Below are 571,442 nucleotides of genomic sequence, written 5' to 3'. Positions count from 1 at the left end.
AGTCTAGGTCACCAGCCAGGAGCCGGGAAGGAACCAGGCGATGTCGTGAAGATGCAGGTGAAGAGGTGAAGCTTGTCGCAGCAGCCACGGGTACCAGGAGACGTCGAGGACGACCAGGACCAGGAGGTGTGCTGTCCCACGAAGGCTCTTGCGGTCGGCGGCGTCGAAGTCGAATCAGGACCCAACAAGCCTTGGCAAGCGGAACCCACGCAGGATGGAGGACTTGCTGCTGGTGCAGACCAGGAAGGTCTGGGGTGCTTCTCTTTCACAGAGGAGCGGGTGCCAGTCTGGAGGAGCCGGACCAGCAAGGTAAATCAAAGGTTCGTCGTCGCAGAGGTCACTAGCCAACGGGCCAGCAACCGGATAACACGTCGAGCAACTCAGGTGCAGAAGGGCCCCCATGCAGAACACGTTTAGTGTGGGGAGCTGATCTTCGTTGCAGATGGTGCTCGGAATTGGGGCTTCTCAATTCCCCAAGCACAGCCTCGAGGGAGCCTCGGAAGTCGCGCTAGTCAGTTACTAGCCACTTTTCCCAAGTCGCCGGTCCCGCGTCGCCTCCACGGGTCTCAGCTTCGCTGGAGATGTGGATCTGGTTCAGAGGTGTCTGGAAGTCTCGGCGCTGGTCAGTCCCTGCAGTCGTCCCTCGTAGGATCAGTCGCAAAGCAAGCAGCGGTCGCTGGATGGTGCCTGGTTGCCCAGGGTGGTCACTCCTTGGCCACAAGGGAGATTTCTTCAGTCTTCTTCCTGAGGTCGAATGTCGAAGGTCCAGAGTTTCTGTTCAAGTTGCAGATTCAGGTTAATCTAATTTAGCAGGGCTCAGCTAGCTACTAATATACTGGGCTAGTGGGCTGGGCTACCTGCAAGGTCCCTCCTATGGGTGGGGACCAGGAAGGGGAGTGGCTACACCCCCTTTCCTTTGTCCAGTTTCGTGCCAGAGCTGGGGCTGGAGTGCCCCAGCGCCGGTTTGAACTGGACTATGCATGGGACACCTCGTGTGCCCCAGGCAGTGTCTAGTTTCTTTCATCCCTCCCTGCCCCAATACACTAAGGCCCGTCTGGGGTGGTGCTAGCACCTCCCAAGGCAGGAAACCTATTGTCCAAGCCTCCCTTGCTGGAAGGTCTCCCAGCAGCAGGAGGTCAGACTTGTGTCTGTGGCAGCAGCATCCATTTTGTGATGCTGGGGCTCTGGTTAACTTTAACCGGGTAAGTAGGTTTCAACATGTCTTCTCCCTTTAGAAGGGAGGAATAATATCCTCATTGCCAGAAATGGTATGGGGGTATTATTCCAAAGTGTTAGACACCTTACACGATATGTTTCGATAAAGCCAAACCATAGTTACCATAACCGTTTAAGATTATAAGGTACTTTAAGAGTATATGGTAGGCTATATCATAGAACAGCCATAAGGACATGGTTCCGAAAGCTGCAGACAGGTTCAGCTCATGCTAGAGCACCATCTCACATGTTACCAAGCACTCTGCCTCCAGGATTGTTAAGGCCTGCCATAGGAGTGGCTGATAGGTACACGTGTGTCTATATATAAGGTAGGTATAGGAATACTACACCTAAGCAAGGGGTGATTACACGACCTTGCCCCAGCTGAGTGATTAGCCAGTTGTGTCATAATGGAAGGCCAGGCCAAGGGTGGCATAATACATGCTGCAGCCCCTGGTAGGCCTAGGGTACACCTATGCCCTGGGTACCTAAGGTACACTGTACAGGGGCCAATAAGGTGATCCTATCCAATTGGGTTATGCACCTAAAGTACATAGTATCAATTTAGAGAGAGAACAGCTGGGCTGTGGGTCTGATTAGCAGGCCCACAGCCACATCTAAGTCGAAAACCAGTGAAGCAAAAGCAAAAAGTGGGGGTGAACATAGAAAGCAGACCCTACTCTCCTACAGTTGGGTCAAGGAAAAGTGTGAGAAACTGACCCTGGCATGTACCTTACTTGCGATAGGGATCATTGCAAGATTGAGAACCCTTCCATTTCTTGTATAAGAGCGAGGAATGTTCATGAGTGGCATTATGTGTGGTCATCACTAGGTTTTTTCTAGTTATTTTGTTTTTGTCCTTTGATCGTTACATGTACATCTTTATATTCTGTTAAGATATAAGTGAAAGGAATATATTGTATAATGCATAGATGGTCATGCTGACTCAGCAGTGCTTCAAAATGTGATATCTGATCTTGCCTCCCCCCCGAAATGTCTTACGAGTGGTGTTGGACATCTTCACTAGTTTCGGGAGGAACTCCGGGTACAAAATCAACTGGAGTAAATCAGTAATCTATGTCATACACGGGGACCCCCCTAACCTGCCAGCCGACTACCCTATCCAAGTGGCCAAGGAAGGGTTCAAGTACTTGGGGGTATTTATCACCACCGACACTAAGGCCCGCTATGAGCGGAACCTAATTCCACCCTTGCAGAGACTCCGGCGCGATGCTGACACATGGAAGACACTTCCTATGTCCCTACTGGGAAGAGCCGCGCTCTTTAACATGATGGCGTTGCCCAGGTTTCTATATGCCCTACAGAATTATCCTGACCCAGTTCCAGACACGTACTTTGCGGCCATCGAAACCGCACAACGGGACTTACTGTGGGATGGGAAACCCCGAATAGCCCTTCAAAAACTGACCCTGGGATGGTACGATGGAGGTATTTCCCTCCCGGACATCAGAAAGTACTACTGGGCAGCGCACCTCTCAGCCATAAACCAATGTAGCTATAGCGACGGGGGCGACCCAGCATACAGTATGGATAGGTGGCTTCTCCCGGGGAGAGATTTTGCCGGGGCACTGTACTCAAAACAGAAGAGATACCCCCTTACAGGGCCAACAAGGCACAAAGTGCATCTCTGGCACGCGGTCAACCGCAACCTGGGGTGGGCGAACAGGCTTACACTGGCAACACCACTCTGGGACTCAGAGAAACTGGGCACGCTGGGGAGGACAAAAGGGTTCGATAAATGGGATCTCATTGGGATCTCCTGTATAGGGGATCTCTGGGGGGAAAATGGAATGGTGTCATTTGCGCCGCTACAGCAGACATACGACATGGCAGATTCGGAACACTTTAGGTACGCACAAGTCAGACACTCCCTGCAGGCCAACATTCCACAGGGATCAACATTGCCAGAGTCCTCCCTACTCGAGGACAGACTATATCCCTCACATACAAAAAGTTAATACACCATGCCCCGGACCCCTTGTTGGCACAGAGGGAGAAATGGGGTAGAGACGGACTTGAAATAGATGACGAGGAATGGCAGGAGGCCTTGTCCTCCCCTAAGGAAGTGGCCATCTCGGCACGATTACGGCTGGTGCAATTGAAAATTCTCCACCGAGTTTATTTTTCTGAACGCCAATTAGCACATATGGGTAGGAGCGCGGACGGTAGGTGCAGGAGAACATGTGGCCAAGAGGGGACCTTCCTGCACACGCTTTGGGAGTGTCCACTAATCCAAACTTATTGGAAAAAAGTGCATGAGTGGGATCTGGGGGGTACAGCTGCGGCCTGAGGTTAAAAGTTGTGTTCTAAATATATGGGAGCCCACGGACCTAAACACTAAAGGTAGGATCTGGTTGACGCTGGGGCAGATGGTCGCGAAAAGGAACATAGCCAGGCACTGGGGAGCGACAACGCCACCAAAGATCAGTGCCTGGAAACAGGACATGGACTGGTGTATGGCAAGGGAGAAAACGGTGTATGTGGCCCGTGGATGTCCTCGAAAATGGATACAGCTATGGACTAAATGGAATGTATACCGGGGGAACATATGTGACCCCCACTGGCACCCTCCCTAGATGAGCAAGTAATGCTTTGCAATCCCAGAAACGAGACAGCACAATAGTGAGATTACACTGTTAAATAACTGCTATAACCTGTGACAATGTACCTTGCGGGAAGAGAATGTACGCTTGTATGCCACTGCCGTTTGTTACTTGTTCAATAAAAAGAGTTAAAAAAATTTAAAAAAGTGATATCTGCGAATGCTAAGAAAGTCAGTTGCAGGTTGATCCTCTTGGGTGTTGGTCTCACTTTCCTGTGTGCAAAAAATTTATATTAACTTCAATTTATTTGTAGTTTGTAACTTCTCAGTAGGAAACCAGGCCCCCCTCAAACACCACTCCCGCTGGATATTGCATGACTGGCAGCACCCACTGGGCATAAGGCCCAAGACCAAAGGAGCTGGTCACCATCGATTGCACTGCACCAAGGATTAGCAGGGCCCATCCGGGAGCCATAGTACACCAACCATTAACCAAAATGATGAAGTGGGATCGCAAGGAAGTAGGGAAGCCAACGTGACCCTGCTGGGTAGTGGAACATCATTGGAGGCCCACACAGAACGGATTCTGGAGGCATCTGGGCCACCAGAACAACTTTAGAGCGCAAAATTGAGGCTGTGGCTTTAGACATGGGCCTGCTATGAGTGGATCATAAGAAGCAGGTGGCCAAAGTGGTGGACAATGAAAAGACTTTAAATGAGGTTGAGCCAACAGTCACCGACCATACCACCCAACTGCGACATCTTCAGTCGGGAATCAAATAGCTGACAACCCGTCTGGATGATGTGGAAGTCTGATCCAGGTGCAATAATGTGCGTCTGGAATTCCCAAAAACATGGAGGGTCACAGCACCGAAATATACATTGAAAAATGGCTGCTAGAGACAGTGCTTGAGGGCCCGGGCTTCCACTATGTATACGGTTGAGCACGCACACAGGGTCCCTGGACAACCACCACCTCTCAACAACTGATTATTGCCAGACTGCTGAACTTTAGGGACCGGGATCACATTCTACACAGGACCGAGCACGGTCCCCGTGGACAATCTAGCAGCCAAGTTACTATTTACTATAGAACAATATACTTACTTGGCTATGTGGTGCTCTAAAAAATGATATATCCGACCTAAATTCCATATGCCTTGCAGAACTTCCTTTTCGAGATTCCAGATAGTTTTTTGTAGGCAGGTTGGGGCCACGACCTGGTTACTTGATTGGAACGATGGGGCCACATGGATAACATTATCAATTCTGACCAAGAAAACATGTGACGGGGGCATTGCACTGCCAAACCTTCAACTATATTTCTGGGGGCCAGAGGTGGTAGTCCTCAATGATTTGTTATTCACAGACCAAAGGGAGCCCTCGATGGTGATGGACGGGAGGGCGATGGACATGGGGTATATAATGGGTGGATCTACGTCAAAGGGAAACTAACGAAGCCATCAACCTCCACTGCAAAGGTGATCAAGGCCTGGCAGTAAGCCACAAAGTATAGTGGATGGCTCCAATGGCATTTACTCGAGGCACAGACAAAGTTGGCCACTGTTTTTTACTCTTGTTCGCCATTGCTAAGGTGCCGTTGGTGTGCAAGCTACGCACACAGGTGTTTAGCATTTAATATTAATCCATTTATGAACTATTTCATGCTTTTTATAAAAAACACTGAAGAAAACCTGTCACCTACACTCAGTGAGACACTCATTTTGGTGATTCTCTGGTATTGTGATTAACTGGAGCCAATCAGTGATATGCCCATTAAACCCCTCAGCTCATGCTTTATACATCAGAATACCTTGTGATATGGAGAGACAAATCTATCCGATAGTTGGGCAATAAAATACATAGTGATAGAGAGATTGTTATACTTAACAATGGCCCAGTATTTGATAAATTACATATACAGGTGAATACATAGATAACACTCCCCCCTCCCCATGGCTGGCATATTGGCAATTATAAAAATGGTGGTTATACCTTGTTTTTTTAAATCATTCTTTAAAAATATACTTCTTGAAAACTCTGAAGTCTGGGCTTATTCGTTAATATTGGCTGGTGGGCAGACTAGATTGAGATAGGAAATTATGACACTTCCGCTGGCTGAAGGGGGACTGGTGGTCCCTGGTCCTGAATTGTATTATTTGTCTGCTCAAGCCTTCTTCGCACTCTGTTGGTACCACTCTCAACCATGTTGCCACATATGGTCATAGAAACGTAGTTTGTAGCCCCAGATGTGCTTTGCACCTCTCTCTCTTAGAAATTGCATTATTTTAAAGCTACCATAGATACGGTGGCAGCTACCTATGATCATTGGCACAGATTGTGAACAGACCCTTTATTCACCAAGGTTTTCCATGCTCAGTAACCCAGCACTGCCTCCCGCATCTGAAAAAGATTGTAAAAGTCTTGCTTATTGAAGAGGATATGACTGAGTTGGGGTATATGTACAAGAGCATACTCCAGAGGGTGGATCTCGTAAACATATAAATTGAGGATCACATATCAACTAATAGGATGCATTCCTGTGATGATTCTTTTAGAACAAGATTTGGGAGATTTATGGGATGTATGAAAGTGGTCTTATTGGTGCACCCCATTAGAAACAAATTCCAGTAATTACAAATAGAAGCCAATCCACTTAGAGTTCTTACACAGAGTGTACTATACAACTGCCAGGCTATATAGCATAGATAACACTAGATCTCATGAATGCCCCCAATGTCGTCAGTCTTAGGCAGACCTCTTACATCTAGTGTGGAACTGCCAGTTTCTTGTTGACTACTGTGGCGTAATATTGAATGAGATATCCTTTGTTGTCCATTGGGAGATACCAAATGCACTGGCTTTTGTAGTTTTGGGATATGTTGTTCAAATTCCTAAATCTGCACGTCAGTTGGTGGTGCTACTTCTGTCACTGGCCAAAAAGCGAATAGCCCTCTACTGGATGAAGAACACATGGGTGCTGAAGTCTTTGCAAATAGGCAGCCTGTAGAACTCTTAACGAATATGCAGCCTGTCACGTCCAGGCCCAAGGACATATGGGTGTCACTGACAATATATCTGGCACAACTGCGAAACAATGTATCTGATCATCTCTCTATGTCTACTACAGTTCTTACCCATTAGATTAGTATGCTTTATTCATGTTGTCATGTGTTATGTTAATATGTATAGCCTATGAGAGTCTCATTAATTATGGCTATGGCTGGTCTTCTCTCTGTTTTGGGTCAACCTGAATTCCTGAAACACACTATATTGATATAATTGACGCAAGGTGGTACTGTCCATTACTGTAAATCTGATTTGTGTCTGAGTATATGATGTTAATTTTAGGCTACTAAAGAAAAAACATTGCCAATGGAAGATACAGCCTGTATTAGCTACTTTAACATCCCTCCCAGATATGGGTTGTCAATCCATAGGTCAGACTATGGAATATTGATGGTGGTAATAACAATGTATAGTCAGTTTCAGAACTTTGTACTACTGCAGCATGTCACTGACGTCAAAGGCACTAACCAAACACCAACACTTGCACAAACCACCGCCATTAATCCATAGGCTACAAAATGCAATTATGGGGCGTTGCACAGTAAACAGAAATAAAATCCTGTTCTGGTTAGTTAAAAAGACCTATCAGTGAGAAATGGTTTATCCTCACTCAACTCCACAACATAATCATAGGATAATGAATATGTGAATCCAATGTAGGATGGTGCCAAATCTGCAGCTTGGCCAGTTATGGGGAAGCAAATTACAATCCTATACACAGCTACACAGGCATTCCCTCAATAATGGTGTTTCATGGGGTTTTAAAACAAATACTAAAGGAGCACGGTGATTCTTGCTGAGGAGCTAGGTATGAAACTGATAGGCAATATTGATTACCTAGCTGAAATAGTTCTCTGTAATATTAAAATGTATGCAGCTCTTTTGGCCATCTCCAATGGCATGCGTCGACTTCACAAGATCAGAAAGAAGTGGAGATGCCAAATAACATATCTCAAGTTTGTGTCTCCAAGAGGAGGAGACAGTGTGGTTGCAAAACCACAAAAACCTCTATCAAAATCCAAATCTGAGAATGAGACATGTCCAAAAGAAAAGAAACCAGATACTTAATGATACCAATGGAAGGGTGATAAAACCCTGGGAAAGATTCAGAGGTTAAAAAAATAATACATGTAAAAAGAGGAATGGGGAGGTGGGGGGGGGGGCAGGGGACCATTTGAGAAATAGGAAGGAAGTCTGGGATCCAGCCTAAGATTAATCCTCAGGTGAGATATATTCTCATTTTTCACAGGATTGTGAAAATAAGAGAGCAGGTTTGAATAGGGTGTTCATTTTTCCCAACGACATAAGAAGTGATAGACTTGTTTGTATGGCAGTGGGGATGGAAGGGGAATCAGGACTGAAGCAGCACTTTCAGGAGGAAGTAACTGCAACAAGAAGGCAAAATGCCTCACAACAAGAGGGCTCGTTTAAAAGCCGAGAGTGGGAATCGGCCGTTCTAGACAGTGCAACGGACATCTCACTAGCCCACCTGAAGACTAAAACTACTCATAAACAAAAAGATTAATGACTATGCTCAGGTGGAAATACAAGATGGGCATTGAAATGAGCTGGATTCAGCTTACAGAACCCAGATCTAAATTGAATGGTCAATGAACAATCACTATGATTTTCTGGAATCACTTGATTTCTATGATATAATACTTGATGAGGAAGTCTGGCCTCTCAGAAGTTATAATAGACACACCAGTCGGAGAGATAGATATCATGGGAACCTTCTCTTTGCTAGTGCCCAGTCGCATAAGGACTGGTATGCCACAAAATGGGCATCACAGATTTAACCAGCACTATACGAACTTCAAGGCGGTTGGAACAAAGAAAAAGCAGTTTCACGTTATCCCCTATAGAAATTAACTGAAGGGTTGTAAACAATATCCAATGAAGCACAAGGAAATCGGGATTTAAATCCATTCTTGATGACTTATAATTTAAGAAAATAATCACATCATGCCTATATCACATAAACACTCCCATTTTCGAAACAAAATAAGCCCTGGAGATTGTCACTAGACTATCTATATTTGAAGCAGCATTGTAAAACGTATGTCGTTCAGAATGCCCATGGTACTGATTTAATGATGCAATTCACACACAACATATTGCAAAACCACAATTCACACAGCAACTGGGTTTGTAACTCAAAATATAGCCCCTGAATCATATTATTTTTCCAACATTCATATTCAGTGGGACGTAATATAATTCACCAGGTTACAACATGGGTATAAAACAGCCCACGGGTCTTTTCAGCCCCAACAAACTGATGCAAGAAGATTTGATGATGGTTTCTTAAGTAGATGGCATAGATCAGAAATGATGAATTAAATTAGCATCTTCAACACAAAGACAGAATAATCAAAATACTATAAAAGCAGATTATAAATTGAATTGCAGTTAATCCAAAATATGCTTTTTAAATGTGGGGCACTCAAACATGCTAAAAATGACAAGCATTAGTAGGATTCCTGAATTTCAGCCAGCCGTATCTCCCACATTAAGGGGAGAGAGTAAAACTATGGTACTGGGTAATCACTCCTACATTCACGGCAAAAGACTTGAAGTTCAAAGACACTTAAATCCTCACAGATTTACAGAAACTACACATTTACAAACACAGGACAACAAATACAATTTAGTGATAACAGCTCTTCCTCGTCAAGCTGGCTTCACATTTTTAATATACAGTGAAGGCCACACTAATCAGATTACATACAAATTAAATTTACAATCTACAGCAGGAGATACTTTGACCCAATAATGACTATCATACTGTCTTGTATACAAATGGATAAGCACAGTCTGCTGAACGCACAAAACAACAATATTCTGCTGTCCGTGCAGCAGTAGAAGTATTTGAGGATTCTGAATTTAAAATCAAGCATATACATGGTAAGCCCTTTGGTGATTTAACAAGAAGCATTCCAAGTAGCATAATTAAATGCGTTCCTCCTAGCAGCAAATGCTAGGAGGAAATCAACCATTTCTGATTCCTTGCCCTGTGTACAGGGATACAATGGAAATTTAAAACATTGAGAATCCATTAATTACTGATACTCACAAAGCAAGATAATATGCGCAAAGGGGCTCTGGGCACAAGTTGACTTTAAAAGACAGCTTCCGTAGGTGGATCTACAGCACACACTGGCACACCAGTGAAGGAATCCACACAAAAAGCAATTCTGCAGCAGATCAAGCTGTGAAATCTTCAAAAGAGGTGCAAACAAATAGCTGCAATAACCGAGTCTCAAACGAAAATGAACACGGAAATACACTTACTAATACAATCATCCCAAGAAAAGATATCCCTGCCTCCCGCCTTTCTGGTAAAGTAAAACTAATTCCTGAGACGAGACAGGTTCTCTAAAGTCACAGTACCAGAAGTAGGTGATAGAGGTATACAAAATGAATCAGTGGGCTTGAATTACTTAAAAATAGAACATGAAAAGGGTGATTCAGTACACAGGGATCTCCCCTACTCTGCATACAGTGAAAGAATGCAACTGGTACCCTTAATGTCCAAATTTACTCTGCAGTATGTACTATAAATGAAATCTGCCTATGGATAAGACTTTCTACAATAGTTGAGCCGCCACAAAGCTCGCCCACGAAGGCAGCACAACTGTTCCAAATAATTGACCTTGATCACATAAGTCCACTTAAACTAATAAATAAATATACATGTTGATAGCTGTAGAAACGTATAGTCACTCTAGGTGGGCGTGGCTGCAGCACCAGTTCACAGATCGAACAGTTGCAAAAGATTTGTTGCGCTTAGTAGTGATGCTTGGGGGGCATACAATTTTCACTCAGGTCAGGGACTGTCTTTTACTTAGAGTACTTGCTGAAGACAGAAATACTCGTGCAATTCTCACATTCATTTAGCCTAGTTCAAACAGGATGGTGCAGAGAGTCAATAGTATGCTTAAATGCCCATTCCTGGCTATTTAGTCTATAAAGTGCAGAGAAAGCTTTGAATAATATGCAACGGAATGTATTGTTGAACCATATACTTTATCAAATATGTATGTGCTGGAACTTCCGGCAGGGGAGAATCCTGATGATCAGTCATACCTTGATTTGTTTTATGATTTGTTGCTTATCTGGTAGAGTTTGAGTAAATTTCAAGCAGCTGCAGTTTCGCCAGTGTCTGCAGCAATTGGCTGGTTATCCAAGGTTGGCGAACTTGCGGCTAGAAAATAGAGAAAGACAAAAGAATTTGGTCCAGCGTACAAAGAACCTGTGCCTGTCATAGCAATGGAAGGAACAAGAACGGTGAGCTTACTACCAGTTGTAGTGTCCTTGTAGGAATAAATGAGTAGTAGCCAGGCCGAAAGAGTAGACAAGTGGATTTATTGACACCTCATCCACCAACAGCTCTCTATCAACTCCCACTTACAGAACCCCACGATGGCCCTTCTGATTCCGCATTGGAACCCATGACGCATTCTAACCTTCTTAGAACACTGGGCAAATAGCTCCACTGTACATTGCCACACATCTTCCCCCTCAACAACAAAAATAACAGAATTGCAAAAATAATCATACATAATAAAATTATCATACCGAATATGGACAGAGAAACATAAGCTGCCCAGCAACATATTACTAAAATGAACAGTAAAGCATCACAGAAGAAATAAACATGTGACATACACTATGACCTAACATAGTCCTTCATGTAAACAGGAAGTCTGCGCACTCTTTGACTTCTTTCCCGGATGCCCCTCGGGACCCCATGCAGATTAGGAGTAGAGGACAAGAGATCAGAGGACCCAGAACCAGAGATTAACCTGTTGCTATCTGCTTGACCAACTGAAGCAGCAGGATTCACCACTACAACGCGACTCTTGTTCCAAATCCTCCCATCACTTGTTTTTACAGCATTGTTGAAAACCTTAATCACAGGTCTTACATTGGTATACTTTGACCACATTTGACACCCCACAGGAGCTCTTATCTTGACCATATCCCCAACCTTCACCACCTGAAATTGGGCACCTTTCTTACCATCAACATAAAATTTCCTCAAAGACTGCTTCTCTATCTCTCTATCCCTCCACCTCCCTACCTGATTATCAACAAAACCCTTGTTCAACTTCATCCATCCAGGACACAACAAAGTATTAGGTATCCTCCCTTTAAATAGTTCAAAAGGAGATCTCCCAGTAGTAGAATGGGGAGACACTCGGTAAGCCAAAATTCTGTCTTGAAGTGATTCCTTCCAATTCAACCCACTAGCCCTTGCCAGCTGAATGCTCTCCTTAAGAGTCTTGTTGACCCTTTCAATCGCACCATTAGCTTCAGGATGATATATGGCACACCTTTTATGCTGAATACCACACCTCACCACAAAATCCTTAAATTCACTAGAGGTAAATTGTGGTCCGTTGTCTGAAAGAATACTGTTAGGAAAACTCTCTCTCTTGAAAATGTCTTGCAAGAATCTAATGACACACACTGTAGACACATCCCTAACAGCACCTACTTCTATCCACCTGGAGTATAAGTCCAGAAGCACAATCAAATATGGAGTATCACATACCCCATGCAAAGGACCAACAATATCAATCGAAACTTCATCCCAAGGATGATCAGGTAACCTCCTGCACACCATTGGGGTTTGTTTAGTCTTCAATATCTTGTCACTAGCACAGCATTCAGGACACTCTCGAACCAACCTCTCTATCTCCATATCCATGCCAGGCCACCAAAACTGCAACCTCAACAGTTCCTTGGTCTTAACAATCCCCAGATGACCAATATGGGCAAAATTGAGCAACTTACCCCTAATGCCCACCGGCGGAACCAACCTCGTGCCCCTCGAAAGCATGCCGTTCACCACAGAAAGCTCATCGGAAACCAAACTCCACGGTTTCTCCAACCGTTTACCTTTCCCCAACATCACCATAACACTTGTAATTTCATCATCTTTATTAATCTCTGCATTCCAATCATCCTGGGTAACTGTTCCCTCCGTGATTTCACACACATTGACTACCTCATTATAATCCTCACCATCCTCCTCATTGCTCCCTTTGAGATCAACCAACCTAGAAAGACAGTCCGCAGATCTATTGACCACACCTGGAATGTAGTCAACCTCGAAATTAAATTCTTGTAAAGAAATGATCCATTTCCTTATCCTAGAAGAAATGGAGTCAAGACCTTTCTTAGAAAACACCTCCTTCAAGGGCTTATGGTCCGACAAAACACTGACCTTCACTCCCCACACTAGATTCTTAAACTTTCTTAAGGCCCAAAATATGGCTAGAGACTCCTTCTCTATAACTGAATAACCCCTTTCGGACCCTCTTAGGCACCTCGAAGCACAGGCAATCAAACAATCCACACCATTTTTCTTCTGAAGCAGCACCGCCCCCAACCCTTTTTCACTAGCATCCGTCATGATAACCGTCGGATCACTAGGCACAAACGCATGAAGGGCTGGCGCTTTACTCAACTCCTTCTTGATCAAGGTGAACTCCTCCTCACACTCACTTGACCACAAAAATACCGCATTTTTTACAGTCAATTTCCTCAAACTATGAGTTTTGCTTGCATAGTCTGGGATAAATTTACTGTAAAATTCTACCATACCAAGAAAAGAAAGCAATTCTTCCTTGTTGACCGGTACAGAAACCTTCATGATGGATTCCACCAATTCCTTCTTGGGAAAAACCCCATGTCCAGTTATACAATGTCCAAGATAATTTACCTCCTGCAACCCAAATTTACACTTATCTTTCCTAAGAGTAAGCCCCGCTTCTCTTAACCGTTGCAGGACACCAAAAACCCGACTATCATGCTCTTGTAAAGTGTTTCCAAAAATCAAAAGGTCATCCTGATAACATTTAACCCCAACTAGACCCCTGAGAATATGCGACATTATTCGTTGAAACACTGAAGCCGCCGACACCAGCCCGAACGGCATCCTACAAAATTTAAAAGTACCCATGGGGGTAACAAAAGCAGTCAGATCCTGAGAGGGGTCATCTAACACAACCTGATGGTACGCTGAGGCCAAATCAAGAGTGGAAAAGTACTTCGCACCAGCCAACGTACCAACCATCTCATCGATGTTCGGTAAGGGAAACTTATCTACTATGACCTCTTTGTTCAATGCCCTCAAGTCAATGCAAAGACGAATTTCGCCAGTGGCCTTCTTGGCCACAACTATCGGAGCCAACCATTCTGTGGCTTCAACTGGTACAATTATGCCTGCTTTCACCAATTTATCTATCTCTTTCTGAACGCTAGCTTGTTCATTCAACGGAATTCTCCTTACTTTAGCCACAACAGGTACTGCCCCTACTCTTACTTTAATGTGATGTTTATATCCCTTAAGACACCCCAAGGTATCCTTAAATATGTCAGCAAACTGTTCTATAAACCTGAGAGACGTGTCCCCAACTGCTTGTACTTGAACCTGAGGAGAGGCATTGGGGTTTAACCACACCCCCAATAATCGTTGATGAGGCCACCCCATAAGGGAATCACCCTGCTTTGCAACATATATCTTCCCCGCAATCATTTTCCCACAGAGTTCAATGGTGGCGACAAAATATCCAGACATTTTTATAGGTAAGCCACCATAGCCCATGGGAGAAAGATCACTCTTAAAATATTTCACCTTGTTGACAAAATGTTGCATAAACACATCCTCTCCAATTATTGTCAGGTGAGAACAGGAATCAAACTTAAAAATAAGAGGTCCCCCTCTATATCCACCACATGAGATGGATGATCACTTTTGCTTGCATCAACCTGGAACGTGACCACTTTTACCTCAGGATGGAGCTTGGCAGACATACTGTTATCTTTGTTACCTTTACCCTTGCAACATTTAGCGAAATGTCCTTTTCGACCACACATGTTGCAAATGGCTCTCAGTCCAGGACAATAAGGTGAATTAGCAAAATGCCCAAAACGTCCACATCTAAAACATACCGGTTTTCCCCCAACAGGAGAACTGGTTACATTACTAGGCATAAATATATTAGACTCTTTTCCTTTAACCTCCCTCTTTTGTACCTGGCATACCACCTCTTCTACTTTATTTTCAACGACAGCACTTTTGTTCTTTTCTTCACTTTTACTCTTCTCATCATTCAACTCATCAACACACTTCCTCATATGCTCAACTTGCTTGGCAATAGTAATCACTTCTTCGAGCGGAGGCTCATCCTTCAACCAGAGTTCTTTCCTGATATCATCATGCGCACATCTCAACACAAACTGGTCCCTAATCCTCTCCTCCACAGCAGGACCAAATTTGCATGAAGATGCAAGCTTCCTCAGAGCCGAAACATACTCTTCCACCGACTCCTCTTTTTTCTGTCCCCTCAGACCAAAATGATACCTTTCCATTATCGTACTCAGCCTTGGTAGATAATGACGATCTAATTGTTCAATACATACTTCATATTCATTAAGGTTCCTTTGTTCAGAAGCACTTAAATCAGGTAAATGTTCTAACACGTCTTGACCTTCACCCCCAAGGCAATGCAGCAATAACGAATGTTTGCGTTCAGCACTGAGATTCGTGCCACAAACCCTCGCATAATTCGTAAAAATCTTCTTCCATTTTTGCCATTTAACATTCGGCTCACCTGGACTAGTTAGAAAAAACGGAGGTTGCGTTACATTCTGCATGACGATATACCCTTTTTTTTTTAAGTGCTAAACCTTACCAAGCTATCAATAATAATCCTAAAATCACAAAAATAAAAAAAAATAACCAGTTCCACTCTTGGTAGTACTAACACATCCCAAAAAAACTGTTTAAGTACTTTTTACCAGCTGGCACACATGTAAAAACGAATAGTTGTTAATATTCTTCCCTTATGGAGTATGATCACTGTGCACGTTCCCTCAGATACTTAGAAGAATAGCCATAAAGTTCAGGCCTTTTCCGAACACCGTATTTCCTTCAAAGTGAATGGGAATCTCCCCAACCACTCAAAATGGCCCCCAACGAGGTTCTCATTGGCTGTCTCCAAGCCTCCGTTTGGTGATTCAAGCCTCCATCTGGGAATCACTGTCACTCGCTTCTCATTGGCTGTCTCCAAGCCTCCATTTGATGATTCAAGCCTCCAATTACAGGTACACGCGCCGAAGCCTCGCACTTTCCTTTATGGCTTCGCGCTCAGAAGTCACACGCTCACGTCCACGCGCAGCAATCCGTTCCACGGAGCCGTCTTGCGCTCCCGATGCTACAGACGTCACGCGCTCACAGCCTGCGCTCAGAAGTCACGCGCTCATGGCCTCGCGCAGCAATCCGTTTCACGGAGCCGTCTCGCGCTCCCGATGCCACCAGCTGTTTTCTTCAAAAAGAAACCTTCCACCACTTGGAAATCTGCAGCGCCTCACTCGGAGCAGTCCAACTCACGAAAGCCTCAAGCACCGCCTCCTCGATACCACAGGGCATGAACATCTGCTCCAAGATCCACGCAGAAACCCTCCAAAGGTTAGTGCCAGGTCGATGTTGAGGTGCCTTTACTCCCGATCGTCGCCAAATAAATGTAGTGTCCTTGTAGGAATAAATGAGTAGTAGCCAGGCCGAAAGAGTAGACAAGTGGATTTATTGACACCTCATCCACCAACAGCTCTCTATCAACTCCCACTTACAGAACCCCACGATGGCCCTTCTGATTCCGCATTGGAACCCATGACGCATTCTAACCTTCTTAGAACACTGGGCAAATAGCTCCACTGTACATTGCCACACCAGTACCCTGAAAGAACACGAGACAAGTGTCCCTAAACTGGGTAAAGCCATACCATGTAACTGATCCGCTACATTTGTTGTGCAAAGGTGTCATAGCAGTAACAATGAGCACTCCAAATGAGACTGCAAACAGTGTCACAGTCAAAACATCCTCCAAATGAAGAGCAATCGGGCGAAGCACGGATTAACAAGTGGTAAGCACTGTGATGATTAATAAGCGAGATCCTGAGGAGGAAGCTGTTGTGACACCATATGCACCACCCTGGACACCTGTCTCAGAGTGTGCTAAAAATGTATTTGATTAAAGCACAAGAACCACACCTCAATCTGATTCAAAATTGTCAGTGTGTGTGAACTTAATCATAAGTCAATCAGCTACACATTAAACAAAAGTATAGGTTTTAAATGACTGTTATAGAGGGTGAACATTCAAATCATTGAAGCAGATAGACTGTGATTTGGCATGCCGTAGGGAGTTATACAAAGCCTCTCTGGACTTATGTTGGATATCACTGACACTGATCTACTTCTTAATTGGGCTGGCTCAGGTAGTATTTCTAATCCAAATGGTGCATGGTAAATACATAAAAAAAATTAAACAACCAGACTGAAAAGCAGTGAAACTATGTAAGCAATGAGAACTACGTAAAGACAAGTTAATAGCCACCCCACTGCAAGGTGGTGTCTACTGGTAGGAGCTGGGATAACAGGTCTGAGGACCAGCAGAGATGCAGAAATGCCACACTCCTTCATCTGAGACTAGTTCTCATCTTACTGCTAAAACCTTTTAAAACTAACTGGAATGAAAATACCATAAATCATTTGAATGCAGATCTACAATCCTATGCATCCTTGTATGTTTCCGATCCACAACTCAAGAAAAATAATTGCAGAGACTTGTACTGTAATAATTGATGAGCTGTTTGATTTTTACGTATGTCATTAGCACAAAGATGGTGTTTCAGCACTGTTCCTTTCTGATGTGGGAGATGGAACCTGAGTATGTCACAACATTCACCTATTTTACAGCCCAAGCAAAATCCCAGTTTGACTCTAACATTTCTTTCTATTACTAGAATTACACAAACCTGATTTCTGTATTTCCTTCTAGACACAAAATGATCTATTCACCTGAGTTTCTAAGTGAATATACTGAATAGTGTTTTATGATATGTAATAAACAGTTCCTTTACAAGGAAGCGTGTGGGGCTGAAGATTGGCAGATTGAAGAACTGACCAGACACACACTTTCAAGCATGTTTTGCTAGACAGAACTAATTTCACTTTTCAAATTGGAAGTGGAAAGTAGTAATAGATAGTTATGAAATGAATGCTCTAAATGTTAATAGTATTTTCATAAAAGTTGCAGATGAATCTAAAGGAATGTGCTTCGGAACTTGCATTAAAAAGATAGTCACAAAAGGTTTGTTAAGGAGCTTGCAGGACTTCCTAGGGGATAAAGTGGATCCTACATATGGTAAGTTGCATGCCAGCATATGTAACTTTGGGAAATTATGTAAAACGTTGACTAATGGGTATTCGGTGGCTGCAATAACATAAAATATGATTTATTTGATGAGCATCTAAATGCTAACGTTATCCTTCAGGGTAATCACTTAACAGTCCTGCCAGTATGGGTGATCGTAGAGTGCGCATTACAAAAGTACTCATATTTACACTTTTCTTTCAGAAAAGCCAATTTTCAGAAAGTAAAACAGAATGAAACATGTCCTAGCTAACGTAACAGAAAGTTTCAAATCTATTAAGGAGTCGGAAACGAGTATTATGCTTTACGCTTTCTTTACTTTATCACAGAAACCATATTCAAAGTACCAAACAAAATCACATTTACCTCAAATCAACTGGAAATTGGTGAAAACAAACAACAGACAACATAGTCCATCAGGTTCCATCATCCAATCAGGTGTCAGGTTCTCCATATAGACCCTGTCTCTATCCTTCCCATCCTCTTTCATCGCATGAGTCATGCCATTGACCTTGTTCTACGCATCTTCTTTTTCAGTATCCATGCCTGGACAAAGAGATTAAATTACCAACAGAATAGAGATTCAAGGGAGCCAACTTGCAGCCAAAATATGCACAAGAACATATCTACTAACGTCATAAACAGATACATTACTTACTCGTCACGGGGGATGTCTCCCGGATCAGGAATCCGCAGGTAGGATAATTCTCACCTCTGAGTCCTTAATAGAATTGAAACTTTCCTTACGTTAGCTAGGAAAGTTTTCATTTTATGTCAGGACCGGCGGCTTGGATTATGCTAGTTTGAAGCTTACTAACAACCAAATGAGTCATATCCAAAATAAGCTTAAAGTACAATCTTTTAAAGGTAGAGTCTCATGTGCAATCTGCCGCTTCCAAAATGTCCTTCAATTGGCTGCCTAGACTGAAAGCCTTAGAGGCATTGCCCCCTAGTAGAAGGGTGCCAAAAGTGGCGAGAGGTATACCAGCCTCCTGCATGACCCATCGCACACACCGTGCTATAGTGGGAGACCAAACCGCTTTGAGAGGTTTCCTGAGTGCACTCAGGAGCTGTCTCTCCCACCGAGGCCTGAAATCTGCTGACATCTCCTCATACGCTTTCAGGCATTGCACCACATAGAGCTTAGGAGAATCAGGGAATGCTGTGTACTCTATAACCCTGGCATTACATTTAGTGTGCCTACTAATCGTAAAAGAAACCCCTGTAGAAGAAAAAGTTATTTCCGTGTAATCTAGGGCTCTAACATCAGAAAGCCTTCTGCACGATATCAAACAAAGAAGCATTGCCAGTTTTGCCGAGTTCTCCTTACAGGAAAGAAACCTATTAGGTTGCCAGGATAAGAAGATGTTGAGCAGCTTATTAACATCCCACAGTGCGGAATACCTTTGGTTCCAGTGGGAGAGATGACCTAATACTCCAAAGTGATCGGCACACAAATGGGCGCTCCCCCACCAGGGAGCCTTCCACAGATACGTGCCCCGCCGATATTGAAGATTGGAAAGTATTGATAGTGTGATAGGCTAAGCCCTACTGAGCCATATTGGCCTAAAAAATCAGGAACTACCTCAGGGCCCATGGGATCACAACCCCGTTGCATACACCAACGACAACCTTGCTCCCAAGCCAACCAGTATCGCTTGACTGTGCTATCAGACCAGGCCTTGTACAAGAAGACTTGCGCGTGAGAGGAAAGGCCCGGGATTGACCATCTACTTATGTAATCCACCACGCCATCAGGCGGAGGCATCCTTCCAGCGTGAATCTGATGAGGGCTCCGATCTGGGTTGAAAAGAAGAGCAGGACACAGGGAGAGATGGATTGGAAAATCTCAAGAAACTTCCAGAAGAGCTGGAAACCATACTTTTAATTTCCAAATCGGAGTGATCAGAAACACCTCTGCTTGTGGCTGTGTGATCTGAGCTGAAGCTCTAAAGATGATCGCAAACAGGGGAAACGCATATGCTTGTTCTTTCCCCCAGTCCTGTAGTAACACGACCATGGCCTCCGCCAGAGGATCCGGTCACCAACTGATGAACCCGGCAAACTGATGGTCCCAACCGGAGGCAAAAAGATACACTGAAAACGGACCCCACCAGCCTGGAGCATGGCAAAACGTCCAGATGCAGTTTCGACTGGCTGGAATCCCAAAGGTAGCAAGACTGCCAGTCTGCCACTTGGTTCTCCCGACTGGGAAGGTACTCTGCCATCACCAAGATCTAATGATCGAGGCAGAACTGTCAAAAAATATTTGCCAATTCGGCAAGACCTTTGAATTAATGCCACCTGGATGACTGATGTACCAGACAGCCAAAATGTTGTTCATTTTAAGCAGGACACAGGACTATATCGTGTCCCTGGTCCAACATCAGACCTCAAAGGAGCCCACTAGCAGCTCCAAATAGTTGATGTTCAACGCTTTCTCTTGCGGAGACAACAATCCTCCTGTGGAAAAATCTTCACACCGAGTGCCCCAGCCAGGCCTGCTGATGTTGGATTCTAATATAAGGTCCGGGACTACCACCAGATTTCCTCCCGCACTTCGACGGACAGGACGACTGACTGAGAATAAGCGAGGCCTTTCTGCAGATGCACTGCTGCCTTCAATCTCAGCAGGGCCCGATAATGTAATGGGCCCGGAAAAATGGCCTGAAAGAAAGCCGACAAGAGCTGCACCAGGCAAGCAATCTGCCTTAAGGACACCCTCTGTCTGGCCAACCTTCTGCGGAACTCGTGGTGGGTCTTGGATCTTGGTTATTTTCTACAAAGGAAGGCTCAGGGTGACTTCAGTGGAGTCAATGACAAACCCCAGGAAGATCACTCTCTAAGAACATACCAGAAGGGATTTCTTCATGTTTATCACAAAGCCAAAACTTCCCAGTAGATCGACCACCAGTTGCAATTGTACTGACAACTGCTGGAGATCCAGCACCCAGAGGAGCTTATCATCAAGATACACAATAAGCCGAATCCCCAGAACTGGAAGATGCTCCTCGACGGGCTTGAGCACCTTCGTGACGTACCAAGGAGCAGAGAAGAGATTGAAAGGTAAAGTTGTGAACTGGAATGTTTGCTGGTGCCAAATTAAATGTAGGACCCTCATGTGAGGAGGAAAAATCGGAATGGCCAGATACGCATCCTTCAACTAGAATCGAATGTATGACGTTACCCCGCAGCCAAACACTCTGCATACCATTACAACGCAATTTTTTCTCCGCAAATGCCATGACTCCGCATGATTTTACAACAAAGCAAAGATAACGAAAAATGCATGTAAACATGTAAAAGTAAATTTTCAACACAGTTTATAACAATGTTTGCTATTGCCACGAAAATAAAAGGCTAATAAATGCATTTTTTTCAATTTAGTCACTTACCTACTGGCACGGTATCACGGAAAAAACAATATAAATTATTTACAACTCAAAAATGAAACTCTTTGTAAATAAATGTTACCAATAAAAAAAGAAATGTTTAAAATGTATTAACTTAAAAACGAATACAAGTATAATTAACTCTTGAATAAAATACTCAATAAAGTTATTTTTGATTAAAAAAAAGACATTATTTCCATTATTTCAAACCTTACTCTTTCACTCTCTATCTCTCTAAATCAATTATTCAAAAGAAAATCAAACTTACCTTCCCGCAGATCTCTCCTGCATCCGTTTCCGATTAACACGCTCTGTAAAGTAAAAGTATTAAAAAATGGATTACCTCTTTCGACAACTAGAACACTAAAGATAAAAAAGAGACTAATTTAAGCGTCAAAAGCCTACGCTTACCTTCTAAACCGGTTCATCATGGGTAATGTTCTTCAGCCACTCTACATCATTGGAGCATCGCGACATCCATTTTTTCAATAGAAGTACGTTTCTTCAATATAATTCCGCATGGAGAGGGACATCAACATTTTCTTGGACTCGTGTGCAACTTCTCCCTCGAGTGTCGAGTGTGGAGTGCAGGTCAGCAATTGTCAGTAAGTCTCCTTTTAAAATTTTCAATAGCTTTTATTTTCCGACTTTAATTTCTGCACCGTTTTCTTTTTTTAATATATCTCTCCTTAATATATCTTTTAATCTTTTAATATATCTTTTAAAAATGCAATCTTAAAATCAGTGTGCCTCTTTTTTTGTTGCTCTTTTCATCTCATTTTTGTTGTCATAGATTGCGGAGTGAAAGTATTTGCGGGGTGAAAGTATGCGGAGTGAAAGAATTTGCGGAGTGAAAGTATGTGGAGTAAAAGTATGCAGGTTAAAGTCTTTGTTATAACGAATTCGTTGTGAAGGGTGTTTACCACTAGAATCAGAGCATCCAGTTCACTGGGAGTAAGACATCCTAAATTAGATGAATCCCCTCCATTTTGTAATGGCGGTTAACCAGCCACTCATTTCACTCGTATTGATTCAGCACCGGCCTTTGACCCCCATCTGCCTTGTCAACCAAGAACATGTTGCTTTAAAAAGAGCTGCAGAGGAGTAGAAGTAGGACAAATAGCCCCTTTTTGCAGGAGCGAGGCAAACTCTGCATCCACTAGCTCAGCCTTGTGATGGGAAAATTAAATGGGCCTGGGCTGTGCCTTCTGACATGGGAACCCACAGAACTATGTGGAAGCCCTGTACCATCTGCAGGACCCATGCATCGCTCGTGAGCTTTCCCCAAACATGGAAAACATTTGCCAGCTGTTCCTCTGCTTTTACAAGGGAAGCAGTAGACACATACTGGCGTTAGAGGCAGCATAGGTCCCTATGAAACCTCGCCCTCTGGAGATCCTGGTACTGTCCGAGACTGGAGCCTTGCCCTCTGGAATATTGGAAGAAGGACTGGGCAGTCGAGTGGCCCCTACCTCGACCGACCCCTACCTCGACCAGCCCGTGTGAAACACGTGAGGAGAACACCCTTTTTATGGACGATTGTGCCTTGTCTAAGGACTTGAAGGTATTCACAAAATTCCTGAGCGTTTTAATAAAAGGCTCTTCAAGTAGCACCCCTTGGGCCTCTGTCCCTGCTTCAGAGTCTGCCAAGTCCCCTAGCTTAGGGTCCACTTTAATCAGAAAAGAGTGCCTCCATTCAGTGGACAGCCCGAAGTTGGGGCTGCCCAAGAATACGACTGCGTGCTGTGCCCAACCAGAGAGTGTCTCTAGGGAGATGAGTGAGCCTGATGTCTTGGCATCTTCGGCCATGTTGAGGATCATGGTCATGGGGCTAAGGGTATCCAGGAGCATTTTGTGGCATGCCCGCCAAAATCTGTCAATTTGATGAATTTCACAAGAAATATGGCCATCCTGGGATCCTGCTCTGGTGACAAAGCTACTTTGCCATCGAACGAGGTAGGCGAGCATTCTGCCTTGAGGTGACTAAGGGCTTCTTTCCCCAATGAGCTCTAATTCTACTCGCCACGCAGTTCACCACCTTAGTGGAAGGGGTCCATTTGGTTGATCTAGGTTGGAGGAGCTCCTCCGGATCAATCATGTCCGATCCATCATCCACACCCTGGGGTTCATTGGCTGGGGGAATAGGGTAAGGACGCCAAGGCCCGGATGGGCCCGGCTCCTCCTCTGTGTTGCCGTGGGCATCATCCCCAGGAGAGTCAGGCTGAAGCAGGCTTAGAGGAGCTTTTTACAGGGGAACTGCATCAGTGGGTGAAGTGAGAGACTGGTTATGTACCAGGAACGCCTCCTGCATACAGGTAAATGTATCATGATCCACCCGCTCCTCGTGGAGGCTCTTGGCCGGGATCAGTTGGGCAGCCTAGGGCTGGACCAGAGGTGGATATGGGAGGGTGCCAGTAAAATGGGAGGTGGTGCAGGAGAAATCACCTTCAATGTTGGGCAGCAAGGCACTGCAGCAGCACTGGGGATTCAGACCAGGGTTCAGGGCAGAGGGGTGCTGTGGAGTAGAGACAGGGAGGGAGGTGGGTGAGAAGAGAACCAGGGGTCCAGGAAAATAGCTACGTTTGGGTGCTGACTCGTGCAGACAGGTTTGCCTTTGGCATGCCAGCAGAGTGCCCACTGCACGCATCCGCTGCTGCAGCCTCCATTAAATGAAGGTAGTTTTGGCGCGGAACAAATAATATCACTTCCTGTGCAGATGAATGATGAGAAATCCAGTGATGGCACTTCATTTGTAGATGGATTATGGGAAATCCAGTGATGTCAATTCCTGTGCAGATAGATGATGGGGAATCCAGTGATGTCACTTCCTGTACAGATGGATCTCTTCACACCTGATTCCCTCCAGCCGTCAGGCGACCCACTGGAGCTGTGCTGCAAGATAATTGAGTTCAAAATTAGGTGTGCCTAGACCTCCATTGTGTGTCGGGCACTGTAATGAGTTCAACAAAGCTCTCTGCCATCCATTGTCCCAGATCTACGCTCTAAGGAGATAATTTATGGCTTTAAACCATGATAGTGGGACCTATGCTGAGAGGGTGACAAAAAAAATATAAAACCTTGGGCAACACTATCATCTTTGAGAGAACCACCGAGCCATTATGGGCAGTTTCAATGTGCACTAAATTGCTACAAAACCCTTCAAAGAGTGTAGCCCCGCACCCAGGTTGCCTCTCCATTTATCATCCTGATATATTTTCACACCCATTCGCAAATCCCATTTCTTATACCATTCCTCGACGGACCTTGGTACATTCTGAAAGTCCTTAGAAATAGGGAAGATACAGGATCTCTCCCAGTTAGTGCTGCAAAAGTCTGGGATAGCCCCCAGTAGCTCTAGAATTTTAACACTCCACGTAATGCCGGAACTCGCCTCATGGAGGAATAGACGCATGTCATCCACGTAAAGCGATACATAATGTTCACCATCTTATAGTGGGATGCTATTGTCATTCTCCTCCCTCCTAAATAGCATGGGGGAGAGCGGACATCCCTGTCTGGTGTCTGTCTGAATCTCAAATCCCTCAGAAATACTCTGATCCATTTTAACCCTTACCCGGGCACCAGCATATATTAGGCCAATCCTTTTATCCCATCCTTCGATCCTATTCATGTATTTCATCACTGCTCAAATGTATCCTCACCAGATCATATCAATCATTTCACTACAGTCATTGGTCATTGGAGAATATCACTGCTTTTGGATAATGCAACAACAGAATTCCTTCAAGAACCCTAAAATGTTGCTGAGTGTTTAGGGACGTGTATTGTTGGATATTAAAAACATTTTCATCTTCGTGAACTGATTCTTCTAGATGAAGATGGTGGCGAAGGAGCAGAACTTTGCTGAGTATCTTATAATCAAGATTTAACATAGAAAATGGTCTATATGAAGCTACATTTAACGGATCCCTATGGGCATTTGGGAGTGAAAGCAGTAACTCCTCTCTAGTGGAAGCCAGCAGGATTCCCTTTCCAGAGTTGCCGTCAATATCTCAGCAAGGTGTAGAGTAATCAGGGAGGAAAATGTTTGGTAAAACTCTGCTGGGAGTCCATCAGTCTCTGGTGTTTTACCGTTTGCCAGGTTTGTAAGGATACCTTTGACCTCTTGCTCAGTAATTGGTCCTCCCAGCATATTTCTACTCACACCTGTTTCTTGTGCGCTTTCTGGTGGGAGTTTTAAAATATGAATGACTATGATATTGCTATTCTATCTGTTGTTTTTAAATAAATGTTTTGTCTTTTGTGATTTTATATATAAAATTGAATAAAGATTATGATGATGATGATGGTGCACACCTGTCACTTATAGTATGGTTCTGTCTAGGAATGCCTCAAGTGAGGCATCCATCGTGCCTTCCAACTCACTATATTCCTCCCTATAATGCTTCGTGAATTTTCAGTTGTGTGCATATTAGCAGGGGCGTAGCTTGGCCCATAAAATTGTGTGTGGGGGGGTGAGGTTCACATTTTCCAACAATCAAAATGTTTGTAGGAAAGTAGGATCTACTTTCATGGTTACCCTCACTTTTTGCTGGTGCCAGTATACTTTTTTGACTGTCTGGCTCGGATCTTGCTCATCAGGACCACAGCCACTGTACTTCTTCCCTAAATTTGACCTGGTAAGTACTTTTGTGCCTCTACAGTTGGGTACTGGTTTACCCCTATAAGTCCCTAGTATATGGCACTAAGGTACCAAGGGCATAGGTACACCAGCGGTCTCCCATGGGCTGCAGCATGTATAATGCCGCCCATGAGAGACCACTCAAACTGTGACTACAGGCCTGCCACTGCAGCCTGTGTAAGCTGGTGCTAGCACCAATTATAACAGATATTAGTTTTCTTAAATCTGAGGTCACTACACTTAAAACATATAAGTCACTCCTAAGGCAGGCCTGTCAATCCTGAAGGCAGTGTGCTGGGTTACAAGTGTGAGGGTGCCCCTGCATGAGCAGGACACCACTACAAACCCCAGAGTTGATCCTCCAGGCTTTGTAAGTGCGGACAGCCATTTTCATACATATAGTGGCCATGCGTCATTATGTGATGGCTAGCTATATAGTAGCTGTGCCGAACCTGGTCATGTTTGGTATCAAACATGTTGGAATCATAACCCAACTTCGTTACCGGTGTTGGAGGTATGATTCAATGCACTGGGAGGCTCCTCAGGGACGCCTCCACTACTCCCTCTAACAGCCTTCCAGGGTCTGCCAGCAAGCTAGTGATGCTGTCGACCTCAGACAAGATTCTGTCCTCCTGCTGCTGAGCTGAGCTCAAGTTGAAGGTAGAAAAATAGGTTTCCTGTCACAGGAAGGTGTGACCACCTCCCAGACAGGACTTAGTGTATTGGGCTGGTGTAGGGGTGTTTGCCAGCGCCACCAGACTGCTTTGAAGGGCACATTTGGTGTCCTCCTTGCATACTCCAGTTATAACCAGTTCTGGGAGCCCTTAGCTCCTGCTCTGGTGCAAAACTGGACAAAGAACATGGGAGTATCCTCTCCTCTGTCCAGCCCCTCTTCTGGGAGGGACCCCTGAGTTGTCCTGACCCCTTTCTTAGGGTATAAAAGGGCTTACCTGTGGGTGGGTCCTCAGATTCATCAGGGGCGAGACTCAAGCCTGAAACCACGTCATTCTTTGACCATCTGGACACCTGGACTTCGCCTGGAACCAAGACAGTATCACAGAATACTCTTCCTGCTCCTATTTTCACTGTTCTGCAAGTCTTCCTCGTTGTCTGTGCTTCTTCCAGGATCTTCAACAGACCTGTGGGCATAAATATTCCCAAAGTAATCTCATTCAGCTGAGCAGACCAGATAGAACAACAGCTGCAACCACGGTGAAAGAACCAACAACATGACACTTAAAAGAAAACAAGTGTCCTACTTAACTCCTTCGCCGCGGCAGGAATTCCGCCGCGGCGCTGGGGGGGTTTGGGGGCAGTTGCGGTGCCGCTGTGCTCGTGACGGAACCACTCCGTCACGAGTCACGGGTGAGCTGTGCTCATGACGGAGTGGTTCCGTCACGACTCCGCCCACTGTGCTAATCGCCCGCACAGGCGGGGAATTAGCGCCGCGTGGGCGGAGCGACCGCCAACGGCCGCAGCATGACGGAACCACTCCGTCATGAGCACAGCGCACCCGTGGCTCATGACGGAGTGGTTCCGTCATGAGCACAGCGGCACCGCAACTGCCCCCAAACCCCCCCCAGCGCCGCGGCGGAATTCCTGCCGCGGCGAAGGAGTTAAGTAGGACACTTGGAAAGGGTTAAAGAAATAAACATGTGCACATGTAAATACATTATTCCTAAAATAAACTAAAACTCATAATACAACATCTCCCTTTATTAAAAACAAAAGACAAGAAATAATGCATTTAAACAATTAAAACAAATGATAATCCGTATACCTTGCAGGCAAGACAATTTTCCTCTTTACTCGGTTGACAATAGAACAAGAGCTGGGTAAATTAGACACATCAACGGATGTGCCTAAGTCATATGGGGACACAGCTTTCAGATGTAGTCTTCACACCACTGAGACTTATGCAAAAAGAGCAAGTTGTGGAATCCACAGGAACACCTTTTGGATTACATGCATTACAATGTTCTCCAAAATACCATGCAACACAACTATCTTCTGACTCCCCAATACCATACTTCTTCTTTACAATAATGTATTTTTAATCAAGTTTAATGCTCACATTAGCTCCCTTGTACCAACAACTTCAGTTCATGAGTAAAACTGCTGTGCGTATAAACCTAACAATTTGTGCAGGTTCCGAAAAATTAGATTCACCCTTAACAGCTTTCCTGGGTCTTTTAACCAACACCCATTCCCCAATTTAAATTTTGTTTGCCTATGAACCTGAGTCATGTCATATGCAGCGTCCACAGTTTTATACCTCTGTGCAAATTTATCTCTGAGACACTCATGAGCACTAGAATGTTCCTTTAAGGTTCCCTGGAAAGAAGACTGACCATTCCAACATGGTGTAAGGCTGCTTTTGGCATATCTTGCTTTTAGCAAAAAGAAAGGAGAGAGCCATGTGTTGGAATGTGGTGTGTTTAAATAGCTCCAATCGTTTTTCTACAAATATGAACATATGGCCAAGTTGGAGACTAATACCCTCCCTGGAACCTGAATTACACATTTCAACAAAACCATTGGCTGCTGGAAAATAAAGAGATGTTCGCTCATATATGATGCCATGTTTAACCAGACAACTGTCATTGTTTTAAACAAAATGAGTGTCTTTGTCAGAAACCAAAATCTTTGGACTTCCTTCAATGACAAACACCTTCTACAAAAAATCTATGACATCATCTGTAGTGGGACACTTCGCTAGGGAGTGTTCAGCAAAAAACACTACTCGTAATGCACTAGGTCTCACAGAAAGTCCACAATGTTCCCAAAACGATTCTCAGTCGGAAAACTTCTTGGCCCGATAAGGTCCGAGACCCCTTATCAACCACCTCGGGCAATACAGTCTCATATTTAGCAGATGTTATAACAGTCACTCCACGTCATATGACCCTGATTGTGACCTTGCTTTTTTCCAATCAAATTCGAAAGGTAATACCAATCCTATTAGATTCTGGGGCTACCGGAAATTTTTTAGATATCAGGTTGGCCAACACCTTAAATATTTCTACCGTTGAAAAAGATACCCCTGAACCAGTGAGAGCTGTCGATGGCTCTGAATTATCCTCTGGTTTAATCCTTCATCAGACTGCACCCCTGACCATGATCTGTGCTAATGGTCATTCGGAACAAATCCGGTTTGACTTGATTGATACTCCCGTGTTTGGGGCCATCCTAGGTATCCCTTGGCTACAAACACACAACCCAAAAATTAATTGAGTTAAGTGCACAATAACTTTAGATTCAACACATTGTTGGCACAATTGTTACAGCAACAGACTCCAACCAGTGATGCTGTTACATTGTGCTTCCACAATTGAGTCAACAGAACCTTTGGTCACTCAGCCTGTCAAGGTCTCTATACCTGTTCAGTACGACGATTTCCAGGATGTTTTTTCTGAATCACAGGCTACTCAATTGCCCCCCCACTGGTCTTATGACTGTCATATCTACTTGGTGCCAGGGGCCACCTTGCCTTGCAGTCCGTTTTTTTCTCTTTCAGAACCCGAAACCCTATATTTAAGAGAATATCTTGATGACTTATTGTTAAAGGGATTTATACGACATTCCACTTCTCCGGTTAGTTCTCCACTCTTCTTTGTCCCTAAAAAAAACAACGAATTGCGCGCTTGTACAGACTATCGCGCGATAAACAAAGTCACGGTAAAAAATAGGTACCCTCTCCCACTAATACCAGTCTTGCTAGATCAAGTACAAAAATCGGCCATATTTACCAAATTGGACTTAAGAGGTGCCTATCATCTGATAAGAGTCAAAGTGGATGAGTGGAAGACCGCCTTCCGGACTAAGTTTGGTCTATTCGAATACACTGTAATGCCCTTTGGCCTATGCAATGCTCCTACAGCATTTCAATTTTTTATTAATGAAGTGCTGCAAGACTTTTTGGATGTTTTTGTCATCTGTTACATCGATGACATCCTTATGTATTCTTCTTCTACATATTGAACATATTGGTCATGTTCGGGCTATCTTACAAAGAATGCGAGAACACCATTTATTCGCCAAACTTGAGAAATGTGTCTTCCATGCTACTAACATAGAGTTCTTGGGCTATGTAATTTCACCAGAAGGCATCGCTATGGACATTTCCAAAGTGCAAGCTATATTGTGCTGGAACGTCCCAAGTTCTGTGAAAAACGTCCAGAGATTCCTGGGGTTCGCTAATTTCTATCGACGCTTCATTCCTCAGTTCTCTTCCATAGTGTCTCCCATCACTCACCTACTGAAAAAAAGAGTGAAATTTCAATGGTCCCCAGATGCAGAGCAAGCATTTCAGGTATTAAAAAAAGCCTTTACTGAAGCACCAATTCTACGTCACCCAGATCCCTCTGAGCCCTTTTTTGTGGAAGCAGATGCTTCTCAGGTGGCCGTCGGGGGGGGTCCTCTCACAAATAGAGCCTGACTCTGGACATCTCCATCCAGTAGCCTTTACTCTAAAAATCTTTTGGCTGATGAACAGAACTATACAGTGGCCGAGCGAGAGCTGTTGGCCATAAAACTGGCTTTTCAGGAGTGGCAACACTATTTATTAGGGGCTCATCACACGATCACTATTTATTCTGATCACCGCAATCTCCAGTTTTATCAAAACGTAAAGGCATTAACACCACGGCAATTAAGATGGTTACTGTTCTTTAATGAATTTGACTTCATAATCACCTACAGACCTGGACAAGAGTAACAAAAAGCGGACACCCTGTCACGCTTAAATTACCCCAATGCAGATAAACAAACAGGCTCTGCTAATCCCATTATTCCAGAACACAAGATTGTTGCTTTGAGTGATTCCAAGGATTTCCTTGTCCACTTACAACAAGCACTACAAACTGCATCAATTCCTCCTAAGACCACTAAAAAGGGTGACTTGGTATACTTTAAAGACCAATTATTTATTCCTACTAAGTCCCTATGACAAACTGTGCTACACTAGAATCATGATTCGACTCTAGCTGGTCATCCTGGTTTCAAAAAGACCCTAGAATTATGCGAACAATCGTTTTGGTGGCCCACACTATCTAAAGATGTTGAAAGTTATGTTCAATCCTGTCCTACCTGCATTCAATCTAAATCATCACATGCTGCACCTGCTGTTTTATTACAACCTATGCCTATACCATCCATGCCTTGGCATACAATAAGAATGGATTTTTTCGCTGACTTACCAGCATCAAATGGCTATTCCATCATATGGGTAGTAGTGGATTATTTAACCAAAATGTCTCATTTCCATCCCTTAAATAAAAATGCCCTCAGCCAGTGAACTAACCACATTATTCATACAGCACATAGTTAGAGCACACGGCCTACCAACCATCATAGTTTCCGATCGGGCCCCCAATTTATTTCCAGGTTTTGGTGAACGTTTTGGTTCATCCCTAAACATTGATTGTCGTTTATCCTCTGCTTATCATTCTCAAACTGATGGGCAGACGGAACGACTAAACCAAATCATGGAACAAACCTTACGTTTTCTGATGTCTACCAAAGACACTCATTTTGTTTAAAACAATGACAGATGTCTGGTTAAACATGGCATCATTTCGAATGTGAAGAGCTGTCCCCTAAATGTTGCACGATGGTCCACGCCAGTTAACCCCACATTCAACACGTACAGAGGGAAACAATGCGGAAATCAAAATAAGAATACCTCTCTCGCTCAAGGGGGAGGTACCTAGAACAAGGTGCGAGTAACACTCAGGGAAAGTGAGGATATGAGTCGGTTACACCGGCATCGAAACGACTGCAGAGGCGCCTTAGCTTCAGGCACCACTTCTAGGAACAAAGGTATCAGCGCAGGTCTCAACGCAGGGGGAGTGCCCGCTACACGGGACTAAAAGAGACGTGACTGGACCCGGGAAGGAAAGCAGAGTCTTACTTGTTTGCAGGATCTCAACCGGGTAAACCAAAACAAACCAAACGGATCACAGCGTCCGCTGTCACCACTACTGCAAATGCGGCAACGCCGCGCCAGACAAGGAGCAACGATCCCGACAGCACTCGTCCACGACGATTCGAACTTCACTGGAAACAGGAAATAATGCGAAACGGAAGTCAGGCAAATTCTAATGGGACGGAAATGGGGCTAGGTGCAAGAACGCTAAGCGGCGTTTACGCGCGCCTACGCTCCTTAAATACTATACATGTCTCGGGGGCAGGACCGCGGGGCATGACAGTATGCTTCCATTAGACACGCCTGTCCTCTCTAAGGTCCCAGCATACAAGTACATCATGATAACCTACTACACATTCAAAACCAAGTAAAACAGCATCTACAGTCATATCAAAACCAGATGAAAACACAAGCAGATAGACATAGACGACCAGCTCCCTCTTATGTTGTAGGAGATAAGGTGCGGCTTTCTACAAAAAATCTGAGATTATGCGGTTCCAGAAAACTACATCCAAGATACCTGGGTCCATTAAACGACTAATCAATCCTGTTACTATTGAATTGGACCGTCCTGCAGACTTCCAAATTCATCCAGTGTTTCATGTATCCCTGATAAAACCATTCTCTGATGATATCCGAGTTGGTCCTCCACCCCCTCCTATTAAAATTCAAGGCAACTGGGAATTTGAAGTAGCTAAGGTTCTAGATTCCGCTCGAATTAGAGGAAAATTGTATTATCTCCTGGTTTGGAAAGGGTATGGACCAGAGGAGAATTCATGGGAACCAGCATCCTCAGTCCATGCTCTGCGATTGGTGAGAACATTTCATCAACAGAATCCCTCAAAACCACGCCCTGTGTCAGGATCTTTGAGGGGGAGGACTGTTAGGAACTGCCATCATGCTTGTATAATCTGTTAACATCCTTCTGGGCTTCTACTCAGTCATGTCTCTCTAATTGTATAGGTTCCTCTGTAACCTTGTGTATTGTTTTTAATTATGTCCTTAGTGGTTTCATTTGGTTATAGGTTATGATTGATGATTTGTTCCTATGCCAATGCTTGTTTGTTTCCTGACAACATACATAGGATTGTTTAACCGTTGTCAGGGAAACTGTTCCTTCATCACGTTTCAAACTAATATGTGAGGAACGTAGGACCACAACCTTGCTCCTTCTATAAATAGCCACACCCAACACGCAGCAGTGCTTGGCTTTTTGTTCGTTCGTTCGAGCATTGAGCCTGACGTCGCATCTGCAAGCACTCGCATTGGTGAAAACTTCCGATCTCAGCCTGCCGTTGCATCTGCAAACACTCGCGTTGGTGAAGACTTCCGATCCCAGTCTGAGAGTCCTGAATCTGCAATCCATCTGGAAGCAAGCACCCATGTTGTGGCAACAAGCTTAGTGACTCACGTTTTTGTACTTTGAACGCGCATACAAAGAAAGACAACAGTAAATTCTGCATGCGTGTAAGAATTACCGCGTTTCATTTTTAAAAAGGCAATTAGCATGCGCTCGCGTGTTTCTTGGAATTCCTGCTTTTAAGAACTTCAGAGAGGTTGATGCTCGATCCTGTGTGGCAACAACAAGAACTCCATTAGACTAAAAGACAATGTTAGTGTTGGACACTGTTTAATGTTCCTGATTAATCGTGTTTAGGCAAAGTTTGTGTGACAAGAGTAGGATTAGTGTTTTAGGTGAAAGTTCCTTGAACTCAGAATTCAACACGTTCCTTGGAGTCAAATTACGTCACCCTTGAGATATTAGAGACGCAGTGAAGTCCCTTGCTGGAATCTAGAGAAGTATCTTGCGGCAAGAGATATAATTATTTAGGTATGTTCTTTATTGTATCAGTGGGTCCAATTTTGGCACTATTTGGGAAATCATTGCAATTGTTCATTGTGTTCTTTTGTGTTTCCCTTCTGAATTCAGAATAGTTATTTAAAGGTTAAATAAAAGCATAGACCATCATCACAGCTAGCCCAAAGAACAGAGAGCAATCTGCGCATCAGCAGTTACAACAAAGGTACTTTTGGTTAGAGGTCAGTCTTAATTTGGGGGTATTCATGTGTTAATTTGGTTGTACTGAATTCTAACCATTTGTTTACAGACTGAAGATATAAGTACAACATCTGCTCATAAGAACGCAGATCCTGGCCTGTCCAGGTGGCAGTTGGTTGCTGTGTCTTCTCTCTCTTGTCGTCCCAATCCCCTTCCCTTTTGGAACAATTGCCAGGGCTTATGTTCATTCCAGAAGCACTGAGAGTTGTTCCAAGAGGACTGGGGATAAAACATCACCCCTGAAAATCTTCCTGGACATTCAGGTGAGTGGCTGGAGTCTCATCTGACAGCAAGTGCCTAGCTGTAGATTTTGAACCCTAGCTCTGCCGGCACCTAGGGGAACCTAGCAAACCTATACATTTTTGAAAACTAGACACCCTGGGAAATCCAGTATGGGGTGACTTGACTGCCTCTCACCAGGTACTGTTACCCAGAATCCCTTACAAACCTAAATATTTGTCCAAAAAAACTAATTTTCCTCACATTTCTGTGGTGGAAAGTTCTGGAATCTGCGTGGATCCACAAATTTCCACCCACCCCTTGTTCCCCTAAGTCTTCCGAGAAACATGGTACCTCACTTGTGTGGGTAGGGCTAGTGCCCGCGACAGGAAACGGCCCAAAACACAACGTGGACACACCACATTTTCAGAGTGAAAACTGACCCTTTTTTTGCAAAGTACCTAGCTGTAGCTTTTTAACCCTAGATCTGCCGGCACCTAGGGAAACCTAGCAAATCTATAATTTTTTTTAAACTAGACACCCAGGGGAATCCAGGATGGGGTGACTTGACTGGCTCTCACCAGGTTCTGTTACCGAAAATTGTGTCCAAAAAAGCACATTTTCTCACATTTCTGTGGTGGAAAGTTCTGGAATCTGCGTGGATCCACAAATTTCCACCCACCTCATGTTCCCCAATGTCTTCCGAGAAAAATGGTACCTCACTTGTGTGGGTAGGCCTAGTGCCCGTGACAGGAAACGGCCCAAAACGCAACGTGGACACACCACACTTTCAGAATAAAAACTGACCCTTTTTTTGCAAAGTATCTAGCTGTAGATTTTGAACCCTAGCTCTGCTGGCACCTAGGGAAACATAGCAAACCTATACATTTTTTAAACCTAGACACCCAGGGAAATCCAGTATGGGGTGACTTGATGGGCTATCACCAGGTTCTGTTGTTGGAGCGCAAAAACCTTGTTTCCTCTCTTCGTCACAGACCAGCTATCACACTAACACTTTCATACATGCAGTCATTGGTGGGTCCCATAACACCAACATTCATACGTCACCTTCACTGGTCTGCACTTACAGGGGAGATGAGCGGTTCAAGCGCTGACATGAAAGGAATACCTTATAACCTATAGAAGAAATATATTACATAGCTATACATTAATATCCTTACACCTACAGATCTTAATCCTAGACATTAGATACTCTTCCCATGTAATCAATGGATCATTTAGTTGGATCAGTTAAAATAATTATTGCCAGCTAAACCCACAGTTTACTAATTAGATCTTTCTTTTTCAATAAAAGACAGACGCATTTACTTGTTAATCAATATTTGTTTATCTAATTATCGCAAAAATTTAGTATGCATCTAATAAATCGCAGAACACCATATTTACCCAATCTGGCTATCGGTCGTCCTCTAAGTCAGCAAATTAGCTGTCAGTCAGTAAGAAATCAAAAGTTCTTCAGGCAGCACGCTACAGTCCCAAAGAATGGGGCAAGGACCAGAGACGTGCAAACATCTATCAGTGCCCATAAATCTTTAAAAGTTCGCAGTTCATGAAGAAATTGGGCATCATTCAGTCAGTCAAACATTCAGGAATACAGCAGTCGCGTCACCGTCGTCTCCGTCAGCATAAGGGAAGGAAATAGGAAAAGGTCTGCAAAACTATCTATTCTACCGTCATTTTATAATGTTTTGGGCGCTTGTGATTGGGTAATTGGGAACATCCGGTAAGGTTTCACATTGTTCAAGAGATTAGATCATCGTTCGTTCGTCCATTTTCTTGGCGGGGTTCCCACAGCGACCTTGCTTGGGTACAGTGCGTTTAAGTTCATGCAGAGGTTACAGGAACATGCAGTGGCGCAGGCGCAATTCACCCGAAACCTCGTGGAATGGTGGCCATCGCGTTGAGCCACATTGGCGACCATCTTTAATTTAGGCCCAAAGGACAACTTAAGCGAAACAAACACAAACGAGTAATAAATACACAGAAATAATGAATAAAATGTTAATCCCTCACTAATCCCTCTGTGTGCTTGTAATTATCTAGCGTATAGCGACATTTAAAGTGTTCATATTCACCCATTGATGTCATCTTGTGCAACATTACGAAAACATCACAAAAGCAACATATATCATGCAACTGTCTATTTAATACATATACTATGGTTAGTATGCGTACAGATTTTAATTATAAAGGTTATTTAGCCATGCAAAATGCAAATCCCACGTATATTTTGTATATTAATAATGTTGGTTAGAAAACACACACACACATTTAATAATATTATGATTAATAGATTATTCAGCTAGTATATTCATGCAAAATAGGGGGTATACAAAATGTTGTACTACCCACTCCATCAATACCCCCTTTGGTGATTTTATCACCACACCACTAAATTTTTTATATTAATTTTCATGGAGTAGAAATGAATTCTTGCTTTAATTTACAATTCTGTCTCCTCCCCAATTTCTTTTCTTCTGGCTGTTTTATACAGGTTCTCCTTAAGCTCTTCCAATTCTATTTCTTCAAACTCTCTTTCTTGTTTCTTATCTTGCCTTCTCAAATTTTCTCTTTTTAACTTTTTCTGGTTTTTCTTCTTTTTATGACAAAGGCTCCCTAATCTTAATATTAATACTAAGAAAATCACACAAGTTAATGGAAATAAGATTTTACCTAAAAAGGTACTACCAAGGTTTACTAAGAAGTTTTTAATAGAAGATATTTTCTTTCCAATCCTTTCCCAAACACTTTCAACCTCCAGTGGTGCAATTTCATCATGCAGATCAGTTATGTTTTTAATATAAATTTTAAAATCTTTACTTTCGACTGGAATGTAAGTACAACAGTGTTGAACTTTCAGCATTCCACAGACTCCACCCTCTTTTGCCAATAATATATCAAGGGCAAGTCGATTTTGCATTATCATGGCACACATGGCGCCCATTTCAGTATTTACCAATAAAAATCCTCCAGCGGTGCTTGTTAACAAGCGATCCACTACTGTTGATAATCTTCTAATTTTGTCTGAAAAATAATATTCTAACTTTCCTGTTTGATAAAATAAACTAGCTATTACACTACATGTTATTCCATATGTTACTGGAAGGTGGTGATAAGTCACTCCCTCCGATACAGATGCAGGTAACTGTATGCAAATGTAGCAGTCCCTTACGTGCATTGTCTTTACATATTTATACAGTAATTTTGAAAAAAACATTGTTAGAAAAATCAGTTATAGACCTATCCTTATGCAAATAATTTCTATCTATTTTGGTCGGAACTACCTTTGGAATCATTTCTATATTAGTTTTGTTCTCACTATGTCCTTCTATTGTATCTATGGTAATCTTAAATGAGATCATCAGAGCTAGTATACTCCACAGAAGCATTAGTAATCCTGTACAACAACAACACATTTTACACCATCACTTCAAAAATATACATCTACCTTTTCTACTATCTGTGTTTGCCATTTTTGTAAAAATGAACAGTGTCTTTTGACTTAGCCTCTTCTACTTCACAACTAGCTTGTCTAACCCAAGGTTCTAAGCACCTACTTGGTTCTACCAGTTTTGTCTTTTCTCGTTTTCTATTGTTTTTCCATTAGCAGCATTCTTGTCTTATTCAGTTTGGCATCTCATCGTTCTTCACTTTTCCTTTGTGATCTGAATACAGAATATCCTGAACATCCGTTTCTTCTCCAATGTTGGACAAGATAACTCTCAGGAGTTCCGATTCCTCGTCTTCCTCAACCACTTCGGGGAACAGTCACCTCTGGGTCTTCTTGGCTATCCGCCTCTTCTTTTATTTAAGGCATGGCGACATATACGTCCATTCTGGTGACTTATACTTCTGGTTAGGTTTCCATGTTCTTTTGCCTTCCTCTTTTACAATTATGTCTTCGTCTTTTGGTTTCTCTTGACTAGTTACTTCATTCACTTGTTCAGCTCTTGGTGAATTTACTTGTGTCAATCGATATCTTAGTCTTTTTATTTTGTTTGGCCAAATTTCATCTCTTTCAGATCTTTTCAGTTTACCTCCTTTATCATTCTTTTCAGTTCTCCATGCTCTCTTTCTTAAGACTCGACCTTCTGGTACTTCGTCTTCGCTTTCCTCTGACTCTGTTTCAACTTTCTTTTTACTTTCAACAGTTTTTCCTTCCACCACTTCTTTCATTTTCCCTACTTCTGTCCCTCCTCGGGTCTCCGGCACGCAATCTTCCTGCTGACTAACCGTCCCTTCCTCTAATTGGATGTCGGAGTTCCCTACACCTCCTCGGGGGTCTTCCGCAAGAATCTTTCCCTCTCTCCCTGTATCTGTCACCTGTTCATCTATTTTTGTTATTTCAGGTGGAATTTCTCTTAAGTTTTTATCTGAAACCTCTTTAGCAACAGTTTAATTAATTGTCTTTTCACTGTTTTTTCCTTTTCTCGCTCGTAGAGTTACTTGTTCAGTCTGAGCTGGTATCAGAAATCTGCAACTTCCTTCTCAAGGAAATACTTCTTGGGACAACGGTTAGATCTGACTCTGAATCCCCCCTTTCAGGGTTTTCTCTTGTGCTTGTCTCTTCATCTGATTCAGAACTCAATTCTGATTCATCAAAATATTCTCTTTCTGTGCTATCTACTGGATTTGGAATTCTCAATGTGTGACTTGCATGAATCCAGTTCTTGATTCCAGCACACTTCACAGCTGTTGTTGTAGTCAGAATCACTTGTCGTGGTTTTCCCCAACTTGGAACCAAGCAGTTCTTCCTTCTGTGTACTTTGATTCTTACCCAGTCCCCAGGGCTCAGATCATGAGCTTGCTTCCTTTCAAGGGTGGTGGCATCCGCTCCAACCTGATGAAACACAGAATGAACTGCGTCAGCCAGGCTTTTAGAGTAATCCAACACCATGTCATCAGTTATAGGCAACAGCTTGTTGACCGGTATGAACACATGACTCATGGCTCTACCCATGATAATTTCATGGGGGCTTAACCCTGTAGTTCTGTCTGGAATTGATCTTATAGTCATGAGTACTAGAGGCAAGACATCAGGCCACTTCATACCTGTGGCTAAACATATTTTCCCTATCCTGTTTTTGATTGTACCATTCATTTGTTCCACCACACCTGAAGCTTCTGGACGATAGGCACAATGCAGTTTTTGCCATACATTTAATGCTTCACAAATCAATTTTATGATCTCATTATGAAAATGTCCTCCTCGGTCTGACTTAATTGTAACTGGGAACCCGAATCGGGGAATAAATTCCCTCATAAGCAATTTTGCCACTGTGATTCCATCATTTCTTCTGGTTGGGTATGCTTCCACCCATCTAGAAAACAAACATACCATAACTAGAACACACCTCTGCCTGTTACAGGGAGGCATTTCAATAAAATCTACTTGCATTCTGGTAAATGGCTCTCCTTCTCGACCTATTGTTTCTAGACTCACCACTGTCTTTCTTCCAGGGTTGTATTGCTGACATATAAGGCATCTCTGACAAAGACTTTCTGCTACAAGTCTAAATTCTGCATTATACCAGGTCTGCTTGAAAGACCTTATCATCGCGTCTCTCCCTATGTGTCCCTGTCCATGATACATCCGTGCCATGGCAGACACCATGCTATCAGGCATAACTTGTCTTCTGTCCCGATAGACCCACACATGATCCTTTTCTCTTGGTGCATATCCTGCTTTTACCCACTGCCTCATTTCCTCATCTCCTGCTTCTTCCTGCAATTGTCTTACTTCCTCCCAGGTACCCACAATGTTAGTAAACATCAAATTGTAAGAACTCAGGTCTCTCTTCTTCGCCCGATTTATTGAATTCTGATTATGTGCACAGTATTGAGCCATATCATTGGCGTATTTGTTGTCTATGGCGATATAATCGCCAGACTGACTATGTGCAGCACACTTCACAGCAGCCAATTGCTTAGGCGGCTGTATCGCCTCAAGCAATTTCCTGACCACTTCAGCATTCTTGATAGGAGTGCCACTTGATGTCATAAATCCTCTCTGTAGCCATATTTGGCCAAAATCATGCACCACACCAAAACCATACTGACTATCAGTTATCACAGTCACTCTTACATTCTTTCCAATCTTGCATGCTCTAGTCAAAGCAACAAGCTCAGCTACTTGGGACGATTTTATGCCTTTCAGGTAGGATGCTTCCATTACTGCTGCAACCGTGCATACTGCATACTCTGCACTCAACACTCCATCTTCTGTTCTTAAGCAAGATCCATCTACAAACAACACAAAATCACTTTCTGGTAATGGTACATCTTTTATGTCAGGACGTGGTTTGGTACAGAAATCGAGTACATCCAGACAATTGTGATCTGCTTCATCTCTGACTTCCACATTCTCAGCATCAGGCAACAGCGTTGAAGGATTCACGTTCAAGCATCTCACAAGACTCACATTTGTTTCACCTAAAATGAATTTCTCATTTTTAGTCAGCCGACTATGTGTCATAAACTGAGTGCGACTCCTTGTTAAAAGGATTGCCACATCATGAGGTACAAACACTTTTACAGGATATCCCATCACAATTCCTACACTTTGTTCCAAACTCCTGTAAGTAGCAGTCACTACTTTCAAGCACCCAGGTAAGGCTACAGCTACTGGGTCTAGCATAGATGAAAAATATGCAATTGGTCTTCTCAGTTTTCCATGTTTCTGTATCAATACAGAAAGTGCACATCCATTCCTTTTTACTGCAATATAACTCAAACTCCTTCTCGTAATCAGGCATTCCTAACGCTGGCGCTTCACACAAACCATCTCTCAATCTTTTAAAAGCTGCCAATTCCTCTTTATTCAAATCAATGGGATCTCTCACATCACTTCTTGTCAAATGTACCAAAGGCTTTGCAATCAGGGAAAAGTTGCTTATCCACTGATGACAATATCCAACCATTCCCAGGAACATTCTCACATCTCTTTGCGTCATTGGGGCTCTCATTCCTTTTATGATCCTTATTCTGTCTAATGTTATTTTTCTCAGTCCCTTTTCAAATTTATGGCCTAAGTAATGTACTTCCTTTTGGCAAAATTGTAACTTTGATGGTGACACTTTAAGTCCTCCATCGTCCAAATGATTCAACAAAGCTATAGTGTCCATTTCACAAGCTTCACGAGTTTTCGACGCCACAAGAAGGTCGTCGATGTATTGCACTAACACTGAATTCTCTGGCATTTCTAGGCTTTCTAATGATTTCTTCAATATCTGATTGAATATTGAGGGGCTTTCTGTATACCCTTGTGGAATTCGGCACCAAGCCAAAATATGCTCGCCGAAACTAAACGCAAATATTTGCTGGCTGTCATGGTGCAATGGGATGGAAAAGAAAGCATGGCATAAGTCAATCACAGTATACCATTCTACATCATGGGGAATCTGATACAAAATCACAGATGGATTTGGTACAATGGGGCAACAGGGCACAACTATTTTGTTTATCTTTCTCAAATCTTGTACTATCCTGAACTGTCCATTAGGCTTTTTCAATCCCATGATTGGGGAATTATATGGACTACTCATTATTTCTCTCAAAATGCCTTGTTTTATCATTTTCTCAATTATAAGAGTAACTCCTTCAATTATCTCAGGTGTCAATTTATATTGAGAGACATTTGGATAACTTATTCCTTCCTTCACTGTTATTTTTATTGGGTCCACATTTCTCATTAGTCCCACATCTTCTCCCGTAAAATCCCAAACTTCTGCCCTTACAGTTTGTTCAATTCTTTTGCTAGTTCATCAGGGTTAAATACAGCATAGGCTTCAGTAACCTCAGTTTCCCTGTTTGCCAAAGTGATTTTATATAGCACATCTTCATCAGGGGTCTCAAATGCTATACCATCAGGGGTACAGAAACTGGTGCAGTTCATTTTGCACAGCAAATCCCTACCTAACAAGTTCACAGGACTTGTATTGCACACAACAAAGCGGTACATTTCAGAGAATTTCCCTATGCTAACTTTCACTGGTTCTGTAAGATAAGTTTTAATCTGTCTGTTGGATACACCAACTACTTGGATTGTTTCATCCGAGAAAGGAAGATTCTTAACATCAGCTGACCTAACAGTTGATCGAGTAGCATCAGTATCAACTAAGAAAGTAATATTTTCGTTGTTTATTTTTCCATCTACAAATGGACCTGTCTGGTCTACTTCTAGAGTTGCGCCAAGTACGCACTCTTCTTCCTCCCTTCGGCACCGTCAATAACCTTTGTCTGACTCGCTCCCATCGCGTTGTAGCCAATACTGCAAAACGGCGTTAGCGCGCGGCAGCTTAGTTACCTGTTCTTCGTTGTAGAATCCTGTCTCATAACTGTATTTCTGTGAAATTTTGCTTTGTGCAAAAGGCGGTTTTGGCACCTGATTCTGTTGGGTAACAACTTGCTGCTGTCGCTGCGGTTGACCACTCACCTCATTCTGCACCTGTGGATTCAATGAGGCATTTTCATTATTAGTACTTGGGGAAAATTTACACTCGGAATTCCAATGCCCTATCCTACCGCAATTTTGACATGGGAATTTCTTTTTAGCTTCTTCTATATTAAAATTTCCTTTACCTTTCCCAGGAGTGAATTTTGATCTGGGTCCTGTGTTACTTGCTTGTTCTGCTAACTGAGCTTCCTGTCTTTCTGCCACCTTTACTTGTTCCCACATAGCTTTTTCTTTTAACTTACGTTGCTTGGCTTCAATCTCGTCACTGAAATGTTTTGCATGTCTCAAAACTTCATCTATTTTCTTGTTTTGTCAATCTACAGTATGCTGTTTGATCATTTCACTAATTTCTGGACGTAGACCATATACAAATCTGTACACAAAATGGCTCAAATCTTTTTCACTTAAATTCTCATCACCACTAAACTGCTTAAAAGCCAAAATTTACCTCTTGTAATATACGTGTACTGACTCCTTACTTTCCTGATGAGTTCTGTCAATTTTCACCCAATCAGTCTCTTTGGGAGGTACTTTATTTTTCAGAAAGGCAATAAATAACCTGATCATATTTCTTCATTACCTCAGAATCAGGAGCCCCTGTCTTTGGATCTCTAGGGTATTCTTGTGTAGGCCAATTAATCATCAGTTTACACTCTTTCCATACATCTGCTGGTACTATTATGTCAAATAGACTATTTAGATCAATCCATAATACTTTAGATAATTTCACAAATCTGACCACTTGCCTATACCACTCGACGGGCTTTTCGCATAGTCGAGGGAAATCATTGGTAAATGACAAAATATCCTGTCGTGTCCATGAGACATGTACATATCCTCCTCCTGGAATTTCTCTCATGGGGCATTCTGTTACTACCTTTTCCTTGTCTCTTACAGGGAATGCTGTAAACGTTTTATCTGGGGCATCATATCGTTTTCAGTACCACCTGCTTCTCCATTTATCCACATCTCCCCATTTTCTCAACAAGATAATTATTTCCTTAATCTGACTTATCCGTCCTGTGGTATTTAAATTCTCAATATCTTTTTCAGTAAAATCTATTCAATATGGTTTTTGCAGAGCCTTCACCTTTTCAATATCTATACCCATTTCATTTGCTACTTCTTCTAATCTTTCATGTACATTTTTTGCTCTCCATGTTACACTTTTGCATAGAAACAGTAACTCCTCATCCTGATAAGTTTTTAATTTCTCTGTGGGGATAGTTCCTACTATCAACTCTTCTAATACCATTCGTAGTTTGGCCACATCTATCGATTGGGATTCTTTGTCTTTTCTCTGTAAGCTCCATAACCATTCACTCAATTCGTCAGAAGTAGGACCCACTGGTTTCTCTACAGTATTTTGTTCTAAATCTCTTTGAGTCCCTAGTACTGATTCCATTGTCATTTTTCCTGCTATATTTGGACTTAATAACAGATCCTTTGAAGCATTCTGTTCGATCGTACTCATTGTTTGTCTCCATGAATTTTCATTTACGCTTTTCTTTGGCCTCTCGTTCTGTTTATGGCTGTTATAAGGAACTGTTAGACAATTTTCACTATCTTTCTGTTTATCAAAAATAGGCATCACTGGGCCTATGGTCACGAGAACAGTTACAGCTTCTAGATTTTTAGTCAATTCTCTTATCTTTTCAGTTAATTCTAAAGTTGTTTTTGCTAATTCTGCTGAATTTTCACCACTCACTTTATCATCTGATTTCCTCTCTTTTTCTCTGACAGAATTACTTTTCCCTAATTCTTGGGGTACTGGTTCAGTCTTAATGATTCACAAAGTTTCTCTCATTGGGGCACTTGGTGTCAACATTTCAGATTCTGGTTGATACGGAGGTGGATTTTTGTAAAACCTGTCATCAAGAACATCATCCTCTAATTCATGCACTCCATACCCTCCTGATTCTACATTATATCTCTTTTCCGTACATTTTCTACCTCCAATTTCTTCATCATTTCTCACAGGAAATAAACCTTCAGTCATACTTGCATTCCGCCATCTTCTCATTCTGTCATCATGATTGTCATGCCCATATCTACCAAACATGTATCTATATCTTCCGCCACTCCTCTGTCTCTCTCTGTCATGCATCTCGTCTTCCCATTGCGCCAATGCTTCAAACTGTGTTGGTCTAGGTCTCGGTTCTAGATTCATAATTTTCTCTCCCAAATTTCTAAAAAACGCTAAATTAAATGAACCATGCTCTGGAAATGCCAAGACTCTGCCATTCTCTGTGTATTTCACCCAATTACCTAACCAAATACAAGTATGATATCCGTATTTCGCAACCATGAAGGATGCAGAAGTTTTCGGTGGGGGAAGTAACTGTCCTTCCCTAGTCACAATCGGTTTGTCTTTCTTAAACAATCTCTTTATTTTCCCAAACCAGGATTTTTTCTCCTTCTCTGGTGGATCGTGATACATCATTTTGTCTTCCGTGTATCGCTAGACTTCTCCTACAACTATTCTGTTGTTGTAACCAAACGTAGCGCGACTCACACTAACGCACCAATCTGGAGCGTTTATGTCACCCTGTAATTCTCCACTCCTAGCGCGGCGTACAGTAACGCACCAATCAGGAGCGTCTACGTCTCTAGCTGACTGGCCAATCCCAGCACGATCTTTCTGACGTCAGCAGCCGCTGCTCCTACTCCTGCTTCTACTGACCCCTCCTTTACAAAATTTTCTCAGTAAGCTCTTTACGCTTTTTCTAACTTACAAATCTGTTAGTAACAACATAAAAATACCACTATTGTCTGCTTCGTTAACCAAAGAATAGTTAATGACCTTTCTCACAAGAATTCTGTCTTTCCCGAGAGCAGCGCTTACCTCTGCCCTACTACGGAATTGTTACTTCCGTTGATAAAGTAGCACATCCCTCTACCTTACCCTTCTTACAAGCATTAGCTAACTGTTTCTCCATGATTAAGACACCTAGTTGGAGACCCAATGCTCCTGAGAAATAAACCTAGAGTTTCACAATTAACCCGAATGCCTTTTCATTCACGCACTTTCACACAGAATATGTAGTACATTCACACAGAATTTTGTCTTTCCCGAGAGCAGCGAACAGTCTGCCCTACTACAGAATTATGACACTCGTTAACAAAGTAGCACTTCCCTCTACTTTATCCTTCTAACAAGCTTAGAGAACACCTGCTACCTTTTCAGTGATAAGCGTTATCAGAGTACCTTCTGGCCTCCTGGTACCTAAGACCAAAATTTCACAGGTGACCTTCGCTACCATATACACACTTCTCTCATACAGAAAATGTCTCCAATGGCAACACACAACGGCGCTACCGAATCGAACCCAGACAATGCGTCGTGCAACTCCAATCGTTACACGTTTTCCCTGTGTACCTACGGGGCAACAACAATTCCATCTTTCCCGAGAGCAGCGCTTACCTCTGCTCTACTACGGAACCGTTACAAACTTCCGACTTCCTACATCCCAGAAGTCGTGCAAACAACATAGAACTTGACGCGAATCAACATAGAGTGTTAATACATAAACCAATACCAATCAATAATCAATAAGCAATGTACAAGCAATAATCACCAAACCAAAACAATAAAAACCATCATCCTGCTACCAGAAAAACTGTTGGAGTGCAAAAACCTTCGTCACAGACCAGCTATCACACTAACACTTTCATACATGTAGTCATTGGTGGGGCCCATAACACCAACATTCATACGTCACTTTCACTGGTCTGCACTTACAGGAGAGATGAGCGGTTCAAGCGCTGACATGAAAGGAATACCTTATAACCTATAGAAGAAATATATTACATAGGTATACATTAATATCCTTACACCTACAGATCTTAATCCTAGACATTAGATACTCTTCCCATGTAATCAATGGATCATTTAGTTGGATCAGTTAAAATAATTATTGCCAGCTAAAACCCACAGTTTACTAATTAGATCTTTCTTTTTCAATAAAAGACAGACGCATTTACTTGTTAATCAATATTTGTTTATCTAATTATCGCAAAGAATTTAGTATGCATCTAATAAATCGCAGAACACCATATTTACCCAATCTGGCTATCGGTCGTCCTCTAAGTCATCAAATTAGCTGTCAGTCAGTTGGAAATCAAAAGTTCTTCAGGCAGCACGCTACAGTCCCAAAGAATGGGGCAAGGACCAGAGACGTGCAATCATCTATCAGTGCCCATAAATCTTTAAAAGTTCGCAGTTCATCAAGAAATTGGGCATCATTCAGTCAGTCAAAGATTCAGGAATACAGCAGTCGCGTCACCGTCGTCTCCATCAGCATAAGGGAAGGAAGTAGGAAAAGGTCCGCAAAACTCTCTATTCTACCGTCATTTTATAATGAAAATAATGTCAAAAAGTAACGAATGTTAGTTTTGGGTGCTTGTGATTGGGTAATTGGGAACATCCGGTAAGGTTTCACATAGTTCAAGAGGTTAGATCATCGTTCGGCGAAAACCGAATTCTGTCAAGAGTTTATTGTCCATTTTCTTGGCGGGGTTCCCACAGCGACCTTGCTTGGGTACAGTGCATTTAAGTTCATGCGGAGGTTACAGGACCATGCAGTGGCGCAGGCGCAATTCACCCGAAACCTCGTGGAATGGTGGCCATCGCGTCGAGCCACATTAGCGGCCATCTTTTTTTTAGGCCCAAAGGACAACTTAAGCGAAACAAACACAAAAGAGTAATTAATACATAGAAATAATGAATAAAATGTTAATCCCTCACTAATCCCTCTATGTGCTTGTAATTATCTAGCGTATAGCGACTTTTAAAACGGTCATATTCACCCATTGATGTCATCTAGTGCAACATTACGAAAACATCACAAAAGCAACATATATCATGCAATTGTCTATTTAATACATATACTACGGTTAGCATGCGTACAGATTTTAATTTTAAAGGTAATTTAGCCATGCAAAATGCAAATCCCACGTATATTTCGTATATTAATAATGTTGGTTAGAAAACACACACACATGTTTAATAATATTATGATTAATAGATTATTTAGCTAGTATATTCATGCAAAATAGGGGGGGTATACAAAATTTTGTACTACCCGCTCCATCACTGTTACCCAGAATCTCTTGCAAACCTAAACATTTGTCCAAAAAAACACATTTTCCTCACATTTCTGTGGTGGAAACTTCTGGAATCTGCGTGGATCCACAGATTTCCACCCACCTCGCAATCCCCAAAGTCTTCTGAGAAAAATGGTACCTCACTTGTGTGGGTAGGCCTAGTGCCCGCGACAGTTAGTGGTCCTAAACCCAACGTGGACACACCACATTTTTAGAGTGAAAACTGACCCTTTTTTTCCAATGTGCCTAGCTGTAGATTTTGAACCCTAGCTCTGCCGGCACCTAGGGAAACCTGGCAAACCTATACATGTTTTTAAACTAAACACCCAGGGGAATCCAGGATGGGGTGACTTGACTGGCTGTCACCAGGTCCTGTTACTCGGAATGCCTTGCAAACCTAAAATTGTGTAAAAAACCCCACATTTTCCTCACATTATTGTGGTGGAAAGTTTTGGAATCTGCGTGGATCCACAAATTTCCACCCACCCCGCGTTCCGCAAAGTCTTCCGAGACAAATGGTACCTCACTTGTGTGGGAAGACCTAGTGCCCGTGACAGTAAACGGTCCAAAACACAACGTGGACACACCACATTTTCAGAGTGAAAACTGACCCTTTTTTTCCAAAGTGCCTAGTGTAGATTTTGAACCCTTGCTCTGCTGGCACCTAGGAAAACCTAGCAAACCTATACATTTTTGAAAACTATACACCCAGGGGAATCCAGGATGGGGTGACTTGACTGGCTCTCACCAGGTTCTGTTACCCAGAATCCCTTACAAACCTAAAAATCTGTCCAAAAAACAGATTTTCCTCACATTTCTGAGGTGGAAAGTTCTGGAATCTGCGTGGATCCACAAATTTCCACCCACCCCGCGTTTCCCAAAGCCTTCCGAGAAAAGTGGTACCTCACTTGTGTGGGTAGGCCTAGTGCCCACGACAGGAAACGGCCCAAAACCTATTGATGCGACATCAAAATTACCTATCACAAAACAACCTGGTTTTGCAAGGGGGGTCCCATGAGTGTTTGGTCCCGGGCTCGGCAGCCATCTAGGGAAACCTACCAAAGCCACACATTTCTGAAACCTAGACACCCCGGGGAGTTCAGCGAGGTATGGCTTGCATGGGTACCCCAATGTTTTCCTACCCAGAATCCCCTGCAAACGTCATATTTTGATGAAAAAATGAATTTCTTCTCAAATTTCTTTGTGGGAAAGTTCAGGAATCTGCGTGGGTCCACAAATTTCCTCCCACGCAGAGTTCCCCCAGGTCTCCCGATAACAATGATGCCTCACTCGCGTGGGTGGGTCAAGTACCAACGACAGGCAAGGGCCCAAAACCTATTGAGGCGACATCAAAATTACCTATCACAAAACAACCTGGTTTTGCAAGGGGGGTCCCATGAGTTTTTGGCCCCGGGCTTGGCGTCCATCAAGGGAAACCTACCAAACCTACACATTTTTCTAAACTAGCCACCTGGGGGAGTCCAGCAAGGTATGGCTTGCGTGGTCCCCTAACGTTTTCCTACCAAGAATCCCCTGCAAACCTCAAATTTAGCTGAAAAAAATCACTTTTTTCTCAAAGTTCTGTGTGGGAAAGTTCTGGTATCTACGTGGATCCACAAATTTCCTCCCACCCGGCACTCCCCCAGGTCTCCCGATAAAAACTATACCTCACTCGCATGGGTCGGTCAAGTACCCACGATGGGAAAGGGCCCAAAACCTATTGAGGCAACATCAAAATTACCTATCACAAAACAACCTGGTTTTGCAAAGTGGGTCACCTGGGTTTTTGTCCCTGGGCTCGGCGGCCATCTTGGGAAACTACCAAACCCAAACATTTCTGAAAACTAGACACCCAGGGGAGTCCAGCGAGGTATGGCTTGCGTGGGTCCCCCAGCGTTTTCCTACCCAGAATCCCCTGCAACCCTCAAATTTAGCTTAGAAAATCACTTTTCTCACACATTTTTGCGTGGGATCACCGTGCCTGCACAAATGTCCTACCGCCCAGCGTTCCCCTTGTTCTCCCGAGTAAAATGATACCTCACTTGTGTGGGTGGGCCAAAGGCCTGTGCTAGGAAGAGCCCATAACATAGGGATTTAGAGTATAGTACCGAGAATTCTAGGCGCTACATTTAAAAAAAAATACTTTTTTAGTCAATTCTGCTTTGGACACCCACACAAGTGAGGTATCATTTTACTCGGAAAAACTAGGGGAACGGTGGGTGGTAGGAAATTTGTGCCAGCGCGGTGGTTCCATGCAAAAATATGTGGAAATATGTTTTTATCAGCTACATTTGAGGTTTGCAGGGGATTCTCGTGCAACGAAAACTAAAAATAGGCCTGGGGTGGTTGGGGGAGGTCTTCCCCACCTCCCCAGGCAAAAAAAAAAGGGACGGAATGGTTCCGTCATGAGCACAGCAGCACTTATGCTCATGACGGAACCATTCCATCATGAGCACTGAAAGAGTTAATTTTAGTTCTACACATGCAAAGGTACACAGCACTCAATATGCAACAACACACTCCCCCTTGAGATAGGCACCCAAGAAGTTGTCAGGCTACTATGTTCCTGTGTAATTGCTGTTTTGTTATGTCCCACTCACATGCAGCAACATCCAGGGAATTTAAACTACTAGGCCCTGTTTATGGGGTTTCCCCCTCTTGGACTCAGCCAATAAGGTGCAGTCACTTAGAGTCCATTAGGGTCGCAAAAACCAAAGGCAGTATATCCTCCGGGGTCTGGTAGGCCCAGTTCTCAGCGTACCCGCTCCAGCGGTACAAACCCTGGCAGCAGTACTGTGCCGTCCTGGCCCGGATCAGGACTTTCAGGCTGCATGCATTCACATGTGCAGCTCCTGGCAGGTGCCAGATCTCTCTCCTGAGCCGCACAAACCAGCGTTCTGACGATCGGAGTTGCTCCAGCCACTTGTAGTAAGTCTTGTTCTTCCTTGCTCGGGATGGAGGGGGGGTCTCCTTGCTCCTGCAGGGTTACTATGGCTTCTCCCCTATCCTTCGGCCTCCGTGGACACGGAGCCTCACTCGTCTTGGTTGTAGCAGCAATTTTGTGTCATGGACAACTACCCAGAACCCCGGCCTCAAGCCCTCCAGTTGCCCCTCCTGACATGTGGATTCACTTCAATGAATCTCACTGTCCGGTTACGCTGGCTTCAGCTTACCTGTTCTATGGCCCCTCCTTGCATACAGGTTTGCAGCCACTTCTGTACCCGGGTGACGGCCCAATCGATGTGGCACTGTCCTTCGTGCATAGCAGCCCCTCTTGCCATATGGGATAGCCAAAGCTCACAACGCGGTACACTGGCAACAGTCCGATCGGTGTGGCACAGCTGCTCACATGTTGCTCAGGAGCCCCACATGTCTGCGCTCCTCTCCAGATCTCACTATCTCCTACGCCCTACTTTCCCTCATGGGCACACTGGTCTTGGCGAGCAGGCAGGTACTGGTGCTGCAGCCTCCAGGGCAGGTGATTTTGGTTTCCCTCACCCAGCAGAGAGACTAGCAGGCTAGGCCCCTATTCCTGGTCACAGGCAGACGTCTTGCAGAGCTTACCTACGTCATGCAGCCCGGCTAGTTGCTCAGCAGATGACAAAGTATGGGGTCTCCGACTCCCATACTTATAGTTCTTTTCCAGACACCAAATGTGATTTAGTGTCTGGAACTTTGACGTTTTATTTTTAGGTCCTGCTTCTTTGATATGGACATCTCTCCCATGTGTCCCTCCTTCTGGAAGATGTCTTTCACAGCAGGTAGGACTCAGAAGCTGATTGAACAGCTTGAAGGAAGCCGGAGTCATCCCCCTACTAAAAAGACCAGGGCAGATGTGGCTAATTTGAAGAACTACAGGCCCATCGCCCAGCTCCCTTTCCTGGCGAAAGTAGTGGAACAACATGTCTTCAAAACACTCTTTTTGTTTATTGAGGAACAACAGCTACTGCAGGTACGGCAGGCTGGCTTTAGGGCCCATCACAGCACAGAACTGGTGATGCTGTCAGTTCTAGACGAACTTAGGCTCATGGCTGATAATAGAAAGCCAGGCCCTGGTCCTATTGGATCTATCAGCGGCGTTCGACACGGTCAGTCACCCACAGATTCTGGCACGGCTCTCCAATTTGGGCATCCGAGGGCTGGCACACCAATGGCTCGAGTGTTTCCTATCAGGTCGCTCTCAAAGGGTTCAACTGGGTGAGCAGGTGTCGGACATTGGCGCACTCACCTGTGGTGTCCCTCATGGCTCAGCACTGTCACCTCCCATGTTCAACATTTACCTCCAGCCACTTGTGGCCGTACTGATGTGCATGGATTACCAAGTATTTAACTATGTGGACAACACACAATTGATTCTCATGATCGATAACTCCTTCAAGCCCACGCCCATGTGCAAAACACACTCAGACACATGGTCAATTGGATGACAGCCAACTCGCTAAAAATTAACCCTGATAAAACTGAGGTCCTCGTCATTACCTCTAACAACAAGAGCTGGGCACCACACCCACGCCAGTTCCGGTTGTAAAAAGCCTAGGCATCAAGATTGATTCCAACCTCTCTATGGCTAATCAAGTCTCTGCTGTGGTCGTAACATGTTTGGGCTTATTGAGACAGCTGCGGAGACTTGCCCCACTCCTTTCACCAGCCACACTACAGATGGTTGTGTCGGCTATGATCGTGTCCAGACTGGATTATGGCAATGCCGTATATATTGGTCTCACAGAGAAGCTTATCAAAAAGCTGCAGGTGACCATGAATGATGCAGCTAGGCTGATCTTCAGGCTTCCAAGACGAGCTCTTGCAACCCACCTGCTTCAACAGCTGCACTGGCTCCTCATTAAACAGAGAGCAAAGTTTAAAGGCCTCTGCATCGCCCACAAAGTTGTTCAGAGCCAGGCCCCAGCTTACATCAAGGAGCGCCTAGGGCACTATGTGCCAGGACATACACTTTGGACGTCCGAGGTAGGCCTACTGGTCCATCCCCGGTTCAAACCTGCATCTGAAGGCAGTAGAGCCTTTTCTGTTTTAATTCCCCAACTATCGAACCGTCTGCCTGAAAATCTCCTCAAGGAACCCACATTCCTTCCTTTCAGGAAACAACTCAAGACTATTCTGTTTAGGGAGGCTCTGGACACAGCATAAACCCCTCCAAGTGTTGTGTCTGTAACTGCAGGTGGGTTTGGCCACTTTCTCAAAGCGCTAAGAGACCTGCCAGTGATTATGCACTATACAAATCCAAGCTAACATAACATTAACCCGCAACACTATTCGAGGGAGCGATCAGAGTTCATATCTGGATATCAGCCTCGGTGATCTGTGTATCAAAGGTTAATCCTGGGCCCTCAACCCAACCCTTTATTATTTCCTTATCAGCCTCATTCCCCTCTTCCTTGTGATGTGTCACTAAATCAAAGAGCACTTTGAAATGTATAGGGAGAGCCTTGCTCCCCCTCACCCAGTGCTCATCCCATCCAGCTTATAGGAATATACAATTCTGTATGGGGAGATTCCTCTACTCCTCCTGTTTTCACCAGGCAGGCCTGGGCTTCCCAAAATGGAACCCAAGGTCCCCCTTGTAATGTGCCAGTGCAGGCATTTCTGCACTCAGCATATATTCACAGCACACTCCACTGTCTGGTATTGTTGTGCCCATCTATCATGCTACCACCTGCACCAAATCCATCAACAAGCACTGGAAAGTCCTACACACCGGCTCACTGAAATGGGAAAAACCTCTATTTTTGTGTAAGAGAGCTAGGAGCCTGAAAAATAGCCTAGTCTCCACCCGCCCGAAGCCTGTTGAGAAAGAGAGTACCTCCACTGTACTGAATGCCTGGGACCTTCCCAATGTCACTGGACATTTCCTCTGCGGTAATTACAGTGTATGCCACTTAACTACACCAGCTAAAAGCCTCGACCTTGAACCTAACAAAATCTGGACACTAAAAGCACACACAAATTGTTAGTCTATGAGTGTAGTAAATCTCATTACATGCCCTTGTGGATTAAGATATGTGGGGATGACGAGCAGGAAAGTTAAGCAACGCATTTGCGAGCATCGGAGTAATATTCGGTGCAAAAAAAGTACCACGAAAATGACAGAACACTTTCTACAGTCAAATCACACAACTTATGATTTAAGATGGATAATTATTGAACAGATTAGAAAATGCCACAATTGCTGTTAGAGAAAGAACTATGTTGGATATACAGGCTGTCCACACATAAACAAGGGTTAAATGACAAAATTCTGTGAAACTTGCTGAACCAAAAATAGGGCCACGTTCATGTCCCATTTTTGACAAATGAGCCTGCATATACCATTCAACTCTTGAGAAACACCTGGCTGATTGATCGGAGGTCTGCCCCTCCTATTTGGCCATAATGAGTCTTTCGACATAGGCAACACTGGAACCTCCTACCAACACTCTGGAGCTACATCAGATTTTCAGAGGGTACACGTTTACCAGCCTCCCCAACCCCTGCCCCAACCCCTGTGAGGTTAGTAGAGCTCATTCCACTTACAGTCCGCCAATAAACTTTGGAGCAAAGGGTACATTAGACACTATAGACTAGACAATGTCCGGGGTACTCTAAGTTGCTCACACTTTCCCCATGGTTATAGTTTGACAACCTTAGCAGTCGCTAAATTGGATATCCTCTTAATCACACTCGCCCCTGCATGTGACCAATATTGAGATCAAATGACTGTCCCTGACAACCTTAGCAACCGCTAATTTATTTGTTAGCTTAATCAAACTCGCCTATGCTTACGACAAGTACTGACATAAAATAATTATCCTTAACATGTTTTTTAAGTCATGGGTTGTTCGAGCACAGCAAGATTAAAGTTAGAGACATTTGAGACATACGAGACTTAGAGGGTTAACTTTTCTACAAAACCGGGGAAACCCAAATAATACATCATCAAGTGACGCGATGACGCAGAAGCGCCACCGCGCGCTTGTAAGTCAAAGTTCCTGCAGCCTTCAAAGACGCCCGGTTCCCGCACACAGGGATCATCAGGATCCTGGACAGGACACAGATTAGGTGAGTAAGGAGGGCGATTGAGCTTGACGAAGTAAGTAGAAACGCTGGCTTGGAGCAATGACTTGTTCTTTCTCTAAATCCACACGCCGGCCATTTCATTTGCTTCTTTGTCTCTCCCCTTTACCTACCTCCAGAGTTTTACAATCGCCAACGCCCCCGACAGGATCCATGGGGCAGGAGATACCTTTGTCCCATGTAAGCCGGGATCTTACAGTTCCTTCTCTCCTCTTTGTTTGTCCTCGTCGAAACACCACATTTTGTAGTGTTTCAATTACTATGCACAATTTCCAAAGATACTTCATTAGTCGCTATCCTTAAATAACGGATGTTACAGCACTCACTGGAACGCCCACACTACATTGATTATGTGTGGCGAATTAGTCATTTTTCCACGGTTTCATAGTTATACGCGTGGGTGCACAATATTTTGAATAATAGGCACCATAATCTGGAGAGCTTAGCGAACGGCACAGATGAATGCACGGATGTTCGCACCTGGTTGAAGAATGCCATTCAGAGTGTGAATTACTGTTTACTGTCATCTGTTCTTGTCTTTCACAGATAACAATTACTTTTCAGTGAATGCAGAGAAGGTACAACCGTAAGTTTGCTGTTTCATTGTGAAACAGGGATGGGTGCATCTTAGCGTGTCTCTCGTGTCATTGTTGGTCCTGAAGAAAGCCTCGCAAATATGCATACTGAGGCTGAAACATGTAGAACGTAATTTTGACACTTATTTCACCCATTGGATGTCACTGGCCAAATTATACATGACAGGACATCCTCCTTAGTTTTAAACTTGCCTTATTACTCCAATATACAAGTTTAGGGAATAATAAAGGCAATTTTAAGTTTTTTCACCACTATTCACGTTGCACTATCTAAAAACCAGCTCTGCTGTAATCAGGCGTTGTAGCACACCCGAGCAGCATTCGGCCACTTGGGTGGGGACCCTATGATGAAGCGTGTCACCAACTAGGTTGGTGAGTGAGGGTTCTTTTTAAAGAAATGTTTCATTTCTTTTTCTCCTTTCATCCAATGCACTACCTTTTGCATCAGGTGGAATAACTCCATCTATTGTTGATTATAAGTTTGGTATTGGTCAGAGTGAGGTTGCACCACTCCCAAAGCATATTTTGAAAATTTTGATTTAAAAAATCAATTTATGAAGTTAGTCGGAAAAGAGATATTGCACTGTGTACTCAGCACGCCAGGAATGGCATTGTAGTGGAGAGTATTATTTGTAAAAAAAATGCGACCATATGTTTTATGGAACCTTTCCCATGCCGTGCATAGAGCTTTTTGCTATTAAGGTTGAAATTGCTCCCGCTTCGAATTATTACTGGAGCATCGGAAGGACTACCTAGGGACGAGAGGCTTTGTGACCTTTGTGTGAATTATGTACAATACCTAAATAATGAGCTATTTGTTTGTCCTCTTCTACATTTGTTACAACGTCAATTGTGTTAAGACCATTGTTTTTAAAGTATAATATTACTTCGGCACCTGAGGCCTGGAAAACTTTTCTTACACCTCCTTCGGAAATAGTCTGATCTTAAAATTGTTATATTTGAAAACATTTCTAGATATGTCTGTGTGTTGCAGAGGCGCAACTAGAGCCAAATTCCGGGGGGGGGGCTAAGAAATTTTTTTTTTGGGGGGGGGGGGCTGAATCTTTAACCCCTTCGATGCTCATGACGGAGCGGTTCCGTCATGAGCATCGGTTGGGCTGTGCTTATGACGGAACCGCTCCGTCATGAGCACAGCCCCTGGGGGAAGCGCTGGCGCTCCCCCCCTAGGGCATCGATATTGCCCCCACAGAAGGGGATTGCAGCGGGAGAGTTTCCGCTGCCACCCTGAACCCCCCCACGCTTCCCCATGACGTCAGCGCGCACAGCGCACGCCAACGTCATCAGGAAGCGCTGGACGCGCTGGAATTAATTTCTTACCAGCGCGTCCAGCGAAGGAGGTACGTGTTTTGCCTCCGGTGGGGCGGGGGGGCCAATTTAGGATGCCTTGAGGCATCGGGGGAGAGGAAAGAGTATTTCCTCTCCCCTGATGTCTCAATGCTGGGCATTCCTGCTTCACGATCGCGCACAGCGTCGCGATCGTGGAGCAGGGATGCCCCACTAGACCCCAGGGATGGTTTTTTTGCATAAAGGAAGCGACCCCTTGGGCAAGGGTCACTTCCTGGGGGGCCAAATTTAAATGAAGACTTTTCTGCCCCCCATGGGGGCAGATCGGGCTTATGTTTAGCCGTTTCTGTTCCTGGGGGGGGGGGGGGGGCAGAAAAGCCCACTAGACCCAGGGATTTATTTGTGCTTCGAATGGGAAGCGACCCCTTGGGCAAGGGTCGCTTCCTGGGGGACAGTATTATTTTTCTGATACTCTGCCTTCCCTGGGGGAAGATCGCCTCATTTTTTGTGAGAAACCCCCACAAGACACCAGGGAAAATGTTAAAAATATGATGGAAGTGACCCCATGGGCAAGGGTCACTTCCGGGGGCCATTTTTTTTTAAATTGGGAATTCTGCCCTCCCCAGGGGGCAGATCGTCCCTTTTTTGCCCTTTCTGCCCCCAGGGGAGGCAGAAACCCCCACTAGACACCAGGGAACATTTAAAAAATATGATGGAAGTGACCCCTTGGGCAAGGCTCACTTCCGGGGGCCATTTTTTTTGTGTTGGGAATTCTGCCCCCCCCCGGGGGCAGATCGGACCCTTTTTTGCCCTTTCTGCCCCCAGGGGAGGCAGAAACCCCCACTAGACACCAGGGAATTTGTTTAAATAAAAATGGAAGTGACCCCTTGGGTAAGTGTCGCTTCCAGGGGGCAATTTTTTTAATAATATGTATTCGGCCCCCCCCCCCCCCCAACCCCCGGGACAGATTAGCCTGATTTGGGTAGTAACATAGCATGTTATAATGTTTATAGTTATATTTTTTGTGAATTGCAATTGTAATGCTTTTTTTTTGTTACTTCTTTGTTCTAGGTGAAGGCTTTTGCTCTTTCCAGTTTGCGGTTTCGTTACTGGTGGTTCTGCTGTTTGTGTAGTTTGGTAAGAGACTTTTTTTTGTACAATGTAAATGAGTTTGATTTCTCTGCATGATTTGTTTTTTGCAAATGGTGTAATAATAGCAGTATGTTTGGTTTTTGAGTGTCAAAAACTGTTTGCATTTGTGCTCGATGTGTATTTTGTTGTCTTGTGAGTAATTTTGTTTTTTTTCTTCTTTCTAGTGGGATATCGTTGGTTTTTGCTGTGTCACTGCAGAGTAGGTTCTGGTGAGTGTAGCTGTCTGTTGTAAGTTAATTCTATAGTTTTTGAGTATATAGATCTTTGTGATAAAGGTACACATGTCTTTACTTACTTGTTTTGCACATTGTTGGTTGTTGTTGACTTGTTTGTGCAGTCTTCTTTCTTAGTAAGTATAATGGCTAGCCGCAGGATTACTGCTCAGCAGGTTGTTGGTTTGCTTTTTGAGTCTTCCTCTGACCATGGTTCAGAGACTGACTCTGCATCTGAGGCAGAGGAGGCAGGGGACGATTCTGGCAGTTTTTCTCTCCATATGGAGTCATCGGATGATGAAGATACTCTTAGTGCGGATGAAGTGCCTGTGTTAGAGGAGGAGAATGATGTGCCGATAGTGCGGCAAGAGGCATCTGGGCTGCAGCCTGGGGCTGCAAGGCTTCCCGTTGGTGTAGTGCGGCAAGAGGCATCTGGGCTGCAGCCTGCGGCTGCAAGGCTTCCCTTTGAAAGTGATGACCTCTGGGTTGCCCCTGGCATGGTGCAGCCGGCATTGCCAGACTTTACTGGTGTTGCAGGGTGTAGAGTGAATACTGAAAACTTTTTGCCGATAAATGTTTTTCAGTTGTTTATGGACGATGTGTTTTTGGCAGAGATTGTTGAGCAGACTAATTTGTATGCCGAACAGTTTTAGAGGGACAACAGTGCCAGTCTTAAGCCACACTCTAGAGCTACCCGGCGGACTCCCACAAATCTTGAAGAGATGAAGAAGTTCTTGGGTTTAACTTTCTTGATGGGCTTGCTAAGGAAGCCATCAATGTCTTCATATTGGTCTACTAGTCCCTTGATGGCAACTGCTATTTTTCCGGCAGTCATGAGTCGTGACAGGTATTTGCTTCTGCTTCGGATGATGCATTTTGTTGATAATGGTTTAGCGTTGCCACGAGATCACCCTGAGTGTGACCGTCTTTTTAAGATTCGGCCTGTCCTTGATCACTTTGTTGATCGATTTTCTGAGATTTATGCTCCTGGGAAAGAAATTGCAGTGGACGAGTCTTTGGTGTTGTTCAAGGGCCGCTTGGTTTTTAGGCAATACATGCCTAGTAAGAGGGCACGCTATGGAATTAAGCTGTATATGCTGTGTGACAGTAGGACTGGATATGTCTCTAATTTCAGGGTGTACACAGGTAAGGAATCCAGGATTAACCCCCCTGGCTGTTCGTCCACTTTTGAAGTGACTGAGAAAATTTTTGGGGAACTTAGTAGAGGATAGATAACTTCTACACTGGTGTGCGGTTGTTGAGGGAATTGGCCAAAGTGGACACTGTTGCTTGTGGCACAATCCGCTCTAACCGTAAAGGTTTCCCAAAAGAACTTGTTTGTCAAAAGCTTGTGCGGGGACAGTGCAGTGTGTTGCGTTGCAAGGAGCTTCTTGCTGTGAAGTTTTCAGACAGGAGAGATGTCTACATGCTGACTACCATCCATGATAAAAGCACTGCACCTGTGACTGTTTGGGGTTAGGTCGCTGAAGCGCGCAAACCTGTGTGCATTTTAGACTATAATAGGCACATGGGTGGTATTGACAGAGTAGATCAGAGGTTGGAACCTTACGCTGCTCTTCGTAAGGCTTACATTTGGTACAAGAAGTTGGCTATCCATCTTTTCCACTTGGCAACCTTTAATGCTTTTGTTGTGTTCCAGGATTCTTGCCCTGAGTCAAAGATGACTTTTGCTAAGTTTCAGGAGTCTGTAATAGGCAGCCTTGTTGTAGAGGAACAGGCAAGTGTTCCTAGAGTTGGAGTGGTGGAGGATGTTGCTAGATTGAGAGAATGCCACTTTCCTGATCACATTCCTTCCACACCCTCAAAAGATTTTCCCAGTAGGAGATGTAGAGTCTGTTGGCGAAGAGTTACGCGGAAGGAGATTCGTATGTACTGCCCCGACTGTCCTTCTAAACCTGGGCTGTGTGTCCCTGCTTGTTTTAGAGCGTACCACAGCCAAAAGAATTTTTAGGAGCATTCATGAGTGGTAAAGTGAACTGCCTGGTCTGTATTCTTTGAAAAATTTGATTCTGTTTCAAGGTTGGCGTTAGTGCAATGTATTTAGTTTCTGATTTTGTGTTTGTAGATTTGTATCTATTTGCGATATGTTTGTGTTTTTGTTTTTGTCTAAAAAAATCCTAAATGTGATGGCGGTGTGTGTAGGCTGGCGCTTGGCTGTTGGTATGTGTGGACTGGCACTTGGTTGGCGGTGTGCGTGGAATGGTGCTTGGCTGGCGGTGTGCGTGGACTGGTACTTGGCTGGCGGTGTGCGTGGACTGGCGGTGTGCGTGGAGTGGTGCTTGGCTGGTGGTGTGCGTGGACTGGTGCTTGGCTGGCGGTGTGCGTGGATTGGCGATTGGCTGCCGGTGTGCCTGGACTGGCGATTGGCTGGCGGTGTGCCTGGACTGGCGCTTGGCTAGCGGTGTGCGTGGACTGGTGTTTGGCTAGCAGTGTGCGTGGACTGGCGCTTGGCTAGCGGTGTGCGTGGACTGGCGCTCGGCTGGCTGTGTGTGAGTAGTGACTTGCTGCTGGTCACTACACACACTGCTAGCTGAGTGCCACTCCACGCAATCCATCAGCTTGTGTAGTTGCTGTGTCAGGAATGTGGGCGTGTGAAAGTGATGGGCCCTTGAATGGCGCTGTGTGCTGATGTGAGTTTTGTTATGTGATGGGCCCGCGGCTGGCGGTGTGAATGGTTTTGTATGTCTCACACGTATGATGGGTGTATGAATGGCCTGTAAAGAGGTTGGTGCCTTGTCGTGGCTTTACAGCTCACGAGCTGTGAGTCAATGGTTCAGTTTCTCGCCCTTTCAATTATTAACAGTGCATTTCATTTTTGTGAAATCACTTGCTAATACAATTGTATATACTGAACCATCACTCACCCTCGTGCCAAATCCAACCAGTATGTGTGTGTGCTTGAGGATTAGATGGCTGTGCAGTAATATTTGCCTTTCTGAAGCAGGGTGTACCTTGTCCCTTTTTATGAATTTTGTAATGTGCTGTTTTTGTGCCTGGTGGTGCGAATGGTCTTGTGTGTATCACGTGTGAAAGGTGTGTGAATGGCCTGTAAAGTGGTTGGTGCCTTGACGTGGCTTTACAGCTCACGAGCTGCGAGTCATTGGTTTGGTTTTTTGTGCATTTAATTATTGACAGTGCATTTCATTTGTGTGAAATCTCTTGTTAATAAAATTTAATACACTGAACCATGACTCGCCCTCGTGCCAAATCCAACCAGTATGTGTGTGTGTTTGAGGAATAGATGGTTGTGCAGGAATCTTTGTCTTTAGTTTCTCTGCCAAGGTGTACTTTCCATGTAAGAATAACCCACCAACTGTAGATATTGTCGCCGGGTGTCTAGTTTTCAGAAATGTATGGGTTTGGTAGGTTTCCCTAGAAGGCTGCCGAGCACCGGGCCAAAAACCCAAGTGACCCCCCTTGCAAAACCATAGGCCATTTTGATGTCGCCTCACTACGTTTTGGGCCCTTGCCTGTCGCGGGTACTTGGGCCTCCCACACAAGTGAGGCACCATTTTTACCGGGAGACCTGGGGGAACGCTGGGTGGTGGTAAATTTGTGTGAGCCCGGTGATGCCACAACTTTCCCACACCAAAATGTGTGAAAAAAGTGATTTTTCAGCTAAAATTGAGGTTTGCAGGGGATTCTGGGTAAGGAAACGTTGGGGGATCCACGCAAGCCATACTTCCCTGGAAGCCCCCGGATGTCTAGTTTTCAGAAATGTATGGGTTTGATAGGTTTCCCTAGATGGCCGCCGAGCACCGGGCCAAAAACCCAAGTGAACCCCTTGCAAAACCAGGTGGTTTTGCGATAGGCCATTTTGATGTCGCCTCACTACGTTTTGGGCCCTTGCCTGTCGCAGGTACTTGGGCCTCCCACACAAGTGAGGCACCATTTTTACCGGGAGACCTGGGGGAACGCTGGGTGGTGGTAAATTTGTGTGAGCCCGGTGATGCCACTTTCCCACACCAAAATGTGTGAAAAAAGTGATATTTTCAGCTAAAATTGAGGTTTGCAGGGGATTCTGGGTAAGGAAACGTTGGGGGATCCACGCAAGCCATACCTCGCTGGAAGCCCCCGGATGTCTAGTTTTCAGAAATGTGTGGGTTTGGTAGGTTTCCCTATGTGCCGGCAGAACTAGGGTTCAACAACTACAGCAAGGCACTTTGCCAAAAAAAGGTCATTTTTCACTGCAAAATTGAGGTGTGACCACGTTGCGTTTTGCGCCGTTTCCTGTCGCGGGCACAAGGCCGACCTGCAAAAGTAAGGTACCATTTTTCTCGTAGGACTTTGGGGAATGCGGGGTGGGTGGAAATTTGTGGATTCACGCAGATTGCAGAACGTTCCATCACAGAAATGTGGGGAAAATGTGTTTTTTTGGTCAATTTTTTAGGTTTGCAAGGGATTCTGGGTAACAGACCCTGGTGGGAGGCACTCAAGTCACCCCATCCTGGATTCCCCTGGGTGTCTAGTTTTCAAAAATATATAGGTTTACTAGGTTTCCCTAGGTGCCGGCAGAGCTAGGGTTCAAAAACTACAGCTAGTCACTTTGCCAAAAAAGGGTCATTTTTCACTGCAAAATTGAAGTGTGACCACGTTGCGTTTTGCGCCGTTTCCTGTCGCGGGCACTAGGCCGACCCGCACAAGTGAGGTACCATTTTTCTCGTAGGACTTTGGGGAACGCAGGGTGGGTGGACATTTGTGGATCCACGCAGATTCCAGAACATTCCATCATAGAAATGTGGGGAAAATGTGTTTTTTTTGACAATTTTTTAGGTTTGCAAGGGATTCTGGGTAACAGACCCTGGTGGGAGGCACTCAAGTCACCCCATCCTGGATTCCCCTGGGTGTCTAGTTTTACAAAATATATAGGTTTGCTAGGTTTACCTATGTGCTGGCAGAGGTAAGGTTAACAAACTACAGCTAGTCACTTTGCCAAAACAGGGACATTTTTCACTGCAAAATTGAGGTGTGACCACGTTGCGTTTTGCGCCGTTTTCTTTCGCGGGCACTGGGCCGACCCGCACAAGTGAGGTACCATTTTTCTCATAGGACTTTGGGGAACGTGGGGTGGGTGGAAATTTATGGAGCCACGCAGATTCCAGAACTTTCCACCACAGAAATGTGGGGAAAATTTGTTTTTTTGGACAATGTTTTAGGTTTGCAAGGGATTATGGGTAACAGACCCTGGTGGGAGGCACTCAATTCACCCCATCCTGGATTCCCCTGGGTGTCTAGTTTTCAAAAATATATAGGTTTGCTAGGTTTCCCTAGGTGCCGGCAGAGCTAAGGTTAAAAAACTACAGCTAGTCACTTTGCCAAAAAAGGATCATTTTTCACTGCAAAATTGAGGTGTGACCACGTTGCGTTTTGCACCGTTTCCTTTCGCGGGCACTGGGCCGACCCGCACAAGTGAGGTACCATTTTTCTCGTAGGGGATTGGGGAACGCGGGGTGGGTGGAAATTTATGGATCCACGCAGATTCCAGAACTTTCCACCACAGAAATGTGGGGAAAATGTGTTTTTTTTGTCAATTATTTAGGTTTGCAAAGGATTCTGGGTAACAGACCCTGGTGGGAGGCACTCAAGTCACTCCATCCTGGATTCCCCTGGGTGTCTAGTTTTCAAAAATATGTAGGTGTGCTAGGTTTCCCTAGGTGCCATTGCTGGAGCAGAGTTTTCTATTGAAAATTTATTGAGATTTAAACTCCAGTTTATGTTTATATGTCAAAATTAAAATTACTGATAATTAATCATTAAAAATTAATCTTGTTGAAGTTTCTGACTAACCAACTTTACTAATGAAAGAGTTACACGCGGGAATGCATTTATGTTGCTTTATTAACACGTGAATTAAATTGGTGAGCGAATTAATTAAATATGTGTGGCTAAAGTGCTATTTGTAATGTGTTTGCGCTTTAAAATAACGTGCTTTTAATGCTTCTTTGTGTTGCAGATGGCTAGGTAATTACATACACATAAGGGTGTTAGTGGGAATTAACACTGTTTAATCATTATGATGTGGTAACGTTGTTTTGTGTTTCTTTTAATTAAGATGGTCCATTTTGGCCTAAACAAAGATGGCCGATATTTACAGCCTGCATTTGAGTGAATAGAATACGACGAGAGGCCTCGCTGAACATGGTTGGAAACCACCTGACCTCGGCCTCTGACTGTATTAAAAGTTTCCGTGAGGACAGCAGCTCCAGGCTTGCTGACAGCTGCCCTTGGAGAAGAATAAAAGCCACAATGAACTCTGATAAACTTGCGCTGGCTTCACTATGATTCCGAGGAAGAGCATTCATGGATGTAACTTTTTTAGTTTGAGCTTCCTTCTTCCGTGTTTTTATTTTTGAGATTTTCGAGAGCGGAGGTTTTCTAAATGTTGCGAGTCAACATCCTTTCCTGCTCGCTCTGCTCAATGGCTCAACGGACGTTTAGAGTTTGTTTGTTACTTTTAATTTGTTAGTTTTCCTATAAATATTGTTAGACTAGAGAGGGTCTGACGCCACTTCTTCCCGAACCTATGCTCGAGAGGATCGACGCTGATTGAGAGGACGGCGACTCGGGAGACTTTACTGAGAGACCTGTCCTGACCCATTTAGCTAGAATAGGTAACTATGACAATAATGATTTTGCTATTGTAGGAGAGTGGAATCTGACTAATGGTTGCCCCCAACTTTTTGCCTGGTATTTAAGTGGTTTTTGACTAGTCTGGCTGGGATCCTGCTATCCAGGACCCCAGCCTATCTGCTTTCTCCCTAAAACTGTTGTGAGTACTCTAGGTACAAACATAATTGGATGCTGGGCATGCCCTACCAGTCCCTTGTAGATGGTACCCTAGGTACCCAGGGCATGGGTCCCCCAGTAGGCCTACCAGGGCTGCAGCACTTATTGTGCCACCCTGGGACAGCCACCCAAACTGACACCACCAGGCCACTACTGTAGCCTGGGTAAGGTGGTGCTAGCACCCCTTACAGGGATGCAGGTACCCTATGTCCCATACCATACAACACATATACTCTCATAGGTCACCCCTATGGCAGGCCCTGGTAATCCTACAGGGCTGGGTGCTGAGGTATGTGTGAGGGGGGACCCCTACGTGAGTAGGACCTCTCTGCAACCTTCGTAAAATCGTTACTGGGTTGTTTGTAGTGTAGCCATACCATATACTCTTAACCGCATTATAAGTTATTGCGTCATCGCTGTAACTTAGGAATGGCTACACAGAACCATATCGTGTTTGGTGTCAAACATGAAGGAATCATACCCCCAGTCCAGCCATGGGCATGGGGGCACGATTCCCCCTTGCTAGGAGGGTGATATGGGAAAAGCGGTAGAATTTGGACACCAATTTAAAAGTGCACATGTACCACAAAATGGCTACTGTTCGCCACCTACACGACTCTGGCTGGCTGTTGCTGGGGAAAACCCCAGCCTCGCCAGCTGGACAATAGGGCTCCTGTGGCAGGGAGGTGCCAGCACCTCCCCAGACAGGATATGTGGATTGGAACAGGGTGGGTGCACCAAATGTCCTTTCAGAGTTGCACGTAGGCAGCTGCAGAGCCCCAATTCTGCATACACCGCCTGGAACCGGTTCAGGGGCATCCTGCCCCTCGCCCAGGCGGGAAACACACAAAGGGGAGTGGGTGTAGCCACCCTTTCCCGCCTCTACTCTGATTGGTAGGCTCTATTTTGGACCATCCCCTAATCTTGGGGATATATGGGAATAACTTTGCCCTAGAGCCTTAGATTCGTACAGGACTTCACAGAACTGACCTTCGACAAGCTGCTGCCCAGCTGACTGAAGAAATCTCCCTTGGGATAAAGGAGTTATCCCCCTGCTTGGCAGGCACCTAAAAGACTACAAGATACCCGGTTGGAACTTCGTTGCTCTCACGACCTTCGACGCCTTCCAGCAACCTCGAGGTGGGTCTCCAGTGCATCCCAGCGTCCTGTGAGTGTGCCCAGCAAGTCTGAGCACCCTGGACCACGTGGGTGTCGAGATCCCCGCATACCCCGAGACACCGGCCACCTCTTGTCCAGCACACGACCCCGACCAGTGGGGAAGTTGTGCTTTGGCCCATTCTTGAGCCAACCATCAAACAGCATTTGTGCCGACTCTCAGCTCCCTGGCCCGCTCCGGTGGCCCGTGGGAGCCCTTTTACGCACTCCATTTTGCTGCCTTCCGCGGTCCCTTGTCTCTCGACTTGTGGGCCCTGACGGAGGACAATCTTCTTTTCCAAGAGTTCCCCTGGTTGCTCCAGGCCTGCTCTACGCTCCCTGCAAAAGAGAGCACCCTCAGACCTCGTGGGTCTGCACCAGCAGCTGCTTTGTTTATCTTGCGTGGGTTGCGGTTGCCAATGCTTAGTGGATCCAATCGGGACACTAACACCGCAGCGACCCTCAGCCGACGTGGGACAGTCGCCCTCCAGAAGCTGGCCTTCCTTGAAGCCTCCCGGAGCCCGTGACTGCAGAGCCCAGCTGTACCTTCCACACCTGAAGCACCCGACATCCACGAGTTCCTTCCTGTGAGCTCCCTGGTCACTGTGCTGTGACCCAGACTCTGTCCCCTCTGCTTTCAGGTTCACCTTTGTCTTTTCTTCAACTTTAATCTTCACGACTTCAACAACACTTCCAGCTAGCAGCAGTTTGGACTCCATTTCCATAGAAAATCAGCCCGCGACCCGACACCAGAATCGACCTATGCACCCGGATTCCCTGGGGCAGGTAACAGTGGTACTTCGGTACTTCCGTGGTGGTGGGCTCTCCAAAGCCTTAAGTCTCAAGTCTTAACTTTGTACTGTTGTTAGAAGTGTCCTTAAACCTTAATTATTCAACCGCGACATTCTCCATAGGCTAACATTGCAATCCCGATAGCAACTTCTCGCACTGCACACGCCTCCCGTGGGTCCCCTTCCTCTTAACTGTGGGTGGATTCCGAAGGGGCCAGCGATCCTGAATGCCCTAGGCATTGCCTGTAGAATTGTCGTGGTTCTTATACCACTATTTTAGTATATGGTTTGGTCCCCCCCTGGGGCCCATTGATTTCTGTGCTATTTATTGTGTTTATAAATGCTTGTTTGAAGTGTAACTTTGCCACTAGCCACATAAAGTGACTGTGGTATTCTGTCTAGAATAAATACATATATTTTATATATATACCTGTGTGGGCTACTCTTTCATTTGGTTATTCAAGAGGTTATTATGGTAAAACAATAAGCTTAACACTCCTTCAAGACTTAGCCTGAAGGCTGCTCTCCACAGCTACCACTAGGATAGCTTTCTTTAAAGGTTGTCTTAAACCTATCATCAATAGGAGTCGAATTGGACTGGTGCAAGGTGTCCCTATAACTAGGAACAGCATATGCCAGGCCAACTTCTCACATTGGTGTGCAGCGGTGGGATTCAAGCTTGCCATTGTTTTACCAGATAACAAATTGAATTTCTAAAGTGAAAACCACAAGGTACCAAAGGTACATATAAATTCAAGCTAGAATACAATAAGTTCTACTGAACTTGGAGTTGTGTGTAGAGGGTTTAGCACACCTTGACTACAACTCAAGAGAGGGTTCAGTAGGCCACACTTAGTGTAGGTAGATACATCACTACACTAAACATGTCTTCAGGTGCAGGTGCCACTAAGGCTATGGAAGGACCCCAGAGGGTCCCAGTAGATAAGTATGATCATTTCTCCTTTGCAGAGCTCAGGGAAATGTGCACCCTTAGAAAACTGAAGACAAACAAAGGTGCCAACACACAACGTCGCAGGGAAATCCTGCTCATAGCAGACTTTATGGAATCCATAGGGTCCAGAGGGACAGACAGAGTGGGTGGGCATCCTTCAGAAGAGGACACTCCCAGAGTGGACTCTGATGAGGAACAGGAAGAGGATGAAAATCCTGACCTGGAAGAAACAAACCACTCACAGCATGGAGGTGATGGCTCAAGAGGCACTCCCTCCACCCTTAAAAGGAGAGTGGTGGATCCAAGAAGTAACAGATCCCCCTCAGTGGGATCCAACCATTCTAGGAGATCCAAAGGGTCCTCTGCCTCTTCTCAGAGAAGAGAATCCTCTCATGAGAGGAAATGCAGACTGATCAAATTTGAGCAGGCTAAGCTTGAGCTTAAAAGAGAACAGTAAGCATTGGACAGGGAAACCCTGGAGCTTCAGAAAGCTTCAAGAAAGTGGGGTCTAGAGATCCCTGGTGGCAGTGATGAAACCCCTAGAGTTAGAGAGAAAGTCCCTGACAATAGGAACCTCCACAAGATTGTGCCCCCCTATCAGAATGGGGATGATATCCACAAATGGATGTCTGCTCTTGAAAGGGCCTGTAGAGTACAGAGGGTCCCTGTAAAGCAGTGGGCAGCAATCCTGTGGCTCTCCTTTTCAGATAAAGGTAGAGACAAGCTCCTCTCTGTAAGAGAAGAGGATGCTGATGATTATTATATCTTGAAAGCTGCTTTAATAGATGGGTTTGGCTTAACCACTGATCAATACAGACTTAAGTTCAGAGACACCCAGAAAGCACAGAATCAAGATTGGGTAGACTTTGTGGCTTGTGCCACCAAGGCACTGGAAGGTTGGTTAAATGGCAGTAAAGTTAATGATTATCAAGGATTGTATAATCTCATTATGAGGGAGCAGATTCTTAATAATTGTCAAAATCAACTCTTACACCAGCACCTGGTGGACTCTGATCTGACCTCTCCCCAAGAATTGGGAAAGAAGGCAGACAAATGGGTCAGAACCAGGATTAGGCCTAAGAACCAAGTTGGTGACCAAAAGAAGGATTCCACTAAGCCCAAAGAGAAAGGTGGGGATGATAAACAAGAAAAGTCCTCTGAAGGGCCCCAAAAACCCAGTGCTGGGGGTGGGTCCCAAAATACTTCCTCTAATAACAAGAAACCATATTGCCATGTGTGTAAGGAACCTGGCCACTGGAAAACTGACTCCAGCTGTCCAAAGAATGGCAATAAAGAAAATGTTCCTCCAAAATCAGCTCCAACACCTCCTGTTACTACTAGTAGTAATCCCCCAGGTGGTGGGAGTGCACCCAAAAACTTAGTTGGGATTTCTTGGGGAACTCAGGGGGACTCTGGCCTATCCAGGTCCCCTACTCAAGCAACTATGGTCTGTGATGGTGGCATGGGGTTTGCCAACTTTACCATGAGCCCCAGTATTCTGGGCAGGTACAGACAAGAACCAATAATCAATGGTCAGAAGGCTGTGGCCTATAAGGACACAGGGGCCAGTGTCACCATGGTGACCAAGAGGCTAGTGCCCCTAGATCAGCTTTTACCTGGGTTTAGCTACCAGGTGACCAACATAGATGGAATCAGGACAGATCATCCCATGGCAGTGATAAATCTCAGCTGGGGAGGGGTCACTGGCCCCAAGAGAGTGGCAGTGTCCCCAAACTTGCCTGTAGATTGTCTACTGGGGAATGATCTAGAAATCTCAGCCTGGGCTGAGGTTGACCACAAGGCCCATTTGAAAATGGTAGGAATCCCTGAGAAAGTGGATGAGACCCTGAGGGCCTCACCTCCACCCCAGGAGAAAATAGAAAGAGTGAAGCCTGAAACTATGGATCACTCTACCCAAACAGAGAGCATAGGGGAAGAGGAACAGTCCTCCCCCTACCAGACTACAGGTAAGGGTCAAGTTTCTCAAGGAACTGATCCTGCCCCTTGTGAAGTAACTGCCCCAGAAGTGGACAGGCCTGACCTGCCCACCTCTCTGATGGCAGGGGATCCTTCCAAGGTGGCACCCAGTCTGGAGCAGGTATCCTGCCCCTCTCTACCCTGCCTCAGTCAGCCCAGGGCTGCAGAGGTCAGGGAGGTCAGTGGACCCTTATTGGGCCCCTGCCCAGAGGAACCCCCTCATCAACAGATTAGGGACACCCAGCAGAGTAGTTTCAGCCAGGTGAATATTCCTCTACAAACTGAGGGATCCCCCTTACCCCTAGGTATAGGCACCCCTCAAATGGATGTTGTTGAGCACAGGGAAACCTGGGGCCTAGCTGCCCCAAACCTTCCAGTGCCCTCCACTATTCCAGCAAAAGGGATCCAACCCCCAGCTGTAGGCAGCCAGAGGTTGACCCTTAGGGCCAGATATGACACAGTCATGGGCAGAAAGGCTTCCATAGTGGCCAGTGATCTGAGGAGGTTGAGACCAACCCAAGTAGGGTCTCACTTCCAGACTCAGACACCCCACCAGCCCACCTCTGACCCAAAAACCAATACAGGTAATTTTCCTAGACTTTGGAGAAACTCTAGAACCCCTTGGGGTAGGATTTCCCAAGTGGACCATGATACAGGGAGCAACCATGTTAGTACAGGTTCTTCCTTATATGGCCACTCAGGGAATAAAGGCTTATCTGGACAAGGTTTGCCTTATCTCCTTTCGTTTGGGGGGGGGGGGGTTATGTAGGAGAGTGGAATCTGACTAATGGTTGCCCCCAACTTTTTGCCTGGTATTTAAGTGGTTTTTGACTAGTCTGGCTGGGATCCTGCTATCCAGTACCCCAGCCTATCTGCTTTCTCCCTAAAACTGTTGTGAGTACTCTAGGTACAAACATAATTGGATGCTGGGCATGCCCTACCAGTCCCTTGTAGATGGTACCCTAGGTACCCAGGGCATGGGTCCCCCAGTAGGCCTACCAGGGCTGCAGCACTTATTGTGCCACCCTGGGACAGCCACCACAACTGACACCACCAGGCCACTACTGTAGCCTGGGTAAGGTGGTGCTAGCACCCCTTACGGGGATGTAGGTACCCTATGTCCCATACCATACAACACATATACTCTCATAGGTCACCCCTATGGCAGGCCCTGGTAATCCTACAGGGCTGGGTGCTGAGGTATGTGTGAGGGGGGACCCCTACGTGAGTAGGACCTCTCTGCAACCTTCGTAAAATCGTTACTGGGTTGTTTGTAGTGTAGCCATACCATATACTCTTAACCGCATTATAAGTTATTGCGTCATCGCTGTAACTTAGGAATGGCTACACAGAACCATATCGTGTTTGGTGTCAAACATGAAGGAATCATACCCCCAGTCCAGCCATGGGCATGGGGGCACGATTCCCCCTTGCTAGGAGGGTGATATGGGAAAAGCGGTAGAATTTGGACACCAATTTAAAAGTGCACATGTACCACAAAATGGCTACTGTTCGCCACCTACACGACTCTGGCTGGCTGTTGCTGGGGAAAACCCCAGCCTCGCCAGCTGGACAATAGGGCTCCTGTGGCAGGGAGGTGCCAGCACCTCCCCAGACAGGATATGTGGATTGGAACAGTGTGGGTGCACCAAATGTCCTTTCAGAGTTGCACGTAGGCAGCTGCAGAGCCCCAATTCTGCATACACCGCCTGGAACCGGTTCAGGGGCATCCTGCCCCTCGCCCAGGCGGGAAACACACAAAGGGGAGTGGGTGTAGCCACCCTTTCCCGCCTCTACTCTGATTGGTAGGCTCTATTTTGGACCATCCCCTAATCTTGGGGATATATGGGAATAACTTTGCCCTAGAGCCTTAGATTCGTACAGGACTTCACAGAACTGACCTTCGACGAGCTGCTGCCCAGCTGACTGAAGAAATCTCCCTTGGGATAAAGGAGTTATCCCCCTGCTTTGCAGGCACCTAAAAGACTACAAGATACCCGGTTGGAACTTCGTTGCTCTCACGACCTTCGACGCCTTCCAGCAACCTCGAGGTGGGTCTCCAGTGCATCCCAGCGTCCTGTGAGTGTGCCCAGCAAGTCTGAGCACCCTGGACCACGTGGGTGTCGAGATCCCCGCATACCCCGAGACACCGGCCACCTCTTGTCCAGCACACGACCCCGACCAGTGGGGAAGTTGTGCTTTGGCCCATTCTTGAGCCAACCATCAAGCAGCATTTGTGCCGACTCTCAGCTCCCTGGCCCGCTCCGGTGGTCCGTGGGAGCCCTTTTACGCACTCCATTTTGCTGCCTTCCGCGGTCCCTTGTCTCTCGACTTGTGGGCCCTGACGGAGGACAATCTTCTTTTCCAAGAGTTCCCCTGGTTGCTCCAGGCCTGCTCTACGCTCCCTGCAAAAGAGAGCACCCTCAGACCTCGTGGGTCTGCACCAGCAGCTGCTTTGTTCATCTTGCGTGGGTTGCGGTTGCCAATGCTTAGTGGATCCAATCGGGACACTAACACCGCAGCGACCCTCAGCCGACGTGGGACAGTCGCCCTCCAGAAGCTGGCCTTCCTTGAAGCCTCCCGGAGCCCGTGACTGCAGAGCCCAGCTGTACCTTCCACACCTGAAGCACCCGACATCCACGAGTTCCTTCCTGTGAGCTCCCTGGTCACTGTGCTGTGACCCAGACTCTGTCCCCTCTGCTTTCAGGTTCACCTTTGTCTTTTCTTCAACTTTAATCTTCACAACTTCAACGACACTTCCAGCTAGCAGCAGTTTGGACTCCATTTCCATAGAAAATCAGCCCGCGACCCAACACCAGAATCGACCTATGCACCCGGCTTCCCTGGGGCAGGTAACAGTGGTACTTCGGTACTTCCGTGGTGGTGGGCTCTCCAAAGCCTTAAGTCTCAAGTCTTAACTTTGTACTGTTGTTAGAAGTGTCCTTAAACCATAATTATTCAACCGCGACATTCTCCATAGGCTAACATTGCGATCCCGATAGCAACTTCTCGCACTGCACACGCCTCCCGTGGGTCCCCTTCCTCTTAACTGTGGGTGGATTCCGAAGGGGCCAGCGATCCTGAATGCCCTAGGCATTGCCTGTAGAATTGTCGTGGTTCTTATACCACTATTTTAGTATATGGTTTGGTCCCCCCCTGGGGCCCATTGATTTCTGTGCTATTTATTGTGTTTATAAATGCTTGTTTGAAGTGTAACTTTGCCACTAGCCACATAAAGTGACTGTGGGATTCTGTCTAGAATAAATACATATATTTTATATATATACCTGTGTGGGCTACTCAGGTTATTATGGTAAAACAATAAGCTTAACACTCCTTCAAGACTTAGCCTGAAGGCTGCTCTCCACAGCTACCACTAGGATAGCTTTCTTTAAAGGTTGTCTTAAACCTATCATCAATAGGAGTCGAATTGGACTGGTGCAAGGTGTCCCTATAACTAGGAACAGCATATGCCAGGCCAACTTCTCACAGCTATTGATTGACTTTCATTTGAACTAATTTAGATAAACAACCATTTTGTTTGAATCACAGTGTCGGGTGGTTATTTCTTTGTCATTTATTGAGTATTCAAATGTATTTCTAATGTTTAAAATCATGACTCAAGACAAGATCTTTAGGTCGCATTGACCTCGCTTTAGATGCTTATTGTTTAGGATTTCTCTTGTATATTCAGTGCGGATAGAGTAATAGAATGAATGTCAGTGTGTTGGGCCCTAGCGTATGATGAGCGTATCTGTGTGTGACTGTGGAATTACTCTGTCCGTGGAAGTAGGGAGAATTTATATGCTCCGATCTGCAGAAGTTTCCTGGTAGCAGTATGATGGTTAGATTATTGTCTTGATCTGATAGATTGCTTGTAAATAGGCTTTTGGATTCAATGGTTTATTGATTAATGTTGATATATGTACTAATACTATATGTTGAAGTTGTCGTATTGAGTTATATGTAGTGTGTACGGCTTCTGGAACGTGGGGAGCTGGTGACGGTTCCGTAGTAGGGCAGAAGTGGGTGCTGCTCTCGGGAAAGACGGGATTGTTGGAATTACCTGTACGTATGCAGGAAAAATGTGTGACAATTGAAGTTGCGCGTCGCATTGTCTGAGTTCAGAATCAGTGACATCGTCATGTGTTACTACTAGAGACATATTTTCAGTATAAAAGGAGTGCGTATGGTAGCGAAGGTTATCTGTGAAACTCTGGTCTTAAGTCCCAGGGATCCGTAAGGTTTGCCGTTAAAGCTTACTGCTGGAGAAGTAATAGGTATTCTCTGAGCTTGTTTGAAGGACTGGGCAGAGGTAAGCGCTGCTTGGTTAACATGTGTTATAATTCTGTAGTGGGACAGACTGTTCGCTGTTCTCGGGAAAGGCAGGATTCTGTGTGGATGTACTACATTTTCTGGTGTGAAAGTGCGTGAATGTATGAGCATTTAGTTGATTGTGATACTCTTTGGAGCATTCCTGGAGGAAACAGTTAATGGATGCATGATAGAAGGGCAGAGTAGAGGGATGTGCTACTGTGTCAACGAAAGTAATAATTCCGTAGTGGAGCAGAGGTAAGCGCTGTTCTAGAGAGAAGCGGGATTCTTGTGAGAAAGACTTTCTTTACTATTCTGTGGTTAGCGAAGCAGACAATGGAGATGTTTATATGTTGTAACTAATAGATTTTGTAGAATCTGAAACGAAGTCTACTGAGAAGACTTTGTAAAGGAGGGGTAGACGAGTGACAGGAGACAAGAGTAGAAGCGACTGCAGCGACTACTGACGTCAGAGAGTCAGAGACAGACCGCGCTGTGATTGGACAGTGGATTAGAACAGTGCTCGCGCTGGGATTGGTGCGTTGGTGTGAGCCGCGCAGGGATTGGAAGGAGTACAGGGTGACGTAGACGCTCCAGGATTGGTGCGTTGGTGTGAGTCACGCTGTTATTGGACAAAAGATCGTACAGTTGCGGAAGGGACTAGAGAATAGTGGTAAACGCTAAAATGTATTACCAAACGGAGGAAAAGAAAAAGAAATCCTTGTTCGGTAAAATTAAAAGATGGTTCGACAAGGATAAGAACATAATAACTAGAGAAGGTGAATTGCTACCTCCGACAAGAACTCCTGCATCCTTCATGGTTGCGAAATATGGGTATCATACCTGTGTATGGTTAGACAATTGGGCTAAGTACACTAAAGACGATGGTGTTTTAGCGTTCCCGGAACATGGTTCATTTAACTTGGCCGTGTTGAGAAATTTACGGGAAAAAATTATGTGTCTAGAGCCTAGACCAAGGCCGACACAGTTTGAGGCGTTGGTGGAATGGGAAGATGAGGTGCATGAGCGAGAAAAGCAGAGGAGTGGAGGCAATTATAGGTATATTTTTGGGAGGAAATATGATCGTGAGACTCATCATGATCGAATGAGGAGATGGCGAGATGCTAGTATGTCAGAGGGATTATATCCTATGAGAACTGTTGAAGAAACGGAAGGGAGGAAGGGTACGGAAAAGGTGCCTGATGCAGAAGTAAGAAGGTATGGGGCTAATGATTATGAGGATGAAGTCTTGGATGACATGATCTATAAGAGACCGCCACCATATAGACCAGAACCAGAAGAGAGAACGCCAGTTGCTTCTCCCATAAGAGATACTTTGCGAATTGTTAAAACTGAGATTGTGACACCTGATCTGAAAAGTGGTAGCTCTTTCACGGAAAGGGAGAGAGAGAGAGAGAGCGAGAGAGAGAGAATCAGATCGGTGATGAGAAAACAAGAGAATTAGCCAGAACCACATCTGAGCTGACTGAGAAAATCAGAGAGCTGACGAAAAATCTAGAAGCTGTTACAGTGCCTGTAACCATAGGTCCGGTTGTGCCTATTTTCGATAAACAAAGAATGGGTGAAAATGGTTTGACAGTTCCCTATGTAGGAAATGGTTTGATTGGTTCTTGTTCTTTGGAGGAATCAGGAATGAGGACGGGAGAAAATAATTTGAGACAGCTGAGATATGACACATGTAGTGGAGGATCAGATGTACAGCCTAATTCAGGATTGAATACTGGTTGTTTGGGAGGATCAATAATGGAACAACAGAGGATGGCAGAACAAGTGGGTGCAGTGAAAAGATCTACAGAAATAACAGCTGAGGATTTGAATGATTGGTTGAAAGTTCTTCAAAAGAAGGATAAAGATTCACAGGCAATTGATGTGGCCAGGTTGCGCATAGAATTGGAAGAGCTTATTGCAGGAACAATTCCCACAGAAATGTTGAAAAATCATCATGATGGAGAGTTGCTATACATGTGTAAGAGTATCACCTGGAGAGCTTAGAGTATACATGACAGATTAAAGAGTATAGCGAGTGAAATGGGGGTTGACATGGATAAGGTGAAAGCTTTGCAGAAGCCTTACAGGGTGGACTTCTCGGGTAAGGACATTGAAAATCTAAATGGTGTTGGCAGAACAGGGCAGATTAAGGAAATGATTACCTTATTGCGAAAATGGGGTGATGTGGAAAAATGGAAGGATAGGTGGTACAAGAAAAGGGAAGATTCAGTGGACAAGACTTATTCAGCTTTTCCTATGAGAGTATGGTATCATACTGCTACCAGGAAATTGCTTTTAATGCTTCTTTGTGTTGCAGATGGCTAGGTAATTACATACACATAAGGGTGTTAGTGGGAATTAACACTGTTTAATCATTATGATGTGGTAACGTTGTTTTGTGTTTCTTTTATTTAAGATGGTCCGTTTTGGCCTAAACAAAGATGGCCGATATTTACAGCCTGCATTTGAGTGAATAGAATACGACGAGAGGCCTCGCTGAACATGGTTGGAAACCACCTGACCTCGGCCTCTGACTGTATTAAAAGTTTGCGTGAGGACAGCAGCTCCAGGCTTGCTGCCAGCTGCCCTTGGAGAAGAATAAAAGCCACAATGAACTCTGATAAACTTGCGCTGGCTTCACTATGATTCCGAGGAAGAGCAGTCATGGATGTAACTTTTTTAGTTTTAGCTTCCTTCTTCCGTGTTTTTATTTTTGAGATTTTCGAGAGCGGAGGTTTTCTAAATGTTGCGAGTCAACATCCTTTCCTGCTCGCTCTGCTCAATGGCTCAACGGACGTTTAGAGTTTGTTTGTTACTTTTAATTTGTTAGTTTTCCTATAAATATTGTTAGACTAGAGAGGGTCTGAGGCCACTTCTTCCCGAACCTATGCTCGAGAGGATCGACGCTGATTGAGAGGACGGCGACTCGGGAGACTTTACTGAGAGACCTGTCCTGACCCATTTAGCTAGAGTAGGTAACTATGAGAATAATGATTTTGCTATTGATTGACTTTCATTTGAACTAATTTAGATAAACATTGCGTCCCTCCCCAGATGTCCCTGGCCATGATACATTCTTGCCATTGTTGATAGCATCGAGTTAGGCATGACTGGTCTTCCATCTCTATAGATCCAAACATGATCTGTCTCTCTTGGGGCACAACCTGCCTTGATCCAATCTCTCATTTCCTCATCTCCTGCTTCATCCTGCAACTGTTTCACTTCATCCCATGTTTCCAGGACATTAGTAAACATCACAGAACAAAAAGACATTTCCCTCTCTCGTCCCCTGTTAATCGAATGATTGTTCTTTGCACAATACTGTGCTATGTCATTAGCAAAACGATTACCAAGGGTTACAAAATCATCTCCTTGTCCATGAGCAGCACATTTTACAACCGCTAGTTCTGCTTCTTGTCAAAAGAATTGCCACATCATGAGGTACGAACACCCTTACAGGATATCCCCATTATTATACCCTTACTCTGTTCCAAGCTTCTGCATGTAGCAGCTACTGCTTTCAGGCAACCTGGCAAACCCACAGCTACGGGATCAAGTGTTGAGAAGTACGCAATTGGCCTTCTCAATCGTCCATGTTTCTTGATTAACACTGAAAGTGCACATCCATTTCTCTCACTGCAGTACAACTCAAACTCCTTCTCATAGTCTGGCATTCCCAAAGCAGGAGCTTCACACATTCTGCTCTTCAACTCTTCAAATGCTGCCATTTGTTCTGCATTCAGTTCCAATGGGTCTCTCACCTCACTTTTAGTCAATTTAATCAGTTGCTTTGCTATCAAGGAGAAATTACTTATCCACTGACGACAATAACCCACCATCCCCAGAAACATCCTCACTTCTCTCTGGGTCATTGGGGCTCTCATTCCTCTGATAATTTTGATTCTGTCATCAGTCACCTTTCTCAGACCCTTTTCAATATTGTGTCCAAGATAATGCACCTCTTTCTTGCAAAATTGCAATTTGGCTGGAGATACCTTTAACCCTCCATCTGCCAGATGATTCAATAAAGCTATGGTATCTACTTCACAAGCTTCACGTGTTTTCGATGCCACAAGTAGGTCATCGATGTACTGCACTAGTACTGAGCTTTCAGGCATGATCAAACTCTCCAAAGACTTTTTCAGTAACTGATTGAATATCGAAGGACTCTCTGTATACCCCTGTGGGATACGACACCATGCCAAAATACGCTGTCCAAACCGAAATGCAAAAATCGGCTGGCTGTCATGATGCAATGGAATTGAAAAGAAAGCATGACACAAATCAATTACCGTGTACCACTCAGCATCATGAGGAATCTGATACAAAATCACTGATGGATTTGGCACAATGGGACAACATGCCACCACAATTTTGTTAACTTTTCTCAAATCTTGTACAATCCTGAACTTCCCATTAGGTTTCTTTAGCCCCGTTATCGGTGAATTACACGGGCTACTCAGTAACTCTCTCAAAACACCCTGTTGAATCATCTTATCAATTATAGGGGTTATTCCCTCACTTATCTCTGGTGTCAATCTGTACTGTGGGATATTAGGATAAACGATTCCCTCTTTCACTGAAATTTTCACTGGATCTACATTATTCATCAATCCCACATCTTCTCCAGTAAAATCCCAAACCGCTGCTTTCACTGTGTGTCTCAATTCTTGAGGCAAATCATCTGGATTAAACACAGCATATGTTCCAACAATCTCACTCTCTCTATTATCTAGAGTCATCCTGTACAGAACATCCTCATCTGGTGTCTCAAAAGCTATTCCATCCGGAGTACAGAAAATTGTGCAATTCATCTTACACAATAAGTCCCTACCTAACAAGTTCACTGGACTGGTGTCACAGACTACAAATCTGTGCATGTCTGAAAATTTCCCTATTCTTACCCTTACTGGTTCAGTAAGACGAGTCTTAATCTGTGTATTAGCTACACCAACCACTTGGATTGCTTCGTCCGAAAGAGGAAGATTTCTTATATCTGCTGACCTGACAGTTGATCTCGTCGCTCCTGTGTCTACCAAAAAAGTAACACTTTCCCCATTTATTTTCCCATCTACAAATGGTCCTGCCTGGTCTATTTCTAGAGTTGCACCAAGTATGCACTCTTCCTCCTCTCTTCGGCACCGTCAATAGTCCCCTTCAGACTCACTCCCCTCATTTTTTAACCAGTAGTGCTGTACCGGGTTAGTACGTCTCGGTTTGTTTACCTGCTCATCATTGTAGAATCCCGAATCCTGGTTATACTTTTGGGACCCTCTATTCTGCGGCAAGGGCGGTTTTGGCTCTTGACTCTGCCGTCTGACAACCTTCTGCTGTTGTTGCTGATGATTACACCCCTCGTTCTGCACCTGTTGATTCAATGATTTACTCTCATTACTCACTAATGGTGGATTGGTACACTCGGATCTCCAATGCCCCAATTGTCCACAGTTGTGACATGGGAACTTCTTCTTTGCTTCTTCTAGATTTCCCTTTCCCTTTCCTGTGCTATATCTGGGCCTATTTCCTGGATTATTTGCTTGTTCCACCAGCTGTGCTTCTTGTCTTTCTGCAACTTTCACCTGTGCCCACATTGCTTTTTCTTTCAGCTTTCTCTGTTTTGCCTCAATCTCATCACTGAAGTATTTTGCATGTTTCAAGATTTCATCAATCTTTTTACTCTGCCAATCAACTGTGTGCTCACGTATCATTTCACTGATTTCGGGTCTCAAGCCATATACAAACCTGTATACAAAATGACTCAAATCCTTATCACCCAAGTGTTCAGCTCCACTGAACTGTTTAAAAGCCAGTATCAGCCTTTCATAAAAAGCATGAACTGATTCTTTTGCTTCCTGATGTGTTCGATCTATCTTAACCCAGTCTGTCTCTTTAGGGGGTACCTTATTTTTCAGGAACACAATAACCTGCTCATATTTCCTCATGACCTCCGGGTCTGGAGCTCCTGTTTTCGGGTCTCTTGGGTACTCCTTAGCAGGCCAATCTACAACTATTTTACACTCTGCCCACAAGTCTGCTGGAACAATTATATCAAACAGACTATTCAGATCAATCCACAGCACTTTTGACAATTTCACAAACCTGTCTACCTGCCTATACCACTCGACGGGCTTTTCTCTCAATCGAGGGAAATTATTCGTAAATGACAAAATATCCTGTCTAGTCCATGGGACATGTACATATCCTCCTCCAGGAATCTCTCTCATAGGATAAGCATCCATTGTTTTTTCTTTTTCTCTCATAGGAAAAGCTGAATAAGTCCTGTCCACTGAATCTTCCCTTTTCTTGTACCACCTATCCTTCCATTTTTCCACATCACCCCATTTTCGCAATAAGGCAATCATTTCCTTAATCTGCCCTGTTCTGCCAACACCATTTAGATTTTCAATGTCCTTATCCGAGAAGTCCACCCTGTAAGGCTTCTGCAAAGCTTTCACCTTATCCATGTCAACCCCCATTTCACTCGCTATACTCTTTAATCTGTCATGTATACTCTTAGCTCTCCAGGTGATACTCTTACACATGTATAACAGCTCTCCATCATGATGATTTTTCAACATTTCTGTAGGAATTGTTCCTGCAATAAGCTCTTCCAATTCTATGCGCAACCTGGCCACATCAATTGCCTGTGAATCTTTATCCTTCTTTTGAAGAACTTTCAACCAATCATTCAAATCCTCAGCTGTTATTTCTGTAGATCTTTTCACTGCACCCACTTGTTCTGCCATCCTCTGTGGTTCCAATATTGATCCTCCCAAACAACCAGTATTCAATCCTGAATTAGGCTGTACATCTGATCCTCCACTACATGTGTCATATCTCAGCTGTCTCAAATTATTTTCTCCCGTCCTCATTCCTGATTCCTCCAAAGAACAAGAACCAATCAAACCATTTCCTACATAGGGAACTGTCAAACCATTTTCACCCATTCTTTGTTTATCAAAAATAGGCACAACCGGACCTATGGTTACAGGCACTGTAAAAGCTTCTAGATTTTTCGTCAGCTCTCTGATTTTCTCAGTCAGCTCAGATGTGGTTCTGGCTAATTCTCTTGTTTTCTCATCACCGATCTGATTCTCTCTCTCTCGCTCTCTCTCTCTCTCCCTTTCCGTGAAAGAGCTACCACTTTTCAGATCAGGTGTCACAATCTCAGTTTTAACAATTTGCAAAGTATCTCTTATGGGAGTAGCAACTGGCGTTCTCTCTTCTGGTTCTGGTCTATATGGTGGCGGTCTCTTATAGATCATGTCATCCAAGACTTCATCCTCATAATCATTAGCCCCATACCTTCTTACTTCTGCATCAGGCACCTTTTCCGTACCCTTCCTCCCTTCTGTTTCTTCAACAGTTCTCATAGGATATAATCCCTCTGACATACTAGCATCTCGCCATCTCCTCATTCGATCATGATGAGTCTCACGATCATATTTCCTCCCAAAAATATACCTATAATTGCCTCCACTCCTCTGCTTTTCTCGCTCATGCACCTCATCTTCCCATTCCACCAACGCCTCAAACTGTGTTGGCCTTGGTCTAGGCTCTAGACACATCATTTTTTCCCGTAAATTTCTCAACACGGCCAAGTTAAATGAACCATGTTCCGGGAACGCTAAAACACCATCGTCTTTAGTGTACTTAGCCCAATTGTCTAACCATATACAGGTATGATACCCATATTTCGCAACCATGAAGGATGCAGGAGTTCTTGTCGGAGGTAGCAATTCACCTTCTCTAGTTATTATGTTCTTATCCTTGTCGAACCATCTTTTAATTTTACCGAACAAGGATTTCTTTTTCTTTTCCTCCGTTTGGTAATACATTTTAGCGTTTACCACTATTCTCTAGTCCCTTCCGCAACTGTACGATCTTTTGTCCAATAACAGCGTGACTCACACCAATGCACCAATCCTGGAGCGTCTACGTCACCCTGTACTCCTTCCAATCCCTGCGCGGCTCACACCAACGCACCAATCCCAGCGCGAGCACTGTTCTAATCCACTGTCCAATCACAGCGCGGTCTGTCTCTGACTCTCTGACGTCAGTAGTCGCTGCAGTCGCTTCTACTCTTGTCTCCTGTCACTCGTATACCCCTCCTTTACAAAGTCTTCTCAGTAGACTTCGTTTCAGATTCTACAAAATCTATTAGTTACAACATATAAACATCTCCATTGTCTGCTTCGCTAACCACAGAATAGTAAAGAAAGTCTTTCTCACAAGAATCCCGCTTCTCTCTAGAACAGTGCTTACCTCTGCTCCACTACGGAATTATTACTTTCGTTGACACAGTAGCACATCCCTCTACTCTGCCCTTCTATCATGCATCCATTAACTGTTTCCTCCAGGAATGCTCCAAAGAGTATCACAATCAACTAAATGCTCATACATTCACGCACTTTCACACCAGAAAATGTAGTACATCCACACAGAATCCTGCCTTTCCCGAGAACAGCGAACAGTCTGTCCCACTACAGAATTATAACACACGTTAACCAAGCAGCGCTTACCTCTGCCCAGTCCTTCAAACAAGCTCAGAGAATACCTATTACTTCTCCAGCAGTAAGCTTTAACGGCAAACCTTACGGATCCCTGGGACTTAAGACCAGAGTTTCACAGATAACCTTCGCTACCATACGCACTCCTTTTATACTGAAAATATGTCTCTAGTAGTAACACACGACGATGTCACTGATTCCGAACTCAGACAATGCGACGCGCAACTTCAATTGTCACACGTTTTTCCTGCATACGTACAGGTAATTCCAACAATCCCGTCTTTCCCGAGAGCAGCACCCACTTCTGCCCTACTACGGAACCGTCACCAGCTCCCCACGTTCCAGAAGCCGTACACACTACATATAACTCAATACGACGACTTCAACATATAGTATTAGTACATATATCAACATTAATCAATAAACCATTGAATCCAAAAGCCTATTTACAAGCAATCTATCAGATCAAGACAATAATCTAACCATCATACTGCTAATAATAATGGGATATCCTGTAAGGGTGTTCGTACATCATGATGTGGCAATTCTTTTGACAAGAAGCAGAACTCAATATATGTCACATAGTCGGCTGACTAAATATGAGAAAATCATTCTGGGAGCATCAAATGTGACTCTTGAGAGATGTGTAAATGTGAATCCAGCGACTTTGTTGCCAGATGCTGAAAATGTGAATGTGGGAGATGATGTTGATCATGATTGTTTGGATGTGCTTGATTACTGCACAAAACCAAGACCAGACATAACAGATCTGCCACTACCTGAGAGTGATCATGTGTTATTTGTGGATGGATCTTGTCTGAGAACAGAAGATGGTGTGCTAAGTGCAGCATATGCGGTGTGCAAGGTTTCAGAAGTTATGGAAGCTTCGCCTTTGAAGGGAGTTAGATCTGCTCAAGTGGCTGAATTGGTGGCATTGACGAAAGCTGGTAAAATTGGGAAAAATCTGAGAGTGACTGTGATGACTGATAGTCAGTATGGATTTGGAGTGGTTCATGATTTTGACCAGCTTTGGCTACAGAGAGGTTTCTTGACGTCGAGTGGAACTCCTATAAAGAATGCTGAAGTGATTGGGAAATTGCTTGAGGCGATACAGCTGCCTAAAGAACTAGCGGTTGTAAAATGTGCTGCTCATGGACAAGGAGATGATTTTGTAACCCTTGGTAATCGTTTTGCTAATGACATAGCACAGTATTGTGCAAAGAACAATCATTCGATTAACAGGGGACGAGAGAGGGAAATGTCTTTTTGTTCTGTGATGTTTACTAATGTCCTGGAAACATGGGATGAAGTGAAACAGTTGCAGGATGAAGCAGGAGATGAGGAAATGAGAGATTGGATCAAGGCAGGTTGTGCCCCAAGAGAGACACATCATGTTTGGATCTATAGAGATGGAAGACCAGTCATGCCTAACTCGATGCTATCAACAACGGCAAGAATGTATCATGGCCAGGGACATCTGGGGAGGGACGCAATGATTAGGTCCTTTAAACAAACCTGGTACAAAGCAAAGTTCAGGCTGATTGCAGAAAGCATCTGTCAAAGATGTTTGATTTGTCAGCAGTTCAATACTGGGAAGAAGACAGTGGTAAGCCTAGGAACAATAGGCAGAGAAGGAGGTCATTTTACCAGAATGCAAATTGATTTCATTGAAATGCCCCAAGTGAATAGATTGAGGTATGTTCTAGTGGTAGTCTGTTTGTGCTCAAGATGGGTGGAGGCCTATCCGACTAGGAGAAATGATGGAATAACAGTGGCGAAGTTACTGTTAAGAGAGTTGATTCCTAGGTAGGGGTTCCCAGTGACAATTGAGTCAGACAGAGGTGGACACTTCTACAATGAGCTCATGGGTTTAATTTGTGAAGCATTGAGCATACAGCAGAAGCTACATTGTGCATACAGACCAGAGGCTTCTGGTGTTGTTGATTAGATGAATGGCACAATCAAAAACAGAATTGGTAAGATGTGTTTAGCCACTGGAATGAAATGGCCTGATGTCTTGCCTCTAGTGCTAATGACTATTAGGTCTACTCCAGATAGAACTACAGGGCTGAGTCCACATGAAATATTGATGGGACGAGCGATGAGACATGCTTTCGTGCCTGTCAACAAGTTGATGACAATAACTGATGACATGATTTTGGATTACTGTAAAGGCCTGGCTGACGCAGTTCATTCTGTGTTTCACAAGGTTGGAGGAGACGCCACCACACTTGAAAAGAAGCAAGCCCATGATCTGAGTCCAGGGGACTGGGTGAGGATAAAAGTGCACAGAAGAAGAAATTGCTTGGTTCCAAGGTGGGGAAGGCCAAGACAAGTTATTTTGACTACGACAACTGCAGTAAAGTGTGCTGGTGTGAAAAACTGGGTTCATGCAAGTCATACTCTGAGGGTTCCGAATCCAAAGGATGGGACTGGTAAAGAGTATTTTGAAGAGTCAGATTCCAGTGATGATGCGGACACTGAACCAGTGAGAACAAAAAAGAATCCTGAAAGGGGTGAAGGAGAAAGAGAGTCAGGTGATTCTTTTTTCTTCCCGAGAGAGACTTCAAGAGAAACATTGAGAGTCTCAGAGGAGAGATCGGATTCTGTAAGAGTGCCTGAAGTTCCAACAACGAGTGGTGAAGAAAGAGGAGAAAAGAGCAATTCTACAGAGACTACACCTGAGTCAGATGAAGAGATTGAGAATCCACTTTAGATTAATCCTGAATAAGTAGGGTCAGAAGAAGATAGAGAGGGACAGATTGCGGAAGACCCCCGAGGAGGTGTAGGGAACATTCCTGATAAGCTAGGTGAAGGGACAAGTAGACAGCAAGAAGATTGCGTGTCGGAGACCCGAGGAGGGACAGTAGTAGGGAATTCTCAATCAGTGGAGAGGAAGTCTGTGGAAAAAGAAAAAATCGTTGATGAACAAGAGGCAAATGAAACAGAATCAGATGAGAGTGAGAATGAGAAACCAGAGGGTCGAGTTCTGAGAAAGAGAACTTGGATCGGAGAAAGGAATAATAAAGAAGTGAGACCAAAGAGGAGTGTAAGAGGAGATCTTTGGCCTAACAGGATAAAAAGATTAAGGTACAGACTGACACGAGCAAATTCATCAAAAGCTGAACAGGTGAACGAGGTGTCCAGTCAGAATCAAGCAAAGGGTGAAAAACAAAAGGAAACAAAAGAACCAGAGGAGATCAAGAGAATAAGAAAACCTAACCAGAAGTATAGGTCACCGGAATGGACGTACGTGGCACTGTCTGAAGAAGAAGAGGCAGAAAGTCAAGGAAATCCAGAGGGGACCTTACGAGAAGTGGTTAAGGAGGAGAAAACCGTTGGAATCCTGAAAGTTATCTTGACTGACATTGGAGAAGAGTCAGATGCTCAGGATATTGAAGATCTGATACAGTTTGATGTTACTGAAGAAGAAGTGAAAAGTGATGAAAATCCAAATTGAATAAACTGAAGGAGTCACTTGGAAAGAGTGAAAAGAAGAAGTCTAAATTAGCTGTTTGAAATAATCTAGAGTTCTAAAAATTCAGTAGTGGAGTAGTAGAGGCTAAGTCAAAAGACACTGCCAGAGTAATAAGATGGCTAACACAGAAAATAATCAAAGTAGATGTGCCTTTTTGAAAAGATGGTGTAGAATGTGCTGCTGCTGTACAGGATTATTAATGCTACTATGGAGTGTACTTGCTTTACTAGTTACATTCAGGGTTACAGTAGACCCCTTTGGAATACATACTGAGAATATGACTAACATAGAGAAGAGTTCACAGAAAGTAGTTCCAACTAGAATTAGTAACATTTACATACATAAAGATAGGTCAATTAATGATTTTTCAAGTAATGTTTTTTCAAAGTTGTTGTACGAATACGTAAAGACAATGGAAGTGAGGGATTGCTACGTCTGTATGCAATTGCCTGCATCCGTTTCAGAGGGAGTTACTTATCACCATCTTCTGGCTACGTATGGGATTTCATGTAGTGTGTTAAGTAGTGTTTTCTATTTGTTAGGGAAAATAGATTATGAGATGTCTAATAAAGACAACATTTTTGGGCAATTGTCTATGGATAAGAAACTGAACCCTGCTAAAGAAGCTAACATTTTTGGTGAGATTTTTATTGAAACAGAAGAATTAACTTTAGATTACATTTTTAGAAACAATTTAACTTGCAGTTTGAAAGAAGAAGAAAAGGCTTTCCTAGACATGGTAGAGAAAAGGAGAGTGAGTATGCATGAAAAGGCAGGGGAATATAAAATGAGTGAGACAATCTGGGACATTGAGATGGGAAAGGAGTTGAAGAAAGGGGCCAGTCCAACTTTGGCTTTAGATGCACCACAGAAGGGTAAACTATGCATTACCAGAAGGAAATCCCAATATGATAGCTATTTTGTTGGGACTAGTGAGTGCCATGATACATATTTTATTGCAACCGGATGGGGATTCAAGGGAGAAGATCCAGTTTTCCCGGGAGTGTATTATATTTGTGGGAATAAGGCTTATTACAGGTTGCCTGACCATTGGTATGGCACGTGTTATGTTGGCCTGGTCTTTCCAAAGATTTTCCATATAGATAAAATAGAAGATGCAGAACAAATTAATCTACTAACACGTTTTAAGAGAGAAACTTGGTCAGAAATTGTAGGAGATATTTTTGGAGCTTTAATTCCAGCAGTGGGAATTTCATTAAATGCGTATGGAATTCGGAAACTGTCAACAGTGGTGGATCGCTTATCGACAAGCACCGCAGGAGGGTTTCTTTTGGTAAATACGGAGATGGTTGCCGTACGCGCCATGTCTATGCAAAATCGACTTGCCCTTGATATTCTATTGGCCAAAGAGGGTGGAGTCTGTGGAATGCTGAAAGTTCAATATTGTTGCACTTACATTCCTGACGAAAGCAGAGATCTAAAAGTCTATATCAAAAATATTACTGATTTGCATGAAGAATTAGTACCACTGGAAGCTGAAAGTATCTGGACTAAAATAGCTAATAAGATAGTTGCTGTTAAGAGTTTTATTGCTAAAATAGGTAGTCACATAATTGGTAAGATATTGTTTCCTTTGACATGTGTGATTGTTGCTTTATTGATACTTAGATTAGGGTGTTTGTGTTGTAAAAACAGGGGAGGGAAAAAGAAAATAATAAGAGAAAATATTGAAAGGAAACGAAAGAGGTCAAAGAGAGACCCACAAGAAATAGAATTAGAAGAATTGAGGAAGAGTGTTTACTTGGAGTCGAAGAGGGATGATGAAAGAGAGTCTGGTGTGTAGTGTCATAAAAAGACATTTCAATTTCTCCTAAGAAATGGGGGCTAATTTTTTTTTTTTTTGGGTTGGTTTTTGTGGTGATAATATATCACCAAAGGGGGGATTGCTGGAGCAGAGTTTTCTATTGAAAATTTATTGAGATTTAAACTCCAGTTTATGTTTATATGTCATAATTAAAATGACTGATAATTAATCATTAAAAATTAATCTTGTTGAAGTTTCTGACTAACCAACTTTACTAATGAAAGAGTTACACGCGGGAATGCATTTATGTTGCTTTATTAACACGTGAATTAAATTGGTGAGCGAATTAATTAAATATGTGTGGCTAAAGTGCTATTTGTAATGTGTTTGCGCTTTAAAATAACGTGCTTTTAATGCTTCTTTGTGTTGCAGATGGCTAGGTAATTACATACTGTTATAATTATGTCCCTTTTCCCCACGTAGTTCTTTCCTCATCAACTCCCTCCTCCTTTGGAACCTTCCTCCTTTCTTCTTTCCCCCCCCCCCCTCCCTGCCCAGCTGTTGGTATTTCCCTTCTGTTGGCCGAGAGGCTGCCTTAGAATGTTGTGAACGTTCCTAGTGAAGAGCACTAGAGACGAACTGTGGAGCACTGTGGAGGTGGAATAAAGAGGTGCTTACCTGCATCGGCGTGCTGTCATCTTTTCAACACTGGCGACGGGAAGACTGCGTGAGGGAGCAGTTTCCACCTCCATCCCTTTGGTGTATTTGTGCTCGGAGTGTCGTTCATACACCTTGTGGCCCACGAGGTCAGGTACATTTTAAATGTCAAAGGAAAGTTGGTGCCATTTCTGGTAGCCTTTCCAGTAGAGCAGTGGGGGGGTTGAGCTATATTCCTGACGACGTCTTGACGGCACAGTGGGAAAACTATCAGCTCTTGCCCTTCTGTTTCTCAGTGTTTACGACGTACTCTGGCTCCCGTGCTGATTTTCAGGGTGATTACTACGCTAAGGAATACGTCCCAGCAGTCGCACTTCTGGACCTTGGTGCTCCGTCATCTTCAGGCTCCAGGTGTATTTTTAGAGCGATTGGCTTTCTCTCTGAGGAAAATTCACCCTAAGCACCTCCTTTTCCTTGGCATGTTTGTACACCTTCAGGCTTCTGGTGTGCTTGTGGGTCCGGTAACAAGCTGTGGAGCGGATAACGGCTGTTGTTTTGTGGGTCACGAAGCGGAGAAATCACCTCTTCTGCCTCAGAAATCTCGGAGGTAGCTTCCTTGTTTCGTGTCAGAGGATTTCTGCGCAGCCGTCCTCAGCAAAGCCACGCCTGTATCAGAAGAGCGTGTGTCATTGAGAGGCGTGGCTGGCTCCTCACGAACAGTTAACCCCTAATATCCCACGGTTTACACTTTGCAGCTGGTCTTTGTGTAAACGTATTCGCATAGTCTTTTCACCTTCATTCCTAATCTGTATTACCTCCTCGTTAACAGTGACAGGCACACCTCCAATCCTTAGTAGCCTGTCATCCCTGATTCAACAGCGGAGGACATCCATTCTTAAGCTTTCTGTGGAAGTTTTCGGCAGTGACTGAGATATACTTTCAACTTGAAACTACATAGCATTTTTCTATTCAGCCTGTTGTTCAGTGACAGACACTATTTCAGATTTCCTAATTTTTGTGTGAAAATTCCTTTACTATTCTACTGTTTAAATTACCTGTACCTATATATCCTTGTTAAAATGGCGGCAAATATGTCTCAACCTCCTCCATATTTAAATGAATTTTCAGAACCTAATTGTCCTTGGAATGAATGGGAAAAAGTGTTTGAATCATATTTAATAGCCATTGGGGGAGAAAGATTTGGTCCGATAAGAAAACAGCACATATTGTTGCATAATCTTGGTTCCCATGGCAGAAAAGTTTTTGATACGCTTCCTGATATTCCGCAAGATTCAAACTTAGCAGATGATCAGTTGGATGTTTACCACATGGCGTTGTTAAAATTGAGGTTACACTTTGGTGATAAAGTGAATATTGTTCTTGAACGACACAAATTTTTTAGCAGGGTTCAGGGAAAGCAGGAGAGTGTCTCAAGTTATGTGGCTGTACTTAGGGGTTTGAGTGAATTGTGTGAATTCGAAGATCTTAAAGATTCACTAATTAGAGATCAGGTGGTTAGATGTACTAACAATCCTAGAATTCAAGAAAAGCTATTACAGAAGCAACCTGATCTTAAAAACGCTGTAGAAATAGCGAAGTCTATAGAGCACACAGCGCTATGCATCAAAGAGATGAAAACACCTACAAATAGTGAACAGGTGTCAGAAGTTGCTAAGTTGACCCTTGAGGACACGGTATGCAAGGTGAAAGAGAAAAGTAATGAAAACTCACGTAGCGATGATAACACTAAATTAAAATGTTATCGCTGTGGCAGCAGCAATCACTTAGCCAATAGTCCAAATTGCCAAGCAAGATCTTATATTTGTAGAAAGTGTAATAAAAAGGGTCACCTGGCTAGGTTATGCCACAGTAATCAAAAGAAACCTTTTGTTGGCAATGACATAAATGACAGTAAGCAAGAGAGTGTGAAGAAAATTGTATTTCAGATTCATGATGGTAGTGAGATCAATCAGATCAAGTATCCTCAATGTGATGTCAGATTGAATGGTAAAGTGATTAAGATGTACGCAGATTCGTGTTCACCGTTTACTCTACTTAATGTATCTGATTTCAATGAAATGAATATTGGTCAAGAGGAAGAATTACAGGTTGCTGATATTTCACCTAGCAGTTACACTAAAGACTCAATTCCTATAAAAGGGATGATGAAAACCCTAATTTCTTTTAAGAACCGTTCCACCACAGGGAAAATTTACATTGTGGAAGAAGGGTCCAATCTGCTGGGTTGGCAGCATCAAAAAGAATTAGGAATAAGATTAGACCCTAACAACCCTGAGCAGGTGCTGGTCGTAGACCAGGATGTGTCAAGTAGAGAAATTTGTAAGAAATTCCCTGAAGTATTTACTGAAGAGTTAGGGCTTCTCAGAAATTATCAGCACCGCATTAAACTCAAACGTAACGCTAAGCCTAAGGTACATAAAACTAGACCAATACCACACCTCATGTGGGAACCATTAAAAAAAGAGTTAACAAAATTACAGAACTTAGGGATAATATGTCCCATAGATTGCTCTGAATGGGTTGCCCCCATTGTGATTGCCTGTAAGGCCCATGGAGAGGACATCAGATTATGCATTGATCTTAGAGATCTAAATGACAGCATAATAGTTGAGAGACACCCATTGCCACGTATACACGAAATACTCAGTACGATGGGCAGAGCAACTTGCTTTAGTGTTCTAGATCTATCAATGGCATACCACCAGGTAGAGCTACACCCGGATTCGAGAGAACTTACGGCATTCACCACCCCTTTGGGTATATTCATGTTTTGCAGAATGCCCTTTGGGTTAGCGTCTGCGGCTGCAGTATTTCAGAAAATCATGCAGCACGCACTGGAAGGTATACCCAAGACATTATGCTTTCAGCACGATGTCCTAATTTATGGTGCTACCACAGAAGAGCATGATAAGAACTTACTTCAAGTACTCACAAAATTTAAGGAGGCTGGTCTAACACTCAAGGAAGAAAAATGTAAAATAGGGGTGAGCACAGTTGACTACCTGGGACATACTATCACTAAAGAGGGTTTTAAACCAAAAATGTGCTTAGTGGAAGCAGTGAAGAATGCTCCTGCCCCTACTAACAAACAAGAACTCCTGTCTTTCTTAGGATTAGCAGAGTATATGGCGAAATATGTGGAAAATTTTGCAGATCTAACTAGCAATATCAGAGATCTAACTAAGAGTAACACACAATTTAAGTGGCATGAAGAACACAAAAATACTTTTGAAAAATTGAAGGCAGCCATTCTCTCCACTCCATACCTGTGCAACTTTGATCCCAATAGGAGGACTATAATCACTACAGATGCTAGTAACAAAGGTCTTGGTGCTACACTATCACAAGTAATTGATGGTAAGGAACACATAGTTGCGTTTGCTTCTCGCGTGCTTACCAAACCAGAAAATAACTACTCCGTAATAGAAAAGGAGGCCCTATCATGCTTCTGGGCTATTAAACACTTTAAATTCTATCTATGGGGTATAAAATTTACTGTGCGCACTGACCACAAACCACTTGTATTTATGTTCAACCCGAAAGGGACTCACAACAGCACCCCAAGAGTGGCAAGGTGGGTGTTAGGTTTAGAGGGCTTCTGTTTCAAGGTAGAATATGTTGCAGGAGAACACAATTTGGTTGCCGACTTCCTTTCGAGAGCACCTTTAAACGTGGAAGAACAATTTGGGATCACGGAGTACCCCATCCTAGAAATACACTCATCCACCATAAACTCCGAAGAGTGGTGCACTTTGCAGAAACAAGACATGATGCATACACAATTAAAAAATTACACATTACAAGGGTGGCCAGACACATGTGATCAAGTCAACCAAGAAATTAAAAAATATTGGGAGGTGAGATATGAAATTCATCTACACCAAGACCGTATTTGGAGAAATGACAAAATTATACCACCATCAGGGCTGAGAGATAAAATCATTGATCTCGTCCATGAAGGACATCTAGGACGTAGCTTGACTAAGTCTAGACTTAGGGAACGTTATTGGTTCCCAGGAATGGATTCATTGGTAGAGAGTAAAGTAAAAAATTGCAGTGTGTGCGCGAACAGTGACAAGTCCAAGGCTACTTTCAAAGCGCCGTTATCCCCAGTATCTATACCTGGAAAACCATGGGACAAGCTAGCCTTAGATATTATTGGTCCCATCACCAGGAAAGGAGTAAGCAAAAGATTTGCATTTGTGTTAACTGATTACCATTCCCATTGGGTGGTCATTAAGATGGTTAATCAAACTAATACTGAAACACTGATAAATTTCTTGAGGGATACTTTTGCATCTGAAGGAATCCCATCTACCATTGTAACTGACAATGGAGTGCAATTCACTTCAACAGCCATGTCGTCCTTTTTGTCTAAGTTAGGGATCACACAGAATAAGACAGCTCTTTATTGTCCTAGGGCAAACGGCATGGTTGAAAGAGTCAACAGAATGATCAAGGAGCATATTCAACTTGATTGTCATAATCAATTGTCAGTGGAAATGGTGTTGCAAGAAATGTTATGGGCATACCATACCACTCCCAATCAAGTTACGGGCATCTCCCCATTTTCTTCTCTTAGAGGGAGGAAACCTGGAACCAAATTCTTTCCTAATTGGATAGGTGGGGGAGAATCTGTTGAATATGATGAGGAAGAGAGGAGTAGGAAGGTTGTTGCCAACCAGGCCAAGTATAAACAGTACTATGATGCCAAGAAGGGTACTAAGGAACAGAATTGGGATATTGGAGACTGGGTGGTTGTAAAGAGACCCACTCGTAGTGGGGAGAGCGAATCTAAATTTTCTGAACCTATGAAGATTGTGGAAGTTAGGCAGAATACTGTCATCCTTGAAAATGGTCAATGCTGGAGCATGGACAGACTATCCAGATCTTCTGTTCCTATCTCGTAACACCCTATGGTTTCTCTTTACCTTTCTCCTTAGCCTTTATCTTTTAAATAATATTTATAATGTATTAGATCTGTTTACATCTAGGTTTTAATTATAAGCCTTATGTTAAGTTCCGGTTTCCTCTTCCTTAAGGGGAAAGATGTGTTATAATTATGTCCCTTTTCCCCACGTAGTTCTTTCCTCATCAACTCCCTCCTCCTTTGGAACCTTCCTCCTTTCTTCTTCCCCCCCCCCTCCCTGCCCAGCTGTTGGTATTTCCCTTCTGTTGGCCGAGAGGCTGCCTTAGAATGTTGTGAACGTTCCTAGTGAAGAGCACTAGAGACGAACTGTGGAGCACTGTGGAGGTGGAATAAAGAGGTTCTTACCTGTATCGGCGTGCTGTCATCTTTTCAACACATACACATAAGGGTGTTAGTGGGAATTAACACTGTTTAATCATTATGATGTGGTAACATTGTTTTGTGTTTCTTTTAATTAACCCCTTCAGTGCCCATGACGAGCTGGACTCGTCATGGGCTGCGGTGGCGCTGTGCCCATGACGAGTCCAGCTCGTCATGAACTCCGCCCGCTAATGAAAGGCGCGGCACTGGGCGGGGAAAGGGGCGGGCATGCAAGGGGTTAAGATGGTCCGTTTTGGCCTAAACAAAGATGGCCGATATTTACAGCCTGCATTTGAGTGAATAGAATACGACGAAAGGCCTCGCTGAACATGGTTGGAAACCACCTGACCTCGGCCTCTGACTGTATTAAAAGTTTCCGTGAGGACAGCAGCTCCAGGCTTGCTGCCAGCTGCCCTTGGAGAAGAATAAAAGCCACAATGAACTCTGATAAACTTGCGCTGGCTTCACTATGATTCCGAGGAAGAGCATTCATGGATGTAACTTTTTTAGTTTGAGCTTCCTTCTTCCGTGTTTTTATTTTTGAGATTTTCGAGAGCGGAGGTTTTCTAAATGTTGCGAGTCAACATCCTTTCCTGCTCGCTCTGCTCAATGGCTCAACGGACGTTTAGAGTTTGTTTGTTACTTTTAATTTGTTAGTTTTCCTATAAATATTGTTAGACTAGAGAGGGTCTGACGCCACTTCTTCCCGAACCTATGCTCGAGAGGATCGACGCTGATTGAGAGGACGGCGACTTGGGAGACTTTACTGAGAGACCTGTCCTGACCCATTTAGCTAGAATAGGTAACTAACACCCTTATGCATCAAGCCAAAATCCAGTCGGTAAAATACCGATTCCTTATTAGCTCCCGGTATTAAGTAAAAAATACCCAATCCCAATGCATCAACCCAAAAGCAGAAATCGGTATTTAAGGAATCCTTAAATAGCGATTCTTTAAATAGGGATTCCTTAAATACCGATTCCTTAAATAGCGATTGCATTTAAGGAATCCCAAAGTGAGATTCCTTAAATGCAATGCATCAAAGTTAAAAAATTAGCGATTTCGCTAATAAGGGGAGCAAATTACCATGAAGATGAACTGCATGGTAATTTGCAAAAACTTTGAAAAATGCACTTTTGTGCATTTTTCAAAGTGTCATGTTGCGCACACACATGCCCTTAGAGCATGTGTGTGTGCAACATATGTGCACATATCATTTTCAGGGGTGCAACAGGGTGTCCTTTTGACACCCTGGCACCCTTGAAAGTGCTCCAGCTATTAGCGATTCGGTAATACCGAATCGCTAATACAGAATGGCTTTACATTCATTCCTATGGGCCTCCAAGCCCATAGGAATGAATGGGTAGGTATTCCTTATTACCGATTCGGTATTACCGATTCGGTAATAAGGAATGTTAAGGAATCGCTATTTGAATAGCGATTCCTACATGCATAGCCTTTTGCTATTCCTTATTAGCGATTCCTTATTTTTCGCTAATAAGGAATCGCAAATGCTAATGTTGATGCATATGCCCCTATGAGAATAATGATTTTGCTATTGATTGACTTTCATTTGAACTAATTTAGATAAACAACCATTTTGTTTGAATCACAGTGTCGGGTGGTTATTTCTTTGTCATTTATTGAGTATTCAAAAGTATTTCTAATGTTTAAAATCATGACTCAAGACAAGATCTTTAGGTCGCATTGACCTCGCTTTAGATGCAGATTGTTTAGGATTTCTCTTGTATATTCAGTGAGGATAGAGTAATAGAATGAATGTCAGTGTGTTGGGCCCTAGCGTATGATGAGCGTATCTGTGTGTGACTGTGGAATTACTCTGTCCGTGGAAGTAGGGAGAATTTATATGCTCCGATCAGAACCGGCAGAGCTAGGGTTCAAAAACTACAGCTAGTCACTTTGCCAAAAAAGGGTCATTTTTCACTGCAAAATTGAGGTGTGACCACGTTGCGTTTTGTGCCGTGTCCTGTTGCGGGCACTAGGCCGACCCGCACAAGTGAGGTACCATTTTTCTGGTAGGACTTTGGGGAACACGGGGTGGGTGGAAATTTGTGGATCCACGCAGATTCCAGAACTTTCCATCAAACAAATGTGGGGAAAATTATTTTTTTTGGACAATTTTTTAGGTTTGCAAGGGATTCTGGGTAACAGACCCTGATGGGAGGCTCTCAAGTCACCCCGTCCTGGATTCCCCTGGGTGTCTAGTTTTAAAAAATGTATAGGTTTGCTAGGTTTCACAAGGTGCCGGCAGAGTTAGGGTTCAAAAACTACAGCTAGGCACTTTTCCAAAAAAGGGTCATTTTTCACTGCAAAATTGAGGTGTGACCACGTTACATTTTGCGCCATTTCCTGTCGCAGGCAGTAGGCCAACCTGCACAAGTGAGGTACCATTTTTCTTGTAAGGCTTTGGGGAACGCGGGGTGGGTGGAAATTTATGGATCCTCGCAGATTCCAGAACTTTCCACCACAGAAATGTGGGGAAAATGTGTTCTTTTGGTCAATTTTATAGGTTTGCAAGGGATTCTGGGTAACAGATCATGGTGGGAGGCAGTCAAGTCACCCCATCCTGGATTCCCCTGGGTATCTAGTTTTCAAAACTGTATAGGTTTGCTAGGTTTCCCTAGGTGCCGGCAGAGCTAGGGTTAAAAAACTACAGCTAGACTCTTCGCAAAAAATGTGTAAAATTTCATTGTGAAAATGTGGTATGTTCACGTTAGGTTTTGAGCCATTTCCTGTTGTGGGCACTATGCGTACCCACACAAGTGAGGTACCATTTTTATCGGGAGACTTGGGGTAGTTCAGATTTGTAAAGAAACTGTTATTAACTATTGATTTTTGATGCGTTTCTCCCTTCCAAATGAAAGAAATTGTGTAAAAAAAAAAGTCTTTTTGAAAAATGACCAATAATTCTCATGCTATTATGAGCACTGTTCCCAATAACCCGCGCGCGCACCAAAGTCACCCCAAGCGCGCAGTGAGCATTATTTAGCGCGCACATCCTGAGACTGTTCATGCCGCCGCTTTTAAAACGCGAGCGGCGCGAAAAACAGTCCTTTCCTGGTTGCGGGAGACGACAACAACATGAGGGAGCGGCAGTTAAGTGTCTCCCATATAACTCTGGGTTTTGGCGGAGCTTGCGTTCAGGAGCGAGCGGCCCTTGCACTTGCTGCATTCCTTTCCTTACAGTGCGCCGCTGGGGGGCTGATTGTGGGCCATTAAGTTAGTATTCATATTAATTGCAGCCCGTGTGCGCTGCGATTAACAAGAATACTAACTCAATGGCCCACAATCAGCCCCGCAGCTGTGCACTGTTAAAAGAATGCCGCTGCCCGCGTCCCACGCAGGGGGACATCAGCAGGGCAGCTCTCTAGTGGCCACCCGTCGGAGCCTCCTCCCCCCCCCCCCTGGTCCATCTCTCTCGAGAGGCCTCGCCTTGGGGAGGGGAGGCCCCAATAGGCATTGCTGGGGGAGGCGGGCCACTGGGCTGGGCGGGGCCAGGCCCTATTTAAGCCTCCCGCCCCCGTAGATCGCCCTCTGCTTCCTGTGTACGCTCCTGGCCGCGCGAGATCCCACCCTTTCCGCTTACCCTGCGCGGCGTAGGCAGCGCGCAACTGGAATGTTATAATGTTTTTTCCTGTGTTGCAGGCGGAGTTACAGGGCGATCTGGAGGCAGAAGGGTACAGTAAGGGTACCTCTGCGACAGTCGGTACAGTAAGGGTACCCCTGTCAGGCACAGTAAGGGTGCCCGAGCCATGGTCCGGGAGCCGAAGGAGGTTCTGAGAAGACCATGACGGCGCCCCGTTAGTCCTTCGGGCGGTTGGGGGGCCTGACCAACCGGGGGTGTGCCATAACACGCTCCGCCCCCGTAAAAAGGGGCGGGAGTATTAGACAGATCACGTGAGCCAAAGGAGGATCTGAAAAGAATGTGCCGCACTGCCGGGCATCGACCCACCGTGCGTGCTGGCTCGCAAGGCGGGCGGAGCAGCGAGGGGCTCCTTGCCCTGGATCGCCCGTAAGATAACCCACTCTATCGTCATACTTATGTTGTATGAAATAAACCTGCAGCAGTTTTTCACCCATAACGAATGTGTCAGTGTAATCTTTGGGTGACGTCTGTGCATACGTGTTGAGTGGAGCGGATGACAGTGTGGTCACTAAAACAGAGTCTGAAACACGATGCGTGCATTTGCACAGGCCGTGTTTGACATAGGATGTTTGAGCAGCTTCAAAGTCGGCTGTTGTAGCCGTTAAGCCACGGTTAGAGGGAGTGGGTCAGGCGGGAGACGATGGGTGCAGGTGTGGTCGTATTCTGCCGCCGTGCTGTGGATCAGGCGCGCAACACCCATTGGACTCACAGGGCTTCAGCCCCCCCCCCGTCGCGTGTGGCAGCCCGGGATGAGACAGCTTCCCGGCTCACACACAGCCGCACCCGAGCACTTCACAGGTCTTTAAAAGACCATTTGCATGTTAATGAGGCCTCGCTGTTGTTTCACCCCTTCTAAAAGCCCCTGCAGCTCCACTCTGCCTATGGCTTAAAAGATTCAGCCCCCCCCAAAAAAAATTCTTAGCCCCCCCCCACGAAATTTGGCTCTAGTTGCGCCTCTGCTGTGGATATCCTTAGATCTATCTCAAGGGAGCACAGAGTCTGCTGGACTGATATTACTGTTATTACATCCACCCACAAGTGTGCGACAGAGGCCATAGGCTGAGACTTAACTGGGCACAGTGAACGGACCCCATGTCCATGTGCGTAAGGATGCGAGAACGTCCCCTATCTACTTCCGGGTACACGTGCCCGCTCCCCTGAGGGTGTATCAATCCTAGTGTGAGTTTTACCAGAGCTCTCCGGGGCTCTCCCATGCCTTGATCAGGTGCCACGTGACCCTCAACAGAAGACATATTACTGTCTGCCTCTAGTTTATATCGCCAGAGGGTAGTTACACCCCGACTTAGGTGCGAGTGAGCGGGCAAACACAAACAGACAAAGGCGCTGACTGCCATATGGGTTGACACAAATATAGAGGTAGGCAGATAGCAAAAGGTAAATGCAGAAGGACACATAGATAGATACATGTACTTAGACGGACGGACAGACAGAAATATAAGATCCCAGCTGACGTAGGCGGTAAGGTGGCATCGCTGCAGCTCTGCTGAAGCACGACAAACACATGGAGCTGGGAGGCACAGTCAGAAGCAATAAAGGCTTACCTGACTACGAGAACATACAAGTACAGTCAGGCCTGCTTCTGATGGACAAAGCATGCAGACCAAGTGTGTGAAACTGAGCCAGGCGATCATCACATGTGCTTCTCGCTCTCTAATCCAGCGTCAGGGACATCTGGGAGTGATGGGACATTTGTTCCACGCGCTGCTGCTCAAATACCCACTGAAGGAAACTACCGAGAGAGGCACTTTTCTAACAGAATCTCCGAGCACAAAGACGTGCCAAACATCATCAAAGCTCTGCACCCTTTGAGGCTAATCCCCCACTCTGAGCAGAGCGTTTCAAAGCCGCAGAGCTCTGAGCACCTGTTACGTATCCCAGCCCGAGAGGCAAAGAGCACACTGCGCTTTAAGCATCCCCAACCAATAACTGACAGAGCGCACAAAGTACCCTAAGACCGCAAAAAAATACATGGAAAACAGGAAGCAGCACCTCTTATAGCCACAAACTACTACTGACAAAGAGCACTGTCAGTGTGTACACATCTCCAGCCGACAAAGTCCTCAGAGTACCTTTGACAACCATGACCAACAAATGCAAAAGAGCACACCATGACAAAGAACCAAAACCAACCAGTGGTAAACAGTAGTTAAAACATCCCCCAAAACTAGACCCAGGAGCACACACCACATTAAATAACCCAAACAGGCTACTGACAAGAGCGCACAGAACATCAACAAATCCATCAAATATCAAAGAGCACTGCCAGCAACTCCCAACAGAAGGCACATCATCAGCAAATAACCCCAGCCAACAACTGAAAAGAAACTCCACATTTCCTCAAACAGCCTCAGCCAACTGGAATTAGAACACACATCACCAGTGTGCTGCCAATAAACTGATTAGTGTCTGCTTACTCGAGTCAGCACAAGGTTTGATCGTGATGCTTGAGGGACAGGGTGAGTAACTGGGGGTGGGCGGTGGCTATTTAATGTCATGGAGCAGGGAGATGTCACTCCTAATGAGGAAGATTTCTTTTGCCTTCCGGTTGAGAGAAAGATGATATGTAATAACACATAAGATAACACATAGGATAGTAGAAATCAGTTTTATTTATAAACAATATAACACTGCTAGGGAGGAACGTACAAGATATTTACATACTAATATACCATTTGTTTGCAGCCTTTTCACATTACTGGGTCTTTGTTTCCCCACCCAAAAGTTACTTGGTCTTGAGATAAACTCTTTGAGTTATATAACAAGCGGGCTCGCGCCCCTGAACTTCAGCTTTGCGTTTATGAGCCTGCTGCTTCGGAAGGGGTGAGGTTTTATACCGCCACCCCCAGAGCCCGTTTTTCGAAGATCCCGATTCTCAATGTTCAATGTTTTGCAAACTCTCCAGGCTTCCCTCACATGAAACTGTGTCTCCCCCCTCCCAATCAACCCCAGCCAGATCGCCCTTACATCCAAACATGCTTCATTCAATCACTCTACAGAGTGCATCTTTTCACTCCCCCCAACTCCAGAACCTGAAAGAACTTCTCCTTTCATTCCTTTTTATTTATTTGTTGCATTTTTATATAGCGCAAATGAAGATATCAAAGCACTTTACATGAGCGCTAATTCCATTACAGAACTTTGCCCAGTGGGGGATAATGTGCTGCAATGGCTAATAAGTATAAGGCCCCAAAGGCGAGACCTATTGGCTATGCCAATGCTTGTTCCAAGTGTCAGTACGATGAAGTACTGCATTTAGAAACACAAAGCCTCAGAGAAAGCAAGCATTGGTAAAGCCAAAGGGACAGGCTTTAATGGCCCAACACATGTAAGTACAAATATTCACGTGTTGAATGCAAAAATAATGTTTATTGCATTAGAGCCAGGCCTATTGGCAGTGTGTGTGTGGCGGGGGAGTACCAAGAAAGCATTGCTTTGTGTATAGAATGGATATAAGCAATACAAAATTTAATGTGACAAACAGCGTGATGACTGAGTGCACTTTTCATATTTGAAATTTTCCCTCATGGATTCCAATGGAGGTGCTTCCTAGGAGGGCGAATGGTGCACGAAACAGCCAATGGCGTGAGGTGAGACAGAAATACTCTTCTCGCAAAGCCAAATCCTCTCTATCTACATTTTAAAGAACTGGTTGCAAACAGCAGTACTTTCAAGTCTGATATAAAAATGGCAAACGTAGGCAGACGTGTCAAAGTATGCATTTGTCAACGTTTCAGACACAGCAGAAAGATAAAAATCCTTACAAATAAACCTGTTTACCAGACGAGCAACAGACACAATGGAGCAGCTTTTCTTGTTTTTTCACAGCAACAAGACCATACAAAATACTAAGTAATTTGTCAAATGTGCATACTTAATTGGCAGAAAGAATCCAATGTACATTAAAAGGAGGGATAACAACAATGTTCACATTATCGGTTACTCTAATGATGTGCAGAACCAAGAAGCACTGTCAAAGCCAATCTACCTGGCTTTAATATATTAAACTACTCAAGCACATCGATGAATGAGGCACTGCGGTTTACGTGCATTAGCGCATTAAAGCCAGACCTATTAGATTTGCGAATGCTTATTTCCTTTTTAATTCTCCATAAAGCACTCAACGCACTTTTCTTACGATTCTACAACGTGTGAGCAAATGAGATTACCCATTCATTTGGGGCACAGAGTTAGTAAATTGTATAAACACCGCTAATAATTACGGGAGACCCCGAATATGCTTGTTTCCGTTAGAGTTTTCGGAGTGTGTAAAGCAATTTGTGGTCTGCGGTCTATTTTTCTCTATTTCTTTTGCCTATTTTTAAGACCTAGTTGTGCTGTTCAGAACAGGCAGCGAGTTGAGGTCATTCACACGTGCACACTGAAGACAGGTTCCACAACAGTAACCCAGGTTTGAAACATTTTCTGACCATTTTTCGTGCGTTTTCATCCCACCTGCCATTCTGAAACATACATTAGCTCCTCAGCCACGTTCTTCCATATTCTAGGCGGTAATGGATCTACCTGAGAGCCTAATGAGGTAGACATTGCTATTGCTCTAAAGTTTCTTCTGTCATTCGGTCAAAAGACTCTAGCTTGTTGGGGTGACTAATTGAAATATCAGCCGTACTGAGACCATTCAGCACTGACTAATCAGAACTTGGAATACTATTTCTAGTTTTCAGTAGGCTTTCTTTAAAACCGTGATCTATCATTGGGAGAAAATTATTAATGTCCCCTAGTATCTTTTTAATCTTGTCCTCATAGAACACAGCTAGATCCTTAACAAAGTGCTTGAGAAGGTTTAAACATTTGCCTAATACACTCTGTATTTGTCAATCTGTGCATGATTCCAAATGTCTTTTTTTAACATTTGTTGCTTCTAGAATTACCGTAGTATAGTACTTCGCTTTTGCCTTGCGTATATCTTTTTTGTATTAATTTGTGGTGTTTTTTATCTTCTTCTAGGTAGAATTTGCACCTTTTCCTTTCTAACATTTGCATGTTTTTTAAAACCTTTCACAGTTCAAAGGTGCTGGAGGCCTTTGATGGGTTTAGCTATTTTTGATGGATATTTCCTCCTCTAGTGTCTCTAAGATCTTATTGTATATGGAGTCATAATTCTCATCTACTGTCTTCAAGGTATCAAAACATATTACCAGGTTGAAAACATTCCCTTGTTTTGGTATAGTTTCTGCCAAGCTCTGCGTCTCCTCGCCTTGGCAAAGTCCTCATTCTGGGTTTGGAGTTATTTTCCCTTAATATGAAAAGCCACCAATGCATGGTCGGTTCAACACAAGGGAGTAATAGCCTCAACCAAAATGAGATCTTCTGGTTCGAAAATAAGATCTAATGTATGTCCTCCCTGTTGTGTTGGCCCTTGAACTAGTTGTTGCAGCCCGAATATTTCACAGGATCCTTGCAATTCCCTAAAAGATTGTGACGATTCACTTCCGCACACATATTAAAGTCCCCCAGAATGAAGAAGTTTGAATGTGTAAGGGCCATGTGTGAAACAAGCTCTATGATTGTAGTTGAGAGCCTACCAAGCCTGGTGGGTGGTAACATAAGATTCAAGAGAATATACAACTTGATCCTTCTTTTAAAATAAAGGCAATTAATTGTGGCCATACCAGTTCATCTAGGTATAACATGGCAATATTTCAACTTTCTTTGAAAATTACTGCCACTCACCCCCCTTTCCTGGCCTCCCGTCATCTCTGTAGAACTTTATAGCCCAGAGGACAAGCCCAGCCAAAATCTATAGCGGAGTCTTGCGAGGCCCATGTTTCTGTCGAAAATAGTGCATCCCAATCATTAGTTTCTAACATCATATTGCTTTCCAGGGAGTGTTTTAGCAGCAATCTTGCATTGATCAACCCACATATAAATTTAGAAGGGTGAAACAAGGTAGACCTTTGCATATGAAGTACAGGAGCTGTTCCCATCAGCTGCTGGCCAGATGCCAGTATCTAAACCCCTAGGCATTCTAGATAACACAGCCTCATTCCATAACCATGGTTACCTTCACTCAGCAGATTTAAACAAATATAAGCTTCTGTGTATCCAAATTGCACATCTGCCATAAGACCCTTAATGTGGTGCTGTATGTGTTGAAAGGCACCGTCTTTTAAGTTTTTTAAACAAACGTTTAGAGGGATATTTGGCGCTGCATACACGTGCAGTTTGGTTCCTGGCGCACATAGCCATGGCTGCAGCGCACAGAGACCCTACACTGCCGCACACAGAGGAAAAGAATTAGAGGGAACATTGATTATGAGTATTCCCAATTTTGAAAATGTGCAAATATGCACTGTTTCTAAACACTGGAATTTGTTCCCATTTCAGAAATACATAGGTGTCTTTCATACCGATTTTTCCATGTATACATTTTCCCACAATAATTACTATATACCCGGATCATAATAAAAAACCATTACAAAATGCTGCTCAGTTTTTTACTCTGGGTTCGTTGGGCTCTTGGTGAACCTACAAGTTCTGTATATCCCCACAACCAGGAAGGTCCAGCGGATGTAACGGTACATTGCTTTCAAATAGATGTCATAATTAGAAGAAATTACAGGTGAAAACGTTGACACAAAAGGCTGCTTTTTTCAACGAATTTTTAATTGTTCCTATATTTAACTGGTAGTTTCTATAAAGAAACCTTGATGGATCTACACAAATGACCCCTTGCTGAATTCAGAATTGTGTATACTTTTCAAAAATGTATAGCTTTCCAGGATCCATTATTGCTTTTGTACCCATTTCTACCATTAACTGGAAGGAGGTTGAAAGCACAAAAAATAGCAAAAATAGGGTATGTCCCAGAAAAATGCCAAAACTGTGTAAAAAATGTTGGTTTTCTGACAAAATTCTGTCATTCCCTAAAAGCTGCAGCCCGTTTTTCCCATTTTTCACAAAAAAAACAAAATGTTGCTGTATTTTGACTAATTTCTGGGAACCCTCTAGGAGAATCCATATTCCCTGGGTACCTTTAGAATCCCCATGATGTTGGAAGAAAAGGACACAATTGTGGCGTGGATACCTAATGTGGTCAAAAAGTTACAGGGGTCTAAGCGCGTACTACCCCAAATAGCCCAAAAAAGGCTTAGCACAGGAGGGGAAAAGGCCTAGCAGTGAAGGGGTTAAGCAATTGGCAGAGTAGAGCTGATTTCGGGGGGGGCTGAATCTTTAAGCAATAGGCAGAGTGGAGCTGCAGGGGCCCTTAGAAGGGGTGAAACAACAGCAAGGCCTCATTAACATGCAAATGGTCTTTTAAAGACCTGTGAAGTGCTCGGGTGCGGCTGTGTGTGTGCGGCTGTGTGTGTGCCCGGGAAGCTGTCTCATCCCGGGCTGCCACACACGACGGGGGGGCTGAAGCCATTTGAGTCCAATGGGTGTTGCGTGCCTGGTGTGTTGTAATTCTATATTAGCTGTATTTGGCTCCGCATTTGTGGAATAGGGTTGTTAAGATCATAAGATTTTGCACAGTATAAATAGATTTGCAGTATTTGTATTGTTCTGTAAAGTTGTTTGGACTGTATTAAATAGAAGTACTTGTATTAGTGTTGTACTGTAAAGCATTCTTGCACTATTTACTCACTACATTTTCTATGTCTGGATAGTTTCCTGTATTCTCAATGAATTGCTTTTTCATTGATCCATTTGTACATTTACACTTTGTCAAAGTTGAGTATGTTTGTAATTTGAATTGTACTTTCAAGTATTTTATAATTCTGTATATTGTACAATGTATATTGTATGCTGTGGCAAGGTTAGGAACTAGTGCAAACCTAGAGTGTTCCCAATTATTCTCAAATATTCTTGGAGCTCCAAGGGAAAAGAGCAGCCACCAACAACCTCAACTCGTCTGAGGAAAGACCCCAGTCACTTCAGATAAATACAATACCGTGAGCATACAACATTGCAAGAGTACATTACATGTGTACAAAAAGTATTTTTGTTCTTTGTTCCTTTATTTTTTTTCTTCGTCACAATTCAATTGGTGTTTCTTAGTTACACAGCATAGTCACTCGAACAGCTTCAGTAGCCGACACATGTTTCATCAGTAAGGTATATAATCACCTCTGACTTCATCAGGGCTACAAATCAAATACAATTACAGACCATCAATTAAAATAAGGTACTCAGATCCTAAACCCTTCACTGAAGAACCTAAGTGCTTTCTATGGTGCCTCTTGCATCTGTATTACAGTGAGAATTGTGTATCAGAGTCACAATTAGAGAGTGAAATTTCCCATGCATTTCAGCATCATCACATAATGTGATCATGTCCACATATTATTAATTTCTACAAATTGCTGTGAACCACATAATTAGAAATATCAAATAAAATATACAATTATATATAAAAAAGAGACCGCGATTGGGTCTCCGCTATCGTTGTTCCAATTTTGAATAAAGTGTTTAAATCAGGTTCTCCAAAGCTTCAGTTAGTGATCAAAAAATGCATTGAGGGTAAGCATGCCTCCTAATAACCTTTTCACCTAAGCGCTACCTTATAACCCATAATTCGATATTACTCAATAATAGTAGTTCCTCAATTTCTTCTGTTAAAAGAAACCTTTTAATTTTTATTAAAGATGCTGCCTTAAAAAACAAACAACATGGCCCATCTAAGTATAAGTCTCTGTCTTTAGTTCCCAATCGTATATACAGTTATATATCTATATCTATATATATATATATATATATATATATATATATATATATATATATATATATATATTCACTGAAAAAACCATAGGTTTCACACACGTTATAGTTAGGAATTAGCATTTAAAAAACCTTGCAAATTCACTGAAAAAACCATAGGTTTCACACATGTTATAGTTAGCAGGACATTTCACTCGTGAAAAACCAATGAAATTCCCCCGTTATAGTTAGTGCAGGCAACTATAACTCACGCGACCGCAATCCTCTGCTGATGACGTCAGATATTACATCACTGTATTTAGACACTTATTTACCCATGTCTTCTTCCAATAATTTTTTAGCTCTACATATATTACAAATATTTTTTTTTCAGAAAGACACATATGTCATCAGTGATGTAATATTTGACATCATCAACAGAGGATTGCGGTCGCGTGAGTTATAGTTGCCTGCACTAACTATAACGGGGGAATTCCATTGGTTTTTCACGAGTGAAATGTCCTGCTAACTATAACATGTGTGAAACCTATGGTTTATTCAGTGAATTTGCAAGGTTTTTTAAATGCTAATTCCTAACTATAACGTGTGTGAAACCTATGGTTTTTTCAGTGAATTTGTACGGTTTTTTAAATGCAAATTTTTTTTTGAGATTTTTGGTAAAAAATAATATCCAACCTATGTATAAAATAATATATGTACTATATCCTGCATTATGGAATGGTTAATTTAAAAAAAAATAATGTTTACATACAGTTGTACATTGCAGTTATTATCTTCTACAACTCTTGAAACTTGTATTTCTTTTTTTTTATGCATTTTTTGCCGTGCGCGTACGGTAAGCTGACGCTATGCGCTCCGTACGTCATAAGTACGGTGCGCTTACGTGATACGATGCGCGTACGGTAAGCTGACGCTACGCGCTCTGTACGTCATAAGTACGGTGCGCTTATGTGATACGTACGTGACGTACGCGTACACGCATGCGCGTTGCGCGGAAGCAACATCGCGGTTACGCAGGTGCGTATAACGCGCATGCGCGAGTGCGTCCTACGTACGCGCTCCGTAAGCGCTCCGTAAGCGCTCCGTAAGCGTCACATTTGCGCATGCGTACTTGTTTACGAGCGCGTACCGTAAGCTTACGGAGCGCGCACGGTAGGTCATGTGATCCACAAAGAACACTTTTCATTGGTTGAAACTACTTTCAGTTCCAGAAACTTCCCACACCACACCCATTCCCCTCATTACTGCTTGAGATCCCCTAGGAGAAGGAGCTGAATTGACATTGAGATACAATGGCAGAGCAGCAGTCCTCTTCTGAGAGTGAGCCTAGCAGCACCATCATCAGACAGAGAAGGAGGAAACAAAAGGATTCTTTTGTGTGGGAGTATTTTACTTTTCCAGAGGGGCAGAAAAAGGTCAATGCTCCATTGGTCACTTGCAGACTTTGTGAGCGTGTTTTATCTATAGGAGATCCAAGGAAGAAGTATTCCTTTGGAAATCACTCTATGATGAGACACCTTAGGGATAAACATCCCAGGACCTTTGCTCGACATACTGAAGAAAACTCTTCAGTAAGTCACCGGAGCCCAACCTCAGAAGCTCAGCCGAGTACATCATCGGCAGCTCAGCTGAGTCCTTCCTCTGAGGTGGGAGCATCACCTTCTTCAGCTCCTCTGGACATTAACCCTCGATTTCGGAGGGTTTCAATGAGGTGTACAACGTGTTGTGGTCTTATTGTTTTTGGGGAGACCAGTGTTTCCCTTATTAACAATAAGATAGACCAGCACGTTTGTAGACGTTCATAACATTCCCATTCTTTCTTTCCTCTATCCCTGTATTAACCCAACGGCTCTTTTAAGAGCCAACCTTACCTCACAATTTTTTTTATTTTTTTTTAAGCTTTCCTTTTTGAAAATTTTTTTTTGCCGTGCGCGTACGGTACGCGTAATCGCGGAATAGTTACGCGAAGTTCGCGGAATTTTTCTCGCGGAATTTTTCCGTTTACGCCGTGCGCGTACGCTACGCACATTCCGCGATTTTTCGAAAAAAAATTAAAATTAATTTTTGCCCTTGGTGGTCCTTCTGGGACCCCCTGACAAAGGCTAGGGGGTCAGGAACTGTCCACCCTGCCCCCTTTTCACGTTCTCCACCTTTGTTTTTCACCCCCTCAGACTGCGAGAGACAAAATGGCGGCCAACACTTCCTGGTTTCGACCGATTCGAATGTTTACTAAGATCTAACAACCAATCAGAATCGCGCTCGTGCACGGTGGCGTGCGCGTACGGTAAGCTTACGGTACGCGCTCGGAGCGCGCCTATAGATATTTATATTGATTTAAATGCTATTTTCTCAGGAAATACTGAACAGATTTACACGAGACCTTCAAAAGGCACATCCCTGACCTGAGGGCTACCTCTCTGCCAAATTTCAAGTAATTCTGTTCAGCCGTTCGGGCTGTAGCTGTGTCTAAAGGTCCTATAGAAAAATGCATGGGGAAAACGCGTTTTGGGACCCCCCTTTTTTCTCAGCCCCTGTTTGACGAATCACCCCGAGACTTTCAGGGTAGGAGCTGAGCGGAGCGCCCCATTAGTTTTGAAAATTTCGCGAGGATTCGTCAACCGGCGCCAAAGTGTCATGGTTCTGCGAGCCGCTGTCATGGTTCTGCGAGCCGCCCGCCACCGAGGAGGAGGGGTTAGCGGTCTAGTGCTTACGGGACCGCAACGGAAGACAGAAATACTCACTTCCGGTTGGTCGCGCATAACAGCCGGGAACTCTGGCTGATTATCGCTTTGAATTCTCGCCTTAGCCGCGAAAGGAGCGACGCCACTCCGGAGCATCCGAACAAACCGCCGAAGAAGGGACGCTGCTGCGGACTTCGAGAGGTACAGGTACTGTCTTAGCAGAGGACGCACCTAGGTTAGGTGGACGTCAGTCTCTGCCATCGCGACATTGCATGCTAGTCATACCACGGCACACCGGAGCGTGTACAGTGGAGTAGGGTACTCACCCTATCTTTATTATTTGCGCAGGAGCGCTGGTTTTGTTCCTATGATTTTTGCCACATTCCCTTCCTAAAATCAGGAGAGCACCGGACTGGTACACCGGGGACCCTTTATCATTTGCGCAGGAGTTTGCACCATCTGTGGAGCTGCACGTTATTCCTGCGGCCTTGTAGTCCTGGACCTGGGAACCGGAGGCCAGTCACTTGAGGAGGGTCACACGACATCGCACCAGGTAACCCAGTGGTTAGTAGGCGGGCACGACACAGAGGAGAGAAGAGAAGGAACGGACAGGACAGTAATCGTGTTCCCTTCTTTCCTTCACAGCTTGGTGTCCAGCGCCATCTAGACTCGCGCCTCTCTGGCTTCTACCCCGGGTACCCCCTTGTCCTAGGCGGTGCTCAACCCCGACTAGGGCACTGCGGGAAACGGGGTGGTGGTTCTTGTCGCCTCTGCAGGATCACCCCACCAAGGAGACGGTAAGCCTTGGGAGGGGACTCTGACAGAATTCAAAGCCCAAGTACTTCCTCCTGCCCGGGCGACATGGGTGACCCTGAGATCACGCTTCAAGATATCGCAGCCATCTTGGCCACTATGCAAGCGGAAAACCGCAACCTATGCCAGGACATAACCGCGTTGCAGACGCAAGTGGCTGATACCGGAACAGGGCCTTGGGGACAGTTCCCCACATCTAGAGTGCTGCGAGAAGGCCTGTTGAGACCCGCCACGTTTCAACCCGGTGGTTCTCCCTCTACTCCCATGCAGGACACCTCCATCCAGGTGATAGCCCCCCATACTGTACAACTGGCTCCCCCAGAGCGTTTTTCTGGTGATAGCACGAAGTACAGCGTTTTCATGCACCAGTGCCAGCTGCGGTGGACCTTATTCTTTAACGAATATGAATTTCACACCACGTACCGACCTGGCAAGAACAACGCCAAGGCGGACGCCCTGTCACGACTCACGGAAAACGAAGAAACCACCCCTGCTGATGTTCCTGCACCGATCATCCCGAACCGTTGTTTTCTGGGGCTCGTTCTGTCTTCTGGCTTCTTGTCCCAGCTGCGTGACGAACTACAACAGAAGGACGCCTCGTCGTGGATAGGGGAGCATACAGGGCTCACCGCCAAGGATGGGTACATATACCAGGGAGACCAGTACTTCTTGCCTTTACCGAACCTCCAACAACGAGCCCTGTACATGTGCCATGACCACCCTCTATCCAGTCACCCTGGCCGTCAGAAGACGAAGGACTTGCTGTCAAGACATTTCTGGTGGCCTACCCTAGACACAGATGTTCACGCCCACATCGCGCGGTGCGCCGTCTGCGCTCAGGGAAAAGGATCATCTCAACCCACGGTGGGGCTGTTGCATCCTATCCCTGTGCCTCCGTACCCCTGGCATACCATATCCATGGACTTCGTGGTGGACCTACCCAGAACGAAGACAGGTTGCACCACCATCCTCACCATTGTGGACCATATCTCCAAGATGGCCCATTTCGTCCCGTTGGAGAAACTGCCCTCGGCGGCTGCCTTGGCAGGGATCGTTCTGCGCAACGTGATACGTTTACATGGCATTCCGTCGGTGGTGATCACAGACAGGGGCTCCCAGTTCGTGTCCAAGTTTTGGAATGAGGTTTGTCGCATCCTGCGCATGGAGGTGCGCTTATCATCGGCGTACCACCCCCAAACCGATGGACAGGCAGAGAGGACCAACCAGACCATGGAACAGTACCTCCGCTGTTTACTCCTGTCCGTAGAAAACGATTGGTCTGAAGTCCTTTGGCTGGTGGAGTTCGCCTATAATAACAGCAGGCATTCCGCAATCGGCATGTCCCCGTTCTTTTGTCTCCATGGGCGGCATCCGCGAACGGCCCCTTGGGAGGAACCTGTCACCAGTCCTCTGCCCACTGTACAGGCATACCATGGGTTCCTTCGCGATCTCTGGCAGCAGACCAGGTTTGAGCTAGCCAAGGCTAAGGAGTCGTACAAGCTGTGCGCAGACAGACACAGACGAGTAGAGCCACAGTTCACGGTAGGTGACAGGGTGTGGGTGTCAATACAGCACATCAATACTCACGGTTCCAAGAAACTGTTGCCCCGGTTCGTGGGTCCCTACGTCATAGCTAAGGTGATCAACCGTGTTTCCATGAAGTTGGCACTACCCCCTCACATGAAATGCCATCCTGTTTTCCACGTTTCCCTCCTGCGAGCTACTCACCCTGATTGTGTTACCTCCGCTCCTCCTCCTCCTGTTCTTCGTGGCGACCACATCGAGTACGAGGTCCGGGCCATTCTTGATTCCCGAAGAACCCGGGGCCGGCTCTTCTACCTGGTGGACTGGAGGGGTTATGGTCCTGAGGAGAGGTCATGGGAGCCGTTGTCGCATGTCCGCCACGCCTCACGGCTGGTTCGGGCCTTCCACTTGGGTCATCCTGGCTGTCCTCGGCCTGCCACCCCGGTGTGATCCGCCGGCTGCCGGGTGGGGGTCCTGTTTAGTGGTGGGTGCTGTTTAGTGGTGGGTGCTGTCATGGTTCTGCGAGCCGCTGTCATGGTTCTGCGAGCCGCCCGCCACCGAGGAGGAGGGGTTAGCGGTCTAGTGCTTACGGGACCGCAACGGAAGGCAGAAATACTCACTTCCGGTTGGTCGCGCATAACAGCCGGGAACTCCGGCTGATTATCGCTTTGAATTCTCGCCTTAGCCGCGGAAGGAGCGACGCCACTCCGGAGCATCCGAACAAACCGCCGAAGAAGGGACGCTGCTGCGGACTTCGAGAGGTACAGGTACTGTCTTAGCAGAGGACGCACCTAGGTTAGGTGGACATCAGTCTCTGCCATCGCGACATTGCATGCTAGTCATACCACGGCACACCGGAGCGTGTACAGTGGAGTAGGGTACTCACCCTATCTTTATTATTTGCGCAGGAGCGTTGGTTTTGTTCCTATGATTTTTGCCACATTCCCATCCTAAAATCAGGAGAGTACCGGACTGGTACACCGGGGAACCTTTATTATTTGCGCAGGAGCGCTGGTTATTTGCTTCCTATGATTTTGGATCCATTCCCTTCCTAAACACGCAGGAGAGTCCCGGACTGGTACACAGGGGACCCTTTATCATTTGCGCAGGAGCGCTGGTTTTATATTCTTGTTTTTGGGTTTGCACCATCTGTGGAGCTGCACGTTATTCCTGCGGCCCTGTAGTCCTGGACCTGGGAACCAGAGGCCAGTCACTTGAGGAGGGTCACACGACATCGCACCAGGTAACCCAGTGGTTAGTAGGCGGGCACGACACAGAGGAGAGAAGAGAAGGAACGGACAGGACAGTAATCGTGTTCCCTTCTTTCCTTCACAGCTTGGTGTCCAGCGCCATCTAGACTCGCGCCTCTCTGGCTTCTACCCCGGGTACCCCCTTGTCCTAGGCGGTGCTCAACCCTGACTAGGGCACTGCGGGAAACGGGGTGGTGGTTCTTGTCGCCTCTGCAGGATCACCCCACCAAGGAGACGGTAAGCCTTGGGAGGGGACTCTGACAGAATTCAAAGCCCAAGTACTTCCTCCTGCCCGGGCGACATGGGTGACCCTGAGATCACGCTTCAAGATATCGCAGCCATCTTGGCCACTATGCAAGCGGAAAACCGCAACCTATGCCAGGACATAACCGCGTTGCAGACGCAAGTGGCTGATACCGGAACAGGGCCTTGGGGACAGTTCCCCACATCTAGAGTGCTGCGAGAAGGCCTGTTGAGACCCGCCACGTTTCAACCCGGTGGTTCTCCCTCTACTCCCATGCAGGACACCTCCATCCAGGTGATAGCCCCCCATACTGTACAACTGGCTCCCCCAGAGCGTTTTTCTGGTGATAGCACGAAGTACAGCGTTTTCATGCACCAGTGCCAGCTGCGGTGGACCTTATTCTTTAACGAATATGAATTTCACACCACGTACCGACCTGGCAAGAACAACGCCAAGGCGGACGCCCTGTCACGACTCACGGAAAACGAAGAAACCACCCCTGCTGATGTTCCTGCACCGATCATCCCGAACCGTTGTTTTCTGGGGCTCGTTCTGTCTTCTGGCTTCTTGTCCCAGCTGCGTGACGAACTACAACAGAAGGACGCCTCGTCGTGGATAGGGGAGCATACAGGGCTCACCGCCAAGGATGGGTACATATACCAGGGAGACCGGTACTTCTTGCCTTTACCGAACCTCCAACAACGAGCCCTGTACATGTGCCATGACCACCCTCTATCCAGTCACCCTGGCCGTCAGAAGACGAAGGACTTGCTGTCAAGACATTTCTGGTGGCCTACCCTAGACACAGATGTTCACGCCCACATCGCGCGGTGCGCCGTCTGCGCTCAGGGAAAAGGATCATCTCAACCCACGGTGGGGCTGTTGCATCCTATCCCTGTGCCTCCGTACCCCTGGCATACCATATCCATGGACTTCGTGGTGGACCTACCCAGAACGAAGACAGGTTGCACCACCATCCTCACCATTGTGGACCATATCTCCAAGATGGCCCATTTCGTCCCGTTGGAGAAACTGCCCTCGGCGGCTGCCTTGGCAGGGATCGTTCTGCGCAACGTGATACGTTTACATGGCATTCCGTCGGTGGTGATCACAGACAGGGGCTCCCAGTTCGTGTCCAAGTTTTGGAATGAGGTTTGTCTCATCCTGCGCATGGAGGTGCGCTTATCATCGGCGTACCACCCCCAAACCGATGGACAGGCAGAGAGGACCAACCAGACCATGGAACAGTACCTCCGCTGTTTACTCCTGTCCGTAGAAAACGATTGGTCTGAAGTCCTTTGGCTGGTGGAGTTCGCCTATAATAACAGCAGGCATTCCGCAATCGGCATGTCCCCGTTCTTTTGTCTCCATGGGCGGCATCCGCGAACGGCCCCTTGGGAGGAACCTGTCACCAGTCCTCTGCCCACTGTACAGGCATACCATGGGTTCCTTCGCGATCTCTGGCAGCAGACCAGGTTTGAGCTAGCCAAGGCTAAGGAGTCGTACAAGCTGTGCGCAGACAGACACAGACGAGTAGAGCCACAGTTCACGGTAGGTGACAGGGTGTGGGTGTCAATACAGCACATCAATACTCACGGTTCCAAGAAACTGTTGCCCCGGTTCGTGGGTCCCTACGTCATAGCTAAGGTGATCAACCGTGTTTCCATGAAGTTGGCACTACCCCCTCACATGAAATGCCATCCTGTTTTCCACGTTTCCCTCCTGCGAGCTACTCACCCTGATTGTGTTACCTCCGCTCCTCCTCCTCCTGTTCTTCGTGGCGACCACATCGAGTACGAGGTCCGGGCCATTCTTGATTCCCGAAGAACCCGGGGCCGGCTCTTCTACCTGGTGGACTGGAGGGGTTATGGTCCTGAGGAGAGGTCATGGGAGCCGTTGTCGCATGTCCGCCACGCCTCACGGCTGGTTCGGGCCTTCCACTTGGGTCATCCTGGCTGTCCTCGGCCTGCCACCCCGGTGTGATCCGCCGGCTGCCGGGTGGGGGTCCTGTTTAGTGGTGGGTGCTGTCATGGTTCTGCGAGCCGCTGTCATGGTTCTGCGAGCCGCCCGCCACCGAGGAGGAGGGGTTAGCGGTCTAGTGCTTACGGGACCGCAACGGAAGGCAGAAATACTCACTTCCGGTTGGTCGCGCATAACAGCCGGGAACTCCGGCTGATTATCGCTTTGAATTCTCGCCTTAGCCGCGGAAGGAGCGACGCCACTCCGGAGCATCCGAACAAACCGCCGAAGAAGGGACGCTGCTGCGGACTTCGAGAGGTACAGGTACTGTCTTAGCAGAGGACGCACCTAGGTTAGGTGGACATCAGTCTCTGCCATCGCGACATTGCATGCTAGTCATACCACGGCACACCGGAGCGTGTACAGTGGAGTAGGGTACTCACCCTATCTTTATTATTTGCGCAGGAGCGTTGGTTTTGTTCCTATGATTTTTGCCACATTCCCTTCCTAAAATCAGGAGAGTACCGGACTGGTACACCGGGGAACCTTTATTATTTGCGCAGGAGCGCTGGTTATTTGCTTCCTATGATTTTGGATCCATTCCCTTCCTAAACACGCAGGAGAGTCCCGGACTGGTACACAGGGGACCCTTTATCATTTGCGCAGGAGCGCTGGTTTTATATTCTTGTTTTTGGGTTTGCACCATCTGTGGAGCTGCACGTTATTCCTGCGGCCCTGTAGTCCTGGACCTGGGAACCAGAGGCCAGTCACTTGAGGAGGGTCACACGACATCGCACCAGGTAACCCAGTGGTTAGTAGGCGGGCACGACACAGAGGAGAGAAGAGAAGGAACGGACAGGACAGTAATCGTGTTCCCTTCTTTCCTTCACAGCTTGGTGTCCAGCGCCATCTAGACTCACGCCTCTCTGGCTTCTACCCCGGGTACCCCCTTGTCCTAGGCGGTGCTCAACCCCGACTAGGGCACGGCGGGAAACGGGGTGGTGGTTCTTGTCGCCTCTGCAGGATCACCCCACCAAGGAGACGGTAAGCCTTGGGAGGGGACTCTGACACAAAGTTATTCAAAATAGAATTTTCAGATTTCCTATGGAAACACGGTCCTAACTATAACTATCTACTGGCGACCGCCAGTAGATAATATATATATTATACATATATATATATACACCAACACCTGAATTTAAAACATAACATCAGCATAGAAGACAGCATCTCTTTTGGAGATTAGAACTCTAATATATAAGTGGAGAAAGCAAAACCATCCAGAAGGTGAGAATTTGGGGATTTATATGTTATGCCCTATTGCTGCATGGAATTACGCCTAATTGAGGTTTATTTTAACAGAAGAAACTGAGGAACTACTATTATTGTTCGTACATTTGAGAGATTACTAATGATGGCAGGTGAGCTAATGTGAAGACACTGCTAACAAGTAATACCGAACTATAGGTTATACTGAAATATGGGTTGTAACGTTGAAAGCTCAGGGTATTGCATTTATATTGTATAACGTGTTGACTGTTTTTTTTATAAAACTTTGTGTATATTTTATGTGGACCTCTGAGTCTAAAATCATAATAAAAAAGTTTAAACTTAAACCTTCAGGCAACTGAATAAATAATATAATTACAGCTGGGGTTATTTTTGTGGAAGCACACAACTTCTGCCCAATCAAAACATGTAAACCTATATACCAATATGTGGGCGGAGCCAAAAGCTCTCTCTGTAGTATTTCTGAAAACGCTTTCTTTGTCAGGGTCAGATTGGTAACGCGGCCACTCTGGAAATGGCTGAAGGGCTGGTAGCCGAGTTCCAGCTGCGGGCTGCTATTTTGGGCTGTCTGTGCTGTTAGGATGCCGCTAGCGGCCCAGCGGGTGCCTGAGTGGCCTTTCTAGAGGCAGATGGGCAGTGGTGTCACTCCCTTCCTCTCACTGGGGCTGGCCCATTAATGTATGCTGATTGAGCGGGGGCGGGGGGTGCTGGAGCGGGTAATGCAAAAAAAATTGTATACCCTCTCCATTTGCATGTTATACTAATTAGAATAATTAACTAATTATAATTATATTAATTGTTTGAAGTGATTTAATTGATCAACCTTATTAATAAATGAATTATACGTGGGATTTGCATTTGCATGGCCTAATTAAATTGTAAACTAAATTATGTACGCATACTACTAATAGAAAATGGGTAAAGTGCATGATATATGTTGCTTTTGGGATGTTTTTGTGATTTGTGCTTTATTAAGTAAGTATAAACCGCTTTGAGTGTTGCTTTCGCTAGATGGGTATTAGCAAGGGAATAACATTTTATTAGTCATTTCGATGTATTAATTACGTTTTGTGTTTCTTTTGTTTAAGTTGACCATTTGGGCCTGCCACAAAATGGCTGCCTCCTGTATCTGACATGACTGACAACGCTCCACGAGGTTCTGGGTGAAGTGCGCCTGTGCTAACACAAGCTACAGTGGCCTCATCTTGACCCTAACCAGACTGTACCCACCAAGGTCGCTCTGGGAAACAAGTCAGCTTTTCTGAAGAACAATAAGATGTCTCTTAAAACCGGAACCCGCAAGAGTGATGACGGAAGGGACAATATTTCCTGGGAAACTGTTGGATGATCTCGGATTATCCAATCAGAAGATCCGAAAAACCCATATTCGATACATTGGACAGTGATTTTACTATAAATTATGGTAGAATAGTGAGGTTGGGGTTCGCCTTCTTTGATTTCCTGACGTTATGCTGACGGAGAGAACGGTGAGACTGCAGGACAGCGGTTTCTCTGAATCCTTGACGGACTGAATTGCTGCCCAATTTCCTGATGAACTGAACTAATTAGATGGGCATAGATTGACGGGTATGCTCCTATGGTCCCTATCCCTTCGTTGGGACTGTAGCGTGCTGCGAGACAACCTGATTGACTTAGAGGACGACTTTCAGCAAGAATAGGTAAATATGATAAATTGTGATTTGCATAATATTTCTTTTCAGGTCGTATTAATCTAGATAAAATTGATTATCAATCGTTCAAATGAGTTGTGTTGTTTATTAATGAGAAATATTCAATAAGAAGGTATAAGAGAAAGTTAGAAGTTCACTTCAACCCGCAACTAGCACAGATCCGTCCCGTCATATGGAAGGGATATTTAGAAGGATTAGATTAGGATAAGTTAAAATATAGTTATGTAAATTTGTGATTTGTTTTAGGCTAAAGATATTCCTTTCATGTCAGTGTTTGGAACAATCATCTCCCGGGAAAAACAGACCAGTGAAGCGTGAATGTTGGTGTTATGAGCTCCACCAGTGAATGTATTGATTGAGAATGTGGTAGTGAGATATTTGGTCTGTGACGAAGGGAGGATTTTGGATTCCACGCTGCATCAGTTTTTCTGGTAGCAGGATGATCGTTTGTTATTGTTTGGGTTTGGTGATTATTGCTTGTACATTGCTTATCGATTATTGATTGGTATTGGTTTATGTACTAACACTCTATGTTGAGTTACGTCGAGTTTTATGTTGTTGGCACGGCTTCTGGGATGTAGGAAGTCGGAAGTTTGTAATGGTTCCGTAGTAGAGCAGAGGTAAGCGCTGCTCTCGGGGAAAGACGGAATTGTTGTTGCCCGTAGGTACACGGGAGAAACGTGTGGCGAGTGAAGTCGCACAACACATTGTCTGGGTTCAATTCGGTAACATTGTCGTGTGTTGCCATTAGAGACATTTTCTGTATGAGAGAAGTGTGTATGATAGCGAAGGTTACCTGTGAAATTTTGGTCTTAGGTACCAGGAGACCAGAAGGTACTCTGATAACGCTTATCACTGAAAAGGTAGCAGGTGTTCTCTGAGCTTGCTAGAAGGACAGAGTAGAGGGAAGCGCTGCTTTGTTAACAAATGTTATAATTCTGTAGCAGAACAGATTGTTCGCTGTTCTCGGGAAAGACAGAATTCTGTGTGACTGTACTACATTTTTTCCGTGTGAAAGTGTGTGAATGAAAAGGCATTCCGGTTAATTGCGAAACTCTGGTTTTATTTCTCAGGAGCATTGGGTCTCCAACTAAGTGTCTTAATTCTAGAGAAGCGGTTAGCTAATGCTTGCTAGAAGGGTAAGGTAGAGGGATGTGCTACTTTATCAACGGAAGTAACGATTCCGTAGTAGGGCAGAGGTAAGCGCTGCTCTTGGGAAAGAAGGAATTCTTGTGAAAAAGGTCTATTACTGTTCTTTGGTTAGCGAAGCGGACAATGGAGATGTTTTTATGTAGTTACTAACAGAATTGTAAATTTGAAAGGTTTGAGAAACTTACCGAGAAAATTTTGTAAAGGAGGGGTCAGTAGAAGCAGGAGCAGGAGCAGCGGCTGTTGACGTCAGAAAGACCGCGCTGGGATTGGCTAGTGGTCTGGAGGCGTAGACGCTCCTGATTGGTGCACGAGTGTACTCCGCGCTAGGATTGGAGAAACATCGAGGTGACGTAGACGTTCCGGATTGGTGCGATAGTGTGAGTCGCGCTGCAATTGGACAGGACAAGGTACAGTTGTAAGGAGAAACTAGCGATACACGGAAGACAGGAAGATGTATTACGATCCGCCTGAAAAAGAGAAAAAATCATGGTTTAGTAAAATCAAGAAGTGGTTTAGAAAGGACAAACCAATTGTGACAAGGGAAGGACAGTTACTTCCTCCGCCGAAAACCCCCGCATCCTTTATGGTTGCGAAATATGGATACCATACTTGTATTTGGTTAGAAAACTGGGTAAGGTATACAAAGGACGACGGAGTCTTAGCTTTCCCAGAACATGGTTCATTTAGTTTGGCGGTTCTGAGAAACTTGAGAGAGAAAATGATGACTTTAGAACCAAGACCTAGACCGACACAATTTGAGGCATTGACAGAATGGGAAGATGAGATGCATGAACGAGAAAGACAGAGAAATGGTAGAGGATATAGGTACATGTTTGGCAGACCATACGGACATGAGACGCATGATGATCGAATGAAAAGGTGGCGGAATGCTAATATGACTGAAGGTTTGTTTCCTGTATGAACGGCAGAGACCAAGGAAGGACGAAAGTGCACTGAGAAAAGACATAATATAGAATCCAGAAAATACGGGGTGAATGAATCTGAGGATGATGTTCTTGATGACATGTTTTATAAAAATCCACCACCGTATCGACCAGAACCAGAAATGTTAACACCAAGCGCCCCAATGAGAGAAACCTTACGAATTATTAAGACCGAAACAATGTCACCAGAATTAGAGAAGGGTAACTCCATTAGAGAGGTAGAAAAGAAGTCAGAGAGTAGAACCAATGGTGAAAATTCAGCAGAATTAGCAAAAACAACTTTAGAATTAACAGAGAAAATAAGAGAACTGACTAAAAACTTAGAAGCGGTAACAGTTCCAGTAACGATAGGTCCAGTAAAGCCCATATTTGATAAACAAAAAGATAGTGAACATTGTTTGACAGTTCCTTATAAGAGCCATAAACAAATTGAGCAGCCAAAACCGAGTCAGAAAGAGAATCCATGGAGACAGACAATGAGTATGATCGAACCAACTGTTTCAAACAATCCATTCATAAGTCCGAATTATTCCGAAAAGAGTAGAACAATAGTAGAGTCATTGTTAGAACCACAAAGGAATCCGGAACAGGATAGCATAGAAAACCCAGTAGGACCATCCGCGGAAGAATTAAGTGAATGGTTAAGAAGCTTACAGAGAAAAGACAAAGAATCCCAATCAATAGATGTGGCCAAATTATGAATGGTATTAGAAGAGTTAATAGTAGGAACTATCCCTACAGAAAAGTTAAAAACTTATCAGGATGAGGAATTATTATTTCTATGCAAAAGTGTAACATGGAGAGCGAAAAACCTACATGAGAGGTTAGGAGAAGTGGCAAATTAAATGGGAATAGATATTGAAAAGGTAAAAGCCTTGCAAAAACCCTACGAATCAATTTCACTGAGAAAGATATTGAAAATTTGAATACCACAGGACGAATAAGTCAGATCAAGGATATAATTGTCTTATTAAGAAAATGGGGAGATGTGGAAAAATGGAAAAGCAGATGGTTCCGAAAACGTGATGATGCCTCAGAAAAAACTATTGCAGCATTTCCTGTTAGGGAAAAGGAAAAGGTAGTAATAGAATGTCCTATGAGAGAGATTCCAGGAGGAGGATATGTACATGTCCCATGGACAAGACAGGACATTTTGTCTTTTACAAATGATTTCCCTCGACTGCGCGAAAAGCCTGTCGAGTGGTACAGGCAGGTAGACAGATTTGTAAAGTTGTCTAAAGTATTATGGATTGACCTGAATAGTCTGTTTGACATAATAGTACCAGCAGATTTATGGACAGAGTGCAAGTTAATGATTAATTGGCCAACTCAAGAATACCCTAGAGATCTGAAAACAGGGGCTCCAGACCCTGAGGTAATGAAAAAATATGAACAGGTTATTGCATTCCTGAAAAATAAGGTACCTCCTAAAGAGACTGACTGGGTAAAAATTGATCGGACACATCAGGAAAGTAAGGAGTCAGTACACGCCTATTATGAAAGGCTGATACTAGCTTTTAAACAGTTTAGTGGAGATGAGAATCTGAGTGAAAAAGATTTGAGTCATTTTGTATACAGGTTTGTATATGGCTTATGTCCAGAAATTAGTGAAATGATAAAACAACATACAGTTGATTGGCAAAATAAGAAAATAGATGAAGTACTGAGACTTGCGAAATACTAGTGATGAGATTGAGGCAAAACAGCGAAAATTAAAAGAAAAGGCTATGTGGGCACAGGTAAAAGTAGCAGAGAGGCAGGAAGCTCAATTGGTAGAACAGGCAAATAATACAGGAACGAGACAGAAATTCGGTTCTGGAAAAGGCAAAGGGAATTTTAATATAGAAGAAGCTAAAAAGAAGTTCCCATGCCATAATTGCGGTAGGATAGGGCACTGGAAATCCGAGTGTAAATTTCCCCCAAGTACTAATAATGGAAATTAATCATTGAATCCACAGGTGCAGAGTGAGGTGAGTGGTCAACTGCCGCAAAAGCAGCAGGTTGTAACACCACAGAATCAGGTGCCAAAACCACCATTTCCACAGAGCAGAACCACACAGAAGTATAGTAATGAATCGGGATTCTACGATGAAGAACAGGTAAATAAGCTGCCACGCGCTAGCGCTGTTTCGCAGTATTGGCTGCAATGCGATGAAAGCGACACAGAAGAAAGCTATTGACGGTGCCAAAGGGAGGAAGAAGAGTGCGTACTTGGCGCCACTCTAGAAGTAGACCAGACAGGACCATTTGTGGATGGGAAGGTTAATGATGAAAATATTACTTTCCTAGTTGATACTGGTGCAACTCGATCAACTGTTAGATCAGCTGATGTTAAGAATCTTCCTCTCTCGGATGAAACAATCCAAGTAGTTGGTGCATCCAACAGACAGATTAAAACTTATCTTACAGAGCCAGTGAAAGTTAGTATAGGGAAATTCTCAGAAATGCACCGCTTTGTCGTGTGCGATACTAGTCCAGTGAATTTACTAGGTAGGGATCTGTTGTGCAAAATGAATTGCACCATATTTTGTACTCCAGACGGAATAGCATTTGAAACACCAGATGACGATGTATTGTATAAGATGACAATACCTAATAGAGAAAATGACGCTGTTGAAACCTATGCAGTATTCAACCCTGACGAATTACCCAAATAATTAAAAAAATCTGTGAAAGCAGAAGTTTGGGATTTCACTGGAGAAGATGTAGGACTAATGAGAAATGTAGATCCTATAAAGATAACAGTGAAGGAAGGAATAAGCTATCCAAATGTCCCTCAATATAACTTGACACCTGAGATAATTGAAGGAGTAACTCCTATAATAGAGAAGATGATTAAGCAAGGAATTTTGAGAGAAATAATGAGCAGCCCATGTAATTCATCCATAATGGGATTGAAAAAACCTAATGGGAAGTTCAGGATAGTACAAGATCTGAGAAAAGTAAACAAAATTGTTGTGTCCTATACCAAATCCATCAGTGATTTTATATCAGATTCCCCATGATGCAGAATGGTACACAGCGATTGATCTATGCCATGCATTCTTTTCTATTCCATTGCACCACGACAGTCAGCAAATATTTGCATTTCGTTTTGGTGAACGTATCTTGGCATGGTGTTGAATCCCACAGGGGTATACAGAGAGCCCCTCAATATTTAACCAGGTATTGAAAATGTCTTTGGAAAATCTAGAAATGCCCGAAAATTCAGTGTTGGTTCAATACATCGACGACCTTCTTGGGGCGTCAAAACACGTGAAGCCTGTGAGGTAGACACTATAGCATTATTGAATCATTTGGCAGATGGAGGATTAAAGGTGTCACCATCAAAATTACAGTTTTGCAAAAAGGAAGTACAGTATTTAGGACATAACATTGAGAAAGGACTGAGGAAAATAACAATAGACAGAATCAGAATCATAAAAGAAATGAGAGCTCCCATGACCCAAAGAGAGGTGAGAATGTTTCTGGGAATGGTGGGATATTGTCGTCAGTGGATTAGCAATTTTTCTTTGATTGCAAAACCTTTGGTGCGGCTGACGAGGAGTGATGTGAAAGATCCCATTGATTTGAACAAGGAAGAATTAGCAGCATTCAAACGATTGAGAGATGGATTGTGTGAAGCACCTGCATTAGGTATGCCTGATTATGAGAAGGAGTTTGAATTGTACTGCAGTGAGAGAAACGGATGTGCACTCTCCGTGTTGATACAAAAACATGGAAAACTGAGGAGACCAATTGCATATTTTTCATCCATGCTCGACCCGGTAGCCGTAGCCTTACCTGGGTGTTTGAAAGCAGTAGCTGCTACATGTAGGAGTTTGGAACAGAGTGAAGGAATTGTGATGGGATATCCATTGAAAGTGTTTGTACCTCATGATGTGGCGATCCTTTTAACAAGGAGTCGTACTCAGTATATGACACATAGTCGACTGACTAAGTATGAGAAGGTCATATTAGGTGCAACCAATGTGAGTCTTGTGAGGTGTTTGAATGTGAATCCTGCAACATTATTGCCTGATGCTGAGAATGTGGAAGTCAGAAATGAAGTAGATCATGATTGTTTGGATGTACTTGACTTTTACACAAAACCACGACCAGATATAAAGGATGTGCCGTTGTCAGAAAGTGATTTTGTGATGTTTGTTGATGGATCATGTTTGAGAACAGATGAAGGAGTGCAGCATATGCAGTATGCACAGTTGCAGCAGTTCTGGAAGCATCCTACCTGAAAGGAGTAAAATCAGCTCAAGTGGCAGAATTAGTGGCCCTGACTAGAGCATGTAAAATTGGAAAAAGTGTGAGAGTGACTGTGATAACAGACAGCCAGTATGGCTGTGGACTGGTCCACGACTTTGGCCAATTGTGGCTACAGAGAGGTTTCCTAACCTCAAGTGGAACTCCAATTAAGAATGCTGAAGTGGTTGGAAAATTGCTCGAGGCGATACAGCTGCCTAGACAATTGGCTGTTGTGAAATGTGCTGCTCATAGTCATGGTGGTGACTATGTCTCTACAGGGAACAGGTACGCTAACGACATTGCACAATATTGCGCGCGTAATTAGAATTCTATCAATCGGGCAAAGGAAAGAGAAACGTTTTCTTGCTCTTTGATGTTTACTAACATTGAGGAACATGGGAAGAAGTAAGACAATTGCAGGAAGAAGCAGGAGATGAGGAAATGAAGCAGTGGATAAAAGCAGGATGTGCACCAAGGGAGGAAGATCAGGTGTGGGTTTACCGAGATGGAAGACCAGTTATGCCTGATAGCATGATGTCTACCATGGCACGGATGTATCATGGCCAAGGACACATAGGGAGAGACGCCATGATCAGGTCATTTAAGCAGACCTGGTAGAATGCAAAATTCAGACTTGTAGCAGAAAGTCTTTGGCAAAGATGCCTAATATGTCAGCAATACAATCCTGGGAGGAAGACAGTAGTGAGTCTAGGAACAATAGGCCGAGAAGGAGGGCCTTTTACCAGAATGCAAGTAGATTTCATTGAGATGCCTCCCTGTAACAGATTGAGGTATGTGTTGGTTATGGTTTGCCTAGTCTCTAGGTGGATGGAAGCATTCTCAACAAGGAGAAATGATGGGATGACCTTGGCAAAGCTACTTTTGAGAGAATTCATCCCTAGGTTTGGGTTCCCAGTGACAATTGAGTCAGACCGAGGAGGACACTTCCATAATGAGATCATAAAATTGATTTGTGAAGCATTGAATGTACAGCAAAAACTACATTGTGCCTATCGACCAGAAGCTTCTGGTGTGGTTGAACAAATGAATGGTACTATCAAAAATAGAATAGGGAAAATGTGTTTAGCCACAGGTATGAAATGGCCTGATGTCTTGCCTCTGGCACTCATGACTAGTAGATCAATACCAGACAGAACTACAGGGTTGAGTCCTCATGAAATCATCATGGGACGCGCCATGAGACATGTGTTCATACCAGTCAACAAGCTGATGACTATAACTGATGACATGGTGTTGGAATACTTTAAAGGCCTGGCTGACGCAGTTTATTCTGTGTTTCATCAGGTTGGAGTGGATGCCACCACTCTTGAAAAGAAGCCAGCCCATGATCTGAGCCCAGGGGACTGGGTAAGAATAAAAGTCCACAGAAGAAGAAACTGTTTGGTCCCAAGGTGGGGAAAACCGAGACAAGTCATTCTGACCACAACCACAGCTGTGAAGTGTGCTGGACTGAAAAATTGGATCCATGCAAGTCATGCTTTGAGAATTCCAAATCCAGTGGACAGCACAGAAAATGAATATTTTGGTGAATCAGAATCAAGTACCGAGTCAGATGACGGAGAGTCAAAAGCAGAAGAAAACTCTGAAAGGGGGGAAACAGAACCAAGCCTAACACTAGTCCCCAGAAGAAACTCTCTGAGAAGGAGACTGCAGATTTCTGATACCAGTTCAGATTCTGAAAACGAACAAGGAAAGAAAGGTTCCAGAAAAGAGCATAAAAAGATCAGAGAAAAAGAAGGAACGATAAAGGAAGGAACGATAAAAGGGATAAGTGAGAAGGAAGTGCCAAATTAAAGACTGAGAGAAATTCCACCTGAAAAAAACCAGTTTAGATGAACAAGGGACAGGTACAGAGAGAGAGGGACAGATTTCTGCGGAAGACCCCCGAGGAGGTGTAGGGAACTGCAACATCCAGTTAGGTGAAGGGACAAGTAGTCAGCAGGAAGATTGCGTGTCGGAGACCCGAGGAGGGACAGAAGTAGGGAATATCAAAACAAGTGGTGGAAAAAGAGATTGTTGAAAAGAAAAAGCAAGTTGAGACAGAATCTGAAGAAAGCGAGAACGAAATACCAGAAGGTCGAGTTCTAAGAAAGAGAGCTTGGAAAAATGAAAAGAATGACAAAGGAAGTAAGTTGAAAAGAGCTGCAAAAGACGACGTATGGCCAAATAAAATAAAGAAATTGAGATATCGGCTAACACGAGTAAATTCATCAAGAGCTGAACAGGTGAATGAAGTGACGAGTCAGGAGAAATCGAAGGAAGAAGAGACAAATGTGACCAAAGAAAGCAGAAGAACAAGAAAACCTAACCATAAGTATAAGTCACCAGAATGGACGTATGTGGCCCTGCCTGAAAGATAACAAGAGGCAGATAGTCAAGGAAATCCAGAGGAGACTGTACTGAAAGTGGTTAAAGAAGAAGAAGAATCAGAAAACCTGAGAGTTCTCTTATCCGACATCGGAGAAGAAGAAGCGGAAGTTCAGGAAATTCTGTATCCGGATTATGAAGAAAAAGCAAAGGATGATGAGATGCCAAACTGAGTAAATTCAGAAAGCTGCTGATGATGAAACAATAAAATAAGACAAAAAGATAAAACTGGTAGAACCAAGAAGGTTTAGAACCTTGGGTTAGAAAAACTAGTTGTGAAGTAGAAGAGGCTAAGTCAAAAGACACAGTCCATTTTAGCAGAGATGGCTAACATAGAAAGTAGCAAAGGTAGATGTACCTTCATGAGAAGATGGTGTAAAGTGTGTTGTTGTTGTACAGGATTATTAATGCTTCTATGGAGCATACTTGCTCTTGTAATTTCTTTTAAAGTTACTATAGATACATTAGAAGGATATAGTGAGAATAAAGTGAATGTAGGGAAAATTCCAAAGGTAGTACCGACAGTAATAGATAAAAACTATTTACATAAAGATAGGTCTATAACAGATTTTTCTAACAATGTGTTTTCGAAGTTATTGTATGAATATGTAAAAACAATGGATGTAAGGGACTGCTACGTCTGCATGCAGTTACCTGCCTCTGTTGCAGAGGGAGTGACTTACCATCACCTTCCGGCAACATATGGAATAACCTGTAGTGTAATAGCTAGTTTGTTTTATCAGACAGGGAGATTAGAATATTATTTTTCAGATATAGATAACATTTGTGCACAAGTACCTGCTAATAATAAACTAAATAGGGTGAAACCTGCTAAAGTATTGGGTGAATTTTTCTTAGAGACTCAGGAATTAACATTAGAATCTATATTTAGAAACAATTTGACTTGCAGTTTGCAGAAAGAGGAGAAAACATTTCTAGACATGGTTGAAGAAAGAAGACATAAAATGCAAAGAAAGGCATCAGAAGGAAGGGTGGAGAAAACAGTATGGGATGTAGAAATGGAGAAACATTTGATGAAGGGATAATCTACTCTAACAATAGCTTTAGATTTGCCTCAGAAAGGGAAATTTTGTATAAGAAGGAATCAAACTGAATTCGATTATTACTTTTTGGGTAACAGTGAGTGCCATGATACATACCGAGCAAAAACCAAAGGAAATGATGGACGGAGTGTTGAACATTGCAAGCACTCACCCCCAGTCAACTGATCTGGGTTTAATCCATCACCGTTCTTTAGCCCACTCTGCCACCCCAGTTCAGACATGGCCATATGCAAATCAGTCTGACCCTGTGCCTCATGGGAACAGTCCAGCCCGAACTGCCAAGCCATGTCTTCCCTGGACCGGAAACAAGCTTCCTAGGACTTGTTTCTGGCATTTCAGCTGTCTTCAGCCAGGCTTGCTTGAATCCAGTGGCAAAGTGAGCAAGGGACTCACGTCTGAGCATACCCTGCCAACTTATGGCGAACAAAGCAAAAACCAAAGGAAATGATGGACGGAGTGTTGAACATTGCAAGCACTCACCCCCAGTCATTTGATCTGGGTTTAATCCATCACCGTTCTTTAGCCCACTCTGCCACCCCAGTTCAGACATGGCCATATGCAAATCAGTCTGACCCTGTGCCTCATGGGAACAGTCCAGCCCGAACTGCCAAGCCATGTCTTCCCTGGACCGGAAACAAGCTTCCTAGGACCGGTTTCTGGCATTTCAGCTGTCTTCAGCCAGGCTTGCTTGAATCCAGTGGCAAAGTGAGCAAGGGACTCACGTCTGAGCATACCCTGCCAACTTATGGCGAACAAAGCAAAAACCAAAGGAAATGCTGGACGGAGTGTTGAACATTGCAAGCACTCACCCCCAGTCAACTGATCTGGGTTTAATCCATCACCGTTCTTTAGCCCACTCTGCCACCCCAGTTCAGACATGGCCATATGCAAATCAGTCTGACCCTGTGCCTCATGGGAATAGTCCAGCCCGAACTGCCAAGCCATGTCTTTCCTGGACCGGAAACAAGCTTCCTAGGACCGGTTTCTGGCATTTCAGCTGTCTTCAGCCAGGCTTGCTTGAATCCAGTGGCAAAGTGAGCAAGGGACTCACGTCTGAGCATACCCTGCCAACTTATGGCGAACAAAGCAAAAACCAAAGGAAATGATGGACGGAGTGTTGAACATTGCAAGCACTCACCCCCAGTCAACTGATCTGGGTTTAATCCATCACCGTTCTTTTGCCCACTCTGCCACCCCAGTTCAGACATGGCCATATGCAAATCAGTCCGACCCTGTGCCTCATGGGAACAGTCCAGCCCGAATTGCCAAGCCATGTCTTCCCTGGACCGGAAACAAGCTTCCTAGGACCGGTTTCTGGCATTTCAGCTGTCTTCAGCCAGGCTTGCTTGAATCCAGTGGCAAAGGCAGCAAGGGACTCACGTCTGAGCATACCCTGCCAACTTATGGCGAACAAAGCAAAAACCAAAGGAAATGATGGACGGAGTGTTGAACATTGCAAGCACTCACCCCCAGTCAACTGATCTGGGTTTAATCCATCACCGTTCTTTAGCCCACTCTGCCACCCCAGTTCAGACATGGCCATATGCAAATCAGTCTGACCCTGTGCCTCATGGGAACAGTCCAGCCCGAACTGCCAAGCCATGATACATACCGAATCATGGGTGGATGGGGATTTAAAGGTGGAAGAGATCCAGTATTCCCTGGACTATATTTTATCTGTGGGAACAAAGCATATTATCGTTTGCCAGACCATTGGTATAGCACATGTTATGTAGGCCTGGTATTTCCAAAAATCTTCCATATGGATAGAGGAGAAGATTGTGTACATAGTTTAAGTAATCATATAGTACATAGAAAGAGAGAATCTTGGACAGAAATTGTAGGAGACATTTTTGGAGCATTGTTACCAGCAGTGGGAATATCTCTGAATGCAAACAAAATTAGAAGATTATCAACTGTAGTGGATCGCTTGTCAACAAGTACCGCTGGAGGATTCTTATTGGTAAACACTGAAATGGTTGCCATGCGTGCTATGGTAATGCAACATCGACTTACCCTTGACATACTTTTAGCAAACGAGGGTGGAGTCTGTGGAATGTTGAAGGTTCAACATTGTTGCACTTACATTCCAGATGAAAGTAAGGATCTGAAGGTTTATATTAGAAATATTACCGAATTGCATGATGAAATTGTACCACTGGAGGTTGAAAGTGTTTGGGAAAGAATTGGAAAGAAGATATCAGCTATTAAAAATGTCTTAGTTAAAATAGGTAGTACATTTATAGGTAAAATATTGTTTCCATTGACATGTGTGATTTCAATAATATTAGTGATTAGATTAGGTTGTATTTGTTGTAAAAACAGTAAAAACAAGAAAAGATTAAAAAGAGAAAAATTAAAGAGAAAAGATGATAAACAAGATAGAGAATTAGAAGAGATAGAATTGGAAGAGTAGAAGGAGAGTATGTATAAATCAGCAAAAAGAGAAGAATTTGGGGAAACTAAATTATGAATGAGAGCAAGAACACATTTCCAAAGAGAAAAAAACAAAAATGTTGTTGGATAGTGGTGATAAAATCACCAAAAGGGGGATTGCTGGAGCGGGTAATGCAAAAAAATTTGTATACCCTCCCCATTTGTGTGTTATACTAATTAGAATAATTAACTAATTATAATTATATTAATTGTTTGAAGTGATTTAATTGATCAACCTTATTAATAAATGAATTATACATGGGATTTGCATTTGCATGGCCTAATTAAATTGTAAACTAAATTATGTACGCATACTAATAATAGAAAATGGGTAAAGTGCATGATATATGTTGCTTTTGTGATGTTTTTGTGATTTGTGCTTTATTAAGTAAGTATAAACCGCTTTGAGTGTTGCTTTCGCTAGATAAATACACACACATATGGGTATTAGCAAGGGAATAACATTTTATTAGTCTTTTCTATGTATTAATTATGTTTTGTGTTTCTTTTGTTTAAGTTGACCATTTGGGCCTGCCACAAAATGGCTGCCTCCTGTATCTGACATGACTGACAACGCTCCACGAGGTTCTGGGTGAAGTGCGCCTGCGCTAACACAAGCTACAGTGGCCTCATCTTGACCCTAACCAGACTGTACCCACCAAGGTCGCTCTGGGAAACAAGCCAGCTTTTCTGAAGAACAATAGGATTTCTCTTAAAACCGGAACCCGCAAGAGTGATGACGGAAGGGACAATATTTCCTGGGAAACTGTTGGATGATCTCGGATTATCCAATCAGAAGATCTGAAAAACCCATATTCGATACATTGGACAGTGATTTTACTATAAATTATGGTAGAATAGTGAGGTTGGGGTTCGCCTTCTTTGATTTCCTGACGTTATACTGATGGAGAGGACGGTGACACTGCAGGACAGCTGTTTCCCTGAATCTTTGACGGACTGAATTGCTGCCCAATTTCCTGATGAACTGAACTAATTAGATGGGCATAGATTGACGGGTACGCTCCTATGGTCCCTATCCCTTCGTTGGGACTGTAGCGTGCTGCGAGACAACCTGATTGACTTAGAGGACGACTTTTAGCAAGTATAGGTAGATATGATAAATTGTGATTTGCATAATATTTCTTTTCAGGTCGTATTAATCTAGATAAAATTGATTATCAATCATTCAAATGAGTTGTGTTGTTTATTAATGAGAAATGTTCAATAAGAAGGTATAAGAGAAAGTTAGAAGTTTACTTCAACCCGCAACTAGCACAGATCTGTCCCGTCACATGAAAGGGATATTTAGAAGGCTTACATTAGGATAAATTAAAATATAGTTATGTAAATTTGTGATTTTTTTTAGGCTAAAGATATTCCTTTCATGCCAGCGTTTGGAACAATCATCTCCTGGGAAAAACAGACCAGTGAAGCGTGAATGTTGGTGTTATGGGCCCCACCAGTGAATGTATTGATTGAGAATGTGGTAGTGAGATCTGTGGTCTGTGACGAAGGGAGGATTTTAGATTCCCCGCTGCATCAGGGGCCTGAGCAGAAGTGGTCTCACTTGCATCCATGTGTGGCTCAGCAGTGTGAACTAATGTGTGCATTTTTTTTATTATCTAAGTGAAGTTAATAAAACATGCCCCCATCCCCTTTCTTTTCATAAAACATTGCTGAAGCAGTGTTTTGCGGAAAGGCAATACGCAAACGTGGGCCGCTTTCTTTGGTGTGCCCGGGCCGATTTTTTATCCCAATCCCATCCTGGTTTTGGATACATTATGTCTGGTCACACCTACATGTCACGCTAGCACCAAAAATACTGAGAATCTTTGCCGAGTGAGGAGCAGTGGGCAAGCCGCAGCGGGCAAGCCGCAGCATGTAGAGGATTAATTTAACATTTGTGCTCGATTTTTCTACAGTTGAATGCGGAAAAGAGCGTAAGGAAAACATCCCCCTACTTATATGGAAATTGGGGGCGGAGAAGATTGGAAGAAGAAGAAGCAACATCCATCACGGAATCAGGCAACTATTACGGAAATCGAAATAAAGGGCGGACTTTCTCCTTCCACATGCGCGTAAGAAGCTGCGCACGGTCCCTCATCCTCTATTATACGGGAAAGGTGTCAGCAGCTCTCACGTGCCTCCCGTGACGTCACGCTCACATGACTCGACAACGCTGGTATAGCTCAGCGGCCGAACAACTGAGGTCTCCCTCCCAGTGCTTGCCCCATCTTGACAGCTCGACCCGCAGGGGTAGCAGCAGACAGCACGCGGCGGCAGAGTCTTCATCAACTGCCCCTTACACACCTTTGCAATCTATCTGGCGCGCTCCTTATTCCTTGCAGCACCCTCTACGCCGCTCCTACACTATCATGGCTCTGGGCGGTTCCTGGTGGCGGACGCTGCTTGCGTTATTGTTGCTTGGTGAGTCAGGTGAAATGTTAATGTTTCCGGGTGGAAGTAAAAGGGGAAGAAATGTGCGTTGTGTAGATTTCGTGAGGTTGGGAACGGGGCCTTACTGAGTTTTCCACTGCGTATAGTCTTCTTCCGGGTATAGTGGGTATGGCTTCTGACTCGAGGACTCTGATAACCCGAAAGAGGACCTGGCTCCATTTCCCCGTTTGACGCGCGCTGATAGAGTGAATTACTTGGGCAGTTAAAGAGACTTTTTGTTTTACTTTACCAAAGTAAGCCTCGTGAGAAATACCTAGCGCTCATAATAAACAATCCATTTCTTTAATGCTGACTTTAAAAAATGGAGTGGTGAAGTGTTTTGATGATGTTGCAAAGTTTTTAGCTGCCACATTACGCTGTATTAGCAGTTTCACTTTAAACTAACTGGAAAAGTCGAAACACGCTAAAAGGGTTGCTTTGGGCCACATACTTTGAGATATAGGTACTTGGTTTTGAGCCATTGATACTTTGACAAAAGTTTGCCCAGGGATCTGTAGGTATTTACATCTTCTTCTGACACAAGAAATCCTTACATATTTAAAAAAAAAAAAAAAAAAGGAAAACATTATTTCCTTTTTCTTTCCTTTAAATTATACCTGAATCTAGAACTTTTCAAACTCAAATAACCTACGTCGCAGTAAGGCATTTTAAGTGGAGTGCATAAACAAAATGCATAGTCAGACCTGGAGTTCAATTTGTTAATTAACCTGTTGACACCGAGAGAGGTTGTGTTCTAGTCCGTGCATTGGTGGAGTAGGTCATAGAAGCCTCATATTTAACCACCTATCCTATTTGATCATCTGTCCTGCTTGCGCTCTCTCGAGCCAAAAACATTTAAGATTACCAAAGTAGAGTCGGGTTGGCCGATAGGGCTATCTGGCAGCGTCAGTACGTGGTCCCCTCTTCCTTTTTTTGGGGGAGGGGGGGTGTTTGTAGGCTTGTTTTATGGTCTTGGCGGAATTACTATTGTTGTTGTTATTTATCTTCTGCCGTTACCTCAAACGTTGCCAGCAGCAAGCACCAATGAACGCAGGCATCCATAAATTGCAAAACAAATACAACTTGGCTTTGAAAGTTCAAAACTGATCAGACTTGCAAGTGTGGGGCAGTTATTTACCTATCTGTTTTAGCTAATGATTGACGCTTTTTTTTTTCTTCTTCAGTGTTAGGGCTTATTTTCTGTCCAGTCCTAACTGCTAAAATCCACCCTTTTCTTTTCTAGATTATGCAGATCTCTTATGGTGCTATGGTTCAACTTCTTGGGCAGATTTCCCTAAAGTTCATGGCAGGCTGATTTCAACGCTTATGTATAATATAGGCAAATCACTCCTGTGGGAGGGTACATCTACATGAGTTAAGTCCTATAAGGAGGCGAATTGTACATACACAAATTCACACCACTCTCACTTAGATTGTTGGGAAGTCGTGCACCTTCCTGGAAAGTAGAAACTGAATGAAAAGGAAGAAACTCCTATCTGGAGTGAGAAGTTGACCCTTGCTCATTGACTGCTGGACTATATAAATATGCTGTCAGTTACCAGCTTCAAGAGGATATCGGCACAGACTTTGTGAAAGGCTTGAAGGCAAACTAGTATTGACTTTTTTGTACTTTTTTTTTTTTTTTTTTTTTTCGCCCTAACCGAATTCTACCCCCCCCCCCTTTCTTCAGGCCGCCATTTCATCCCCTCTTTCGTTGACTATGGCAAAAACAACCTTATAATTGGTTAGCATGAAATATGAAAAGATTGACGATTTCTTATATCATGTAAGCTTATGCACCTCCAACAGTTGGTTTAAAGATGATTTTTTTTAAATGTATTTTTTTTAAAGAAATAATACTGAGCATGCGCTGTCTATTAGCAACATGCTGTATTTACTCAGTGGGCTTGTATCCAGCGCATAGACTTGTCATTTGCTGGCGTCATTGTCCCTCTTCTATTCTGTCTTTTGGTTTATGGCATGCACTTCATGGCTCTGGCAGTGTTTATCCCTCCCTGAGAGCATCGACCACATACAATCTCTCTCCACTAGTTATAATCATCCCATGTGTTTTTATGGACTGATTCTTCTTTGTTTACAAAGCAATTTATATGATCACATTTCCCCAGGCCATCCCCGCACCACCACCTCCAGCTCGTCACTGCCTGTTTTCAGTGCAGCAAGGGTCCTTCAGTGATTTAAACTTTCTACTCCGTGGAGTGGGTACTTTGCAAAGCTCTCTAAGAGAGTGAACTCTTATTCCTTTCTGAGTTTCAGGCTGTCAATTCTAGCGGCATACTCTATTCTTGCTGACTATATACTCTGAGATTTAAAAGAATGAAAACAAAATGGGTTGCTTTGAGGGATGTCACTAACGTAATCAAAATCTGGGGTTTGGTTGCAAGATGATAAAGTTCAAATTCCGGTATTGGCTCATCTGTATCAGTTAATGGAGAGCAAATTTTAAAACTTGAAAATTTGAGGATTTTTGCCGACCCAAATGAGGGAAAAAATTATGTGGGTAAGTTTTTCTTAACATATTTTTTTTCCTGATTGCAGACAAGACTTTAAAAGTGATAGGCACTTAGGTAATGTTATCATCATTTATGACCAAATTGTCGCCTGGTTATAGAGGGGGTATGCTGCTGTGACTGGAATTCTGAAGCAGTTTCTCCTCCTTGCCCCACCCAAATAAGATTTAATAATCCAGTTAAATACATCAGACACTGTCCTTTAACATTTACCTGCTGCAGCCTAATTGTGTCACCCTTAATCCTGGACTGCATATCCTTTGGTAATTCGAATAATATGAAATTCAAGGGAGTTTTCCAGTTGCTTCTATTGTGTTATTAGGACTGTTATATTTTGGAGATAGACTCATACCAGTATCATCTGAATAAAGCTATTTGAGGGCTTATGGAATATTTGGAATTTCTTTATTCTTTGTTAATCATATATTGGGATAAAGGTTCATTAAATGTAGGAAAGGTACCCAGGGCAATCCCTGTCTGGTAATCTTTTCTACCTCAATTTGCTTTTTCCTCTCCTCTCCTCTTCTATTTAAAAAGTTAGCCTGTGAGCCCTCGTACTGAGACTGCAAGATTGCAAAGACGTGCAAACTCCTGGGGGAAACCCATCCGAATAAGGACCTGTTGCCGGAATGTCCAGTTCATTTGGCCACATGCTTTCCCAGCATCCAGGAACCACAAAGTGCTTTAAATGCTACGTATGTCTGCTATGTTGACTGTGTCCCATATATATTGTAAAATGGTATCAAGTCCTTTTAGTTAGATCTGATTGTTTATCATGCTCTCCAGCCAGCCTGGTGGTATATTCATAAAAATCTTATAGCCTGAATTTAAAACCTTAATTGGTCTATGTGAATCGCATTCCTGAGGCTCTTTTAATCGCCTTTGAAATATAACAAGCTTCCCTATTTTGAAAGAGATGGGTGGATTGTATTGAAGTTTGATTCTTGGTGCGGGGTCAAGGTATTTGCTAATTATTTACTAATCTCAGTTGGAAGGCAGTCTTCCTCCTGATGCCTTGGTAGAGGGTAGAATGCACACCCCTTACATTTCTTTACCTGTTATTTGAAGCAGGTATTTCTTAATTCTGAAAAAAAAACTACAAATAGGGTCTGGGGGAAAATGTTTAAAGACCTTAACGGATTTTTAATCCCCCTTTCTTAATATTTAATTACAATGAAAAAATCTAAGGTCTATAGCTAAGCAACTCTAGATACAATTCAAAAAAGTTGCCACTTAGCAATTGCTCCAGGAGATAAAAATTGAGTAAGCATACAAAATACCAAGTGCAAAAGGTGAAGGACAGAGAAGATGAGAGAGAGAACTTAATAGGGATAGTTAGCATCCCATCATTACACTCACAAAGTGCCCAGTGTCATCATCTGGGGTACCAACCAACTCTTCTTGACAACCTCTTATAGCATAGAGGAGATATGAAAGAGTCGTATCCTCTTATCAAGTATGAATCAAGGAAAAGGGGAAAAATCTTACTGCTAAGATGCAGTGTAAATTTCTAGGATTTTTTTTTTTAAGTTTTTTAAAATAGAATAAGCCAAAGACAAACAACAAGTATATATTTCTTGCTTGTCTAGTCAATCGCATTCCTATCTAAAAGCTGTGTATGAAAAAGAAGGAGCAGTTGTAAATAGTTACTGCTCCTGTTTCTGGTCGACATGTTTCAGCCTTCGGGAAGACTATCCCTGGCTTTCTTCAGGACCTCATTCACAAAGCTTCCAGTAGTAGGCTTCGCAAGAAATAATGGGTTACTACTGTACCCTCAATAGCTGTCTTTGATTTCTCAATGTAAATTTTGATGTATTCAAACATCTGAAAACAACAAAAAAGGTGTGTTTAACCCCTTCCATGCTCATGACGGAACGATTCCGTCATGAGCATCGGTTGAGCTGTGCTCATGACGGAACCGTTCCGTCATGGCCCCGCCCGCGCTCAAACCCTTCAGCACCGCGGGGGAATCCGCGCAGCGCTGAAGGGGTTAAAATTTAGTTATACAATTAATCACATAGCATTATGTATCTGCACCTTTTGACACCATTTACAAAGGTATCTTGAAAACATAAAATAATGCTTACCAATACATTTTGAGGAAAAGACCTCACCTCGCTTGGCACCAGCTCAAGTCAAGAGAAAGGCCCCGCTCTGAAAAATAAACATGAGCCAATGAGAAAAATGTGCAATTGCTTATTTCAAAAAGCAGAATGCAAAAAACGCTTGGACAGGTCCTTTACTATTTCAATATTCAAAAATAGGGCCTGTCAGAAAAGCAACAAATGGCATTTGAGGACAAAAGTCCGCGGTCAGGCACAGAGGACAGTGCAACAACTCAAAATACTCCAAGGACACACCAAGAAAATGGAGAAAGAAATAGGGCCTATCTGGCTTATGATGTACAAAGAGTAGCGGCCCTAACAAACTAACGAGTCATCACTATTTAAGAGTGGGAGCTGCATCTTTTGGCAGCATGATGAAATAATTATTCAATCTCGTTTACTCATTAATTTGGGCACGGTAGTCACAGAAAAACAATAATAATGTGGTTGAAAAAGTATTTTAAATGGCACAGTAGATATTAAGACAAAGTTCGAAACATGGTTTTAAGAAACACCCGTATCTCAAAAGCGCCAAATTTTTTAAATAAAATACGTTCAAATCATTTAAGAAAATCACAGGGAAGTGTTGTATATCCATACCTGTCCGTCGGTACCTCCTGTAGTTTTTACATACGTAATGTTTCAAGCGCCGTAAGTTCCACCGGCTTTCGATTCCAGATTACTTACAGCTGTTGATAATTTGTAACGGTATAAATGTAAGCTGATTCGTCACGTCCGGTACCTCCATCCCAGCACGAGTCCCTGTCGGAGGTACCGACGGACAGGTATGGATATACAACACTTCCCTGTGGTTTTCTTAAATGATTTGAACGTATTTTATAAAAAAATTTTTTTGGCGCTTTTGAGATACGGATGTTTCTTAAAACCATGTTTCGAACTTTGTCTAATATCTACTGTGCCATTTAAAATACTTTTTCAACCACATTATTATTGTTTTTCTGTGACTACCGTGCCCAAATTAATGAGTAAACGAGATCGAATAATTATTTCATCATGCTGCCAAAAGATGCAGCTCCCACTCTTAAATAGTGATGACTCGTTAGTTTGTTAGGGCCGCTACTCTTTGTACATCATAAGCCAGATAGGCCCTATTTCTTTCTCCATTTTCTTGGTGTGTCCTTGGAGTATTTTGATTTGTTGCACTGTCCTCTGTGCCTGACCGCAGACTTTTGTCCTCAAATGCCATTTGTTGCTTTTCTGACCGGCCCTATTTTTGAATATTGAAATAGTAAAGGACCTGTCCAAGCGTTTTTTGCATTCTGCTTTTTGAAATAAGCGATTGCACATTTTTCTCATTGGCTCATGTTTATTTTTCAGAGCGGGGCCTTTCTCTTGACTTGAGCTGGTGCCAAGCGAGGTGAGGTCTTTTCCTCAAAATGTATTGGTAAGCATTATTTTATGTTTTCAAGATACCTTTATAAATGGTGTCAAAAGGTGCAGATACATAATGCTATGTGATTAATTGTATAACTAAATTTTAAACACACCTTTTTTGTTGTTTTCATATGTTTGAATACATCAAAATTTACATTGAGAAATCGAAGACCGCTATTGAGGGTACAGTAGTAACCCATTATTTCTTGCGAAGCCTACTACTGGAAGCTTTGTGAATGAGGTCCTGAAGAAAGCCAGGGATAGTCTTCCCGAAGGCTGAAACATGTCGACCAGTAAACGGGAGCAGTAACTATTTACAACTGCTCCTTCTTTTTCATTTTTTTCATACACAGCTTTTAGATAGGAATGCGATTGACTAGACACAAGCAAGAAATATTTACTTGTTGTTTGTCTTTGGCTTATTCTATTTTAAAAAAACACTTTAAAAAAATGTTTCCTAGAAATTTACACTGCATCTTAGCAGTAAGTTTTTTCCTTGATTCATACTTGATAAGAGGATACGACTCTTTCATATCTCCTCTATGCTATAAGAGGTTGTCGAGAAAAGTTGGTTGGTACCCCAGATGATGACACTGGGCACTTTGAGAGTGTAATGATGGGATGCTAACTATCCCTATTAAGTTCTTTCTCTCATCTTTTCTGTCCTTCACCTTTTGCACTTAGTATTTTGTATTTCTTAATTCTGCCCACCCTTATTCAGTTGGTATATGGGCAAGATTTTACTGATGTAGTTCTTGATATTACAGAAACCTTTGCTATTTTATAAGATTCTGCTTCTAGTTTGGCTGTTTCTGTATTTTTGATCTGCTGTTTCTGACTAGAATGTCGATTTTGCCTGTTTCTAATTGCTAGCACTATTTGATATCGGAATATCTGTAAGATATGCTTAACTGTCTCCCATATCGTTTTATCATCTGCAGACCCAGTGTTTAGGTAAAAACAAAAAAAGTTGTGTAATAAGTAATGTTTCTTATCCAGATTTGCGATTAGAGGCATGCTGGTCTTCCAAAAAACCTTTATAAAAACAACAAACAAAAACTATTTCTGTCCTCTTCCTTTCAGCCAATTTTGTTTCTTGTAATTTAAGCATGGTCAGAGAAGACCTGAGGAGAAATTTCAGCCTCAATACATTTTGACATTGACAAAGTGAGGAGGTAATCAAGTCGGGACTTATTTTATATTTATCTGAGCTTGGGTACCGACAGTTTACTATATAGTAGCCATATATACTAATATCTCTAAAGTCTCCCTCGTATGTAGATTATGCTCCATGTTTCTGGGTTTACATGGGTGGTAAACTGACAAGTTCTTGTGTTGACTGTTTCAGAGGATGCAGGTCTTTCCTAATTTGGCCATATTACTTAGCTACTGCCAATATTGCTTATCAATTGTATCTGCCGGAGACTACTTCTGCTTTTCTTGGTCAATAACCTAGTTATTCCCTTTTCTTATTGGAGTTTCAACACCACTTACGGCACCAGTAGCGTTTGAGCATTTGAGCTCTGATTCTCAACTGTATTTAGTCAGGGGCTCAGAATTTTTAACCTTTAATTGCGTTTCTTGCAACAGAATATTATCGGCTTTCTTGTAATATTCAGCTTTTCTTCATGGAGAAGATGGACCCAGTTTGGCAAATTGAGAGCGTTGTTAACTTGGGTTTGGATGGATGTGAAAAACTTGTGGCCTGAATTTTCATTTTTGGATGTGCTGTTTTGTCAGCCTTGTTTATGTAGTAGGAGTCGAAAGCACTGTGGCAATGGAGCATTTGTTATGTAGTACACTGCATGTGGTTTTGTTCAAGAACAGACAGTTGTTAGACTAATCCATTTATGATAACCTAAGCAGAACTATAGAACCTCTTTAAGGCAAAGATTTCGCTTGCTGACTTCATCTTAAGTCTGAGTTTGGAGCCCAACGTCCTCGTGCTCAGGTTGAATATTTACTGCCAGTTGAGCCCTAGTAGACTAATGCTCCAGCTGTACAGGCACTCGTCACATACCAGAACAAACCTAGTGATCACTTCTACCCTCACAAACCACCTTGATCAGGCCTGTCTCCGTGGAACACCCTTTCGCTCCATCACATCTTTACAAAAAAAGGCAACCTCATCCCTGGTTCCAGAATTCCCGTATTTGATGCCACCCCATTTGCAAACAGCCACTCGCCCTGATCTCGGTTCGAGAGAAACTTGTTTGACTTACACAGGGATTGAAAGTACATGGAAAGGAGTTTTTAACACCCAACCAACTGTCCCTAAGTAATGTAGTGCAGAAGGCAACAAGGTCTTGCTTGTGTTGCACAGGCAAAATCATTAGTTGGTTTGGACGGCCTGTGAGTGCACAGAACCACTACTAGAAAACTTCAATGATTTTACTTCAACAAATCTGTAAAATGTGTGTGCAAAATCCTGACTGAAAAAATCAATTCTCTAGAAAGTACATAATGGGCTTTAGTGTGCAATTGGCAGTATTGGTTATGGGAAGACTTAAGTATTGTTGCAGGGATTCTGCTTTTGCACAGAACTATGCGCAGGAGACCAGGACCTCAGAGAATTGTGGTGTACCAGAAAACTCCCCTCAGAACCCAGAACCCCTTATCCGTCTAGCTTAGTATCCCATTCGTTAGCCTAGATCTAGCTAGGCGGTCCCAATGTATAGACAAACCAGAACAAGCGACTTGGATATTTCTCAGGAGTGGTGGGAATCCGAAATACCTGTTCGTATCTATTTGTTAGTCCACAACATAATAATACAGACACGGTAAAGTTTAAGGAGTTTATTTTATAAACCTCGCGTCCTAAGATGCAGTACTTTGGCTAACACTAGCAGACTAACAGTACAGATCAGAACCATAAGCATTATTACAATACCATACAAAATGAAAGGAGCAATCATATTAATAATGACAGTGGTATACAGCCACACTCCTTTCTCTAGAATCTAATTTATTATTATTAGACTATTAGAAGGTCTCTTAGGTTAACAGGGGGGACCCCATACCGTATAGATCAGCTTAGTAGAATCACATCAAAGGATCAGCTAGCTCTCTCATGCATCAGCTCTTCTGTTCGAATGAATGTAAAACCACTGTTCTGCAATATTAAAGACGCTTGTCCTTCAGATATTGGCAGCTGTATGTATGATATGTCTAAAAAGTGGTACGATCAATCTAATCGCAACACTCTGTACCTTCTAGTGACCCAGACTCGTTCTTTGCATGATGTACAGACCAAGGACACATTTAAGAATGTGAAACAACAGTTTGTTATCCTGTAAGGCAAAGTCGAGTCAGCATTTCTAAAATGAATAATACATAACAGTGTCGTGTGCAGCGCAGCAGAAACGACAAGCTGGCTTGCTAACAATTATTTCGGTTCTGCTAACTTAGTGTTGTAAATAGGGCGTGGCTTAATCCATCCTACACCCCCCCCCATGATCGGAGCACTAACCAATAGTGATACACTTATCAAGAACGCAGAGTTCAAGTGATATAGAACGGAACCAAGGGCATGAACTATAAGTCCATATAAGGTAAGTGGAAAGTCCGAGAACGAGAAAAAAGTAAAAAAATCGTCAAACAAAAACGATGTCTTCAAAAAAAATTTAGTAAAAATTTCGATGAAAAATTAACAACCCTGGATGCATCCTGGAGTGACAATGTCAATCAGTCAATCCATAAAGGTCAAACACAGGAAACTCTGGGAATAGGCAAAATATAGAGGTATACCCCTTGCCCTATTGGAGTGACTTATCAGTTCCCTGAAGTGGTAATATAATCAGTAGATCAGCATGTCATATAATGTCAAAAATAAGGTATGTTCAATAATATAAGAATATCTGTTAAAACTATGAAATGGAAGACTGAACCTAGGAGTAATGTATCCAGAATGGAGTAGAAGAATTGAAAACCAAAATGTTCGAGGCATGTGAGCTGTAGATCACATGCTTTGCATACTCCTGCCATCTAGTGTTGGGTCCAGATGTTTGCAAGTTGTTTTTCTTCGAAGGAGTCTTTTCCAGTCACGAGGTAGGTGACTCCTCCTCCTTTCGGTAATAGTGCGCATGGTCGTCAACTCCATTTTGTGTTTTTTTTTTTTAATATATATTTTTTTTTTCTCCCTGCCATCGGGTTCGGACGTGAATTGCTGCGCTCCCATTGGAAACCTGATTTTGGGTTTCCCTCGGTGCGCAATCCACTTACCCTCAACAGTATTGTTTCCGATCGGGTATTCACATTTCTCTGCGTATCATGTCAATTACAAAAAACTCTTTTCGATCGGAAAACATGTGGAAGGCTGTCGGACCCACCCGCGTCTGTCCACATCGCAATCGATGGAACGGCCTCAGTTTAAATTCTGCCCTCTGTGCCATGCGAAATTCCAGCACTGACTCTCACAAAGTGTGCAACTTGTGCTTCTTTCCAGAGCACAACAAACAGGACTGTGATGCGTGTAAATCTTTCCGCTTGAAGAAAACGCTCCGCAACCGCGTGGCTCGATTTTAACGACATGCAGAGCCAGCACACCGGTTCCATTGCGGACCTCTTCGGAGAAGATTCCGAACAAGAGATTGGCGCTGCACTAGGAGCGAGGAAGAACACTAGTATCCTGTATCCGTCTCAGAATCCCGCTCCAATCTAGATGAGGAGATTTTGCAAGGTTAGTGTATCGTGAGTACCAAACCTCCCTTGACCTAAAGTCCTACTAGGAAAAAGGCTCCGGTCTCACCTCTGCCTTCGGGCCATGGTTGGCACTGAAAGTTTCCAACGTCCTGCCTTTCGACTCAGCTCTGAAACACACGTTAAAGCCTTCTGGCTTGGGATCGAGTTGTCCACACTCTGGCACAGAGCTGAAACCTTCGGATTCGAAGCCAAAACCAGTCTCTGTCCCAACTTCTTTGACACCGAAACTGTCTTCGGATTTGAAATCTTCAGCACCAAAGACACGGACACTGAAACTTTGGCACCGAAATATAGATGCTTTGCAACCACCACAGGAGCCCTGTTTTTTGATGCGACGCCTTCAAAACCGGACCAAAAAGAGAACTTTATATTGATCCCAAAACTGGACATATTGCAACCAAATTGCTACATATAAGCAAATCTGAGTCGGAGGACACTTATCACATTACTTTAAAAAAACATGTTGGTACTAACCCATCTCCTCCTCCATCCCCCCACAAACGCAGCATTTAATAATTACTCCTGCATTTTCGCCACAAACACCTGATGATCAGGAAGATGGGGGCAATGATCCTTCACCTGCTGACCCCTGGAAGTATTATAATGCGGATTCTTCCACCGATAATGATCATGACATTTATCCTACCAAGCCTTCTCCACCAGATAATAATATAGGCTATATAGAGCTGCTGAATATCATGGGGTACAATTGCATAAGGAGTCCCTAGAGGAGGATTTACTCTTTGAAACCCTTAGTAGTCCTCAAGGAACCACCCACACACTCCCTATTCTCAAAGGCATGTTAAGACATGTGGACGACATATTTAATGACCCGGTTCGTGCATGCATTCTCAACCCATATATAGACAAAAAATATAAACCTGCACCATCCGATCCAGCTTTCATTAAAGTCAGTTACCTTTAGACTCTTTAGTGGTGTTTGATGCCTGTAAACGGGCCAATTCACACACGTCAGGGGATGCTCCACCTCCAGACAGTCTAAGCTTGTAGCCTCCAAAGATGCAAATTACTAACGTATTGCTAATACCCAGGCCTTTTTAGCCAGGTACGGTAGAGCGCATTGGGAGGGAATGAAACATTTGCTGCCATTTTTGCCAGATGAGTATAAAACCAAAGCCCAAAACTTGGTGCAAGAAGGGATGCTCATCTCTAATTCTTCGATTAGGTGTGCATTAGATGCAGCTGACACTGCAGCTAGAGCCATCCATACCAGTTTGTTACTAAGAAGACCCGCATGGTTAAGGATTTCAGGTTTTAAACCCGAAGTTCAGGCTTCCATTCTTAATGCACAATTCGACAAACAACATTTCTTTGGTCCTGTAGCAGATACGTCCTTAGTAAAAAATGAAGGATACAGGTGTGGCAAAATCTATGGGAGCCCTGTAGTCCCCTTTCAACTGTGGTTCCTTTTGGCGCACTTTCTATCGTGGCGTGTCCAAAAATCTCTTCAGACACTGCCTCTACAGCATACAAAGGCAACAATCGACCTTCTTCAAAAAGTTTCTTTAGAGGTGGCTGCAGAGGCAGCAATGGCAAGGGTAGATGTTCCACAACACGCTCCACCCCCTCAAATAACAGTGACTTACCTATAATTCCGACTGATCATTCAACACCTGTTGGATGTCCTTTCACAATTCCTCTCTGTCTGGCAATCAATGACTACAGACAAATGGGTGCTAGGAATTATCCGATCTGGTTATTGCCTTGAGCTTACCAACAATCCTCCAAACATTCCCCCGTGTTCACACAAAATGTCACTGGATCATACCTTCTCAAACAGGAGGTAGAGTCTCTCCTTTTAAAGATAGCCATAGAGCCTGTATCGCTACAGTATCCTGGGTCCGGCGTATACTCCCCGTACTTTCTAATACCCAAAAAGGACGGCTCTCTCAGACCCATTTTATACCTCCCAGTTAAATCCCTACATACAATCTGATCATTTTCACATGGTGACACTTCAACAAGTGCTCCCACTTCTACAACAAGGCGACTTTGTCTAGTCTAGACTTAAGACGCATATTTCCACATTCCAGTACATCCCGCTCATCGCAAATATATCTCATTTGTGGTAGCGGGCAGCATTACCAGTTCAAAGTGCTCCCATTCGGAGTCACCACTGCTCCCAGAGTATTTACCAAATGCCTGCCAGTAGTCTCATCTGCAAAGACAACACATTCATGTCTTCTCGTACTTGGCCGACTGGCTCATCAAAGCCAGCACTTGCATAAAATGTCTCCAGCACACTCGCATAACAATACAGTTACCGCACCATGTGTTAGTCTCATCTCCGAACTTCCAACACACAAACCGATCTAGGAGCCACTTCAGATACTCTAAACTCTGGATTTCCGAATGTAGCCAGATTTCGCAATATTCAGGCTCTAGTTGCTCAGTTTAAGCCCACCCACTCACTACCAGCTCTAGTGCATATGCAACTGCTGGGAACGAGGGCTTCTTGCATCATGATTGTACCCCATGCAAGGCTTCATATGCGTCCCCTCCAGGAATGCTTAGCAAGTCAGTGAAACCAGTCTCAGGGTCATTTGACCGATCTAGTGTTGTTAAACTGCCGCACCCATCACTCTGCCGTGGTGGACCTGACACATTTTATCAAAAGGGCGGCCCTTCATAAACCCTGTTCCACAGACGATACTAAACGACACGTCGCTCGCTGGTTTGGGAGCTCCTCTCCGGAATCGCATAATTCAAGGCTTGTAGAGTCAAAACCAAAAGGCTCTCCACATAAATAATAGAGCGGTTTGTGTTTCTAGCATTCAAAGCTTTTCAAATTCACCTTGTAGACCAAGCTGTCCTAGCCCGCACCAATATGACAGCTATGTGCTATATAGAAAAACGGGGTGAGGGGGACACACTCCAACTGTCGCACCCAGCTTAAGCTATTTAGAAATTGTCCATACACCACAGAACACCTTCCCAGAGTAAACCATCAAATTGCCAACCTTCTTACCAGACAGAGGCAGCAAATCCATGAGTGGGAACTTCACCCTCAAGTTCCCCTCTCATACTTTCAAAGTTGGGGTTTTCCTCAAATAGATCTTTTTGCCACACAAATCGCCTAAGCTTCACCTCCAGGTATCCTCTCCAAAGGCAATGCACTATGGATGAACTGGTCAGGCATATTTGCATACGCTTTTCCTCCTCTGCCACTCATTCCATCAGTGGTTTGGAAACTCTGGTAAACATCCCTCACACTAATCCTCATAGCTCCCACAGGGGCCTGTCAATCTAAGTTCACTACCCTGTTGGTGTTATCAATAGTCTCTCATCCAGTCTCCTCCCACAGCCATGGAGAAATCAGGCACGCAAATCCCAAGGAACTCAACTTGGAGATCTGGCTCATGAAGTCATAGTGTTTGGATATCTCAATCTTCCTCCAGACAGTATGAACATGATCAGAGGGGCCAGAAGGCCTACTACAAGAGCTTGTTATGCAGCTAAATGGAAACTATTTATTATCTATTGCAATAATGACTATCAATCCTTTGGATGCTTTCATACAAAATATCATCTGTTATTACATTTGCAGCGGTCCGAATTAGCTTACACATCCATCCGCTTACATCTTGCTGCAATAGCTGCGTACCTTCAAAACAGACAGCACTTGTCTCTGTTTAGTGTACCAGTTATCAAAGCATTTATGGAAGGACTAAAAAGACTTATACCAACAAGACTTCCACCTGCTCCAGTATGGAATCTTAACATAGTCCTTACCCAATTAATGGGTCCACCTTTTGAACCAATGCACAAATGTGAACTGCAATTACTTCGCTGAGGAGAGTAGATGAGCTATAGAAACTAACCACAGAAGAACCTTTTTTTTCCAGCTTCATAAAGACAGTGGTTCTTCATACAAACCCTACATTTCTACCTAAAGTAGTATCTACCTAAAGAAGTATCTGCCTTTCACATCAATCAGTTGAGTTTTTTCCCCCCACCGGATTCTGTGGAAGAACGTGCTCTACACACTTTAGATGTTAGAAGAGCTTTGTTATATTACATAGAAAGAACAAAACCATTTCGTAAGACAAAACAACTTTTTGTTGCTTTTGCTCTCCCTCAGAAAGGCAATCCTATATCCAAATCGGGTATTGCTAGACGGATTGTTAAATGTATTCAAACATGTTATACGAAAGCAAAGGGCACTTTAACAATTCCCCCTGGAGCGCATTCCACTTGCAAAATAGTGGCTACTATGGCTTTCTTAAGAAACATTACCATAGCTGACATTGATAAAGCTGCAACTTGGTCTACACCACACACATTCACCAAACTCTATTGTGTAGATGTATTAGCAAAGTAGCAAGCTAATATAGGCCAAGCAGTACTTGGAACACTGTTTCAGACAGCTGCAGCAGCTACAGGTTAGCCACCAGCTTTTGGAGAATACTGCTGTATAGTCTATGCAAAGCACGTGATCTACACCTCATTTGCCTCGAACGGATAATGTTACTTACCCAGTAAGCATCTGTTCTTGGCATGTAGAGCTGTAGATTCACATGCGCCCACCTGCCTTCCCGGGTACCTATACCTGTTGCAGTTCCTTCTTATCTTGTATACATACGCATGGTCATCTCTATTTTTCCTTTACTAACTCCATTCTCACCCTCTGCGGAAAAACAATCTCACAATGGAGTTGATGCCCTTGCGCGCAGTCACCAAAAGGATCAGTCCCCTACCTCGTGACTGGAAAAACGTATTCGAAGAAAAACAACTTTCAAACATCCGTACCCAATGCTAGATTACAGGAGTATGTAGAGCATGTGAATCTACAGCTCTACATGCCCATAACAGATGCTTACTAGGTAAGTAACATTATCCTTACCTGAGGTATCCTGTACCTGATATTATATCATTGTTTCCTGTAAATCCTCTAATTGAAAAAAATGAATGGATCTTATCAATGGCAGAAATAAATGGAAACTAAATATGTTTTACTGTTCGATCTAGTTGTTTTTAAAATTGTTGGTTGTAGAGGATTGCCCCTTTAAATAACACCACACTGAGGCTCTATGGTCGGCTGTTGCCAAAACGTATCTGCCGTACCCGAACTTTTGCAATTTGAAATATAGGATTTTTTTCACCATTATGCAGGATTGGTGTGCTCCCCCCCCCCCCCCCCCCCCCCCACCCCATTGTATGCGGTTGGACCCCTGCCAGGGCATAAAACACTTTAAAAAAAAATATTTTCGCAGAATCCGTGACTCCGTTCAAAATCTTTAAAAAAGCAGAAGAAACGCGCGCTAGTTTTGTAAAAGCCCCCTTGTGGGACAGGTCCCAGTGGCATGTGCACATATGTAAGAATTAAAGGAGGGGGCACACGGACCCCTCCACCCTCCCCCAGCATTTTGTTTTTGCCCCACGAACCACCACCTCCCGCATTACTATGAGTACATGAAATACGTTTTTCCCCATAAGAAAGATGTAGGAATCCATCCAGCCCACCTTGCACAGACAACTCCTCTTTTACCCTCAAAGATTGGAAATCAGGCTGCTTCTTGTCAACGCTGATCCACCATTTTCTAACTCTGAATGACTTTTGCAAAATTTCATCTTTGGGAAGTTCTGCCTGCCACACTTCTTCCTTAATCTTACTGTCACCAACTGCACACACCTCAAATTCCTCCTCTCCACCACATTTGTCATCAACCACACTTTTTTCATTAACCCCAACTAAGCAAAAACAACAATCTGCAATACAATTCTTTGCTCCAGGAACGTATTCAACTTTAAAGTCAGTCCTGCAGTGCAATGACCCGCTGTCTAATTCTAGCGGAAACTGCATCTAAACCCTTTTTTCTCAAATCTCAGACGCTCATGATCAGTTTTTACTAGAAGCTTGCTCCCCACACATTTCTTTAATTTTATTCACCACCCAAAACACAGCCAACGCTTCTTTCTCAATGACTGAGTTATTAAGCTCAGTGACGCTCAAGCTCTTAGAGATGAATAAAATAGACCTTTCCATACCATTGTGCAACTGAAGAACTGCTCCCAAACCTTTTGGAGGTAGCATCAGACATAATAGACTCCTATCCAGGCTCAAAACTTTGTAAACTGAAAGCATTTACTAATAACCTCTTCGCCATTTTGAACTCTTTCTCACATGGATAATTCCACACAAACTGAATACCCTTTTTCAACAATAACCTCACGTTTGTTTCTTCTGTAATGTTCCTAATAAACTTGTTGTAATATTCAGTCATCCCCAAAACTTGACTAATTCTTCTTTTGAAGTGGGAGTGGCTAAATTAGTGATGGTTTCAACTAGTTCACATTTGGGTTTGATTCCGTCTTTGGTTATAATATAACCCAAATAATCAATTTGATAAAGATTAAACTTGCACTTTTCTGCTTTTAATGTCCACCCACAGTCTCTGAAACGTTGTAGAACTTCACGTACATGTTTATCATGTTGTACCTCATTTTCACCATACATTAATACATCCTCTTGCTATAACTTGGTCCCTGAAATTCCTTTCAAAATCCTCTCCATCGCACTTTGAAATTAAGCCAAAAGGCATGCGCAAAAACGTAAGGTTCTGAATGGTGTAACAAAGGCTGTCAAGTCTTGTGAGTCCTGATGCAACTTGACCTGGTGGTAGGCTGTTGTAGATCAACAGTAGACAAACACTTTGCCCCTTTTAACATAGAAAACCTCTCATTGATATTTGGCAAAGGATAGTGCTCTGCAATTACATTCTTGTTTAACTCATGCAAGTCTACACAGAGGCGAGCCGCCCCATTAGCCTTGCTTGCCATAACTAAACGAGCAAGCCATTCAGTGCCCTCAACTTCTGTAACTATGCCATTTTTCTTTTAATTTGTCTAACTCATTCTTCACTTTGCCTTTTACGTGCAAGGGAACCCCCCCTCATCTTACTCACCACTGGTATGGAACCCTTTTTCACATTAATTTTGTGCACATAATCTTTTAAACATCCCAGTTTAGTCTCAAACTCCAGGGAACTATTTTTCAAAGCTTGACTTGATATATTCAACCTAGATCACCCTGTCAACATGTCTCAACCTGACGGCAGGATTCTCATTCGGGTCAAGCTAAACACCCAGATCTCTCTAATGATTCCAACTTACTAGAGAATCACCACGTTTACAGATAGACATTTTCCCTACAGTTAGTCTATCCTTAAAGTGCAAGGAACCAGTGAAGTAACCAATCCATTTTAATGGTTGGCCTCCATAATCCTTGGGATAAATATCGAGCTTAAACAATTTGACCTTTCCTGATAAACATTTGTCAAAGATCTTGGGAATGAATGATTGTTTTGTACCTGAGTCAAACAGCATAGATACAGAGGCACCTTTTAATTTGTACTGTTACCCATGGACCACCTGTACCATCTCGCACTTGAACTATTGTCTCTTCATCCGAAGACTCACCCTCACATGTAACTTCTGGAATTTTGTTTTCCTCTGGATTATTCTTGTTACTACCACTTCTACAACACTTTGAAACATGTCCTTTCCTACCACATTTCTTGCTGGTTGCTTTCCACCCAATACACTCTTGACAGTTTGCATAATGACCAGATTCACCACACCTGTAGCACTTCCCTTAATTAGTCTTACCTTCTGTTCCTACTTGCTTCTATATAAGCCTGCCTTAAGACCATCGCCATATTGTTTCTTTTCTACTGACACAGGTTGCACCATATCATCTTTTCCATTAGGAGTTCCTTTCTTTATAACCCAAACACATGCTTGGCTGTGTTCAAACCTTTTGGCAATGGTTACCACCTACAAGAGTGTGGGATCATCTTTTTGCCAAAAGTGTTCTCTGGCTTTTTCTACACAGCACCCTAACATAATTAACAAATTGATCACATAGTCTCTCTTCACTAGCAGCACCAAAACTAAAAGAGGCAATTTTTCTTAACACAGAAACCTATTCCTCTACAGATTCTCCAGATCTCTGCATGTGTTTACCAAACTGACATCTTTCTATTGCTCTTAATACCTTTGGGAGGTAATATAAGTCTAACTTTTTTAATACATATTTCATATTCATTTAAATTATTGCTTAAGTCTCCCGTGAGTTCAGACAGATGCTGAAGTACTTCTTGGCCCTCAGAACCCAGACAATGCAACAGTAGTGACACCTTGCGTGCTACACTTAAGGAGGTACCACACACCCTGGCATAATTTTCAAAAATATTCTTCTATTTCTTCCAAGGGATGGGTGGACCACCAGAGTTAATAAGAAAAAACTGTGGTGCAGGAACCTTTTGCATGATGCTGTGTTGTGAAATTGTTCCACGTTAATTAATGACTAATCTTGTAACACTGCCTTTAAAAGAAGTATTTTAAAGAGACCGAGGAAAAACAGTACAAGAAGCAGTCACCTGGTGAATAATGATATGAAAGGTGTGCCTGTCACCGCATACAAGCCTGAGTATATGATCAAACTTGGAAAAGAGAATGAAAATGAAGAGAAATCTTCTCCTTTGTTTGGAAGATGGTGTGCCGGTCACCGAGTACAAGTAGAGTTGTCGGGAAAGTGGATAGCGTTGTGTGGTGATGACTCTTGACACACATTGCTTTTTCTACACTGGAAGCATAGAAGTGAATGAGAATCTTGCCAATTCATTAAGATGGCCATCAACGGTAACGTAAGTAACTGTGAGGTCTGTTTTATTGGTAGATCGGCTTGTTTAATGATACGTACGTCGTCACCTCGTGACGAGTAAATTGGTTGCCACGGCAACAAACAGTGAGGCGAATTTCTGTAGCCTGTTAGCTTGTTTACTCCTGAAGAAGTCACAAATGTATTCCCCTTCTGAGAACGAGACAAATGGTATCATGCGGAGGGCCTTGGAGGTAGCATGAGAAAGTAACGGCCACTTTCAAAAGTAAAACTGAGGAAAATAGCAAGGTCGGTTACCTTGATGTTTGGAGGGTTATCTTGATTGATGTCGCTGCAACCTCAGTCCAGGTTAAAGATTATTTTTCCATATTTTTGATGTCCGCTCGGAGTCACTGAGTTGGAGTGAAACATGGAAAAGTTCTTGAGATGAAGGTTCGATCCAAAGCAAGTTGTTGCCAAATGAAATAGGTACACCACCTTCACAAGTTTAACACTAAGGTTCGTTAAGAAGAAAGGTTTACACTCCAGCCACCTCACGACCAAGCTCCTCGTCCTGGTCCGTCTCCTTCTCAACTCCTCACTTCACCATGGTAACCCTTCATAAGGTTCCATGGCTCACAGTCAAGACTGGATGCTACATGAAGCACTTCATAGCCACTGCTTTCTGCATATCCTGCAATATCGATTTATTGGTGTCTCATCATTGAATTGCCCATATTTGATCTGCGGTGTTAAAACAGCTGTTGTAGCTGAGGTTTTAAGGAGCCTATAATTTAGCTTCTTTTACCTCTGTTGCCCCTCCCTCCACTATTTAAACGTCCACTTGACTGAAGCATGTCTGAAAGAGAACCCCCATGTTTTCACCACGCTCCTTGGGGGGCTATTGTTTCCTATCTAATAGTTCAAGGGCAATTCAATGTAAAATCTACAGGAGGTGGAATGTGAGTACTCAACCTTGTGCTAGTATAGTAATGGAGGGTAGAGTGAATGTTACACTAGAGGCGGAGCAAGTTCTTTGGTTTGCACAAGCCTCTTACAGAATGTAGTTAAACAGCGTTTCCTCAGTATTTCTCAGTGCCTCCTCCGTAACTAATGTTCAGTATTTGAAAGATACTTGCTGCCTCTGTAGTGCGTACCTAATTCTAGCGTATGCTGTATTGCACTTGTATACTGATATTTCAACGTTTTATGGTAATTTGGCATCTTTGGTATTGCAAGTAAAATATGTTAAATATTAATCTGTTAAATTGACATTTAGCAAATACAGGTCTAATGTGTATTTTGAATGAGGGATTCACCTACAGTGAGAATGATAAATACGTTTTTCCTCTGAGAAGGTGATGGAGTGGAATAGACTTTAGTAGGCATCTATACTTAAAAGATCAAGTGCTGTTACAGAATGAACACATTTCTTTCCAGGTTACTAGTGTTCGAATATTACCTTACGATCTCTGGAACTTTGTTATAACTCCGAGTTGAATGGATCAAATCACATGGGTTGAAGACGGAGCTCCTGACCTGGTCTGAACACTTTCTTCAACTGCATTATGCATCCTAATGTCAATTTGGAGTCTGGGAAATACCTTAAGAATTTTTGAATGGTTGTCCTAATGCAAGTCTTGTTTTTAATGTTTTAGAAATTCCTCAATTGTATACTGTGCTCCTTTTTGTGTGATGGCAAGTGGGTGGACGCAGTCCTAGGTGGCATTTAAGCAGAGGGTGCCAGAGTTCACTTTGACAAGCCTACCTCCTAAATATGCATTCTGTCCAAGAACACCAGTCTTTCTTGAATTACCCAGTTTCTGGCTACATTTCATGATCTTATTTATTCTTTCTTGGTCATATGTAGACTGTAGTCGACAGTAGCTACTTCTGTATGTTGGTGGAAACCTACTATGGGCGTTACAATTGGCATCTTGTGTCACTGAATTACATTTTCTTAAATGTAACGCTGCTCTTCATGGAAAATAATTCTTTAACTGTAAATCAACTATTTGAGCCTTAGTTTTCTGAAATACCTGCAGTATCCTGAGCCCTGTTTAGCGCCCTGTAACAATTCTCTTATATCCCTTCATGACTCTGTGCTCACACACAGAGGGCTTTCAGGCCCTCCAACCCCTCCTCCCCTTAGTTTGTAAGGCTTGCGCTGTTGGTGCAAGTATGCCGTTCTCAAGCAAACGCCTGTTATGTTTAAAGTTCTTGCATGGATCTCTAGTGGAATATCCGGTTTGTGTGCTACCCTTGGTTTCTGTATTGCTGGCTAAGTTTCATCCCGTTTGCATAATCTGGAATCAACTCTGCTTCTCTCTGCCAAGTAAAGCAATAGTTTGTGTTACTCATCAGCAGGTTAAAAATAAGACTCTTGTGAGCACAATGTACTGTTTATTCTTTGACTGACTTAGCTGCAAAAGTATGGAGGTCTCCTTCAGCTGGCATGGCCTATTTTTATAGTACTCCTCAGTATTTTAGAGAAACTGTATTTTTGACACTGGAGTATTTGCAGTTTATGATGTGTAACTCTTGATAAAGTTTTTATAGTATATTGCTTGGTATGCCACTTGGTCCACGTGTTCAGTTAGCCTTCAAACGGAGGCCTTACTTCCTTGCGTTCAGGCAATGCATGAACTCGTTGTGTTGAAATCTTTACAATAGTAAGCATTTTAATGTAGGTCAGGTTTGAGCAAATATGAGCCATGAATCATCCATTACATTCTAGCCTCACAATCGAATGATGACCTGTTCAAACGTGAGCTGGCGAATAGCTTGTATCGAGTGATAGATTGGTTAATAAGCCCATATCTGTTGGCTTTTTAAACCCCATAGAGCTACATTCAAAACTTTGGAAGACTAAAGAGCCCTACCCTGGCTAGTTAACTTCCAAGAACAGGCAGTTTTGTTACTAACAGTCCAAGGCATTGGATTCCCAAGAATGGCCTTATTTGATAGCAGCACTAGAGTGTAATTTAGGCCGGAATTCAGAGCTTTGTTCCATCTGCTGTAAACTTCCACAATAACACAAGGGTCGGAGTGAAGTGGGTTCTTTCCACCAAAATCCTCCTGGATCAGGGAACACGAGGAATACCCATAGTCCCCTTATTATTTGTCCCATCATTGGAACCCCTGGCAGGATGGATATGCAGGGATGCCTAACTCGGGGACATATGGTGGACCCCACAATGGGAGGATATCTTATGGTTAAATGTTGGTGACTGACTTTTGTATCTAGCAGACCTAGACCACTCTGTCTCCCATTGCTCATTGGGAGGGTAGTTGTTTCCAACATGATCATGCTGCCAAAAGTTCTGTATATGCAATGGAATGCTCCATATGCTGTCCTTGTTTATTTTTCCCCAAAGATAGATGGCATGACTGTCATTGTGGTATTCTTCCCTCCTAGGATTGCCCTGAACACACTAAAGAGGGGTCCTTACAAGGGAGGTATAGGGCTACCGACTTAAAAATTATATTCTTGGCAGAGCAATTGCAGATAATAAATGATTGGACTTCTACCCAGTTACAAGAACCATCAATGCAGGCAGATAGAAATGCTATTCCTCCAAGGGGGCTTCCTGGTAGGTACAATCGGAAACTCTACTAACCTGTTTAATGTTTGTTAATTCAATAATGATCCTTTGAGCACTCTTCTCCAGTCATCCATAATCCATAATTCAAAATTCCAATCTGATATTCCAAAGTAGTCTTTATTGTTCTTCCGTTCTAGACGAACATGTTTAATTAATTTCAACTCCATCAGGGCTAGGAGGCCATATCTATTACACATAATTATATAATATGTATACATTCTTAGGTACCCAACACCAGTGACGCAATTAAAAAGAAACCAGAAGACCATCTCCAATGGTTCGTAAAACCATGTTGTAAACAAAACGAGTGAAATTCCATGTTCGCTGAAATGCTCTCAATCACTGTGATAAACTGAACCCATACAACAAGCTGAGTTACATAAAGCCTGATGCGTCACAGCAAACCAGTACTTCTCCCAAGCAAGACTTGATATTACAACGTGTCATTTGAGCCAAACCGATCCTAGTGGCCATATGTGAAATATCAAGTGCAGGCATAACATCGTGCCTACCTGTACGCGTGGAAGTACTCCCAACTCAAAATCGAAAAACCCAAGTGCGACCACAAACCGAGTGTAGGCAAAAACTGTAATAGAAATATATTATACAAAATAGGCCAAATTCTCTCCATATACTGTCACATCCTAGGACTCCTAGAATAAGCCATCCTAATGGCAATTGTTGATTATCCAATAACTCACCAAGTTGTTCAAATCCAATCTTAAATCTACTGTTACTTTATAAACCTGGTATGCACATACATGGCTAGACCCGAAGTTGTCTGGAAAAAAAAAATAACTGACTTATAAAGCTCCTCGATGGTATGTTACCATAAAAAATCCTAAAAATATATTCTTTTAATGAGACAATTAAACATCTATTCACAACTTGCTAATCGGGAAGTAACTACATCTTTCATACTAGAACTCCCTTACCTCAGTATCCGTGTAGAGGCCTGACCACTCCAGTAGTGCTGTGTGTACGTGGTGTTCTATGTGTGTACCATCTTGGGTCAGGAATTTTAACCCAAGATTAGATGACCTCCATATTGAACACTAAAGCCTGCCTGCGCATTGCTCAGCGGTGGGCTTTGCGGCGGAGCAGCGTCATAGTTACTCGCACCTGCTTGGGAGATGCTGGCCAGACTGTGCCTGCGACCACGACTGCTGCGGAGCTGAGGCTCCGTGCAGGGGTGGTATCCCTGACAAGAACACACAGCAAGTGGGGCGGATGCGGCGGGAGGCAGCTAGTGGTGGAGCTAGCGACTGCCCCTTCCTGAGCCCACTGGGTCCCGTGATGGGGGCGCTGTGCCCTCCTTGCATCCCCGCTCTGGCGCGCTTTAGCTACGCGGCTGCCCTCGCAAACTAAATCCTGAGGCATGGTCAAAAGCCTTCAAGTGCTGGTGGAAGGAGGGGACTGGGGCAGAGCTGTGCAGCTGCCGTGGTGGGGTGCTCTGCTGTTGGAAAAGAAGATGGTCTGATCCACTGCGTGCACCGACCCCGGTGAGATTACAGCTGCAGTGAAGTGAGTTTTCCGTGACCCACCCCCTCCCCTCCCCTCAAAGGACAAACTTGCCAGCTGTATGGTCCATTGAATTGGGCCCCTGCCTGAATTGCGCTGGGAGCCGTGCTTGTGTGCGGAGGATACAAGCTGTTGATGTAAGTGACTGTGGCCTGTCCAGGTTCCTTCTATTGTCGTCACTGAATCACCGTGTTGCCCACTGCTGCTCCCTGTATGCCAGGTGCTATCTGGGTAAGGTGCCTTGATACAACCCTGATCTGGGGAGGCGGCGAATCGTGACTAGAGGGCGCCTGCTGGAGGTGCGGGGCCTGCTGTTTTTCTTAGCTCGTGAATGTGACCTGCCCAATTGCTGGCGCTGATTTTGCTGTTGGGGCCCCACCATCTGTGCTATAGAAAGGCCTACCAGGCACTGGCTTTTGTTTCTCTGTGCCTCAAGCGCGATCCTGCTAGCCTCCAGGGAACCAAGTCACAGTTTGTAGATTCCCTCCCTCCGGTCCTGTGGGCAGCATGGGCAAGGCAGATGCCAAACGGACTAAGTTAGCATTTGAGAACCATAGGCAGACTCGCCAGGAGAAGTCTGCCCTAGAGGTGGGCGAGCAGGCTATCCAAACTGAGCACGGTGCAACGCGGGACGATGACCTGAAGGCATTGCTGCTGGAATTTAGGGCAAGCATTGGCTGTATTGATGCTAAGCTCAATCAATTGTTTGCCTGCCTTGACCGAGTGAAGACCAGGGTGGAAATGCATGACACTCAAATCGTGCAGATAGAGGCAAGGGTGTCTGATGTAGAAGATGCGATGACTGGAGACAAACAAAAGATGCTCCAAATGGTGCTGCAGCTGATTAAAGCTTAAAAACGAAGTTTGGAGGCACGCTCCCGAAGGAACAACCGCGGCATCACAAGAGCACCTGAGTCCTCCAACATTACAAAGATGGAAGATTTTGTCGAAACACTACTTTGCGACCTCTTTGGCGATGTGCTCTCGACGGTCTTTATTGTGGAAAGGGCACATAGATCCTTAGGGCCGCGGGCTCCTCCAGGCGTGCCGGCCCACCTGATAATTGCTAAGCTCCTGAACTATCGCGACGCTGTGCTACATGAAAAAGGCGAGATGCGACCACAGGGGAACACGTTGGCATTGTGGCTGGACTTTACGCTGGCGGTACATGCCGCACTCCGTGAGTTCCTCCCAGAAAGATGAACACAGACGCAGTTTTCAATGACCCTAAAGCTGCGCTGGCATTTGCGAACAAATTGAGCAGCAGCATCATGCACCAAATAACTCTGAGCATGCTGATAGAAGGGGAACAAGTGACAATTACTAGTCTCACTGCTTCGTACTGCTTGTGTCGTTTTCAGACTAGCACAAAGATGCCTGAACTGTTTGCTGACTTTGCTGCATATAATGTTGCTATGGCCCCGGGGTTGGGTCACGTCCACAAGTTCACAACGTTTGCTTACACGCTGTCCTACCCTTAAATATGGCTTGGCCACCCTGTCCTCAGATGGGGGAGAACGCCAGGTGTAGCCAGGCCCCACGGGATAACTCCCTTGTTTGTCGAATGTCACCAGTTGGGTCTAGGGATGGTGGTTTTTCTCAACCTGACTGGGGGGGGTTGGTGTGGGTGGGACGAGTGGAAGGAGGAGACTTCCATGCTGGACACAGCCCACTCTTGTTCGTTTTTTTTTTTGTTTTGTTATTTTTTAAAAAAATTTTTTTTTTTGTTTCAAATGTGGGGGGAGGGGCTCATGAAGGTTGTTTTTGGTTTCCGGGAGGGGGGGGTGTATTCGGTACTCAACTGGGAGGTTGGAGGGGGTGGGGTTTGGGTCTCGGTTGGTTATTTTGGGGTTTGCATCAGCCATCCTTGTGGAAGCTGCTGCTTTGGGATTTCTATATTGTTTATGGCATGTTTCCTCGCACTCCCCTCATGACTGCTCTGACTGCAGGACACTGGCTCCCCTTGGTCCGACTGTAGACTGCTGGCACTGCTTCATCATTTCCCCCATGACTGCTCCATGACTGACCCTACCTTCGTGAGTTGGAATATTAGGGGCCTTAACGTCTAACGCGAAGCCTGCCTCATGCACGCACATCTCCTTAGGCACATGGTGGACATCTGCTTTCTTCAGGAGACACTTCTCCTTTCTGCTGCCTCTTCCAGACTGCACTTTCGCCGCTGGGGGGAATCCTAGAGCGCCTTCTACTCTAGCTACACGAGAGGCATTGCCATCCTCTTTCGGAGGGGCCTCCCTTTGCATGTCACCCACTACTTCATAGACAAGGCCGGTCGCTATGTCCTTCTTGCGGTGCCCTAAACAGGCCATTGATACTTGCGGCGCTCTACGGCCCTAATACTGATGATCCAGGCTTTCTTACTCCGGTTTGGCAAATCGGATCATTTCTGGGGCCCCATTCCCTAATCTTGGGGGGGGGGGGTGATTTTAACATTGCACCTTCGCTAACACTGGACCGCTCTGGGGACCGCATGCATCACCCACAGGCCACTGCTACCTGTTATACCATCCTAGAGGGCAACTCCCTGCTAGACGCCTGGAGACATGTGCGTGAAGGTTCCTGCATTCCGGCTCACGTGACACATGGTCTCGTAATTGACCTGTGACTCACCACCCAGGATGTCGCCTCTTGGACCACTTCAGTAGATCACTTGGCCCGCACATTGTCTGATCACGCCCTGGTGTGACTGTGCCTGCGCTTCTCACTTACCCTACACCACATGTTCTCATTGCTCCTCCCTCCCAACTCTCTCCGACGCTGCGTTCCGGGAAGACATCCGGGGTGCCATTATTGAATTCTTTGAGCGCAACACTGGCTCGGAGTCACCCTCCACGCTCTAGGAGGCCTTCAAGGTCGTAATAAGGGGAGAATGCATCACAAAATAATCCGGGGTCTTGAAATCCATTGGGGGCACCCTTGAGCGCCTGGAAAAAGACATCAAAACTCTGGATCTCCAGCATTCCCAAGACCCCGACCCAGCCACTTTGGCCTCCATTAGGACCAAGCTCACGGAGTTTCTTGAGGAAGCTGATAGGGAGGTTGCATTCCTTGGCAGGGAGGCCCACGCTCGCCATTACAGGGAGGGCGATCGACCCGACAAGACCCTGGCAAGCCTTCTTAGGCAGCCACATGCATCCTCCTACATTATGGCACTCTGCGATGAGACCGCTGGACGAACTACCTCCCTTACGCACATTATCGAAGATCTCTTCTTTCTACTCACACGTGTACACCGCCGGAGGCTGCTTCTTGGGAATCCCTTGACCAATACTCTGACTCCATTGAGCTGTTGTGGCTCGGCAACAGTCACCGGGAGTATCTGAATGCACCATTCACACATGAAGACATCTCAAAGGTCATTCCAGGTCTCCTGGGCGACAAGGCCCCGGGCTCAGATGGACTCACCCCCGCATTCTATAAAGAGTACGTGCCCCTCTTCATCCCACACATGGCTGAGATGTATGAGTGCCTGGAAGTGGGCAGCCCCCCCCCCCCCCCAATCTCTCCATGAAGCCATGATCTCTTTTTAATAAAGCCAGATAAATCCCCTGAGAGCTGTGATTCTTATCGTCCGGTATCTTTATTCAGTACCGACAATAACATTTATGGTAAACTCCTGGCCAATCGTCTTCTCCCACTGATTCCCTCAATTGCCCGCCGTGACCAATCCGGGTTCATCCCGGATTGTGCCACCTCACATAACTTGCGCACTATTTTCTCGTCCTTCACAAGATCAATACCTCATGGCCTGCTGTTGCTACCCTCCTGGACGCGACCAAGGCATTTGACACTTTTGAATGGCCTTTCCTACCTCCTACCACGCCTCGGATTTAATCCTGGCTTCCTCTGGAAAATTCAGCTCCTCCTATACATTCCTAAAGGCACGAATTCGGATCTATGGGCAGGGGACTGATCCTATAGCATTCAGGAGAGGCACTATACTGGGCTGTCCCCCATGTTATTCGCTGTCACAATGGAGCGCCTGGCGGCGCCATACTCAGCGAGGCATTGGCTTCACATCCTGTGCTCTGGTCACGTCCTTGTATGCCACCGATGTCACAAGATATATTCGCGAGCCGCAGGAGAAATTGGCCCCCATGACTAGGGAGGTTATCAGTTTCGGCTGCCTATCCGGGTCCGGATCAATTGGGGCAAGTCTGTCCTGTTCCCACTTACAGACGCCACGCACCCGTTCCCCATTGACTATCCATTTATTTGGGCTGCTGGTCCCACTAGATACCTCGGCATCTAGCGGACCAGGGATCTGGACGAGTTGTGGAGATCCAACTTTGGGAGAGCAATGGAGTGGCTGGGAACCAGGATACAAACGTGGCATAAACTTCCCCTTTCGCTGGCAGGACCCATTGCCATTGCAAAAATGGTTATGCTTCCCAAATTCCTATACCTGTTTATGAATATCCCCATTCCACTCACATCGCTTTTTTTTTTTCTTCTTTTTTTTTTGCTTACACGAATCCAACATTATTACCTTGGTCTGGGTGTGACGGCAGCCCCGTATCGCCTATGACATCCTAACACTACCCCTGGCGAGGAGAGGAATGGGTGCCCCCGATCTACGACTCTACGCACTATGTGCCCAGGCTACCTTTCTCCACCTGGATTCACTCCACACCTTTCCAGCCAAATGTCGAGGCGGATCTGGCATACCCTTGGCCACTGCCAACATAACAGTTTCTGCCGCATAAAACTTCCCGGGACGATATACACAGTGGTGTGCATGCACTGGGCCTGGGATGGTCTTCGCAAATACACTGGCTCGCAAACACCGTTCGCACCCTCAATGCAGCTCACACACAGCCCTGCGTTCCACCAGTTGCAGACAGCTGGCATGGTTCGCCATGAAGCCGGTCTAGGTATACGCAGTAATGCTGACATCTACCCAAGTAACACCATTCTCAAACTGCCGGAAGATGCTGCACCATTAGACAGACTGCTCTACTACCAGATCAGGGTCACCTGCAAAAATGACAACCTGGCCTTTCCACAAGCTCCTCAGTCGAACACTGCGCTTGAATATTTACTCTTCTACGTCCCATTGTAAACTGGTTACTTGACTCAACGCACTCACTTGCTGTATCCCCCATTGACACTGAGCGCTCACGCAGTGCGTGGAACAAGGACCTGGCTAGTGATCTTTCTACTATACAGTGGCGCATTATTACGGCTACCAAACGAAACTCCTCTCTCCCAACTTCCGCCTTAGGCTTTTTCACTTTAGATACATGCATCTGTTGTACCGCACCCCCGTCACTTTGCGTAGGATGGGCCTGCTGGCTAATGACAATTGTGTGTGATGCTCCGCTCCTGGTGCGGACCTCACACATCTGGCCTGGACATGTCCTAAGGTTTCGGACTTCTGGATGGAAGTATGCTTCATAGTCGGCAAGATAATTCAGGAGCACCTCGATCCTGACCCCCATATTGTGCTTCCTTGGGCATTTCAGACATTTCGGATGCCAATCGTAAGCTTGTCGCAGTGCTACTGGTGCTTGCCAAGAGACTGGTGGCAATCCATTGGGGCCAGAAGCCGGCGCCGCAGGTTAAACACTGGTTATCTGACGCAGCCCACTGCCAGATACTCCTCTGTGAAATCTGGACCTGATGCCGGCTGCAAGTAGACCTCCAGATGTATGGTGCCCTCTCATATCTCATCTTAACAGATTAGCCAACCCCGACGAGCTCCTCGGATCTTAATCTCACCAACACCACTGAAGTAGAGTGACGCGATTGTGTCCAGTTGTCATATAGATCACCCGTAGTCAACAGGTCTCTCACTCTCCTTATTCTATGCTCTTTTTCACTTGGCAAGTTGCATTATGATGTGCATTATGGAGTATCATTATCGCAATGTCCACTATTTCATGATTGCAAAATGTGCCGCAGTGTCTGCTAAATGTTTGTAACATGCCAAATGTTCAATAAAGGTTTTTGAAAAACAGAACACAAAAACCTTTCTTAAATGCGATTCTTCAGCTCCTGACCATTCTAATGTCTCATACCCACACTGCTATGGGCGGTGATCTGTGGCGCAACCAGTGGGTTGCTGTGCGACATTTAGCTAATATTTCCAGTTTAAAAAAACTTTGTACGCATGCGCTTTCTTCCCCCTCTGCAGTATGAGGTTGAGGCAAAATGTCTTAATAGTTGGTGTAGAACTTCCCTTAACATAGCATCATTTTTCTTGCGATCTCCTCCCAGTAAGTATGTATAACCGGCAGTATCGGGTCACTTGGAAGTCCATGTCTTGAGCATGGCATCTGCCACATGGGTCAGATGTGTCTGGGTACATTTTGTGCAACTTAGCTGCTGTGCCGTAATTCATGTGAAGCGTGTGGAGTTTAAGGCCTTGGTCATAGCCCATCGCGCTTTATATGGTGGAGGTCTGCCCTATCTTAGAAAGCGTTTTGCTTTCTGCCTGCCTACTAGGCATCTGAGATCGTCCTCAGCTGCTTGCGCAAATTCCCCGTGTGCGCCTCCAAAGAAAGGGGGGCAGATCACTGGCTGTTAGGGCAGCAACGGCTTGGAATTCGCTGCCTGTCCCCCTGGGCGCTATCAAAGAGCTAAGTCAGTTTAAGAAACCGCTCAAAACTTTCCTGTTCCAACGGTCTCCTTTCTGGAACCCTGTAGGCTCGTGCCGGGACACTCCTAGGAGTAGCTGCGCGCGTTACAAAATCCAATAACATACTGTGGTAATCTGAAGCACTCAGAAGATACTCGTGGAACCTCCCCACATCCATTCCTTGTCAGTAAGCTCACACTCAATGCAAGTGTGCCACTTCTCATAAGCCCATATGGTTGCAACTGTTTTATCTGGTCTCGGGGCTTTATATAGGTTTGAGATCCAGTGTCTGGACTGGGGAAGAAGTAGCATGACCAGCGTGTGTGAATAGTCTCTGGGAAGGAGATCCAACTGCTCATAGCCGTACGTGCCAACCGCGTTTATGGATGGGTTGTCCTGGTCTAGCTCCGAAGAACGTTTGCGCGTCCTCTAACAAGAAGAACTGATTATTAGGGTATAAATCAACAAGAGTTAACCTAACCCCCTTTTTCCCACCTCTCCACTGACCTTGTTTTAGTTACATTGGGAAATGCCACTGTGCTCCAGATGGCCATTCCTGGCAATTACAGGTGCCTTCCTTGTACTTTCTTAACTATCTTGTCCCATATGTAGCAAGCAATGCAGAGCAATTATGGCAGGTGCTGCAGGGCACCCCTTCCACTCATCAGCAAAACTGACTGTATTTCTCCGTTGTGAGTACCTCCAGCAGCCTTTTGGTCTCTCAATTATTTTCCTCGTCTAACTACTGTACTTCAGGTTGCAGCTGTGTTGCTATGTAGTAAAGTTGTATGTCAAACTTCAGCCTGAATGCAATTAAAACATGTGCAATTTTTTTTTATAGGCTCTCAAATCTTTCTTTTTTTTTTTTTCTTCTTCCAAATAGTTATATTGGACTGTTGTGTTTAGTTTTGTTTGAAAAAATTCAAAAACACCCCCAAAAAAACTGTTAAATACAAAAAAAAATAGCAAAACTGTTTTTACGGAACAACCTAAACTGGTGAAAATAGAAAAATTGCCTGACTGCAGGGATAGTGCCTGAGTGATTGTAGTAGTACTTCTATAGTGCCTGGGTGATTTCATGGGGGTAGGGCCTGAGTGATGGGAGGAGTGTATGTGTACTGCCTGATTGATTTGAGGAGTGCCTAGGTAGTGCCTGTGAGATTGCATGAGTGCAGGGGTAGTGTGTGAGTTCATGGCTAGTGCCTGGGTGATTGGAGAAGTGCACTTACAAACTGGTTGCCCTTTTATAGGAGTACGTTGTGGTACATCCCCCAAATCCAATTGCAGGTTTTCCTCCTAACAAAACATCATAATCTGTTTTTTAAATCTGTTGCATCCTTAAATGTACAAAAGCAAGCATTAAGTTTGAGACCATGCTCGCCTCCTCAATAATGAAGTTTCATTTTCTTCAGTGCTCTGAACTTCATAACAAGCTTTTCCAGATAGCTTCTGATCTTCCAATTTATTTTCATGTTCAACTGGTAGCATAAGTAATCGATGTAAAGTAATCCCTTTAATGTTGTGTGCTGCTAATCCAGTTGGAGCCGTTACAACACAGGATGAATGTGATTCAGTAATTTTGTGTAGATAACTGGTCAAAACTTTAAGAAACTTTTTCCTGTTCCAGCTTGACCACTGATATATTAGAATAGGTTTACATCATGTGCATTGGCATTCTTTTTTCATGCAGCAAACCATGCTGTATCTGTCCTGTCACTTGCTGATATTTCTATTGTTCAGTATTTAGTTCCCAACTGAATAATCTCCTGCTGCGCAAGTTCCATTGCCGTTTCTACTTCATGGCTATTGCTGCTTTGTTTTCAATAATTGGTTGTCCTAGTAGATCTTGACTTAGTGGAGCAGAACTTTGACTATCTTGAGAAATTTCTCTAGCCATTTCAGCTGCAATAGAAGTTTCTTGTTCATCTCATCATTTAATATTTGTAGGTAAGTTGGAAAAATTGTGCATTGAATTCTATCTTTACATGCATTAAAAATCTTCATAGCAGTCAATCTCCAGTAATTCTGCTTAACGACGCCAAGGCTTGAAGAGTTGCAGAAGTGCTAAATAGAAAGATTCTCTTATCTGGAGTTTCGCAACTGAGTTTTAATTTTAATTTGTGGTTAATTAGATTTCCTTTGGCATGTTTTACCAAACGTCCGTCACATCCAATTACTGCATATTTTTCTTTATTTACATTTTCTAAAACATTTCTCTCAAAGCTGTAATGTTGCAGTACTTCATAGAGACATAGGTTTTCCAGTTGTGCACTCCTTTTGGGATAGTACGTATCCAACATGTTAGTTTTGACAATAGCTGTGCTTTCTGGTTCATTCAATGCGAAGTATTCAGTTTCTTGTAGAGATTTCAATACTCTATTTCTTGTGGCGGCAAGACCTAGACTTGCCCAAACGATTCCTCTTGACTTTGAATATAAACTGGCAGAGCTCAACCGATCCGAACATTCATAGGATCCAATCTCTTGATGGGGAAAGCATTTTCAAGCTAAAGCTGTACAATTTCTTACTAAGATTCTTCTCTTGTGAAACTTCTTCCCACATTTCTTTCAACTGTCTTTTCAGATTTGGGTATATAAAGTAACATAGCGAGCAACAGCAATTGAATTATCTGCAACATACTGGATATCCAGGTTTGCATTCCACATTGTCAAAATCACTGGCTTGTAGTCCTTAATATACTTTGAATCTTCAGTTCTTTTTAAGTTGTATGTATTCTTCGGAGATTTTCGAGTTCTAGTATGCCTTACTGCTGACATAAAACTGACGCTTCCTTTTGAAATTATTGGATGTGGGAATCCAAAGCAATATTTTTTAATAACATTTTGTCTGACTTGTATTTTCGTCGACCATATTTTCTACATCGATTACTTTGAAACCGTAAAACTTGTCGTCTCAACCTGTTTTCTCCTCCTTTTTAAATTTTTTTTTTTTTAGAGTGGCACAGGTAACATACTCTTCGATGAAAGACAAAACACTCATCAGTATCAGTTCCAAATTGTGGTGCATTCTTGATGCATAATAGCATGTGTATATGAGGAGCACCTCTGGCTTGGTACTCCTTTCTCCAAAAGAATTCAGTAACTTCTCCAAGAGGTGGATTATTTTTATTGCAGATAATCATCATAGCTTGAAACCTATGATTAAAATATGTGCACACATTCACAGGATCCAAGGAACACAGTTCTCCGGCTGCCTTCAATTCAATGTTTTTTACATTTGAATTTGCTTGTCATATGAACGTCAAGTAAATCGTCCCACGAATGTTCAGCACAGCCAAGTGTTAGAAACCATGTAGGGGCACCTAAGTTTCTAAACATACATTTAAGTTCGCTGTGACAATACCAATACTCATTAGTACCACGTTGACACGCCATCAAATTAATTAACTGAGATTCTAAATGATCGTCTTTGAACTTTGTCCATCAATTCCTTTGCAGAAACATTTATAAAATGAACTCCTGTTTTCACTGTGGCTCACTGCATGTGAAAGTGCAGACAAGTCTCTTTCAAATAGAAGATTAAATATATATGGAATGCACTGTCAATCTTGGATCTTCTGAGTACAATCTTGTCAAGCGGTATTCTGAAGCTGGAATCTGTACTGCACGCTCAAAATATCGTCCATCTTCTCTAGTGCGGAACAGCTGTGGATAACAACAAGCTTACAAAGTTTTTTCCCATACACTCAAGGGAATTCCCTTTTGTTTTCTTAATTTGAAATAATTCAATAGTGTTACCAATCACTTCTTTTGAATGTAGAGGATGTATACTGTAATGTTCGTAAATCTCTTCACTCTTGGACTTGTCCACTTTTGTATTTGGCCAGTTGAAATTTGTTTCATCTTCTAAACATATTTCCTGGTTTTCCACATTTACAGTTTTATATTAAATATTATTCTGTACAAGATTAATGTAGCCTTTTGAAGTTTGGGGACATCTAACTCTTGCCATGTTTTCCAACTCTTTGTTGGTACACCATTAACTACAGGCTCACTTTCCTCTCTATACCAACAGTTTCAATATTTTTCTTAAAATCTAAAGGTAAGTAGACCACTCTTTATTTCAGACCTCTTTGTTAATCTTTTGGAGGCAGCTTACGTGTTTTAGGCTCCACGCTAACTATGGCCTAAAACGGGTACACAGATTGAATGAGCAAGGACTCAAATGTATTTAAATCTGCCAGTTCTAGAGGAATAGCCACCAACTCGAAGTTATGTACTGCTCTAGCTTGCATTTTGTTTTCTTCTAATTTGTTGTAACAATATTTACAAATGCGTTGAGCAGTACCCAACTAAAAACGACCTTCCACCAACAAATAAGCACCAAATTACTCCCACTTATCACTGTTTTCCTTTTCGCTTTTTAAATACACATCACCATTCCTTGTTTGACTTCTATAGTGAGTACGTCAACAACAAATACAAACATAGTTTGGGTTTTGACACGAAAGTAAAAACTTTTTTTAATTTCTTATATTCTGATAAGAAAATTCGTAATGTATCCTGCTTCTGTCTTAGAAAACCTTAATTTAGTTACATTGCACTTGTATTTAAGTTTCCATTTCACTTTTTAAATCCACAGTTAAGTTACGACCGTTCCCATTCTACTTAATGCCAGTTTCCATAGTAAGTTTATAGAACATTCAAATGTACTGGTAGGTTACAAGTTCACGTTAGTTTCAAGTTCAGCACACAAGCTTACTAATGCAACCAGCAGGTGTGGTTGACTTTTGCAAAATATTACCTTATGTTATCTACTGTACCTTTCAAACATTTTCTAATAACTAATCACAAACCTGTTCTCTCAGCAAACTAACGTACATCCTAGTTTTGAGTGCACAATCTTGATGAACCTTCCAATCACTTATCAGCCTTTTTTTTTTTTTTAAACATCTCCACTATTTTAGATATCTCTCATTCTACCAACTGACTACCTCAGCTACAGGCATCTTTTCATTCCTTCTAGACATCCCTTCAAGATGATCTTAGTGTGGATTGTAGGGCACAGTTATGTTTTCTGGTGCAAAATGTACTAATGGAGTTGTGACAGGCATGCAAGAAAAAAAACAATGCCCGCATTCTCCGTACTTTAACTCTGCCTCGCGGACCCGATTCCCCGATGCCCAGCCATTTCTTACAAAAAAGAAAATAAGCATTTTTGTTCCTCCTAGGGGCATCTTCTTTTTTTCACGTTTAGAACTGCGTAGGGGGCCCCTAATGCCATGACATGTAGCTCCCCTTGTCCAAAAGCAATTCTGCTTTGCTTTGTGAATGCGAGAGCCGGTTTCCTGCTCTTGCTTCCACGAAGTAAAGCTGAGTTTGCACCGACAGGGCAGGAGCCTTTTTCCTGCTCGGTCATTGCAAACTGCAATTTCCCGGAGGTAGGCACCCCAGGATATTGCTGGAACTGGTCCTGGGGTGGTGGCGGTCCCCAGGGAAAAGGAGGGCTCCACAAGTGGGGTTGCACAGCCCTACCCTCCAACAAATTTAAAGCCCCAGGGAGGTGGTGGTTCCTGGGACCAGGGGTCCTCTACGGCCCCCCCGTATTTAATCTAGTCAATGCCCCGGGGAGGTGGTGGTCCCGTGTGTGTGTGTGTGTGAGTGGCAGAAGTCCCACCCCCCCTCCACTTTTATTCCTATTGAAGTCTTGGAGGTGGGGTTCCCCAGGACATCGTGGGAGGCAGGAGCCCCCCCCACGCATAATTTATACAAGCACGGGTAAGGTGGCGGTCCACAGGGCTGCAGGAGGGCCTGTGGCCCCCCCCAACAAAATATTAATCATGCCTATGGAGGTGGGAGTCCCCAGGTCTGTGCATGCCCGCATATATTTTACTTATTGCCCCGGGACCTGGCCCACCCAGGGGCTTATTGAATCAGAGCGCGGGACACCGTGCTTAGTTTTAAAACATTTATTTTCTCGGGATTCGCTCACCCAGTGCGAAATCCACCAATTGTTTTTTAAACAAATGCTTTTTTTGGCACTCCTAACTAGGCCTAGGAGGGTCGGGGTGTTTCTACCCTGCCCCCTTTTTCTTTACAAAACAGACATAAAATAAATCCTATTCGTCCCTTTTTTCTTGGGACTGTTTTACCGAGTCAAAAAATGGCTGCCAACACTTCTTGGTTTAAAGCGTTTGCAGCCAATCAGAATGAAACTTGTGATTGGGAGGGCTTGCGGATCCACCGCGGTCACTATATATCGATATTTCTTTATTTTTAAATTTCTCAGGAACTACTGAAGGGATTTAGTAACAGAACTAACTTAAGACCAAATCCTAAACTTACTACCATTTTGGTATTCACAGAAGGCACTTAGGACTCCTAACTTCTGTGAATACCAAAATGGTAGTAAGTTTAGGATTTGGTCTTAAGTTAGTTCTGTGAATCTGGCCCACTGGGTGTATTCCTGGGTCTCGTCCCTGGTGTGCCTCCACCTGAACTCTGACTGAAGCCATCCTTCTGGTCAAGTCAGTCTTTGGAGAGCCCCAAAAAAAAAATGGGAGCAGCTCCCCTCAACCACCTTCATCCTGGCCGGGTGCAGGCGCATGCATCTGTGAATCTGGCCCAGTGGGTCTGTCAAATGACTGAGATGGAGGATGACCCACCATGCCCATACGCAGCACATAGAAGCGAAATCCGAAGGCAAATTTGATGTAGCTGGAGACTGTGATTGTGACACTTTGGAGTCCTCAGGAAATGTGTCCTTGCTGACATTGTCACAAGCTACTGCTGTATGACTATAATAGGGAGGCTACCGGGGGGTGGGAGGGGGCAATTCTATGGGTGTGGCGTGCTCCCTGTGCTGATTCTGGCTTTTTCACTGTGTGGAACCTACAAGGACCTGTTAAGCAGTGTGGGTGATTGACTGGGGTTGCAGAGACTCGACCCACAAAGCTTGACAGCTTTAAACTCTACCTTTCAGCATTTTAGGGACTGCGGGAGGGTGGGGAATCAACCCTTTATATCTAGGTGTGACCCCATGGGGTGGGTCTGAATCTCGCGTGCAACTGTACTAATTTACTTGTTCCTACGTTAATGGTTTATTAGACTGCAAAGTTGTGGTTTCGGAATGCGGTATTAAGGTAGAGGGAGGTTGTAGTGTTTGACTACTCCATACATATGGAGACATAATTTGAAGGTTTTAGGTATTTACCTGGGTGGAGGAAACTGGGTTTGGTTGGGTTTTTCTATGTTATGCAGTATGGTCAGAGCATTGCACATGTTTTATAAGAAAGTGCATGATGGTATATATGGTGCAGCCACAGGAGGGGTTATTGTGTTCTCCGCTTGTGGTTGAGAAGGAGCGATGGTGGCAGAGACACTTGAATACATGGCAGGAACGGTGAAGCTCTTCTCCTGGAACATCGGGGGCTTGCATGATAACACCAAGGGCTAGAGTGCACACCTACTTTAGGTGCTATGGGGTGGGTACAGCAATGTTACAGATCAATTTGATGAGGAAACTCTAAACCTAAAAAAAATGGCAATCTACAGTGAATTGCATCTTCTCCTGTCTACTCTTAATCTTCTATTAAGAGATCTCACTGGGACGGAGTTCCTAAGTATGATTCCTCTACTGACCCTAAGTAGTGACAAGATGGCCACGTTGGACAGCAGACCTCACCAGGGAGCAATTACTAGAGGCCATAAAGGATATGCCCCGCATGCAAACACCGTGCACGGATGATCTTCCTTCCAAGTTCGACTAGGGCTACTTTAACGTATTCGTTGATAGGCTCTTAAAGGTGTTCCAGGATGTCTAACAATCAGGCAGACTACAGCAGGAGACTCTTATGTTGCCCAAATTGGATTTTGACCTGGTGCTCACGGGCCTGTACTGACTGTTGCCTATGATAATCACGGTTGTTGAAGTGCTAGCCAAGGCCCTCGCTAACCAATTAATACATTAACCCCCCACATGAATATCCATAGATGGACCTGTGCCATGCAATCCATATGGGGTTTGAGGCAAGAGGAAGCTTGGTTGCCTTTGATATTGAAGCCCTTTGGCTCCCTGGTTTAGGACTACCTGTGGAAGATACTGAAGCAGATGGAACAAAGCCATGTATTTGTTAAATGGGTCTCCCTGCTTTTTACAAACTCCTTGGCGATAGTCCGGTCCGGTGGCTGTATATCAGATGCCTCTAACATCGAGCGGGGTACATAGAAGGGTTGCCCACTCTTGCCACTGCTGTTTGCCCTCGCAGTGGAGCCCCTAGTTATTTGCTTACTGGCCGAAACTGTCCATACGAGTGGAGGTGACGGATCACTTAGTCTCTTTATACACCGATGTTGCCATCATGCCCTTATTTACTCATAACAGCCTGCAGCCTCAGTGCTGCTCCTCATGCAGGAACTACTGGGATTCAGTGAGTCATCTGGTCTCTGGGTAACCCAAGATAAATCCTTAATATTTCCCATGCGGAATTGGAAGGCAAGCCCTTGGGCATTTTGTGATGAGTTGGGCTGCGATGGGAGCTGGAGGCGTTCCGATATTTAGGGATACATGTAGCACACATGGCCTCATAAAATTCTCCTAATTGGGCGGGGTTCGCTCCGGCTCCCGGAAACTCGGAGAGGCGTGGAGATGGCCAGTCTTAACCGCAGAGCTGGTCTCTAATGCCTGCATTCCCTCGTCAGCTGACAAAGTAAAGTCGAAGACCTCTATGACGACTAATTTCTTGGGAGACTTACCTGAATTACCTGACAACTTTGAGTGCAACAAGGATCTCTGACTCCATGACTGTTCCCGAGGCCTTCCTCTTGCTCTGGATTGTCATGGCTTTGCACATCAAACCACCAGAAGCTTGAGGGATCGTTCCATCAATGCCTTCGGATTCATGGTGTGGCAATTGGAGCAGGCCTTCAGATCGTGATTGAGTCAACAAAGGCACTCCAGATGCGGGTCCGTCACTGGCATTAAGTGGTGACAGGCACCGTAGGGCTTGAAGTCAGCCGTCCGGGAGGACATCATGCTACACCAGGAGGAAATACTTCAGAAGAACTTGCTGAAACAGATCAAAAATTGTTGTAAAAAATGGACTAAGGATCTGCGCTGACCGGTGCGGAAAGACAAATGTCGTCCGTGCTCTAGGGTGGCGCCTAAATAAGCTTAGCGCATATAATTTCCAGCACAGACAATACCACAGGGAGCTGATCAATACCACCTACTGGTGTGCAGGGGAACGGCTCACAAAGTTTCTGGATCAAGTGAGACACCTGTGGATAATTCTAAGGTAAGGAATCTGCAGCTAGGGAGTCTCTACCAGAAAAGACGTTACCGAAGGTAACTAACTCATCTGTTCTGTGTTTTCCCGGAAAATTAAAAGAACAGTAAATAAATACCAGTACAATGGTCATGCCTTTGACCAGGTTTGTTTACTAGCACACGGTCTGCATTTTACACCACTCAAACATCAGCCAGTGAGGCTCCAGTTAGAAATCGGAGCCATGGTGGCCTCTACCGTACATAGTTTGTGATGGAGTGCCCAAGAAGAGCTCTGCTCTGGGCACCATAAAGGATTGTCTTTCTGCTGTTTCTTTCTGCGGTTATCTAATCTGCCATCTCTTTAAATCCCCTATTGCACATAGGTTCTTGAAAGGTCTGCAATAGATTTCCACCGTCGCCCTTTATCATGCCTCAGTGGCACCTTAATCTCGTACTAACGTTCCTGATGTGTGTTCCTTTTGATCCCTTGCACAACTGTCTTCTCTGGCTCCTTACCATCAATATTCCTTCCTGGTTGCAGTAACATCTGCCGGAATGGTCCGTGAGCTTCAGGCTTTGTCATCCAAGCCGCCATACCGGAACATCTACCCAGACCAGCTGGTTCAATGAACTAGAGCTTCCTTTCTGCCAAGTCATCGCTCCCCCCCCCCCCCCCCCCTCCCCTTCAAGGCCCTAGTTTTCCATGCTATTGGTCAGTTTTCTACGTGGCTCCGCCTCGTGGTGTGGAAAGTCGTAAAAATTAGCTTAGTGAGGTCAGCTTGCTGCGGTGTCCCTGAATAGACACCGCACCGTCCAGGGCGTATGACTCCATGCAGAGCCATTCCACCCCCACCTACTGGTGTGCAGGGGTACTGCTCATGAAAAATTTCCAGATCCAATGTGACCCCTGGGGAGAATTCTAAGGTGAGGAATCTGGCTGGGTAGTCACTAGGAGATAAAACAGAAAACCAATCACAGGAAATATTATGATGTTCATACCTTTTTGACTGGGTTTTCTTACTAGGACATTACCCTCATTTGAAACCACCCGAACATCATCCCGTTATAGGCCACCATGGCTCTGATTCCCAAGAAAGAAAATGGTAAACAGAATACATCCCACTATTGAAGTACTTGTGTGCAGCATGCAGAGCAGTCATTACATCAGCCACAGTGCTACTGTACCAGCACCATAAATGAAGCTGCCAACAGAAGTAAAATGCTCTTAAAAACTGCTGAGTAGTACAATTAAATCCCTGCCTAACCTTCCAACCCCCCCCCCCCCCCTGGGCAATTCCAACTATTTCTTCAGTAAAACAAAATGGAGATCTGACAACAGATCAGCACCAATCCTGATCACCTGATACCCACACCTCCACACTGCATTCTACAATGGGCTCTTTCAATCCTTTATCTTTTTTTGACCTTGCTGCTTTCTTTCTGTCCCTCAAGGCCACATCCTATGACGTCTTACCTTCATCAAAGTCCTTTCTGAAAGACGCTAAACTCTTCTTACCATCATCCACATCACCTGCACTCAGTGCATCTTCTCAGAAGGTCTCATGACTGGTCAGAATCCCAAGAAACCTACACTGGCTTTTAATTGGCAAACAAATGCAGCATATGCACAACTCAAACATCGCATCATCTCCAAACATAACCTTAATGACTAAACTGGCTTTTGATCACGCTGTCAACACTCCTGACTACAGATATAGGTGGTACATGCCTTCTGATTTTGCTGCACCTTTCTCATTCGACACAATCATCCACTTAGTGACCTTTCACATTAGACTAATTGGTAATGTCCTCTTGGTTTTCCATCTACCTAAACAACCAACGTCTGTCTATACACATGAGCACCTACCTCCTGAATCCAGAATATTTGATCACATGCAGAGTCTCCCAAGGTTCCAGCTTGTCTCTGGTAATCTTCAACCTTTAGATGGAGCCTATTGGGAGTCCATCCATTGAGAACTACTTCAAAATTACTAATATGCCACCACTATACAACTCTATTTGAAAGGCTCCTGGCATGGAATACCTGAAATACTGCCTGAACCGCATCCGACTTCCACACCAAGCAACAACTAGTCAAAACCTGGCATCACCTTCACCGTGATGGAACTCATCTGGCATCCTCTGTAGACCTGCACCATCTTAAAAACCACCTGCAATACCTACAAAACTCACAACTAGACCTCCAGGCTATCTGGCTTACAAGCTCTCCAACTCCAGTAACTCTTGCAGCAAGAACACAGTTACTCTGGAGACTAAGTGCAAAAAAGAAAAAGCAGGCTACATATTCTTCTCTACGGCTGCTACCATTTTAAGAACGTGGGACCCTGCTTTACAACTGATAAAACGTGTACATTTCCAACACATACTTTAAACCTAAAATATTTTCTTGACCTTAATAATCATTTAGCCACTTGTCTCTGTTGTAGACTTGCTTGTGATCATTATTCTATGGATGGCGCTAACTATGCTATTGCATTCATATACTACGAAGTACACAGATACTTCAAGTGGAAATATAATTCAAGGTGAAGGCTGTTACAGTACATTATGGGCTTCAGGGTGATTTGGACATGGATCGTTCTAGTTATGCCTTACGCCCGAAGATTGGCAGAACATTCGCTTGTTTTTTTTCCTGAAAAGAATGCTAGCTGGTCGAAGTGCACATGGCATATGAATCTAAAACTGAAACATGCTGCAGTTTTTACAGTTAAGTAATGTTTTTAATGCATAATTGAAGCGTGTAGGGTTCTGAGTAATGTTTTAGGTACTAGGGCAGTTGTAGTTTTCAATTTCAGGTGGTATAAATATTAAGGCACTGAAATTCTTTCATATTCAATTAGGCTAGAAAACCTTTCTTATTTTTTTTAATCAGAAAAATTAAGTCCTTTTTCTTTCCATAGGTTTTCTGCATACTTCCTCTGCTGTCTTATTTGATGTGAAAGATGGTAACAACAAAAGTTGCATCATGGCAGACTTATCGCTTAATTTTTCAGTGCAATATAAAGCTTCAGACAAACAGGTAAGATCTGTCTCTAATATTTAACTGTGCTTTAGGGCGGTTCCTCGGGCTTTTATGACAGTGATTATGATCGAGGATACTTTAAGTTGGAAGAACCAGTTTAGACCTATACGCCCCAGGAAGTATGGTGTTAGAGCTTTACAATACCATGTAGAGAACCTATCGTGTCTACGTTTTCCATCTGTCCCGCTGCATTTTTCCAGTACCAAGTCAAACAATCGTGCAAACACACTAAGAAGTATTCCGTTGTTCTTAGCTAAGCACTGTCCGAAATGGCACTGATGTTGAAGGGGCACCCAAAGTGCACCCATTTTTGTGTGTGAGATTTATGTCCCCTATACGAGACTATAAACACCAATGGTTCTTAACCTTATTAATTCTACGGTCCCCCACTTAATCATTTCTGGAATCCAGGGACCCCCAATTAGTCCTTATTGGAATCCAGGGACACTGGCTTTAGCAATTTGGAATATTTAAAGTTTTAAAAACCCCACAAACTATGAATTGTACTACTTAATTCACAAACTGTTCTGTGTGACTCAGACCTCCTCTGCAAATGTTATTACCTGTACAGTAATCTGTAGACCCACTAACAGTGTCTGACATTGTTTTTGGTTTTCAGTGCGAAATGTCTGGAGTACAACGTCCTAAACTGTTGACTTGGACCTCTGTCGGTGCCAACCAAACTTTTTAGAACCACGTCCTAACTCTCAGACACAAACTTTCACGATCCACTTATGTATAATGGACATGAGGCGGGTATAATTTGTATTTGTGTATAATAGCAATAGTTTGTAAACATCACAACCTTAACCATGCTCTTAAATATCTGATTGTGGCCAAGATATTAATCAGCCCATAAACGTGGCAGACGGTCGGCTGCACTGGAGTCTGCAGCGGGAACACTTTTCATAGTGGTGTGCTGGCCTGTGGCATACATTCACTAAAATCACAAGAATTATCAAATTTTGGTGTTGACACCAGTGATTTTAACAAATTGGAGAAACCATTTGGGATGGCCCCATTTTTGTCAAGTCCCAGCGGCGCATTTTGGAGGGGGGCGGGTTTGTGTGTGTGTATATTATCTGCTGGCGGTCGCCAGTAGATAGTTATAGTTAGGACCGTGTTTCCATAGGAAATCTCAAAATTCTATTTTGAATAACTTTGACGCCGGTTGACGAATCTTCGCGAAATTTTCAAAACTAATGGGGCGCTCCGCTCAGCTCCTGTCCTGAAAGTCTCGGGGGGGGGGGGGGGGGTGTATTCGTCAAGCGGGAGCCGAGGAAAAAAGGGGGGGTCCCAAAACGCGTTTTCCCCATGCATTTTCCCATAGGACCTTTAGTCGAAGGTACAGCCCGAACGGCTGAACAGAATTACTTGAAATTTGGCAGAGGTAGTCCTCAGGTCAGGGATGTGCCTTTTGCATATATGGAGTCAATCTGTTCAGTAGTTCCTGAGAAAATTGCAGTTAAAGCACATAAATCTATAGCCGCGCACCCTTACGTGCGCAAGCGTAATTCTGATTGGTGGTTAGATGTCAGTCAACATTCGAATCGGTCGAAATCGGGAAGTGTCGGCCGCCATTTTGTTTGTTTTCAGTGCGAGAGTGAAAAAGGAAGGTGGCGAACGTGAAAAGGGGGCAGGGTAGAGGGTTCCTGACCCCCTAGCCTTTGTCAGGGGGTCCCTGAAGGACCCCGAAGGCAGAATTTTAAAAAAAAATAAAAAATTCTTCTTTTTCTTTAATCTCGGGGGTGCGCGCACCGTGCGCGCACGGTGAAAAACAATAAAAAAAAATATTTAATACGTAGTTTATTGTAAAATAAATATATTAACAAAAATAATACATACATACATAACTTAGCATTTAAAAAACCGTACAAATTCACTGAAAAAAACATAGGTTTCACACACGTTATAGTTGGGTAGATATTTCACTCCTAAAAAAACCAATGAAATTCCCCCGTTATAGTTAGTTCAGATAAATATAACTCGCGCGACCGCCACTCTTATCACAAGGATGATGTCGAGTGATGCTACTGACCATGTCATGAGTGATGTAATATGTGACGTCATGAGCAGGATTGCGGGCGCACGAGTTAGTTATCTGAAGTAACTATAACGGGGGAATTTCATTGTTTTTTTACGAGTGAAATGTCCAGCTAACTATAACATGTGTGAAACCTATGGTTTTTTTAAGTGAATATATATATATATAATCTACTGGCGGTCGCCAGTAGATAGTTATAGTTACAACCTAGTTTCCATAGGAAATCTCAAACTTCTATTTTGAATAACTTTGGCGCCGGTTGACGAATCCTCGCGAAATTTTCAAAACTAATGGGGCGCTCCGCTCAGCTCCTACCCTGAAAGTCCCGGGGTGATTCGTCCAGCGGGGGCCGAGAAAAATGGGGGGTCCCAAAACGCGTTTTCCCCATGCATTTTTCCATAGGACCTTTAGTCGCAGCTACAGCCCGAACGGCTGAACAGAATTACGTGAAATTTGGCAGAGAGGTAGCCATAAGGTCAAGTAAGTGCCTTTTGCAGGTCTGGTGTAAATCTGTTCAGTATTTCCTGAGAAAATAGCATTTAAAAGCATATCAATATCTATACGCGCGCACTGTGCGCGCACCCTGCCGTGCGAGAGCGCAATTCTGATTGGTTGTTAGATGTCGGTAAACATTCGAATCGGTCGAAACCAGGACCCGTACAAATTCACTGAAAAAACCATAGGTTTCACACACGTTATAATGAGCTGGACATTTCACTCGTAAAAAAACAATGAAATTCCCCCGTTATAGTTAGTGCAGGCAACTATAACTCACGCGACCGCAATCCTCTGCTGATGACGTCGGATATTACATCACTGATGACATATGTGTCTTTATGAAAAATAAATATTTGTAATATATGTATAGCTAAAGATTAATGGAAGAAGACATGGGGTAAATAAGTGTCTAAATACAGTGATGTAATATCTGACGTCATCAGCAGAGGATTGCGGTCGCGGGAGTTATAGTTCCCTTTACGAACTATAACGGGGAATTTCATTGGTTTTTTACGAGTGAAATGTCCAGCTAACTATAACATGTGTGAAACCTATGGTTTTTTCAGTGAATTTGCAAGGTGTTTTTTAAATGCTAATTCGTAACTATAACGTGTGTGAAACCTATATTTTTTTTTTTAGTGTGTGTGTGTATATATATATATATATATATATATACTTAAATTGGCACTAAATGGGCAAGTAAGGGATAAAATTCAGATCAGGGAGCTTCGTAAGTCTTATAAATTGGCAATTAAGAATAGGAGGGCCAGTTTAAAGAAGGAAGCATGGGAGGAATTACTAGGTGCTTCAGAACGGAGAGATATGACTGTCTTTTGGAGGGCAGTAAATGCACCATTTTTTAAGGACGACCCTAAGGCGAGGATTGAGATTGCCATCGGTGAGGATGAATGGGTGAGTTACTTTGAGTCCCTTTATAGCCCTGCTGACCCTTTGAGTGAACCGATAAAGCAAGATTCACCTAATATACCCAAAAAATTTAAGAGCTTGAACCTCACATTCACACTGAGTGAGGTGTTGAAGGGTATTAGCTTGAGCCAGGGGGGTAAGGCACCAGGCCCTGATGGGGTACCGGTAGATGGTTTTAAAGATAACCTTACACTATGGGCACCCCTATTAACTAGATTTTTGAACGCTGCTTGTAAGCTTGGTCTTCCTAATACCTGGTATGAATCAATAATAGTACCTATCTTTAAAAAGGACGATAGGGAAAGCTGTAAATGCTATCGCCCCATATCCCTACTCGATTCTACCATTAAAATTGTGGGCAGGGTTATCCTTGATAGGTTGCAGGTGTGGGCAGACGAGCATAAGATTATCAGCGACTTGCAATATGGGTTTAGGGAAGGGGTAGGGACTGTAGATCAAGGACTCAATTTATTCATTCTATTGGAAAAATATACCAAGGCTAAGGGTGGGAAAATGTTTTTAACTTTTGTGGATTTAACTTCCGCCTTTGACTGTGTTACACACAGTAAACTATGGTTAATTTTAATACGATTGGGAGTTGAGGACAATATTATTTGTTTCCTAAGGGAGTTGTATAATGGGGCCAGGGCTACAATTAGATATGGTCTAAAAGGAGAATGTACCAGAATGTTTAATATTGCGAGGGGAGTAAGACCAGGATGCGTCCTTGCCCCGTTTTTATTTCCAATCTATTTCAATGGGCTTGAGGATACCTTGCTGAGGGACTGCATAGATATGCCTTTGGCATCAAAACGCCATATTCCGGCTTTAATTTACGCAGATGATGCCGTTCTGATGACAAGGACCCCTGTTGCAATGCAAACCATGATTACTTCCTTTTCGACTTTTATGACTAGTTTGGACCTGAAGGTGAACTGTACTAAAACTTATTCCATGATTTGTGGCACTAAAACTAAACAGAGGAAAAAAGTCATGTTCATAGATTCTAAGCCATTAGAACATATTTCTACTTTCCCCTATTTAGAAATTATGTTTGAATGCTCAGGTCAGTGGAATGCTGCAGTTAAGGGGAGAAACATGCAGTTCACTAAGACCATAATGGCCCTTAAACTTTTTAGTAAAAAGATGGGTAAGAAACCATTGAATGAGTTATTGCGCATTTATAAAACCAGTTGTGTGGCCGTGGCAACTTATGGCGCGGGAATTTGGGGCTATTCAAACGTAACCAGTCTACAGCTGACAGAGAATAGCTTTTTGAAATTTCTTTTAACTACGCCAGAGAGCACATCCACTTATAACGTCCATGCTGAGCTCGGAATGTTATATATTGAGGACCTTATTAGAATTCAGCCTGTTCTCCTGTGGTATAGGATTTGGACTACAAATGAGTGCCACTTGAATCGCCTTATATTGAGGGATGCCCTAAACTTGGAGAATGTGCACCGAATGAAATGGCTGAGGTACATTAAAAGCTTCTGTGGCCATATTAACCATCCGAAATTTTATGATGATCCTGAGTCTATGGTGATGATCTCTAGGAAGGAACTGAAAAGGTTATGTATTATGTACCTAGAGGAGTTGTTAAGAGAACGAACGGAACTGACAAAAAAAACAGTGATGTCCCATCAATTGATTTTAATTTAGCAGGATATTCAACCATATTTAACCCGGCGGGTGACGGAACATGAAAGGTTCCTGTTGATACGTTTTGGACTTGGGTTTCTTTTTAGGTCTGAGTTTTCCTGTTGAAAATGATTGGTCAGCTGGAATTATTAAATGCCCCTGTGACAACATGTCCTCCCAATCGGATATCCATATTTTATTCTTTTGTAAATATTACGTTATTCCCAGGGAAAGGTGGATTAAGCCAATTATAAAATATATGAATCTTAGACAATGCCGACCTGCCTTTTTGATTATACGAAAACTTGAGGATATATTTACGGTAGCCTCTGTCTCTATTTCTTAGAAATGTTTTTCATTTAAGAAAATCGATACTGTTTTAAATGTTTTTAGAGCCCATGTGTCTTTTAACACTTAATTTCAATTAAATAGTGATAGAATAAAATATCTGAAATGTGAAATGTGAAATCTGAAATGTGATATAACATGTTTTTATGTACTTTTATGGTTATCATTGTTTTATAACCGAATAAAGTCTTAATGTGTGTGTGTGTATATATATATATATATATATATATATATATATATATATATATTGTAGATCACATGCCTTGCATACTCCTGCCATCTAGTGTTGGGTCCAGATGTTTGCAAGTTGTTTTTCTTCGAAGTCTTTCCAGTCACAAGGTAAGGTGACGCCTCCTTTCGGTGATAGTGCGCATGGGCATCGACTACATTGTTTTTTTGGGTTTTTTTTTCCGCCATCGGGTTTGGACGTGCATTGCTGCACTCCGTTTTGAAATCAGTCCTCGGGTTCCCCTCGGTGTGTAATCCACTCTACCCTCGACGGTATTGTTTGCGAACCCGTTTCCTTTCGTTTGCGGTTCGACTCAACCATCAAATCTGCATTTCAGTTGCTAGTTCCGCGGGCAGCCAACCGGCCTATCCGCGTGGGTCCAGCACCTTGTGAGTGCCATCTTTCTTGCATGGTATGCCCCCACGTTTTGCTGAATGTACTTTGACTGAGTGTGCCCTGGGCTCCTGCCAATCTGGTACCCAGGGCCTATGTTCCTTCCCTAAAACTGTGCTGAAACCTAAACCCCAATAGGCAAACTCTGGCCACATTTCAGCCCCTGGTAAATGGTACTGTAGGTACCCAGGGCCTTGTGACCAGAGAAGGGCTGCAGCACTTATTGTGCCACCTTTAGAGGCTCTGTACACGCACACGCACGCCCTTGCAGGCTGAGGGTCTGGGTACAGAACAAAACAGTCGACATAGCACACATCCCTGTGTGCCACGCCCACAACACACACGGCCCTGGCATTCATCAGCCACCCCTCTAGCAGGGTGCCTTATGCCAGTGGTTTTGGTCCAGGTGCATGAGCCTTGTACCCCTACAGTACCCAGGTCCATTCCTGGGCACTGTAAGTGCAGTGCTGCCATTTAAAGGGATTTAATGTACAGTGCACGACAGAGCATCTTAGAGATGCCCCCTGAAACTAACCTACAATCCCTGTCTTGTCTGAGGGGCTGCCTAGGCTGCCACACAGCAGACATGTTGCTGGACCCCTGGATAGAGAGCCATCTGCTCTCCTGGGCCTGCAACAATGCACATCCTAGGCGAGGTGCTAGGTTTCCTCCCCCAGGATGGAAGGGGAAGCTTCAAAGGCATGCTGCCTTTGTGAGCTTCTCCAGGCCACTTGCTTTACTCAGCAACTGGCCCATACCGGTTCTAACCCCCACTCGGGCGGGTAGACAGTCGGAAACCCCAAGGAAGGACAGGGGGTGTGCCAACCCCACCCCTCAGGTGGGGGAGGCGAGGTGAAGCACATCTCCGGTCTCTCGCTATCTTGAAGATTGGAAGCCCTGCCCAACCAGGACTAGGCTACTGCCCCCTCCCACAGGAGTGTGGCAGGATAGGGGTTGTACCCACCCCAGGGCAGGGACCCAGTGGTGCCTGCCCTTTACTTACCTGTAACGCCCCTAAAGTTAGTATTTAGGGGCACCCTGAACCTTCCTTCGGCCCAGATTCCGAAGCAGCAAAGAAGATCAAGAGACAAGAAGACCTGTCGTGCAGCTGCTCACAAGTGGAAGACACCAACTGCTTTGGCCCTAGCCCTACCGGCCTGTTGACCCTCAAACCTGCTCCTGCTAAACCCTGGCATCTCCTGTGGCCAGCAACCTCACAAACCCCGGAGGACCTGGCTACCTTGTGACGCTAAGCAACTGGGACTCCCACGAGCAGTGGTACTGCTCAAAGCAAGTAACTGACCCCTGGCATCAACCAGGAACTGCGAACCCTGCACCCTGCACCCTGCACCTGCCAAGCCTGGTCTGTGCTGGAGTGAACTAAGACCCGGAGGACGTCCCCCTGGCGACTGTGACCCCGAATCCAGCACCCAAGGACCCACCTCAACGCTCCTGATGCCTGCAGCCGCAGAACCAGGGACCCCTCCAACTGCGACCAGCCGAGGGTAAGATTTCCTGACACCAAAGGCACCCCGGCACCCTGCGGCCCCCTGTGCTCCACTCCTGGGTGCCTACCTATTCTCCAGCTACCCAACTTACCTCTCAAAGTGGTGGTCACACCTGAAGAATCGACGGCCCAGAGCTTGCAGTTTTTGAGCTTCTCCATTGCAATCCATTGAGTGCCCAACGGCTCAAAAGCAACCTGCACCCAGCCGCCAGAGTGCCCCTTGCAGTGCAATATCTACTCTACTTCCCCATTTGCCCTGAGCAAGTTACCTGGAGCCCAGCTCCCACAGCCGCATGCCCTGATTGCCAGCAGCCACCAACCAAGGGCCCCCTGCCTCCCATAGGATAACATTGGGCCTAACTCACTCTGCACCCGGCTGCCCCTGTGCCGCTGAGGGTGTAACAACTGTACTAACCTGACCTTGGGGGGGCCCCGGAGTATATGCCCAGAACCTTAACTCTGCCAGTCGAGTACTTACCCAAAAGCTGATAACTCACTTTTCTTCCATAGGGTAACATTGTCTGGCTTCTTCTGTAATTTCTTCTAAATATGGAGTTTCTAAACTTTAATAATAATAATAATAAAAGGGATCTTATCATGCGCAAACATAGCCCAATGGGCGTCAAGGCGCCTAATTCCAAATCCAGCTCATAACAAAGCCCCTGCAGCTCAACCTGTGTAAGCTCTAGAAAAGCACCACGTTTTTAGGGCCTTTTTAAACAGCGCTAGAGAGGGTAAGGTCTTCATCTCCATCGGCAAGATGTTCCAGAGTTGTGGAGCAACGACTGAAAAAGCCCTGGCTCCCCATCTGGTGAGCTTAAAACGAGGGACAACAAGTTGGAATAGTCCCGAAGAGCGCAAACACCTTGTGGGGTGGTAACGGGTAAGCAGGGAGCTGATAGCGCCTTTAGATCCATACTCGAGTGCTCTATAGGTCAGACACAGAATTTTGAAATAAATTCTGTGCTGAATAGGCAGCCAATGGAGGTCTCTCCTCGCAGCAGTAGCAGAAGAGGCCCTGGAAAGATCCAGGACAAAACGTGCAGCAGCGTTCTGCACGATTTGCAGTCGATGTATGAGGCCCTTGTTGGATTCCATGTAGAGAGAGTTGCAATAGTCCAACCTGGAACCGACAAGGGCGACTGCAATCTGCTTGCGTGCTTGAAGAGGCAGATAGCTGCGAATTCTGTTGAGCGTCCTGATCACGCCCCAGCAGGTCGAAACAGTCCGATTCACCTGTAAGGACATCGAGAGTGAAGTATCGAACACTACACCCAGATTTCTGGCAGATTGAGAGGGAGTGGGGCAGGTGCCAAAAGAGGAGGGCCACCACTCATTCGACCAGATATCTTGGTCCTTCCCAAAGATCAAGACCTCAGTCTTGTCGCCATTTAGCTTCAGGGAGTTGGTAACCATCCAATCTGCAACGCGTTGCAGACAGGACCTGAAGCTAAAGGCAGATGTTATGACAGAGGACTGAGTGAGTGAGACCGTGATCTGGGTGTCATCGGCGTATGATACCACCTCCATCCCCTGCGATCTTACTAGCCTAGCAAGGGGGGCCACGTAGATGTTGAACAGGGTCGGACTTAATGCCGACCCCTGTGGCACCCCACATTGCAAAGACTTTGCTGGGGAGAGGTGGTTGCCGAGCATCACTCTCTGTTCCCTATCAAGGAGAAAGGAGTTGAGGAGACTCAGGGCCGAGCCAGTGACACCTGCCTCCCTAAGCCGAGATGTTAGAATGGCAGGAGACAGAGTGTCGAATGCGGCTGTGAGGTCCAATAGCACAAGAACAGTAGTTTGTCCAGCATCAACCTTGTGTCGGATGTTGTCGACTACAGAGGTGAGGGCAGATTCTGTGCTATGATGTTTTCGAAATCCATGCTGGGTAATGTCAAGATACTCCGAAGCTTCAAGAAAAGAGGATAAATGGCGATTCAGGTGTGCTTCTAGAATTTTAGCAGGTGCAGGGAGCAGAGAGATGGGTCTAAAATTTTTCAAGAGGCCGGGATCGAGTGAAGGCTTCTTAAGGAGCGGCTTCACAATGGCCTTCCATATTGATGGAAAAGGACCTTGAACAATTGCCTTGTTCATCACCTCAAGTAGGGGAGGAAAGAGGCTGTTCCTACACTCATTTAGCTTTTTGAGAGGCAATGGATCTAGTGGAGAGGAGGATTTCGTCTTGTCTAGAAGAAGATTCAATCCCTCCAGAGACATAGAAGGAAAAACAGAAAGGAGGCTGGAAGGGACTATATCCAGTGTCTCAAAAAAACTTATGCCTGGAGGGAGATTTTCAGCCAAGGAGAGACGTTGTACTTCCAAGGAAGTATGAATATCAAGGATTTTTGTATGAAAAAAGTCTGCAATGTCGTCACAAAGACGTTGAGAGCTGACTACGGGATCTGGAAGTTGGAGGGAGCACAGCGAGTCAGCAATTTTAAAAAGCTCCCTAGAGGAGGTGAGTGAACTGGTAAGGTTGGAGAAGTATTCCTGCTTCTCCATTATCACTTTCTGCTTATACTCCCGTAGAGCAGACTTGTGGGCCTCCCTATCCATGGGATCCCAGGATTTCCTCCATCTCCTCTCACTGCTTCTGCAACCCTGTCTTAATACTCTAAGATGGTCCGAGAACCATGGCGCTGATGGTTTCCGCCGGGCTACATATCGCAGGGATGCAGGGGCAAGTTTTTCTACTGCATTAGTGATGGAATCCTGCAGATCTTGTGCTGCCTCATCCGCGTCTTTTAGGGAGAGAGCCTCTGGTGTAGGAACAAAAGGAGCAAAAGCCTCATTCGTAAGGTTTCTAAAATTTCTTCTAGAAACGAAAGGGGTAGTCCCTTTCTTAGTCGAATGAGAAGTAGAAAAGGCTAACTGCAGAGGAACCGCAAGATGATCTGTCCACACCAACGGTAAAGGTGTGCCGCTGGAGAGTCTTAGATCATTAGAGAAAACCCCGTCAAGGATGTGACCTGCTATGTGAGTAGCATTGGTAACAAGCTGAATGAGATCACAAGCTCCGAGTGATTCAACCAATGATATAGTATCCTTAGAGTAAACCTCATCGAGATGGAAATTGAGGTCACCTAAAATGGTGAAGGAGGGCTTTCCGAAGTAAGGTTCAAGGATTCTCAATATGTCCGAGGCAAAATTAGCTCTGTGACCAGGCGGCCTGTAGGTCAGTATACCCGTAAAAGAGACTGAAGGGGCACATGTAATACAGAAGTATAGAGCTTCAAAGCGATCTTGGGGCGAGGAAAGTGGATTAACCGTACATAGCAAGGAGGATTTAAAAAGAATGGCAATGCCTCCTCCTCTACGTTTAGGTCTATCATGCCTATGTAAGGAGTAGCCCTCAGGAATGGCTAGAAGAAGGTCATGACCCGAGGAGTCAGTGGCCCAGGTCTCTGTGATAAAAACCCAGTCTGGCTGCCTTTCGTCCACAAAATCGTGCAAGGCAAGATTATGTTTGATTAGCGAGCGCGCATTTAATAGAAACCCAGTGTTATGAAAAGCTGTGGACCTAGAGGAAGAAGAACAGAAGCTAGTAGAACAGGTGACAAGGGGATGGAAAGAGGAAGAGCAGGCCGTACAGCGGCGAGAATGTAATAACCCCAGCGGAGTAAAACAATGTAGAGAGGGGCATGTGGGAGGTCTGAGAGCCAAAAGCGCAGATGAAGAATAACGCATAAATGTCTTACCAGGGAGCGAAGGTACGAAAACCGGGTCCAGCCCGACCTGCAGCCCGACCTGCAGCCCGTCCTCAGCGCGGACGGGCGCAGACGGGCTGAACTCTGGCGTAACTCCGGCGGAAGACCGGCGACCCCGCTGCGCGATGACGCTGCGCGTCTGCATGACTACAATATATGGAGGTCGAGCCTCCTAGATGAAGACTAGAGCGTGAAATGGATCGCTCCTCACGCAAGATGGCCGCCACCGTGACAAGGGCGAGGGACCCGCAAAAAATGCGGTGAGATAGTCCAATTAGAGTGCAAGTTGAGGTGACAGCAGTGCAGGTAAGCAAGGGCAATTATTAAAAACAGGGAATACTTTAAAAACGAAAACGAACCAAATATACAAAACGGGGGTTTAAAAACAGCAGTAGCTGTACACTGGTCGAGCGCTGCACGCTAATGCGCTGAGCTGCACGCTAATGAGCTAAGCTGGTAGGCAAGGGTGATTATTAAGAGCAGGGAATACAATAAAAACGAAAACAAACCAAAGCACACAAAACGGGGGTTTAAAAGCAGCAGTAGCTGTACACTGGTCAAGCGCTGCACGCTAATGCGCTAAGCTGGAGTAGGGACGAGCCCTGAAATTACCTGCCATTTATGGAGGTCGAGCCTCCTAGATGAAGACTAGAGCGCGAAATGGATCGCTCCTCACGCAAGATGGCCGCCACCGTGACAAGGGCGAGGGACCCGCAAAAAATGCGGTGAGATAGTCCAATTTAAAATATTCACCTAAAATCAACCAAGTAACAAACTCGCCTGCTATCAGGAGAGATCCCTGTGCTGGATCTTGGTGCCCAGCACTGACCCTGAAAAGTAATTACGACCATACTTACCGCTAACCCAATTACTTTCCATAGGAAACCATTGACTGTTTTTCTGTGAAATTTCTTCTAAGTGTCGATTTTTGCAAACTACAAATTATTCTTTAAAAATCGTTCCAACTGTGAAAACTTAATTACTTGCCTGTTTTAGATAGATGTCCCAGTGCTGAACCTAGGAGTCCAGCACTGGATTACAAAAGTAACTAGAACATACTTTACCTGCAACTTGAATTTCCTTCCATAGAATAACATTGCCTGGCTTTTGCTGAAAGTTTCCAAGTGTCGATTTTGCAAACGTACAAATATTCATTAAAAATCGCCTGTATAACCAAAACACATTATTTCAACTGTTTGCAGGTGATGCCCCAGTGCTGGATCCAGGATCCAACACTGACCTAGAAAAAGTAACAATAACCCCACTTACCTGCTAAGTGAAATTCCTCCCATAGGCTAACATTGGTGATTCTATGAGAAAATGTTTCTAAGTGTCCACTTTTAAAATACCAAAATATTGCTCAAAATCACTTCTGTAACAAACTCTTTTACTCCACTATTTACAGGAAATGTCCCGGGACTGAATCCAGGATCCAGTCCTGTGGTTAGAAAAGTAATCCTCAAAGTAACTAATTGCATTTAATTAGAAATTCCCATTGAGCTCAATGTATTATTGTGTTTGAAATTGTTGCCTATTGCAACAACTGTCTATTGCATTCAAAAGCCTACTGCGTATTGAAAGTATTTATTTAAAGCCTCTCATTCAGAGAAAGTATATTTTGAAATCTATTATTAGTTCTAAAATACAACCACTTGTATAAAAATATAAAACCATTGGCCTAGAGTTCAGTTCTTGTGTGTGAGACCATTTGCTGACTGAGTGTGTGCAACAAATGCTTTACACTGTCCTCTGATACTGCCTTACTGCTCGACCAAACTACCACTTTAGAGAGTAAGGTTATATCTAACTTTAGCCTCTGCCAAACCTCTGGGGACTGTGGCATCTGTGCACACTGTACCTATTTGGGAACCGAATATACAGAGCCATTTTCTTACACCTTGTCGCTGGAACGGACTCCGTTAAAATTCTTCCCCCTGTGCCACGCAAAGTAGCTTCATACGACCTACAGCAGGTGTGTAACTTGTGCTTGTTCCCTGAGCACAAAGAGCAAGACTGAGGTGTCTCGGTCCTTCAGATCGAAGAAAACTCTGTGATTGTCTGACTCGACGTGGAGAGATGCAGTGGCAGCAGTTAGACAACACACCGGATTTCTTCGGCGAAGACTCCGAATAAGAGGAAGGCTCATTGGCCGAAGAACAGGCTTCAGTGACATCGGACTCCAAAGCAGAGTTGCAGATTGTTCTCGAAGATGACAATGTGACGCAGGGACAGGAGTACAGAAGGCCCCTTTCTCCCCCCCCCCCCCCCCCCCTCTTCCCTTCCACCATCCCTAGAAAAGTTAAGGCTTCTGCACCACTTTTGCGTTCAGGCCAAGGTTTGCACGAAGAAGAGGTTGCTCTGCCTTCTGCCTTCTGGCTCTGCACCAAAACACTCTGACAAGCCTTCCGGCTCAGGACTAAAACCCACTTCGGAGCGAAAACCTTTGCCCTCTAAACATAAAATGGGCTCCGAGCCAAAAGCTTCAACACTGAATCCAAATAGGCATGCCTCAGAGATGATATGTTCAGTGCTGAAAGGACATTCCAGCTTGGCACCAAAAGCTTCGGTGCCAAAAATCAAACAGCTGCCAGTACCGCAAACTGATCCAAGCGTGGACATTGTACCACTTAAATAGGATCCGAAACAGAAAACTCGCTATATTAGTCAGGATACTGGGCATATTCATGCTAAACCGCCATCCAAACACAAGCTTCCGGATGACGACCGCTCTAAAATACCATCTCCTCCTCCCTCTCCACCACAATTTGATCACTTACACATTGCACCTAGTCAGTCTCCTCTACCTCACCCTTATGCAGGTGACTCTTAAGATGACACACAGGCACCAATCGATCCTTGGAGCAATTTTTACCATCGACCCTCCACAGGATACAGACCCAGATCTTTACTCTACCAGAACATCTCCACCTGATGACAATCGTTCATATCAGTAGCTCATTGCTAGAGCTGCACACTTCCATGGGGTAGAGCTCCATAAAGAGTGTTTAGAGCAGGATTTTCTATTTGAAACCCTAGCAACACAAAGCCAGTCAGACACTGCCTATGCTTTAAAGTATGTTGAGGCACACAGACAACATCTTTAAATATCTTGTACGTGCTGGGGTCCTCAATCCCAGAGTGGATAAAAAAATACAAACCTTCCTCCAACAGACCCGATTTTTATTAAGGGTCAGTTACCACTGGACTCTGTAGTGGTATCCAATGCTTGAAAGCGAGCTAACTCCAGCGTCTGGGGATGCTCCTCCCTCCGATAAGGAGCCTAAACTGATTGCGTATTGCTAACACCCAAGGTCTACTTGCAAGATATGATAAAGCCCTCGACGAAATAGAACAAATTCTACAGTTTTTCCCAGATGAGCATATGGCCAAAGCACAAGATTTAGTTCAAGAAGGCAAACTAATTTCCAACACTTCCATCAGATGTGCTCTAGATGCGGCCGATACTACAGCTAGAGGGGTAAACACTAGCATCCTACTCCGGAGACATGCCTGGTTACGTGTTTCGGGGTTTAAACCTAAAGTCCAGCAATCCGTTCTAAATATACCCTTCGACAAATCTTTTTGGCCCTGAAGTTGATAAAGTGCTTCGGGTTCCTTTGGGCGTGCCTTTTAAAAGGCAGGGTCCAAATCCACAGGGACAGACCAAAATACTTCCTCTACAAAAGCACTTCCCAATCACCTTTTACGAAAGGATTTTCAGAGGAGGCTACAGGGGAAATAGTCCAAGGGGAAGAGGTAAAAACACCACATCCCACAATTCCCCTTCCCCCAAATAAACCGTGACTTCCCCTCACCTGTCGGAGGAAGACTTCAAGACTTTCTCTCCATTTGGAAATCGATAACCGACAAATGGATGATTCGAATTATCCAACATAGTTATCACCTGGAGCCTACCAACAACTCTCCAAACATTCCACCTCGCTATCCCAAATTGTCAACAGACCAACCACACTTGCTTCAACAAGAAGTCCATCTCGATTACTCAAAGGGGCTCTTGAACCAGTCCCACTTCAGTCCCTAGGGTCAGGGTTTATTCCCTTTACTTTCTAATTCCCAGACATATTCTAGATCTCAGAGTTAAACAAATGCATACTGTCAGAGCACTTTCACATGGTGACTCTTCAACAGGTACTTCCTCTTTTATAACAAGACTACTTTGTCTGCTCTGGGCTTAAGACACCTACTTTCACATTACAATTAATCCAGATCCTCGCAAATCTCTCAAGTTTATGATAGCAGGCAAACATTACCAGTTCATAGTGTTTCCATTTGGCATCACCACAGCCCCCAGAGTTTTCACCGAATGTGTCGCAGTAGTAGCTGCTCCTCTCAGAAGACAATGTATCCTTGTCTTGCCTTACCTAGACGACTGGCTTATCAAAGCGGGCACTTACCAGAACTGTATACTACACAAACTGGCAGCAGTACCCCTACTTCATCAGTTAGGTTTTACAGTCCATATTCAAAAATCTCATCTGTACCCTGCACAAATGCAATCCTTATCTAGGAGCTTCCCTTGACGCTCTCAAAGCTCTAGCCTCTCCAATGTAGCCAGTATTCGCCATATTCAGTCTACAATAATACAATTTCAACCCAATCGATCATTACCAGCCAGAGCTTTTATGCAACTGCTGGAAATGATTGCATCCTGCATTGCAATCTTGCCTCGTGCAAGGCTTCACATGCGTTCTCTGCAGGAATGTCTAACGAGTCAGTGGAATCAGTCACTGGGTCAAATAACCGATCTAGTGTTGCTCGATGGCCGCACCCATCACTCTATGCAGTAGTAGAACCCTCAAAATTTATAAAAAGTGGGGCCTTTCATAGACCTGATACCACAGACTGTACTAACAGCAGATGCATCTTTGACCGGTTGGGGTGCTCATCTCTAACATCACTCGGTTCAAGGGCCGTGGTCAGACCATCACAAACGTCTACACATCAACTACCTGAAGCTTGTAGCAGTGTTCCTAGCACTCAAAGCTTTCCACACTCACCTTCTAGGCAAAACTGTCTTAGTCTGCACAGAAAACATGACAGCAATGCATTATCTGCAGAAACTGGGAGGAATACACTCTCCAGCTGTCATGCGTGGAACAAAACATTTGGAATTGGGCAATTCATCACAAAATGTATCAACTAGCGGAACAACTTCCAGGAGTAGACCATCAAATCGCCGACCTGCTCAAGGTCCAGGTTCTGCGGGCTGTTCAAAATAACCCAGAGACCAGCACAGCACAGGGCATTAGAGATGGTCTGGATGAAGCAGGTCCTAGTGGACAGCATACTGTAACAAAGTACTCCACCCTCGGCGTCGGCCAATCTTGTAAATGGTTACCGTGCCACCACCTTCTTAAAACCACCCCTGCCATTTGATATCGCCAAAAAGCTGAGTATTGGTGAGAGATGGACTGGCTGGATAGACATTTGATTTCATTGATGAAGCAGATAACCAAGATTATGAAGCCCCTTAAGAGTCTTGCTGGTGAAGTGTAAAAGAAGCCTTAAAGAAAATGGCATGAGATAACGAAATTGCATTCAGTCCAATCAAAGCAGCCTTGAATCTCAAATTCTGTCCAATGCCAAATTTAGATCATGAAAGGTACATTTTCAATCAAGAACATAAAGCTTGTGAGACAATCGATAAATTGGTTGAGTCTGGATACGCCCATCAAATACTAAGTTTAATTAATTTAATGACTAGGAAGCTAAACGCCTCAAAGTGATGGACAGATGTGTGTCAGTCATTCAGACGACCAATGCCGAGAGACTCTGCGTCTGGAATGAGTTCTCATGGCTGCAAGAGCCAAAGATTGTGCTGAACGACAAGCTGCTGACCTGGAGGCTTGAGGTGTCCAGAGTCCTTCATGAATGTAAAAAGTAAGCCCAGGCACAAGGGCGAGAGACCGAGTTAATTCTCCACAGGAAAAAGTTGTGCTTCAGGTTTGGATTTTTGTTTCCATACAAAGGTAAATGTCCCGCCATTGGGCAAATCTGCAAAGGCTGAGGAAAGGAGAACCATCTTGTAACCGTTTGCAAAGCGAAGGAAAAAGCATGTGTTGCGGTGCGAAGATAAAATGGTCGCCTGAACGGACCAGAAGCTACGTTTGATGCAAGCCCATAAGGACAAGCTATCACATGGAGCTGAGGCAAATAGACACCCAACTAAGTCTATCAAGGTCTAACTCTTCGTCAAACAATTCTCCGTATCATTTTCAAGTGAAAGTGAAGATGGGTTTGCCATGTCGATGTTTACCTCAAAGAAACGTGTGCATGTTTGACTTGGCCGCATGTGAGGAAAAATACCTGTCCAAGAGAAGTCAACATGACAAAGCACCAAAGTCATTCAAACATTGTCTGAAAATCACACTAAAAGTGAATGGTTGTTTAATATCTTTTACTGATAGTGGTGCATCAATAAATATTATGCCTGAGGAGAAATATAATTAACTGTCTACATTGCCCTGCCTTATGCCATCAAAAGCTAAAATGTGTATACTTGGGCTACGTCGACTCCACTAAAGTCAAGGTCCATTTGTATTCATGATGAAGCAGAAGTACACACATTTATTCATGTACGTCAAGGTACTGTCAATCGCTTGTTTACTCGGCTTGAGCACAGCTGTGGATATGGGACTGATATCCGCGAAATAGAACATGAATGTTCAACAAAATAGTCCCAGCAATTCCCCTCTGTTTCATGGGTTGGGAAAACTGAAGACTATGAAAGTCCAATTAAACATTAATGAGAATACCCATCCTATTGCTCAAAGATAGTCTAATTGCCTTTACCTTATAGGAAGGTATTGAAAAAGAGCTTGAATCCTCACTCGAACATATTATGGAGTGTCCTACTCCATGGGTTTCTCCCATAATGGTAGTACCCAAAAAGGACAGTGAAGGAGTTGTACACATCTGCATGGATATGTGTCAAACAAGGCTATTGAAAGAGCATGACATCTATGTCTGCGCATTGCTGACATTATAGCACAATTGAATGGAGTGACGATATTCTCTCGCCTTGATCTGAATAAAGGTTATCAGTTGGATCTAGAGGAGAATTGTAGGTACATTACAACCTTTTCTACACATGTTTGTTCCGTTACAAAAGACTTAAGTTTTGGTTTGTCCTCCACTGGGGAGGTATTCCAAGATGTCATTCGACATATCATACAGCCTGTCATTAATGCTTTCAATTATAGTGATGACATCTTGGTTTTTGGAGCTAAATCGAAGGAGCACGACAAAGCTGTCATGCAAGTGTCAGTTGCTCAATGATGCCGGTTTAATTTTGAATGTCAAAGTGTGAGTTCCATAGGACAAAATTAACTTTCTTTGCCCAATTCTTTTCTGTTGGGGGCATGGCGCCCGATCCACCTAAAGTGCAAGCACCTTCAACTGCCAGTCCCCTACAAGATATTTCCATGTTACTTTCATTCCTTGGCATGATCTCCTATTGCGCTAGATGCATAGAAGACTTTGCTACTGTCAATTCGCCATTAAGAGATTTGACAAAGATTGGATATTTTCTTCGGTTACACGAAAGTGAGCAAAGCTACCAGGAAACTAAAAGCTACTGAAATGGCATACTTTGATTCAAAGCTTTATACTGAGGTGGTTGTTGGTGCTAGCACTGTCGGGTTAGATGCCATCCTTCCACTACACTGCAGACACCCAAATGCTTGAAGACTTATTGTGGCATATGCAAGTTGAAGTTTCTCCAAAACTGAACGCACTTATTCCCAACCTTAGAAAAAAAGCTTAGCAGTGGTGTGGGCTTGCAAACGTTTCCACGTATTCTTGTATGGGAAGCCTTTCACTCTTGCAACAGATAAGCAAGCTCTGTTTGCTGTCTTTGGCAATCCAAAGGCAAAGATGTCTCCTCGCATTGATTTGTTTGGGTCTAATTCCAAGAATGCAACTACACCATTGTGCATCATCCAGGGAAAGCTCAGAACCCTGCCAACTACTTCTCATGAGTGCCTCTACAATGCTCGGTACCCCTTTGAAGACTGAAGCTTATATAAATTTCATCACAAAATCGAGCACCTCAGATGACATTTCATTGAAACAGATTGCCACTGCTACGACCCAAGATGGTAACCTGCTGAAACTGAAGTATTATTGCACATCAGTCTTGGTACCAGCAACTTCGACCTCTTACGAGTGACCATGAAAACCAGAAGTTCAAAAATGGCAAAGATGAACTAGCCAATACTCAGGAAGGTCTTCTAAGAGGATCGAGAATTGTCATTCTAGAGAGTCTGTGACAATAGATAATTGAAGTGACCCATGTAGGACATTCTAGAAGTGTTTCCACTGAACATGCTCTCCGAAACAGTCTGGTTTCCACATCTCGAAGAGAGTTGAAAGAGAATTAAAGGCCTATCATGTATTCAACTGCCTATCATCAAAAACCACTCAACACCTGTTAAACACGTCAGAGTTGCCCATGCATGGAAAAGAATTGCTGTTTACTTCTTTGGTCCTTTTGACAGCGGACTTCACCTGATGGTGATCGTTGATGAATACTCTTATTTTCCATTGATGGAAGATCTCTCATCTATCATTCAAGAACGTGTCATTAAGAGTTTAGACCATCGTCTTCTCGAAATGGAGTGTTCCTGGCATCTTAGAATCTGACAGCTGGCCCATTTCGACAGCTGAGACTTCCGAGACTTTCTCAGTCATCTTGATGTGAAGCATCAGAAAAGCACATATTCTTGGCCACAGGCTAATGGCCTTGTCGAACGTTTTGTGAGTACTTTTAAAGCTGTACTAGAAATGCTCAAATTTAAGATTGTCTTAAATTCGACTTTTTGAGCTTACAGTTTGATTCCCTCACTTGACCACTGGTTAAAGCCCTGCAACCTTGATGTTTGGGAAATCAATGACGACCAAGCTACCTCCATGGACCAACTCTCCATGGACCAAACGCTGAGGAAGAGACCCACATGAAAGACTTCGATTGTAAGTAGAAAATGAAGGTCTATGCAGACAAGCTTTGACCTGCAAAAGATGTTACGTTCACCAGAGGAGATGGAGTGCTTTTTCGTCAGCATAAAATACGAAAGTCTGATGCTCCTTTCTATGCAGAACCATTTAATGTTGTGCAATGCAAATGACATGACTGCCTAGTGTCCTGGAAAGCCCATTATGCAAGACTCTCCGCACTTCTGACATGTGGCTCATTGCTCATCAGGCACTGTCATTGGAAAGACTGGGTCTAAAAGGGCAAGTAAAGAACCCCTGCCTGCTATTTCCACATCACCAGTGCTGGTCTTGGACACTCCTACTGCCTGTCCCCAGTTTCCGAAGACACGGTTGCGACGTGTGATCAAAGTGCCACAAAGACTCATCAAAGAGCTATAATTATGTATATATTTGTAAAAAAAAAAAAAGGCAGATGTAGTCTAGGTTGAGTTTCTAATTGCGGAACCCTTATGGCTCCTGATGGATTCCATAGAACTGACGTAAGCATCAGAGTGTTAAGTGAATGAAGATTTAGAATCTTGAGTTTGTGGTTACCTGCAGAAGAATAAAGACTTCTTCTGCTAAGCTCTGTGTGTGGCGTAGACATTGGTGAGTACGTGGGCTAGGGAGGACACTACAAGCTTGACTTGGTGCAAGATGATCTTGTTCATTTTTCACTTGCAGAGGTGCCCCTGGCCTATGAATTGTTCCATCATCCCACAATGATATTTAAAACTCTTCCTCTAGACTCCTGAAATAATATTGTGGAATGGTGAAACCATTCTCATAGACCGATCTATAGAGCGGTAAAGACTGTACGATTGCTGGGCTTTGCAAATTGTTGTAGTCCAGTACTGCACCTATGCCCTGATTCAGAAACACAAAAAGAACAGATGGACAGAATGCGGAGTTAAACATTCGTCCCCAGTCGCAGATCTGGGTTAAATCCATAGTTGATTTTGCACGCCATGACTAGTCAGTTTAGACTAAACCATATGCAACTCATTCTTGACCCGGTTACCCTTGGCAACAGTCCAGCCTGAACTGCCAGGCCAGGTCCTCCTTGGATCTGAAACAAGCATCCTGGGACAGGTTTCGGGGTTTTACCCCCTCATCAGCCAAGCTAGCTTGAATCTGGTGGCGTAGCGAGCACAGGACTGACGTCTGGGCTTACCCTTCCCACTTAGGGTGACCAATACAAACCAGCATTGGCATAGCCAATAGGTCTCGCCTTTGGGACCTTGTAAGTGTTTAGCCATGCAACAGTTGTTGCACCAAAGAAATTGTGCTGCATAAATAAATACTTATAAGGTCCCAAAAGCGAGATCTATTGGCTATGCCAATGCTTGTTCTTTGTAAAGAAATAGTTGCTTGTTTCTATTTCTTTACTTTTGCTATAATCACGGCACCGGCGCTTTATTTTTAACATTAACATTTAAAGTAAAGCGCCGGTGCCGCGATTTATACCAAAGGTAAAGTAATAAAAAAAGTAACAATTACGTTCCATGTTACAGACAGAGAACAATAAGAGTGGGCAATAAGAAAGACGGTAGTGGCAGCATGACAGAAAATGAAACATGACAGACGCAGTAGGAGGGGGCAAGAGCGATAATCATAACAGAGGACTGGGGAAATTAGGCAGAAGGGCAGTACCAGAAATACTAGAATTGCCGCGACCAGAAAAGACAATGACAAGAGTGGCAGTAACAGGACGTGGCAGTCTTAATAGGACTCGGGGAGTGACAGAGCGAATGGGAATTCGACTTATGAAGATGATACTGGGCAATATGTGGGAGACACAAAGGGAAACCGAATATACCAGAAAGAGTACGAAACAGACGAAAAGTAGTCATAAGATTTAGGAGGGAAAGAAACGATCAAAAGAGAAGAAGTGATTAAATAGAGACCACTAACATAAAGAAAAGTATATATAACTAAAGAGGTCAAAAACTGTGTACAGATATAGGATAAATGAAAGTATGGGGCAAAAGAAAATTGAAAGCGCACGGTAAAGGGTTCATGTAAGGGTAGCCAGAATTATTTTGTAAAGTAACATGATCAAGATGTATGAGGGAGACGCAGATTACGCGAAAACAATGTGTGAGCACATCACTGAATCGCGAAAATACAGTATGGTGTGTGTGGAGGCTACAAAAAACAAGCAAATTGCTGGGCAGAAAGGTAGGAAAAGCAAGAGCTTCTGAAGGAAATAGAGATAAAGGGACTAACTAGGGTAAAGAGAATGTCTCCGTGTGCCTTGTGCTCGGCTGGCACCTCGGGCATGTTTACTGCGGGAACACATGATTATTGGCTTTGCATTCCCAAGCAGGATGGCTCTGTCTCCCTTCACGTCCAGGGAGGAGGGAGATGCGAGCAGAGCATCAAAGGCCTGGGTGAGAAGGGAGGGGGGAATGCAAGGAGCAGCTGTGCATGCCATCGTGCACTCAAGCTCTAGGCCAGCAAAACCATGTGGGTAGCACTTTTGAAAACCCACTTACAAAATGTCTCAAAGAGACCGCTTTCGCTGTCTCAGCGAGACCTAAAAACAGATGGATGGGATGGCGATGTGAGCTAAAGAACGATGATTCAACCCAGATATTTGACTGGGGGTGAGTGTCTGAAAAGTTTTAGTACTCCGTCCATCATCTCCTTGTGTTTGCTTTGTTTGCCTTAGGATGTTAGGAAATGCCATGACTTGGGTCCCTTGCCCAATTGAGAAACAGTCCGTCACGCTAGATAGACTGGGCCTTTAGAATATTCCCAGACTGGATCCCGAGAATTCTTTATCCGTGCTCTTGCATGCCAGCACATTGTGCCTTGTGTCTCTGCAATGACTCCGCACCACCCAGAAGTGACAAAGCGGAGCTTCATAAAAATGAGCCCCCTTTGAAACCCCCATCCCACATGCTGCATTCTGGTCCTTTTTTTGGCACAGTGATTAAATGATTGTTCTTTGCTTCCTTGTGCTCGGATATTTCAGGTGAAGTAACTATTGGCTTTACACATTACATTATTATAATTAAAGCTTCAGTCCCTCTGTCGGACTTCTTACTATTTCTACAATCTTTCATTGTGTTCAGTGAGCCATGGCCCCACCGAAAATAACAGAATTCAATCTGTAAAAAGAGGACACAAAACCGATGACTGTCTCTGCCTGCACAACTTCTTCCTCTGGCTTGGGCTCAGCGCACAACTTTAAATTGTGTAACAATTGTGCCCTCGGTCATCTGAAACAGGCAGGTTGCTGAGTCCAAGAGATCATAGCCTGCTCCGAGTCGCAGGATTGGTCTTGGACTGGTTCTCAGGGCAGCAGTTTCAGCAGGAAATCTACTTCCCATTTGAAGTCTTTCTGTTAGTCAAAATCTAAACATAGGCATAAAAAGATGACCAGGTGTCAAGACTGTCCCTCCCTGAAATGCAAACTGGTTCCACAGCTATTTCCAGCACTCCCAAGTAGAGGCCTTAAACGACCAGGGGGGTGGGGTGGGGGGGGGGGGGGGATGTATATATATTTCATCATCTGGTTCCCTTTTGCTGGCTTTCATGGCGCTCTGTGGTGGTGCGGAACCCCGCGGCTGAGCTCTGCGGCAGGGTTTCGCAGAGCGCCATGAAAGCCAGCAAAAGGGAACTGGATGATGAACTATTATAATGCTGGCTGGGGCAATCGCCGACTGATTCCAACAAAAGAATCTGTTGCAGTCTGTCCAAAGCAGAAGCAGTTTCCAAACCGGAGGGTGGAAGAGAACGCGATACCGCAGAGGCAGGTAAGCGACATCTTTTGATTTACTTCAAGCAAACGTGGAATTGAACCACTAGTGGGTTGGTCTGTAAATTTACAGAAAACCAACTGCATAAAAATAGCCCAATAATCGGGGTTTAACTGTAAACAAATAAGAGTAACGGTATTTGTGAAATAACGGCCGAGAGGTTCTAATGCATGTACTCCTTTAATGAGCAGGCTTATATTCCATTTGAAAAAATACAAAGGAACACAGAAAATGGAGCAACCGGAAGCAAAGCGGCAGGAATTAATGTCATTACCTTCTTTCTTTGACAGTAACATACCAGAAGCGAGTGGGAGTAAACTGAGAACCAACAAAACTGATACAAAAACGAAATTGAAATTATGGTAAAGACTGTCAAAAAAAGAGATAACCAAGTGGTGGGAAGTAGTCACTTTGAAAAACTACATTGAGGTACAAAGAGTACCCAGAGGCTTGAGAATCACGCTAATGCCCAGTCATCAGGACACCAATGAGCTATTACAAGAAGGGGGTGAGCACATTTTGAGTTCCTCCCTAGGTCTAATGGGAATATTGGTCAAACACATTGAAATTGCACTCAAAAAAGTGAAAGATCAGTTACTAGAGCTGGAAAAAGAACTGGCGGCAGTGTTACTAAACTCAGAAATGAGTAAATTTAAGACCAAATTGGAAAAACAAATTGAAGCACATGAAGAATCTGCGCAAGCGTTCTCCACTTCAGCGCGATAAGTAAGATTACGCTGAAGGCAGAATCTTTACGTACGCTAGAAAGTTTGATCTACTAAAACAGCAGGATAGACTAAGTAATATCACAAACACCTCAAGCAGCAGTTCCTCCTTAACCTCAACAGATGTGAGTGAAAGGGAAACGGACCCAATGGTGGGGACAACTAAACAGTCTTTTTTATGAAATATGGGACTGGTGCTCCAACAACGTAAGTGGGAATAAAGCATGGGCCCCCAGTCACAAATCCAGAGGGAAAGGGGAAAACCCTACACCTATGGAAACTAACCAGAAGAGGAAGGAGGGGCCAGCGGAGTAGAGAAAGTAGGGACAACAAGTATGCGCTTGAAGAAAATCTTCTAGCAGACACACCAGAATTAGCCATTATAAATCTATCAACCAGACAGATGACTGAACCCGTAATATTACTCAAACGTGGCTATAATTTTTGTCGGAGTGCCCATAAGGAAAATCAAATTGGCCAAAATCTTCAAAGAAAATGAGCAGTTAAAGCATGCAAAAAATGCCAAACTCCATTTTATCGGCAAAAGACTGAAAATATAATGACATTAATTAATTTGGATGTAACCAAAGAGTCGGAAAATATGAATTTGGAAGAGGTCCGTACACCATTGGGAGCTGAAGTAAGCCAAAAAAAGCCCCAAATCACGTTTTTACCCACAATTGCAAGCTGGAACTAAGATCGATACTTTCCATGAAGCCATCATACAAGACCAGATTTGGACCCTGGAGGGTGTCCTTGGACTTGCAGGATGCATATTTCCATGTACCCATCCTTTGATCCCACGGTTATGTATGATTCAAGGCGGGCCAAGACCACATTCAATTTATGAAGTTCCTCTTGGATATTCGCTTGGCTACTTGGGTTTTCAAAAAGGTTATGGTGGTGGCCCCTGTTGATCTTTGGAGGTCGGGGGTTACATGCATGCAATCAAACAGCATTTGTTAAGTGCAACCCTGGCAGCCCTAGGGGTATCTGGGCGCTGTGTCTCCGTCGACTAGCCAGGTCTTGAGTCTTTCTCAAATCTGCCAGCAAGGGGGCTGTACGGCGCCAGTTTGGGTGAAGGTCCTTCTAAATACTTAGCAGCGATGTAGGAGAAGCTGCGACGGATGCAGGGGGTGAGGGCAAGTAAAGAGGAGCACAGGAGTCTAGCAGGTGGGTGGAAGTTGTCGGAAGTTGAGGTAGGCAGGTCCTAGGTCGTGGAGGGCTTTGTAGATGTGCGTGAGGAATTTGACCTGGAATCTTTTCTGGATATCTCTCGGGTAAGGGGTGATGTAGGTTTCTTTGGGGTGGTCCAGGATGAGCCTGGCTGCAGCTTCGGTTTGGTCTGGAGTCTTTGGAGGAGCTGGGTGTAGATGCTGGAGTAGTCCGTTGCCGTAGTCTAGGTGCCTGGTGACGATGCCCAGAGTGGTCGTCTTTCTGGTGTTGGTTGGGATCCATCTAAAGATTCTGTGGAGCATACGAAGTGTGTGGAAGCAGGAGGAGGGGACTATGTCAACTTGTTGTATCATGGTCTGTTGGCTTTCGGGGATGATGCAGAGGTTGCGTGCATGCGTGGTTGAGTTCTGCAGGCCACCAGCTGTGGTCCCATGCAGAGGTGTTCTTCCCGAAGATCAGTTTTACCTGTGCAAAAGATGAGTGCGCTGAGGTCCGTTGAGACCACTTCCTGACTACAGTTGCACTCTTGATGTTAATGGATTTTACGATCAATGAGACCATTTCACTCCTGGCCTTTACTCTGCAGCAGCAAGCTTGAGACCTCCAGGATATATGATCCCAATGTATCAATCCTTTCTAGAGCTCTATGGGGCTGTCTCTGATTCTTGGTCTGTTGGTCTCCTATACCCACCTTGTGGCACATGCAGGCACTGCCCTGGTCATGTGGGAGCAGTGAAGGCCTCGGAGACAATACAAACATCATGTGCCTGGAGGTTGTGTTTGTGGAGATTGCTTGGCCGGAAAAATACCTTTGTTTGCCAACCACCTATTTGGGTTCAATACCAGCGCAAAAGTATTGAGACCTCATTGCCTGGCGGACCAGAAGTTGGTCCCAAGTGGTACAGGAAACCTGTCAGTCGGGAAAGCACAGGCTAGGCCTACTCGCCACAATTAAGCACGCGGTTTTCAAATCTTGTGCCCTAGAGTTTACACTAAAGCAGTCTCTAAGACTTGTTCCATCTAGTTGTGGAACAGGGCGGGCTCCCACCACTTTCTGACCGGTATCAAGTTCTGAGGAAGATAAAGTCCAGTCAGACTCCAGCCATTCTAGCCTAGACTAAAGCTGTCCTAGCCTGTGCTTGGCCCCTGAAATATTATTCATAGAGAATGCTGAGTTTGAGCATTTACCCTCTGATAAAGCATTCAGTTTGGTAAAATCTCCTACCATGTATCCGTCCCCCCCCCCCCCAACTTAGACATTTGTGAGGGGACCTTAATCTGCCTTGGCGTTTCCTATGTGCACGCCCTTTGACCAGATGAATAGTTAATATTGAAGCTCTGGACTGTGAATGCAATCTTCCTCCTTCCCATCATATCTGCATGCTGCGTGAATAAACTATAGGTGCTGTCCTGTCTGTTCAGCCACCCTACACCATTTCATCCCAAAACATATTGCTCTTGTGAACTTTGTGAATTTTAGAGGGATGATCATCTTTGTGGGATTTTCATGTGTGAAAAAAGGCCAGACAATGCAAAAGATGACCCTGCCCAGATGTCCATCACTCTCTATAGGCCTGCAGGCTCATTCTACCAGAACTAAAGCTGCCACAGCAACTTTGACACGAGGGATGATAATTCTAGGTATCTGCCTGGCCTGCAACCTGTTCATGTAGCACTACTGCCTTCACAGCTAGGTCCTACGGGAAGGTCACTGCGCATGCTAGATTGTGTTGGACTTTTTGGTCTGACTCCACTCACCAGACCATCCACATTTGAAAGGCTCTTTTGTGGTATCTACTCTAAAGATGAAGAGTCTGCAGTGAGAAGTATCCATTAGAACAATAAGTTAAGTACCTTCAATAATGCACTTTCTGCTGGATACTCTATAAAACCAAAGAGTGCAGGGGACTTGGTGATTAACCAAATTGGTGGTGGGTTGAGGGGGGCAGACAAGTCAGTTCTTCTGCTCTTAACCAATTAATTTAAGGATGACCCAGTGTTGTGACATTTTTTTGATTTAAGGCTTTATACTGGGGACATGATTGCTTTTTTTTTTTCTTCCTAAACTGTGATGCAATAAATGTTGCGTGCCCTTGACTAGGAAAATGTGCCTCTTTTTGCAAGTGCGCAATGCAAAATACGTTATAAAGGCAGGCGCTTTTTCCCTGTCTCCACTAACCGTTCATTTTTCTTCCTGCCTTCCTATCAGTTAGTTCCCTAATTGTTAACAAAATGTGTTTCTGACAGATGATACTACTTGTTGGCCTTGGAAGGCTGTGTAAAGAGGGTGAGAGCTTCGAAACGGGGGTTGATTACCCAATTGTTCTTTAATCCGCATTCACATTAAAGGATAAGGCATTTGAGCAAGTTTTGCCAGGAATTGGATCTTTAATTGGCACTTAGGTTTGAGGTGAATGGCTAGTTGAATGCAAAGGTAGTTTAAACCAGCTTGTTTGTATAGAAAAAAACTGCTAAAATCACTTAGTTAATTCTGATTAGAACCCATTAGTGTTCTCTCTCAACATTGTGCCTTAAGAACTAATGGAAGTATAATTGCTTTTGTAAATTAATTTTTCCTTTTTCCCCCTTCTATTCAGAGAATCGGTAGCTTCAGTCTTCCAGATAATGCTGTTGTGCACCATAATAGTTCTTGTGGTAATGGAAGTGAATCATCTCCCGTTTTGGCCATTACATTCGGAGAGCAACACGTTCTAAGCCTGCACTTCAATAGAACTGCGACTGATTATTACATTGTCGAGTTGAATGTTGTTTTCAACCAGTCTGACAAGGCAGTTTTCCCAAACGCATCTGACAAAGGTACGTTTCCAAATACTGTCCAATCAAGTTGTGAACTTATTTAATTTTAAATTATGAAAATGACTAAATTTGTTTATTTTCTTTATAAATAGGATTTATTGAAGCGTCTTCTCGGAAAACTGATATTGCTGCGCCGATCAACACAACATATAGGTGTGTCAGTGATGACCAGCTTAACATGGGGAATGCTAATGTCACTCTACATAACATTAGGATTGAGGCATATCTCCTAATGAATAATTTCAGTGCTGAAGGTAATATTTGCTGTTTCATAATATGGGATGTTAGTCTAATAATTTTCAATATGCATCCTAATTACAGTTGCAAACCATTTAGATGGCTTTATTTTATGCAGACCAATCAATAGCTTTGCCCGAATTGGGGTAACTGGCCTCTTCAGACCAGGTCAATAAGCAAATTGGGAACAAGTAAATGCACACAACATTGTCTTACACTAGCTCAATATTTTAAAAATTGACTCGTTTTTTCTCTAGCACGCATTCGTCTATAGTTTTTTTTTTAAGCTGAATCGTTTTGTTTCTTTGCTGTTAATATTTCAGGGAGGAGACTTTAGCGTGTGGACATTAGGAGTAGCTTTTTCTAAACATTTGCATCTTCAAAATAGAGCAACTTGCTCAGGCAGAGTTTTGCATTTGTCACTGGGCTGCAGTTAGCTCTTACAGCTCCCCTCTCAGCAAGCCAATTTATGGCCCACTAAAATACGTATTGTTGAAGTTACAATGTATCTGCCAAGTGGACCTACCTGCTGTATGGGGTTCTTGTTCACCTTGGTAGGTCTAATCCCACCAATCAAAGGTAACTTCCTTGCTGTCCCATGTCCCACTACTTTTATTTGGTTTGGTTATGCTGCTGAACTGTAGTATTTTGAATGACCTCCTTGAGAAATTGATTCATAAAAATTCAAAACTATTTCATGTGATTTGTTTGCATGTCTTATGAATTCACATTCTGTGTGTGCACACAAGTGCCATTTTGTGTTGGTCCAGAGAACTTTGTGTGTTATAATGTATCCATGCACCTATTCTGGGGCACTATTCAGGCCGCGGGTCCCTTCTTGAAGGTTTTGGATAGTGCCTGGAGTAGGACATGCCTAGGTTCTAGGTGTCTGTTGGCTTACCTGACAATTCGGGGAGTTTCCTGTCCAGTACAATCCACGTTTGAGTGATCTTCCACTCGATCTACTGGATATATGTTTATAACTGTATATGTATAACCACTGAATTAAGGCAGTACAAGTGGACATTGCACGTCTCTTCTCTTCACATATCTCAGTCCTGATGAAAGCGGCTACATCCCTTTGTGGTGTGTTTGGCTGAAACATGGCGAACTTTTCAATTCTTTGACTGAATAAATCTTACTGTGTCCAAGCTATATTTTTTAATCCTGACCTATGAATGCCATATTAAAGTTGTTCAGCATATCCTAGTTGGTTTTAATCCAACTTCTATCTCACTCGCCTCTCACCACACCCCGCTCATCAAGATGTTTAGTGTGTGTATATATAGCTAATCTACATTTAAATAACCCTGAGCTCCTCCCTCTCATTGAGGGGGTTGTAGCCTGCACTACGACTAGGTTTGTAGTGGTAGGAGATCACCCGATGATTAAGCATGCCACCCACGGGTGGGTGAGAAGAATTCGCCTAAGAAATGGATTCTCCAGGACCCCAGTAATATTTTTCTAGACCCTGGGCCCACATTGTGTTAAGAATATATACCCAAATAGATCAGTCATGCCATTGCTGTAACATCAAAGAAGATGGCCTTTTTTCTTTGATATGGGAATGCTCCATAATTAACAAAAATTAAAGAAAAAGACTTAAGTCCTTGAGGAAAAAACTAACACACATTTTGCATTCACTGGCACATGGTATGCTTAAACCAATGAAAGCTGAAAGCAGATTCTTAGACCTAGCATTATTACTATCAGAAAGAGCTGTAGCCGTCATGATCAGAAATAACCCACCACTTCGGCATTGGTAAAGGAAGGTAAAAGGTTGGTCTAAAAGTCGGTGCCTGGCATTACACAAAAGAGGCCTCCAGAGCATACACATTGCCTCCCTTTGGAATACAGTCTTATCCACATTTGAAGACACACCTGCAGGAAGATAGAAACATGACACAGAATTTACACAAAGTCAAACCATCCATTCACAGCAAAATACAAACCGGATTTGGATGATTAGGTTCTCATGGACACATTCCCAAGCCTAAAACGAATAAATATCTTAAGCCTTTAAACAAAAGATTAAACTTTGAAATGGTGATTGCCTCTTAAATTGTTGAGTTTAAATGACTGGTTTCCTTTTCTGTATGAACACTTGGTTACACTTTAGTGAAACTGTTGCTAATCTCAACAAAGTAAGATCATTAAAATAGTTAACTATATGTATTTGTTCATCCACAAAGGATAATTTATCTAATATTTTGAATGTCAATCTGATTGAAACAACTACATGTTTGAAACCCAATAAAAAGTGGTTGTAAAATATTGAGTTGAGAATATAAAAAATCTGAGACTGTAGTTATAGATTCTAATACCTTAGAATTACCCCCAGGCATCAGACTGGATCTGGAGAAATGTTTTCGCTGCAGTACCTCTGCACGTCGATAGGTGGCGTCATTCGACTGCGTCCGTCTGGCGTCGTGGTCACGGGGATGACATTGCGGTGTCTAATTAGATGCTGCCCCTGCGCGCCGACTACATTTTTCTTTTTCCGCGCCAGCCAGCGCAGATCCGGACAGAGTGTGCCCCTTAGTCACTTTTTGACTAACTCTTTTTCGACTTTTGTCAACATCTTTTAGTTTTCGACTCATGGTGCACAAGGGATGTCCAGCCGTTGGACTGGTTTCAAGGCCTGTGACTCCTGTCACAAGTTAATGTCGGTCACCTATCTGGACCTTGTGTGTCTCTGGTGCCTGGGGCATGACCACGACCCAAAGTCGTGCTCCAATTGCTGGGCCGTGAATCAGAAGTCTTTGCAGGAGTGGTCCCGAAAGCTTTTAGAGGACCGTAAATCTGCTCCATGCCGTTCGAGGTCAAGGGGAAGGTCGCGGGACTTATATGCACACATTACAGTATTTTATACACTAGGGGTTTATCACTGTTCACTTCAAACTCGTGTTTTTCTAGCGTATTTCTAGAACAACCATCTCTAAAACCAATTTTCAATTTTTGTAGTGAGGCCCGAGATCATGACGTCTGTTATGATCCCTGCGGTTACCTCGCAGAAGCAGAAAGCAAAAGCAGGAATATAATCGCCACCACCACATAAAAAAATTAGAACTATACAATTAATTCTAACCATCACAGTAGATAACTCACTATATGAATAACTATAAACATTTATTAATATCTCTAGCTCTGTAACAAAGCATTAATGATTGATTGATATATATTTTTTAGATTTTCACCAATATTTGCGTGGACATTGATATTCACAATGTTCCAGCGATGGTACATGGGGAGGCCGCGCTGGTGGTTGCGGTGTTGCTGCGAATATCGCACACAATTTAATCCTAACTTGTAACTAACCCATTTCTCAACCATGGAGTCAGAGTATCTCCACCCTGACCCCTTATGTGGGATTTAACAAAGGTTTTCGGCCCCGGGAACCGTTCCGATTGATAAAATGGTGCCCGCAACTTTCTGCTCAGGGTGCGTCCAGCCAATCGGAGCCTTCCCGTTGGCTTGTGCATTCACGATTCATTGCGAAACCACTGTGAAATATCTGCTGCCAGAGATATCCCTACAGTTTTAAACCTACATTTCTCAACTACTGAACGGATTTACACCAGTTAAGCAAAAGGCACTTCCTTGAACCGACATCTACCTCCCTGCCAAATTTGTTCTAAGTCCGTTCAGCGGTTCGGGCGGTAGGTGTGGCTAAAGGTTCCTATGGAATAAACAAACATCACCTTATTTATATATATATATATATATATATATATATTTTCTACTGGCAGTCGCCAGTAGATAGTTATAGTTAGGACCGTGTTTCCATAGGAAATCCTCAACATTCTATTTGGAATAACTTTGGCGCCGGTTGACGAATCCTCGCGAAATTTTCAAAATAGGTTGGGCGCTCCGCTCCGCTTCTACCCTGAAAGTCTCGGGGGGGGGGGGATTCGTCAAGCGGGGGCTGAGAAAAAAGGGGGTCCCAAAACGCGTTATCCCCATGCAATTTTCCATAGGGACCTTTAGTCCAAGGTACAGCCCGAACGGCTGAACAGAATTACTTGAAATTTGGCAGAGGTAGTCCTCAGGTCAGGGATGTGCCTTTTGCAGGTCTGGTGTCAATCTGTTCAGTAGTTCTGAGAAAATCAAAAGTAAAATCATATATGTGGGCGGAGCCTAACCACACATCTCATCCTGAGATCTGATTGGCTGTCAGCACTTCATCCAAGAAGTGTTGGCAGCCATTTTGGGACCAATATACATGATAGCACCTCATTAAAAAGCATTGCAGTTAATGGAAGGTTTTAAGACTTTAGTTACATTAAATCATTTGTTGATGGTACCATACTCATTTTAGGAATTGTGGTATGTTCTAAGGTGATTTCACCATGTGAAAAAGCCTTCTGCTGGGATATCATGATTGAGAGAAAAATATGTTCGAGGCATATGAGCTGCAGATTGTACACTTAGCATAGGTCGCCATCTGGTGTTGGGCCCGGATGTTTGCAGTTTGTTTTTCTTCTTGGACAGTCTTTGGAAGTCACGAGTTTGGTGACTCCTCCTTCGGTCCGTACTGCGCATGGGCTTCGGCTCCATCCTCAGATTGTTTTTTTCCGCCATCGGGCTCGGATGTGATACTTCGTGCTCCGGCTTCGAACTTCTACGGTTCCAGCCTCGACGGAAAATCCTCGATTCTTCGAGTTCCTCATCATCTTCATCTCTCGAAGCGGCACTTTCTCCATCCCGTACATCGACACCGGCCTTCGGGCCCTCCGCGACTCCGGTCCCGGCCGATGGAAAGGACTCCGTTCAAAAAGTGCCCAAAATGTGGGTCTAAATTTCCCCACACCGACCTCCATCAGGTGTGTAACCTTTGCCTCTCTCCGGAACACGAGGCTAGAGACTGCCCCGCCTGCAAGTCTTTTCGATCGAAGAAGACCATCCGAGATCGAAGAGCTCGACGCACCATGGCGCACTCATCCTCTGCAGCTCCACCGGACATCTTTGGAGACGACGCCGAAGCTTCGGGGCAAACACACACCGAGCAGGAGGAAGACGTCGTCAGCGCTTCCGAGGCCGACGACTCCGACGTGGAGGACGTTACACCAGCGCAGCGGGCCGTGAGTACTATGCCCCCTCCCACCCCCGCGCCGAAAACCAAAGAGACTCAGGTTACTCCCTCGCCTGCCGGCCTGGGCAAAACCAAAACCAAAACTTCGATCACCCCACCTTCGGGCCCGGTGTCGAAGCCCCCAAAGTCTCATGGCAGCTCGGGATCGAGCCAGCCGACACCCGGTGCCGAAAAACAGCATCCGGCACCGAAGACTGCAAAATCCAGCTCGACTCCGAAACCACCGGTGCCGAAGCCTGGACACTCGGTGCCGACCAAACACAAACACAAATCTGTCGGCACCGACGCTCCGGCGCCGAAACATCATTCGACGCCGAAACACCCGGAGACCTCAAAAAAGCATGGCGCACACAGACCATCGAAACCCCCGGTTCCGAAATCACCGGTGCCGACAGACGACTCGACACCATTGGCTCTGTTTACACCAGACCCTTTACAAACAACTTTGTCCAAAGATCCAAAGACTGGGCTTTTGACTTTAACTACCAAGAAAAGACGCCTTGATGCTCCGGCTCCTCCTCCTCCACCCAAAAGGAAGGACTCTGCTACTTCTCCCCTCAGAGTGCCCTCCCCACCACCGCCTCCCCTACCCCCTCCACCTCCTCCACCGCCTCCACCTCACAGGTCTCCGCCACCTTTACCTCACTACGATCCGGCCCCATCCCCAGATCCGGATGATGGGGATCCGGACAATTACCCGGCGGACGCCCCAATGGATCCCACTCCACCAGGGACCCCAGATCCATGGGAGGATTACAATAACCCTGATATACCCAATGTACCTCAGGACGACCTATACCCATCAAGGCCGTCTCCTCCAGAGGACTCCTTAGGGTTTCATCATTTAGTGCAGAGAGCAGCACACTACCATGGGGTGGACATGCACAGTGAACCAGTAGAAGAAGACTTCCTACTGGATACATTTGATATACAAGACAAATCTACTTCCATTTTACCCATGCTTAAGGGTGTCACCAAGCACGCTACAGAGGTGTTCAAAGACCCTGTCCGAGCCAGAGTACTGAACCCTAGAATAGAGAAGAAGTACAAGGCGGCACCCACAGACCCTGCTTACATCAAGGGCCCTGCTCCCCTAGATTCCCTAGTTGTCTCCACAGCTAGAAAGCGGGCTAACTCCCAATCCTCAGGAGATGCCCCACCGCCAGACAAAGAATCTAAACTTCTGGACGCGTCTGGTAAACGCACCGACTCCCAAGCTGCAAACATGTGGCGCATTGCAAACACACAAGCACTGCTTGCGCGATATGATAGAGCACACTGACGAACTAGAGGCTCTTATGCAGCACCTTCCAGAAAAATACAAGCACAAGGCTCATGACCTGATACAGGAGGGTAAACTAATTACAAACACCTCCATTAAGTGTGCCCTCGATGCAGCCGACACTGCTTCTAGGGCCATAAATACCAGTGTCCTGCTTCGTCGCCACGCCGGGCTCAGGATCTCAGGGTTCAAGCCTGAAGTCCAGGCATCCATACTCAATCACCCCTTTGACCAGGAAACACTCTTTGGGCCAAAGGTGGACGAAGCGCTCGAAGATGAAGAAAGACACAGACACAGCAAAGTCTATGGGGGCACTCCAAACACAAGCCTCCAAACGTTCCTTTCGACGCTCGTCCTTTCGTGGCACAGGCAGAGGCTCCTCCACCGATAACGCCTCTACCTCCTACAAGTCCCCTCCTCAAAATACCATTTCAAAGGGCAATCGGAGAGGTGGTTACAGGGGTAACAACAATAAGGGCAGGGGCAAAACCAACAACACCCGTTCTGCCACCCCCCCCGCGCAATGACTCCCCTCCGCTCCCCCCAGACCATTCCACTCCGGTCGGGGGCAGACTACAAAACTTTATCCACGTATGGGAGTCCATAACATCGGACAAATGGGTGACCCAAATCATTCGGTCAGGGTACTGTCTAGAGCTAACATCTACCCCACCCAATATCCCACCAAGGCACCGTCCAATGTCTCAAGAACATTCCACACTGCTCAAACAAGAGGTACTCTCACTCCTGCAAAAACACGCTATAGAGCAGGTCCCCGTCAATCAACGAAATCTAGGGGTCTACTCTCTATATTTCTTAATACCAAAGAAAGACGAGACCCTCAGACCCATTCTGGACCTCCGACCTCTAAATGCCTACATACATTCAGACCATTTTCACATGGTCACTCTACAACAAGTCCTCCCACTCCTCTGCCAGGGAGACTTTCTCACAACCTTGGATCTGAAAGACGCATACTTTCACATTCCAATACACCCCTCTCACAGGAAATACCTCAGGTTCGTGGTGGACGGGCAACATTACCAATTCACGGTTCTCCCCTTCGGGGTCACCACTGCACCACGAGTGTTTACCAAATGCCTAGCAGTAGTAGCAGCACACCTCAGACGTCAACACATTCACGTCTTCCCTTACTTAGACGACTGGCTGATAAAAGCCACGTCCTACCACCAATGTGTGCAACATACAAACAGCACCATCCAACTGCTCCACCAGCTAGGCTTCACGGTGAACTACCAAAAGTCCCACCTCATACCATCTCACACAAAGCAATATCTCGGGGCCACTATAGACACCTCCAAAGGTATTGCCTATACAAACTCAGCCAGAATCACAAGCATTCAAGCCTTACGCAAAACATTCCTTCCCCAACACTCTCTTCCAGCAAGAGTGTTCATGAAGCTCATAGGAATGATGGCGTCTTGCATATTTATAGTGCCCCATGCAAGACTCCACATGCGTCCACTTCAAGAGTGCCTAGCACAACAGTGGAACCAGGCCCAGGGTCAGCTGACGGATCTGGTGTTGGTGGACGGCCGCACACATCACTCTCTGCAGTGGTGGAACACCACAAACCTTTCCAAAGGACGGCCGTTCCTGGACCCGGTTCCTCGGGTGATTCTAACAGCGGACGCATCGCTCTCCGGCTGGGGAGCGCACCTCCTACACCTCACAATGCAAGGTCTATGGACGCCACAGCAAAAATCGCTCCACATCAACCATCTGGAGCTCTTGGCGATCTTTCTAGCCCTAAAATCTTTCCAAAAACAAATTTCGGGCAAAGCAGTCCTCATTCGCACAGACAACATGACTGCGATGTATTATATACAAAAACAGGGGGGGACACACTCTCCCCAGCTCTCCCGCTTAGCCCAGAGCATATGGAGATGGGCAATTCCCCAAAACATCTTTCTCCTGGCACAGCACGTTCCAGGAGTACAAAACACCATAGCAGATCTGCTCAGCAGACAAACGCAACAACTACACGAATGGGAACTGCATCCACAAGTTCTTCACCCATTCTTCAAACAGTGGGGGCATCCTCAAATAGACCTCTTCGCCACCCACAAAAACAAAAAATGCCCAAGCTTCGCCGCCAGATACCCACACCCATTGTCCAAGGGCAATGCGATATGGATGAACTGGTCAGGCAGATTTGCATACGCCTTTCCACCTCTCCCACTAATTCCATTAGTGGTCAGGAAGCTACAACAGCACTCCCTCACACTCATTCTGGTAGCTCCAACGTGGGCCAGGCAGCCGTGGTACACCACGCTACTACAACTATCAGTGGTACCACATCAAAAACTGCACCTTTCCCCATGCCTCCTAACCCAGAACCATGGAGAAATCAGGCACCCGGACCCAGCTCAGCTCAACCTGGCGATCTGGCTCCTGAAATCTTAGAATTCGGATACCTTAACCTTCCCCCTGATTGCATGAACATCATCATGGAAGCCAGACGTCCTACCACTAGAGCATGCTATGCCGCAAAGTGGAAAAGATTTGTAATTTACTGCCGTAACAATACAATCAACCCCCTAGATGCATCCATACAGCACATCATATGCTATCTCCTCCATCTTCACAGGTGTAACCTGGCATATTCATCAATACGCCTACACCTAGCAGCGATCGCTGCTTATCTACAAAACAGGCAGCATTTATCACTCTTCAGAGTGCCCGCTATTAAAGCCTTCATGGAAGGCCTTAAACGAGTAATTCCTCCCAGGGCACCACCTTCCCCTGTATGGAATCTAAATTTAGTTCTTACACGACTAATGGGTCCGCCCTTCGAACCAATGCACAAATGTGAGCTACAGTTTCTCACCTGGAAAACAGCTTTCCTTGTAGCTATCACTTCCCTTAGAAGGGTTGGTGAAATACAAGCGTTCACCATACAGGAACCCTACATACAAATGCATCACAGCAAGGTCATACTTCGCACAAATCCGAAGTTTCTGCCCAAAGTCATTTCCCCCTTCCACCTCAATCAATCAGTGGAATTACCTGTCTTCTTTTCGCAACCCCAATCTGTTGCAGAAAGGGCCTTACACACACTTGATGTAAAAAGGGCGTTACTATACTACATACAAAGAACGCAACCCTTCAGGAAGACTAAACAATTGTTCGTTTCCTTCTCTCCACCACATAAAGGCAACCCCATTTCAAAATCAGGGATAGCTAGGTGGATTGTAAAATGCATACAAATTTGCTATCAAAAGGCAAAGAGAACATTATCTGTTCCCCCTAAAGCCCACTCTACAAGAAAGTTAGGGGCTTCTATGGCTTTTCTAGGGAATATACCCTTAGATGACATCTGCAAGGCAGCCACATGGTCTACACCGCACACCTTCACAAAACACTACTGTGTAGATGTGCATTCCAAGCAGCAAGCTAGGGTGGGCCAGGCTGTACTAAAGACACTTTTTCAAACAGCTGCAACGGATACCGGTGGTCGCCGCTAAGGTTGGGTACTGCTATATAATCTATGCTAAGTGTACAATCTGCAGCTCATATTCCTCGAACGGAATATGCTACTTACCAGTATGCATCTGTTCTTGGCATGTAGAGCTGCAGAGTTGTACACGCCCACCCGCCTCCCCGGCTACCTGTACCCGTTCCAGTACATCTTATTTAGATACAACACATGGGTTTCTCACTGTTATTACTACGCTCCATCATTTCCCTGTTGGCGAAAAACAATCTGAGGATGGAGCCGAAGCCCATGCGCAGTACGGACCGAAGGAGGAGTCACCAAACTCGTGACTTCCAAAGACTGTCCAAGAAGAAAAACAAACTGCAAACATCCGGGCCCAACACCAGATGGCGACCTATGCCAAGTGTACAACTCTGCAGCTCTACATGCCAAGAACAGATGCATACTGGTAAGTAGCATATTCCTTTCTCATGCTTTTCCCATAGAGGTTTGGAAGGTGATCTATAAGCTAAACTGAGTGCTTATTTTCTGTAAATTCACATTATCTTTCTCAGTCATGTGAGAATGAAGTCTGACATTCTCAGTAAAACATGTACATCCAACAAGGGCAGAGACTGTCAGTTGATTCCTTTGTGTTCTACTGCAGCTTCCCAGAGTGTTCCAAAGAACAACTAAAGCGCTAACAGTCCTACTTATGATAAACGTATGGCACACCTGAAGCCATCTTGCTTGGATTAAAGTGGTAACTCTTAAAACATTTAATTTAAAAAGGAACAAAATGAGGGGGTTCGTTTTGCCATAGAAAGTATGATTAGTGCTGCAGAAAGAAAAATTAGGGCACATTTTGAGTGACTTCTCAAATCCTCTTCTATTTCATTAAAACATTCTGACATGCAGACTGAAACATGCACTTTCAATACCAGCAGCAGTTTTCCCTGGTGAGCAGTAGCTTTACTACAGTGATCTAATGAGCAAAAAGAGTCCTAACATTCTGAATTTATGGCAAATGTGTGACACATCTGAATGCCTTTGGAATCAAAGTAAAAAACTGAAAGTATTTCCTACTGAGGAGACTGCAGTACATGAGGAAATTAGGAAACTTCATAACCAATAAATCTCCCAATATGGCCACCGGAGACAAAAGAGCCCAAATGTAGCCCAAAATCACCCAGATGTAGCCCAAATATAGCCCAATGACAGAAGTGTGCAAAACACTTATTATTTTGTGTTTTTGCAGTGTTATATAGTGCAGACTTGTCCGGTATTGGAGTGCTTTACATGAGCATTGGTTACATCACACAAGAACAAATTCATTTTGGTTGTAGACATGGGGAGACTAAGTGATTTGACCAGAATCACAGAATGTCGAGCTGAAGCAGAAACTCCAACCTGGTTCCCCAGTTGCAGAAGTCTGCAGTTGGCCACCGGAGACAAAAGAGCCCAAATGTAGCCCAAAATCACCCAGATGTAGCCCAAATATAGCCCAATGACAGAAGTGTGCAAAACACTTATTATTTTGTGTTTTTGCAGTGTTATATAGTGCAGACTTGTCCGGTATTGGAGTGCTTTACATGAGCATTGGTTACATCACACAAGAACAAATTCATTTTGGTTGTAGACATGGGGAGACTAAGTGATTTGACCAGAATCACAGAATGTCGAGCTGAAGCAGAAACTCCAACCTGGTTCCCCAGTTGCAGAAGTCTGCAGTTCTGGAAGTAACACCACATCCTCTCCCCTAAAGTGCAACATTTAATCAAGTGGTCAACTGGATAAAAAAACATAAAGGTAACAAATTTAAGTGCTTTCTCGCTATTTGAAAACTCAGAAAATGTCCTTATTTTAGTCTTTTAGAGCACGAACCATAATTTTGATGCCAATAAGACCCTCTCATATATGTAATTTCTAAAGGAAATGCTCTAGGTATTACAGTTTTGATTACATCAAGAGGACGTCAGGCGTTCCACACTTTAAATATAGAATGTTAGCCATCTAGTTGTTCATTGGGATACTGTTGAGAGGCAGAGGCCAGGGCCACGGACTCTGAAAATTGAAGGCAGGTAGGAGGGTGCCAAGGCAACAATTTAACCACACTGAGCAGGCAGGAAGGGCCGTGGCAGCACAACAGACTATGGAGGGCAGTGGAAAGGGGGGCAGGGGCAACAAACCAACAATACAGGACTGGCAAGAGAGGCTGTGGCAATGTAATAGACCATTGTGGGTAGAAGGAAGAGGCAATGGTAGTACAACCATACATGCCAACAGACCCGATTCAGCCAGGAAACGTCCAATGTTTTTAAGCTCAAATGGGCTTTATCTGATCTGTCTCCTGTCTACAATCTCCTCTTTTTCAATGTAACTCAAAGGGGAAAATCAATACCCCAGTTTTTTTTCAAAATCTCCCTCTTACCAAGTTCAAAATGTTCGCAAGTATGGTACATTGGATCATGGAAGGAAATGGGGTAGGGACATGGACTTGGATAACAGAGGACAGGAGGGACATGGAGAGGTGCACCAAACTGACCCTGCAGGGCAGGCATCAGGGTTTGCAGCAGCACAATACACCACACCGGGCATGCGGGACGGGAGTGCAGCACAACAATCCATAGAAAGCAATAGGGAGGGGACAGGACCATGCACATGGAGAACAGAGGGGCAAGAGGCAGGACCATAATGGACAGACAGGAGAGAAAGCTGCAGCATAACAGACCATAAAGGGCAGGAGGGATGGATCAGGGGCATTACAATGGAACAGACAAGCCAGGAGGGAGGGAGTAGGGGTCTGCACATGTAAACAGAGGGCTGGGGGCAAGGGGGCAGGGCAGGAGCAGCAAGATAGCCATGGAGGTCAGGCAGGATGGGCACTAGAAGCAAGACACCCCATGAAGAGCAACAGTGAGACTGTGATGGCATACACACAGACCATGGAGGGAAGGTGGGAGGGGTTCAGGGGCAGCTAACTGATCACACAGGGAAGGTGGGAGGGTCATGGCAGCACAGAAGACCATGCATGGCAAGTGGGAGGGTTAGTGGTAGCACAATGGCTATGATGGGCAAGAAGGAGGGTGCAGGGGCATGCACAAAGGACGATGGAGGATAGAAGGGAGGGTCAGGACCTGTGCACAGACAAGAAAGTTCAGGGGAAGGGGCCTCTCAACAGACCGCACGGGGCAGGCAGGAGGAGCAGTTGCAGCACAACAGACCAGGGAGGGCAGAAGGGTGTGGCAGTACAATGGACCATGTAGGACAGGAGGAAGAGGATAGGGGCATGGCATGTGGACAGGCAGGGTGGAGGTGGCAGGGACAGGTTACAGTCATCTGACCATGCTAGGCAGGTGGGAGGGGAGTGGCAGCTCAACAGAACACTGAGTAGATAGGAGTGGCAGGTCCATGGAACATGGTGGGCAAAAAGGATGGAGCAGGGGCATGCACAAAGACATCGGAGGGCAGGGGGAAGGAGAATAGGGGCAGCAAGCTAAGCACAGAGTTTAAGCAGGAGGTCAATGATGGGGCATAGAATTGGGCAATGGAGGTCAGGAGGAGTGGACTGGTACATCATACTAAATTGAGGGCAGTGGCAGCACATCAGACCATGCATGGCAGGAGGGAGGAGGCTAGTCCATGGATTCACACAACAGAGGATAGGGAGGAGGGGGATGGGGCAGCAAGCTAACTGTTCAGAGAAGGCGGGTATTGGGAACTTTATTGTTTTTAAAACGTGTCTGTGCGAACTACTTAAAATATGAACAAGTATGCAGCATCATCTCACTTTTATTCAGGAAGAAGACGTTTGTGACTCCGGGCTCACTTGGCAGAAACACCCCCTGACCCTCCACCCCCTATCGCAAAATGTAATGCCCGTGAGAAGGGTAGGTGAACACAGTGTTATATAGAACATAGTCCTGAGAGCACGATTGAAAATGAAAACTAGATATAGTGTATGGTAAAAACTATGCACCAAAAAGTGTGATATAAGATGAACCGGGCGTGAAATATAATATGCAATACATTGTGCGCAATGACAGATTCATTGGAGAGCGTGAGATAGCACAGGCACTAGCGCGTGCTATGCGATATGCGCCTTGGAGTGTAATATGCACAGGCCAGTGTTGTGTAACCAAACTAGTCTCTAAAGTTGTAATATAAAATATGTGCTGGGGAGTGTAACGTTGCATATGCACTGTGACAAAGATATGGATCCCAGATTGTAATATGTATGGCATAGTACTGTGCGTTATAACCTAGGCATCGAGGAAGGCACGTTAGATGGGGCAATATAACCCGTGCGAAGACAAGTGTGGCATGACATATTCACGGGTTGGTGTTACAGTGCACATGGCCTAGAGAGTGTCATAGCATATGCACTAGCTAGTGAAATACAACACAGAGGTGTGTGGCACTCAGCAGGCAATGGTGGGTGTAACCCAGCATTGGGCTCTGCCAGGAGCACGCTGTGACTCTCAAGTGATGTTCGTCCCCTTTCCAGAGAGTAAAATAAAAAGTATTACACATCCGGCAGTGGATGTGTGTTTTATTAACCGTGAGGGGGTTTCTTGCATAGTTTTGGTCGAATTTTTGTCGAATCCCCTTTGAATGGCTTGGTGTGCATGTGTATTAAATGTGCCTGTCAATAGCTACCCATGTTTGTATAAATAAACGACAAGGGTGTCTACCGGGATTAGGCACGGTAGGGCATCAGACATGTCAGAGCTTCACTAGTGGTGTAAATACATTCCACGTGGATTTATTGTATGCATAGTCTCCTTTTAATGAATATCACGCAAATAGTCATTGTGATAGGTACGTACGGTTTGTCCAGCATGTCCCAGGTGTGTCTATAAATATATATTTTTTTTAAAAATAATAAAAAACAGTGGCCGGCCCTGGGGATTGGGGTCAAAAAAATATAATTAGGAGACCGGCCCTGGGGGATGGGGTCATCCGGGCCAATAAATTAGAATAAGAAGGGGAACCACACAGCCCCCTTCTTAAAAAATTAAAATAAATAAGACTGGCATCGTGCTGGAGGCCACGCCCCCTCCTTGCAGCACTCTGCAAACGCGCCCCCTGGCGAGTTGTAAGTTGGGGAATTAATTCCTCTTCAATACTGAGGGTCCCTGAGGGCCAACTAGCCCAACAGGCATCTCCAGTATGCACCAGGGAGCTGCGCTGCAGACAGGTGTTCTGAGGCCAAGCCCCTTTTTACACCTCTCTGCAGCTCTGTGGCACTTACTTGAGGTACCTAGTGGGCTAGTTGGACCCTAGGGACCCTCAGGATTCAAATGAACTTAATCTCCCAACTAAAAACGGACACAGGGCGTGTTTACACAGTGGTGAAGGGAGGGGACTGGGCCTGAGTTAACGTGTGCAAAAACGCCCTGTGGCCTGTTTTAAGAGGTAGTTTTAATCCCCCTGCCCTATTATATACTAGGGGCTTACAGAGGAGGTCATGCTAATCACAGGGGGACCCCAACGCATAATGTTCCCTAGTGTATGTAGGTGTTTTCACTGTATTCTAAGTGTCTTTTAACATAGCACTGGCTCTAGGACTGGTTAGTCAGACTCAGTTACCACCAGTATCCATCTGGAAAAAGTTGAGGGTACAGGATGATTTTGCAACAAGGCTTCTTTCTGCTCTTCTTTTTGTTCTTTCTGCACGTTCTTCTTCCTGCACTTTTCTTCGTCTTTGAGGACTTCTGTTGCTTCTTTCTGCACTTCTTTTTTTTCTTTCTGTGCATTTTTTTTCTTCTTTCTTCACATGTCCTATCTCTGTAGGCATAGTTAGCAATTAGCATTTAAAAAACCTTTTGAAATTCACTGAAAAAACCATAGGTTTCAGGGGTGTTATAGTTAGCTGGACTTTTCACTTGTACAAAACCATTGAAATTCCCCCGTTAGTTAGTTCAGCTAACTATAACTCGCGCGCCCGCAATGCACTGCTGATGACGTCACATATTACATCACTCATGACCTGGTCAGTGACATCCCTCATGACATCACTGATATCTCATGACGTCGAAACCAGGAAGTGTCGGCCGCCATTTTGTCTCTCGCAGTCTGAGGGGGTGAAAAAAAAAAGGTGGAGAACTTGAAAAGGGGGCAGAGTGGACAGTTCCTGACCCCCTAGCCTTGGTCAGGGGGTCACAGAAGGACCCCCAAGGGAGAAAAACATTTTTTTTTTTTTTTTTTTTTTTTATATCGCGAGGTGCGCGCCACCCTGTGCGCACGGCATGCACTGCAAACCGTGGGCGCTCGCGATTTAAAAAAAATAATAATAATTCACGGTGCGCGCACGCTGAAACCAGAAAAAAAAAAAATTTATAAATACATAACTTAGCATTTAAAAAACCGTACAAATTCACTGAAAAAACCATAGGTTTCACACATGTTATAGTTAGCTGGACATTTCACTCGTAAAAAACCAATGAAATTCCCCCGTTATAGTTACTGCAGGCAACTATAACTCACGCGACCGCAATCCTCTGCTGATGACGTCCGATATTACATCACTGACATATGTGTCTTTATGAAAAATAAATATTTGTAATATATGTATAGCTAAAGATTAATGGAAGAAGACATGGGTAAATAAGTGTCTAAATACAGCGATGTAATATCTGACGTCATCAGCAGAGGATTGCTGTCGCGTGAGTTATAGTTGCCTGCAGTAACTATAATGGGGGAATTTCAATGGTTTTTCACGAGTGAAATGTCCAGCTAACTATAACATGTGTGAAACCTATGGTTTTTTTCAGTGAATTTGTACGGTTTTTTAAATGCTAAGTTATGTATTTATTTTTATTTTTTTCAGGTTTCAGCGTGCGCGCACCGTGAATTATTATTTTTTTTTTTAAATCTCGAGCGCCCACGTGAATTTGCAAGTTTTTTTAAATGCTAATTCGTAACTATAACGTGTGTGAAACCTATGGTTTTTTCAGTGAATATATATATATTGGGATTCTGAGTAAAACATATATAATTGGTTCTAACTGTAACATTGCTCATTCTTTAAGTTTCCTAGGCAGTCATTGAGAATGGCTTTCAAATTCCACTTTTACGTCACTTAATTTCACAAAAGTTACTGTAAATCAAGATTATATTTATGGTTTAATGCCTCGGCTGCCAATTGTACATCAGTGAGACCATTCAATCTGACCTACTCCACTTGACTACATTTTTATTTCCTAGGGCAAATCATTTTGTTCCATTGTACCAAATTTCCATTGTTTGCCATAATTGTATGTGTATACCAAGCTCTGTCAATTAATAATTTCCATCTAGATTAAGTCTCTAAAGGATTTACTTGCATGCATATTTTCTGTCGAATAAACCTAATGACTAGGGCTATTAGATGGGAACCAGTCAAACATTTCGTCCCGATACGGGCTGGCATAAAACTTTTTTCGGTATCTGATGGAATCCACCCTCCAATGAAAAGGTGAAATTGTAGGAAGGGAGCTTAACCATGGGTAAAAATATATACCCTTGGAGAAAAATAAAAAGTAAACTTGTGCTTGCTCTGTAGATTTTGGCTTGACCAAATTTATGGTTGTAGAGTAGCTTATGTGAAAATCACTATAAACTTGGAAGTATGTTTTCCAGGCCTACTTCTATGAACTGTCTTGAATTCCTGAAAGTTGCAAATCTGCAAAAATCTAGGTTATTTAACTGAAGTTTCACTTTCTTTAAGAATGGTGCTCTTACTTTTTTTTGTCGTGTGTATATATTGTGCCCTTTATGGCTTTACAATGGTACTCTGTTTTTTAATGCACTTATGTGCATAAAAGTAAAAAAAAAAAAGGTAATCCCATTTTACCATAAGAGAAATGGCATTAAAAGTTGTTCTTCAGAATTTCTCACTAGTTTAGAAAAACTCCACAGGGCATAGTCGGCTCCCAAGGAAGAGACAAACGTGATGTTTCAAGGCGATATCCTGTTAGTGGACATTTGCAAAGCTGGTACATGATAGTCTACCACACTTTAACAAAGAACTACTCTGTGGATATTCATTTCAGTCTATGCACAGCACGTGGTCTAGAGCAGTGGTTCGTAACCTTTTTACTTATGTGGACCTCTTTCTTAATCCTTGAAATGCGGGGATCCCTACTGAGTCCTTATTGGGAGCCGGGAACCCTGTTCTAAGTACTTTTGACTATTTGAACCGCTAAACAATACACACATGCAGAAACAAGCATTCATCAAACACAGTTAACATATATTGTATTTAATTTTCAAACCAATTCGAAAAAATCTAAATTTTATTGGTAAGGTTGGAGCTTTTCTGTTTACAATTGAGGTCAATAATTCATGCTATATTCTATTTGATGTGCTTGCACTGCTCCCTTGAATCAATCTTAGGATACTAGCTTAATTTTTAGCATCCGATTTCAAATTCCTTAACACTTGAAGAATGTTTTACATTTTTCATTTTTCTTATTTATAAATGTTTATTTCATTAATCTGTTAATATTCTAAGCAGTTGCGGACACTGTGTAGGCTTTATTGATCCTTGCGTTCTCCGTATCTCAGGCCATGACCACTGATTTAGATGGAGCAATACATTCTGTTAACGGATAATGTTACTTATCTGTAACATTGGGTTTGTTGCATGTAGAGCCGTAGGTTACTTTTCAGCTTCCCCACTTACCAAGGTGCGAGCTCACAAACCTACTTATGCTACTTTTGTTAATATTGATCTAATTTATTAATGCATATTCTTTCTCCTGTTAAGACCTTATTTGCCATCACCACACTTGCCTTTAGGGGGGAAAATGCAATGTACGGTGGCATTTGTCTGGTTGCATTTTGTGTTTTCAGGGAAGTTATCACAAATAAACATTTCAATCAAAAGCAACTTGAAAATATGAGCCTAAAATTAGACAGCAAGAGTGTGCACAGCATTTGAATGCACAGCACTCCCAGCTGTAAATAGTTTCAGGCGAGTTTTCCTTCAAGTTGGGTATCCTCTTGAAGTAACCTGTTAGTGGGAAGGTCAACATTGTAGAGAGTTCAAGGTCGATGAAAGAACAAAACAATATAGTACAATGCAAAACCATAATAATGGTTTGGAAATGGGCTGTTTCTGCAGGGTCAACCCATGTTGTTTTTACCTTCTGTTGCTAGGTTTGGTTGACTAGATTTTAATATAGTTGCCTCTAATCTAAAACCCTTTCCCCAACCACCCCCAGGCTAAGACATTCTGGTTTGGAGGTGGAACCCTTTGACAGAATGATTAGCTAATAAGGCTAGAAGCTTGAATGGTAAATGCCAACTCCTGGATGCTGCTATGAGAGGGTGGGGGTTACAAAAAAAAACTGCCCATATCTAAACCATATTCTGTGGTGGCAGCGGCCACACCAGCATTCCTGAACACGGTCTGTTCTCCCCATGCCTTTGGACAAAGTGGATAGGTAGAAGGAATATGCAGGAAGATAATAAAAGATGCCTGGCAGCATAGACTTCTTCTAGATTCACTTACTGTGCATATTCCGCCATCTATTGGTTGCAATCAAAGTGCTTTGGATTTTTTAGGTCTTGCTGAGTCAGCGCGCATGCGCTGCTCGGAGAGACTTGAGTAAGTGAGGGCTTCAAAAAAATGCTACCGCCGGCTACAGCTTGCAGTGCATGGGCGCGCGCAAGCTGTGGCCGGCGGTAGCGTTTTCCCCTAGCTTTTTAGCCAGCTTGCTAGAACGCGTAACCATTTTGCACGCGCATCCCTTGCATGTTTTAGCACGTCATTGCGATCGCTTTCACAGCAATCGTGATCGCGATGACTTTCGTGGCCAATGCTTGTTAAAGGCTGCTAGCTGCTCTGGCCAGTTTACTAAGAGACCCAAATGCTCTGTGAAGAGCACCCAATCTGCTGTAGCAGTAGTTTAGTGCCTCAACATTACCTGACAGTAAAGACATTTGCTCCACGCGAGGTCCTCTTAGTGGTGGGTGAGTAGACAAAAGTATGTTAATACCGCATAGCTTAGCCAGTAACAGTAGCACCGATGGCTACCTGCAAATAATGGGACATTAAGTCACATTTGCTACCGTAAGATTGACAGCCTTAGCTTTCATGGCAACAGCAGCTGGGGAAATCTGAACACAGACACCAGCATTAAATAACAGACTTCTGATCAGTTTGTGGTGATAACATTTTGTGGCAAGACCACTGCATAGAGTGCATGCTAGTCTAGAAAATGTGAATTTGGTGCCAGATAAGAACTCCCAGGCCCCTCCTGAGGTACCTATTTCTACCTGCTCTTGAGATGCAGGCACTACATGGTCTCTAGTTTTGCTCCACTCCTTCAGTACTGTTGAACTTGTGTGTTTTTCTTGTGCCTGCATTTCTTGAATATGCAAAAGCGATTGCTTCTTTTTGCTACTCTGGTTGTGGTCTGTTTTTGTTGAAACAGCTCAGCCTCTTTCACTAGTTGTGACCTGCATGTCAGCTGAAAAAACAAGCATTGGCATAGCCAATAGGTCTCGCTTTTGGGACCTTCTAAGTATTTAGTTATGCAACTGTTGCATGGCTAACACTTACAAGGTCCCAAAGGCGAGACCTATTGGCTATGCCAATGCTTGTTTTTCTCTTTCTTTCTCTTGGGTAGTTGTGGAACCTGATCCCCGTGATGAGGCTACAACCCCTCCACCCTTGTGTGTATGCAAGCTCTCATATTATTTTGTCTGCCCTGGAGATCAGAGGTGCTTTGAAAACGTTGAGAACACAGCAGCAGACTCAGGCAAGAAGGAAAACCCACCAGAAACAACGGAGACCGAGGTGGTACCAAGGATGGTTGCATGAGGGGAGAATCTTTGAGAAAAAAAACCTGTTCGAGGCATATGAGCTGCAGATTGCACACTTGTGCATAGATCACCATCTGGTGTTGGGCCCTGATGTTTGCAGTTTGTTTTTCCTCTTGGAAAGTGTTTGGAAGTCACGAGATTGACTCCTCCTTCGGATCATACTGCGCATGGGCTTGGGCTCCATCCTCAGATTGTTTTTTTCCGCCATCGGGCTCGGATGTAAATCTTCGCGCTCCAATTCCGAACATTTCCAGTTCGGCGATCGAAGCGGAATCCTCACCCACATCGGTATTGTTGTCGATCCCGATCTCCTACAATCAACCTCTCGACGAATCTCCGATTCCGGTCGTCGTCGACGGCGGCCTTCGGGCCCACCCAAGCTCTGGTCCCGGCAGATGGAAAGAACTCCATTCAAGAAGTGCCCTCGATGTGGGTCCAAATTCCCCCACACCGACCTTCATGAAGTGTGCAACCTCTGCCTCTCCCCTGAACACGAGGCCAGAGACTGTCCGGCGTGCAAGTCTTTCAGATCGAAAAAGACTATTCGAGACCGAAGAGCCAGACGCAACATGGCGCACTCCTCGACCTCCATTCCAGTAGACCTCTTCGGAGACTACGCCAAAGATCCTGGACAGCAGCACACCGAAGAAGACCTCGTCAGTGCTTCCGAAGCCGACGATTCAGACCTGGAGGACATCACCCCGGCGCAGAGGGTCGTGAGTAACATACCCCCTCCCATACCCGTGCCGACACCCAAAAAGGCTTCTGTCCCGCCCTCGCCTCCGGGCCTAGGCAAGACCAGAGACACCGCTTCATACACCCCACCTTCGGGCCCGGTGAAGAAGCCACACAAACCTTCCGGCGGCTCGGGACCGAGCCAGCCTGCCACCGGTGCCGGCAGACACACTTCGGCACCGAAACATAAACTGGCCTCCACATCGACACCGAGCCTCGCACCAAAGCCCTCTGTGTCGAAACCCGGCACTTCCGTACCGACAGTCTTCGGTACCGACCAAACTCCATAAAGCCCTCGGCGCCCATACTTCTGCGCCGAAGTCCACCTCGGCACCGACCAGGAAACCGGAGGTTCCCAAGCCCAGTGCTAAGCAGGACAAGCCTAAAAAGTCACCGCCCCGAAAATTTCGGCGCCGACGGAACAATCGTTGTCACAGGAACTGTTTACACCGGATCCCTTACAAAAAACTCTTACTAAGGATCCAAAAACTGGACATCTGACACTCTTTCAAAAAGACATTTGGACAATCCAGCTCCGCCTCCACCTCCAAAGAGGAAGGACTCTGCTACTTCCCCTTTCAGAATACCTTCCCCACCTCCTCTACCCCCTTCCCCCCCCCCCCCCCCGCCTTCTCCTCCCCACCTCATCGCTCTCAGACTCCGTCTCTAGATGACTATGATCAGGGGGACCCATATCACGATCCAAGGGATGTTTCCAAGACCCCTCCCCTACAGGATCCCCAGACCCATGGGACAACTACAATAACCCAGATATTCCAGACGTCCCACAAGACGACCTTTATCCGTCCAGGCCATCTCCACCGGAAGACTCCCTGGGTTTCCACCTCTTGCTTCAGAGGGCAGCACACTATCACGGGGTGGAGTTACACTCCGACCCAGTAGAGGAGGATTTCCTCCTCGACACCTTTGATACCGCACATAGGTCTACCTCCATACTACCTATGCTCAAGGGGGTGGTAAAACATGCACCAGAGGTTTTTAAAGACCCAGTCAGGGCCAGGGTAATTAACCCACGTGTGGAAAAAAAGTACAAAGCTGCCCCCACAGATCCTGCCTATATCAAAGGGCCAGCGCCACTGGATTCCCCAGTGGTTTCCACTGCACGGAAGAGGTCCAACTCCCAAGCGTCAGGTGAAGCACCACCGCCTGAAAAAGAGTCCAAGCTACTGGACGCCTCAGGGAAGCGCACTGCGTCCCAGGCAGCTAATATATGGCGCATAGCCCACACCCAAGCGTAATTGGCCAGATACGATAGGGCGCATTATGATGAGCTAGAAACAATCATGCACCACCTCCCAGAAAAATACAGAAACCGGGCCAATGAATTAATTCAAGAGGGTAAAACAATAACTAACTCCTCCATACGCTGTGCCTTAGATGCAGCGGACACAGCCTCCAGGACTATTAACACTAGCGTCCTACTCAGTCGCCATGCTTGGCTAAGAATATCCGGTTTCAAACCTGAGGTACAGGCCTCTATCTTAAATCATCCCTTTGACCAAGAACACCTATTTGGCCCAAAGGTAGATGAAGCACTCGAGAAAATGAAAAAGGACACGGATACGGCAATCCATGGGAGCACTGCAATCCCACACTCCTAGGCGCTCCTTTCGCCGCTCTTCCTTTCGGAGTACGTCTAGAGGCTACTCCTCAGATAGTGCGTCCACTTCCTACAAATCCCCCACTCAGTCCACCTTCACAAGGGGTTATCAAAGAGAAGGCTATAGGGGCAATAACAATAAAGGCAGAGGTAAAACTAATACCGCCCGCTCTGCCACACCACCTGCCCAATGACTCCGACCCCGCCCCCCCCGGCTCCCTCCAGACCATTCCACTCCAGTCGGGGCAGGCTACAAAATTTCCTTCACGTCTGGGAGAACATCACCTCAGACAAATGGGTGATCCAAATTATTCAGTCAGGGTACTGCCTAGAATTAACATCTACCCCCCCAAACATTCCACCCAGGCAACGCCCAATGTCACAAGAACATTCCACATTACTAAAACAGGAGGTAATCTCCCTCCTACAAAAACAAGCAATAGAACAAGTTCCCGCCAATCAACAAAATTTAGGGGTCTACTCCCTATATTTTCTAATACCAAAAAGGGACGAGACTCTACGACCTATTCTAGATCTCCGGCCCCTAAACACATACATACATTCAGACCATTTTCACATGTTAACGCTTCAGCAGGTGCTTCCGCTCCTCTCCCAGAAGATTTTCTCACCACACTGGACTTGAAAGACGCATACTTCCATATTCCAGTACACCATGCTCACAGAAAGTACCTCAGATTTGTAGTGGACGGACAACACTACCAGTTCAAGGTGCTCCCATTCGGAGTCACAACAGCACCACGGGTATTCACCAAGTGCCTAGCGGTAGTGGCGGCACACTTGAGAAGACAGCACATTCACGTCTTCCCATACTTGGACGACTGGCTGATAAAAGCCACTTCATACAACCAATGTGTACACCACACCGCCACTACAATCCAACTACTCCACCAACTAGGCCTCACGGTGACCCACCAAAAGTCCCAGCTAACACCATCACACACAAAGCAATACCTCGGTGCCACCATACACACCTCCAAAGCCATAGCCTACTCCAATCCGGCCAGGATTGTAAGCATTCAGGCTTTGCGTCAAACCTTCATACTGCAACACTCCCTTCCAGCAAGGGTGTTTATGCAACTGATGGGGATGATGGCCTCTTGCGTTTTCATAGTGCCCCACGCAAGACTCCAGATGCGTCCACTCCACTCCAGGAGTGCTTAGCACACCAATGGAACCAGGCCCAGGGCAAACTGACAGATCTGGTGTTGGTAGACGGTCGCACCCATCGCTCTCTGCAGTGGTGGAACACCACAAACCTTTCCAAAGGTCGACCGTTCCTGGACCCGGTTCACCAAATAATACTGACAACGGATGCATCTCTCTGGCTGGGGAGCTCCTCTATTACACCTCACAGTGCAGGGCACATGGACGCCGCAACAAGTTACTCCACATCAACCATCTGGAGTTACTAGCAATCTTTCTAGCCCTCAAATCATTTCTAAAACACATTTCAGGCAAGGCAGTCCTTATTCGCACAGACCATATGACAGCCATGTATTACATTCAAAAACAAGGCAGCACACACTCTCCACAGTTCTCTCAACTAGCACAGAGCATATGGAGATGGGCAATTCCCCACAAAATCTTTCTCCTAGCTCAACATGTCCCAGGAGTCCAAAACAGTGGCAGATCTGCTCAGCAGACACAACAGATCCACGAGTGGGAACTTCACCCACAGGTTCTTCATCCGTTCTTCCAAATGTGGGGGCATCCACACATAGACCTCTTCGCCACCCACAAACTCAAAATGCCCACGCTTCACCGCCAGATACCCACACCCATTGTCCAAAGGAAATGCGATATGGATGAACTGGTCTGGCAGATTTGCGTATGCTTTTCCACCTCTCCCACTCATTCCATTAGTGGTGCGAAAGCTACAACAGCACTCTCTTACACTCATCCTAGTGGCTCCAACGTGGGCCAGACAACCGTGGTACACCACGCTATTGCAACTCTCAGTAGTACCACACCAAAAGCTACATCTCTCACCATGCCTTCTAACCCAGAACCATGGGGAGATCAGACACCCGGGCCCAGCTCAGCTCAACCTTGCGATCTGGCTCCTGAAATCATAGAATTCAGGTACCTAAACCTGCCCCCTGACTGTATGAATGTCATCCGAGAAGCTAGACTCCCTACCAATAGAGCCTGCTACGCTGCCAAGTGGAAAAGATTTGTGGTTTACTGCCATAACACAATCAATCCCCTAGACGCGTCTATACAACACATTATATGCTACTTACTCCACCTACAAAGGTGTAATCTAGCCTACACATCCATTCGGCTACACCTCGCAGCAATCGCAGCTTACTTACAAAACAGGCAGCACCTCTCACTAGTCAGGGTACCTCCCATTAAAGCCTTCATGGAAGGCCTAAAAAGAATAATTCCCCCCAGGGTACCACCCTCACCTGTGTGGAACTTAAATATCGTTCTCACAAGGCTTATGGGACCTCCCTTCGAACCTTTGCATAAATGCGAACTACAATTTCTCACATGGAAAACAGCTTTCCTTGTAGCTATCCCGTCCCTTAGAAGGGTCAGTGAAATACAAGCATTTACTATACAAGAACCTTTTATTCAAATGCACCACAACAAAGTTGTTCTCCGTACCAACCCAAAATTCCTACCAAAAGTCATTTCCCCTTTTCACCTAAACCAATCGGTAGAATTACCGTTTTTTTTTCTCGCAACCTCAGACAGTTGCAGAAAGGGCTCTCCATACGCTAGACGTCAAACGAGCCTTACTTTACTATATCCAAAGGACGCAACCTTTCAGAAAGACCAAACAACTATTTCTCTTTCTCTCCACCACACAAAGGCAACCCTGTCTCAAAATCAGGTATAGCTAGGTGGACTGTAAAATGCATCCAGATTTGCTACCACAAAGCCAAACTAACGCTTTCTGTTCCTCCTAAAGCCCATTCTACACGAAAGATGGGGGCTTCCATGGCATTTCTGGGCAACATCCCACTAGATCTCTGTAAAGCAGCTACATGGTCAACACCGCACACTTTCACTAAACACTATTGTGTAGATGTGCAATCCAAGCGACAAGCTAGTGTGGGCCAAGCTGTACTAAAGACATTATTTCAAACCACTACAGATACCGGTGGTTGCCGCTAAGGGTGGGAACTGCTATATAATCTATGCACAACTGTGCAATCTGCAGCTCATATGTCTCGAACGGAATATGCTACTTACCAGTATGCATCTGTTCTTGGCATGTAGAGCTGCAGATCTGCACACGCCCACCCGCCTCCCCGGCTACCTATATCTGTTCCGGTATATCTTATTTAGATACAACATACATGGGTTTCTTCACTGTAATCACTACGCTCCATCTTTCCCTGCTGGCGAAAAACAATCTGAGGGTGGAGCCGAAGCCCATGCGCAGTGTGATCCGAAGGAGGAGTCCCCAATCTCGTGATTTCCAAACCCTTTCCAAGAGGAAAAACAAACTTCAAACATCCCGGCCCAACCCCAGATGGCGATCTATGCACAAGTGTGCAGATCTGCAGCTCTACATGCCAAGAACAGATGCATACCGGTAAGTAGCATATTCCTTTTTGCCGCTGCTCTCTTGGTTCCTTATGAACCACAGCAAGTACATTTTTCCCAGGCAGAATAGTCTCCATGTATTTTTGGGGGGGGCGTTTCTGCGAGGAGCAATGCTTAATCAGAAAACAAGGTAAGAATTTGCTCCTTTATATTTAATATATCAGCAAAGCATGGATGAATTGCCCCAGGTACTAGCAAGAAAACTTGAAATAAAGCAGCACTGCCTCTTTTTCATTGCAAGGTTGGAATAATCCAACACATCTACCATGTGGCGCGTTCTTTAAGTTATTTAAACGTATTTTCAAAGTTTTGAACTACGTTAAAAACGCACAAAATATCTACCTTGCTGCGCCTCTGGCAATATGTCCATGTACTGTTTATACACTACTTGTGTTTTATCGGTAATTCCAAACCTACTTGCATCGTTGTTGTACTACGTTTGAAACGGTGCCTCTACTAAAAAGCACTGTGCTCAACAATTCTAGAAACAAATTATTTCCAAATCTTTTCTATTCCTAACATGGCTAGGGCTAAAAAATGCTAGCTAGGCTTACAAGGGGTAAACTAAAAGGAAAACTTTTTTTTTTTTCTTCCTTTCTTTACTTGAGACCGCATTTAACAGATATGATGAACAATATTCAGGCCTACACTGGAGGGTTAACTCCCCAAAATGTTTTCCCATATCAACAGGGAACGGGCAATAAGCCAACAGATATTATCCGGGCTCACGGTTGGACAAACCTTGTGTTCATTGCAAACAGTAAAAAAAAATATCTTGGCACAACACTTAACGCGGCACCAGATGCAGCTCACGTCTGCACAGGATTTCTAGGCAAACAGACGGAAGGGTTATAAAAACTCCGCCCCACACTCCACTTCAAAAGCGGGCACGAGGAATTCTTCAGGTCGCACAAAAGGACCCCATACAACTTGTGCTTATCTCCAGGAAGCGCATTCCTTAAAAGCTCTCTGAAAACATCCAGAAGTGCAGGAATGAGGCTCCAGCAACAACACAGGTTGTTAGTGGGCTGTTACCAGAGCTCTCATAGATATTAAAGCACGCACTTACAAAGGGAGAAAATGCAACAGTTGGCATTCTCTATAGCAGGCCAAACATACAATTTAACTGAAAGGCATTTAACGTTGTAGAACAGATCACAACTAGTCTATGCTGGTGCCTTAAACAGTGCTACATTTACAACAGCTTACAAATAAAGCAACTGCCTTACAACCATTTTGCATATGTAATAAACAAGGATACAAAACACGTACAAGATTTAGGCTAGCAAATTATGTTTCAATAGTTTGCAAAATATTAATTAACAGCTGATGCTATATAACACATGGCACACACAGGTAAACAACGTATGGCCCAAGATAACACACTATTACAGGTACTAATATTTACCAGTTACTGCAGCAAATGTAAAACTTACTGCATAGCATTGCAACATGCAATGTAACAGAGGAACATTGTACTTCAAGGTACAAATACGCGCAGTATACCTACTGAGCCTCTACAAACTCTAAGCTTGCAATGGTAGGTTAATATTACATGCTAACCTGCTTATACCAACAAAACTAGTTACACTGGCTCAAGGACAAATGTGAGTTTGGTTCATACCCCCCCCCCCCCCCCCCCAAAAAAAAGGGCTAGGCCTACATATAGACAATGTACATAGGGCCATGTACATTTCCCTTCACAATTACCCCCCCATTAAGGATTGGGTAGTAAAACATAAGGGTTTATAATTATTCTGCTCCCAAAAATAAGGAAAGTAGGTTGTGTTCCCAGCTCATATATTTGAATACATCCGTTTGCAGTAAAATTCATAGGTCAGGCTGTCCACCGCATTCAATTAATTCCCAGCTCTTGTGTCAAACGTTCTAGCCTGACTCGTTTCAGAGCATGTTTGCTCCTTCCTCAGAGGCTTCGACTAAATTTGTGCTGATTTGGACACACCCACACAATTTATAAACCATTAACTGCCCTCCAATGGGCGCTCAAATGAGTTCCAACACAATGGCTCCTGTGGTTAGTGTCCCACATATCTACCTTGTATAGGTGCACGAGTGATATTATTCTGGACTTGAAAGCCCTCAAATGGGCCCTTGGATGAGTGACTGTCATTAATCCCATAAACTGTTGTATCACCTCTGGGGCTCAGCAAGATTCCAAGCTCCGTGATCCCCGTGATCATGGGGCGGTGCGATCCTTCGCGGCTGGGCTGCCGCGTAATACATGAAGCTCCAGGTTGCCCACAGGCAAGGCCGCACTCTACAGACAGTTTGCAGTAAAATTCATAGGTCGGGCTGTCCACCGGAGGCATTGTGTTGGAACGCATTTGAGCGCCCATTGGAGGGCGGTTAATTGTTTATAAATTGCGTGGGTGTGTCCAAATCAGCACAAATTCTTGGTCGAAGCCTCTGAGGAAGGAACAAATATGCTCTGAAACTCGTCCGGCTAGAACTTTTGACACGAGCTGGAAATTAATTGAATGCGGTGGACAGCCTGACCTATGAATTTTACTGCAAACTGTAGAGTGCGGCCTTGCCTGTGGGCATCCTGGAGCTTCATATATGTGATCAAGATCCCTTGGTGATCGAAACGCGTCATGCTGTTGGAGTTATGTGCGGAGCTGAATAAAACCTAAGCCTCAATAATTCTGTGGTCCTCGCTCCTTATCTAGGCAGTAGAAAAAGAGGCTGTGAGAGGAGGAGAGCTATATCTCCCTCTCCATCGGACGGGGTGTTTTTTCTACGGGGCACATACCTGCCTCATTTTAAACCCAGTCACACAAGGCATACAACACATATCCACTCCCTCCACCATTCACCACTACGGTGATACACAACCCTGTTTTACAACAGGCATAATTCCGCAGACTGCCCCAAGAGGGGTCTGCACATAGAAGCACTCTTCTCGCTTCTTACATACACCGGTCAACTTGTAATAAGGAAATAAGTTTTCACTCAAAAGAACTTACTATCCCCTGAATAAAAGGAGCTTTCGTCAGGACCAGTGTATAGTGAGTGGCAAAAGGTGAAGTGCCACGTGGTGAAAAAATAAAAATGTTAGTTACCTACACACTCGCTAAGGTGTGTGGACACAGTGTCAACACAATTGCGGACACTGCGGCGCAAACCTGTGGGAGAAAACAAGACAGCACACAAGACACATAAGAGAGTTACATTGGTGCCCTGGATAGCAGGCAACATTCAAATAGATTTTAAGTGCTGTGAATAATCAAACCTGTCTTCAGAGAACGTACCGTAGGTGACACACATACCATTGAGGTGTATCATGCTGCTAAGCGAAAAGGCGGAGGCAAGACCATTAGAAATGCTAGGTAAGACGCAAAGCGCTATGTGAACTAGGGGTGCCAAGTGGTAAATAATACGGCACTACAATGAGCAAATGGTGAACTACACACGAATAGCGCCAGGTGATTATACCGGCAATGGTCGTGAGACCTCTACATGAGGTGTGTATATAGTGAGAGGCCCACTGTGCGCTAGTGGGAAGAGGCTGAATGGAGCCCTTAAGCGCTAGAGGTATGGGGTGGGCACAGTCTCAAGGAAAGGAACACAATGCGCAAAACAGCAAGGGGAAGGGAAAAAGGGAAAAAAGGATAATTACACTATGGCTGAGTGAAAGCGCTATGCATGAAGCGGGAGGGGGGGCGCTCCTTACAACAATTCTGTGGGCAAAAGAAATAACAAGATTAAAATGCGAGGTAGGCAGGGAAGTAACGGTATCCAGGGTGAGCGAGTGGGAGACACCTTACTTGGTTGTGAAGCTACCATCGCCTGGCACCTACTGTGGCCTCCCGAAGTCCCGGATGCTAAGGGACCCAAGGGAAACGGAGAATAAATGGGAAGGTGCTCCATTGTGTACGTGCGTGAGTGCTGGTAAACTCGGGCGGGGCCGAGTGGACCACGCATGCGTGTAAGAGTAGCGCGAGGCTAGCGCGCATGCGCGGCAGATACCCAGGGGTTAGGAGCGAAAGCGCCTGCTCAGGGGAGCCATGGGAGTCCTGCGCGCATGCATGGAGGAAGAGAAAAGCCGCGGTGGGTGTTAGATTGAACCCATGACTACGCGGAGGCTAGAGATAATGCGAACACATGGTAGGACGGGAAGTTAAGCATAAAACATATGCCCACTCGGTAGTATAAGCCTGATCTTAAGAAAGACAGGACAATTCATAATAATGAACGAGGCTGGTGTTGTGGGAGAGCCACAAGGGTGTACATGAGCATCTGAGGCCAGCTGAGTAGTAGAAGCCAGGGCCTGTAGGAAGGTCGAAATACCAGATGGCAAGATAAGCCGGAACTGGAATGGGAGATGAGAGGAGTGCCTATGTAGTGGGTAAAGGCCATGGATAGGCGTAACCATGTGGTTCCAGGTTGTCAGGACTTTCTCAAGCAGTTCCAGGGGATATTATCGTTCAAACCAGTGATGTGGTTCGAAAGGCGATATATCCATCTTTGTTCCTGTTCCAGGAGGCGGGTCTGAATGTTGGGAAGGTTGTTGTCTAGGGCTTCGAGTATGACCCATCTCATATCGTTGGTCGTATGGCCTTTTTCCAAGAAATGATTGGTCATTTTTGTGGTATTTTTCTTGCAGCGTATAGTGCTGCGATGCTCACAGATTCGGATTTTGACTTTGCGGGTGGTCATACCAATGTAGGTCAGATTGCACGGACATATGATCCGGTATACAACATTCTCTGTGTTGCAATTGGTATGTTTGCGTAACTCCCATGTCCTTCCAGGTTCAGGTATTTGGTTGTCTCTGTGATATGGCATACGCTGCAGTTACCGCAAGGGTAGTGCCCCTTGATGTTGGGGAGGCCCCAGGCGTTGAGCACCGTGTTGGAAGGTCTGGTGGGGACCCCCGGTCTAGTAGATACTATGGTGTCCTTGATGGATCTAGCTCTTTTAGTTGAGAGAAGGGGAGGTTCCCATTTCAGGTGGCCTGTGTTGAGGATCTTCCAGTTCTTTTTAATGATCTGGGAAACTTTGTTGGTCACCGTGTTGTAAGTGGTGACACACGTGAGTGGAGGGGGGGTAGGTTCTTTGGGGTAGGTTGTCAGTAGACCTTCTCGGTTTTGATTTCTGGCCCTCTTACTTGCGGTCTTAGTTATGTGTTTCGGGTAGCCGCGTTGGTGCAGTTTATGGCAAAGGTCTTGGGCTTGTATTTTATAGTCTCTGGGGTCACTGCAGTTTCTGCGAAGTCGCAGAAATTGGCCATAAGGGAGGTTTTCACGGAGGGCTCGGGGGTGGAAACTAGAAAAGTGAAGGAGGGAGTTACGTGCAGTGGGTTTGAAATGTGTTTTACTCATGAGTCCTCCTGCAACTGCATGGATGTCAAGATCTAGAAAGGTGGTCTGGTGTCTGTCAGAAATGTGTGTGAAACGTAGGTTTGGGTCACACGTGTTTAGCCAGTCACAAAAGGTGGTGAGTGATTCGCTCGATGCTTCCCAGATGAGGAGGATATCATCAATGTAGCGCTTGTAGAACTTGATTTGTGGGATACGTGGCTGGTTGTTACTGAGCAGATGTTTGGTCTCGAAGTTGAAGACATACAGGCCCGCTATGCTGGGAGCGAAAACGCTCCCCATTGATGTACCATACTTCTGTAGGTAAAGCTTGCCCTCATATTCGAAGTAATTCTCTTTGAGTGCGAGGGTGGCGCACTTCAGTACGAATGAGGGAGGCGTGTGGTATTGCCAATCAGTCTCATTGAGGGCTTCTTCTAATACGCGTAGGGTGTCATCTTGGGGGAGGCTGGTGTACAGACTTTCCACATCCAGTGACACCAGAAAAGAGCTGTTAGGGTCATAGTGTATGTTAGCTAAGAGTCCTAGTAGATCTTTAGTATCTTTGAGATACGTGCTGGTGGACTGGACCAGGGGTTGTAAGAAGTGGTCGCAGAAACGTGAAAGGGGTTCCAACAGGGACCCGATGCCTGAAACGATCGGGCGACCTGGGGGAGGGATCCTATTCTTATGAATTTTGGGAACAGTGTAAAAGTATGGTATTTTCCCTTTGGTAGTGGTGAGGAATTTGGCCTCACTTTGTGAAATGTGCCCACTCTGTTCCGCTTCTCCTACTAGGGTTTGAATGTTCGTTTTGAGTGAGATGCTGGGATCATGAGTGAGCAGTTCATAGTTCTTAGTGTCATTGAGTAGGCGCGGACATTCTTGGTGATAGTCCTCTTTGTTGAGGATTACCGTGCCTCCCCCTTTATCGGCTGGTTTGATGATTATATCAGGGTTGTTCTTCAATGATTGTAGGGCAAGCCGTTCTTGTCTACTAGTGTTTTGGAATGTGTGGGGTCTTTGAGGGCTTCGATTTCCTTGAACACTGCTTGCTCATAGACCAAGGTTTCTGGTGGGATTGAGCTGGGAGGGGGCATGAAGGTAGATTTTACCCGGAGGGTGGTGTCCCCCTGATCACTAGGGTCAGGGAGAATAGGAGTGTTCTCGAAGAATGCCTTGAGTTTTAGTTTGCGAAATAATTCAGCTAGTTCGCAATGTAGTTTGAATTTATCCAACTTAGTCGTGGGGGCATAGCCAAGGCCTTTCTCAAGGATGGCTTCCTCTGTGGGTGTTAAAATGTATTGAGAGAGGTTGGTGATGAGACTTAGCGTGTGCTCGGGCCTGGTTGTTGGTCTCTGGTTTGGCTCCTCGTCTGTGCTCCCTGTGGAGGGTCGTCTTGCCAGTGTACCGTGTTCCCTCTGCGTCTCCTTCCGCGACCTCTTCGGCCTCTTCCTAAAAAAGACTGTGGTTGGTTTTGGTTCATGTATGGTGGTGGTGGACCAAGAGGTGGGTTCCGGCTCCTACCACAGACACTGATCTCCACACCAGAAGGGAGCCGGCAACTCCTCAATGGGAGTTGACCGCGACTTCCAAATCTATCACATAAGGCCGGCAATTCAGGTTGACTGCGACCTTTCGGGTCACCGCAAGGGAACCAACCACTCTTCTTTAGGAGTTGACTGCAAGTTCAAAGGGTCCCCTATGGCCGGCTACTGCGGTAGACCGCGACCATGAAATTTGCCACATAGTGGGGTTTAACTCCCGACCACCCCATTAAACACCTAGGTACAATAAAAGGAAATATTAATCACCTTAAAACATGCATATACATACTGTATAACAAAGCAGGTTAACAGGCACAAAGATAAGGCCCATACCTCACATCTGGTCCACCAGAGAGGGCCGCCTAATCAACCAGATGTATTCCTGACAATCCAAAAATAGCACAGCCCTTTACCAGGTAGTTTTACACTTACAACAGCTTGTAACCTGCATAAAAGCGAATTCAAAACTTTACGAAGTGCACTTACTAATTTATAAAGGGTGCACAAATTCTGCACACAGCACACAATTGTTAGTGTCTCCCTTATATATTACCACAGGGGTGCTCAATACCAATGACTGTATGAATTAGCCCACGAAAAGATGGGAGCCCATTTGCAAACACTACACTACACATTAAGGGGTGTAACCCAGATTCAAAGGCCAGGGGCCCGGTGATGTCCCATGGATTCAGAAGGCACACGCCCTTCAACTATAACCCAGGGAAATCTGCCTACCTCCAAACCCACAGAAGGAATAAAATGGAGGTGACACCAAAGCATGCATACACGTATGTAAGCATACCGACAGCACATATACATATGAACATGCGTATACATGTCAAACGCTTTGGTATACAAGGTGGGTTGAGTACTTTGCGTAAGGGAAAATATACAGGCGTATGTAGGATTGTAGTATAGGTAGGTTTATAGGTACAAACTAAAAGTGCCCCACAGACTGCCAACACTGCCTTAGTATACAAACGCACTCTACATAGAACAAGGTAAAGCCTTCTTTCCTCTCAATTGCACCTAACGACATGGACAGAGCCCATAATCCTGTGACACTGTCCACGTTCTGCAAAGCCATAAACCCGTAAAGGTAACCGCTAACTTCAACACATCAGCAGCGTATGCTTAGCGTTTCATGTTGCTTCCCAAAGCAAGTATCAAACAAGGGATACTTACGCACTTAAAGCAACCAGACACCCCCGAACAACCCTTAAGTTATATCTACACAAGGCATTAAAGCCTGCTCATTGCATCACAAAAAAAGACCATTTCAAGCAACATACAAACAGGAGCTAGTGGCTGGTAAAAACCATATTCAATATAAAAATGAATGGGCCTACAACATATAACTTTGTTTCAATGTAAAGAAGGTTAACCCCTAACCGACCACCGTAAAAAGGGGGTTTTCGGTGTCAAGTCTAGAAATGGTTACCACACTCGCAAATATGCATAGGGGTGTATTTAGGGGTATACTCTTCTAAAGTAGAGCTATTTGAATACCTACTATATACACACAATGGGAGGACACATTCTCTCAAAAAGAATATACACACAACGGGAGGACACCTATTCTCTCAAAGAACAAGTGGTACACAATACCATTTTGGTTTTATTATCCGGTTGAGATTAACTACACTTCACTCCCTCCTCCACTATCACTAAGTACAGCTACACAATCTATGCACAGTATGTGAATCTAGAAGATGTCTATGCTGCAAAACGAAACTAGTTACTTGCCTGTAAGAATAGTTTTGCAGCATAGACTCTTCTAGATTCACATACGACCCTCCTTCCTCTCCTGTGAAGGAGTAAAAAGCAGCAATAAATAAAAATAAAAAAAGACCAAGCAGACTCATGACATAGTCCCTAAATAAACATATTGCATAAGTACTAATAAGTGCTAACAAATAGCAATAGGTTATACGTCTCCTCTTGGAGTAGTACATATGTACTATCTAAGAACTAAACAATAGCAAATGTGCTAGATCTGGATAACAAGGTGACCTGTTTAAAAATGCTCACAACGAGCTACCTGCATAGTTCATAAACAAATTAATAAATAAGAAATTTTAAAAAGCATAACACAAGCTACTATGCACAAAGTAAATGTATACAGCAACGTTGTTAAAAAGTATAGCAAAACAAAAAAATAATAAATATATATATCCAGCTCTAGAATCTTCACTCATCGAATGAAGGGGACCGCACACAGCAAGGTTTCTCGGTAATATTTTATTTCATAACCGAGATAGCAGCAGGACGCGTTTCGGCGTTCGCGCCTTATTCAACTTGTATTTTTTTAATATATATATATATATATATATATATATATATATATATATATATATATATATATATATATATATATATTTGTGTAATTATATAGTCCCCTTTTAAAGGTTAACTAGTGTCCCTGCACTCTCAGCTCAATAAACACATACAAGCAATATTGTACTTAGTCAACAAGCAGACACAATCTCAAGGCAAAAAAGGGGAAAATAATCTGAGCTTGCTCACACACAGAGGGGGTTGTAGCCTGATTACTGGGATCAGGTTACCATCCAAGAGAAAAAAAAGCGCAAAAAAAGCAAAACTTTCCGACTCTCTCACATTGTGCATTTTTCGCCAGCTAGAGCTTAATCTAGAAGTCTATGCTGCAAAACTATTCTTACAGGTAAGTAAATAGTTTTGTTTACCCTGCCATAGGGGCAGTCAGTACAACAGTAATGCTCATTAGATATCCCATCGAAATATAGAGGCAAATGACAATGTATGTATTTCTACTGGATGACAATGAGGAAAAGCAATAAAGGTACTCTGAGAATGTTTGACCTTTAAGCATGCAGTGAAGGCATACAGAGACCAGGCAGACATGAGTTTACCCACACTCGTTCCTGACAATGGGAATACAGTGGACAAGGAGGTTGAGGCCCTTCATTACGGCAAAGCCAATATGGCTAAATGTACTAAGAGCCTTGTCATAGGGGCATCTGCCTGAGTACCAGGGTGAAGGTTCATGCAACCACGTAGGTCTTCACCACCAGTTTCAGCAGTGCCCCTGCTCTGCCTTGTAGCTATCCGTACCAGTAATCCCAGAAGTTAACACAATGTTTCAGGCTGTGTGACACATCAGTGAGGGAGATGCCAGATCCCTGGGTCTGCCCAGAAGCAAATCTCTGAGGACCAAGTAACACTAGGTTGCCTTCTTGGCAGGGCAGAAGAGAAGGGAGCACTTACCACAAGTCCTTGATGTTGGTCATTGGGGTGCTCCTTAATGAGCCAATCACAAGAAAACTCCACTGGATGTGTGGAGGGGGGAACTAGAGGCATGGGGTTCTAGGAGCAGCAGCCTCCAATATTAAATATTCATCACAAAAGAGCTGCTCCTAGTGTGATAACCCAAACGAGTTACAAGAACGTAAGTGTGGGCATCTCACAAAAAGATGCGGACTGGTCTCACACACCACCTGGTGTCATGCTTCATCATTGACCAGTCCTCGCCCTCCAAAACCTTCGTTTGATTGAGGGCGGGCATACACTTGACGACAAGGATGCACTTCTAAGTGATGGAGTGGGGGCCCGTGACTATGTGAGTGAAGTTAAAAATCATTATAGTAGTCAGTAGCAATTCTTTAATGTGAGATGAAAACTATATGATATTAAAATATAAGTGCGATGGTGATTGGGATAGTTATTGTTCCCAACCGTCTAGTGAATGATCTCGTGGATGGTCAATCCACGACACCAGGTGGTGTGTGAGACCAGTCCGTATCTTTTTGTGAGATGCCCACACTTACGACGTTCTTGTAACTCGTTTGGGTTATCACACTAGGAGCAGCTCTTTTGTGATGAATATGCTCCTTAATGAGAACATTTTAGACCTGCTATAGTCATACAAAGAAAGCCCTGGTTACCACTTAAAGTACTTAATCGTGAAGTTGAAGCACAAGGGCCAATACTACATCTTAGACGTGTACTTTGTCCATATAGTTATCTGGCGGCACTTGTTCTAGGTAGTTGTGTTGACCGAAGTTATCCTCCATCTGGTGGCTGTCTCATACTTGAAGAGACCTGGCCAAAATCTACAACTTTCAACCTATGATATGCAGCTTCTTGTAGGGTCTACTGCGGAGTTTTCCCCAGAAGACTGATTAGATGGGGAAACTCCTGGTGGGCCTCATGTTAGTTTTTGAGCCAACACATAAGATCTATCGCCTGTTTCTGTCATGCAAAATGACTTTCCTGAATGATGACGATTCAGACTTTTTCTGAAGCTCCCTTTATTATTTTTTGCCCAGATGTGAGCTCCTAATGCAAATACCCACATTTCCTAGCAATGGATTTCTTAGATTTTCCCCTCAACCCACTAGTGGCTTGGCCACAATTCCTCAACTCACCAGCATCTGTGGAAGAGATTTCAGTCTATTCTGAATTTCAAAAAGATGGTCAGCTAGTTTGTTGAAGGAAAGGCATCATGTCACCAACATGGCTGTTTGGGTCTTTCAGGCTCTTTGATTTGAGAGTGAGGGCCACCACAAAGGCTTTCATGGCCTGTTGGACATTTGTAAATGGACACCAGGGAATAGTCCATGACTGCTATGTACAAGCAGGACTGGAGTCGAGGTCTCTGCTGCTCTCAGAATCTGAACAAAGGAGATGCTAAAGGAAAGGATCACTGCAAAACATGCTGGTATGAATTAAAGTGAGCTCCTATAACTTTTTGAAAAGAACTTCTTTGTAGACCTGTAGCAGAAAGATCTTTTTTTTTTTTTTTTTCTTTTTTCTTTAATAACACCAAAATTGCCAGCTTGACAGGGAAGAGTGTTTGAATAGCACGTGAATGCATAAGATGTCATTGTTGAGAATCCTCCTTAACCAGTAAGTACTTCATTCTTCTACATTGAGTATCCTCATTTAAAGCCATAAACACCCTCCTCCACAATGAGTACAATTGGTTGTTTTGATGATAAAATGGTAGTGCATTTCTTGCACCTTGCCTGCTAAAAGAAATGGATTGTTGCTGCACTGCTTTATCAAATAGGGCTAAGATGGATGTCAAATGTATCCTTAACGAGGCTGCTGCTTTTCTGACTCAGTTTACTTCTTTGAGGGGATGAATTACCTCAGTCAATGGCTTATTGAACTTTTATTTAAGATTAAGAGCAAATGAAATACAGGTGTTAGATGGGCATGTGTACTTTCTTCCTATTTTTTTTTTCTACTGGACTTACCATAGGCAGACAAAAGGTGTTTTATTGATAAATCTATCCACGAAGTAGACCTATAGTTACAGGTTAGTAATCTCTTCTCTGGGATGTTTAGGGTTTTGTGCCTGTAATAGGAGTGGTCCATCAGTCTGTCTTTAAAGTGCATAATTTATAAGATGTATTGTTTACTTAATATTAGCTCTACATTGGGGTATTATATGCTGTTGTGCTTTGAAATGTATTGCCTTTTGATTCAGGGGCTGGATCAAATAGAGTAGATATTCTCAAAATAATTCTGGTTTGAGTCATAACACCAACAGCCATTTAGTTGTGACAGGTTGTTATCCTGCAGTGTCTCATAACCCATCCTTAATATTTCTAGAAACTGTATGTAGTAAAGATAAAACTCCCAGTACCACCCAGATGCCAATTACCAATTCAACAGCCAAGCCCACGGCACCAACACCACCAACCCCACTGCCTGCTCCAGTAGTTGGCACATATAATGTCTCTGATGGGAATGGAACTTGCTTAATGATTTCTTCAGGCTTGCAGCTCAACATCACCTATCAAACCAAAAACAATAAGGTATGTATTTGTTTCTTATGAAACACACACTTAAGTGTTTTTATGTTTATGACGCATCTTTGATAAGGTGGAGAGTTGTGCTGCAGGCTTCAGTAAAATCTATCTTCTCTGCTACACATAGCAATTACCTCTCTGATTTGATGTGACTGTTCTGCATTAATCTGTGCTCTGGTATTGGTACCAGATTGGAGCATACATTTGTGGGAATAACTGTGGGGAGTGTGTTTTAAGATATGGAGTGAGTTTGTCAAACGTGCACAGGGATTCAAAGCCAGTTTTCTCAGTCTGGTCAACCTACAAGCCTGATGGGTGCTGGAAAGACAGCAGCGAACAAGGCGTGCTAAATTGCTGGAATTTGGTATTGATGGCTATAGAGCTGGCTACTACAATAAATGTCCTGATGGGAGTTGGTAGTAATTCTTTGAGCCAGGGATATTGTGAGCAAAAAGGCAGACAGTTGAGTCTTGCCTCGGTGTTGCTAGCAGCTGGGTACTTTTCACTCACCCAATCGATTTGAGTAGGTAATATATTATTAACTGAAGAGGTCAAAATGTAAATTTCAAAAGATTTGGGCCCTGATCTTTTCAATTGACTTTTTAAACTTTAGGACTAACTTTACCCATCTTGGCAGAAGATGTTCACTTGGCAAATGAGCGAACTGCGATGTCCTGGAACAGTTAGGGATATTAGTCTTGTAATCTTTCTATTTATCCTTGTTAAACGGGGGCCATAGTAGGCTTTGGCTGCTACACTGTAATGATCAGTGTGTGGATAGCTCCCCTGTAACTAATTACAGAGTGCACAGTGATGCGAAGCTAGGGGGCTCATGACAGCAGTGACCTCTGTCATCTGGCCCAGAGTTCAAGCTGTCCAAGAAAATCATATCTTCCCAGGTGTTGCAGGAGTGAGATCCCTTCTAATGGATTCTGTCCTTGCGGCATACCTGTGTAGTGAGCTTTAGGTCTCCAACGTGTAGCTGGGTGTGGTAATGGAGCAAGTCTGGGTACCTGACTTTTTTTTGTGGGCCGAGATGATATAGAAAACCTTAATTGGTGTACAATTGCAGTTCTGAACTTTTATTAATTGACCAGCCTTATGTATTGTATGCTGCTGAGGAGATTGGATAATAGAAGCCCACCAGTGTTTTACTCTGACTCAAGCCCTCCATCATAGCACCACCCACAGAAAATAAATTGCCCCAAAGAAGCATGGTAAAGGAGCAAATGAACCAGTAGACCCCGACCTGGCATCTTACACCTGGGGAATCCCTACTACATCACTACTAAAACTTGCATGCCATCTAATGAGCACCATTGGAAAAAACTATCCACAATGAAAAGCAAATTTGAGGGTTCATCTGCATGATGAGAAATTGGTTACTGGACGAGAGTTGCATGCTTGTAGATTAATGAGAACGAGCAATCGAACATTGAGATTGTACAGTGAACTCCATTTGTCTGGTGTAACACATCGATTTGTTGGAATCCAATTCAGTTAGCACAAAATTGTTTCCTCTGGATCCCTTCGGTCCCCGAAATAGAGGCCATGAGGTCGATACTATTGTGCTTATTACAGTCCAAGGTATTGAGTTGAATGTAAGATTAAAGTGAAGTTTTGCAGGACAACCCGTCTTTTTCCCTGAGTCGCAAGAGCAGACACCTGGTGAAGGTACTGTACTACTAGAGGTGGACTCTTCAGCTTGGAGTGGATAAATCATGAGGGTGACCTCCAGAAAGACTACATTCAGGAATTGCAAGATTATCATTTTGTGAAAGCTAATGTGGTCAACACAAGAATGGAGGAAAGAATTATAGCTGGTCAAAAGTTCGATTCTATGTTGCAAGGCTGCTTTTTGGTTCCCAGTAAAGCTGAAAGTACGAAATCGGAACACCTGAGACCACCACGTCATTCCTAAAATCAAAAGGATTCTCAACATTGGGGCGAGATGAATAGAGACCCTGGTGCAATTGATTTTTATGTTTTCAGCTTGCCACCTTGTCTCCTCTCTATGCTGTACCCTTCTCCATATTTAGCATTATCCTAGCATAAAATGTTGTTTTTTCCAGTTAGGTTTGAGATCCAACTAAAGAAGTTAAATTAGTTCATCCTGTTTTTTTTTTTGTTTTTTTTGTATTGCCACTTCCATGGAAACTGCATTTGTATTTGTATGCAGTTACCTTATGACAAGATATCCAGTTCAAAAAGCACACTTGGTGAGGTGCTTAACCCGAAGCAACAAGGTGAGATGGGAGTAACATTTGAAATAGATTTCTCACTGTAGGAGCAGCATGAGTATTGAGCCAAGTTGATCTGGCCACAGCTTCTATGGTGGGGTATTGTTTCATTGTACAAGTAGCTGTTTTTAGTTTGTGTTTTAAAAAAAAAAAAAATCTATATGTGCAATGTAGCAAGGGAGGGTTGCAATTTAACAGTATAAATTAGTGTCCTCTAGCTACAGTTCTATATAAAAGGCCACAAATTATTCCACCAAGACACCGTCTGGTCATTGATTGGGGTGAGGTGTCTAAGTGGACGCCATCACTGCTCCCACATGAGTTCTGATCCTTTCCTTTTCCATGTGAAACAAGCGGTGTTATCTGTTGAGCTTGTGCTGAGCATCTGTTCAATTAAACCGCAGCGCATACACCTTTTTAATATTCCCTAGATATCAGACTGATCGGAAACGTTTCCAGCTGTTCCTCTGCACACTGGTAGGTGACTTGTAACAGTGAGGGAGGGAAATATCATCTCCCAAGATGACAGGGTTTAAACTTTATAAGGTCTTTCTCAATGTCTGTGACGGATCCTCATCCGCTTTGCCTATGGTGCCTGGAGCCGAGTCATGACTCCTAAGACCTGCAATGACTGCTTGTGAAACCAAAAGGCTATACGCGACCACAAGGTGAAACTGTCGCTAAGCACAAGAAGACTCCTTACCAAGATTGGTCAAAGTCCACAGGTGGGTCTTGGTCTAATTTCCGGTCCAGAAGTCACCCGAGTCTATCCCAAGATATCTAAGATATTCAAACATTTTTTTCCAGGTCAAACTGACACCTTATCAGAATTATCTAGGCCAGACACGTACATAGGATCTGCAAGGAGAACCTCCTATGAAATGCATCAATGCCCCCCCCCCCAAACCTCTCCCTTCCCAATTCTCTAGGCCAGTTATTTAATGCTCTCTGGACTCCATCCAGATTATGGTCCTAACTAATACCTGAATTTAGTAATCTAGCAGTCAAGGCTAGTTTAATCATGCTGTTAGTACGCTCCATTAACTCTAACTCCCAGAGCAGATGCAGGATCCCTGTAAACCTCGAAAGCCAACTCGGGACCATTCTCTGAGTGTAATGGATGTGCTGCTCCCATCGCGCCAAGACACTGCAAATCCTTTGCTACTGCTAAAGTAATTACATTTCTCTGTCAGCACAAAAACATTGAAACTGAGAACTCAAATCAATTCCTACCAATCTACTTCTCGGTTAACAGCATTTATTGGACCGAAGTGGTCCAAATCACCTCGAACTGGTAGTTTGAGACTGGGAGGGGAGTTGGCAAGTGTCTTCTAACAGTGGATGGTTTCAGCTGTGGGCAAGTGCACATTTTCTAACAGTCTCTAGTCTGTTGTACAAACCATGCCACCAGTAGCTTTGCTCTGGTATTACTACGGTTGCATTAACCCGGGCATGGGCAGATGCTAATCGCTCATGTCCTTCCTTGATTACATTTAATCTGTACAGCTTATTAGGAATTATTTTGTCTCCCACTTCTGGTAGAGTAACTACAGGAGTATTGTCTGAATTAAGGATGTAGCAATACTTATGAGGAAACCCTGTAGGAGGATTTCTGCCTTAAGTAGGATCTGCTTCTTATGGTTACCCCCACTTTTTTTGCTTGATTTTGCACAGTTTTCGACTAGTCTGACTGGGATCCTGCTAATCAGGAGCCTAGTCTATCTGCTTTATCCATAAATTGGCACACTTGTACGTTGGTACACTCCAGATTGGAAACTGGGTTACCCTTGTCAGTCGCTAGTATATGGTACCCGGGGAAGCCACCTCTGCCGCTACCGCTGTTGGGTGCCGGGACCACAGAAGCCAGCAGCCACCGTGCACGTCACCTGCAAGCGCCAGGACATGCTTTAAAAACCAACGTGGGCTCCCGCAGCACGGGATGTGCATGAGCAGCGCCCGGGCAAAGCCCTGGCCAAGGGCAGGCCCATTCTTACCCGTCCTAGCCCAGAAGAGGCAGGGCAGGCCCCCCCCCTTTCCCTTGGCTGTGGTTCTCGGAGATTCCTGCGACAAAAAACAGAGTTGGTTGTCTCCCACTGCTTTCAAACCGTCCCTGGAAACAAACGGCAGTTAGCACCTTACTGAAATTGTGATAAAGGATGGTCCTATTACACTAGTAATACGATCTATACGTTTGTCTCATTCTAGCCCTTGAGTGTTACCAAGGCCGTTTTCTGTTCAAGCTGGTCCAGCTGATTAGAGGAACATTTATATTAAGACGTACTAGCTTCATTGTAAAGCACACGGGTGAGGGGTCAGTAGCAGACTCAATGTGCTCATCCAATACGATTCAATTATTGAGTGGGTGGTGCGATTTCCAAACCTTGCACACAAAATGCAGTTTCACCTCGCGCTTCTTGCACCCTTCTGTGCCTGCAAAGGAAGAGACTGGTTGAGACTCCCCTCTGTTTCCTTTGCCTTGGCTTGTTTTCCTGGACCGTGCTCAAATTGGACTAGTCCTCTTTTTAATGTTGACCTGTATGCTTATTGAGTATATATAGCGAGCCTATCGAAACAAAGGCTTTGGCTGTTTCAATTGACATTTACGGACTTCCTGTTCTTGATGCTAGTTTTTGCCTAATCTTTGCTTTGTCCTTTATCTACTGTTATCATGGGCTAAAGGAAAACGTGCAAGGGCGATATGGGTGAGGGAAGAAAGAAAGCTGTAAAAGGAAAAGTTTGGTTGTAGTGCAGGAAGTAGGGGAGGGGGGTGATGGAATTAATAATATATTGACTGAATGTGACTGAATGTGAGGTCTTATTGGATCCTACCCAACATGTTGCCACAACAGCATTGAGCAGTGTGGAGGAAGTGGCCTTACCAACAGGCGAATTCCCTATATGTTTAAAAAGTCAGCTAAAATCCTTGAAATCCAGGATTCCTCTAGCCTACTACTTGCGAGTCCTACTGTAGTTGGATTACCCACTCACCCTGTATCTGATGTTATGGCCGCCTTTCCATGTTGAAATAGATTTGAAATCTTGAAAGAGAAGCCAGAGACAGTGACCCCACTATGCCAGAGGGCTCAGTGTGGTGAAGAGAACAGAGACCATAACAATTCTTGATGAGCACTTAAAACCAACTTTCTAAAGATTCCCAGGTGACAGTGGCGGGGGACCTTAATTCAACTTTTGAGCCGCTTGGTATTGAGCACCATGATTTGACAAAGGAGGAAGACTCACAATGGGGAATTCCTAGCCTTGAGTTGACACCTGTAAAGAGGTGGATAGACGTGGCAATTCAAATCAAAGCCACCTGCTTAGGAAGAGGTCTACGGGCGGCAAACGGAAGAAGTACCTCTGATAGTCATGGGTTTAATACAGTTGACAATGGTCGACATAAGAGTCTCATTGATTATATGTTAATTAGCCTAAATATTTGGCTTACACTCTTGGACATGGAGGTGTGACGCCTGGAGAGTGATCACAACCCACTGTGCGCAACTTTAAAATCATTGGTCCCACAGGAAGATAGCTCCCATGATATCCAGCTCACTACCCGCGACCTGATGTCCACCAACGATATGAGGTACCCATGTACCCAGGGCATAAGTACCCCAGAGGTCTCCCATGGGCAGAAGCATGTATTATGCCACTCATGAGGCCATGCGAAATGGAACTACAGGTCTGCTACTGCAACCTGTGTAAGTTGGTGCTTGCATCACCTTACTTTAGATATAGGTCCACTATATAGGTCACTACACTTAAAACTTATAAGTCACCCCTATAGCAGGCCTTATCAATCCTGAAGGCAGGGTGCTAGGGTTTTAGTGAGCTAGTACCCCTGCATGATCAGAGCCTTTCTACAGCCTTCAGAGACCATTTTCCCGGGTTGTCTGTGACTCAGCCAGACATGTAGGTAGAGGTGCATTAAACCTCGTGGTAAATGCTATCTCAAACGGCTGCATAGAAACATATTGTGTTTGGTATCAAACACGCTGGAATCATACCTCCACAGGGAGGTATGATTCCACCCTTCTGAAGCAAGCTTTGTGGGGTTACTGGTCTATCCGGTGCCAGCCTTCTCGACCCGGTCAGCCCAAAATGGATGCTGCCGCCTAGACACATTTCTGCCCTCCTGCTGCTGAGCCAAGCTCTAGCAGGGGAAGGCAGCACAATAGGCATCCTGTCACAGGGAGGTGTGATCACCTCCCAGACAGGAGTTGGTGTATTGGGGCTGAGTGGGTGCACTCAGAGTGCCTGAAAGTCTGCACTGGGGACACATTTGGTGTCCCTGTGCATAGTCCAGCTCAACCCAGTTCTGGGAGCCATCTGCTCCAACTCAAAACTGGAGGAAGGACATGGGTGTAACCACCCCCCTGTCCTGACCCTCCCCTAGGAGGGTCTCCCCAAATCTGTCCAACCCCTTCCAGTGGGTACAAAAGGGCATACCTGGTTATAAGACTTCAGATTTTACATGGTCAAGATTCTACAAGAAGAAACCACTGACCTTCGACCGTCTGGACACTCTGGACTTCGACTGGGCCCGACTTAGTCTCCCTCTCCGTCCAAAGCTTCGTCTGTGCCCTTGCTCCATACAGGCTCTGTGCAGGACCTGTGGTGTACGAAGGACAACTGAAGAATCTCCCTTGGCGTGAAGGAGTCACTCCCCTGCATCTGCAGGCACTTTAACGCAACTGACCGGTCAGCTGCTCCTGAGCTCCTGCTGACTCTGAAGATTTTAGCAACACCGGAGGTGAGTTTTGGAAGGTCACTGAGGTTGATCTGCCATCTCAAAGTTTGAGTCCAGTATCCCTCGTGGGGGCTGAATAACCTGAACCCCTGGGCACCCCGTCAATTTGCAGTTCTATATGCTTGTTGGTGATTCCAGAGCTTGTGCATTGGACTCCGTGTAGTCCTTACCCTGAGCAGTATTTGCACCAAAGAACTCCGGCCTCTTCGTACCGAGTGCTCCGTGGGCTGGTACTTTGCAATCTTGCTCGAGGTCCCCTTGCGACTCCTTGTCATTCGGCCTGTGGGTCCTCCTGAGATTCATCTTGATTTCTGTTGGGCTTTCCTGGTTGCTCCAGACGTGCCCGGACTCTTGACCTTCCTGCGTGAGTTGCTTTTGCCAAGGCTTGTCGGTGCTACAGCCAAACATTGACCTCCTCAGCACTTGTAATCCTTTGTGGGACAGCTCATCTCCGGCTCCTGGTCATCGGCAACGTCTCCTGGTCCTCGTGGCTGCAGAGTCCAGCATTCCTTTGCACATGAAGCACCAGACATTGGTGGGCATTCGTCTCCTGAGCCCCTTGTCGCTCTGAAGTGACCCAGACTCTGTCCCATCTGCTTTCAGGTTCCTTCTTTCCAGAATCCAGGCTTGGATTCAACCGGACCCTTTTCACCTTCACGGTAGTAGTACTTCTTCATAGTCCTCCTTTTGAGAGCGATTGCGGTTTCTGACACCCCTCCAGACCTATGCCCCCGGCTCCTCTGGGATGGGTAACTCTGGTACTATGGTATCTACGGGTGGGGTGGCTCTCCAACCTCTTAAGTTCCAAAGGTTTTGCTCGAAGTCCTCTCAGAAGGGTCCTTACTCGTTAAAATTGTAACAGCGACTTCCCCATAGAATTGTACTGAGCCCGCGGTCGTGTTAGCACACTGCACTCGTTCTCCATGGGGTTCTTATCTACTCACCTTGGGTGGTTCGTTGGTGTCCCACTGATTCTACGTGCTCTGAACTGTCTTGACACAAGTTGTGATTGTTATACCACTATTTTAGTATAGTTTGGTCTCCCCCGGGAGTCCTCTGTGTATTGTGCTACTTACAACTGTTCTATTGATCTCGTATTGTGTGCCTTGGGTTCTATCCTTGTGTAGAGGATACTAGAGTGTTCTATTAATAAATACATATTTTTATATAACTACTGTGTGGTTCTCCTCCTTTCATTTACTCAATATAGGAGGATATATTCTGGTAAAATAAGCTGCTTTACATTCCTTCAAGATTAAGCCTGGAGGCTGCTCTCCACAGCAACCACTAGGATAGCTTTCTAAAGGTTATCTTTGACCTCGTACATCATAAGGGTCGTTTGTACTGGTGCAAGGTGCCCACTTCAGTTAATGGACAGCATATACCAGGCCAACTTCTCACACCTTGATTGGTTGTATATATGACTATTAAAATATCTGCCGCTCTTTGTCTGAGATCTCGTTAAGGCCGCTACTCGAACAGTCAGAATTGCAGCTATGGCAGTTAAGTCAGTCGCACAGTTCCCTTTAGCATGAAATCCAGAACACTGATGACCCCAAGTGTGCCTAAAATGGACCAATGGAAGCTTTTGGTGTAGAACGGTACCTTTCCCCAGAGCGGTTTATTAGTAATCCGTTTTCCCTTTGAATTATTGAATCTATTTAAGTGCCAATGTTGCAGTCACCATTGTACCCTTGCACACAGAAGAATGAATTGGACACAGAGTGTGGGAAGTGATGGATTAGCCTTCTGTAATGCAAGTACCAGGGAATGAAGTTTTGCATGTTGTGCAGTGCTTGCATCGAAGATTTTAATGTGGGTGCATTGTGGACTGATTTCTCCAGCTTTCACTACACCCTGCTCTGCCGGCAGGCTGCAGAGTACTTAGCTTTGCTCAACCAGCAGTAGGAACAAGACATCTGTATAGATCACGCTCAGATAAGACTCCATAGGTATAACGTTTGGCGTTGGAGCAACATTCTTTTGATATTGGAGAAAAGCCTGTTTACAAAGAGTGGGCTCATACTCCAACTTTACATTTACTGCACTTAAAAGGAGTCCACTGTACACATCTTGCGTGTAGTGAGTGACCATTAGGAATGCTTTCTTTAGTGGCGGCCTCTAGTACGGTACAGGAGAATACAAAATAATCAGCGTACACTACTCCAAAGGCCACTCCCTCAAAATTGCCATTTCCACAGCCGCAAGAAATATTTCAATGGAAGCAAAATGTGCTTTAGCTTGAATACAAGTCAGACTTGTATGATCTAGTAACAGTCTGTCCAGGTCACACAGATATAACCAGATTAGATTGGTATGACTCTGAGCACTAGGTTGGTCTTGCTCTCCCTAATTTGTAAATAGTTTCTCTTGCAAGTCTACTTGCAGAGCACGAAATCTAGTAGTTTTTTAATCCGCTGTTATGCTGAAAACATGGGAAAAATCAAGTTGATCAAGGTTTTCACTTGCTCAGGATAAGAGAGGCAAGTAATTCTGTCCATAATTAAGGAATCCCAGCAGGGATTGCAACTTCAGTGTGTCTGGAGCCTGCAAGGGAATTCAGAAACCAAACCTTTCCCCTCATTGTGTCGCTAGTTTCCGAGGAAGGTCACTAAGGTAGGTATCCTAAAAATAAATTAAGTTGCTTTTGTAATCAACTGATGTATATTGTTACAATTTTGTCTACCCTAGTTAGGTGTATGTCTCAGTCATCATCCGTTAGATATCCTCAATGTATGATATCTTGGTCTAGTTGTAAGATCTCAATGATGAGTGCTGAGAATAGGTTGCAATTTTTTTTTTCTGCTGCCAGTTTATTAAACCTGTGCTATGCGTATGAGAGTAACATGGGGAATAGTGTTAATCATACCCGCTTGGTTCTGTATAAGGCTGGAGCCTAACATCCCTTTCACTTGTTTCAATTTCCCTGATGTCTTCAGGTACCTTGAGAGTAGCTGGAGCGACCCCAGCCCAGCTGAAATAATTTTTAGACCATGAACCTCCTATTTGGGCGGCCCGGACAGTCTGGAGTGCCTTCGGGCCCCACTGACTTGAGGGGCCACCCACTGGATAATCCCCTTTTGGTGTGCCCTTGGCACCAGTCGAGCTCCCATGAATCCGCTGTTGGATCAATAGGAGAGCTGCCTGCAAGACCTTCCTCAGTGGTCACTCCAATGCAAAAGACCCCAGTGCCACTGATGCCCTATGGGGGTGCGACATCCCCATCTTCATTTCTGATTTTGACTTCGTGCCGACTGGGACATGCCCTCTGAGTTGGAGCCAGTGCCTTTTTCATTTGACAAGCCTGGAGAGGGAGACCTATGGGAGGGGTCCGAGAATCCTTATGGATGCCAGCATCTCCTAGACCATACTGAAGACAACTGGTATGTGGAACTGGCGGATGCCAGTCGGTTAGACACCTCACCAGACACTGGTTTGGTCTCTGTCCATGGCTATGGAGGAGGAGGGTCTCATTTGCAATGGCAGTAGGTAGGGTGGCTGAGATCTTGTACCTTTTAGTTGCCCTCAGCGCCAGTCTTCAACAAAGCCGGCAGCTCCATCGCACCCCACCTACGCAACATCAACCTCTCCTTCGAGACCACGACCTTCCCTGAAAGCTGGAAACACGCCGAGTTTAACGCCCTACTGAAGAAACCCAAGGCGGACCTGAGCGAACTGAAACTTCCGGCCCATCTCCCTGCTTCCGTTCCCAGCTAAGGTCATCGAGAAGATAGTCAACATCTAGCTCACTCGCTACCTCTAAGACAATAGCATCCTGGACCACTCCCAGTTAGACCTCAGCAGCAACCACAGCACCGAGACCGCCCTCATTGCTGCCACTGACGACATCAGGACCCTACTGGACAACAGAGACATCTGCCCTCATCCTCCTGGACCTCTCTGCCGCCTTCGACACAGTCTGCCACTGCACACTATGCACACAACTCCACGACGCAGGGATCCGAGACCAGGCCCTGGACTGGACCTCCTCCTTCCTCTCTGGCAGAACCCAGAGAGTCCGCCTCCCCATTCCGATCCAAAGCCTCCGAGAACTGCGGCGTCCTGCAGGGATCCTCCCTCAGCCAGACGCTGTTCAACGTCTACATGGCGCCTCTTGCACGCATCACCCGACATCATGACCTCAACATAATCTCCTATGCCGACGACACGCAACTGATCCTCTTCCGCACCACGGACCTCCTCATCGCCAAATCCAACCTCCACCAGGGAATGAAGGCCGTCGCTGACTGGATGGAGGATAGCTGCCTTAAACAACTCAGTTGTTGCCTGCGGCCTACCCACCCTTTCCGGGACCGGCCGTGACTTTGGACGAGGTGCAGTCCTTCATGTCGGCCTTGCGCCATGGATCCGTCGGAAGGGTTTGCCTTAGTGCTGCTGCCTTCGGCCTCGGCTACGCCGCACCATACCCTGCGGCGCCTACTGCTCCGACCTCGGCGCCGGCCCTGGATCGGGCCTCAGCACTGATGCCGGACGGCGGTGAACCGCAACTGGTATCTTACCCTCCCATTCCATTGCTTGGAGGGCAGTTTATCCCCTTTCCCAGGGCACCTCGTCCTTACCGGCCTCTTCAACAACCAGTGGATGAAGGGGACTACTGGGAGGGGTCTGAGGACCCTCTTGCAGCTCAATGCATACTCTGTCCCCTTTTTCCGTGGCCACGGAGGAGGTTGGGACTTTTTCAGTGGTGTTGCATAGGGCGGTTGAGGCTCTTAACCTCAAGCTTCCTTCTGTACCGATCAGGACCAATCTCCTCACTGCGGTGCTTCAGTCTCAGTCCTCCTCTGCGGAGCAGTTACTGCCCTTCTATAAAAGTGCTTACTGATATCCTGTTGAGCACCTCGAACAAACCTAACATAGGAGTTCCTGTAGACAAGTGTGTGGCACGCCGCCATCGCCTGGCGCCGGGCGATCCCAGCTTTCTCACACAACACCCGATGCCCGTGAGTCTGGCTGCCCAGGCTTCTGCCTCGCCCAGTGCGTTCCCTTCTGCTCCTCTTGACAAGGAATCTAGCAAACTGGAGCAATTTGGGGAAAAAGATTGAGTGCCTGCTAGGCTGCTATTCCCATTCCGTGTGGGACACCGTGGCACAGGTGCTGCATCAGTGCCCTGTGGAAGCATGGGCGGTTCTCTCCCAAGCCATTACCGAAGGGAGAGATGCTGCAAAATTTACTATTCATTGTGGGCTTGACAGGGCCGATTCTCTAGGTAGGGCATTTTCCACCACAGTGGTGCTCCGTCGTTATGCTTGGCTCCGAACTTCAGGCTTCTCTGGGGATGTCCAGAACACCTTGTTGGACATGCCCTTTGATGGAATACACCTCTTTGAAGATAAGGCGGATAGCACCCTGGAACGCTTTAAGGACTCTCAGGCTATGGCCTAGTCCTTGTGTCTCGCCACCATGCGTACTCCCTCTGGTCCACTTTTCGGTCCTTTCAAGGTCAGGGTCGGGGTGCCCAGGCGCATTCCGTTCAGACCCGCAAGCCTGCGCAGCCACAGTCTCAGCGCAGCCGTGGACGTGGAATCTGCCGTGGTGGGTCTAGAGGACAGTGGGCGGGTCAATTCACCACCTCCCCTGCCGCCGCCTCTAAACCTTCGTAGTCTGGTGTTTCAGGCCCACCTGATGCCAGTGGGTGGCAAAATTTGCCATCACCTTCCCCACTGGCGCTCCATAACCTCATACAGGTGGGTTCTGCAATAAGTCCGAAGGGACTGCTCCCTCCCCTTCGAGTCTACCCCTCCTGCCATGTCGCCGCAGTACCACCGCATGTCGGGTGATCACTTGTCACTTCTCCAGCAGGAAGTTGCGGCCCTCTTGGCCAAGGGGGCCATCGAGCGCGTTCCGATGCCAGAAGTAGGTTGTGGTGGTTCCCATTACTTCGTGGTTCCAAAGAAGGACAAGGGCCTGCGGCCTATCTTAGACCTCGAACGTCAACCACTTCCTCCGGAAGGAGAAGTTCAAGATGCTTACGCTTGCTCAGGTCTTGTCTTTCCTAGACCCGCAAGACTGGATGGTAGCGTTGGACTTGCAGGATGCTTATTTTCATATCCCCATCCTGCTGGCCCACCGGCGTTACCTACAGTTCACGGTAGGCCACAAGCATTTTCAGTGCACCGTGCTCCATTTCGGACTTACCAGTGCCCCTCGGGTGTTCACGAAAGTGATGGCGGTGGTCGCAGCTAATCTGCGCAGATCAGTGGTTTGTCTCCCCCCCCCCCCTTATCTCGACGACTGGCTGTTGAAGGCAGGTTCGCCCCAGGTAGTAATCTCCCACCTCCAGACTACGGCTGACCTCCTGCATTTGGGGTTTTCAATCAACGTGCCGAAGTCGCACCGGATTCCCTCTCTTAGAAGCGCCTCTTCATCTGAGCGGTTCTGGATACGGTGCAGTTTGGGGTTTATCCTCCCGAACAGAGTCTGGGACATTCGGGCTATGATTCCAATCTTTCGGCCCTGGTCCTGGGTTTCGGTCAGGAAGACACTGTGGCTGCTGGGCCTCATGCCCTCCTGCATCCTGTTAATCGATCATGCCAGATGGCATAAGCGGGCTCTACAGTAGGACCTGAAGGTCCAGTGGCCGCAGCATCGGAGGACCCTGTCCTACTACGTCCAGATCTCGGAGGGTGCTGCACAGGACATGCAGTGGTGGCTCACGAACCAGCGTTGGGTCAGCGGCAGATCCCCAACCAGAGCACACAGTAGTGACTCTTCGGGAGGACCTCCTGTCGCAGCAACAGGGGACGGTCCTCCACCGGAACCTGTCCAGTCTCCACCTCCTTGCATGGAGATTGAGCGGCGACAGCTGATTCCATTTGACTTGCCTCCCGAAGTCTGTAATGTGATTCTGGCAGCAAGGTGTCCCTCCACTTAAGCGGTATACGCCTGTCGGTTGAAAAAATTTGTGGCATGGTGCACAGCGAAATCAGTTGATCCTCTTGCTGTCCCTCTTTCTGAGGTCCTATTGTTCCTTCTTTCTTTGGCCCAGAAGGGATCTGCTCTGGGCACTATCGAGGGCTACCTTTCTGCTCTTTCAGCCTTTCTTAGGCTGCCTGATCAGCCCTCTTTTCAAGTCCCCAGTTGTCAATAGATTTCTCAAAGGCATTACTCACCTTTTCCCTCCTACTCCTTTATTGATGCCTCAATGGGACTTGAACCTGGTTCTCAGATACTTGATGTGCGCTCCCATTGAGCCTCTTCATAACTGCCCTTTGCGGTTATTAACTTAAACTGTTTTCCTGGTGGCAATCGCCTCCGCTCAGCGGGTGAGTGAGCTCCAGGCTGTTTCCTGCAAACCTCCGTTCCTGGCGATTCATCCGGACAAGGTTGTGCTTCGACTGCGTCCCTCCTTTCTACCAAAAGTAGTGTCTGCCTTTCATTTCGGGCAAACTGTCACTCTGCCCACTTTCTTTAGCTCTCCGCACCCTTCATGAGAAGAGTAGGGGCGCCACTGTCTGGACCCAAAACGTGCGCCTTCGTTCTATCTCTTCAGCACACAACAGTTCCGGGTGGATGACCAGCTCTTTGTTGGCCAGGTGGGCGCCAAGAAAGGCCAGGCGGTGCACAAGCGAACTATCTCCCGATGGGTTGTCTTGTGCATTAATACCTGTTGCTCTCTGGCTTAAAAGGAACCTCCGGTTGGGCTGCGCGCCCATTCTACCAGGGCGACAGCAGCTACTACAGCATTGGGACGGGGTGTACCTCTGCAAGACATCTGTCAGGCTGCCACTTGGGCCTTGTTCCATACTTTCATTAAGCACTATTGCCTTGACAGTCTGGTCCGGAGAGACGGCTTCTTTGGCTGTTCAGTTCTCTGTGACTTTCTGATGTAATCTCACTTCGCAGACCCTCCACTGGGGTTGGTATTGCATGGGTATGTATTCTAAGGTAAGGAATCTATCACTAACGTGTCTCTTTCAGATGCACAAGTTACTTGTGTAACGATATATCTGTAAGAGACATTAATCTGTGATGGATTCCTTACCGCCTGCCCATCCTCCCCGTTCTGTGCACTGTTCTCTAGGGTTCAGGTCATCCCTTTTAGGCCCTAGTTCTATGGCACCAGTAGTCTGTCTCTGGCATGGCTCTGCGCTCCTGGCACGGAAAAGTTGTGTACAGAACTGACGTCAGCGCGTGTGGGCGCGTCGAAGTAGCTCCGATGAGGTCATCTCAGTGGATATGACGCCAGCAACGTACGCGGAGCCGTATGATGCCTGCCGACGCGCAGGGGTACTGCTGACAAACTTTCCGGATCCAGTCTGACGCCTGGGGATATTCTAAGGTAAGGAATCTATCACTAATGTCTTACAGATATATCATTACACAAGTAAGTATCTTGTGCACCAGGCCTCGTTCCATTCCAGTTTTGTAACATATCCACCTTTTTGAAAAAGCGACGAAATAAAATAAACAACCAATAAGATTAGCCTCCCCCTCTAGAACCCTCCTGAGAGAACCTCAGACCTTCAGATTTAGGACTGCATGTTGTGCCAGGGAGTTTCCACTGAGCTCTGCTCAGTTTTTTCCTTGTTACATTACTCTTGAGAGTTTTTTAACTGTTATTTTTCTTCAACTTCGAATTCAACATGACTGATAAAGAGAAGAAAGGCCTTTTTAGGGCTTGTGCAACCTGCTCTAAAAAGAGGCTTTACGTGGATCACCCTCACAAGGACTGCATCTATTGCCTCTATCCAGATCATAAGGGCAAAGATTGCAAGGTAAGCTGTACTTTTTCCACTAAAAACTTGAGACCCTGAGGGACATCTCCTGACCTGGCTCCATAAGCTAAAATTCAGGATAGAGCCAGTCTCCAGTGACGATAGTGACGAGGCCTCTTCAGCTTTGTCCTTAAAAGATCAATGAGAAGGGGGAGATCTGACCCTTCTTCGTCAGAAGACCATCCTGGGCAAGCCTCTAAAAAGACCTCTCATTGGTCTGACAGGCTAAGTCCAAGCAACTCTCCTCACCTAGGTGTAAAGGAGAGGGAAGCACTGACTGTAGGAGAGACTACAGTGAGGAAATCGAGCTCTGTACTTCCATCTTCTCCTCCTGAGGGAAGGAAAGCCTTCAAAAAGCCCTCCTCTGTTCCTTGTGAGGGAAAACAAGCTAAAAATGATCCACCGTCGACATAACAGTCTTCGTCGACGCGCAGTGAAAAGGTACAGTCTCTTCCGCCTGCTCTGGCTCAGACAACGGGATCATCGCAGAGGTTCCTTGCATGCATTGTCCACCATCCATAGTCAACGGCTATGACGACGGATACGAGGTCAACAGTGAGGGTGAAGATGTCGACGTTGTCTACTGCGTTGACCAGAATGACGACTGCAGTGGTCACGACTGCGACTACAGTGACAGCAACGGCATAGATAGTAATGACGACTGTATCCGCGACACCACAGACTATGGCAACATCTGCATCGTCAACAACTCCGTCGACTACCTCGTCAACGAGAGCAGTTTTCTGGATAGATAATCAGGAAGTGTCACAACTCCGAGGCTCACTTCCCTTAGCAAGGTGACACCTGTGCTACCTTCTCACCTCCTAGAGGAGTATTGGGAGGAAGATAGTCCTTTTGGGTATGCACATAGCCCTTCAGAATTGCACGTTAAGTGCCAAGATCTGGATTCGGAAGACTGATATGGTGAAGAGGTATATGATCCTCCCCAGGACTATCCGAGTTTATCAGGAGGAGATGGTCTGCATGCCATCCTCCTTGATTTCAGACTTTCAATTCATGCTATGCGACTATAAAAGGAGATTGCCGACAGTCTGCTCAGGAACCGGTATCGGTTCCCGCTGGTCCACCTGCAGTGCCTTCCACCCCTCTGCAGTCGCCACTGCAATTGATAGTGGAACCACCACCGGCTGCTCCCCTTATCCAGGATGATACCTCTGACGAGCAGGGAGACACGGATCTCCCGGACCCACATAGGAAATGGTATGACTGTTATTCTGACTCCGGTTTCCCCTTCACCGGTTCCAATAGATTCTCCACTTGGGGACTGTTAGACCATGTCCTAGGGGTAGCTTGGCTCAGGTCACCTGGCTCACCACTCCGTTTGGCTTTTCAGGCCTGCATCCCACTCAGCTCGCAATCTTGCGCCACATCACTCAAAAAGAACACTACACCGATTTTGTAAAAGATTTACTGTGAACTTTATAACATTTCCTTCTGATTAAGATCCAGTTTTCAGTTTGACATTACAATCGGAACCAGTTCATTTTATCTGCATTTGAACCGCTCTCTATAGTCTAAGGCCAAACCTGGACGTTACTGTACTAGATAGACTCTTCTTCACAGGCTTCTTTTTCTTCAACTCTTAACACCCTGTTTCATTTACAACTGGCAGGTATGGCTTGACACTTGTTGACATGAAACATTATTAACAACTTGGCATCTTACTACCACTCTTGAGCTCTGGGAGGACATCTAATCCCCTGTGCAACCTTGCCCGGTAACCGCCCCCTATTGCACACCCTCCAAGATTTTACATCCTTCAACACATTAGTGGATGATACAGCCTATACAAGGTTCTGCTGACACGACTCCTTTCCCTGGACCACCTGATTCTTAAGGAAGGCTCTCTAGATTGCCTGACAGCACATTACTTTAGTACCGTTTACTATGGCCCTCTATTGAAGCTGTTGATCCCACCCGGGCCTCCAGAGACTTCTAAGAATATCATACAGGTCATGACATCATTTCACAACATTATATAGGCTTTCATTCCCCTCACGATCTATGTGGGTCTACTATGGATCGCGGCTTCCCATAGATGAGAAATAAATTCAGGGTTCCATTAAGAAGTATCCTGAACCCAGCTGCGGGCCACACAGAACTCTCTCTCTCCCCCCCTCCCCTCTCTCTAGGGCCCAGCTTACGGTACAGTCCCGTGGTCCTCTGTTCCAGGAGTCCCGCCGGAACTTGGTTGGCTGTCCCTTCACGATAGAGGAGACGGGGCTATTCTTTCCTGTGTGGATGGCGCAAATCCGGGTACTTCCCCAGATCTACACTCCCCTCCCTCCGGGTCAATGCCTCGCTCCGCTACGGCTTCTTGGCAGCCAGCCGCAGTATCACCAGTTGGGGCCTGGGAGTTTCTTGTACCCCGCCTCCGAAGCCAAGGTAGCGCAGACTTCCTCCTTCTCGTCAGCGAGGGGCAGCGCTACGGCCCTCTACACGTGATCGGGGGACGGCGGCCTCCAGGCCGGTCCCGCCTCCCTTTCCTGCCTCCTGAAGTAATTCTCCTCAGATGTCCGCAGTCTCGCTGATCCCCAGCTCCGCTCTTCCTGCAGCCCACGGAACACCGCCAGTCCAATCCAAGGACCACCAGCCACCCGACGATCTCAGGATGACACTGAGGTCTGCTTCAGGTTGGGACTCGTCGCGGGTGTTACGAGGGGGTGGGCGGGGGAAAAGGGTCTGGTGCTGCACGATGCTACCGGGTAGGCTCCGGGACAGTTGAACAGAGTGGCCCCGTCCTCTCGCTACGGCGGCAGTCCACTCCTCGACAATTATGGATGGGAGGTTACCGCCACGGCCAGTCTGTTTCTCCCCCTGCTGCCAGAAAGGTACTCTGGATGAGTCGGTCCTAGGTCACAATCCTAGACCCCCTCCATGGGCCCCCAGTCCCTAATGAGACTTCCAGAATTACGCTGCTCCTCCAGTTCACCGCCTGCATTCAGGGACCGGTCACAAGGGTAGGGATGGTGTTACTAGGATTAGGACTCAGTGCAGACCCGCGGACCTGTCCGTTCCCCTCTGAGTACAACCACCTCCTCACACAGGTGCCTTACTCCTGAATGACTCCACAGCCCAACTTAATTCTAAAATGGCCGCCCTCCTGCCACCTCTATTTATCACCTTGGGCCGGACTTGCCAGAGGGGTCCAGAAGGTTCTGGAACCTCCCATGGCAGTCATGGCCCGGGTGCTGAGGTGACAGTTGGAGCCACCATTTTGTGAATCCTACCTTCCTCATCTATCTACCTCAGTGGAGCACCTTGCGCCCTTTCCTCATGTGATGAGGAAAAGGCGCCCAGAACCTCTACATCAGCACCCTAAAAAGTTTGGTAGACAGAAAAAATGAGAAGGGGACAAGGGATAAAAATAATAAAATGAGGAGGGAACTGCCAAAGGGCTGACAGGTCTAACACGCGTCCCCCCCCCCCCCCCCCCCCCCCCCCCCAGCTGAAAGTGGGGAGAGCTACCCAACCCCTTGGGAGTCCTCTTCACTAAGGCGGAAATACCTGGAGAGACCGTCGGCATTGGCGTGGTCCACTCCTGGGCGATGTTCCACCCTAAAGTCCATCCCCTGTAGGGAAATGGACCACCTCAACAGCTTGGGATTCTCGCCCCTCATTTGCATCAGCCACCTGAGGGGCCGGTGGTCGGTCTGAACCAGGAAGTGCGAGCCAAACCGGTATGGCCGCAGCTTCTTCAGAGCCCACACCACCGCAAAAGCTTCCCTCTCAATTGCACTCGTCCTCTGTTCCCGGGGGAGTAGTCTCCTAGATAGGAAAACCACCGGTTGGTCTAGACCCTCATCATTGAGTTGCGACAGCACTGCCCCAATACCGTGCTCAGACGCGTCCGTCTGGACAATGAACTCCTTGGCAAAGTCAGGGGCCCTGAGAACAGGTGCCGCACACATGGCCTTTTTCAAGGTGTCAAAAGCTTGTTGACATCCCTCGGTCCAGATCACCCGTCGAGGGTGATTTTTGGAAGTGAGCTCCGTCAAGGGGGCCACGATGGTACCGTATCCCTTGACAAAGCGTCGGTAGTAACCAGTGAGGCCCAAGAAGGCCCGGACCTCCGTCTGTGTCTTGGGGGGCTCCCAGGCCATGATGGTTTCGATCTTGGCCTGGAGGGGTTGCACCTTACCTCGACCCACCAAGTGACCGAGGTACACTACCGACCCCTGCCCGATCTGGCAGTTACTGGCTTTGATCGTCAGACCTGCCTGCTGCAAAGCCTGAAGAACGGCCTGAAGGTGACTCAGATGGTCCTCCCAGCTGCGGCTGAAGACAGCAATGTCATCCAGGTACGCAACTGAAAAGGCTTCCATTCCAGAGAGGACCTGGTTCACCAATCGCTGGAACGTAGCAGGGGCGTTCTTGAGCCCAAAGGGCATCACACAACTGTTAGTGACCCTCGGGTGTGGAGAAGGCTGACCTTTCCTTCGCTCCATCCGTCAAGGAGATCTGCCAGTACCCGGATGTAAGGTCAAAGGTACTGAGATATTGGGCAGCTCCCAACCGGTCAATGAGCTCATCCGCTCTCGGGATAGGATGAGCATCTGTCTTTGTCACTGAATTCAGTCCCCTGTAATCCACACAGAACCGGAGTTCTGGGGTAGTGCCCGGTGGGGCAGCTTTGGGTACCAGTACCACCGGACTGGACCAGGGACTACTTGAAGGCTCAATTACTCCTAGCTCTAGCATCTTGGTAACTTCCCCCTGGATGCTAGCATTCACCTTATCCGACAGTCGGTAGGACTTGGACTTCACAGGTGGGCTGTCCCCTGTGTCCACGTCATGGGTACACAGATGAGTCCTTCCCGGGATAAGGGAGAACAAGGAAGCAAACTGCTCCAGTACCTGGCGACAGTCCTTCCGTTGTTCAGGAGTTGGGGACGGTGAAAGGATCACTCCCTCCACCAATCCATCCTTCTCTTGGGACGCAAACAGATCGGGAAGAGGTTCACTTTCCTCTTCCTCTGACCCATCAGTCACCATCATTAACGTGACCTCGGGTCTCTCTTGGTGAGGCTTGAGGCGGTTGACATGGAGCACCCGATGGGGCTGCCTGGGGGTCTTCAGATCTACCACGTAGGTAACCTTGCCCTTTTTCTCAACCACCTCAAAGGGACCTGACCAGCGATCCTGGAGGGCGCTAAGCTCTCCAGGTTCCATCACCCACACCTTCTGGCCAGGCTCCAGCTCCACTGGGTGAGCATTTCAGTCATACCATTCCTTCATGACCGTTTGGCTGGCTTCTAGGTTTTCCGAAGCTTGCTTCCACAACCTAGCCATTTGGCTACGAAAGGCCAGCATGTAGCTCACCACATCCGGGGGAAGTTTTCTGGGAGTCTTTTCCCATCCATCCTTCACCAGGCTGAGGGGTCCACGCACGGGATGCCCGTACAACAGCTCGAAGGGGCTGAAGCCCACTCCCTTCTGTGGTACCTCCCTGTACGAGAACAGCAAACAAGGTAGGAGGACGTCCCATTTCCTCCGCAGGCTCTCGGGCAGACTCCGGATCATGCCCTTTAAGGTTTTGTTAAACCTTTCCACCAGACCATTGGTCTGGGGGTGATAAGGGGTGGAGAACCGGTAAGTGACTCCATACTCCTTCCACATAGCCCGCATGTATGCCGACATGAAGTTGGTACCTCTGTCCGACACCACTTCCTTGGAATCCCATCCGGGTAAAAATTCCCATAAGGGCCCGTGCCACCGCAGGTGCAGTAATGGTCCTCAGAGGGATAGCCTCTGGGTACCGTGTGGCATGATCCACCAGAACCAGGATAAACCTGTGACCGGCCGACGTTGGTGGATCCAATGGCCCAACAATGTCGATGCCCACCCTTTCAAAGGGGGTACCAACGACAGGCAGTGGTTCCAGGGGAGCCTTCAGCTTCACCTCTGTTTTCCCACTAGCTTGGCAGGTTACACACGTCCTACAAAAAGTATCGGACGTAATCCTCATCTGAGGCCAGTAAAAATGAGGGACAAGTCGAGCAAAGGTCTTGTCTTGTCCCAAGTGTCCTGCCAAGGGTATTTCGTGAGCCAGTCCTAACAGGAAGGCTCGGTAACGCTGGGGAACTACCAAGGCCCGGGATGAACCATGCACCGGAGCCTTGGGTTCGCTATACAGGAGTCCATCTTCCCAATACATGTGGAAGTTCCCCGAATCGTTACCCGCTGCCTGGGCTTCGGCCTGCCGCCGTAAACCCTCAAGGGTAGGGCACTCCTTCTGGGCCCGACAAAACTCTTCCCTAGTAGGTCCTCCCTCCACCTGCCAGTCTGCAGGGGTAGGCAAGCCCTCCAGGGACGTTACATCCCCCTCCGTAGACTCCGTGACCACCTCAGTTGCCCCATCAACCTTTGGCGTGTCAGATGCCGGGGCAGGCTTCCCCCGTCCCCGTCTACCCTTTCCGGCAGCTGGTTGGGCCTTTGTCCCAGGCTCCAACCTCTGTGAATCCCCTCTTCGGGTGGTCACGGACCGAGTGTGGGCATACGTCCACTCAGGGGTCCCCAACATCTCCATGTGGGCCCTGAACTCAACCTCCTTCCACGCCGAGTGTTCAAGGTCGTTTCCCAACAGGCAGTCGACCGGCATGGCAGGGCTGATCGCAACTCGTAGAGGACCCGCAACCCCTCCCCACTCAAAGGGAACCTGGGCCACCGGATAGTGACCCTCTCGGTTGTCAGCCATCACAACCGGGTGGACTACATTGGGGACCACCTGCTCTGGGGACACCAGCTGACTCCTTACCATAGTCATGCTGGCTCCTGTGTCCCTCAGAGCCTCCACCCTCTGGGCATTGATGGTGACCCATTGCCTGTACTTAGTAGTATTCGAGGGCATCTGGGTCTTAGGAACCATCTCACAATCCCCTAAGGACACTAGGGTTAGCCCTGCCCACTCACCTCCCTTATCTAGGGGCAACTCCTCCCCGAGCACTACACTTGCCACCCCAGGGGTCTTTCCTCCAATGGGAGGGTGTGGTCTCTTGGGACACTTGGCATCCCCCTTTATAGTGCCCAACCTCACCACACTCATAACATCGGACAACCCTAGGCTGCTGACCACGGTCAGGATAAGGGGGTTTGTGGGGGCCAACCTTAGGAGGGAATCCTACTCCCTTCCCTGGTGAACTCTTTTGGGGGCCTTTAGAGAACTCCCTCTTTTTGTCTCCCCCCTCCTTCTTCTGGGGGGCGCCCTGTCCAGCCCCTTGGAAATTCCCTCCAGTCCCTTTTGAGGATACCCGGGTACTTGCCCAGATATCCGCCTCCTCTGCAAGCTTCCTGGGATTAGTTAGCTTGCTGTCTACCAGGTGCTGACGCAGCTCTGGAAAACTTTTCTCGAGGAGGTGCTCCTTTAAAATTAAATTGTACAGTCCCTCATAGTCCTTGACATCACTGCCCTGCACCCAGCCCTCTAAGGCCTTCCTGGCATAGTCCAAGAAGTCCACCCAATTCTGAGTGGACAACTTCTGACTGCCCCGAAACCTCTGCCTGAATTTTTCAGGGGTCAGTCCAAATTTCCTTACTAGGGCTACCTTCATGACGGGGTACCTGGTCTGGTCTGGCTGTTCTAGCGCTAACAAGGCATCCCTCCCCACCGGAGGCATATACCTATACAGGCCACCCCCCCACTGGGCTTCGGGGACCCCATGGGCTCTTAGAGAAACCTCATAGGCAGCCAGCCATTTTACAATGTCATCCCCTATACCATAGCTAGCAACTACATCTTTGGGCAGGTAGGGCCGGGACTCTCTCGGGACTTCTCTCGGTATGCTGCCACCATTAGGACTGCTGGGGGTTCCAAGTTGAAGGGCTTTGAGCTCTAACTCTTAAGTGAAGCTCATGGAGGAACCTCCTCTCCTCCCTCTCCTTTTCCAACCGGGCCAGATCCATTCTAAGCTGCCTCTCTTCCCTTCGGTCAACTAGGTCAGCAGAGGACAGGCTCCCCCCTGAGGCGCTACTTCCCACCCTTGATGGGGCCCTGGACCCCACGTCCATATTACCGCTCCCAGGGGGAAGAAGGACTTCCGGTTCTTCTAGGAGATCTAGTCCTGGTTCTTCCTCCCGTTTCCCGCTAGGGTGGGCCATAACCCAGGCTCTTAAGCTTGCCTGGAGCTCTGTCTTCTTCGCCCCCTGCTTAAAGAATACCCCCCGTTCCTGGCAGAACTCCTTCAATTGGGCCACTGTATACTCCTCCAGCCTACCCAATTCGAATTCCATCCTACCAGATGGGACCCCAACACAGTTAACAAGAACTTTACTCAAGAAAGGGAATATACACAGGACAATTTCAAAAATCCTCCAATTAGAAAACAATCTGGAGAAAACTCCAGTCAAAACAATCCAGTGTAGGTGGTGATGCACGCTAAACTGCCACTAAGCGGATGCAAGCACTGAATAAGTAATCCCACCGCTGAGCACCAATTTGTTAGACCTATGTCCTAGGGGTAGCTTGGCTCAGGTCACCTGGCTCACCACTCCGTTTGGCTTTTCAGGCCTGCATCCCACTCAGCTCGCAATCTTGCGCCACATCACTCAAAAAGAACACTACACCGATTTTGTAAAAGATTTACTGTGAACTTTATAACATTTCCTTCTGATTAAGATCCAGTTTTCAGTTTGACATTACAATCGGAACCAGTTCATTTTATCTGCATTTGAACCGCTCTCTATAGTCTAAGGCCAAACCTGGACGTTACTGTACTAGATAGACTCTTCTTCACAGGCTTCTTTTTCTTCAACTCTTAACACCCTGTTTCATTTACAACTGGCAGGTATGGCTTGACACTTGTTGACATGAAACATTATTAACAACTTGGCATCTTACTACCACTCTTGAGCTCTGGGAGGACATCTAATCCCCTGTGCAACCTTGCCCGGTAACCGCCCCCTATTGCACACCCTCCAAGATTTTACATCCTTCAACACATTAGTGGATGATACAGCCTATACAAGGTTCTGCTGACACGACTCCTTTCCCTGGACCACCTGATTCTTAAGGAAGGCTCTCTAGATTGCCTGACAGCACATTACTTTAGTACCGTTTACTATGGCCCTCTATTGAAGCTGTTGATCCCACCCGGGCCTCCAGAGACTTCTAAGAATATCATACAGGTCATGACATCATTTCACAACATTATATAGGCTTTCATTCCCCTCACGATCTATGTGGGTCTACTATGGATCGCGGCTTCCCATAGATGAGAAATAAATTCAGGGTTCCATTAAGAAGTATCCTGAACCCAGCTGCGGGCCACACAGAACTCTCTCTCCCCCTCCCCTCTCTCTAGGGCCCAGCTTACGGTACAGTCCCGTGGTCCTCTGTTCCAGGAGTCCCGCCGGAACTTGGTTGGCTTTCCCTTCACGATAGAGGAGACGGGGCTATTCTTTCCTGTGTGGATGGCGCAAATCCGTGTACTTCCCCCAGATCTACACTCCCCTCCCTCCAAGGGGCGATGGAACCGGTCCCTTTCTCCCAAAGAGGAGACTGGTCTTTCTAGTTCAAAAGACTGTCAAATTGGCGCTCTATTCTAGATCTGAGGGAGCTCAATACCCACCCATCTCATCAAACAGTCGTTCCGAATGATCTCCTTGCAGGACATACTTCGACTTTTATATTCAGGAGATTTCATGGCCACTTTGGACCTGGAGGACGCATATTTTCATGTTCCCATCCGTCCATCGCATAGGCAGTTTCTTCGCTTCACAGTAGCCAAGAGCCACTTTCTATTCAAGGTCCTCCCCTTCGGCCTCAGGTCGGCACCAAGGATCTTTACGAAGATGCTGGCTCCGGTAACGTCATTCCTAAGAAAACGGCGGCACCAGGTTTTCCCCTACCTGGACGACTGGTTGCTAAAGGCTCCTACCAAGGCGGTAACCGAGAGGTCTGTGGCAGCCTGTACAGCAGTGTTCCAGAGTCTGGGTCTTACCGTCAACAGAGAAGTCAAATTTATGCCTGTCCAAAAACGCAAAATTCCTGGGAGCCCCACTGGACACATCCCGAAACAAGGCATTTCCTTCACTGGAAAGACCAACCAAACTATTGTCGATGGCCCATCTACTTTTAAAAAGGTCACTTTCAGTTCGCTTCTAGAAGTCCCTTCTGGGATCCATTTCATCCTGCATTACTCTAATCCCTCACTGCAGGCTACATATGCGTCCTCTTCAGGAACAACTGGACTTAGTGGCGTCAAGGGGAAGGCTCTTTCGAGGACATGATCAAGATCACTGTGCCCATGAAAGACTCCTCTTCATGGTGGATTCACAAGGAGAGCATTTCCCAGAGTCTCCCCTTCATTGGCATCCCAGCTCCTCAGATAATTACAACAGATGCATCTCTGGAGGGCTCGGGAGCAGTCTTGCAGGATCTCCAAAAAAGTGGTCGATGGCTGCACCATCATAGTCTTCTACACATCAATCTGCTGGAACTCGGAGCGCTTCGCCTGGCCCTGCAAGCTTTTCTCCCAAGAATAAAAGCTTTGTCCGTTCTAATAAGAACAGACAATACTACGGCCATGCAGTATATCAACAAGCAAGGCGGCACAAGGTCCTGTCTACTGTTGGCGGACACTCAAGCTGTCTGGGAATGGGCGATCTTACATGGGGTCTCGCTGAAGTTGGAGCATCTCCCAGAGAATCTCAACGAGACAGCGGACACACTAAGCATACTAAAGTCAGTCAGCCACAAGTGGGAGCTGGACCAGAAGACCCTGGAGGACATTTTCCATCTATGGGGCAGACTGGATCTTTTCGCTACACCGGAAAACCAGAAATGCCGGTTCTTCGCAAGTTGGCATCACCATCTGGGATCCTCGGGAAATGCGTTTTCGATGGCATGGTCAGGCGCCTTTTTTTTATGCTTTTCCCCCCCCATTCCTCTTATCCAGAGGCTTCTCAGGAAGCTGAGAACGGAACCGTGCACCGTCCTGGCCTCACCAGTACTGGTACACAGAGCTCCTTCTCCTATCCTTGGAGCAACTGGTTTTCCTGAATCCTATTCCTTCCTTACTGACTATGTCCCAGGGCCAAGTATTGCATCCGGATCCCTGATCCCCGCTATTATCAGTGTGGCTCCTGAGCAGAGAATTTCTCAACTTCAAACTCTCCTCTGAATGTAGAGAAATCCTCGTGCTCAAAGTACTAACAAAACCTACAGGATGAAGTGGAAGAGGTTTTCTCGCTGGTGCCGAGAATCAGGAGTCCACACTTTCTCCTCTTCGACACATGAAATCCTACCTTACCATGAGATCGCCCATTTCCTTGGCCAAGGCTGGCCTGGCTCATTCATCTATTAAAGTTAATCTCGCAGCCATCTTTCGCTACAGAAGGACATCTGCAGACCCTTCACTGTGGTCAGCAAGAATTATTAAGCAATTCATAAAATTACTTTTTCAGGCCTTCCCGCCAGTGAAGCCTCCTACCGCTGTGGGACCTTAATGTGGTCTTGACTCAGCTCATGAAGCATCCCTTGAGGCCGATATATAAAGTGGACCCTAAATTCCTGTCGTGGAAGGTGGTCCTTCTCCTTGCTTTGACATCAGAGAGAAGGGTTAGCAAATTGGCAGGCTCTCACTATCCAGGAGCCTTTTCTTCAGTTTAAGAATGAAACTGTAGTACTTCGTACCAACCTTAAGTTCATCCCAAAGGTACTTTCAGATTTTCACTTAAATGAACCTGTGGTCCTGAAGACTGTTTTCCCTCAACCGAACACTCCGGCTGAGAGATCACTTCACTCACTTGACATTCAGCGTTGCCTGAAATTATATCTCCAAAGAACTAAAGATTTCAGCAAGTCACCTCAGCTCTTTGTGGCTTACAGTGCTCCTCGGAAAGGTTTTCCCCTTTCCAAACGGGATTGCACGTTGGATTTCCAGCTCTATCGAATATAGTCATCAGTTAGCTGGACAGCCCCTCCAGGGGAAGGTCTGTGCTCATTCCACGAGGGCAATCTGTTCTTCTACAGCCCTCTTTGCTGGGGTACCTATCCGGGACATCTGCAGGGCACCGACCTGGAAAAGTATCCATACCTTCACCAGGCATTACTGCTTGGATTCTTTGACACGCAGCGACCCTGCAGTGGGCCAGGCAGTCTTTAGGCACCTGTTTCAGTAAGTGGTGAGCTTTCTCCTCTCACTCCTTCATAAGTTCCTCACACATTCTTTGATACGGTTTATTGCTTTTGACTATTTGGTATGCTTCCTTAAATATGTTACTTGCCTTATAGTGTTGATGATTTTGTTTCCCTTCTTTAAATTTTGGTGTGTTAGAGTCTTCAAGTTTTACAAAAAAAGGTGAGGTCTGAATTGCCAAGAGTGGTAATCTTTCCTTAATCTGTTTTGGAAATTGTTAACAATTGTTCAAGATAACGAAAACAAAAATTGTGCTTATGACTGCTAGCTACTCTTGTGAATCTATGAAAGTTCCAGTACTGGAGTAAGAAAACAAGTGACTTACCTGTAACTTTAGTTCTTCAGTATTGGAAACTTTCATAGATTCACATGCAACCCACCCTCCTCCCCTGGGAAAGCTCTACCTTTGGCATCTTTATGGTTATCCTGTGGCACTACGGCTACGAAAATCTGAATGTCTGTGGTTGTCTCAGGAGGGTTCTAGAGGGTGAGGCTTATCTCATTGGTTGTTGATTTTATTTGGTCTCTTTCACAAAAAGAGGTGGGTATGTTACAAAACTGGAATAGGCCTAGGCCTGGATTATAGTTTGTAATGGCTTTGCATTGCTATTTTATATACACACACCGGGGACTCCCATTTCGACGACAGGGTATGATTCAAGCTTGTGAATCAATGAAAGCTTCCAATACTAGAGAACTAAAGTTACCGGTAAGTAACTTGTTCTTCCTCATCCCCATCTTGCCAGCCCACAGACCTTACCTGAGGTTCTCGGTGGGTCACAAGCACTTTCAGTATCCCTTGCTCCCCTTTGGCTTTACTAGAGCTCCTCAGGTATTCACCAAGGTGATGTGGGGGCTGTAGCTCATCTACGAAGATCAGGGGTTCAAGTCTTTCCCCTACCTCTACGATTGGCTGTTGAAGGCGGGGTTGTCACAGGCAGTCGTCTCCCACCTCCAGACTACATTGTACTGCAATCACTGGGGTTCACTGTGAACGTGCCAAAGTCACTCCTGACTCCCTCTCAGACGCTCCCTTTTAAATTGAGCTGTTCTGGATACATTGCAGTTTTGGGCCTATCCTCCTGAGCGGTGAGTCCAGGATAGCCAGACTATGATAGTGATGTTTTAACCTCTATTGTGGATTTTGCTGAGATTTAATCTGAGGCTGGTTGACCTCATGGCCTCTTGCATCCTGCTTGTAACGCATGCCTGTTGGCATATATGTACTCCTCACTGGGACCTGAAGTTCCAGTGGGCACAGCATCGGGGGATTCTCTCTGTTTCAGAACTTGGAGGGAACTGCGAAAGATCTGTAGTGGTGGCTGACAAAGATAGATTGGGTTAGTGGCAGACCTCTCTTCCTTCCCCAACAAGCTCACTGTAGTGACATGTGTCACTCCTGGGATATGACAACAATCTGGAAAAGCTGGAGATCAAAGGACCCTGCTCTCCAGCGGAGTGCGGGCTTCACATCAGCCTGTTCGATCTTTGAACGATCTGCCCAGCATTGAAAGACGTTCTTCCTACGATCAAGGGAAAGCTGGTGTAGGTGTTCATGGACAATACCACTGCCATGTGGTACTGCAACAAACCGGGTAGGGTTGTGGACCCTTTATCAAGAGGCTGTGTCTCTCTGGACTTGGCTGGAACGCCAGGGCATGTCCCTGGTGGTTCAACACCTGGTGGACTCTCTGAATGCCAAAGCAGACCAACTTGGCTGACGATGCCTAGCGGGTCACAAATGGAATCTCCATATGACTATGGATTAAGGGCTCTTCCAAGAGTAGTGAGAGCCATGGCTAAATCTGTTCACCACAGTCAAGAACCCGCAATGTCCGCATGCTGGAGTTTCCAAGACTGAAATCACTCGAAGACCCTGTCTTGAGTGGGGCTACAGCCTCCTGAAAAAATTTCCGCCAATACCACTTCTGCCCAGAGTTCTCAAGAAAATCAGGAACGACCGGACCAAAGTTATTCTTGTGGTTCAGTATTGGGCACGTAGAGTCTGATATCTCGAGCTGTCCGGTCAAGAGAATCTTCTGACTCCACAACAGGGGTTGCTCCTGGACTTAAACCTGCATACCCTTCAACTTCATGCATGGAGATCAAGCAGCGACAGTTGGCAGCTTTCACCGTTCCTCTAGAAGTTTGTTAGCTGTCTCAGCACCTACCTCTTACACGCCTGCCTGCATATTGGGTGCCTGCTCATCGCGGCCACTTGAAATGGTGTCAGACCGTGAATGAGGGAGTGTCTGGGTTCTAAGGGCGTGGTGGACCGCGGTGCCCATGCACGGGCGCCATCTTGCAGTGTATGGTGAACTCATAAGTGGTCTAGTGATTGTGGATAGACCTAACGGGCGCCATATCGGAGTGTGCCCTATGCATGCTCTTAATAAAGGCCGGGAAACAGGCTACAGTACTCGGAGAAGGTAATTCACGCGTGGCAGGTGGGAAAATGTTTAGTGCATCTCTTAGAGAATCGGTATATTATAATCAGTAGAGAGGAGAGATTGGGGGGGGGGGGGGGGGGGGGAAGCACAGCGTGGTTGGATGTTGAGGTTGCACCCAGAGTGCTTATGTGGGACGGTGCTGCCAAAGCAATATTAACGATTTGATGCGGGCACATGTAGGCGAGTGGGGGCACCCACGCATTATGTGGGCATGCACTGATGGGAGGTCAAGGCTTCTGTCCACGGGATTTCATCATTCAAACCCCTCATATTCATCCGAAGGCAGTGAACCAAACGCTGTTCAAGTCTTAGAAGCGCAATATTGTTCCATGCTGGGTTGGCTTCGAGGATTGTCCACTTGATGTCATCACATGAGGTTTTTTTCAATGAAGTGGTTACACATTCTCGTTGCCATGCATCCACAGCGGATTGTACTCTTATGTTTACTGATCCTAGTCTTAATAGGTCTGGTGGTCATCCCCGCATAGATGAGGTCGCAGGGGCATGAGATAAGATGCATACTATTCCTGGTATTACAGTTCGTATGGTGGCATTGGTGCCATGTGAAGTCCCCCAGTTGTTCCTAAGTGTGTTCTGTGGAGGCACATACGTTAGTGGCCACAAGGGTAGTCTCCGGTGACAGGAGGTAAGTTCCACAAAGTGGTCTCCATTGGTGTTTACCAGGTGGTCCCTCAAGTTTGTGGTCCTTTTGAAGGCAAACCTTGGTTGTGCTCATTGAGAGAGCCAGCTACCCATGGTGCTTGCCACACTGTGCTTAGTTGGGGAAAGGGCGGGGGGGTCCCTTGGGTACACCCACAGGCCCCAGCCATAGCCTATGGGTGAAGGGGTGTCCTGCTACGGGCCCCCAAAACCTTTTCCCAAAGCAGTTTCGTATCGGTCAAACCAATTCGAAACTGATGTCCAAATCGGTCATTGTGCTCGTTCGGAAACAGTCTCCATTGTCAGATTTGGCTCTGAACGACTAGGGCTGCATGAATCCCGTTTGGAACCGATTCGGACAGCCCAGACTGCTTCCTTGCATTGTACTCTGTCATCCAGGAAGGTGACCGATTCGATAGGCTGCAGGCCAAGACACTTTTTGGTGCAGGATTTCTGGAAACTGCAGACGGGCCGGTAGGGTTGGAGCCAAGTCCGTTCTCTGCAGTCTCTTCTGCTGGGCGTCTGTTTTCATCCTTTATCTTTTTAGATTGCGGGAATCTGAGTTCTTGGTTCAGGACTGCCCCCTAAATACTGTATTGAGGGTGTTTTTGGGGTCCCGAGGTCTGTAGCCAATGGGCTATTGACCTTAGGGTGACTACAAACTTGGTGTGCTCACCCCACGTGGGGAGGAGCACAATTCTTAATTCTGATTGGGGAGTGCCTGCCATCTGTAAGATGGTGGGCACTGAAGAGTGGGCTTTACCTCGCCTCCCCCACCTGAGAGGTGGGGTTGGCAGAGGTGGGTACACCTTCCTGCTAGCTAATTTTTTTTTTTTCTGCCTGTCCTCCCGCCGAAAAGAAGGGGAGACAGGAAGGGGGCCAGCTCCTGATGGCAGGAGAGGCTGAGGGTCGCATTACAAAGGCTGCCAGGCCTTTGCTCCCCTGCACAAATAACTCCTCCTGGCCTGGGGGAGGTGTGAACACCTTTGCCAAGGAAAGGCTTTGTTTCTGGGCACGGGTAGCGAAGGATCTCCCCCTAGGGGTCCAGAAACATGTCTTGTGGTGGCAGGCTGGTGTGTACCAGTCAGAGAACCCACCAGAGGCTGGTTGTTTTTCAGGGGGCATCTCTAAGATGCCCTCTGTCTGCATTTTTCATTAATTCCCACACTGGCATCAGAGTGGGTTTAATGTGCTGAGCTGTTTGATACCAAACTTCTCAGTTTTCCATTATGGTTCTGTGGAGTTCGTAATGACAAGCTCCCAGCACCATATACTCCTAATGGCAGCACTGCTCTTACACTGTCTAAGAATGGACTTAGACACCTTCGGGGTACAGGGCTCATGCACCTGTACCCTCACCACTGGTATAGGGCACCAAGCTAGAGGGGTGACTGATCTATGCCAGGGCAGTGGGTTGTAGGCATGACACACCGGGATGTGTGCCATGTTGACTTTTCACTTTGTTCTGCACCAAAACACGCAGCCTGCAAAGGCTGTGTGTGTGTGGGGCTGTGTGTGTGTGTGGGGCTGTGTGTGTGTGTGGTGCTGTGTGTGTGTGTGGGGCTGTGTGTGTGTGTGGGGCTGTGTGTGTGTGTGTGGGGCTGTGTGTGTGTGTGTGGGGCTGTGTGTGTGTGTGTGTGTGTGTGGGGCTGTGTGTGTGTGTGTGTGTGTGGGGCTGTGTGTGTGGGGCTGTGTGTGTGTGTGTGTGGGGCTGTGTGTGTGTGTGGGGCTGTGTGTGTGTGTGTCGGGCTGTGTGTGTGTGTGGGGCTGTGTGTGTGTGTGGGGCTGTGTGTGTGTGTGGGGCTGTGTGCGTGTGTGGGGCTGTGTGCGTGTGTGGGGCTGTGTGCGTGTGTGGGGCTGTGTGTGTGTGGGGCTGTGTGTGTGTGTGGGGCTGTGTGTGTGTGTGTGTGGGGCTGTGTGTGTGTGTGTGGGGCTGTGTGTGTGTGTGTGGGGCTGTGTGTGTGTGTGTGTGTGGCTGGGTGTGGCTGGGTGTGGCGGTGTGGGTGGGTGTGGGTGTGGCGGTGTGGGTGTGGCTGGCTGGCCTCTGAGGGTGGAACACTAAGTGCTTTAGGTCTTCCCTGGTCACAGTGCCCTGGGTACCTGTGGTACCATTTACCAGGGGCTGACCTGTGGCTAGAGATGCCAATTGGGTTCGTTTTGGGGAATGAACAGAGGTCCTGGGAACCTGACTGGCAGGGACCCAGGGCGCATAAAGTCAAAGTGCATCAGTAGGCTGGCAAAAAGTGGGGGGTTACTGCAAGAGAAACCCACTTATCTACAATATCCACCTTCATGCTTTGAGATTGTGCAGCATCAGCTAAACTCCCTCAACGTTCTTCTGGAGGCAGTTGGTGCCATCTTGGCAGCCAGGTGTCCCTTGACAACTGTATACACTTGTTGTTTTGGGCACATTCCTCACTTGGTTACACCACACAGAAGATAGACCCACTTGAGGCAAAGTTGTGTAATATTTTGTTTTGACGTTCCCCTGGCAGTGCTTTGGGCACAGTTGAAGGCTATCTTTCAGCTTTTTGCAGGTGCCGGATCAGCCCTCCATAGTCGCCGGTTGTGGTGCATCTTTTGAAAGGCCTACATTTGTTTCCTCCTCCCTTTTTTCACGCCACAGTGGGACCATAACTTGGCACTCAAATATTTGATTACTTTTCAGTCGCTTCAGTGGTCCCTTGCAGCTTCTCACTCTCAAGACCATGTTTCCCGTTGCCATAACATCAGCGTATATGTGAGCTTCATGCTGTGTCAACTTGATGTACACCACCTTCGCAGACCAATTGGTTTTGAGGACATAAGCATCCTTCTTGCTGAAAGTTGTGATACCTACCCTCCCGTGTCTGTCAAACCATCACTCTGCCGTAGTTCCATGCTTTGCCTCACCCAGCGAAGGAGGAGGCGAGACTCCATTGCTTGGACCCTGAAAGAGAACTGAGCTTTTACATAGATACTACCTGAGAACGCCAGGTGGATTATCAGCTATTTGTCGGATTAGCTGTAACGAGTAAAGGCAAGTCCCAGCTTTAGTAGACCATCTACTGCTGGATCGTGTTCTGCATGAAGAACTGCAACACACTCTGCAGGCTCATTCCACTAGGGCCAAAGCTGCTACCATTGCGTTGGCATGTGGAGTTGCTGCCTGGGACATCTACCAGGCAACCATGTGAGCATCACTCATGTTCATGAAGTACTGCTTTCTTGACAGCCAGGTTCGCCAAGAAGGGCATTCAGCCAACTCTGTCCTATAGGACTTTATGGACACACCTCTAAATATGTATGCTTCTGGGATGTGTTCAAAAGGTGAGGAATCGGTGGTTAGAAGTCTCTATCAGAAGAATAATGTATTACTTTTGATAACACTCTTCCTGGTAGAGACTGTCTAACCTCTGATTCCTCACTGACCCTCCCATCCTCCTCATTCTTTGAGTTGGACTCTATTAATAAAATCCCAGGTCTGGGAATCTGCAAACTGGTCACAACCAATTTGTTTGTGAAGCTCTGTCTGTGTTGCACACCCCTAGCATTTACCTGAGGTTTTGTCTGCACTGTTGTCTGTCTAGATACCTTAAATGTGCAGTGTGGATGTACATGAAACAAATCCCGGATGGTTATGTTGTCGTCTTGTGCCTAATGCAAAAAGAACTATTGATGGACGGAATGCAGAACAAATCAAAACATTCACCCCCAGTCAAGAGATCTGGGTTAAATCCATCATTCTTTAGCTCACCATGCCACCCCAGTTTAGACCTTGCCATATGCATATCAGTCTTGACCCTGTGCCTCATGGGAACAGTCCAGCCCAAACTGCCAAGCCAGGTCCTCCCTGGACCGGAAACCGGCATCCTAGGACCGGTGTCTTCTTGTGCCTAGGCATCTTACCTAAAAACAGAAAGACATTGTAAAACTGGTTGTGACGTTCATGATGGATGGTCATGACCTGGTTTGTGAGCGTTTTTTATTTTTCAATTTTTTTTATTTTTTTATCAGGGAAATGTCAATTTTCACACCTTGTGTTAAATTACATGGCAGCTATCTCTGCGGACTTGACTTTTTTCCATCTTTTAGCCTGGTCTTCAAAATATAAACTTCTGTGTGCCCAAGAAGATACTGAAATGGTGGTCGCCCCCAGGTTGTCAAAGAACTGGCTACAAATCCGTATTTTATCCAAATGGCAAAAGCTACGTTTTCATGTTTGGCATAAAGTGCTCCGAGTGGCGCCTCAGCAGGGAAAGCGACCGACCTTTGTTTCACATATCTCTGGATGTGAATATGCACGCTTAAGTAGAGGGGGGTGGAATTGCACTTGTCTAATCTACTTTTTATTCTTTACTTTAAACTATCTTTTTGAAGAGTTTTTTCACTTTACAAAAGCCATAACCTTGTCGACTCTTACTACTTGTATTTGCAGGATTCAGTGAATGGAAAATGTTGTTTAATACATGACATGGCTCATTGTCTGCCTTAGCGCCACACCGAATTCTTTACCATAGTACATCAAACCTGTGATGTCCATGTAAGATGACCTGTAAGAAGGGGGGGGGGGGGGGTTAGCTGTAAAGCCAGATGCATTCAGTGTCAACATTTCTTTGTTGTTTATTTGTTGACTTATTGTGCAAACTTTGGATAAAAAGGACCATGCGCTTGCTGTAAACCTTTTTCTTTTCTTTCTTTTTTTTTTCTCTCCAGACTGCGTTAGATGTATTTGCCTTGGACCCCTTACAGGTGACCCACACAGGAAATTGTACACCCTCACCAACTATTAGTCTTATTATGAAGCAAACCGTTCTTTCTTTGACATTTGTTAAGGTAAGTGTAGTAATTAAATGCCTAACGTTGCAAACCCATGTTTAGTATTAAACTGTAGTACTTGTGAATTTATGATGTTTGCTCCCACTTAATTAACATGATCAGTTTTTTTCTGTTGGTCGCCTGAAGTGCATTTATAGTCTATCTGAAGGTATTTTAGGACACAGTTGGTTGAGAGAGATCCGAATGAGAAGTGTTATTTTGCAATTGGGGACAGCGAGCTGCAGTTCTACTCCAAATTGGGACAAATGCAGATCTTCACTGAATGCAGTATTTTCATTGACCGACAGACTACCTAAGCTTGTAATGTTCAGGCAACAGGCAGACCTTAGCTTGATAGTTGTTCGCATGTAAACCCTAATTTTTGGCCATTTAGTAGATCTCCCCACCCAGGGCCGGCCTTTGCTAATGTAGCACCCAGAGTTAATCAAATTTGGCACCCTTCTTGCTCCGCCTCCCATTTCCTCTCCTCTTTTCCCAGTGATCTCGTTACCCATTTCTAAGTGCTATATATAACCGGAATTACTATTTGGCCTGATGTTAATTTTTTTTTTTTTTAAAAGGCAATTGCCCAAATATATTATAAGGAGGCCATGGCCCACTTTTATCACTGATGGGGCCCACTTGTGCCACTGGAGAATAATCGTAATTCCAACTCTCTTCAGTGCTACCACCAGGCCCACTTGGAAGTAATAACACATGCACACGCTTTTCACTGTTTATTGGAGCCAATTTCACAAGGCTGGTCTTCTGTCAAAATGCAACAAACAGGGGCCCGCACCACTTGCTCTTAAAACCAATGCATGGCTTTTTCTACATTTCTATGTATTAAATGGGATCAGTTTCTGGTGGTTTATTAGTTAACAAACTTTGTACGTTTTACAAAATGTTCACACTTTACAGACAATGGATTTGAAAGCCCTCAAATTAAACAAACGCCTGCTGCATCCACTTTTAAAAGCCTGCTTGAGGACTTAAGAATATTATGTGCTATAGCTCACTAGGTTGCGATTAAATGTTAAACCCACAGCATACCAACTCATCCCTTCATCTTTCTAGGGGCGGAAACATGCATACCAAAGGGTTGGGAGAGGGGGTAGGAGGGGTGGGGGTCTCTCCAGAAATCTTTTATCTTTCAGAAAAATTAACACTTTAATCCTTGCTGTAATTAGCTTTTATTATGGGCATAGAATAGAAGTTCCCCCACACTTTAGCACCTTTGTCAAGAGGATTAGATTTTCTGCTTCAAGAGGGTGGAGGAAAGATCCAGCTGCTTGCAGTTCTGAGGAAATAAACGGGAGTGGGGTGAGTGAATCTGGCTCAGAAGGATTAAACACAGCATGGATTCTAAGCTCATTGGGATTTGTGGACCGCGTACACTTTTGCTTTTAAATGATATATGAAACCAGTCACAGCCGATGTTGCGAGTGTGGCCGTGAGTTCAGGGCCACTTACTATTTGCATTGTTTTCTTTTTGTGCTGAGCATGATTCAAAATTCCAGTTGATGTCCCACTACTCTGCTGCCTGCCACCAAGTGCTGCTTTTGTGCCCTTGTACAGCAGGGACAGTCCTAATATTTACGGGGCCCTGGGCAGAATGGGGACATGCAAGGGCCCTATAATTTGCATAAGGTGTAACCTCCCAGGTAGTGACCTCCATAAGAAGTAATATTGATTGGCCATTAATTATATGCCATTGTTAAAGCTGCTTTGCTAGAAGTTACTGGCCTAGTTAGGATATCAGTAAAATGGTTAAATATGGCATTAATAATCCTCAAACGCACATTTTTAAATCTGTATTAAGTGGAAACTCATTTAATGAATTCAACTTGTTGTTCTATTGAATGAGATGAATGAAAATGATATGCTAACCGGACATCCTCACACTAAGGGATGTCCAAAACAGAGGTGCAGGCGTTACCAATGTGGAGAAAGGATAGTTTTAAGTGTCTTTTTTTTTTTTTTTTTTTTGCCCAAAAGATTCGAGTTACACCATAGCTCGAGGGAGAGAATTCCAGTCCTGTACAAGGAGAATCTTCCTCCAATCAGGGCCATCTAAATTTTAGGATGGTGCTCAGGATTTAAGATGGCACAGAGTGTAGGATTCTGTAAAGAACGCAACGAGTGCTGTAGAAGGAGAACCTTTTGAATGCAGTACACTATGACAAATGGGTAGCGCCTTGCAGATAGAGGGTTTTGAACCAAAAACCCAGCAGAAAGGTGAGAAGAGGTAGCCTGGCTATCCAGCAGCCTCCGATGAGGAGCCTAGCACTGTTCTGAATGACATGAAAGGTACTGAACGCAAAAAGGTGGGTAGCCTAAGAGAGGACATTTGCATAATTTAGTGAGAAGATAATTGACTGTACAACAGCCTAACGGTAGTGAGAGGGGAGAAAGGGAATGCTTTTGTGTTGCTTATGGGTGTACTAAAAGTGGATAAACCTGGTTAATCTGTTCTGAAAGAAAGAGAAAATGCTGGGAAAGGAGTCCAAGATTTTTATGCTGACTCTGCCAATGCGGGTGATTGACTCTGCGCCACCAAAGAGAACACATGGTATGAGGTCCTTTACAAATGAGAACCCTTGATTTGTCACAAATATTTAAATACATTTGTCTTCATTCAGAAATCAACTGCTAGCATGCAAGTCCAAACATATTCTTCGGCAGAGACTAGATTGCCACCGAGGGAAATTATATTTGGGTATCAATATGTGCAAGATCTGAGCAAGAAGTCAAAGGACTGTGTAAGTAAGGCTAACTGGGAATGATCAAGATAAAGTGGAGATCCACTAAATTCCAGAACTCAGAGGTTTAGTGCGTAAGAGAAATAGGTGGCAAGTGGATGGTTTCAGATTTCCCGTATAGGATAGAGGTAAGCCACACCAGAGGAATACTCGAAATTCTAGGTTCTACTATTTGATTTGTATAAGCTCTGGCTGGGAAATGGTGTAAAATGTGACACTAAGGTTTAGTAATATTAGGGCTGCTCGAACTCCATGATGAGTCAGCCACAAATCCTCTGACACTTCACGTAACCTACTTCAAACTCCTAGAGTTGTCAGAAGCCAACCGGAACGTTGTCCATGAGTAAATTACTTTTAATGAAAGATATGTGGATGTTGACTTTTCTTCGAGTTTTCAAGAAAAGGACTGCAAAGGGATGTCCAAAGATGCTGAATTTTTGAACTGGCTGAACATTTTTGCCTTCCCTTCAGACTTACATTTTTTTGCTTCAACTTTCTGTTGCTGAGTCTGCCCATCTAACTCCCACCTCTCTCCTCCTGTCTCCCTCTGCTCAACCTCCTACCATCTTTTGATGGTTCTGCCCTCTACTCTCCACCTTCCACCGTTCTTTATCTCTCCACTCTGCTTATATTTTTTTGCTGGTTCGGTCTTATATCCACACTTCTTATCCATACGCTCCCCTCCAACTCGAACCTCTCCCCCAGCCTCTTAACTTCTTTCCTTGTGCTGCTTCAAATACATCCACTTCTTTCTTTCCATACCCCTGGAGCATCTCCTCTTTCCTTGTTGATTGTGACTCTTAAAATTCTCCCCGTCAATGCTCTACTTTCTCATCTTGCCCTCAGACTCTTACCTTACCTTGTGCATTCTGTCCCTCTTACATCCATCTCTCCCATGCCCCCCAATATTCCACTGGCCGGGTCTGGTGGCTGTATTTTTGTTTTGATTTTTTTATTGCATCAATTTTTAATGTTTTTTTAAATTAGTATTGTGGTGTCTTATGTAAAGTAATTATTGTATATAGTTTTATGTAAACTTTAAACAAAGTATTAATTCTCTCCCTCCTTAATGCTTTACACTTCACCGCTCTGCCTGACTTTTACAGTACCCATTGATTCTGCCCCTCTTGCATCCACCTTCCACTAGTCCCTCCCCCCCCCCCCCCCCCCCCCACCCCCCCACGTTCTATGCTAGTTCTGCCTCTGACCAGGTCCTGTCCATGTGCTACCCTTCACCTAATCTCACTCCAGGTTTTGTACCTGTTTTTGCATTCGCCCCTCCCCTTTGTATTCGCCCCTCCCACCTCTGCGTCTTACCTTGTGTTGTTTCTGAGTCTTGCATCTATCTCCCTCTTCCATGCTCTACACTTCACCTTATCCTTCACTGGACTCTATTTCTCTCGTGGATTCTGCTCCTCTTTCATTCACCTCTCTCCCCCTTGCTGCACACTTCATCTCTCCCCATCCTCTAATCTTTTCTCACTGGTTCTGCCCCTGTAACAGTTACTTCTCCCCTACATCTCTACCCAGCCTCTTACCTGCTCTTGGTGATCTTGCCCTCTGACATCCACGTGTGCTCCTTCCCTCTTCCAGCCTCTTAAGTTCTCCTGATGATTCTGTTTTTTGATATCTACTGCTCCCTTTCATGCTATATCTTGCACCTTTTTACCTTTCCCTACAGCCTAAACTTTTTTTCACTGGTTCTGCACTCTTTAGATCCACATCTTCCCACGATGTTCTACTCCGGTTTCATCTCTCCCTCGCCTCCTCTTGCTGATTTTGACACTATAATATTTTCCTTAGCTCTCTGTGCTGATCTTCGCCACTTCCAGTCTATTACCTTGCTAAGGTTGTTCTCCTCCTTTACATCCACTATTCCACTTTCCCCAATCCTTTTACCAGTGCTGGCTGGCCCCTAAGGGCGCTAGAGCACCTCTGCTAATTATCAACAGGCATAAAAGAAGCTGCTTTGAACCGCTTTGAAAGGCAAAAAGTATAAACACCTAAACTAAGTCAGTTTGCGTGTTTATTTTCATCAGTGCTATGCTCTTTCCACACCCTTAACACATTCACAAGCCATAGAGAAGCTGTGCATGCTCCCTGAAACACAACTCCTGTTAAACATAGGAGCATGCTTGGGCGGTATCTAATTTGTAGCAGTGTCTCTTTAACCCCTATCAGAAGCCATGCTAGAGTTTGGCTGTAGAAGGGTCAGCCCCTGTTCTATCCGGTCTTCTGATAGGGCTGTTAGGAAACATCTGCAGAGACGCAGACACCCACAAGGACCGAGTGCACCAGAAGAGAAGAGCTGGTACGTAGAAACCTTTCTCAGTACCAGTTGGACTGTCCACTACTTTTGGTTTCTAGTGTCCCTTTTGCTCACCATGGGCCAAGTTTGTTTTCACACTAATCTCTTGGCAGGCTGTTCAGGTAGTCACACACTGTCTGCTTTCTTAATCTACAATCCCACTGTGTGGAAAATCTTTGAGCTGAGCATTACCTATAATCATACGGTTTCACATGCCTAAGAAGACACAGCACGTTGTTGGGTTTTTTTCCCCCAAGAGTGTACAATTACCTTGCCTTATTGCATGTGTAAATAAAGATTTATTCTCGAAATAGTAACCATGATTGTACATTGAGTTTATTTTAAAAGCTAGGATAATGATTCCGTGTGGTGTGTGGGCACTTTTCTCCCACGTTCCTCCTGTGTTGCAGTGTTACCTATTTCAGAGTTTGAACATAAACTTATTTCTGATTGAAACATCTGACCTGTCTGTGGATTCCTCACCTTTTAAATTACCCCTTGCGCAGCATTCCACGGAAACTCTTTTCCATAGCTCTCCCACATCGATGAGGATGTCACAATGGAACAGGTCTGCTCCCGACCCCCTGTGATGTCACTGGAGCCATAAGAAGGCCTCGTCGGCATGCTGACGGTAGTCCCCTTTTTTCCGTGCCGTCAACGCGTAACTGTTTTTCCAGGACTCTCCATTTCTTAGTAGTTTAACATTGTTACAGGTTCATCTGTAATTGTAGCAGTGCTATGGCTGCTCAAAGTCTGGGTTTAAACCTTGTAGGGAATGCGGAGTTCATATTTCCATCACAGACACCCATGATGATTGTCTTTGGTGCCTGTCATCTGACCATGACGTTGGGGGATGTTAATCGTGTCGGCATATGAATCCGAAGTCCCTCAAAAGAGAGGAAAGCTTAACTGTTTATAGCCAGGGCGAAGACTCAGAAGGGCCAAAAAATGGCAATATCGAAGTTCAAGTCACCGACTCCGCACACCTCGACATCGTTGAGGAAGCACAAGAAGGGTGTCTTTGCTCCAGAAGCCATTCTTCTAAGGACAAGTTGCTGACTCCAACTAAATGGCATCACAGGAAGGATGAGGTCTCCCTTTCCTCCTTCACCTCGGGTGACTCCGGCTCACACTCCGACTCAGAGGGGCTCTCAGACACCCAGTGAAGCGATTCCTCCGACCATTTGGCCCCTGACTTCGGTATCTCCCGTGCCGCAGCCCGATCCAGCCTTACATCCTCGAGCTGTGCCTCAGCAGTCAGTACCGGATCAGTACCCACCCTTTCCGGCTCCAGTTACGGATCCTTCGTTTGTTAAATGCAATGTATGGCATGTTTGCCAGGGCGGCTAAGCCTTCTGGTGCGCCTGTGGCCCCATGGGACCGGGGTCTTTTAACATAGGCTTCTCACCTCATTATGCCCTGGCACCTTTTATGCCCATGACCCCGAGTTGGCCTCTCCCGACGTCGAGGTTCTCGACACCAATACAATTTATTTAAAGTTTTATAAAGCACGAACGTGACCAGTTAGGGTATCGGAGCGCGTTACAGGGAAAACAAGTTGCATACTGGTTTGACACAGGCAAAAACGCGGATAGGGATAGAGGGAAGTGACTACATTAGGACATAATCAGGGTATACACAATCGGGGGGTGACAAGTCAGCAAAATGTAATGAAAGGCAGCAATTACATATGCGGGGTGACGTGTCGGCGATATGCAGGGAGTCCCCAATTACTTTTGCAGGAATAATGAATCCGTTCAGAGAATAGGAGCAACCAAGCAGACACGAGATTTCAGAATAACCAGAGCACTGTCACGGAGCAGAGTGCACAGTAAAAGAAAATTAATGGAGGAAATTGCTCTTTAGGAATGTTTTAGTTTCCTTCTTGAAGGTTGACAGAGCAGGGATTCTTCTGATGGAGGATGGCAGCGAGAAGGCACGGTTATAGGTTTTATCCTTCGGGAAGCGGGGTAGCTGGAGCACCAGATCTCTGGCGCACCGGGATTTTCTGATTCCCCCGGATACCAAGAGTTTCTTTGCGAGATATGAAGGGGAATTTGTGTATAGTGCTTTGTGTATGATGCAATCCAGTTTGAGATGGACTCTGGTTTCAAAGGGGAGCCAGTTCCAACGCCTTCAGATGCGGGGAGATGTGGTCAAATTTTTTTTGAGCCTGTTAAGAGTCTTGCTGTGGCGTTGAGACAGGCTTTCAAGGGGGCAGTGGAGATCTTGGGTGGGCCTGCTAGGGTTGAGAAGTCTTATTCAATTCTGGAGATAACAAAACGCCTGGACTGCATTTTTTAGTTCTGCAACTTGAAGGAGGGGTTTTAGATTTCTCAAATAGCTCGGGTGTTACCTGGCAGTTTTGGCCATCGAGTTGAAGTAGTCACGCATATTCAGTTGGCTGTCCAGGGTTATGCCGAGAGATTTGGCAGATTCCACTATGGTCGGTGTGCAATTAAGTGCTGTGATTGAGTTGGTCCATTCCAGGATGTCAGTGTTTTTAGGTGGGAGATGAGAAAGAAATGTTTTTTGTGCATTCAGCTTGAGCTGGTTGCTGGCGAGCCATTGAACCGTTGACTTCAGAGCCTCATACAAACAGTTAATCTCTACTAGGGATGAAGTTTTGATGTAGATCTGGGTACCAGACAAGGTACCTGCATAGCTGAGCTGCACTCGTGTTGCTACTAGCGCTTTACCATTTTAAAATACTCCTGTTTTGTATTTGCTTTCAACTTTGTTTGTTTGCCCCTGGTTTTATCTGGGACTATGCTAGGCACTTCCCTCCCTCTTACCGCATTTAATTGTTGACATACACCGCTGTTTTGGTGGGTCCGGGTCATGGGGGTAGTCCGGGTTGGGCGCCATCTTGGATTGGGCAGTGCATCTTCCGGCGGGCGCCATTTTGAGCATTAGTGCGCTCGGGCAGCCTCGCGGGACGCCTACTTAAGGCGGTCCTTTCTTTGCCGGTTGCCAGACAAGGTACCTGCACAGCTGAGCTGCACTCGTGTTGCTACTAGCGCTTTACCATTTTAAAATACTCCTGTTTTGTATTTGCTTTCAACTTTGTTTTTTTTGCCCCTGGTTTTATCTGGGACTATGCTAGGCACTTCCCTCCCTCTTACCGCATTTAATTGTTGACATACACCGCCGTTTTGGTGGGTCCGGGTCACGGGGGTAGTCCGGGTTGGGCGCCATCTTGGATTGGGCAGTGCATCTTCCGGCGGGCGTTATTTTGAGCGTTACTGCGCTCGGGCAGCCTCGCGGGACGCCTACTTAAAGTCGCTCTTTCCCGCACAGCGGGACGCCGTCGCTTAGCCGGAGTCGTGCCAGAATCCTGCCCATCTGCGCCCGTCCGCGCTAGGGACGCGCTGGGCGCAGCGGGGTCATCTCTCTTGCACTTTTCGTTCTGGTGCCGTGATGATCGCCTACTCCAATGAGATGTTACGGTCCATTGGACTGACCATCCCTAAGTGCGATCAGGTAAATATCCACCCTTTAAGTGGCCCTTATTGTTGTGCTTGCAAAAGATGGGCTCTTGCCTCTCCCGTACATACCCGCCAGAAGCCTTTGGCTTTTGTTTCTCGGAGTAAGGGTACGGCGCGCGCTCTTCGAATATTTAGCCTGAATGTTAGGTCCTTGGTGCAACACCATCAAGTCATCTTGGACCTTATGCAGGATGAGACTCCAGATGTTTTTGCTATTACGGAAACTTGGTTGCAGGAGGACGATGCAGCTATTATCAATCTGGCCTTTCCCCCCTGATTATTCCATCTTCACTCTAAATCGTCCAACTAGAGGAGGGGGGCATTGCCCTTGCTGTTAAATCTAGTTTCCCTTGTAGCTGGAATGTCTTAAATATCGCTGGGTGCGAAAGCGCCTCCTTCAAGATCTCGATCAGCCCCCAGTTTTCGATCTCAGGGATGGTGGTATATCTGCCTCCGGGTAACGATGTTGCGTTTAGAGATGCCTTCCCTGACGCCGTTAGTTCACTGGCAGTTGGTTGTGCCAATTTTTCTATTCTGGGAGATCTTAATCTCCATCTGGACAATCGGAGCACCCCGGCTGTTTTGAATTTTCTAGCGGATCTCGAGGCCCTTCGGTTGTTTCAAAAAGTTTTACAACCCACCCATATAGGGGGGCATACATTGGATCCCTTTTTTACTAATTTAACGGAAGCCATAGTCTTTTCCATATCACCCCTAGGATGGACTGACCATTATCTAGTGGATATTCGGGCCTCTCTGCCTATGACCCCCTCTACTCCTTCGGCTAGATCGGTCCCTAGAAGACACTGGAGTAAACTTAGGTTAGAGGACCTGCATCATGTTTTGACTATTGATCCGTTAGGATCTTTGGATGACGTTGAAACGGGTTATGACCAGTTCTGTCAATGGATCACCAGGGCGCTTGACTCTTTGATCCCGATTATTACAAGTAAATTGAGCTCCAGAAAGTCGAAGCCCTGGTATGACAGCGCTTTACGTGCTTTGAAAGGGAACTGTAGGCGGGCCGAGAGAATGGCGGAGGTCTTATGATGCGGCTAAGAAAGCGTCGTATCTGGCTTCCATTAAGACTTATCACCGTGCCATATGCAGAGCCCGTGCGGCGTTCTACTCTCTGGAATTCCGCAACAGCTCGAACCCGTCGAAAACCATATTCAAGGCCCTCCAAGATCTTCTGTCTAAACGAATTTCCTCCCCGGCTATGGCTTCTACCTCTCATTGTGAGGCTTTAGCTTCTTTTTTTCTGGAGAAAGTGCAGGGTATCTACCGGGCCTTTCCCTGTACAAGGCCACCCTTGGAGGTCGTGGATATTTTTTCTGCCACTCCTACTTTGGACTCTTTTCCCCTGCTCCTACCTGAGGTTTTTGATAGACTGTCCCTGAAGATTAAATCGGGATCTCCTCTGGATCCGGTAAGACCTGCCCTCTTCAGAGATCAGTCTTTTTTGGGAACGCTCCACTGTCTGTTCCCTGATCAACATCTCGCTGGCTACGGGCATAGTTCCAGCTAAATGGAAGCGTGCAGTGGTTTCTCCTATCCTGAAGAAACCATCTTTGGATCCGTTGAAGCCGGAGAGTTATCGGCCCATTTCTTTGCTTCCTTGGCCGGCAAAATTGGTGGAGGCTCACGTCAACCAGGTTCTCTCCGACCATCTCACCCGAGCTAACATCCTGGATGCTACCCAGAACGGGTTTCGTACTGGGCACAGCACGGAGACAGCCCTTCTCGCCATGGTTGAACATCTGCGTTCGGTGCTGGATGAGGGACAGACGGCGGCGCTAGTATTAGATCTGAGCGCCGCCTTCGATACTGTTTCACACCGCATCCTTCTACATCGCCTGGAGGAGATAAGCATTGGTGGGTTAGCCCTACAGTGGTTCCGTTCCTTTCTCGACGACCGGTCCTTTTGCGTTGCTATACCACCGTATCAGTCCAAATTCCATCCTCTGGGCCTGGGGGTGCCACAGGGATCCTCGCTGAGTCCCACGTTATTCAATCTTTACGTGAGACCGCTGGCTGATGTCGTCAAGCAGTGGGGCATGAATATGGTCTCATATGCGGACGACACACAGCTGGCGGTTACCATCAGCGGGGACACTGATTTGGATGCCCCTAGGTTCCAGAATGGACTGAGGGCAGTGGCGAGCTGGATGAATGCCAACTGTCTCCAGCTCAACGCTAAGAAGACTGAGGTCATGGTTGTCGGGAGGGGCAAGGAACTTTGGGGGGGACAGATGGTGGCCTCCAGAACTGGGGCCGTCTCCAACTCCGGTTACTGCGTTGAGAAATTTGGGAGTGTGGTTGGACTCCACTCTGAGCTTTGTTGGGCACACCAAGAAAACCGCAGCTTGCTGCTTTGGGGTCCTTCGGGGCTTAAGATCTGTCCTGAAGTTTTTTGACCCTCCTACCAGGCAGCTGGTGGTTCAGGCAACAGTAATATCCCGTCTGGACTACGCCAGCTCGCTCCTGACAGGGACAAATCAGGCAGAAATCATCCGCCTTCAACGTGTCCAAAATGCCGCAGCTAGAGCCATAGTTGGCTTGCCTAGGTCCTGCTCTGTCTCAAGTACTCTTCGATCCTTACACTGGCTACCGATTAAGTCAAGAATTCATTTTAAAGTCTTATGTCTGGCTTTTAAGATCATTAAAGGATTAGCTCCCCAGATCCTTTCGAATCTCTTGTCTAGCTATGTTCCGACCCGCTCTTTAAGATCAATGGGCCAAGCACTCGCTGTGGTTCCGAGGTTTAAGCTCAGCCGAGTTGGTGGTCGGTCTTTTCGGGTAAAAGCAGCAGCGCTTTGGAACTCGCTTCCATTTGAGATTCGCGCGATGGAAGATCTTCTCCTTTTTCGTAAAGCCAAAAATTCTGTTTTAATTTTTCCCTCCTAACTAGATGTGCCCCTCCTGTGTCTTCAATTTCAGTGTTAGTTGTGTTTTTACCGGTCATGCGCCAGGACGCCCCTTAGCTGGGGCAGCTGTGCGCAATATAAATGCTCCTAACATAACATAGTCTGCGTACATGTGGAAGAAAATGTTAGCAGTGCAGAGTATTTCAGCTAGCGGTTCGAGGTAGTTTGAAGAGGGTAGGGGACCGAATTGAGCCTTGAGAGTCACTGATTGTTATCGGGGAGGGAGCAGATAGGTTGCTGTTAACTAGGAATCTCGGAGCGGTTCCGGAGGATGGAACCAAACAATTTAACAGTACCTCCTATTCCCATCCTGTGTTCGAGGCGTTCAAGTAGTTTCTCGTGGTTGACTGTCAAATGCAGAGGATAAATCCAGTAGGACTAAGACAGGTTTTACGTTGGTCAAGGGCTTGAAGAGCATAGTTTACAATGTGAAGAATAGTTGTTTTGGGGCTGTGCCCAGGCCTGAAACCGGATTGGAATTCGTCTAATAGGTTGAAATTAGCGATGTGTTTGCTCCGTTGAAGTTGCACACTTCTCCAGCACTTTAGCAAGTAGAGGAATATTGGATATAGGTCTGAAGCTGCCTGGAATAGCTGGATTCAAAGTGGGTGTTTTTTAGGGTGGGGATGACTTGCCCGGTTTTTAGGGATTCAGGTATGGAGCCTTGAAGAAGGGAGGCATTGATGATTGTGGTCCAAATGGGGAGGTCGCTGCCAGGCAGTTGGAGGGGAGTGGGCCATTGAAGTGGCTATTCGGTTTTAAGGTGGATTGAATTTTTGGGTTGGAGAGGTCGTCTTAAGCTTTGAAGTTGGACCAGTGAACTTGGTTTTTCGGTGTTACCAGGGGTGGATGAGGAGAGATATGGGTCCTGGCAGGAGGAGGTGGGAAGTTTGAGGCAGCATTAAGTTATTTTTGCTGTAAAGGAGAACTTCTCACAGGTTATTAGGGATATAGTAGTTTCTTTGGAAGTTTTGGCTACTTTGTTTGATTGGAGTTTGACCATTTCAAAGAGCTTGCGGGGTCTATTTTTAGCGTTATTCAGTTCGTATCTGAATTTTTTATTTTTTTTGTTTGTTTTTTTTTGGGGCTATTGGAGGATTTTTCTGTTATGAGTTTCTGGTCTGACTGAAGTTTTAGTTGAGGCTGAGGGTTGCAGTCTCCAGTTTCTGTTCGCGGGAGGACTCCCCTTTCGTTATTGGGAGATCCGTTGAACCATTGGTTTCTGTCTTTGATTAGGATTTTTTTTTTTTTTTTTAGCTTCAACTGGGCAAGATAATCAATTTTGAACATTGTCGCGTTGTGCTCTGTGAGGTCGTTGACATTGGAAAAATTTGGAGGGGGGTGCAAGTCATTCTCACAGCGAGCAGTCCACTTCTCGAGGTCGAGGCTCTTAATGTCTGAGCCAGCGTTTCGATTTCACAGGTTGCTCTGATCTCCTCATGAGTTGGCCAGGTATTAAAAAGGTAATGCCATGGTGGTCTGACCAGTCGCATGGGACAATTGCGTTAAGCCTGACTGCAGATGGCTTTGTGATGATCCAATCCAGCGTCGATCCGACGATGTCTTGACTTCGTGGCCATGGTGGTCTGACCAGTCGCATGGGACAATTGCGTTAAGCCTGACTGCAGATGGCTTTGTGATGATCCACTCCAGCTCCGATCCGACGCGGTCTCGACTTCGTGCGGCACCCCCCCCCCCCCCCCCCCCCCCCCCCCCATTCAAATTCCTGGAACAATAACTTTTTTATATACGCTTAATATCACACATTTGCCGGTATTAGTGTCTGTAAATGTTTTAATAGACAATTAAAACTTGTGACCTGCTGACCATTGCAATTGACATGTTTTATTCCCTATACAAACCTGCATTCTGATAGTTGAAATGTCAAATTCCTGGATGATTCCCCTGTCTAATACAGACTGTATGCTTTGAGTCCAGACTGAGATCACTTTTAGCATCCTCTTTGGTCAGGGTAATTTAGACCCAAGTATGGCAGAAACAGAATTGTCACCTGCTTCAGCAGTAATGTTTACTGTGGGACCCACATGAAGATGACGTTTGCTCTGGTTTTGTCCTCTAGTAAGAGAGGAGACAACACAGGTAGCGTAAACATGGGGTTATAATGGTGTACCAAAGAGAAAGGAGCTTAGAGAGCACAATGTTGCACACTAGAGAACAGTACACAATAAAGGGAGGTGATTACTGTGGGAGAATATTGCACTCCTGAAAGTGTTTGAAAGAGTAAAATGGAGCACATGTGAAAGTAGGGATTACAAAAGCGAGAAGAAGGGAAAGACAGGAGTGCAGTTCTTGCATGAGAATGAGGTACAGGAAAGTGGTGCAAGCTGGTTAGAATGGATCACAGATATGGCTTCTTGACCACTTTTTATGGGAACTTTCCCAAATATACTATCTTGTGCCATTTTTCAAAGTATTCTTGGAGGATGAAACCCTAAAACTACTGGGAAGGGTGAAGCTTGCCTGACACACCACAAATTATTGTATGTTTCATTGGCAACCTGTGCATTTTAAAGTTCACCAGTCTCCCTGCCTCTTACCTTTTTGCGTGGATTTTACCCCTCTTACATTGTTGTCTTGTGCATGCAATGCCCTTCATCTCCTCTGCTCTCTATCAGCCTGTGCACGTTGATTATGCCCATAACATCCATCTCTTCTCTTCCACGTCTTCCTTTCCGGCAGCCTAGGGCTTGAAGTGTGCTGTAAAAAATGAGTGGGTCTCTAAAACGGGTGTGGTCTATGTAATTAAGGGTGTAGCTTAAACACATATTCTAAATTTCTGTGATTCCCATAGTGTTCCATCTTACTGGTACCTGGTTCCTTTTCTGCTTTCTGTGATTGAATCCAGAAATATAACACAACTTACAGGAGTATTTGTTTTGTCACTGGTTATTAGCGGTTTAAGATAAATGTGCGAAAAGAATACATTATTTTACATTCACCTTGTCACTGTTTGACCAATGAGTAATTCTTTTGCAAACATTTGTGCAGAATCTCAACTGGAATACGGGACCATTGCTCTGTGTGCTCTGCAGAGAGGCCATGTATTGAATAATCATGTATTCTGAACACCGTTTTGACCCACAGACTGGCACAGTGAGAAAGATTCACTCTAAAGCCCTCAACCGTAGTGTTATAAACACCTGGAGGCCACTCAGTATGAAGTGTGCACCATGCAAGAGTAATATGCTGTGAAATGAAATACAGAAACACACATCCTAGTGGGGGGACATTTGTGTTAGTAGGTTTGGTCCACTTCGTGCCCCCCCCCCTTCACCTGAATACCCTATTTGGATGTTAATTTATCAATTAGAGGCCCTGGGAAGGGGGCATGAGGGAGATGGACTGGGAAAGTGACGGAAGCTAAGGGTGGGGAACAAGATAGTTTATTCAGTGCCCGAAGATAATGGACAGGCGCAGGCGACCTCAGAATAAAATGGCTGAAAGCAGGTATCTGAAAGAGACCATTAATTATAGATTCCTTACCTTCGAATTACCCCCAGGCGTCCGACTAGATCTGGAGAATGTTTTCTTAACAGGACCCCTGCGAGTTGGTAGGTGGCGTCGGTCGACTCCGTGTCCTCCGTCTTGGTTGCCAGTTGTTCTAGGGCTTGGAGTTAATTTCTCTTTTGGCATAAAGACCTTTGGTGTCCCTCACTACTGTGGGACGTTTTATTACATCCTTTTCGTTGAAATAAGAGGCTGGTTTGAGGCTCAGCAAATCGATCTGCACAATGTCCATGTAATGTCAATAGGGCAGGTCACAGGCTACCTTACTGAAAGTGCAATACTGATGGATTCTTCTCAGCACACGCTGAACTTTTTAGATTTGTCCAGCAACAGAATCTGTATCTTGCTGTTGACACACACATTTCTTGGATCCTTTTGAATGTCTTTTGTGTAGTTCCCAGTTTAGAAAGCCTTTGATATTCAAAACGTGTAGAGGCAGGTTGACTCTTGGCAGCCACAACCTTCTGTGGCCCAGGACAATGACAGTGGTTGGTCATTTTGCAAGAGGGTGCATATGTGAGGTTTCACATGCAATTTTAGTGCGAGTATGAGATGAAAAGCATTGCAAAAAAGTTGGTACTCTGATTAGTATGTCTTGGTTAGCAGATCTTTTGCTGCACACTTTCTTTGCTTTACCTTTTGATGGTTTTCAGAAAAACTGATAAATATGTAACTTTGTGTTCTTTTTCCTCTTCCCAGAATTCCTCTTCCAATGTGTTTTACCTGGGGTTGGTTTCTGTGAACACATCTTTACCTGATGATGCACAAGGTAAACGTCACACTGTGAAAGTAGATACTGTAGCCAGGATTTTAAAATCCTTGCACGTTTGTTTTCCTTTTATGCTACTTTAGCCAATTTTGTGAAACTGAAAATGCCCCAGGTCTAAATCGGCATCTATAGTACTCCACCTGTTTCTTGTGCTTCTAATGTTCAGATTGGCAGCATTTAAAGGCTGGCAGAATGTGTTTTGCAAATGCACAAGCTAGACACTCTCCTACCTAATGTCCTTACAATATTGCTTATTTTCCTTTCAAAGCTTTTTGATTTTGGTTTCAGGTGTGGGTTGGATGGCTTATGACCATGTTTCCCAAAATCCATAATGTACAAGACGAGATGCTTCTCCAGAGATAATTTTTTGTACTACTTGGTTTTGGGGTTTTCACAGGTGTGGAAAAAAAAAAAAAAAGGAACTAAACTATGCACCATTAAAAAAACGTTGTCTCTGAAAAGGACCTGTGTTGAAGAATACTGGAGATGTGGAATATGTTGCTTTTGGTGCCTCATAGCTCCAAACAGGCTCTTGAAACTAAGTCAAAGAGTTCAGGCAAATGGATCCACCCCAGTAAGTGGGTCGGCTTCCAAAGGAAATTCGACTCTGTAGCAGGATTAGACTTTAAAACAGGCTGGTTCTCTGCACAAGTACCGTGGAAAGGCTTGGGCTTCATATGAGGATCAACCTTAAAAAAGATTGAGCTCAAACACAAATGACCCTTTGGGCCGGTCTGTGGTTTTGACAGTGTCTCATTCCATCCTCATTAAACAGCAGGACGGAGGGGGAGGTATAGCTAGACAATTGCTGAAATCCTTTGTTTGGTGGACCCAAACTTTCTTCCTCCCTTCTTATTCCTCTCCTTACAGGGAGATGACAGTGTCCCTTAGAGTTCTGCCTTGAGCCCTACCTTATTCAATATCTACTTGGTCGCGCTGATATAAGTGGTAGAACCTTTAGGATTCAACAGTGTCACACGCAGATGACAGCGGCTGCTAGCATTTAATAAGCAGACAAAACCATCACAGATTCTAGTTTTGTTTGAATGTGGTTAAGTAGATGCAGAATAGCTGCTTGAAGCTCAATACTGAGAAAACAGATTCTGTTCTTTGGGAATTCCACTCCACTGGAAAAACAGAACTTGTGCCCGAATGATCTAGGTAAACCATGATTCCTACCTTCCCGGATAAAAATCTGTCTTTAAAGCTGGATGAAAAGCTATCTTTCATGTTTTAAATTCAAACCGTCTCGCATACCTGCTTTCAGCGTAGAAAAGCGATAAAAAAAAAAAAGTCTGGAAGTACTTTCCCGTCCACACTTGTACACACCCTGGTAACCTCCAGATTGGATTATGCCAATTCCCTTTAACTGGAAAAAAAGAATTCACCTCAAAGCCTTAATATTAGACTACCTACAGAACCGTAAACAGAAATGTCCTGCCTAGCTCGGATAGATTTAGAGACTACGTCTCTTGCTAGAAAACTTTGTTAATCAAATCAGGGCTTGTTCACAATCCCTAGAATAGGAAAAGCCAGGAGGGAAGGTCGCTCCTTTACTTATCAGGCAGCAAAAATGGGGAATGCTCTGCCAGCCAGCCTGAAAAACCAGCTCTGAAACCCTTTTCAGGAAAGACTCAAAACCTTCATTTTCATGACTATTTCATGACTGCTCGGCACCACAGGTTTGTGCTTTGAAAACCATAGGAAAATACAGGCCTAGGAGTGGAACCGCGTATGTGAGCTCCACAGGTCACACACTTTTCCAATTGAAACAGTTTTGCACCTTCGCTCCAAATTGAAACCACTCCTGTAGAATCTTTTTCTGCCACAGACCCAAATTCCTGCATTTACCTATAGCCTCAACTCACAGTCTAAGGCAGAGGATGTAGGTGAAGTAAAAGAGGGGTGCTGGACAGAGAATCGCCATTTATTTTTTTACCATCCGTTGATTTAATTTAGGAAGGAGGTATGGGTGCCTATTCCATTAAGGTACACCAATTTGAGACCGCAGCATTTCAAGCACACCTCTTTCCATCATGCCTAACAGTGCAGGTCGTGGATAGGTCTTCCTTCCAGTAACCTATCTGAATGCGATTTCTTATGACCTATTTGCAGCTGACACCCCCTGTAGGAAGATTAATATAGATTTTAGTTTTCTCTGAAGTCATGCGTTGTTGCAGAGAATATATATTTAGACCAGAAATTGAGGCTTTTGTTTAACGCGCCATTTGATGGGGAGAATGTATGGTCCTAATGCTGATTACATTCAGAAAAATTTGAAAACAGACACAAATGACCAAGTCGTAGCTGCCCATATTTCATAAGCTCTCAAAGCAGACCATATGCTACAGCACAGACAACGATGTCTCATCACACCTTCAGCTACAAATTCCCTAGCAGTGGTTAACAGTATCTTGGCGTTAATGTTTAAAGTAATACATAATAAAAGGGTAGATGACTTCACTATCCTCCTGACTACTTGAGTCTTGTATCGACAAATGGATGTTTTTTCTTCAACTGTGATTGAAAATAAAACTGTATTCAGTGCAGTTTACTTATGTTTATCTTGAGTGTGATTCTAGAAGTCATTCATTGATTTGAAGAAAAGCAAGTCATCCATGTTTGACATGAAGTTGCCTTTATATTGGTAAAACGCAGCTAACCCTTAAGGGCCTATTGAAAACCGGACCGTTTGTGGCAACTCCATGAAACAGAAGTGGATGTCATCAAAACCTAGTCTATAGATAATTTGCTCTAAAATCCCTAACCTTCATCAAGTAGAACACTGGCCTCATGACTGTATGATAGGTCTTGGATATGGTCCAGGCTAGCAGCACCACACCCATAGTCCACAACCACCACCCACATATCTTCCCCCCTCCCCCCCCCCCCCCCCCATCCACATATGCCCCCCTAACACCACCAGAGTCAGATGACTGGTCAGTGCACTCCTACTCCGACCCAGTTAGCCCCTATGGAGAGGGAGGCACATGTGACCAGCCTCTGAGAACAATCCCTAGGTCAGCTTATAATGTTGAATCTATGGACGCTGCGAATTTGAAGCCATATCTAGATAGGCCATCCCCACCAGATGATACCACTGTGTTTCATGCTGTAATTCCAAGGACAGCCTGAGCAATAAAGTAGAAGTGCATGTCCAGCAGCAGGAAGACTACTGCCTGAGGGAGACCCTCTCCAAAACTGAACATACCATTCAATTTCTCCCCATACCCAATGGTGTGCAGAGTCGTCCCCAAATAATTACGAGAAAGCTGCAAAGGTGGTTACACCACAGGATGAGAAGGTAAAGTCTTGATCCTAGAACCCACCTGTACATATGTGACCATGTCCCACTAGACTCCTTGGTACTACCTACAGCACAGGAGGACACCTGTTGAAGCCTCCTACCAGACCATGAAATTAAGGGCATTGAGGCCGACGCCAAGCGTGTGGTAGTAGGAGCAGCCACCCAAGGGTGTATTGCTGATTCAGTGTGCTTGCTATTGAGATGACCAGTTTAATTGGGAGGAAATGGAGGCACTGGTGCAGCACCTCCCTGAGAGCTACAGAAAGAGGGGAGAAGAGGTGGCAACAGAGGGGAAATCTCCAACGCGACTCTCCGCTGTGCACTAGAGGACGTGGAAACTGCTTGCCGTAGTGTTAACACCAGCCTCTTCTTGTGTCTGCATGTTTAGTTGCACATATTGAGGTTCAAGCTAGAAGTACAACAGTACCTCCAACATCTTCCAAAGAGGAAAACCTTTTTGTCACTAAGTGGCTAAGATGTTGGAAGAGCTAAAGGAGGGCACAGCGATATCAAATTTCCACTGGCGTGCACAGCAATCTGTCACAACAAGGGAAACCTTTAGCAGGCGTCGATGCAAAGGCAGGACCAAGATCACCACAGACAGACACCCCTGTGAAGGCCACCTCCGCTGGCAGGCCTTTCATGAGGTGGGGGTTGGGGAGTTGGACAGTTGAGGAAGTAAGATTTCCACCCCTGCTGAGAGGAAATCATCTTCGACCAATGGGTTTTTAGCAGTAGTTAATCGGGGCTATTGCTTAGAATTCCAACCCCCACCCCCTTTCCACACCAATGATGCACCAAAAGTCTACTCACTTTACTTACTCATCCTAAAGAACTATAGTTCACTCCAGCCCATCCTAGACCTAAGGCCACTAAAGCAGTACATCCTGTTGGAGCACTTTAATGCAAACACCTTGCAGGAGTGTTCGTGCTGCTCATCCAAGGGGTCTTGATGACGGCACTGGACCTGAAGTACATCTACTTCCATATTCCCATCCACCCTCCCCTTCACCAGTACCTTCGGTCAGTGGTAAGTAGACAGCACTCCCAATTCAAAGTTCTACTCGTCAGAATCCCTATGGCTCTGTGTTCAAGAAATGCCTGACACTGGTGGGTACACATCTCTACAGAGTTGGGTTCATGTCTTCCCCTACCTTGACAATGGACTGATCAAGAGCAGCAACAGTCAGCAATTCCTTGCATGTATTCAAATAGCTGTGACTCTACTTCACTGCCTAGGGCTCACCATAAAATTGAAGAAATTCCACCTCCAACACCAACAGAGCCAGTGCTATTTGGGATCAATGTTTTATACTGTCGCAGGGAAAGCATATCCCTACCAGCAGAGGGTCACGGCATTTCGCCATCTGCTTCTTTTTCAGTCTATTCATCCCCGTATTGTAAGAACTGTAAGGAAGCTCCTGCCTCTGGTGGATTTTTACATAGCAGTTGTGCCACACACCAGGTTACAGATGCACCAGCTGCAAAATTCTCACGAGTCAGTGGCCACAGGCACTGTCATCGGTAAGATCTAGTGTTGATAAAGGGCAGCACTCCATGCTTTCTGCAGTGATGGAATGGCAACATTCTGCTTGGTAGGTCTTTTCTAGACCACATTGAATTCGGTGGGGGGGGGGGGGACAATAGAATCCCCAATACACCGACCACTCTTTTTAAACACCATATAGATGCCAGCCACATTAAAATTAATTTGACATCTATATTTTCCTATTAACTCACTTTTTGTATGTATGGGCCCCCACTTAATTTAGAAGTGCAGCCCTGACGTCAGATGTATGCCCGCCCTCTATCAAACCAAGTTTTTAGAGGGCGAGGACTGGTCCATGATGAAGCATGGCACAAGGTGGTGTGTGAGACCAGTCCTTCACTTTTTGTGAGATGCCTACACTCACATTATAAGATACTGTACCATCTAGAACATTCAGCTGGGAGTGGACCCATTTGTAATTATTAGGTCTTTTCTAGACCCACTTCCACAGATGGTCATCACCACTGACGCATTACTCAATGATTGGGGAGCGCGTCTTTGCAACATGACTATGCAAGGTTCTTGGAACCCTCATCAGAAAGGTAAACCCATCAACCACCTAGTACAGCTGGCTATCCGCCTATCCCACAAATCTGTTTTCAAGCTTGTCTAGGGCAAGGTAGTCCTCATAAAGATGGACAGTATGACCACTATGTATTTAATAAAGAAGCAGGAAGTACTTACTCCATTCATCTATCTGCGTTAGCACAGGAGGTCTGGCACTTGGCAGTCTGCAACATGATTCACTTAGCAGAGTACCTACCAGCTATACAGACTCATTAACAAGTCCAATGATGAGAACTCCACCTGCAGTCCTACACATGAATTTCAAATTGTGGGGAATCCCAGCCATTGACTGCTTCGTTATCCCAGAAAACAGTCTAAGCTTTGTCTCCAGGTACCCACTTTCAGTCCATGGGTAATGCACTATGGGTATAGTGGTCCGGGATATTTACCTACACTGTTCCTGCTCTCCCTCATTTGTATGTGGTGAGGAAGATGAGGCAAGTGTGCATGTTCCTCATCGTTGAGGCCAAGACTTGGGTCACTTACTGAGAGATTAGTTAACTGCTGCATCTTGAAGCAACTAGACCCCTTCAAAGCCAAGGTTTAAGACTCTATCTGCTACTTTTTATGCCTTCAGAAGGCAGGTCTTGCTTATGCCACAATAAATCTTCATCTAGATGCTGTGTTGGCATACATGAAAAACAGGAAATACTAATCCTACTTCAAAATACCTGTGGTTAAGATGTTCATGGAGGGACTTAAAAGGGTAATCCCACAAGAACACCTTTTTGCCCCGGTGTTGAACCTTCACATAGTTCTCACAGGGCTTTTAGGTCAATCTTTTGAACCCCTCCACTCTTGCAGCCTACAGTTTCTATCCTGGAAAGTGGCTTTTCCAGTAGCCATAACCTCGCTCAGACACATCCGCGAGTTACAAGCACTCACCATTTGAGAACCATTATTTAAAGTGCAGAAGGAATGGATGATCCTTAGAAATAATTTTTTCGAAAATAACAAGGACCCCCTGTAAATGTTTAGGTAAATTCCTAGGACAGGGTAACAGACACAATGAAGAGTATATTCCTAGGCAATTACATTAGATATAGATATCAGCCACTCGGTCAAGAGATATAAAACTAAAAACGTAAGAAAAGCTATTAATGAAAACCAGTGTACCTTTCAATAATAAAGATTAAAACATTTTTTTATTTTTGACAGTATAAAATCATATTTTGTGTTTAAATCAACGAAGAAAAAACACAATTCAATTTCTAAAAATGTACATACGTTTTTTTAAAAAAGAACAAAACTTTAACCAAATATTAATAAGAATGCAGACACAATAACACAAAAAGACTTATTCAATAAACACAATGTCAATTAATAAAAGTGAATCAAAATATAGACAAAACTAGATGGAGTTGCGGCAATGGATTATCTTCGACGCGCGTTTCGGCGCAATGGCGCCTTCGTCAGGAAAGCCACACAATGTTTCCTGGAAAGATCAAAGGTACACTGGCTTAACATATGGAACAATATAAATTTTATTGGTGTCGAGATGACATAGTTGCCAAAGAAATTGGCTGTGGGATTAAAATTAGCTCTTCCGAGTATAACAATTACATGCTGAATAGGATGTAAGAAAACGAACCACATAATAAGAAAGAAAGAAATAGATGATAGTGATGGCTAGATATAGACGTGAAAAGTAAGAGATATTTTGAATAGAATATCTAAAGTGAACAGGGAGGATTAGCCATGATCGTGACGATAGAGTTCTTATAGGACTTGCGATAGATTGACCTGTTTATCAAAGAAAAAGTTTGAAGATCCCAAGAATGAATAGTGAGCACCATAGGTGTAAGAAGTGATAACCACAGATTGACCATCAAGGAAAAGAAGAGAAACTTACTTAAAAAACAGTGAAAATGAGAAGTAGGGATTTGGTACTTGCTGATAAAGTAGTCACTGAAAAGTAATTTAGAAAATAGAGAGCAAGGTTTATTCGAGTTAGAAACTGATGGAATTGTGATCAAAATTTTAATTATGGGTTTACACGTATCGATGAATTACCTTTTAATTGATATTTTTATCAGCTCTCGCACTATGGTAGCTGGGATATTTTAAACAGGTGACTGATGAAGCAACTGTTGTATTGATGGTTTCTATGAAGATATAGTTAAAAAATGTAAGTATACTTTAACTTATTAATCACAATGTTTATGCAGTTCACCAATATGAAAATAAAAGGCGATAGTGCATACCTAGTCGAATTTAGCGACAGGGATAAATGGTAGTTCGAGATATAAACTTCTAGTTCCTTTCACGTGTAGAAGTATATCTTCTTTCTTGGTTTCTTTCTTTTTGTTTGTATCTTATTTTCTTTCTGTCAAGAGGTCTAAATAATAAAATATAAACGGGTAAATTATATGATAATTCTAATGTTTGGCAAAGAGATTCAGAGCGATTTTAGCCTAGCAATGTGTCTAAAGTGTTGGCTTCGGTGATATCATTACACATTATCGTTTTACCTTAATGGCACTACGTGAAAATTATGCATTATCATTCCTTTCTAATTACAACGCTTAAAACTATTTGACCTAGAAGGTAATGACCGTAACGTGTACGGGTCAACTATGTTGTAAATGTTTGGCGGTGAAGTATTGAATTCAAAGATAATTATAGCGAGTAGGTAAAGAAGCTAATGGGTTCCGTAACAATAGCCTATGCGTAATGAGCTATTAGTTACGATTTTCATGCATTGCTGACGGCTCGGTGGAGAGTCGAGGGGTTCCGCAAAGCGCTTACCTATTGATAGAAGATCCTCGTAGCGGTTTGGGCGTATCTCACTGCTTTCTTTGCCACTCACGGAAAATTTTCGCCATTGGTGTCAGGTGGATGGAGAGGGGGGTTTTAACCAATAGGGTGGTACGTCACTTGCGTAACGGAAGTGCTAGTGCGGTCACGTCCGAAATGGACGAAAAAATACATAATGACTGGGAAATGTATATTATACATCACAGGACAACGAAGGACTTTCCCTGATTTTGTGGATATTCATTTTTGTACACTTAATTTAATTATATTAGAGAAGCGATATAGGCACATTTTATCAATGACATCAGAGAAGTATATGCAAGTTTGGATCTGGGGGGAGCATATATGTCTCTACCAACTCGACGTCGGTTTTCTTTAGTTGGAACTTTTTTTGGGATTTTTTTCTTTTCCAAATTATATAAATCTGTATTTGCTTGGCGATATATTCTATCTATGTTTCATTAGGAGATGTTTCTATAGTAAGTATATTGAATATATGGATATAATGTGTATCTAGAGATAGTAGAGAAATGAATATAATACAGAATTCGTGATTCATTGTTTCTAAAACATAATAAGGGTGTTGTATATCTAATGGATATTTTTAAATTTAGCATACTAGTTTATGAGTGGATGCCCTATAATGCAGATATTGAGGGGGGGGGAAAGGAGGGGGAAAAAAAGGGGGGGGGGGGGGAAACGGGGGCGGTGGGGGGGGGAAAGAAAAGGGAGGGGGGGGGGGAAAGAAAGGGGGGGGAAAAAAGATTTTGATTACTGCTTATATTTTTGTTGACATGTAGTATGTGTAATCTATATATATATAGCAAGCGGGACATTCACTTTATGTAGGAGTAAAGGTCATCTTAAATGTGTGATGGTAGAGACTGAAGGTGTAATTTGACGATATGAGGGGAGGCCCTATCCTATGGCATTTTCCCATGGCAATTCGTTGTTAAGGCCGCATTGGAATGTGTTCAGAACAAAAATCCAGAATACTTCTCTTTTTTTGCGTATCTTATCGCCACCGTTGTTCTCAGGGATATGAATTTTTTCTAGGATTCTCCATTTGATTTCTTCTGGTTTGTGGCCTGCCTCCATATAGTGTTTAACCAAAGGTGCAGACACTTTTTCATTACGGATGGCAGAACGATGTTCAGCCATGCGGATATGGGCTGCTCTAGAAGTTTCACCGACATAGCCCAGGTTGCAAGGACACAAAATGAGATAAATCACATTTTGTGTCTTGCAATTCCATAGCTGTGATGCTTGGATCTTGTAGTTGTTATGTATTAAGGTTTCACCTTCTGAAACCTGAGTGCATGATTTACACGTGGAGCATCTCACGGTGCCTTTGACCGGTTTCTTGCCATCAATGGTTTTTTGGATGAAGGGAATGTTCGACTTAAACCTAGAATGCACGATCATGTCCTTAAGGTTTTTATTTCTCCGGTGTGCAAATAGAGGTTTAGCAATCTTGTTGTTTAATTCAGGGTTGCTATTTAAGATATGCCAGTTGGCATTTATTATTTGTTTCACGGTGGCGTTTAGAGTGGAATGTTTCGTGATACAGACTAGTTGGTCTTTCTTTTTGCGTGTGTTGTTTGTAAGCAGATGGTCTCTATCAAAGAAGCGTGCTCGTTTATACGATTCTCTGATTAGTCTCCGTGGATACCCACGGAGTAGGAATTTTTCTTTCATTTTTTCTGCTTGGGTGTCAAAATCTGTCAGGTTGGTGCAGTTGCGGCGAACTCTGAGAAATTGTGAGAAAGGAATGCTATCTTTTTGGGACCGTGGATGGAAACTATTAAAGTGGAGAAGAGTGTTTTTTGCTGTTGGTTTGGTGAATAACTCAACTTCCAGTATACCAGATTTATGTTTTATTAGAATATCCAAAAATTCTACCTGTTGTGTACTGGTGTGGGCTGTAAATTTTAGATTTGGGTCTGTTAGGTTTATCCACAGAAGAAATTCCCCAAGGGTAGCTTCCCCATCGGTCCAGATCAAAAAGATGTCGTCAATGTATCTGGACCAATGGGAAACAGACTCAAAAAATGGAGCTACTTCATTGTAAATGAACCTCTTCTCGAATAGAGCCATATAAATGTTGGCTATTGTGGGAGCAACTGAAGCTCCCATGCTGACTCCTTTCGTTTGATGGTATAATTGTTGGTCAAATTCAAATATATTTTCTGTCAAGACGGTCTGTAGGCATTTAGTGAGGAAAGGTTTAGAGCAAGGGATGTTGTACTCATCAATAAACCAAAGAACCGATTCCAAAGCTTCTTTTTGGGGGATATTGCTATATAAGGATTCTACATCCAAAGTTACTAGGATATCAGTGGCTGGATTAAAATGGAGGTTCTCAACTCTGTTGATGATATCACAAGTATCTTGCACAAATGAGGGAATCCCACAGCCAATTTCTTTGGCAACTATGTCATCTCGACACCAATAAAATTTATATTGTTCCATATGTTAAGCCAGTGTACCTTTGATCTTTCCAGGAAACATTGTGTGGCTTTCCTGACGAAGGCGCCATTGCGCCGAAACGCGCGTCGAAGATAATCCATTGCCGCAACTCCATCTAGTTTTGTCTATATTTTGATTCACTTTTATTAATTGACATTGTGTTTATTGAATAAGTCTTTTTGTGTTATTGTGTCTGCATTCTTATTAATATTTGGTTAAAGTTTTGTTCTTTTTTAAAAAAACGTATGTACATTTTTAGAAATTGAATTGTGTTTTTTCTTCGTTGATTTAAACACAAAATATGATTTTATACTGTCAAAAATAAAAAAATGTTTTAATCTTTATTATTGAAAGGTACACTGGTTTTCATTAATAGCTTTTCTTACGTTTTTAGTTTTATATCTCTTGACCGAGTGGCTGATATCTATATCTAATGTAATTGCCTAGGAATATACTCTTCATTGTGATCCTTAGAAATAATACTACCTTAGGCAGGAGCATTGTATAGGCTTTCCACATAAACCGGACTATTGAGCTGCAGATATGGAGCTTATTGTACAACCAGATTCTGTCATGGAAAGGATGTTACACACATTAAACGTCAAGTGGTTGCTGTAGGAAACTGGCTCTATATATACTACACCAAAATGAGGTATAGGGTGTATAGAGTACAGGTGACATTGAGGTTAAAGTTGGATAGAACCTTACTCTCTATTTGTGGTAGAGTGGTCGAGCAGTAAGGCGGTATCAGAGGACAGTGTTAAGCATTTGATGCACACACTCAGTCAGCAAATGAATTCACACACTCCAGAACTGAACTCTAGGCCAATTGTTTTTGTTTAAAAAATATACTGTTTTATTTTTTAGAATCAAGCAAGCCTGGCACAGGTAAGCATTAAATATTTTACAGTAATAAGTTGCTGATTGTAGAACAGTTTGAAAATGCAATAGGAATTGTACTTTGTTTGACAGGGGATGCAGTAGATTGCAATACTTAGCAAATACAGTACATTGAAATGAATAGGCTTTTTCAGTAAATTACGGGTAGGTTACTTTCTACGTTACTTTTCTAACTCCGTGCTGGATACCCAGATTCAGCACTGGGACATTTCCTGCAAACAGGTAAGTAAATACATTTTGGTTATTAGAGCGGTTTTTAAAGAATGTTTTTAGATTTCAAAAATCCACAGGTAAGTTATTGACTGTAGGAGATAAGGTTCTGGGCTTGGACTCAGGGGTCCCCCAGGGTCAGTGATGCACTCTTGTTGCACCCTCATCAGCACTAGGGCCGCCGGGTGCAGAGTATTGAGGCCCAATGTTATCCAATGGGGGATAGGGTTGGTTGCTGCTGGTAAGCAGGCCACTGGGTTGTGGGAGCAAAGCTCCTAGGGTTTAGGTCAGGGCAAGTGGGGAAACACAGTAGCACAAAAGGTGCACCCCCAGCGACACTAGGGCGGCTGGGTGCAGGGTACTGTTTCGAGGTCGGGTGCCCTGTTTTCAATGGAGAACCTCCGGTTTGCAAAAGCATTGCAGGCAGGGAGACGAAGGACTTCTGGGTGGGACCACCACTTCGAGAGGGAAGTTAAGGGTTGGTAAGGCACCATTGGTTTGGGCACCCTAGGCCGTGGGGCGTCTGGTGCAGGGGTGCCTTTTGGGGTCAGATCTTACCAGCTCCATGTCGCAGTTAGGGGCTCCTTCTGGATTCAGGCTGCAGGCGTTGGCTGGAGGCTTGAGGCAGGTCAGGGGCCGCCAGATCGTGGGTCAGGATTGCCGGGGTGACCTCATCTTGGTGTTTTTCCGCTCGGGCCAGGTTCGGCGGGTGCAGAGTGGGCTAGATTCACGGTCTCCGGCTGCTACCAGAGGTTGCACTTGAACAAATCCGGTGTTCACGGGAGAAGCAGTCTTTGGAAGTGAAGACGGGCAGGTCGTCCGGGGTTTTTGATGTTGTTGGCTGCAGGACACACCGGGGTTTCGCAGGAGCAGGTTCGAGGGAATACAGGCCTGTAGGGCTGGAGCCAAGTCAGTGGGCGTCGTCCTTGTTAGCTGGCTGCACGGCTGTTCGGTCCTTCTTTTCTCGTCAGGCTGGATCTGAGGAAGCAAGGTTCAGGGTGCCCCCTAAATATTAGATTTAGGGGTGTTACAGGTAGGTAAAGGCCAGGGGCCAATGGGTCCCTTCCCTGGGGTGGGTACAGCCGCTATCGTGCAGCCCTCCAGTGGGAGGGGGTAGGAGCCTGTCTCTGGTTGGTTGGGTCCCCCCCCATCCTCAAGGTGGCGGGGACCCGGAGTTGTGCTTCACCTCTCCTCACCCACCTGAGGGGTGGAGTTGGCAGAGGTGGGCACACCTCTTTCCCTCACTTGTTTCTCCCGCCGGTTCTTCCGCCCAAAGTGGGGGGTAGAACCAGTGGAGACCAGTTGCTGAAAGCAGCAAATGGTCTGGGGAGGCTCACAAAGGCGGCATGCCTTTTGAAGCTTCCTCTTCGTGAACCCTGCCCATCCTGGGGGAGGAGCCTTGGCACCTTGTCCCAGGATGTGCGTTGTTTCAGGCCCGAGAGCAGCAGGCTTTCGACCCAGGGGTCCAGAAACATGTCTGGTGGTGGCGGCTGATAGCAGCCACTCAGCCTGGACACTAGTGGTGGGTTAGTTTTCAGGGGGCAAATGAGATGCCCTCTGTGTGCCTTTTTCATTAAATCCCACACTGGCAGGAGTGTGGGTTTAATGTCCTGAAGTTTGATACCAAACTTCTCAGTTTTCATTGTAGCCATTATGGTGCTTTGGAGTTCGTAATGACGAGCTCCCAGCACCATATACTCTTAATTGCAGCACTTCACTTGCAATGCCTAAGAATGGGCTTAGACACTAGCGATACAGGGCTCATGCCTGTACCCTCACCACTGGCATAGGGCACCCAGTTAGAGGGGTGACTGATCTGTGCCAGGGCAGTGGGTTGTAGGTATGGCACACTGGGATGGGCCATGTAGAGTCTGCACTTTGCCATTGCAGGCTGCGTGTTTTGGTGCAGAACAGTGTGTGTGTGTGTAAAGGTACAGGGCCTCTAAGGGTGGCACAATAAGTGCTGCAGCCCTTAGAGGTCTTTCCTGGTCACAGTGCCCTGGGTACCTGTGGTACCATTTACCAGGGCTGACCTGTGGCCAGAGATACCAATTGGGTTAGTTTTGGGGAAAGAACACAGGCCCTGGGAACCTGATTGGCAGGGACCCAGGGCACACCAAGAAAAAGTGCATCAGTAGTCTGGCAAAAAAGGGGGGGTGGGTTAGTGCAACAGAAACCCACTTTCCTACAAGTGCTCATGTTCTATATTGACAGATCATCATCCAACCATCTTCATCCGCTACTCACAAGCAACTGTTAAAGTGCTGTACAGTTGGTGGTAGAGCATGTGCATCTACAGCCACACATGTTCTGAATGAAAAGTGTTACCCTCCAAACATCTTTTCATAAAGTGTAATTCTGTAGATTCACTACCTTTCCAAGAAGCTCACCGGGATGGCACATACTTTTCTCACAATTTACTTTTCTACTAATTTATAATGTGCATGGCACTTCAGAGTAGTCTTAGTCTGAATTCCATTTTCACCCCTCACCCGCGAATGGAAAACAATCCAGGGTATAGTTGGTACCCATGCACATTATGGACTAAGGGTGGAGTCACAGCACATCCGATTTAAATAGTCTTTAAAAAAAAAAATAATATTGTCCGAGCCCAATTCTAAAGGGCAGGAGTATGCAAAGCATCTAATTCTACACCACATGTTATGAACAGAAGCTTAGTTTATTCAACCAGCACTTTCTGCCAGAAGTCATGCAGCACTGCACATTATTGCATTAAAAATGAGAAATGACCGTTGTTACCACACTTAAGGATAAAATATAACCTGCGGGTGGGCCGAAAACCTTGTGCTGTGTTTGACATTCATCTATTTTGGTGCGATACAGATTGTCTGAACAATTTTATTCACTCATAGAATCTCACCATCTGAGCGATTTAGACCATGTTGACCCTTATTAAAAGCCTCAACTTTAGGACAGCTGGGCACTGTACAAATGAAAATGAACGGGTATGAGTATATAAATATAAAAAATATAAAGGAAAAAAACTACAACAAATTATTGGTAGATAAATCGGCAGACCGTTTCAAGAGCATGTCTTGAAAGCCCACCAAATGGCCAGAAGATTCAGGGTGAGGCTAATATTTAGTGCATGAGAACCCCAAATGTGAGCAAAAGGGTATAGCGCGCGCACTACCTTTCCTTATGTTGGCCTTGTTATTATAGTTGTTTCGTGCTCCGGGGTATCACTCACCGAATGAGAGTGTAAACAATATGATATTGGTGCATCCCCAAATGTGACATAGCTCAATTGTTTGACTGTTTTGAGAAAACGGTACAACAAAACCTTGGAACGGTGATTGATGGTCACTTTGCTCATTGTTTGAGAGGCCCCTGCGAGTTTAACCCATCAGCACTTTAGAGATGCCAACCCAGACTAAGGCCTTTGAATACTGTATAGCTAAGTGTGAAATCGCACGTTACCTTTGCACTTTATAATAGAATGAAAATAGCAGGGTTAGTGATCACATCTCCTAGTGCCAGAAATCAAATGAGAAGTAGTGTGCAAAATTGAATTAAAGTGGGAGAGTTCACAATTTGGTAACCTAACCAGCTGTGTTTCCACCATCCAGCCCTAAAAGAACAATAATCTAGATGTTTATGAAATCTGAAGGGGCGAAGAAGCATTTGATATTTGTTTAGCAAAGTTAGGTGGTAGAAACCTGAATTCGAGAAATTACCAGTGTGTAGCTTAATGACAGCCCTAGAAACATCACAATAGGAACAAATGTTGTGAAGTGTAGTATGCCAAACCTGAACAGGGGATTGACAAAGAGCAAAGGTATATTGAGTTCCCCAGCCAAGTTGGTCCTGCAGACAGCGACCGTCCTCCACAGAAGGTAGCCTACAAAAGCGGATATGATATCCACAACCTCCTGGAGATCAGGAGAACTAACATTGTAAATTCTCCCACGCTGTTGCAGGTCTTAAATAATTATTTTTAAAAGTTCATTGTTTTGTGAATATCTGTTAGATCGTGGTGATCTGTCAAGCTTACAATGGTTACCCTGAATTCTATTCGTAGGCAGTGCTGTTTGTATGTTATTTGGTTGGCGGGGGGGGGTGGGGGAGGGTTCATGAGCGCCTTAGGCTCATGGTAGTTTGTTTTATACCAGTGGATCCAAACCTTTTGACTTCTGTGGGCCCTCACCTAATCATTACTGAAATCCAGTGACCCCCATTGAATAACTTACAGAATCTGTGAACCTCCATGGAAACCCCAGCCCATGCAATTTCGATGATTAGAACCACAAAAGGATGCACACAAAATATTCCATCAAATACACATTATGAAGTATTTTATTTAATTCACAAAAACCTTTTACAAAAAAAATCCAAATTAGTGTTTTAATTGGACAGTTGGAGCAATCCTAAAAAAACAATTGACACCCATCGTCCATACTATATTCTGTTTGATGCACATCAGCGGCTCCCACAAATCAATCTAAGGATACCAACTTTAGTGTAGCCTCCGATTTTAAATTCCTTCACATTGACAAAGCCTTTTAATATCTTCAATGTTTAATTTTGCTTACTTATTTATATCCCCTTTTATTCTATTGATATTTCATTTTCTAAGCAGTAGTGGACCCCCAGAAGTCCCTGGAATACAGCTCAAGAACCTCTGTTTCATACCACCCCACTACCACCCAATTGGTTTCCTGCTCCATTTTTACATTTTGGTGGGGATGTGTTGGCTTGGCAAAACTAATCTCTGCACGTGATCCTTACCTCTGACATTCACAATGGCTCAGTCATAGCTCTGATTCAGTCCCATGTATATTTTATTGATCATCCGTTTCAGAACTACTGTGGGAGGTAAATAAGAGCACCATACCTGCTGATTTTATGTAACCATTTATATATTGTTTGCAGCTTTTCTTTCCTACACATCAGGCTCAGATGACAGCCTTGAAATGATCTGTGGCCTAGACCAAATAGCATTCTGTTGGGCTCTTTGCCGCATACATCTTCTATTTGGAATCCTATAAGAGACTCAAATCTCTAGTCTGCCTTCCTCACCTGTGTCAGGGTAAAAGTTCTGTTTGCATCTCCTTACCTTCCGTTTGGGCCTTTCTAGTGTTCTAATGCCAGTCACTAGACTGCATCCTTCTGCAGATTGCTGTGATGGGCAACATACTCGACAGACTGCCCCAGACCCATCTCAGATTAGCTAAAAAAAAATTGTTTGTTTTTTTAATGTATAAAAAAAAAACATGGCCATGACCAGTTTGTTTACTTTATGGAAAGTGCCTATAGGAGGGTTTAAGTTTTTATAATCAAGAGTAATGTTCTTTTTGTTGCATGTATGTGTTATTATTCTTGAACTGACAATAAGGTATCGATAACGGTTTCTGTGACCTATCAAGTTAAAATGAAAAATCAATTGGCATAAAATATCTCCCACCTTACAGATGATGAGTAATGGGCTGTGAGGTTACAGAACCTCTGCCTTGGCACACATGCTTCGAATGTGAAAAGGAAATCTGTCGATTAATTTTTGGATCCCTACATGAACACTCTTATCAACTTTCCTGGGATCTGATTGATACCAGCTTCACATGTGGATTTCTGTCTTAGTAATGCATGCTTTTCATACCAGAAATTGGTTGGGCAGCATTAGTCTATCTTTTATTATGGCTGACCTACCTGTTTCTCGTTAAAGGGCCAGAAGTTAATCTATTGCCCTTGTACAGTAGTATGCATTAACATTGCTAGAAACAGCATACGTTTAGGACTGTACATTCAACAGAATAACCATGTCGTACAGTCCTCTAACCACTCAGCGCGCATTTGATATGAGATGTACATATCCCCGACGACCGCTTTCTCCCGCCGTTTAGAACACTCTCTTGGATTCATTCCGTTCTCGCATCGGGAGATTGACTACCCCGCATGCTAAGAAAACTGTAGAAGTGAGTGCATCACCCTTTTGTTTCTTACATATATGATGGAATAATTCCGCTCAGACATGTTTTTAATAATCAACATGTCTCCCGCTAGATACCCAGGAGCCCCCTGAGAGCCCATTAAGGATCGTACGTTGCTCGTCCTTCCTTATGCAAGTAGGTGAACATTTCTTCACCTAATAGACCTTTCACCACTGAAACTTACTTTGCACTGACCCAATATTAATTATTTCTAGGTGCTCACCTGTATAACTGTCCTGATGAAGACCCTGTAGTGAGGACACCACTCACCCTCCATCCTGTTGGGGTTGAAATGTAGACTATTTCACCTACAAACTCATAGATCGGAAGAATCTAATCAAAAATGTTTTTATGAGCATTGTATATATGGGAAACTGACCTGTATTGGGCTGTAAAGGTCACCGTGTACATAACTGCAATTGTGTCCTTGTCACTTCACCTTTGCCCTGTCCCTCACCTATCAATTCACTACCATTGCCCCATCCCTCTTTCTTCTCACATTGAGAGCACTGTAAATACTGTATGCACATACCAATGGATTTGGAATTAATGTATTGCTACCCATTAATGCTTTGATTGACAATCTCATTTAATGCTGTTATTACCTTTTAGAAATTAAATTTCTGGTCTCTGAATTTTGAATCGATTTCCTAGTGGTGAACTATTATGTTTTTTCGTATTATGTCGTTCTAAATTATTCTGTTAAAGAAACCACTACCTCGACCATTTCTCTCCACATACTGCCTTGTCTTACGACCTCATAAATCCAACGGATGCATTTTCAAGTTATGTTTCATGATATTGGGGGAGCGCTGTGACCCACGTGTTGCACTTCCAATATTTATGGTTTAAACATGTACGAGTGGGTTATTGGAAGACATATTTGCAGGAAATGTATATTCTAATTCTTAAAGATACTTGACTTGGAGTGCCTAGATATTCAAGGCTATGCATCTTTTACAAACGTGCTCGGCCTAAAAATGGGGGGGCATCCTTCAGTCTCCTAACATTGGTATCTATAAAATTATAAAAAGAGTGGAAAGTATGGCATCCGAATATCTTTGGTTCTCTTCCAGGGGATCCTCATCAATAGTCATAAGCACATGAATATTTCCGCCTATGTGCGGGACCCCGGAAACTATAACATATGTGTATATGTTTCCAAATGTGCTCCCCACGAAACCCCGGGAAGCAATAGGTGGCACGCCCAAACTGGAAAACCTCTCCTTTAATAATTTCAGCAGCAAGAAACATGAATTGCCTCCCAACGCGTTTCGACAGTAAGTCTTGTTCACGGGCATGGCAGAGTCAACGGCTACTGTGCATCACACAGGTGACTTCACTCTATATGTTGCAGAGGATTAAGTAATCCTGCAATGCATCCTGGCCACAGTAGTCCCTGAAAAACAATCAAAACCCACCATTAGGTAAAATAATGTACGTTTGATGCCCTGAATAAAAACAGAGTACAGTTTGTCCTGTCTCGAGCCCACAATCACCAATGACTTGGAGAGGCCCCAAACGCGGAAATCCGGGGTGACTTGGACCACCCGTTGGAGAATTCCGCAGGCAGCCCGAAGTCCTTTTACGGGTGGTGTGCTTCTCTGCCGGCACCGGGCTGTGTCGTTTAACTGCCTCCCAACGCGTTTCGACAGTAAGTCTTGTTCACTGGGAGGCAATTCATGTTTCTTGCTGCTGAAATTATTAAGAGATGTTTGGGCGTGCCACCTAATGCTTCCAGGGGTTTCGTGGGGAGCACATTTGGAAATATATATACCCAATGCAGCCTTCAATAGCAATGCTGAACAATGTTGTAAGAAATTCCCCTGTATATAAATACATTCCAATATAAGCAGGGAGAAAATGCACATTTGAGAAACTGCTTTAACAAAAGAGCAGAAATCACTATCTTACAAGGAAGAATGAAAAAAACATTGTCCGCACCTAGGCTGCATTGCATAAAAACCTTACTGTAGAAAGCTGAAAAGCTAACCCCCAAACACAGATAAACTGGGACCGTGTCTTTAAGGCAGCCATGACCCCTAGCTTCCCATCATGCCTCAGGGATGACAGTTGGGTCAGTTGTTCTTTCCTGCTCCTTTACTTCAGCTCTAACGTTTTTCTAATTTCTGTCAAATTATTATTTTTTTTTTTTTTGTCAAATGCTTTTTACGTCCACGCCTTTATTGTTGGAGTATAGCTCTGTGATTTTTTTTTTTTAGAGTTGAGCATTATTTTTCAGTCAAAAATGCCCTCTCTATTTGACTCTTACCCTGCCTGTGGCAAGAAGAAGGCTAAAACAGACTCCCAACCTGTCTGGATTCTCTGCCTTCCTTTTGATCATAATCCAAAGACCTGTCAGCATTGCCAGCTACTGTCCAAAAGAACTCTTAAGGACAGGGAGAGGTTTCGCCTCTATGGGCTGGCTGAGAAGAAGAAATCTCCTTCAAGAGGCAGGTCTCAGATGAAGAGGAAAGAGAGCCACTACTCCATCTAGAAGGAAGGTTCCAATCTGCTTTCCATCGGCGTCTGGCTCGGTGCCACAAATTCCTTCATCGGCAACAAACGTCGACAAGACCATCTACGTAGAGCTCGCCGTCGAGAGAACACCGGTCGTCGACCAAGACAACAGGTACGTCGGATCCTCTGCTGTCGTCAACCAGGCGACGATCGGCGTCTAAGTAAATCTCCATTGGTGCGGGCTCGCCCAACGTCGAGGCATGGTACTCCGTCGGCGGCGTTCAACGTCGAGACATGTTCTGCCGTCGCAGGGTCACCAGCAATCTGGTCGAAACAGGTGTCTCCGTCGATGTCAACCAGGCGACGGTCGACCTCGCGACAGGCCTCGTCACCAGAGGCAAGGCAATCACCTCCGTCGTCCAAACGACGTTCATCGATGGCCAGATCTTCGCCGACGTCTAAGGAACATTCGTCGTCCAGGCCCAATGTGAAATACACCAGACGTCGAGACAGCGGTCTCCGTTGGCGACAAGCAGACTGTCAGTTACGAGAGAGGGATCAAAGGCACCAGGAAGCAATGTCAAAGGATTTCTCCGTCCATCCATTCTTTGTTGAGGTCTCTTACACACTCCACTTCGAAGGTGCATTCTGTATGTTCCAAGGGTTCGACGTCACATCATACAACGTCGAAGGTGAGATCGATGTCGCAGAGACTATCACGATCAAGGGACTGACCAGTGATGGTGACACAGATCCGGTTGACCTAGAGGCATTCTCCATCGACGTCACATCGCTCATCGAGACGCAGATCTCGCTCCAGAAGTCAGTCCTCTCATTCTATCCAGAGCACACCTTGGACAATTGCGATGTCACGCAACTCTACTGTTCACTCACCTGAGCCTCCAAGGTCCCCAGGAGGCTCCCCAAGGAGACGGCGATCTCCTTCAATTCATCTTTCGCCCAGATGGCTCCGACCTCTCCATCATTGGTAAACCGTACCAACGGGTCACGCCCAGCGACCTATGGACTATTCCAGTCCTCTGCACAGATCACCATTACAACGTCTTGTGCAGGAAGTGGACAGGTCCCCTATTACTCGGACCAGAGAACAGAGGCAGATCTCATGAGCGCAGATCGACTCAGTCAGCGCAAGAGGCGGCGAACCCCATCGTGGTCGTCCTCTTCGACACTCATCCAAAAGGGACTACTCTCCCACTCTCACGGATAGTCCTCCTTCTAGGGTGTCACCCATCGACGATGTGAACACTTTTCATGATTTTCTCTCCAGGGGAGCACAAAAACTTGGAATCACTGTCAGCTCCTCAAACCACCACGTCTCTTTTTCGAGACCCTCCATCAGAGGTCTGCGACTAGACCATTACTACCCTTGGTCCCTTGAGCCGGTAATGGACGTTTTCCTTACTCCATCGGTGAAAGCAGCTCCTGCACGAATATTCAAAAAATATAGACCTGCTTCCTCAGATCCTCTTTTCCTCAAATCGGATCCGCTACCGGACTCTGTCATTGTGGCAGTGGCGAAGAAGACACACGCAGTTGCTTCTTCCCCCTCAGCTCCGCCAGATAAGGAAAGTAGAGCACAAGACTCTTGGGGGAGGAAGGCTTGCGGCTCTGCAGCGTCTTCTCCAAGTTTCTAACGCTGCAGCTCTGCTGGGCCGTTATGATGGGTCTTTATGGGATTCACTGGAGCGCTTCAAAGACAAACTCCCGAAGGAGGACCAGCAGGATTTCTCTGAAATTCTCCAGGAGGCTGCGCTGGTGGCCAACCAAATCAGCACTGCAGCGGATGGGGTGCCTTTGTCGGCTCACTCTTATGCACATGGCATATGTGCACGAAGATCTTCCTGGTTGCGTCTGACTGCGTTGAAACCAGAGGCGCAACAACGCATCTTAAATCTCCTATTTTCTGGCACCTCACTGTTCGGATCACATGCAGATGAGATGGCTAGAATGAAGGCCTAGTTGGACACTTTAAAGGCTGTAGGCCTTGAAAAGAAAAAGGAATTTAGACGACGCTACAGGCCCTACAATCGTAAAAATTATCAACAGAGGGTTCAACCCCCTCAATGGTAGCTAAATAAGCAGAACAAGTCCCAGTTCCAGGGCCGTCGTTCCGCGAGAGGAAGAGGACACCAACAGCAGTCCTCTTCCACAACAAAAACTCAAGGAAGCAATGAGTCTCTGCTTCCTCTAGCACTGTTGCACACTCCAGTGGGAGGAAGTATCTCAAACTACAGTCAAGAGTGGTTCAACATTACCAAAGACCAGTGGGTGCTGAATATACTAGACAATGGTTACGCACTATGTTTTTGCGCCTCCCCAAGAAGGGTTCCTCCGGTGAAATCCTGTCCGCTACATCTAGATCTCCTACGTCAGGAAGTGTCGACCCTTCTCAGGAAACTGGCCATAGAAGAGGTCCCTCCTGCACAGAGAGGACATTCAAGATACTTCCTTGTTCAGAAAAAGGACCAACCGAACCAGTTCAGACCAATTCTAGACCTACGTTCTCTGAACAAGTTAATCAAGAAGGAAAAGTTTTGAATGTTGGCACTCCATCAAATATTTTCACATCTGAGAAAAGGCGATTGGATGTGTTCGGTGGATCTGTAAGATGCGCATTTTCACATCCCAGTTACACCACGACATTGCAAGTTCCTGCGGTTCATGGTGGGCACAAAACATTACCAGTTCAAAGTCTTACCCTTCGGTTTAAAGTCAGCCCGAGTGTTTTCACGAAATGCATGGCAGAGGTAGCAGCAGCATTACATCACCAAGGTCTGTTCGTGTATCGGCTGGTGAAGGGATCATCCCCCCCCCACATGGTGCAGGAACATCTTCACATCTGCCTGGACCTCCTGCAACGCTTAGGCCTTCATGTCAATGTGGAAAAATCGGTTCTTCAACCGACCCAATCACTCCACTATCTGGGCGCCACCCTAAACTCCGACCTCGGAAAAGTGTTTCCTTCGGAGGAGAGATTGTCATCAATGAGTCAAAAGCAGTGTCATCCTCAACTCATCAGCCATCAGTAAGATAAGTGGCTTCTCTGCTGGGGTCGATGGCACCTTTTTTTTCTTATACCCAACGCTAGATTGAGGATGAGACCGTTGCAACAAGATCTGGAGGACAAGTGGGACCAATCCTCTGGTCAGTGGACCTACCGGATTCTCCTCTCACCATCAGCAAAGATGTCCATTCTCTGGTGGTTACAACCAAAGAATCTTCTGGTGAGAGTCACATTCCATCACTCTGCCAACACAATCCCTGATCACGGATGTGTCCCTTCAGGGATGGGGAGCACATCTGGGTCATCTGCAAACTCAGGGCAGGTGGACCAGCAGGGAACGGACCTATCATATCAACCTACTGGAACTGCGGGCGGTTCATTTAGCCCTCAAGGCTTTTCAACCGTCGATTCAGTCCGACTCGATTCTAATACTAACGGACAATACAACCACCATGTATTACTTGAACAAACAAGGTGGAACACGCTCTCGCCCTGTCTCTAGAATCCCAGGCGATCTGGCAGTGGCTGATAGCCAGAAACCTATCGATCATAGCAGTGCACCTACCGGGAGAGCGGAACGTGCGAGCAGACTCCCTCAGTCGTCACTTCGACTTACAAGAAGACTAGGTGCTCAACGAGATGGTAGCAGACATTTTTCATCAATGGGGTCATCCCTTCATCGACCTCTTTGCGGACGATCAAATAAAAAAATGCTACTTCTTCGCATCCAGGTTTTACCGACCAGGAACAAGGGGGAATACTCTTTTGATAGACTGATCAGGGACGTTTGCATACGCCTTTCCACCCCTCCCTCTCATTTTGAAGGTTGTGGCCAAACTGATCCGATCCAGCATGACAATGATCCTCATAGCGCCAGACTGGCCTCGCCAATGGTGGTATCCGGACCTGTTGCACCTCTCAGTGCACCCGCATCGGAGGCTCCCGTGCAGGCCGGACTTCCTGACCAAAATGGGAGGGAAGATCCTGCACCCCAGCCTTCCCTCACTCAGCTTGACAGCATGGCTTCTGAAGTCCTGAAGTACGGACATTTGAATCTCCCTCAAGATTGCATGGACGTTTTGAGAGAGTCAAAAAGACCATCCACTAGGACCTCATACTCCTTTAAATGGAAAAGGTTTTGCTTGTGGTGTCCGTAATGGGTGGAATCCAATTCACGGGCAAGAAGAGGTAATCTTGCCCTATCTGCTCTACTTGGCCAAATCTGGTTTGAAGTATACATCCATAAAAGTACATTTGGCTGTCATCACAGCATATAGAAAATCGCCTAACCAGCATCCTTTTTTCAACTTCAGGTGGTCAAGGATTTCCTACAGGGGTTGAAGGTTTATCCTCCTGTCCGACCTCCTTCTCCACCTTGGGAATTGAATCTAGTCTTGTCCAAATTGATGGATCCTCCCTTCGAACTCATTCATAAGGCCACATTACAACACCTTACATGGAATGTAGCTTTTCTAGTGGCTATTACATCAGCACGCAGAGTGAGTGAAATCCAAGCACTGTTCCAAGGAACCATATACGCTTTTCCATCATAATAGTGGTAATGCGAACTCGCCCTTCCTTCCTGCCCAAAGTAGTGTCTGATTTCCATGTAAATCAGACTATTTCTCTTCCCTCTCTTTCCCAATCCTGCTGCACCAGCAGAAAGGTCTCTTCATTCATTAGACCTCAAGAGGGTTCTCAAATTTTACTTGGAGGGAACAAAGTCCATAAGAAAAGCTGAGCAATTGTTTGTAATCTACGGCTCTTTTAGAACAGGCTTTCCAGCTTCTAAAAGATCCATTTCAAGATTGATAGTGTCTTGTATAAATTTGGCCTACCAAGTAGCGAACAAGCCTCGGTTAGCCTCCCCCAAAGCTCATTCCACTAGGGGCAAGGCTGCTACGGTTGCATTCTTACACAGTGTACCGATGGCTAAGATTTGCAAGGCTGCAATTTGGAAATCGATACATACATTTACCAGGCATTACTATCTGGATTCTGACTCCAGAGCGGATACCCAAGTAGGCCAGGCCTCCTTGAGGAATCTGTTCCAATGTTAACTGGTTTTGGAGTCTTTATATGCTTTTCTGTTTACTATGTATCTTGATTGTACTAAGGTTACTTGCCCGCAGGATGAGGTGATGGGCTTGCTATTCTAGTCATGTGCTTATGACTATTGATGAGGATCCCCTGGAAGAGAAGGATAAGTTACCTGTAATCCTAGTTCTCTTCCAGGGGTATCCTCATAAAAGTTATAAGCAACCCACCCGCCTCCCCGGGCAAGTGAACAAGATGCATATCAACTCTTTGTGCTATGGTCTGCGGATCTCCGCAAAGAACTGACCTAACTGTCACCCCTGAGGCATGATGGGAAGCTAGGGGGTCATGGCTGCCTTAAAGGCACGGTGCCAGTTTATCTGTGTTTGTGGGTTAGCTTTTCAGATTTCTACAGTAAGGTTTTTATGCAATGCTGTCTAGGTGCTGACAATGTTTTTTCATTCTTCCTTGTAAGATGGGGATTTCTGCTGTTTTATTAAAGCAGTTTTTCAAATGTGCTTTTTCTCCCTGCTTTTATTGGAATGTATTTGTATACAGGGGAATGTCTTACAACATTGTTCAGCATTGCTATGGAAGGCTGCATTGTGTTTTTGTGTGTGTATAAATAATGTATATTGTATGTTGTATGTTTCTGGGGTCCCGCACATGGGCGGGATATTCATGTGCTTATGAATTTGATGAGGCTACCCCTGGAAGAGAACTAGGATTACAGGTAAGTAATGTATCCATTTTGGCTTATCTATTGTATCTGCTCCCTCATAGATTGGTCTTATCCAATTTTTATTCTTATGCATGTTTTGGCAGTATTTTGGATACTGTCTCTGCAGGGCATAGATAGCAATGTGACTGTAGTAATTAATGCTTTAGTCATTGTCGCAGGCTATTTTAGGCTGAAGTTAATTCCCACATCAGCTGAGTATTTTGTGAGTAAACTATTACAAAAGCATATTATTCGGTTTGTAGAATTTTCTACATGCCGTAGCTCTAAACGGTTAAGCGTGATGTATATTTAAGAGCCAATCCTGGTACAATTTGTCTCAGAAGTCAATTTGACCATTGCCCAAACCTATCCAATTATAGTTTTTACCATTCTGCAGTTTCACAATGTTTTTAAAATTGTTAAATATTGGCCTATAAAGTTAGATAATTTGCCACTTCAGACAAAATTTTAACTGTATAGTTGACTCCTATTGACAGCTGGGTTTTCTCTATATGGTTAGAGTACCCATGAAACGTTTGCACCTGATTAGATGCAGAGCACTTTAACAGTTTGGCTCATTGTTGTGACTTGTTTGCTTGGATAGACAATGTTTCTTAAATCAAGGATAAGCACACTTGTATCTATCCATGATCAAGCGAGCTGCTGCATGTGTAGAAACATATGCAATTCATTGTAGATGGGGTTTTGACCTCTTGGTCTGCTTCTATGATTGTATATAGATCCATAGTGGCTTAAGACAGTTGTGCTCTTGCCCCATCCTTTATTTGGCCTATATCTTAAAGACTTCACCTTGAAATGTTATGTGACCATTCTCCTTTAACATCAAAGGGGTTTCATGTGTCATACTGTTAAATGCAAACAATCTGATGGTAATGGATTACATCGAAATTGGTCTCTAAAGGCAATTTAGAAACATTACGTAACTATACCTTACTAAAAGTTGTTGATTTTTTTTTTTTTTTTCTTCAAAATGCCTGGGACGTTACACTAGTATCTCTACAAATCGGTGGAAAGAGTAGACCAGTTTAGATGTTTAGGTCTAACTACATGTGCACAAAATTGAGGCATACATCTCTTCAGGGGTGTTAATGAAGTTTAATTTCAAATCTGAAGGCATATCAATGTCTCCTCTTGTATGGTGCTTGACTGTTGGCTCGTTTCCTGGGAAAATATCAAGAGATGCAGTCTGAAACTTCTATTCAGTCCTCAAAATAGTAGATTACTTCCAGCTGTTGGGTGTGAGTTAGGTTTGACATGTTAGATGCACATGGCAAAAATACACCTCTTAAAGATATTTTGTCATCAATGGAGATCAAACAAATATGTTTGAGGCATGTGAGGTGTAGATCACATGCTTTGCATATTCCTGCCATCTAGTGTTGGGTCCGGATGTTTGCAGTTTGTTTTTCTTCAAAGAAACTTTCCAGTCACGAGGTAAGGTGACTCCTCCTTTCAGTGATGGTGCGCATGATCAACTCCATTGTTAGGTTTTTTCCGCCATCTGGTTCGGACGTGTGTTGCGGCGCTCTGGTTTGAAACCCTCGACGCCCAACCCTCTCTACCTAGACTGTACTGTTCTCGTATGCATTTCCCCCTTCTCTGCGTATTGTTTCAGTCACCGAAAACTACTTTTGGAAAGCTTTGTGGACTGACGTTGGGCCTGGCCGCATTGGATCAGCTCTGTCGATGGAATGGATACGTTCAAATGTTGCCCTCAGTGCCACACAAAGTATCCGCCCACTGATTCACACAAAGTGTGTGACTTGTGCCTGTTTCTGGAGCAGAAAGAGGAAGACTGTGGCGCCTGCAAATCATTTAGATCGGAAAATACTCTTTGCGATCATCTGGCCAGATGTTGAGAAATGCAGCATCGAAGATACACCCGACATCTTCAGTGAACATTCCGATCAAGAAGATGTGGGGCATCAGCGGCGAAGGAAGAAGGAATCTTCTCCGTCCAGGACCTTGAGAAAGACCTTGACGTCGAGGAATTGCCGCAAGCTGGGGGGTGGGGGGGGTCAGGTGAGTACCAAAGACCCCCTGCCTAGCCAACTTCCTCAGACAAAAGATAAGGCTTCAGCACCACCTCTGCCATATGGCCAAGGTCAGCACAGACTGCGTTTCTGATGCCCAGCCTCCAGGCTCCGCCCTGAAACAATGTCATGCCTTGTGGTTCCGTACCTACTCCCCAAAAGCCCTCTTCGCATCCGAAACCATCTGGATCCAAGCAAAAATCTGGTTGGAGCCAAAACTTTCCACGCGGACAGCGAAACAGCCTTCAGAACCATAATCTTCTGCATCTAAAGAGCATCGTATGTCTGCACCGAAAACACTGGCGCCGAAAGCAAAACATGCCTCATCTGATCCCGATTTAGATGTTGTCCCACCAAAAAAGGATCGGAAACAAAAAAATAAATAAACTAACCCTGATACAGGTCGTATACACACTAAGCTACCTCCAACCCACAAACTTCCAGATGAGGAGACTCCTTATAAAATTCCTTTAAAGAAAATCTGTGGCCACCAGTCCTTTTCATATACCACCGCCATCCACTCCACCACCCACTCCACCACCACACTCTCCTCCTTCTGATCCTTTACAGATTACACCTCAGGGTTCTCCGCAATCTCACCATGATAATGATGACATTGATAAGGGTACACATTTTCCAATAGACCCATGGTCTGACTACACTATTGATCTTCCAACAGATAACGACCCGGACCTTTACCCTGCCAAGCCATCGCCCCCAGATGACAATGTAGCCTACCAAGAACTCATTGCCAGGGCAGCACAATATCATGGAGTGGCACTACATAAAGAGGCATTAGAGGAAGATTTTTTAGTTTGAAACCTTTGGGTCCGCACACAGGTCGTTGCAAACACTTCCCATGCTTAAGGGCATGATGAGACGCACAGATTACATTTTTAAGGATCCTGTGCGTGCTTGTATATTAAGTTCTAGAGCTGATTTAAAAAATATGGCCTCCCCCACTGGTCCAGTATTTATCAAGGGGCAATTACCATTAGATTCACTAGTTGTATCTAATGCTTGCAATAGGGCTAATTCCCAAACATCTGGAGATGCTTCTCTACCGGATAAAGAGTCCAAATTAATTGATGCTTCTGGCAAACGCGTAGCAGCACAAGCAGCCAATCACTGGCGCATTCCAGATACGCATTGTAAGTATGCAAGGCCTTTTAGCCAGATACGACGGGGCCCATAGGGATGAAATTGAGCAGCTGCATCAATATTTTCCAGATGAGCATAAAACCAGAGCCCAGGACATAGTAAACGTAGGGGAAAATAATGTTCGAGGCATATGAGCTGCAGATCACACACTTAGGATAAGATCGCCATCTGGTGTTTGGCTCGGATGCTTACAGGTTGTTGTTGTCTTCGGAAGAAGTCTTTGGTCACGAGATAGGTGACTCCTCCCTTGGACTACAGTGCGCATGGGCATCCACTCCATCCTCAGATTGTTTTTTTTCCGCCACTGGGTTCGGATGTAACTTTTCCACTCCGGTAGAAAACTTTTAAACCGAACCTTTCGAAGCGACACAAACTTCTAAAACTTCATCAATACACCTTCACTCGACATCGAGTTCATCGGACCGGTTCAAGACGTCGATGCGGGCGATTCGATCTATCCACGCCGTGAGGCCTACGGCACATGGAAAGGACGCCGTTTAAAAAATGCCCCCAATGTGGAGCAAAGTTCCCGCACAGTGTCCATCACAAGGTCTGCAACCTGTGCCTGTCACCGGAACGTGACGAGTCCAGCTGTCCAGCCTGCGCCGCATTCCGCTCGAAGACCATTCGAGATCGAAGAGCTCGACGCCATATCATGACACACAGACCAGCCCCGGAACCGGAGGACATCTTTGAGGGTCTCGATGTCCTGGAGGAAGATTCCGAGGAGCTTCAAAATATATCAGAAGCAGACGACTCAGACGACCCCATTACTCCGGGGCAACGCGTGAGTACTGATGCCCTTACCCCAACCCCTCCAAAAAAGGCATTGGTCAAGACTTCACCAGCTGGCCCCAGTCGCGACCGAAAACAACCTTCAGAAGCCCCGCCTTCGAACTCGGCTCCAAAGAAATACAAGCCTTCCGGTGGCTCTGCTCCGAGCAAACCACATATTATTGTTCCCCCAGCACCAAAAGCACAAGACCTCTCGGCACCGAGACCGGCTCCGGGAACTCCGGCACCAAAACCTTCCAGGCCCGCAGACAAACCGGCACCGAAGGCTCCCAGACCGAAAGATTCCACTTCGGCACCGAAACCTTCATTGGCACCGAAAACATCATCTGTGCCAAAACAACCGGCTAAGGACAATCTCACAACTCCTAAGGCCAAAGACTCTACCGATCACTCTAAACCTAGATCGGAACCGAAAAAATCGGCGCCAAAGCCTCTTCCGGAAGAACTAGAACTTTTCCGCCCGGATCCAACACAAAAAAGGATCTATATTAATCCAAAAACAGGACATGTCACTGCTGTGCCATATAAGAAAAAGAAGCTGGACACACCTTCTCCAGCTCCTGTAAACAAGAAGGACTCGGCCACCTCACCCATTCCTCCTTCCTCTCCTGTCTCACCTATTAACCCCCCTCCCCACCTCCACCACTACCTCTTCGATCTCCTTCACATACACCACCTCCACAGGATGATTATGATGACCTAGCGGGAGGGGTGGATCCGGATGATCTTAATAATCCTAATAATCCTTTCACAGATCCGGATACTGTACCACTAGACGACTGGGCTTACCCCCTGCCTGATATACCTGACCCTACTAAATATCCCTCAAAACGCTCACCCCCAGATGACCACCTAGGGTTTGGACAACTAGTGCCTAGGGCAGCACTTTACCATGGCGTCACCATGCACTCTGATGCACCTGAGGAAGACTTCCTCCTAGACACCTTTGAGCAGTCCCAAAAATCAGTTCAAATTTTACCGATGATTAAAGGGGTCATCAAACACGCCACTGAAGTTTTTAAAGACCCCGTATGGGCCAGGGTACTTAACCCTCGAATTGAAAAAAAATTATAGACCTGCCCCAGAAGATCCTCCTTACATTAAAGGACCGCTCCCTCTGGATTCTTTGGTCGTTTCCAATGCAAGGAAACTGGCTAACTCCCAAACAGGAGATACACCGCCCCCAGACAAAGAATCCAAACTTTTAGAAGCCTCAGGCAAAAGGGTAGCAGCACAAGCAGCTAACCATTGGCGTATTGCCAATACACAAGCCCTATTAGCACGCTATGATAGAGCTCACTATGATCAGTTAGAAGACCTTCTACAACACTTACCAGACCAATACAAGGCCCAGGCAAATGACCTCATACAAGAAGGAAAGCTCATCTCTAATGCCTCAATTAAATGAGCTCTTGACGCCGCTGACAATAGAGCAATAAATACAAGCGTACTTCTTAGACGCCATGCATGGCTACGTATTTCAGGCTTCAAACCAGAAGTACAAAGTACGATACTCAGCCAACCATTTAATCAAGAGCAATTGTTTGGACCAGCAGTAGATACTGCACTAGAAAAAATTAAAAAAGACAGACTGCTAAATCTAGGGGAGCATTGCAGTCTCAACAACCACGTGGCTCCTTTCGACGCTCCTTCTATAGAGGGGCATCCAAAACTACTGGAGCAGACACCTCCTCCACCTTCAAAAACTCTACGCAAACATCCTCCAATAGAGGATATTTTAGAGGAGGATATAGAGGAAATAACGCCAAGGGACGAAGTCGAGGCAACACCAACACTCGTACCTCCCCCACCACTAAACAGTGACTTTCCTCCACTCCCCCCAGACCATTCCACTCCAGTCGGGGGAAGACTCACAGTTCCTACCTGTCTGGAATTCCATTACAACAGACAAGTGGGTAAGACAAATTATCCAGTATGGTTACTGCCTAGAACTCACAAATACGCCCCCCCACATACCTCCAAACAGCGTCCCAGGTCACCAGACCATCTTGCGCTACTCAAACAAGAGGTTCTCTCATTGCTTCACAAACACGCAATAGAGCCAGTCCCCTTACAACACCAGGGCAGAGGGGTATACTCTCTTTACTTCCTAATCCCCAAAAGAGACGAAACATGAAGGCCTATACTAGACCTCAGACTCCTAAATCCGTACATACACTCAGATCATTTCCATATGATCACTCTTCAACAAGTGCTCCCACTACTACAGGAAGGCGACTTCCTTGCCACACTAGATCTCAAGGATGCCTATTTTCACATTCCCATGCATCCTGCGCACAGGAAGTATCTAAGATTCATGGTAGACGGGCAACATTATCAGTTCACAGTACTGCCATTCGGAGTGACAACTGCGCCCAGAGTATTCACCAAATGCCTAGCAGTAGTGGCAGCGCATCTCAGAAGACCACAAATTCACGTCTTCCCATATCTCATAAAAGCCAATTCACTCCACAAATGTGTTCTACACACCCACCAAACTATTCAAATTTTACACAAATTGGGATTCACCATCAACTATCCCAAATCTCGACAACAACCCTCCCAAATACAGCAATATCTGGGAGCCACCATAAATACCTCCAAGGCCATAGCTTATCCCAGCCCAGCCAGGATAGCCAATATACAAGCTCTCATCTTAAAATTTCAACCCCAATACTCTCTCCCAGCAAGAGTGTTCATGCAACTCGTAGGCATGATGTCGTCATGCATCTTCATTGTGCCTTATGCAATACTTCAAATGCGTCCCTTGCAAGAATGTCTAGCACAACAGTGGAATCAGGCTCACGGACAACTTACGGATATGGTGTTAGTGGACAGCCGCTCACATTGCTCCCTAAAATGGTGGAACACCATAAATCTGTCCAAAGGGTGGCCGTTCTTAGAGCCTCTTCCACAGATAGTGCTGACAACAGACGCATCCCTCACAGGGTGGGGAGCCCATCTCCTGGGACACACCACTCAGGGCAAATGGACCACTCAACAGAAAGTGCTCCATATCAATTACCTGGAACTACTGGCAGTGTTTCTAGCACTGAAATCATTCCAATTGCATCTGAAGAACAAAACTGTCCTCATCCGGACGGACAACATGACAGCCATGTATTATTTAGAAAAACAGGGGGGCACACATTCTATCCAGCTGTCCCAGCTCGCACAGAACATTTGGAGATGGGCAATTCCCCAGAATATCTACCTGCTAGCAGAACACCTTCCAGGAGTTCACAATCAGATTGCCGACTTGTTAAGTCGCCAAACCCAACAGATCCACGAATGGGAATTACACCCACAAGTCCTAATCCCATTCTTCCAAAAATGGGGCCAACCAGACATAGACCTGTTCGCCACACACAAACGCAAAATGCCCAACCTTCGCCGCCAGGTTTCCCCACCCACAGTCGAAGGGCAATGCAATATGGATGAATTGGTCAGGCAGATTTGCGTACGCTTTTCTGCCTCTCCCACTTATTCCGTTTGTAGTACGCAAACTCAGGCAACAGTCTCTCGAGCTCATATTAGTAGCTCCCACATGGGCACGCCAGCCCTGGTTCACAACACTCCTGGAACTCTCTCGTTCCACATCAAAAACTGTGCCTCTTCCCGTCCCTATTAACACAGAACCGTGGAGAAATCAGACACCCAGATCCCCATCAACTGAACCTAGCGATCTGGCTCCTGGAGTCTTAGAGTTCGGTTACCTCAACCTACCTCCAGACTGCATGAATATTATAAAAGAGGCCAGGCGACCTACCACTAGAGCCTGTTATGCTGCAAAATGGAAAAGATTTGCCATTTACTGCACTAACAATAACATACCCACTGAATGCTTCCATCCAAAACATCATTTGCTACTTACTACACTTGCAAAGATGTAATTTAGCGTATTCATCCATACGTCTCCACCTAGCAGCATTAGCTGCCTACTTACAAAATAGACAACACTTGTCACTATTTAGAGTGCCTGCAATCAAAGCCTTCATGGAGGGTCTTAAAAGGATCATTCCTCCAAGATTACCACCCTCCCCAGTGTGGAATCTAAACCTTGTTCTTACAAGGCTCATGGGTCCCCCATTTGAACCCCTGCATAAATGTGAACTACAATTCCTTACATGGAAAGTGGCTTTCCTTATTGCTATTGCATCCCTTAGAAGGGTGAGTGAGATCCAGGCTTTAACCATACAAGAACCATTCCTACAACTACATCGTAACAAAGTGGTTCTTAGAACAAATCCAACATTCCTGCCAAAAGTCATTTCTCCATTCCATCTTAACCATTCAGTCGAGCTACCGGTGTTCTTCCCAAATCCGGACTCCGTAGCTGAAAGAGCTCTTCACACCTTAGACGTTAAAAGAGCCCTACTTTATTACATTGACAGGACTAAATCTTTCCGCAAAACCAAACAATTGTTTGTTGCTTTCTCTCCACCACATAAAGGCAACCCCATTTTAAAATCCTGGATAGCCAGGTGGATAGTTAAATGTATCCAAATATGTTACCAAAAAGCTAAACGCACTCTAACAGTTCCCCCTAGAGCGCACTCCACACGCACAATAGGGGCTTCTATGGCATTCTTGGGGAAACATTCCCTTAGATATTTTTAAGGCAGCCACAAGGTCTACAACACACACCTTCACTAAACATTACTGTGTTGATGTGCAAGCAAAACAAGCTTCTGTGGGCCAGGCTGTCCTTAAAACTTTATTCCAAACTGCTACAACAGATACAGGTGACCACTGCTAGGGGAGACACTGCTGTATAGTCTATCCTAAGTGTGTGATCTGCAGCTCGTATGCCTCGAACGGAATATGCTACTTACAAGTATGCATCTGTTCTTGGCATGTAGAGCTGCAGAGCCACACATGCCCACCCGCCTCCCCGGGACCTGTATCTTTTCCAGCATTGTCTTAATTAGACATTACACATGGACATCCTTTTCTTTATTTTTTACATACTCCATTTCCCATCATGGCGAAAAACGATCTGTGGATGGAGTGGATGCCCATGCGCACTGTAGTCCAAGGGAGGAGTCATCTATCTCGTGACCAAAGACTTCTTCCGAAGACGACAACCTGCAAGCATCCGAGCCCAACACCAGATGGCGATCTTATCCTAAGTGTGTGGCTCTGCAGCTCTACATGCCAAGAACAGATGCATACTGGTAAGTAGCATATTCCTTCCAATTTGTCAAAAAGGTGAGCATTGGATGCGGCAAAAACCGCAGCTAGAGAGGTCAACACCAGCATTCTTCTTGGAAGACCTGCTTGGTTAAGGATCTCAGGATTTAAGCCAGAGGTGCAACAATTTATTCTGAACACACCCTTCGACAAAAAACATCTTTTTGGACCCGATGTTGATCAGGCCTTAGAAAAAAAGAAAGGACACGGAGGTTTCCAAATCTATGGGAGTTCTCCAGTTCCCTCCCAGTAGAGGTTCCTTTCGGCGGTTCTTTTACGAGCAGGGTCTAATACCACACCCTCATACCAAAATACATCCACCTATAAAGGTAACAACCAGTTGTCCCCTTCAAGAGGATTCTTTCGGGGAGGTTACAGAGGGAACAATTCTAAGGGTAGAGGAAAAGGCAGCACGCCCTGCAATTCCCCTTCCCCAAATAAACTGACTTCCCCACACTTCCCCTGACAATACCACACCTGTCAGGGGAAGACTGCAAAAATGTCACCCCATTTGGCGGTCTATAACTACAGACAAATGTGTGTTGGGAATTATCCAACATGGTTATTGCCTGGAGCTTACCACCAATCCGCCAAACATACTACCTTGTGCTCACAAAATGTCACCGGAACATTTACACCTGCTCAAACAAGAAGCACAATCTTTTACTAAAAGGAGCCATAGAGCCTGTACAATATCAAGGGTCTGGATTAAACTCCCTGTATTTTCTAATTCCCAAAAAGGACAGCTCTTTGAGACTTGTTCGAAGCGAAAAGAACGTTGATGCCCCCCTAGAGCACATTCCACTCTCAAGATGGGGGCTATTGCGGCTTTTTAGGGAATATTCCTTTAGCTGACATTTGTAAGGCAGCAACATGGTCTACACCGCACATATTCACCATGCACTATTGTGTAGATGTGTTAGCGAGGCAACAAGCTAATGTAGGCAAAGCAGTACTCCAAACAGTTTCAGACCGGCTAAATCTTAGCCACCGCTTTTGGAGTATACTGCTGTGTATATATAGTCTATGCAAAGCATGTTATCTACAGCTCACATGCTTTGAACGGATAATGTTACTTAACCAGTATGCATCTGTTCTTGGCATGTAGAGCTGTAGATTCACATGCACCCACCCGCCTTCCCGGAACCTGTAGTTTTAGCAGTTCTCTTTACATACATACGCATGGACATCTCTATTCTACACTTACTACCTCCATTCTCACCCTCTGCGGGAAAACAATCTAACAATGGATTCTGTGCCCATGGGCACTATCACTGAAAGGAGGAGTCACCTTACCTTGTGACTGGAGAGACTTCTTTGAAGAAAAACAACTTGCAAACATCCAGACCCAACACTAGATTGCAGGAGTGTGCTAAGCAAGTGAATCTACAGCTCTATATGCCAAGGACAGATGCTTACTGGGTAAGTAACATTATCCTTATGTTGGGAGGAGTTCCAGGTAAGTAAAAGACATTAGGTCGAATTGTTAAATCAGGCAAACTTTTATAGAAAACCATGTTAATATAGGCAAGATCATGGGATGGGATCATTAACCTTCAAAGTAGTAATTGAATGTGTCAATCAAACAGATTGCTGTATGTATAGACCAGGATTACCCTGTTAGAAAACCCTATATTTCTGTTGTGATAAACTCTCTAGGAAAAGAGTTCTCTAGTATATGAATCAATAATCAGATCCCAGACTGAGTACTGAGATCCTTAAGCTAATTTTAATCGACTTATCATAAGTGATTGCTAAACCTGTGATAAGTGCCTTAAAATGTAATGGCTGTCATATGTTAAGGTAATTGGAAAGCTTGCGGATGTCCCACTTTTTTAACAATACATTCGCTATCCATGAAACAGGCTGAAAGTGAACCTATTTGTTTTTGGATAAAATACAAATGGACAAGAAAAGATTGGAAATGGTAAAACACTCAAGGACTGTTTCTCAAATGACCCTGGGAACTGGGCCCTCCCTGTTAAATGTGGTTGCCCATCAGGATAGGGCTCGACCTATTGATTCAGGTTAGGGGCCTATATGCTTCCAGATTTGTTTGCCCTCGGAAAATATGGCAGTGCTAGTATTTGCACATGCCCCTGCGATGGCCATTCAGAATACACACCTTTGCATTTTATCTTTCTTCAAGTTTTATTTTATTTTTCTGAACTATTTTAATGCCTCTGCTGAAACTATTCTGTTTTACCAAATGGACACCTGCCCTGTGTTTTTTTTTTTTTTAACAGATGTTTAATTAGAAGTTTGCTTTGTGTTTTTTGGTTTTTTTTTTTTAAGCGGTTTTCAAATATCGTAGGTCAATATTTTTCTAATAAGTTAAGTTTTGTTCTGTGATTTCATGAGTCTACTTTATTATTGAATAAAAGTGAAATTGAGTACAGAGGTGTTAATATCTTGTTCTCTGACAAATGTTTAAGAGCCAATGGCAATGAAGGGAAATGTTTGCTTTTTTAGTTGTGATGTACATGTTCTCACATTCATGCATTGGCTGCAATTTTTTACTTTGCATAGGCAATTCATAAATCTTGAAGTCCTTATTTACAAAATATTATGTCTTCTTCCGAGTAGCAGCAGTAACTGAGTGAAGTGTACTTTCTAGACGTGGCTGCTGGCTCTTTTTTGGTAGATTAAAAAAAAAAACTATTTTATGATGAGGCATTTAATTTCTTTGTGATGAATTGTTTACCGGACTTAAATAGTCTAAACTTTATCAGGCGAAAAAATAGCGTGGAAAGAGCAAAATATAGGATATTTCTCTAAAAGAATGGCTATTTAATCTCATTGTAATTTTTCAGAACATCGTAGTGTATATTGGAGATCACACCACTAATTGTGTAGAAGTGTAAAATGACTAATTACATAAACAATAATTTTCTAAGAGTCCCTTTTTAATGTTACCTCTTGTTGAACAGCTTCGTATTTTGCCACTACAAATGGATCGACTTTCTACCTAAAAGCTGCTCTTGGACACTCCTACAAGTGTAAAGCGGAAGAGACGCTTAAGATCTCAAAAGAATTTTCAATTAAAACTGTCAACCTTCAAGTCCAGGCATACAACTTTGATGGTGGAAAATTTGGAGCAGGTTAGTTAAGTTTCTGAAACCTGAAATATTTTATGCTTTTATTTAATAAATCTGTAATCTCTATTGATTTTAGTTTGGTTATAAATCGGTATTATGTTATCTATAGGAAGCATAAACAATCTTTAATATTCTCCCTTCTATTGGTAGAGAACACAATGTAATGTCATTTTTCTCCTAGTAAACTCACCAACATGTCCTTCGCCTATGTGGCTGCCATTGTCCTCATCTACTACAGTTGTTTTACTTGGCATCTTCAACTACTTTGGATTCTGCTGATGTTTGTTCTTGGTGGATGAGTGAAGTAACCTGACCTAGTCATGTAGTCATAACCCAAGTTTCTTTGCAACAGTGAGACGCATTCCACCTCTATTTCCTTGCAGTAGCCTTCTCACCTAGCAGCTGAATCTCCTAAACACAAAAAAAAAAAATATATATATATATATATATATATCTCCTCCCCTGTGCATTTTGGACTGCAGCAGGATGATAATCCTCGGATTGAAGAAGCCTTGGAACTTTAATTAGTTTCAGATTTCTTGACTTGTTGAAGTGGATTCTCTGCAAGAGAAGTAGAACGACTAGCTCCTAAGACATTTCTCTACTTAAGGTTTATGACTTAACACTGAGTAGTCTGTGCACCAGAAGAGAAGTTAACCCAGTCAGAGATGTAACCTCCCTCCTCCCACCAGAGTGGTCCTAAGTTCTGGAAAGCCTGTGGGGTCACCTTGCTACTTGATTTGTTTAGAAACTGATGACTTACCTGTATTGATCTGGACATCGAGGAGTCACCCAATGCAAGGCAAGAGAACGAAGGCCCAGCTTACTTTAAGGAGCTACATGGGGCGGCTCTAATGACCGGCTGCCTAAAGGTCAACCCAGGCCAGCTACCCATGAGAAGCAAGATCAGCTCTATCAGAGGAGAAGGTCCATGACCTCTATACAATGTGAGCTTGCTCTTTCCCGGGAGCATCCCATGCCACATGGGTACCTATACTTGCCTCCCTTGAATATCAGTTTAACCAATTGACAGCTCCCCTTTCATCCTTGGCATGTCTTTTGCTGGGTGTAGTAGGACACGCCCTCCTCCCAGGATTCCAGAGTTGGTAGTATTTTTCTGGTTGCTACCATTTCTTGATATTGTAGATCAAAGTGACGGTCATCCCTACCCTTAACTCTGGTACCTCTTGTAGGTGCTTTGTCATTTGGAAGTCCCCTGCAATCCTAAAATCTCGACAACGAAAACGTGCGGAAATATAGGCCCCCTACCTGTTAATACATCTAAACTGATATATAGCAAGTGCAAAGTCACTGTTTAACCTACTCTTAAATAGGACTGCTCTAGAGCAACCATTAAGGAGGGAGTGTAACATCCCAATGTGCAAAATATAGGCATAGCATAGGCACAGATGGTCTGTGGCTTGAGCCCATTTGTTCTATTTGGTCACCTCTTCTGCAGCTCACTTAATTTGGAGAACTTTTGGAAGGGACACCAGATATCTGGATCTTGGGCGCATGTTGGTACGTCTGACGCACAAGGCGGAGAGAAAGACAGGCGAGACATGACCTCCAGAAGCAATGGTACAACCAGAAATCAGTGCTAATCGGAAAAGTCAAATGGGCCTGATTCTGAAGCTTGTTTGTCTTCTTGCTCAGTAGGATAAAGGAATCCCTTATATAAAGGTTAGTAAAGTTGAAAATGTGACTTAGGTGGAATTCACATCTAGCACCCATCAACTTCTTAAGACGTAGCCCTTCTACATGGAGATTGCTGTAGCTAACAAAAGTAGAAAGATTACAGCAAGCACCTCTAATATGTTTAAGGTGAACCAAAGGATGGTTCCAGGAGCAGAAGTTCTGACGTGTGGCTCCAGATAGGGCACAGAGAGAATGGTATCCGAAACTCCTGAGAATGTGTCTTGTTCTCTGATCAGGCTGCCTTTTTGGGAGGATAATCTCTTGCAGCAGCAGGGCAAGGTTCTGCACCTAGGTGAGAACCACATAAAGCACCCGTCATGCTCCATGGTTGAGGCTGCTTCCAGCATCCGACTGCTTCCAAGATGGCGGGCGCGTCGTTCAGTAGTTTCCAGAGAAGCTTGATCCTGCTATTAAACTTGGGAAGAGCTGACATCGCAAAGCAACAGTTTCTTCTTTAGAGCAGACAGCAAAGAGATTTCTTAGTAAGGAAATGCGAGCGCTTTGCCATGTTGTCTGCCTGCATGTTGTCTGCCCTTTCCCCTCTCTGGTGCTCTGAACCCCGCCCGAAGACCAGCTCTTGGTCAGATCAGATCTGCACAGTGGGATCAAAGTGGCAACAACGCTCTGAGTTGAAGTGGAACTTTTTCCTTTAAAATATTGTGAAACTCTATATACAGCCTAGAATTTCCTCACTGTGCATTAGCAACCTTGCAGGACTAATTGAATGTTTAATTAAGAAGAATATTCTCCGTCGGCAGAGAAGCACAGCAGCCAACTGCACGCAGGGAGGGGGGTGGAGAGGGGGAGCCTTAACATTGCAAAGGTTTCAAATGTTTCCAGTGATTCACAGCAACATGAAATATTGCCTAAAATACTCAAAATTAATGCTGTACAGCATGCACTGTTTATTAGCTGTCTACAGCCTGCAGATAGATGTGAGAGAGTGCCAGCTCTCTTGCATGGTATGCCCCCACTTTTTGCTGAATTGCTGAATGTACTTTTGACTGTGCCCTGGACTCCTGCCAATCAGGTGCCCAGGGCCTATGTTCCTTCCTTAAACCCCAAATTGGCAAACCCTGGCCACATGTCCGCCCCTGGTAAATGGTACCCAGGGCCTTGTGACCAGGGCAGGCCTCGAAGGGCTGCAGCACTTATTGTGCCACCCTTAGAGGCCCTGTACCCGAACACAAACACACTGCCCTTGCAGGCTGAGTGTCTGTGTACAAGACAAAACTGAGTCGACATGGCACACATCCCTGTGTGCAATGCCCATAACCTACACTGCCCTGGCATACATCAGCCACCCCTCTAGCTGGGTGCCCTATGCCAGTGGTGTGGGCACAGGAGCATGAGCCCTGCGCCCCTACAGTACCCAGGTCCCTTCCTGGGCACTAAGTGCAGTGCTGCCATTTAAGAGTATATGGTGCTGGGAGCCCGTCAAACACGAACTCCACAGCACCATGATGGGAACACTGAAGACTGAGAAGTTTGGTATCAAACTTCTCAGCACATTAAACCTGCACTGATGACAGTGTGGGATTTAATGTACAAAGCACTACAGAGGGTATCTTAGAGATGCTCCCTAAAACCTAACCTACAATCCCTGTCTTGTCTGAGAGGCTGCCACACTGCAGATATGTTGCTGGACCCCTGGGTGGAGAGCCCCCGCTCTCCTGGGCCTGCAACAATGCACATCCTGGGCGATGTGCTAGGTCTCCTGCCCCAGGATGGGCGGGGGAAGCTTCAAAGGCATGCTGCCTTTGTGAGCTTCTCCAGGCCACTTGCTGTACTCAGCAACTGGCCCCCACCGGTTCTGACCCCCACTCTGGCTGGAAGACTGGCCGGAAACTCCAAGTAAGGACCGGGGATGTGCCAGCTCTTCAACCCCACCCCTCAGGTGGGCGAGGTGAAGCACATCCCCGGACCTTCGCCATCTTGAAGATGGAGAGCCCTACTCAATCAGGACTAGGCCACTTCCCCCTCCCACAGGAGAGTGGCAGGATAGGGGGTGTACCCACCCCAGGACAGGGACCCAGTGGTACCTGCCCTTCACCTACCTGTAACACCCCTAAATTTAGTATTTAGTGGCACCCTGAACCTTCCTTCCTTAGATTCCAAAACCGCAAAGAACATCAAGAAGACCTGCCATGCAGCTGCTAAGAAGACACCAACTGCTTTGGCCCCAGCCCTACCGGCCTGTCGACCCTGAACCTGCTCCTGCTAAATCCCGGCACCTCCTGTGGCCAGCAACCTCACAAACCCCGGAGGACCTGGCTACCTTGTGACTTTGAGCACCTGGAACTCCCACGAGCAGTGGCTCTGCTCAAAGCTAATATCGAACCCCTGGCACCAGCCCGGAACCGCGAATCCTGCACACTCTGCACCCGCCAAGCCTGGCCTGTATTGGAGTGGACAAAGGCCCCTAGGACGTCCCCCCGGTGACTGTGACCCCGAATCCGGCACCCAAGGACCCACCTCGACGCTCCTGACAACACCTGCAGCCTCGGAACCAGGGACCCCCCCCACACACACACCGCGATCAACAAATGGTAAGATTTCCCAACGCCAAAAGGCAACCCGGCACGCGGTACCCTGCGGCGCCCTGTGCCCAACTCCTGGGTACCTACCTATCCCTCCAACTACCCAACTTGCCTCTCGAAGTGGTGGCCACACCTGAAGAATCTTCGTCCCCGAACTTGCAGCCTTTGTTTGTCCTTGAGCTTTCCCATTGAAATCCATTGAGCGCCCGAAGATTCAAAAGCACCCAGCCGCCCGAGTGGCCCTGGCAGTGCAACTTCTACTCCTACTTACTTTCCCATTTGCCCTATGCAAGTGACCAGGAGCCCAGCTCTCACAGCTGCGTGGCCTGCTAGTCAGCAGCCCCCAACCAAGGCCCCCTTGCCTCCCATAGGATAATATTGGGCCTAACTCACTCTGCACCCGGGTGCCGCTGAGGGTGTAACAACTGTACTTACCTGACCCTAAGACACCAGAGTCTGTGCCCAGGATCTTAACTCTGCCAGTCGAGTACTTGCCCAAAAGCCGATAACTCACTTTTCTTCCATAGGGTAACATTGACTGGCTTCTTCTGTAATTTCTTCTAAGTATGGAGTTTCTAAACTCTAAAATATTCACCTAAAATCAACCGAGTAATGAACGGAAATACTCACCTGCTATTAGGAGAGACCCCAGTGCTGGATCTTGGTGCCCAGCACTGACCCTGAAAAGTACTCCCAACCATACTTATCACTAACTCAATTTTATCCCATAGGAAACCATTGACTGTTTTCCTGTGAAATTTCTTCTAAGTGTAGATTTTTGCAAACTACAAATATTTTTAAAAAATCATACCAACTGAGAACGTAATTACTTACCTGTTTTAGATAGATGTCCCAGTACTGAGCCCAGCACTGGATTACAAAAGTAACAAGAACATACTTTACCCGTAACTCGAAGTTTCTTCCATAGGAAACCATTGACTGTTTTTCTGTGAAATTTCTTCTAAGTGTCGATTTTGCAAACTTACAAATATTCCTTAATCACCTGTATAACTTAAACGCAGTTTCTTAAGTGCTTACAGGTGATACACTAGTGCTGGATTCAGGATTCAACACTGACCTAGAAAAAGCAACCATAACCCCACTTACCTGCTAAGTGAATTTCCTTCCATAGGATAACATTGATAATTTGATCAGAAAAAGTTTCTAAGTGTCAACTTTTAAAATAGTAAAACATTGGTTAAAAAATCACAACAGTAACTAAAAAGTATTTATTCACTTGTTTCCAAGAACTGTCCCAGGACTGAATCTAGGATCCAGTCCTGGAGTTAGAAAAGTAATCCTGAGAGTAATCCATTGCATGCAACTTAAAATTCCCATTGAGCTCAATGTATTGCGTTTGAAATTGTGTTGCCTATTGCAACAAACAGTAACTATTGCATTCCAAGTCAATTGTCTTTTGCAAAGTATATAACTAAAGCATCTCATTCTGAGAAAGTATATTTTGATACCTATTGCTGGTTCTAAAATAAAGCTATATATATATATATATATATATATATATATATATATATATATATATATATATATATATATATATATATAATTTTATGGCCGACTGAGCAAGCAATAAAGAAATTTGCACTGAATCGTGGTCCGTGCCTGCTTTGGTATCCCGAGGACTTGGGAGGAGAGTAAGCAGCAGAATCGCATATATATATATATATATATATATATATATATATATATATATATATATATATATATATATATATATATATATATATATATATATATATATATATATTTATACAAACCATTGGCCTAGAGTTCAGTTATTGAGTGTGTGAGAGCATTTGCTGACTGAGTGTGTACAACAAATGCTTTACACTGTCCTCTGATACTGCCTTACTGCTCGACCAAGCTGCCACTTTAGAGAGTAAGGTTATATCTAACTTTAACCTCTGCCAAACCTCTGGGGACTGTGGACTCTGGACTCTGTACACACTGTACCTATTTGGGAACAGTATATATAGAGCCACTTTCCTACATATAGAGGTCCTGTTTTGTAGAGAGCAGAATGGGCACTAGTCAATGCCTTAAACCGAATGCGTTGGTCAACCGAGAGCCAGTGCAAATCCCGAAGAAAATGCTGGATCTACCCTGAATACCCAATAGCATTCTAGCGGCCGCATTCTGAATGATCTGTAGCTTTTTTTAGCTGATAGCAGGGAAGGCCAAAGGAGAGAGAATTGGCATAATCCAGCAGCGAGAGGATAAGAGCGTGGGTCACCACTTCTTCCGGTAGTAGCGGCAAACATTTCTTAAGGAGTTTCAGAGTGTCAAAGCACACTCCTGCCAGTTTATTAATCTGTGTAAGGAATCGAAGGTCCTCGCCGAACCATACCCCCAGATTTTTAGCTGGGCTACCCATTGTTTTTGGCATAGGGTAGCCCTCGGGCCACAGGTGATCCCTAAAATTCTGCAGTAACGACCTGTAGAGGAGAACCTCAGTCTTATCCTGGTTACATTTAAGTTGTGCCTGTGCTAACCATTTAAAAACCTCCGTCAGGCAGTTTTTAGCGGCGTCCAGAGATACCTAATCTTTTTTTCCAGGTAAAGAGCAGCTGGGTATCATCGGCGTAGGCTATGATTTTAGCGCCCAGCCCTTCCGCCAGATAAATCGGTGGTGTCACAAACATTAAAGAGTAGTGGGCTCATTGTTGAGCCCTGTGGAACACCCGTAGTAATACTTCTACGAGTGGATGAAAAAGGCGGCAACCACACTTGCTGTGTTCTGTTAGCTAAAAAGGATTCAATCCAGTTCCACACCTGGCCTGAAATTCCAATGTTGGACAGACGGGCAAGTAGCTGACTATGGGAAACCGTATCAAATGCGGCAGAGGTCCAGTAAAACCAGGGCTGCTCTGCCGCCAGACTCACGGCATTCCCTAATCGCCTCCATCATCTCGACCAGAGCAGTCTCTGTACTGTAAGAGGCCCCGAAACCGGACTGAGCCGGATGCAGGGCACCAGACGTTTCTACAAACTCAGACAGTTGTTTGTAGACTGCTTTCTCACATATTTTGCTCCGCCGGAATGAGTGAGATTGGTCGGTAACTAGCCAAAATGTCTGGGTTAGATGAGGGTTTTTTGAGCAGGGGGGGAGTAATTTAGCCTGTTTCCATACATTGGGCACCGTGGTGGATTGCAGAGACCAATTGATGATGATATTGACTTCAGGGTTAACTACCTCCACCACGGCTGCCAACTGCCTGGCAAGACCGGGATCTGCTGGGGACCCAGATTTAAGCGATTTGAGGATGGCCAGTGTCAGGCAAAGGAATAGGTGTAAACACTGTCAAAGTAGTGTGGGCAGAATCTAGCGCACAGACTGTCTGGGGCGAGTGTTCCGCCAGCCCAGAACAAGCCGGCCCAAAGCTAGCCTGGATGGCTTGTATTTTGTCAATAAAGAAATCCGAAAGCTGCTCTCACCAAGAATTGGAGGCAGGAGCGGCCTTGCGTTCCACACACGGCTTGAGAAAACTCTTGACGATCGAAAAGATTTCCTTAGAGTTGTTCCTAGATTGTGCGATGCGCTCCGCATAAAACAAGCCCTTGGCGCTCTTGACCGCAGCATATTAGCTATTCTGGCCTTTCCTGGGTGCTAATATGGCCAGTGGGCAATAGGCTTGACGCCAACTGCGTTCAAGCTTTTTACACGCTTTTTTCTGTTCTTTTAGTTCGTTAGAGAACCAGCTTTTAGACGGGGTCAATCTTGCTCTCTTGTGGCCCAAAAGTATAGTCAACCGTTACACTGCTATCAAAATCCAACTATGCAGACCTCCTACAGCCTCCGACAATCCCTCGGCAGCAACCGGTCGAGTCTTGGACAGGACACTTCCAAATGCAGCTGGCTCCAGGCATGGGGGCGGTCTGCCACTGGGTGACCTCTAAGGCGGATCAGAGGATTTAATGGACCAGGAGAAGCAAATTAAAAAATGGTCAGACCAGGTGACTGGGAGGGGATCCTGCACCACTATGGGAAAATTGGAACAGACCACATCAAGAGTATGACCCCCCCCGACCCCCCCGCCCGCAATGAGAAGGGGAGTGAACCCATTGTGTTAACTGGGCGAGATCTAAGGAATCTCTCAGTTCGCAAGTATCCGCTGTCTCTTTGCAATCCACATGGATATTGAGATCACCGAACAGCAGAAAGTTAGCAAAATGCAAGGCCCTTGGAACAATGGCTTCATCCAGAGTTGTTAGGAAGGAACTCGCGGGGCCGGGAGGACGATATATTAGTGTAGCCCCTAAAATAAAGTGCGGTGAGATGGTGAGGGCGAAGTCCAAAGCTTTCCCATTCTTAAAATCATGAGATTCTATCTGTGTAAAAGTCCAGTTCTCTCTGAATACCACCGCCACCCCACCTCCTCTACCTGCTTTCCGATCCATTCTGGCTATTTTATAACCTGCTGGGATGGCCAGTGTAATGGCAGGGGCTGGAAACTCATTGAGCCATTTCTCTGTTATAAATAGCAGGTCTAACTGACTATCAGCCATCAGCTCTCCAATGCATGCTTCACCATGGACCAAGCATTAATTAAAGCCGCCTGAATGCACTGCGAATTCAGCAGGCACCCAGGTCATGAATGGTGTGGAAAGTAGCACCCAAGGTATGGTTAAAACTGAAGTTATAAATCTGGCAAAACCTTGCCGAACTGTTTTAGACCCTCTAATCCTGGCCACACCAAGCCATGTGTTCCCCAATCGCCAACATTCCGGAGCTTCTCCTCACCAAACGGACCATGTTTGAATCTGGTTGGCAACGAGCGGCATGGCTGGCGCAGGCCGCTTCCGGGACGCTGACGGGCGCAGACGGGCTTGCCTTTGGTGCACCTTTGGCGCGCCAGCGGCGCTCCCGATGCACGCATCCACACAGCGCGCATGCTTTTGAAGCACTCTGCCCCCAACAACTAGAGCGTGCCGTGCACAAGATGGCGGCCTAGAATGTCAACCCGGGAGTCCGGAGATGCGTGAATGTGGGTAAGTGAAATACTAAAATTCCCCTTTAAAATTGAAGCAGCAGGCAATGTTATTTTAAAAGTAATGTATCAAAATAGAGAGAGACCCCTTTCACAAAAACAAAATGACTGGAGTACTATTAAATGGTTTAAATTAATATATCCCTTGTGTCATTATACAAAAACCAATCTTATCAACATATTATATCCTGTACATGCTCTACTTAATTGTTAAAAGAATCTTATTCTCACAGCCAACACTTAGATCACATTCATTTTATTGCACTTTCTCATATATAGACAAGTCACATCAATTGTGTGACAGTCCTCTTTTTTTTATTATTTTTTCATAAAAACAATGCATCAACAATATATAAAAACATTATAATGTAACACAATATTAACAGAGAAAAAACATGTATTATAAGACACTACAATTTGTCATCAATTGGACAGATTACAAGGAACAATTTATGCACTGGGCCTGGATGAGCTTCTATTGTATCATCTGCAGGACAAAGTGCTTCCACAGATTCTGCCACACAAAAACAAAGGGCGTCGACGCGTTTCGATGGTTATTTCTTATTGTTCCATCTTTTTCAAGACTAGTATTTTGAGTCTCTGTTAGTCACACTTGATAGATTACTACAGCTAACCTGTGTTATGGGTAAATATAGAAAAATCCATATTACACACAGCCAAAATCCATATACAATGCCACCAATTAACATATTATTCTGTACGTTTTATTTTGTACATTCATGTGTTATCCTATACCTCCTTTCATTATTGTCCCAAACTCATCTTTATATATTCCATACCATATTAATCCCCATGTTCAGAGGTCTTGATAATCTTTATTCGTCCTAATCTTGTTCCTCTTACTACTTTTATTTTAGTCTAGAAGATGATTATATCTCTACCCTATTCATATTTTTGTTATTTATTACCACAATAGACAATTTTTTCTATATTATATACATAGGGTTCCATCGTATATCCTGTAATCAACTTATTCCTATCCCACACTAAATCTTAAGTATAAACTTTTTCCTGTTCCCATGGTTTTTGTAAATGTAAACTTAATCTCGCCTGTATTATAATTTTTGTTGTTGGCTTTAAGTTCTTTATTGCAATAGGGCTTAGTGTGCGTTTAATTCCTACTTGGAGCAACCTAAAAAACAGTGATGAAATATCCCACTATTAGGACAGCCTTTCTCTTAGGGCTATATATTACACAATAGCCAGAAATCATACATACCTTACAACTTGATCCTGGAACACAAAATCATTTATACGGGAGTCTCTTAATTGTACGTCAGTTGTCCTTTCAATTACGTGTTTATAGTTCACTCTGGTATGCCTGTAACATCCAAAGAAACACATCGATGGTTTGACACACATTATTATTTTACCAATATGTGCAAAAGGAGCATATTTTTTATTTTATTTAGTTTAATTTTATTTTATATGCCAAAACCGGCGCCATGTCGTACCTTAATGATTAACCTGTGGTGATAGTTTTCCTTCTCATTAGAGGACTTTCCACCTTCTTGTAGGGGGCCAAACGATACTTGCCTCCTTGTTCTCTTGTAATCACCGGCTATTTAAATAGAATATAAAGACAAAGCATGTCTTGATAGACTCATTGCGTTTTAGAAATAGAATCTAATTGCTACTACACCCTCGGGTTGCTATAACTAATTCTTTGCTCACCTTAAAATTTTGATGAAAACAGGCGGAATCCTGCATACGTCTTCTCGCATCCGTCACCTCACGAGGGTGTAGTAGCAATTAGATTATATTTTTAAAAGGCAATGAGTCTATCAAGACATGCTTTGTCTTTATATTCTATTTAAATATCCGGTGATTACAAGAGAACAAGAGGCAAGTATCGTTTGGCCCCCTACAAGAAGGTGGAAAGTCCTCTAATGAGAAGGAAAACTATCACCACAGCTTAATCATTAAGGTACGACATGGCGCCGGTTTTGGCATATAAAATAAAATTAAACAAAATAAAAAAGATGCTCCTTTTGCACATATTGGTAAAATAATGTGTGTCAAACCATCGATGTGTTTCTTTGGATGTTACAGGCATACCAGAGTCCACTATAAACACGTAATTGAAAGGACAACTGACGTACAATTAATAGACTCCCGTATAAATGATTTTGTGTTCCAGGATCAAGTTGTAAGGTATAGATGTTTTCTGGCTATTGTGTAATATATAGCCCTAAGAGAGAGGCTGTCCCAATGGTGGGATATTTCATCACTGTTTTTTAGGTTGCTCCAAGTAGGAATTAAACGCACACTAAGCCCTATTGAAATAAAGAACTTAAAGCTAACAACAAAAATTATAATACAGGTGAGATTAAGTTTACATTTACAAAAACCATGGGAACAGGAGAAAGTTTATACTTAAGATTTAGTGTGGGATAGGAGTAAGTTGATGACAGGATATACGATGGAACCCTATGTATATAATAACACTATAGAAAAAATTGTCTATTGTGGTAATAATAATAAATAACAAATATGAATAGGGTAGAGATATAATCATCTTCTAGACTAAAATGAAAGAAGTAAGAGGAACAAGATTAGGACGAATAAAGATTATCAAGACCTCTGAACATGGGGATTAATATGGTATGGAATATATAAAGATGAGTGGGACAATAATGAAATAAGGTATAGGATAACACATGAATGTACAAAATAAAACTTACAGAATAATGTTAATTGGTGGCATTGTATATGGATTTTGGCTGTGTAATATGGATTTTTCTATATTTACCCATAACACAGGTTAGCTGTAGTAATCTATCAAGTGTGACTAACCGAGCGACTGAAAATACTAGTCTTGAAAAAGATGGAACAAGAAGAAATAACCATCGAAACGCGTCGACGCCCTTTGTTTTTGTGTGGCAGAATCTGTGGAAACACTTTGTCCTGCAGATGATACAATAGAAGCTCATCCAGGCCCAGTGCATAAATTGTTCCGTGTAATCTGTCCAATTGATGACAAATTGTAGTGCTTTATAATACATGTTTTTTCTCTTTGTCAATATTGTGTTACATTATAATGTTTTTATATATTGTTGATGCATTGTTTTTATGAAAAAAGTTTTTAAAAAGAGGACTGTCGCACAATTGATGTGACTTGTCTATATATGAGAGTGCAATAAAATGAATGTGATCTAAGTGTTGGCTGTGAGAATAAGATTTCTTTTAACAATTAAGTAGAGCATGTATAGGATAGAATGTGTTAAGATTGTTTTTTGTATAATGACACAAGGGATATATTAATTTAAACTATTTTAAAAATAATCACAGCACTTTCTAAAAAACAAAATCAGTCTTAAAAACAGAATGACACCCAAATCGGCAAATCAAACGAAAATAGGGAGCCAGAGATAGCAGTGAGCACCACCACTCTCCCCTAATACCGGATTATCAATTTTTAAAAAAATCACAAAAGCGCTGCACCCGAACCTGCGCAATGTCTAATTTTTGGATATTGAGCAGCGACCGCTGAGAGTATTGGATTTACTACTTGAAGTATATGATGTCATCTTGGCAACCAATTGTACTCTACAAAGACTGTATACGTCCTGCAGATGGGACAAATATAAGCTTCAAATGAGTAGCCGCTTTCAAAGGGCAAATGGGTAACCCTTGGGAGAGGGGTTGCTCCGTTCAGGCAGAGGGGTTGCTCCACTGTTCAGGGAGTCAGGCTGGCACTAGGTGTGAGAAGATGGCCTGGTATATGCTGTCCACTAATTTAATGGGGCACCCTGTACCAGTCCACATGACCCTTATGATGTAGAGGTCAAAGATAACCTTATTGAAGGCTATCCTAGTGGTAGCTGAGGAGGAGCCTTCAGGCTTAATCTTGAAGGAATGTAAAGCAGCTTGTTTTACCAGAATATCCCCTCCTGAATGACTAAATGAAGAACCACACAAAAGTTATATAAAAAAATATGTATTTGTTAATATAACTCTCTACACGAGGATCGAACACAAAGCTCACAATACTGGATCAATAGAACAGTTGTAAGTAGCACAATACACAGCGGTCTCCAGGGGGAGACCGAACCATATACTAAAATAGTGGTAGAACAATCACGACTTGACTAGACAGTGCCTAGAGCATGTAGAATCGCTGGGACCCCAAGGGAGATTCTTCTGTTGTCTTAAGTGCCCCACAGGTCCTGCACGGAGCCTGTATGGAGTCACATCGCAAACTAAGCTTTGGAAGGAAAGGGGGACGAAGTCAAGCCAGTCGAGGTCCAGCAAAGTCCAAGTGTCCAGATGGTCGAAGGGCAGTGGCTTCTTCTTTGTAGAATCTTGTCCACGTAAAATCTAATGTCCTGTAGCCAGGTAACCTGATTTTAGAGCGACATTCCGCCCCAAGACCGGTGGCACAGCCAAATGCTGCCTTTTCACTACTTATCCACATAGTTCTACTCCTTTTTACTCCATGTACTCATTTGATTGATCAAATCCTTCACTTAAATCCAATGGTTTCCAAACGCAAAGTGATGCAATTTTCGTTGGTTTCTCATGCTCAAGATGTGTCCATCCGTACCTCTCTTCGAACACGTACAGCCGCATTGTTCATCCAAAGCAGTATTTATTAAAAACCCAATGCATTTTGGGCCACTCTGGCCCTTTGTCAGGGGTAACTACAAACAATAAAATGAGCGTTATTATTCCATAGACCAGTATGTGTGCAAATACTATTTGTTGTACCCCAATCCCTTATATCCATCACCTTTCAAGCTATCAAATTTATGAACTGAATTCTCGGGTATAACATCCCCTTTGTTTTCACAGAGAACCTCTTGCCAGATTCCATCCCGTCTCTTTACAAAACTTCGTATTCCTATGTTAATGACCCCCACTTCATCCCAACATTAGCCTGGGCAGCCTTCAAACTATACCGTTTTACTTTCACATGCTGTCAATTTCACCCTCCTCTAGGGTGCAAAAATTATTGAAATTCTTCCCTTTAAATGTCAGACCCTCGATTTTTACCTTCCTTGCTTATGTCTAAACTGTGAGCCCTCACTTGATTGCTGTTATTTATCACGTGTGTTCAAAAAAGTCTCCCTAACGGAATACCGGCAACTGCGTTTTCATTCTCAAATCCCAATTAAGCGCGCATAACTCTCTGCACGTTAATAATATCCTATCCACCTTTTTAAATACCCTTTATCACAAACTCTTGTATTCCTTCTTCATCGCTGTACTATTTATTTTTGCCTCGCGTACCTGCCAAAAAGCAATCCGTCCTAGTCTCTTTCCAGGGAAATAATTCCCCGTTTTCACCCACCCACATTTAAACGCACCATTACTCCAGTATTGGAACCTTTCATAGATTCACATGCCTGAATCATTCCCCGTCGTCGAGACGGGAGTCTCCGGTACATAAAAAAGCATTGCTTAGTATCATAGCAAACAGAAAAAAGGCCTCGGCCCATTTTCCTTTGCAACCCATAACCTTCGTTATGTAAAAAAGGACTAAACTTGTCCCTGAACCAATCAGAGCCTCTCACCCTCTAGAACACTCCTGAGAGAACCTTCTGCCCTCAGATTTTCTACCGCACGTTGTGCTAGGGAGTCTCCTTTCAGCTCTGCTCAAATTCTACAGTTGGTTCTAGATAGAGGAGATTTTTTTTCAACTGAAATTTCTACATCATCTTGGAGAATGGCTGATAAGGAAAAGAAAGGCTTGTTTAGGGCCTGTGCCACCTGTTCAAAGAAGAGATTATATACTGACGATCCTCATAAAGACTGTATATACTGCCTTTACCCACACCACCAGGCGAAGGAGTGTAAGGTATGTCGCACCTTTTCTAATAAGACTGAGGGATCGTGAAGGCAGACTTAATTTGGCTCCAAAAACTTAATACCAGGAAGGACGTCGTGTCTAGTGACAGTGATGAGGCGTCATCTGTTTCAAGGAGATCTCAGAAGAGAGGCAGATCTCCTCAGGCTCATACCTCAGGGGAGAAGCCTGAGAAGGCTCTTAAAAAGACCACTTCTGGATCTTCAGAGGGCAGTCCCTCAATCTCCTAAAACTAAAGAAAAGGAGAGCAAGGGTCATGCTTCAGGGGTGTAACAGTCAAAGAAAACAATTTCTGAGCCTTCAAAATCACCCCTTAAAATTAAACATACGCTTAAAAAGCCAGCGTCTACTTCACCTGAGAAGTTAGAAAAATCTACATTGTCGACGGGATCGTCGACGAAGAAAGTAGCGTCGTCGACGAAGAGTGAAGTAAAAGTCATTATTAAAGCTATCCTCTCGTCGACTATGGCATCGTCGACGGCAGTGTGGACGACGAGAGCGTCGACGACAATGACAACCACCACAACTACATCGTCGACAGCACTGTCGACAACGACTATGATGTCTACAGCGTCAACGACGGCATCGACGGTGTCGTCGGCGGTTACTATGGCAATCTCGTCGACGCGCTCGTCGACTAGGGAAAAAACCCCAGAAAAGCGGGATTTTGCCAGGAAAAGGATTACCCCGGATATTACGTCTCCTAGTAAGGTAACACCTCTGGTTCCATCCCATTTATTGGAGGAGGAGGATTCGCAGGAGGATGATAATGAGGGTCCATTTGGCTATGCAAGTAGCCCCTCTCAGTTACATGTTAAATGTCAGGAGGATGACTGGGAGGATGAGTATGGGGGTTATCAGGACTGGCCCCGACAACATGATCAGGAAGAGATGGTGAATGTTCCAGCTTCTCTTCTGACAGATTTGCAGTTCCATGTTGGATGATTACAAGAAAAGGCATACTTAGCCTCAGTCTATCCAAAGGATGCCAGTGGCTCCGGCGCACTCTCTTCCATGTACACCAGTGCGAAGACAGGAGGTACCGGTTCCGAGGCCAATATCACCTTTGCCGCAGCCGGTTCTGGACACATCTGAGGATGAAGAGCAGGAGGAAGGGGAGATAACAGATCCTAGTAAGGAATGTGATGAGTATTTGATTCCGTCCCCTTCATCTCCGTCACCAAGACCTGTGGACTCCCCTCCGGAGGACATTGGAGGGTTCCATAACCTGATGGAAAGAGCCGCGCAGAAATTTGCGCTCTGTCATCAGATAAAGCAGAATGCTTTTTGTATGATTTCAAAGACCTGTTTCGCAAGACTGTTAGATCTCTTCCAATTGTGAGTCATCTATGGGAGGAAGGTCTCAAAGTGATGGAGACGCCAGCAACGGTTACGCCAGTGCTTGCTAGGCTGGACAAAAAATACAAAGCGCCTTCCGATGCTCCGGCTTGCTTATTAGGTCACCCCAAACCAGACTCGGTTATAACTCAGGCAGCGCAGCAAAAATCGAGGAATCAGTCTGCTCCAATTTCGACTCCACCGGACAGAGGGTAGGCGCTTGGATAATGCAGGGACAAGGTTTTCATCCATGTCTGCTCTTCTGGTCAAGGCAGCAAATGCCCTAGCCATCCTGGGCAGGTATGATAGGCAGATGGGGTGCGACCTATCACCATACATTGATAGCATACCTGAAGCGGACAGACAAGAGGCCAGGAAAATCCTCCAGGAAGGTGAAAGGACTTCGGCTGAAGTCAGATTGTGCAATGGACATTGCGACCACGGCCTTCAGATCCCTGGGAGGAGCGGCTGTTTTACGCAGACAAGGATGGTTGAGAGCAACATAGTTTAGGCCGGAAGTCCATAATAAGATCTTGGATCTTCCGTTCAATGGGGAAGATCTGTTGGGAAACCATGTGGATGAGGCCTTAGAGTATCAAGCAGGATACGGAAACAGCGAAATCTCTGGGATCATTACAGTATAGAAAAGTTCCTTTTCGTGGCTCACGAGGTAGGGGCCAACCTTCTTATAGAGGAGGTTATCAACAAGGCCGCTATTCTTCCTACTCCACATCATCTCAACCATATTGTCAACAATATTCACAGACAGACAGGAGGTTTCACAAAATCTACTCCTAGAGGTCGAGGAGGTCGCCAAGGGAAAGACACCACCCGAAGACAATGACATTCTGTTGACACTTACTCCTCATGTCGCATATTCCCCTGGGTGGAAGAATTTCCTATCATCAAAATTGGCAGCAGATAACGACGGACCAATGGGTCCTCCACATAATACAATTCGGTCATATTCTAGAGTTTCTAGAAATTCCCCCTTGTTCACCTCCAAGATTTCAAGAGGTCAAGTATTTACACCAGATGCGTCAAATTCGGACAATGCTCCGAAAGGGAGCAATAGAACCGGTACCGAATTCCCAGAAAGGAAGGGGATTTTATTCCCGGTTTTTTCTGATCAAGAAAAACATTCTTCAATGGCGCCCCATTTTGGATCTCAGATCCCTAAATGCTTACCTCAAGGATCAGACCTTCAGAATGATCTCCCTCGAGGATATTCTGCTGCTGTTAAACCCAGGGGATTATATGACCAAACTGGATTTACGGGATGCGTATTTCCATATCCCAATCCATCCTTCACACCGGCAGTACCTTCGGTTTGTGGTGGCCGAAGATCATTACCAATTCAAGTTGCTTCCTTTTGGTCTGAAATCGGCCCGAGGTTTTTTACAAAATGCCTGGCTCCAGTGGCAGCGGTTCTAAGGAGACAGAAACACCAAGTGTTTGCTTACCTCGACGACTGGCTAGTCAATGCTCCATCGAAAGCGTCAGCCCAGTTGTCAACAGAGGCTTGCATAGAACTATTTGCCAGATTAGGCCTCACTCTAAACGAGGAGAAGTCAACTCTGCAACCGTCAAGAAGTATAACTTTCTTGGGAGCAATTCTGGATACGGAGGGAAACGGAGCGTTCCCCTCCGAGGAGAGACAGCGGGGAATAATATCTCTATCCCAGGCGTTTATAAAAAGGTCTCTTTCAGTACGCAAGTACAAGTCATTGCTGGGGACGATGTCATCTTGCATTCCCCTCATACCTTGCTGCAGGCTACGGATGCGTCCGTTACAAGAGCAGTTGGATCTTCAGTGGCAGAGGCGCCAGGATCCTTCGAGGATATAATCAGAGTGACGCCGATCATGATCCACGAGGCGACATGGTGGACCCGAAAACGAAACATCTCGCAGGGTCTTTCTTTCCTGACTCAGCCAGCTCCATTGGTGATCATGACGGATGCGTCCTTGGAAGGATGGGGAGCATTCCTTCAGGATCTGCAGGTCAGCGGTCGTTGGAAAGCAGACGAACAGCAATTGCATATCAACCTTTTGGAGCTCAGAGCCGTCCGCTTAGCATTGTTGGCGTTCTTGCCAAGGATTCAAGGTGCAGCCGTGTTTGTAAGAACAGACAACACAACAGCAATGCACTATTTGAACAAACAGGGAGGAACAAGATCACTCTCCCTGTCTCGGGAAGCCCAGTGGATATGGGAATGGGCTCTACGACACGAAGTATCCATTACAGCGGAACATCTTCCAGGGGACCAGAACACCAAAGCGGATACTCTAAGCAGACTAAAGTCGGTCTGTCACGATTGGGAAATCGACAACGGGATTTTGAACAACATCTTCCAGAAATGGGGAACTCCAACAGTAGATCTGTTTGCGACGAGAGAGCAGAAAATGCCGGTTCTTCGCAAGCTGGCTTCCCCAACGGGGATCTTGGGGAAATGTGTTTTTGATGGCATGGTCAGGCATCTTTGCCTACGCCTTTCCTCCAATTCCCCTCCTGCCGCGGGTTCTTATGAAGATCAAGAAAGAACCATGCAGGTTAATCCTGATAGCTCCGTGGTGGCCCAGACAGCATTGGTTTGCGGAGCTTCTTCTACTGTCAGAGGAGCGCCCGATTTGCCTGCAGCCGATACCGTCTCTGCTGACAATGTTCCAGGGGGAAGTTCTGCATCCGGATCCGAAATCTCTACATTTAGCAGCCTGGCTCCTGAATACTGTGAATTTCAGCATCTGAATATCCCTACGGAGTGCAGGGAGATTCTATCTAGAGCCAGAGCGGATAGTACAAACAAGACATATCGGATGAAGTGGAAAAGGTTCTGTTTATGGTGCAGAAGGTCTAACATTCATTCGCTGCTATCAAAAGCTCACGAGATTATTCCATACCTCTTGCTTTTGGCTAAGTCCGGTTTGGCTCATGCATCTATAAAGGTACACCTAGCTGCAATTTCACGCTTTAGAAGAACGGCCTCTGGTCCGTCTCTGTGGTCTGCTAGAGTCATCAAGCAATTTATGAAAGGTCTGTTCCGAATTTTCCCTCCAATAAAACCGCCACCACCTCTCTGGCAATTGAACGCCGTTCTTTCCCAGTTGATGAAACAGCCCTTTGAGCCAATTCACAGGGCGGAACTGAAATTTCTTTCCTGGAAAGTTGCGCTTCTCATTGCGCTCACTTCAGCCAGGAGAGTGGGGGAGATTCAGGCTCTCACGATCCAAGAGCCTTTCTTGCAGTTCAAGGAGGACAGGATAATACTCAGGACTAATCCAAGATTCATCCCTAAGGTTCCAACTGACTTTCATTTGAACGAACTTTTAATTCTCAAAAGATTTTTTTCCACAACCATCAACAGCGGCGGAAAGAGCTCTCCACTCGCTGGATGTCCAGCGTTGTTTGAAATTCTATTTGCAGAAAACTAAGCCTTTCCGCAAGTCTTCACAGCTTTTTGTGGCCTACAACGCACCTAGGAAGGGTTTCCCTTTGTCAAAGAGGAATTGCCAGATGGATATCAAGTGCCATAGGGTATTGTCATCAGGCAACTGGCCGACCTTTGAATGCATAAGTCCGTGCACATTCTACAAGAGCAGTCTCCACCTCTACTGCTCTATTTGCAGGAGTACCGATCCAGGATATCTGCAGGGCGGCGACCTGGACGAGTGTGCACACCTTCACCAGGCATTACTGCTTGGATGCAGCCACAGAGATGTGGCGGTGGGAGAAGCGGTGCTGAGGAACCTTATCCAGTAACGGTGAGCCTTCTTTACCATCCCTCCTTCGTTATGTACTTTGGCACATTTTATTGTTTATTGTATTACCATTTGCAAAGAAATTTTGATATGTGGAATTTGGTTTACAGATACCATTTTTATCACACTGTATAGGTTTCCTGGATTCACTTTCTAGGTAACAAAACATGTGCATTTATTTACTGCTCGCTATTCAGATTCAGGCATGTGAATCTATGAAAGGCTCCAATACTGGAGTAAGAAAACAAGTTATTTACCTGTAACTGTCGTTCTCCAGTATTGGACCTTTCATAGATTCACATGCAACCCACCCTCCTCCCCTGAGAGGCTCACCTCGGATTTAGCACAAAGAGTGTTATTGCACAGGTGCACGAAAATCTGAGGGCAGAAGGTTCTCTCAGGAGCGTTCTAGAGGGTGAGAGGCTCTGATTGGTTCAGGGACAAGTTTAATCCTTTTTTACATAACTAAGGTTATGGGTTGCAAAGGAAAATGGGCCTAGGCCTTTTTTCTGTTTGCTATGATACTAAGCAATGCTTTTTTATGTACCGGAGACTCCCGTCTCGACGACTAGGAATGATTCAGGCATGTGAATCTATGAAAGGTCCAATACTGGAGAACTACAGTTACAAGTAAGTAACTTGATTTCTTCATGTCGAGGACCCTTCCACGTTGTTAATGACTCATTAACAATCTGTTATCCAGTATTAGTGGTGTCTTTCATAGATTCACATGCCTGAATCATTCCCCGTCGTCGAGACGGGAGCCTCCGGTACATAAAAAAGTAATGTCCTATAGACATACATAGAGAAAAATAGGCCTAAGGGCCTCCCCTTAGCCGCCTATCCTAGTCCTTATGTAAAAAGGACCAAACTCTTAGAGTCAGCCAATCAGCTATCACCTCCCTCTAGAACCTTCCTGGCAGGAGCCTCAGTCCCTCAGATTTTCTACCGCACGTTGTGCTAGGGAGTCTCCAGCCGGAGTTCTCCTCAGGATCTCTTTCAAGCCAGATTATTCACGTTTTTGGTGACTTTTTCCTTCAGGATTTCAACGCTGACTACTTCAGGCCTCTTATTGCTGCAGTGAGTGTTTATTTCATCTACAACTCCTGGCATGTCTGAATCCCAGAAGAAAGCCCTTTTCAGGGCTTGTTCTTCATGTGGGAAGAAGAGGCTGCATGTGGACGACAAGCATGAACTATGCTTGTATTGCCTTTATCCGGACCACGTCCCTAAGGACTGTAAAATATGTAGGTCTTTTCCACATAAGACCTTGAGAGACAGGGAGGGCCGCCTGCTTATCTGGCTGGACAGGCTCAAGGACAGAGACAGTGTGGTGTCCTCAGAGGCGAGCTTTTCCGGAGCCTCTGAAGTCTCCCTGAAGAGGCCGAGAGTGACATCTCCTGGCCCCTCAGACGCTCCTCCTAAGAAGACACACAAGACGTCTTCAGAGGCAAGATCTTCGAAGTCTTCAGCGTCTGGCAAGGTCTCTCTCACTTTAAAGAAGCCTACTCTGTCGGCCACAAAAATTGCGACACCATCCTCTGCGCAAAAAAGGCCATCAGGACATGTCTCCACAGCAACGACGACCGTGTCCACATCCACAGCGGCGTCAGTCCGCTCGTCGACGACAACAACCCCTTCATCGTCGTCTGCAGGTACCCCTATCTCGTCTATTATACTCTTAAAACCGTCTAAATCATCGTCGACGACGAAGATAGTCCCGTCGAGGACCTCGTCGATGAGGAGCCCTCCGTCGACGGAAGAGTCGACGACTAGGATATCAATTACGAGCGCGTCGACGGCGAAGATGTCGACGAAGATGTCGACGACCAAGGCATCGTCGACGACCAAGGCATCGTCGTCGAAAGCGTCGACGACGGAGGCGTCGACGACGACTGAATCGTCTACGACCGCATCGTCGACGAAGTCTTCGTCGACGAGGACCCCGTTTGTGACAGCCATACCGTCGGCAACGGAGCCATCGACGGGAATGTTGTCGTCGTCCATGGGACAGAAAACCACGGAGGTTTCTGTGCAAGGATCTGCTGGCAAACTTTCCAGACCACAGATTACCCCGGAAACAACATCTCCAAGCAAGGTCCAAACCAATTTGCCTCTGGAGATTCTGCAGAGCGAGGAGTCCGAGGAGGAGCTCTTTCAGCAAGCTACTTCCCCTTCCGAGCTGTTTGTCAAATACCAAAGCACGGACGAGGAGCAGGAAGATTAAAGCGCGCAGGAGCGCCCCGTCCAGGAACCGGTCCGCACGGAGGTCACTCCAATGGTCTGCCTCCCTCTGGCAATAGTTAAGGACCTCAAGTTCCTTATCAGGGATTACAAACAACGTTTCCCAGAACCACCAAGGATGGATACAGGGGTCCCAATGCCAACTACAAACCCCCCATCGACAGCCCCAAGGCAATCACGGCCGGTTACGAAGGTCTGCCACGAGCCGCCACCTCAGGTGATAGTCATCGGATGAGGAGGCTGAGGAGATGGAAGAGGGAGAGGTCCAGGGAGACCAAACAGACCAGGATGAGGAGGAGGAGTATGTAGCATCTTCACCACCTTCCCCACAACCGCGCCAGGCGGATTCACCACCTGTGGACATTGGTGGTTTTCATAAGCTCGTTGAACGGGCTGCAACGCGCTTCCATATGGTCATGGAGTCGGCGGAGACGGAATGCTTCCTCCATGACTTTAAAGAGCAGACAAAGAAAACGACCAAATCAATCCCTATCATCGACTTCCCCTGGGACCAGGGAAAGAAGTTGATGCTGACCCCAGCCTCAGTTCCTGCGGTTGTTCCGCGCCTGGATAAGAAGTATAAGGCACCGTCCACGGCACCAGCTTGCCTGACTGGCCACCCGAAGCCGGATTCTGTAGTGACTCAAGCAGCCCAGAAAAATTCTCGAAATCCCTCCTCGCCTCTGTCAGCACCACCGGACAAGGAGGGCAGAAAATTAGACACTATAGGCAAAAGGTTTTCGACCACTTCGGCAATGACCATCAAGGTGGCCAATTCCATAGCCCTTTTAGGGCGTTATAACCGCCAACTTTGGGAGGATATTGCCCCATATTTAGAAGAACTTCCGAGTGCGGTTCATGATGAGGTGAAGGCACTACTGTCCGAAGGCCAGACTTCTGCGGCCGAGATTATCGACTGCGCCATAGATGTAGCCATGACAGGCTTTCGCCAACTGGCTGGGGCTGCAGTCCTGCGCCGTCAAGGATGGCTCAAGGCGACATCGTTCAGGCAGGAAGTACAGACGAAGGTGCTAGATATGCCCTTCGACGGACAGCATCTATTTGGAGATAAAATAGACGAGGCGCTACAAGCCATTAAAAAGGACACGGACACGGCTAGAGCGCTTGGAACCCTGCAGGCAAGGAACCAGTCCTTTAGAGGCAACAAATCTAGAGGTCAGTCCTCCTACAGAGGATCCTTCCAGAATAAGTCCTCTTATTCTTTCCAGAATAAGACCCAGTACCAGCAAAAGCATCAACAGGGTCGACAGTCATCTTACGGAAGATCTAATTTCAAGGGTAAAAACCAGAAGAGGGGCACCGGCGGACGCCAGTGACCGCTTACTCCAGCCAGTCCAGCTACCATCTTCTTCTTCACAAATTGGAGGAAAATTGACCCATTTCCTAAAAAATTGGCGCATCATCACCTCAGATCGTTGGGTGCTCCAACTCCTCAGATTCGGCCATTCCCTAGAATTTACTGCCACCCCGCCTACAACCCCTCCCCGCAAGTTTCCACACAGACATCTGCGGCTGCTGCTCCGGGAAATATCGGAGATGTTACGCAAGGGAGCAATCGAGCGAGTTCCATCAGCTCAGAAGGAGAAAGGATTCTACTCCCGTTTCTTTCTGATACGAAAGAAAGAAAAGAAGTGGAGGCCTATCTTGGATCTCAGAGCACTCAACTCTTTCCTGAAGAGTCAGTCGTTCAGGATGGTGACGCTCCAAGAAATCCTAGGCATTCTGGAGGAAGGAGATTTCATGACATCCTTGGATCTTCAGGATGCTTACTATCACATCCCGATTCTCAGGGGGCACAGAAAGTTTCTACGTTTCGAAGTGGCAGGACAGCACTACCAGTTCAAGGTCCTCCCGTTTGGCCTCAAATCCGCTCCGCGGATTTTCACCAAGTGCCTTTCTCCTGTGGCAGCTTTCCTACGTCAAATGGGTCACCAAGTTTTCCCCTACCTAGACGACTGGCTGGTCAAGGCGCCCACGGCCGTAGGCGCAACCAAATCCTCCAACGCTTGTACCAATCTTTTCCAACATCTAGGACTGACACTCAATCTTCAGAAATCACATATGTCCCCAACGAGAAGCATCACCTTTCTCGGGGCTACCTTAAATACGGAATGTGCGAGAGCATTTCCTTCAGACGAAAGAAAACACAGGATCATATCGCTGGCCAAGACGGTGGCATCCAGGAAATCCCTGAGGGTTCGCACCTTCAAGTCACTCCTGGGAATGATGTCTTCATGTATACTACTGATCCCTCACTGCAGGCTCCGGATGCGTCCACTGCAGGAGGCTCTCTCGAACCAGTGGACTCAGAGTACAGGTTCGTTCGAAGACATTATAAGCATAACACCGCAAATATCCAAGAGTCTCGAGTGGTGGAAGGACTCCACAAACCTCTCGAGAGGACTACCGTTCCTGCTCCCAGCAGCGCCACTGGTGATCACCACAGATGCATCCCTAGCGGGCTGGGGAGCTGTCCTTCAGGACCTCAGAGTAAGTGGCAAATGGTCGGATCTGGAACAACGCCTCCATATCAATCTGCTGGAGTTGAGGGCTGTGTATCTAGCGCTGCAGGCCTTTTTACCACGCATCCAGAACTCCCAGGTGCTCGTCAGAACGGACAACACCACGACGATGCATTATCTGAACAAGCAGGGAGGAACGCGTTCGCTCACTCTATCGCGCGAATCGCAGAAGATCTGGAACTGGCTTGTTCTCCATGGGATCACCCTCAGGGCGGACTACGTCCCGGGAAAGGACAACACCATTGCGGACTCCCTAAGCAGGCAGAAATCCCTCTCCCACGAATGGGAGCTCAACGAGAGTGCACTAACACACGTATTCTCGGAGTGGGGGGTTCCAGTAATCGACCTGTTCGCCACCAGGGAGAACGCCAAATGCCCAAGCTACGCAAGTTGGCATCCCCAACCGGAGTCGCTCGGAAATGCCTTTTCCATAGGCTGGTTCAGCGTATTTGCGTACGCTTTTCCACCGTTCCCGATGATTCCCAGGGTCCTCAGGAAGATGAAGGCGGAGCCCTGTACTCTAATTCTGATCGCCCCGTACTGGCCGAGGCAGCACTGGTTCTCAGACCTTCATCGCCTCTCCATCAGGACACCGATTCGTCTAACACAGCACCCGAACCTACTGACGATGTCCAACGGGCAGGTGCAATACCCGAACCTCCAATCGCTCAGGTTATCGGCCTGGCTCCTGAGCACAGAGTTCTGCCATTTGAACATCCCGCAGGAATGCAGGGACGTGCTAGCGAAAGCGAGGGCGGACAGTACCAACAAAACCTACTCTCTCAAATGGAAACGCTTCTGCGTTTGGTGCTCGGAGAAGGGCCTGAGACCACTTCATATCACGCCCGAACAGATATTGCCATATCTCTTGCTCTTGGCACAGTCCGGATTAGCGCATGCATCCATAAAGGTGCATCTGGCGGCAATTTCACGTTTTACCAGGACTTTCAAAGGCCCGTCTCTCTGGTCCAGTAGACTTGTTAAACAGTTCCTTAAGGGTCTTTATAGGTCCTTTCCAAGACCTCGAAGGGTTCCACCGACATGGCACCTCAACTTGGTCCTTAACCAACTCATGAAGCACCCTTTTGAACCCATCCACCGAGCTTCCATCAAGTACCTCTCATGGAAAACTGCTCTATTACTCGCTCTAACATCTGCCAGGAGAGTCAGCGAGTTGCAAGCTCTCTCCATTCAGGAGCCGAGGACAAATCCCAAGTTTATACCGAAAGTGCCTTCAGACTTTCACCTCAACGAGCCGGTGGTCCTACGCTCCTTCTTTGCAAACCCTACCACGGCTGCAGAAAGGACGCTCCATTCTCTGGATCTCAAACGGTGTCTTAAGTTTTATATAGACAAGACAAAAACCTTCAGAAAGTCTTCGCAGTTATTTGTGGCCTACAGCAGACCAAGGCTGGGTATGCCGCTAACAAAACAGAGCATTTCAAGGTGGATCTCTTCTGCAATAACGTTCTGCCATGAAGGGGCCGGACGGCCGTTGCGAAACAGGGTGGAAGCACACTCCACCAGAGCGATGTCCACATCAGCAGCACTGTTCGCTGGAGTGCCGATTTTGGACATCTGTAGAGCGGCGACGTGGAAGTCACCGCATACCTTCTCCAGACACTACTGCCTGGATGCCGAACTTAAAGGACGCGGCAGTGGGCCAGGCGGTGCTCCGCCATCTGTTCCAGTGAGGTGAGCCTTCCAACAACCCGCCTTCCTGGTATGCACATTCTTTACTGTTTTACTGTTGGTTGTATGCCAATGTTTCAAACTGTTATGGTAATATGTGTATTATCTAAAATAACTATATGGCATGTTACATCAGAAATGTGCATAATGTATTGCTAACTACTCTGATTCAGGCATGTGAATCTATGAAAGACACCCCTAATACTGGATAAGAAACGCGTTACTTACCTGTAACAGCAGTTATCCAGTATTGGTGTCTTTCATAGATTCACATGCAACCCTCCCGCCTCCCCTGGAAGGACTCACTTCTCTCTCTAACTGTATTACGCCTACTTAGCTTGGTGCGTACGAAAATCTGAGGGACTGAGGCTCCTGCCAGGAAGGTTCTAGAGGGAGGTGATAGCTGATTGGCTGACTCTAAGAGTTTGGTCCTTTTTACATAAGGACTAGGATAGGCGGCTAAGGGGAGGCCCTTAGGCCTATTTTTCTCTATGTATGTCTATAGGACATTACTTTTTTATGTACCGGAGGCTCCCGTCTCGACGACGGGGAATGATTCAGGCATGTGAATCTATGAAAGACACCAATACTGGATAACTGCTGTTACAGGTAAGTAACGCGTTTCTTCCGCCCTCCCTAACCAAAGCCCTGCCCTCCGTTTCTAAACACTGCGATTCCCATAATACACTAAATCAGCTTGACATAACCTCACTGTTGCCAGGTAACCCATTTTATACCCACGGGAAAGGGTTGGACCGATTCAGGGGACCCCTCCTAGGGGAGGGGCAGGACAGAGGAGTGGCTACACCGATGACTTTTGTCCAGTTTCAAGCCAGACAAGGAGCTGATGGCTCCCAGACTGTTGTGAGCTGGACTATGCACAGGGACACCAAATGTGTCCCCAGTGCAGACTTTCTGGCACACTGAGTACGCCTACCCAGCCCCAGTACACTAAATCCTGTCTGGGAGCTGGTCACACCTCCCTGTGACAGGATGCCTGTTGTGCTGCCTTCCTCTGCTCGAGCTTGGCTCAACAGCAGGAGGACAGAAAGGTGTCTCTGGTCAGCAGCATCCATTTTGTTCTGTCCGGGTCGAGAAGGCTGGCACTGGTAAGACCAGTGATCCCACAAAGCTCGCTTCAGAAGGGTGGAATCATTCCTTGTGTGGAGGTATGATTCCAAGGTGTTTGATACCAAACACGATATGTTTCTATGCAGCTGTTTTCGAGATAGCATTTACCTCGGTTATAATGCACCACTGTAAAAGTGGGTTTGTGTTGCAGTAACCCCCCCCCCCCCCTTTTTTTGCCTAATAGCTGATGCACTTTTCCTTGTTGTGCACTGGGTTCCTGCCAATCAGGTGCCCAGGGCCTGTGTTCCTTCCCTAAAACCTGCGTAACAGACAAAACTCAAATTGGCAAACCCAGGACACATGTCAGCCCCTGGTAAATGGTACCCAGGTCCTTGTGACCAGGGAAGGCCTCTAAGGGCTGCAGCACTTATTGTGCCACCCTTACATGCCCTGTACCCTAACACGCACACACACACACATACACATACACATACACACACATATACATATATATATATATACATATATACATATATTACCTACTGGCGGTCGCCAGTAGGTAGTTATAGTTAGGACCACGTTTCCATAGGAAAACCTCAACATTCTATTTTGAATAACTTTGGCGCCGGTCGACGAATCCTCGTGAATTTTTCAAAATAGGTGGGGCGCTACGCTCCGCTCCTACCCTGAAAGTCTCGGGGGGGATTCGTCAAGCGGGGGCTGAGAAAAAAGGGGGGTCCCAAAACGCGTTTTCCCCATGCATTTTTCCATAGGACCTTTAGACAGGGCTACAGCCCGAACGGCTGAACAGAATTACTAGAAATTTGGCAGAGAGGTAGTCCCCAGGTCAAGGAAGTGCCTTTTGTAGGTTTGGTGTAAATCTGTTCAGTAGATTATGAGAAAATAGCCTTTAAATCAATATATATATATCTAAGCGCGCTCCGTGCGCGCTGGGTGCGCGCACCTCGCCGTGCGCGAGCGCAATTCTGATTGGTTGTTAGATCTTAGTAAACATTCGAATCGGTGGAAATCAGGAAGCGGCGGCCGCCATTTTGTCTATCGCATAAAGAGGGGGTGATAAACAAAGGGGGAGAACTTGAAAAGGGGGCAGAGTGGGTAGAAATAGACCCAGTAGGCATTGTAAGGGGGTCAAAGTAGGACCTTGTAGGGCAAAAAAAAAGATTAATATTTTGTTAAATATCGCCGAGTGCGCGCACCCAGCGCGCACCCGAAAAAAAACTTAATAAAACAAATTTAAAAAAAATCGCATTTAAGTGTTTAGATATAAGGTGGCTCTAAAAAGAGCCCTTGTGTTTATTGTTTGTTTTTTGGTACCTACAAGTAAGTACATGGCCCATCTAGCGTAACGTGGGCACGCGGTGCGCGAAGCGCACCGCGTGCTCACTGTGCGCGCACGGTGCGCAAAGCGCACCGTGCGCGCACGGAACGAACTGCGTTAAGTGGGCGCGCACGCCACGAATGGCGTAAAGTAACTTAGCATTTAAAAAACCGTACAAATTCACTGAAAAAACCATAGGTTTCACACACGTTATAGTTAGGAATTAGCATTTAAAAAAACTTGCAAATTCACTGAAAAAACCATAGGTTTCACACATGTTATAGTTAGCGGAAATTTTACTGATAAAAAACCAATGAAATTCCCCCGTTATAGTTAGTGCAGGCAACTATAACTCACGCGACCGCAATCTTCTGCTGATGACATATGTGTCTTTATGAAAAAAAAATATTTGTAATATATGTATAGCTAAAAATGTATGGAAGAAGACATGGGCAAATAAGTGTCTAAATACCGTATTAGCATCAGCAGAGGATTGCGGTCGCGTGAGTTATAGTTGCCTGCACTAACTATAACGGGGGAATTTCATTGGTTTTTTATCAGTAAAATTTCCGCTAACTATAACATGTGTGAAACCTATGGTTTTTTCAGTGAATTTATATATATATATAATATATATATATATATATATATATCCTCTCTTGCAGGCTGAGTGTCTGGGTAGAGTTGACATGGCACACACCCCTGTGTGCCAGGCCCACAACCTACACTGCCCTGGCATACATCAGCCACCCCTCTAGCTGGGTGCCCTATGCCAGTGGTGTGGGCACAGAGGCAGGAGCCCTGTGCCCCTACAGTACCCAGGTCCATTCCTGGGTCCTGTAAGTGCAGTGCTGCCATTTAAAAGTACATGGTGCTGGGAGCTTGTCAAACACGAACTCCACAGAACCATAATGGCAGCACTGAAGACTTGAGAAGTTTGGTATCAAACTGCTCAGCACATTAAACCCACACTGATGCCAGTGTGGGAATTAATGTACCAAGCACCACAAAGGGCATCTTGGAGAGGCCCCCTGAAACTTAACCTACAATCCACGTCTGTTCTGAGGCTGCTTAGGCTACCACACAGCATACATGTTGCTGGACCCCTGGGTAGGAGAGCCCCTGCTCTCCTGGGCCTGAAACAATGCACATCCTGGGCGAGGTGCTAAATCTCCTCCCCCAGGATGGGCAGGGGGGGGAGCTTCAAAGGCATGCCGCCTCTGAGCTTCCCCAGGCCACTGCAACCCCCACTCTGGCGAGAAGCTTGGCCGGAAACCCCAAATAAGGACAGGGGGATGTGCCAGCCTGCCAACCCCACCCCTCAGGTGGGGGAGGCGAGGTGAAGCACATCCCCGGGCTCTCACCATCTTGAAGATGGGAAGCCCTACCCAATCAGGACTAGGCTACTGCCCCCCTCCCACAGGAGAGAGGCAGGATAGCGGGTGTACCCACCCCAGGACAGGGACCCATTGGTCCCTGCCCCTCACTTACCTGTAACTCCCCTAAATCTAGTATTTAGGGGCACCCTGAACCTTCCTTCCCCAGATTCCGAAAAACAAAGGAGAAAGAAGAAAGAAGACCTGCCCTGCAGCTGCTAAAAAGAGGAAGACACCAACTGCTTTGGCCCCAGCCCTACCGGCCTGTCGACCCTCGAACCTGCTCCTGCTCCAACCCGGCATCTCTTGTGGCCAGCAACCTCACAAACCCCGGAGGACCTGGCTACCCTTCAACTCTAAACCCTTGGGACTCCCATGAGTAGAGGCTCTACTCAAACTTACTTCTAATCCCTGGCATCAGCCCGGAACCGCGAACCCAGCACACTCTGCACCAGCCAAGCATGGCCGGTGCCGGAGTGAACAAAGACCACGAGGACGACCCCACGGCAACTGTGACCCCGAGTCCGGCACCCAAGGACCTCCCTCGACCCTCCTGAAGAAGCCTGCAGCCTCAGAACAAGGTGCCCCCCCCTACCGCGATCAACAGAGGGTAAGATTTCCCGACACCAAAAGGCACCCCCTGCACGCGGCGCCCCGCGGCCCCCTGTGCCCACTTCTGGGGTACCTACCTATCCTCCAACTACCCAACTTACCTCTCGAAGTGGTGGTGGTGGCGGCACCTGAAGAATCCTCGTCCCCGAGCTTGCAGTCTTTTTTCTAAACCGGAGATTTCCCATTGAAATCAATTGACTGCCCGAAGGCTCAAAAGCACCCTGCACCCAGCCGCCCGAGTGGCCCTGGCAGTGCAACCTCTACACCTATCTACTTCCCCACTTGCCCGGAGTAAGTGACCAGGAGCCCAGCACCCTCAGCAGCGTGGCTTGCTAGTCAGCAGCCACCAACCAAGGCCCCCCTATCCCTCATAGGATAACATTGGGCCTAACTCTCTCTCTGCACCCGGCCGCCCTAGTGTCGCTGAGGGTGAACTAACTACCTACCTGACCCTGGGGGACCCCTGAGTCTATGCCCAGAACCCCAACTCTGCCAGTCGAGTACTTACCTTTAAACCGATAACTCTATTTTCTTCATAGGGTAACATTGACTGGCTTTTTCCTGAAATTTCTTCTAAGTATGGACTTTTCAAATCTTAAAATATTCACCAAAAATCAGCTGAGAAACGAAAATACTCACCTGCTCTTGGGTGAGCTCCCAGTGCTGGATCTTGGTGCCCAGCACTGACTCTGAGAAATACTCACAACTGTACTTACCAGCAACCCAATTTTCTTCCATAGTTAATTGTTTTTCTGTGAAATTTCTTCTAAGTGTCAATTTCTGCAATCTTTAAATATTCCTTAAAAATCGTATAATATCTGAAAACTTAATTACTTACCTGTTTTGGGTAAAGGTCCCAGTACTGAGTCTAGGCACCCAGTACTGGATTACAAAAGTAACGAGAACCTACTGTACCTGTAACTTGCATTTCCTTCCATAGGGAATCATTGACTGTTTTCTCTGAAATATTTTCTAAGTGTCAACTTTTGAAATAGCTAAATATTGTTTAAAAATCATCACAGTAATTAAGTCGGCTTTCATCACTTGATTCTAAGTTCTGACCCAGGACTGAATCTAGGATCCAGTCCTGGAATTCCAAAAGTAATCCTAAAAGTAATATGTTGCAAATAACTTGAAACTTCTATTGAATTCAATGCATTTTTGTGTTTAAAATAGTGTTGCCTATTGCAACCACTTGTAACTGTTTACAAAAGCCAATTGCATATTGCCAAAGTATTTATATAAAGCATCTCATTCAGAGAAAGTATATTTTAATACCTATTGTTGGTTCTAAAATAAAACAAGCATATTTCTTTATATATAAACCATTGGCCTAGAGTTCAGTTATTGAGTGTGTGAGACCATTTGCTGACTGAGTGTGTACAACAAATGCTTTACACTGTCCTCTGATGTTGCCTTACTGCTCGACCAAGCTACCACTTTAGAGAGTAAGGTTATATCTAACTTTAGCCTCTGCCAAACCCTTGGGGACTGTGGACTCTGTACACCCTGTACCTATTAAGGAACGGTATATACAGAGCCACTTTCTCACAACCACTACCTATATGTCCGTCTGAGTCGCATACAACCCAGGAGAATGGTCTCGGAAGGCTGCAGGGAGGCTCTGCTCAGGCACCCTCTCACATAAAACCCAGCACCCTGCCTTCAGGATTGTTAAGGCCTGCTATAGGAGTGACTTAACAGTCTTAAGTGCAGTGACTATAGATGTAGTGAACCTATATCTAATGTAAATCGTGCAAGCACCATCTTACACTAGCTGCAGTAGCCAACCTCCAGTTCAATTTTGCATGGCCTCTCATGGGTGGCATAATACATGTTTAAGCCCATTGGAGCCCTCTGGGGTACCAATGCCCTGGGTACATGGTGTACCATATACTAGGGACTGATGAGGGTACCCCAGTATCCAATCTGGAGTGTACCAAAGTACATGTATGTAAATTTAAGGGAGATAAATAGACTGGGGTCCTGATTAGCAGGATCCCAGTCAAACTAGTCAAAAACAGTGCGACATCAAGCAAATAAGTGGGGGTAACCATAAGAAGCAGATCCTACTTTCCTACACTAGAGAGAAGAGTGCAAACCAGTTGCCAAAACAGTTTCCTGGGGCATGTAGCCCCTTTGGTAGCCACACCTCTGGGTTGGGATAGGGAGCTCCACACGCCGGGAGAGGAGTCCTTCCATATTTGAAGTAGGCAGAATGGTGCATACTGGGATGCCCAGATGCCGCACTTCATAGCGGGTGGTAAAGTGGGAGGGGACCCGGTACCCAATTGGCTACCAAACCTATCCTTCCATGAGGGCATTTTCTGAGCAGCAGTTGGGCACCCCTGGCACTCTGAACTCTCATTTCAACTGAACGAAGGAGGACTACCTTGCAGCATGGAACCATCAAGGAGGCTTCACTGGCATGGACTGCACCAGCTGAACCTGGTGGCTAGGAAAGGAGAGGGACATTTAATGGCGTGTCCTGCTTGAGGAAAAGCAGTCTCCAGAGCTGGCCGCCTGTTCACAACACAGGAACGCAACAGCTGAGATGCATGCTGGGGCAAGTTGGTAGCCCAAAGTCCTTAACCCACCACTAACTTCTGCTGTGCTGCACCTGGGACCAGGACACAATGAACAAAGTAACATCCGAGTTTGCTGAGCTCATGAGTGTTGTCAAAGTGTAGCTGGGGAGGAGTTATCGACTCGGAGATTTTACCAGTACTCCGATAGCAACTGGTTGGCCAGTAGCGACTGTGCTTCTGCCAACACTAAGGACTTTGAGGGACCCTGAGACTAGGACCGCCTTACCCCCTTCTTGGACCGAGGAGTAGTCGCAGCAAGACCCCTGTCAACCGTGTCGCATCCACAGCATCCTTTGAGCATTTTCAGGATCCTTCATCCCTTGAATCAGGACCACTTCTATGGGAAAGCCCTGCAAAGGATAAAGGTGCCTGGAACTGAAAAAAGACTCCTTCACTTGCTGAGGTAATTGTTTCTGAGAACCTTGTTGGTCCCCTGACTGGCTTCCTACTGGCATCTAGCACAAACATTTGAGTGAAAAAGTTTCTAAGTATCCTATTCATTGAATTTGCCAATGCTTGTTCGCAGTTGGGTGAAATGCTTTGATTTACTCTACCTTGTGTATTTCTATATCTCAAACGTCAGGTGGATCTTTTTCATAGTGTCTAAAAGCGCCTAAAAATACAGTGTATTTGTATAAATTGGTGTCAGATTTCTTTGGTGTCTTGTTGATTTTCTTCAATCGTTTTGGGGGCATTAAAATGCTTTACACTTGTTTGTTTGTGTAAGCCTTGCTGCTCAGAGCCACAGCTAACTCTGGTTGGGCTGAAGGTTTGACAAACCAAAGGGTCCTAATGGGGTTGGTAAGTGTATTACATGGTGAGGCCACACAACCACATCATATAATGCACCACATTTCCCCACACTTCGCATTGGCCAAGAAGCAAAACCTTGAAGTCTTGCTTGGATATCTATTCTAAGGTAAGGAATCAACAGCTAGAAGTCTCCATCAGATGAACAAGGTAATCCTCTTTGGTAATGGCATATCTGGTAGACTATCTAGCCGCAGATTCCTTACCCGATTCTCCCTGCTCTAACTCTGACGCCTGGGGAATATTCCAAGGTAGGGAATCTGGGGCTAGATAGTCTCTACCAGATAAGGTGTTATCGAAGGTAAGTAACTTGTTCATTAGTTCAATTGACATACTTACACTGTCTCGTGTGAACTATTTTCTGTGCTCATTCAAGCTCTGAAAACAAGTATTGGTCCGGAGGACTTATTGAGTCGTGGATAGCTCCCAAAAACACATAGGGCCCCAGTGACCTCCTTGTTAATGGGTAGACGCAATAACTTTGGCTCATTGTGGGATGAATGCACTGCCTCTAGACACCTAGGCCTGCTGCCTTTGCAAACACTTTTGTTATGATCATACCATGGTACTCCCAAAGTTCGAGGCATGTGGGCTGCTGAATTCATATCTGTGCATAGATCGCCGCCTAGTGTTGGGTCCGGATGATTGCACATTGTTGTCCTGGAAGAGTCTTCGAAGTATCACGAGATAGGTGACTCCTCCCCTGGACCACAGTGCACATGGGCATCCTCTCCATCCTTAGATTGTTTTTTTCCGCCATTGGGTTCGGATGTGCTTATCTTAGCTCAAGTTAGGAAAATTCAGTTTAAGGCCTTTAGTTATCGTCGGTACTGTTCCCGTCCGGTATCGACTAGTTTCTTTAGTGCTTTAGCACCTTCTTCCAGCTTTTCGGATCCGCTTGGTCCGAACATCGAACTTCGATCGACGATGGAATCGAGGACTCCATTCAAAAGGTGTCCTTTATGCCACGCGAAATACCCACACATCGACGTCCACCCGGTATGCAACAAATGTCTCTCACCGGATCACGATGAGTTGAAGTGTATGGCCTGTGCCCGATTCCGCTCGAAGAAGACTCTCCGGAATCGACGGGCAGCGAGATTGGAGGCGCAGCAATCGGCGCCTGCCCCGGCCAACATCTTTAGCACCGAAGACTAGGACGCCGAGAGCGTGGAAGACGTAGACTCCAGCCCCGCTTCCGAACACGATTCCCGATCGGAAGACGACGATGAGGTGATCTTTCAGAGAGAAGAAGTCGTCGAAGAGGTAGGAGACTACGATGAGGCCTTTGGGGCCGAGGAAGGTAACTCCAGCGAGGAGCTAGGCCAACCCGTCGATACGGAGGCTGAAAAAATACATCGTCATGAGGCTCAGGTCGAGGGATCGCCTTCGGGCCTTACCCAAGATCAATCTCACGGTTCTTCGGCCCCGCCTTCAGGCCCGGCCTCGAACATTTCGCAAGAGCCATTATTATCGAAGACGACTGGATTCCCTTCAGCGAAACCGAAAGTGAAACTGGTTGTGATCGGCTCGATGGCCTCGAAGCCCTCCACTCCTTCGACGCTGGCAAAGGTCATCGGCTCCGACCGCGCAAAAAGGGATTTCGGTGCCGAGCTCACCGCAGCGGATACGGGTGCCGAGCCAAAGGAGAAGGCCCTCGGTCCCCACAAGGCGCCTCGGCCTCTGGCACTGAAGACATCGGCCCCAACCACCAAAGTCAAGTTGGCCACCCCGTCTGCGTCGACGTCTAAGAGGGCGGCGCCTGCCAAGTCATCGACTCCAACGAGCGTCGATACCTCCCTTCGGATCGATGACCCCATGACTGCAAAGAAGTCGGGGGCCGCTTCGACGCCTACCTCCAAGGTGCCGACCGGTTCCAAAGAGCCATCTGCGTTCACCGTGCAACAGGTCTCGGCATCGTTGCAACGCATCAGGGAACGAGCAGCCCTCCACTCTACATCGGGTCCCGACACGCACAAGGCTTCGAAAGCACCCTCGGTGCCGACCAACATCACGTTTGGGTTGCCGCCGCCCACGGCGCCGAAACTGTTCGAGATTCGGACACGTGTCCGCCAGACAGTCCCCATCCACTGGACAAACCTATCTCGAGCCTTCACAGCCACAATTTATCGACGCCAATACTGGTAGGTTGATGCTCCGCAAGCGGAAAATCACGCCAGAGAGGGGATTGGACTCCTACAAAATTCCTCTCAAACACAAATTGCCGGCAGGGTCAGAGCCAGTGCTTCATGAACACTTTCAACCCTTCCATCAGGATCCACCGTCCATTTCTCCTACGCCTTCAGAGGCAGACGCAGTAGAGGACTATGTAGGGGATGATACCACCTACCCTGGGGATATCGATCCTGATGATCACCTGCAAGACCCAGATCAGGCATGGGATGACCCCACAGACCAGGGTACCGCACCAGATACACATGACACGCAGCTTTATAACATGAAGACATCTCCCACAGAGGACACTGCCTTTAATGCCCTCATAGAACGGGCTGCTGCCAATCATGGAGTAGAACTCTATTCTGACACTGTCGAAGACTTCTTGGTGGACACTTTCGCCTCTTCCGTAAACTGTCAAGACTCTGCCCATGTTAAAAGGAGTTCTCAAACCTGCAAAAGACATTTTTAAAGAAACAACCAGGGCACGGGTGCTAAACCCCAGGATTGAAAAAAAATACAAGCCTGCACCCGGAGACCCTATGTACATTAGGGGTCAGTTACCTTTGGACTCCATGGTGGTTGCTAATGCTCGCAAAAGAGCCCACTCACAAACAGGTGATGCTCCTCCCCCAGACTAGGAGTCCAAAGTGCTAGAGACATCAGGCAAACGGATTGCAGCGCAAGCAGCGAACATCTGGCACATTGCCAACACACAGGCACTCCTGGCCCGTTATGATTGGTCCCACTACGACACACTAGAATCACTACTCCAACATTTGCCAGATGAATATAAAGAGGCAGCGGAGCTCCTCATCAGAGAGGGACAACTCCTTACCAATGCATCCATCAAGTGCGCACTGGATGCAGCGTACACAGCGGCGAGGGCAATCAACACAAGCGTCATGTTGAGACGGCATGCATGGTTGAGAATCTCAGGCTTCAAGCCGGAGATTCAGAACAATATCCTAAATCAACCGGTCAACCCAGACTATTTATTTGGCCCTGAAGTTGACACTACCCTCGAGAAAATTAAAAAAGACACTGACACTGCGAAGTCAATGGGGGCTCTGCAGACGCAGCAGTTTCGTAGTGGCTCCTTTCGTCGCCCCGGGAATAGAGGAGCAGCTAGAGGTCAGGGGTCACAGCAGCAGTACACTAAAGGGGGCACACAAAGTACCTATGATAAAACCAACAGAGGTGGATATCGTGGCTCCAGCACCAAGGGCAGAGGACGTGGTTACGGCAACACCAGGTCCTCCCCCAAAAACAAACAGTGACGCCCTCTCCCTGCCCCCCGACCACATAACACCTGTCGGGGGGAGACTCCAACGGTTCCTGTCAGCGTGGAAAACCATCACCACAGACAGGTGGGTCAGGGACATTATCCAGCACGGTTACGGTCTCGAATTAACGTCCACTCCACCCAACATACCGCCACAGCACTGTCCTATGTCCGTAGAGCACTTGGCATTATTGCAGCAGGAAGTGCTAAGTATGCTGCAAAAAGGTGCAATCGAGGTCGTGCCCGTCAACCAGCAGGGGACCGGGGTGTACTCTGTACTTCTTAATCCCAAAAAAGGACGGGTCGCTCAGACCTATACTAGACCTGAGACCCCCTCAACCAATACATTCTCTCAGAGCATTTCCATATGCTCACCCTACAGCAGGTTCTCCCGCTACTCAGTCAGGGAGCCTTCCTAGCCACACTGGACCTAAAAGATGCGTATTTCCACATACCCATACACCCTTCACACAGGAAATATCTCAGGTTCACTATTCAGGGGCATCACTATCAGTTCAAAGTTCTCCCCTTCGGAGTAACAGCACCCAGGGTCTTTACCAAGTGCCTAGCAACAATGGCGGCACATCTACGGAGACAACACATTCACGTCTTCCCTTACCTGGACGTCTGGCTTGTTCAGGCAAAGTCAGCCCAGCAATGTGCCAGCCACATGTCCCTCACCATTCACCTTCTTCACAGTCTGGGATTCTCACTAAATTACCCCAAATCACATCTCCAACACGTACGACAGTACCTGGGCGCGACCATAAACACTCTGGCAGCCACAGCTCAGCCAAATGTAGTGAGGATCAACAGCATGCAACTGCTGATCTCAAAGTTCAAACCTCAACACTCCCTTCCTGCGCGAGTGTTCATGCAGTTGATAGGCATGATGGCCTCCTGCATTTTCATAGTCCCGCACGCGAGACTACATATGCGCCCGCTTCAGGAGTGCTTGGCACGTCCATGGAATCAGGCTCACGGGCAATTAAAAGACCTAGTGTTGGTGAGCGGTCGGGCATACAACTCTCTGCATTGGTGGAATCCACAAAACCTTTGCAAGGGCCGACCGTTCCAAGAGCCTGTTCCACAAATAATACTGACAGCGGACGCCTCTCTCCAGGGTTGGGGAGCTCATGTACTCACTTACACAGTGCAGGGACTATGGACAACACAACAAGAGAAGATGCACATCAACGTTCTGGAACTGATGGCAATCTTCCTAGCCATGAAGGCATTCAAAGTACACTTGTGCAACAAAGTCGTGTTGATCCGGACGGACAACATGACTGCCATGTACTACATACAGAAGCAGGGAGGAACACACTCTCCACAGTTGACTCATCTGGCTCAGAGCATGAAGAAGTGAGCCATTCAGAGGAACATATTCCTCATGGCGGAACACCTCCCCGGCAAGGACAACCAGATGGCGGATCTGCTCAGCAGACACAGCCACCAGATGCACGAGTGGGAGCTACATCCGTCAGTTCTCCAACCGTACTTCCAACAGTGGGGTCATCCGGAGATAGACCTATTCGCCACAAACAAACGCAAAATGCCAAAGCTTTGCCGCCAGGTTCCCACATCCACAGTCACAGGGCAATGCGATATGGATGAACTGGTCCGGCAGATTTGCGTACGTTTTCCCCCAGCGCCATTAATACCTCTAGTGGCACGCAAACTGCGACAACACTCACTGACACTCATCCTAGTTGCTCCCACATGGGCGCGCCAACCATGGTACACCACCTTTCTAGAACTTTCCGTGGTGCCGCATCAAAGGCTGCGGATCAAACCCTCACTTTTAAAGCAGAACCATGGCGAGATTCAGCACCCAGATCCGCAACAGCTGAACCTGGCAATCTGGCTCCTGAAGTCTTAGAGTTTGGCTACCTAAACCTGCCACCTGACTGTATGGATATCATCAAGGAGGCCAGGAGACCCACTACCAGAGCTTGCTATGCGGCTAAATGGAAGAGGTTTATCATTTACTGTAACAACAATGACATTAACCCGCTGGACGCATCCATTCAAAACATCATCTGTTACCTCCTACACCTATATCGATGCAATCTGGCATACAACTCAATACGTATCCATTTAACTGCGATAGCAGCCTATCTCCAAAACAGGCAGCACCTCTCTTTATTCAGAGTGCCTGCCATCAAAGCCTTTTTGGAGGGACTCAAACGAGTAATTCCCCCAAGACACCCACCGGCACCGGTGTGGAACCTCAATTTGGTCCTCACCAGATTAATGGGTCCACCCTTTGAACCTCTCCATTCATGTGAGATTCAGTTCCTCACCTGGAAAGTGGCTTTCCTAGTGGCAATCACTTCGTTAAGAAGAGTTAGTAAACTCCAGGCACTAACCATTCAAGAGCCATTCATACAGGTTCACGCAAACAGGGTTGTACTACGTACCAACCCCAAATTCATGCCCAAAGTGATATCGCAGTTCCACATGAATCAAACTATCGAACTGCCTGTTTTCTTTCAAAATCCACAGAATGTCGCAGAGAGAATGCTCTATACACTAGATGTAAAGAGGGCCCTCATGTACTATATAGACAGAACTAAGGACTTTAGGAAAACAAAACAACTTTTCGTTGCCTTTACTCCACAACACAAGGGCAACGCCATTTCCAAAGCAGGTATAGCCAGATGGATCGTTAAATGTATTCAAATTTGCTATCAAAAAGCTAAACGCACATTAATGATTCCCCCCACGAGCCCACTCAACACGAAAGTTAGGGGCATCCATGGCTTTCCTAGGAAACATTCCTTTACAGGAAATATGTAGAGCAGCCACATGGTCCACTATACATACATTTACCAAACACTACTGTGTAGATGTACACTCAAAACAGCAGGCAGCTGTAGGACAGGCTGTTCTCAAAACTCTTTTTCAGACTGCTGCAGCTGGCACGGGTAGCCGCCTCTAATGGAGGTACTGCTATGTATTCTATGCACAGATATGAATTCAGCAGCCCACATGCCTCGAACTGAATATGCTACTTACCAGTATGCATCTGTTCTTGGCATGTAGGGCTGCTGACATTCATATCTCCCACCCTCCTCCCCGGCGCCTGTAGCGGCTGCAGCACTCAGAATTACTGTATAGCATGGTCATCACTTACTGTATCTACTCCATCACTGCCACAATGGTGAAAAACAATCTAAGGATGGAGAGGATGCCCATGCGCACTGTGGTCCAGGGGAGGAGTCACCTATCTCGTGATACTTCGAAGACTCTTCCAGGACAACAATGTGCAATCATCCGGACCCAACACTAGGCGGCGATCTATGCACAGATATGAATGTCAGCAGCCCTACATGCCAAGAACAGATGCATACTGGTAAGTAGCATATTTATTGTACAGCGTAAACAAAACTCATACCCGACATTTGAGGGACCTGCTCCTTTTTGCTAACCTGAATGTTGACTGAAAAGGTACCATTCTTTGAGGATATCCGGTCTGCGTGGAAGTGGGTGAAAACAGCAGATTGAGTCCACTAGACAACAGACACGACACTGCCAAAATGGCATTAATGCAGTCTAGGATCCAACAGATGTTTCACGTATGTCAGGAAACTCAACCCCGCACAGTCTGCAGAAGACCAAGCTTAGTACGGTCTGCTCAGATACAACCGATTGGCACTGTACTCAACACGGCCGAAATTCTTGACTCCATGTAGAGTTCATACCAGTAGATTTACTCACTGGCCCCAGGATTATGGTGATCGCAAACGTCATCAGATTTGTTTGTGGCTGTTCTCTGGAATGTCATTGCTGCTTTTTGACACCTTACAGTGGTTTCTGAAAAAAGAACCGGGCAACTTACCAGAAAAGGTCTCTTACATTTGGAATAGTCACGAATAAGGAAAATGGGTGGCCTGTGGAACATTCACTCCCCCCCACCCCCAGGATTCTTCTGTGCCCTTCCCTCAACCCAATCCTACACCCAAAAATGTTTGTATTAATTGCTTGTTTTCACACCATCCATGGCAGATAAGTGCTTTGAGGATACTATTCAGTGCATTGACACCTAGTACTAGAGACCCATGTATTCACTGTTTTATTTCCATGTTTTGAATGTAATTGTTGTGGGAGAAAATGCTAGGTTTTTCTCAGTTGAGTTTTTTTCTGTGTTTGGTTGATATACAGATTAGGTTGTCTGGTTAGAGCAGCCTGTAGGATGGTGAAACGTTGAATGGTTGTGAAATCTTAAGGGAGGAGGTACGGGTGTGTTTTTTGACTCTTGGTGTACGAGAAGCCTGGATCATGTCCTGAGATGGCTCATAGCGTGTGCAACTTCATGACAGTAGATTTCAGCATCCCAGATGTGAGGGCATGGTAAACCCCTACAAACGCTTAAGCATATACAGCCCAATCTATATACAATCAAGAGGAGGTCGCTTTGTATTTTGAGGGGCTGGGGTGGACTCAGACTGGTAAGAGTTGAAGCATAAAAAAAAATGGAGGGGATAGATATGTGGTGTGAAATAGTCCTCCTGTGCCTGGAGGGGCTTATCCATGTTACAGTGGTCTTTTTCTGCTCCGAGTCTCGGTGGATCTAGACTGACAGTAGTAGTAGTTTTGGGTAAATTATACATAGAACCTCTTGCTTTGTAAAATGTGACTTTCTTAGCGTTCTATATCTGCACATTCTCATGCTATTGGAGATAGGGGCATCTTTAATTGTGTTGCTGAAACTGTACTGGACAGTTCATTTTCTTCTCTTCTAGGATCCCCGGCTTCAAACACAACGGCCACCCTTAGGGCTTGGTGGAGTAGCTGTGGTCTCAGATGCTTAGTAACGTCCACACCTGCTTAGTTAATACTCCTTTTTAGGTCAAGCCTGGGCAGCGCATATGCTGCTCTGCAAGGCTTGTTGTATTAGAGTATGGACTTGAAGCCCTGCCCACTCTCCGCCCAATTTGTCATTGGCTTAAGTCATTGTCCTTTGTGAATGATGGCTTCTGATTCATTAATAGGCTTGTTAGTCCCTCCTTAGTACTGCCTTGTCTTCATTTGTAACCTCACATGAGGACTGGCCCTTTTACTTCTGTTACACGGTATTTCTTATTTAGTCTATAAGCACTATTTTCTTTAATGAGTTTCTCCTAATACAGGCACAACATGCTTTCCTGCACCATTTGACATGCCATGCGTGCTTTCCCTTTCCAAGCAGCCCGACACAATGGCGGCCGATTCTTTGAAATGGAGTAGGTCTTGCATTTACAAGAGTTTGAGCTATTGGTATTGTAAATTAGAATGCCTTTTATGTATTAATTATCAAAACAGATTAAAAGGCATTGCCATTTACAATGCCAATATCGCGCGAGACCTATTGCATTGCAAATGCTTGTTTGACTAGTGCGCCAGCGACACATTTGGGCGGTCATGTCTCTGATCTCCTGCCAACTAATTGGCAGGACCCAGACCAGGCAGTATCTGGGGATGACACTTTCTTACCATTACCTCTGTTGCTGTCCAATGCCTGGGATAGGCTAGTCACACATAAAGCATTCTGTAGGGGGCAGTCAATTCTGCATATAGAGTTTTCTGCTGCCTTCAACACCATTTCGCACATTAAATTAGAATTTCTGAAAATGATAGGGTTTAGAGACCGAATTGTCAGATGGTTTAATGTTTCCTCTCCAAACAAGGACAATTTGTTAATCTCTCCCCTTTTTCATCCAGCTTTATTGATCTATGGAGCTCCACAGGGCTTGGCTTTAAGCCGTCCTCTCTTCAACATCTATATGGCCCTTCTGGCGAAGGTGGCTGAACCTTGGGGCTTAAAGATTGTACTGTATGCTGATGGCACAATTATTACACTCCTTGCAGCAAGTTGATAGATCATTTGAAAAAGCATTTTCAGGGCTGCCTGAATGCGGTTACAAATTGGATGCAACGAAGTAGTCTTAAGCTTTAATACTGATAATTCTGAGGTACTGCTTTTTGGCAACCTATCTCCTTTTTGACTTGGGTGATTTTTGGCTGCAAACTTTGGGTGCTCCACCTCTGCCTGTGCAGCCTGTTATGAACCTTGGGGGTAATTTGATTCCAATCTTTTCTTTTGAAGCTCATTTTCGGGCTATCTCTGGAATATTCTTTGGACTTTTAAAATCTCAGTTTAAATCTCTAAAACATTTATCGGTTCACACCAGGAAACTGATTGTGCAAGCTTTAGTGTCTTCCTGACTTGCTTATTTTAATTCCCTTTTCTTTTGTCTCTCTACTAAATCGCTCAAAAGTCCAGTATAGATGGTATAACATGCTGTTGATTTGCTAGTCTGAAAAGATATTCTATTAGACAGTGTCTCAAACAGTTGCACTGGGTGTCAGTGGAAAAGCAGATAATTTGTAAATCTTTGATTACTTCCAGAACTGTGCACAAGAATGATCTGCTCTTCTGCAGAGATTCCACTGGTATAGGCCAAGGACAGTCTTGTCTCAAATTATAAGTTGCTCCCAGTTATTCCAAAATTAAGCAAGCCAGAAGTTTGGGACACGCTTTTTCGTATTTGGCACCAAGCTATGGAACAGCTTGCCCTTGTAATTCAGGAAACTGGATTCCAAATATCGGTTTAATAAGGACCTGAAGACTTTTTTCTCTTTGAGGCAAATAACAGTTGGTCGCTGACTTGGGAACTAAATTCTCGAAAGGTAGTGGAATTGGTAAAGATTAGCCCAAGACGTCACACTGTCAAACACTCTCAAACTAGAGCGAAGTAGGATGCCCTTTTTGGAGAATACGATGTCTGAATTACCTTGAATAGTTTGCTATGGTGCACACTGATAGGGATATGTTGGGTCACTAGTTCACACGACTGGTCATAGCCTAATCAACCCACACAGGCTTCACTGAAGAAATGAAAGAAGATACGGTACACACAGTGACATCTTTGCCAAATATTATACCTCTTTGTACTCCTATGCTCCGCCAGCTGGCTCTGTGAATCATAGGTTCCTTTTGGGGCTGGAAGGCTTAGGGGGTGGGGGGATGGTGGGGGGAGGGGTTCATGTTTTAACACTAGCATCGGAAATTAAAGTCTTATTAGATGCTTTGTCACCATAGAGATCGGTTTAATTTAAATTAATGCCTTAAAGCCTACTCAAGGAATCAATGGCTTTTCTTGAGTTTTATGCCACTACTGCCAAGCTGCTACATAATTTATTTTAAGGGTAAGTTACAACTATCGATCAGTGAAGCTCTTGTGGTGGTGGTGATTACCTAATGGGAACATGAGCCATTAGAGAACGCCACTTACATACACTTGTTGATGCTGAACTCTGATTATAAAATATTAGCAAAAACATTAGTAGGTAGATTAATGCCCATACTCCCATCCTTGGTCTAGCTTGGCCAGAGTTTTTGCTTAATCATAGTAGATCACCCAATTTGCGCAGACAATAGGAAATAAAGTAACCATGAACTTCAGAGCAGAACTGATGTGATTGTTACAGTTGTACACTTTGATGTCTCCCTATGTGGAATGATCTCAAACAGCTGGCAGCCGCTGCATAGAACCAGGACTATGGAGCCACTAGCAAGCCTGGCGAGCTGTACTAATTAGTCGAGGGGCAGAATGGTCCTCTGCACCTCGTGTGTTTCCCTATATGCCGATGACCTACTTCTATACCGGAGGATTCCCCTGACCGACCTAGATTCCACAGTAAGTGTGAACATTTTGCTGCATTGTCTGGTCCGTGGGGCAACTGGATATCACTGTAAATCTGGTAGCACTCAGCTGGGCGCCAGACTAATTCAAATACCTATAAGGACCGCATTTTTGTGTTTTGTTTTTTAGGGCAACCTCGTAAGAGTTTTGTCTGCACTGCAGGTTTGCAGATCCTATTGGAGATGGCTGCTCCAATCGCTAGTGGGGGGGGGAGACGCTTCGCTAGCGGTTTGCTCGTTACCTGATTGCCTGACACTTCTCGAGCACCGACTCAAACCCCCAGGACTCAGCGGGGCAAAAGCACCAGTAGCGGCCACTCCCCCCAAACCAGCAGGGGCTTCATTTACTGCTCGCGCCTCCCGCTTCGCGGGAGACTCTTAGCTAGCGGTTTGCCGTTTACCTGATTGCCTGACACTTCTCGAGCACAGACTCAAACCCCCAGGACTCAGCGGGGCAAAAGCACCAGTAGCAGCCACTCCCCCAAATAACAAGGAGTATATCTTGGAACCCGGATTCCGCCCCGCGGGACGCGCGTGGGCGGCGCCAGGCTAAGCCCGGGCAAAGGGTGGGCCGTCTGTGGCCGTCGGGGGGCCGTCAGGGGGCCAAAGGAGGCCGGGCTGGGCCACGTCCCTTTACTTTGTCTCTGGAGTTCTGCTGATTTGTGAAGCTCCCGGGGGACTCGCTTGGACATTAAGGCTCTCGTTTTCCGTGCTGCTGCTCAGCTTATAGTATAACAAGCTGTATGTACGATTCCCCCTGCTTATAGTATATCGTATTGGGGTTGATGTGATCAAAAGTGGTACTTGTGTGGATATTTTGTCTATTAGACACGTTAACTTTTCACATTTAAGCCTACATAAAGGGTGGGGTTTCCACAAGAGATAGGTAGTACCGCACACCCCGATTATGGTTAAATCAAAGAACGCTCAGCATAGGGCGGAGGGAGGGGTAAAGGGTACCCTTGATCTCTTTATTATAAGAGCTGAGTCGCTATAGCACATGAGATCCAGCTGACTGAGCAGAGACTATCCTTGGATTCCGTCATAGCAAAAAAACGGTCCTCCCTAGGTAAAATAGCCTCTTGTCTCACGCCCAGGGGAGGAGTACACAGAACTCAAGCTAATGTAGTCCACACAATCCAGCCTGACTCCATTGACGTACTAACGTCGGCTGACTCAGGCTTGCAGGGGGACCCTGAGATAGCTGGCGCAATTGGGCTGGCTTCTAGTAACCAAAATACATCAAAGTGTTTGCTCAGCACTGTTGACACCCAGGCGGTTATTCATCATAAACCATCGCAAGGGGAAGATTCCGGGGGGGGGGGGGGGCCTAGTGTTCAATTAGTAGTGACGGATGTAGACCCTACACGGAGCCCCACTAGGGAAGTAGTTACACGCTCCAAAAGATCACTAATTGCGGCAGGGCTCCCAGACCCAGGTGGGTTGTATTTATCATCTCGTGCCAGTAAGCCCAGTCGTAGAGGGCCGACAAAGTCTAATAAAGGTGCTAGCAAGAATCCTGAGAGCATAGCATGTCCAACCTGCCAAATTGTAAGTGGGGCGGAAGGGCTTCATGAAATCATCTCAGCGTTTGACAGGGGTGTGGAATTTAATAAAATATCTACTTGTCCATGGGGCAGGTTGCTTCATAAATCTACTTGTCCTGTAACAAAATCCACTTGTCCGTTTTGTGCCATGTAATGTGGCGACAAATTACAGCAGCAATCTCATTAAGCAAGAGTTCTGATAAAGCCTCTCTAATTATGCCAGGGCTTGTACCATAGTAGGGTTTGTATACTAGCAATTCCCTTATGTTGCTACGTTTCTGCAGGTCAACATACCGGGGCTGAAAGTAGTGGTTAGCAATAGTCCAAGGGTTGGAACGCCGTTTAGAGTCTGTGCAAACCTACTAACTTGCATGTTTTATGGGTTTTCACCAACTCTTTTATAATCTTTTCCCATACTGAAAGGTTGGAAATTTACTCCTGGCAGTGGCAGACGTAAAACTTCTTCAGGGTTGGTAAAAAAGTGGTTGGAGGAAAAGTGAACTTGAAACATTCAGATTTTCACATGAGCAAATCTACACAAGCACATTTGCTCATGCTAAAATGCAGTTCACAAATATTTTCTAGGAGTTTTTCTTGGCCTACTTCTGTAAATTAGGCCTGGGGTTAACAATTACCTTTTGTGTCTAGTAAAATTATGTCTCTTTCTCTCGGTCGATCAGCTGGCTTCACTGTGAGTGACAGTATTCTGTTCTATTACAAGGAGCATATTGGCACACAAAGTAGTTTTGTTCAGTGCCTGGAACTGCTGTGGCAATGTGTGCTTTTTGAGACCAAAAACAGTTTTTTGGTTTTGCCAATGCTTGTTAGACTGGCGAGGGCCCTGCAGCTCGCACACAGATAAGGTTTTACAAAAACCATGACTAAACAAGTCAAGCACTGACGAAACCAAAAGCCTGACCACCAATTTCAGACCTACTGGCTTTGCCAATGCTTGTTTATTTTTGTTTCCCATAATCGTATTTTAACTGGCTACACTGATTTTCCATTATGAATATTTTTGGGAAATACAAGCATATATCAACATGTTACTAAATGATGCTGCAAAGATATGGTACCTAAAATCTTACAGTAGTTAAGCAAAATATTTTTTCCTACTTGCATTTTTTTGTGAACATTTTATTTTGAAAGCAAAGAATCATCACTGTTTCTTTCATGCTTCTGCAAATATTTGCATATAATCAGAGCATTCTGGGAGCATTCTGGGAGCATTATACATAGCCTCATATTACTAAACTTTGAAAACGTGTGTACATGTTTATACTGGAACCACCGTCAGTAGTGCAGGCATAGCTGACATTTACTTTCAGTGCTCACCCTAATAATAAAGGCTTTGCATTAATGAACCATAAATACAGGATTTCCACATCCCTGGTTTGAGAAAAAAATGGAACAGCTTTTGCTCCAATACTTGGGTCCAGTAATGACAGTAATTTCTAACCTGGAAGGGAAAATCAGCAGTCTGGTAGCCCATGACAGGGGACAGCCACCCGGGAATACCCCACAGGGGAGGGAGGAGGGGTCAGCAGTGGCTGACTGTGGGAGTGAGGATGTAATTATTAGGGCTCCCGAGCCTAGAGAGTATAGAGACACAATTCTGGAGCCAGAAAAGACTAGTAATAGGAATCTGTGCTCTAAGGTCCCGGGTAACACGCGGTCTCCTTTTGACCCCAGGGATAAGCGCCTGGGACCAAAGGAGCCTGAGAAGGCTATCAAGAACAGTAGCACTGACTGTGTCCAGAGCACCCCAGGTCTCCAGACACTGGACTTACCCCCTGCATCCTGCCCTTACTCGATAGTGCTAGTAGGCGTGCCTGGACTTAACAAAGATAGTGAAGAATCAACCAGCACACTGATAAATAAGGCCTCGCATTGGTTACATAACACAACAGTAAGGAGACTCCAGCATAGGCACATCCTTATGGCTAGGAGGGTGGCTTGGATTGGGGTAGCGAGAAAATTTGCAGGGGATTGTGTCATCGTAAACTTTAGGTATCCCGAGTTAGCAAGAGACATGCTTGATAAGTCATGGGGAGGGTGGAAGTGGGTCCTGTATAAGGATGCTACCCCTGTATTTCTTTTACAGGGATAGCGCCCTAGAGTCTGGGCTGAGATTGCAGTGGCCTTGGGTTACCAAGAAAGGTAGGGAGGATACCGCGGGCCATGCAATAAATAGATTTGCCCCTCTCTCCAGTATTTCTGCCCTGGATGAACAAGATTGACTGCTGAGAATAGGGAGCAGTGAGAATGAGAAAGAACAAGATATCCATCGTAAATCTGGACATAAAAGCCCACTAGGGGCACACTAGCTGGAATTAGCAGTTGGTACCTTTAGTAGGGCAAGTGAGGGATATGGAAGCTACGGCTCCGATAGTTAGTTGCCCAGAAATATGCCCTCCCTCAAGGAAGACGAACGGAGGGACTAGTGGCCCTGACCTAACCCCCAAGGAGCTGAGGATGACCTCCTGGAACATTGCAGGACTTGCAGCCAAGATTCAAAACATAGAATGGCTAGATCTTATTAAAAAATACCACGTCATTTGTCTCCAGGAAACATGGGAAATTAACAGCATGCCATTTTTAGAGGGATATAAAATGTTTTTTTGTCCCGGCCCACAAATCAATGGGCCGTGCTAAGGGTGGCTCAATAACGTATGTGGCATTGACGTTGCAAGGGAGTTGGCAAGATCTGGGGTGGGACTCGGGCTGTCTCCAGGGTATAAGATACTCTAAGAAGGGTTTAAGCTCATTTTTATAAATTTTTATAATGCGGGACAATCTTTGTCAAATTTGGCCGAGCTGGAGGAGCGATTGGCCAGCTTACAGGACACAGGGGATTCAAGTATCCAATTGATCCTCATGGGGGATTTTAATTGCCACCAGTGCCCTTATCTGAAATGGGAAGGAGGAATCTGGGATGCATGCCCCTCCTCCAAGGGATGGCATCCAGAGCACTCTAGAGAGGGCATGGTATTAAGTACAATTCTGGGCAAGTTTGCCTTAACCCATATGATGGATTTGATCGACTGTGGGTTGCCTAACATAATAACTCCTTCCTTTAAGGGAAGAGGAAGCAACTCCATTATTGATTATATCTTTGTATCAAACGTACTAAAAGGTAGGGTTAGCCATTTCGAGATAGTGCCCAGTGCTTTTAGTGACCATAATCCCCTGGTATTGTTATTGAGGGACACTAATTTTACTACTATAGTGGACAAAAAGACTACCATGGGCCAGTATAAGGCAAAGGATCAGGGCAGGAGAATCAGATGGAGCAATATTGACGGGGTAGCACTCCATGGAGCGCTCCTCGCCAATACTGATAACCAGATTTGGAGGGGCCTGGACCCCACTGTAGAGGGGAGTGATTTGATCGCAGCATTTGAGGGCACTGCTCGGCATATAGATAGCCTCTTGAGGAGCAAAACAAAGAGGCAGGCCGACTTTTGCCCCAGATGGTTCGACAAGGAATGCTCAAGGGCTCATAGGGACCAAAAGCTGGCACTCCATACAGTTCCAAAGGACAAGGGAAAGATCGTTGCTTGTAGGACTCTGTATAAAAAGGCTATCAAAAGTGCGGAAAACATCCCTTCAAGTCCAGGCTTGGGAGTCACTGAGAGAGGCCGCGGAGCGTCGTGATATGAATAGCTTCTGGAGGGTAATAAATGACCCATGTTTCCAACCCTCAAATAAACCACAAGTGGCGTCCCACAATTTGCCAGATGCATGGGTGGCGCACTTTACAAGCTTATATAACCGTGGTGAATCAGAGGAGCAGCTAAGTTTAGTCACAGGACTCCCTGTCTGTGATTGGATGTTTATTACGGTAGCCGAGGTTAAACTAGGAATAGACGGTCTGGTTATGAGAGAGGCGCCAGGGCCTGATGGGATTCCCCCCGATCTATTCAAAAGTCAGGTAGACCTTTGGGCTCCCATACTGACCAGGGTATTTAACACAGCTATTGAAGTAGGTATGCCCAGATCTTGGTCCACGGCCGTCATTGTGCCAAAATTTAAAAAGGGAAATAGAAATGAACCGCAATGCTATCGCCCAATATCCCTTATAGATGTCACGGCAAAAGTCTTGGGGAGAGTCATTTTAAACCGTTTAATGGTCTGGGCGGATGAAAAAAATATTATCATAGACGTTCAGTATGGGTTCTGAAATGGGCGCTCTACGACGGACCAATGTCTCAACCTCTATCACTTGGTGGCAAAGTATACCCAGGCCAGGGAAGGCACTGTGTACCTGGCATTCATGGATCTTTCAGCAGCATTCGACTGTGTTAACAGAAGAAAGCTGTGGGAAATTCTGGGAGCCATGGGTGTGGATTCAGGATTGATACAAGTCTTACGAATGCTTCATCAATGCACAACGGCACGGGTCAGATTTACTGACGAGGGGGACCTCACGGAACATTTCCGGTGTCGCGGTGGGGTGAGGCAAGGATGTATCCTTGCGCCTTTTCTGTTTACGAAGTACTAGACAAGGCCCTTGGAGGCAGACTGTCCCTGCATCGGGAGGAGAAGCATACCCGTCCTCTTATATGCAGATGATGCGGTCCTCCTGGCGTGTACGGGAAGGAGCCTGCAGGTTCTTATTAGTGGATTTGTTGAACTTATAGCGGACTTAGATTTAGTGCCCAACCTCTCAGTTATATATTATGGAAGTGGGTAAAACGCCTTCCAAGAATTGCAGCTTCACAATAGGAACATATAAACTTGAAAAGGTAAAATGTTTTAACTATCTGGGGATTTTATTCGATAAGGACCTTAATTTTAAACCACTAGTAAGGCACAAATGTAGTCAACACCCTAGTGTGGAGGGGTCGATTATGAATTACGCGACTAGACTTGGCCGCTGGTCACCTAACGAAATAGCGCAACTATATAGCTCGGTATGTTGCGCTAAGATTTTGTATGGGAGTGAGGTGTGGGGTTTCACGGATGGAGAAAAAATCCAACTGGAGGACAATAAGTTCTTAAGAAGGCTTTTGCAAGTGCCTCAATGTACCCCTGCCTTTATTGTCCATGAGGAGTTGGGCATTACCTCTCTTAGCGAGAGGGCTTGCCTTAAACCCATTATCTGCTGGATAAAAATCTGGACAAACCCAGAGGCAAATCTAAGCAGACAAATTCTGGAGGATTGCATGAGGGGGGATAAGGGGTCCCAAATACCCTGGCTTACACATGTAAGGGACGTACTGACCAGACTGGGGCACGCAAACTTTTTTAACGAACCTTCTACATTAGTCAGCAGAGACAAGGGTGTTATAAAGGTAGATTTTCTGCGCTATTCAGCTGGGGTTAGAGAGGACACAGAAGGGCAGAAAATTACAGTAAGACAATATCAGCTCACAAAATCATGCTTTGGCATGGAATTTTATCTTTCCAATATGTATAACAGACAGGATAGATTTCTGATGACCAGATTCAGGTTAAACCTCCTGCATCACATCCTGTCAGTCCCAGCTGGTTTTGTGAATGATACAAGTACAAAAGGGTGTTGCGGCTGCGATCTAAGATCTCCGCAAGATACCCTTCATTTCGTCCTAATTTGCCCCTTTTACGCTCACCCAAAGGTCTCTGTTTTAAAAACTATCCTAAGACGCAGTAAAATTAGACAGGCTAAAGTGGCTCTTATTTCTCAAACTTGCCCCCGACCCTTTTACTTTGTTTAGCACCGTACACTTTTTACGATTAGCTGTAAAACTAAGAAACACTAGAGGAGAGGACTAACTGTGTCGAACTCATTAAAAGTTGGAAGGATTTAAAGTCCTCTATTTAGATCTGGCTTGTAACTCCTGTTGTGAGACATGTGCATTTTACAGGGTTTCTCCTTTCACGCTCTCGGGGAAACCCTACATGGTCGAATGAGCTGAATATTGTACATAATTGTCTCGTTTTTAAACTGTATGCATTTTCGGGTTTTTATTACTATTGTATTTATTTGTGTAATGTGTTTATTGATTCAAATTTTAAAAGTGGGATTGTCTTATAATATGTATCTTTTATGTATATTTTTAATACTCGAATAAAGATCATTTGATTGATGGTGGGACAAGAAGCGCTTTTGAAGAGGAGTCCTGCAGCGCTTTCTATACTACTTTTTCAGTAGAGCAGTGGTGCCAACCAAAGAGGCTCTTTAAGTTAAGGAGCTCTATAATGGTTGAATTAATTTAGAACCGGGATCCCAAACCTTGAACACTAGCACCAAACTTGCTGGCCTACTCTATATGGGGTGACCAACTTTAAAATGTTGCATTTCCTAAGGTTGTCCGTACAGTCACTGCTTGGAGTGCATTGAGCACCTATAGCGCTCAACTCGTGCTGTGTTGCAGATGATCAGTGTTGCGTAATGATTGGACAATTATTATTCTTATACACTGCACCTCCGTGTAGGACAATCGCCAATATGAAAGATGTCTGAATCAGATGGCAGACCCATTTAAATAGAGAAATGTCTGAGGATTAATGGGACAATGGCAGGATGCACGTTGTCCAGGAATACTGTGCTTAAACTTACAGAACTGTTATTTGCACCAGACCCACTTGACTCCAACACCTTAGCAAGATTTACCATGGGCCTAGTGGAAAAAGTGCGGGTCCAGTAGGGATGGTGAGTATCCTAAATGCATTTGGAACACAGATATGCCTTGTCCTATTTCACACTAAATACGTTTGGAGAATCTGCAACCATGTTGTAAAAGAAAAAAACCACAAGGGAGATGAGAGGTGCTTCTAGCCCCAACTGGTTTTCAAGTTACAGTCTAAGTTATATTGGCTTGGTGATCATGTATTGTCTGATAGTAGAGTGCAAATATTCGTAATTGTTGGACTTTTACCTGCATTTACTTTGATTTTTCTTTTTTTAAATTCCTACACTCATGGCATGTTTCCTTGATACTGTGCAAACACGAACTTAACTACTTCATTCTATGATGCCACTCCAACCGGTCATTCGTCTCCTAAAACACCAAAACAACTAAACTCCAGTCTAGATAGACTGTAATTGTTACTTGGATCTCATGCTTCAGCCAATATGTTTCTGCCTTTACTATTGTCTGCAAGTGGTCCTACATGTTAATCTGGGCTAAAACGGGTGTGTGCAGCACCTTATTAGGTCTCCTACCTTCCAATGATGTCTGCTGTCTGATCTTTCAGAATCCTTTCATAGCCTTTATTATACAGAATACATATTGACACAGAGAATATCTCTTAAAAGTAGTCAAGTTTAAGGCACAATTGAGGCATATTCATTATTAGTGTTGCGTACACTGCACGCCTGGGTCCACCCCTAGCACTGCATTAATTCATATAATTAGTAATAGTGACCCAAATATGAAACCAAGGTTTTCACCAGTACAAATGCATTCTTACGTTGTCTAGGGAATTCCTTGGTCTGCAGATATTGAAGGACATAATGTTGTATTCAGTTTTAAACCTGCCACCATATTTCTAAGTTGTGTATTATCCAGCCTTGAAGTGTGGGCAGTAGTGGCTGATCACACTGCAACATAATAAAGATTTTAAAAAACTGCTAATATTAAATATAATTAAGCAATGAAGTGGTGAGCTGTATTTTAAACCGTTCCTGTTGGCAGTGCTCAAGCATGTTCACAATGGCCACAATTCAGTGTGGTCCTGCACCACATCCTGGCGCTTGCAGGAGTGCAGAGACAGTATTGACCCAGCAAATAGCACGGTGTGATGGTTGGAACACAGTGGAATTGGTGGAGCTACTGAGTTTAGTGCAAATATCCTTACAGGTAGAACCTAAGATTAGTGATGCAACTTTTCCCACTGCAACTCCCCCACTCTGTCACTGAAGTCTAAGGAGGCATCCAGTAGGGAACAGCTCAAATTTCTCAGGGGGTGTGGGGCAGCTCATACCTAGGGACCACAAAGAGCAGCCAGAGAATTAGCAGAGTAGGAGAACAGTCACTTGCATATCTAGTGAAGCACAGTTACTCTGCCTGCATCAAAGGCGCAAGAGAATGACGTGCTAAGACACACTGACAGCACAGAGTGATGATGAAAGGGAAAGCATCATGCAGAGAGCAGTCTGTTTTGCTCCCCTAGCCTGTGGTTATCCACTTTTTTAAAGCAACAAGGCCATGTGACTGCATATGATCGGCCTCTACATTAACTGGTGATCTCTTGCTGGCAAAGCAGTGGTGGTATCCCTGAGGTGATATCTTGGTCTCTAGAAAAGCCAACTGTTAAATTGAATCTGACAAGGTGGTGAAGCACTGCTCCTCTTGCACCCACATGACCAGAGGAAATACTGTCTCGAGATGTGCAAATGACTTATTAATTTAGTAAATTGGGTGCACATTGGAATTTCTCCATTGTTGCTTTTGTTTCTCTCCCACCCTCATGGACATATCTCCTGTTAATGACGGAACTTGTTAGTAACCACTGTTACACTGGAGCATGTCTGGGGTGGTTGAATGAACGTAGTGGTCTTTCTGCACTTCCAAAGATGCATGAACTCGTGCTTTGCTACATGAAACATAGAAAATTAGATTATTTCTGCTTGATTATTATAGACCCATGAGGCATGTGAATTCCACAACTGAGCTAATATCTATCTTCTGTTGCAATAGCCTTTCAGAAGGATGAGCTGAATGGACTGTTAGGCTGTATGACCCAATCTTCAGTTCCTTACCTAGCCAGCTATATTCATCCAAACCCCTGTTAACAGGACTATAAGCGCCATTGTTGGGTCTATAAAATCACTGGCTGTAGTAACAAAATATGTAGTGTGAACCTCTGCCTTGCATCAGACGTTAGTGGTTAATCATATAGAAGCCAGCGAAGTTTGTACTAAGTGTCCAGACAACTGCTCTTTACTGAGGCTTTAAGTGGGAAGCATCAGTCTGCCTTCCACTGAAGTGATACAGCAGTGGTCACACTAGAAACGCTGGTGCCTGAAATTGAAAAGTGTTAAAGTATCCATTGGCATTGTTAAATCCTTTACTGTGGAGCTCCTGAAAGAAGTGGAGTCGCTATAAACCGATCTTTCCACTCTAACTTCTAGAAATAACGTTCCTGTTCAGGATTAAGATTGTGGCGAAACAGTTGTAGTCCACCCTGACTGGGGGTCAAGATATCTGAAGTCTTCAGAGGAAAGTAATTGCTCTGAAGGGCAGAAGTAGAAACTTGTTTTTGGGGATCCCGGAAAGACAATGTACTGTAATGATTGCATTCTTTCTGCAGGAGGTATGTACCTCGCAGCCCTCCCCCTGGAATTCCAGAGAGCTCACTGGATACAAATTCAGAGGTGACAATGGAGGCTACCAAAGACAACTTATAGCATGTCAATTGAGACATCATGTGAGACAAATTTTTCTTGCATGTAAGAATGTTTAATTCCAGTTTTAGCTCACCATATTTCTGCAAAGTACTCCTATAAGATGAATGTGAAAAGAGACCAATTTAGCTCTGCACCCTTTGCTGATGAATTGGGAACTACTATTTGATCCGGTGGAACCTGACCCGGATGATTTAGAATTCCTAGACTTGCTCTATCAATGGGAGCAACATGGAACCCAGCTACAGCCTCTTTTGATCGGTCCTGTAGTAGCCGGACAGCTACTGATGTACTAAACATGTCTAAAATGAATCCTAAACCTGCCAGGAGATGAAAAGCCAACAGACCACCTTCTAAGTCAGTGCTGAAAGGCCCAGGCAAATACAGATCACTTTGTAATCCGCTGACCCTGTAGAGCGATATGTATACTTCCTGTAGGTTCTCCATTCTGAAGCTCCTCACAACCCTTCCTGGGCTATACGCTATTTACATAGCAACACTGACATACCTGCTATACTGCAGATATAAAACTCATGAACACATTATAGTGGGTAACTCTTGTGACTATAAACCTGAAATGGTGTCAACTCTGTCACCCTGTCCTAATCCTGACATCTTTACTTACAGGCTCTTATACAGATTTTTTTTTTTAATCGCTTGTTTCATCCAATGACCGACGTGCAACATCTACCCCAACCTCCACACACAAGACATCTGCTTTGGCTCCCCATGTGATTACATATGTTCGAGGCATGTGTGCTGGAGATGCACTTGCTTTGCATACTCCTGCCATCTAGTGTTTGGTCCGTATGTTTGCACGTTTTTCTTCGAAGAAGTCTTTTCCAGTCACAAGGCAAAGTGACTCCTCCTTTCGGTAAAAATGCGTGGGCATCAACTCCATTGTTAGATTGTTTTCTTTTCCGTCATCGGGTTTGGATGTATATTGTAGCGCTCCTATTCGAAACTGTTAATCAGGATCGCTTCGGTTTGAAATTAAACTACCCTTGTCGGTATGGTTTTGGATCACGTTTCCAACATTCTGCGTGTCAAACTTCTCAAACCTTTCATAATCGAATACAACACTAACCGCAGCCTTCGGGCCTAGCTCATCTCCTCTTTCCACTTGAAGATCCAGCATAGTCTTTCACCGATTGGAACTGACGCCATTCCAATTCTATCCTAGATGCCATTCCAAATACCTGCGCACTGACCTTCGTAAGGTCTAACCTCTGTCTCTCCCCAGAGCATAGAGAGAGACTGCAACTTGGGTCTGTCGTTGCGTTCCAAATGGACTCTTAGACTGTCGTGCTAGACAGTCATGCAGTGACAAGCTATCGGGAGACCTCAAATATTTTCGGTGAAAATGTCTAGCAAGAAGAGATGGAAGTGTCGAAGAGTTAGAGGCATTTTTATCCAGTATTGGGGTAGCTTTCATAGATTTACATACCTGAATCATTCCCCGTCGCCGAGGCGGGAGTCCCACGGTAAATAAAAAAAAAAAAGTAGGGCCAAAAATAATAGTAGTAGGCCCCAAAGAAAAAGGCTTAAGGCCTAGATCTTAGCAGCCTATCTACATCATTTTGCAAAATGAACCAAAGAATTGGTACCAATCAATCAGCCATCAGCACCCTTTAGAACCCTCTCAGCAGAGCCAGTTCTCCTCAGATTTTCACCGCACGTCGTGTGGAAGGGAAGTCTCCCTGAGTGCCACTCAGTTTTCTACTTTCTTCATCATGTCTGACAAGGCCTTGTTCAAGTCCTGCAGAACCTGCGCCAAGAAGAGGGTCCATGTTGATGACCAGCATGTGGACTGCATCTACTGCCTCTACCCTAAACATGAGGCAAACGATTGCAAAATTTGCCGCACCTTTCCTACTAAGACTCTTAGGGATAGGGAGGCGAGAGTGCTGTTATGGCTTAAATCCTCTTTGACTGAAGAGGATGATGGAGCCTCAACTTCTAGCGAGAGAGCTAGGTTTCATGACAGCTCAAGTGAGGGGAAAAAAACGCCATAAATCTTCCCACTCTACTTCTGGCTCTTCTCAGAGGACTCCTCTCATTTCCTCTGAATCAGCACACTCTCCTCAGGATTCTGCTCTCAAGGACTCTAAAAAGCCATCTTCGAAAACAGTGAGTAAAAGCCTTTCAAAATCTCTGGCTTTCCCTCCATCGTCGACAATTTGTCACTTCTGCTCCTTCGTTGACGTAAACTATCTCGACGACGTCTATTACCTCTCCTATTCTGTCGACGAGGATTACTATCCTGTCAAAGTCGTCGTGGGATCATCGAGGAAGTCCTCGTCGACTAAGCCAGCGTCGCTGCTAGATTTTACTTGCCGGTTACCATTGAGCAGTCTGAATGCAGTCTGAATGCTTTCTTCATGATTTTAAGGAGGAATCAAGAAAGTTCACAAGAGCTGTCCCCATCATTGATTACATCTGGAAAGAGGGGGTCAAGATCATGAAAAATCCTGAATCTGTGCCAGCGGTGCTTCCACGGATAGACCAATACCATGCCCTGGCCAATAATCCATCCTGTCTCAGTGGCCATCCTAGACCAGATTCGGTCATTTCACAGGCTGCCCAACAAAGATCTAAAAACCCGGCAACACTTATTACTACACTGCCGGACAAGGACGGGCGGCGTCTGGATTTGATCAGAAAGAAATTTTCTACAATGGTAGCTGCCGCCATCAGGGCAACTAACTCCCTGGCAATAATAGGGCGTTATGACCGCCAAATGTGGTCAGAAATGGCTGGTCTTATTGAGCTCATTCCAGAGGACAAGAGACCAGACGCTCAAAAAATTCTATTAGGAGAGCGTGCAGCGTCCAAGACCATATACTGCGCATTGGACATTGTGAAAACGAATTTTCGCCATCTGGCTGGTGCAGCTGTACTCACACGCCAGGGTTGGCTAAGGGCCACCACTTTCAGACCAGAAGTCCAGACAAAGATAGTGGATATGGCCTATGATGGCGAATCGGTGTTTAGGAAACACATAGATGAAGCACTCCAAGCAATAAAAACTGATACTGACACCATGATCCTTGGGTTCCTTGCAGTACAAACGCGGAACCTTCAGAGGTGCAAGAGGGCGTGGTTTTTCCTCTAGAGGAGGATATCAAAACCAGCAGAATAGACCGTACCAGCCCCAATATAGAAAATCTTATCAATCATCGTACAGACAATCCAACACGTCTGGTTTCTCTCGTCAAGGCGGACCAAAAAGATCGCAAAATCAAGGACGGGACACCAACAGAAAGTAGTGATCTCCGCAGGGCACCTTCCACTCCTATTCCCCTCCCTGTGGGTGCGACAATTGCAGCGTTTGTGGACAAGTGGCAAGATGTTACATCAGACCAATGGGTTTTAGACCTTTTAAACGGTCATACCTTAGATTTTGTCACCAAGCCACCCACCACTCCACCCAAGGGACCCCCTCCCCCTCGTCTTCACTTATTATTCAAAGAAGCTTTAACGATGCTCCTCAAGAATGCAATCGAGAAGGTTCCCTCACTTCAGAAGGGGACGGGTTTCTATTCCCTTTTTTTTTTTTTCCTTCCATCACAAAGAAATCCGGGGAATGGCGTCCGATCTTAGACCTTTGCAACCTGAACAGATTCCTAAAAAGCAAGGATTTCGCATGGTCACACTGGCAGAAATTCTAGGTTGTCTCAATGAGGGAGATTTTCTGGCTTCTCTGGCTATGGAAGACGCTTACTTTCACATCCCAATACATCCGAAGCATCGCAAATATCTTCGTTTCATTGTGACTGGCGCCCATTATCAGTTCAAAGTGCTCCCGTTTGGGCTAAAATCGGCACCAAGGATCTTTACAAAGTGCCTAGCTCCTGTGTCAGTAGCGTTACGATCCCGGGGAATCCAAGTATTCCCATATTTGGACGATTGGCTAATCAAAGGCCCTTCGGAAAGAGCAGTCGAGATTGCCGTGACAACGTCTCTTCATCTGTTCAACTCTCTGGGGCTGACTGTGAACAGGAGCAAATCTCCGTTATGCCCGATGCAGGTCCTTCCATTTCTAGGAGCTCTGCTGGACACCTGTGTGAGAAAGTGCCATCTTTCTTGCATGGTATGCCCCGACTTTTTGCTAAATTGCTGAATGTACTTTGAGTGTACCCTGGACTCCTGCTAATCGGGTTCCCCGTTGCCTATGTTCCTTCCCTAAAACACAAATCCCAAATTGGCAAACCCTGGCCACATGTCAGCCCCTGGTAAATGGTACCCAGGGCCTTGTGGCCAGGGAAGGCCTCTAAGGCCTGCAGCACTCATTGTGCCACCCTTAGAGGCCCTGTACCCTTACACACACACACACACACACACACACACACACACACACACTGTGTGCCATGCCCATCACCTACACTGCCATGGCATACATCCGCCACCCCTCTAGCTGGGTGCCCTGTGCCCCTACAGTACCCAGGTCTATTCCTGGGCACTGTAAGTGCTGTGCTGCCCTTTTAGAGTACATGGTGCTGAGAGCTCGTCAAAAACGAACTCCACAGCACCATAAAGGCAGCACTGAAGTCTGAGAAGTTTGGTATCAAACTTCTCAGCACATTAAACCCACACTGATGCCAGTGTGGGATTTAATGTACCAAGCACCCCAGAGGGCAACTTAGAGATGCCCCCTAAAACCTAACCTACAATCCACGTCTGCTCTGAGGCTGCCCAGGCTGCCACACAGCAGACATGTTGCTAGACCCCTGGGTAGGAGAACCCCTGTTCTCCTGGGCCTGCAACAATGCACATCCTGGGCGAGGTGCTAAATCTCCTCCCCCAGGATGGGCAGGGGGGAAGCTTCAAAGGCATGCCACCTCTGAGTTTCCCCAGGCCACTGCAACCCCCCACTCTGGCGGGAAGCTTGGCTGGAAACCCCAAATAAGGACAGAGGATGTGCCAGCCTGCCAACAGGCGAGGTGAAGCACATCCCCGGGCTCTCGCCATCTTGAAGATGGGAAGCCCTAGCCAATCAGGATTAGGCTACTGCCCCCCTCCCACAGGAGAGAGGTAGGATAGGGGGTGTACCCACCCCAGGACAGGGACCCATTGGTCCCTGCCCTTCACCTACCTGTAACGCCCCTAAATCTAGTATTTAGGGGCACCCTGAACCTTCCTTCCCCAGATTCCAGATTCAAAACTACAAAGAAGAGCAAGAAGACAGAAGACCTGCCCTGCAGCTGCTGAAAAAAGGAAGACACCAACTGCTTTGGCCCTAGCCCTACCGGCCTGTCGACCCTCGAACCGGCTCCTGCTCCAACGCGGCATCTCTTGTGGCCAGCAACCTCACAAACCCCAGAGGACCTGGCTACCCTTCAACTCTAAGCCCCTGGGACTCCCATGAGTAGAGGCTCTACTCAAGAACTTACTCCTAATCCCTGGCAGCAGCCCGGAACAGCGAACCCAGCACACTCTGCACCAGCCAAGCCTGGCCGGTGCCGGAGTGAACGAAGACCACGAGGACGACCCCACGGCGACTGTGACCCCAAGTCCGGCACCCAAGGACCTCCCTCGACCCTCCTGAAGAAGCCTGCAGCCTCAGAGCAAGGTGCCCCCCCCCTCCCACCGCGATCAACAGAGGGTAAGATTTTCTGACACCAAAAGGCACCCCTGCATGCGGCGCCCTGCGGCCCCCTGTGCCCACTCCCGGGGTTCCTACCTATCCTCCAACTACCAACTTACCTCTCGAAGTGGTGGTGGCACCTGAAGAATCCTCGTCCCCGAGCTTGCAGTCTTTTTCCAAACCGGAGATTTCCCATTGAAATCAATTGAGCGCCCGAAGGCTCAAAAGCACCCTGCACCCAGCCGCCCGAGTGGCTCTGGCAGTACAACCTCTACACCTATTCACTTCCCCACTTGCCCTGAGTAAGTGACCAGGAGCCCAGCTCCCACAGCCGCGTGGCTTGCTAGTCAGCAGCCACCAACGAAGGCCCCCCCTATCCCTCATAGGATAACATTGGGCCTAACTCTCTCTCTGCACCCGGCCACCCTAGTGCCATTGAGGGTGAACTGTACCTACCTGACCCTGGGGGACCCCTGAGTCAATGTCCAGAACCTCCACTCTGCCAGTCGAGAACTTACCTTGAAACCGATAACTCTATTTTCTTCATAGGATAACATTGACTGGCTTTTTCCTGAAATTTCTTCTAAGTGTGGACTTTTCAAATCTTAAAATATTCACCAAAAATCAGCCGAGTAACAAACGAAAATACTCCCCTGCTCTTAGGTGAGCTCCCAGTGCTTGATCTTGGTGCCCAGCGCTGACTCTAAAAAATACTTACAACTGTACTTACCAGTAACCCAATGTTCTCCCATAGGAAATCATTGACTGTTTTTCTGTGAAATTTCTTCTGTCAATTTCTGAAATCTTTAAATATTCTTTAAAAATCGTATGATATCTGAAAACGTAATTACTTACCTGTTTTGGATAAAGGTCCCAGTACTGAGTCTAGGCACCCAGCACTGGATTACAAAAGTAACGAGAACCTACTGTACCTGTAACTTGCATTTCCTTCCATAGGGAATCATTGACTGTTTTCTCTGAAATATTTTCTAAGTGTCAACTTTTGAAATAGCTAAATATTGTTTAAAAATCATCACAGTAATTAAGTCGGCTTTCATCACTTGATTCTAAGTTCTGACCCAGGACTGAATCTAGGATCCAGTCCTGGAATTCCAAAAGTAATCCTAAAAGTAATCTGTTGCAAATAACTTGAAACTTCCATTGAATTCAATGCATTATTGTGTTTAAAATAGTGTTGCCTATTGCAACCACTTGTAACTGTTTACAAAAGTCAATTGCATATTGCAAAAGTGTTTATATAAAGCATCTCATTCAGAGAAAGTATATTTTAATACCTATTGTTGGTTCTAAAATAAAACAAGCATATATTTTTTTTATATAAACCATTGGCCTAGAGTTCAGTTATTGAGTGTGTGAGACCATTTGCTGACTGAGTGTGTACAACAAATGCTTTACACTGTCCTCTGATGTTGCCTTGCTGCTCGACCAAGCTACCACTTTAGAGAGTAAGGTTATATCTAACTTTAGCCTCTGCCAAACCCTTGGGGCCTGTGGACTCTGTACACCCTGTACCTATTAAGGAACAGTATATACAGAGCCACTTTCTCACAACTGTCCAGTGCAGGGCATTCTTATCTCTCGAACTGCAGGTTCGTCTTCAAAAGCTGGCAATCCTGAGTTCCAGAAGAAAGTCAGTTTCTGTCCGCGTGTTTGTGTCACTCCTGGGGATATGCTCTTCTGCAATAAACCTCGTCCCTTTGGCAAGACTTCGGTTCAGACCCCTACAAGAGGAGCTACACCTTCAGTAGCAGCAGGCTGTGGGTTCCTTCGACATCCTCCGTCACACCACGCATGAAAAACGCTCTGCGTTTGTGGTCAGATGCCCAACCTAGCAGAAGGACTCACTTTCATACAGGATATTCCAGATTTTGTCCTCACTACGGATGCCTCTATGGAAGGATGGGGAGGTCATCTCCAAGATTTACAGATGCAGGGAAAGTGGTCTCCAGAGTACAAGAAACAACACATCAACAGCATGGAATTGCGAGCGATTTTCCTGTCCCTGCAAGCTTTCCTTCCAAAGATTGCAGGTTCATCGGTACTGGTTCGGACCAACAATACCACCAGCATGTTTTACGTGAAAAAGCAAGGAGGGACAACATCAGCAACTTTATCAAGAGAAGCTCAGGAGTTGTGGGAATGGGTCACACTCCACAACATAACCCTCAGAGCAGAACATGTCAGGTCTCCACAATACCCTAGCGGACACGCACAGCAGGTCCCCATTGGACTGCCACGAATGGGAGCTAGAGCAGGCTCAAGTGCTCAGGGTATTCAGAGCTTGGGGCAAGCCGGTACTGGATTTGTTCGCAACAAAAGACAAGAAATGCCGATATTACACCAGCAGATACCCTCAACAGGGGTCAAGGGGGAATGCCCTGGCCATGCGATGGTCAGGGATTTGTGCTTACGCTTTCCCCCCTGATACATCTAATCCTGAGAGTCATACACCAGATCAAGTTGAAGGGCTGCCGGCTCATCCGGATTGCAGCCAGATGGCCACGCCAGTACTGGTTTCAAGAGCTTCTGTTATTATCCCAGGACCAGCCGATCTGTCTTCTGACACCCACAATGCTGTCTAGGAACAGAGGTCAGGTGCTCTACCCGGACCCTCAGTCTCTACATTTACACGCATGGCTCCTGGTTTCTTAGAGTTCAAGGACCTTGACATCCCTCCGGACTGTCGTGACATATTGACAAAATCGCGAGCTCACAGCACGATTAAAACTTACCGTCTAAAATGGAGACTATTTTGCTGTTGGTGCGAAGCTAACCACGTTCACCCAGTGGAAGCTCCTGCGGATCAGATCCTTCCTTATTTGTTGCATCTGGCAAGATCTGGACTCTTTCTCATCAGTCAAAGTCCATTTAGCCGCACTTTCCAGATTCAGAAAGGGTGCTCATCTTCCTTCTGTGTTCGTCCTCTTTGATCAAGCAATTCATAAAAGGACTTTTCCGGTAGTTTCCTCCGATTAGGCATCCTCCACCGGAGTGGGCACTCAACACAGTCTTAATGCAATTAATGAAACCTCCATTTGAGCCTATCCACAAGGCTGAACTCAAATTCCTCACCTGGAAGGTTGCCGTACTTCTGGCTCTAACGTCAGCTAGAAGAGTGAGTGAGTGAAATTCAAGCCTTCTCTATAAAGGAACCATTTCTACACTTCACTCAGGACTACGTGCACCTCCGAACTAATCAGACATTCATACCTAAAGTACCGTCAGTTTCACCTCAATGAACCTGTAAAATTAAGGACTTTCTTTCCAAATCCATCTACACCAGCGGAAAGAGCCTTACATTCTCTTTATCAAAAGATGTTTAAAATTCTATCTTTAAAAAACAAAGAGCATTAGAAAGTCTGACCAGTTTGTGGCTTATGGCCAAACTACTCTGGGAAATGCAGTTACAAAAACCACAATTGCCAGATGGATAGCATCAACAATCCATTTCTGCCATGAACAAGCTCACAAGCCATTGTTACGGAAAGCCAAGGCCCATTCCACAAGAACGGTAGCAGCGTCTACAGCATTGTTTGCTGGGGTGACTCTTGAACATATGTCGTGCTGCGACATGGAAGAATGTCCACGTTCACGAGACATTACTGCCTTCAATCTACGCATCAAGACGATGCAGCAGTCGGACAAGCTGTCCTACGCCATCTTTTTCTTTTAGGTCAATTTCAGGTACCTTTTCTGTTTTTCAAATGCTATGTCTATTTTTTCATGACGATGACGTTTCTACGATATGACATGTTTGACATAGAATGTTGTTACAATGCAGATTTCATTTTCCTGTGTTACATGTTTTGAATTTTAAGGTTGTTTTTTCTTATACCTCTTGTTAACAAGTAGTGGATGCAATTGGGAGTGTATTAGCACTAGTCTCCCACCATCCGCAAACAACTCTATACTTGGTATACTGCTTGCTACTCTGATTCAGGCATGTTAATCTATGAACGATACCCCAATACTGGATAAGGAAACAAGTTATTTAACTGTAACTACAGTTATCCAGTATTGGTATCTTTCATAGATTCACATGCACCCACCCTCCTCCCCGTAAAGTCAGTTCTCTGTTTTGGGACATTTACTTCCCACTTGTGCTAAGGAATATCTGAGGAGAACTGGCTCTGCTGAGAGGGTTCTAGAGGGTGCTGATTGGTTGGTACCAATTATTTGGTTCTTTTTGCATAATGATGTAGATAGGCTGCTAAGATCTAGGCCTTTTTCTTTGGGGCCTACTACTAATTCTTTTAGCGCTACTTTTTTATTTACCGTGGGACTCCCGCCTCAGCGAATGATTCAGGCATGTGAATCTATTAAAGATACCAATACTGGATAACTGTAGTTACAGGCAAGTAACTTGTTTTCTTCTGTTTGAGACTCTGATTCAGAGTTTGAGATCGAGCTGGAGTCCCCCGGCGTTCCATCTGGACAGGGTGCTCTGAGAAACAAAGCCCCTTTGCCCACCAAACTCACTCTGACCAAGGCTATTGGGCCAACACTGCCATCAGGCCTTGGTAAGCACCTAGACTGATTCCAATGCCCCACCTACTGGCGTGGCACCAAAATAGCACGACAAGCCTTCCAGTTCGAGCTTGAACCAAGATGACACCCCTTCGATGCCGAATCATTCGGGATCAAAGTATAACTAACAAATCCAGCTCCAAAACAGAAAGACACCGGATCAGAGTCTTGGAAAAAATTAAGCAAAAGCTTGATACAAAGCAGAAGACACATAGTAATCCTCAAACTGGACACATTACAACTATGCCAGTGGTACCACCTCCCAAAAGAAAAAAACACAATGCAGAATCCCTCCAAAAAAGGACATGGCTACTAGTCCTATTAACATTCCTCAAACCACTCCACCCTCTCTACCAGTACCTCGCATACCAGCTTTAGACCCTTTACATATTCCACCTCCAGGCTCTCCTGATCTAAATCCTAATATAGGAGATGAGCACACTGATAATCACCCACTACCTGATCCATGGGAGGACTATATAGACCCACCGGGACACACAGATCCAGATATATATATATATATATATATCTATCCAGCCAATCCTTCCCCTCCTGATAATACATAACAGGAGCTAATTGCTAGAGCAACCACTTAACATGGTGTCACATTACATGAAGACCTAGAAGAGGATATTTTTGAGACTTTAGGAAACACACAAAGAACATCTCAATCCATGCCTATTTTAAAGGGTATGATGAGGCATGCAGACTATTTTTAAGGATCCAGTTAGGGCACTTACCCGAACACCTAGGGTGGATAAAAAAATAACCCCCACCATTTGACCCAGTCTTTATGAAGGGTCAGCTGCCTTTAGATGGCTTAGTAGTTTCAAGCACAAGTAAAAGGGAAAATCACAAACTTCAGTAGAGGCACCTCCTCCTGATAAAGAATCAAATTTAATAGATGCCTCCAGCAAAATAGTAGCCGCTCAATCAGCCAATCATTAGCGCATAGCCAACGCTCAAGGGCTGTTGGCTAAGTATGATAGGGCACACTGGGATGAGATGGAAGAATTATTACAATATCTCCCGGAAGAACACATGAAAAAAGGGTAAGAAATCGTGCAAGAAGGCAAGCTTATTACCAATTAATCTATTAGATGTGCTCTGGAAGCTGCAGATACTGCAGCTAGTGGAGTCCATACCAGCAGCCTACTAAGGAGACATGCATGGCTTAGAATCTCTGGTTTCAAACCAGAAGTTCAACAAACTATCCTTAACACACCATTTGACAAAGAACATCTTTTTGGACCTCAGACCAATTGTTCGCAAAAAAGGCATAAGTGGCAAAATCAATGGGAGCACTGTAGTCTCCGGCTACTAGATTTTCCTTTCGTCGAGCCTTCTACAGAGGGGGCTCCAAAACTAATACCTCAGATGCCACCTCATCTTTGTATAAAACAGTCCCCCCCCCCCCCCCCCCTCCCCCTCGCTAGGATTCTATAGAGGTTGATTTAGAGGTAGGGGTACCCCATCACGTCCCTTCCCATCCATTAACAAACAGTATCTTAATATCACTTCCCCATGAACACTCATCACCGGTCGGGGTAAGGTTACATCTCTTTCTTCCCATTTGGCAGTCAATAACTACAGACAAATGGGTGTTGCACATTATCCATCATAGTTATTGCCCAGAACTCACAAGCAATCCTTACAACTTTCCCCCTCACATTCACAAACTGTCTTTGGAACACAAACATATGCTCAAACAATAAGTACAAGCTCTTCTAACAAAAGGAGCTTTATAACTCATCCCATTACAACAAGGTTCAGGAGTATATTCACTATACTTCCTAATTCACAAAAAGGACGGTTCTTTAAGACCAATATTGGATCTCAGACCTTTAAACCAATCAGATACAGCCATATCTAGGAGCCATACTAAACACTCAGATGACTCTAGCATATCCTAATGCAACCAGAGTTCACAAATTTCAAACATTACTACTACAGCTTCAAAACAGCCACTCTCACAGCCAGACCCTTCATGCAGTTACTAGGGATGATTGCCTCCAGCATTTCCATAGTGCCTCATGCAAGACTAAACATGCGTCCTCTACCAGAATGTTTGCCACGTCGGTGGAATCCATCACAGGTTCAACTAACATATCTAGTGTTGGTAGGCAGCCGCACTCCTCGCTCTCTGCAGTGGTGGAACCCACAATTTATCAACAGAGCAGTCCTTTATCGACCCTACTCCACAAGTTATGCATCTCTCACAAGGTGAGGTGCACATTTACAACTGACAGCTCCCCTGTCCACCACACCAATTAGTTTGGTGATTGAGTGGAGGGAGTCGCTCCTTCCAGGAAGTACGTGTGTCCACCCCCTTCCGGTGGGCCATTTTCAGTGGCCATCTTGGAGGGGAGACGCTCTAGTTTTCCTCAATTTACACCAAGGCCCAAGTATATCTTAGGCGATAACGTGCCAGAGGCAAGCCTGTCTGCGCCTGTCAGCGTCCCGGAAGCGGCCAGGAAGCGGCCAGCTCCAGCCATGCTGCCTATTTGCTGCCGAACCATTCTATCCGTCGGACATATAGCTGCAATGATCTTTTTTTGCTTCGACCTCCGCCTTTCCTCCAGTCTACCAGGTGGGAGGCGTTATCCTTTTCCCCCTTCCGTGTGCACTCGTCGTGGTTTCACCCTGGCATGGATGCACCCCAGCACCCAGAGTCCTTCTCCAGAGGCAGTGGAAAGGGCCCCATGTTTAGAGCAGCCCTGATTAACATGCGATCACTAGGCAGACGCCACCAGGATATCTTTGATCTCCTGTCTGATTAAAAGGTCGATTTTATTATTTGTTACCGAGACCTGGCTCAATGACTTTTCAAACCCTAACATTAAGTTGGCGATACCTGGTGGTTTTAATATTTCCCTGGTTGATCGCAAAGTCTGGAGAAGTGGTGGTGTTGCGGTCATCTTGAGCGATAAATGCGCCTTTCGCTGTGTGGAGTCCTTTCAGCTAGGAGAGTGTGATGTCTTCGATTTTAGTGTTAATATCTTCCCACACGTCTCGCTGGGTGGTACATTGGTTTACAGGCCCCCTGGGCCTGCAGGGCCATTTCTCAAAAAGCTGGCTGATTTTATCATTCCCCGCGCATTGACTAATTCTTTCTGGGAAAACTGAACATCCATTTAGATAAAGATGATTTGGGAGACACAAGGGAATTCATTGACTCTCTTAATCTAGCCCAGTTTACTCAATGGGTCAGGGCACCGACACATTCAGGTGGACATATCCTTGATCCTATTTGTTCCAACTTCCCTATCAAGGTGGAGGATCCTCTGCCGGTGCCCTGGTCCGATAACTTTCTAATATAATTTTCCTGGGTTCTGGAGGGTAGTATTCCCCCACGCAATGCCGGTCAAAGCCCGGCCTTTGCTAAAATAGACCCGATGATTGTCAGCTGCGCTCTAGCTGAGTCCAGACCAGTCCTAACTGCTAACTTGGAGGATGCTGTTGAAAACTTCTCCAGTTGGATCAAGAGGGCAGTGGCCCGTTCTTCTCCCACGGCTCCCTGCAAACTATCCAGGGATTCCCCATCCCAGCCATGGTTTTCGAATGAGCTTAGACTGCAGAAACACTGCAAAAAGGGTAGAACGTGTTTGGCTGCTGGACTATTGCCCTTTGGTGAAACTGAACCTTAGGAAAGTCAAGAACCTGTACTATACCTCTATAGATCAGGCCAGAAGCCTTTACTATGCGAATCGCATCGATCTAGCGAGGAACAATTCTAAAGAATTCTCAATCGTCCAGAACTTTATGGCCCCTAGGACTTAATCTGTCACACTTCCCTCGTCAAACGCTTGGTGCGAGGTACTTTCAAAATGTATTGATGAGGTTCGCTCTATCCAGGCTTTCTTTACTTTAGGTGATCACTCTATGACCAGGCCCTCGCCGGCGCCACATAGTTTTCCTCCCTGACGGCTTTTTTACCTATTTACCTTCCTTAGTCACTAGATCCTTAAGGCCTTGAAGTCAGGCTTTCCCACTGATCCCTGTGCAGCCAGACTTCTGACCTCGGTCGCAGAGACAGTGAACCCTTAAGCCAACAGACTTATCAATCTGTCTCTTCAGGAGGCCCTTGTTCCTTTAGTATGGAAGCAGGCTAAGATTCTGCCCCTTTTAAAGAAACCAGCGCTAGATCCGCTGAACCAGTCAACTACTACCCTATCTCCCTTCCTATTATGGCGAAAGCCTGCGAAAAGGTGGTTAAACACAGACTTCATTGAGGGGGCCGACCTACTTCATCTAGCTCAATCCGGATTCCGAGCCTCCTCTAGCTTTGAGTCTGCCTTGGTGGATGTCTCGGAGGCTATTCAGAAATGTTTGGATGCGGGAGGGAGGGCAGCTCTTATTTTGTGGATATCTCAACAGCATTCGATACTTTCCCCCACTCTGTTGCTTACCCGCCTTGCGGACTTGGGGATTTCGGGAGCTGCCTTGAGTTGGCTTAAATCCTTCCTGGAAGGGTGCACCGAACAAGTATGGCTCCCCCTATTCTCACCGCAGGAGGTGACCACTGGGGTACCACTGGGGTGCCACAGGGGTCCTCCCTGAGCCCCCTTCTCTTTAATCTATAAGTCACCCCTCTGCTTTATTTGGCTGAAGAGCTGGGAGCCAAAATTATAGCTTATGCTAACGATACTCTGCTGCTGTTTACCTGGGGGAAATCCGACTGCTCCCTGTTACTGGCCAAAAATTGACTCGTTGCAGTCTTTCAATGGCTTTCCTTAGCACAGCTTAAATGCAATGAGGATGAGTCTGAAATTTTCCTCTATGGGACCTTACCTCCCCAGTTCAAGAACTCTATGGCCAGCAGATTTTCCCTTGCCAGCTGCAACGGGACAACCCGCAAAAAATTTGGGAGTCTGGTTTGAGGAGAATCTTTCTTTTTCCACCCAGATTAAGAAGCGAGCGGGGAACTGCTTTGGGTTATTTAAAACCCTTAGGAAAATTCTCCCACTTTTCCCCAGAGCAGCTAAGTAAACAGTGACCAGGGCCCTGAAACTTTTGCGGCTCGATAACGCCAATGCTCTGTATGCTGGCTTGCCGGGCTACCTTATTAATAAATTACAGGCTGCCTAAAATGCTGCTGCTAGACATGTTTTTAACATCCCGATGAGAAGCAGTGTCAGACAGCATTTGCGATCACTTCATTTGCTGCCTGTGGCTAATCTAGTCCAGTTTAAGGCCCTGGTCCATCGTGCATTGCAGGACTGTGGCCCCTCCTACTTATGGAAGATGTTCCAGTTCTATGCCCCCGCCAGAGATCTTCGTTCATCTTCTCAGTTCCTGGCCCATAATCCCTGCTTCTGGCTCACTAGAATGGGGGGCAGCTCACTTGCTGTCAGAGCTGCCACAGCCTGGAACGCATTCCCTCTGGCTCTCTTTAGTATTCCAGACTTCTGTCTATTTAAAAAATAAAAATTGAAGACTAATCTCTTTACTTAAACGAATCTTCAGGCGTTCTGTGCTCACTTTCCCTCTCTCCATGCTCGCTCTGGGACACTCCTCGGAGTATCTGTGCGCGCTGCAAGTGCAAATAACATAAAACGGAACCATGGAGAATTCAGACTTCCAAATCCCAAGGACCTTAACCTAGCGATTGGCTCCTGAAGTCAGTTTGGTTATTTAAACTTAACACATGATTGTATGACCATTCATAAAGACGCTAGGAAACCTACCACTAGAGCATGCTTTGCAGCAAAATGGAAAAGATGTGTCCTATATTGCAATAACTCTATAGATCCGCTAGATGCAGCTATACAAAATATCATTTGTTATCTTTTACATCTACAGCGAGCAGGTTTAGCCTACACATCTATCGTAGTACACCTTGCAGCAGTGGCTGCAGATCTTCAAAGCCGGCAACCTTTATCATTATTCAAAGTTCCAGTAATCAAAGCCTTTATGGAAGGCTTTAAAAGAATAATACCACCCAGAGTACCACATGGACCTGTCTGAAACCACAAAATTGTTATTTCAAGGTTTATGGGCTTACCCCTTGAGCCATTACACAATTGTTCCTTACAATTTCGTTCATGGAAGGTTGCCTTCTTAATTGCTATCACTTCATTAAGACGGTTGGTGAGGTGCAGGCATTAACCTTAGAAGCAACGTTCTTTCAGCTTCATACAGATAGGCTAGCTCTTGGTACAAATCCAAAAGTAGTCTCTGCTTTTCACATTAACCAGTCAGTTGAGTTACCTGTGTTCTTCCCTCAACCTGATTCTGTAGCAGAAAGAGCTCTTCACACACTTGATGTCAAAAGAGCAATATTATACTACATTGATAGGACAAAAGATTTTCGCAAAACAACTTTTTGTTGCCTTTACTCTCCCTCATAAAGGGAAACCTATCTAAATCCAGTATTTCAAGGTGGATTGTTAAATGTATTCATACTTGCTATGTTAAAGCTAAAAACTTTCACTGTACCTCCTAGAGCACATTCTACTCACAAGATGGGGGCATCTTTGGCCTTTTTAGGTAACATTCCCATAGCTGGCATATGTAAGGCAGCTACATGGTCCACACCACACACATTTACCAAACATTATTGTGTGAATGTATTAGCACGTCAACGAGCTAATGTAGGACAAGCGGTGCTAAAACACTTTTTCAAACAACTGCAACACTCACTGGTTAGCCACCGCTTTTGGAGGAGTTTTGCTATTGTCTGTGCAAAGCACGTGTATCTACAGCACACATGCCTCAAACGGATTTTTACTTCCCCTGTAAGCATCTGTTCTTGGCTGTAGAGCTACAGATTAACTTGTGCCCTCCCGGAACACCCCCCCCCCCCCTTCCCCCCCGGACATTTGTGGCTATTGCAGTTCTTATTATTCAGATAACATACGCATGGACATCTGTATACTACCCCGTTACTCCATTCTCACTCTCTTGCGGGAAAACGATCAAACAATGGAGTTGATGCCCATGCGCATCATCACCGAAAGGAGTCGCTTTGCCTCGTGACTGGAAAACACTTCTTCGAAGACAAAACAACTTTCAAACATCCGGACCCAACACTAGATTGCAGGAGTATGCAAAGCATGTGAATATACAGCTCTACATAACAAGAACAGATGCTTACAGGGTAACATAATCCTTCCCTGATGTGTAGCGACCTGGTGCCACCACACCTTCATACATCCTGTTAAAGACCCCTGTAGAGTTCAAAGGAAAAGACTCCACGAGGAGAATCATTAACTGTCCATTGCAACACTATTAATTTTTCACTACAACTGTTCTCATCTGGCTGCTGTTATTGAATAACTATGTAGCACCTGTTCAGCGTTATCGCTCAACTTTTAAACCGCATAGCTTTAAAAGCCACATTAAACGAATAAATTATCTGAATACCCAAACTCTAAGCATAGGTTACTGGAAAGCCACCACTTTGCCAAAAATTGAAAAACCCTGTGTAAAACTGGGTGAAAAAGGGTGTCTAATCTTCATTTCCCCTTCATACCATCACGCTTGCTGGGTGATGAAGCTCCTTTATGCTCCAGTGCCCAAAAGAATACTGTTGGCATCCTCTTTTGCAGAACATTTTCCCTACCCAATTATTAAAATTAGTCCGAAAACCCTTCTGCCCCTGCTACCCTTTCTGGGTCTAAGATCAAATCCCAGCTGTTTACCTTTGTAGCTGGTACAGTGTATGCCTATATTTTCCCAGTGCCGTCAATCTAACATCCTTGCTTCATAGAACCGCCTAATGGTGGAATTCAATAACTCTGAAATTGTCATTGAGATGAATTGAAACCTAACAAATGACCCTGTTCTGTATGTGCCTGGGAAATCATCCAGTTTGGGTAGAAAGGCAGGGAATTTCTATAGACTCTTGGCAACGAACAAATTCAAGAGAGCTAGTACTTTCCTTTCTTCAATTTATGGAACTGGTACGAGAACCTACTACTTCCTGATTTCACTTCTCTTGCTCCCTCGTCTAACCAGCTGGTCTATAATGGAAGGAGGAAACTCTGTTCACTAATCTCTATTCCTACAACTTGATGTGGGCCCTCTAGTGACTTGAACAAGAATGTTGAGTATGAATGTCACCAACTACATACAATCAGAGGAGAACTTACTACCACAGCACTTCTGCCCCTGAATTGAAATATTTGATCATCAAGCCAGCTCCTTTGGGCAGTAGGTAAAACCTATCTGAGGGGTAATATGAGGGACTCTGCAGTAGAGAAGGTGACTGCTTCAAAGCAAATACATTTGGAGCATACTATGAGATTCTTCATTATATAATTCCAAGTTGTCAGATACTGCACTATGAAAGATTGAAAAAGCAACATTTAATTTGAATTGGTTAATCACATCTAGGGCTGAATTAGTCTTATCCAGACTGAAATAGAGACTATTAAAACAGAGCATAAACTGTTAGGCTTGCAAGCTCGATGTGAAGGTAAGAGTCGACTGCAGTTTCTGCAGTTCAAAAACACTCCAGGCCAATTGATCATATCCCCAAAAGAAATTGTGAGAGAACTTGCAACCTTCATCCTTTACACCTCGCTGGCTGATGCTTTGCTGACTAGGCAATACTCCTCCTTTGAAAACTTAGACCTGCCTAATCTCTTGTTTGACGAAAGTGATTCCCTTGAGAGGGAAATCGCAATAACACAAATGCCGATCTTCAATTCATGTTCGCTCTAAGTCTTACATTTTGTATTTAAGAATTCCTATGCTTCCTCAGTCAGTCGTTGCATTCACAGTTTATGTCCCAGAGTTGCATGCCTTACTGTGGATGCAGCTTTGGCAGTGTGTGTCAGACTCATTTAGCAGCCTGCTATCACAGCATCTTTTGTACTGTGGGGCCGTGGCAGCAACAGCACTCGGAACATGACTGCTGGGTTGGATTAGGACAGCAGGCTCTCATGTCGACACTTGTCATTCAGTAGTGGCCTCCCTAGGCCAGGTGCAGACAGGGCGCTTAGATAGCTATGCGCAGCCTCAGTCTGGTTGTCACTTGTGTCTTTGGCAGCTATAGCTTCTGGGCCGGTCAGGGCTTCTGTATCGGCAGCAACAAGGAATCTCTGATTCAGACTTTGGCGGCAGCAGCCCGTCTCTTAAATATCTGGCAGTTCAAAGCCTTGGTGCAGTTCAAAGAAAGTACTGAACAGGAAGGCTTGTGTAACCCTTTCACATGTTTAGCTCTTTCCTTTTTTTAAATATATATATTTCATCAATTCTTTTAGCTGTTCCTTTCCCTGGGAATGCACTAAACTTCTCTTGGACAGTCTTGCCTCCTGCATGGCCAAGCAAACTCCTCCTCTCTGTCGACTGGCAATCTTTTGAGACTCCAGGAGGTCACTCTGCTTTTCCAGAAGAAAATGCACACTTCAAATAATGTCTTCTAACCACTGGTTTACTGACTGCTGTGCAAAAAGGGCTTTTGTCTGAATGACAATCTGTGGGGTACTCTGCTTAGCACCCCTATCCTTGATCATGAAAATACTTGAATACTTGAAACTGAATCAAAGTGTGGTGGTTTGGATACCACTTTTATCCACATTTTTCACCTGGGATGTGGATCCACTGCGCAAGGTTTCAGAACCACTTTGGGTTGGTTCTTTCAAATGTCATGTTCTAGCTGTTCCACAATCATTGTGGCAGATGATGCCTCATAGCTGGTACAGTGATGCTAGCTGCAAACCAATGTATCCAGAACAAGGGCTCTGTGAAATCAGATCTGTTTACCTAGCGGTCATCAGCCTTGCTGGTTCAGTAATGAGGGACTGACAAAAGGGCATACCCTCTAGAACAACTAATTGCAGTCCAACCCCTCACTACTACCATCTACCAAATGGCAGTACTCCGAGCTAATCAGCAGAACTTTGCTGCAACAAAAAAAAAAAACCTAATGAATGAGGGGCAGCCATGTCTACATCCTTCCTCACTGGAGTACCTTTGTCTCCACCCTGCAGCCATAGAAATTAAGTCAAATACATTTCCACTTTCTGGCGACCCTTTGTACTCCCTCATCTTGTTCAATGCTAAACCAGGGCAATGCATAAGGGATCATGCTTGTCTCAGTACTCAGACTTTCATCACACAGAGTTTTACCAAAGTAGTGGAACTTTACACGAGAGGAGCCAGCAGTCGGCACTCTCCTTGATAGGAAAAAAGACCTGGTCACATTGATTCACAAAAACTATTATCACCACCACTTAATGCAAACTATCCAGAGCATGGACAGTAGTCGTGCACACCTCCAGGTCCTAGACTGATGTACAGACCCCGCATTTCCATTGTGAGGCCTAGGCACCATGCTGGATTTGTGTGGTGCCGCAGCTAAAACAAAGTCAGGATACCGGTTTTCTGTGCATTTGGGCATTAAGGGAAGGGATACACAAACATTTACTATGTAGAGGACATTCCCGTCCACATACATGCCCCACACAGCATATTATATACTTCTGCCCCACAACAGCTTCTCATATGAAGCCCTTCACCAATGAAAAATGATTTTCTCCAGATAAATATAATCTTTTTACCAGATTATGAAATCCGGTCCCATCTTGCTAAAGCAAGGACGACAGAGGCCTGGCCAGCCCTCAGTCTTGGCATTAATCAACTCCACTATTGTATGTTGATGTGGAACACCTTTGGTCTTAGAAGACCTATATGCGATGAAGCTTTTCATTTTGTATGTGCATTGTCTGGGATGGATTTTTAGGGTGGAGGAGGGAGGTCTGTTATTGATTGCTACCACTTGATGAGATGTTCTGTTTCATTGTGCTAACAAATATTAAAAACCATTGAATCTAAAAACAATCTACCTGTATCCTACCACAGAGTTCCAGAATGGGTGATATTTAAAACAATCCAATGAAAGCTTTTTCAGTAGGAATGAAGATTTTGTAACTTAGAATTCCCCCGCCCCCACCCCCAAATCAAGACCGGCAGCCTGATATTATATGCAGTATTCTCAACCTAGCAATCTGTGCACAAACCCCTGAAAATGATGTACTGTGACATCTCAATGCACCGTTCTAGTATACCATGACTACTTTTTGGAGGTTGTCCATTCTACTGTCCCATTTCAAAATCAAATGAGATTACCACTTTTGGTCAATTGTTAGTTAGTAGACAAGCAGATCAAGACAGACTCTGTCTTAAATGGAACTGCATACATGGTCTGAATCATTGCATGTCACAAAGAGTCCCATGTCATGCAATACTTGTCATTTTGTGGCTGATTTAAAGGCGAGATCTTGCATTCATGGCACTAGTCTTCCATAGTCCTCCATCCAGGATATACAGAAATGGAGCAGAACGCCGGTGAGATGAGTGAGGAGTACTCTCTGCCACTCGAGTCAGAGAAATCGTTTTGAGGTTTCTGTATATCCTAGATGGAGGACTATGGAAGACTAGTGATTGTATAGAAGTCTTTCTCAAGCAGTCTATTACTGGAATAGAGAGATTTTATAAGCCCTGATGAAGTCAGAGATGCGGACGCATCCTATCTGACAAAACACGTGTTTGCTATTTTGCTACCTGGAGAAGATCTTGCTTGTACAGGAAGGATGAATAGAGATCTGTGATGGGAATGTTTTAAGAATAAAACAACTGAGTTGAAAGACGACAGACTGGACTTTGATTTCACATTATATATTGAGTGGTGCTCAGGATAACTTTTTTTTTTGGCTGGAGGACTGGATTCTTTTGGTCCATTGTTGGGGGTATGAGTGGCTGCCCTCTTCCTTGGAGCATACAATTTGATATTATTTGCATTTGACAGTGGGGATTATTGTGAATTAATTTGCGCATAAAACCTTGCCACATGTAGCTTTGGTTATTTTACTATATTTCAATCCTCCATCATGCCCTTGTTAAAATTCATTCTCTTATCACACCATACTGAGATCCAAAGTAACAATGGGGTCCTGTTTAACTTGATCCTCCTTATATCCAATCCCAATTCTTCATGAATAAAAAAGGATGCACTATTTATACCCAGGCCCAAGTATCTACAAAATCTGTCCTCTTCTTGCTGGGTCAGCTTGCAGTTACAGTACCCCCAAATTGCTGCACTGTAAGTCAACACTGGGAGGCCTTTCATTCTATAAATTTGCAATAGGGGCGGAATGGGTTATTTGCCTATCGACTAGGAAAATCTAAACTGAGCACTAAAAGATTGTATAAATTTAGAGCATCGGTTAGATCTGCAGGTAAGCCAATTGTTCTGATAGTCAAGACCCTCCCAGATATGGAAAAGGATCCTAGTAATTGTTCACCCCTTAATATCAATGGGTCTTCCTCCCACAAACCATATAGTGAGTCTTGGAGATGTTTGTTTCCAGGTCTAAGTCCTCCATAAAATAAAAATCAACCAATAGCTTTAGCCCATTTGCCGTTTTAGTCATTAACACTGCGTCATAAGCGTAGGGCAGGGAGCGCACACTAACTGACTTATTCATGGGCAGGTCAACCCCTTTGTCTATCAGACAGGTATTCAAACTATTAATATATAAAAATTAAAAAATTGGTGCCATCACACAGCCCTGCCTTACCCCAGCGGGAGACTAAATGCTTAGGTACATACCCTCTCCATACCATATCTGACACGGGCATAAACGTCCATGTATGACTCTAAGAAAATTAACCAAGTGGGAATGTAGTCCTAATGCACCCAGAATATCCCAAAGCATAGACCGGTTTACCTTGTTAAAAGCGCTGCTGAGGTCCATGAGTGCAAGAAAAATGAACCCCTATTTCGCCACTGCATATTTACCTATCAAGAGGTTAAGGTTCATACATTGTTCCAGAGTGCCCATACCTTCGCTAAATCTATATGGGACAGGGAAAATGTCATTGGCTTGGGCCTAGGCTTCTACACGCTTTAAGAATATATGATCTAACACCTTCACAACTGAGTTTAGCAGGGAGATTGTTCTGTAACAGATGGGATCCTGCCTATTCCCATTTTTGAAGACTGGGACTACGGTAGCAGATTTCCAAGACGGGAGGTAAGCCTCTTTGGGCCACAGCATTAACTGAATTAGTTAAATCAGAGGACCAGAGATGAGGTTCTGCCATGTATTAGTCCATTTGTATCCTATCTGGGCCAGGGGCTTTGTTGGATGTGCTGCCTATCATAGCTGCATAAACCTCCTCGGGATCAAACCTGATCTCAAGTGGGTACAAGCCACCATCTTTATCCATAGCTATGGGCACAGCTGTATCCAGAGCATAGATCTTATGATAATGAGCCACCGAGTGAGCTGGGGAGATGGAAGAACCAATGGCTTCCTAAACTCCGACAATGGGCTGCCTTCCATTGACCACTTCCCAAAAAACCCTAGAGTCCCCAGTGGTAGAAGTAGACACAAACTGTTCCCAAGAGGCCTCTTTAAGCTCAACTTTCTGCTTCCCGATAGCAAATTTGCATGCCCTTCTTGCTTCCTTGATGGTATCCTGGTTGCGAGGTTTGAAATTCAGAACCTTACGCAGGTACTAGCTGGCCTGCCTGCATGCTTTATCAAACAAGCCCAATTTTGACCCCCTAAGTTAGATCGACATATTTTTCATAATGGTATTAGTAGAACTATTTAATTTGTCAAAAGCTTCCAAAATTGTGGGAGGTGATGGTTCTAGAGCTAATAGGGCTCCATAATAATGCCTAAATTGTAACTAATTATAGACTTGGTTAGGTTTGGGATTAGGAAGTTGGCCACTTCCCCCTAAGTCCCTTATCTTTCACGGTTAAACCTGTCCGACCTGAATCGGGGTTTGCGCCCAAAGTGGCGTTTGCTCCTAGCCTAATTTCTATTGGATTATGGTTGCTGAAACGTGTTTTATTTACCATCCCTGGGCTGACAGTCGTCAAGCAACCTTGACATGAAAACATAGTCCATAATAGTGCCTTTCCCCTGTCCCACAAAAGTGGGCAATTCCTTGGAAGAGCTGCGCCCCCTAGACATAACATTTCTTAAACCTGCCTGATCAAGGGCATCCATTAGCTTGCAACCCCTTTGACCAGATCCTAAACCCTTCATCAGAGAATCTTCAGCTACAAAGGGGTTACAATCAGTTGGATTAACACCTGACTTAGCATTGAAATCCCCACCTATAATGTTGAAAGATTTAAAATAGGCATATGATCTAGCCTCTAGAATAGTTACTACTTCAAAAAGAACCTCAATCTGACACCCAGGATCGCTGCTAGGATTATAAAAATTCACCAGGAAAAGATGGAAATCTTTAGAGAGAATCACCTAATAAGATCTGTATCCCATTGTGTCTCAGGGAAACTGGAATGGCACTTAATTGCTTGAAACCACAATGGTTAGCCCACTTTGCAACCTATGCACAGGGGAACTCGTTGCTGCCACATTGAAGATTTTATAGCCATCCCAGTCGACCGGCTCTTGGGCCCAGGTTTCCGGGAGCATAATAACGTCAAATTGAATGATAAAATTAAGCCATTCTTGGCCCACCAGCTTATCTTTTTATGCCAGCAATATTCCAGCTAAGGACTCTCAGCGATGGTCCCAACCCGCGAAAGGGTGTAGTCTCAGTGGGTAATTCACTAGTACTCCGAGCCAAGCTAAGGGGCCGATAGTTAAGACAGCAGAGGGGAATGCCCTGGAGTCAGTCATTTTGATCCGAGTCAGTCAAGGATAGAAATCTATCAGCAGTAGAGATAGGCTGGTGTCTACTAGAGTAGTGTTTTATGCTGCCTCTCATTAAATGATTGGGCTGTAGGCATCGAAAAAAAAGAAGAGTGGGAGAATATAGATACCTGTATCCACAATAGGCAGTGAATCGGATCTAAGAATTAATCGCTTAGCCAAAACCGGAGACCTACAGTTGATTACAACACAATCCTCCTCTAGGGTTGTGGACATGGGTCTGATCCACCCAACCCTCCCAACAAATAAAATGTCGTCCTAGTCCTTGCAGTTAAAGTGTGCGTTTTTAGATCACCAATGGTATACTTTGTTTTCTAGTTGAACAGTAGATTCTATAGTAGTAGCACTAATACACGGTACCCCTGTCAATGGTCTACATAGGGACAGCAGTCACTGATCCAGCGAAAGGCCAGGATAAACTTTTCACACATCAAAATATCACTTACAATGGGCCCATTTACGCATTTTGATTTCCTGACTTTTGCTGGGGGTCAAGTTTTATTTCCTTCGACCTGAATTTAATCTGTGTCTAAATAATATTCACAGATCAATACTCTTCATTTGGTCAATGGACCATTAGTCGAGTAGTTGATGGTGATATTAACAAAATTCATTAAAACTTTCTTATAACTTTGCAGTAAAATAATCAGACTCCAGGTAAGATTCAATCATTTTTATCAACTAATTCAATCAAAATGAACTTAAGAGTGATAGATGAAGAGACAAAAGACACAATCTGTACCTAGTAGCAAATATTCAAAATTTAAAGTAGAGTGATAGTTACCAAAATGGAACAGGAAATGCAACCCCTGGCCAAAAGGATTGATGGCGGTCTCCTGATTACGAGTCGGGAGACAAAGACTTTAGGACTGGTGCAGGATAGGATTATACTTACTATACCTTTCTAGAAACCTGAAGCACCGGAGCGCATCCCTCTTACACTCTCTTCCTCCTCGATATTCTTCAGTAAATCTTCAATCTAATCAGGCTGGCTCTCAGTATTGAATCTTCCCAGCCTGTTCTTCTCTGTAGCAGCAGTTCTCATCATCTCTCTCTACTTAACCTTAAGTCACTCAAATTATACCCTTTAATTTTGCATGTCCCACCCTCAAAGGTTGCAAATGTCTGTGAATTCTGAACTATGATTGGGCCGGGGCAGAGGAGTTGTCATCACCTCATGCGGTCATCCCAAAATCCTTAACTAATTCTTTGTTTAGTAAACCCTTCCCACTTAATTTATTCACTTATCATTACTTCTTGTTCCCATACATCGCACACAATAGATGGATACAAATTTAATATAATTTCTTCAGTAGAGGTTCTTTTCTCAAGCTCTCGTCCTTGGGTTTTGGCAGGTGACCCATGTCCTGGTCAGCGGGTCACTCCGGGTCTTCAATGCGCAGACTTAACTTTCATTACGCTTCACCCGCCATCTTTCTTTCAGCTTAGCATATCAGGCCCAAAATGTTCACTATTCACGATAGAATCATAAATAGATGTTAATTTCTCAAATATGTTATCCCTGTTTACCTCCCCCCTTTCTACTCTATCCGTGTTATTTCTCCTTTAAGCAAAGAGTTGGCAGCGAAAAACCTCTTAAGATTCTGGCAAGCATATGCCGGACATGCAGTACTTCGAGACCTACAGTTAGCAACTCTTTGTGCATGTGTGAGAGTTTCCTCTCACATGGGTTAGTCATGTGGTTAGTTACGCAGGACAGGTTCGCGCATGTGCAAAGCAATTTTCAGTTTCAAGCGGGATTTTAATTACGTAGCGAATTATTCTTTATTTAAGCAAGCAAGAAGCCTTTTTTTCCCCTTGTATCAATGTCGTATGTATGTTAATTTTCATTTATCTATGATTTCTACTAGTTAGTGTCTGTTAACGGCAGGTTGATCCGAGCAAGTTTTTTCCTTGCTCCATCAGTCAGCAGGTAGATTAGACCGGGAGATTCTACTTATTGTTGCATCCCCGTTCTGCCCCATCTCCATTCGATGTAAACGTCTACTAAGACTCCTTTCACCTCCCGTTATATTGCTTGGAGGCGGCAATACCTGAGGTACCAGAGGTTGGGAGAGCAGCTGGTGTGGCTTAGTAACACATATATCAAGTACTTCGAGGTCGGGCGTTGAGACCATCTCTCTCCGAATGTCATTAAATAGCATGTGGTACAGTGCATGCGATTACAACGCGGTCGTTACAATGACTGCGTTGTTACAACGTGAACCATTAAAACCCAAGTCGTTTAAACAACTTGCTGTAGGGGTCGCGCTAGACTTAGGAATAGTACCATTTACTATTCCAACTCCAGTGGGCTCAACAGTAGGGAAGGTGTTGGAATAGTAAATTATTCTATTCCTTAGTTTAGCGCGCCCCCTACAGCAAGTTGTTGTAACGACTTGCTTTGTAATGGTTCACATTGTAGCAACGCGGTCGTTGTAACGACCGTGTTGTGATCGCATCCGTTGTACTGCATGCGATGTAAGCGCTGTTTCCCCGCTCTACCAATTTGAGCATTCGCACCTGAAAATTTAGGTCCCATATGGTTATGGGATATTTAGATTCCTTGATAGACTCAATCCCTTTTGTGTGCTCTAACAGCTGACTCAAGTGCAGACAGTCTTTCAATCAGGGAGGCAATAATTTGCAAAATTATATCTTTAATTTTGCCAAGCACCGTAGTAAAATCCATATTTACAGCACTCGTTAACTGAGTTAGCAGTGCTATCCTGATTAATTTATGGATAAGAGGGACCTTTAGGACCCTTGGCTGTACCAATGCGTTTTGCTTGCCGCTTCCTTTTAGGTGACGGTGAGCAAATATTATTAGGAATTTCCAATCAACTCTTTCCTGGGGTCATTCCACTAGAGTGACTTTAGAGAACCTTAAGCTTCCCCATTTTAGTACTTTCACCGCCTCAAGCCCAGTAGTCAAAGGTCAAACTCAATAAAATAGCTAAAATATCCATCAATCTTGAAGAAAAGGTATGAAATAATAAGCTGTTATGTTGCGACTTAAGTACTGGGCGTGCCCTGCTGGCTTCCCAATAAATGAGGGGGGGGGCCTCAGCCCAGGCAAAGACCGGCCCGCTCTTGGTCTGGTCTTTGCCTGGGCCATGCCTCGTGCTCTTTCTACCCATTGGATCTAATCACTTGCCACCAGTCTACCTGACCCAGCCTGCTTCATACTTTTTGAGTTTTTTTTCAAGGTTTCGTACTGTTGATTATTAAACTGCTTGCTGATCTGCAGCGTTGCCTATGCTTTGTATGTTTTCATCGGCCTGCAGCATTATCTGGTGCAATGCCTATCAGTTAAATACAACTGCTTGACTGTTACGATGTTTGTCATGAAATACTCATTACTCCAGCTTTTGCGTCTCTGTACGATGACAAAGGGGGCTTTATGGCACTCTCAGGAGGCTGGGTTCTCCATCTCTGATCAGAGTTAATCCTCCAATACTGACCTATACATCTTCTTGAATTCTCCTTCGCAGCTGTAAATAAGATCCTAATTTTTTACAGTATGAGAATGTGTGTGAGGTGCTTTTTGTCGGCATATGTGCTCCGGAATAAACTACAATTGCCACGTACTCTTGAGGATTTCTAATTCTGGATCATTCTGAGAACAGATCTCCTCTCAATCAGATTAGTCAGTTATACGCGCCAGTGATGTGGTTCGTGTCTACAGCATGACTTCTGGCAAATACTTAAAACATTACTAATCAGTCGTACTTGGTTATTGGCCACTTTGAGTCTCAAGTTAGACACTGTGGTAGGAGACATTTTTTTTTTTGCTTGTTTTTTTTTTAACAATCTCTGAAGCTTTTGTTTTCAGATATACTCATTTCGGTCAGTTTGCCATATTGTATGTAAAAGCACTTTTGTTAGTCCTTGCGAATCATGGATGTTAAGCTTTAAAATATAGCATACTATTGAAAGTTTTTATGTGAAGATATTGGGCAGAGCGATGTTTGTAACAATGTGTAAGACTTCAGTCTGCTGCTCCAATGGGTTTTGTTTGTTGCTGCCTTTCATGAAAACCCAATCAAGCTTAAAGCGCTTTGAGAAAATCAGCTTGCGGTGTGATCTGTACGGTTACTTCTCGGTATTCCACTGATTTGATTGAATAGCTATAACATGTACAAATTATTACTTCACCTGGATGTGCTGTTGGACCAATCACCATCCCTTAGCCAACTCAATTAAGATCCCAATTAGCTTAGAAGGATCCACTCTGATGTTAACGGGCCATCCAGTATAAATCAAAAACACTTCTGTCTACGCAGACCTGCAGCTCAGACAATGACCAGCAATGGGCATTCTAGAATGTTGCTTTTGTTTGATAGCAGCTGGGGTTTTGAGATGCACTGTGACATTATTCACAATGTGGCCCCTTTGACTTGTGATCCTCTGATTTTGGCAGACATTGATTGATGGCTTAAATGCAAAGGGCTGAATGATAGTCCTCATGATCCGATTTTGAATGACCGGAACAGTTGGGAAGGCTGGTAAAGCCGGAGAGTAAGTAGGATCATTGGTGGAACAGTTGTTACAGAATGTGCAGGCTCGGCTGTTCTGGTAGCAATGGTCTGCCATTTACCTGTTATCATTTTACTTTGTCTCCTCCATCCACTGAACTGAGTAAAGGGTGCAGTTTCTGACCTTGTTACTCTGTTTCAGATGTTTAATGTTGATTACATTCAGTATTCAAACCTGTTGCTTACAACCCAGTGCAACTCCAAGATGCTGCAATGCCCACCAAAGTGAAGTGAGTGGTAGGTCGGGTGACGTTGAAAGAATGGAAGTCTCACCATTGTTTGAAGATGAATATAGTCGCTAGTATGCAGATCTTCAGGAACACTTACCCTGATGCGTGCTGTAATCATGAGTCTTATTTATTATTGGGAGGGGGGGCAGTATGCATTTGTGGAGGAATGAGTTGTCAATGTGATGTTTAGAGATGATGGGGTGGGGCTAGAAGGAGCAAGTGGAATTTGTTCTTGGAACAGGCTTTTCAAACAGAAGTTAACAGTTCTCCAATATGAGCATATTCTAGATTTTCTGCCGTAACAATGTAAGAGTCCACAGCTCTGTTCTCCTAGCATCCAGTGTCCAATGTTGTAATTGTTTTCATTTTTTGTTTACCTGCAGTGGAAGAATGCCAGTTGGATGAAAACAGCATGTTGGTACCCATCATTGTTGGCGCTGCTCTAGCAGGACTCGTTTTGATCGTGCTAATTGCGTATTTGATTGGCAGAAAGAGAAGCCATGCCGGATATCAAACAATTTAATTATTCCAATGCCTCTGATCCTCAGTCACAACTGAACATCTTCAAAGCAAGAATCCAATAACGTTTGCCTGTTGAGTTCAGGTTGAGTGTTTTAAGGAAGCAGTGTTTTTCAGGTTTTTTGCTTCTTATGAAACCATCTCAAAACCTAGTTGGTTATGCACAGGCCCATCATTTCCAATCTAGAATAAACTATTTTACTGAGTGGGTATCGCAAAGTCAGAAACCCTGCTAATATTAGTGCTTTAAAAACAATTTGCTGATTTTGGTGTTGGATAAATCCCTTTTTAATGGCTGGTGTAGTACTTCTCTCAATATAGTTATTCCTCTACAAAACGTAATATTTATTCCCATAACTGGGCCAGGGAGCTTTCATTTTGCATTCTACGGTCTGACTAAATTTTGCAGATAATTGCACTAACTTTGTGGGCTTTTTTAATGTTAAATTACAGTAATCTCTGAAAATGACTACATTAAACTCCGAACAGCAAATTATCTTTGTTCGGTGTGTGACTTGTTTATGAAATTCAGCTAAAAGCACCAGAGAATGCCTGGTACTTGTAAGTTACTAATGCAATACTTCAATCCTATAGGGAATTTTACTTAAGTTTGAAAGTCCATATTGATTTTTTTTTTTTGAGTGATCACTTGATTTGTTTAATGCGGATCTTTTTTTTGTTTTTGTTTTTTTTCACATCGCCAGCTTTAAACTGAGTGTTTAACTGTGGATCTGTTTTATGTACATATGTAATGTGTGTAAATGTATGTATATATTCCATATGTGCACATATATTTACATACTACAACTTGTGTTCAAACTTCAAGGACTGTATTTCTCAAATTCTGTACAGTAGAGGTCAATTTATCTTTTGCCTTGAAGTTTTTTGAGTGGGTGCGTGGGATGCGGGGCACTTTAATACTGAGTTCAGATGTATGCATTGCCTTAACAGTGCTAATAAAGACTTCTTTTTTTTTTTCTTTGTGTTTTGTTGCTTCACTTTTTAGGTCTCTTATCCTAAAAAGACCTTTAAGCGCTTTCTTGTCTAAGTACTCTTTTGAGAATACAAAAACAGTACCGTGGGCTTTGCACCAGCCCATTGCTTACCATTGGTTGACTCAGTCACTCACTGGTGTGCTTCTTCAATGGCTTGAAGGCTTTCATCCTCTTCTAGTGTTTATCCCTCCACTGGTGCATAGTTTTCTTTCTATCCTTTTGAATGGATGATGTATAGCAGTCCACTGCTCACATTCAGAGAACTTCATTTTTAGATTGATTCTGCAACAGTGCATGCGCTCTCAGTTGTGAGGCATCTTGAAGTTTACCATGAAAATAATGGCACCTGAAGTCTGCCCAATGGTTATCAGTGGTTGGCTTTCAATGTCTCGCATTTTCCTACTTATTTGTCCTCCAGCTCATGAATCTGTTTGTCCCTCCCAAGGAGTATTACCTCTTTACCGTCATTTTGATTTGCTGATATCTCTGCTTGCTTTTCAAGCACTAATTTTTATTTTGTGTTTTCAAGTGGTCTCCCTCATACTTCTCTCCCCCTCTGATGCTCACTGTATCTCACCCACCTCCATGTTGTACTCGACTATGTGGTTGCCATTTTTTCCCCTCACCTGCACTCTGTGTTGATTCCTGAGCCCACCCTTTCTGTATTGCTTTTGCGTCAGTCGCTTTACCACCCGACTTATTTTTGCCCAGTCCCTTCCTCCCTCTTCTGTGGTGCTTTTGCATTCGCCCCCTCACTTTTTCCCTCGTCCCTGTGTTGCTTTGGAACACTCATTGCTTCTGTTCAGCTCCCCTACTCCCTTGCTTCATTTTCTCCCCAAGTCTCCTCTGGCTCACTTTAATCACTTTGCACAGCAAAAAAACATGTTCGAGGCATATGAGCTGCAGATCACACACTAAGCATAGATTGCCATCTGGTGTTGGGCCTGGATGTTTGCACTTGTTTTTGTCTTGGAAAAGCCTTTGGAGGTCACGAGATAGCTGACTCCTCCTTTGGATGATAGTGTGCATGGGCATCGGTTCCATCTTCAGATATTTTTTTTTCGCCATCGGGCTCGGATGTGTTTCTCGCGCTCCAGTTCGGAACCGTCATAGTTTCCACTCTCGACGCGCTTCACCCTTCTCTGGTATTGTTTTCGATCGCGATCCCTAGTCGTTGCGCATCTCTTCAACATCAAAGTCCTCTATTCCGGTCATCAACGAAGGCCTTCGGACCTACGTGGGCCTTGGTATCTAGCTCATGGAAAGGACGCCATTCAAGAAATGTCCTCAGTGTGGGTCTAAATTTCCCCACACCAATCTGAATGAGGTGTGCAACCTCTGCTTGTCTCCGGAGCACGAGGCCAGAGACTGTGCAGCTTGTTCCTCTTTCCGCTCGAAGACAATTCGTGATCGAGCCAGGAGAACAATGGCTCGCGCGTTGGCGCCCATTCCTGATGACATCTTCCAGGAGGGCGTCTATGTACCTGAACAGGAGCGCATCGAAGAAGGCCCCGTCAGCGCCTCCGAAGCAGATGACTGACATCGAGGACATCACTCCTGGGCAGTGGGTCGTAAGTAGACGTCAACCCCGACCCCCTGCCTACACCATCGAAAAAGGCTTCGGTCACACTTTCACCTTCGGGCCCAGGTGCACACCGAGAGACTGCTTCCCATGCCCCGCCCTCAGGCCTGGCAAAGAAGCCTACTAAGCCTTCAGGTGACTCGGGCTCTAGTCAGTCTACCATCGGTACCGATCGGACATGGCATGGTAAAAGAAACCGCCCTCATCCTCCGTGCCGATCGCTGCCTCCACATCCAAGCACTCTGCACCGAAATCTACAGGCACCACCCCATAGACTCAGAAAAAACACTCTGAGCCGAACAAAAAGCCGATCCCTAAAGCTTCGGATCCACACCCTTCGGAGCCGAAAAAAGCCTTGGATCTGAAAAAACACCCAGTTCCACAAGCGGCCACAGAGACTGTACAACATCACAGTTCTAAGCCAAAGGAGCACAAAACCGTTCGAGTCGGTGTTGCAAGTCTTCCGAACCGAAACCGTCGGCGCCGAAAGGCCAACCTCTATCAGAAGAGCTTAACAGAAAACTCTTCTAAAAGACCCTAAAACTGGTCAGCTGCCTTAAAGTACAAAGAGACCATTGGATACACCTGTGCCGGCTCCACCACCTAAAAGAAGGGACATTGCCACATCTCCCCTCAGGGTCCCTTCTCACCACCTCCCCCACCTCCTCCTCCTTCTCCTCCTCTCCCTCCACCCCCACCACAGCTGCCCAGTACCACAGGGTTGACTTACATACTGCCCTGGTGGAAGAGGATTTCCTTATGGACACCTTTGATAACCCACACAGGTCCACCACTATTCTGCCTATGCTAAAAGGAGTTACCAAGCATGCACCTGAGGTATTTAAATATCCTGTCAGGGCCAGGGTTATTAACCCCAGGATCGAGGAAAAAATACAAGGCTGCCCCAGCAGACCCGGTGTAAATTAAGGGCCCCCTACCACTAGACTCCCTTGTAGTCTCCAATGCTAGAAAGAGAGCCAACTCTCAAACATCAGGGGACACTCCACCCCCTGATAAAGAGTCCAAACTCTTAGACGCCTCTGGCAAAAGAACCGCTTCGCAGGCAGCTAACATGGCGTATCGCCAACACTCCAGCAGTTCACCAGAGGTTACCAGAGAGGAGACTACATAGGCAAAGGCAACAATAACAAAGGTAGAGACCAGACCAACACCTGCTCTGCCGTTACCCCTTCCCCAGTGACTCTCCAGCACCCCCCCCCCGGCCCATTCCACTCCAGTCTTGGGAAGATTACAACAGTTCCTGCCTGTTTGGACCAACATCACCACAGACAGGTGGGTGAGACAAATCTTTCAATCGGGCTACTGTCTAGAACTCACCTCTACCCCCTAAACATGCCATCCAAACAGCGCCCAATGTCGTTAACACATTTATCACTGCTCAAGCAGGAAGTCATCTCCCTCCTACAAAAGATTGCAATAGCACCAGTTCCCCTGCACCAACAAAACACAGGAGTTTACTCTCTGTATTTTCTCATACCAAAAAAGGACGACTTTGAGACCTATTCTGGATCTCAGATCCCTAAACCTCTACATACAATCAGACCATTTTCACATGGTCAAACTTCAGCAGGTCCTTCCTCTTCTTTCACAAGGTGACTTTCTTGCCACTCTAGATCTCAAAGACTCCTACTTCCACATTCCCATTCACACATTTCACAGGAAATATCTCCGGTTCGTAGTGGACGGTCAACACTACCAATTCAAAGTACTCCCTTTCGGAGTCACCACAGCACCCCGGGTATTCACCAAGTGCCTGGTGGTAGTGGCAGCCCATCTAAGAAGACAGCACATTCACGTCTTCCCAGATCTAGACGGGCTCATAAAAGCCAGCTCATACAGTCAGTGTGTACGACACTCACGCCACTATTCAACTACTCCACGACTTTGGGTTCACAGTAAACCACGCAAAGTCTCATCTACAACCGTCCCACATACAACAGTACCTAGGGGCCACAATAGACACCTTAAAAGCGCTTGCTTATCCCAGTCCAGCCAGGCTAGCAAGCATACAAGCCCTCATAACCAAATTTCAGCCTCAACACTCTTCCCGCTCCAGTGCTCATGCAACTCATAGGGATGATGGCCTCTTGCATATTCGTAGTGCCTCATGCAAGACTTCAAACAAGTCCTCTTCAAGAGTGCCTAGCACGCCAATGGAACCAGGCTCAAGGCCAGTTAACAGATCTGGTGTTGGTAGACGGTCGCACTCACCGCAGTGGTGAACACCAAAAACCTTTCCAAAGGGTGAACGTTCCTAGAGCAAGTTCCACAAACTGTCCTGACAGCGGACACATCGCTCTCCAGCTGGGGAGCTCATCTTTTACATCACACCATGCAGGGCAGGTGGACTCCTCAACAGAAATTACTCCACAACAACCACCTGGAGTTACTAGCCACATTCCAAAAGCAAATATCAGGCAAGGCTGTCCTAGTCCGCACGGACAACATGACAGCCATGTATTACATATAGAAAAAAGGTGAGAAACCTCTACGGCTCTCATCTAGCACAAAGCATATGGAGATGGGCTGTACCACAGAACATTTTTCTCCTAGCCCAACATGTCCCGGGAGCCCAAAACACGTTAGCCGATCTGTTAAGCTGTCAAACGCAACAGATTCACAAGTGGGTACTTCAGCCGCAAGTTCTTCAACCATTTTTTCAAATATGGGGCCAACCACACATAGACCTATACACCACACACACACGCCAAATGCCCAAGCTTCGCCGCCAGATTCCCATGCCCATTGTCCAAAGGCAATGTGATATGGATGACTTGGTCAGGCAGATTTGCGTACGCTTTTCCGCCTCTCCCACTCATTCCATTGGTGGTGCGAAAGCTACAGCAACACTTGCTGACGCTCATTCTAGTTGCTCCAACTTGGGTCAGACATCCATGGTACACCACATTACTGTAACTCTGTGGTTCCGCACCAAAAACTGCACCTCTCCCCACGCCTTTTAACCCAGAACCGTGGAGAGATCAGACACATGGACCCAGCTCAGCTCAACCTTGTGATCTGGCTCCTGAGGTTTTAGAATTTGGTTACCTTTAACCTTTCCCCTGACTGTATGAACGTTAAGGAGGCTAGATGTCCCACCACTAGGGCCTGCTATGCAGCCAAGTGGATAAGATTCGTTCTATATTGTCATAACACAATCAATCCTCTAGATGTGTCTATCCAGCACATCATAGGTTACCTACTACATCTCCAAAGGTGTAACTTGGCTTATACATCTATTAGGTTGCACCTCGCTGCCATAGCGGCATATTTACAAAATAGGCAACACTTATCACTTTTTTGAGGACCTGCCATCAAAGCATTTATGGAAGGCCTCAAAAGAATAATTCCTCCCAGAGTTATACCCTCACCTGTGAGGAATTTAAACATCGTTCTCACAAGACTAATGGGTCCTCCATTTGAACCTCTACATAAATGTGAGCTACAGTTTTTAACATGGAAGGTTGCTTTTTTAGTAGCCATCACTTCTTAGTTAGTGAGCTCCAAGCACTAACCATTCAGGAACCTTTCTTACAAATACATCATAATAATCTTGTTCTACGAACTAATCCTAAATGCCTCCCTAAAGTTATTTCTCCCTTCCACCTCCATCAGTCTGTAGAGTTGCCAGTGTTCTTCTCACAACCTCAAACAGTCGCAGAAAGAGCTCTCCACACTCTAGATGTCAAAAGAGCACTGCTTTATTAAATTGAAAGAACAAATCCTTTTCGCAAGACAAAACGGCTTTCCGCATCCTTCTCACCACCACAAAGGCAACCCCATATCAAAATCTGCTATAGCAAGGTGGATTGTCAAATGTAACTGATTTGCTATCACAAAGCAAAACTAACTTTGTCAGTTACCCCCTAAAGCCCACTCTACCCGAAAGATGGGGGCTTCAATGGCATTTTTAGGGAACATTCCCTTACATGACATCTGCAAAGCAGCCACATGGTCTACACCGCACACATTCACAAAGCGCTATTGTGTAGATGTGCAAACAAAACAGCAAGCTAGTGTGGGCCAGGCTGTATTAAAAACATTATTTCAAACTACTGTAAAAGATACTGGTGGTCGCCGCTAAGAAGGGGTACTGCTATACAATCTATGCTTAGTGTGTGATCTGCAGCTCATATGCCTCAACGGAAAATGCTATTTACCAGTATGCATCTGTTCTTGGCATGTAGAGCTGCAGATCCACACACGCCCACCCACCTCCCATGTTACCTTTATCTGAAAGAAAAATGTTAGTTAGATTCCTCACCTTAGAATATCCCCAGGCGTCAGGCTGGATCCGGAAAGATTTTTCGTCCGCAATACCCCTTGCGCGTCGCTAGGCGGCGTCTGCGGCTCAGCGTCCGTCGTTGGCGTTGTGTGCCGGGATGATGTCGTCGGAGTACTTAGACGCAGCCCTCGCGCGCTGACATCAGTTCTTCTTTTTTCCGCGCCAGACGGTGCCGATCTGGGAAGAGCTTATCCCTTTAATCCATTTTTGACTAAAACTTTTTGGTCTACTCGTCGACCCGAACTGGTGCCGGTGGGATGCCTGGGCCTGTGACTCCTGTCACCGACTGATGTCGGTAACTGATCACCATCGCCGGTGCCTTTACTGTCTTGGGGACGACCATGATGCGGAGTCGTGCCTCGACTGCCAGGCCTTGACCTAGAAGGCTAGGCGGGAGTGGTCCTGCAAGCTTCTCGAGCTCCAACGCGCTGTTCACGGTCCCGGTCCAGGAGGAGGTCGAAGGACCGGTCACGGAGCTGCAGCCACCATCCCCGCTCGTCGGGTTCCAAGTCTTCGGGTAAGTCGAAGCACGGTAAGAAGTTCCAAGAGACGACATCGCTCTTCGGACTCCCCTCGCCGGTCGCACGACTCGGTCGGTACCACCCCCGCGGCTCTGTCGGAGCCGCAGGAGCTGCGTCCGTCCCCATACCCACCGGTCCCTGGGACTGATGCGACTCTGGCAGAGATCACTGCCTTCCTCTCGGCCATGAGGGGCCTGGCTCTGCCCAAAACGCATGCTGGCATGCCTTCGGGCCCGTGGGCTCGACTGGGCGGCCTAGCGAGCCGGCGGCTCTGGCGCCGTCGTTTACTTCGGTCCCGACGCCGCAGGTCCCAGTGGGATCCAGGCCTGGATCTCAGTCGGTGCCGGTCGTCCTCACAACGCCTCCTCAGCCGGCACCGACACCGGTTCCACCCCCGGCACAGTCTCCGGATGACGACGTTCCATGGTCCGGGCCCAGCGCCATCCGGCGCCGCATCCGACGCCGATCGATGACCATTTCATCTTCCGTCCGGCTCTGGTTATTCCCCCTGTTTATCAGGAATCGGATGATGGGGGTGACTGGGAGGGGTCTGAGGACCCTCTGGCCCTGCAGGCCAACTTATGACAGGACTGGGCAGATGAGCTGGGGGATGCCAGTGGTCTGGACACCTCCCTGGACACTGGTTTAATCTCTCCTCCGACCGTGGCTTCGGAGGAAGGTGCATTTTCTGTGGTGCTCCGCAAGGCGGCCGAAGCCCTTGGGCTGGAGCTGCCTGCTGTGGCCGTGAGGATTAACCTCCTCACTGAAGTGCTTCAACCGTCAGCAAGCTCCTCAGAGCCTCTGCTGCAGTTCAATGAGGCACTAGTAGACGTTCTGAAGGGCACCTGGTCCAAGCCCTCCACTTTACCTCCTGTGGATCGGAACGTGGCCCGGCGCAACCGCCCTGCACCGGGCGACCCCCAGTTTTCTGTCCCAACGCCCGAGAGCCTGTTTATCCAGGCCTCTACTTCCCAGTCCTACTTCCTGTCCGCTCCTCCGGATCGGGAATCCAAGAGGCTGGAACAGTTCGGTAAGAAGCTGTTCTCTTCCCTTAGTTTGGGACTGCGGTCTTTGAACACCGCTTGCCTCTTGGACCGTTACTCTCACTCTCTGTGTGATACGGTGGAGGACGTGCTGCCCCAGTGTCCGGAGGAGGCCCGGACACGCCTCTCCCAGGCTCTTGCCGAAGGGCGGGATGCAGCGCGACATGCTATCCGATGTGCACTAGACACTACGGACTCACTGGGTAGGGCGATGTTAACCACGGTGGCGCTCCACCGCCACGCCTGGCTGCGGTCCACGTCTTTCTCAGGGGATGTCCAAAGCACCCTCATGGATATGCCCTTTGATGGCAGTCTCTTTTTTGGCGAAAAGGCGGATAGTGCGCTGGCGCGCTTAAAGGACTCCCAGGCTACGGCCAAGTCCTTGGGCCGCTCGGCCCCGCGACCTTCCGCTTTTCGTCCCTTTCGTGGCCAAGGAAGGGGGTGCCCCCTCACGTCCGCCTAGCCACAGACCCAACCTGCACGTGGTCGCGGACGTGGATTCCGCCGAGGCGGTACTGGGGGACAACGTGCCAGTCAGTCCACATCCACCCCGGCAGCATCCGCCACCAAGCCATCTGGTTAATTGAATGGACTGAAACAAACTACTTACCCCATCAAAGGTAATACACAACACAGCACTCCTTGACTCTTTCAATTACTTGTACATTGTGCTTTCACCCTACCAGAAGCAGACATGCAATGATATTAAAAGGATTCTGAGCTGGCTATCTGCATATATGATTATCTAACAATTGTACTGATGAGTGCAATGTGGCGGCCTTTCGCCAAATTATAGGCAAAAGGAGGTTGTGACTGAAGAATTTGTGATTAAGCCTGTTCTTAATAGGTCAAAATGACAACTTCATCATAATTTGGATTCTGGCTTAACTATGGTGCTTTGAAGTGACAAACCATGACAAGCGCCGCATCATAGCACTTTAAATAAAATACAGAATGTGGAACTCATTGAAATTCAATCAGTAGCCCAATTTACTAGGCTGAAGCATAATTGAAACCCATTTGCAGTAGAGGACTGTGGGTCAGTTCTCACATGGTGATTTGGTTACTTAAAAATGTATACACTTGGGTTTTGGACCTCAACAAATCAGCTTGGGAGAGTAACTAGGTTGTATGATTGAGCTGAAAGAAGTTTGCTGCATAAAATGTACTAAAATTACTTTTTGTAATTTTCAGGTATGATTTTGCAGTGTACCCGCAAGAGGACTAGTAGCAATTGGTGCCTCTCCTCCAGTGAGTGACTTCATGGGGCTCCGCCTAGCTGTTGCTCTTACCATATCAACCAGTCCAACGCACCTAAAATGTGAATGCCACATCTTCCCACCCTTTTCCACACCCTGTCCTACCAATACCACGTGTCGGTAGGACTGTGGTTCTTGGCTTACTTTTCTTTCGAAGTATGTAGAGCAGGAGCTTTTCATACTGAAACGTCATCCCTATCCCTAGTGTAAATACTTTGGACTAATGGAAGTCCCTTATGATTTTAACATTCTAGTTAGCAAAAGCAGACACAGATGATGAACCTATTGGAAATGTTTCTAATCAATTGAATATTTATTTAGTAAATCATATAAACATTGCAGGGTGTAGTTATGCAGAGGCAAGAAAAATGACCAATAATTATCTTCAACCCCACCATCTATGAGTTTAAGCATAATGGTCTCCCAGGGCAACCAATGTTGCTCCCCAATCGGATTATCAAGTTACTAATTTTTAAAGCTGCACTCTGAGGGAAGCAAGAGGGAGTAGTATAGGTTTACTTGAAAAGCTGGTAGGGGGTTAAAAACTCAGGTACACTCTGACAGTGATTGTCGTAAATATCCATTTCGTGCTATTGTTACATACAAAGAGTACGGCTTTTCCAGACCAATAGAAAGAGCAATTAAAAATAAGAGAAACACTCCTTCTAGGGCACATTATGAACTTTTCTCTCTAGAGCTCGGCACTATATTTTCTATAATATTTGCCTAATATTTAGTATTCTAATACATAGCTGCTTATTGGAACTTTTGCGGTTGGAGGGTTGCTTGGAACTTGTCATGTTTCTATCCAGTGCAAACTCTGATCACGCAAGGAATACATACTTCTCCCAGGGATACAAGCAGTTTTCCTGACCAAGTCCTTAAAGCGATCCATTGACAGAAACAAGCCTGGACAAGTCCGAGGTTGGTAAACAGTTTCCTACTTTGTCTTGCTGAATCTGGCTTGAAGACCTTTATAATGTAGTTAAAGTTTCATGTGTTATTTGTCAGTGTTCTAGAGGATGTCAGTTGAAGGCAACACTTTAAGGGCTTGAGCATTCTGCTTACAAAGTTACTGATGAGGTACACTTATTTTTACTTACTGACATGTCCTAAGAAGTTAACAACTTTTGTTGATCATTGTGGAATACAGTGCCCTCAATGTAACAATAGCTGTGCTAGCAGGCGCCAACAGTAAATTTATTTTAGTTATTCCCTTTTTCCATAGCACAAACAAGACGACTACTTAAGAGCAAGTGGATATACTATAAGAACATGGTATACAATTAAGTAGAAGTTAGGTTACATAGTGTTGGAAAACAAGGCAGCATCTGTGAGGCCTGCACAAATAACATGACTACATTTGTCCTTCACTGGGAACCAAACACCCAATTGTAGCGCCTGACTCTCAGAGGGTAGAGTTGCAGAGCTATCTGAGGCTTACTCAAGGGAGGTGGTGTGGGCTAGTAATTGCCATTTGCAGGTGTGCAGAAATAACACTCAATAGATTGTCCAGTCTGTACTTTGCTGTATTCAAAAACTTCTACAATCCAGTTGTACGTGTTTTCCTTTTCTTGAGTCCGCTGTCACAAGATTATTCCTGTTAGAGAAAGAGCTTGCTTGGCCAGAAGATAGCTGCATATTAGTGAGACGACTGGTGTCATCAAGCAGCTATTTACTAAAGGATTCTTGGTGACACTGGGTCCTTTTGTTTCCTGATGTCTGCATTCCCGAGTGACTATAAAAACCCACGTGAAGAAGTGGAAGCGTCCACTGCAGTTTCCTCCCTGTGAGCACTGTTGATGTTATGCTTGCACCAGCCCTCCTCCTGCAATTGTGACCTGTTGCTGAGAGACCTTGCTGTTGTCTGTTATGACTCCGTGAAGGAAACACTGGCAACTGCTCCAGTGGGAGTGCTGATGCTCAATGACAACTTAATTTCCTGAACCTGATGAGTGGCCATGGGAGTTGGGGACAGGCACCTCCGAGCATGTTTGAGGCAGCAGAGGTGAGCCTGAAGCTGTAATTGTGGCTGTGGTGTCCTCTGAAACGCTGACCTGCTGTGCGTCATAGACAGGAGGATGAGGGGTGAACTTTAAACCATAACTCTGTCTGGATTCACTACAGTCCTGACAGACTACTTAACTTCCTTGGGTGCTCTGTTGCAGGGCCTACCAATGTCTGCTGTGCCGCTTAACCAAGCTACTCTTACCCGAAGATCCCCAATCAGTGTAAAACTGGTCTTGGGTTGCAGCAAGACCTGGCTTCGAAGTTTAGCTTTAACTATTTCTGTTGCAGCAGCGTCAAGACTGATTTGCATAGGGCAGGGTATAAACTGAGGTGGCATGCTGGACTAAAGAACAGGGTGTTGGTTTGCCTCCTAATGCGATTGCCAGTGGCTATGCTTATTGGCAAGCATTTCTCCCATTTGCTTTTAGTGTTTGTTCTGATTCAAGCATGCGACTTTTATAAAGCTACAGTTCTGGATAAGAAATAAGATACTTGCTTTGGTAACAAGCTTTGACATCCTCAGGTGCAAGACTTAATCCGCAAACCTGGATCATATCTGTCCTCCTCTGGCAGGTGGTTCTGGCTCATCTCTGCACTAGAAGCAACAAAGGGATGACATCACTGGCACCATGTATTGCCTCCTGACATCAACAGCAGTTCATCTAATATTTTCTGATGCCGCAGAGATGAAAAGGACAGATCAAGCATGGATTTGCCTTTTCGCAAACTCAATTTGAACTTTATTAATACTTGTGGCATATTACCATCCTTCAGAATGAGGAGGTGGGCAGGATCAGTGAGGAATCTGCAGGAAGATGGAGTATCCATCAAAAAGATAATTACTAGTGGTGTGGCCAAGCAGTGCAACAAAATGGCAGCAGTCTAAAAGAGCTCCAAATGCTGGAGCATCAATATTTAATAATCATCTCTTCATAAATGAAATCACTTAAAAAGATTGCATACTACTATAACTAACCTCACAGCAGCCATAAATTGCAGAAAGTATCCCAGTACCTGGGCGGCAGACTGCTAACCAGAGGAAGTCAACCCGCTCTGTGGCCTGCACACAGTGTACCAAGGAGCAGTGGTGGAGACTGGCCGGAAGCAGCAGTGAAGGCGGGGACGTCCAGGTGTGCTGCTGCCCATACTGTACAAGATGCCAGTGAGCAGTTTTAGCGATCGGAGGTGTGGAAGTGCCTGTGGACAAATGTAGCGGAGGCGGTCACACTATAGCTGGTGAGTCTGCCAAGCCTGACTGGAAAGCAGATGTACTTGTGAAGCACTGCTTGACTGGTAAAATCTCTACAGGAAGTCAATTGGCTGAAGGATCACAGTGGTGGATGCTTTATGAAGGAAACAAGATGAACCCTATTGGCTGTGAGGGCCCCTATAGAACGACAATCCAGCTGTCAGCTCGCTAGGCCCTGCAGAAACAGAGTCCGGAAAACACCTGAAAGGCAAGATTGTGCAAAGACTGCCAAAATTTGGCTGGTGAAGCCCTTTGCTCAGGGAGGGGTGGGGGGGAAGCTGGTGGACACACTAGCAGAGTGCTAGTGTTTCATCTGACTGGACGTGCCTCTACTGGGCCACGGCAGGCTGGTGAATTAGACTGGTGACCCCGACACAACTTCCTACAGGGTAAAAGACTAACTTACACCAGCAGCAAAAGCATCGGGCACTCTGTTCAGATAGGACTCCGCTGCCGGTTTTATAGGCAAGCTCAATACTTGGCACAAGCATCATCTTGTCTGATTTAATGCCTGAGGGGAGCAAACACGCTCACTCTGAGCTTTAATTCCTTAGGCTTGCAACCAAACTCCATTCTGCAACAATCCATGGGCGAGATGGATACCAAAACATTACGGCTAGTATTTCATGTTAGGAAAAGTGCCAAACACCTAGAACCTGAAGCAGTCCGTCAACCTAAGCAGGAGGAAATATCGGACAATGAAAACCTCCAGTCAGGGCCAGTCAAGGCCCCATTACTAGAGATGAAATTGAGCCTCACCTCCATAAACTCCAAAATTGACTCTAACACAGAGAATGGACGATATCAATAAACCACTAGAAAAACAACATACCCGCATTACTACCGCGGAGCAAAAGATTTCGGATATAGACGGTAAACGCATGCAACAATCTAAAACTGAAAGAAATTCAGGGAGAACTAATCACTAAACTGAAAAATGAAGACCTCGAAGCTCCTTCGCAAAGGAGCAATATTGGCATTACTAAAACATACCATGATGAGCTGCACTGAAGATTACATTGCAAAATTTATACTGACCCTCGTTGCCTCAGCAGCTTCCTGAAAATGTGTGTAATATAAGAGTCCATTGTTCCCTGACCGCCAGAATGATACCAGGTGCACCCAGTCCATTATAAATACTTAAGTTATCAACACCATGATCAGCTATTTCGAATGGATAGGGAAGCAAAGGAGATTCAATATGGAGAAATGCACATTTCATATTTCCTGGACTTCACACAACTACTACTGGAAGCCCGGAGAAAATTCCTCCCAGTCCAAAGAAAAAAAATCCTTTCTCCAGAACTCCGCATACAATATTCTGTGCTATATCCCCAAGATTCCACTTCACTTTAAAAGGCAAGACACATGTATATTCAAATCCAAAGGATGCCATCACCTTCCTCTAGAAAAACATGGCAGCTCAAGATACCCCTTTGACATGAAACACTTCTGACAGTAGATCTTAATTTGAGGCGCTCGAATGAGGATATTACTGTATGGAATAATAAACCCTCAATGCACTGACTTGAGCTATATATTGCCTGGCTCGAGTTACACTACCCTTTCTAGTTGAGTCGGTAAAGATTTGCTGCAATTTGGTTTGCTGAGCCAGGATAACGGGAGGCATAATCTTGTACTGAATGTAGAGCAGGATTGCACTGACAGTAAAGAAAAGAAATGGACCAGAGCCCATGATACATTATTAGATATCCAACACTACGACCTCAGAAACTTATTGAGCTCCTCAAACAAGAGGGAGTATACATTCCATTCCTCGGTGTATGATGACTCCTCCAGCATCTATTTTTGGCTGCGATCCAGAGATGTGATAGGATGGAAGAAAGATCACCTTCCCAGAACATTTTCTGACCACTCCTGGTGATATTAACCCTGGCGATACCGACCACTCTAGAACCTCCTAGACCTGGTGTTCAAGGAGAAAATAAGACTGGCCATCAAGGACTACTTGGAGGTAGACACTGTTACTTTTACTGCAACATGGGAAGCCCTAAAGGTTGTGATCCAAGGGGAATGCATTGCTAAAGTGAATGGTATGAAATGGTTTAGAATAAGACTTGCAAGACTGGAGCAGCAACTACAGGACTTTGAGTGGCACTTTGTCACTACTCACAACAGAGCAAACCTGTGTTCTATGCATTCTAAACTACCCGAATTTCAAGAAGAGGCAGATGGGGAATTTAAATATTTGAGTAAATGCAGACTGGCAAGAAGATACGGTGAAAGGGACTGATCAGGACACACCCTTGCTACATTGTTAAAACCTCAATGGGCTGTTCCATACACAACACACAAAAACACTTCAGAAGAGCACAGGAGCATGACCCAGCTATATGTCTGGCGCATTTGCGGACTTCTATTTGGAACCTTATACCTCCAAATCACAAAGAAATTCCTGATATACACTGACTAACAAGGCAACGCTGGCTCGATTAGGGCTTGAAGAGCGTATACCATTGTGCCAACTGAAGACGATGGAATAAATGAAATCTGCAATCAAACAGCTCAAAAATGGTGCTCCTGGTAGTGACTGCCTCCCAGGTCTAAATTTATAAAGAGTATGCGAGGAACTGACTCCTCTGTTCTTTGAGGTCTCTGATGAGGCTTATAGAATTGGGAGACTGCCACAGTCCATGAGAAAAGCAATAGTGTTAAAGGTTTTTTAGCCTGATAATTTGGTCTGGGCTTCAGATTAATTGGTCAAAATAGATCATGGTCTCTCTCACGAACACCCTAACACAATGTACATTAGACTATCCTTACGATGGCAGATGGAACCTGACAGTTATCTGGGAACAAGCTGCCGTACAGCTATGCAGAGTAGCTTGCCAGGAAACTATGGGAAATATTGGGTGAGCCTCAGCACAAAGGTGGATAGATGGATTAAACTCCCGCTGTCATTCAGTTGCAGGATAGCACTGATGAAGATGGTGTTGCTGAAACTACTATACACATTCCAAAATATTCTCATCCCACAAAGCAAGGTTTGTTTGTTTTTTTAACGACTAAATGCACATGATTTAATTGGCATGGGCTGGTAAACAACCTAGATGATGCTGGAGCTCGCTACAGCTCCCATACGTTAGAGGTAGGTTCACTGGGCCACATTTTGCTGTAAATTACCAGGTGGTGCAGGTTCAATTCATCCATCACTGGATTCTCAATAGCCGGCAGCACCACATATCGCCCTTGAGAAGAGATTGATGCTCCCACTCCCGATACAGGATGGCCCGTACTCCCAGTTTACTATACCTGCAAAGAAGATACATATGGGAAGAGGTGTGGCGCAGTGGCCAGGGCACCTGACTCCGGACCAGAGGCTTCACGGTTCAATCCCCGGTGCCGGCAGCAGGTTAGTCCAGCACCATGTGACTGGGCAATAGCTCACGTAATCTTCCCGACAGCCCCTAGCGCCTTGACACCCTCTGGTAATTGTGCGCTTTACAAATACTGGATTTCATTTACTGGATTTTATTTCATATGGTAAAATGTGCTACATGGGCATTGTCCTGTTTGGCGGCACTGTGTACTGTCACAGTGATCTATTCACCCCTCATTCCCATAAAACACCACTCCCCACTGCATCCACCATGACACAACTCTGCAAAAAACAAATCAACACATTAGGAGACCTATTTAAGGATCTCTAATTTGAAACCTACCCAGAGTATCTAGGGGAAACAATCAATGCACAAATAGATACTACTGCGTATGGAAAGATTTACAATGCAACATGCCAACTATACCCAACATTCCCTGCAGAACCAATAAGAATGGCGCATAATATCCCATGATGATGTCCACTCCAACCAATTAAATGAATCGCCAAATTATACATCCTAGCCATGGGGACGATAGAGGCTGCACTCTCCCCGCAGACGAGCAATGTTCTGCAGATCTGGGAATATACATCACTGACGCAATGTAGACATACTGTTGCCAATAGACCAAAAACGTTTCTCCCAATGGTAGACATTAACTGATCCATTATAAATTTCTGCATAGAATATATCTAACACCAATAGCCAAGGCTAGGCACACGCTTCTGAGAGAAAGTAGGTGCCAAAGATGTGGCACCCAAGGGGTGGACTTTCTACACATAGCATGACATTGTACCATGTGGCTGTGTTTTGAGGACAAGTAATAGGAGCAGTGGGGGATATGACAGGACACTGATTTTGGATTACTCCCAGCATGGTGCTACTTGGTTATGCCATGACAATGCTGCTGAGCAAGGTGAAAGTCTCCATAGCTTGGGAGAGTGAGGTGTGCAGTCCCTCGCTTTTAAGACTGGCTCAAAGACATGCCTCTGAGAGGAGTTGTCCGAAACGTACACCATAACTCTTCCCAGGTCAGCAAGGCCTAGATACTTTAGGGAACCATTGCTGTCTTACCTGTCCATCCTAACCGATACACAATATGTCTAACTGTGAACCTATTCACACAATGTAAATGTGTTCTAGTGGCTTCAGGGCATGGTCTGCATTATTTTGGCTGTATGTTTGCTGTAGAGATTGAGTTTGTGATAGCACATCCTTAAACCTTAGGAGACTGTATCACATATTTTTCACCTTAAAGTGTAAACTAACAGGAGGTATTTATAATGTCTGTAGATCTTGAGAAGTCCTTTTACTGTATAAGGTGGGAATTCCTCTTGAGTCATGGGTCATATGTGGTTGGGAGAGAGATGAATTAAGTGGGTGACTACTTTACACAGACCCGACGGCCCGGGTGAAAACTGGCACCACTTTTTCTGCCATGTTTGGAGTCTAGCAGGACCAGACAGGGATGCCCACTGTCTCCTCTTTGTCCGAAACAGCTCTGCCAGGTGCTCTATTGCCAGGGCAAAGGGCTGTGGAGGGGGAGTCACGATAGCCAGGAATATAAAATATCTCTTTATGCAGACTACCTCCTATTGTATCTGAAGGCCAGACCTGCAGGGTGCAATAAGGCTCTTGGGGAATTTGGGATACTGTCGGAAATTAGAGTTAATAGAGTAAAGACATACATATTCCCTTGTGTGAGGGAGATCCCCTTGACCACTAGACTTTGCCCCCTGCAACTCACCCCCCCCCCTACGAGTGGCACTGCGATGTTGGCATCGCTGTGTTGTACTAACCCAGAGAGCGTCTCTATATGCATATGCTTTGCCACGTGTGGGCCTCCCTCATGGAGACCCTGTTACTTGTTTTACTCATGACAGTGGGAGATTGTTTCCGGCAGGCCAGTTACTGGCATATGAAGCATTAGTAGGGACATTCATGGATATGTGGGCCACAGATAGGGACTAACCCCCACATCACATGATTCTCCAACTGCTTCTCTCTATGAACTTCGCCTAGTACTTGGTGATCTGGTTTTACCGAAGTTGAATGAGATGGCAAGGTTACCACTAGAGACTCGGAGGGCGTGATGGGTAGAGATGTTGGAACGTATCTTCAAAGAGTGGGAGAGAATACTAGCTTACCCCCCCACAAAAATTCACAAAATACCCAACTAAAATATACATAATTTAATTATCTACATATGACATAACGCACCCCACATAGACAACAACTAATATGGGAAGGGACCCTTTGGGTTTTCCCCGCTGTTAAGCACTGGATGCAGACTTATGCCACATGACTTGGGGTTGCTATGTTTTGCAGACATTTTGGACTGCTGTCCTGCAGAGTCTATGGAAAACACTAGGACATGCTATTCCTTGCACAATGCATATCTGCCTCTTGGGGAATTTTACCAGGTCCAAAGCATGCAAAATGGATACTAGATTGATCAAATTGCCCCTCGCTTGAGGTAGAATTGCTTTGGTTTGGAAATCTGACAAGGGGCTGAGATTACAAATGTAGGAAAGACTTTGCTCTTTTGGCGGAGGCAGAGGGACAGGCACAGGCTGTTATTTTTATTTTATTTATTCTGAAGGTTTTATACAGTGCGAACATGACCCTTGCAGATAGCAGAGCGCTTTACAGGGTGAGTGTCTAGGTAACGGCTGCGAGTCTAGGTTACAGAGTATAGTTATTTACACATCTGGTCAAATGCAAGTCAAAGCGCTTATACACACAGTCTCGTAAATGCATAGTTATAAGGTACATAAAAAAACGTTCCCGGTATATCAGGCAAAGTGTAGATATACTATCTAGGATACCTGGATGGTCCGTGGCCATAAAGAAGTTCAGTAATGAGGGTACGTTTGGTCTCATAATTTCTTTAATCCATGCTAAGGTGAATTTAGCCATGAGAAGCAATTTCACTTCTTTTTTGAAGGCTGTAGTAGAGGGATTAAGTCTGATTTCTGGGGTTGGACCATTCCAGATTCTGGGCGCTATCCCTGAAAAGGTTCGGTTAGGTTTTCTTCTTGTTGAATCTTTGCGGTTTCAGTAGTAGGTTTTTCGCGCTTCTTGTGGATCTGATCCCACCAGGGTGTCAGTTTCTGTGCCAAATAGCTGGGTGCCTTGTGAAGCATGGCTTTGATTCATACATGCTATTTTCAAATGAATTCTGGATTCAAAAGGTAGTCAATTCAGGGATTTTAGCTCTGGGGAAATGTGGGAGCTTCTTTTAGAACCAGTGATGAGTCTCGCTGCGGCATTGAGTGATGCTCTAAGAGGGCCCGTTGTAGTTTTGGGCAGGCCACAGAAAGAGACACTCCCGTAATCCACTCTTGGGATAACTAGAGCTTGTACTGCCAGCTTGAAGTCCTTTTCCGGAAGGAAAGATTTCAGCTTCTTAAATGTATTAATCTGAAAGTTTTCTCCTTTTATTGCGTTGCTGATGTGTTTTTGCATGTTGAGGTTTCTAAGTCCACAATGATTGGTTGGCCTTTGAGTGCAGTAAGGTGTTTGATCCAGACTTGCATTATGGGAACTTGGGCGGGAGGAGCGATTAGGAGGAATTCGGTTTTGAGCGCATTCAATTTGAGATGGTTTTCTGCCAACCATGTCTGAGAGTTTCGGAGAGTTATGCTAAGCAATTTGATGTCTTCTAAGGTATGGATCTTAAGGTATAGTTGTGTGTCATCAGCGTACATGTGATATTGCACGTTAGACGCATAGAGAATTTCGGTGAGTGGTTCCATGAAGTGATTGAACAGTGTCTGGTATAGTGAAGACCCTTGCGGGACCCCTAAAGTTACTGGGACGGGTTTGGACAGGGAGTAGTTGACCTTGAATTTTTGTGCTCTGTTTTGGAGGAACGAGGTAAACCAATTTAGCACTGATCCCGATAGTCCCATTCTGTGTCTCGTGTTTGACCGTATCAAAGGCTGAGGAGAGGTCTAGCAAGATGAGTAAGCAAGCTCCATTCTGATCTAGGATTTGTAGAGCATCGTCAATTATATGTGTCATGGCTGATTCAGTACTCTGACCTACTTAACAAATACCAATCAGGTTTCCGTGCAGGTCAAAGTGATCTATATGTCTTATCAGCTGGAGGTGTACACATTTCTCTAGTAGTTTAGCCAAGGTAGGAATGTTGGATATAGGGCGGTAGTTGTTTAATTCCGTAGGGTCGGCCGTAGGTTTCTTTAGAATGGGGGATGCCTGCCCGGCTGGGATGCAACCTTGTCGTAGTGAGCTATTTATGATCTTGGTCGTGGTGAGCTATTTATGATCTTGGTCCAGAGAGGTAGAAGCAGCGGGGTGAAGTCTTTTACAGCGTTTGCGGGGAGAGGATCGATTAAGTGATTGGCAGGATTCAGGGAAATTAGCATTTTGCTAATAGATTCTTCACTGGAAGTAGCAAAGGATGACCAGGATGCGTCATTTTGTAGGTCAAACTTTGAGATTTGGTGTGATGCAATTGGAAGGGATGGGTAAGTGCTCATATGTGAAACAGAGTGTGGGATTAGATCGTTGAGAAGCTCATTCTTAATGCTATCAGTCTTTTGGGTGAAGAAGGAAGCAAATTCTTCACAATTGGGTTGTGATTTATCTTGCGGATGATGAAGTGCACCCTTGGGTTGAGTTTTGATTAACTCAAAGTTTTTTGGGACGATTGTTTGCCTGGTCTAGTTGGTAGCTGAAGAAGTCTGCTTTAGTGCGCTTGATCTTTCTGTAATATGCATTTCTCTTCTTCCTTAGTATCTTGAGGTGATTGGCGGATGGAGCTGATCTCCATGTGCGTTCAGTTAATCTGAAAGATCGTCTATCCTCATTGAGTTTTCCATTGTACCAGGGCTTAGAATCTTTTGTGGAGACTCTCTTTAGTTGAAGGGGGGCTACCTCATTTAGAATCAAGTTCATGGAATTGAGGTAGATTGGTGAGATCATGAACTTCGGAAATACCTTCAGGGGGCAGAAGTATGTTATAGCTGAAGGATGAGATTGTTAGGGTTAATGTTTTTCAGGTCCCTCTTCCATACTTTAGGTCTTGTGGGTTGGACCGAGTTAGGTTTCACTGTTTCATTGATGAAGAAGGTGATATGATGGTCTGACCAGTCGCAGGGATGGATCGTCTCTAACTGAATGGAGTCGATTTTAGAAATGATTATATCAAGGATTGAACCTTTATCGTGTGTAGGGCTGTGACAAATTTGCGTGAGGTCGAGGTCAGCGAGGAAGTTTTTGAGAGTATTGACCACTGCATCATTGTGGTGGTTCTAGTGGAGATTGAGGTCTCCGAGGATTTTTTGGTATTTTGATGTCCGGTATTAGAAGAGACAATATCCATGCAGTGTTCAGTAAAGGTGAGGTTGTCACCTGGAGGATGATAGAGGGTGTGTAAAGAGCATACTGGTTTGCCATTACTACTGATGTCGAAGCAAATGTGTTTGCAAGATGGGGATATGGATCTGTTTACTGAGATATTGTTACGGTGTATGTAGGTGATACCGCCCCCTGTCTTTATCAATTCTATCCAGTCTGATGATATCATAATTTGGGGGTACTAGTATGTCATTGATTGGTGTAGAGCAGTGGATTCCCAAACTGTGTGCTGCGACACCCCGGTGCGCCGTTGAGTAGCCAGGGGCGCCGCGATGATGTGGGAAAGATAACGTGTGCTAAGGAAGCTTCTCTAATCTAATCATTGTAGTTGTGTGAATGTGCGCAATTAACAAATGATGATTCTTTCCTGTCAGCGGTCAGCTTGAAGGCAACAATCTTATTTGAATTACCCAGAAGCAGCGAAACAACGGGGGAGTTACAAATGCCACCTGTGTAATCCCGAATCATGGTTTGGCCCAAGAGCGCAGGGCCACCATACGCGCTTATGACTTGCTTTCACATAGCCTCCGCTTACCCGCGCACAGCAGTCTGTCGAGCCTCGAGCGTTATTGCTGCATGTGTTGTGCTGCGCCTCTTAGGACCCTCTTCTTCACAATTTACTCAGGTAGGTTGCAATACTCATTGCTTCCTTACTGCAAAGAAGGGGGACATGAAAAACGTGTGACCACGAAGCAGCCCCTGTATTTATGCTGGCTGCTGTTCGTAACGTACTCGTATTCTACTCCTGTGAAGAAACAAAACGCCAGAATTTACAAACCCCGGCCTAGTGTATGGAAACAGGTTTTGAATATTGTATGTTTCCACACTACTAGGCCAGGGCTTGTAAATTCTGGCACAGTGTTTCTTCACAGGAGTAGAGTACGAGTACGTCACAAAGTGCAGGAACAGCAGCCAGCATAAATAAGGGGCTGCTTGGTGGGGGAGGGGTCACAAGTTTGTCATATCCAGGCACGAACGGGAGCAGTTAGGCTTGCCTGTGCCACACCTTCATGCTTCACTGCATGCCAGTTGTACATCCGCGCATTGGCCCGCTTTCTTTGATCCATAGGGTGCTTAGGAGGCAGCATATGGTGGCCACTACTAACTATCCCTGTATAACGGACTAGCTAGCACTAGAAAACTAGTTTTGTGCAATTGTTTCTAGTTTAAGTCAGATAGTTCAGTAGTTACAATCCTAACATAGGACAGTGACCAATGAACTGTCACCAAAGAGCTGCATACAAACATGAATGATATAGTTAGAACTTCGCTTTCTTTTTTTTGTTATATAGTTATAACTTCCCCAGTCTTTCATTATTCTAATGTTTGTAAAATGAGTATGTTTGGGCATATATACATTTTTATCAGGAAAGCCGACCCCCCCATGGAATACTCTTTAAATCCTAAGGTTGTGTTTCCCCAGATCAAACCCTCTTAAAATATACTGCCCACCAGTATGGATGACATGTGATTCATACACCTTGTAATCCCCATTGCCTTATGTGACATTCCCTGTAGACTGATTTACATACTTGTATGATTCATTGTCTCTGTATAATGTGTGCGTGGTGTAAAGTACTCACACACACTACACTGATATAAGTAGTGCTGTACAACAAATGAAATGCATATGAGAGAGGGGCTACGTAAAGATGAGGGGCACTGTTGGAGGGTGGCAGTGAGGGAATTCGAGGAGGAAGTCAATAGTGCGAGGGGCTATGGAGCGATGAGGGGCACTGTTGGAGGGGGGCAGTGGGGCAATCCGAGGAAGAGGTCATGGGGTAGAGGGGGGAGCTAGGGAGAGATGAGGGGCACTGCTGGAGGGGGGCAGTGAGGGAGTCTGAGGAGGAGGTCATGAGGGGGGATGGGCTACAGAGAGATGAGGGGCACTAGTGGAGGGTGGCAGTGAGGGAATCCGAGGAGGAGGTCAATAGGGGGGGGCCATGGAGGGATGAGGGGCACTGTTGGAAGGTGGTAGTAAAGGTTATTTATGGAGAAAGAGGTTATTCGTGCAGCGCCAAAAAAGACTTTCGCATCAGCGCTGTCATGGCCTTTCTGTTTTTCTTTATTTAATTAGCAGTCGGGTCATAAGGGCTTCTCTGCAACATACTTTAAAGTGTGTGCTAATTATATTTACTGCTATATTCAATGTTTTAAGTTTGAAGGTGATTTTACTAATGTTTTTACTGGGAAAAATGAAAGTGGAGCCCGATGGTGCCTGATAAGGGGCTGGGGCCCAAGGTCAGCTGTGAGATAAGGTGCACTGGAGAGTAGTAGTGGATAATCAAGCCTGTAAGGCAGTGCGTTGCAGAGTCCAGAGTCAGGTGGAGGTAGTAATGTAGAGGGATTCTCCCTGAAGGCTCGCACAGAGGGAGCCTGGGTTGTGTCACTTGTCTGATACTCCCACCTCAGAAACCTCCTCTTCCCATCAAAGGAACATTACATGGAAAAAACACTTTTTGAGAGTGATAATATTTAGAAAGAGATTTGGAATAGAGTTCGTTTTACTGGATCTTGTAAGACTAAGAAGAGATAAAGGAGGGCCCTGAAGCAGGCCTGCCTAGACATATATGCGACAAATCGAGCCCGCAGTGGCCCACCCAAATGCACCCTTGGCCCACCCAAATAAAACTTCCTGGAGCCGGGTGTGAAAAAGTGCCATCTTTCTTGCATGGTATGCCCCCACTTTTTGCTGAATTGCTGAATGTACTTTGACTGAGTGTACCCTGGACTCCTGCTAATCAGGTGCCCAGGGCCTATGTTCCTTCCCTAAAAACACAAACCCCAAATTGGCAAACCCTGGCCATATGTCAGCCCCTGGTAAATGGTACCCTAGGTACCCAGGGCCCTGTGACCAGGGAAGGCCTCTAAGGGCTGCAGCACTCATTGTGCCACCCTTAGACTCTGTACCCTTACACACACACACACACACACACACACACACACTGCCCTTGCAGGCTGGGTGCCTGGGTACAAGACAAAACAAAGAGTCGACATGGCACACATCCCTGTGTGCCATGCCCATCACACACTGCCATGGCATACATCAGCCACCCCTCTAGCTGGGTGCCCTATGCCAATGGTGTGGACACAGGAGCAGGAGCCCTGTGCCCCTACAGTACCCAGGTCTATTCCTGGGAACTGTAAGTGCAGTGCTGCCCTTTAAGAGTACATGGTGCTGAGAGCTCGTCAAAAACGAACTCCACAGCACCATAAAGGCAGCACTGAAGACTGAAGTTTGGTATCAAACTTCTCAGCACATTAAACCCACACTGATGCCAGTGTGGGATTTAATGTACCAAGCACCCCAGAGGACATCTTAGAGATGCCCCCTAAAACCTAACCTACAATTCACGTCTGTTCTGAGGCTGCCCAGGCTGCCACACAGCAGACATGTTGCTGGACCCCTGGGTAGGAGAGCCCCTGCTCTCTTGGGCCTGCAACAATGCACATCCTGGGCGAGGTGCTAAATCTCCTCCCCCAGGATGGGCAGGCGGAAGCTTCAAAGGCATGCCACCTCTGAGTTTCCCCAGGCCACTGCAACCCCCCACTCTGGCGGGAAGCTTGGCCGGAAACCCCAAATAAGGACAGGGGATGTGCCAGCCTGCCAACCCCACCCCTCAGGTGGGGGAGGCGAGGTGAAGCACATCCCCGGGCTCTCGCCATCTTGAAGATGGGAAGCCCTAGCCAATCAGGATTAGGCTACTGCCCCCCTCCCACAGGAGAGAGGCAGGATAGGGGGTGTACCCACCCCAGGACAGGGACCCATTGGTCCCTGCCCTTCACCTACCTGTAATGCCCCTAAATCTAGTATTTAGGGGCACCCTGAACCTTCCTTCCCCAGATTCTAAAATACAAAGAAGAGCAAGAAGACAGAAGTCCTGCCCTGCAGCTGCTGAGAAGAGGAAGACACCAACTGCTTTGGCCCCAGCCCTACCGGCCTGTCGACCCTCGAACCTGCTCCTGCTCCAACCCGGCATCTCTTGTGGCCAGCAACCTCACAAATCCCGGAGGACCTGGCTACCCTTCAACTCTAAGCCCCTTGGACTCCCATGAGTAGAGGCTCTACTCAAGAACTTACTTGCAATCCCTGGCAGCAGCCCGGAACCGCGAACCCAGCACACTCTGCACCAGCCAAGCCTGGCCGGTGCCAGAGTGAACAAAGACCACGAGGACGACCCCACGGCGACTGTGACCCAGAGTCTGGCACCCAAGGACCTCCCTCGACCCTCCTGAAGAAGCCTGCAGCCTCAGAACAAGGTGCCCCCCCTACCGCGATCAACAGAGGGTAAGATTTCCCGACACCAAAAGGCACCCCTGCACGCGGCGCCCCGTGGGCCCCTGTGCCCACTCCCGGGGTACCTACCTATCCTCCAACTACCCAACTTACCTCTCGAAGTGGTGGTGGCACCTGAAGAATCCTCGTTCCCGAGCTTGCAGTCTTTTTCTAAACCGGAGATTTCCCATTGAAATCAATTGAGCACCCGAGGGCTCAAAAGCACCCTGCACCCAGCCGCCCCAGTGGCCCTGGCAGTGCAACCTCTACACCTATCTACTTCCCCACTTGCCCTGAGTAAGTGACCAGGAGCCCAGCTCCCACAGCCGCGTGGCTTGCTAGTCAGCAGCCAACAAACAAGGCCCCCCCCTATCCCTCATAGGATAACATTGGGCCTAACTCTCTCTGCACCCGGCCGCCCTAGTGTCGCTGAGGGTGAACTAACTGTACCTACCTGACCCTGGGGGACCCCTGAGTCCATGCCCAGAACCTCAACTCTGTCAGTCGAGTACTTACCTTTAAACCGATAACTCTATTTTCTTCATAGGATAACATTGACTGGCTTTTTCCTGAAATTTCTTCTAAGTGTGGACTTTTCTAATCTTAAAATATTCACCAAAAATCAGCCGAGTAACAAACGAAAATACTCACCTGCTTTTAGGTGAGCTCGCAGTGCTGGATCTTGATGCCCAGCACTGACTCTAAAAAATACTTACAACTGTACTTACCAGTAACCCAATTTTCTCTCTTAGGAAATCATTGACTGTTTTTCTGTGAAATTTCTTCTGTCAATTTCTGCAATCTTTAAATATTCTTTAAAAATCGTATAATATCTGAAAACGTAATTACTTACCTGTCTTGGATAAAGGTCCCAGTACTGAGTCTAGGCACCCAGTACTGGATTACAAAAGTAACGAGAACCTACTGTACCTGTAACTTGCATTTCCTTCCATAGGGAATCATTGGCTGTTTTCTCAGAAATATTTTCTAAGTGTCAACTTTTGAAATAGCTAAATATTGTTTAAAAATCATCATAGTAATTAAGTTGACTTTCATCACTTGATTCTACGTACTGACCCAGGACTGAATCTAGGATCCAGTCCTGGAATTCCAAAAGTAATCCTAAAAGTAATCTGTTGCAAATAACTTGAAACTTCCATTGAATTCAATGCATTATTGTGTTTAAAATAGTGTTGCCTATTGCAACCACTTGTAACTGTTTACAAAAGCCAATTGCATATTGCAAAAGTATTTATATAAAGCATCTCATTCAGAGAAAGTATATTTTAATACCTATTGTTGGTTCTAAAATCAAACAAGCATATATTTTTTATATATAAATCATTGGCCTAGAGTTCAGTTATTGAGTGTGTGAGACTATTTGCTGACTGAGTGTGTACAACAAATGCTTTACACTGCCCTCTGATGTTGCCTTACTGCTCGACCAAGCTACCACTTTAGAAAGTAAGGTTATATCTAACTTTAGCCTCTGCCAAACCCTTGGGGACTGTGCACTCTGTACACCCTGTACCTATTAAGGAACAGTATATACAGAGCCACTTTCTCACACCGGGCCTGCTGGGACAGCTGCTTGATCCATGACCCGCTGCACCGATGAGGCAAGCCTTCCACAGGTACACACTAGACAAGCTCACAGCACACACTAGTCGTGGTCTAAACATGCACAAATAAAGCATACACTGCACACAATCCTAACGTAATGTGTCACACCCATTTAAAAACCTCACACTGATTTGATGGATTCACAGATCTGTGATTTGCAGAGTAGCTACGAACATGTGTGCACTCCTTCTGTGCCCCCTTGTTCGTCCCCCTCTCTCACGCACACTTCTCTCTCACTATTTCCTCTTCCCCTCCACCTCTTTTTCTGCCCTTCCACCACAATCCACAGATCTCAATGAAATCAGCTCATTAAAAGTATATCTGTGCCATGCACTAGTCACCCTTCTCAATGCGTTGCGGCACAGCATGCCACCCCCTGCCCACCCACCTTTTAGAAAACCAAGTCTGATTTTCGATTTATTTGAATAGAGCAGCTAGCTAGTAGCCAGAATGGCCGACAGGGAGCAGTAGCTAGATTAGGAAGCGCTCGTCCGATGGATAGGCCCAGCCCCACCTTCCGGTTTGTAATGGTTTTATCTCCCCTGAGAGAAACACTCTTACATTCTTCTTTGTCATCTATATGAGTTGATTTGTATATAATTTGTCATAAGTGTTTATTTGTATTCTTACATATTCTGGCTTTGATCCTGCTGTATGTATTATTACTTCTTGCTCTCTCTTGTATGTTATTATTTCCCAAGCTATGTGAAGTGCTCTGATGCGCCTGGGCTTTGTACGGGGTACATAGAAATAAATGTAATATCACATCTCCATGTATTTTGTTTTAAACTTGTTTGTAATTTTAATTTGCATTATTATTTTTCTTTCATGGTTTCCATGCCCCCACTTTCTTATGCAATAAGAACTATTGATGGACAGAATGCAGAACAATGTCATACATTCACCCCAGTACAGAGATCTGGGCCTAAATCCATCGTTTTATTTGCTCACCATGCCATACCGGTTTGGACCCAGCCATATGTAAATCAGTCTTGACCCTGTGCCCAATGGGAACAGTCCACCCCGAACTGCCAGGCCTGGTCCTCCCTGGACTGGACACAAACATCCTAGGACTGGTTTCGGGGTTTCACCCCTCTTCAGCCAGGATAGCTTCATTCCAGTGGCATGGAGAGCACGGGACTCACGTCACCCACTTTCTTATGGGCATCTCTGAGTGGAACAGAGAACCACAGCTAGAAGAAGGGAAAGGGTTGTTGTAGGAGTGAACAAGACGCATTTTTAAATCTACTTCATCAGCTTCATCCCAATTAATTTCAGGAAGAAAACTGGAAGTACTCCAGAGGTCGTACTTACGTTCTCCCACCAGTAAAAAAAAAAGTGACCTGATGGGGAGCCATAGCCAACTGCCAATTAGGTCAAGGGAGCCACAGGTCAAAAAAGTTTGGGAACCACTGGTGTAGAGGATTCCTTTAGCCAAGTTTTGGTTAAAATTATCGGTTCCGGTTCTTGTGTGAGAATGAGGTCTATGTCTGCTGCGTGTCTTGAGGCCGATCTACAATTTAGGAGTATGCATTTAAGACTGGGCGTGATGTGGGATGAAGTAGGTTCCTGAATAAGGGGAACTCGTCTGAGGTTGTTGTCAATGACGCCTCTAGGGTTGTGTTTAGTGGGCCTGTGTGGGTTATGGGGGATAGTTGGGATTGTCGCTATAATGGGTGGGTTATCTGGGGACAAAATGTTGAGATTCCGGTGAGAGGGTTCATAGGATTGTAATAGAGAGAGTAACTCTTTCTCCGAAAGCGTATTAATGCTACGGCTTGGGCGGGTTGATTTATTGTGAGAAGGAACTGATTACCAGCTGGTGAGCCAACTTTTCGAAGTGTCTAATGGGTGGGGTTAGGTGCCAGTTAGATTTAGACTGTCTCGTAGATCTAGTGTACCGCAGTTGTCTCTATCACCTCATTTAATGCTTGTAGTTCTTCTTTGATTTAACGTAATGAGAGTATGATCTCCTCCAGTCTAGGGTCTGGTGCGGGTGGGAGCAGGATTGGAGGCTGTGTTATGGGTGTGGGTGGCTGTGTGAGGTGTGCTTGTGTCAAGTGGATGATCAAAGGGCCGCACGTCTTCTGTGTAGTAGTGGGACGTCCAATTTTGTTCCATCTCCAAATCGGGGAGGGGTGAACTGGAATGGGAAGTGTACGTGTGAGGCGTAGTGGTGTGCGGTGTGGATGAAGTCATGGGAGTGTTGGTTTTGCAAAGGGTAGTGTTGACAAGGAGGGGAGCTGTGTTCGTTACCGAGGGGGATGCGGAATCTGTTAAGGGTATGTGTGAGTCTGTGAGGGATATACATGATGGAGCAGTAGGAATGGGGGAGTGTATTGTAGGCGATTCCAGCGGGGAAGGGGGAGTAGCATAATACTCGGATGTAAATATTGGTCAGGATGGTAGAGGGGCGTTGTGATCGGAAGTGTTTGACGATGTGATATGTTGTGTGCTGGTGGCTGGAGTAACCTGGGTGGAAGTTTGGGGTTTTGACACTTGTTCTTTGATAATGGAGAAGATGTTATCCAAGAGGTTTAAACTGCGGTCTGTGGATTGCATGAGGATGATTCCGTTATTGTAGATGGTGATGGTTGCTGTCGCTTGGAAAAGATGGGAGGGGGAGATCTAGATAACGAGACCATGAGCAGTTTTCCTGGTGGAGGAGATCGCAAATAAGGCTAGGAATGCCTTCCTCCATTGTGCTCTTCGTTTAGTGTGAAAGATGATATCAGTGGTTATGTGCTTGTTGTTTGTTGAGAAGTAAGGATCAGAGATGGGTGTTTCTGGGTGAAGTTTTTATCAAATTGTGTTTAAAATGTTTGGATGCTTTTCTTGAGAGGTTGGGGGGGGGGTTGATAACGGTGTAGGTATGCGTGCCTGTTTTCTCCATAATAGATAGATCAGACACTGTTGAACGGTGATATGATGTTATGGGGCGGTATGTGTGTATGTGGCTCGTAGGGGGTCAGTGCAATGCGGGTGTGATGGGCTTGGTGCGGGGGGTGAGTGAAGGAGGAAGAAGGAGCAACTGTGGTGGTAGCTAGGTTTTGGGCAGGGGGAGAAAAAGGGAGTTGGTTCTAGTACCGTAGTGGGTGCACCGTGGAAGGCGAATGAGGGGTTGGAGGTGGTGCTAGCGAGGTAAAGAGTGGGACAGAGAGGAATAAAGATAAATTAGATTAGTTGAAGTTTACAATGAAACTCTGACCTGAGTAAGTAGGTAGGGAGATCGAAGGTCGTAAACTAGGGGCTGTTCCACTGTGAGGGAGTCAGTCCAATATGGCCACCTCCTTTGGAAAGAGCATCAGTCATCCAGGTAGTCCTGTGTCTTTTTCCATTAACAGTGCTGAGCCAGGGGTAGTCCTATTTTGCTTTCCATCCCTCTGTTGATGCTTTTAGTCCTTTTTTTACTTCTGCTTTGATACCACGGTGGTCGATGACTTTCTCTGCTTAGAGTGACCACTGGCTGGAGGCGAACCCCTAACCATTGTAGTTTATGTGCGTGGCCATTTTGCCGGTTTGGGTCACAAGGCTGCTGCTGACCGAGCTTAGTGAAAAGTCACTGTAAAAAACAGAAGTAAAAATAAATGTAACCCTGCTTCCCGTGGAAGTGGCCGCTGAGTCTTTTGAAATGTTTCTGTGCAGGTGTGAGGACCAGGCAGAGATGAACTGCGGGCCTCCTCAGCGCCTCACTCGCAAACAAATGGTTGTGCTGCTATAGTTAGTGTTAGTTGTGGAGAGCGTATCGCCATGAATGCAATGTTCCGTGCAAGAGACTAAACGCAATATCAGCGTTATTTTGCAATGATCCTGAAGGGGCGGTGCCAGGCTGCATCTTAGTCAGGGGGTCGCGGTGGTCTGTGATTTGCTCTGTATTTCTGATGGATACATCTGCCAGGGGATTCCTCACCTTGTGAATATCCCCTGCGCCAGCAACATTCGGAAACTTTTGTAGCACTCCACGCCGATGAGGTCGAAGACGACGTCACAGAGACACGGCTCCGCACGCCGCACCGCTGACTTCACCGTATCCATAAGAAGACCTCGTCGGCGTGATGACGTCAGTTCCCTTTTTTCCGTGCCGTCGACGCGAACGGTTTTCGGGACTTTCTTTGTAGCTTTAGCTGGATAGTTTGTTTTTCTGCTGGTATCTCTCTTTCTTCTCGTCTGCAGCTGAAGATGTCTACTAAGAAGTCTGGGTTTAAGCCTTGCAGGGAGTGCAGTAAGCACATGTTGATTACAGATCCGCATGAGTACTGTGTATGGTGCCTTTCATCGGATCACGATGTCGAAGGATGTTCACGCTGCCGCAAGATGAACACAAAGGCCTCTCAAGGAGGCCAAGTTATTCATCGCCAGGGTGACAAAGGAGAAAAGAGGTCGGAGAAGGTCGAAGTCGACCTCGGGGCATGCGTCCAAGTCCAAGAAGCATAAGAAAAAGAAGAGGCACGGATCTCGACATCGCTCGGACAGGGATGCGGCTCAGAGATCGACCTCACCTTCTCGACGTCGTAAGGACTTTGTATCTCCTTCTACTGTCTCTGTTCCTGATTCTCCTGTTGGCCTGACATCGCCTGCTGCTTCACTGGAGTGTTCTCCGGCACCAGCCCCGGATCCAGTTGACTGTCTTCCAGCTCCGAATGAGTCCTCAACTCCACTGGTTCCACCGGCGCCGATCGGCCCGAGTCCGGTGATGCCTCAGCCATATCCTTCATTTCCAGGCCCAGGTCAAGATCCGACGCATTATCTAAATGCTATGTATGGGGTCTTTTCCAGAGACTTGTACCCCTATGGTGCGCCTTCGGGTCCCATGGGTCCTATGGCATTCAGCTTGGGAGTTCCTCAATCTTACCCGCAGGCTCCCTTCATGCCATATTTCCCGGCGACGTCGTCTTGGCATTTACCGCCGGCTGCTCCTCTGGATCCACGTTCAACGCCGGCTCCGGCGCCGTCTGATTCGGTTACGGCACCGCCTACTCCTGTTCTGAGAATCAGATCCAGGAGGGAGGCTCAAAGGGTACTGGAGGAACAGAGGTACCAGATGGAAGAAGTGGAAGAAGGTGAGCTCATGGAATCAGACGATCTCTTTGAGGAGGGAAAGGAGGCTAGTGGCCTGGACTTATCACCTGAATGGGAGATTACTCCTCCTGCTGATGCTCCTTCAAAAGATGTGGCTCCCTACCACTCAGTTATTAAGAAGGCGGCTGAGCTTCTGGATCTGCAGTTACCATCTGCAGAGTTCAAACCGAACATCCTCACAGAGGTCTTACATTCTCCTTCCTCTGTATCGGAGCCCTTGCTTCCTTTTAATGATGCCATTATTGAACCTGTAATGGAAGTATGGCAGAAGCCCTTCTCTGCTCCTGCGGTCTCTAAAGTTGTTGCAAGGAGATATAGGGCGGCTCCAGGGGACCCAGACTTTCTGACCTCCCATCCTTCTCCGTAGAGTCTGGTGATTCAGGCTGCCTGTTCCAAAAGATCTTCAGGTGCTTTTCCCCAAGTACCTAGTGACAGGGATGCAAAGAAATTAGACCAGTCAGCCAAGAAGGTCTTCTCTTCTGCCAGTATGGCTTTAAAATCGACGAATGCCACCTGTCTTTTGGCCCTATATATCCATGCTCTTATGGATTCAGCGAAACAACTGGCCCCAAAACTATCAGAGGAAGATGGACTGAACTTTAATGAGGTATTATCGGACACCCAGGAGGCTGCACGTCAAGTAATCCAGAGCGGCCTGGATACCGCTGATTCTGTAGCAAGGATTATGGGCTCTTCTGTTGCCACAAGGAGGAGTGCGTGGCTCAAGTCATCCGAGTTCTCCCCTGATGTGCAGGAAACGCTCCTGGACTTACCTTTTGACGGTTCTGGTCTTTTTGGTAAGAAAGCTGATGCTGCACTGGAAAGATTTAAAGAGAGCAAAGCCACGGCCAAATCTCTGGGTCTGCAAACTCAGCCTAGGGGTTCGTTCAGGAGGTACAGGGACTTTGGAAGATCATCCTTTCGTACTTACTGGCAGCCCCAGCGAGCAACAAAACACCCCGTGAAAGAGCTACAGGGGCAGAATCAGAGGGCGTGCTCGAGGTCTGCAGCTCTCCTCGTCCTTTTCCTCTTCCTCCGTCCCTCCCACCACTGCAAAGCAGCCCTAGATCAACCATTCTGGATCATGCTGGTCCTGTGGGGGGGCCGTCTTACCCATTTTCTACAAGATTGGGAATCAGTTACTACAGACCATTGGGTTCTAGATCTTGTAGAAAATGGATACGCCCTTCCCTTTCGGGAATTTCCTCGAAATTACCCTCCTTGCCAAGGTGCTTGCTCAAAGGACCGTCCTAACGTTGTTAAACAAAGGTGCGATAGAGGTGGTTTCAGAGCAGGAAAGGGGTTAGGGATGCTACTCCCGGTATTTCCTGATTCCAAAGAAGGATGGCAGGCTGCGTCCAATCCTGGACCTCAGGGTCCTGAATCTTTTTCAGAAGCAAGAGAAGTTCAAGATGCTCACCCTTGTGCAGGTTCTTCAAGCGCTGCTACAGGAGGACTGGTTGGTGTCGATCAACTTGTAGGATGCGTATTTCCAGATCCCTGAAGTCGCACAGGAAGTTTCTCCGGTTTACGGTAGGGTCGCAACATTATCAGTTTGCGGTCCTTCCGTTTGGTCTTACTACTGCACCTCGAGTCTTCACAAAGGTCATGGCAGTGGTGGCAGCCTATCTCAGAAGGTCGGGGTTCCTGTTTTCCCCTATCTAGACAACTGGCTGATCAAAGCGGAGTCGCCAGAGAAGGTGCTTCATCATCTGCAAGTTACAACCCAGCTGTTGTACAAATTGGGTTTCTCGATAAACGTGCCCAAATCTCACCTGGTGCCCTCTCAGTGCAACCTGTTTATAGGGCTGTACTGGTCACTACTGTGTGCCGAGCATTCCCGCCTCCACAAAGGATTCTCGACATACAGGAAATGATTCCCTTATTTTACAATGGAGCGGTTGTTCCAGTCCTGAAGGTCCTTCGTCTGCTCGGTCTGTTTGCTTCCTGCATTCTGTTGGTCAACCATGCACGCTGGCACATGAGGGCTCTCCAGTGGTGCCTCCGCAGGCAGTGGTATCAACACAAGGGAGATCTCAGGGAGTCTATGAGGATCTCCAGAGAAGCTGCAGCGGATCTGTCTTGGTGGAGTGTGGAGGGCAATCTGTCGCAAGGAAAGCCCTTCCATCTACCTCCATCGGTGGCCACGGTGATAACGGATGCATCCACTTTAGGGTGGGGTGCGCATCTGGGGGATCTGGAGATCAAGGGTCTTTGGTCTCCAGAGGAAAGGTTGCTTCACATCAATCTTCTGGAATTACGGGCGATACATTTGGCGCTCAAGGCCTTCCTCACTTCCCTTCGCCGTCAGTCGGTTCAAGTCCTGACTGACAACACTACCGCGATATGGTATGTCAACAAGCAGGGAGGAGTGGGGTCGCGTTGTCTCTGCAGAGAGGCTCTGCATCTCTGTTCCTGGGTTCAGGATCATCCGATTTGTCTGATGGCAAATCTGGCCGGAGTTCTTAACGTGTGTGCAGACCATCTCAGTCAGCAGTTCTCCGCCGACCACGAGCGGAGGCTTCATCTGGAGGTGGTTCGTCACGTCTTTCGGGTGTGGGGAACTCCTCAGGTGGACCGGTTTGCCACTCATGAGAACGCTCACTGCCTGTCATTCTGCAGTCTCCAGTATCCGTTGCAGAGAGCGTTGGAGGACGCGTTTCAGTTGAGTTGGGACTCACATCTCCTTTACGCGTTTCCTCCCATACCCTTGATTCCTCCGGTTCTGAGGAAGATCCGCCAAGACCGGGCCCAAGTCATATTGATCGCCCCGGATTGGCCAATAAGGGTGTGGTACACAGATCTTCTCCACCTCTCCTTGCGCCCTCCGCTCCATCTCCCTCTCAGGGCAGACCTCCTCTTGCAGTCGGAGGGGCAGGTTCTACACCCCCACCTCCAGAGCTTACACCTTCATGCCTTGAGATTGAACGGGACAACCTGAATTCTTTTTCTCTCCCACCAGATGTGGTGGATGTAATATTGTCTGCCAGACGTCATTCCACCAAATCTATCTATTCCTATAGGTGGTCTAAATTTGTTCTGTGGTTTGGAGAGAAATCTATTGACCCTTTGAGGGCTTATTTGTCTAACACTCTTAAGTTTGCCCATTCTCTTGCTCAGCAAGGTTTTGCTGTGGCCACTGTGAAAGGATATCTTTCAGGCCTTGTCGGTTTTCCTTTGTTTGCCGGATCAGCTGTCATTGTTCAAATCACCTATTGTTTTACAGTTTCTTAAGGGCCTTACAAACAAGTTTCCGCCTACTTCTTTTATTGTACCTCAATGGGACTTAAATCTTGTCTTAACTTACCTGATGGGTTCTCCCTTCGAGCCCTTGCACAAGTGTCCCTTGAGGCTGTTGTCTTTCAAAACAGTCTTTCTTATTGCTATTACCTCGGAAAGGAGGGTAAGTGAGCTTCAAGCTCTGAGTTCAAAACCCCCATTCTTGACCATTTATGCTGATAGAATGGTACTCAGGACCATGGCAGCTTTTCTGCCTAAGGTGGTAACTCCTTTCCATCTGGGGCAATCCATTACCCTTCCTACCTTCTATCCTCCCCCACACCCTTCCAAGGAGGAGGAGCGGCTTCACCGCTTGGACCCTAAGAGGGCGGTGAGCTTCTACCTCGATAGGACTAAGGACTTTCGAGTGGACGACCAGCTCTTCGTGGGCTTTGTTGGCTGCAGGAAAGGCAGAGTGGTGCACAAGCACACCCTTTCCAGATGGATTGTCTTGTGCATCAAGATATGTTACTCTTTGGCCGGTAAGAAACTTCCAGAGGGTTTAAGGGCTTGTTCTACGAGGGCAAAGTCTTCTACGTCTGCTTTGGCCAGAGGTGTTCCTGTGGAGGACATTTGTAGGGCGGCAACTTGGGCCTCCCTCCACACTGTGGCGAAGCATTACTGCTTGGATTCCGAGGTGAGGAGGGATGGACACTTTGCTCGTTCTGTCTTTCAGCACTTTCTGGTATAGAGGGGTGGACTCCCTCCTCCGGGAGTGGGACTGCTGTGGGAATCTTTTCCCACAAGGTGAGGAATCCACTGGCAGGTGTATCCATCAGAAGAACAAGTTACTTACCTTCGGTAACGCTTTTTCTGGTGGCTACAGTATCTGCCTGTGGATTCCTCACTGACCCACCCGCCTCTCCGTTTTCAACCCTTGTATACCTACATTTCTAATGATGGTGTTTCAAAATGTATTTGTTACTGTCAAAGGCATTGTGTTATTTCTTTTGCCTTCCTATATTATCTCCACACTGTGTGTGTTGCTTTGTATATTATGTACTGTGTATACTGTATATGTATTGCTGTCAGTCCGTCCGTGTGCCTCGAAGGCACGGAAAAAAGGGCGGAACTGACGTCATCACGCCAACGAGGTCTTCTTATGGATCCGGTGACGCCGGCGGTGCAGCGTGCGGAGCAGTGTCTCTGTGACGTCGTCTTCGACCTCATCGGCGTGGAGTGCTACAAAAGTTTCCGAATGTTGCTGGCGCAGGGGATATTCACATGGTGAGGAATCCACAGGCAGATACTGTATCCACCAGAAAAAGCGTTACCAAAGGTAAGTAACTTGTTCGTCTCGGCCATGTATACAATGTTCCGTAAAAGAGATTAAACGCGATATCGGCGTTATTTTGCAATGATCCTGGAGGGGCGGAGCTAGGCTGCGGCTTCGTCCGGGGGTCACGGCGGTCCGAGGTTTGCTCCCTATGCCTCCGGGTCCAGCTGGACCCTTCCTCTTTAGTTCAAGGGGCAGCGCTCTTCAGACTGCAGTTGGGTTAAGATCTACTGCCGGTGATCCTCGGCGGCACTGCTCCGCCGGATCCTGAGCGGACAGAGGTGTGCGGTGATTTGCTTGGGAGAGTCCGGTCAACTCTCCACTTCGATGATGACTCCTTCGCTCATCCATTTCCTCAGAGTATGTCTGGACATAGGGTGAGCGTCGTAGTCGGCGCGATCTATATTTCATTGTCTTCACTCGAAGCCTGTACTGTTTCTGTCCCGTTTATCTGTTCAGTTCCATTCGTTGACTGCCACTGACAGGGATATTCCAGGCAAGGGATCCCAAGCACTCGGAGCTCCTTTGATGAGCTCCTACCAGTCGGCCATTCTTTTTTGTTAGACGGGAGGATGCTTTGGGAATACGCAGGAGTCTGGTAGCAGACCAGTGGCAGGAGATTTTGACAGCCTGGCAACACCCAGGAATCGTCACCGACTCTGAGCCAGGGAACCAGGAGAACAAAGAGGGGAGATTAGATGACTGATGCTGGAGAGGGGGAACATGGCGTAAACACCGGGTTAGACTGAGAGACCTGAAACTATGATGCACAAAACCCTGCAACATAAGCCCAACAATATGCCTGCTTGCAGCGCATACACCACTGATCTCTACCCTCCTGGGCCCCTCCTTCCCCCTCCGGAGACATAGCCCATAGGGATATGGTTACTGAGTGACCTAGACAAGTTATTTACAATCTACTGGCTTGGTGCCACACACCCATAAAGACTATATAACTTCATGCCATGACTGAATACATATCTCTGTGAACAAATTTTATATGTTCGGGAACAATATCCTAAAGCTAATATGTACTGTATTGATACATGCCTGCCATACTGATATTCATAGCTGATGTATATATGTACTTATGAGACAGGATTGGACTGAAAATGAATAAACTCATCATTTGTTTGCAAAACACGAATGTGATGTGATGTGCAAATTAACACTCAAAGGCCAATATAAAGATATATATCTTTTTATTATTATTTTATAAAGATATTGAGTTTGGGATGATTGATGCATATATCAGCTTGTGGTCCTTATATGAGCTTTCTGTGTAGTTGATTGCTGGTGCTGAAACTGTTATTCTAGTCAAGTGTATATGACTTTGAAATGTACCTATCATTGACTCCATGCATAGGTGAATAAACTGAAGATAAGTACACTTTGTTTTAATGGACACTTATATCTGCGGTTTCCTCACCTTCTGAATAGATACCATAGCAGTACCTTCTCCTGGGTGGTAGGTCTGAAGGAGTGGTCAGACTAGAAAAACTTGTGGTGTGGAATGACCGAAATGGCATACCTTCTCACTTCTGAGTCCAAGCAATAGTGCTTTACAAGTGCGAAGGGAAGCCTATGTTGCTCCATGGCACATCATAGCCAAAGGAACACCACTGGCAAGTACTGAAATTGAAGTCTTTATTCTGGTGGAATGAGTGCAGAATCTCTCAGGTGGTTCCTTCTTGTTATGGTCATAATACATTTTAATGCGCAAAATGATGCAGCATGCTAAGGTCATCATCTGAACTACCTTTTCCTTTTGCTGCATACAAACTCAATGAAGAGCTGTCTGTCAGACCCAATGTCCCTTGTCTATTTGAAGAAATGACTTTTTTGAGGACCCAGCTGATGTAGTCTCTTTTTCCCTGCTGGGATTGGGCATAGGGAAAAAAGTGGGAAGGGTGATGGACCATATACAAAGAGGTCCCCAACCTAGGCAGGAAAGCTGTTCTAGTCCTCAAGATTAGTTTGTTTGTATAGAAGCATGTGAAGGGTGGTTGAGCATACAGCGCCTGCAACTCACTGACTCATCTTGCTGAAGTGATGTCCACAAGAAAAACACTCTTATGTGTCAGTAAACTCAATGGGCATGTAAGTCACGTAAAAAAATATGACAAGGAGATTTAAACAAAGCTTGGTCTGGAAGGTAAATGAACACTGAAAGAGCTTCAATGTAGCCTTTGACAGTGTCAATCTCACATTTTTGCTGCGCTACTGAAATAGCTAATCACAGACTATATGATAGATCCCCCTCCAATGATTTCACATCATTCCGTATACACCAGACAACAAAGCAATTCCACCTTCCTGGATAGACAGATTGTGTGAATGGCTGACAATAAGACGGTGACCATATCCGGTGGCAGATGAGACCCCAGGTGTCTTGCTCAGTCTCCAGTAATGAAGGTGGAGGATCTAGAGTTTGAGGTGTAGAAATCGCCCCTGTGACTGGAATAGAAGGTACACTCTGAGAGGCAGTTGGAGAAACAGGGAGTCTTGAGAGGTCTGTGTACCACACCCTCAGTGGGTGTCATAGATGGGGAAAATGCATTGAAGTAGAAACTCCACTGAAACCCAGCCCCTAAGGCTCCCCTCTAAGGACACTGAAGAGCACATAACTGTGGACCGGGTGTGTTCCCAAGAGTGACAAAGAGGTTGACCTGAAGGATGCCCTCTTGACAAAGACGTTCGCGACCATCTGCGGATGAAGATGCTACTTGTGGTTGGCAAGGTGCTGCAGACTGTTGGCTCTGGTGTTCAGAGAGCCTACTAAAGATGGGACCCCATCTCCCCCTGCTTGTTGACATATCACATCATGGCTCTATTGTCTATTAAGATCAGGACAGATTGGCTGCAAAGAGTGGGCAGTAAGGCTGCCAGGGCCAGGTAAATTACCAGCAGTTTGAGCAGGTTGATGTGTAGGGGCCTGCACCACTGGAGACCAAAGGTCCCTGATCCTAGTTTTTCCAAGGTGGATGCCTGTCGCTGCCGTGCTAATGCTGGAGAGGAGTAGAGGTACGTCCCTTGTGGCAGACCATTAGCACCAGTTCGTTGGAGTATCCTGGTAAATCCTGATGGTGTCTGACAGATTACCCTATTCTGGAAACCTTGCCAACAAAGGCACAACTGGAAAGCCCTCTTTGTCTAGTGTGCACATGAAGAATGTAGGAAGCCAACAGACCTAACAGGCAAAGAACTGTCAGGACTAAAGCTCTAGCTCCCAAGAAACATCAGAATCAAATACTGAATGTCCTGGATCCTTTGAGGAGGAGGGAAAGCTTGAAAATGTATTTTTTTGTTTTTAGTATTGCCACTATGAACAGGAGGTGCTGAGAGGGCTCTAGGTGAGCCTTGAGCCAGTTGATGGCAAAACCCAATTCTAACAGGGGTGCAGTTGTCCATAAGTGATCTGATGCTAGCTTTGGGGAGAATACCTTCAGCAGCCAGTCATCTGGATCTGCACAGATGTGTTGTAAGCCTCACCACCAACTTCTTGAAGATTCTGGGTTCTGATGTCAACCCTAACGGGAGGACTTCAACTGGTAGTGTGTAGAACCAACCATGAGCTGCAGGTACCTCTTCTGCCCTGCAGGATCAGTATGTGGAAATACATGTCCTACAAGTTGAGGGGCACCATCAAATCTTCCATTTTTAGCACCAGAAGCATTTGAGAAAGGGACACCATCTTGAATTTTTCTTTTTGAAGGAAGAAGTTCAAGAGCCTGAGGTCTTGGATGAAACTAAGAATGCTGTCCTCCTTATGAACCAGAAAGTTCTGAGGGTACCTTCCCTGCCCAATTTCCTGCTTTGGGACCAACGCCACTGCTTGTTTCAATAACGAGGACACCACGTCCTGCTGCCGGATCAGGTGAACCTCTGACTGAAGGGACTGAGGGAGAGGGGTCCGAAGCAGTACCTGCTGGAAGGGAGGGACATATCCCCTTTCTGTTATTTGTAAGTCCCACTAGTCTGATAGTGTGGCCTTCTAGCCCTGCAAAAATGAAGACAACCTCCCTCCAATTGACTGCACATGCTGCTTCAAGGGGAACTAAAGTGACTTTCAAGATGGAGCAGGAGAGTGCTAGGAGGAATAGCAGGGTGCTGGGCGACTGTGTATTGCCACAAAAATTGGTTCCGTAGTTGGACGGCTCAAAGGGCTGATGCCGTCGAAGGCAAACTCCTTGCAGTAACCATTAAACGTCTGAAACTGTAGTCTTGTGCTGGAGATTGCAGTCTCAAAGATCGGGCAGTAGCCTTGCCTGCCTTGAATCTCTCCATGGCTGAGTCAGTTTTGTCTTAAAGCAGGCGAGGTGTTTTGCCACAGATAATTCTCTAGTTAGTTGCAATGCCCCTAGCATATCCATGACACATTTCCATTCCTTATAAGGGATTCAGCGGAAGGAAATAAGACAGCTGTAATCACAGCTGTCTGAAATCATGGACCATGTCAAAACCATATTGACTGCCTGTATAAATTGCTACACTTGTTAGAAACACAATGCCCTGATAAGAGCAATCGATTTAACCACCTGTGTGGAAGTTGCATTACACAAGTAGAAGGCTTCCACAGCACCTTCTAGGATGCACACAATTCAAGAATTCCTTGTCGATTTCTTAAACCAGGGCCATCGACAAACAAGGTAAAATCAGGCTCTTCCAAAAGAACATCTGGAATGTTAGGTCTTGGCTTGGTGGTCAATTTAGTAACATCTAAACAGTAATGGTTGATCCCATCACCTGGATCATTCTCTGGAAACAGTAGGAAAGTTCCAGAATTTAAAACATTTAACTTCTTTAAAGATATATTTTCTGCTGCCAAAATCACTACTTCATATTTAGTGAGTCTGCTGTTTGTCATGTGTTGTGTTTGAATGTGGGTCAACAAGATATCAACTGAAATGTGGAACCATCACAATGAGGTAGTAGCCCATAACAATGCCCTCGCAATGTTGGATACTCAGACCAACTAAAGCTATTGGCTTTAGGTATACAGGAAGCACCTCACCATTGGATCAGGTGTGGTAGAGAAATAAACCACTGGTAACTTTTCTTCCCCGTGAGTCTGTGTCAAAACAGGCAGATCCCACCCTTAATGCGTGTGACAGTACAATATAAAGTCATTTTCATAATTAGGCATTCCTAGCGCTGGTGCTGAGTAGAGTTTCTCTCTGAGCTCTATGAAAGTACTCATGCGTTCATTGTCCCTGCATAGTGGGTCAGACACATCATTGTGTGTTAGCCTATATGGAGGCATTGCCAGTAGACAAAAGTTGGGAATCCACTGACAACAGTTGCCACCTTTCACAGAAATTGCAGTAATGTAGAGACACATTCTTAGAGACACTTTCCTAGCTCCTTTCTCAATGTGGTGTCTCAAATAGAGAACCTCCCGCTGACAGTACTGCAATTTTCTAGGAGGCACCTTGTGTGAGTTCTCTGTCAAGCGATTCAGTAAATCAATTGTGCCTTGCTTGCAAGCTTCTTAACCCCTTCGATGCTGCGCAGATTCCGCCGCTGTGCTGACGGAATCTTGCGCGGGTGTGGTCATGACGGAATGGTTCCGTCATGAGCACAGCTCAACCGTGGGTCATGACGGAACCATTCCGTCATGAGCACCGAAGGGGTTAAGTTATTTACACCACTAGTAGATCTCTATTGATTGGGCCAGAACACAGTTGCAAAGCAACTGTAGGGTCTCCAGATTCTTCTTCAACATTTGATTAAAGATTGAGGGACTGTCTGTATACCCTTGTAGGACTCTGCACCACACCAAAGTTTTCCCAAAAATTGGAACATGAAAAGGAATTGACCATCCTCATGTAGGGAAATGAAAAAGAACACTTGACATAGATCAATAACCAAGAACCACTCAGCATCACATTGAATCCTGAAACGTAGAATGGCAGAATTCTTTACCATGGGACAACATGGGATTACAATTTGATTCACCTTCCTCAGGTCTTGGTCTATCCTCAATTTCTTGTTTGGTTTTTATAAACCCATCAGAGGTGAATTGCAGGGAATCCCTAAAACTTCTTTTAAGATGCCCTACTATAGCATAAATTAAATGACTGCATAATTCCAGCCACCACTTCAGGTATAAGGTTGTTTTGGGGCACTGGAGGGATGCTCTGCATTAGGCCTTACTGTGATTTTCACAGTTTTACATTTTATTCAGACCAATATGTCTGCCTCTAAAATCCCAGTCTTCGCTCTCTCACTGCACATCTGAAAACACAAGATAGGTTTTCTCTGGTTAGAAATGGGGACAACCCAAATGCTGCTTCTTGTGATTTTAAAGTCTACACCCTCGTCGGGTGTCAGAAGTTGTATACCATCTGGTGTGCAGTAAATACGCACTGTAACTTGCAGAGTAAAACCCTGCCCAATAGAGTGCCTGGACTTAACTCGTATATAAATTGGTGGTCCTCTACCAGAGGCTTTATTTTTTACAGAGACCTTAGCTGAAAGTGTGTTCATACTCAACTAATTTGCAATGTTTACAGCTTGGTATGTTTTCCTGAGAGGGGTCGGTTTGGGACCACCACTTTTCTAACCGTAGTGCAGTTCCAGTATTGATCAAAAGTGATACAGGGTGGCTGTTCACCTCTCCATCTACATATGGCCCACTCTAAAACTGCTACAAGTACGCAAACCTCTTTCCCCTTTCAAGCACCGGCATTGTGATTGATCATTGTCCATTGGGACTGTCAAAAATGTAAACTGTTGAAGAGCTTCAACACTCATGAAAGGGTTTTGTTAAACCTTTGGATTTGGGGTCAAATTGGAGCTGTGGTTGGCCATGTGTGTTGGGGCTTGGTGCATATTGGCTTACATAACCTTTGAACATGCATATTCTGCATTGGCATTACATTCATATTTGGTTTTTGTATATTATTTTGCATTCGATTTGGATTGTCTACATTCTCCTTTCCAGTGGCCTACCTTACTACAAATATGGCAAATATTATTTTTCAACAGGTTTATGTCCATCACTGGATTCTGTTCAGCCATCACTCAGCCTCTGCTTTGTGGACCAAAATGCTCTGTATGTGCCATTTGATCACCACTTTGAAAACCAGCTCCCTGCTCCACCACCAGGAATAGGGTAATTCCCTGGATCCGCCACTTACAGACAGTTCTGACATCCTTTCTGTGCCAATTTAGTCTGTGCTAACATGAACTTCTCCTTAATTTCTGCTTGCGTCCAAATTTTCACTGCAATATTTACATAATGTAAACTCTCATCCATGGACTTCGACTGCAAATCAATCACATTCTGCTGTATAGTGAAGCTAGTTTCTGGACACAGACCAAGAACAAACTGTGAAAAGAACCCAATAATATTTTCCCTTTCAGAATCATTGACAACAACTAAGTTGTCTAAAAACTTGCATAAACCTCTCATACTAAACATGCACACATTCCTTGGAAAACTAGGTAGTTCTGGTTATTTTGAGCCAATCGACCTCTTTTTAATAGCCCTTCATTTTCAAATGATGTATCACCTGATTATACTTATCCATAACAGTAGGGGAATGTGCATTCACTCTAGCCACTCTCTTTGGTGTAGCAGTTGGACAATTTACAGTCACCTTGCATCCTGCCACCAAATCTTTAGGGACCAACATCATCCTCCCAAAGCACTTTTCAAATCTTCACAATTCTGTCCACTGCAGTATACCTTTGGTTGGGATTCTCCCATAACTTTGAAAATTGATCTGTGAATGTTATGAAGCAAGTGTGAGTCTTCCAGGTAACATCAAGATGTTTATTGCACACCCACAAGACAGTCCACACCAGCAGCGGATGCTACAGCTGACACTCATCATCTGAGGTCTATGCGTTCCGTAGCTGAGATGCCTAACATTCCCTAAAGGAACTAACAATTAAAGGGCAAGTTACAGCACATCTTCCCTTTATAAAATAAAAGAACAATGAAAGAAAGAGAGGAAAAGGAAACGATGGAAACAAATGGAAAGAAGAACAGAGTAGAGAGAAAAGGAAAGTCAAAGAAAAGCAGGAGAATGAATACACGAAGGATAACATCATTACTTTACATATTATTCAAGCATATAATCCTGAAGATGCAGAGGTGGCCACCTAGTTCGGATGGTGCGACTAGGAGAGTCAGCTTGGACCTTATTATCGCAACTCCGCAAATGACCAGTACTACTCTGGGAATGTCCAGTCTGAGACCGGGAGCATCCAGTCTGAGACTGAAAACTCACTTTGCCATCCTCATTCCCACATTTTGAAAGACGAGACATGCTCCACACATCACCACCAGTGAGCATCGCAACATTATTCATGACTTTGATGCGCTTGGGACCAAAGAATTTGGTCTCACTTTTAGGAGACCACACCACCTTCTTCACAAAAACAAAATCACCCACCTTCCAGTCACACTTACGTGCCCCCACCATGTTATCAAATCTTCACTTGTAACTCTCTTGATACTTCTTAACTCTCGAATCGTTCATGGAATTGTTCCTATCCTTGACACTCAACCACACCGGGTTGAGTTTGGAACCAGCTGCTCTGCCTCTAAGTTTTTTAAACGGAGAGCAACCCGTAACACTGTTGCGAGTGTTCCTGGGTGCCCATAATTTTTCTCTAAGGACACCTCTGAGGGGGGCCCTTGTTTTGACGGCAGTTTGAGCACAAGCTCTTACCAGCCTGTTCATGCTCTCCACTAAACCACTGGCTTGCGGTAAGTAAATAGCCGTGCGATGATGGTGATGGAAAGACTGTTTCGAAAATCAGTTCTCTTGAGAAGTGAATTACACCTCTTTATCAGAAACGAATATGTCAGGTACACCCTCGCAAGTGAATGCATCTTTTAAGAATTCAATGATATTTTTTGTGACAACGGAGCTCATGCAACATGCGGAGATCCATTTTGAGGTATAGTCAACCAACACAACTACGAACCTCTCTGAGGGAGCTTGAACCTCAAATGGTCCAACAATGTCGATAGCAAGTTTGGACCACGGGCGTTCATGTAAGGGCATAGGGGAGAGCGGTGCTGTGTTGATTTTTCTGGACTTGTCATTACCAGCACAAATTGTGCAGTCTCTGACAGCTTCCTCAACCTGTCTGTCAATCTCTGGCCACCAGAAAGACTCCCTAACCCTTGCCTTGATCAAGCTACGTCCCAGATGACCCTCATGTGCCAAATTAATGATTTTTTCTCTCAAAGAGTGAGGAGGAATCAATCTGTCACCCTGGAAAAGTTATCCCTGCATAATTTTTAGTTCATCACGTATATTCCAGAAAGCCCTGAAAAAACTAGGGACACTAGAAAGAGCAGGGCACCCATTCACGACAAACTCCATTAGTGGTCCCCTTGAAAGATCGCATTCAACACAAGCCTTCCACTCTTCCCTATTGAGTGCACACTCTCTGACCCAGGATACGGCACATTCAGAGGCGTTCAACACATTTTTCTCAAGCGGCAACCTGGAAAGAAACTCGGCCGGGACATTCTTAAGGCCAGGCAGATACTCAACTGTAAAGTTAAATTCCCAAATTCCTTCTACCTATCTTTTCATTCTGGGTATAGTGCTCTCACCATTCCTGCAGGCAAACATGTGTCCAAGGGGTTTCTGGTTGGTACGGACCAAATATGGTAAGCCCTACAAGTAGAATCTAAATTGGTTGATGGCCCACGAACAGGCCAACGCCTCCCGCTCAATCACGGAGTAACGGTCCTCTGCTCCCTTCAATCAGCGCGAGACAAAACCAATTAACTTCTCGCTGCCATCCACCATTTGGAAAAGAACCGCACCCAAACCCGGTACACTAGTATCGGTAGTAAGGATGGTTTTCTTAAATACATCAAAATGGCCTAGGGTTGGCATGCGTGCAATTTCACTTTTAACTTTTTTGAAAGCAAATTCACAGTCTTCAGGCCAAATCAACTCCGCACCCTTTTTTAGTATTAACCTTAGAGGTTGCACAACACAAGCAAACTTGCATATAAACTTCGAGTAATACTCGAATAAACCATGGAAGGACTTTACATTATCTTTGTTGAAATGAGATGGGGCTTGCAAAATTGCTTCAGCAAGGTCAATGTTAGGGCTAATACCTTCGCTTGAAATAGATTGACCAAGATATGATACAGAGTTGACCCTAAACTTGCACTTCTCACTTTTCAGAGTGAGTCCTCGCTCTTCTAGTCTAGATAGTACTTTAAATAACACCTCATCATGCCTGTCTCTATTCTGTCCATAAACAAGTATGTCATCCTGAAAAAATAGTATGGAGTCAATCCCTGCCAACTCGTTCCTCATGACTCTTTGGAAGCAATCAGCAGCACTCGCCAAATTGACAGGCATCCTAATAAACCTAAAGGCACCCAAAGGTGTTACAAACAAAGTCAGTGCCTAAGAGTCTTCATGCAACATGACCTGATGGTAGGCCGATGATAAATCCATGACACAGAAAAGGCAGGCACCACCTAGATTTGTGAGATCTTCGTTGATATTGGGTAATTGCTGCCTGTTAACCCAGATGCAATTGTTTAGGCTCCTCAAGTCCACACACATTCAAATGTTTGTGTCCTTGTCCTTTTGGACCAAAACAATGGGGGCCAACCACTCTGAAGATTCAATCTCTTCTATGACGCCCAATTCAAGCAGTCTATTGAGCTCCTCCTGAAGGGGTTTCAGCATGACTTTATGTACAACCGCTGTCACATTATCCTTTAGAATGATTCTGTGTTTGAAGCCTTTGAGGAGACCAAGCTTTTCACTAAAAACTCTAGGGTATTTCTCTGTAATATCCAGATGTTTGCCATGAGGAGTCACCAACGTTACTTGGTCAAGAGCATTTGGAGTCAAAATCATACCAAGATCTTTTTGATGTCGCCAGCCTAAGAGATTGTCGCCACGCCTGGAAACATAGACCTTGCCGACTGTCTCCCTGCCTTTGAACACAATGGTTTGGATGGAAAATCCAACAAGGTCAATGTTCTGTCCACCCTAACCCACAGGGTTGATGTCTGGAGGCAAAAGTTTGACTTTTCTGAATGCGATAGTGGAATCCCAAAATGTATCACTTAGCAAGGTATACGGGGAGCCAGAATCAGCAAGAGCGGGAACCACTACATTACCAACAGTTATGTCACATTTTGGCATAGAGACATTACCAGCATCAACTCCTTTAACATCAAATACAGATTTGTCACAACTATCCGTGATACAGTGAATGGCTTGTTGTGAATATGTTTCATCGTCATCAATCATGTTTACTTTCACATTCCTACACATACGGGCATAATGTCCTTTTTTTTCCACTGTTTTTACAATTGCCACCCCAGGCAAAACAATTGGGAAAATTGGACCCGTCATTTAGGCTTCCACATCTCAGGCATTTTGTTTTTCCGTCTCTGTTCCAATTGGGATTTGACTTAGGTTTGTCACTTCTGGTAAACCCCTTCTAAACTATAGGATTGAGCTTGGATACGGTTGCAACTGTCGTCTCTAGAGATGTATTATCAAAGTCACTTCTTATTAAATTAGTGCTAGCATCAGTGGCAACATTGGTATTACTCATTTCTTTTTACCCAGTGAGAGGTATGTTCAATACGTTCCACAATGGCGATCGCCTCTTTGAGATTTGGATTCTTGGAAAGTAACTTCTTCGGATCTTGGGGTCATCCGTGCAACGCACAAGTTGGTCACGAATAAGAGTCTGATAATTGTTCGAATTCACAAGTCTGTTCTAGAGATTTTAAAGCCTCTACATAGTTTTTAATTTTTTTATTTTAAAAGTTTTACATGTATACAAAACACCAAGGAGCACCCCAGCCAAGCAATCAATCAGGCAGCAATTTCAGTACATTTGGCGTAAATTCACAGTGGATATATAAAGTCGAGTACAAAGCAAAAGAAATCGGAAGAGGCAATGCGCTACTGGGTTACACTCTGGGCTGAAATCATAGCACGGTGGATACATAGTTAATATACCTTCAAGCAAAATGGTAGGAGATCAGTTCCAAGGTTCACAGTTTATACGAAGCGCATCCACTTTAGAGCAATACCACTATTCGTGCTCACAAAGTGGATCGAGTACACCTCACTTCTTACAGGTTATGTCTAGTAATAAAATAATCTGAACTAGGCAATCACTGCTGAACATCTCTTGGCAGATCCCCCTCTTCACTGCTTATATTAGCCTTGTATGTATTGTATAGTGTCCCGAAGTTCTTGGGTCTATTGCGTGGGGGTATAAGGGCACTAAATTTCTCCGTTTGTGTAGAGCAATATACCATATCAGAAACCCATTGGGTCAATTTAGGTAGAGGGCCTCTAGACCAGCAGATTGCCACCCTGTGCTTTGCTATGAATAAACCCATGTCGACTAACCTTCGCAGCCCCTTAGGTAATGGTTTTGAGAACCCCAACAGTGCTAGCGCGGGGTCAGGAGTAAGCTTCCCATTTATCGCTGCTAATTCCAAAAACACTAGTTTCCAGAACTTAACCACTCCCGGGCAAAGCCATGCAAGAGGTGCAAAGTCCGCAACAGGCTCATCACATCGCGAGCTGTCACGGAGCCCATATCTGCATAATCTTTCTGGGGTATAGTATACCATATGTAGAAACTTAAAATGTATAAGACGATGTCTCCCATTAAGAGAAACTCGTTTTGTGGTAAGGCAGCAGTACAGCCACATGGCATTGTCTGTTTCCTCATTCAAGTCAGATTGCCAGGCTAGTCGGGCTTTAGTGTAGTGGTTCATTCTATAGGATATAGCTTGTTTATATATCTTAGATACCATCCCTGTTGTGGCCTGCGTTTTTATAGTCAGGGTAAGTTCAGTCACCTCTGGCAGTTCAACCAGGTCAGTCCCAAGTTGCTGTAGCAGTGCGTGGCAAATTCTATGATATTAGAACTTGGTTAGTAGTGAGGGCTCAGCATCTCCCGCAGCTACAGAGCCCCAATCTTTCATAACTCCATTCTCGAATAGGTCGTCCATTGTGAGTATCCCCAGGGAAATTAGTGCACGCACAACGCCCCTATCTCAGCAGGGCAGCAGCCAATGGCACCAGTCAATTGGTGCCAAAGGCGAGTACAACCGAGCCCCTGCCTGCAACTTCAGAAGATGATTCCAGGCATGATTAGTATCAGTTATCGCATTCAGTATGCCCGTTCGGCGGTCAGCAGGCACACAGAGCAGCATGGGTAGTGGGTTCGGGGCGGCAACCTCCTTTTCGATGCACAGGTGGGGGATATCAGGAGAGCCATGTATCCAGAGATGCGCGTGGGCATATTGTGCTGCCCTATAATAGAGGTCAAAGTCCGGTGTTCCCAACCCCCCATGTGGTAGGGTAAGGTGAGGATCTGCCATTTGACTCTAGGCTGTTTGCCTGCCCAGGCCAGCTTGATCATCAAGGTGTTAAGCTTCTTTAAAAATATGCTGGGGAGGACCATCGAGATGTTCATGAAGAGATACAGGAGACGAGGGAGAATAACCATTTTCATTATTGAAATTCTGCCCAGTAGCGTCAATGGAAGGCGAATCCAGCTTTCTACATCATCTTCCAGTATACCCATTAACACGCCATAGTTGTCTCTGAGGATTGTCTCTGAGTCAGAGTGTACTTGAATACCTAGGTATCTAACTGATTCCGTCGTCCATTGCAATGGGTAGTCCAGTTCAAATTGGGACGTAGATGGGGTGAGGGGTAACACAAGTGATTTGGACCAATTGACCTGCAGTCCCGAGAGTCCCCCGTAAAGTTCTACCTCCCGTAGCACCAAGGAGAGGTGTCTTTCAGGGTCCCTTACATATAGAAGCGTATCATCAGCATAGGCTGAGATAATGAGATTATATCCCGAGATGCGTATTCCTTTATATCTGTAATATTCACGTAGAGCACAAGCCATTAAGCCGCTACATAGTTGCCGACTCTCTCTCCCTTTGCCTCGGTACGCATAAAAAAAATTGTGTCGCTCCATTACCACATTGAGGCGTGGCCCAAAATGAGTTTGTAACAATAGTACACTCATTTCGTAAACATCATTGGGTTCACCTGCTTCTCTTCCAATTGGTATAGGGTCTAAACTATTGTAAATATTTCTACCTTCAATGCCTAGATTGTGAAGTAAAACAGCTTGTTTTCTTGCTGCAGAAAATCTTTCCCCACCAATGGCTAGGAGGTAAGAGTTGAAAAGTGGTTTCCATTTTTTCCACGGCAAAATTGGTTTGCCACGCTCAGATAAGAACGGAGGTGGTTGACTGATGCCACTGGATGTTGACATCCTGCAAGAAACGTAACTTAGCAAACTATTACAATAAACTAATATAATAATCCAAAATAATAGTCTAAAATAATAAGCTAGAATAATAAATTAACTGAAATCCTTTTCTATTCCTCTTCCAAGTCTCTTTAAGCGTGTAGGAGTAAAATGAGTTTCCAAAACTTATATATGTAACTGTGTTGCGGGGTTTCTGCTCATACACAGAACTATGCACAGGAAACCAGGACCTCAGTGAATTGTGGTGTACCAAAAAACTCACCTCAGTACCCAGAACCCCTATCCGACTAGCATCAGTGTCTCATTCGTTCTCCGTACTACAGCAAAACTATCAATGATTAGACAACCCAGAACAAGCGACTTAGGGTACTCTCAGGAATGGTGGGAATCAAGAACACTCTTTCGTCTTTATTCTCATACAAGTCCACAACGTGAGTAATCAGAGACACGGAAAAGTTTAAAATGTTTATTTTTAACTACGTGCTCTAAGATGCAGTATTTTGGCTAACATAAGCAGGCAAATGATTTGAAATAAAACAATCAGCATTGTTACAATTCCATAAAACACAAAGGGAGAAATCATATAATGATAGTGGAAACAGGTCTCATAGCGCCTTGTGAACCACCCTCCCCTGGCTAGTAGCTAGTTTTATAATGATTGAAGTTCTCTAGTTTTGAATGGGGAACCCCATACCTCCAAGATCAGCTTAGGTGAATCACATCACAGGATCAGCAACGCTCTCCGTAGATGGAAAGGTTTTCTCCAAGTGCCAGCATCATGCATGCAATGCAATATTAAAGGCATCCGAGTTTCAGATATTTGCAGCTGTGTGCTTGTTGTGTCTAGAGCGTGGGCCGATAAACGTGAATCAACAGCATACATTGTTATTTGACCTTGAAGCCTTCTGCACACAGTGTACAGACTGAGATCGTGGTGCAAGTCTAGGGATGTGAAAAACAGACCGTTCTCATATGAAGAAAAAGCAAGCAAGCAGTTTTACTCTGCGTTTGCTCCTGGGCCTCCCGCATCGACAATCGCCCAAACCTGCTCTGAAAACTCTACACTGGCTACCAATATCAGAAAGAATCAAATTCAAAGCACTCTGTATCACCCATAAGTCTTTCTGGGGGAAGGGACCGGCGATTAATCAATCAATGATAACCCCCTACTACCAAAACAGACGCCTCAGCTCAGCAAACATGCTTCTCGCAATAGTGCCAAAAATAAAGAGAGCAAGAAGCGGTGAACGCTCCTTCTCTTATAATGCAGCTAGACTATGGAATGCTCTACCGCCCCATATATACGACAAGAAACCAACCACATGTCTGTTAGGAAACTACTGAAAACCTGGCTTTTCCAAACCATTCAGTAAAGGAGTTATCTCAGTCTGCGTCCGCAAACAGCCCTGGGATGCCTCAGGGTAGCTATGCGCTCTATAAATGTTTATTTCATTCATTCATTTATTTTCATTTTGATTGCAAAATGTATAGGTGCTCACACCAGGCTTGAGTCCTTGTGTCATCCTACTTCAACAGTTAGTTACATCTACAAAACGACCAAATTCGAAGAATTTCTAACTTGTTTGCACTCAAGTCTCAAAAGGAGGTCTTTGTAAGCACAACCAGTTTCGGGTAGCCTCCATTTCATCTGATGCTGATCCCTCCTTGCATCAACTGCACCAAACTCAATATTCAAGTACTGACTGTATTTTCTGGCACACATCTACCGGTCCTGTATCACCGCACTGATATATTATTTATTGAGGTAAAATCCTACTTTGCTGTCCATTGTCAATTTACACATGATAATATTGAACACTAACATTATTTAGCTCTTATTGAATTACCTTGATCAAATTTAACCTTTTGAAGAAAATAGCAATAGAAAAAGACATAAAATAATGAAAAAGTTAATTATTGGAAGAGATTCCAAGTCTCGTCTTGAGAAAATTTGTAATCACTCAAAGTATATACATACCTCTATCATTTTGGGCTCATGTTCAAGAATGTTGCATCTCTCTTTGGCGAGTGTTTTGCCAAACCCCAGTATGTTATTTTCACCAAGTGTGGTAGATGAGTTTAAGCTTCTATATTTTTAAACAACAGAATGTACCCTATTTCCAGATGGTGTCTTGTTATTTAAACAATGAGAGTGTAACAAACTAGCACTGACTTACAGAAAGCATGTTCGATGAGCTATTTATCATGACTGTTCAACACACGGTATTAAAAGTTTGTTTCTGTTTTAATTCTGGATAACAATCCCATTTATGGGGAGCTTGTGCACCATTCCTAGCACCCAAAACTGTAACTGGTTTACAATATGTTAAGCTGGAAAGTGCTTGCCAACTGATGATTATTCAGTGTGAGTTTTAATGGCACTGTTGTGCCCAGAAATCAGTAGCGGTTCATAACATTTGTAAGTGGTGAGCGTAAATGTTGTGAATGAGTGTTTTACTCCGGGCAAGTGAAGAACACAAGCCCAACAGACAAAAGGGGTTCCCCATTGTGGAAATCTTTGCAAAAACAATTTTGTTTCTCTTTTTGGGAAGCCAGAAGGGCATTTCAGAGCACAATTTACAGAATTTTACTTATATGCAACTAACCTATATAATATTATTTTGTTTCATTAGTATGTGGGAGTGGGTGCACTGTAATTTGTAATACTTTCGGTGTGCACAATTGCGATGACCTCCTTTTCTGTGTCTACGTATTTTAACACATTGGATTTGACTCAAAAGAGTAACAATGTTAGTGCCCTTGTTCAAATAAATTTGGAGCATCCATAAAGTGTCTTAGAAAATCATCAAATGCAAACATTTTGCACCAATGCAAATGTATTGTCTTAAACTTTCCTCTTCTATGAATATTATTTGAATCAATTTTGTTACCTCGATCTTTCTCTTGACCTTGTTAATTTCTCCTAACAGTAGTATACACTTTATTTAAACTACTCCTGCATTTCAAAACAATTTCTTGAATATTTTGGTCATCAAATATCAGCCTCAGATGCCGTTATTGCCCGCACAGAACATTTTCTTTGATGAAAAATGTTGGTGCCAAGAACATTTTCTGTGAGCTTAACTAACATAGCAGATGGGGGGGTTATTTTTCATTTTGTTGACTTGCACCTCTAAAGAGTGTATTATATTGCATGTATTATGAAACCTATGCTTAACTTGATTCTGATCTGTAACTGATGCAAATCCTCAAAACATTCTATTGCATTGATAAACTTCCCACCTCGTAAAAATATCATACATATAGTGGTGCCATGCAAGTATGTACTTTTTCAGAGTTTCATCAGACAAAATACATGTTACATTAGAATGCTGTACACAATTATCTGAGTAGAATGGAGGCAGGTTCACTCTCAAAGATGTATTTTGCAGCAGTAAATAACGCTTTGAAAACTAAAATAATTGTGATGTAGTACTAATATCAGCAACAAAATAGATGTCTCATAAATTCCCTGTCTCATTTTCTTCCCAGCTCCGCGCTGAAATTTTAAGCAAGTTTAACTAATAACATTTACTGTACACCTAAATCACACTTTGTACCCTAATTCAAAATTACATTGTACTACCCCTTTGAATTTTTCAGGCTTTAATGGTCATTTTAGTGTACAGTGTTCCAGTTTTATTAATCAAAGGTGGCAAAGCGGGAAGTACCAACTCTTATATTTCACGTGTTTTTTTCCTGTGAACTTGAATTTTACTGATTTGTGATTAGCTTTTTCCTTATTGTTTGTACAGTAGATATTGCTGTCTGTGAATTGGCTTGTTCATTTTACCTTTAAAAACTAGTTTTGGCTTTACTTTAGTAATTTACGTGAGTAACTTTGTTAAGCTGAATACAGCAAAATGTGAGTACATTTATATTCTGTTGTCTATTTTAATGTGTTATGATTGTTTTTTGAAGTTTGTGGGTGGCATAGGTTATGTTTTGGTGTTTAATATTCTTTAATTTCTATGAAAACTTAAAGTGTTGATGAATTTCGGATAGGTTGTAGGGTATGTAATCATTTTTTCTTTTTGAGAAGTGGGACTGTTTTGTGAAAACATCTTTTGGGAGGTGGGTTTGTTTTGTTAAAACATCAATATTTTGTATAGCAAATGTTCTTTGATGTAGGCGGGGATGTTTGTGTGGTTGTCCTCAATTCTTATGTGGAGTTATTCAGTATTTACATAAGAATATCTGTTTAGCTATCTTGTCAATATTCTATAGTAATTGCTAACATGTCTAAGTACTCTCAACCTGAAAAGTTAAAAAACATTTAAACTTTTCAAGATAAGCAAGCATGTCTGTGATTTTTTTTTTACAGTTTTGGGCTTAAACTACATGCTAGCAACTTGGCTTGCAATATTTCTTGGCAACTTCACTTATCGCAGAGCCTCCAAGAAAACATACAACACTTTGTGGCTTTTCACAACAGTTGCCTGGATGGAAATGTGCCATTCCTTCCACTGCATGAAAAGGCTAGTTTGTTGGTCCCCCTTGTAGGGTGCTCTGGTAGCCATTCCACCAAGATATTAAAAACCTTGGATAAGCAGTTTATACTCACTGCCCCGGTATCTTCAAAGTAGTCAATGATTGGGGCCAATGTATCCTTTTCTTCCATATAGAATTGGTGGTGTAGAGGCAATTCAAAAATACTCTACTAGAGATTGTGGGGAGCTGGGGTGTTGAATGTTAGAGCTGTGAGTTTTTTTTGTACTTTGTATACAAAATGTTATTTGCACTGCATACTTCAGTTAATGAGGAGTTTTCTCCATATAACTTGACTGCAGTGGAACTAATAACCTTGTATTTGGAAACTCTGGTAAATTTTTTTAATATTCTGTGCCCCTCGTAGTTTAAGATCAGTACAGCCTTTTGTTGGTATATTTGTTTTCCTGCATTACATTTAGTAATTCATGCTAACTAGGTAAAAGTTTATTGGAGAAGAGTGTATCCTCCTGCGGAATGTTATACTATTAGTGGTATAAATTTGGGTGACTATTGTTCAGGGTTTGAATGTACCATCAATATGTAAATTTGTGGGTGTGGTGAAAATGAACATTCTTTTTCCTCTGTATTAGCTGAGACATTATTCTTTTGAATATAATATTATTTTGTATATGTCTGTTTCGCAAAGTCATACAGATGTGAGCAGGTAGCATTTATGTTGTCTGTCACTAAATCTTATTTTTGCGTTTTGAATCGCTAGGAATTGAGCTGCAATATGTTGGTAGACATTCAAACTATAGTCTTTTGAAATGTCACATGTCGACTGAGCGATAGTATCGGCCTTGTCCCTCAACACCACTTCTAACCTTCCTGTCTGAAACAGGAGGCTGAAACAGGAGGTACACGAGTAGACTCATTACATTTCCAGACATTTTCACATATTATATGACACGCCCCGTGTATTTCCAAGAGTAGTAACTGAGACCTTTCAAATTGCCACCTATCATTATTTTACTTGTTAGAGCATCTGTCAACCGGTATGACAGAATGAAGGAACTCATGTCATTCAATGAAATAATTATCTGTAAACATAAACAAATCACGCATGCTTTTTTGTGTTCAAAATATTTTATTAGAATTTTGAGAATAAATGACATACAAAAAAAAGGTTTTGAAAAGGTACAAACAATAATCCATAAAATACAATATAAGTAAAGATAAGCATTCTAGTATTAAGAATAAGAACTTCAATAACATACAATAAGTACCTACAAAACTGACGGATATCTCAATGAAAAAATAAATAAACGTACAATACTAAAATATCATAATAAGAAAATTCAGAGCTACTAACCTGAAATTGGAGTCATAAGTACAAGTGCAAATATTTAAACATGCATCAACTAGGGATTCAACATTACATAGTCATCAATTGGTTTCCAAAAATTTAAATAGTTTGAGTTAGTATGACTAATTCCAGAGAAGGTTAAGTTAGCACCCTTTCTTGTGAAAATAATCCAACCCCACCACATATGCACAGATAGAGAAGTTGAATATTTACAATGAGTAGTAATCGTTTTTATAGCTGCTGAGATTAAAAAATCAAAAAGCTTATTATGCAACAGTGGCAACTTAGTAGTGAGTAAAGAGGCTTTACAAATAATCAACTGGCATGATACAATGTCATCTATATTCAATATACAAGAAATCTTTTGCCAAACTGCATACCAACCGGGCCTGGAGATTTTTTTAACTTTTCGAACTTAATAGCAGCAATTATTTCATCAACACTGATAGGGAGTTCTAATTCATGACGTTTGGATTGTGAAATTTTAGGTAAACCACATTCTTTCAAAAAGTTATCGATAAACGCTGTGTCGGAAGAAGGTGGAATATTGTATAAGTCTGAATAATAGTTAAAAAATTCCTTAAGGATATCATCATGGGATAAAGCAGTGGTAGCATTTGGAGAATTAATAGAATCAATTTGAGTTTTCTCATGTTTAATACGGAGATAATCAGCTAAAAGTTTACCTTACCTATTGGTGTTAAAACAGTATCTAGCTTTGTTATTAGAGATTTGTAAACCTGCTCAATTACTTAAAATAGAATTCAATTCATAACAAACTTTTTGTAATGGTGCCTTATATGGAAGGTTGTCAGAGGAGATAAATAGGCGTTCAAATCTGGCAATTTGTTAACCCAACTCATCAATTTTAGCCTTAAATAATTTATTGTCAAGTGCCATAATAGATATGGCTTCACCTCTAATGAACGCCTTAAATGCATCCCATCTATTAATAATAGAAGGGGAGCCTTCAACATTGAAAGTAAAAAAATCATGAATAGCAGATAAAAGTCTGGGTTTATTCATGTAATTGAGAATAATACTAGTAGTCATACGCCAGCAATTATGATTATTCTGACTAGAATCTCCAGAAAAAATACAAGAGATGAGAGCATGGTCAGAAATATCAATATTATGAATCTCTGGATTGGAGATTAAGGAAATTAGGGAACGAGATATTAAAAAGTAATCCAATCTAGAATGAGAGTTATGGGGATTAGAAATAATGTAAACTGTTTATCAGTAGGATTATGCAACCGCCAAATATCCGCTAATTTAGTACTACTAAAAAAAGAATTAAGTGAGAAAAATCTTTTGGAGGGCGAAATTTAGCTTGGGATATCCTGTCCAATAGTGGGTCAGAAATAAGATTAAAATCCCCTCCAATAATGAGAGGTATATTGCCTAATTTTAAAACCTCTGACGTAAATCTTGACCAAAACTCTGGATCATCCAAAGTAGGCCCATAAACATTAATGAGATGGAAAGCCTTATTATCAATTTTAATATGAGCTATGATAAAACGGCCTTCTGAATCAGAGTTTTAGCAAAAAGAATTTCTTGAATTAAACAAATATCTGCTTTATGTCTAGCTAATTATTCGAAAACTTTAGTGCGCTTAACAGGGTGCCATAATCCTTTAACATTAAATGAAATAATTTGAATACCAAAAGGCATTGTGAAGAAAGAAAAGAAGAAGAACAAGAGTAAATTAGAAGATATAGATGACAGAAAGAATAGTAGCTCAAATGACGAAACATAGAACACATAGAAAACATAAAAGACACCAACTAACAACAAAAATAAAAACTATATAACATATAAACATGTTTTATTCAGAGGAATTTTATGCGGGTAGGGTCCTACAATATGATCTATAAATTTTTTGAGCAACTGGATGCTGCACAGCTTAATCAACCAACCCAATTGGCCAAAGACCTCTTCATGAATGAATGTGTAAGGAAACCTGGGGAGTGGAAGCGCTGCTTAGCTTATAGTAGGGAAGCGGATGTGTGTCAAAAAGCAATCAAAAAATGGCAGGAACAGGAAAATCATGTATTATCTTTGAACACTTGGAGGACCATTAACAATTTTAATTTCAATACACTTTGAGGTGTCAATTGGCGTAGAATGTTATTTTTTGGGAAATGGTTGTTGTATCGTACTCCCGCGGATATTTCTAAAATGTATACAAATTATTCATCTAATTGTTTTAGATGCTGACATTACACCTCTGCCAATTGGTCTCATGTAACGGTCCACTGTACTAAAATTAGGGTATTTTAGGACGAAATATTCGTTTTCTTTCAAACCTATTATAAAATTATGATCCCTTTAAATGTAAAATTGATGCTTAATGGTTTTGATCCGGATCTTAAAACCCTGTCCAGTTTGTTAAATTACTGTACATCACAATGGCAGTGGCCAGATCCTTACTAGTGCAGAATTGGCGGTCAGAACAGATCCCATCTAAGCAAGAGTGGTTACAGAAAATGAGGAGAGTTAGGAAAAGTGAACAAATCTATGCCCTGCGGGTGGGGGGAGTAAGAAAATTTGATAAAATTTGGGGACATTATTTTGATTAATTTTTATTTAGTTGATGATGGTCAACTGCAATATTTAGTTGTATTTTAAGTTGAGTCTGTTTATGTTGAATTTGGCTTTGTGTATTGCTGTTCAGTAATGTTTTTAATGTCACTAAAGTACTTCAATAAAAAAAAAAACCAACATATAAACACATATAAAGCTCCTGAATCGCACACACGCATACAAGAAGGACCTGCTAAAAAAAGCCCTGCAAATAAATATTGCAAAAATACGACAATCAACTAAACATATTGAGAATAAAACAAGCAGTGAAATCAAGTATTGGCCTCATTTGTATCCATAGATGACTGAGACTGCAGATCCAGGAATCGACGAAGATCTTGAGGATGCTGAAACGATTGACTGTGTCTTTAGCAAAGTCCTGATGGATAAAGATTTTATTTCCATTGACCATCAACAAAGGGATATCTCTTTCCGTCTTACGTATCAAAACGAGATGATGATGGCGTAACACTTTAAAAATCAATTGACAGGATTTATCCTGTCTGGAATTGCGGTGAGAAGGGATCCTGTGTGCCTTGTCAATCTCAAATTTTTCAGGAATCTTAATACGTAAAAGGCCAGGAATTAAATTCTCAAGATAGCTCCTACAGTCATTGCCTTCCACATCCTCCGGTAAATTAAAGATACGAAGGTTATATTGTCTATTGCGATTTTCTAAATCCAATAGTAATTTATTCATTGGCTCAATCTGTACTGCAATAGGAAGAAGATGGTCAATTTTGGTTTTATTGTCTTGAATTTTAATAACATTGTCAGACACCTTTATAGAAAGACCCACCATACCTTTACGTAATTTTTTTATCTCAGTCGCAATGTTATCAGTATTTGAACGTACAGCTTGTAATTCCTCCAATAAAGTGGATATTGAGGGCTCGTTAATGTCCACTAATTTTGATTTGACTGGTGGAGGAGAAACAGTTTGCTTCCTTTTGGTAGACATATTAGACTGTTTAGTTTCCATATGGAACAGGACTTAAATAAATGAGGAAAAAAACAACTTAAAAATAGCAGTCTGGAGCAATATTGTTATGATAATAGACACATAATATCAAAGGAAAAAGAAAGCTGCCTGCATAAGCAAGGTGCAGCAGCTATAACCAGCTGTGGGAGTGGCCTAGGCCTGAGCCGCACCCTTTCCTGAACTTGCTCCCACCCTCTGACAGGAACTTCTAGGCTGAGGGGCAGTCGAAGTATCGGAGAGCAGCTCACCTTAACTAGCTACTGCCCAACGTGACCAAATGCAGCAAGAAGGTATGTGCAGACTCAGGAACAGATGCTCGTTATCTTCGTCAGAGCGAAAATGCTAATTTCTGCCTGAAATTGGTATAAATGATAGTCGGAGTGGGCTTAAGTGCCGCTGCTTAGCGGGCGGCGGCCATCTTGCCCTACGCATGCCTTTTTAAATTTGAATGTTTCATGTTAAGTGTAGCATAGAGGAATATAGCTATGTTTTAGTGAAATTCTTTATCCACCTTCAAGAACCTGAAGGATGTGGCCCTCAATGGCCACCCGGGTTACTTACAACCACCTGCTATGCCTTCCCAAGAATGAAGAGTCGGTCAGACAGTAGAGAATACAAATATACAGTTCAGTTCAGTTCAAATAGCTTTATTCGACAACATGTATCACAAAAACAGTATTTGACATTTATACAATAAGACAATATATCTTCAGTAATAAAAAGTTCTTTAAATATAAAAGTTTGTCTAAAAAATATCTTGGCATGACATATTTAGCAGCATGTTAAAATACAAAGCATAAAACAAGTCTCACTAAAATCATTAGTCTTAGAAGAATATGTACATGTCGCTTTCTACGAGTCCCTTCCACCCCAGGTACTCAATAGTCATAATAAACATACAAAAAAAGAAAGATAAAAGGGGCATAGTCCATCATAATAGTCAGTACATAAAGTGCTAGTGCTATATCCATCATAAACGGTATTCATAAATAATAGAGCAACCCAATATAATCTGTAGTTTTAGCACATATTATGTAACACAGCTTTTTTAACTTTTGCTAGAGTCCCAATTGCCTAAATTGAAGTCACTCCACATAGGGCTTTGATTCTAACTAACCAAATCTTGGCCACTCCACATGAGAATAAAACACTGGGGTCAGATTTTAAAATGCGCAGAGCAAACCGGTGATCGCGGGTGCCCATGTCACTGCATATTGGTTTTAACCATTTAATCCTCGCTTTGTTGTAGGCAGGGCAAACAAACAAGACATGAGCAACACACTCAGCCGGGGCTCCACAGCAGGGGCAACTCTCTGTTGTGTTCTCAGCTGCGTGCCACTTTGCCATTAGGGTATTAACAGGGAGCGTGCCGAACCTAAACTAAATATACAGAGTCCTATCTCGTGGGACCTGGATCACATCTAGGTAGGGCTCTAGGCTTCTTGTTTGCTTAAACATAAGGAACTCCTCTGTCAATCTCCCCATAATTGGTTTGCTGAGCTCTTGGCTATCAATCCAATCCCAATAATAATCCTTATGTTCCACCTTACTAGGGGGAATTTGGGTATCCCATGATTCTACTAGGCCAAGTTGCATCATAGTTTTCTTTACATATGATATCCATTTGATCCTATGGTCCACATCCAAATTCATTACCTCCGTTACAGCTGAGGCGTAGTTGGTAAGCTCTTCAGTACGCCTTAGGCGTGCCCAAAAAAGCAATGGACGTAGCCTAGCAATTGCTCTGAACGTTCGCCTACCCATGTCATACATTAAAGGTGTTAATGGGGTGTTACGGGGAGCATTACCAAATCCCTCAAAAATTTGTGCTCGGACCTACTTAACTCATCCACGTTTTCGAACCCCCAGAGCTCGGCTCCATACAAAGCCGAGCTAACTGCCTTTGCTTCATAAACTACGAGTGCCGGGGCAACTGGCCTACTATATGAAGAGCGATGTTCTTTGCATAGTGCCCCGGTCACACGTTATGGTTCAAAAGCATTTTTGCAATGCGGCCTCCAGTGCATTTTATCAGAGAGTCGTATGCCAAGATATTCAAAGTTCCCGACTCTCTCCAAGGGGGTACCATTAAGTGTAAAATTATTCCTAAAAGATTTGTGGGGGTTAAAAGCCATGAGCTTTGTCTTTGTGGTATTAATAACTAAGCCCCGTGCATCACAGAAAGATTGATATCTATTCAATAATTTTTTGTAGCCCTGCTTGAGTCTTTGACATCAGTAAGGTGTCGTCAGCGAACAGAAACGCTGGCACTTTGTCGCCCCCCAGGTTTGGGGCATCAGCTGGATCTTCTTTCTTCATGTTATCTGAGAAGGAAATGAAAGCAAATGAATATTAAATTCAATGATGGTGCAGCAACATACCCCCCAACTTGTTAGGCCCTCCAAGTAGTTGCTTCCCCCCACCTAGTTGCCTCCTCCGCCTCAACCCTGTTTTTGTGATTTTGGGGATTGAAAAAAGTATGCAGATTTAAATCGGTAAGAATAAATCATTCTGAGCAACGGAAAATACATTCCTGACCATGAGAGACTTTGTGAATAGGTTGATGTTCCTGAGTGGGAGCAAAACGTTTACAAAAATAGTTTATTATAGAATTTACAGTTCTATTATGTAAATGTTATACATACTCCTCATTAAGATTCTTATTAAAATACATTGGTGTGAGAAAAGTAGATTTTTAGTTTGGTAGGTTGTTGGACCTCACCAATAAGTCTATTAGCATGGCGGGCGGAGGCACCACCTCGGTGCTGGCGGTGGGGGGAAATGCTTTTTTCCACACGCCAGCAGCGGTCCTCACACCCGCCATATTAGTGTGGCCAAACATAGCTCATTTCCCGTCTGCCGCGGTGTGATGCGAACCGCCATTAAAGTGCGCCTGCCACCGTGACGGTGGGAGCCAATGGAGACTAACCGCTGTGCGGAATGACGTCTCGTCCACTGTACAAATCAGGATGCCCCAAACATCCAGTTGCACCGCAGTGGAGAAACCACCCAACCAGAGACGGCAGAAGCACCACAGCGAAGCGCGAAACCAGAGTCCCGGTCCCTTCCACCCGGTCCAGACCGCAATGGATCCAGCTCTACACGTCTTCCCGGTGCTGTACCTGATACATTACCAGCAAATCATGGACCGCTGCAGACGCAGCCGCAGGTACACACACACAACCACAACACACAACTCATGGGCTGATATACGGTTCCTGTCCACACCAGACATCCTGGAGGGGACAGGAACACATCCACAAGTGTACCCACACATGTCCTACCTGTCACAAAATCTCCCCTCCGCATCCAGGTCCCCCATCTACCGCGATCATGAAGTAATGTCCCGGTCACGTCACCGCAGCGGTGAATACGCGTGAAAACATGCGCACAATGCATAAGGCAGGGCCAGCGCCAGGCATGGGCAGTGCACAAAGACCACATGGCCACACCTCCACTCTCCACACACTAGCCCCCCCCAATATGAAGGGACATGCCATGTGCCCCTCCTGTGCTCCCCCATGTACAATAACCAGCCAGGTGAACCCACACCCTGCACCACACACAACACAACTAGGGAGACAGCCACAGTAGGTGTGACTGCAGAGGAACACTCAGCACAGAAACACAGGGCCAGGGCAACCCACACACCAAACCAACACCACACTCATGGCAAGAAAACTGAGTCCAAGCACAAAATGAACACACACAGATAATGAAAAATCACTCTACTGGACACACAGCCTGCCAAGTCACACTGACAAACCCCACATTGACACACAGCCACATACACAGACCACATGCCAGCATCAACGGCGCACAACATATAGGAAAGCTAAAGTGAGGTGCACAAAAATGAAAGGGCAAGGAGCTAACCACCAAGCATGTGTACATCGCATGCAAGACAAGGAACATATAACAACACCCTCAGCCCATCAAATCACACATGGTTGGCACAGAGAGTGAAGTCAAACCACAGTCACCTCAGTGCAACAACTCAGGGAGACAGCAAGGCAACCCATGTATAGGCACAGGGATGAAAGGAAGGGTATGAAGTCTAACAGTGAACAGACACATATCTGCATCCAACTACTTGACAGGAGTATGTCAGCAGCACAACACACAGGACCCATTGCAACACTCCATGACTTTCAAACACAAGTAGGAATCTTCACATATCCCCCATCACACCTGCAGCACACAACACCAGTGCCAAACACACAGAAGGCTGCCAATAATGTCCAGTCAACACACTGACAAACAACCACACTCCCTGGGGGGTATCCACAAACATCACACACACACAGGAATGCCTGAACCAATGATTGCACAAAAACAACAGCCAAACACATAACCCAACAAAAACACACACAGAACCACAACAAGACCAGACATGACCTGTGCAGCAAAACTGTTGAAAGGCAATGGGAGCACAGACAGAACAGGAGTGCACAACCTTATCAGTCAGGAACAATGCACAGACAACATACCACAACACAGACAAGAAGTGCACCATCACAAAACAATCATGAACTCAAACTGTGAGAAATGGGCCTACAATGACACACAGACAGACATGCCACACCACCCATCAAGTCAACATGGTGTCACAGTGTACCACATGCCTGCACATGCACAAGAATGACAAGAGACATTTCAAATATGAGAGTAGAAAACACTAAGGACGCACCTAACACAAGCACAGGAACTAGAATAGACCTAAGTTCATGTGACAGACAAACAAGTAAGGCACACCACTCTGGCAACACACATCTGAATGAAACACACCACACCAACAAAATACGCACACTGACATGCAAATAGAACACCACACACAGAGCATCTGTCAGCTGCAAGAGACAACACAGCCCAAACACTGCACACAGCCACATCAAACACACAACTGATGCACATGACAATAAATCACATTGCAAACCCAGCAGGACATCAGGGGATGCACACCAGGCAAGGACAAGGCAACATACACTCACAGCACTGCATGCACACCAAGCAGTGTGTGCACACCACACATACCAGTTCCACACAGATATGAGTGACACACCATGAACATCCACTACAACAATCAAAACAGTACACAGACAGCATCACACTCAAAAAGTGAAGCAGTACCTCAGCAAACACACATACAGCTAACCCAACACCCACAGATGCACAAGTCTGGGACCCCAAAGTGGAACCAACATGACCAGAGGACTGTGCAGCACAAACAGTTGAACTGCATTTGAGCAACCTTGACTGGTAAACAATACAAAAAAATCACATTTAACCAATTGGGAAAATGTCCTGAGTGGCACATTGCCATGTGCACAGATCTGCACCACAAAGCACAGTGCTACAAATGAAGTGATGGGGAGGCACACACACAGGCAACCCAAGGGGACAGCTGACATGAAAGTGAAGTGTTGTGTACGTCAGTAGTGGACATGGCAGGAGTGTACCATACACAAATAGATGGAGTGCAGACTCACAATGGGTAGGCATCTGAAGCACAGATGGGGGATGGTATGATACCACACACCACATGCCATACTGGAGGCAATAAAGCCCCATGTAACAGCAATGCATGAGAAAACACACCCACAATGTCAGTGTGACTGAGCAGGTCTGCACAGTGACCACAAACAATATCAAGACACGTGGCTGATCAACAAAACACAACACTGACTTGCCAGTCACACACTCTGCATACTCACAATTGCCAAAAACAGCAAGTAGGAGTCGGCCAGAACTGCAAGGACACGCCAGCGCACTGCACAGTGCACAACATACAAAACACATGTGCACACAATCACAGGGCTGAACAATCATACAAACAGGCACTCTACTCCTGGGTGACACATGTGTGTAGTTGACATTGCATGGGCACACACACATCAACACTCACAACAAACTCACCGCCTTCACACTGCTCACTTCTTGACCACCCAAGTGCACACATTGAAAGTAACCCATGTGACTAGGATGATTGCCCATCACAACATGACCATACACCCACACTGCTGGGCACACAGAAAGTATGATCATACATACATGATGACCCTGGCCAGCCTGCCTGCAAGCCTGTGGAAAGAATCCCACACTGTGCTGGCATTGCTCCCAAACCTGACGTGTACAATATAGCCAACATGAACAAAGAATGAAATTTACAACGGCGTACCATCTAAAACCAACATCATTGCACCCACAAGTATCACAGTCAGGAAGAACTGAAGTCCCTCTCACCTCAGTACAAAACACAGGGCATGTGGCACCGTAAACCATATACACACAGGAAACACTTTAATAAGAAAGGACACTGACCAAACAGACAACAGGAGCAACTGTCTTTGTTCACAAATTGCACATATAGGCACCAATATTAAACAAGAGCAAGGCACAAAATGCAGAGCTTGTCCATGAGAAGCTGCACAGGCAGGGGGCACACAGCAGTGAACAACAAGGCCAGTGGACAGGACACAGTGCAGAGTGAGTCCAGGAGAAGCTGCACAGGAAATAGTTCAACACAGCAAGGAGCAACAAGGCCAGTGGTCAAAACGAATTGCAGAGCTTGTCCATGAGAAGCTGCACAGGCAGGGGGCAAACAGCAAGGCCAGTGGCCAGTCCAAGGTGCAGATGAGGAACATGAGAAGCTGTACAGGCAATGGGCAAACAGCAAGGCCAGTGGCCAGTCAAAGGAGCAGATGAGGTACATGAGAAGCTGCACAAGCAAGGGGCAAACAGCAGTGAACGACTAGGCCAGTGGGCAGGACAAAGTGAAGAGTCAGTCCATAAGAAGCTGCACAGGCAAGGGGCAAACAGCAGTGAACGACAAGGCCAGTGGGCATGACAAAGTGCAGAGTGAGTCCAGGAGAAGCTGCACAGGGAATAGTTCAACACAGCAAGGAGCAACAAGGCCAGTGGTCAAAACGAATTGCAGAGCTTGTCCATGAGAAGCTGCACAGGTAAAGGGCCAGTCCAAGGTGCAGATGACGTACATGAGAAGCTGCACAGGCAAGGGGCAAACAGCAAGGCCAGTGGCCAGTCCAAGGTGCAGATGAGGTACATGAGAAGCTGCACAGGCAAGGGGCAAACAGCAGTATATAACAAGGCCAGTGGGCAGGGCAAAGTGCAGAGTGAGTCCATGAGAAGCTGCACAGGCAGGGGGCACACAGCAGTGAACGACTAGGCCAGTGAGCAGGACAAAGTGCAGAGTGAGTCCAGGAGAAGCTGCACAGGGAATAGTTCAACACAGCAAGGAGCAACAAGGCCAGTGGTCAAAACGAATTGCAGAGCTTGTCCATGAGAAACTGCACAGGCAGAGGGCAAACAGCAAGGCCAGTGGCCAGTCCAAGGTGCAGATGAGGTACATGAGAAGCTGCACAGGCAAGGGGCAAACAGCAGTGAACGACAAGGCCAGTGGGCAGGACAAAGTGCAGAGTGAGTCCATGAGAAGCCACACAGGCAGGGGGCACACAGCAGTGAACAACAAGGCTAGTGGGCAGGACAAAGTGCAGAGTGAGTCCATGAGAAGCTGCACAGGCAGGGGGCACACAGCAGTGAACGACAAGGTCAGTGGGCAGGACAAAGTGCAGAGTGAGTCCATGAGAAGCCGCACAGGCAGGGGGCAGGACAAAGTGCAGGGTGAGTCCAGGAGAAGCTGCACAGGGAATAGTTCAACACAGCAAGGAGCAACAAGGCCAGTGGTCAAAACGAAGTGCAAAGCTTGTCCATGAGAAGCTACACAGGCAGGGGGCAAACAGCAAGGCCAGAGGCCAGTCCAAGGTGCAGATGAGGTACATTAGAAGCTGCACAGGCAAGGGGGAAAAAGCAAGGCCAGTGGCCAGTCCAAGGTGCAGATGAGGTACATGAGAAGCTGCACAGGCAAGGGGAAAACAGCAGTGAACGACAAGACCAGTGGGCAGGACAAAGTGCAGAGTGAGTCTATGAGAAGCTGCACAGTCAGGGGGCACACAGCAGTGAATGACAAGGCCAGTGGGCAGGACAAAGTGCAGAGTGAGTCCAGGAGAAGCTGCACAGGGAATAGTTCAACACAGCAAGGAGCAACAAGGCCAGTGGTCAAAACGAAGTGCAGAGCTTGTCCATGAGAAGCTGCACAGGCAGGGGGCAAACAGCAAGGCCAGTGGCCAGTCCAAGGTGCAGATGAGGTACATGAGAAGCTGCACATGCAAGGGGCAAACAGCAAGGCCAGTGGCCAGTCCAAGGTGCAGAGTGAGTCCATGAGAAGATGCACAGGCAAGGGGCAAACAGCAAGGCCAGTGGCCAGTGGCCAGTCCATGGTGCAGATGAGGTGCATGAGAAGCTGCACATGCAAGGGGCAAACAGCAAGGCCAGTGGCCAGTCCAAGGTGCAGATGAGGTACATGAGAAGGTGCACAGGCAAGGGGCAAACAGCAGTGAACAAGGCCAGTGGGCAGGACAAAGTACAGAGTGAGTCAATGAGAAGCTGCACAGGCAGGGGGCACACAGCAGTGAACGACTAGGCCAGTGGGCAGGACAAAGTGCAGAGTGAGTCCAGGAGAAGCTGCAAAGGGAATAGTTCAACACAGCAAGGAGCAACAAGGTCAGTGGTCAAAACGAAGTGCAGAGCTTGTCCATGAGAAACTGCACAGGCAGAGGGCAAACAGCAAGGCCAGTGGCCAGTCCAAGGTGCAGATGAGGTACATGAGAAGCTGCACAGGCAAGGAGCAAACAGCAAGGCCAGCGGCCAGTCCAAGGTGCAGATGAGGTACATGAGAAGCTGCACAGGCAAGGGGCAAACAGCAGTGAACGACAAGGCCAGTGGGCAGGACAAAGTGCAGAGTGAGTCCATGAGAAGCTGCACAGGCAGGGGGCACACCGCAGTGAACAACAAGGTTAGTGGGCAGGACAAAGTGCAGAGTGAGTCCATGAGAAGCTGCACAGGCAGGGGGCACACAGCAGTGAACGACAAGGTCAGTGGGCAGGACAAAGTGCAGAGTGAGTCCATGAGAAGCTGCACAGGCAGGGGGCAGGACAAAGTGCAGAGTGAGTCCAGGAGAAGCTGCACAGGGAATAGTTCAACACAGCAAGGAGCAACAAGGCCAGTGGTCAAAACGAATTGCAGAGCTTGTCCATGAGAAGCTGCGCAGGTAAGGGGCCAGTCCAAGGTGCAGACGAGGTACATGAGAAGCTGCACAGGCAAGGGGCAAACAGCAAGGCCAGTGGCCAGTCCAAGGAGCAGATGAGGTACATGAGAAGCTGCACAGGCAAGGGGCAAACAGCAGTATATAACAAGGCCAGTGGGCAGGACAAAGTGCAGAGTGAGTCCATGAGAAGCTGCACAGGCAGGGGGCAGCAGTAAACTACAAGGCCAGTGGGCAGGACAAAGTGCAGAGTGAGTCCAGGAGAAGCTGCACAGGGAATAGTTCAACACAGCAAAGAGCAACAAGGCCAGTGGTCAAAACAAAGTGCAGAGCTTATCCATGAGAAGCTGCACAGGCAGGGGGCCAGTCCAAGGTGCAGATGAGGTACATTAGAAGCTGCACAGGCAAGGGGGAAAAAGCAAGGCTAGTGGCCAGTCCAAGGTGCAGATGAGGTACATGAGAAGCTGCACAGGCAAGGGGCAAACAGCAGTGAACGACAAGGTCAGTGGGCAGGACAAAGTGCAGAGTGAGTCCATGAGAAGCTGCACAGGCAGGGGGCAGGACAAAGTGCAGAGTGAGTCCAGGAGAAGCTGCACAGGGAATAGTTCAACACAGCAAGGAGCAACAAGGCCAGTGGTCAAAACGAATTGCAGAGCTTGTCCATGAGAAGCTGCGCAGGTAAGGGGCCAGTCCAAGGTGCAGACGAGGTACATGAGAAGCTGCACAGGCAAGGGGCAAACAGCAAGGCCAGTGGCCAGTCCAAGGAGCAGATGAGGTACATGAGAAGCTGCACAGGCAAGGGGCAAACAGCAGTATATAACAAGGCCAGTGGGCAGGACAAAGTGCAGAGTGAGTCCATGAGAAGCTGCACAGGCAGGGGGCAGCAGTAAACTACAAGGCCAGTGGGCAGGACAAAGTGCAGAGTGAGTCCAGGAGAAGCTGCACAGGGAATAGTTCAACACAGCAAAGAGCAACAAGGCCAGTGGTCAAAACAAAGTGCAGAGCTTATCCATGAGAAGCTGCACAGGCAGGGGGCAAACAGCAAGGCCAGAGGCCAGTCCAAGGTGCAGATGAGGTACATTAGAAGCTGCACAGGCAAGGGGGAAAAAGCAAGGCTAGTGGCCAGTCCAAGGTGCAGATGAGGTACATGAGAAGCTGCACAGGCAAGGGGCAAACAGCAGTGAACGACAAGGTCAGTGGGCAGGACAAAGTGCAGAGTGAGTCCATGAGAAGCTGCACAGGCAGGGGGTAGGACAAAGTGCAGAGTGAGTCCAGGAGAAGCTGCACAGGGAATAGTTCAACACAGCAAGGAGCAACAAGGCCAGTGGTCAAAACGAATTGCATAGCTTGTCCATGAGAAGCTGCACAGGTAAGGGGCCAGTCCAAGGTGCAGATGAGGTACATGAGAAGCTGCACAGGCAAGGGGCAAACAGCAGTATATAACAAGGCCAGTGGGCAGGACAAAGTGCAGAGTGAGTCCATGAGAAGCTGCACAGGCAGGGGGCACACAGCAGTAAACTACAAGGCCAGTGGGCAGGACAAAGTGCAGAGTGAGTCCAGGAGAAGCTGCACAGGGAATAGTTCAACACAGCAAGGAGCAACAAGGCCAGTGGTCAAAACGAAGTACAGAGCTTGTCCATGAGAAGCTGCACAGGCAGGGGGCAAACAGCAAGGCCAGAGGCCAGTCCAAGGTGCAGATGAGGTACATTAGAAGCTGCACAGGCAAGGGGGAAAAAGCAAGGCCAGTGGCCAGTCCAAGGTGCAGATGAGGTACATGAGAAGCTGCACAGGCAAGGGGCAAACAGCAGTGAACGACAAGACCAGTGGGCAGGACAAAGTGCAGAGTGAGTCCATGAGAAGCTGCACAGGCAGGGGGCACACAGCAGTGAACGACAAGGCCAGTGGGCAGGACAAAGTACAGAGTGAGTCCAGGAGAAGCTGCACAGGGAATAGTTTAACACAGCAAGGAGCAACAAGGCCAGTGGTCAAAACAAAGTGCAGAGCTTATCCATGAGAAGCTGCACAGGCAGGGGGCAAACAGCAAGGCCAGTGGCCAGCCAAGATGCAGATGAGGTACAGGAGAAGCTGCACAGGCAAGGGGCAAACAGCAAGGCCAGTCACCAGTCCAAGGTGCAGATGAGGTACATGAGAAGCTGCACAGGCAAGGGGCAAACAGCAGTGAACGACAAGGCCAGTGGGCAGGACAAAGTGCAGAGTCAGTCCATGAGAAGCTGCACAGGCAGGGGGCACTCAGCAGTGAACGACAAGGTCAGTGGGCAGGACAAAGTGCAGAGTGAGTCCATGAGAAGCTGCATAGGCAGGTGGCACACAGCAGTGAACAACAAGGCCAGTGGGCAGGACAAAGTGCAGAGTGAGTCCATGAGAAGCTGCACAGGGAATGTGTGTGACTGTACCCTGCCATGGTCAACAACACAGTCTGGGGTGTCACGATGGGCAGCACAGGCACCGCTGTGGGAGAGACAGGTGTGGGAGGTTGACCAACATTCAGACTTGGCTGTCAGTCGAACTGGAAGCTGGCTGTGTTTCAGGCACAGTTGGAGCACTGGACTGGTGAGAGAGAGGCCCAGCTGGGGTAGAACTATCAGTGGCTTGGGAAGCCGGAGGGCTGCTTGGACCAGGTGGTGTAGTGGCACGTGGAGGAGGAGTCATGCTGACGTGAGACACAGTGTGGGTGGGAGATTATGGAGGGGTGCATTTCCACTTCTTGCGGATTCTAAATGACTTGCCTGACATTGGATCAATGGGAAGTGGTGTGGACACAACAGGCACACTAAACACCAAGGCTGCAGCAGGTGCAGACGCTGGCTCTCCCTCTGTGGACGTGCTGGATCCAGCGGTACGCTTCACCTGGCCTTGCCTCTGCCCCTCCATCCCCTGTTTACCACGTGTTCCCCCTACAGTGCCCTCCTTTCCCTGCTTCACTGGGCTTGGAATGGGAGTCGAGGTAGTGGGTGAGTCTGCCTTGGAGCCCTTCTTATGTGTAGCCTTGGCAGGCACCACCTTCTCAGTTGGCACGGAAACTGTCTGCTTGTCTTTGTGAGATACTTTTGGGACAGGAGAGTCCTTGGATGGGGATGGCTCTGAGGCATGTGACCCTGCGGTCTACTTCTTCGCTTTTTGGGCCTTGGTGTCGGCTGACGGGGTTTTGTCTTTGCGCACTGGGGTGGCTTTGGTTTTCTCTGGGGATGGTGTCTGTGCCCTGGACCACTTGGGCTGCTACTGCTGTGTGCTACATGTGCTGTATTGTGACCTTGAGGTTTGTGGAGCTTGGTCACTATCGTCAGACGTGGCCACTGGCATGGGGGTGGACAAAGGGACTGGAGCTGGACTACGAGATTGTGCCAGTTGAAGGGCTGCCATCACTGCGGAGTAATTGACTGGACAGTCCGGTGCAGCCCACCCACATCTGAATGTATGCCCTCCATGAAAGCACCCACCTGTGCCAATTTGTTGTCGTGGTCTATGAATGCATTGAGGAGAGCTGTCTGGCCTACACACAGCAGGTGCAAAAGGTCCACAGACTCAGCACTGATGGCAGCAGGGGGGATAGGGGCAGGGGCAGTGGTGCCTGGTGTGAAGGACACTCTTCCCCTCTTCCTGGTGTGAACACGGGCAGCACCAGAGGAAGTGGCTGGGAGGGTGGGCACTGTTTGCTGTGTTGTGGCAGATGATGCAGAGTCCCCGTTCCCTGTGCCGCCAACATGGATGCGTCACCGCTGGCATCAGATGACGTAGAACTTTGCATCTCGGGCTGTGATTCCTCCAGCAGACTCCTGTCCCCCTCCGAGGCGCTGGTCACATCTGTGTCACTGGGCTCCTGTGCAGCTGTTGTACTTGTTTCACTGGTGTCTGTCCCCTGTTCCTCCGTGACCATGGGAGATGCTGCATGAGAGAGAGAGATGTAGGGTCAGTTCAGTGGCAGCAACAGAACAAACATATGCAAGCAAAGCAACACTGAGGATGACTAAATCAACATGTTGCACGCCACCCTGTGCAATAACATTGTGGAAACACACTTTTGTTACTCAAACAGTGCGCGTAAACAAGAAAACCAGGCATAAGTTAGCCATGTGATAACCACACAGCACAACATCCTACATGTGGCTCCGTTCAAACAGTAAAACAAATAGCTCTGACCTGAAGCCCACGACCCAGAATGCCATTGAAATGCCCAGTACTCGAATTCCCTTAGGAAGTACAGGTAGGACATTTGCATGACAGCTGCACCCAGCACAGAGGCCACTTACAAGCCACTGCATCACACTACCAACATCACATAGCCCAGCACTGGCACAGGCTTGGTATACATGCAGCCACTCACAGCCAAAGTCACCCTTCCCAGAATACTCACCCCTACTTTGCTGCTGACGCTCCTTCAATCGTGCATCCAGCTCAGGCTGTGTCACTGCCAAGATGTGGCACATTAGTGGTGTCATGCTGCGCCGTGCCAACCTACCAGTGCGAGGGAGCAGCCCCAGTGTCATCTCCGCAACGTTCTTTGCCATCCGTGCTAATGTTGTCCCACCTCTTGTGGCAGTGGGTGCGCCGGCAGTTTGAGACACCCAGAGCCTGCACCTTGGTTGCAATGGCCCTCCACACTGCCTTACGCTGGTGTACTTTGAGCTGCAGGCATGGGAGAAAACATCAGTGATACACTGTTATGTAACATAATCTCTCAGTACAGTAGCATGTTACTGACTCATCCCAACTCCACAGATATGTCTTGCAGAGACAGGAATGCATTTCACAGGGTACAGCTGCATGTGAGAAGCACACATAAATGCATGCAGGTGTGAGGGGGACACAACACCTGCAAATCTCATATACAAGCAGGATGCCAGCACAGAAAGCCATGTGTAGTCTGCCTACATCTACTGTCCATTTCCAGGTAGAGCAAGACATACGTCACACATCAACATGTGTTTGGGGGAGACTCACTGTGTCCAACACTGCGCAGGCCTCAACGACTTTGCCCTGTGAATAGCTCACTGTGTCATGTATGTCACATTGAGGGACATGATGTCACAGACCCACACTCTTCTCACAGGGCCAGTCGTGTGCAATCTACAGGGCTGATATGGTTCATTGATGGAGAGTCCTCCAAAAAACACACATGTAACACTCTCTACATTCAGTGCTGTGTCCATGTCAGATTGGGCGGTGACTGTGCAGACCAGGTGGGCTCACACTGAGATGGACAACAGGGACCCACACAGCCATTCACACAAGCATTTACTGTCCTGACTCCTGCATTACCAACTTGCTGCATCACTGTATGGCTGACAAGACAATACACGTCCCTCCAATCTTGATGTGCAGGCAGGGAAACGTGTGGAGTAGGGTACACCCCCTTCACCCTAGGAAACAGCATGTTAGGCAGTGCATGACACAACCCCACACTCTCAGGCACATACTACATCAGACCGACTACATGTGCGCCCCCTGCACTCTCACACCCACTGTTGAAGACTTACCACGACATTTGGGGCACCATATAGCCTTGGGTACTGTGTGAGCACCTTGTCCACCAGGACCTCCAGCTCCTCGCTTGTGAAAGGACTGGCATGGATCTTCTCAATCCTTGCCATCACTGTGGACATGAGACAGCAGCGGTGGCAGTGGGTGGTGAGGGGTCTCAGGCAGCAGTCCCTGGAGGCAGCAGCAGGTGAGGTGTCTCAGGCAGCAGTCCCTGGAGGCAGCAGCAGGTGAGGGGTCTCAGGCAGCAGGCTCTGTGAGCAGTGGAAATGTGGGGCTCTCTCCCACACATATGTAGCCCCCTGGTGACGTTTCAGTGGTTTTAAGCCGCTGCACTTGGTGTTCCAGGTCAGCCTTTTTTAAATGCATCCAATCACCGGCTCCGCGGTAGCAGAGTATGTCTACCGCGATTTTCAAAATTGAATCAGGCCACCGCGATAGCAGATCCCATTGGCTGTAAGGGCATGGTCCATGGCGGTGACACACCGCAGGGACCAGGCGGTAGCTACCGCGAGTTGGGTGCCATACAGAGACATGGGTGACCGGGATTTGGGTGGCAGAGCATGGCAACCGCCATTTCAAAATGGGCATAAATGTAAATGTAAATGTAAATGTAAATGTAAATGTCAAGGTACTTATAGAGCGCACTGTCACCAGACGGCCACCTTGCGGTGTCGCCTTTGCGGTTTCCTGGCGCTGATACTCATACCGCTGTGGAACCCCTCCTGGCTTTCCCTGTGAAGTGTCCACTCCTGGGCACCCCCAGGGTGAAGCCAGGCATCCTTAGCGCTGTTGGGGCCGGTGTGGAGGCTAAGCAAGCTATTGCCCAGAGTTGCAGCGTGGGGCCCATGATTAGAATAGGCACCGAGGCGAGAATAGACAGGTCCGAGGAAATTGAGCCCGAGCCCTGCTGAGGCGGGAATCGAACCCTGGTCCCTGGCCAGAACTCTGCTTCAGGGTCTGCCGCTCTAACCATTGAGCCACACTCCTCCACATATGCCTATCACTAAAGCGATTGTGTCCCGGGCATTGGCGGTGACACACTGCAGGGTCCAGGCGGTAGCTACCACAAGTTGGGTACCATACAGAGACATGGGTGACCGGGATTTGGGTGGCAGAGCATGGCAACCGCTATTTCACAATGTGCATATGCCTATCACTACCACGATTGTGTCCTGGGCATTGGCGGTGACACACCGCCTGTTCCAGGCAATATGTGTGCCATACATTGAATATACTGCCCGTGCTTTGGTGGCGGAACATGCCAACCACCATTTGAAGCTATGTAAATGCCTATCCCTACTGCCATTATGTCTTGTAATGCACAAGACACACTGGCGGTAGTGATAGGCATATACATAGCTTCAAATGGCAGTTGGCATGCTCCACCACCAAAATCACAGCCAGTATGGGCGGTCGCTACGGCGAGCCTGCAGCATCACATTGTTGACTCTGTGCGTTATTGGGTTTTTGGAGCATGTTTTGGGCACCTATGGACACATCATGCTGTGACAATATCAATGGTAATTCATGGACTTAGAACAGTGGACACTTACATTTATTCATGGCACTGGATGTAATTGATACGTTATCCTATTACAAATGACAGCCTTCACGTAAGATCTCCCACAAAATGCCACACTGTAATTACTAATGTTGCACAACAATTACCCCCTGTTTCATACCTGACACCATACATGACCCCCAATTGCATATCGGAGACCATATGTCACCCTAAATTTCAATTTTTACTCATAATTTAAGCATGAATGTCATCACTGAACACATATGTCACCCTGTTGTCATTTTGGTAAGGCCAATTACAGCCTTCTTGTAATGTTATTGGACACACTAGAAACTCCTGCAGTGTATGTCCACATGTACATGTGGGTGATCTACATACTCAAGGATGTTAAATACATCAGCGCCACACTTGGCATACTGTATATTCTTATTCATTGTCACTTGGGTATATGCCTTAGTGGATGTTTTGTCTCCATGTCTGCCACCTGTTACCACAGTGACTTGTGTTGTTTTGTCTGGTATGTGCTCATGTTGTTGGGCCTGTCGTATGTGATTTTGTCACATGTATATTTCCACAATAGTGAGTTAGTTGATATTGGATTTGAGTTGTGTGGTGTGTTCCGTTGGTAGTCAACAACGACCAGTGCATTTACATTGTTCACATCCAGAATGTTGCGTTGGATGATGGACTGTAGGCAAAATTGGGGATACTGCTCACTGCCTGGGAAGGTTGATATGACATTTGTGAACAGTCAACGGTGGGCCACTATTGCCTGCACATATTGGAATGGGTGTGCTTTGATTTGCAGTAATTATGTGCGGTGTTGGTAGGTTGCACAAGTGTGTGCAGTCAATTGCCACCAACACAAGTGTATGTGCCTGCTATGGTGTGGTAGCCTTTTTTTTTTTTTAAGTCCTCATTCTGCCCATTAACTTGTTGCCAATCCTCCTTTTCCCTTGGCGGTAGCCGGACGGGAATAGAGTCGTTCCACACAAGAAATCTAGCTGCTTCCACTCCAACCCTTCTCAAACATGCCATAGAAGAGAAGGGGACCAGGACCAACAGCTATTTATTGGCTCAATCATTGAACCCCATTCCTCTGACACCAATCAACCAACATAGTCCAAACTTTCTTCCGACTTCCTGGATCGCATGCCATATCCTGTTGGCTAATATGTGTGATATTGGTTTTACACTCAGAGAAAAGAGGTGCAGTTGCTGATTTCCAAGCTCTACAGATCTCTCGTCTTCCCAATAAAAGAACATAAAATATTAATCTTGTGACTCTGTTGTTTGAAGAAACCATATTCTCTTGGCGTATTCCCAAAAATGTAAGAGTAAGGGCGTTACTTCTATCTGAATTCCAGTTACGTCCGACAAAAATTCGCTTAAATCCAACCAATATTTAGTAATCTCTGGGCAAGTTAAAAACATATGGAAATCATCTGCTTGGGGATCTTGGCACCTTTAACAAACATACTGAGTTCCAGTAACTTTTGTTAGTTTTGCTGGAGCCTAATATACTCAATATAGAGTGAAAAGATGGTTCAGTTTTAAAAAAGCAGGTTTGACTAACTCTCGAAGCAGTGCAAATGAAACCATCCAAGCCTTACTCAAGTTAATATTAGTAATATCATCACTCCATATCTTTTGTATATCCTGATCTATATCATCTTCCGCTTCAATAAGGATCCGATACCACTAAGCAATTTGTTTTTTAACAAGACCAGGTTTCATCGCTTGTATTAACCAAGAGTCGTCCATCTGTTCCACCCAAATTTGCCTATCCCACCAGGCAGAGAGTTGATAACATTTTAATCTAGTTGTCCCCGTGTGCATAATGTCAAAGTTTCCCAAGCAACTAGATCCGTACCTATTCTCAAATCTCCCCATCGTGAGATACCTGCTTGCTTCAATGGTAAACTAAGCATATCATCCAAGCAAGCAGGAGTGCCAGGGGAACCCCAAATTGGAGCTTAATCCGAATAATAAGATATTCAACGTTTTTTCTGGATATAGACCCAATTCTTCAGTGCCTGCAATAAGATCTTCAATCTAACTTTTTTGAAAAATGTTGGGTCCCCAAACTTAAAAAGGAACTGCCCTTGTTCCTCCCCTAGATCGCTAAGCATTGGCCCATTTAAGATACCTAATGCAGAACCATCTGGTCTATTTAATAACATCCAAAAGTTCTTAAAATGGAAAACATGCAGATATAGCCACAAATCCGGAAAAGCCAATCCCCCCTTCTCCAGCTTTCTCCTTAATCTTTTCCAGGAAATACGGGAACCCTTCGAGGCCCAAATAAAACTGCCAATCTTACCCTGTAATTTTTCTACTTCGCCCTTATCAAATGGGAGGGGTATAATATTAAAAAGGAAGGTACAATCATTTTGATCAAGTTGACCCTGCCATATAGATTAAGAGGGAGATTTGCCCATCTGATCAATAATTTCCCTACCTCCTGACTAATCTTCCTCCAGTTAACCATAGGGACATTCTGTAACTTCTGGGTAATTATGATACCCAAATATCTCATTTGATTTTTTATCCCAGAGGTCTGAGAGAGTTGATTCCACTCCATGATTTCAGTTTTGTCTCTATTTCCACTATAGCCTGACACCCTCCCAAATGCTTCTGCTTTAGTCATCAAACTGGGGATAGCCTCCTTAGGATTAAGGGTATATAAACTAAGGTCATCCGCATATAAAACTAATTTACCCTCAAAATCTTTGTATCTAAAGGGATGAATAGAAATATCCTGTCTGATTAGAGCAGCAAAAGGTTCAATATAGATATTAAATAGGAGGGGGGACAACGGGCATCCCTGTCTAGTTCCTCGCTTAATGTTAAACCAATCCGTTAGCTCATTATTACCTAACACTCTAGCTCTAGGTGCACTATATAATAACTGAACTACTTTTATTAAATACTTAGGGAATCCAAAGGTTCTTAGAGTCTCCCACAGATAGGGCCAATGAACCTGGTCAAACGCCTTAGCAGCGTCAACTGCCACTGCTGTCAGAGGAAGATTAAAAGTTTCAGCCAGATCAATTATGCTGAGCATTATAAAAGTTAGTTCATTGAGTTGCCTTCCAGGAACAAAGCCCCTCTGATCACTATGAACTACACTCTTAATAGTCTTTGCGACCCTGGCTGCTAATATCCCTGTGAACACTTTATAATCCGTGTTCAACAGAGATATAGGCCTATAAGACTCCGCAAGCAGCGGGTCCTTATTTGGTTTTAAGATTAAGACTATCGTTGCCTCAGCCCAAGATGTCGGGAGATCCTCCTACTCCCTCAAGATAGAATTAAAGAGCTTTTTAAATACAGATACTATGCTATCTTCGAGAGACAAGTATATTTCTATTGGGAGGCCGTCTGGCCCAGCGGCCTTCCCTCTTGCCATCCGTCTCATTTGTATCCAAATCTCCACTTCGCTTATCTCAGAAGCAAGAGAATCTCTTTGATGTGCATCCAGAGAGGGAAGTTCCACATTATCCAAAAATTGCTGTACATTTTCCACCCCATGCGTAATATCGTCTTTATATAACTTGGCCATATACCTACAAACTTCAGCCCCTATTTTTGTATTAGTATCAACTATATGGCCTGTTGCGCTCTCCTTTAAGCTGCTTATTTGGTTTCAGGCTTTATCAGTTTTAGCTTTCCAAGCTAGAAGCCTACCACACTTCTCACCATATGAAAAATTCTGAAGTTTACTAACCCTCCATCTATTTAATAAAATGTTATCCAAGAGTCCCTTATATTCTTGTTGGAGATGTTCTAACTCTTTGGTAAGACAGGGAACTTTACTAGAAGATGCTAAAGAGTCCTTTTGAAGTTCCAACTCCTTTATTTGAATATCTTGCAAAAGATTATTCTCTCGCTGACTGGAACTACGATTTTTCCCTACCATGATAGAAGCACCTAAGGCTCTCAGAATAGCATTGAAGGCCTCCCAAATTACCTGAATATTTGCAGACTCATTATTATCTTTAAAAAAGGTCGAGACTTCTTCACGCATCTTAGATTGAACATCCTCGTCTAATAAAATTGTCCTATCAAGGGTCCATCTTATTATGGTCCTCTTTTCCTGAATTTTCAGGGAGAGACAGACTGCAGAGTGATCAGAGAGGATGGCAGGGAGATGTTTAACCTTTTCGACTCCCTCAAGTAAGGATTGATCTATTAAAAAATAATCGATACAGGAGTAGTGTCCATATTTTTGGCTAAAAAAAGTATATCCCTTCTTATCCCCCATCTTAAGTCTCCAAACATCCACTAAATTTAGTTCCTGGATCATAGTTTTAAGTATTGCCATTGAATTTGAAGGAGTGACATACTTTACTTTAGATGTTCTATCCAAGTCAGGTCTTTGAAGTAAATTAAAATCACCACCGATAATCACTGGACTATTAATTGACACGAGGGCGGCCTCTAATTTGATTAATGCATCTGGGTTATCCTGATTCGGACCATAATAACTGATACACATTAATACCTTATTCTGTATCTTGACATATAGCCAATATCCACCTCCCCAGTGTGTCTGTGTGTTAACTTTCCAATCTAATACCACTACCTGACCTTATGATTATAGCTACCCCTCTTGTACTCCCTCTCTGGTTAGAAGAGACAACGTCCTGGACCCAGCGCCATCTTTTGTACATACTTAAGCATTCACTATTTTCTAAATGGGTCTCCTGTAAGAGAATTACGTTTGCCTCAGATTTCTTAATACATTTCATGATATGGACTGGTTTTCTCATAGATCTCACCCCATTCACATACCATGAGGTGAGATGAACCACATATTTACTCATTTATTAGATATAGACACCCCCCTCCCTCCTATCCTAAAATATATAAGGTTCATTAACTCAACTTTAATAGGAACAACCAAGATTAGCAAATATTTAGTGAAAAAAATAAAACTAATATATGACAGATTGAGGACACTAATGTTTTCTTTTTTCTCCCATATGCTCCCAACAGCCTGTGACCCCTCCCCCCACCCACCCCGGGGAACCCCCCTATCTATCTCTTGGGGCACAAACGCCTTTCGAGATACCCCTGTGCTAGCGAGACGAATCCAGATATCCCAAAGCTACATTACGCAACATAAACTTGAGGCATAAGTTGCATTGTTGTAAAAAAAAAAATATATATATATTCACTGAAAAAACCATAGGTTTCACACACGTTATAGTTAGGAATTAGCATTTAAAAAACCTTGCAAATTCACTGAAAAAACCATAGGTTTCACACACGTTATAGTTAGCTGGACATTTCTCTCATACAAAACCAATGAAATTCCCCCGTTATAGTTAGTACAGCTAACTATAACTCGCGCGACCGCAATCCACTGCTGATGACGTCACATATTACATCACTCATGACATGGTCAGTGACATCACTCATGACATCACTGATGACATCTCAAATGACATCACTGACGATGTCACTGATGATGTCATCCAGTGAATGTTTAATTTGCAAAAAATTTTATAAATATAGGGAAAGGCCTGTTTAAGAATGAGTGGGTGTACAAGTGTGTAAAGGGTTGATTTTCTGTGTTGTGTAACTGACTCGACAAGTGAGTCCTTTAACTACATCTTACTTTAAACTAGTGCATAAACTGTATAAATGTTTTGTATGTGTCTGTGTGTTGAGGTATAAGTTGTGGCATGGTTTTGTGAATAGCTATATAAGTGTCTATATGGGTTTTTGATTGCTTGTCTCAGTATCTTTATGAGTTCCTACGTGTTTGTGTGGGTAAAGTGTGTGTGAGTGTGCATAGATGAGTGAGTGTGTGATTCTATGACTGGATGTTATTAAAAGTGCATCTCTGAAGGACTGTATGGTTGAGTGAGTGTATGTATGGCTGTATTATGGTTTGAATGTATGTCTCAGTGGTACATTTGTGACTAACTAAATATGAAAAAGGCATAATATATGTGTGTAAGAGTATATAAGTGGTTAGATGTGAGAGTGTGTAATTGTGACAGTGTCTGTATGGATGAATGTGTGCTTGTGTCAATGATTCTAATTGAGCATAAGAATATGATACTATTTTTGTGAGTGAGTGAACTTGAGTGTGTATAACTGCATTAATGAGTAAATGGCAGTGTGATTAATTGTTTGAATGACTAGGTGTGAGAGTACCTCTATGGATGATTGTTAGTGTGTGAGTGTCTATATAGATATATGTATAAATTTATATGATACTTTTTTATTGACTGAATGTAACTATGAGTGACTGTACAGGTGAGTGTGTGGAGGTGAACGAAGGTCTTAAAGTTTTTTTTTAGGTATGCAGTTATTAGTATTGCATTATTTATGGATTTGAGAATGGAACTGTGTAATTTTCAGTTGGTATATGAATGGTTTTATAAGGGTGTGAGAAGATGTGGTAATTTATCACATTGATGTCTTGAACAGTGACATCGTCAGTGATGTCATTTGAGATGTCATCAGTGATGTCACTGACCATGTCATGAGTGATGTAATATGTGACGTCATCAGCAGTGGATTGCGGTCGCGCAAGTTATAGTTAGCTGTACTAACTATAACGGGGGAATTTCATTGGTTTTGTATGAGAGAAATGTCCAGCTAACTATAACGTGTGTGAAACCTATGGTTTTTTCAGTGAATTTGCAAGGTTTTTTAAATGCTAATTCCTAACTATATTGTGTGTGAAACCTATGGTTTTTTCAGTGAATTTGTACGGTTTTTTAAATGCTAATTTTTGAATTATTAAATTATATATTTAAAAAAAAATAAAAAAATTACTACGTATTCATTTATATATTATCTGTATCCTTTAATTTGTTTTTGCTTTTTTTTAAACTTTCAATTAGGAAAAAGTTGAATAGTTTATTTAATTTTTTCAAGTAATTTTTCTCCACTTTTTTTTTTTGATATAAATTCTTGGGGTGCGCACTCTGAGCGCGCACCTAGTACGTTTTCGTAAGTTTTTTATGAATACCGTCGTACGTTATTTACGTACGCATACATACGTTATAGTGCGCGCTGGGAGCGCGCACCCAGTACGTATGCGTACGTACGTACGCATGCGTGCGTGCGTCGTACGCGCTCCACGCGGTTCACTTCCGCATACGCTTAAATTACGCGCATTAACGTTCGCGTATACGCGTGTGCAACGTATGCGCGTTACGTACGCGCATATGACATATGCACATGTGCTCCTACGCGTTCGCGCATGCGTAATCACAAGGTGCGCGCTCGGAGCTTGCGCAGTGCGCGCACCTCGGGTTATATGCTTAATAAAACAACACATCTAATTGATTATCATTACTTTCAGTTTCTGATTGTTTCAACACCACACCCAATCCCCTCATGGCAAGTCATGTGATCATGAATCATCACTTTTGATTGGTTTGAAGTACTTTCAGTTCCAGATTCTTCCCAAACCACACCTACTCCCCTCATTATTAGTTCTGATTCCTTTGGAGAAGGAGCTATTCTGTTGTTGAGAGACAATGGCTGAACAGCAACCATCTTCAGACACTGAGCAGGACACTCTTGAGAGGCAGAGGAACAGGAAGCAGAAAGACAGCTTTATATGGCAGTTTTTGACTTTCCCAGAGGGACAAAAAAAGGTAAATGCTCCGAAAGTTACTTGTACATTGTGTCAAAAAGTCTTATCACGTGGGAATGCTAACAAGAAATATTCTTTTAGCATACACACAATGACGAGGCATGTTGAGGCAATGCATCCAGTATCTTTTCGTCGAGCTTCTGGAGCAAACCCTCCAGCTGCTCATCCGACAACAACTGCAGCAGCTCAGCCGAGCACATCTTCGGCAGCTCAGGCGAGCACTTCTTCTGCAGTGGTGCCTTTGCCTTCTTCCACACCTCTTTTTGGACCACCTTGTTTGGCGAGGTTGTCCACACGCTGCACTGATTGCGGTCGACTTATTTCTGTGGGTGAGACCAGTCTTGATCTCATTCAGAGAAAATTTGATGCGCATGAGTGCAGTAGGCCATAGATGTTTTTTCTTTTTTTTCGTTTTTCTCTTCCTGTTTCCCTCCATTAACTCAAGGGCTCTTTTAAGAGCCACTTAAAAACGAAACCCCCAAAAATATTTGGGGGATTTATTTATTTATTTAGTTTTTTTGGGTGCGCGCACCCTGCGCGCACCCTAGGATGTTTTTAAAACATTTTTTTTTTTTTTTTTAAATTTAGAGTACAAAGAGAGGTGAAGAAATGGAAGCATGAAAAGGGAGGATTGAGAAATACAAATATTTTTCACTTATTTTTTAAAAAAAATAACTTATTTGGAAAAAATAATTTTTTTGTATTTTGCAAGGGAACAGAATTTCGTTTTTAATTTTTTCTTTCTAGTTCTGCAAAAAAAGAAAAAAAAGTATTAATATTCAATCATACATTTCAAAAAGCATTACATGTTTTTACATATTTTACAAAGCAATTTTTTGCCCTTTTTTTGCTGTTTTCAGATTTTTTTAATTTTCACTTAAAATAGTGAAAACAATTGTATTCATCATTTAACAGCGGGCAAAAAAAAACCAATCTAAAAGATTGTTTAAAAAAAGCCCAAAAACTATCCTCACTAAAATATACCATGTTAGAAATATTACATATATATTACAAGTACTTTTCTAGATCAATAAAAATTTTCTAGATAAACCGTCTTTAAACCTTGTCGCAAAAGCACACATGCCAAAATAATTTCTGTCAAAGGAGTCCACAATTGTTTTTATTACTTTTCCTTTAGGCCAAATAGTAATTTCAAAATCCTTTTTAAGTGATATCTTCAATTATAATCCTTTAAAATTACAAAAAATGCTTTCTTCAGATGCAGTTTTTAGTTTTCAAAATTTAGGTTTCAGAAAAATTAAGTAAGAATTGGGTAAATCATAAGGCAAACGTTGCTTGAAAATCAATTGGGAATCATTACACAGTGTCCAGCCTTTTTCACATTTAAGATAAACTGTGTAATGTCCAGAAGTTACAGTAGGTCCTTCATGAAAAATTATTGCAACTGTAACAAAAGTTTTTCCAGAAATTGATAATTGTTGTCCTATAAACTTCTTTATTAAAGTATCCAATTTTGAACCATCTGCTCTACAACGTTGCATCATTAAAATTACATACTGACCATATTTCTGTAAAAATAACGTGGAAAACATGTCAGATTTACATTCAGAACATTCCATGTTGTGATTGGCATCTTTAACTAATTTACTAAAAGTCACTAATTTACTTTGTGGTAATGGTAAAAATATGAACCTTTCTGAATCAACATTACTACTACATGTGTTCATACAGTTTTCACAGCAATGTTCCCATTTGTAAGAGACACCAAATAAGTTTTCTACTTCTACTCCTTCATCTTCAAGTACGCTCAAAATATATATTAAGAATTCCTGTGCATCTTGCTGGACATTTTCTTTAAACTGTGTAGATCCACAACATACATCTAAAAGATTTCTAACATCAGAAGCACTTTCTATTTTAGTTTTATCATTACTCAGCTTCTCATAAAGGAGACTCAGCAGAGAACACAATCTTTTTCCATGATTTACTATTATCTGTTCTAGCAACTTTTCAAGATAAAATACAACATTCAGCACTACATTTGCATAGCAGTTGACACCAGAGCTATTTTCAAAATGGCAACCAACAACCTCTTCAACACTGTCCTTTTTCTTTTTCCTTGCTATCACATCACTGTCCTTTTTTTTTTGTTCTGTTCATCCACATTACAGATATTTTCAAATCTCCTTTTCCGAGAGACAACATGTTTTTCAATCACAGGATACTGTCCTAAATGAGGAGCATAGGTTCTTCTTAATCTATCATACTCCTTTACACAGTTTGTATCAGCACTAACTTTTGAGTCATCAAAGTCTATCATAAATAAACCAGATAAAGTTTTTACTCGTGACAGAGCAACATATGCCATACATTCTTTGAACACAGTAGAACCAATGTTTACAAAAGCACTATCTACAGTCAATCCTTGAGACTTGTGAATAGTTACAGCATATGCTAGAGAAAATGGAAACTGCTTTCTACGCACATATAAGTCTTTCACAAGCATGAAACGAACTGAACAATGACAAATGTCTTCAACTTCTTCTATCTGATCAAATTTTATTTTTAAACATTCAATTCCATCTTTTTTCTGATAATTAATAAAACCCACAACTCTTCCCATAGCTCCATTCACTAAACCTTTTTCTACATCCAAATTTCTCCTTAAAATCACTCGACAATTCATGCAAACATATAGATTTTTTTCTAATCCAGTTGTTTTGGAAATGTTCTTCTCTAGTGAATCCAATTTATTTTTCAGTTTGCCTGTTAATGTAAAAGTAATTCTTTCATGCTGAATTTTGTCCTCTGCTTCCATTTTCTTAATCTCTTCCTTTTCCAATTTCAAAAGTTCCTCATTGAATATTGAGCACTCACGTAGTGTTGGCAATAAGCAGATTACAGTATTTTTTTCAGCAATGTTCTTGTATATTTTCTCTGCAACTATTTCTTAATTTGGAAATAAATTATGTAGCATCCTACTCTGTAATGCTTTTTTGCCAACTTCTGTGAGTAGTCCAATTCTGATATCTTTCAGAATACTTGCATAATCTTCGTCGTTTGCTTGTCTCATATTGGTAGTGAGTTCTTTGTACTCATAGAACGACCAAATATTCGCATTACCAATGCTTCCTAATGACTTCTTCGTGTCTTCATGTGTCACAGTATTAAACACTGGTTGTCCTTTAACTGGAGTGAGCTGTAAAAGATCTCCAAAAACTATGACGTGTTTACCTCCAAATAACACGTCATAGTCTCTCTTAAGAATTTGTTGCATTCTTAAATGCACAAAGGCAAGCATTAAGTTTGAAACCATGCTCACCTCATCAATAATGAGAACTTGCATCCTCTTCAACACTCTTGAAACTTCGAAGCATGCTTCTCCAGTTAGCTTGTGGTATTCTATTTTGTTCTCATGCTCCACTGGTAACATTAGCAAGCGATGTAAGGTAATTCCTTTTAGGTTATAGGCTGCTAACCCAGTTGGAGCAGTTACCACACAAGACAAATTTTAAGCTGTTTTTTGCTGTAGGTAGCTTCTGATGACTTTTATTAAAAAACTTTTACCAGTTCCAGCTTGTCCGCTCACATACATCCTGATTGGTTCAAATGATGTGCATGAGCACTGTTTTTTTTTCATGTAGTAATCCATGATCAATTTTTTTGGTGACTTCTTCATAAATTTGTTTTTGTTCTTCATTCAGTTGTTGTTCCAGATTTAGTAAGTCAATTGAATCTTCCTGTGCTTGATTCATAGCCGTTTCTACTTCAGTCATGGCTACTGCAGCTTCATTTTCTATGATTGGTTGTCCTAGGGGATCTTGACTGAGTGTTCCTGAACTTTGGCTGTCTTGAGAACTGTCTCTAGCTACTTCAGCTGCAATTTTTGCTTCCTGTTCATTTTCTTCATTTAACATTTGGACATAAGTTGTGAAAGTACTGCATTCTATGCTATCTTTGCTAGCATTAAAAGAATCTTCATAGCTTTGAAATTCTCCCAGTAGTTCGTCCTCTGAACGCCATGGTTTAAACAGCTGTAAAAGAGCCAGGTAGTAAAATTCCTTTTTGTCAGTAGTGTCGCAACTCAGCTTCCTGTGATTTATCAAACTTCCTTTTGTTTGCTTCACTAAACATCCTTCCTCACCAATGACTTTATATTTTCCATTGTTGATGTCTTCTGTGGCTTTCCGTGAAAAAATGTAGTTCTGCAGCACTTCATAGAGACACATGTTCTCAAGATGATGACTTCTTTTTGGGTAATATGTGTCCAACATGTTTGTTTTCAAAATATCTGTACTTTCTGGGTCATTCTCGGCCAAATATTCAATTTCTCCAACAGATTTCAGTACCCGATTTCGCATTCCTGCAAGGCCTAAACTGACCCAAATTATTCTTCTGGATTTCGAGTAAAGACTTGCAGATGATAACCTATCTGAGCATTCGTAGGATCCAATTTCTCGATGCGATAACATCTTTAAACTGAAACTGTACAGCTTCTTACTGACAGTCTTCTCGTGAGAAATCTCTTCCCACATTTCCTTCAATTCTGTTTTCTCAGATTTAGTGATGTAAGATGTGACATACCGAGCAACAGCAATAGAATTGTCTGCCACATACTGAATATCCATGTTAGCATTCCACATTGTTAAAATGACTGGGTTATAGTCATTTATAAATTTTGACTCTTCTTTTCTTCTTAGGTTGTATGTATTTTTGGGATATTTTCTGGTTATAGTATGTCGCACAGCTGACATAAAACTGTTGACTCTTCCTTTTGAAAGAACAGGTCTAGGAAATCCAAATCGACACTTTGTGTAGAATTTATCTTTGGTCTTGTACTTCCGTCGACAGTATTTTCCACACCGATGACTTTGGAAACGTAAAACTTGTTCTTTTAACTTTTTCTCTTCTGTGCTATTAGGTATAGCACATGTTGCATATTCTTCAATGAAAGATAACACTGCTTCATCAGCATCTGTTCCAAATTTTGGGGCATCCTTGATCCACAACAGCATATGAATATGAGGAGCACCTCTTGCTTGGTACTCTTTTCTCCAAAAGAAATCCACTACTTCTCCAAGAGGTGGATTTTTTTTATTGCAGATGAAGGGCATCATAGCCTCAAATCTATCTAAGAACTTAAATTTTAATTCTCTACCACCTCCAACCTGGTCATCTAGCATAATAGTGCCTATTTTTAAGAAGGGTGACCGCTCCCAACCGTCATGTTATAGGCCTATCTCCCTTATTGATAATACTCTAAAGATTCTAGGGAGAGTACTGTATAATGAAATCCTATCATGGGCCGAGGATAACCAAATTTTAGAGAGTTGCCAGTTGGGTTTCCGCAATAAAGTCGGAACTGCGGAGCAGTGCCTTAATCTGAACCTTATTTTGGGCAAATACACCGTAGCACGTAATTGCCCAATTTATTTGGCCTTCATGGACCTATCTACTGCTTTTGACCTTGTCAATAGGTCACTACTCTGGAAGGCCTTACTGGATTATGGTCTGGATGAATCACTGGTACAGTTCCTGGCCTATTTGCAGAGAGACTTGAAGGCCTGTGTCAGGATTGGTACTGGGGATGAGGTCTCCGAGCCAGTTAGAGTTAATAGAGGGGTCAGACAGGGTTGCGTCCTAGCTCCTCTCTTATTCATAATATATATAAATGGCCTACATAAACATCTGGTTTCTCTAACCGGTGACGTCCCGACCATAAAAGGTAATTATCTCCCCGTTCTGCTATATGCAGATGACGCGGTCCTTATGGGACGCACCCCAAACGCATTACGTATTTTAGTGAATGGCTTCGTCGCACATATGGATTCCCTAGACTTGAAGACCAATTTTAAAAAGTCTTTTGTAATGTCCTGCGGCCCGAAGAGGCATCATATTGGCAGCATAGTTGTGGGGGCAGAAAGACTGGGGTCAACTAGCAGTTTCCCGTATTTGGGTGTGGTCTTTGCTGCGAACAACTCCTGGAGTGGGCATATTGCCCACGCCAGGCGTAAGTTCTCAAAGTCCATTAACTCAATTCTGAGCCTCCCCCGGCCAAAACTGACCGGGGCATTGCCCGCTATCCTAAAAATATACAAAATTCAATGCGTCCCGGTTGCCACATACGGTGCTGAGGTTTGGGGAACTGCCAGTTGTTCAGATATAACTGCCGAGGAACATAGATTCTGTAGGAAACTTCTCTGTGTTCCCATTACTTCCCCACATTTTATATGTCATAGGGAATTGGGGTTGCATTTTATAGGGGATTTTATTCGTGCTCGTCCAGCCCTTTTTTGGCTGGCGATCTGGAAAAATCCCGCCGCCAAACTGACTAGGGACATCATCGAGGATTGTTTACGCTGCGATAAGGGCATGACCATTCCCTGGTTGTCAGGGGTGCATAGCGTATTTCACAGCGTGAACTTTGAAGATACTTTCCTAAAACCCACCACTACTACGCTCCCTACTAAATGTGAACTTAAAAAAGCACTTTATATATCATTTGATGCCGAAAGGGTAGCAAGGGAGTCTTCGAAATCTAGTGTTTGTGGTTATTTAGCCCGCAATTTCATAACTCACCCCACACCCAGTTATTTAACCCTCCCGTTGAGCCATTGCGAGCGTGGCCTTATATTTCGCCTTAGGGCAGGCAGTATTAAACATGCACTTAGTTTCCCTTTATGGAATTTTAATGACCAATGTGTTGAGCCATGCCCTTGTGACTCTCAGAGCAGGCAAACAATTTTACATTTTTTATTCTTTTGTAAATTTTATATGAAGTACATCAAATGGTTTTTAACTCCGTATTTTAAAAAATTAAAACCAATTAGCCTGGAAGTCGCATTTTCAATGATTTTGTCCCCGGATGACGATGAACTTGTCTTTCGTGTGTGCTCTTTCTTAAAAACTGTGGTTCGTGCCCGGTTAACAATGTCTTAAAGTTTATATGGACTATTCCCCATGTGTAAACAGTATTTTAATATTCAATTGTATGATTTCACAATTGTTTTGTTTTTCTCTTGCACTTTTATGGATTGTCAATGATCCGAATAAAGTTTTCATTGATTTGATTTGATTTGATTGAAATATCTGCAATCATTAACCGGATCCAATGAGCACAGTTCTCCTGCTGTCTTGTATTCAATGTTTTTAATGTTTGAATTTGCCTCTCGTAGAAAATCCAATAAATCATCCCAAGCGTACTCGGCACAGCTTAGGGTTACAAACCATGTAGGAGTTCCTAAATTCCGTAACATGCATTTTAATTCTCCATGGCGTCGGTACCAATATTCATTTGTCCCACGCTGACAAGCCATCAGATTGATCAGTTGTGTTTCCAAATGATCATCTCGGTGCTGCACTTTCTCCATAAAATCCTTAGCAGACACATTATGTAGATGTACTCCACTTTTTAAAATGTGATTTACTGCATAAGATAATGCAGACAAGTCACTTTCAAATAAAAGATGAAACAAATAAGGAATACTTTGACGAAATCTTGAATCTTCAGCATATAGTCTTGTAGTCCGATACTCAGAAGCAGGAATCTGTTCTGGGCGTTCATCGTATCGTCCACCTTTTCCTGTAGGAAACAGCTGAGGAAAACATCGAGCTTCCAAGCTCTTCTCCCATACACTCACGGGAGTTCCTTTTGCTTTCTTCATCTGAAACAGATCAATAGTGTCTCCCATAACTTCTTTTGAATGAAGAGGATGTATGCTAAAATGTTCATAAATTTCTTCTTCTTTTGACTTGTCCACTTTTTCAATTTGTCCAGTTGGTGTTTCTGTGTCTTCTTGTAAATCTTCTTCTTCTTCATCTATATAAATTGATTCATACCATTTATTATTCCTTTTCAAATATAAATTTGCTCTTTGTACCTTCCGTACATCTACCAGCTCCTGCCAAATCTTCTTATTCTTTGTAGGTACACCATTAACCAGAATAACTAATGGTTCAGTTTCCAAAGTATCTGCATCAATAGTTTCCATATTTTTTTTCAAATCCAAGGGCAAATACACCACTCTTCCTTTTAAACCTCTCAGTAAATCTGAAGGAGGTAATTTACCAGTTTTGGACTCCATACGTACTATGGTCTGGAACGGATGAACACATTGAATGAGTATAGACTCATATGTATTTAAATCAGAAAGTTCTGCAGGAATAGCATCCAATTCTAAATTATTATGTACAGCTCTGGTCGGCATTCTATTTTCTTCTAACTTGTTATAACAGTATTTACAAATACGCTGATCTTCACCCAATTCAAAACAATTTTCCAGAAATATATATGTTGCAAAATCCTTCCACTTATAATTATCTTCATTTTCACTTTTTTTATACAGATCAACATTCCTTGTTTGAATTTTATAATGGCTTCTGCGGCAACAAATACAAGTAATATTTGGTCTTTCATTAGAGATGATAGTAATTTTTGTCATTTCATCCTCAAAATTTTTAGTAATAATGAGTTCTACATTCTGTTCCTCATTTTCCTCATTAACTGTGTCCTTTTCTGCACTTTCTTGTTCTGGTCCGAAGTAACAAAACTGAATCTCATCGGTAACCTTCACTACATCTGATACAGATCCACGGAACAGAGCATTATTTAACTCATTTAACTTTACTGCTGGACTTTTAGCAAAATACAATGTTCTCACAAACTTTCTCATTTCAGTATGATGAACAGCCAGCATCCTAAAATGATGAAAAACACTTTTACACACTTTTCTAGATAGACAAGCCAGAGAATGTCCTTGCAAACCAGTATTCTCTCTCACTCTGCATGGATCTAGTGTTTGAAGCACCTTCATCTTCTGTTTTACACTCTTTTTACTATATTCTCTTAGAAAGTCACGTAATTTATCAATAGATTCCTGACGCACAGTACAAATACTACTACAGTTCCAAGTGTACACTGGGGCTTTTGGACGTCTCCCCATAGCCTCAGCAGCCATTACTTCTTCCTCATTTCTTGGGACCATTTTCTCTTTTCCATCACACAACCATCCTTAACTTCATATGCTCTACCATTGGTGTCAACTGCATGCAACAACTATTACTTTGAAGATAACTCTCTTCATTAAAAAATGGTTCAGTACTTGAACTGTGTTTCCATTCTCCCAAGAACACTTTACAAAAGTTACTTTTTTTCACTTCTCTTTTCCTTTTGCTTTGTGACTTCATTGCATTGACTAATTTATCTAATCTACGCATCCTATTCAAAATTAGAATAAAAAGTTTTATTTTTATTTCCAAAGCCTTTCTTACAATATTTTCTATAAAAAAAAAATTCTTAATAAATTTTGATTTTTTCTTATATTTTTTCACATCCTTTAGCAAATTTAACATCACTCTTCTCTGAAACATTTTTCGACGAATGTTTTTAAAATCTAATTTTCGTGTTAAATCAGTTTTACATACTTCTGATTGTACATTAGCTTTTGTTTTTTGCTGTTGACTCTGTTGTTGCTTTGTACATAAAACACTGTTTGTTTTACATTTATTTTTGCCATTTTCTTTTTTTTTGAAGATATTTTTAAAGAAAACTTTAGTTTTCTTACCAGTAGAGTTTTTCTTTTTTCCATCACATGCTTCTCTTCCTATTTTTTTTTTCCCAGTTTTGTCCAGATATACTTGTTGTTGCTTTTCTTTCCTCTTTCTTGTCCTTAAAGGCATTTTTTAATTTTAACACTGTTGCTCAGCAATACCTGCAAGAAACTTAAAAAAAAATCTTTTTTGTAATTATAATTCATTAAAATATTTTTTAAGCTTTTCATTAATTTCAAATGTTTTACCATTTGCCTCTCATTTGTGATTTACTAATTTGTGCAGAGTGCCAACCACCACAGTTGAAAAAAAACAAGCTGCCCCTTTCCTGCAACTGCAAGTCTTTCAGAACAACTGCAACAGACTTTAAATCTCTGCCCACAATTCCTGTGCGCACACAGCCTCAAGGTGTGATTCTAGGCAGAAAACAATATTTGATTGGCAATTTAAATGCACATTTACTACTGTGGTAGAGCAACTGATAATTGCTGTTACAGCCTGACACATTTTCCTTATAGTTTACAGAGACAGAAAATAGCACATTTCCTAACAGCTACTTCATACCATAAGCATCTGCAACCTGGGTGAGTGATTAGACTAGAGCAAAGAAAATGAGGCCTTGATGATGTTTTTATGTGTTTGCGTTATACACTGCTATCTGAAACATCACACAGAGCTAAGTACTACGCATGGGAGTGTTGGAGAAGCTGCTGCATGTGTGCCAAGAGTGTGTTTCTGGAGACTATGTATTGTCAGCTGCAAGAGAGATGAGCAAGGAGACTTCCAGAACTGCATGAAGACTGCAGGGATGTATGTAACAGTGCATGTGTGCTAAGGGATAATTTGTGTAAAGACAACAGGCTGCCCCTTTCCTGGGACTGCAATTCTTACTGAACAACAACTTCACAAATTAAATCTCTGCCCACAATTCCTGTGCGCACACAGACTCATGCCATCATTTTAGGCACATAACGCAGGCTGCCCCTTTCCTGGGACTGCAATTCTTACTAAACAACAACTTCACAAATTAAATCTCTGCCCACAATTCCTGTGCGCACACAGACTCATGCCATCATTTTAGGCACATAACACAGGCTGCCCCTTTCCTGGGACTGCAATTCTTACTGAACAACAACTTCATAAATTAAATCTCTGCCCACAATTCCTGTGTGCACACAGACTCATATCGTCATTTTAGGCACATAACACAGGCTGCCCCTTTCCTGGGACTGTATTTCTTTCAGAACAACAACTTCACAAATTAAATCTCTGCCCACAATTCCTGTATACACACAGACTCATGCTATGTTTTTTGGAACAAAACAGTGTTCCTGAATAGTACCAAATTACTGTTACAGCCTGACACATTTTCCTTATCATTTACAGAGGCAGAAACAGCACATGTCCTAACAGCTCCTTGAGACCATGACCATGTGTTACAGGGTGAGTGATTAGACTAGATCAAAGAAAATGAGGCCTTGGTGACGTTGAATGTGTTTGCGTTACACAGTGCTATCTGAAACATCACACAGAGCTGAGTACTACGCATGAGAGTGTTGGAGAAGCTGCTGCGTGTGTGCCAAGAGTGTGTTTCTGGAGACTGTGTATTGTCTGGTGCAAGACAGATGAGCAAAGAGACTTCAAAACTGCATGAAGACTGCTGGGATGTATGTAACAGTGCATGTGTGCGAAAGGTTAGTTTCAGTTTTGAACATATGGCAACTACCTGTGCCTTTGCTATTTAGAAAGGGAAATCTACCCTGTTGGTTTCAAATGTTTTAGCTTTTGCCTCTCATTTGCGATTTAGTGATTTCTGTTGACTGCTAACCACCACATTTGAAGAAAACACGCTGTCCCTTTCCTGCAAGTGCATGTTTTACAGAACAACTGCAACACAAATTACATCTCTGGTCACAATTCCTTTGCGCACACAGCCTCATGGTGTGCTTCTAAGCAGAAAACAGAATTTGATTTGCAATTTCAAAGCACATTTACTACTATGGTAGAGCAAGTGATAATTAGTGTTACAGCCTGACACATTTACCTTGTAGATCACAGAGGCAGAAAAGAGCACATGTCCTAACAGCTCCTTGAGACCATGAGCATGTGCAATCTGGGTGAGTGACTACATTAGAGCAAAGGAAATGAGCCTTGGTGACGTTGAATGTGTTTGCGTTACACAGTGCTATCTGAAACACCACACAGACCTGAGTACTACACATGGGAGTGTGGGAGAAGCTGCTGCGTGTGTGCCAAGAGTGTGTTTCTGGATACTGTGTATTGTCTGGTGCAAGACAGATGAGCAAAGAGACTTCCAAAACTGCATGAAGACTGCTGGGATGTATGTAACAGTGCATGTGTGCTAAGGGTTATTTTCAGTTTTAAACATATGGCAACTACCTGTGCCTTTGCTATTTTGAAAGGGAAATCTACCCTTTTGGTTTCAAATGTTTTATCTTTTGCCTCTCATTTGCGATTAAGTGATTTCTGCTGAGTGCTAACCACCACATTTGAAGAAAACAAGCTGTCCCTTTCCTGCAAGTGCATGTTTTACAGAACAACTGCAACACAAATTACATCTCTGGCCACAATTCCTGTGCGCACACAGCCTCATAGTGTGCTTCTAAGCAGAAAACAGAATTTGATTTGCAATTTCAAAGCACATTTACTACTGTGGTAGAACAAGTGATAATTACTGTTACAGCCTGACACATTTTCCTTCTAGATCACAGAGGCAGAAAAGACCACATGTCCTAACAGCTACATCATACCATGAGCATGTGCAATCTGGGTGAGTGACTACACTAGAGCAAACGAAATGTGCCTTGATGACGTTGAATGTGTTTGCGTTACACAGTGCTATCTGAAACACCACACAGACCTGAGTACTACACATGGGAGTGTGGGAGAAGCTGCTGCGTGTGTGCCAAGAGTGTGTTTCTTGAGACTGTGTATTGTCTGGTACAAGACAGATGAGCAAAAAGACTTCCAAAACTGCATGAAGACTGCTGGGATGTATGTAACAGTGCATGTGTGCTAAGGGTTATTTTCAGTTTTGAACATATGGCAACTACCTGTGCCTTTGCTATTTTGAATGGAAAATCTACCCTATTGGTTTCAAATGTTTTAGCTTTTGCCTCTCATTTCAGATTAAGTGATTTCTGTTGACTGCTAACCACCACATTTGAAGAAAACAAGCTGTCCCTTTCCTGCAAGTACATGTTTTACAGAACAAGTGCAACACAAAATACATCTCTGGCCACAATTCCTATATGCACACAGACTCATGCTGTGTTGGTAGGCACAAAACACAGGCTCCCCCTTTCCTGGGTCTGCAATCCTTACAGAACAACAACTTCACAAATTAAATCTCAGACAACAATTCCTATATGCACACAGACTCATGCTGTGTTGGTAGGCACAAAACACAGGCTGCCCCTTTCCTGGGTCTGCAATTCTTACAGAACTAATGCTAATTTCAAATGTGCTGCCATTTTCCTCTCTTTTCTTTCAAAGTGATTTCTGCTAAATCCTAACCATCACAATTAAAAACAAGCTGTCCTTTCCTTTCAACTGCAAGTCTTACTTTTCAACAGCAACACAAATTAAATCTCTGTCAACAATTCTTCTCTGCACACAGACTCATGGTTTGATGGTAGGCACAAAACAGTATTCCTCATTCTTACCAGTACACATTAACTTATTGTGAAAACATACACCATGTTCAAAACAGTTAAATATCTCGCAAACCTCAAAATGTAAAACATAACTTTTGAAGAAGATTCACAATTCTAATATTTATCTCAAAAATCACCACATACATCCCCTCTCAAACTCTTAACTCACCTTTTAAAATAGTTAGTTGAGAAAGAAATGTGCCACTCAAACAGCAGACTATCAGAGTCAGAATATCAGAGCTCCACACCTCTCTCCTCTCTCCAGAACCAGTAAATGGCAATGTTTCCCTCTCTTTTTTCACACATATACATGTTAATTTCAAATCTCAGTGCTTCCCACTTTTTTTCAAATGAAATCACACATTTCTATTGGTTGAAAACTTCAACCCCTTTCCAAATGTACCCTTCCCCCAACTTGTCTCCTGCCTGCTACCATAGCAACAGGTCATGGAACACTGCTGTGAGGAGAGAGGTCAGAAGTTCAGCAGACAATGTTTCATATCCAAAGAGCAAGAGTGCTTGACTTTTCAAACCTAACAGCAAATCCATAGTAATGTTCTGTGGTAACACATTTTTCTGAACCAATACAAAACATGCTTTTAAAAATTTAAACATACAGCCTAGCTTTTAGTGTAGAATGGTTTGAAACAGCCAATGAGTTCTTTTTATAAAAAAACTATGTGTGCCTCCATTTTTCAACTGTCTTTCATTTCATATTGCCTTTCTACTGAAAGACACCTCCTGAGTGCATCCAGATCTCCTTGGAAGATGTTCACAGTGTGGATTGTAGGTCACAGCTATGTCTTCTGGAGTGAAAAGTTTGCAGAAAAAAGAGGTATGGTGAGAGACCTTGCTTTGCCAAATGTAGACATTAAATGGATTGGTCAGAGAGGGTTAAAGTGGCACCAATTAATGCCTTTGGTGAAATCCTTCATGCAAAACCAACACCCTGACCTCATAATAGTGCACTGTGGTGGCAATGACCTAGGCACTTTGACTGGGGTAGGTCTGGAAATGCTTATGAGGGACACCTTTGCACAATTGTTTTCTCTTTTCCCTAAAACTGCCTTTGTGTTTTCCAACATATGCCAAAGGCAAAAATGGAACTGGTCCAATCATTTCTGTCCGCAAATTGACAAAGCAAGGAAGCACGTCAACAAATCTGTTTCTGCTTTCCTCCGTGACTATGGTATGGGTGCCATTTACCACAACAACTTGCGTTATGACATGCAAGACATTTATAGAGGAGATGGTGTGCACTTCAATGATGAAGGGAACAGAGTCTTCCTCTTGAACCTTAGACTCTGCATCGGTACTTACTTGTAGGTACCACTTAAAAAATCACTTCATAAACACAACGGCTCTTTTTAGAGCCCCCTAATATCTAAACTCTTAAATCTGCATTTCATTTCTTTTTTAATTTTTTTTTTCTTCCGTACGCTTACCGTAAGCTTACCGTACGCGTACCCCGTGATTTTTTTAAAAATCAATAAATGTTTTCTTTGTACTTTTCTGTCCTTCTTTGACCCCCTCACAAATGTAAGGGGGTCTGTAACTCTCCTCCTTGCCCCCTTTTCTTTTTTTCACTCTTTTTTTTCTGAGTGAAACACACAAAATGGCGGCCGCCGCTTCCTGGTTTCGGCCGATTCGAATGTTTACTAAGATCTAAGAGCCAATCAGAATCGCGCTCGCGCACGCCACCGTACGCGTACGGTAAGCTTACGGTAAGCGTACCGTAAGCTGGCTCAGATATATATATTGATTTAAAGGCTATTTTCTCAGAATCTACTGAACAGATTTACACCAAACCTACAAAAGGCACTTCCTTGACCTAGGGACTACCTCTCTGCCAAATTTCTAGTAATTCTGTTCAGCCGTTCGGGCTGTAGCCCTGTCTAAAGGTCCTATGGAAAAATGCATGGGAAAAACGCGTTTTGGGACCCCCCTTTTATCTCAGCCCCCGCTTGACGAATCCCCCCGAGACTTTCAGGGTAGGAGCGGAGCGTAGCGCCCCACCTATTTTGAGAAATTCGCGAGGATTCGTCGACCGGCGCAAAAGTTATTCAAAATAGAATGTTGCGGATTTCCTATGGAAAAGGGGTCCTAACTATAACTACCTACTGGCGACCGCCAGTAGGTAATATATATATATATATATATTCACTGAAAAAAACATAGGTTTCACACACGTTATAGTTAGTAATTAGCATTTAAAAAACCATGCAAATTCACTGAAAAAACCATAGGTTTCACACGTTATAGTTAGCTGGACATTTCACTCGTTAAAAACCAATGAAATTCCCCCGTTATAGTTAGTTCAGCTAACTATAAATCAGTGATGTCATTTGAGATGTCATCAGTGATGTCATGAGTGATGTCACTGACCATGTCATGAGTGATGTAATATGTGACGTCATCAGCAGTGGATTGCGGGCGCGCGAGTTATAGTTAGCTGAACTAACTATAACTGGGGAATTTCATTGTTTTTTTACGAGTGAAATGTCCAGCTAACTATAACATGTGTGAAACCTATGGTTTTTTCAGTGAATTTGCATGGTTTTTTAGATGCTAATTCCTAACTATAACGTGCTCCGTACGCGCGTGCTCCTTACGCGCATGCGCGTGTGCTCCGTACGCGCATGTGTGCGCGCTCCGTGCGCGTACGCGCATGTGCGCATGCTCCGTACGTGCGTGCTCCTTACGCGCATGCGTGCGTGCTCCGTGCGCGCACCGTGCGTGCACTGTGCGAGCACGGCAAGTCATGTGATTTAGAAACAACACTTTTCATTGGTTTATAGTAGTTTCAGTTCCAGAAACTTCCAACACCACACCCACTCCCCTCATTATTACTTCTGATTCCCTGGGAGAAGGAGCTGAGCAGCTTTTCCAGTACTCCAGTACTTGAGCAGTCATCTTCTGGGAGTGAGCAGGAGACCCTTGTGAGACAGAGACAGATGAAACAGAAAGACTCTTTTATATGGCAATTTTTCACATTTCCAGACGGGCAGAAGAAGGTGAATGCTCCAAAAGTCACCTGCACTCTTTGTGATCATGTCTTATCAAGAGGAGATCCTAAAAAGAAATACTCTTTTAGTATCTTCACTATGATCAGGCACGTTAGAGATGTACATCCTGTGGCTTATGCACGAGCTGCTAGAGTAAACCCTCCAGCAGCTCAGCCGAGCACATCTGCAGCAGCTCAGCCGAGCTCATCATCGGCAGCTCAGCCGAGCACTTCATCTGCGGCGGCAGCTTCACCTGCTTCGGTTCCTCTGGATATACACCCTCTGTTTAAGAGGGTGCATATATGGTGCAATGCGTGCAAGCTCTTCTCTCTTATGCGGACACCAGCATTCCCCTAATAGAGAGCAAGATACAGCAGCACACGTGCGGCACCCTATCATTTTTGCCATGTCTTTTTTTTCCTCTGTCCCTCAATTAACACAACGGCTCTTTTTAGAGCCACCTAACATCTAAACACTTAAATTTGATATTTAATTCTATTTTTTTTATGATTCCGCCGTGCGCGCACCGTGCGCGCACCTCGCGATTTTTTAAAGAAAAAATAAAATGTTTTTTTCACCCTTCATGGTCCTTCAGGGACCCCCTGACAAAAGCTAGGGGGTCGGGAACTCTGTACCCTGCCCCCTTTTCACGTTCTCCACCTTTCTTTTTCACTGTCACACACAAAATGGCGGTCGACACTTCCTGATTTCGACCGATTCGAATGTTGACTGACATGAATCCACCAATCAGAATTACGCTCGCGCACGGCACCGTGCGCGTACCGTGCGCGCACGGTGAGCGCACGGTGCGCGGCTATAGATATTTATGTGCTTTTAACTGCAATTTTCTCAGGAACTACTGAACAGATTGACACCATATATGCAAAAGGCACATGCCTGACCTGAGGACTACCTCTTTGCCAAATTTCAAGTAATTCTGTTCAGCCGTTCGGGCTGTACCTTCAACTAAAGGTCCTATGGGAAAATGCATGGGGAAAACGCGTTTTGGGACCCCCCTTTTTTCTCAGCACCCGCTGGACGAATCACCCCGAGACTTTCAGGGTAGGAGCTGAGCGGAGCGCCCCATTAGTTTTGAAAATTTCGTGAGGATTTATCAACCGGCGCCAAAGTTATTCAAATTAGAATTTTCAGATTTCCTATGGAAACACGGTCCTAACTATAACTATCTACTGGCAACCGCCAGTAGATAATATATATATATATATATATATATATATATATATATATATATATATATATATATATATATATATATATATATATATATATATATATATATATATATATATATTTAGAAAAGAAACTCGGTAGCATCCCCCACCAAGATATCCACGGCAGCAAGGAAGTCCAACAGCACAGCAAGGTCAGTCAATAACGTTTTATTTCATCTTCACCATATATATATATGCAAGATGTAAGTGTATCCTAATATAAAGTGTAGAAGGACAAGCCTCAATATAAATCTATTTACAAGATAATTGCACTATATGTCTTTTGCACAAAAGTAATATGAATCAAAGATCCGAAGTCTATTCTGATCCTCCCATCTGATTTAATAAGGCATCAACTTCTTCTGGCTCACGGATATTGTACATTGTATTCTGCCACATAATCCTCGGCATGGCAGGAAATTTCATTTGCACTTGCGCACCTCTTGCACGAAGGTCATTCCTTTTTTAACCTAAAAGCCACTGCCACTCAGCTGTTCTTTTACCCATATCAGAGCGTATTGAATATGCGGAGTCTCTGTATGTTAACAACTGTTCTTTTAATGCCCGGGTCAAGACAATCTCCTTGATGGAATAGGTAAGAAAGTAAATTAAGATCTTCCTCAGGGCTTTCCTTCCTGTTTGAAGCCTGTATGGATCTCTGTGTACTCTTTGGAGCTCTTTTCCCCAGTCTATATCTGTTCTATCAGGAAACAGCTCGCAAAGCAACCTGCAGACAAAAGCCTTTATATCCGCCCCTTCTGCATTTTCATTAATTCCCAGAAGACGAATATTATTTTGTCTGGCCTAGAGCTCAAGTCTTTCCAAATCCTGCTGCAATACCTTATTCCCTTGTTTGAACCTCTGAATTTCACTGAAATTACTGGCAGTGGTCTCCACCTAAAATTGTAACCTCTTCCTCCAAACTCTCCGTGCGTTTAAGTAGACCGTCTATCTTCTGTTCAAGTATTTCCTCTTTATTTTGAATGTCCTTTTGATTGCTTTCGGAAGTCTCAAATTTAGCTAAGATCTCCTGTCTCAAAGTGTTTATCAGACCTACCAGCTGGTCTGCTGAAGCCATTGTAGAGTCTTCTTCCCGAACAGGATTCAGTGATTCAAAGCTCAGAGCATCATTCAAAATTTCTCCATTTGTATCATTGGTGTCATTTGTATCGTTGATTTCCACCCTCATATCATTCTGAGGTAACTCTGGTTGGCTTTCGTGAACCTCTGCCAGCGGAGAAATACGATTCTCAAGCCTCAGTGGAATACTCTGCGAAAAAGAGAATGCCGGTTTCTCTGCTAGATTTTGTAGAGTCTCACTTTCTCCCACAACTGACTGAGAGCCTGCGACCTGCTCCATTATTTTAAAATATGACCTAAGGGAAGGCGGATGTTTAGGTAAAGATCGAACCTCTTTTGACCTGCACTTTTTAATTTTGTCTTTCTTCGAATTCTTCTTAACCGGTGTCTTAGGAGTCACCACTAAAGAGAGTTTATCGGCTCTGTCCTCACCTGTCCTCTTCTTTACAGGGGCCGATCTGAGCTGATATCTATTCCTTTCTGACAAGGACCTCCCCTCTTTAATATTAATGTTGATGTTCTCACCCTGTGAACTCAGCTCCTCTGGAGAAACTTGATCTGGTAAGAATGCCCTGACCCCCTCTTCACTTAGGGTTATGGGGTGATGTACATTAGGAGTCAGGGCATGAGGGTGGAACTCCCTCTCCAGCCAGTCCTTCCCCGCTTTTATGTGCGTACTAACTGTGAGGCAGTATTGTTGAGGGATGCAGAAAGGGAAAGTAGTCCTCGAAGGATTGGTGGAAAACAGTTTAGAAATGTCGACCTCAGCAGTTCCACTTTTATAGGCTTTGATACTTTCTCGCTTATATGCGATATTAACCCTGCTCCCAGTTAGAAGGAAAGCGCTCTTACCGATATGAAGTTTTCTCTCGGCTACACGGAATCTCTTCCAAGACTCCACCGCCTGACTCCAACCCGTTGAGGGGGCGGAGCCACGTCTTTCGGTGGTAGAGAAATCAGTCTTCAAGCCCATATGAGACCTTATCGGGTCGCTTTTTAGCTATATCAGGATCGCGGTGACACTCTGCCAAACTATACAAAACTGCAAAACTGCAGAGCTGTAAAAACCGCGAACCCACACAAAGCCGCTATTTCTGACCCGTTCTCCTCCCTTCTCCCAGTCGCGGTCAACTCAGTGTTCCCGGTCCCGCTAGAGCTACATCAAATAGTTGCGCGGGCGTGCCACCTACTCCGAGACGTACTGTAGACAACACTACTCAGACTGCAGTCACTCTGCACCGTTTCCTACTTCCATCCGCTAGATTCTGCTGGATTCCTCTCGCCTCGCAGATGAGCTCTTCCGACTGGCGTCAACCAGCCGCCATGTTCCCCCAACCACGTGACCACCTAGGACCCTTCGCTATGGTGTGGTAGCCGTGCTTGCTCACCAGCTGTTCCTACGCAGTGTGGGTGAACTGAATTTGCTGGTGAATCAAGATGATGAGGGCATCCAAGACAGTTGAGATGTACCTTGATAGGGCTGCCTGTGACACTCATCCAACTCTTACTTTAGTTCATTGTAAGGTACCAGTGGCCAACAAGTGATGCACAGCCAGCATCTTTGTCTGCGGAGGGATGTTGATTGTCTGCTGTGTTGGTCCTGCCAGCCTGTGGGGAATGTGACTCTGGATGCATGTCCTTTGGAACATGTGTTGTGCAATTCCATCCACTGATGTCATGTGTCTGAGGCTGTTGTGCATTTATAAGGCACCCAGTCCATTCATGCGCTGACTTGTTGGTATACTGGGGTGGGTTTGTCCTGGTAGTGTTGTAGGTTGGTGTAATGGCACTGTTGTGTCTCCAAGCAGCTGGATGAATATCTCCATGGCATCTGTTGTAGTTCATATGTGTCTTTGGGCAGTGCTACCTTCATACTGCATGTCATTGTTCAACTTAAGAGTAGAATAAAGGTTGTCCACACTCCCTGCGGATCACGTACCTTATCCACTTTTTGTGTGCCACATTGACAATCTGTGTGCTTGTTGAGAGTATTGGGCAGTGGTGTAATGGTGTCTTGTTACACAGGTACACATACTGTGCAAATGCTTTGCATTATCTGACACTGTCAAACTTGGGATTCTAATTAGCAGCAGATGTGGCATGTCTACAGATGGCAGTGGATATTAGCACATGCTTGTGCATATGTATGTGAATATTTCTGAACTTGTGTGGATTTGAAGTGGCACTGAATCCAAAAATAGTCATGCTGAACTTTCCACATTGTGTTGTTAATGTGTCCCCTGTCATGAGTGCACAAGAAGGTGTGGCAGGTACAGCAGCCACGTTGAAGCCAGCAGTGTCTCTGCTTCCCACATGTCCTGTATCATATACTCTCAGGGCTGGGTACACAAGAGCTTGAAATGTAACTATTGGCATTCACAGAGACAGTTCCCGTATTGGTTCTCCTCACTGTGCAAATACAGGACAGGTGTACGACTATTTTGTCTCAAGGTGGCACAACATCTTACTTGCGCTGTATGCTTTAAGTGATGCCAGTCAATGTTAGCCCTGTGACCGCAAAGATTTGCAAATTTGGGCACATCTAATTGCGTGTTGCAATGATGTGTCCCCTTTCATCTCACCTAGGAGGTGACCTAATGTGTATCGTCCCTTCACCCTGCTGACTGACATGGAGGATGATGACGTAATGCGCCGATTCCATCTGGACAGAACAAACCTATGCGCAATGTTGGAGCCACACCTGTTTCCTCGCAGGACATATCCAACAGCACTCACAGCAACGTCAAAGTTGATGGCATTCCTGCATTTCTTGGCTACTGGGTCATTCCAGAACATGGTGGGCATTGCATGGGGTATGTCTCAACCAAACTTCAGCATGGTGCTACGGCATGCCCTGTCGGCTATGATGCAATACAAGGACCGATTCATACATTTCCCAAGGAGGCAGGAATTGGCGAATGTAAAGGGGGATTTTTATGCACTTGGACACATCCCAAATGTTGTTGGTGCAGTAGACTTCTTTTAACGACAAGGGTGACCCAAATAAAGTCAACTAGGGACCTTGGGAATCAATTATTTAACACAGCAGTTGTCCCTAGGGGAGAATAGGAATGAGCAGAGAGCAATGAATACAGACCAAATCTGTGCTGTATTAGTTAAACTTGTCCAGCCGGACAGCGGTTCACTGCGTAATTAATCGACAATTCTTTAGGGAATGTGCGGACAAGGATACTGAAAGTGGGACACAAGCCTGCGTCCTACTACAGAGACATACAGTTTGGGAAACATTTAGGGGAGGCTCAGGCAATGCTCAAGGTTTGTTTTGAAGACAAATCATCAATATAGACAAACAAATCGTAAGGAACAACGCTACATAGGAGATAATAACATCACAGTGTATGTATGGGAAGTTTGAGGTGTCAACGGCATTTCGATCCAAGAGAACAGTGCAAGGATCGTCTTCAGGACATTAGATAAGCATGCCTGTTAATACGTGCCAGTGGAAGTTGTGTACAGTCCGTGGAGCAATGGTTTAGAGTTCCTCAATGTTTGCGGTGTGGGTGCCGGTTGCGAGTATTAAATGCGGCCGCCTCGTGGTGTGAGGTAGCGTGGACAAATAATGGGCGTCCCAATGGAAGAGCCACAGTTGTGTGCTTTTAAACGGAGTGATGGCCTTAAGCCGGTTGATGCGGCGTGCTATACCGGGAGGTCAGCGTCGGTTGGTGCAATAGACTGCACACATGTTGGCCTGGTTCCACCACAGGCACGGGAGCACATATACAGGAATCAGAAACATTTCCATTCAATCAATGTGTAGGTGGTGTGCCAGGCCGATATGATCATCTCACACGTCTGTGCCAAGTTTCCAGGATCAGCCCATGATTCCTACATCGTGCGCAACAGCATTGTGCCCCAGATGATGGCCAATCTACTTCCGGAGCGGGCATGGATTGTGGGTGAGTACGCAGAGTCAAGTCGTGTGCTGTATGTGTGCTATGCTATCCTCAGCCACAGTTAAGACACTCAATCTATGTGTGTATTTCACACTTAGGTGAGTCTGCGTATCCCAATGGCCCTTGGTTGCTGAGCCCACTACGCAATCCCAGGAACACCAGCTGAAGTCCGCTACAACAATGCCCATGGGAGGACACGTCGGGTGGTGGAGTGAACACTTGGACTACTTAAATCGCGTTTTCGCTGCCTGGACAAGACCGGACGGGCTCTGCAGTAGTCACCCAAAAAGGTGTGTCAGATGGTAGTAGCATGCTGCGTTCTACACAACCTGGCCTTGCGGAAAAGAATCCCCTTGATCCTGGATGATGATGACCAGCCGCAGCCCCCACCTGCAAACCCCCAAATGTCGAGTGACGAGGATAGTGGAGAGGAGGAAGGTGTTGACCGGCATCAGCAGCTCATCAACAACTACTTCACTTAAAGGTGAGTGAGAAGGTACAACGGGGACGTTGTCTGCTGATGTTGTGCTTGGTGAAAAGGTCTATGTGAGCTTTGTGACTGCAGCCTGTTGTTGAGTCCGTGCTGGCTGCAAATGTGTTGGTAACAGGGTCGTTTGTCACAGCTACTTGATGTCTATGTCGGTACTGTTGCTCATTGGAATGTGTGCAGATTGGAGTACCTTGATGACAATTGTTGTGCGATGGTTGATATGCCACCACCTGAGTAGCGACTAATGTTCTGTTGTGTTTTCCTAGGTCCCTTTAGCCTCTACTTGCCTACAGAGAATCCCAGCTCCTGTGACATTGTAATCATGGATAACATTGCACAAACTGTGATAAACATGGAGCAGACACTACTACATTGTTGCGTGATTAGTGTTTATTTACAATGTGTATCTGTGAGAGGGAAGTGGATATTTACATAAATGTGAGTGGTGAATCAATGATTTGGCAGGGATGGTGGATGAGACAATCGAGTAATTACAACATTGATGTGGTGACACAGTCCAACAGACGGATGCCATTTCCATGGCAGTGTGGGTGAGGACAGTGTACAAATTCAATGGCAGGGTGAAGAGGGGTGCCATCATGGCTGGCTCCTTGACTGCTGTTTGGCAGGTGCTTTGCCACGGGATTCTCCCAAGGATTTCTTTGGATGGCCCCTTGATCTTTTGGCGGGGGGACATAGGTGCAGGCTCATGGGAGTCTGAGGAGTCCCCCCTCTCTGTGACCGCAGGGGAGGATGTGGAACTGTCATCCTGCGGGCCACCAGAGGGAGGTGGAGGTGTTGGTTGTGCCGCAGGCTTGTCCCTCAGTACCACCACTAGCTGGCCCAAGAGGTCCACGATTTGGCCCATGCTGTCCACGAGTTGACCCATGCGGTTGTCTATGGACCTCAGCAGCTGTTGTTGCTCACAAGCATCTTGCTGAGCCTGGCCCATTTGTCCCTGGGCCCGTTCATAGGCCCCAACGACTCTAGTGGTGTTTGCCAGGGCTTCGGACCCAGTGTCCTGTTGGCTCTGAGTAACACTTGGCCTCCCACCTGGCCTGCTGTCACGGATCTGTTGCCTCACCACTATAGGCACCCGCCTACTCTCCCTGACATCCACAGTTGTAGGGGTGGGCTGGTTATCCTCTGGGGCAGGGCGAGTGTTGCAGGCAGCAGTGGTAGTGGTGGTGGTGGTGGTGATGGTGGTGGTAGCACCGGCACAGGTCGTTCCAGCAGGGGTCAGCGTTGATGTTGTTGCTGATGGGGGTGGGGCAGTGAGGTCTGGGACAGATTGCGCCCTGACACACCAGATGGTCCAGCTTGGTCCTCCACATCCTTAGTTTCCTGGTAGTCCGCATCTGAGTGTCCATGTTCCGGGGAAGGAGACTGGCTCTGCAGGTTGCGGTTGTCGTCCTCTGTAGTCAGTTGTTGGTCACCTGTGGGACAGAGGGTAGATGGTCATTGCCTTACACCCTTCAAGCTTGCTGTTTTTGATGTCTCTTATTTACATGTTTTGCTACACACAGTTAAGTATTTCACACATTGTATGTCTGCACAGTGATGTGTGTCATGACATGATGTGGAGCTACATTCATTATTTTCAATGGTGTGACATGTAATTGGATACCATGCCCCACATGTAGGATTTCTCATTACGATGAAAGGTTGTTATCTGACAACTGGCGGAAATACAACTTGTGAGGCATCTTTGCTGATTACTCTGCCTGGCAGCCATTACATGTGCGCATGAACTAGCCATTGTCATATCATGCATACCTTTGTCATGTCCTGTGCTTGGATTTCGTTGTACAGCAGACCATGCTTGTTTATTTTTCCTATGGTCCTTCATGCTCAGCACCCATGGAAGTTACAGATGACATTCGGGGCAGTGCATGTATGCTCCCGGATTTGCTTACACAAGATTTTTGGTGAGTCACAGTTCTGTTTCTGTCACAGTTTTGTACGCTTAACTGTCTGCATACTGTCAATATGTATTTAGTTTGCTCATATTTTGGTGTGAAGTGAGGGCTTGTGTTGTCATATGGCTCAATGCTTTTGTTGAGGGATGGTGTGGTGCATGCACTGTCTGCTTACCTGTCCAGTTGTCATTTGGGGGGACTTTCTGACACATGCTAAGGGGGAGATGGAGTGCTCCATCCTGCTGAGGGGGGGACAGGAGTGGCTGGTGGAAGTTGTAGTGCTGGGTCCCAAGACAAATTCCCCCTCCCTGTGCAGATGGCTACCTACCTGTTAGGTGGGGGTGAAGCAGACAATGGCTAACACATACTTCTGTCTGGGGTGGAGGGCTTCATCCTGCTGAGGGGAGACAGGGGTGGCTGGTGGGAGTTGTGAAGCAGGCCTCCCTACCCTAAACATCCCTCCCTACCCTAAACATCCCTCCCTGTGAAGATGCTACCTACCTGTTAGGTGAGGGTGAAGCAGACAATGGCTGACACATGCTTCTGGCTGGGGTGTAGGGCTCCATCTTGCTGAGGGGGGACAGGGGTGGCTAGTGGGAGTGGTGGAGCAGGCCTCCCCACCCCAAACATCTCTCCCTGTGAAGATGGCTACCTACCTGTTAGGTGAGGGTGAAGCAGACAATGGCTGACACATGCTTCTGGCTGTGGTGGAGTGCTCCATCCTGCTGAGGGGGGACAGGAGTGGCTAGTGGGAGTTGGGGAGCAGGCCTCCCTAACCCAAACACCCCTCCCTGTGAAGTTGGCTACCAACCTGTTAGGTGAGGGTGAAGCAGTCAATGGCTGACACATGCTTCTGGCTGGGGTGGAGTGCTCCATCCTGCTGAGGGGGGGACAGGGGTGGCTGGTGGGAGTTGTAGTGCTGGGTCCCAAGACACATTCCCCCTCCCTGTGAAGATGGCTGCCTACCTGTTAGGTGAGGGTGAAGCAGACAATGGCTGACACATGCTTCTGGCTAGGGTAGAGGGCTCCATCCTGCTGAGGGGGGGCAGGCGTGGCTGGTAGGAGTTGTAGTGCTGGGTGCCAAGATACATCCCCCCTCCCTGTAAAGATGGCTACCAACCTGTTAGGTGAGGGTGAAGCAGACAATGGCTAACACATGCTTCTGGCTGGGGTGGAGTGCTCCATCCTGCTGAGGGGGGGACAGGGGTGGCTGGTGGGAGTTGTAGTGCTGGGTCCCAAGACACATTCCCCCTCCCTGTGAAGATGGCTACCTACCTGTTAGATGAGGGTGAAGCAGCCAATGGCTGACACATGCTTCTGGCTGTGGTGGAGTGCTCCATACTGCTGAGGGGGGGCAGGGTGGCTGGTGGGAGTTGTAGTGCTTGTTGGCTGGACACATACAACACAGTTGGTGTTGGGTACCTTTGTGGTAAATCAGGTTGAGTGGAGGTTACATCTGTGAGACCTGTGTTGGGTATTGTGGTACAGAATAATGGACTTGGGCCTGGGAGGTGTAGCTGTGTAGTTGTGCAAGACAGTACATACCAGTGTGATGGTATACATTTGTTAGTACTTACCGACCTCCACTCCCCCGGCTATTCCATCAAGACTCTCTGGGTGCAGTATGGCAAGCACCTTCACCTCCCATGCAGAGTATGGTTTTGGTGGAATGGGGGGGCTTCCACCAGTCTCCTCAGCCAGCTCATGGTTCTTTGCCCTCTACTTCTTGACGACACTCTTTAGGTCATGCCACCGCTTATGTATTTCCTGCTTGTTGCGGGGGGTGGTCCCTACGGCATTTACCTTGTTCACTATTCTTACCCACATTTGGGTCCTGGTGGCTAGTGGGGTCTGTTGGACCATGTTACCAAAGAGTTGTGGTTCAACTCTTATAATCTCATCTACCATGACTGTCAACTTCGTTTCTGTGAATTTTGGCATTTTATGTGGTGCCATGGTGTGTGCTGTGCTGATGTTTTGGGGTGCAGTTGTGAGGGTGGTGAAGGTGGTATTTGTGGTGTGATGTGTGCAGCTTTGCCTCTAATTTGTGCTCTGGTGTTGGGCCCTGCAGTTGTGTGGTTTTGCAAAGGATTGTGGTCAGGGAAGGGGCTGGTTTTATGCTCAGCTATGTGGGTGTGGCAAGCTAGTATATTGCTGTCAGGTGGGTTGTACTGTAATTTGTTGGTTTGAATTTGCAATGGGGGTGTGTCATTGTGAGATTTTAGGTTAATTTGGGGGCAGGGCTAGTTTTCTTTGTGTATTTTGTGGCCTTATTGTGTGTTTTTGTAATCGGATGCCATTTTTTTCACGGAGCCTCCGCAGCGATGGCTATGCTGCAGCCCTTCCGCCGGAAATCACATTCATTACTGTTCGCGACCGCAGCGGTCGGATCCAGCGGAATGTACCACTGTGGAATCGGGGATATCATAATGTCACGGGCGATTACTCTGCGTGCCTGGTGGCGATTTGTTTCTTTTTCACTGCGAATACGACCGTCGTTGTCGGATTTTCACCAGCTCCGCCGGTTACGGGAGGATTTTCGATGCCTCCTACCACCGGAGGCATCGACCGGTGTTTTTCCCACTGGTCCGGCGGGCGTTATTTTCCCGCGACCATGGCGATCGGGATGGTTTTCCGACCGCCTTCCTAATAGACCCCCTAGACAACATGTGCAGAGTCCGATGACTTTATAAATTCTCTCATGATAAGGAAACAAACAGACTGCAATGCAAAACAAAATAGAATATACTTAGTACTGCAAATGACATATGGGTGAAGTGTGTGAGAGAAGAGGGAGGGTGTGGAAGGAACAGTTGGGTTGTTAGACATTACACACAGAGTAGACAAATATAGTAAATATAGTAACATGACACAAATTCCACCACATGGTATGGGGAAGGGACATGTTAGAGACCACTAATATCACAAAAAAATGTGGGTGGAGGTCTAAGGGAAAATTTGTAGACCAGCAGGTTGTAATTCCCCTAAAGAGCAATATCACAACACTGAAACAACCTGGGCCTGGGACTGAGTAAAGAACGTGCACAAAATAGCCAAGGTGAACCCCAATATAAAAGTGACAACTCTATAAGAGAGCCTCTCCTGAAACAGGACCCATCAATCACTTAAGGTGGTTATTTGTTGTTATCATCTGGGTCTGCCTGCTCCAACCTGCTGGACCAGTTCATAAAGCAGTGAACCGGTCGCTAGCATGGAAGGAGCACCAAAGGAGGATAGTCACCTGATCCCTCGCGGGTGTTGTCTGTGATGAAATCCTACCCAAGGAGCCAAACGGGAGATCCTAAAATCAGCAGTAAAAATAATAAAGTGAATTTAAAAATGGCTAAGGATGCTCAAAAAGTCTTTAATGGTAGAGGATCCTTGTCAAGATTAAGAAGCAAAATGGCAATATGGCATAAATAATTTTGTCATTATGCTATTGTCCATAGCATGATCGGTCAACATGTTTCTGCCCACACCAGATCAAAAGTATCAGGGCATTCGTCAGGACCTAGATTACTGCTGTGGTTGAGTGTGAAAACGTGTCAACAAAATATTTCAAAAAGGGTATGTGAATAAACTAATCCTACCGCACCGGTCAGGTCAGGAACAATCAAAACCGGATGCCTGTGGAAAAAAGTGAAAAAATACAATGGCCAATTGTGTACAAACATAATCAGAGGTCATAAATCTTAAATGACCTAAATCATACATATATTAATGATGAATGGCATTCAATGTAGTAAATTGAATTGCACTTACCCATAACAAGTGGGCACTGCTATGGGTAAGTGCAATTCAATTTACTACATTGAATGCCATTCATCATTAATATATGTATGATTTAGGTCATTTAAGATTTATGACCTCTGATTATGTTTGTACACAATTGGCCATTGTATTTTTTCACTTTTTTCCACAGGCATCCGGTTTTGATTGTTCCTGACCTGACCGGTGCGGTAGGATTAGTTTATTCACATACCCTTTTTGAAATATTTTGTTGACACGTTTTCACACTCAACCACAGCAGTAATCTAGGTCCTGACGAATGCCCTGATACTTTTGATCTGGTGTGGGCAGAAACATGTTGACCGATCATGCTATGGACAATAGCATAATGACAAAATTATTTATGCCATATTGCCATTTTGCTTCTTAATCTTGACAAGGATCCTCTACCATTAAAGACTTTTTGAGCATCCTTAGCCATTTTTAAATTCACTTTATTATTTTTACTGCTGATTTTAGGATCTCCCGTTTGGCTCCTTGGGTAGGATTTCATCACAGACAACACCCGCGAGGGATCAGGTGACTATCCTCCTTTGGTGCTCCTTCCATGCTAGCGACCGGTTCACTGCTTTATGAACTGGTCCAGCAGGTTGGAGCAGGCAGACCCAGATGATAACAACAAATAACCACCTTAAGTGATTGATGGGTCCTGTTTCAGGAGAGGCTCTCTTATAGAGTTGTCACTTTTATATTGGGGTTCACCTTGGCTATTTTGTGCACGTTCTTTACTCAGTCCCAGACCCAGGTTGTTTCAGTGTTGTGAGAGACCACTTTGCAACACCAAAATGGGTGGACCGATAACACTTAATGAGGCGATGTACTCTGTACTCTCCTGGAATGCCAATGGATTAAGAAATAAGATCAAAAGAGGCCTAATCACCGCCTACATACGTAGACTGAAACCTGACAGTTCTCCTTCAAGAGACACACCTGAAAGCACACATTGTTGCTTGCTGGGACGAGGAGCGTATGCCACACTAGCACATGCAAGATTCACATCTGGTTCCTGGGGAGTTGCAATTCTTATAAGGAAATCCCCCCCTTCAAGCTAGATAATACATGGGCAGACCCAGGTGGGACATTTTTGGCAGTTCAGGGGGCTTGGGGCAGGAGAGCGGTGACCCTGATGAGTGTCTATGTCCCCCCGTGACTCCAGGCACAAACGCCAGATAAACTGGCAGGTATACTGTTGGAATTGAGCTCAACTGTCCATACCCTAGGGGAAGACTTTAAAGATGTCATGGACCCACAATTAGAACAAACAACCTCAGGGGCATCTACTAATAGTGTTGCAGGGATTCTGCTTATGCACAGAACTATGCGCAGGAAACCAGGACCTCAGAGAATTGTGGTGTACCAGAAACTCCCCTCAGAACCAAGAACGCCTATCCGACTAGCTTAGTGTCCCATTCGTTATCCGAGATTTAGCTCGGCGGTCCCAATGTATAGACAACCCAGAACAAGCGACTTAGATACTCTCAGGAGTGGTTGGAATCCGAAATACCCGTTTGTATATATATATCAGTCCACAACAGAATAACAAAGACACGGTAAAGTTTAAAGAGTTTATTTTATAAACCTCGCGTCCTAAGATGCAGTACTTTGGCTAACACAAGCAGACATATGGTTAAGATCAGAACCATCAGCATTGTTACAATACCATAGAAAATGAAAGGAGCAATCATAATAATAATGACAGTGGAAAGCGACAACCCTCCTTTCTCTAGCAACTAATAGGTTATTATTAGACTAATAGAAGGTCTCTTAGGCTTGCATGGGGGACCCCATACCTTATAGATCAGCTTAGTGGAATCACATCACAAGATCAGCTAGGCTCTCTCCTGCAACAGCTCTTCGTTTCGAATGTAAGTGAAAAACATGCTGCTCTGCAATATTAAAGGACTCGTCTTTCAGGTATTGGCAGCTGTATGTATGTTATGGCTAAGAAGTGGTATGATCAACCTGAACACAACAACCTGCACCGTCTAGTGACCCAGACTCGTTCTTTACACAGTGTACTGACCAAGGTCACTGCTCACTGTTAAGGATGTTAAACAACAGACGGTTCTCATGTGAAGCAAAGTCGAGTCAGCAGTTCTCGAATGAATAACATGTAACAACAGTGTCGCGTGCAAAAGCAGCAAAAGCGGCAAGCTGGCTTTCTAACAGCCGATGAGGTTATGCTAACTTAGCGTTGTACATAGGGAGTGGTTAACCCATACTACACCCCCCCTTGATCGGACTACTAACCACTAGGGGCGCACTTATCAAGAATGCAGAGTTCAAGTTAGAAAGAACGTAACCAAGGGCATGAACTATAAGTCCATATAAGGTAAGTGTAAAGTTCGAAAGGAAAAAAAATGTCAAAATGGAAAAATGATGTCGTCAGGGAAAAAACCATGAAAAAATGGGAAAAAATGACATTGATGGATGCACCATGAGTTGCCCAAGACAAAGAGTTAATCCATCAAGGTATAGGCACAATAAGCTGCAACAGCCTCCAAGAGGAAATCATTGGAGCGTTCCGCAAAATTATCCGCCATCCAATTCAGCAAGGGAAAGGAACACATGTGTTCACTCACAATTGGAGCTTCCAGCACCACACGAGGACAACAGGAAGGTTCCTCGACATAACTGCGCTCCAGCAAGTCAATCTCAGCCTCTTCAATGGCCCAATTTCCAAGGACTCCATGTGCCGCACCCAAGGCCATAAACCCGACACCAGAACATTCAAACTCATGAGCCACTAAGGGGCCCATTAGTTGATCAAAATCCGGGACAGGTGACACCGAGTTTGACAGGCATAAATCCAGAGCCCACTGGAATGGACAATCCAGCCAGTGAAAGACTGGTTGCACACAAGTAATGAATGGAAACCGGAAGGACAATCCATATGCGACACTTAAGGTCGCCAGGGGTAAGGTGACATAGTATTCAAGCATCCGGTTACGGAGATGCAACAGCCGGGGCATGTTGTCTCGGTACGCAAGTTGCGCAGCCATTGCGTAGTACGCAAACCAATAGAAGTATTCCAGCTATAAGGGCGAAAAGCAAAGGGAGACCTCCGAAGACGCTGGAAAAAATAGAATGAAAAAATGCGGGAATCACACCAATAACAGTTTGAAAGGAGGTCACGAGGCCGGAGCCCACAAGTTTAAAGAAATGAACTATGCCAGTCGTAGACGAGGCATTAAAGATAGTCTGTATCAATGTTCCAAAATGGAAGGGGAGGTCAGTATTTAAAAGCGCCTGCACCTCCGTGCGGGTGTTTGCCACATGAAGAAGAAAGGTTTCACGGGACGAAGTCAAAGCGACCTCCCTTTGAGACAAAAGAGCCCTTATTCTGCTCATCTGGTTGAACTCTGCGTTCAAGGTTGGAATCGAAGGCCAGATAGAAACATCGAGCTGGCCATGCGGGGGTGGGAAAAGGACATTTTTACAGCAAACAACACGCTGTGAAACAGTTACTATGTATGGTATTCCCTTTAGCATCCCGCAGCAATCCTCATTATTTAAAAGCAAATAACTACCGTTAGCAAGCAGCGTAAATGAAGGGGTCATAACCGGCACCGGTATACCTTTCAGGATGCAAGCCAAATTAGGAGCGTGTACATTGCAAGCACCATGTAATTGTATGTGTCTACACACTACAGAATGATCAGGGGCAGAAGTGCATTCCTCACCCTTCAAATAAACCTCTTTTCCCTCCCGCAAGCATCTATATGTGAACGGGAGCGACCAAACTTCGTGCAGGAATGCAGTACCAAGTTGTTCATATCTGCCAAGAGCATAATGCTTCATGCACGAACTAAACTTAAAAAGCGGAAAAGGTAAAGTGATTACTCCGTGGATAAGCCACACGGCCGAATTTAACTCAGCAATAGAGAAAGGTAAAGGTTCTAACTTCTCAATGTGCAGTAATGAATAAGTAGCATCTTTCATGGACATAAACTGTTGTTTTGCAGTTAAATTAAAAGGGAGGAACAAAGATGAAACATTCATGTAATCCCATGGGACCTTCCCTGCCTTTAACGTTTGTAAAGTCCATGCAAACTGCATAACAGAACGCAACTGATTCTGGCCATGATACAATACAGACAAATCATCCTGCACAATGTCTACGACAGATGAAACAATATTATCTAAAGTGTAAATTCTAGAAGACAAGGTGTTTATACTATTATCAATCACAGCCAATACTTTTTCCATATTGGCCTGGTCAATAGCACGTAATCTGGACGCAGCTTCAATTTGCGACATTTTCCAAACTTCGTTATAAATAGCATATACCCATCTTTTGGACCTGCCTGTCGCAGGACCCTTAATAAAATCATTCAGATCAATTTTGTCGTTTAAACATGACAAATGAAGTTTAACAGGTGCTAATGTGGAATGTTGCAGCCATGACTGGCATAACTTACCCACAGAGTAGTTAGTTACAGTGTGTGATGATTCAAAACGAGGATCTACCCTGACTTGAGTATACCCAGGTGCTAAGGCTAGAAATCGACGTTGACAGGAATCTGAACCAGTTTGCCATAGCAACCACCCATCAGGATTAAATGCCGAAACATTAAAGGTGGTGTTGGGAATGAGGGACTGCAACCTAGTAAGGGAAAGATCTGTGTGATTACCCCAGCCGGGATAAGTACCCAGATCCGGGAGCGAGGGGGAATTCAATTTTTTAGATGTGGCCAATCCAAAACAGGTGGTCTGAAAAATAGATGAATTCAAAAACAAAATGTGGTTTGGGATAAGACAAGCGCGATGCAAAGCTTCTGTTCCCTGAACCTGCCATGGTTTAGTACCCCATACCGATTTAAGATCGATAGTAGCTTTCCATAGCTCATAGCCTCCGACAGCCAATTTGTCCATAAAGGACTTGGAATATAACAATTTGGTATGTGTCAACCTAACCTTAGAGGCGGTCTCAGCTGCCACCTTAAAATAAAAGGAGGTCGGACTAGACACACTAAAATCCGAAAAATATGTGAACTTGTTCACTAATGTGGCAGAACTGCCATAATAACGGGGCCGGACAGTGTTCCCATTGTGTGTAATTAACAAAATTACGACAGGTATTTGCTCTGTGTAGGAAATGTGTGCCATAATGTTGATAGCAAAATTGTTCACCATAATTTGCAGAATTTAAATACAAATCTTCAGCATCAAATGCAGCATAATATTTTAGATCAGAAAATAGTGCTTCTATTGCTTGTACATCCCAATCATCAGATCGGATATTCTGTTTAACTACATCACCCATAGAAACACGAAAGACATTAGGCACATTAATCACTTCAGTAGGTCCATGAATTTGAAATTTAACAGCATCCCCAGCGATCCCATCACGCACAGGCCAGGCAGTAATGTTCACAAAAGTCTGGTCCCTTTTCATAATGTGTGATGAGGAATGGGGGGCCAAAGTTCCACCAATTAACCAAATCACAGATCGCTCAGCCAGGTAGTGTCCATTGATAAGTTTAAAAAACACTACCACAAAGCCAATTGTCATGAACAAAAAAATACATATTAGCACCAGCCAGATGTAAGTCCATGGTGCCACCAAAAAATGTCTCTTGAACCAGGCAAAAAATATAGAAATTTTGGAAGGGGCAGTGGAAGTCATTGATTCAGTGTCAAAGGAAGAACGTGACTGGTTAATTGCTGTCGAATGTAAAAGAGGCAACGGGACACCGGCAGGATAAGCATACTCAGGATCATCAGGCAAACCACCAGCAGTAGGCGGCAGAGAAGGAGCAGTAACTGCATGCATCTCAACGGCAACCTCAGGCATGATGTTCGAGGGCGGCATCACAACAGAATTTCGCAGAATGGAAGGGCAAGAAACTGAAAGTGTCATACTATGGAGAATCGGCCACCCGCTGTAGCTTGACATTGTCAATCGAGATGTACCTGTTATCCTTGCGACCAGGAAGTGGAGGTAAAATAACTGTACGTGTACCCTGGACTCCAAGCACCGGGACCGGTGCACGATAAGAGGGGCCAAACTCCTTCTTGTTCTCCACCTTCTCACGGACCAGGTCACCAACTCGAGGTAGCCAGCCGACTACCGGAATCTGGAGCTCAGCTTCGGATGTAGAGGGTACGTGTTCCTTTGCTAGAGTGTCTCTGGCTTCTCGAAGATTCTGCAATACAGCACAGTGATCATCTAGGTCAAAAGGCGCGGCAGCCGCCGCCATGTCTAGACCCTCAAGGTCCGGGACAAACATTCATACTCCAAAGAGCATCATGTATGGGGTCCGCCCACCCAGAGACCTTCTAGGGAGATTATTAAGTGCACGTTGCACGTCATACAAGTGGGTTAGCCATCTTCGGCCTGTACCTAAAACCCTTGCTGTCAAAGATTGCTTTAGGTCACGTTTCATTCGCTCCACAACACTATTGCCCTCAGGCCGGTGTGGAGACGAAAATTTGACTTGGACCCCCAAACTTCTCATGGCTTCTTTGTATGCCCTAGAGGCAAACGCAGGGCCCTGGTCAGAATGAAGGGTACCACATGCAAAACTCCCAATAAAGACACGCAAATCCTTGATGACAGTCCGGGCATCAGCACTCCTTTGCGGCCACACCCACAGAAAACGTGTGCACGAATCCACTGCAACTAAGATGTACTTGTACGCAGTATCAGAGGAAAAAGGACCGCAGTGATCTAAATAAACACACGCAAGTGGTTGATTAGATATAAACAGCTGCGTTTGTGGTGGATGCGCGGCAGAGGAAGGTTTAATCTGCTGGCAAATGTCACATAAAAGGACATAAGCCCGCGCCTGTTTGTACAAACCATACCACCAGAAACGTTGCTGCAAAAGAGATACAGTAGCCGAAACGCCGGCATGCGCAGACGCAACACCTTCGTGGGCAGCTGAAATCAGAGATGGTCTGCAGTCCGCGTTGGGAATCAATCTGTCACCAACGTCGTTAATCCTCACTAACGGGACGTTATCAGGACTTAAGCGATAATGGTAGCGAGAAGGGAAACCTTTTGGAAAGCCTGTCCCTGTTTCGGACGCAGCAATAGCTGCCAAGATGTCATCATCAATCTTAGTTTTGGATCTTGTAACTGCTGCCACTAAATATGTCGCCACTGCGGTTTTTGCTGCCTAGTCAGCCAAACTGTTACCGACAGCATGGACACCAACCCGTTGGTGACCAAGGGTGTGAATTACATTCACGAGGGGCAAACGTTCATTAAGTTCTGCCACTCGAACCCAAAGCGTTTTATGCTTTACTGTGCTACCTTTAGAATCACGAAAGTCATTGTGACTCCAAAAATGTAGATTTTCGTTGTATGATTGAACACAATAGTACGAGTCACTCACTATAAGAGTAGTGACTCGAGGATCAGCAAACTCCAGTGCAAGCACCAGAGCCCTCAGTTCTGCTAACTGCGCGGTACAATCACCCAATGACTGCGTATGCACGACATCAGATTGGAACTCTTCGTTCACGAAAGTACCCACCGCAATTGCGCAGGCCGCTGAATAGGCGTGCTTTGATCCAGTAGCGGGTTGCGCAGACCCATCAGTGTAAATGACACAATGGTACTCCTCGAGCGGGCGCAAAGTCAGAGGAGCCGTATGAACAAATTCATACTCCAAGAACTCCTGTGTCTGTAATGCCGCGTCAAAGATATATGTGACGTCAGGCGAGGTCAAGGAGTTTTCCCATTGTATCCACCTTGGATGCAAAGCCTTAGAATTCGGTACACTGGCTTTGGTGACCGCCTCAAGGGCAGGGTACGGTGTTACCACCAGCATGTGCTTCCCCTGTGATAGCACTCGCTCTTTCAGGATCGCCATCTGAACTGCTGTCAGTACTTTTTCGACAGCGGAAAAGCGCAGCTCAGCCGAAGTGTACAGATGAGATTTGTACGCAATGGGGACGGTGTCGCCCTCATCGAACGTCAAGTAGGTGAAACCCACTGCACCCGGTACGATTCTAATGACCAGGTTAGTGTGGTTATCACGAGTTTGTAAGAATTTCGAAGCAAGAAGATCAGAGTGCAAAGATTGCAATGCAGCAGAATGCTCTGGCAGCCAGCAAGATTTGGTAAAAGTAGGTTGTACCAAGGCATAAAGCGACTTGATACGCTGGGCATAATCAGGAATGTAGGTACGACCGAAATTCAGAAAACCCAGCAAAGATTGTAATTTCTTCAGTGTTGTAGGAGCACTAAGGCGTGCGCATTTCTCAAGGAACTGCGGAGCCAAGCCTCGACCCTCATTATTGAGTTCGTACCCCAAGAACAACACTGTGAACTCGGCAATGTGGGACTTCGCAAAGTTGAATTTGTAACCGAAGTCAGCAAACATAGTAATTATGTTATCCACGCGAGCAAGGTGTGGAAGCAACTCGTCGTCCGTTAGGTAGATGTCATCTACATACGAATATGCTTCCGGGTCAACCATCTCCAAGAGAGAGACCACACGAGCAGCAAAGACCCCGGGTCTATTTTTATAGCCCATCGGGAGCCTTTTGAACTTCTTTTGTTTGCCACCCGAGGTAAACGCCGTCCACTCATAGCTATGAGGGGACAGATTATGGCTATAAAAGCCATTGGAGATGTCAAGTGTGGTTTTAAACCGTTTTCTCACGAGACTGTCGATGAGAGCCGAACTGTGAGTATTTTGTACCGCACATGTCCGGCAGTGCGAATTTAAATGCCGGTAATCCAAAACTAGGCGGTACGATCCGTCAGGCTTCGCCACAGTGAATAAAGGATTATTCATGGGTGACACACATGTTTCAATTACTCCCTGATATTCCAATTGTTCAAGGATAGACGCGCCGTGAGACCTAGCCTCGCGACGCATGGGATATTGGGGTTGTGGCTGGGGTTCTGACCGCAACGGAATCGTATGGTTGGGAGAAAATTTGTCCCAGCCCACCTGAGTACAATACAACGCAGGCGCGAGCACCTGCACCCACTCCCCGGCTAACCTGTTAGAATGTTCCAGTGGCACTGTGTGCCCAAAGGACGGGAGGATCACTACCTCCCCTCTAGGAGCATCTAAAACGAAAGCCGGGGGCCAATCCGCCTCCGCCAAAAGGATATCATAGGTGGAGGTTAGATTATCCCAAAATACCACTTTAATTTTACATTGTATGTCAGCCTCAATTATAAGCACAGTTTCAAACATCCGTTCAGGGGGAGATACGCGAGTATCAGCAGTTTCAACACTTACAAATGTATCAGTTGCTGTCGCCGCCAGATATGGACGCAGCGCTTGTCGTACTACTGTAACTTCCGCCGCGCTGTCTAGCAGCGTTAGTGCCCATGTCTGGTTCAGAAGCTGTGTCCGTACCGTCTGAGGCATATCTCGCAGTTAGAGCAGCAACTTTTTTCTTCTGGAACGGGGGTCTTTGACGTGCAGATTCGTCCTGCTTGCCTTTACCTTCAGTCTGACGGGGCTGCTCACGACCTTGAGAACCCCTTCCTTTCCCACGATCTCCGCCACCGGATTGAAAAGCCGATGTTTCCTGTGAAGAATGAGGAGAGCGTTGTTCAGGAACCTGAAATCTATCAGGTGACTTAATATTAGAACGATCGCGTTCAGTTTGTATCTGCACCGGCGACGCAGAACGAGACTTCCGTTTCTCTTGCTGCTTCCCCTGTTTTTTGGCTCGACAACTTTGTTTTGGAAAGTTGGGTTTTTCGTCTTTGGTAGACGATCTCACTTTAGGTTGCTGTACTACAGTAGGAATGATGACGGTGGGCTTCACACCCAAGGCGCTGCGACCCACCATTCTGTAGGCTTTCGCTATAATTTTAGCGAATTCCTTTGGCCTGTCGGCCGGATCCACAAGTGCCAACATATTGCCCACTTGGAATTGCATGGCATCTCCTTTGAGGTTGCCCATTACCATGGAACACACCACATCGAAGCTGTCGACAAGCCTCATTCCCAACTCAATGGCTGCCTCCGCACCATGATTGTCCTGGACCTTCTTGATGACAGAGGGTAGTACGGACATAGACGGAGTGCCATAGCACTTCGCATAGGTCGCAGCAAAGACCTTGCCCCAGTTGTCACAGTCGACAATATCCGGGACCAGGTCCTTTGGCAAAGTAATAGTGAGTATCCTGTGTTTATCCACAGGAGAAGTATGCGGAAACACGGCTTCTAATTGATCAAACTTTTCAGCAAGCCAGTAAGGAAATTCATCCTTATTTTGGGGGCGCTTGCCGACAACCGCATTAACCATAACTGGACTGATGACCACCGCGTGATGGTCAGTCGTGTGGCCCGCAACCACAGGTGCCCCCACCTGTACATTGCGAGACACGTACTGCACTAACGCCCTATGGACCGTAATCAGGGCAGTGTGTAGCACACGCAACTCCGCCACCGCCACAGTCATGTAGCGGGGATGGGGCGTATAACCGGCCAGCACCGGCCATGTGGCCCCTGCAATAGACAACGGGCCCATTCTCGCCGGTACTACCGCATGGGGAAGGGCGCCATTAAACCAAATTGTATGCTGCCGGGCAGTGAGAGGAATTTCAAGTGTCCGATAAGGGGCATAGGCTGCAGGCATAGCTGTGGCAGTGTATTCGTGGAACAAATTATCGTTCGCATCCACTGCAACGAACGTCACCCAAGAGTAAAACAACTCATATGGGAACACCGCATCAGCCCCTACCACAAAAATAACAGCCAACCCATCATCAGGAACCCCATAGACCCGTAAATGTGCGGTCAGGGGAACCCGACTATTTGCGGCAACGTTGACCGCCATCGGGACACACAGAAGAACAACAACAAGCTCTACAGTAGCACTGGGGTTCAGAAAAAGAAAACCTTTTTAATTATCAAGCTTGAAAGAACCTTCAGTCGAAACCTAGGTAGGTTAAGCCATCACTCCCGTTGTCCAGAAACCAGAGTGAGGGCGTTGTGGACTAATAAAAGCACTACTAAGGCGTTTCAGATCAAAAGACCAAACGTTAGGTGCGCCATGTTGCAGGGATTCTGCTTATGCACAGAACTATGCGCAGGAAACCAGAACCTCAGAGAATTGTGGTGTACCAGAAACTCCCCTCAGAACCAAGAACCCCTATCCTACTAGCTTAGTGTCCCATTCGTTATCCGAGATTTAGCTCGGCGGTCCCAATGTATAGACAACCCAGAACAAGCGACCTAGATACTCTCAGGAGTGGTTGGAATCCGAAATACCCGTTTGTATATATATATCAGTCCACAACAGAATAACAAAGACACGGTAAAGTTTAAAGAGTTTATTTTATAAACCTCACGTCCTAAGATGCAGTACTTTGGCTAACACAAGCAGACAAATGGTTAAGATCAGAACCATCAGCATTGTTACAATACCATAGAAAATGAAAGGAGCAATCATAATAATAATGACAGTGGAAAGCGACCACCCTCCTTTCTCTAGCAACTAATAGGTTATTATTAGACTAATAGAAGGTCTCTTAGGCTTGCATGGGGGACCTCATACCTTATAGATCAGCTTAGTGGAATCACATCACAAGATCAGCTAGGCTCTCTCCTGCAATAGCTCTTCGTTTCGAATGTAAGTGAAAAACATGCTGCTCTGCAATATTAAAGGACTCGTCTTTCAGGTATTGGCAGCTGTATGTATGTTATGGTTAAGAAGTGGTACGATTAACCTGAACACAACAACCTGCACCGTCTAGTGACCCAGACTCGTTCTTTACACGGTGTACAGACCAAGGTCACTGCTCACTGTTAAGGATGTTAAACAACAGACGGTTCTCATGTGAAGCAAAGTCGAGTCAGCAGTTCTCGAATGAATAACATGTAACAACAGTGTCGCGTGCAAAAGCAGCAAAAGCGGCAAGCTGGCTTTCTAACAGCCGACGAGGTTATACTAACTTAGCGTTGTACATAGGGAGTGGTTAATCCATACTACAATAGAGACACACAATTGAAACGATTCACTGACACAATGGGACTTTCCAACATCAGCCCGATGCCCGTACATACTCCTATTACTCTTGGGCACACAAGTGCTCTCCCGGTTAGATTATATGTTTGCTCCTGCAGGAAATATAAACAAGATAGAAAAGGCTGAATACCTACCCAGGGGCCTCTGACCACTCCTCACTGTGGCTCACCGTGGTATGGAAGACATGCAACATGGGCCAATCATGAAAATTGAACGCATGTGAGCTAAGAGTCAAAAAAGTGGCAAGAAAGATTAGTGCAGCCACAGAACTATATTTTAAAGAAAACACGGGGTCAGTAGATTCCACCATTACACTCTGGGAGACTGATAAGACCGTCCTCCGTGACAGAGCGCAAAATATAATAGAGCGAAAAAAGAGGCAGGAAGTAAAAGAAATAGCGGACATAGTCTCGCCTCCTTCAGCTAGAGGTTTTATTAGACACACCCCCTAACCCCAAACAATTATGCAAAATGAGGATCCTGCATGTAGAGTATCAGGCCTTGGCACAGAAGAAAACAAGAACCAAGCTCCAAGCCTCTCAGACGTCTTTACAACGCAGAAGACAAAGCTGGGAAACTGCTAGCCTGGCTGAGTAAGAAAGAGGCAGAAGCCCGATGGGTGACCGCTATAGATATAGAAGCTAACCACACATACACAACATTCAAGAGATTGCAAATGAATTTGCCCACTACTATACAGCATTTTATGAACCAGGGCCCCTAGCTAATACTCACCAAATAGAATCACATCTAGCAAAAGCCTCACTCCCAACCCTCCCGACAAAGGCAGTTCAGAAGTTAGAAGAGGAGATAACTCTGATGGAGATAGAGGAAGCTATAGGATACTTGAAAGCGGGGAAAGCTCCCGGACCAAACGGCATACTGGCAGAATTCTATATGAGGAATAGAAACATACTAAGCCCACACCTACTTAAACTATTTCTAGAAGCAAAAGAATATGCCATATTACCCCATCTCAGGAATGCTATTATAGCAGTCATACTTAAACCAATTAAACCGCAAACAGTCTGCAGCTCTTATCACTCTATCTCCCTACAGAATGTAGAGACAAAAATCCTAGCCATAGTTCTGGCAAATAGATTGGTACAAGTCATAACCACTTTAATTTATATGAACCAAACTGGCTTCATACATAAAAAGGTCAACCCGCTTCAACCTTCCTCGCATTAACAACTGGCTAGAGGCCACCCTAATCTGGGATACACCACGTGTAATAGTATCCCTAGATGCCGAAAAAACATTTGATGCCATTCTCTGGCCCTTCTTGAAACAGGTACTCGAGATATGGCTTTGGGCCCCACTACCGAGCCTGGATTGATTTACTATACACAATAATGTGCGCCAGAGCAGGTGTGAATGGAGCAATAGCAGATGAATTTCCTATTGGAGGGGCACAAGACAGGGATGCCTTCTATCTCCACTACTATTTGCGTTAACACTGGAACCACTTGCATGCATAGTACGTGCATATCTTGATATTGCAGGTTTCCGTGAGGAGTATATAACTAACAATAAGAAGATATCCTTTATGCTGATGACATCCTCTTATACTTTACGAACACATGGCAAACTCTTCCCTGCATATTTGAAACCTTTGAGACATCTGGGACCCACACAGGCTACAGGATAAGCTGGGAGAAATCTAGTGTATACATGGCAGGATACGAGGTAGATCAGGAAGACATCCCAGGAAACCTGAAAAACACTTGATGCTGTTTTAGAAACTTGTGCATGTATATAACCCTGTACAGAGAAAGCGGCATGCAGCATAACATATACAGGGTGATGGCAGACTTCCAGAATGACATAGACAGAAGGAAAGCACTCCCACTGAGACTCCTAGGCAGAGCAGCCATGTACAAGATGATAATACTAACAAAACGTATATACATACTCCAAAACACATATCAGAAAGTGCTGGATGAGGTATTCAACTAGATAGAAGGAGCGGTCCGAGAGTTCCTCTGGGAGGGTACAGTTCAGAGAGAAGCGCCTCGTACACTGCAAAGTAATCAATACAACTGAGGTATTTCCCTTGCTAGCATCGAAGCCTACTACCGGGCGGCGCACCTCTTTATCATTAATGACTGGGAGCATGCCCCAAATAACCACCCCACATACGCATGCATTAGAAAGAACCCAATTTAGTTCCCAATCCCACACTCACTACCTCTATGGGGGGAAAGGACACCAAAAGACTACACACGTGGTGATAGAGGCCTGGAAAAAAGCAGAAAAAGAAATGCTCTGGATTAATTGGGTGACACATGAGACCCCACTATGGTGAGAACATGGCTAATGGAATTTGCAAAGCTGCAAGGTTTCAAACACTGGGACATACTGGGGATTTTGAAAGTAGGCGACGTACTGGAAGGAAGGGCCCTAGCTTTGTTAAACTTCCTACAGAAAGAAATTGAACTATCTCAAACACAATACTACAAATACTGACGAGTAACTAATGCCTGGAAATCACAGCAGATCAAAATTGAGACATTGCCTGAATATTCACTGTTAGTGGGAAGACTACTCAGGGGAGAAACAGATGAAAAGGCAATCTCTTGGACATATAGCACACTGATCAACCAGACACATTGGTAAACTGAGGGCAAAATGGGAGGGAGAACTAAGGACCCATGAGGCTTTAAATTGGGAGGCAGCATGGATGCACCCCAAAGCATGCCTTTGACTGATACAATTTACAAACCAGCATAGGACATACTATGACATGATCCGGCTGCATACATTTTGGAGGTCAGCTACGCCTTCGATGCCACACGGAAATGGAAACATACCTCCATATATTATGGCAATGTAGAAAAATCACCACATACTGGACCTCCCTCACCCAAGAGCTTAAACGCATGCTAGAGGCACCAATACCAATGGCCCCCAAATACCTACTACTGGGAATACCCACAGAACTAGATCTACCCAGAACCAAGCTACTCTTTGCGAACCTGGGAACAATGTTGAGGAAAAGGAACTTAGCGAATCACTGGGGGGCCTCAACTCCACCCATGTCGCAGGAATGAAAAATGGGGATGGATCTATATATGACAGCAGAAAAAGTAACATACAAGGCACAAGGATGTCCAGGGAAATTTGATAAAATATGAGGCCCATGGCAGAAATACTATGGAATTACGACTACGGGGGTGATTCTCAACCTCAAAATAATACAAGTTGACGACACCAGGGGGAACACAAGACACCCATTGACAAGCAGATCGCCTGTACCAATGAATGTATTTGGACATGTTTGTACCAACTTATAATGAGATGTCACATATACATAATACTGATGCACTTCAGCAGATTGCACCTTCAGCTACGTCTGTGTGAGTTATACAATGGTTGTATGAGAGAAACTAATAAAATACATTTAAAAAAAAAGAAATTAAAAAGATTAAACATTCAAAAAATTACTTTTACTGATCATGTGGGGAAAGTTTATAAGGTCCGGGGGTCATTGTTTTTCATCTAAAAATGTTGTTTTTGGACTATACAAAAAATGATTCAAAATACCAATTATGTCTCTCCTCATGTTGAATAACCACTTTTTAAGGTCTAACAGGGACAAAAATTGCCATTTTCATAGCATTTTCCTCCTACTCAGAAGCATCTATTTTGCCTGATAGACTTTTCCTCCTACTCAGAAGCGTCTATTTTGCCTGATTTAGAGCATGAAATGACTCTAAACACACCTAAAAGTGATGATTCACACCTGACAGTTATTTACAGTCAAAAGAATAAACATTCATAAACTCACCATTTGGAAAAACTTCCACAGGTCCTAGATCGTCGTTTTTCATCAGAAAATGGATTTTTTGGACTGTACAAATGAATATAAAAAATGTTAATTGTATTGCTCCTCAAGTTGAATAACCATTTTTTACGGCCTCGCAGTGACCAAAATTGCCATTTTCATAGTCTTTTCCTTCTATTAATAAGCTTCTATTTTGCCTGATTTTGAGCATGAAAATAACTCCGAACACACACATTTTTATTCTGAAAGTGATGATTCACACCTGACAGTTATTTTCAGTCAAAAGATTAAAGATTCAAAAAATCACCATTACTGACCATTTGGAGCAAATTCTAGAGGTCAGGGGTCATTGTTTTTCATCAGAAACTGGATTTTTTGGAGTGTACAGAAAATTATTCAAAATGTCAATTGGATCGCTCCTCATGTTGAATAACCACTTTTTAAGGACACACAGTGACCAAAATTGCAATCTTTATAGACTTTTCCACCTACTCAGAAGCTTCTATTTTGCCTGATTTCGAGCATAAAACCCACTCTAAACATACTTATTTAATTCCAAAAGTGATGGCTCACATCTGACAGTCATTTACAGTCAAAAGATTAAACATTCAAAAAAATCACCATTACTGACCATTTGGAGAAAGTTTCACAGGTACGGGGTCAAAGTTTTTCCTCAGGGGATTTTTTGGAATGTACAAAAAAAGATTCAAAATGTCAATTGTATCACTCCTCATGTTGAATAACCACTTTTTAAGGACACACAGTGATCAAAATTTAATTTTTTATAGACTTTTCCTCCTATTCAGAAGCCTCCAATTTCCCTGATTTTGAGCATGAAAATGACTCTAAACACACGTATTTTAATTCCAAACATGATGATTCACATATGACCATCATTTACAGTCCAAAGATTAAACATTAAAAAAAATCACCATACTGACCATTTGGAGCAAATTCCAAGGGTCAGGAGTCATCGTTTTTCATCAAAACTAGATTTTTTGGTATGTACAAAAAATTATTCAAAATGTCAATTATATCGCTCCTCATGTTGAATAACCACTTTTTAAGGACACACAGTGACCAAAATTGCCATTTTTATAGACTTTTTCACCTACTCAGAAGTCATTTACAGTCAAAAGATTAAACATTAAAAAAATCACCGTTACTGACCACTTGAAGCAAATTACTCAGGTCCATGGTCATCGTTTTTCTTCAGAAACTGGATTTTTTGGACTGTGTAAAAAATTATTCGAATTATCAATTGACTCGCTCCTCAAATTGAATAACCACTTTTTAAGGCCTCCCAGTGACCAAAATTTCCATTTTTAAAGACTTTTCCTCCTGGTCAGAAGATTTTAATTTGCCTGATTTTGAGCATGAAAATGACTTTAAATACACTTATTTTAATTCCGTATGTGATGAATCACACATGACAGTCATTTACAGTCAAAAAACGTAAATATTTTTTAAAAATCACTGTTTTTTTCATCCTACTCCGAAGCATCTATTTTGTCCAATTTCGGGAAGGAAAATGACTCTAAACACACTTCCAAAAGTGACAATTCTCATCCAACAGTCATTTACAGTCAAAAGATTGAACATTCAAAAATCACCATTATTGACCATCTGGAGAAAGTCTGACAGGTCCGGGGTCATTGTTTTAATTCAGAAGATTGATTTTCTGGACTCTTCAAAAAATGATTCAAAATGTCAATTGGATCTTGCCTCATGATGAAAAACCACTTTTTAAAGCCTCACAGTGACCAAAATTCCCATTTTTACAGACTTTTCCTCCTACTCAGAAGCTTCTATTTTCACAAATTTCAGGCAGCACAATGACTCTAACACACTTATTTTAGTTCCAAAATTGATAATTCACATGAGATAGTTATTTACAGTCAAAAGATTAAACATTAAAGTTTCGCCATTACTGACCATCTGGAGAAAGTTCGACAGATCTGGGGTCATCGTTTTTCATTGGAAAACGGATTTTTTGGACTCTACAAAAAAGGATTCAAAATGTCAATTGGATCGTTCCTCATGTTGAATAACCACTTTTTAAAGCCTCACAGTGACCAAAATTGCCATTTTTACAAACTTTCCTCCAACATAGAAGCTTCTATTTTCACTGATTTTGGGCAGGAAAATGGCTCTAAACACACTTATTCTAATTCCAATATTGATACTTCGCATGCAGTAGTTATTTACAGTCAAAAGATTAAACATTAAAAAATCAACATTCCTGACCATCTGGAGAAAGTGCGACAGGCCGGGGTCATCGTTTTTCATCAGAAAATTGATTTTTTGGACTCTCCAAAAAATGAATCAAAATGTCAATTGGATCGTTCCTCATGTTGAATAACCACTTTTTGAAGGCTCACAGTGACCAAAATTGCCATTGTTACAAACTTTTCTCCAACTCAGAAGCTTCTATTTTCCCTGATTTCGGACAGGAAAATGGCTCTAAACACACTTATTCTAATTCCAAAATTGATACTTCCACTGCGATAGTTATTTACAGTCAAAAGATTAAACAGTAAAAAATCAACATTCCTGACCATCTGGAGAAAGTTCGACATGCCGGGGTCATTGTTTTTCATCAGAAAATTGACTTTTTGGACTCTACAAAAAATGATTCAAAATGTCAATTGGATCGTGCCTCATGTTGAATAACCACTTTTTAAAGCCTCACAGTGACCAAAATGGCCATTTTTACAGACTTTTCCTCTTACTCAGAAACTTCTATTTTCACTGATTTCGGGCAGGAAAACGACTCTAAACACACTTATTTTAGTTCCAAAAGTGATAATTCACATGCAATTGTTATTTACAGTCAAAAGATTAAACATTAACATTTCACCATTTGTGACCATCTGGAGAAAGTTTGAGAGGTCCGGGGTCATCATTTTTAATCAGAAAATTTATATTTTGGACTCTACAAAAAATGATTTAAATTGTCAATTGGATCGTGCCTCATTTTGAATAACCACTTTTTAAAGCCTCACAGTGACTAACACTGTTATTTTGACAAACTTTTGTTCCTACTCAGAATCTTTTATTCTCTCTGATTTTGGGCAGGAAAATTACTCTAAACACACCTATTTTAGTTCCAAAAGTGATTATTCACATGAAAGAGTTATTTACAGTCAAAAGATTAAACATTAAAATGTCACAAATTCTGACCATCTGGAGAAAGTTCTACAGGGTCGGGGTCATCGTTTTTCATCGGAAAATTGATTTTTTGGACTCTACAAAAAATTATTTAAAATATTAATTGGATCGTGCCTCATTTTGAATAACCACTTTTTAATGCTTCACTGTGACCAAAATTGCCGTTTTTTTACGGACTTTTCCTCCTACTCAGAAGCTTCTATTTTCAATGATTTCAGGCAGGAAAATGACTCTAAACACACCAATTTTAGTTCCAAAAGTGATTATTCACATGCATTATTTATTTACAGTCAAAAGATTAAAAATTTAAATTTCAACATTACTGACCATCTGGAGAAAGTTCGAAAGGTCCAGTGTCGTCATTTTTCATCAGAAAATTGATCTTTTGGACTCTACAAAAAATTATTCAAAATGTCAATTGGATCATGCCTCAGGTTGAATAACCACTTTTTAAAGCCTCACAATGACTATAATTGCCATTTTACAGACATTTCCTCCTACTCAGAAGCTTCTATTTTCACTGATTTTGGGTAGGGAAATTACTAGAAACACACTGATTTTAGTTCAAAAAGTGATAATTAACATGCAATAGTTAGTTGCAGTCAAAAAATAAAATATAAAAGAAATCAATATTACTGACCATATGGAAAAAGGGCGACAGGCCATTGTTTTTCATCAGAAAATTGTCAATTGGATCGCGCATCATGTTGAATAACCACTTTTAAAGCCTCAAAGTGACCAAAATTCCCATTTTGACATACTTTTCCTCGTAATCAGAAGCTTCTATTTTCACTGTTTTCGGGCATGAAAATGACTCTAAACACACTTATTTTAGTTCCAAAAGTGATAATTCACATGCAATTGTTTTTTACAGTCAAAAGATTAAAAATTCAAATTTCACCATTCCTGACCATCTGGAGAAAGTTCGACAGGCCATCGTTTTTCATCAGAAAATGGATTTTTTGGACTCTACAAAAAATGATTCAAAATGTCAATTGGATCGTGCCTCATGCTGAATAGCCACTTTTTAAAGCCTTAGAGTGACCAAAATTCCTGTTTTTAAAGACTTTTCCTCCTACTCATAAGCTTCTATTTTGACAGATTTCAGGCAGGAAAATGACTCTAAACACACGTATTTTTTAGTTCCAAAAGTGATAATTAACATGCAATAGTTATTTACAGTCAAAAGATTAAACAAAAAAAATTCAACATTACTGACTATCTGCAAAAAGGGCGACAGGTCCGGTTTCATCGTTTTTCATCAGAAATTTGATTTTTTGGACTCTACAAAAAATGATTCAAAATATTAATTGGACCGTGCCTTGTGTTGAATAACCACTTTTTAAAGCCTCAGAGTGACCAAAATTGCCATTTTTACAGACTTTTCCTCCTACTCATGAGCTTCTATTTTCATTGATTTCGGGCAGGAAAATGACTCTAAACATGCTTATTTTAGTTCCAAAATTGATAATTAACATGCAATAGTTATTTACAGTCATTACATTAAACATTAAAAAATAAACATTCCTGACCATCTGGAGAAAGTTCGACAGGTCACGGATGATCATTCTTCATCAGAAAATTGATTTTTTGGATCTACAAAAAATTATTCAAAATGTCAATTGGATCTTGCCTCATGGTGAATAACCACTTTTTAAAGGCATACACTGTCCAAAATTGACATTTTTACAGACTTCTCCTATACAGAAGCCTCTATTTTCAGTGATTTCGGGCAGGAAAATGACTCTAAACACACTTATTTTAGTTCCAAAAGTGATAATTCACTTGCAATAGTTATTTATAGTCAAAAGATTAAACATTAAAAAATCAGCATTCCTGACCCTCTGTAGACAGTTCGACAGGTCATCGTTTTTTATCAGAAAATTGATTTTTTGGACTCCACAAAAAATGATTCAAAATGTCAATTGGATCGTGCTTCATGTTGAAAAACTACTTTTTAAAGCCTCACATTCACCAAAAATTAGAATTTTTACAGACTTTTCCTACAACACAGAAGCTTCTATTTTCACTGATTTTAGTCAGGAAGATCACATTAAACACGCTTATTTTAGTTCCAAAAGTGATAATTCACATGAAATAGTTATTTACAATCAAGAGATTAAACATTACGTTTTAGCCATTACTGACCATCTGGAGAAAGTTTGACAGGTTTGGGGTCATCGATTTTCATCAGAAAATAGATTTTTTGGACTCTACAAAAAATGATTCAAAATGTCAACTGGATCGTGCCTCATGTTGAATAACCACTTTTTAAAGCCTCACATTGACAACAATTACAATTTTTACATACTTTTCCTGCTACTCAGAAGTTTCTATTTACTATGATTTCAGGCAGGAAAATGACTCTAAACACACTTATTTTAGTTCCAAAAGTGATAATTCACATGAAATAGTCATTTACAGTCAAAAGATTAAATATAAAAGAAATCAACATTACTGACCATCTGGAAAAAGGTCGACAGGTCCGGGGGGTCATCAATTTTCATCAGAAAATTGATTTTTTGGACTCTACAAAAAATTATTCAAAATGTCAATTGAATCGTGCCTCATGTTGAATAACCACTTTTTAAAGCCTCACATTGACAACAATTACAATTTTTACATACTTTTCCTGCTACTCAGAAGTTTCTATTTACTATGATTTCAGGCAGGAAAATGACTCTAAACACACTTATTTTAGTTCCAAAAGTGATAATTCACATGAAATAGTCATTTACAGTCAAAAGATTAAATATAAAAGAAATCAACATTACTGACCATCTGGAAAAAGGTCGACAGGTCCGGGGGGTCATCAATTTTCATCAGAAAATTGATTTTTTGGACTAATCAAAAAATTATTCAAAATGTCAATTGAATTGTGCCTCATGTTGAATAACCACTTTTTAAAGCCTCACAGTGACCAAAATTGCCATTTTTACAGACTTTTCCTCCTACTCAGAAGCTTCTATTTTCACAGATTTTGGGAAGGAAAATGACTCTAAACACACTTATTTCAGTTCCAAAAGTGATAATTCACATGCAATAGTTATTTACAGTCAAAGGATTAAACATTAAAATTACATATTACTGACCATCTATAGAAAGTTCGTTAGCTCCGGGGTCATCGTTTTTCATCAGAAATGTTGTTTTTTGGACTCAACAAAAATGATTCAAAATGTCAATAAGATTGTGCCTCATGTTAAATAACCACTTTTTAATGCCTCACAGTGACCAAAATTGCCATTTTTACAGACTTTCCCTCCTACTAAGAAGCTTCTATTTTCACCGATTTCGGGCAGGAAAATGACTCTAAACATGCTTATTTTAGTTCCAAGAGTGATAATTAACATGCAATAGTTATTTACAGTCAAAAGATTAAACATAAAAATTTCACCATTATTGACCACCTGGAGAAAGTTCGAGAGGTCCGGGGTCATCATTTTTCATCAGAAAATGGATCTTTTGGACTCTACAGAAAATGGTTTAAATTGTCAATTGGATCATGCCTCATTTTGAATAACCACTTCTTAAAGCCTCACAGTGACTAACACTGCCATTTTGACAAACTTTTGTTCCTACTCAGAATCTTTTATTTTCAATCAATCAATCAATCAGGGTAGTTGTAAAGTGCGCTACATACCCGTGAGGGTCTCAAGGTGCTGAGGGGTGGGGGGGTGGGGGGGCGGGTGCCGCTACTGCTCGAAGAGCCAGGTCTTGAGGAGTCATCTGAATGCGAGTAGGTCTTGAGTCTGTCATAGGTGAGTTGGGAGGGTGTTCCAGGTTTTGGCGGTGAGGTAAGAGAAGGATCTGCTGCTGGCGGTCATACGTTGGATGCGGGGGACCTCTGCGAGAGCGAGGCTGGCGGAGCGGAGCTGACGGGTGTAGAAGCTGAGTCTGCTGTTCAGGTAGGCTGGTCTGGCGTTGTGGAGTGCTTTGTGTGCGTGGGTGAGGAGTTTGAAGGTGATCCTCTTGTTGATGGGGAGCCAGTGCAGGTCTCTCAGGAGGGGGGTGATGTGGCTGCGGCGGGGGGCGTTGACGATCAGTCGGGCAGAGGCGTTTTGGATGCGTTGTAGCCACCGTTGGTGTTTGGCTGGGATTCCCGCGTAGAGTGCGTTGCCGTAGTCCAGTCTGCTGCTGACGAGGGCCTGTGTTACTGTTCTTCTTGTTTCAGTTGGGATCCATTTGTAGATCCGGCGGAGCAAGCGTAGGGTGTTGTAGCAGGAGGAGGAGATGGCGTTGACTTGCTTGGACATGGAGAGGGAGGAGTCGAGGATGAATCCTAGGTTGCGTGCGTGGTCGGATGGTGTCAGTGCTGTCCCTAGAGCGGTCGGCCACCAGGAGTCATCCCAGGCTGAGGGGGTGGGTCCGAGGATGAGGACCACCGTCTTGTCCGAGTTCAGTTTCAGACGGCTGCTCCTCATCCAGTCGGCGATGGCCTTCATGCCCTCGTGAATGTTGGTTTTGGCGGTGTGGGGGTCCTTGGTGAGGGAGAGGATGAGCTGGGTGTCGTCGGCGTAGGAGACGATGTTGAGGTTGTGGTGGCGGGCCACTTGTGCGAGGGGGCCATGTAGATGTTGAACAGCGTCGGGCTGAGGGACGAGCCCTGGGGGACGCCGCAGATGATGTCGGTGGCTTCTGACCGGAAAGGTGGGAGGCAGACGCTCTGGGTTCTGCCGGAGAGGAAGGACGTGGTCCAGTCAAGGGCCTTCTCTTGGGTTCCGGCTTCTTGGAGGCGTGTCTTTAGGGTGCGGTGGCAGACTGTGTCGAATGCAGCTGACAGGTCCAGTAGGATGAGGGCTGATGTTTCGCCGTTGTCTAGTTGGCGTTTGATGTCGTCTGTGGCGGCGATGAGGGCTGTCTCGGTGCTGTGGTTTCGTCTGAATCCGGATTGGGACGGGTCCAGGATGTTGTTGTCTTCGAGGTGGCGGGTCAGTTGAATGTTGGCAATTTTCTCGATGACCTTTGCCGGGAACGGGAGCAGGGAGATGGGTCGGAAGTTCTTGAGGTCCTTGGGTCCACCTTGGCTTTTTTGAGGAGGGCGTTGATTTCGGCGTGCTTTCAGCTTTCCGGAAATATCGTTTTTTCGAAGGAGATGTTGATGACCTTCCGTAGTTGGGGTGCGATTATCACTTTTGGAACTAAAATAAGTGTGTTTAGAGTCATTTTCCTTCCCGAAATCAATGAAAACAGAAGCTTCTGAGTAGGAGGAAAAGTCTGTAAAAATGGTAATTTTGGTCACAGTGAGGCTTTAAAAAGTGGTTATTCGACATGAGGCCCGATCCAATTGACATCCTGGACCCGTCCCAATCCGAATTCAGACGAAACCACAGCACCGAGACAGCCCTCATTGCCGCCACAGACGACCTCAGACGCCAACTAGACAACGGCGAAACATCAGCCCTCATCCTCCTGGACCTGTCAGCCGCATTCGACACAGTCTGCCACCGCAACCTAAAGACACGCCTCCAAGAAGCCGGAACCCAAGAGAAGGCCCTTGACTGGACCACGTCCTTCCTCTCCGGCAGAACCCAGAGCGTCTGCCTCCCACCTTTCCGGTCAGAAGCCACCGACATCATCTGCGGCGTCCCCCAGGGCTCGTCCCTCAGCCCGACGCTGTTCAACATCTACATGGCCCCCCTCGCACAAGTGGCCCGCCACCACAACCTCAACATCATCTCCTACGCTGATGACACCCAGCTCATCCTCTCCCTCACCAAGGACCCCCACACCACCAAAACCAACATTCAAGAGGGCATGAAGGCCATTGCCAACTGGATGAGGAGCAGCCGTCTGAAACTGAACTCGGACAAGACGGAGGTCCTCATCCTCAGGCCCACCCCCTCAGCCTGGGACGACTCCTGGTGGCCCACCGCTCTAGGGACAGCACCGACACCAACCGACCACGCACACAACCTAGGATTCATCCTCGACTCCTCCCTCTCCATGTCCAAGCAAGTCAACGCCATCTCCTCCTCCTGCTACAACACCCTACGCTTGCTCTGCCGGATCTATAAATGGATCCGACCGAAACAAGAAGAACAGTGACACAGGCCCTCATCAGCAGCAGACTGGATTACGGCAACGCACTCTACGTGGGAATCATAGTCAAACACCAACGGCGGCTACAACGCATCCAAAACGCCTCCGCCCAACTGATCGTCAATGCCCCCTGCTGCAGCCACATCACCCCCTCCTGAGAGACCTGCACTGGCTCCCCATCAACAAGAGGATCACCTTCAAGCTCCTCACCCACGCACACAAAGCACTCCACAACGCCGGACCAGCCTACCTCAACAGCAGACTCAGCTTCTACACCCCCACCCGCCAGCTCCGCTCTGCCAGCTTCGCCCTCGCAGAGGTCCCCCGCATCCAACGTAGGACCGCCGGTGGCAGATCCTTCTCTTACCTCACCGCCAAAACCTAGAACACCCTCCCAACTCACCTACGACAGACCCAAGACCTACTCGCCTTCAGAAGACTCCTCAAGACCTGGCTCTGCGAGCAGTAGCGGCACCCGCCCCCCCCCACCCCTCAGCGCCTTGAGACCCTCACGGGTATGTAACGCGCTTTACAAGTACCCTGATTGATTGATTGATTGATTTACAGTCAAAAAATTTAACATTAAAAAATTACCATTTCTGACCATCTGGAGAAATTTCGACAGGTCACGGATCATCGTTTTTCATTAGAAAATTGATTTTTTGGACTGTAGAAAAATTGATTCAAAATGTCATTTGGATTGTGCCTCATGTTGAATAACTACTTTTTAAAGACTCAATGTGACCAAAATTGCCATTTTAACAGACTTTTTCTCCTACTCAGAAGCTTCTATTTCGACCAATTTCAGGCATTAAAATGACTCTAAACACACTTATTTTACTTCCAAAAGTGATAATTCACATGCAATAGTCATTTACAGTCAAAAAACTTAAACATTAAAAAACTTACCATTTCTGACCATCTGGAGAAATTTCGACAGGACAGGGATCATCGTTTTTCGTCAGAAAATTGATTTTTTGGACTGTAGAAAAATTGATTCAAAATGTCAATTGCATTGTGCCTCATGGTGAATAACTCCTTTTGAAAGCCTCAATGTCACCAAAATTGCCATTTTACAGACTTTATCTCCTACTCAGAAGCATCTATTTCGACCAATTTCAGGCGTTAAAATGACTCTAAAAACAGTTATTTTAGTTCCAAAAGTGATATTTCAAATGCAATAATCATTTACAGTCAAAAAATTGAACATAAAAAAATGTCCATTTCTGACCATCTGGAGAAATTTCGACAGGTCACGGATCATGATTTTTCATTAGAAAATTGATTTGTTGGACTGTAGAAAAATTGATTCAAAATGTCATCTAGATTGTGCCTCATGTTGAATAACTACTTTTTAAAGACTCAATGTGACCAAAATTGCCATTTTTACAGACTTTTTCTCCTACGCAGAAGCTTCTATTTCGACCAATTTCAGGCATTAAAATGACTCTAAACACACTTATTTTAGTTCCAAAAGTGATAATTCACATGCAATAGTCATTTACAGTAAAAAACACTATACATTAAAAAATTACCATTTCTGACCATCTGGAGAAATTTCGACAGGTCACGGATCATCGTTTTTCATTAGAAAATTGATTTTTTGGACTGTAGAAAAAGTGATTCAAAATGTCATTTGGATTTGCCTTATGTTGAATAAATACTTTTTAAAGCCTCAATGTGACCAAAATTGCCATTTTTACAGACTTTTACTCCTACTCAGAAGCATCTATTTCGACCAATTTCAGGCATTAAAATGACGCTAAACAGACTTATTTTAGTTCCAAAAGTGATAATTCACATGCAATAGTCATTTACAGTCAAAAAATTAAAAATTAAAAAATTACCATTTCTGACCATCTGGAGAAAGTTCGACAGGTCACGGGTCATCATTTTTCATAAGAAAATAGATTTTTTGGACTGTAGAAAAATTGATTCAAAATGTCATTTAGATTGTGCCACATGTTGAATAACTACTTTTTAAAGACTCAATGTGACCAAAATTGCCATTTTTACAGACTTTTTCTCCTACTCAGAAGCTTCTATTTCGACCAATTTCAGGCATTAAAATGACTCTAAACACACGTAATTTAGTTCCAAAAGTGATAATTCACATGCAATAGTCATTTACAGTCAAAAAATTAAACATTAAAAAACTTACCATTTCTGACCATCTGGAGAAATTTCGACAGGTCACGAATCATCGTTTTTCATCAGAAAATTGATTTTTTGGACTGTAGAAAAATTGATTCAAAATGTCATTTGGATTGTGCCTCATGTTGAATAAGTACTTTTTAAAAACTAAATATGACCAAAATTGCCATTTTTACAGACTTTTTCTCCGACTCAGAAGCTACTATTTCGACCAATTTCAGACATTAAAAGGACTTTAAACACACTTATTTTAGTTCCAAAAGTGATAATTCACATGCAATAGTCATTTACAGTCAAAAAATTCAAAATTAAAAAATTACCATTTCTGACCATCTGGAGAAATTTCGACAGGTCACGGATCATTGTTTTTCATCAGAAAATTTATTTTTTGGACTGTAAAAAAACTTACCATTTCTGACCATCTGGAGAAATTTCGACAGGTCACGGATCATCGTTTTTCATTAGAAAATTGATTTTTTTGGACTGTAGAAAAATTGATTCAAAATGTCATTTGGATTGTGCCTTATGTTCAATAACTACTTTTTAAAACCTCAATGTGACCAAAATTTCCATTTTTACAGACTTTTTCTCCTACTCAGAAGCTTCTATTTTGACCAATTTCAGGCATTAAAATGACTCTAAACACACTTATTTCACTTCCAAAAGTGATAATTCACATGCAATAGTCATCTACAGTCAAAAAATGTAAACATCAACAACTTACCATTTCTGACCATCTGGAGAAATTTCGACAGGTCACGGATCATCGTTTTTCATTAGAAAATTGATTTGTTGGACTGTAGAAAAATTGATTCAAAATGTCATCTAGATTGTGCCTCATGTTGAATAACTACTTTTTAAAGACTCAATGTGACCAAAATTGCCATTTTTACAGACTTTTTCTCCTACGCAGAAGCTTCTATTTCGACCAATTTCAGGCATTAAAATGACTCTAAACACACTTATTTTACTTCCAAAAGTGATAATTCACATGCAATAGTCATCTACAGTCAAAAAATGTAAACATCAACAACTTACCATTTCTGACCATCTGGAGAAATTTCGACAGGTCACGGATCATCGTTTTTCATCAGAAAATAGATTTTTTGGACTGTAGAAAAGTTGATTCAAAATGTCATTTGGATTGTGCCTTATGTTCAATAACTACTTTTTAAAACCTCAATGTGACCAAAATTTCCATTTTTACAGACTTTTTCTCCTACTCAGAAGCTTCTTTTTTGACCAATTTCAGGTATTAAAATGACGCTAAACACAGTTATTTTAGTTCCAAAAATGATAATTCACATGCAATAGTTATTTACAGTCAAAAAATTAAAAAAATACAAATTACCATTTCTGACCATCTGGAGAAAGTTTGCACGAGTCATCGTTTTTCATCAGAAAATTGATTTTTTGGACTGTAGAAAATTGATGATTCAAAATATCATTTGGATTGTGCTCATGTTGAATAACTGCTTATTAAAGCCTCAATGTGACCAAAAATGCAATTTTTACAGACTTTTTCTCCTACGCAGAAGCTTCTATTTCGACCAATTTCAGGCATTAAAATGACTCTAAACACACTTATTTTAGTTCCAAAAGTGATAATTCACATGCAATAGTCATTTACAGTAAAAAACACTATACATTAAAAAATTACCATTTCTGACCATCTGGAGAAATTTCGACAGGTCACGGATCATCGTTTTTCATTAGAAAATTGATTTTTTGGACTGCAGAAAAATTGATTCAAAATGTCATTTGGATTTGCCTTATGTTGAATAAATACTTTTTAAAGCCTCAATGTGACCAAAATTGCCCTTTTTACAGACTTTTACTCCTACTCAGAAGCATCTATTTCAACCAATTTCAGGCATTAAAATGACGCTAAACAGACTTATTTTAGTTCCAAAAGTGATAATTCACATGCAATAGTCATTTACAGTCAAAAAATTAAAAATTAAAAAATTACCATTTCTGACCATCTGGAGAAAGTTCGACAGGTCACGGGTCATCATTTTTCATCAGAAAATAGATTTTATGGACTGTAGAAAAATTGATTCAAAATGTCATTTAGATTGTGCCACATGTTGAATAACTACTTTTTAAAGACTCAATGTGACCAAAATTGCCATTTTTACAGACTTTTTCTCCTACTCAGAAGCTTCTATTTTGACCAATTTCAGGCATTAAAATGACTCTAAACACACGTAATTTAGTTCCAAAAGTGATAATTCACATGCAATAGTCATTTACAGTCAAAAAATTAAACATTAAAAAACTTACCATTTCTGACCATCTGGAGAAATTTCGACAGGTCACGGATCATCGTTTTTCATCAGAAAATTGATTTTTTGGACTGTAGAAAAATTGATTCAAAATGTCATTTGGATTGTGCCTCATGTTGAATAACTACTTTTTAAAGACTCAATGTGACCAAAATTGCCATTTTTACAGACTTTTTCTCCTACTCAGAAGCTTCTATTTTGACCAATTTCAGGCATTAAAATGACTTTAAACACACTTATTTTACTTCCAAAAGTGATAATTCACATGCAATAGTCATCTACAGTCAAAAAATGTAAACATCAACAACTTACCAATTCTGACCATCTGGAGAAATTTCGACAGGTCACGGATCATCGTTTTTCATCAGAAAATAGATTTTTTGGACTGTGGAAAAGTTGATTCAAAATGTCATTTGGATTGTGCCTTATGTTCAATAACTACTTTTTAAAACCTCAATGTGACCAAAATTTCCATTTTTACAGACTTTTTCTCCTACTCAGAAGCTTCTTTTTTGACCAATTTCAGGCATTAAAATGACGCTAAACACAGTTATTTTAGTTCCAAAAATGATAATTCACATGCAATAGTTATTTACAGTCAAAAAATAAAAAAATTACAAATTACCATTTCTGACCATCTGGAGAAAGTTTGCACGGGTCATCGTTTTTCATCAGAAAATTGATTTTTTGGACTGTAGAAAATTGATGATTCAAAATATCATTTGGATTGTGCTCATGTTGAATAACTGCTTATTAAAGCCTCAATGAGACCAAAAATGCAATTTTTACCGATTTTTGCTCCTACTCAGAAACTTTTATTTTGACCAATTTCAGGCATTAAAATGACTCTAAACACACTTATTTTAGTTCCAAAAGTGATAATTCACATGCAAAAGTCAGAGTCAAAAAATTAAAAATTAAAAAATTACCATTTCTGACCATCTGGAGAAATTTCGTCAGGTTACGGGTCATCATTTTTCATCAGAAAATGGATTTTTTGGACTGTAGAAAAATTGATTCAAAATGTCATTTGGATTGTGCCTCGTGTTGAGTAACTACCTTTTAAAGCCTCAATGTGACCAAAATTGCCATTTTTATAGACTTTTTCTAGGACTCAGAAGCTACTATTTTGACCAATTTCAGGCATTAAAATGACTCTAAACACACTTGTCTTAGTTCCAAAAGTGTTAATTCACATGCAATAGTCATTTACAGTCAAAAAAAATTAAATTTAAAAATTACCATTTCTGACCATCTGGAGAAAGTTCGACAGGTCACGGATCATTGTTTTTCATCAGAAAATTGATTTTTTGGACTGTAAAAAAATTTACCATTTCTGACCATCTGGAGAAATTTCGACAGGTCACGGATTATCGTTTTTCATTAGAAAATAGATTTTTGGGACTGTAGAAAAATTGATTCAAAATTTCATTTGGATTGCGCCTTATGTTGAATAACTACTTTCTAAAGCCTCAATGTGACCAAAATTGCCATTTTTACAGACTTTTTCTCCTACTCAGAAGCTTCTATTTCGACCAATTTCAGGCATTAAAATGACTCTAAACGCATTTATTTTAGTTCCAAAAGTGATAATTCACATGCAATAGTCATTTACAGCTAAAAAACTTTAAAAACTACCATTTCTGACCATCTGGAGAAAGTTTGACAGGTCACGGATCATCGTTTTTCATTAGAAAATTCAATTTTTGGACTGTAGAAAAATTGATTCAAAATGTCATTTGGATTGTGCCTCATGTTGAATAACTACTTTTTAAAGCCTCAATGTGACCAAAATTGCCATTTTTACAGACTTTTTCTCCTACTCAGAAGCTTCTATTTCGACCAATTTCAGGCATTAAAATGACTCTAAACACACTTATTTTAGTTCCAAAAGTGATAATTCACATGCAATAGTCATTTACAGTCAAAAAATTAAACATTAAAAAACTACCATTTCTGACCATCTGGAGAAATTTCGACAGGTCACGGATCATCGTTTTTCATCAGAAAATAGATTTTTTGGACAGTAGAAAAATGTATTCAAAATATCATTTGGATTGTGCCTCATGTTGAATAACTACTTTTTAAAGCCTCAATGTGACCAAAATTGCCATTTTTACAGACTTTTTCTCCTACGCAGAAGCTTCTATTTCGACCAATTTCAGGCATTAAAATGACTCTAAACACACTTATTTTACTTCCAAAAGTGATAATTCACATGCAATAGTCATCTACAGTCAAAAAATGTAAACATCAACAACTTACCATTTCTGACCATCTGGAGAAATTTCGACAGGTCACGGATCATCGTTTTTCATCAGAAAATAGATTTTTTGGACTGTAGAAAAGTTGATTCAAAATGTCATTTGGATTGTGCCTTATGTTCAATAACTACTTTTTAAAACCTCAATGTGACCAAAATTTCCATTTTTACAGACTTTTTCTCCTACTCAGAAGCTTCTTTTTTGACCAATTTCAGGTATTAAAATGACGCTAAACACAGTAATTTTAGTTCCAAAAATGATAATTCACATGCAATAGTTATTTACAGTCAAAAAATTAAAAAAATACAAATTACCATTTCTGACCATCTGGAGAAAGTTTGCACGAGTCATCGTTTTTCATCAGAAAATTGATTTTTTGGACTGTAGAAAATTGATGATTCAAAATATCATTTGGATTGTGCTCATGTTGAATAACTGCTTATTAAAGCCTCAATGTGACCAAAAATGCAATTTTTACAGACTTTTTCTCCTACGCAGAAGCTTCTATTTCGACTAATTTCAGGCATTAAAATGACTCTAAACACACTTATTTTAGTTCCAAAAGTGATAATTCACATGCAATAGTCATTTACAGTAAAAAACACTATACATTAAAAAATTACCATTTCTGACCATCTGGAGAAATTTCGACAGGTCACGGATCATCGTTTTTCATTAGAAAATTGATTTTTTGGACTGTAGAAAAATTGATTCAAAATGTCATTTGGATTTGCCTTATGTTGAATAAATACTTTTTAAAGCCTCAATGTGACCAAAATTGCCCTTTTTACAGACTTTTACTCCTACTCAGAAGCATCTATTTCGACCAATTTCAGGCATTAAAATGACGCTAAACAGACTTATTTTAGTTCCAAAAGTGATAATTCACATGCAATAGTCATTTACAGTCAAAAAATTAAAAATTAAAAAATTACCATTTCTGACCATCTGGAGAAAGTTCGACAGGTCACGGGTCATCATTTTTCATAAGAAAATAGATTTTTTGGACTGTAGAAAAATTGATTCAAAATGTCATTTAGATTGTGCCACATGTTGAATAACTACTTTTTAAAGACTCAATGTGACCAAAATTGCCATTTTTACAGACTTTTTCTCCTACTCAGAAGCTTCTATTTCGACCAATTTCAGGCATTAAAATGACTCTAAACACACGTAATTTAGTTCCAAAAGTGATAATTCACATGCAATAGTCATTTACAGTCAAAAAATTAAACATTAAAAAACTTACCATTTCTGACCATCTGGAGAAATTTCGACAGGTCACGAATCATCGTTTTTCATCAGAAAATTGATTTTTTGGACTGTAGAAAAATTGATTCAAAATGTCATTTGGATTGTGCCTCATGTTGAATAAGTACTTTTTAAAAACTAAATATGACCAAAATTGCCATTTTTACAGACTTTTTCTCCGACTCAGAAGCTACTATTTCGACCAATTTCAGACATTAAAAGGACTTTAAACACACTTATTTTAGTTCCAAAAGTGATAATTCACATGCAATAGTCATTTACAGTCAAAAAATTCAAAATTAAAAAATTACCATTTCTGACCATCTGGAGAAATTTCGACAGGTCACGGATCATTGTTTTTCATCAGAAAATTTATTTTTTGGACTGTAAAAAAACTTACCATTTCTGACCATCTGGAGAAATTTCGACAGGTCACGGATCATCGTTTTTCATTAGAAAATTGATTTTTTTGGACTGTAGAAAAATTGATTCAAAATGTCATTTGGATTGTGCCTTATGTTCAATAACTACTTTTTAAAACCTCAATGTGACCAAAATTTCCATTTTTACAGACTTTTTCTCCTACTCAGAAGCTTCTATTTTGACCAATTTCAGGCATTAAAATGACTCTAAACACACTTATTTCACTTCCAAAAGTGATAATTCACATGCAATAGTCATCTACAGTCAAAAAATGTAAACATCAACAACTTACCATTTCTGACCATCTGGAGAAATTTCGACAGGTCACGGATCATCGTTTTTCATTAGAAAATTGATTTGTTGGACTGTAGAAAAATTGATTCAAAATGTCATCTAGATTGTGCCTCATGTTGAATAACTACTTTTTAAAGACTCAATGTGACCAAAATTGCCATTTTTACAGACTTTTTCTCCTACGCAGAAGCTTCTATTTCGACCAATTTCAGGCATTAAAATGACTCTAAACACACTTATTTTACTTCCAAAAGTGATAATTCACATGCAATAGTCATCTACAGTCAAAAAATGTAAACATCAACAACTTACCATTTCTGACCATCTGGAGAAATTTCGACAGGTCACGGATCATCGTTTTTCATCAGAAAATAGATTTTTTGGACTGTAGAAAAGTTGATTCAAAATGTCATTTGGATTGTGCCTTATGTTCAATAACTACTTTTTAAAACCTCAATGTGACCAAAATTTCCATTTTTACAGACTTTTTCTCCTACTCAGAAGCTTCTTTTTTGACCAATTTCAGGTATTAAAATGACGCTAAACACAGTTATTTTAGTTCCAAAAATGATAATTCACATGCAATAGTTATTTACAGTCAAAAAATTAAAAAAATACAAATTACCATTTCTGACCATCTGGAGAAAGTTTGCACGAGTCATCGTTTTTCATCAGAAAATTGATTTTTTGGACTGTAGAAAATTGATGATTCAAAATATCATTTGGATTGTGCTCATGTTGAATAACTGCTTATTAAAGCCTCAATGTGACCAAAAATGCAATTTTTACAGACTTTTTCTCCTACGCAGAAGCTTCTATTTCGACCAATTTCAGGCATTAAAATGACTCTAAACACACTTATTTTAGTTCCAAAAGTGATAATTCACATGCAATAGTCATTTACAGTAAAAAACACTATACATTAAAAAATTACCATTTCTGACCATCTGGAGAAATTTCGACAGGTCACGGATCATCGTTTTTCATTAGAAAATTGATTTTTTGGACTGTAGAAAAATTGATTCAAAATGTCATTTGGATTTGCCTTATGTTGAATAAATACTTTTTAAAGCCTCAATGTGACCAAAATTGCCCTTTTTACAGACTTTTACTCCTACTCAGAAGCATCTATTTCGACCAATTTCAGGCATTAAAATGACGCTAAACAGACTTATTTTAGTTCCAAAAGTGATAATTCACATGCAATAGTCATTTACAGTCAAAAAATTAAAAATTAAAAAATTACCATTTCTGACCATCTGGAGAAAGTTCGACAGGTCACGGGTCATCATTTTTCATCAGAAAATAGATTTTATGGACTGTAGAAAAATTGATTCAAAATGTCATTTAGATTGTGCCACATGTTGAATAACTACTTTTTAAAGACTCAATGTGACCAAAATTGCCATTTTTACAGACTTTTTCTCCTACTCAGAAGCTTCTATTTTGACCAATTTCAGGCATTAAAATGACTCTAAACACACGTAATTTAGTTCCAAAAGTGATAATTCACATGCAATAGTCATTTACAGTCAAAAAATTAAACATTAAAAAACTTACCATTTCTGACCATCTGGAGAAATTTCGACAGGTCACGGATCATCGTTTTTCATCAGAAAATTGATTTTTTGGACTGTAGAAAAATTGATTCAAAATGTCATTTGGATTGTGCCTCATGTTGAATAACTACTTTTTAAAGACTCAATGTGACCAAAATTGCCATTTTTACAGACTTTTTCTCCTACTCAGAAGCTTCTATTTTGACCAATTTCAGGCATTAAATGACTCTAAACACACTTATTTTACTTCCAAAAGTGATAATTCACATGCAATAGTCATCTACAGTCAAAAAATGTAAACATCAACAACTTACCATTTCTGACCATCTGGAGAAATTTCGACAGGTCACGGATCATCGTTTTTCATCAGAAAATAGATTTTTTGGACTGTGGAAAAGTTGATTCAAAATGTCATTTGGATTGTGCCTCGTGTTGAGTAACTACCTTTTAAAGCCTCAATGTGACCAAAATTGCCATTTTTATAGACTTTTTCTAGGACTCAGAAGCTACTATTTTGACCAATTTCAGGCATTAAAATGACTCTAAACACACTTGTCTTAGTTCCAAAAGTGTTAATTCACATGCAATAGTCATTTACAGTCAAAAAAAATTTAATTTAAAAATTACCATTTCTGAACATCTGGAGAAAGTTCGACAGGTCACGGATCATTGTTTTTCATCAGAAAATTGATTTTTTGGACTGTAAAAAAATGTACCATTTCTGACCATCTGGAGAAATTTCGACAGGTCACGGATCATCGTTTTTCATTAGAAAATAGATTTTTGGGACTGTAGAAAAATTGATTCAAAATTTTATTTGGATTGCGCCTTATGTTGAATAACTACTTTTTAAAGCCTCAATGTGACCAAAATTGCCATTTTTACAGACTTTTTCTCCTACTCAGAAGCTTCTATTTCGACCAATTTCAGGCATTAAAATGACTCTAAACGCACTTATTTTAGTTCCAAAAGTGATAATTCACATGCAATAGTCATTTACAGCCAAAAAACTTAAAAAACTACCATTTCTGACCATCTGGATAAAGTTTGACAGGTCACGGATCATCGATTTTCACTAGAAAATTGATTTTTTGGACTGTAGAAAAATTGATTCAAAATGTCATTTGGATTGTGCCTCATGTTGAATAACTACTTTTTAAAAACTAAATATGACCAAAATTGCCATTTTTACAGACTTTTTCTCCTACTCAGAAGCTTCTATTTCGACCAATTTCAGACATTAAAATGACTCTAAACACACTTATTTTAGTTCCAAAAGTGATAATTCACATGCAATAGTCATTTACAGTCAAAAAATTCAAAATTCAAAAATTACCATTTCTGACCATCTGGAGAAATTTCGACAGGTCACGGATCATTGTTTTTCATCAGAAAATTGATTTTTTGGACTGTAAAAAAACTTACCATTTCTGACCATCTGGAGAAATTTCGACAGGTCACGGATCATCATTTTCATTAGAAAATTGATTTTTTTGGACTGTAGAAAAATTGATTCAAAATGTCATTTGGATTGGGCCTCATGTTGAATAACTGCTTATTAAAGCCTCAATGTGACCAAAAATGCAATTTTTACCGATTTTTGCTCCTACACAGAAACTTTTATTTCGACCAATTTCAGGCATTAAAATGACTCTAAACACACTTATTTTAGTTCCAAAAGTGATAATTCACATGCAAAAGTCAGAGTCAAAAAAATTAAAATTCAAAAATTACCATTTCTGACCATCTGGAGAAATTTCGTCAGGTTACGGGTCATCATTTTTCATCAGAAAATGGATTTTTTGGACTGTAGAAAAATTGATTCAAAATATCATTTGGATTGTGCCTCGTGTTGAGTAAACTACCTTTTAAAGCCTCAATGTGACCAAAATTGCCATTTTTACAGACTTTTTCTAAGACTCAGAAGCTACTATTTCGACCAATTTCAGGCATTAAAATGACTCTAAACACACTTGTCTTAGTTCCAAAAGTGTTAATTCACATGCAATAGTCATTTACAGTCAAAAAAAATTAAATTTAAACATTACCATTTCTGACCATCTGGAGAAAGTTCGACAGGTCATGGATCATTGTTTTTCATCAGAAAATTGATTTTTTGGACTGTAAAAAAATGTACCATTTCTGACCATCTGGAGAAATTTCGACAGGTCACGGATCATCGTTTTTCATTAGAAAATAGATTTTTGGGACTGTAGAAAAATTGATTCAAAATTTCATTTGGATTGCGCCTTATGTTGAATAACTACTTTTAAAAGCCTCAATGTGACCAAAATTGCCATTTTTACAGACTTTTTCTCCTACTCAGAAGCTTCTATTTCGACCAATTTCAGGCATTAAAATGACTCTAAACGCACTTATTTTAGTTCCAAAAGTGATAATTCACATGCAATAGTCATTTACAGTCAAAAAATTAAAAATTAACAAATTACCATTTCTGACCATCTGGAGAAATTTCGACAGGTCACAGATCATCGTTTTTCATTAGAAAATTGATTTTTTGGACTGTAAAAAAACTTACCATTTCTGACCATCTGGAGAAATTTCGACAGGTCACGGATCATCGTTTTTCATTAGAAAATTGATT

At 44.6% G+C, this 571,442-nt stretch overlaps 1 protein-coding gene across 1 annotated transcript; it reads left to right on the top strand.

Annotated features, from left to right (window-relative positions):
* Positions 1-132,088: 132,088 nt before the first annotated feature.
* LAMP1 (lysosome associated membrane protein 1) lies at positions 132,089-421,377 on the top strand. The gene is made up of 9 exons (XM_085622500.1): positions 132,089-132,423; positions 175,661-175,779; positions 204,342-204,561; positions 204,654-204,815; positions 243,831-244,036; positions 279,719-279,838; positions 295,533-295,602; positions 333,686-333,856; positions 420,263-421,377. Exons 1-9 carry the CDS (start codon positions 132,162-132,164, stop codon positions 420,400-420,402), a joined length of 1,470 nt encoding a protein of 489 aa, XP_085478626.1. The 5' UTR covers positions 132,089-132,161; the 3' UTR covers positions 420,403-421,377.
* Positions 421,378-571,442: the final 150,065 nt, after the last annotated feature.

Source organism: Triturus cristatus, chromosome 8 (assembly GCF_964204655.1).
Source record: "Triturus cristatus chromosome 8, aTriCri1.1, whole genome shotgun sequence".
In the NCBI taxonomy this organism is placed as follows: domain Eukaryota; kingdom Metazoa; phylum Chordata; class Amphibia; order Caudata; family Salamandridae; genus Triturus; species Triturus cristatus.
Note: the sequence above shows the minus strand (reverse complement) of the source record. Positions and strands in the feature narration are given on the sequence as shown.

What these genes read in the sequence shown, in the direction of transcription:
- LAMP1 (XM_085622500.1), top strand. Translation starts at nt 132,162, where the DNA reads ATGACTCGACAACGCTGGTATAGCTCAGCGGCCGAACAACTGAGGTCT. An exon ending in ATCAAACCAAAAACAATAAG is followed by an intron (nt 244,037 to 279,718) that starts GTATGTATTTGT and finishes TTTTCTCTCCAG; the next exon opens with ACTGCGTTAGATGTATTTGC. An exon ending in TTTCTTTGACATTTGTTAAG is followed by an intron (nt 279,839 to 295,532) that starts GTAAGTGTAGTA and finishes TCCTCTTCCCAG; the next exon opens with AATTCCTCTTCCAATGTGTT.